Source organism: Cryptomeria japonica, chromosome 7 (assembly GCF_030272615.1).
Source record: "Cryptomeria japonica chromosome 7, Sugi_1.0, whole genome shotgun sequence".
In the NCBI taxonomy this organism is placed as follows: Eukaryota; Viridiplantae; Streptophyta; class Pinopsida; order Cupressales; family Cupressaceae; genus Cryptomeria; species Cryptomeria japonica.
The window spans coordinates 462196809-462773524 of record NC_081411.1 but is presented as its reverse complement, the minus strand read 5'-3'; positions in this window follow the sequence as shown (position 1 = coordinate 462773524).

Genomic DNA, 576716 nt, shown 5'->3' with positions numbered 1-576716 from the left:
TGGATTCATATGATTCTTTGAGAGGAGTAAAATCACGCTTAGGTTTGGAAAGCCAAGGCTTGTCTTTGAACCATTCCTTTATTTTCTTTGGCAGATTTTCTGTTGCAGCCTCAACGGATTTAAGTGCTTGTGTACCACTAGCCAAGTTAAATATTGTGGATTTTGAGTTGGTTTTTATAGTATCTACTACTCCATCATTAACAACATTCTTGTTATTGTCTTTGCTAGACTTCCAATACTTGTTCTTCTCTTTAGAGCTAGATCATGGTTGTGTTTCTTTCCAAGGTGTGATATCCCCCTTCTCTATGAGCACGCCTTCCATTCGAATGGCATTATCTACCATTTTGTTAAATGATGGGTGTACTTGCATTTTTATACTATATTTCAACTCGGGGACTAAGTTATTGAAAATATATCCATTTTCTCAGAGTCTGGAATAGGTTGAGAATACCTAGAAAACATCTTTCTCTAGCATTGGAGGAAAGTAAGAAGAGGTTCCCCTTTTTTTTGTTGAGTATTACAAAGATTGATCATAGTCACAGGATGTCGAATGTTGTATGAATATTGTTGTAAGAATAGTTGGATTAGTTCTTCAAATATTTTTATTCCTTTGGGTAGACTTGAGAACCATTCCATTTCTTGACCCCCTAAACTCCTCGGGAAAAGGTGCATGAGGTACGTTTGATCATGCATAAACTCCATACAGGTAGCACAAAACTCTCTAACATGATCTTGAGAATCTGAGGTACCATCATACTTGTCAAATTTTGGGATCTCCACTCGTGAAGAAAATGGAGGCATGTGTAGATTCTTGTCAAATGGAAACGGACATATTGTTTCTAGAGAATATTGTTTTGGGGACTTGTCCTTATTCTTCAGTTCTGAGACTTCCATCTGTAAGGCTAGTAATTGTTTGTGTACCATGAGTATAGGTGATTCTTTCTTTTTAGTAACGAGTGTCTGAACATCATATCCAGTAGGAAGTTTAGCACCTTGTTTTGCTAGTTCTAAGAAATAGTCTTCCTTTTTGTGGGTCATGATAGCTTTCATCATTTTTCTAAAGTCTTTGTCCTTTTGACAATCAAGGATTTCTTTTTCTAAAGTTTCAATGTCTTCGTCAGCCTCACTTGATGATGAGGAATCATTATCATTTTTGGAAATGTTATTATTGTCCTTGTTTCCATCATTGTGTTCCCTCTCATATATAGTGGGAGATTTAGGCTCATCAAAAATTGGTTCACCTGATGACGACGGTATGTCAGTGAGTGGATCATTTTCGTAAAATGGATTGTCGGTGTATGAAAAGGGTATTCCTTTACCATTGGCTTCTTTCTTACTAGAACTCCTAGTTTGTATAGGCATTTTTATGGATTAGTGAGACCTAAAGCTGTTTGTGATGCAGAGGTCAAGATCAATTTCAAAGCTAGTTGTTCGGTTAATGTATTGTTTAGGAGAAACAACTGAGATTTAGTCTGGTTTCAGGAACGATCTATTATATATAAGATGTTTATCTAAGTTGATTCTAAGCATAGTGTAAAATTTAGTCTGGTTTTAGGAATGATCTATCTTATATAAGATGTTATCTAAGTGACTAAAATTTGATAGGTAGTTGATTGAATTAGCTGAAAGATGATCGACCAAATCATGCAATGCAAATGGCAGAGGTACACTGTCTTGATCTGTTTATGCTCAGGAAAATTGATAACCAGTATTATGTTCACTGTAGACTATTTTTAGGCAAGTTTGACTATTCTATTCTGACAAAACCAGAGACTCATATGACAGGGTTTTCTGAACCGGATGACAAAAATTATGTTTCATACGAGTTGTTGTTTCTTACCGTACAACATATGGGTATGTGCAGGACAACAAAAGACTTAGAGCAGTTTTGTTTCCTACGACACAGGATGCAGAACTAGACGATAGATTAAAATGAATTGTATGACATAGGATCAGGTATAGGATGACAAATCAGAAGACTCATACAAGATAGGATCAGGTGTAGCACGATAAATTATCAGACTCGTACGACTGTTCATAGGATAGAGCCTAGAAATTATGAGTTTTTTCAATTGCTGAGTATGATAACTGAGTATGACCAATTCTAAGATGGATTGATTTTGGACCAAGATACAAAATTTTGACTTAAGATGGACAAGTTTCTGACACAAACATAGTTTCAACTTAAGACTGACTAGTTTCTGACACGGATAGAGTTTCGACTTAAGACGAACTAGTTTTTGACACGGACAGAGTTTCAACTTAGGATAGACTAGTTTCTTACATGAACAGAGTTTCAAATCACTGAGTTGTTTCTTGTATTCTCCAATTTTAGGTATTTCAGTTTTTGTTTCAGGGATGAAAACACAGAAAACAAGTAGTACATATAGTGACTCCAATCACAACATGCAAACCCTAAGGAATTTGGTGAGGAAAGAAAACCTTTGCTTGTAGACTCAGGTACACACTCAATAGCTAATCAGAATACAGCCACTGAGTCTCATGCAATGGATTCTCAATGTCGTATTATCCAACTCCAAACGCTAATGGGGGCACGAAATGACAAGTATCTTGCGAGAGTTACTATCTCTCTTGCACAAAGATTATCCCCCTTTTAGAGGTGAACTGGGTAGCTTCTAATTTTGAATTGGATTTAGTCAGGGATCCATTTAAAGTGCATCGAGGTATAAACTCAATTAAGAGGTCTCCCAGCCTTGAAAACCAAGGTTTAATATACCCAAAGGTATAGAGGAGAGCTATTCTTGAGCACTATCGTTGACTTGATTTTCATCAAATCACGTTTATTTTATAGTGGGTTGGAGTACTTGGCATCTAGCCGCTCCCACTTAGGTTGTTCCCCTCACATTGGCCGTAACAGCTTTAAGAGTTTTTCAACCCCTCGGGAGGGCAGGCTTGCTAAAGATGTACAAATCTCAAACAAAGAAAAAGCCTCAAGGGTCTGGATTTCTGATTGTCTAGAAAAAGACAAGAGCATACTCTCCTACCTCTCAAAATCTTCTAAAAACACAAAAGACAGATTTGTTCTTTAACCAGATAGCAAGTTAGATTCCTAAAAAATGAATTTAAAGAATACACGATGTTTAGTCGATTCTCCTTAGGCAACCTACAAAGACAATGAATCAGTAGTCATATTGTCTTTGTGCGACAAGCATATTCTTTGACAAGCATTCTACAAAAAACTAACTAGGCTATGAAAAATTTTGAGATAGACAGATAAACAGTCAAGGTCAGTCATCAGAATAATCAATAAAAATCATGAAATTTGCCTTTTAACCAAAAAATACAGAGTCGTACGATAGTATAAAAACTTGTACGATACAAGATCCCAACTCGTACGAGATAGGATTCCAGTTTGTATGACACCTGCAGTTTGTTGTTTCAACTTGTGGGAATTGTCGTACGAGATGTACTGACGAAAAAAAAATCAAAAAATCCGAAATTTGGAAAATAACAAAAAAAACAAAGCAGCCAGTCTTGGAGGCAGAAAAATGTAGTCTTCGGCCCCACGGTGGGCGCCAGAAATGTGTGTGTGAAAAAGTGGTCTGTAAGCTACAAGCACAACACTTCAATTAAGTCATTATATGCATGGTTAGTAATCAATAATCAATAAGTAAAAAACCATAACAAAGTGACCAATTGACTTCTAAAAGATGCGAGTATAAGATTGCTCTCAGATTGTTATAAGCAATACCAGTGACTAGACTACACAAAGACAGGATTTAATCTATATGATATTAACTATATGGATGCCAGATGGATGAATAATTCAAGCAAAAAATGATTCAAGCAATAATGGATGTAAGCAATAATGGATGTAAATAATCTAAAAAGCACAATAATCTTCAATGACTCCAGAGAGAAATTAGTGTGATAATAATCTCCAAGCGTGTTCTCAAAAATCTCTGGGGCAAATTGGAATGAGAGCTGAAGACTGAATTTATAGAGAATTACCAAGAGAAAAGCTCAATTTATAATTAATTGAAAATAATTGAGAAATTAGGTTTAGTTAACCTTGAGATAGATTCCAATTATAGCTCAATTGAAATGCATTCAAATTAGAAGTCCAAGTTGCATTGGAAATAATAATAAATCAATTCCATGCATTTGTGATAAAAATAGATAATTCTTTTATTTATTCAAGAAAAGAGTCTTTTCAATGCAACTGAACTTCTTTTTCTGAAAATCTTTAAGTTCCAATTTTAGAGAATAATTCAATAATTCAATTAAATTTCTTTTCTGATTTCAAGTTCTAAATTTAGAAAAAGAAATAATATCTCAAGTTTGATTTCCCTCTCAATTCAAATCTTTTTGTTTAATTTCAATTCAACTCTTGTTTTGTAATTAATTCCTCTTTTGTAATAAATTAATTCTTTTTTTGCATGATTAAATGACAATTTATTAATTAATTAAATATGCAAGGATATTTAATAAATTAAAATGGGATAATTGATCAAAATGATATTCTTGGAAATGTTTCAATTAATTAAATGAATATTTAATTAATATTGAGTAATTGATTTGCCATGTGATTTTTGATGATTAAAGAATTAATAATGTGCTCAAGGTTGATTTAATTGCCTTTGGTTAGGACCTTGGTGATGTTGTCGAGATTAGGGGCCCATGGTTTAGATGACCATTTTTAGGGTATTACACCAGTTTCAAAATCTTTCTCAAGCTATTAGGCTTTTGCAAATAGAGGACCAGGCTCTAATACCAATTTTTACATTCAATGATAGTCCCACAGACACTGAGAGGGGGGGGGGGGTGAATCAGTGTATAACCGGTTAGTTGAATATTTAAACTTATTTATAACTTTGCCACCCAAAACAGTGTACCGTTAAACAAGAATTAATGCAGTAAATAGAAATAATAGAGACAACATAGAAACACACCATAACACAAGATATTTAACAAGTAAACTTGGTGTGGGAAAAAACCTCATTGGGTTTTGTGACCCATAATATATACTCACTGGCCAATGAATAAATACTACTTACAATAGGGGCCTACACATACAGGGAGGCCAACAACCTAGAGCTCACTGCTCAAAGAAGAGTCTCACTGACTACAAAATGGATATTTAAATCCAATACAATGTACTCCTCAAAACAACATCTCTAATGCTAGGTTCGGTAACGGTTTAAGCTCAGATAGATACCTTAGCCAAAACCTTCGCTACCACTAAACAATTATCTTCTACCATACATATCATATCATCTACTACATCTCTCATATCAAAATGACCTATAAGATCTCATACATATATGAGTCTTTTACAATATAACAAGTCAGCTTACAATAGATAATTATATTATAATAAACAAAATTTCATCCCATGTCGGCTTGAGTGGTGGTGTGCTTTGTTGCCAATATAATCTAAATGCCGATGTAAGTGCTTGTCAGTGCTGGTGTCTGCCAGTGCATGAAGTTTGTTATGTCGGTGCATGTAGAAAACTATTGTTGGTTGGTGCCAATTGGTTGCCAGTTGGTTGCCATCAATGACAACATCAACTATTCTCATAAGAGTGTAGAATGCCAACACCTAAGAGTATACTCTCTGATCTCTCTCCATGACCCTAATTATGTAGGTGAGACCTCCATGCATGTGGGTGTTGTGCCCATTGGGGCACATGGCTAATGAAATCGTAAGCGATCATGAGCCACCTCACTACTGGAACCTCATCGGTAAGATATAGGAGCCAACTGACCATGATGCGGCCCCTCATCTCAGTGGGTATCACTCTCCCTATGTAGTAGACCTGCTCCCTCCTATACTCAGTAGAAGAGTGATTAAATCTATATCTAAGGGTCTCTCCACTAATTGGAAGGTGTAGAATATGGTATACATCCTCAAGGGTAACCCTTATCTCCCCCATAGGTAGAAGGAACATCGAGATATCTGCATCCCACCTCTCCATCAATGCCATCAACATTGCATGATGAAACTTGATGGTCGGCATAGTCATCATGTACCACAAACCTATGATGTGAAGCAACTCTCTATCCTCCACTATGAGCCTCAGAATATGAATCCAAAAGCTCTGGAAGGTGTGACCGGTAGTATTCTCATGGATGTATGGGAGAATCTACAAAGAAAAAACAATGTGTTCATTAGTAATCAATCATGAATAATCATTATCTAATCAAAAATTCATTCTATCTATTTTGCACATCAATAGCCTGATCCTATGAACCTCTTGGTCACTCTGAATAGGGACCAGGGCACCCCCATGGGACCAGGTTGCCCATGGAGGAACAAGGCACCCTAGGACACCATGGTGCCTGAATAGGGGACAAAAGCATGATCTTGATGATGACATCATTCGGAACAAAAATCAATGCAATCAAAATAAGTCAATAGGTAGTCAACTCACCTTGTCTAATGGTTGGTCGACGAGTATGTACTGGTGTAGGATCTCCATCCACATAGGTCACTCAAGTTGGCATCGAGGCATGATGGCTAGTAAGTGGGATCCTTTGTAGTGAATAGTGCCAAAAAGTCAAAAAGTGACAAACAAGGGTGAGACTTTCATATTTATGAGTTATGGACTTTTTTTGTTTTATGATTTTAAGTTAAAAACCCTAACTTCTGCACTTTTCCTTCAATCTATCATATCTTGAGCTAGAGAGCTCTGATTTTTGCACCGTCAGTGGAATTGGAATCATGAATTCTCTCTCTCACTCCACATCAGTTCCATAAAGCACTTGGATGCACAACCTAGCCTTATTGTGAACATGTTCAACAAGATTTTATCACAATTCGCTATAGTAAACATGATACTCTGTTTCACCTCACTGATAAGCAAGCCAAAAAAGGGGCATATAACTACTCACAAATTTCATCACCTCCCTTAGTAAGCATTAGGTGATTTTGTGATCTAACATGTGGTTTTGTAGGGTGTGGTTCTTAACTGTGTACTACAGATACTGTAGGGGGCTTCGTCCGACGACTTATGGATATATCCTATTTTGACCTTTGAGGCCCGATTTCACATATTAAAACACCTTGGAATCAATTGTAACTTTGGGATTTGTTCTAATATCATTATATCTAATGACCCTAAAAATTTGGTGAAAAGTTGGTCATACCATGTTGAAAGTGCACATGGTCCTCGACTTTTTTCCTGAAATTTCAGTAGCATAATCCTATGATATAATAATGATTAAACCCAAAAAAATGGTAGGAAATTCAAATCCTAGGTCAGCCTAAACATGAAATGAAGATCTAGGGTTTCATACTTAAGAGCTCTCTTTCTTTATTTGAAGGGATCTTCTTCTAAGAATCTAAGAGCAGTTTTTTGGAGCATAAAGAGCCTTCTTTGCAGCGAAAGAGTAGATCTTTGAAGTCTTAAAAAACATTCAATATCCATCCATCAAACATTCATCAAGAATCATTTCATCAATTGGGGTATTTTTGAAGGCATAGGAGAATAATAGGAAATCACCGACTGAAGATTGGCTTGTACCTCTCCCTTGGGGTTGGGTATGGTTTCATGTCTTTATATGAACTTCATTTTGATTTATATTCATGCATTAGATCACTTGGAATCATGGATTTAGAGCATATACTTTGTCAATTATAAGCAATTAGGGTTTACCCTTTAGGGTTGCTCTAGATTGTGGCTATGTAGGGCAAAACCCTACATAGCCACCCAAAACCGTATTTTTTTGCTACAGGTACAGGCTCGTATCTAACCGTCGCTGGAAGGTCCAGGACCAACAGAGCACACATAGGCTTTCCAGGGGTTCAAAACTCATCAAAAACACGTAGGACAGGGGCATGGCACCCTATTCCTACCCAAGACAAGGGTGTGGCAGCCTGGTCCTACCTATTTTCAGCAGGATTTGGTAGTGCAGTAGTTTGCAGATCCTAGAATATAGTCTTTCAGTTGCAGCTTCATAGTTGCAGAATTAGGACAGTGGCATGGCACCCTAGTCCTAGACATTCTGGCTTAGATTGTAAGCACAGGTGCACCTCTTATTTTTATTCCTAATATGTACTTTTTAGCAGCTTATCAGTTGTTTTTGTTTTGCATTTCTAGATTAGGGATTGCTTTCTTACTTGCACTTTAGGTTAAATTGCATTTTAAATCATTCCTCTCTCTCATTTGCAGCAAGGGAATATAAACCCTAAGAGGTAATCCTCGACTCTCTCTTCCTCACAAGAAGTAGCCGAAGCGCATTACCTCCCTAGGCTCTTTCATATTTTGTGAGTGTGTATGAGAGTGGGATTAGGGTCTCCATACTTAGTCTCACTTTTTCTCCTACACAATTCTATATTTGGCACCATTTATTAAATATCATATTGGTTTTCACCTTCTTGGAAAATAGATGACCTTGTGCTCTTCACCTTACTTATCATTAAATCAATATAATATGCACAACATGAATGTCAAAATCAAGCTTGATTTTTTTTATGTATGTTTTGGGCCCTTGTTAATTACAAACATATTGTGTAATGGTATGGAGTAAGCCGGGTCCCCTTATGACAACTAAATTTTGGGATCTACCCTTGTGGGAGCCACATTTTAACCCCACATACAATGTAAAATTTTTGAAATATTAATCTCTACTTATATTTAAAATTATAATGGTATTCATCTCTTTATGCAAACATGTCTTCATAGTGGATGCAATTTTAGGGTTTTTATTGATTTTTCTTGTTTAGGAAACCCTAAATTTTACAAAATTTAGGGTTCCAACACTAGTGTGCATGGATGTGGATTCATATCTTCTTTATGTGAATGATTTCTTGGAGCATATTCTATGTATTGAAATTGTAATAATGTATCATGCATCATGAAGATGATTATGTTGTATTTGTAAAAGAGATTATATATCTTGATAGTTGCATTCATATGTATTAGGACATGTTGTATTGTAATTGATTATGCTGATGTAATAATTGTAGTATCAATGTTGTATTTTAAGATTCATGAATAAAAAATGCTACTTGATTATCTTATGTGTTCCTTGTGGATAGTAGTAAGAGTGTTAGATGATCTTGGTTAGAATGGAATATGCATTCTTAATTGAAAAGATGTCATTTCTCTATTAGTACTTACCTCTTGAATATGATTATGTGTGAGATAGCTTGTAGGCATGTATGGTTGTTCTTAAAGGAAATGAGCTAGGTTTACATTAGATTATTCTTTATGTGGAAAGATGATATCATGTTTATAGATGGTTAGAAAGGGATTAGAACATTCAAATTTGGTATTTAAAATGAAGCTAAGGGTCAAATGGGAAGGTGATAGATTATATTATGACTTAATGAATATCATGTTAAGAAGGAATGTAATTTATTAGGAAATGCATGCTAGAAGGATTGGGATAATAAAATGTGAATGGTATTATAGATGTGATTGTGTCTATGTGTTAGAGTTAATTAAGTAATGGCATTGAGACTAGGGAAGGATTATTAGTGGATTATGTTTATTCACACTTGTGTATTATATTATTATGATCATGTTGAAGTAGATTATGTGTATGGTTAGTGAAAATTTTGGTAGAAGTATAAGATTATTGAGTTATGTGTGTTGCACTGATTAATGTTTAAAAAAAATTCTCCGTTTGTTAGTTAGATTAGTTATTTTGTCTAGGGTGTTTTGAAAGGCATTACATCTAGTATCAGAGCCCATGTTCATACATTGGGTACTCTATTTTTATGTGGATTCCATTGTGAATAGTAATAGAATAGTTTGAAACTTTCTTGTTAGTAGTAGCCCTAGATTCTTTCTTATAGATGTTTGCATCTTTCTTAGTCAAGATTATTGCTAGAGGTAGAGGTCATGGATGTGGCGGTCACATGGGTACTCAACAAAATCATTGTACTGAGGTTTCTGAAGGGGCACACCATGAGGAGCAGCAACATGACCATCAAGAGAAAGTTTTCCAAGGTGGGAACCAGTAAGGTGGCGATGCAGTTCCATAGTTCATCAATGTACTTCTGGATCTTCTTGCGCATTTGGGATCGAGGTAGGAGGAGCATTAGTAGGAGGATTCTCATCCTTCTAAACATTTTTATAGAACTACGTGTTGAGAGAGAGAGAGAGAGATATCTTTTACCACAGAGAAGAGAAGAAGCAGTGTTTGATTATGATGAAATTTCAGTAGGACATATGATAGATCTTTTTAGGTCTCAACCTCCCACTTTCGATGGATCTGGTAGTGGAATTGAGGTAGAGATTTGGCCCTTGGATTTAGGAAGGTTTTTTTCTATTTTCTTGTGTAGCAGTAATACCAATGCTAGGTATGTGATCATGCATCTTCATGGAATCGCTTCCACTTGCTGGTGTCTTGAGGAGTTGAAGCTTCATCTGGATATTTTGATGGTATCTTGGGAGATGTTCTTGGAGTGATTTTATGCTCATTTCTTATTGGATCTTTGGAGACAAAAAGAGGTGCACCTAGTTGAAGGGAATTTGGCTTGGATATCAGGAGTTATGTTGGGAGTGTAGCCAATTATTGATCTAGCTTCAAGATTAGATGCGAGAGGCACACAAATGTCAACTTCAATATTTGCTAGGAGTCACCCTCCATCATTTGAGGGTGGACATCATAGGCACAGATCACAAGATCATAAGGAGTGTAGTAGGCATCATGCTATATGCTTTCACATAGCTCAATTAGCATGGAATACTCAGTAGAACCTTAATAGAGATGGTTTCCAATAGACTAGTACACCTTTAGCTAATCAAGGCATCAATAAGAGAAGTTTTTTCACTTGGGATTAGTAGGGACACATTGCAATTCATTATTCTAATTTTTTTTTTTCATATGACCAATCAGAAGCTTGCAAATTTAGATCCTATAGTTGTGGAGATTGTAGGTGAGATATGTGGTATATCTTGCAAGCAATATTATTTGTTTCAGATGCTTTAGATTCTTTTATTTCTTCATCTTTAGTAAAATGATGTGGGATTGTGGTGGAAAGAAAGTCGATAGGTGGTGATGGATTTCCTTGTTGTATAGTTGTGATTAGAGTAACGTAGTAGGAGCATTGTGTGCATCAGGGTTGTCAGTCATCTGCAACGAAGGTGAATGAGTTGGATGAAGAAGAGGATCGTGATGAACTCTTTCACTGTCATCCTACTTATTGGGTTTTAGAGGATATATTGTGGATGTATGTTATGGATCTATAGTTTCAATGGGAGGATTACCTCTACTTGGTGGAGTTTGTGTATAATAATGGCTACCATGGTTTGATTGGCATGTTTCCTTTTTGGGCATTGTTTGGGAGACTATGTTGTATGCCTTTGAGTTGGGATCATTTGGAGGATAGAGTGCTTCTTCGATTAGAGATGTTGCAAGATATGGAGCAATAGGTGATGTGTATAAGAGAGCATTTGATGGCTATGTAGGATAGGAAGAAGAAATATGTGGATGCTCCTTGTGCACATCGATAGGTTTTAGTGGGTGACAAGGTGCTCATGAGGATTTGACCACGAAAGAGTCCTATCCCTAATAGATAAAGGATCTAATATTACACTGCACTTTATCATACCATTTGAGATTTTGGAGAGGTTTGGTCTTGTGGCTTATCACCTTGCCCTGCCGCCCAAATTGTTCTGCATCCATGATGTGTTTCATGTACCAGTTTTGATGCCATATTTCCCTAACATGAACCATTTTTGGGATTGGAATGCATTGCAAGAGGAGGATGGGAAACTTTCTTTGGAGACTATGTGTATGGTACAACATTGGGAGTTGACACTCAGGGGTCACATTATGGAGAACGGAAGGGTCCAATTGGACCCAAATGACAATTCTTCGATGACTTGGGAGGATGCAGCATGGATGGTTGATATAACATGGATTATTATGATGATGGATTTGCATTTAATAAATTATATGTACTCATCATTCATGTATGGTTACAATGCTTTTGAGATTATGATGGAATCTTGATTATGCTATCTATTCCATGATTATGATGATTGAGTTGATGATATAATGATTGTGATTGGCTTCTAGTGTGTTTGTGTTAGAGACAATGGCATACCACTCATTATGTCACATGATATGATGTTGTGATTCTCTATCACTTGCCTAATCATTTATGATATGTATACATTATTGCATATGTTGTCTCAAGGTTATTGGTGGTTGCAAGATTGCAATACTAGACATCAACTCCACCTAGTCTCAGAGGTCTGAGCGTGTCTTATCACAATGGCAAGTTGTTGAAGATGGAATAAGTTTCCTTCCTTACACTCTAGGCCTTAGTTGATATCCTAGTCAGTCTAGTGTCTCAATTGAGTTGTCTTGTGGCATCTTGCCGTGTATTGTTAGACCTTTATGTTGCCTTGAGGTGTTGTGAGTAATTGATTATGCGATTAATTAATATTTGATTCGTATAGTTTATTAATGTTAAAATTAAATTGATTTATAATATAGTTTAGATATTTAATTATTATTTTAATTTATTATTGAGGTTTAATATTTATTAATTTTATTTGATTACTGTCCATTTAGCTTTGATTTTTGGGTTTAATATTACTTATCATTTAATGTTTATTAGATATTTATTAATTATTTATTTAATGTTTAATTATTTTATTTTTGGAGCCTTGGATTTATTATTTTACATAGTTGTGTCTTTATATTTATTTGTTTACTTTAAATGATTTCTGGTTTTATATTTAATGGTGATATTTATTTATATTGACTTCGGTTTACTCGATTATTGAGCTTTTGTATTTTTATTTTGCCCATGAAGTTATTTTATTTAATGGATTTTGATTTTTTATTTACCTTGTTACTATTTGGTTAATCAGAATAATGTACATGTTACCTACCCTTTTATCCTATTGGTTGATTTTGTGGGGTTAAGTGAATAATACTATTTTATATTGGATACCTCGAAACTATGAATGGTAGGTTAAAAATAAAGTTTTTGGGAATTTTTTGATTGGTGGAGATTTTTCTATAGTTTTCCTTCAATTTTTATTTATGGATTTTCTTTGTGTTTTGTCGGGGTTGGCTTCTTTGAGAATTTTGAATGTTGTTGGAGATTTTGGTTTTGATTTGGAGCTTGATTGGATTGTAGAAGCTTGCTGGAATTTGGTTTGGGATTGCTCTTCATCGATTTGTCTTTCCGTTATTTCTTTTCTCCAAGTCAGTTTAATTATCTCATTTTCTGCAATTTTCATTTCTAGAAAAGAATGTCTTCTTCATGCTTGTGTAGAACTTTTTTGTTGGTGAAAAAGTTGGAGAAACATTATATGGTTATTAAAGTAAGAATGTGCATATTTTATGGTGATTATAGGCTTTGACATTTTATATTTCATTTAGAGTGTTCTGCATTTCCGTCAAAGGTACTGTGACTTTTCTGAGTTGTTCCTTGGCTCCCTAAGATTGATTCTAGTCCAATAAGTGTCATGGTTTTTGTGCTATTGAGTTTTAATGGTTTGACATTGTGTGAATTCTAGAGTCTTGGTGGTGTTTGTGATTTTTTTGTTTCGTATGTATAGTCGAGAGTCATGATTATATTGTGAGTGAAGTAATTCCCTTTCTTGTGACTTTTATTTTGTAATTGGCTAAGTTTTTGATTTGTAGTTGGTCTTGCATCTCATCCTGGGTCGCTTTGGGACCCTAATTGTGCCTTAGAATAATTTATTTTCAATTCATAACTGTCTGAATCCATTTTATGTGTATTCTGGACTCTATCATGTATGCCCTATACAATGAATCCTATGCGCTAAAATATATGTCCTATGCACTAGAAGTGCCATTTTTCTCTATCTTCTGATTTTGGATGGGCATTTATGCGCTAAAAGAAGTTCTCTATGCATTAAAATAATTTATATATGCACTACTCTTTCCTATGGATGTGCTAAACTGCTCTATCATTGTAAATTTGATGGTTTTATGGCTCTGAGTCAGTTTCCAAGTATTGTCTTTTGTATCGGAGGTTTATGATGATATTTCTATGATTTTCCCATATTGGTTATTGTTCATATTTGATATATATATATTTGGCTCCAGCGAAATGATGCACCTTGTTATGGAGGATTGTCATTATGGTTGAGTAAAATAGATATTTCCTTACTCTTATTATTGGTGTATTGATTATTGTTGAGGCTCTTGGATTGTTTCATAGGCATTATGGTTTTGGCCTCATTATTGTTACATATGGGTATATGGATACATTCATGATGTTGCTTTGAGCCACCTTATTTTCTTGATGTTATTGATTGTATATACCCTAAGGTCTTGGAATATAGTTAGGGGGAGTGGGATTTCATGTGGTGACTGAGGTCATGAGAGATAGGCTGCTAAAGGATCCTTGTAAGGATTCTTAGAGTCTAGACCACCATGGCACATTGAAATTTTTCTTTGATTAAATAAGTGATAACATTAATAATTAATTAGATGGGTTGGGTATATAGGATTCATCTAAGCATGATAATAAATTGTTTTGGGCCCCAATGCTAATCTTAGGGAGGATGTTTTAGGATAAGTTTGGGAAGGCCATAGTGATGGCAAGCCAAACTCCCTTGATTCTCTCATACATTGAGATGGCTCCACATGTCTATTAGGGTGATAAATTATTTGTGAGGATAGCATAAGATGAAAATCCACTCCTACATGTGTCCATGGTTCTTATGCCTCGATTGATGGTATGCCTCTGGGAGTATATTTTACGATCTGGCCTTATGATGTGATTTGGCTTACTATTCATGTGGTTTCTTTTCTTTGGTTGTGTATCTTGTCCTCTAGTTGTTAGGTGTCAGCCTAGGTCTAGAGTGTGTGTTGGAGCCTTGTGCCATCTCCTAGCATGGGGGTGATTCCTCATTGGTTCCACATGGTTGGGTGGTTTGATGTCTTCTTGCATTGGTATATTTTACATTGGGATATTCTTCATTGGATGCTAGCATGCATGGATGTGGATTCATATCTCTTTTTTATCCGAATGGATTCTTGGAGAATATTCCATGCATTCAAATTTTAATAATGTATCATGTATCATGAGGATGCTTATGGTGTATTTATAAAAGAGATTATATATATCTTGATAGTTGCATCTGTGTGTGTGAAAAAGTGAAATAAGTCAGATAGCTGCAAGACACAACACTTAATTTAAGTCATTACATGTACGGTTAGATAGATATAAGCATGAATATGAAAATCATAACAAATTGACTAATTACCTTCTAAAAGATGCGAGTATAAGATTGCTCTTAGATTTGTATAAGCAATACAAGTGACTAGACTACACCAAGATGAAGGATTTAATATATATGAGTATCACATTAAGCTAAATGGATGCAAGATGGATGAAAGATTCAAGCAATATAGAATTCAAGCAATAATGGATAAACTAAATATGCAAAAAAGTTAAACTAAGATGCAATAATCTCAAAAAGAAAGCACAATATATTCAATGACTCCAGAGCAAAAAGTGTATAATAATAAATCTCCAGGGTTTTTAAATGAGAGTTGAAGGCTGAATTTATAGAGAATTAAAAGAGATATCAAGAAAAAGCACAATTTAGGATTAATTGAAATAATTGAGAAATTAGATTCAGTTAACCTTGAGATAGATTCCAATTATAGCTTAATTGAAATTCATTCACATTATAAGTTTGAATTGCATTGGTGATAGGAATTAATTAATTCCTTGCATTTGTGATTAAAATAGGTAATTCTTTGATTTATTCAAGAAAAGAGTCTTTTCAATGCAACTGAACTTCTTTTTCTCAAAAGCTTTGAGTTCCAATTTTAGAGAATAATAAAATTCCTTTTTAATTGCTTTTCTGATTTCAAGTTCTCAATTTAGAAGAAAGAAATAATATCTCAAGTTTGATTTCTCTCTCAATTCAATTCTTTTATTTTATTTTCAATTTAACTCTTGCTTTGCATATCAATTCCTCTTTTGTGATAAATTAATTCCTTTTTGCATGATTAAATGGCAAATTTATTAATTAATTAAATATGCGAGGATATTTAATAAATTAAAATAATATTCTTGGAATGATTCAATTAATTAATTAAATATTTAATTAATATAAAATTTATTGATTTGCCATGTGACATTTGATGATTAAAGAATTAATTATGTGCTCAAGATTGATTTAATTGCCTTTGGTTAGGACCTTGGTGATGTTGTCAAGATTAGGGGCCCATGGTTTAGATGACCATTTTTAGGGTATTACATTTTCCCCTCTTTGAATTAATGTGCGAGTAGCACATTGGTTCAAAGAATATGTTGATGTCTATGAGATACCAGTTCTGAACTTGATTGATCATGAACCAGATGAAGAACGAGGTGTTTAGCTTGATTTGAAGTGATGAAGCTGAACAAAGTTTGATTAAAGCGATACCGATCCTGAACTTGATTGAACTAGGAATGATAGAGAGAAAGGATACTGAACTTGAACTTGATTGATCAAGAAGCAGATCTTATTGATCTATAACTTGATTGATCTAGACACAGTGAGCGAAGATAAAATTGGTCTTGAACTTGATGGATCAAGACATGATGAGCGAAGATAAACTGTCCAGCTTGATTTGATGTGATGAAACTGAACACCTGCTTAGATTGAGTGTGTGATCAAAGATACTCTTTAAACCTTTGATTGAGTTTAAACAAATAATCAACTTGATGAAAAGTGATGAAACTGATTAACATTAAGAGATTGATTCAGATGAAGACATATTAGTTTGATTTGAAGTGATGAAACTAATATGCCCCTAGCGATTGATTCGATTTAGATGATCAAGAGATCTCAACTTGATATGAAGCGATGAATTTGAGATGTCCCTTAGCAATAACAATTTGATTTTATTTAACTAAAAAATATTTTTTTGCTCGAATTTTGATGAAGATTTGAAAATGTTCTCGAATTCAAAGGTGTGAGTTCATAAGGTCATCAGTATGCCCCCTCGGGAGCGAAATCGAAAGATAGCGAGGGTACATGATTTTAGGCAATTGTTGGTGATGATAATGATTTTAGCACAAATGATTCAGAGGAATTTTTGAAAATTTAGCGTTAATTGATGAGAAATTGAGTGCAAAGTTGCTTTGTAGAATAAAATTGAGATTCAGCATTGATTCATGAGAAATTGAGTGCAATTTGAAGAAAGAATGAGCTTTTGATGAAAGCACTAAGTCGTTCAAATTTTGGAAATTGACTAGAAAAATGATCTCGAATTTCGATTTCGATCCCAAAAATGGAATCAGGACGTGCAAATTAGCTAAGGGTACAATTTTCATGTCCATCGGAGCAAGTTGAAAAATTAGGGTTTTGGCTATATATGGGCTAAAAGTGTCATTTTCAATTCATTTTAACCTCCCAAGTTCGAAAATTCAAAAAGCCTTTCGTGAAGAAAAATGGTGGTTCCCACACAAGAGCATCGATTCGAGCACCAGAGATGACATAATTGACCTCAGAACTATGAGCCAGCGGTAAGTGTCCAATCTTAAGCATGTTAATCATTTCAATTTTGAATTTTTCATTTTTTAGGCATGTTGAAGTCAGACTTTATCGTTTTGTTGTGTGAGATAGGATCCTGTCTCGTATGACAAATTGATTGAATATCTTTTATCATTTAAAGTTACTAGTTTTTTTGTACTGCAACTACCCTTCTGTCGTACGAGTTCCTTCAAAAGAGCCCATTTTGTCGTTCTAGGGCTAGTCTTGTGTCGTATTAGACTGTTTTGTCATACTAGAGCAATTCCTGACTTGTATGAGTTACTATCTCTATGATGTTTTTTCGTTTGAAAAAAAGTAAGCCTTTTTGAAGGTGCAAACTTGAAATTTTGATTTTGCAGTTGATGTAGTTGGATTTGCATTATATTTTCATTCTCTTATAGGCTAATTTGAAATGTTTTTTACTGATCTATTGTTTGATTCTTGCAGGTTCGATTGCCCCATGTGTTGTTCAGATGTGTATATCCACCGACCATGACATTAGTTCATCAGTTATCTGATGTTGACCGGGCTCATATTGATTTGTGCAGATTGACTCATCTTCTTGAGTTACCTGATATCCGTGTGAATCATGGTATGCTTACTGCATTAGTTGAGAGGTTCCATTTAGAGCATAATACATTTCATTTAGCAGTTGGGGAGATGACTATCACTCCCGAGGATGTATATAGGATTCTCTATTACTAAGAGCATAATGCATTTCATTTAGCAGTTGGGGAGATGACTATCACTCCTGACGATGTATACAGGATTCTCTATTACTACTTATCAGATTGCCATTAGTTTTATGTCAAATTTATACTATATACTCTAGTCGGTTATCAATTACTGAGATATTGAGTCAGTATGCACAGTCTAGTCAGTTACAAAAGAAAGCAGTCATAGAATGCAGTATACACCAAGCTATCTACCGAGTATCTTTACATGTCTACCGAGCAAAAAAATATGACATACTGAGTTGATATACACCGAGTGAAACATGTTACCAGATTCATTGAACCTGGACATGCATATGAAAACGCGTTACAAGATTGAGGCACATCTAATCGTCATCACAGTGGAAATTGCACTTAAAGATTGTGTATGACTTTGATGTCATCTAACCAATGAAATAATTTGCATGGTTATTCATTCAATAAATCATGCTTACAAGATCGAAGCAATGAATTGGATCACCATCATAAGAGATCTATTTATACAGCATGAGTTAAGAGTTACAGAGGTGTGTGCATGAGTGTAAGAAGACTGTTACAGAGACACAAAGGTCACCGAGAAGGTTTTAAGAGAATAGTCAATGGACAGAGTAAATAGAAGGGTTTACCGAGTTACTATATGGGTTACCGAGGTATGCTATAAGCAAGGTAACTTATTCTGAGCACATAGAATCTGCTATAACATTCCAGATGTAAAGTTGCAGATACTTGTAATAATTTTATTGTATTATTTTGAAGTTGTAAGAGAAACCGTTAATAGGGTAAAAGACTCTAATCAAGTCTATAAATTGTAAAGCCTCTAACCAGGTGCAGCATTTAGATGAAGTGTTGTAAAATCCTTTAGAAAGGTAGATCTAATAGATCTTGTTACTCCTAATAGGGTATGCTATCAGAAATAGCTAAACATGTAGCTCTAACTGAGCACTCTTTATTATTGCAGTAGTGAAGTTGTGGGTGCCATCCCCACCGTAGTTTTTCTCTCTAACCAAGAGTTTCTGCGTAACCAAAATATATGTGTTATGGAGTGAATCATGTATGATTGTTATCTATTTGTTTTAGCATTATATTATGTTATTGCACTATTCGGTTTATACATAACAGTAAAGTTAGTATTCAAGAAAAGTTTTGAAGTATTGATTCACCCCTCCCCTCTCAATACATTAGCTTTCCATATTGGGCCTAACAATTGGTATCAAAGCATGAATCTTGGAAAAGGGTTTAACTACCTAAAGAGAAAGATCTTATCAATAGAAGACTATAAACAATCTCGAAGGATTGTGTATCTGCAAGAAGAGCTGGATCATGCTAATCAAGTGATTGCAGATATGCAAAAGCAAATGCAAAAATCTATGAAAATGAGAAGAAGATTATCTGATGATTTGCAGGATTCTCAAGAGTTAGTGGAACAAATTGAGACATCATCTGAGAACAGTATATCTAAAGAAACTGAAGAAATGATTGGAGTATTGAAAGAAAAGAACAAAGAACTAGCTGATCAACTGAAAGCAATGAAAAGAGAACATGAACATTTCAGCACACAGATGACTGAAAATCTTGATGCATTGAGGACAGTTGAGGATAAAGAAAGAGATCTACAAAGAGAGAAACAACAACTTGAAGTCTTAGTATCTAATAAGAATGATGAAATCACAAGGTTAACTAGAATTCAACAAAACCTATCAGATCAACTAGGTTATGCACATCATGAAGCAAATATGAAAGATGATGAGAATCAAGCATTGAAACTTGAAGTATCAAAGTTAACCGATGAACTTAAAATAGAAAAGAAATCCAAAGAAACACTGAAGAAGAGCTATGAAGCATCAAAGATGTTGGATGAGCAACTGAATACAAGATGACCCAACAAAGATGCAGGACTCGGTTACAAAGGAAAAGTCTCTACCAAGAAAGGAATTCATACTACCAAAAAAGGAGAATCATCAAAGCAAGCTGGAAACAAGAATAACATCAAAAGAAAGAAGCCTATTTGCAACTACTGTAGAAATCAAGGTCACATTGCCAACATATGCCAAATCAGAAAAGGTAAGCAATCGAATGTCACTAAGTCCAATGGTTATTGTTACAATTGCAATAAATATGGTCACACATCTAATCAATGTAGGACAAAGTCTGTTAACAATTATCAAAAGGCAAAATTTAAAGGGTTTTGTTAAAACTGCAATAGATATGGACATAATACTGAGAAGTGTTGGTTTAAGCAAAATAACTATATGTGGTATGCACACTGAGCAAATGCTAGAGGTTACCGAACTCACATAGATCCTTACCGACAGTATTTTGTAGTACCATGGGATTAAAATACAAGGATGTGGTGTGAATGTTGTGGAAGATATGGACATATAAGTGCCAACTATTTTATAAGGTTTGGAATGAACAATCGAAGATCATGGAGAAATCCTGGTATGACATGTTTTCATTATCACAAAGTAGGACACTTAGGTGGAGATTGCAAAGATCAACCTAGAAAAGACACTAAAGAAATAAAAGAAAAATTAAAGATGATTTGGAAAAAGAAGGAAATTGTGTCAAATGAAGAAAGCACCTTACCTACCGAGTTAGGTGCACCTATTCCAAAATAATTGGTAAAAGTATGAAGGGACTATATTCTCTAAAGGTTAAAATCTTAACAGTTCCTATTCTATTATGTACTTAATTCAAAATCTGCATAATTAAGATGTATTAGTAAGTTTGAAATTCTGTCAAAGTCTTTTGAAGCACTTTACAGGAAGTCTGTCAAGTCGGTGAATACAAGAAACCTGTCAAGTCGGTGAATGAAGGAAGTTTGGTTACTCGGTCAAAATGAAAAAAAGGAGAGTAAATCAGTTAAAGAGGAACCGAGTGCATTTAATGTTTTTGACCTAACCCACAGGAAGCCCGATAAGGTATTTTGTGTACTCAAAAGCATTTTCACGGTCATTTTCACTTACCAAGTTTTTGAGAAAGCAGAGCAAGCGAATCTAAGATGATCAAACCTCCTACAAAAGAAAATTCAAGGTATTTACATCAATCTCAACACATCGTTAAGCTGGTTTACCGATCTTATCTAGTTGCCATTATTTGCTAAGTATAAAGCGTCTGTCATTTGAAATCCTGAAACCCTAAGGACTCTTTGCTAGTTTTTATTTGAAATCTACAATGGCGCCCAAGGTCCAAGGTCCCATAGTTGTCAAGAATGTAGAAAAACCCTCACTAAAATACTCTTTGACTCCCAAAGTCACTTCTGAACCGGAAGACAAAATCGCCTTTTCACTCTTCCCGGACAGAGTGTTACTAGTCAAGGATGTGAGATTCTTCACCAAATATTGTGTTGAAGAACTCGGTCATGTTGAAATCAAAGACACCTATGATGAGCTGTGTACTGATGGTAAATTGAACAGCAAGTATGAGCACATCAAAATCAAGGGATTAACTGAAGCCCTAACCTATCCCCATGTGTTCAAACCCTAGTGGGTCAAGTTTGTTCTGAGCAGAGTTCACGATGATTTCATGTGGCTAGAAGAGCAACCATTTAAGATTAATAAGGAAATCATTCATCTGATTACCGGTTACCCTATCTATGATCATGCCCGAGCCCAGAAGATGATATCACAGAAGGAATTGATTAGTTTAACTAGAGTGGAATCTGATTGCAGAGGATTGAAACTGAATAATGTCACTGATGAAGAACTAAAATTTGCCATTAGAGTAATGGGCTACTATTTCTTCCAATCGGCAAGGGAAAACAATGTTCCTTGTACAACAGTAGACCTGGCATACAAAATTGTGAAAAAGGGAATGAAAATTGATCTATGCGAGGTATTGCTAAAGAACCTATTTGAAAATCTGAACACCATCAGGAAGCCAAAGAAGAACAACTCGGCTAATACTCTAAAGTTTGGATGATTACTGGTATGCATGTTTTTCTACTTTGAAAAATTCTTTCCATCAATCGGTAAAGTTCTTTGGGAACTACACCGACCAATCACCCATCAGATAAATGACTTCATCAAGAAGTTAGGTGATAATTTCAATGATATTATGGATGATTACTTCAGTAAATTTCAAGAGAAAATGCATAACAGACATAGGATTCCACCCCAGCTAGTAGAGAAATACAAAAATGATATATGTTTTGAAGTTGACACCGATTAATGTTATGTGAATGTTGTGGAACCTAGGACTCAATCTTTATCACCAATGGGTTACGAGATTGGTTTTGACATCACAAAATAGCAAATTGATGCATTTCTTACATTTCCTAGACATGCTACCGAGATGAGGTATGGTACCTATGAGGAAGTAAAGGAAAAAGTAAAAATGAACATTGTAGTACCCAAAGCTACAAGGAAGGCATAAAAAATGATTAAGGCATTGTCAAAGAAATTTGGAGAAGACTCTTCCTCTACACCTGTCAAAGGCACCATTTCCATTACCAAAGAGGAATCTGAAGCCCAAGAGGTAGCTATAACACTAAGCACTAAATTGCCTAAGGGTAAAGTGTTGAAGAGAAAGAAATAGGACACATCAAAGACCTCACCGACTCCACCTCTAGTAAAGCGACCTAACACTAGAGCATCTACAGCCTCACCGAGTAAGAAAACAAAAGGTGTTACTATTCCCAAGGTAACAAAGACATACAAGAAATCTACTCAGAGACTCATTTTGGCAAAAGAGTCGAGTGAAACCGAATCAAAGGATGCAAGCAAATTCTAGATTGTCAAGAGCAAGAAGGAAAATATACATAGTGTTGAAAATTTTTGTGCTAATCTGAAAGAATATGGTGGATTTGGAGGATTTAGATATGTCAAGTATGAAACTAGGAACAATGATGAAAAGAGACAAATTGAAGAAGCTGTCATCTGCACACTTCTAAAGTTTCGGTTAGCTCCATTGGAACTAGCTAAGTCACTTCCAAATGAACTGTATCTGCATATTGATAATAGGTGGAAGTATGCAATGGACTCAAAGAAACAAATTAGAGAGAGAAGTCTGGTTCATTTATTTCCTGACATGTTAGTCACTGAAATAAAGGAACATTTGACAATCTACAATTCAAAGTTTCTTGTCAAACAGAGAGCCTTAAAACTGATGAATGGGCTGTATATTGAAGTGGAAAATGAGACAAAAGCAAAGTGGCAGGAAATCTTCAAAATCAAGGATGTTGGTGAGCAAGCTACAATTGAAATCATTGATGTCACCGAGCATGATCCTAATGTCACCGAGCAAGGTCCTGATGCTATTGAACAAGACCCTGCTGACACCATTCAAATAGATGAAGATGTCATGGATTCAGAGGCACGGGAACCGGAAATGATAGAAGGCACTGCATATGCAAAACTTGTATCTAGTGAATCAGTCTTGGAACAAGTTCAACCTTATCCACCGGTCAAGCAACCTGTCTCAACTAAAACTCCTCAGGATACAGATCAAGGCACTGAAGGTCACAAGTCTGTAGGAGGAGAAGGTACTACTCAAGAACAGACATCTCAAGCACCTTCTAACACTGAGACTATTGCAACTGAGACAAAGAGTATCGAGACACCAAAGGACTCTACAGAGGCTAAAGGAACCGATCAAAGTGTTGCCTTTACCAAGCAACCTACCGAGGGTCATCAAGCCTCACAAGCCCTTGTCTTAGTTCCATTGGTGAAAGGTAAAGAAAAGAAAATGAAAAAGCATAGTTTTAAAATTGATTTGTCAAAACCAATAGTGTTGCCCAATGTAGACATATCAAAATTGAAAGGGCAAGCTCTCATTGATTTCAGTGAACTATGCAAAGCAAAGGCCGAACAAGAGAAGCAAATGGCCATTCAAAAGAAAAATAAAGTACTTCAGAAGGTAAAAGAACTCCTAATCGATATGCTACCTGAAGCTACAATATCAACTGATGCAGCCATTCACATTCAATTGGATGAACTCCTAACATAGATGGAGACATCTGGAGTAGATGCATCGGAGTATTTGAGCAAGCTGAAAGACAAAGAGCTCACTGCAAAAATGATACAAGAGGTACAAAAAGCTATCGCTATTGGCAAAGTTAAACTTGTCAAATTTATTGCTGAGTTGACCCCTCAACTCAAGCACATTCATTATTTATTTCAGAAACTCTGCACATTTTCTTTATTCAATAAAGACATTAAGAATAAAACAGAGGCAATTGAGAAAGAGATCACCAATCTCTCAAGCAAGTTGACCACCGAGCCAAATTCAGTTTAGAATTTTTATACAAGGTTACAATAGCTCATGGCTCAACAATTGGACTTAAGAAATGAAGAACACAAGATCAAGATGGACATAATGACCCTTTAGACATTATTCCTTCCACATCTTTCATCGGTCCACGAAAAGATCAACCGAGCCACATACTTATCTACTACTCAAGAGGGAAGCACTCTAGATGGCTTAATATCACTATTGGCTAATATTCACGTGCAGAATTCTTTAATGGACAATGTAAAGGATGCACTCTCTGTTGCTCTCACCGATGCCCAAACCAAGTACAAATCCATTTTTGATTAGTTACCACCCCCGAATGGTAATTAAGTTTTTGATGTTTGTCAAAAAGGGGGAGTAATATGTTACAATACTAAGTGAGTAATACAATATATTTGGGGAGTGATACAGTAATATATTGAGAGAATGGTATAGTATTCAGAGTATAGTATACAAGGGGAGTATACCGAGCAGAGTAAGAAGAATATCCAAGAGTAGTAAACCGTGTAGTATACAGGATAGTAAGCAAAGTACAGAACAGATCACCGATCATGCAAAATCAGATTTTTGTATAGTATATTGATAAGGGGAGTATATCTGATATATTATATTATGACTATTGTATATACTATCAGTATAGTCAAATTTTGCAAGTATATAGATTTTTGAGTTATAACTTTGAAAGTAGTTTTTGGTCAAACATCTCAACTAATGTCAAAAGGGGAGATTGTTACTACTTATCAGATTGCCATTAGTTTTATGTCAAAGTTATACTATATACTCTAGTCGGTTATCAATTACCAAGATATTCAGTCAGTATGCACAGTCTAGTCGGTTACAGAAGAAAGCAGTCACAAAACGCAGTATACACTGAGCTGTCTACCGAGTATCTTTACATGTCTACCGAGCAGCAAAGATGACACACCAAGTTGATATACACTGACTGAAACATGTTACCAGATTCATTGAACCTAGACATGCATATGAAAATGCATTACAAGATCGAGGCACATCTAACTGTCATCACATTGGAAATTGCACTTAAAGATTGTGTATGATTTTGATGTCATCTAACCAATGAAATAATTTGCATGGTTATTCATTCAATAAATCATGTTTACAAGATTGAAGCAATGAATTGGATCACTATCATAAGAGATCTATTTATATAGCATGAGTTAAGAGTTATAGAGGTGTGTGCATGAGTGTAAGAAGACTATTACAGAGACACAGAGGTCACCGAGAAGGTTTTCAGAGAACAGTCAAAGAACAGAGTAAACAGAAGGGTTTATCGAGTTACTATATGGGTTACCAAGGTATGATATAAGCAAGGTAACTTATTCTGAGCACATAGAATCTACTATAACATTCCAGATGTAAAGTTACAAATACTTGTAATAATTTTATTGTATTATTTTGAAGTTTTAAGAGTAACCTTTAACAAGGTAAAAGACTCTAATCAAGTCTATAAATTGTAAAGCCTCTAACTAGGTGCAGCATTTAGATGAAGTGTTGTAAAGTCCTTTAGCAATATAGATCTAACAGGTCTTGTTACTCCTGATAGGGTATGCTATCAGAAATAGCTAAACATGTAGCTCTAATTGAGCACTCTTTATTATTGCAGTAGTGAAGTTGTGGGTGCCATCCCCATCGCAGTTTTTCTCTCTAACCAAGAGTTTCTGCGTAACCAAAATATATGTGTTATGGAGTGAATCATGTATGATTGTTATCTATTTGTTTTAGCTTTATATTATGTTACTGCACTATTCAGTTTATTCATAACAGTAAAGTTAGTATTCAAGAAAAGTTTTGAAGTATTGATTCACCCCTCCCCTCTCAGTACATTAGCTTTCCATATTGGGCCTAATTCTGTATATCCCTTTTGCTAGGGGTAAGGTAGATTATGATGCAACACATCATCCTGGGCTACTAGCTATGAGATAGGTATTTAGGGATGTAGACATTCTGACACATTCTATCAGTTGGGATGTGATGATGACCAAGTACAGTGAGAATTTTCCACTAGCTTGCATCTTGGCAGGTTTCATTGGCTGCTTTCTTATGCTAGATAGGAGACAATAGGGTTTTTTATGTGGATGGGGCAGGATGTTGGAGAGACTTGTGGAGCATCCCCAGAGGCTAGGCTGGGGTTCGTTTATATTGGCACACATGTATCATGAGATGCATGAGATTGTATATAGGGATCGGAAGAGTATGGCTGCAGGAATTTTGATACTATAAATATGGGTTTGGGAGCACCTCCCAGTTTGCAGACCAATCATGGATGATGCTAGAGATCCACATCAACCCATTGTTTATAGATATTATGGATATATTATGTAGCCCCATCTAGGAAAGATAGATTATTGGAGATGGTAGTTGGATGACTTGATAGTCATGATATGGAGACCGTACAGGGGTCTGGAGCTATGGGATGATTGGAGAGCTATGCCCAGAGACCTATTCATGACCTGACCTCTAATAGGAAGATCACAGACAGTGGTTGAGCAGTTTGTTGTTACTCAAGTGATGAGGAAGTCTGGTAGACCTTAGGGGATCTCGCAGGAGTTTACTACATACGTACATTATGCAGATGAGGAGAGGCTGGGATGGGCACCTAGGCTATCATACGTCCTAGGCATGTAGGAGCTGACTGGGTTACAACGACTATGATGGGATTATTTAGATGATATTATAGATGTGGGGGTATTGCCATAGTACAGGGATTGGTTTCATCAACACCCTTTCTCGATATTTACTAATCCAACATAGCAGGCACCTCTGATAGAGGAGGTTGAGGATGATGCCCTTGCGCAGGCATAGGGATAGGGATGAAGGTATGGACCAAGAGCTGAGGCTCTGAGGAAGATAGGTGGTGATCCTGGCACTAGCAGTAGGGTGCCAGTTGGTGGTAGGTAGCAACAGAGAGGAGAGGGTGGATCCCTAGGGACTGTTGGGGTGAGACTTAGTAGAGTGAGGGTGCTAGAGGATGGTGGAGAGGAGGAGAGAGTAGCTCCAAGATAGGTCAAATAGAGGAGAGATGAGTAGGGTGGAGCTGGAGGTGGAGATGGAGGTGGTGATGGAGGCAGATATGGAGGTGGAGATGGAGGTGGAGAGCCTGTGAGGGATTAGGGGGTCGACACAGTGCAGTCGATGAGAGAACGCCTAGCAGGTTTACAGTCACAGCTGACAATGGCACAGACACAACTGGCGGAGCAAGACTAACAGCTAGTAGAGCTTAGAGTAGAGAGAGATCATTAGTTAGTTGAGCTTAGAGTAGGGCGCAATTGTCAGGTCACAAAGATGAGGGCAGAGCGAGATGCTTTGTAGTAGGAGGTTCTCCATCAGACTAGACAAGCAACCTATTATGTTGCGGCTTACAACATAGCAGTTCCATTAGCGTAGTAGGTTGTACATTATTCTCACTATATGGCTTGATCTGAGGGAGCTCAGATACCTCATCAGGATCTGGGTCAGCAGGCTCCACCTCCTCCACCACCTGGTGATGAGGGAGAGGCAGAGAGCAAGATCTTTTTCTGTAGCTCCTAGATTTTTAATACAAACCCATTTTTTGTAGCCCTTACGATTCTTTCTCTGATGGGAGTTTGTATATGTCAGTTGACATTATTTTGTACCCTAAGACTTAATCGTTAGATATACGAGATCTCGATTTGACTTCATTGTATTTGTTTCAATCGATTATGAGATGTCTTTCTATATGCTTTATTCTATATGTATGCATATCTTTTTAGTATCGATTTAATGCAAATTAATACGGATCTTTGTTTTTGTTTCTTTTCATATGCAAATAAAATGAATGAAAATGAGTAATGAGTAGTGCAATTTTTTTTTTTGCAGTAATATGAATGTAAATGAGTGTATGAATCTATATAAAATTCTTATGTATGCAACTAAACATCTCAATACACAAGTACTTGATCAGAGAAATGATGAAAAAGAGACCACTTAGCTAAGAAATGATGATGCTTCCAACTCTCATTCATAAGATAAAGAGATCATTGTTATCATATCAAAATCACTCTAAATTCACAAAATGAAGAATGAAATACAAACTGAGATGCAACCTAAACCTAGTCACTAGATTTGAAAAGCTTAAGTTTCATCATTGAGCGTTAACAAAGATAGCAGACAGATTAGAGTTCCTTTCTTTTCATGTGCAATATTAATTATCTTGTATGCAATGGCCCTTTTTTTGTTCATATCCTTGGATAGATCTCGTAGGGACTCGGATTGCACATTTAAGAAATTCCCTCAAAACATACAAATAAATGATGCCAACCTCCCTGTAGCATATAAATAAGCGGAGTCGAGGTATGTGTAGCAAGAAATGCCAATGTGGCATTGATAGATGGAGCGTTTGAGTACAAGAGGTGCTTGTTTGCCAGGTTTTCACCTCCTTGGCAAAGATTTTTTTTTTTTACCAAGGTGCCTATTTACCAAATTTTCACCAAGGCATTTTTTATCTTTTTTTTCTTTTTTTTTTCAGGCTTTTTATGATTTTTTTCAAGACATTTTTCAGTTGTACAGGTTGCTAGAGAAGAGAATGCTAAGTGAATAATTTTTTCAAATGTATGGTGTTGATTAGTTCATGGATTTGTTCTCCTTTCAATGTTGAGAGCTGATTGGCACCAGAGCCAAAGACTACAGTGACGATGTAGGGACCCAGCCAGTTGGGTTCAAACTTCCCTTTGTTGTCTCAAAACTATTGATTTTTAGGATTTTCTCTCAGAATTAGGTCACCAGCCTAAAACTATCATTGCTGAACCTTATTGTTATATCCTTTGGATATTCTCTTTTGATACACTCTCAGATGATCAAATGCCACTTGTCGACATTCATACAACAATTTGAGTTCTTGCAATCTAGCTATTTTGTAGTCTTCATCAGTAACAAGACATTGCAAAGAAACTCTTAGAGATGGTATTTCAAAACACTTCAATAGGTAATACTGCTTCAAACCCATACACCAAAGAAAAAGGTGTAGCCCCAGAAGGTGTTCTGATACTTTTTCTATAAGCCCATAATGCAGGATTGAGCTGTAGATGCCAATCCTTCCCAGATTTATTTACTGTTCTGTGTAAGATAGTTAGCTGGTTTTTATTAGATGCCTCAGCTTGTCCATTACCTTGAGGGTAATATATGGATGACCAGTGTTGTTTAATTTTGAATATCTCACAAAGCTCATCTAGATCTATATTCTTGAATTGCCCTCCTTTGTCAATCTCGATGGATGAAGGTATCCCATACCTACAGATGATATGGTTTAGAATGAACAAAGCTACTTGTTTACCAGTTGTTTTGATGAGCGGAACCACTTCTATTCACTTAGTGAAGTACTCAGCGGCACTTATGATAAACTTATGTCTGTTGGATGATGTAGGATATATCTGACCAAGGAGACCAAACACCCATTGCTGAAAAGGCCAATGTGTGATGAAGGGTATGAGATCCCTTGCTGGAGCATGTATGATATTTCCATGTAGCTAACACTTCTCACAAGTTTTAGAAAAATTGATAGCGTCCTTCTCCATGTTTGGCCAGTAGTAGCTAGCCTGTAGTAGTTTTCAAGCTAAAGTAAGTCCATTCGAATGAGATCCACAAATACCTTCATGGAATTCTGGTAATGCATGTTTAGACTCTTTAGTTTATAGGCACCTATGCAATGTACCATCCAAACCTTGCCTAAACAAATCATTAGCAATGATGACGTACCATGAAGCATTTTGAGTTAGGTTCCTTTTCTCATTACGAGTAAGATTTTCTAGGATAATTTGGTCATGCAGATAAGAGTAAATAAGGCTGTAGAGAGATTATTCATGTCTAATAATAGAACAGACTATCTGGGATTCAAGAGAACCATAGGTCGGGTAATGTAACTCTTCCACCAGGAATTCAAAGTGAAAATTAGACTCTTGTAATTTGGGTATAGATGCCAAGGTGGCCATAGCATCTACTACTCTGTTTGCTGATCTAGGAATCTGCTGGAATGATACAAAAGTAAAATACTTCTTGAGATCATCAACCATTCTCTTATAAGGAATCAGTTTCTCATCTTGAGTCTAATATGTATCATTTAATTGATTGATGATTAGCTGAGAATATCGATAGATGTGTAATTACAGAACCTTCCATTCGATAGCTAGATTGATCCCGTTTACCAGAGCTTCATACTTTGTAATGTTGTTTGTACAAGGGAAAATAATCTTATAAGCCTTTGGGATCAAATACTTTTGAGGAGTAATAAAAAGTATTCCAGCACCAAAACCATTTTGAGTGAAAGACCAATAAAAGAACATCTTCCAGGATTGTTGAGTAAGGTGCATTATTGATTCATCTGGAAATTCTATATGCAGCGGTTGAGTGTCTTCAAGTGGAGCTTCAGCAAGTTGATTTGGAATCACTTGTCCTTTGATGGCTTTGTATTCCACATATTCAATATCAAACTCTGTAAGAACCATGACCCAGTTAGCCAATCATCCTGTAAGTGTTTCTTTGTTGAGAAGATATTTGAGTTGATCAATCTTACCTACTAGCTTGATGGAATGCGCTAGCATGTAGTGTCTCAATTTTTTTGATGCAAATACTAATGCCAAGCATGATTTTTCTATTATGGTATAGTTCATTTCATAAGACACCAATGTTATGCTCATGTAATTATATAGCTCTCTCTTTTTTATTTTCATCCTGTTGTGCCAGAAGTGCCCCCAATGATGAATCAATGGCTGATATGTATAAGATCAAAGGTTTACCCTGAATTGGTGGCATCAATATTGGTGGATTGGATAGGTACTCTTTGATTTTCTGAACGTGTTGTTCACATTCTCGATCCCAATTGTATATTAATCCTTTCTTTAATACTTTTGTGAAAGGTTGAGTTTTGTCTGCCAGCTGAGAAATAAAGCCTCTGATTGATTGGAGATGTCCCTATAAACTTCTCATTTGATTGATGTTCTTCAAAGGCAACATTTGCATTATAGCTTCGACCTTCTCAGGATCAACCCCGATTCCCTTCTTTGAAATGATGTAGCCAAGTAGTTTACCAGATGTCACTTCGAATGCACTTTTTTGGGTTTAGCTGGAGTTTGAATTTTTCCATTCTATCTAGTATAGGGCCTAGCTCTTGAATATGCATGGATCTCTTCATAGTCTTTACTAAAGTGTCATCAACATAATCTTCCATATTCTTATGCACCATATCATGAAAGATAGTAGTTACCACTCTTTGGTAAGTTGCTCCTGTGTTCTTTAGCCCAAATGGAATGACATTCCAGCAAAAGGTTCCCCATGCACAGGTGAAAGTTGTCTTTTCTTGATCCCCGGGAGCTATTTTGATCTGATTAAAGCCAGAGAATCCCTCCATTAGTGAGTACATCTCATACCCAACATTCATATCAACTATCATATCAATGTTTAGCAATGGAAAGTCATCCTTCGGACCAGCTTTGTTGAGATCTCTGAAGTCTATGCAAACCCTAATAGATTTGTTTGCCTTTGACACAGGTACTATGTTTGAAATCCATTCCGCATAGTCTATAGCTCTGATAAATCCATCTTTTAGCAGTCTTTCTAGCTCAGCCTTGACTAGCAATACAACGTGAGGGTGCATCTTACAGAGTTTTTGCTTGACCGATTAAACTCTTGTTGTGATAGAAAGATGGTGCATGATAAGATCAGGATCCAAGCCTAGCATATCAGAGTACGTCCATGCAAAATTGATCTTCTTTTCTGAAAAGAGATGAGTGAAATCTTTCAATTCTTCTGTTGATAGTGATTGAGCTACATGAACAATGTGTGGTGTCTCTTGACTCCCAATGTTCACTGGCTAAGTTGGCTCGATCAATATGGAAGGCCTCTCTTGGAAATGACTTGCTAGTATATCAAGTATCTCACCTTCAAGCACCTTAGAGAGGTTTTCACCCTTAGGTATGTTCTTTATTTTCTCTTTTTAAAATTCTGACATAGCTACAATGTGGTTTTTGCCATCAGATCTTTTATTTTTATTTTTCTGATTTTTGTGACTAAGATACTTGATATCTATTTCAGTCATGTTCTCACTCTGTTTGCTGGTGGAAGAGCACATAGGTTCAACTGCGTTGAGGTAATAGGCTAGTCTATATTCATTGGCAAAAGTAGGTACATACATGGGTTTGTCTTGTAGACTATAGTCAATTAATGCAGGATGTACCAAGGATAGAGTGTGGATAGGTTTGAGGGAGTTCACAGTATTATCATCACAACTGCAAATTGAAAAGTCGAGTTCTAGAAGACTACCTTCCGTAAATGTCTCGAGACCAGGAATAGTCAACACATGATTATTAAATTGCACGTTAATATTTAGTTGACCTAATCCTATAGACCTACTTGTAGCATCATTCTCTATGCCAGATTGAACATCATATTATGGTTTGACAATAATAAGATCAGTAGACAGATTCTCATCATTTACATCAGAGGATTCAGAGTTTGATGCTGAGTAGATATTGTCATAAATAGGACTATTTTTCAGAGTGATGAAAGTCATTGGATGAAGTTTCTGAGTCTTCTTCAAGTGATTGAGTGAATATATGTATGGTATCAATACCTACATCTTTAATACTACAAGTTACTTCAAGATTTGGCTCATTTATCATTTGTATCTGATATACCTATTGACATAACCTTGATGGTTCTATGAGCCCCTGTCATCTACTCAATTCAGCTTCCTCTCGACTAATGACTGGTTCTTCTTTTGTAGCTTCCAATTCTTCTTGTGTAGTCCCATACCTAATTTGTTCTGTCTTATTAGAGGGGTATATAATAGATGAAAAAATTTCTGGTATTCTTCCTTCTTTCAGCCCTTGCTCATAGTCTTGTTGTCTTTTTAGTTTGATTTCATGTATCTCCTTTTCTATCTTTAAGTGCATCAGCTCTTGAGTGTCATTTGTGATATCGCCAGACTCTTCTAGAGTCTCTGTAATGGATGTATCAGAGATGTGGTTTGAACCCCATACATACTCGTTTGAGTCAATCTTTGAATCATCTACTTGTTCCCTACCAGTGTATGTGACTAGAACTTTCAAGGGTGCAAACAATTCTTTGATTCTTTCTACTTCATCTTTCATATCTTCTAGAACTTCAACTCCTTGCATTGTTGTAGCTGACACCATCAGAACTTGAGTGCTGACTGTTTCTTTTCCTCTTGTTCTTTTCCACACTCTACTTGATTTTGTTGAGCCTCGACTTCCCGTGATGTTGAAGGCGATATCCTTTTCTTCCACTTAGACTTAGAAGCATGTTTTTGGTCTGAAGTTTTTTTTGGATTGTATCCTAGTCCATCCTTATCATTTGTATATTTTGTTTGCAGCTGAATCATCTCAATATTACCCTCTTGATGTTTTCCCAGGGGACCAATACCTGAATATCCCATGCATTGGATCATTTTGTAGTCGGGACCATATTGGGTTGGGGAAATCTCACAATGTCGTACTTGCTCATTTTGACTATCTTCCTTGAAAAGCCACTTAAGAACAACATCCTCTTTTATTTCATCTGTCAGGGAAGTAGAAGACTGTACAAAAAGACCATCATATATGATATTCAGAGTTAAAGTCTATGTTCTCATAGCCTCTGATGGTTTGCCCAACTGTTTCGGTTCTATCTTGTAGCCTTCCATGCCAGTATTTGTAATCTTCAATTTCTTTTCTAAGTCCTTCATCAGAGCTTCTGGACTTTCATTTGTAGAGGCTTCCCTATTATGAGGCACAAAGGTATCAACACCTTTTGTCAATGCATTACAAGGGAAATTTGTATCAGCAGGAATACTGACTTCCACTCTGTTATAAGGAAATTTTAAGCATTGATGGTATGTAGATGGAACTGCCTTCATTTCATGAATCCACAGCCTGCCTAGTAAGTTATTGTATGACAGAGGAAGATCGAGTACCAAGAAAATGACATCTCCTTCTATAGGTCCCACCCTGATTGGTAATGATACTACACCTTTAGAGGTCCTTTCTTCTTCATCATAGGCTTTAATTATTATTTTACTGGCCAGATCAATGACATTTTTAGAAAATCCTAGTTGTGTAAGCAGACTATAAGTACAAATATTCAACCCTGTGCTTCCATCTATCAAAACATGTTTAACTCCGTGTTTATGGATCATGGCTTCAATATGCAATGGATGGTTCTGTGGATGATTTAGCGAGTTGTCATCTTCTTCAGAGAAGGTAAGATAGTGAGGTTAAGTCAGATGACCCACCATAGATTGAAACTAATCAACATCTAAATCTTTTGCAACATTAGTGGTGAGCAACACTTTGTCCAGGATCTCTTTGTGAACATAAGAGATTTTAAGCAGTTCAAAGATGAAGATTTGAGCATTTGTCCTCTTCAATTGGTCAACAATGCTATATCTAGAGGATGATGATGAAGTTAGTTGTTTAAATTTATCAAATGTTGATTCTTTTTGTTTGTTTGATGAGGTTGGTAGGTTTGATGGCGTTTGAGCCAAAGTTGAAGAACTAGCTCCTTGGAGAGTTACTTTCTTTTGAGAATGGGTCATAGCATTTGCATGTCGTGATTCATGTTGTTTGTCTTTGATTATAATCACATTGCAATATTCAGGTTGAGAAGACTCAATCATGTTGATGATGTTTTCATTACTAGTATAAGCATAATTTACTTTGGCACCTCCTTTTGACTTTGAGGAATCACCTTGTTCATAAACAGGTAAAGGGTCCTTAAAAGCTTTGTGATCAGCATTTGTCAAGTGATTCCCGACAACAATTTTACCATCGTCTATGAGATCTTAAATCTCATACTTGAGCTTCATGCAGTTGTTTGTGTTATGATCTTTCTTCTAATGGTAGTCACAGTATTCATTTTCTCTCCACCATTTTGGTTTGACTTCTAGATCACATTGCCTAGAACTATCTGGTAACATTATCAGGTTGTTTGCCAATAGAGTTTTGCAAGCGGATGCGTATGATTATTCCAGACGAGTGAATTCACGTCTAGGTTTTGAAAGCCATGGTTTCTCTTTGAACCACTCTTTTACTTTCTTTAGAGGATTTTCTACTACTGTTTCAGCTACTTTGAGTGCTTGTGTGCCACTAGATAGGTTGAATTTCATGGGCTTTTTGTTGGTTTTAATAGTGTCTACCACTCCATCATTAACAACATTCTTGTTGTTGTCTTTGTCATACTTCCAATACTTGTTCTTCTCTTTAGAGATAGATCCTGGTTGTGTTTCTTTCCAAGGTGAGATATCCCCTTTCTTTATAAGCACATCTTCCATTCGGATAGAATTATCTACCATTTTGTTAAATGATGGGTTCACTTGCATTTGGATATTATATTTCAATTCAGGGATCAGATTGTTGATGAATATATCTTTTTTCTCAGAATCTGGAATAGGCCTTGAATATCTAGAGAACATCTTTCTCCAACGTTGGAGGAAAGTGAGAAAAGGCTCCCTTGTTTTCTATTTGGTATTGCAAAGTTTGATCATAGTAATGGGGTGTCGAATGTTATAGGAGTATTATTGCAAAAATAGTTGGATTAGTTCTTCAAAAGTTTTTATTACCTTAGGTAGACTTGAGAACCATTCCATAGCTTGTCCTCCCAAACTCCTTGGAAAAAGGTGTATGAGATACGTTTGGTCATGCATGAACTCCATACATAAATCACAAAATTCTCTGATATAGTCTTGGGGATCTGAGTTACCATCATATTTGTCAAATTTTGGGATCTCAACTCATGAAGGAAATGGAGACATGTATAGGTTTTTGTCAAATGGAAATGGGCATATTGTCTCCAGAGAATATTGTTCTGGGGACTTATCCTTATCATTCTGTGATCTCAGTCCGTAAGACTTGTAATTGTCTGTGTACCATTATTATAGGTGATTCTTGCTTTTTAGTGATGAGAGTCTGAACATCATATCCAGTAGGAAGTTTGGTGCCTTGTTTTGCTAGCTCTAGAAAATAGTCTTCTTTTTCTGTAGCCATGATAACCTTCATCATTTTTCAGAAATCTTTATCCTTTTGACATCTATGAATATCTTTTTCTGGTGGTTCAAAGGCTTCAAATTCACTTGATGAGGAATCACTGTCAGTATCATGAATACTGAGGTTGTCTTCATCATTTTGTTTTGTTCTAGGTATAGTGGGAGATAAAGGTTCATCATAAATTGGTATATCTAATGATGAAGGTTTATGAGTGAGCGGGTCCTTTAGGTAAAATTGGGTTATCTTGATATGAAAAGGATTCCCCTTTGCCTTTGGCATCTTCCTTACGAGAACTTCTGGTTTGAATAGGCATTTTTATTGATTGGTGTGACCTAAAGTTGTTTGTGATGTAGAAGTCAAGATAAAATTCAGAGCTAGTTGTCCAGTTAACGTATTGATTGAGAAAAGAAACTAAGATTTAGTCTGGTATCAGGAAAGATCTATCTTGTGTAATATGTTTATCTAAGTTGATTCGAGAGAAGTGAATAAGACCCAGTCTGGGTTCAGGAATGATCTATCCTATATAAGACGTTATCTAAGTGACTTAAGTTTGATAAGTAGTTGATTGAACTAGCTAAAAGATGATTGACAAAATCATGCAACACAAATGACAGAGGTACACTGTTTTGGTATGTTTATGCTCAGGATGATGATAACCAGTTTTCTCCTCACTATAGACTATTTTAGGCAAGTTTAACTGTTCTGGACTGACAAAATTAGAGATCTGTACGACAAGTTTTACAGGACCAGACGACAGTATGCTAGCTTCAGGACAATGACAATAGTGTTTCGTACGAGTTCTTGCCTAGTACCGTATGATAGATGGGTATGTATGGAATGAAAAACTGATCAATCCAAAGTTTTATCATACGACACAAGATTCAGGATAAACGACAATTCTCAAAACTGGACTATAGACAATCAGGGCTCGTACGAGACAGGATGAGGGATCAAACGACAGACTGTTAGGACTGATGAAATTTTGTACGACACAAAATATGAAACATGATGATAAATTAGAAGACTCGTATGACTATCTACTGGACGGAGGCAAAATTATGAGTTTTCAATGACTGAGTATGGCCAGATTTGAGATGGACTGAGTTTTTGACAGCTAAGGTATACTAGTTTGTGACACAAATAGAGTTTTGACTAGGATAGACCAGTTTTGGATAGAGTTTCAACTAGGGTAGACTAGTTTTGACACATATAGAGTTTTTTATCATTGAGTTTGTTTCTTGTTTCTCTAGTTTTGGTATTCCAATTTTAGTTTAAGGGATGAAAAGATAGAAAACATGTAATATGAATAATAACTCCAATCACAGCATGTAAACCCTACGAAAATTGGTGAGAGAAGAAAAGTGTTGCTTGTAGACTCAGGTACACACCCAATAGCTAATCAAAATACGGCCGTTGAGTCTCACACAATGGATTGTCAATGCCATATTAGCCAACTCCAAATGCTAATGGGGGCATGAAATGACAAGTATCTTGGGAGAGTTAATATCTCTCTTGCACAAATATTATTCCCCCTTTCGGAGGTGAACCGGGTAGCTTCTAATTTTAATTGGAACTAGTAAGGGATCCATTCAGCATGTTGAGGTATAAACTCAATTAAGAGGTCTCCCGGCCTTGAAAACCAAGGTTTAATATACCCAAGGGTATAGAGGAGAGCTATTCCCGAGCACTATCGTTGACTTGATTTTTATCAAATCATGTTTATTTTATAGTGGGTTGGAGTACTTGGCATTTAGCCATTCCCACTTGGATCATTCCCCTCTCACCGGCCGTAATGGCTATAGAGTTATTAGCTCCTCAGGAGGGCAGGCCTGCTAAAGATATACAAATCTTAAACTTAAAGAAAATGCCTCAAGGGTCTAGATTTACGATTGTCTATATAGACAAGAACATACTCTCCTACCTCTCAGAATTTTCTTAAATCACAAAATACAGATTTGTTCTTTAACAAGATAGCAAGTTAGGTGCCTAAAAAAAATGAATTTAATGAATACGCAATGTTTTCTTGAATCTCCTCAGGCAACCTGTAAAGACAACGAATCAGTAGTCATATTGTCTTTGTGCAACAAGCATAGTCTTCGACAAGCGTTTTGCAAAAAATGATTAGGCTATGAAAATTCTTTAGATAAATAGATAACCAGCCAAGGTTAGTGTTAGTGTAATCAAAATTGAACAAAAACCCTGAAGAATGAAACTTTCTTTTTAACCCAACAGAATATAGAATCATACAACAATTCTCACCTAGTCGTATGATAAACTGTACCAAATCATACGACACCTTCAATTTTGTCATTCTGGAATATAGGAAATATGGTATAATATTATGTAGAAATTGTACGGAAAAAAATCTGAAAAGTCAAAAATCTGAAAAAAAATAAAATAAACAGTTAGTCTTGGAGGCCGAAAAAAAAAAGTAGTCTTCTACCCAACGGTGGGCGCTAGAGATGTGTGTGTGAAAAAGTGGAATAAGTTTGATAGCTGCAAGACAACACTTCAATTAAGTTATTACATGTATGGTTAGACATATATAAGCATGAATATGAAAACCATAACAAATCAACTAATTGCCTCCTATAAGATGCGAGTATAAGATTTCTCTCATATTTGTATAAGCAATACTAGTGACTAGACTACACCAAGATGAAGGATTTAATCTATATGAGTATGAGATTAAGCTAAATGGATGCAAGATGGATGAAAGATTCAAGCAATATAGAGTTCAAGCAATATGGATTCAAGCAATAATAGATGAACTAAATATGCAAAAACAGCTAAACTAAGATGCAATAATCTCAAAAAGCAAGCACAATATATTCAATGACTCCAGAGCAAAAATTGTATAATAATAAATATCCAGGGTGTTTGAATGAGAGCTGAAGGCTGAATTTATAGAGAATTACAAGAGAGATCAAGAAAAAGCACAATTTAGGATTAATTGAAATAATTGAGAAATCAGATTCAGTTAACCTTGAGATAGATTCCAATTATAGCTTAATTGAAATGCATTAAGATTATAAGTTTGAGTTGCATTGGTGATAGGAATTAATTAATTCCATGTATTTGTGATAAAAATAGGTTATTTTTTGATTTATTCAAGAAAAGAGTCTTTTCAATGCAACAAGACTTCTTTTTCTCAAAAGCTTTGAGTTCCAATTTTAGAGAATAATTAAATTCCTTTTTAATTGCTTTTCTGATTTCAAGTTCTCAATTTAGAAGAAAGAAATAATATCTCAAGTTTGATTTCTCTCTCAATTCAATTCTTTTATTTTATTTTCAATTTCACTCTTGATTTTCATATCAATTCCTCTTTTGTGATAAATTATTTCCTTTTTGCATGATTAAATGGCAAATTTGTTAATTAATTAAATATGCAAGGATATTTAATAAATGAAATAGGATAATTGATCAAAATGATATTCTTGTAATAATTCAATTAATTAAATAATAATTTATTGATTTTCTATGTGACATTTAATGATTAAAGAATTAATTATGTGCTCAAGATTGATTTAATTGCCTTTGGTTAGGACCTTGGTGATATTGTCGAGATTAGGGGCCCATGGTTTAGATGACCATTTTTAGGGTATTACAACATTCTTATGTATTAGGACATGTTGTATTGTAATAGATTGTGCTAATGTAAATATTTTAGTATCAATGTTGTATTTGAATATTCATGAATAAGAAAGGTTACCTGATTATCTTATGTGTTCCTTGTGGATAGTGGTAAGAGTTTTAGATGATCTTGGTTAGAATGGAATATCTATTCTTAATTTAAAAGATGTTATTTATTTATTAGTAGTTACCTCTCTAATATGATTGTGTGAGATATCTTGTAGGTATGTATGGTTGTTCTTAAAGGAAATGAGTTAGGTTTACATTAGATGATGTTTTATGTGGAAAGGTGATATAATGTTGATAGATGGTTAGAAAGAGATTAGGAACATTTGGATTTGGTCTTTTAAAATGAAGTTAGGGCTCAACTGGGACAGTGATATATTATGTTATGATAGTTAATGATTCTCATGTTAAGAAGGAAAGTAATTGATTAGGAAATGCATGCTAGAAGTATTGGGAGAATAGAATGTGAATGGTATCATAGATGTTGTTGTGTCTATGTGTTAGAGTTAATTAAGTAATGACATTTAGATACCCTAGGGAAGGATTATTAATGGATTGTGTTTATTTCTGCTTGCGTATTATATTATCATGATCATGTTTAAGTAGATTATGTGTATGGTTAGTGAACATTTTGGTAAATGTATAATATTATTGAGTTATGTGTGTTGTAGTGTTTAATGTTTTAAAAAATTATCTCCATTTGTTAGTTAGATTAGTTATTTTCTCTAGGGTATTTTGGCTAGAATTACACATGTTCTCCTAGATCAACCTAGAATTGTGTACATAATATTTAAAATAACACTCTTTAAACATCAATTTGATTCATCTAAGGAAAGGATAAATGAAATCTACTACAATGGGTTACCCTAATCAAGGTGTCACTATTATTGCTTCTAGTTTTCAAGATGTAAAATAAGATTTTTCTATATGTAGTTGAGTAATAGAAAATGAATCTGTAATATGAAAAGAGTTATGATCAAATGTGGTGGGTGGTATTTTAGGTATTTTGTGGTGAAGAGGAAAATGTAGGGAAAATATCTTAATTCATATTATGTAATAAAATTATGGGGGATATAATAAGGTTTAGGACGCAATTAAAAGAAATATATAGATAGGAGAAATGAGGTTTTCTCTAAAAGATTTTATTGCACCTTCTCTATAGTGGTGGGAGGGTTCAAGTCCTATATATGATATATGTAAAGTTTATTTTGGAGGAGGATATTTCTCTTCTATATTGGGATGGAGTAAGAAGGAGATATATATTTCAAATTTATAGATAAAATATTGATTCTAGAACAAGAAAAGGAAGTTATGGAAGATATTAAGCAATACTCATAAAATAGCTTTGGTTTTTCTAATAAATAATCATTGGCATAGCCTTAAATGATATAAAGAAATGACTAATTTCTTCTTGGAAATTCATTCCTAAATAGCGTATTATGATTATCTATGAGTAGTTTTATTTCATTATAGAATTTGATTCTTTAGAGGATAGAGGAAATATTTTGGAAAAGGGTCCTTGGTTATGAGACAAGGCCCCACTTTATCAAGCCCTCGTTCCTAGGTTTCAATTTGTTTGTGGAATTTTTAAGGTTATTCATATATTAGTTTACCAAATTTTCCTCTATATTTTTGGCTTCCCTCAACCTTGGAATTCAAATAGAAAATTTATTAGGAAATTTTATATCTATTTTCCTTGAAATACATATGCATGCTCTTCTTTTCCATGCATCTTGGTAGAGAATTTTCTTTAATATCCTTACTAATATAGTTTTGAAGGTTGAAAAGGACTTGTGGAAGCAACCTTTTGATTATGAGAAGAACACTTTTCATTTGTAAAACTATTTTTGGCTAGGTCATTTGCTTATTGGTTACAATAAGAAAAAAAGAAAAGAAAGAGACCTTGGTAGAAAATTCATCCCCTCAACATCAACACATGTGAGGTTCCTTAGATTATGTAGCTAGCAATAACATAAATTTGACATAATAGAATAAGGAGGATATTAAGGTGGCTACTATAGGGAGTATATGTATAGCGGGAATAAATGGTAAGATATAACCTTCCCTTTCATGTGTCATGTCACTATAAAAGGATCGTGTATCTATCATGGAGTAGAAGGATGTTGGAATATGCAAAAATTTGGAGATATTAAGTGGATAAAAAATGTTATGTTCTAGATCATTATGGGAAGAAGTGCTCAAATTAATGACTATTTATTCAACCAATAATGTATAATATTTATAAATATTTCAAGGGATCACTTTGATCAATCCTTTTTCTTTGAAAAAAGATTTTACCTTGTATAAAAGAGTAAAGAGTAAGGTATATTTTATTCTAGATGTATACCATAAGAAATGAGGTTGAACAATAGTGGCCAGAAAAAGGCAAGGTAGAAGAAAAAATCCTCTTCACAAATTATATTAAGATCACATATAAAACCAAAAATTTATCTTATAAAAACACTGTAGATATGCGCATATGCTCAAAACTAGGAATTTTCATGAAAAACTATATTATTTTTAGTGATCTCCAATAAAACCATGTAATGTGAATGATATCATAAGGTAAGGTTTGGGAAATAGGATTCCCAAGTTTATGCATGCAAAAAAGGAATCTATTTCAATGCCCTACCTTACATTTGAAGGAAGATGATCCACTAGGCTTAAGAAGGCTCAAGCACAAAGTAGATTTAATGATCCTTTGTTGTGGTGTACTTGAGGATGACTATGTAATTGTAAATGAGAGTCCAACAAATTAGGATAAAATAGGCTCAAATTGATAGCTTTTGGCATATACTAAGAGGCAATATCTAAACTAGCAGACCAATTTTAGAAGAGGAAACAATAGAATAAACTATAACTAACCTACAATCCAAATTTGAGGTAAAAATGGAGGAACTGGGGCACCTAGATTGTCCCACTCCTAGGATTGAGGCGCTATGTTTATCTCACTCTTGACACTTTCTGCTTTGATGAACTACAAATTATAGATCTCCACCTGATTAGTCTAAATCTAGTTCCATAGGTGCACCACCTATTTCCACACAACTGAAAATAGAGAAAATGTTAGGTAGCATATGCTCGAATTGAAAATGGAACGTTTATACCTTCATAAACTCTCTTTGATGTCAAAATTATCATGAGGATATGATGTTATCTTAAATGTACTTGATGTTAGGATGAGAAGCTCATGGAGGCAATTACAAGTGCATATATCTACCAATTACTCCTAGTCTTCAATGTCTAAATGCATGATCACTTGCTCTTGAATTTAATTATCTTTTGTTGTCTCCTTTTGTTCTCTAGTTTCATCACTACTTAAATTGAGGGTACCTTGCTTATATACCTCTCCCAATAATTTTTGGGTGAAAAAATCAGAGCAGACTGACACGAGAAAATATTTCCTACTCAACCTACTTGAGCATGCCATGGTTTAAATTTGGGGCCAAACATCCAGGAGTGAGACGCCCTAGGTGACCTGCTCTCAAGAGCAGGTCACTCTAAGCTACCTAGTCCCCTCAATGTGGCCTCAAATTGGGACCTAAGGTCCAAAATGAGAAGGAGATGCTAGAAACAAGTGCTAAATTGGGGTTGCATCAATCATGTTAGGCATAAAAGGATAGGAACACTAATATAAGGCCTAGATGAGCAAGAAATTGCATAGGGATTTAATTTACAGCATTACATTTAGCCCCCACTTTAGAGGGGGTATGAAACTACATTCATGCTCATGGTAAAGTAGATCAAAGCATAAGAAACTTTCATTAAGGTAAAAGAGACAAGGATCGCCGAGCCCCTAAGTGACTGAGGACCTCACTAATCTAAAACAAAGATAAAAGAAGCAACACATCGAGAGAGAGCGAGAGAGAGAGAGAGAGAGAGAGAGAGAGAGAGAGAGAGAGAGAGAGAGAGAGAGAGAGAGAGCATGACCATACTATCCTAGTAAGGTTAAACTTATTATGGGTCATGAGTCATATAGACAAAGAAAACAGTGCAGAGGAGAACTAAAATAGTCTAGCAAGATGTGCTATGCTAGTCAATTCATCTCAAGGATAACCAAGGAAATCAACCAAAAGAAGATTACAAAGAAAAAGGAACATTTTGCTAAGTAACCTAAAAAAAATGACCACAAAAATTGATTTGTGGTGTGCATAAAGTGTAATGAAGAGCACAGTATATGCCCCCATATTAAAGAGATTGTGTATGCCTTACTAGGAGTAATTATTTTAAGGTATCATACATGCATCAAAAAGACACACATGTATCCACTATGATACACTCCCAATTAACAGGGACAAAATCAAGGGAAATAGAGCACATGACAAGAAAGAGAACATGACGGGTCTACTAACTCTAGGGTCAATATGTCTATATGATAATTCATGTATATAAAGTATAATTGCATTGAATTGACCTCATCATCCAGAGGTATTAGAACTATGAGAACAATGGAAGAATAGCATACAAGATAAGAAAAACAAGTGTCTTTTTGGGTTAGCATGGAAGAGACCAAAAAGAGATCTCAATGCCTTGCATCATCCCCAAGTAGAAAACACAAAGGCATATTTATGAACAATAACACATGTATGATGTAACATTGACATGAGATATAGAATAATTGAGATACAAATAGAGAAATATCACAATTGATTCAACCTCTTTATTACCTTTCACCAACGGAGTAACAAGGGTCATCCAAAGAGAACCTAACATAACACAAAGACATATCAAACAACACATCATTGGGGAAGAACACTATAAAAAAGAAAACACACAAGAGAGAATCCATGACACAAATGAAGCTAGTCAAGAAAATCATCTACCCCCTAATATTGCTTAACATCATTTAGGGAAGGTGGACAATATGCAAGAGGAGAAATATTGAGCATGGTAGATGGAGATATTGAAAGTTCCAAACAAGGACCATGCTCTAATGATGTGTCAGTTTGCTTGTCATTAGGAGCTAGGATTAATGCTTTAGAAAATATTGAAGATAACCTATGATTGATTTCAATAACCTCATACATATCATTAGAATCATTTCAATCAATATTTGCATCAACATTATTAGCATAATTGATATTATCATACATATCATAATCTATATTAATCACAATAGGATCTTTAATATGAAAACAACAATTATGAATTTTAGACAATTTGATTTTCCTAAGATTTTCATCCTCCCTTGGGTTAGTCATAGTTTTGTCAAATAGGATCAAAGCATTGGTAGGTGTCTTAGGGAACGAAATAGTTTGGGAAGAAAGTTCACAAGCCTTGGCATGACGTCTTTGGCATTGGTCTTGAGCACTATAATTTCACTAACACTTGATTTGTCTTGGAATTTAAGAAAAGTTAGAATCAACTAACATTGGTTCCTTTTCTTCCTTTGTAGGAGGAATGAAAGGAACCTCCCTAGGTTGAGAGATAGATGATGTTCGATATTTGTATGATATAGGAGGTGGAACTGAAGCATACATAGAAGGAATGGAAGGTTTAGGAAGGAGTCTAAGTGTAGAATGAGAAGGTGGAACATCCTTAGGTTTTCTTAGATTAAAAATCACTTCATTTTTGTACTTTTGGTAAGATAGGAAGAAAATATCTAGATGAGGTTGTAATGGTTGAGGTGTTTGAGGCTAAAAGAATTCATGGGTAATGTTTCTACTACTCAGTAAAGGCTTATAGAGATTGACTGATTGTGAAAATTTCTCTATTATGAGTGAACTTCAAACACTTATGGATAGGAGAAGAAACATATTTCATGGAAGTAAGCCAAGGAAGTCCTAGTCTTACTTGGAATTATTTGAAAGGTTGGGATAATGACTAAGGTTACATCTAAGATCATCTTACCTACTTCAACTATAAGGGTAATAGAACCATGGGTAGGACAAGTAAAGCCATCATGAGTCTTAATAATCACATTAGATTTGTCATAAGTTTCTTGATGAAATTGTCTTGTAAATGGATACTATTTAGTTATAACATTCACCATATCATGGGATCAACAATCACACCTTGAGAAAAATTACCATCAATCTTTGTTGAAATGTAGAGGGGTCCATCGAGTACCTTAATATTTTCCTTAGGATCGAAGATAATGCAGGGCTTGAGCTTAGGTTTGGGTTTGGGTTTGAGTTTATTAATAAGATTGAAAATATTGTTAGCCTTAACATCGACATAGATTTTAAATGTTTGGTTAGGAGGTGCAATTTATTTATTTTATTTTTCATTAACACCCATAGTAGTTATGGTATTGGAATCAATGAGGTCTTGGACAAGATGTTTCAACCTATAACACTTCTTAGTACCATGGCCAGGTTGATAGTGATGTTGGCAAAAGGCTTTGGGATCATGAGAAGCTGGAAATGGTTTGGAAGGGTCAAGTGGTTTGATAGGAGTAAGTTTTGAAACATTAGCATTAATAAATTATAACATAACATTATGCAAAGATTTAGAAAGAGGTGTAAAATTACGAGATGGTTTAAAAATGGACAATAAAGAAGCCACACTTGGTGTTATAGTTGCCACTTGTGCATCAACATTGTTTGAGGATTTATTGATATTAATGAATCCTTTGTTTGTTTTTTGAAACTTTTGGAAAGCTTGTTGAGTGGCATCATTCTTATCAACTGAAGCCATTGAAGTGGATGAATCAAATTGTTTCACTTGATGTTGATAATTATGAAGCACTACACATAATTGGTTCAAAGAAGTAAACTCAAAAAAAAATAACTTCTCTCTAATATCCTTTTGCAAAGTAGAAATGAAAATTCTTTGAACATCCATTTCAGGCACATAAAAAGATATTTGAGCATGCAAATGTTTATTTCTAGCAACAAAATAAATCACTTTTTCCATAGCACTTTGTTTACAGTTGATCAAATCAGTCAAAGAAATTTGAGGACCAATATTATTTTGAAATTTTTGAATGAAAGCATTAGATAATTTTTGGAAAGAATCTATGGAATAAGGAGGCAAAGAAAAAAACCATAGCAAGGCCTTATCTTGAAATGGCCCAACAAAAAATCTAGCCATAAGTTTATGATCATTTGAGAAGTCATTACATAAGGTTTGAAATGTTTTCACACGAGTCAAGGGATCACTTTTTCCATTGTATGTCTCTAGGTGAGGGATTTGCATGTATTGAGGGATGATGTATGAATGATGTCTTGGGAAAGTGGGCGGCTAGCAATATCACAAGTGGGAATGTTGAATTTGGTAGTCATGGAAGTGATTTTTTGTTGCAAAGATGAAACACTTTGGGCCAGATTACTAATTATTTCTTTAGTGGATAGGTTCGTGTGAAGGAGGGGAATGTTAAGGATTCATCAAAATGTAGGTTAAACCACTAATTTCATGGGGTTAACTCTTCACATTTAAAAGAGGAATGGAAATTAATAGATCTAGCCATAATTCAATTAAAGAAAGGGTTGAGATACTAATTGGATTCATGTGTTTGATTCCTCTTTTGGAGTTAAAGTTGTAATTGAATTGTAAAGTGTAAAGCCTGAAATTATCACACCAAAAAGGACACATAACATCATCCAATACTACATTTTGTTGATTATGTAATTTTTTTTTCTAAAACAAGAAAACTTGCAATAACATATTACATCATTTAAGATATAACACAAAATAACATTATTTTAAGTTTATGTTAACATTATTTTAAGGTTATGTTAACGATCCATGAAAGTCTATTTAATTCTCCAGGTAAGAAATGAAAACACTTTCTTGGAATATAAAGGGGCTTAATAGTTTCCATAAACAAGATATAATCCATAGTTGTTCTAGGGATCATAGGTCGGATATTCTTCTTATTCGGTAAATTAAGATGCCCAAGGAAAGGGTTAAAAAAATTAAATTTTTCAAGCTCCGTGAAGCTCAAGGTAGCAATTCTGATGGTGCCTCTAGGGGTGTTTTTACCCTATGAAGTTTTTATTTTATTTAAGGTACCCTCTTTTTGATGATGGTAACCATGTTGCCACTTTGTTTAAGCACACCAAAGATGGTTTCTCTTGGATTTTATCTAGTATCTATGTGCCAAATATTAAGGTTTCTAGAAGGATATTTTGGGCGATTCTTTCTTCTTGCCAAAGATATCACTCTAATACTCCTTGTCTTATCATGGGGGGTTTTAATACTCCTTTTCAAGAATCTGAAAAGTTTGGGGGGTCCCAAATCCAGATGGACATCAAATAGTATATGGCTGAATTCATTAATGATCAACATCTCATTGATCTAGATCTTTCAAGAGATACATATACTTGAAATAATAGAAGGGTGGATGATAAGGTTATTCAAGTCAGACTAGATTGGACCCTTATTTCTATAGATTGGTTGCATCTTTATTATTTGTCCTTAAAAGCTATGTCCAAAGTTGGATCTGACCATTTTCCTATAAGTTTTACTGCTAAACCTAAAGAAGGTTGAAGAAGGTTCCCATTTAGGTTTGAAAAAATGTGGCTTTCTCATCCTAGCTTGCATAGCTGTATGAAAGATTGGTGGAATGTTAAAATTGATGATACAGTGTTGTTTTGTGGCCAAAAACCTTAGAATTATTTGGAGACCATTTCATGATGAAATCTACCCTTTTGGTGGATCTCAATATTATCCAAGAAAAAATCCAAAGAGAACGCTATGTTGGTGATAATTTTGCTAGAGAGACTGGCATTCTTTCGAAAAACCATAGTATTATTTCAAGAGAGGAAATTTTCTAGAGGCAGAGATCGAGATCATTATAGCTTAATGTTGGAGATAGAAATATGAATTTATTTCATATCACCACTCTTAAACATAGAGAAACTAATAGAATTGATCACATTCTTAGTAATAGTGTTAAGATGGAGCGTGAAGACAAGATTAGTGAAGTTGCTATTGAATTTTTTGAGGGGCTTCTCAAGGATGATTCTATGCTAGATCTAGAAGCCCAAAATTCTTTGGCGGAGTCCATTCTAAGGGTGTTGTCTGCTAATTAGAATAGAATGTTGGTTACTATCCCCTCTAATGAGGAAATTAAGAAATGTGTCTTCTCCTTTAATGGTAACAAAGATCCTAGCATAGATGGCTTCCCAATGTTTTTCTTTAAGACCTTTTGGGATATTGTTGAGAATGATGTTTCTAGTGGTGTCAAAGAATTCTTTGGAGCCAAATCTTTACTTAAGGAACTTAATGCCACTTTTATTGTCCTCATTCTGAAAAAGTAGGGGGCTAACTCATTGGATTCTTTTCGGCCTATCAGCCTATGCAATTTCTTTTATAAAATTATTTCCAAGGTCTTGACTTCCAGGTTGTTGAGAATCTTTCCCCTTTTGATCGCACCTCAATAGAATGGTTTCATTCTGAGGAGACAAATCTTGGACTCCATCATCACTGTTCATGAGATTACTCACTCTTTCACTGTGTCTAAGGTTCAAGGATTCTTGCTTAAGCTGGACATTGCTAAGGCTTATGATAGGGTGGATTGGGCTTTCCTAAACAAAATCTTTGTTTCTTTTGGCTTTTCTAATAGGTTATTTGTCTCATTTGGCATCTTATCTCTATTATTTCTATGGCAATCATCATCAATGGTTTGCCTTCCCATTTCTTCAAAACCTCTCAGGGCCTATGGCAGGGAGATCCTATTTCTCCTATTTTGTTCCTATTATGGCAGATAGCTTGGGTAGGTTTATCTAGAAACAAGTTGTGGATGGACTTTTGAGAGGATTGAAACCCTCTTTGGCTAGCTTAATATGCTCTTATCGACAATTTTTTGATGATATTATTCTAATGGGGAGTTCATTTGTTAGGGAAGCCAGAGTTTTAAAGTCAACTTTAAATCTTTATGAAGAGCTTCGGGGTAGATGGTTAACAGAGCTAAAAGTTCCATTTTTTTCTTCAACACTCCTGAGGCAAGACAAAAGAAGATTGCTAACATTGTTGGATGCTCAATTGGTATGCTCCCCTCCATGTATCTAGGTCTTCCTCTGGAGTCTAAACCGTTTGATTATTTTTGGCTTTCTCTGATAGATCATTTTAACGGGAAGTTCGCTGGGTGGAATGGTGCACTTTTAAGTCATGCTAGGAAAGTCCAAATTTTAAAGTCTCATATTCAGAATCTACCTGTGTATTCCCTTTGTCTATTCAAGATCCCTTCAAAGTATGCTGAGGTGATTGAGAAAATTCAAATAAGATTTATGTGGTTGGGAGTGGAGGATCGGAATAGAATCCCTCTAGTGGTGTGGAAGAATTTTTGTAGACCAAGGAAACAAGGTGGGTTGGGGATTAGAAGCATCAAATATGTTAACTTTGCTCTCCTTGCTAAACAAGTTTGGAGAACTTATGGATGCAAGTAGGAATGGAACACCCTGTGTCATAATAAGTATCTTTCTAATATTCAGAATTGTCAAGACTTCCTTAAATATCCTCATCTACTTGCATGTTCTCATCTTTGGAATAATATCATTAAGGTCAGGGATGTTGCTCTCAGTGGGACCTATGGGAAGTCAGGGAATGGTCAGAGCATCCTCTTTTGGGATGATTGCTGGATTGGTAAAACTCTGTTGGCTTCTGACCCTGTGATTGGAGCTTTTAGAGATGCTTGTGTTGCCTCCTTTGGGCAGAAGGTGGTTGATTACTAGGCTACCGGTAATTGGGTGGATATTTTTATTAGTATCCCTACCCTAGGGTCATTGCAATCTATTTTGAATTATTTTACTTTGTAGAATATTAACTCTTAAGATGCGATTATATGGCAGTCTTCTTCAAATGGTAAATTTTGCATTGCTTTGGCTGCATATCATTTGGATCCTCCTATTTCCTTGTGGTCCAAAATATGGATTAAATATTTGAATCCTAAAATCAATATGTTCTTTTCGCTCCTTTTCCTGAACAAAATCATAACCATAGATAATCTCTATAAAGGGGTTTTTCTATACCTAATAGATGTTATCTTTGCTTGAATGAATTTGAGTTTGTTGATCATCTCTTCTTGCATTGCTCTTTTGCGGTTGATATATAGAGTCAAGTGCTTCAACCTTGTGACCTATGTTGGGTTTTTCCTAGTTTCAAGGTTAAAGAGTTTATTTTTCATTGGAAGGTGCCTACTATGATCCACACATTACAAACATTGTGGTCCTTTGTGTTTCCCCATGTGGCATGGGGTATATGGAAGGAGCGAAAAAATCATATTTTTAGGGAAGCATATCTCCAGCCGGATATTGTCTTCAAAAAAATTAATCGGGCCATCTATGATAATCTTAAAGGTATACCAAATCCCTGTTGGAATGTTGAAGTCTGGATTAATAAGCCTAGGTCAATCATTAACTCTTTTGATCAATGCTTCATATCCCATGTTTTTTAGGGAGTCCAATTATGTGGTTGACTACTTAGCTAATAAGGGAGTGAGAAGTACTAGTCAAATGAGTTGGACCAATGAGGATAATTTGAACACTGAACTCTATATCCTTTCTCTTCATGACAAAAGTTGAGACAACTATATTTATGAGTACTTTTTCCATCATAACTAGATATGCATCTAGAAAGATCAACTCCTTCCTGCATATGGCATGTGTTTATAGTGGTCAGTTTCATTATTGTAGAATTAATTTGCATGATTTGTGGGTAAATATTGGCTTCATTTGGGCTTTCTTTCTCAATTTGAAAGTCATGAGTTTCTTCAGTCATAGAGTGAAGAGAAGAATGGGTGGGGCTAGGAAGAGAATTGAACCTTCAAGTTGTGTGCAGCTCAAGAAGGACCAGAAAATATGGAGGCTTCTGGAGAAAGGGGGTGTCACCCCATATATTGAGAGGTTAAAGGGGAGAAATAAGGATGTGATGACCTATTTCAAGAAGCATTGGAAAGATGACACTATCACTCTGCATGGGTGCAAGGTGCTAATTGATGAGAGTTTGATTGCAAAGGTCATTGGCCTCTTGGCTGATGGGATGAAATATTACAAGGATAGAAACTATATGGAGATAGCCATGCAAAACTTTCCTAAAATTGAAGAGGAGAGGGCCAAGATGGTGAAGAAAATGGTGAGCTGCTATGACATCTCTGTCATCAAGGAATTCTAGGTGAAACTCCACAAGGTAATAATAGAATATTTCACTCTTGATGGTCATTTCACTAGGGTTTATGGACATCACTTTGTGCTTTTTAATCACTTCCATTATGGTGTCAAGGTATCCCTTCCTTTTTATCTAATGTCTTCCTTGAGGGATAACTTTAGGGACCATAACAAGAACCCCGTTAAGTTCCCTATACTCCATGAAGGGCTTCTGGTGCTTATTGACTCCCATTTTTATGCCCTCCCTACCCCATCCGATTATATCCCTACATATTCTAAGGATGACACTAGTGCTAGGGAGTCAGGAGGTGAGGAGTCCAATTCAAACTCTGAGGTGGATTCTCCTCCCCCTCATAAATAATCCAAATCTGAGATTTTGGTGAAGGCTAAATCTTCTTTGGGTAAGGGTAAGAATGCGCAGAAGCAATTGATTGTTTCTTCTTCATCCACCTTAGCTGGTAAGGATTCCCCTGGGTCTAGTAGCAATAAGGATAATTTTGAGGGCTCAGCGGGTGGTAATAGGTCTTGCATGAAGCCTGATGGCCAGAAACTTGAGAAGCCCCCATCGCTGCCCCCTTCGCCACCTCTGCAGAATACCACCAAGGACCCTCATGCAAAAAGTGTGGAGCTGAGTGATAAGAGGGATGACTATGACAAAACCCTGGGAATGGCCAGGGATCATGTCATTGATACTTTTAGCATGTTCAAGTGGCTCTTTTATGAGCTTAAAGAGGCCAGACTCAACCAAAGGGCCTTAGGTAGCAAGATGGAAGCTATTACTATGGTCACTCCTCAAGAAAATTAGAAAGATAACATGGGCAATGGGCAAAAGATGAAAAGAAGTCAGTGGTGGACTATATCAACAAAGTAGTTCAGGGCATTGATCAGATGCAAAAAATATTTGAGGATAGGCTCACCCATGTGGAAGAAAACTATAAGAAAATTCAAGCCACTCTCAAGACAATCATGAACAACAGTCACAAGATTGTCAAACAAACGAAAGATACCATGAATGCCATGGATAATAATCTTGAAAAAGAGCAATAGGAAAAAAATATGATCAATATTGGTGATGATAGTGAGAAGACTCAGGATGATCAAGGCCCTTGGAAGCGGACCCAGAGCAACATGAAGAAAAAAGCCATGACTCAGAGCATGGATTACAAAGAGATGAGGATGGTTGCTGACAAGATGAGCCTACTGGAGGTTGAGGTCTCTGAGACTATTAAGAGCCTCGTGTAATTGTGTTGTTTTTTCTGTGTTTTTGTGTTTTGTGTTTTGTGTTATGGTTCTTTGCTTGTGTTTTGTCTGCCTATTTGGGTGTTTGTTGGTTCCTTGGCTTCTCTACATTTTCTCCTATCTTTTGTAGCCTATTTTGTTTTGGATCTTCTAATGCTTTGAATCTAATTCTTTTAGAATATTCTATGTAAAGGGTTTCAGGGCCCCTTCAAAACCTATTTTTGCCTTAATCCAAAATATTGCATGAAGTACAAAGAATGATAAATAAATACATATTTTAGTCATGAAGTGTACCTTGCCCTGTACAAGTTTCCCATATGTCTTTACCTCCCTTTATTAATCTATCTTGATCTTAGTTCCTATAACAAGCCTATGCAACTAGCTCTACACACAATATCCATAGGAAGTTAGATATTTGATCATAAAGTTTAACTACAACAATATCTTGGCCAGATAGATCATAAGTTAGTTATATCTAAATTTGTAAAGAGAGGAAAAGTAAGCATAGGATTGGGAAGGAGTGGAAAGATCAAATAAAACATAGAAGGGCAAGACCTAAGGGTCAAACCTAATGTCTTGGGGTTCATCACAAATGGCCTTGCCTACGTGAAAGTGCAAATAATTCATAGTTTGACTATTTAATTTAGAAATTATGAGCTTATAGGAGTGGGTATGCAGCCCTTTCTAGGGTCCAATACCCTAAATAGTTTCCTCATTAGTTTCCACCCACTTAGGTGTAACAGGGATGGGAACCTAGATCTATTTTAGTATAAATGCTAACCATACATAGACCTCACAATGTCTCTCAAGTAGCTACACCTAGGATCAAATTAGCCAAACCATATGTAAATTAAGACATAGAAAGGAGTACACATATACAAGATATGTAACATCTCCAGTGACCTAAATCCTATAGGAAATTAATCCCAATAAGTACACCCCATAACTCCCATGATAAGGATTCTCATAGTCATAAAATTAATGAGAAATATGCATGTACATGATAGCATGTTGGCCATTTGGTGGATTTGATTATATATTGCATTGATATTTTGTCATTGATGCCAACACTAGTTGTTTGGATGCTTTACCGACACCCTTCTGGTCCTAATAGGTTGAGTGGTTTCTAGTTGATTTGGATCTGGTATGATTCGGTAGGCTCTGGTATAGTTTGGTGATGGAATTGGCTTAATCATGATACCTATGCTCATATTTAGTAAGTTAGTTTTGGTCTGGTCATCGAATATTATCCTCTTTTCTTAGAAGTTTGGTTTTTGGTTTCGACGAGGGTTTCATCGGTAGAGATTTTTATGAAGATCTTTGATGGTGTTGGTGCAGCTTCTAGTGGAGTTTCGAGATGTTGATGGTGATCATGTTCAAGACTTGGTAGATGGAGATCATTATTGTAGTGTGTGGACCTATACTAGGTCCTGGTTGATCTAGGTTATGGACCACCTTTAATGTAACGTATGGATTGGACCTCTCAATGTGTTTCTGGGATGACTTATGTGTTGGATATTATTTGTTTGGTCTAAGGCCGACATGGTTTGTAATTATGTAATTGATTTATTATCTGGTGGCCGGCCTAATTGTTTATGAGGGTTTGTATATATAGATGTAAGATGTCATTGTAGATCATCATGGTTATGTTAGAGGTCATGGTCAAGGGATGTAATGTGTGAATAATGTGATATCATTCAGGTAGAAGATTTGGTCGATCATTGGATATCGAATTGGGTTTATGTAAGAGGATTTAGTCCTTTGGTATTGAGCTTAACCGGAACTATACTCAGGCATAAGAGATTCTATCTTTTGTAGTTCAACACTTCTCCAGATTGTAGTTTGGATTTCTATGTAGTTAGTGAGGCTCCTTTTGTGTAGAGAAGTGTGCTCTAGGCTATTGGCCTTCCTGCAAGTGCATGCCCCTCAATTGTAATTCACATACTTAATGCAAAAGTATTATCTTGCTGTGGGTAGGCTTCCCACCATGGTTTTTTCCTTTACCGGGCTTTCCACGTATAAATCTTAGTGTCATGTGGATGGTATTTAGTCTGTGATTATTGTTTATGCTTAATTGGATTAACTGCTATTCTGGTATTAATGTTTTGGGTTCCAGTATTAAAGTTTTAATTGCTAATGGTTCTGGTAATCTGTGAGAACTGATTCACCCCCCTCCCCCTCTTAGTTGTCTTCCGATTATTTGAACTATCTAAAAATTGGTATTAGAGCTTTGGTATCTCTGAAGAAAGTTTAACCACTTGAGGAAGATCCTATGAGACTAAAAGTTCAAGGTCATCTAGTTCTTCTGGAGCTATCTTTTAGAGAGATATTCCTAGGCTTGATGGAACAAATTACACAGTATGCAAGATTCAGATGGAGACTCATCTAAGATATCTTGGCAAGGAGATTTGGGAGATCACATAGAATGGTATCACACCTTATAATCCAGGATCTGGCAATCCTCCTCTGGAAAACCTAGATAAGAAGCTTGAGAATGATTGTAGAGCAAGACAAGCCCTCTTGTGTGCACTTTCTGGTCAACAAATAATGGGATTAACTGACAAATCATTTGGAAAGACTATATGGGATAAGTTGGAGAATCTGAATGAAGGTGAACCTACAGTGAAAATTGCTAAACTTGATGGTTATCGAGTGAGATATGAAAATCTGAAGATGGAAGAAAATGGAAGGATTACTACATTCATGGAAAGGGTAAATGAGACTGTTATGTAAAATCAATGTTGTGGTGGAACTCTAAGAAAAGATGAAATTGTTTCTAAAGTTTTGAGAGCCCTATAATCATCTTATAAAATGAAGGCTATTGCTATCAATGAGTTGAGAGCAATGGCTAATACATCTGTCAATAGAGATACTCTAGTTGGAAAACTATTTGCTTTTGAGATTGAAGAATTTGGACCTTCTGTAGCTGTGAAGACTGAACCTATTTTTCATGCATTTACATTTGCAACTGGTAAAAAAGATTGGAAAGAGTTATATGCAAAGGAATTAGAAGATATGAAGAGAGAAGATGATGAGTTTGAGAAACTTGAAGCACTATTTACTAGAAGAGTACCTAAAGGACCAGTAGGAAGTAAGTATGAAGGATAAGCACCTTTTAAATGTTTTGCATGTAATAAGATTGGTCATTTTTCTTCTAGATGTCCTAAAAGGAATTCAAGATTTGAAGAAAGAATTAGAAGATCATTTAAGCCTAACCCTTGATATTAGAACAAGTTTAAGTACAGGAAAAACAGAGACAAATCAAGATACATAGCGGATGAGGACCGCATTACTGATTTTGATGATGAATCGGTAGAAGACTCTACTAGTGGTTCTGGCAATGGGAAGGAATGGGTGTTCCTGGCTATCAAGGAAGATGATCTAACACTAGAAGAGAATGTACCTAAAGAGAAGGCACTTTTTGCTAAAATTGAAGACAAGGATGAATGGGGAATTGACAACAGTTGTTCACATCATATGACTAGAGATAAAGGGAAATTTCTATTTTTGCAAGAATTTGATGGCGATCTAGTTAGATTTAGAGATGACAAAGCATGTATGATCAAAGGAAAGGGAACTATATCATTAGATGGCAAGAACAATACTGACAATGTTTATTATGTTGAAGGTTCAAGGCATAATCTTTTGAGTGTAAGATAATTGATGGATAAGGGATTTCAATTACAGTTCAAGGATGGAAAATGCAAAATCATTAACAAGTCTGGTTTGGAGATTGCAACTAGTACTCAGACAAAAGGTAATATATTTTATTTGAAATCTGGGGATAAGATATGTTTAATTACATAGATTGATGAGAGTTGGCTATGGCATACAAGGTTGTGTCATGTGAATTTTGATTGCATTGTAAAGATCAGTTCAACTAAGGCAGTTAGGGATCTATAATCTGGTATGTAAAGAATGTCAAATGGGTAAACAGGTTGAACCTCTTCTAGGAGTATACAAGATAAATCAAATGATGTTCTCAATCTTATTCATACTGATTTGTGTGGCCCTACTAGAGTTAAAAAATTTCAAGGTGATAGATATTTTATGCTAATCATTGGTGATTATTCTAGGATGATGTGGGTTACTTTTCTGAAAGAAAAATATGAAGCATTTGAATACTTTATAATCTTGAAGGCTAAAGTAGAAACTGAGATAGGATTAAAGATTAAATGTTTGAGGTCAGATCATGGCGGAGAATTCACATCCGATGAGTTTAATAACTTTTGTGAGAAGCATGGTATAAGAAGACAATTTTATGCTCCCCAGACACCTCAACAAAATGGAGTTGTGGAAAAGAAGAACATAACTATCTTGGATGCTGCTAGAACAATGATGATGGAAGCTAGTCTACCTCATATCTACTTGAGAGAAGCAGTGGGCACAATGGTTTATACATTCAACAGAGTACATATCAAAAGAGAAACCGGTAAGACACCTTATGAATTATGGTTTGACAATACACCTATAGTTAAGTATTTCAGAATATTTGGTAGTAAATGTTATATCAGGAGAGATGATATCATTGGAAAATTTGATCCTAGAAGTGATGAAGGCATATTTCTTGGTTATTCTAATGAAAGCAAAGCATATATATGTTATAACAAGAGATTGCAAAGAATTGTGGAGAGTGCTAATGTCAAAGTAGATGAGCTGAACATAAGTTAAATCAAAGTTAATGAGAAGGAACCGACAGTGGAAATGATTATATCTAAACCGGTAGCACCTTTATTGGAATAGAGTGTTGAACCAATTACTCCAATAGTATCAAAGAATTCTACAATGACTGAAGATTAGGGAAGAGGAATGGAGAATCAGAGGACTCCTAGGTATATGAGATTGAATCATTCAGAAGATCAAATAATTGGGGATAAGAGCAATGGAGTGATGATAAGAAGAAGACTGGAAACTAATAAGGTATGCTTAATTTCACAAGTTTAACCAGGATCACTAATTGAGGCATGTAAAGATGAATATTCGTTGAAAGCTATGGAAGACAAATTAGATGAGATTGAGAAAAATAACACATGGACTTTGGTTCCCCAACCTAAAAATAAAAAATGTTATTGGAACTAAATGGGTTCTTAGAAAAAAACTGAATGAGGATGGTCCAGTTATAAGGAATAGGGATAGATTGGTTTGTAGAGGATATTCTCAGAAGAAAGGAATTGATTATGGAGAGATTTTTGCACCTATAGCTAGGATTGAAGCTGTAAGATTATTTCTTGCCTATGCTACTTATAAAAACTACAAGGTTTATCAGATGGATATTAAATGTGCATTTTTTAATGGGGATCTTGATGAGAAAGTTTATATTGATCAAATTGATGGTTTTTCACTAACAAATGATACAAACATGGTTTCAAGGTTAAGAAAAGCTCTATATGTATTGAAACAGGCACCCAGAGCTTGGTATGCAAGGTGCAATACCCTAAAAATGGTCATCTAAACCGTGGGCCCATAATCTCGATAACATCACCAAGGTCCTAATCAAAGGCAATTAAATCAACCTTGGGCACATTATTAATTCTTTAATCATCAAATATCACATGTCAAATCAATTACTCAATATTAATTAAATATTTATTTAATTAATTGAATCATTTCCAAGAATATCTTTTTGATCAATTATCCTATTTTAATTTATTAAATATCCTTGCATATTTAATTAATTAATAAATTTGTCATTTAATCATCCAAAAGGAATTAATTTATTACAAAAAGAAGAATTAATTACAAAGCAAGAGTTGAATTGAAAATTAAACAAAAAGAATTGAATTGATAGAGAAATCAAACTTGAGATGTTATTTCTTTTTCTAAATTTAGAACTTGAAATCAGAAAAGCAATTAAATTGAATTATTGAATTGTTCTCTAAAATTAGAATTCAAAGCTTTTCAGAAAAAAAGAAGTTCAGTTGCATTAAAAAGACTCTTTTCTTGAATAAATAAAAGAATTATCTATTTTTATCACAAATGCATGGAATTAATTTAATATTATTTCTAATGCAACATGGACTTCTAATCCTTATGCATTTCAATTAAACTATAATTGGAATCTATCTCAAGGTTAACTAAACCAGATTTCTCAATTATTTTCAATTAATCCTAAATTGATCATCTCTCTTGAGAATTCTCTATAAATTCAGCCTTCAGCTCTCGTTTCAATTCACCCCAGAGATTTTTGAGAACACGCTTGGAGATTATTATCACACTAATTTCGCTCTGGAGTCATTGAAGATCATTGTGCTTTTTTAGATTATTTGCATCCATATTTAGTTTATTCATTATTGCTTGAATTCATTATTGCTTGAATTATTCATCCATTTTGCATCCATATAGTTAATATCATATAGATTAAATCCTTCATCTTGGTTTAGTCTAGTCACTGGTATTGCTTATAAAAAATCTGAGAGAAATCTTATACTCGCATCTTTTAGAAGGCAATTAGTCACTTTGTTATGGTTTATTATTTATTCATTATTTATTTACTAACCATACATGTAATGACTTAATTGAAGTGTTTTTCTTATAGCTACAGACCCTTTTTCACACACACATCTCTGGCACCCACTGTGGGGTAGAAGACTACATTTTTTGGCCTCCAAGACTGACTGTTTATTTTTTTGTTATTTTCCAGATTTCAGATTTTTTGGATTTTTGTCCGTACATCTCGTATGACATTTCCCATAGGCTAAAATGACAAACTGCAGGTGTCCTACGAACTTTAATCATATCTCGTATGAACTAGAATCCTGTCTCGTACAAGTTTACATATTGTCGTACGATTCTGTATTTTTTTGGTTAAAAAGTCAAAAGAAGCAAATTTTATGATTTTGGTTTTTTGTTCAAATTGATTATTCTGATGACTGACCCTAGTTGTTTATCTATCTATCTTGGAATTTTTTACAGCCTAATCAATTTTTACAGAACGCTTGCCAAAGAATATACTTTTCACACAAAGACAATATGACTACTGATTCATTGTCTTTGCACGTTGCCTAAGGAAAATCGACCAAACATCATGTATTCTTTCAATTCATTTTTTTAGGCACCTAAATTGCTATCTGGTTAAAGAACAAATCTATCTTTCATGTTTTTTTGAAAGATTCAAAGAGGTAGGAGAGTATGCTCTTGTCTTTTTCTAGACAATCAAAAATCCAAACCCTTAAGGCTTTTTCTTTGTTTGAGATTTGTACATCTTTAGCAGGCCTGTCCTCCCGAGGGGTTGAAAAACCCTTAAAGTCATTATGGCCGGTGTGAGGGGAATGACTAAACGACAAGTACTCCAGCCCACTATAAAATAAACGTGATTTGATGAAAATCAAGTCAACGACAGTGCTCGGGAATGGCTCTCCTTTGTACCTTTGGGTATATTAAACCTTGGTTTTCAAGGCTGGGAGACCTCTTAATTGACTTTATACCTCGACGGGCCGAACAGATCCCTTAATAGTTCCAATTAAAATTAGAAGCTACCCGGTTCACCTCCGAAAGGGGGGATAATATTTGTTCAAGAGAGATAGTAACTCTCCCAAGACACTTGCCATATCGTGCCCCCATTAGCATTTGGAGTTGGCTAATATGACATTGAGAATCCATTTCATGAGACTCGGTGACCGTATTCTGATTAGCTATTGGGTGTGTACCTAAGTCAGCAAGCAAAGGTTTTCTTCTCTCACCAAATTCCTTAGGGTTTGCATGTTGTGATTGGAGTCACTATTTATACTACATGTTTTCTGTGTTTTCATCCTTGAAACAAAAATTGAACTACCAAAATTGGAGAAGACAAGAAACAACTCAATGATTAGAAACATTGTCCGTGTCAGAACTAGTCCATCCTAGGTCAAAACTCTATCTGTATTAGAACTAGTCCATCCTAAGTCAAAACTCTATCCATGTCAGAACTAGTCCATCCTGAGTCAAAACTCTGTTCGTATCAGAACTAGTCCATCCTATGTCAAAACTTTGTTTGTGTCAGAACTTGTCCATATTAAGTTGAAACTATGTCCACATCAGGACTAGTCCATCCCAAGTTGAAACTCTGTCCATGTCAGAACTTGTCCATCCTAAGTCAAAATTCTGTCCAAAACTAGCCTAAGTAAAAAATCAGTCCATCTTAGAATTTTTCATACTCAGTAATTGAAAAAAAAAACTCAAAATTTTTAGTCTCTGCTCTATGAATAGTTGTACGAGTCTAGTAAATTGTCGTCTTGCACCAAATCCTGTGTTGTACGAGTCTACTGATTTGTCCATCTGCACCAGATCCTATGTCGTACGAGTCTTTTCATCTGTCGTCTGAAGCTAAATTATGTGTCGTACGAAACATAAGTACACTGATTCTTTTGTCATCCTGCACATACCCATCTGTCATACGGTACGAGGCAACAACTCATATGAAATAGAACTGTTGTTGTCATGTATCTAATAAATTGTCATCCAGTTCAAAAAATCCTATCGTATGAGTCTCTGGTTTTGTCAAAACAGAATAGTCAAACTTTCCTAAAAACATTCTACAACAAACATAATACTGGTTATCATTATCCTAAGCATAAATAGATCAATATAGTGTACCTCTGCCATTTGTGTTGCACGAATTGGTTGATCATCTTTCAGCTAGTTCAATCAACTACCTATCAAACCTAAGTCACTTAGATAACTTCTTACACAGGATAGATCATTCCTAAAACCAGACTGAATCTTACACTACTCTTAGAATCAACTTAGATAGACGTCTTATACAGCATAGCTATTTCCTGAAACCAGACTAAAATATCAGTTGTTTCTCTCAAACAATACGTTAACCGAACAACTAGCTCTAAATTTGATCTTGACCTTGGCATCACAAAAAACTTTAGGTCACACTAATCCATAAAAATGCCTACTCAAACCAGGAGTTCTCGCAAGAAAGAAGCCAAAGACAAAGGACAACCCTTCTCATATGAGATGAAACACAATGACAAGAATAAAAACAACCGTAATGTTCACAAAACTGACAATGATTCCTCATCAAGTGAAGCTGAAGAAGACACAGAACCCCCAGAAAAATATATTCTTGACTATCAAAAGGACAAAGACTTTAGAAAAATGATGAAAGCTATCCTGGCTCGAGAGAAGGAAGACTATTTCTTAGAACTAGAAAAACAAGGTGCCAAACTTCCTACTGGATATGATGTTTAGACACTCATTACTAAAAAAGAAGAATCGCCTATACTCATGGTAGACAAACAATTACAAGCCTTACAGATGGAGGTCACAGAATTGAAGAATAAGGATAAGTCCCCAAAACAATATTCTCTGGAAACAATATATCCCTTTCCATTTGACAAAAATCTATACATGCTTCTGTTTCCTTCACGAGTTGAGATCCCAAAATTTGACAAATATGATGGTACCTCGGATCCTCAAGATCATGTCAGAGAGTTTTGTGCCACCTGTATGGAGTTCATGCATGATCAAATGTACCTTGTGCGCCTTTTCCCAAGGAGTTTAGGGGGTCAAGCAATGGAATGGTTCTCAAGTCTACCAAAAGGAATAAAAATGTTTGAAGAACTAATCCAACTATTTTTACAACAATACTCATACAACATTCGACATCCTGTGACTATGATCGAGCTTTGCAATACTAAACAAAAAATAGTGGAGCCTCTTCTTACTTTCCTCCAACGTTGGAGAAAGATGTTTTCTAGGTATTCTCGACCTATCCCATACTCTGAAAAAATGGATATATTTGTCAATAACTTGGTCCCTAAACTGAAGTATAGTGTAGAAATGAAAATACATCCATCGTTTAACAAAATTGTAGATAATGCCATTCAAATGGAAGATGTGCTCATAAAGAAGGGAGATATCTCACCTTGGAAAGAAACACAACCAGGATCTAGCTCTAAAGAGAAGAACAAGTATTGGAAATTTGGCAAAGACAACAACAAGAATGTTGTTAACAATAGAGTAGTAGATACTGTTAAAACTAACTCAAAGCCCACAATATTCAACTTGGCTAGTGGTACACAAGCACTTAAAGTTACTGAGGCTACAACAAAAATCCCACCAAAGAAAACAAAAGAATGGTTCAAAGAAAAGCCTTGGCTTTCCAAACCTAAGCGTGATTTTGCTCCTCTCTAAGAATCATATGAATCCGCTTTCAAAACTCGTTGGAAAACAACTTGATAATGCTACTAGATAACTCCAGACCATATGATCCAGAACTCAAACCAAGATGGTGGAGAGAAAATGAATATTGTGACTTTCATCAGAATAAAGGTCATAATATAAACAATTGCATGAAGCTAAAACATGAGATTCAAGATAGAATCTCATAGATGCTGGTAAAGTTGATGTTGGGAATCATTCGACCAATGTTGATCATAAAGCATTTAAGGACCCTTTACCTATTTACAAACAAGGTGATTCCTCAAAGACCAAAGGAGGTGCCAAAGTAAATTATACTTATACCAACAATGAAAACATCATTAACATGATTGAGCCTTCCCAATCAAAATATTCTAATGTGATTATAGTCCAAGATAAACTAAATGAATCACGATATGCAAGAGCTCTGACCCATTCTTAGAAGAAAGTCACTCTCTAAGGAGCTAGTTCTTCCAACCAAGCTCAACCAACATCAAACCCACCAGCCCAATCAAACAAACAAAAAGAATCAACCTTGGATAAATTTAAAAAGTTGACTTCATCATCATCTTCTGGATATAGTGTTGTTGAATAGTTGAAAAGGACAAATGCACAAATCTCAATTTTTGAATTGCCAAAACTCTCGTCTACTCACAAAGATATCCTAGACAAAGCATTGCTCACCACTAACGTTCCAAAAGATTTAGACATTGACTAGTTTCAGTCTATGGTGGTTCATCTGACTTCACCTCACTATCTGACCTTCTCTAAAGAAGATGACAACTCGCTAAATCATCCACATAACTAACCATTACATATTGAAGCCATGATCCATAAACATAGAGTCAAACATGTTTTGATAGATGGAGGTGCGGGGTTGAATATCTGTACTTACAGTCTGCTTACACAACTAGGATTCTCTGAAAATGTCATTGATCCCGGCAAGAAAATAACAATAAAAGCCTATGAAGAAGAAGAAAGGACCTCTAAAGGTCTGGTATCATTACCTATCAGAGTGGCACCTGTAGAAAGAGATATCCTTTTCTAGGTACTTGATATTCCTTTATCATACAATATCTTATTGGGCAAGCCGTGGATTCATGAAATGAAGGCAATTCCATCAACATACCATCAATGCTTAAACTTTCCTTATAATGGAATAGAAGTCATTATTCCGGCTAATACAAATGTCATCTGTAATGCATTGACAAAAGGTGTAGATAATTTTGTGCCTCATAATAGGGAAGCCTCTACAAATGAAGATCTAGAAACACTGATGAAAGAATTAGAAAAGAGATTGAAGATTACAAATACCAACATAGATGGCTACAAGATAGAACCTGTACTTTCATTAGTCTCTCTCCCTCCATCACCAAAATAGTTGGGCAAGCTATTAGAGGCTATGAGAACACACACTTCAACTCTGAATACCATATATGATGGTCTCTTTGTACAGTCCTCTACCTCCCTAAAAGATGAAATGAAAGAAGATGTTGTTCTTAACTAGCTCTTTAAGGAAGGTAGTCAAAACGAGGAGGTACGACATTGTGAGATTTCCTCTAACCAATATGGTCCTGGCTACAAGATTATTCAACACATGGGATATATAGGTACTGGTCCCCTGGGTAAACATCAAGAGGGTATTACTGAACCAATTCAGCTGCAAGCAAAATCCACAAATGATAAGGCTGGACTGGGGTACAATTCGAAAAAGACATCAGATCAAAAACATGTTTCTAAGCCTAAGTGGCAGAAAAGGATATCACCTTCAACATTACAAGAAGTAGATGCTCAACAAACAAAAGTAGAGTGTAGAAAAGAGAAAGAGGAATCCATAGTAAAGAAAGAAGAAATAGTCAGTGCTCAAGCTTCGATGGTGTCAGCTACAATAATACAAGAAGTTGAGGTCCCTAAGGATATAAGAGATGAAGTAGTAAGAATCAGAGAATTGTTTGCACCACTAAATGTTTTAGTCACGTACACTGGCAAGTAGCAAGTAGGTGATTCAAAGGCTGACTCAAACGAGTATGAATGGGGTCATGACCACCTCTTAGATACATCCAATACAGAAACTCTAGAAGAGTCTAGTAGTGTCATAGATGATATTCAAGATTCGATGCACAGAAAACTAGAGAAGGAAATATAGGAAATTAAACAAAAGAGATAAGAAAATTATGAACAAGGACTGAAGGAAGGAAGAGTACCAGAAAGCTTTTCATCTATGTACCCCTATGCTAAAATAGAACAAATCAGATATAGCACTAGACAAGAAGAGTTAGAAGCTACAAAACAAGAACTAGTTATCCGTCCAGAGGAAGCTAAATGGAGTAGAAGACAGCAAATCATAGAAATAGTAAGATCATGTCAATAGGTGTGTCAGATACAAATGACAAATGAACCACAATATGAAAGAACTTGCAGCATTAAAGATGTTGGTGTTGATACCATACATACACTTACTAAATCACTTGAAGAAGACTCAGAAACTTCATCCGATGACTCTAATGACTCTGATGACAGTCTTATTCAAGACAATATCTACTCAACCTCAAATTCTGAATCATGTGATACAAACAATGAAAATCTATCTACTGATCTTATCGTTGTCAAACCATGATATGACATCCAGTCTGACATAGGGATTGATGCTACAATTATGTCTATTGGATTAGGTCAATTAAATATTAACGTGAACTTTAATAATCATGTTCAGACTCTTCTTGGTCTCGAGACACTTACGCAAGGTATCCTTCTAGAACTCGACATTTCGATCCGTAGTTGTGATGACAATATCATGAATGCTCTCAAACTTGTCCAACATTTATCCTTACTACATCCATAACTAATTGACTGTACTTTATAAAACCAACCCATGAATATACCTACTTTTGCCAATGACTATACATTAGCCTATTGTCTCAATTTAGTTGAACCCATGTACTCTTCCACCAGTGAACAAAGTGAAAACATGACTGAAGCGGAAATCAAGTATCTTAGTCACAAAACTAAGAAAAATAAAAATAAAAGATCCAATGGCGAAAACCACATTGTGGCGGTGTCAGAATCTAAAAAAGAGAAAATAAGGGACGTACCTAAAGGTGAAAACCTCTCTGAGGTGCCTGAAGGTGAGATACTTGATGTACTGCCAAGTCCTTTCCAAGAAAGGTCCTCCATATTGATCGAGCCAACTCAGCCTGTGAATATTGGGAGTCAAGAGACACCACACATCATTCATGTAGCTCAATCACTATCAGCAGAAGAATTGAAGGATTTCACTCATCTATTCTTAGAAAAGAAAATAAACTTTGCATGGACATATGCCAGGCCTGGATCTTGATCTCATCATGCACCATCTTTCTATCACACCAAGAGCTAAACCAGTCAAACAAAAACTTTGTAAGATGCACCCACATGTGGCACTGCTGGTCAAGGCTGAGCTAGAAAAACAATTAAAAGCTGGATTCATTAGAGCTATAGATTATGCCAAATGGATTTCAAACATAGTACCTATGTCAAAGGTAGACAAATCTATCAGAGTTTGCACTAGACTTTAGAGATCTTAATAAAGCTTGTCCAAAGGATGACTTTCCATTACCAAATATTGATATGATAGTCGACATGACTGCTCGATATGAGATGTACTCACTAATGGATGGATTCTCCCGATATAATCAAATCAAAATAGCTCCTGGAGATCAAGAAAAGACAACTTTCACTTGTGCATGGGGAACCTTTTGCTAGAATGTCATGCCATTTGGGCTAAAGAACGCAGGGGCAACCTATCAAAGAGTAGTTACAACTATCTTTCATGACATGATGCATAAGAATATGGAAGATTATGTTGATGACACCTTAGTGAAGACTATGAAGAGATCAATGCATATTCAAGAGCTAGGTCCTATACTAGACAAAATGGAAAAGTTTAAACTCTGGTTAAATCCAAAGAAGTGTGCATTCAGAGTAACATCTGGTAAACTACTTGGCTACATCATTTCAAAGAAGGAAATTGAGGTTGATCCTGATAAGGTCCAGCCCATAATGAAAATTTTGCCTCCGAAGAACATCAGTCAAATGAGAAGTCTATAGGGATGTCTCCAATCCATCAGACTCTTCATTTCTCAGCTAGCAGACAAAGCTCAACCTTTCACAAAAGTATTGAGGAAAGGAATAATATACAATTGGGATCAGAAATGTGAACAACACCTTCAGCCGATAAAAGAGTACCTATCCAATCCACCAATGTTGATGTCGCCTATTTAGGGTAAACCATTGATCTTATCAGCAACTGATTCATCACTGGGGGCACTTCTGGCACAACAAGATGACAACAAAAAGGAACGAGCTATTTATTACATCAGCAGGACATTGGTGTCTTATGAAATGAAATACATCATAATAGAAAAAGAATGCTTGGCATTAGTCTTTGCATCACAAAAATTGAGACACTACATGCTGGCACATTCAGTCAAGCTGGTGGCTAAAATTGATCTACTCAAGTATCTACTCAACAAAGAAACACTAACAGGAAGATTGGCAAAATGGGTCATGATCCTTACAGAGTTTGACACTGAATATGTGCAATGCAAAGCCATAAAAGGATAGGTAATTTCTGATCAACTTGTTGAAGCTCCCCTTGAGGACACTCAACCACTGCATATAGAGTTTCCAGATGAATCAATAATGCATCTTACTCAACAACCCTGGAAGATGTTCTTCGATGGGTCTTTTACTCAAAATGGTTCCAGTGCTGTAATATTGTTTATTAATCCTCACAAGTATTCAATCCCAAAGTCTTATAAGATTCTATTCCATTGCACAAATAATATTGCAGAATATGAGGCTCTGGTGAATGGGATCAAGCTAGCTATTGAATGGAAGGTTGCGAAATTACACATCTATGGAGATTCTCAGCTGATCATAAATCAAATCAATGATACATATCAGACTCGAGATGAGAAATTGATGCCTTATAAGAGAATGGTTGATGATCTTAAGAAATATTTTTCTTTTGTATCATTCCAATAGATTCTTGGATCCCCAAACAGATAGCAGATGCTATGGCCACCTTGGCGTCTATACGTGAGTTACAAGAATCTAATTTTCGCTTTGAATTCCTGGTGAAAGAGTTACATTACCTGGCCTATGATTCTCCTGAGACCCAAATAGTTTGTTCTATTATTGGACATGACTCATCCCGATACAATCACATCTACTCTTATTTACGAGACCAAATTATCCCTGAAAACCTTACTCATAATGAGAAAAGAAACTTAACTCAAAATGCTTCACGGTATGTTATCATTGCTAACGATCTATTTAGACGAGGTTTGGACGGTACATTTCTTAGGTGCCTAGAAACTGATGAATCTAAACATGCATTATTAGAAGTTCATGAAGGTATTTGTGGATCTCATTCGAATGGTCTTACATTAGCTCAGAAACTATTACAGACTGGCTACTACTGGCCAAACATGGAGAAAGATGCTATTAAATTTGTCAACACCTGTGAAAAATGTCAGCTACATGGAAATCTCATACATGCTCCAGCAAGGGATCTTATACCCTTCACTACACATTGGCCTTTTTAGAAATGGGCCTTTGATCTCAATGGTCAAATATATCTAGCATCATCTAATGGACATAAATTTATAATAACTACCACTGAGTATTTTACCAAGTGGGTAGAAGCGGTTATGCTCATCAAAGCAACCGGTAAACAAGTCATCTTGTTCATCCTACACTATACCATCTGCAGGTATGGGATACCTTCATCCATCATGACTGATAATGGAGGATAGTTTAAGAATAAAGTTCTAGACGATCTCTATGAGAAATTCAAAATAAAACAACACTAGTCATCAGTATATTACCCTAAAGGTAATGGACAAGCCGAGGCATCTAACAAAAACCTACTGACTATCTTGCATAGAACAATGAACAAATCTAGGAAGGATTGGCATCTCTAGCTCAACTCTGCACTGTGGGCTTACAGAACAATTATCAGAACACCTACTAGGACTACACCTTTCTCTTTAGTGTATGGGTCCAAAGTAGTACTACCTATTGAAGTAGAAATACCATCTCTAATAGTTTCCTTGCAAGGTCTTGTTACTGATGAAGATCATAGAATATCTAGATTGCAAGAACTTGAATTGTTGGATGAACGTCAGCAAGTGGCATTTGATCATCTAAGAGTGTATCAGAAGAGAATGTCTAGAGGATATAACAAGAAAGTTAGACAAAGCGAATTTCAAGTTAGTGACCTAGTCCTGAGAGAAAATCCTAAAAAATCAGCAGTTTCGAGACAACAAAGGGAAGTTTGAACCCAACTGGCTGGGTCCCTACATTGTTATTGCAGTATTCGGCTCTAGTGCCTATCAACTCTCAAACTTGGAAGGAGAACAACTCCATGAACTGATTAACATCATCCACTTGAATAAATTCTTCACTTAGCATTCTCTGCTCCAGCAACATGTATAGCTGAAAAAGTCCTAAAAAAAAAAAAAAAAAAAATGAAAAAAAAAAAAAAAAAAGGAAAATAAGAAAAAAATATATATAAAGAGAGAAAATGCCTTGGTGAAAACTTGGTAAATAGGCACCTTGGTAAAAAAAGAAAATATATGTACTCAAGCGCTCCATCTATCAACGCAATGTTGGCATTCTCGCTTTCCTACATCTTTGCTTTCTCTTGTACATATATTTCAGTCACTTTCATGACATCCTGGTTCATTGGAACCCTCATGACTTGAAATTGATCAACATCATAGTCTTAGGTTAATCAACAAAGCACATTACATATCCTAAGCAGTGTCCACCAAGTCATCTTTCCGTCAGTGAAACCCGGTCGTCCACTCTGAGTTAGTCACCTGTCTCCTCACTACCAAAGAGTTTTATCACTGAGTAAACAAGCAAAACAACATAACGGAAAAAAATCACTAAACAGTTTGAGATATGAATGAAAATTTTCTTTGTATGCTATCTTTTATATTGGTTTTCAATTATTATCCCTCTGAGTAACTCGAGGAAGTCTCTTGTGACTAAGAGGAGCAAGGATTGGGGGCATAATATTTTCTTTGTTTTTTGCTTGTAGGACTGATCCCAATGATCTAGAAACATCTAAATTAGCTGGGTGTTTGTGATAAGAGCCTTCACATCAAGGTGAAATCGCCTCACATACCTCGACTCCGCTTATTTGTATGCTACAGGGAGGTCCATATCATTTCTTTGTTTGTTTTGAGGTAATTTCTTTATGATGCAATTCGGGTCCCTACAAAATCTATCCAAGGATATGAATAAAAAAAGGGTCATTGTGGACAAGATAATAAATATTGCACATTGAAAAAGAAAGGAACTCTAACCTTCCTATTGTGTTCATTATGCTCTATGATGAATCTTAAGCATTTTAAATCCAATGACTAGATTTAGGTTGCATTTTGCATATCATTTTGCATATCATTCTGCATTTTGTGAATCTAGAGTGATTTTGGTATGGTAATAATCTCTTTATCTTCTGAATGAGAGCTAAGAGCAGCATCATTTCTTGCGCTAAGTGGTCTATTTATCATCATTTCTTCGATCGAGTAATTGTGTTTTGAGATGTTTAGCTACATACATAGACATCTTATATAGATTCATACATTTCATTATTCACTCATCTGCATTTATCTTATTGCATAGAAAATAAAAAAAATTGCATTTCATATTACTCATTACACATTCATCTATTTGCATACGAAAAGAAGCAAAAATAGACATCCATAATCATTTGCATTACATACTGAAAAGAAATGCATACATATAGAATAAAGCATATAAAAGACATCTCATAAACGAATCAACACAAGTATGATGAAGTCAAATCGGATCTCGTATACATATATCGTATAAAGTCTATGAGTACAAAATGATGTCGAATGACATATACAAACTCCCATCGGAGCAAGAATCGTATAGGCTACAAAAAAATGGGTGTGTCTACAAAAAATATTTGAGCTAAAAAAATAATATCTCACTCCCGACCTCTCCCTCATCACCTCATGGAGGAGGAGGAGCCTGATGATTGGGATCCTGACGAGGTGCCCGATCTCCCTCTAACCATGCCATATACTGTGAGTTGGGAATGATGTGTTGCACAATTGGAACTGCGACGCTATATGCTACAACATAGTAGGTTGCCCTACTAGTCTGGAGAAGGACCTCCTATCGCAAGGCCTCTATCTCTACTCTCATCTCTAAGATCTAGCAATCCCTCTCAACCCTAAGATCTGCAAGCTATTGGTCTCGCTCCGCCAGCTGAGTCTGAGCCACTCTGAACTGTGACTATGACTACAGCTCTGCAAGATGTGCTCTCATCGACCATCCTACATTAGTCCCCTGCTCTCTCACAGGCTCTCCACCCCCATCTCCACCTCCAACTCCACCCTGATCCTCCCTCTATTTTCGAACTTGTCTCGGAGCTGCTCGCTCCTCCTCAGCTCTGCCCAATCTCACTCCTACATGCCCTAGGGATCCGCCCTCACCCCTTTGTTGTCCAACCTCAACTGGAACCCTGCTACTGCTAGCACTAGGATCATCACCTGCCTGCATCTAAGCCTCGGCTCTCTGTCCTTGTCCCTAGCCTTGTCCTGGTGCGAGGGCATCATCCTCAATATCCTCTATGCGGGGCACCTACTCACCCGGATCTATAAACCTAGGAAATAGATGCTGCTGGAACCAATCTCTATACTGGGGCAATACCCCTACATCTGCAACATCATCCATATAGTCCCATTGAAGTCATTGTAGACCAGTCAACTCCTACATACTCAAAGCATAGGACAACCGTGGAGACCATCCCTGTCTCTCCTCATCCGCATAACGTGCATAAGCTATATACTCCTGCGACACCCCCTGAGGCCAGTCATACTGCCTCATCACCCATGATACAATGAACCACTCAACAATAGTTTGTGATCTCCCAATAAGAGGGCGCGTAACAAAAAGGTCTCTACAAACTAGCCACTAGTCATCCCATGGCTGTAAACCTCTGTAAGGTCTCCACACTACAACTATCAGGTCATCTAACTACCGCTGCCAAAAATTTGTCTTGCCCAGATGGGTCTGTGTGACATAACCAACATACCTATATATAATCGACTGCCCAAGATCTTTACTATCATCTACTATAGGTTGACAAACTGGAAGGTGCTCCCAAGCCCAAACTTGTAAAATAAATACACCTACAGCCATGCTCCTGCCATCTCTATATGCAATCTCATGCATCTCGCGATACATGTGGGCCAATATACATGAGCCCTAGCCAAGCCTCTGAGGGGTCTCCATCAATCTCTCCAGCATTCTGCCCCATCCACATAGGAAACCCTGCTACCCTCTATCTGGCATTAGAAAACAACCGATAAATCCTGCTAGAACACATGCTAGCAGGAATTCCTAGCTGTATCTACTCATCATCACGTCCCAACTAATGGAACAGGTCAAAATGTCTGGATCCCTGAGTACATATCTAACCACTTGTAGTCCAAGTAACAATGCTGCATCATAATCCACCTTATCCCTAGCAAAAGGGATAGGAAGGATCCTATATACATCCTCAGGAGTGACAGTCATCTCCCCCACTGGCAAATGAAATGTGTTATGCTCTAAATGGAAATGCTCAACCAATGCTATGAGCATACCATGATTCACACAGATATCTGGTAAACCAAGAAGATGAGTCAAACTGCACAAGTCAATATGAGCCTGATCAACCTCTAATAAATGTCATACTAATGCCCTGGTGGGAGGATAAACGCATCTAAAAAGCACAGGAGGTAATCAAACCTACAAAAACCCAACAACAAAGCATCAGAAAATATTTCAAATGAGCCTGCAAGAGAAGTAAAACATCACACAAATCCAACTAAGTCAAGTGCAAAATAAAAATTTCAAGTTTAGATCTTCAAAAATGCCCACTTTTTCTTGAATGATAAAACACAGAAGGGCAACATCTTGTACGAGTCAGGAATGGCTCTCGTACGATAAAACATTCCCAAATGACACATTATTAAACTTCGCACGACAAAATGGTCCTTTTACAGACATGTCGTACGATACACGGGTAGGGTCCGAACAACAATTCTAGTGGCCTAAAACAACAAAATAAAATTTAACAATTACTCATACAAGATAGAATCCTGCCTTGCACGATAAAACGTGAAACCCGACTTTGAACATGCCAAAAACTTGAAAAATGAGAAAAAAAATTCAAAATTGAAAACATAAAGAGGCTTAAGATTGACCACTTACTGCTGGCTCATAGTTTCGGGGTCGATTATGTCATCTCTGGCACTCGAATCAATGTGTACGAGTAGGGACCACCATTTTCTTCACAGAAGGCTTTTTGAATTTTCAAACTTGGAGGCTTAAAATGATTTGAAAATGACACTTTTGTCCCATATATAGCCAAAAACCTAATTTTTCCACTTGCTCTGATGGACATGAAAATTGTACCCTTAGCTAATTTGCCCGATCTGATTCCATTTTCAGGATTGAAATTGAAATTCAAGATCATTTTACTAGTCAATTTCAAAATTTGGACCACTTAGCGCTTTTTATCAAATGCTCATTCTTTCTTCAAATTGCGCTCAATTTCTCATGAATCAACGTTGAATCTCAATTTTATTCTACACAACTTTGTGCTCAATTTAAAATCAATTAACGCCAAATTTTCAAAAAATCCTCAGAATCAATTTGTGCCCAAATAACTTATCATTGCCAACAATTGCCTATAATGTACCATCGCTATCTTTCGATTTCGTTCCTGAGGGGGCATACTCACAACCTTATGATCTCACATCTCACATGTCGAGAATATTTTTTTATCTTTATCAAAAGTAGAGCAAAAATCTTTTCAACTAAAGAAAATCAATTCTTATTGCTAAAGGGGCATCTCAACTTCATCGCTTCACATCAAGTTGAGATCTCTCGATCATCTGAATTGAATCAATTGCTAGGGGCATATCAGTTTCATCACTTTAAATCAAGATGATATTTGTCTTCATCTAAATTAGTCTCTTAACGTTAATCAGTTTCATCACTTTTCATCAAGCTGATTATTTGTTTAAACTTAATCAAAAGTTTAAAGAGTATCTTTGATCACACGCTAAATCTAAGCAGGTGTTCAGTTTCATCGCTTCGAATCAAGCTGGACAGTTTATTTTTTGCTCATCATATCTTGATCAATCAAGTTCAAGATCGACTTTTATCTTCGCTCACTATTTCTAGATCAATCAAGTTCTAGATCAGTAAGATCCACTTCTTGATCAATCAAGTTCAAGTTCGGTATCTTTTGTTTTCTATCGTTCCTCAATTCAATCAAGTTTAGGATCGGTATCACTTTAATCAGACTTCTTTTAGCTTCATCACTTCAAATTAAGCTAAACACCTTGCTCTTCATCTAGTTCGTGATCAATCAAGTTCGGAATTGGCATCTCCTAGACATCACATATTCTTTAAACCAATGCGCTGCTCACACATTAATTCAAAGAGGGGCAAATGTGATACCCTAAAAATGGTCATCTAAACCCTGGGCCCTAACCTCGATAACATCACCAAGGTCCTAATCAAAGGCAATTAAATCAACCTTGGGCACATTATTAATTCTTTAATCATCAAATATCACATGGCAAATCAATTACTCAATATTAATTAAATATTTATTTAATTAATTGAATCATTTCCAAGAATATCTTTTTGATCAATTATCCTATTTTAATTTATTAAATATCCTTGCATATTTAATTAATTAATAAATTTGCCATTTAATCATGCAAAAGGAATTAATTTATTACAAAAAGAAGAATTAATTACAAAGCAAGAGTTGAATTGAAAATTAAACAAAAAGAATTGAATTGAGAGAGAAATCAAACTTGAGATATTATTTCTTTTTCTAAATTTAGAAATTGAAATCAGAAAAGCAATTAAATTGAATTATTCTCTAAAATTAGAATTCAAAGCTTTTCAGAAAAAAAGAAGTTCAGTTGCATTAAAAAGACTCTTTTCTTGAATAAATAAAAGAATTATCTATTTTATCACAAATGCATGGAATTAATTTAATATTATTTCTAATATAACATGGACTTCTAATCTAAATGCATTTCAATTAAACTATAATTGGAATCTATCTCAAGGTTAACTAAACCGGATTTCTCAATTATTTTCAATTAATCCTAAATTGATCATCTCTCTTGAGAATTCTCTATAAATTCAGCCTTCAACTCTCATTTCAATTCACCCTAGAGATTTTTGAGAACATGCTTGGAGATTATTATCACGCTAATTTCGCTCTGGAGTCATTGAAGATCATTGTGCTTTTTTAGATTATTTGCATCCATATTTAGTTTATTCATTATTGCTTGAATTCGTTATTGCTTAAATTATTCATCCATTTTGTATCCATATAGTTAATATCATATAGATAAAATCCTTCGTCTTGGTGTAGTCTAGTCACTGGTATTGCTTATAAAAAATCTAAGAGCAATCTTATACTCGCATCTTTTAGAAGGAAATTAGTTGCTTTGTTATGGTTTATTATTTATTGATTATTTATTTACTAACCATATATGTATTGACCTAATTGAAGTGTTGTTCTTACAGCTACAAACCCTTTTTCACACACACACAAGGTTGGATAAGTATCTTTTAAGCTTGGTTTTACTAAGGGCAGTGCTGAAAGTAATTTATATTATAAGATCACTGATGATGATATACTGATTATTGAAGTATTTGTTGATGACATTATTTTTGGAGGTGAAGATAAGTTATGCATAGAATTTTCTAAGAATATGGAGAGAGAATTTAAAATGTCTATGATTGGTGAGATGAAATTTTTCTTAGGTTTGTAGATTACTCAGACTGACAAAGGTATTTCCATCTATGAAACTAATTGTCATGCCCAAAATTTAGGGCAAAAACAGAATTTTTTTTTATTTTTAAAACAACTAGTTAATTAACAAAGTTTGCTTTCACGACATGTTGAAACATGTTGGTCATAACAAAGTTCAAACAATTTCTTGATACTAACTAAGTATCGAAACTTAATTAAAATTCATTTGCAGAAACTAAATGTTTTAATTTATTTTCTCATCAAATAAAGTCGATAGTCTAATTTATTTAAACTCATTTAAATGGGTTGACGAAGATAAGAATTGATCTTCCATAAAGCCATATTGACTAAATTTCATTTTAAATCATTAATTAAATTAATGGATTAAAGTGTCAACTTAATTTTCTAAATGACATTATCCGAGGAGGAAAATTATCTTTCCAAAATCCAATTTAGTTTTCGAGAAATTTATTTCCCCTATTTTTTTTCTATTTAATCAAGGCTTCACAATTAGTTAATTTAATAAAATAATTAATTGGGATTTAAATTCCTAAGTCCATCTAAATTGAAAACCCTATCTAATCTAAAATATAGATTTTCCTCAACTTAAAAAAAACAAATTCTCATGTAATCCTTATTTAGGATTGTTTTTATTTTTTTATTTTTATTTATAAACAAGAATTTAACAGTCTATTTTATTATTATTATTTTTATTAACCTAGCCCTACCCGGGCTAGGGTTTGATATATATATTTTTTGTTTTGTTCAAACCCTGCAATGCAAGGCCGAACTGAGAGAGAGATAGCATGCCGAAGGGCGAACGCAAGGAAAGGCGGGGGTTACTGGTGGCGGCGCGGCCATGGCCGCCCACTGTGCACTGCACAGTGTTCGGCCCTTGCCGCCCACTATGCAGCGCACAGTGCACGGCCCTACTATTCACTATGCACTGCACAGTGTGCGGCGTCGCCGCCCACTGTGCCTTGCACAGTTCGCGGCTCCGCCGTTCACTGTGCGATGCACAGTGGCTTAGGCCCCTTTATTTTTTTGCTAATTTTTTTTTAAAAATTTTCTTTTTATATATATATATATATATATATATATATACATTAAAATATATATTTATTTTTTTCAAGGCTAATTTTACATGCAAGTTTTTTTTTAAAGGAACAAAAGAAATAACAAAGTAATCTCATTATGCTAAATTAATATATATATATATTTATATATATATATATATAAATATATATACATACATATATATATATATATATATATATATATATATATATATATGGTAAATAAACGTAGGTTTCCATTTCATTCGTTTTGCAGGGTATTTATATGGCATGCTTGTATAAAAAACATATATATATGTATATCCATGAATTTTTACATGCATATAGATATATATAAATATATATTTATGACTAATAGATTTAATTTCTTTTTCTTAAACTAACATCATAATCATGAAAGATTTTGATAAACCATTGTGGGAAAAGAAATAATGGATTTCGCTTGTTTTAATGGATAAATAATTATTTCCAGAACTATATCGAAATCTAAATATTGAAATCTATGGGTATGCAGGAAACAGAATTCTAAGACTTATATTTTTTTTTTAAAAAAAGAAATACTTAAGAAATACTATTTTAGGAAAACTTTATACTTTTCTGAAACAAATACATTTATGGATTTCTCAACTAATAAAACAACTAATTTTATTTACATGATAACAGCAAGTGCAATTCATGTTTTTCTGCTATTAAAAAGGAGATAGATTTTTAGCTAAAAAGAAGAACCCAAATTTAAATAAACTGATTTTTATATTGCAAAAAAAAAACAACTATTGCATGTAAATCAAAAAGCAATTCTTTTCTTTTTTTTCTGAAAATAGAAGCTTATCTAGCTCTTTACAACTCTAACGATATTCTCAAATCTACAAGATGTTTCTTTATTTAACTACAACCATAGATCTCATGTCTGTTTCCAAAATTAAAACTTGCCTCTCATTTCTATGAATGAGGATGTATCTCTCTTATCAAATTTTAAAACTAATAGCTGCAATAAATTTGAAATTCTTTCAACAATATTCTACTGCAACCTTTCACTTTTCCTAGTCTTTTCTCCTGGTATTCCTGCATATTAGAAACACAAATATGACCACGGAGTGCTCACCTCCCAGCCTAGGCTAACTGGTAGCCACCCCCGAGCTCGGAGAACCAAGTCCTAGATGGGTAACAAACAGGCAACCACATAGAAGGCAAAATACATACAGATTTTCAGACACACTCCCAACTTGGCTTCACAGCACCACACTTTGGTGATGACTTTTTTTTTAAGGGTGGTAGTGGACCAATACCCTGAGGAGAACTGCAAGTATGGAAAAACAAGTAGCCACCTCATGGCACAATAAATATATCAAGAATCTCAACCCCTTATTCCTTATGCCCCCCATAGGCATTCTAGCTTTATAACCCTCCTTATGACCCCCATTGCACAAACAGGCCATGCAGCAAGGGTCACACAAAGATCCCTTGTGATCGCTCTCAAACGAGAGTCTCTCACTCGAGGGTTGTCATTGCTACCACCCATAAGATCCTCCTCTCTCCCAAGAGTAAGAGGTCTTGAGAAAACTCCCAAAGCACAACAAAACATAATGCAAAATTTTCAAATGAAATTCTAAACAAACCATTCAAGAAGCTCAGATTTCTTCACCAATCATACACTCAAACGCATACAAGATAACAAACATTTTTAAAGAAAAATAAAACCAACCTTAATCTGCCCAATGGTAGTATATTATTTGAGGAAGAGCTGCCCAATCCATGATTCTTCTTCTTCTACCCTTAGTTAAAATTTCTATTCCGAAACTATTCTTTTTTTCTTTTCAAAATTTCTCTTGTCTCCAAAAATGGAGAGTGGGTGATTACCCTCAAATTCTCAAAATCTTGCTTAAGAAGCTCATTCCCTAAGTTCTCACAAGTTTCTAAAAACCAAAAAGGAAAGAAAAGCAGAATACAAAAAAAGACTCTCATTCGAATAGGAAAAATCTCAATTAGATTTAAACTTCTAATTTTCAATTTTCGCACAACTCAAAAAAGCCAATTTTTAAAGCGTCAAAAAGATCATTTAAAAGTAGAAACTTGCCTAAAATTACCCCTAACCCCTAGGTATACCTTATGGGCTTTAGGAAACCCTATTAAACTACCCCTAGGTGTTCATTTAACCCATTTTAAACCCCTCTGAAGTTTATTTTCGGGTCAAACATATGTTGACCACTCCAAAGATTATATTCCCAAAGTATTTATGACAACACATTATATTATTTAAGAAAAACTATAGTTAAACACTTTCCCTCCAAGAGACAAAAATAAAACATTTAAATTTAAATCCACACATGTCAAGTGACACAAATAAAACACTTTTACAAAATAAAACATGAAATTGTCTCTTGTGGTTTTTACACATTAAATTTAAATAACACTTAACACTCATGCAGCGTATACTATTATGAATAAAATACAACACAAACAGGGTGTTGTCTCTCAAAATAGACAACCCCTGGCTTACAAACATACATAAGTCTAGGTTTGGTTCTCCGTAATTTTCCATGGTCACATGGTAAATTTCCTGTGCATCTCAATTTACACATTAGTACTATATAATATAGTTCAAAGGAATAATAATACACATCATCACTTGCATACAATTCTCATCTGCACAGATTAAATATATCTTTTATCAAGCAATTTCACATAAGCAATTTATCCCAATTCACATAAACTTAACCATACATCAAAGTTCTATTATCATAGTAAAGTCCTACAAATTTAATAACGACATCTATCATTGCAATATCATCCTATCTAATGATCATGTAGTGTTCTACTTATAAAGCATATAAGTAAATCATCAAAACATAGCAATGTTATCCAAATCCTGAAATCATATAAGTTCTAAGTCTCAAAATGCATCAAAATAAAGTATCCATAATAATCGAAATATAAAATCCATTGAATGTCAGACTGAGTCGATGTGAGGCCTCACATCCTCCCCCTCTAGGCATGAACTTCCTCCTGGAGTTCATCAAAGAGGGGGGTACTCTGATCTCATACGTGTTGTGTCCTCCCATGAAGCCGTAACCTCATCATAACAATCCCACTGGACCCTAACCTAGTCTAGCTCTCGACCTCGAAGGGCCAATGTCCGGCGTTCCAAAATGCAAATGGGCTCCAAAGCTAGCTGCCCGTCTGACTCCACCTGCAAGGCATCCCAATCTAAAATGTGAGACTCATCATAAATATATTTTCTCAAAACTGAAACATATAACACATCGTGGGTTCGTGACAGGCTAGGTGGCAAAGCTAAACGGTAGGCAACTGGGCCTATCCTCTCGAGAATCTCAAAAGGTCCTACAAAGCGAGGTGCGAGCTTAGAACCCTTTCCATAATGGATTGGACTCTTATGTGGTCGCACTCTCAAGAAAAATCTGTCTCCAACCAAGTAGCTACGATCTATCCTCTTTGCATCAGCATATTTCTTCTGTCTATCCTGAGCCTCTCTGAGACGCTGCCTAATCAAATCCACCTGCTGTTCCATATCCCAAACTATCTCAGGACCAATAGCAACTCTATCCTCTATGTGATCCCAACTCAAGGGCGTCCTGCAAGGCCTGTCGTATAATGCCTGATAGGGTGGCATCCCCAAAGAAGTGTGATGCCCATTGTTATAGGCAAACTCCACTAAGGGAAGATACTCCTCCCACCAGGTCTTATGATCCATGACGTACATGCGAAGAATATCCTCTAACATCTGATTGACCCTCTCTGTCTGACCATCTGTCTCCGAGTGATAGGCTGTACTGAAATTGAGCTTAGTGCCCATAGCTGCCTGCAATGACTTCCAAAAGGAAGAAGTGAAAAGACAATCCCTGTCAGATATAATCTTGCGGGGCACGCCATGAAGTCTAACAATGTCTTGCAAGAACACCTGTGCTACTGCTAGAGCTATGAATGTAGTACGAACTGGTGAAAAGTGAGCTACTTTGGTCAACTTGTCAACTGTCACCAAGATAGCATCATGGCGATGAGAAGACATAGGAAGACCAATGATGAAATCCATGGATATAGTATCCCACTTCCACTCTGGTATAGCATGAGACTAGAGCAACCCACCTGGATGGCGGTGCACCACCTTTACCCTCTGACACTCAAGGCATCAAGCTACTATCTCAGCAATGAGCTGCCGCATTCCCAGCCAATGATACAACTACCTCAAGTCAGCATGCAACTTCTTAACCCTGGGATGCGCTGCATAAGGAGCTCTATGAGCCTCCGTGACAATGAACTCTCGCAACCCTCTGGAGGAAGGTACATAAATGCGCCCTCTATGGCCTAACAGTCCATCAGACTCCAAAGAATAATCCACATATTTCCCTTCTAGAGTAACCTGAGAACGTAATACCTGACCAATCTTTGCATACCATTCATCCTCTGGCAAGTGCTGAAGTATACGGTCTCTCAAGTCTGTGCCCATGGATATGGTGTAAACCTCGTGACATCTCCTACTCAAGGCATCTACAACTACATTTTCCTTTCCCTTGATGTAGTGAACGTCAAAATCATATTCGCACAAGAACTCCATCCATCTCCTCTGACGTGCATTAAGGTTCGGCTGAGTGAAGATGTACTGAAGGCTCTAATGATCTGAATGCAACTCAAAGTGATGACCTAAAAGGAAGTGTCTCCACCTCACAAGTGCATGCACTACTGCTGCGAGCTCAAGGTCGTGAGTGGGATAATTAAGTTCATGAGTCTTAAGTTTCCCAGACTCGAAAGCTATGGCCCTACCATCCTGCATAAGAATTGCCCCTAAACCCTCTAGTGAAGCATCTGTACAAACCATTAAGTCAGCTGTAGGATCTGGTACAACAAGGATAGGAGCGCTAGTAAGTGCCTTCTTGAGTTCCTGAAAGGCCTTCTCGCACTTCTCTATCCACTCAAATTTCTTCCCTTTACGCTGAAGAGAAGTAATAGGGTGTGCGACTCTGGAGAATCCCTCGACAAAATGTCAGTAATACCCTGCTAAGCCCATGAAACTCCTGACCTCTGTCACACTGGTAGGCACCGGCCAATCCATAATAGCCCTAATCTTTGATGGGTTAACTAAGATCCCATCACCAGAAATAACGTGCCCAAGGTACTTGACCTCAGACCGAAAGAAAGCACACTTCAATAGGCTGCCAAACAACTAGTTATCCCACAAACACTGCAATACCTGTTTCAGGTGCTCCTCATGCTCCTTCTCATTCTGAGAATATATCAATATATCATCGAGAAACACAATAACAAAACGGTCTAGAAAGGTATGGAACACCCCATTCATGAGGCTCATAAAGACTGCTAGGGCATTCGTAAGTCCGAATGGAACTACGGTAAACTCATAGTGACCATATCTAGTGTGAAATGCGGTCTTGTGGATATCACTCTCCACTATTCTCAACTGATGGTATCCTGACTTCAGATCTATTTTGGAAAAGACTTTGGCACCCTGAAGGTGGTCAAATAAATCATCAATTCTGGGCAAAGGATATCGGTTCTTGATGGTTACTTTATTTAGCTGTCGATAATCCATACATAATCGGAGAGATCCATCCTTCTTCTTAACGAAGATGACTGGTGCACCCCAAGGGGATACGCTAGGATGAATATGACCCTTCTCAAGAAGTTCCTCAAGCTGAATTTTAAGTTCATTTAGCTCATTTGTGGTCATCCTATAAGGTGCTCTGGAAACTGGCTCGACTCCTGGTACTAGGTCTATATGAAAATCAATCTCTCTACAGGGAGGCATTCCTGGTAACTCTGAAGGAAATACATCTAAATATCCCTAAAGGATAGGATGGTCATTGAGCGATGTTTCTTTTTCTTCCTCTTCTCCTCTGTCACTGATAGTGATAGCAAAAAGCTGACATCCCTTCCGCATGCTCCGCTTAAGCTGCATTGTGGAGATCATATGAAGAGACACGGGCCTCTAAATCCCGGTGATAACTATGGGCGAACCATGATCATCCACACACTCGATCCTTTTCAGGTGGCAATCCATCTTGGCTCTGTGGGCATAAAGACAATCTATGCCAAGTACGATTCCATAAGATCCAAGTGGAGTCACTCTAAGGTCTACTAAAGTGGTGGTCTTACCAATCTGCAGCTGACATGCCCTAACCTCTGATTCCACTGACACTCTAGCCCCTGAAGCTAATTCCACTTCCCAACTGACACCCTGTCTAGTTGCCACTAGCCCGCAACGCTCCACAACCAATGGAGATATCAAGGAGTTGGTAGCTCCTGAATCAAACAAAATAGATACATTGTTACCTTTGATTATACCTGAAGATTCGATAACCGTGGCTTGATGCTCAGCCTGGCGGTTGTCAACCGCTGTGAATACTTTATGGGACCTGCCCATATCACCAACTGTCAGCTCTGAAGCAGCCATCCGCTGACTCCCTGCCACCTGTCCCTAAGGGCAATCCCTCGCCATATGCCCCATGGCTCCACACGTAAAGCAAGCACCCCATGCCTGAAACTGGGCACCCTGAGGCCTAGAGAATGCCTAACCTCCTGTCCTACTGGATCCGCTGTACCCACCCCTGGAGGACTGCTGAGTCCCCGTTAGCTGTGTGTACTACCCCTGTGCTCTCTGATCACGTTTCTGTCCCTGAGTCTGCCACTGTTTGGGCTTGGAGCCCTGCTGATATTGTGGAGGCTTCTGCCTCTGGTTCTGTGGTGTCTGTTGTGGAGGAGGGGGTTTGGAGAACCCCTGAGAATTTCGGTTGTTTCCTTTCCAATGTGGTTTTTGGAATCCATATGTCTGAGGTGCTGGATTTCGGTTCTGAAACTGATCCCTATTGTCCTATGGTCTGACCTGAATTTCCTTGGCAATCAGTGCCTTCTCTACAGCAACCCGAAGGCTCTTTGGGGTGGACATCCTAACAGGCCCGGCTATACCAGCATTTAATCCCCTGATGAAGCGGTTTACAAGAAGTTTCTCATCCTTTAGATAATCTACATAAGGCAACAACTCAAAGAATTTACTCTCATACTGGGTTACTGACAAGCCTTTTTGTTGGAGGTCATGAAATTCGTCTATACGACGCTGCCTGAAGTGTTCTGATAGGTACCTCTCATGAAACCTCTCTGTGAATATCTCCCAAGTGATAGTATCAGGAACTAATCCGCATTTGTACTCTTCCTGTCTCCACCAAGTGGAGGTTGTCCCTCTCAGAAGATGAACTGCAACACGTGCTTTCAAGTTGCTCTCGTAAGAATGCAACGCAAAGCACCTCTCAAGACTCAGAAGCCATGCCTCGGCCTCTACTCCATCTGTAGAACCTCCGAAGGATGGTGGTTGGAGGCACATGACCTCCTTGATGAGATCCCCTGGATCTCGATGAGCTCTCTCAAAATAAACTGGTTCCACTGCTGGAGGTGGTCCTAGCATATGCACAGACTCTAGCTCATTACCACCCTGACTCTCTACAGGAATCAGAGCTGGGCTCCTGCTTCATTCTCTATCAACAGATCTATGACTCCTAGAGTCATGACTCCTAACCTGAGGGTTCTCTGCTGGGATCCTTTCCTGAACTATGCCAATAAGATTCTGAATGGCTGCTAAGAGGTCTTGGTTAGGTTCATTTGGTTGTTCGGGAGGTGCTCCTGGGTTCTCCTCTGGAACCGATGCCTCCCTCTCTACCTCTTTGCGTGCTATGCGCACACGTCTAGGACCCCATCCGCGCTTACGAGCTTGTCGCATCGTCGGAGGCATCCTAAGAGGAAAATAAGGCAAAACAATTAATTAATTTCTTTTAGAATAATATTAATTCAATTAAATTCAAAAGTCTGATAAAATCAATTTAACAAAATAATTTAAATATTCTAAGGCGAAACGTAAGTGGAGTAAGGTTCCTAGTGTGGAAACCTTGCTCTGATACCAAAATGTCATGCCCAAAATTTAGGGCAAAAACGGAATGAATTTTTTTTTTTAAAACAACTAGTTAATTAACAAAGTTTGCTTTCACGACATGTTGAAACATGTTGGTCATAACAAAGTTCAAACAATTTCTTGATACTAAGTATCGAAACTTAATTAAAATTCATTTGCGGAAACTAAATGTTTAAATTTGTTTTCTCATCAAATAAAGTCGATAGTCTAATTTATTTAAACTCATTTAAATGGGTTGACGAAGATAAGAATTGATCTTCCATAAAGCCATATTGACTAAATTTCATTTTAAATCATTAATTAAATTAATGGATTAAAGTGTCAACTTAATTTTCTAAATGACATTATCCGAGGAGGAAAATTATCTTTCCAAAATCCAATTTAGTTTTCCAGAAATTAATTTCCCCTATTTTTTTTCTATTTAATCAAGGCTTCACAATTAGTTAATTTAATAAAATAATTAATTGGGATTTAAATTCCCAAGTCCATCTAAATTGAAAACCCTATCTAATCTAAAATATAGATTTTCCTCAACTTAAAAAAAACAAATTCTCATGTAATCCTTATTTAGCATTGTTTTTATTTTTTTTATTTTTATTTATAAACAAGAATTTAACAGTCTATTTTATTATTATTATTTTTATTAACCTAGCCCTACCCAGGCTGGGGTTTGATATATATTTTTTTTGTTTTGTTCAAACCCCGTATTGCAGGGCCGAACTGAGAGAGAGATAGCACGGCGAAGGGCGAACGCAAGGAAAGGCAGGGGTTACCGGTGGCTGCGCGGCCATGGCCGCCCACTGTGCAGCGCACAGTGCGCGGCCCTGCCGTTCACTGTGCACTGCACAGTGTGCGGCGTCGCCGCCCACTGTGCCTTGCACAGTGCGCGGCTCCGTCGTTCACTGTGCGATGCACAGTGGCTTCGACCCCTTTATTTTTTTGCTAATTTTTTTTTTAAAATTTTCTTTTTATATTTATAATATAAATAAATAAATATATATATATATATATAAATATATATATATATATATATAAATATATATATATATATATAAATACATTAAAATATATATATTTTTTTTTCAAGGCTAATTTTACATGCAAGTTTTTTTTAAAAGGAACAAAAGAAATAACAAAGTAATCTCATTATGCTAAAATTAATATATATATATATATATATATATATATATATATATATATATATATATATATATATGGTAAATAAACTTAGGTTTCCATTTCATTCATTTTGCAGTGTATTTATATGGCATGCTTGTATAAAAAACATATATATATGTATATCCATGAATTTTTACATGCATATAGATATATATAAATATATATTTATGACTAATAGATTATATTTTTTTTTCTTAAACTAACATCATAATCATGAAAGAATTTGATAAACCATTGTAGGAAAAGAAATAATGGATTTCGCTTGTTTTAATGGATAAATAATTATTTCCAGAACTATATCGAAATCTAAATATTGAAATCTATGGGTATGCAAGAAACAGAATTCTAAGACTTATATTTATTTTTTTTAAAAAGAAATACTTAAGAAATACTATTTTAGGAAAACTTTATACTTTTCTGAAACGAATACATTTATGGATTTCTCAACTAATAAAACAACTAATTTTATTTACATGATAACAGCAAGTGCAATTCATGTTTTTCTGCAATTAAAAAGGAGATAGATTTTTAGCTAAAAAGAAGAACCCAAATTTAAATAAACTGATTTTTATATTGCAAAAAAAAACAACTATTGCATGTAAATCAAAAAGCAATTCTTTTCTTTTTTTTTCGAAAATAGAAGCTTATCTAGCTCTTTACAACTCTAACGATATTCTCAAATCTACAAGATGTTTCTTTATTTAACTACAACCATAGATCTCATGTCTGTTTCCAAAATTACAACTTGCCTCTCATTTCTATGAATGAGGATGTATTTCTCTTATCAAGTTTTAAAACTAATAGCTGCAATAAATTTGAAAATTTTTCAACAATATTCTGCTGCAACCTTTCACTTTTCCTGGTCTTTTCTCCTGGTATTCCTGCATATTAGAAACACAAATATGACCACGGAGTGCTCACCTCCCAACCTAGGCTAACTGGTAGCCACCCCCGAGCTCGGAGAACCAAGTCCTAGATGGGTAACAAACAGGCAACCACATAGAAGGCAAAATACATACAGATTTTCAGACACACTCCCAACTTGGCTTCACAGCACCACACTTTGGTGATGACTTTTTTTTTAAGGGTGATAGTGGACCAATACCCTGAGGAGAACTGCAAGTATGGAAAAGCAAGTAGCCACCTCATGGCACAATAAATATATCAAGAATCTCAACCCCTTATTCCTTATGCCCCCCATAGGCATTCTAGCCTTATAACCCTTGTTATGACCCCCATTGCACAAACAGGCCATGCAGCAAGAGTCACACAAAGATCCCTTGTGATCGCTCTCAAACGAGAGTCTCTCACTCGAGGGTTGTCACTGCTACCACCCACAATATCCTCCTCTCTCCCAAGAGTAAGAGGTCTTGAGAAAACTCCCAAAGCACAACAAAACATAATGCAAAATTTTCAAATGAAATTCTAAACAAACCATTTAAGAAGCTCAGATTTCTTCACCAATCATACACTCAAATGCATACAAGATAACAGACATTTTTAAACAAAAATCAAACCAACCTTAATCTACCCAATGGTAGTATATTATTTGACGAAGAGCTGCCCAATCCACAATTCTTCTTCTTCTACCCTTAGTTAAAATTTCTATTCCAAAACTATTCTTTTTTCTTTTAAAAATTTCTCTTGTCTCCAAAAATGGAGAGTGGGTGATTACCCTCAAATTCTCATAATATTTCTTAAGAAGCTCATTCCCTGAGTTCTCACAAGTTTCTAAAAACCAAAAAGGAAAGAAAAGCAGAATGCAAAAAAAGACTCTCATTCGAATAGGAAAAATCTCAATTAGATTTAAACTTCTAATTTTCAATTTTCGCACAACTCAAAAAAGCCAATTTTTAAAGCATCAAAAAGATCATTTAAAAGTAGAAACTTGCCTAAAATTACCCCTAACCCCTAGTTATACCTTATGGGCTTTAGGAAACCCTATTAAACTACCCCTAGGTGTTCATTTAACCCATTTTAAACCCCTCTGAAGTTTATTTTCGGGTCAAACATATGTTGACCACTCCAAAGATTATATTCCCAAAGTATTTATGACAACACATTATATTATTTAAGAAAAACTATAGTTAAACACTTTCCCTCCAAGAGACAAAAATGAAACATTTAAATTTAAATCCACACATGTGTCAAGTGACACAAATAAAACACTTTTACAAAATAAAACATGAAATTGTCTTTTGTGGTTTTTACACATTAAATTTAAATAACACTTAACACTCATGCAGCGTATACTGTTACGAATAAAATACAACACAAACGGGGTGTTGTCTCTCCAAATAGACAACCCCTGGCTTACGAACATACATAAGTCTAGGTTTGGTTCTCCGTAATTTTCCATGGTCACATGGTAAATTTCCTGCGCATCTCAATTTACACATTAGTACTATATAATATGATTCAAAGGAATAACAATACACATCATCACTTGCATACAATTCTCATCTGCACAGATTAAATACATCTTTTATCAAGCAATTTCACATAAGCAATTTATCCCAATTCACATAAACTTAACCATACATCAAAGTTCTATTATCATAGTAAAGTCCTGCAAATTTAATAATGACATCTATCATTGCAATATCATCCTATCTAATGATCATGTAGTGTTCTACTCATAAAGCATATAAGTAAATCATCAAAACATAGCAATGTTATCCAAATCCTGAAATCATATAAGTTCTAAGTCTCAAAATGCATCAAAATAAAGTATCCATAATAGTCTAAATATAAAATCCTATGAATGTCAGACTGAGTCGAGGTGAGGCCTCACACTAAGTATGCTAAGGAATTGTTGAAGAAATTTGGTATGGGAGATTCTAAACCGGTAAGTACTCCTATAGTTACAAGTGAGAAATTGACAAGAAAAGATGTTTCTGCATCAGTAAATCCTACAAGATACAAATCCATGATTGGAGGTCTACTTTATTTAACTCAGACTAGGCCTAACATAATGAATGTTATTTGTATTGTTTCAATATTTCAGAGTTATCCTAGAGAAAATCATAAGATTATGGTGGAAAGGATTTTTAGATACTTGCAAGGTACATAAGAATATGGCTTGTGGTACCCTAAGGATGATAACTTTACTTTATGTGCATATACAGGTACTGATTGGGCTGGATATGTTGATGACTAGAAAAGTACTTCTGGTGGAGCTTTCTTTCTTGGAAAGAAGTTGGTTTCATGGATCAGCAAGAAATAGTCATGTACTTCTTTATCTATTGCAGAAGCTGAGTATGTTGTTGCTGCTACTAAATATACATAGGTTTTATGGATGAAGCAAATTTTGAAGGATATAAAGGTGGATTGTGATGCACCAGTAGTTATTCACTATGATAACTCTGCTGCTATTGATATATCAAAGAGTTCAATATTTCATTCTAAGACAAAGCACATATCTATCAAGTATAACCTTTTGAAGGAAAAGGTGGAAGCAAATGAAGTTAGACTGGCTTATGTGAACACTAAAGAGAAGATTGCAGATGTTTTCACTAAACCTTTGCCCAAAGAATCATTTGAGTACTTGAGAGACAGATTGGTTTTTGACCCTCCGGTAGAGACTTGATTGATGCAGACTAACATCATTCTGGTATGCATTATTAGAGATACTATCCATTCTGGCATTGATGTGGGGATGCTACTGCTCAGGGGAGTAGTTAGCTTTATGATTTAGTGGTTTATATTTTTGCTTTGATATTTTTGTCAAATTTTTGGCATTGATGTCAAAGGGGGAGTGATATTGATGTGAAAAAGAAAGTGAAAAAGAAAAAGAAAGGGGGAGAGATATTGATAAAGGAGAAATCTTGAGCTTTACATAGATATTATTTACATAGGGAGTTTGGTCTTTATTTAAGAGCTGTATGCGAGATATTGTTGGCTATCTTCCATTTGGGGGAGACTTGTTTGGCATTTCTTAGTACTTAGATATTTTCACATCTAGTGTTACCATCAATGCCAAAGGGGGAGATTGTTGGCCATTTGGTGGAATTAATTATGTGTTTCATTGATGTTTTGTCATTGATGCCAACACTAGCTGTTTGGATGTTTTATCAGCACCCTTCTGGTCCCGGTACATTAAGTGGTTTATGGCTGATTTGGATCTGGCATGATCTGGTAGGCTTTGATATAGTTTGGTGATGGAATTGGATTAATCATGATACCCATACTCATATTCTGTAATTTGGTTTTGGTCTAGTGATCGAATGCTATCTTGTTTGCTTAGAAGCTTGGTTTCTCGTTCCGGTGAGGGTTTCACTGGCAGAGCTTTTGATGAAGATCTTTGATGAATTGCATAAGTGGTCTTGGTGCAGATTCTGGTGGAGTTTCAAGATGCTGATGGTGATCATGTTCGAGACTTGGTGGATGGAGATCATTTCTGTAGCGTTTGGACCTATACTGGGTCCCGGTTGATCTAGGTTATAGACAAAATTTAATGTAATGTGTGGATTGGACCTCTCAAAGTGTTTTCGAGATGTCTTATGTGTTGGATATTATTTGTTTGTTCTAAGGCCGACATGGTTTGTAATTATGTAATTGATTTATTATCTAGTGGCCAACCTAATTGTTTATGAGGGTTTGTATATATAGATGTAAGATCTCATTGTAGATCATCATGGTTATGTTAGAGGTCACGATCAAGGGATGTAATGTGCAAATAATGTGATATCATTAAAGCAGAGGATTTGGTCGATCATTGGAAATTGAATTGGGTTTATGTAAGAGGATTTAGTCCTTTGGTATTGAGCTTAACCAGAGCTGTACTCAGGCATAGGAGATGTTATCTTTTACAATTCAACACTTCTCCGGATTGTAGTCTGGATTTCTATGTAGTCAGTAAGGCTCCTTTTGTGATGAGAAGTGTACTCTAGGTTGTTGGCCTTCCTGCAAGTGCAGACCCCTCAATTGTAATTCACATACTTACAGCAGAAGTATTATCTAACTGTGGGTAGGCTTCCCACCATGGTTATTCCCTTTACCAGTTTTTCCATGTATAAATCTTGGTGTCATGTGGATGGTATTTATTTTGTGATTATTGTTTATGCTTAATTGTTTTAACTGCTATTCTGATATTAATATTTTGGGTTTCGATATTAAAGTTTTCATTGCTAATGGTTCTAGTAATCTGTGACAAATGATTCACCCCCTCCCCTTCTTAGTTGTCTTTTAGTTATTTGAACTATCTAACATGTTACGAATCCCAAAGATACTGAGAGGGGGGGTGAATAAGTATCTAACTGGTGATTAGAATTTCTTGACTTAAAACAGCAAAACATATTATAACAGTGTACCGGTATGCAAGAAATAATGTAATAAACAGAACTAAGAACATCCACATGAAAAGCACACCATAATACAAGGATTTAACGAGGAAAACCAGTGTGGGAAAAACCTCAGCGGGATTTGTGACCCACAATATTCACTCACTGGCCAATAAGAGAATATTACTTACAATAGGGGCCTACACATGCAGGAAGGCCAACTGCCTAGAGCTCACTACTCAATGGGAAGTCTCACTGACTCACAATGTGGATTATACAAATCCAATATCTTGTATTGCTTTACAATAGCATCTATAATGCCAGATCCAGTACTGGTTGCTGCTCTACTTCTTACATAAACCTTTAACCTATATTTCGCATAATAGGTATGCCTTATATTTTTCTTTTATCGCTTACTTCACTCTCTCAAAATGTCTACAATGATCTCTTTTATATATAAGAGTCATTTTACAATTTGCCAAGTTGGCTTACAAAGTTTTTACAATAATAAACAAAATATAATATAACAAAATCCTGTCAGCCTCTGTGCCGGTATACTTCCTTTCTTTGTGTCGGTCCTAGTGTCCTGAGTGCTGATGTAGAGTGTGGTCTGTTGATGTCGGTGCACTAACTTGTCAGTTTAATGCCTTGCCGGTATAATGCCTTGTCGTTGCCATAGGATTGCTAGGTTGCCATCAATGACAAAACCTTCAATCACCTACAATGTCTCATTGGAGTGTGCATATGTCAACAATCTCCCCCGTTGGCATTGATGGCAACACTCATGAGAAATTTCAAAAATGTATCCAAAAATGTGTAGTCCAAAATTTTTTTACCAAAAATGTGTGTACTCCCCCTAAGCATATGATACCTGTGATGTTGAATTTTCTCATCCCACTACTCCCCCTTTGGCATCAATGAAAAAGGTTGTCAAGATGTCAGTAGAGTTTGTAGTTTCAACCTTGTAATTGGGTAGTTACAATTTGAAATAGATCCGCCAAAATCAAGTTTATACTCTCCATGAACTTTTTACTATCTCTTATTGATGTCTCTGTTCTCTTAACTATACCGGTGAGATGCTGCAAATGCTCTACCAATGTTTTCTATCCCTGTATTAGTGCCTCAGATACTTCCTTCTACAGTGATGCTAGATAGTCCAATCTTGGACTCAGTTTTAATCTTAGATGCTTTGCCTTATTCACTATTCTTTCTTTCTCTCTTTCCAATTTAAGTAAATCTTCGTCAAAATTTGTTATCTTCTGTTCAAAAACTGATAGTGTATCAAGTGAGTTGACAAAATTATCTGTAAGTTTATTAATTTCATCCTGTACCTTGCTCATCTTCTTGTCTATATCTACAGTCAAAAGGTTTGTCTTACAGGTGTCTTTGTACAAAGTTTTGTACTCTTTCAATAAATTACATAGTTCCGGTAGAAGTGTGTCAAAATCTCTGTTACACTTCTTTATTTGCTCATCAAAGAATTTATGTTTTTCAATTTCTACTTTATCCTTCAGTGTCTCTTCCTTTATTTTCTCAATGTTTTCTGTGATATATTTATACAAGGTATCAAGTTGTCCTAAAGAATCTTTATTGTCTATATTACAGTTAGGAGCAATTACCTTCAAAATTGGTATGGTATCATCTATTGCCTTATAAGCTTGTCAACTGCAGTCTGTTATCTTTTTGATTGAATCTAATAGTACCTCAGTCACATTAGTTTTTTTGTAGCCTAATGATGAACCAACATTTTGAGTACTGCCAGTGGAAGTAACCAAGCTTGTATTGACTTCTGGCAGGTCTATTTGTGTTTGTATTTCCCTAAGCAATGATTTTTCTACTTCTCCAGATGTCGGTGGCACTGTTTCCTTTGGTTCCTGTTCCTATTCAGGAGCCTTTTGCTCTATTTTTTTCTCTATTTGTTGCATTGTCTTAGTTTGAGTCTGAGTTTTTGCCTTTTTCTCTTTGTCATCAGCCAGTTTCTCCTATGTGTTATTAGTTTGCTTAGCTACCAGAGGCTCACTAGCCATTTCAGTCTTATCAGGTGTATCTTTGTCTACCGAAATGTTGATCTTTTGAGTATCAACATCCACAGTATATAAGACTTCAGGATTAGAATTATCATCTTCTACATCCATACTTTCAACTATTGGTTGATCTTTAGTAGCTGTTGTTTTTACCGGTGGAGTAATCAAAGGAGGTGGGGGTAAGTTGTCTTTAACCTTGATACTAGGTGGTCCACCAACTTTACCTTTACCCTTGTCTCTTTCTTTCTGATAAACTTTTATAAGTTTGGGGTTCCTGTATTCTTCTTGTTTTTCTTTTTCAACTAGGAATATATCCCACCCATTTTCTATCTCCTCAGTCACCTCATTAACTCTTCCAACCATTAAAGCAATGTGCCGGTGTGCAGTAGAAAATACTGACCGGTTGGCTTGAGCAATTAGGTCATCAATTTCTTTGGGTGAATTCATTGGATATACAACAAGTAGCTTTTCAATCTTTATTTTCTTGTCTAGTTCTATTACTGCTTGTCTTCTTGCTTCCAGTCTCTTAAATAGTTCATCTGGAATTTCATTTACTACTTCCATCAAAAATTTCTTATACATATCCATATGCAATATAACATTGTTTTCTACTTGTTCTTTTTCATCAGCTATTAAAGTGTCATATATTTTCTCTATATTCTTCAATTTTCCTTCCTCTGTAATTTCATTTAATAATATATCAAGAGGGGCCAAGTCCTTGTTTTTCCTCTTCTTCTTTTTGGGTGTCAGTTTCTTCTTCTTTGTTGTCGCTTTCTTATCGGAGATCTCACTGCTTGTTGTTTTTGTCTTGTCCTCCTAGGTGAGGGTGTGGTTGCCGGTGAGGGATCTCTTTTCCTTACAACTCTCTTGAAAGTTGTAGGCATGTCACTCTCCGAAGAAGTACCTATCGGTGATAGGTGAGTTTCAAGTTGTGGAGTTGCTAACTCATCCTCTATTATACCGGTTTTCTTTAATACATCTTCTTTGATGGCTTTTGCCTGTCTGGAACCTTTTCTTACAACTGCCTCAACCTTTTGCACTCTTTTATTAGATTGTATTTGGCTTTCAATAGTTTTTGCACTACCAAATACTTCTTCCTTAGGTTCTTTAGGGGCTTCTAGAAGTGCTTTAGCATATGTTTCAATTATATGATCATCTATTTCATAACCCATCTCTGTTACCCAAACTGTCCTAGGGATGACTGCTTTCATCCAGATCTCATCTTTCTTGATTACAAAGCATATTTCATCTTTATATTTGTCAACAATCTTTTGTGATAGCCTGATTCTTTTCTTCATTTTGGCCTTTAGTGCTTGAAAGAAATCATGGATATTGTTTTCCTTGTCTTCTCCCATTTTATTGAATAGTTTTGTTAACTATTTGCCTACCGGTATATCATATCCAAGTTCTTTGTATCCTATACTGGGAACCTGCTTGGTTATATGTAGCATCAGACATACTAGCAGATTTCCAAATCTGAAAGTTCCTTTCTTGTCCTTCTTAATCTTTCCAAGGCTGTCAATTAATTCATCCTTTAACCACTCACATACATCAATCTTTGCATTATCTATGACCATATCATAAGCACTCTTAATGCATAAACTTGAAACTGAATTAAGTCTATTTGCATGAGTAGCTTTATACCCTAATACATGCTGATAAATCTCACATTAATGTCTGTTACATCATTTACTCTTAAGGACCTTTTATCAGATGTGGCACCAGTTAGGTTTGTAACTAGGCCATTGGATACGTTCTTAGTTTTGTCTGGTCTTTTACCAGTGGTCAGTAACCCTGTGATAGCTTTCACAGCTTCCTTAGTGATTTTGAGGATTGCATCTAGCTAGAAAAATTCACCATGTACCCTGCTTAAGACTATCCTAATCACATCCTTGGGGAATTCAGGAATGTTAAGGATCTTTGTAAATCCTAGGGTTTCAATGATCTTGTGTTCATCTTTTACATTGCCGGATTCATCACATATCACAGTTTTAAACATGGTTTTAATCTCTTCATCTCCTAGTTCCTCAATGTTACAGTGAACGTAAATTCTAGGGTCTTCAACATAAACAACTCCCTTAGGAATTTGAGAAAAAGCACCTAAGGTATCATCTTTCTTTGCTACCTTGGAAACTAATTGAAATACGGGCCTAGGTCTTTTTATCACTTCGACAACAGTAGGGTTTGCTATATATTCAATTGCAAAGGTGGATGCCATGATAAAATACCTTTTACTACCTTTAGGATGGATGATTGCTTGGAGTGTTCTTGCCTCTTGCTCGGAATGCCTTAGCTTGGAATCTTCGCGCTCTTCCTAGGTTTGAAATCTTGGTGAAATGGAATGGAGCCAAAACCTCAAATTTATAGTATCTTTTCACCATCTACCACATTAAATGCATGCCAGTTAAGTATTCACTTAACATTGTCTGCCAGTAACAAGTAATTTCCAACTTCTTATCTCTAACCGAGGGAATAATAGCACATGTGTCATTAGATTGACAAACCCTCAAGGAAACTTTCTTCAATTAGATGAAGAACTTCCTACCGGTGGAGCACTGCTCTGTCTTGTCAGTGAAGCATCACTCTATCCTACCGGTGAAGCATTGATTGGTTCTACCGGTGGAGGAGTATTCTCAATATTTAGATCAGCTTTTCTAATCCATTGTTTTGAGAATTCTTGCTTAACCTCTTCAACTTTTTCTTTACCTTTCAAGCTAGAACTTTTGTTGTCTACCGGTGATCCTTTACTTCTATAGAATTTTGCAATATGCCCAATCTTGTTACATACATAACAAGTCACATTAATCTTCTGAATAGCTTTCCCATAACCTATGCCGGTTTGTGTTCTGCATTGATTAGATAAATGTCCAAATCTTCCACAAACATAACATATTACATTCATTCTACTATTTTCAGAGTTGTGACCAACTTTGTTGCATTTTGAACATTGACCGGTGGGTGTGTTGATATTATGATAATTTCTAGATCTACATTCATTTGCTCTATGACCATACTTATTACAGTTAAAGCATTTTCCATTGAATTTATAAGCATTAGGTTGTCATACCGGTTTGCTGTGATCCTGAGTATTTGCAGTACCAAAGCTTTCACCAACTTCAAAGCCAATTCTAGAAGTGTCACCTTTAGATTTTTGATTCTTCAGCAAGGTGCCAAGTTCCTCTGAGCTTTTCTTGAATTTTTCTTTATGTTGATTTGCAGTTTCTAGTTCTCTTTCTAAGACTTCTTTCTATCTCATCAGTTCATTTGAGTCATTCTGAGTGTGCATCAGATCTGTCTTCAACATGTCATTTTCATAGCTAAGTCTTGTGTTCTCATTTGCTACATCACTTAGTCTTCTAGTCAATTTTTCTTCATTCTTCTTCCTATCCTCAATCTCTTTGCAAAATCTCATAGTCATATCCTGCATCTCATTCTTTGTTGTCATGTTCTCTTGTTTCAGCTTGCTTATCTGATCATTAAGTAATTCCTTTTCATCGTTCTCATTTTGCAACTTTTCACAAAGTTCTCTTCTCTTATTTCTTGCAATAGTAAGATTCTCTTGAAGTACCTGAATGATATCCTAAGCTGCCCTTAAATCATCTTCTAGTTTGATATTTTTCAACTTCTCTGCATCATAGTCTGAAACAACTCCTTCAAGTTTCTTCATCAGATTTTCCATCTTTACCAGTGTCAAGATCTTCCTCAAGCTATTAGACTTCTGAAAATAGAGGACCAGGCTCTGATACCAATTGTTAGGAATCCCACAGATACTAAGAGGGGGGGGGGTGAATCAGTATCTAACCGGTGATTAGAATTTCTTGACTTAAAACATGTAGAACATATTATTACAGTGTACTGATATGCAAGAAATAATGTAATAAATAGAATTAAGAACATCCATGTGAAAAACACACCATAACACAAGGATTTAACAAGGAAACCTGGTGTGGGAAAAACCTTGGTGGGATTTGTGACCCACAATATTCACTCAATGGCCAAAAAGAGAATATTACTTATAATAGGGGCCTACACATGCAGGAAGGCCAACTGCCTAAAGCTCACTACTCAATGAGAAGTCTCACTGACTTATAATGTGGATTATACAAATCCAATATCTTGTACTACTTTACAATAGCATCTATAATGCCAGATCCAGTACCGGTTGCTGCTCTACTTCTTACATAAACCTTTAACCTATATTTCGCATAATAGGTCTGCCTTGTATTTTTCTTTTATCACTTACTTCACTCCCTCAAAATTTCTACAATGATCTCTTTTATATATAAGAGTCATTTTACAATTTTCCAAGTTGGCTTACAAAGTTTTTACAATAATAAACAAAATATAATATAACAAAATCCTGTCAGCCTCTGTGCCGGTATACTTCCTTTCTTTGTGCCGGTACTGGTGTCCTGAGTGTCGGTGTAGAGTGTGATCTGTTGATGCTAGTGCACTAACTTGTCGGTGTAATGCCTTGCCGGTATAATGCCTTGCCATTTCCATAGGATTGCTAGGTTGCCATCAATGAAAAAACCTTCAATTACCTACAATGTCTCATTGGAGTGTGGATATGCCAACATAACATAGGACACATATCAAATTCATATGTTATTAAACAATACTAGTTATCTCCCAATAATTATCTAATCATAAGTATAATGCAACACTTAATCAAAATCGTAGCATCCAAAAAGTAATGACAAGTAAATCACAACCAACATCATCTACATAAATCGTACATCAATGAGCCCATAAATATCATGATTAAATCAACACATGATATCACAATTTTGGTTCACATTCATCTTGTTCTATTGATTGAGCAGTCAGTGTGACTCTTATTTTGTGATTGAGCAGTGAGCTCTAGGCGGTTGGACTTTCTACATGTGCAGACCCCATTATTGTATTCACTTAGTATCTGCAGTAGTATCATCTAATTGTGGGTAAGGTTTCCCATCGTGGTTTTTCCCCTTACAGGGTTTCCATATCAAAATCATTGTGTCATGTGTTGTGGATTTTTTTTCCTTTCTATTTCATGCATTAAGCTATACCGGTATTAATATAACTGTTAATCTATTTTACCAGCACTAAGTTTTAAGTTGGTATAATTTGTTTTGAGTTGCAATTTATTGACAATTGATTCACCCCCCCTCCTCTCAGTTGTCCTTCCTAGTTCCTAACAATTGGTATCAGAGCCAAGTTATCTTTTTCTGGAAGCCTAACAACTTGAGGAGATCCTATGGTAGCAAATATCTTCAGGAACGACAATCCCAAACTTGATGGAACTAACTATGGTATATGGAAGATCAGAATGGAGACACACCTAAACAACATTGGAAGACATATATGGGATGTTACAAAGAATGGCTATGTTTCTCCTAATCAAAATAACCCTAATCCACCAACCTTGGCTAAAGACTTGGAGAATGATTGCAAAACAAGAGAAGCACTTCTAAGTGCATTATCAGATCAGCAAATCATGGGATTATTAGATAGATCTACTACAAAAGCTATTTGGGATAAATTGGAAGCATTGAATGAAGGATATTCCATTGTCAAAATTGCAAAACTGGAATGTTACCGGGTCAGGTATGAAAATTTAAAAATGGAAGAGGATGAAAGAATTTTTGCATTTATGGAAAGAGTTAATGAAATTGTTTTAGGAATAAAATGTTGTGGAGGATCTTTAAGTGAAGATGAGATTGTTTCTAAAGTTTTTAGAACTTTGCCACCGGCTTACAAAATGAAAGTGACAACTATTAATGAGTTGAGAACAATGCCTAATAAATCAGTATCTAGAGATACTTTGGTTGGAAAATTTCAGCATTTGAGCTTGAAGAATTTGGTCTTGTTGCTATAGTCAAGACTAATATAGACTTCAAAGCATCAGCATCATCAACATCATCATCATTTGAAAAATCTGATTGGAAAGCACTTTATGTAAAAGAACTTGAAAAAATTAGAAGAGAAAATGAAGAACTTGAAGCACTATTTGCAAGGAAGATAACTAAAGGTCTAGTAGGAAGTAAGTATGAAGGTAAAGCACCTTTCAAATGTTTGAATTGTAATAAAGTTGGTCATATGGTGTCTAGGTGTCCTGATAGACATTCAAGACTAAGAGAGGAGGCAAAGAGAACATATAAGCCTAACCCTGGATATCAGAGATATTAATTTAAGAAAAAAAGAGATAAGTCATGTTACTATGCAGATGAAGGTGTTACAAATGATTCTAATGAAGATCCAACAAATAGTGGATGGGCATTTGTTTCAATAAAAGAAGATCAATCGACACCTATTATCAAACCGGTAGAGAAGACATTAGCAACAAAAATTGAAGAAAAGGATAAATGGATCACTGATAGTGGATGCCCGCATCATATGACTAGTGATAAAAGAAAATTCTTTTTATTATGGGAATATCATGGAGGTCTAGTAAGATTTGGAGATGACAAAGCTTGTTTAATCAAAGGAAGAGGCACTATATCTTTGGATGGTAAGCACAATACTGACAATGTTTATTATGTTAAAGGTTTAAAGCATAATCTTTTGAGTGTTGGTCAGTTAGTGGAAAAAGGATTTCAATTACATTTCAAGGATGGAAAATTCAAAATCATAAACAGAATTGGATTGGAGATTGCAACCGGTGATCAGACTAAAAGTAATATCTATCATTTGAATACCAGTGATAAGACATGTTTGATTTCTTAGATTGGTGAAAGTTGGTTATGATATAAAAGACTATCATGTGAGTTTTGATTGCATTGTAAAGATCAGTTCAACCAAGGAAGTAAGGTATTTACCTAAGATTGTGAAACCTCATAATCCGGTATGTAAGGAATGTCAAATGGGAAAGAAAGTTAGAACAACATTTAAGAGCATTTATGAGAAATCCAATAATATTCTCGATTTAATTCATACAGATTTATGTGGTCCAACAAGAACAAGAAGCCCTCAGGGTGATAGATACTTTATGCTAATAATTGATGATTATTCTAGAATGTTTTGGGTTACTTTTCTTAGGGAGAAATCAGAAGTTTTTGGTAGATTCAACATATACAAGGCAATGGTAGAGAATGAAACTGGCAAGAAAATCAAATGTTTGAGATCTGATCAAGGAGGAGAATTTATATCTAGGGAATTCAATGCATACTATGAAGAGAATGGAATCATAAGATAAATATCAGCACCCCAGACACCCCAGCAGAATGGAGTTGTGGAAAGAAAGAACAAAACTATACTAGATGCAGCAAGAACCATGGTGTTGGAAGAAAATCTACCTCATATGTACTGGAGAGAAGTAGTAAATACAACAGTTTATACTTTCAATAGAGTTCACATCAAAGGTGAAACCGGTAAGACCCCTTATGAACTATGGTTCGGTCATATTCCTACTCTTAAATATTTCAGAATATTTGGAAGCAAATGCTATATTAGGAGAGATAAGTCTATTGGAAAATTTGATCCTAGAAGTGATGAAGGAATATTTCTTGGTTACTCAACAAGAAGAAAGACATATAGATGTTATAATAAAAGACTGTAGAAAATCATTGAAAGTACTAATGTGAAGATAGATGAATATTTTAGAGGAGAATCAAGACCTATAGGTTCTGAACCAATAGTAGAAATGATTATAAAAGAACCGGCATGGATTGCAGCAAAACAGAATGAAGAACCAGTCACACCGACATTATTAGAGAACTCAACAGTGACTGAAGAACAACATCATGTGAATGGAAATCAGAATAAACCCAAGTATGTAAGATTGAATCATTCAGAAAATTAGATAATTGGAAATAAAAATCAAGGTGTTATGACTAGAGGAAGATTGGAAAATGAAGAGGTATATTTAATTTCTCAAGTTGAACTAGCATCAATTGTTGAAGTATGTCAAGATAAACATGGGATAAAAGCAATAGAAGAAGAATTAGAACATATTGAAAAGAATAATACTTGGACATTAGTTCCCCGACCTAAAGACAAAAATGTAATTGGAACTAAATGGGTATTTAGAAATAAACTGAATGAAGATGGTGAAGTAATCAGAAACAAAGAAAGATTAGTTTGTAAAGGTTATTCTCAGAAAGAAGGAATTGATTATAATGAAACCTTTGCATCGGTAGCTAGAATTGAAGCAGTAAGACTATTTCTTGCATTTGCAGCTCACAAGAACTACAAGGTTTATCAGATGGATGTAAAATGTACATTTTTTAATGGAGATCTTGAAGAAGAAGTTTACATTGAGTAGCTTGATGGATTTTTATTAACAAATGATAAGGATATGGTTTGAAGGTTAAGAAAAGCTTTATATGGATTGAATCAAGCTCCCAGAGCCTGGTATGCTAGACTGGATACACAAAAGGTAATGCTGATAGTAATTTGTATTACAAAATTACCAATGATGACATTTTGGTTATTGAAGTATTTGTGGATGATATCATTTTTGGAGGTGAAGAAGATCTATTCAAACATTTTTCTAACAAGATGCAGGAAAAATTTGAAATGTCTATGATTGGAGATAAAAAAATTTCTAGGTTTGTAGATTTCTCAAACAAATAAAGGTATATTTATTTGTCAAACAAAATACTTGAATGAACTTTTGAAGAAATTTGGAATGGAAAACTCCAAACAAGTAAGCACTCCTATGACTACAACTGATAAATTGACATCAAAGGATGATTCAGCTCCTATAAACCCAACAAGGTACAAATCTATGATTAGATGGTTATTGTATTTGACACAAACCAAACCTGATATAATGAATGCAATGTGTATTGTTTCAAGATTTCAAAGCAATCCTAAAGAAAATCATGAAACTACAGTAAAAGGGATTTTCTGTTACCTACAAGGCATAACAAATCTTGGTTTATGGTATCCTAAGGATGACAATTTTGAGTTATGTGCATATACAGATGCAAATTGGGCAGGAGATGTGGATGAAAGAAAGAGTACCACTAGAGGTGCATTCTTTCTTGGTAGAAGATTAATTTCATGGATCAACAAGAAGCAGACTGTCAAATCATTATCTACAGCAGAAACAGAATATGTTGCAGCAACAACTAATTGCACTCAGGTATTATGGATCAAGCAAATGTTGAAGGATATCAAGGTAAAATGAAAAGAACCGGTAGTTATTTACTGTGATAACTCAACAACAATAGATATATCAAAGAATCTGGTATTTTACTCTAAAACAAAGCATGTTTCTATTAAGTATAATTTTCTGAAAGAAAACGTTGAAGCAAATGATGTAAGATTGGTTTATGTGAACACTAAAGAGCAAATTATAGATATTTTAACAAAGCCTTTACCCAAGGAAACATTTGAATATTTCAAAGAGAAGCTTGGGGTAATCACCCCACCAGAAGAGACATAAATGATGCAGATTGGCATCAAACCAATAGGGACTAACAGAAAAATCTTTTTCTGTCTTGATGAAGGAGAGCTACTGCTCAGGAGGAGTAGTTAGTTGTATATTATGTTCTAATTTTTTATTCTTAATTGCTTTAGCATTTGATGTTGAAGGAGGAAATATGTCTATGGAAAAACATTATATTCTAAAAGATGTATTTTGGTTTTGGTACAGAACTTTGTATTGATCTATTTAGGGGAGATTGTTGGCATTCTATTTTTAGCACTTAGATGTTTTTCCATCTAGTGTTTCCATCAATGCCAAAGGGGAAGATTGTTGGTATTATGGATGAATTCATCATGTGTTGCATTGATTTTTTCATTGATGTCAATGCTTATCTTTCTGGAGGTCTACATTGTTGATTTGGCAATATGAACTATATTGGATTGTTGTTGAACCAACACATTGTGATCCCGGTATGGATATTGTCTTATGCACAGTTACCAGTATATGTTTCACTGGTAGCTCAAGAAGTTGATGATAACTTGTTATCATCTAAAGATCATTTGGTTATGTCAAAGACATGGATTGGATGTTTGCATTTGGTGTTTTGCATATTGGACTGATCAGGTTCACATACTTGCCTTAACCAGTAGATAGGTCTAGGTTATGAACCAGCATATGATATCATGTTCTAGATCAGCACGACATGATTTGGAAATGATTTATTGATTGGATAATATGTAAATGTATTGAGGCTGACATATTGTATTGCACCAATGCTTATTTTGTAACTGATTTAAATGTAATATCTTTTAGGAGCCGACCTAATGATGAGGTCTTAGGTTTTCTATAAATAATTGTAAGATCTTATTTGCAAGTGGTATGGGTACATGTTGAGATCATTGTGAAGAGTGAAAATAAGTGGATCCTTGTGCGAATCACACAGATATCATCTAAAGATTGAAGGAAGGTTGTTAAAGGTTATGAAGGTGTTTGGTCCTCATGATCAGAGCTTAAACCAATACTGAATCCTGCATTGAAGATGCTATATTGAAGCAATACATTGATTATTGGATTTAACCATCCAACTGTGTAGTTAGTGTGACTCCTATTTTTGTGATTGAGTAGTGAGCTCTAGGCGGTTGGCCTTTCTACATGTGCAGACCCCATTATTGTATTCACTTACTAACTATAGTAGTATCATCTAATTGTTGGTAAGGTTTACCACCATGGTTTTTCTCCTTACAGGGTTTCCACATCAAAATATTTGTGTCATGTGTTGTGGATGTTGTTTTCCTTTCTGTTTCATGCATTAAGTTGTATGGGTATTAATATAACTGTTAATCTGTTTTACCGGCACTAAGTTTTAAGCTGGTATAATTTGTTTTTGGTTGCAATTTATAGATAACTGATTCACCCCCACCTCTCTCAGTTGTCCTTCCCGGTTCCTAAGACTTATTCTCAATGAAACACTATTCTATTAAAGTATTTCTAGCTTGAATACTTGTAAATTTTCCCAACCAAAACATTTAACAATCCACCCCAAGTATTATCATAAATTATCTAATTGAATAGAACTTTCCAACCTCATAACTCCTTGACAACTAAAACAAATAAAGTTGACACGAATGACAGTATTAGTGAACAATCCCTAATAATAACTCTTTGATCTAATAAAACATATCACAAGTTATCAAAAGGAAAAGTTTATAAATAAGGATACTAATATCACTCCTACACTAGTATTGAATAATGATTGTTACAACTATCATATATTATCTAAATTGGATCACAAATAATGAATAATTAACTCATAATAATTAGACTAATAACTAAGGGTATTCAATAATTAATAATTATTTATCCAAATTATTGACCATCATTTTTAATTAGGAATGATATTAAAGTGGTCATAAATAATTGATACTAAATTCAATAAAGAAAAATAATACCAATCAAAAGTTAATACTTGTTACTTCCACATCAAAAAATATAAGACTACAGTGTCTTTGTTTTATTTTTGACGCATAATACTTGTATGTTTATAACATTTTATATATTACAACTTACCTATACTTAACATATTCAAATGTGATTTTGGAGCTAGTCAACAAAATCATACCGTATTTATGAATTAGTCTAGACAAACCTGTGTTGAACATTACTAGATGCTGAGAGGGGGGTGAAACAACATATACTAAAACTTAATAATATTAAAATATTTAAACCATAACATATATCTAGACATATGTACATGAAAGTAAACAACTTAAATAACAAATGTATCCACATATAACCCTAATATTTTTACATGGAAAACAAAACTAGGAAAAACCATGTTGAGAAGCAAACTCACAATATATATTAACTATTTACAATATTTTAGGCCATAGGCCAGGGAGCTCATTGCTCCAGACTTGCAAACTAAGGAATGCAACCTTAGGCAAGATACAAGATAAAAAATTTCTCAACTGGAGATCCCTTCTTTAGGGAAATATACAACACAACTACCTAGATACAATATGAATAATGCATTGAAACACAATCTAGCAACATGTGAATAGCATTTCACAGCTCAATACTCATTTGTCTTCTCTAAAACACTTCCAAACCTATGTTATACTTCTAATTTTCATCACATTCCTATTTCATAATCAACTCCATACCACAAAATCAATATCATCCTAATCACCCAACTAATCTTTCCATTATATACCAACCAAATTAACAATAATCTCCATTAGGACAACTAAAGGGAAATGTAATGTGTATATAGTATTGGCCCAAAACATTTCATGTAGAAGGTAAATTAAGATGTGTGAAGGTTTAAAAAAGTCATCGTACCTCCCAAACATCACCAAAAATTACTTTACATACAACCACTTAGACCAAAACATATAAGCCATACCAAAACACAACCTGGTTCATATCAATCTGCTTTACTCGAACACATCTTAATCCAGCACCAAAATTGAGATATGCAAATCACCACAAAAGTATCATAACATGATAGGAACAATATTCAAACGCTCGTAACAACCATTGAAAACTAGAAAGAAAAGGAATGAAACACATTCCATCGCAACATCCTGAAACTATACAAATAATACTTACAGAGACACAACTATCCAATCTGAGAAACATAGATCCCATTGCCACACATATTCTTCATCAATCTATAAAACTATTTTATATATGTCCAATACATACACATACTTCTAAAAAATGATAATGTTCACCAGAATAGTTGTCGAAGATAGTAACATAGTTTCAGACCAAATTGAAACTTATGGAAAACACAACATATAATCAACCTTATCCATCATGAAAGCTACCATAGCATGTCCACTTATCTTGAAAAATATCACAACAATCTGCATACACTTTTGCATCATATAAAAATATAAAGAACATCCAAACCAACATCAAGAACTTAACCATTGCATATTGTTAGACCAAATACCTCAACATTATATAGCTTTTGAACTAGTAGCACAAACTAATAGACATGACCAATAACAAGTAATACAAACCACCAAACCGACCATATGTCAACCAAACCATGTAGGTTGGCATCTTGAACCACCACAATAGATTAGACATCTAGCACCAGCCATAGTTTTGACATCAAACCAAACATTACCCTATTTAATTGTAATACCAATAACAACACTATAAATTACACACTATGCACATTTAATATTAATAACATCACTATCAACTAAGATGCAATAATAACATTCTTCCAATAGAAATAATAATACTATAAGTTTTTGCATTAATATTATATAATACAACACCAAATTAATATGATTAGTAGATTTTCTCTTCTTTCATATAATTATTCTTTTTGCTTAAATGATTAAATTTGGTATGAAATTCGAGAACTAATAAAATCAAAGAAGATTTATCTTGGTTGTCCTCCAAGTAAGAATCCATAATAGTTGCACTTAAGAAAGTTGGTACATGGTTATTAACATTTGCTGTCACTTAGTTACAAAGATTGAGCAGATTAGTTGATATTTTCTTCCTACTTGTCTATGCTGTTTACTAAATATTTACTTTTTATTTCTGATATTGTTTGAATAACTATAGATAAGACTGTTATAAGTGTTGGCAATTGACACTTATCCGGTAAGAGTTAATGGCATTTTGGGTTGTCATTGATGGCAACTCATCATCTTAGGGTAAATGGTTTCATTATTTGGTCAACTGGCATTCATTGCACTTAATCGATATTCACATTGCTTTACACCAGCACTAACATTCACTTCATACCCGACTAAGTCCTGATCCTAGTAACAAGTCCTAATCCCGGTAATGTATATATGGAACTTGGTAATGGATAGGGCCTAGATAGGAAATATTTTGGTCCTGATTATTTCTTTCATGGATTTTGTGGTAATGTGTGATGGTCGACATGGTCATTAGGATTATGTTTGAAACTCATTATGAATTTATGTATCGGCAGCTAACATGTTTATATTTCTCATTGAAGCCGACATGGTAAAGTTGGAAGGATATTTAAGAAGATCATTTCAGCGATAGATCAAATGTGTGATGGAATGCAAATTTTTGGTTGTGAGTATTGGTATACATTTTGGTCAGTGATTAGAAGCGTATGTGTGCATTTTCATGTGCACATCATAACTGGTAGCAAAACAGGGCAAAATAGAGCATCAGACAACTAGTATACAAAGAAGGATATTAGAGAATTCACTAGAACTTATCCAGCATGGTCAGATACAATTTATAAGTTAATTTTCATTTGTAAACACTTTGTAATGTTTTGTAAGTCAATGAGACTTCCCATTCTATGTTTGAGTAGTTGGCATTTAGTCTTTCAACATGTGCAGACCCCCTCATGTAATATTTGTATACCTTGATCAAGTATATAGATACTGGTTTTTCCCTTTGCAGAGTTTTCGATGTATAAATAGTGGTGTTATGGTGTTGCCTCTTTATGTGTTATTTAGTGTATGTACTTTAATTTTATTTACTGTTAACCGATTAATAATCAATAAGTTCAAAACTATCATTACCAGTAAAACACTGATTCACCCCCCCCCCACCCTCCCTCTCAGTTTTCTTGGATTCCAACAATTGGTATCAGAGCTTAGTTCCTCAGAAGAAGTTTAACCACTTGAGGAAAATCCAAAATTTGGAGTCAATGGAAACCAGTCTGCAGCAATGACTTTGACTAGCTCTTAAGGATCTTGATGTTAGGGTTTCAAACAGATCCGAAGAAAAGATGAACTAACAATTATATGTAGATTTAAATACAAAAGATAAAGAAATAAAATAGGACACAGATAACACAGAGATTTAACATGGTTCACCCAGAATGGGTTACGTCCACCATACACAGCCATCCAATCTTTCTTATTATCCAACAAAAATAGTACATCAACCTCCCAATCCCTTAAGCATCCCAACCACTTATAACATGCATTTTTAGGGCAACAAACAAAGCCGACCTTTTTAGGGTTTTATTACAATGTCAGTTTTCATCAATAAAAAATGGCAAAAAAATGTGGGGTGTAGTACTTTGCTGATCAGTCACCACATATCAAGAATCTCCCACTTGGAGACTGATTAGGCTCCACACCAAACAATCTCCCACTTGGAGACTGATACTAGATGACACCACTGTACTTGCAGCATCCACTAGATAAAACACTTGGACTTGACTAGTATAAATTCCACAATTATCAATCAAGAAGACCAATAGAAATTGATGAAGAAATCAACTTCTCCTATGGAACTGCCTTCGTGAACATATCAACAGGATTCTCACTTGTGTGAATCTTCTCAAGCCATAACTGAACCTCCTCCAAAACAGTCCAAATGAAGTGGTACCTGAGCTGAATGTGCTTTGTCCTTGAATGAAAAGAAGAGTTCTTCGCAAGATGAATGGCACTATGGCTATCGGTATACAATGGGTGATCCTCCTGTATTTGACCCAATTCCTTGAGAAAACATTGTAACCAAATCATCTCCTTGCTGGCTTCTATAGCAGCAACATACTCAGCTTCAGTGGTTGAAAGTGCAACAACCTCTTGCAGCCTAAAAATCCAACTGACTGCAGTTCCCCCTATAGTAAAAACATACCTTGTAGTACTCCTCCATAAATCAATATCACCTGCCAAATCAGAGTCAACAAATCCACTCAGAGTAGCATTAGATCCTTCGAAACATAATGCCTTCATAGTAGTTCCTTTCAAATACTGAAGAATCCATTTCACAGCATTCCAATGTTCCATACCCGGATTACTCATAAACCAGCTCACAACTCCCACTGCATGTGCAATATCTGGCCTTGTGCATTCCATTGCATACATCAGACTGCCAATAGCTGATGAATACGGGATGTTAGACATTTTATTTACCTCTTCCTGTGCCTTTGGGCACATCTCCTTAGTCAATTTGAAATGAATAGCCAAAGGTGTACTAACTGCTTTTGCATCCTGCATGTTAAATCTTTTCAACACCTTCTTTATATACTCACGTTGGGACAAATTCAAGGTTCTATTTTTCCTATCCTGTGTAATCCTCATACCAAGAATTTTCTTAGTTGCACCCAAATCCTTCATAGAAAATGACCTAGCTAATTTCTATTTAAGATCATTTATGTGTTGCATGTTAGACCTAGCAACAAGCATGTCATCAACATAAAGCAACAAGATAATATAACTGTCATTATCCAATCTCTTAAAATATACACAATGATCGGAATGACATCTATGATAACCGTGTTCAGCAATGAAACTATCAAATTTTAAATACCATTGTCGGGGTGCTTGCTTTAGGCCATACAAACTTTTCTTCAACCTGCACACCAAGTTCTCCTTACCTTTGACCTCATATCCCTGTGGTTGCAACATGTAAATTTCCTCCTCCAAATCTCCATGGAGAAAAGTTGTTTTGACATCTAATTGTTCAAGATGTAAACCATCTACAGCCACAAGACTAAGTACAGTTCTAATTGAAGTCATTTTTACAACTGGAGAAAATATTTCATCATAATCTTACCCTTTTTCTGTGAAAAACCTTTACCACAAGTTTGGCCTTATATCTTTTCCGACCTCCTTCCTCCTCCTTCAGCCGATAAACCCATTTGTTAGGAAAGGTTCTTTTTTCTGTAGGTAAAGGGACTAAGTCCCAAGTCTTATTTTTCATCAAGGAGTCTATCTCCTCTTTCATGCCTAGCTCCCACTATTCTTTAGCATCCACCTATATTGCTTCTTCATATTCTTCTGGTTCACCAGAATCAGTTAATAATATAGAATACAAAGAAGGAGAAAATATTTCAAGGGGTCTACTTGACCTCATAGAACATCTAACACTTGTAGGAGTTTGTGAGACATTCTGTTGTTGCTGAGTATCAGGTACCTGTGGCATTTCATTTTCAGGAATCTCATCCAACACCACATATTCTTGCTTGTCTTGTTCATGCTTCTTTTCCTGCATCTGTTCTTTATACATAACCTTCTCATTGAATATAACATATCTACTTCTAATTATTTTTTTATTTTTAAAATCTCATAACTGATAGCCATATTCATCTATCCCATATCCAATGAAGGTACATTTCTGAGATTTAGCATCAAGCTTGGTTCTATTTTCTTTATCAACATGGACAAAAGCTTCACAACCAAAGGTTTTTAGAAAAGAATAATTTACCTTTTTACATTTCCATGCCTCCTCTAGAATACCACCATCCAAAGGGGTTGAAGATCCTCTATTTATCAAATAGACAGCAGTATGTACAACATCTGCCCAAAAATGTAAGGGCAAACTAGCATGCAATCTCATGCTCCTCGCGCATTCCATGATAGTCTTATTCATTCTCTCTGACACACCATTTTCTTGTGGAGTTCCTGGAACTATATTCTACTTTTGAATCCCATTTAAGGAGTAGTAATCTTCAAATTCTTTGCTGCAATACTCACCTCCATTATCCAATCTAAGACACTTCAACATTTTTCCTGTCTCATTCTCAACCAAAGCCTTCCATTTCTTACAAGTTTCAAAAACATCTGATTTTTGTCTTAGGAAATATACCCATGTTTTTCTAGTTGAGTCATTAATAAAAATAACATAATAACAAGAGCCACCAAGAGATGATACCTGAGCCGGTCCCCATACATCAGAATGCACAAGCTCTATCTTCTCACTCTTCTTCTCTTTCCCAGCCTTGAGAAATCTGACTCTTTTCTATTTGCCATAAACATAGTTTTCACAGAACTCTAAATCAATCTTCTTTAGTCCTGTCAATAGATTTTTGGAGTGAAGGATTTTCATCCCTTTCTCACTCATGTGCCCAAGCCTATGGTGCCACATTATCGAATCTATTCTTGCAACATTTATTGTTGTTTTCCCTGTAGTAACTTTATCTATAGCAACTAAGGTAGAGTAAGTGTTACCAATACACAGATATAATGTGCCTATCTTTGCACCTTTAGCTACTACTAATGATCCTTTAGTGACCTTCCAGATACTGTCTTAGAAGGTAACTATGCAACCTTCACTACCTAGTTGCCCTACAGAAATTAAATTTCTTCTTAAGTTAGGAACATGTCTTACCTCCTACAGAAACCAGTCATTTCCATTCTGCAACTTGATCTTTATCTTTCATTTTCCAACAATTTGACAGGGCTCATCATCACCCAAATATACCTATCCAAAATCACCTTGAACATAATCTAGAAAATATTTTCTATGGGGTGTAGCATGAAATGAAGCCCCAGAATCTATTACCTAGGAATCATTAACGTTATCCAAACATAAGATTAAAGCATCTTGTAAAGTATTACTTGCAATATTAGCTTCCTTACTGTCATTTTCATTTTTATCTCCTTCTTTATTTTTTCGAGACCAATAGTCTTTCTTTCGATGATCAGGCTTTCCACAGTACTAGCAATCTTTCTTTGACTTCCCTCATGACTTCTCATTCCAATGGTCTTTTCCTCTTTCCTTTGATCTTCTTCTATTCTCCACATTCAAAACAATACTTGATGATGTTGGAGTCTCACCTGGGCTTTTCCTTCGCATTTCCTTGCTTAGGATAACACCAACAATATCATCAAATATCAAAGTATTTTTACCAGAGATAGAGTTACTTACATCCATAACCAAGCTATTCTAGCTTTCTCGCAAAGAACATAAAATCAAGAGAGCCCTAACCTCTTCTACAAAGGTAATTTTTACTAAAGACAATTGACTGGTAATTGTATTAAATTCATTTAAGTGCTCCGCTACACATCCTCCCTCACTCATTTTCAAATTAAACAAACGCTTCATAAGAAATACCTTATTCGAAGATGAGGGTTTCTCATACAACTTAGCCAATGTCGCCATCAAATCTACAATCATTTTTGATTCTGTGATATTGAATGCTATAGATAGTGCAAGGCATAATCGAATGGATCCTAGTGCCTTTCTATCTAAAATGTCCCACTCTTCATCTGACATTGTGGTCACTTTCTTTGCCTTTCCTTCCAACGACTGCCACAAATCCTTTTGATACAGGTAATCCTCCATCTGCATTTTCCATAACTGATAATTCTGGTCATTAAACTTTTTGACCTTGAATTTGGAATCCTCCATTGCTCCCACTCAAATCTGAAAGTCCTGCCAATTTACAGAAAACCTCGCTCTGATACCAATTGTTAGGGTTTCAAGCAGATCCGAAGAAAAGATGAACTAACAATTATATGCAGATTTAAATACAAAAGATAAAGAAATAAAATAGGACACAGATAACCCAGAGATTTAACGTGGTTCACCCAGAATGCGTTACGCCCACCGTACACAATCGTCCAATCTTTCTTATTATCTAGCAAAAATAGTACATCAACCTCCTAATGCCTTAAGCATCCCAACCACTTATAACATGCATTTTTAGGGCAACAAACAAAGTCGGCCTTTTTAGGGTTTTATTACAATGTCAATTTTCATCAACAAAAAATGGCAAAAAGCAAGGATATGTGTTGAGTGTACAGTACTTTGTTGATCAGTCGCCACATATCAACACTTGATAATGAGAAGATGGAGAAAAGTAAATTGAAAAAAGAACTAAAGCAAGTTAGAGAACACATCATTTCATTGCAAGAAAAAATTTCAGTTGTCAAGGCTAAGAGGAAAGAACTTTTTGATCAATTGCAAAATCAGAATAGTGATGAGGAAGATGCTATGAAGGATCATTGTCGGAAACTTACTTAGGAGAACACTATCTTGAAGAAAGAGTTGCAAGCCCTAACTATGATAATGTGCAAGGAGATTGAGGACAGAAAGAAAAATGAAGAAAACCTAGCTCAAGCATTGAAGGATAGATCTGGTGAATGCAATAGACTAACACGTGAGAATGATATGCTGAAACTTGAGTTGACTCAGTCCTGGAACAATGAACAAGAACTTGAGAGACAAATTATAATCATGAGAGATGACCTAGTTATTGCAAATGAGTATAAGGACAAGTTCAAGGATAGCTTTGCTAAACTTGATGAACTACTAAAGAATCAGAGAAATGCTAATGACAAGAGAGGTCTTGGTGATGAAGAAGGAGAAAGATCTGACACTGCACAATAGAAACAAAATCATACCAACAACTGGAACCATAAATCACTGGTAAGACAACCTAATGCTCACAAATTCAATGGTACATGCTTTGTTTGCAATAAATATGGTCATATGGCTAGTCAGTTTAGAAATAGAAATAATCAGAACAATACATCATTCACCAGTCTTGGAAATGTAAGATGTCATGCATGTAGAAAAAATTGGGCACATGGCTAACCAATGTAGATCAAATGGAAATCAAGGAAATCTAGGGTTTAACAAAGCAATTCAGAAGAACAATATTGTTTGTTATGCATGTAACAAGGTTGGACATATTGCTAAATATTGTAAAAGTAAGAACCCATTGACAACTAATGGAAATGCATATGAGAAGAGAAAGGCAAAAGTGGAAGACACCAAACAACATCATGAGAAAAGATGGGTAAGAAAATCAAATACACAACCAACAGATCACCCAGTAGAGTCATCAAGTCCTACACCGATAGCAGATACAATCGGTAACTAAGGCACTTTGCCTTAGGGGAAGGAAAATCATTGAAGATCATGTGAATACCCCAAATTGGATATGTAGTCAGATAATTCTGATTGCAGATAGGTACTCACAAAATTTTAGGAGTTTACCAGAACCTACTTGTAGACTATGTGAACCGGTAATGTTTTCTGACAAAATTTATGAAAAAAAGAATTAGTGTTAATGGCGATAAAAAGGAAAGGTAAGTTATTTTCTTTACATAGTGATCAAGCATTCAAATGAGCGATTTTCAGAGTGATTCAAAGTTCAAGGTGATTTGTGCAAGCACTTTATTTTCAAAAGCAATTTTCATCTCTCAATATTATATGACTATTTCTTCTGAAGAAACAGAGTCTGATGCAGAAATTAAGCAGGTTCCCAAAAAAAAAGGTATTTTTTATAGAGCTGTGAGGGAGAAGAAAGAGGGAGAAAAGCAAGAACCAGTCAAGGAGACTCCCCAGAAGCCAAAGATTACAATTATACATAAGACAAACCCTAAATCAGATGAGCAGTCTGAACCAAAACCAAAAAGAAGAACCGGTATGAAGAAGATGAACGCTCAAGATTTGATTGATCAGATGATAATAAATGGTAATTTATATAATATTTGTTCATTCTTTGATAATTCTAATGAGGTGGACAAGAATTAGATTGAAGATATGATAAGTTTATGATAAGTAGATTGAATTGGAGAAAAGTTTTCCAAAGATTGAAGAAGTAGATTGAATTGGAGAAAATTTTGCCTAAGGAGTTATATGATAAGTTAGAGGTTAGGAAACTACGTGCTTAGTCTTTGCATCGATAGATTAAGGAGACTGAATTGGTCAATCTTTGTCCCATAATAACTCCTTCGGAGATGGAGAACTTGATCAATAAAATAGGGTCATCAAAATTCAATCCTAAGCACAAAATTAACAGTCTTATGTTGGACATATTTGAGGAGATTCAAAAGGAAACAATTGATATTGTTAGGCCCAATATGGAAAGCTAATGTACTGAGAGGGGAGGGGTGAATTAGTACTTCAAATCCTTTCTTCAACAATAACTTTACTGTTAAGCATAAACCAAAAACTGTTGTAACATAATATAATGCTAAAAATAATAGATAACAATCATACATGATTCACTCCATAAAACATATATTTTCGTTACGCAAAAACTCTTGGTTAGAGAGAAAAACTGTGGTGGGGATGGCACCCACAACTTCACTACTGCAATAATAAAGGGTGCTCAGTTAGAGCTACATGTTTAGCTATTTATGATAGCTTACCCTATTAGGAGTATCAAGATTGTTAGATCTACCTTGCTAAAGGATTTTACAACACTTATTCTAAATGTTGCACCTGGTTAAAGGCTTTACAATTTATAGACTTTGTTAGAGTCTTTTACCCTGTTAAAGGTTTCTCTTACAACTCAAAATATTACAATAAAATCTTTACAAATATCTACAACTTCACATCTGAAATGTTATAACAGATTCTATATGCTCAAAATGAGATTACCTTGCTTATAGCATACCTCGGTAACAAATAAAATAACTCGATAAACCCTTCTGTTTACTCTGTTCCTTGACTGTTCTCTGAAATCCTTCACGGTGACCTCTGTGTCTCTAACAGTCACAATACTCAGTGCTTCCTTATCTATTACACATGTCTTGCTTCATACACCTCTATATCTCTTTTTCTGATCCCAATCCATGATGTATAAATAGATCTCTTATGTTGGTGATCTGGTTCATTGCTTCGATCTTACAAACATGATTTATCGAATGAATAACCATACAAAATATTTCATTGGATAGATGACCTCAAAATCATACAAAATCTTTAAGTGCAATTTCCAATGCAATAACAGTTCTTTGTTCCTCGATCTTGTAACACATTTCCCATGTGTGTCTACATTCAATAAATTTGGTAACACGTTTCACTTGGTGTATATCAACTCAGTGTATCATTATTGCTACTCAGTAGATAGCTTAGTGTATACTAGGCTCTATGACTACTTTCTTCTATAACCAACTGCTCTGTGCTTACTGACTGAATGTTTCGATAGTAGTAACCGACTAGAGTATATAAAGAATGACTTTGGACATAAAACTAATGGCAACTTATTAAGTAGTAACAATCTCCCCTTGTGACATTAGTTGAGATGTTTGACAAAACTTCTTTCATAGTTATAACTCAAAAATCTATATACTTACAATATTTGACTAAACTGATAGTATATACATTTGTCAATGAAATAGTATATTCAGATATACTCCCCTTATCAATATATTGTTCAAAACTCTGATTATGCATGCACTGTGATCAATATTCTGTATTAACTACTCGGTTCACTACTCGGTTCACTACTCCCCCTATCAAAATTAACTATGCATTTGGATACTCTGTTATGCTCGGTATAGTCCCCCTATATACTACACTCCCCCTTTGATACTTTGATACTATACTCCCCCTTTTTGACAAACATCAAAACTTAGTTACCATTTGGTGGAGGCAACTGGTCAAAAATGGATTTGTACTTTGTCCTTGCATCGGTAAGAGTAGTAGAGAGGGCATCCTTGACACTATCCATGAGTGAATTTTGAGTTGTAATGTCTTCTAACAGTAAAATTAGTCCATCTAAGGTGCTTCCCTCTGGTTGAGTGGATAGGGAGGTGGCCTTGTTGATCTGTTCTTGGATGGAGGACAAGTGTGGAATGAATAAGGTTTGAAGAGTCATAATGTCCATCCTTATTTTGTGCTCTTCATTCCTAAGTTCCAATTGTTGAGCCATGAGATTTTGTAGCTTGGTATAGAAATTCTTAATAGAGTTTGGCTCAGCGGTCAACTTATTTGAGAGATCGGTGATCTCTTTCTCAATCACTTCTATTTTATTTTTGATATCTTTAATGAATAAAGAGAATGTACATAGTTTTTGAAATAAATAAAGAGTGTGCTTGAGTTGAGGGGACAACTCAACAATAAATTTGACAAGTTTTACTTTGCCAATAGCAATGGCTCTCTATACCTCTTCAATCATTTTAGCAGTGAGCTCTTTGTCCTTTAACTTGCTTAAGTATTCAGATACGTCTACTCCAGATGTCTCGATCTGATTGAGGAGTTCATCCAGTTGAATATGGATGGCTGCAACTTTTGACACTGTAGCTTCAGGTAGCATATTTGTTAATAGTGCTTTCACCTTCTGAAGTACTTTGTTTTTCTTTTGAATAGCCATTTGTTTTTCCTGTTCTGCTTTGGCTTTGCATAGTTCACTGAATTCAATGAGTGCTTGCCCTTTTAATTTAGAAATGTCAACATTTGGCAACACAATGGGCTTAGACAAATCTATCTTGGAACTATGCCTTTTCATTTTCTTTTCTTTAGTTTTCACCGGTTGAACTAATATAATGGCTTAGGAGGCATGTTGACCCTTGGTAGGTTGCTCGGTAGAGGCAACACTTTTGTCAATTTCTTGAACCTCTGATGTAGCCTTCAGTGAATCCTTGCTTGGGGTCTCAGTTGTAACATTTTTAGTGCTAGAAGGAGCTTGATAAGTCTGTTCCCCAGTGGCCTAAGAAGTAGCTTCTCCTTCTGCAGACTTGTGACCCTCTATTCCTTGTTCAGTATCTTGAGGGGCCTTAGTTGAAACATGCTAAGTGACCGGAGGATAGGGCTGAAATTGTTCCAAAACTGACTCACTGGATACCAATTTGGCATATGCATTCCCTTTTATCATTTCCTATTCTTGTGCCTCGGTGTCCATGATATCCATATCAATTTGTATAGTGTCAGTAGGGTCTTGCTCGGTGATATTAGGATCTTGCTCGGTGACATCAACTATTTCAACTTCAACTTGCTCACCATCATTCTTGATTCGAAAGATTTCCTGCCATTTTTCCTTGGTCTCATTCTCTACATCCAAATAAAATCCATTCATCAATTTCAAGCCTCTTTGCTTGACTAGAAAGTTTGAGTGATAGTTTTTTAAATGTTCACTTATTTCATCTACCAACATGTCTGGAAAGAGATGTACCAGACTTCTTTCTCTCATCTTCTTTTCTAAGTCCATAACATACTTCCACCTGTTATCAATATGCAAATACAATTCTTTTGGAAGAGAATTAGTTACTTCCAATGGGACCAATCAGAATTTCAAAAGTGTGCAGATGACAACTCCTTCTATTTATCTCTTTTCTGCATCAGATTTGGAGTCATATTTTACTTTTCTAAATGCTCCAAATCCACCATATTGTTTCAGATTAGCACAAAAGTTATCAACACTATGTACTTCTTCCTTTTTGCTCTTAACAATCTGAAATTTACTTACATCTTCAGATTCGGTGTCACTAGACTCTTTAGTCAAAATGAGTCTCCAAGTAGATTTCTTATAAGTTTTTGTTACCTTTGGTGTGGCAACATTCTTTGGTTTCTTACTCAGTGATGCTGCAGATGATCTTGTGTTTGGGCACTTTACTGATGGAGTCGGTGATACCTTTGATCTGTCCCATTTCTTCCTTTTCAAAACATTCCCTTTAGGCAACTCGGTGCTCAATGTAATAGCTGCCTCTTGGGCTTCAGATTCCTCCTCGATGATGACTAGAGTGCCCTTGATAGGTGTGGAGGAAGAACCTTCTCCAAATTTCTCCATTAATTCCTTGATCATTTTTGTTGCTTTCCTTGTAGCCTTTGGTACTACAATGCTCATCTTAACTTTCTCTTTAACTTCTTCATATGTATTGTATCTCAGCTCGGTAGCATGCCTTGGTAATGTAAGAAAAGCATCTATCTACTATTGTGTGATGTCAAAATCAATCTCATAACCCATAGGTGGCAAAGATTGAGTTCTTGATTCCACAACATTGACATAGCAGTAGTCGGTGTCCACTTCAAAGCATATGTCATCCTTGTATTTCTCTACTAGCTGGGGTGGAATTCTATACCTGTTATGCATCTTTTCCTAAAACTTGCTAAATTAATCATCCATAATATCATTGAAGTTATCACCTAGCCGTTTGATGAAGTCATTGATTTGATGGGTGATTGGTCGGTGTAGCTCCCAAACTACATTACCGACTAATGGAAATAATTTCTCAAAATAAAAAAATATGCATACTAAAAGTGATCCAAACTTCAGTGTGTTTTCTGAGTTGTTCTTCTTCAGCTTCCTTATGGTGTTTAGATTCTCAAACAGGTTTTTCAACAATACTTCGCATAGATCAATTTTCATTCCTTTCTTCAAAATTTTATATGCTAAATCGACTGCTGCACAGGGTACATTGTTTTCCCTTGCCGATTGAAAGAAACAATAACCTATTACTCTAATGGCAAACATCAGCTCTGCATCTGTGACATTGTTCAATTTTAGTCCTCTGCAATCAGATTCAACTCGGGTTAAAGTGATCAATTCCTTTTGTGATATCATTTTTTGAGCTCGGGCATGATCAAAAATAGGGTAACCGATGATCAAATGAATGATTTCCTTGGTGATTTTGAATGGTTGCTCCTCTAACCACATGAAATCATCATGAACTTTGCTCAAAACAAACTTAACCCATTGGGGTTTGAAGAAACGAGGATAGGTTAGGGCTTTGGTCAATCTCTTGATTTTAATGTGTTCATACTTGCTATCCAATTTCCCATCGGTACACAATTCATCATATGTGTCCTTGATCTCAACATGACCTAGTTCCTCAACATGACACTTAGTGAAGAATCTGACATGTTGAACTAGTAAAACCCTATCCGAAATGAGTGAAAATACAGTTTTATCATCCGGTTCAGATGCTACTTTGGGAGTTAGAGAGTATTTCAGTGAGGGCTTTTCAATGTTCTGAACAACAACAGGCTTCTGGAGCTTCGGTGCCATTTCAAATTTTGGATAATCACTTAACAAAATATTCTTAGGGTTTAAAAACCTTTAAATGACAGATGCTTTCCACTTAACAAATGTAAAACAGATATTCACAACTGATATGATTGGTAAACTAGCTTGACAATGCGTTGTGATTGATGTAAATACCTTGAATTTTGCTTCGGAGGAGGTTTGATCTCCTTTGAATCGCTCTGTGTTGCTTTCTTGAAAACTTGGTAAGTGTAAAATGACCACAAAACAGCTTTAAGTACACAATATACCTTATAAGGCTTCGTGCAGTTAGGTCAGAAACATTAAATGCACTCGGTACCACTTCCTTTTTATGCTTTTACCGAGTAGATAGTCTTCCTGTATTTACCGACTAGACAGGCTTCCAAAAGACTTGATAAAATTTCAAATTTCCTAATGCATCTTTAGTTATGCAGATTTTGGAATTAAGTACATGATAAAATAGGAACTGTTAAGATTTAACCTTGAGAGAATGCAGTCCCTTCATACCTTTGCCGATTAATTTGGAATAGGTGCACCTAACTCAGTAGATAAGGTGCTTTCTTCATTTGACACAATTTCCTTCTTTTTCCAAATCATTTGTAATTTGCCTTTTATTTCTTCAGTGTCTCCTCTATGTTGATCTCTGCAATCTCTAGCCAAGTGTCCAACTTTGTGACAATGAAAACATGCCATACCAGGATTTCTCCATGATCTTCGGTTGTTCATTCCAAACCTTATAAAGCAGTTGGCACTTATATGTCCATATCTTCCATAGCATTCACACCATATCCTTGTATTTTAATCCCATGGTACTATAGAATACTGTTGGTTAGGATCTGTGTGAGTTCGGTAACCTCTAGTATTTGCTCGGTGTGCAGACCACATATAGTTCTTTTGCTTAAACCAACACTTCTCGGTACTATGTCCATATCTATTGCAGTTTTTACAAAACCCTTTGAATTTTGCCTTCTGATAATTGTTAACAGACTTTGTCCTACATTGATTAGATGTGTGACCATATTTATTGCAATTGTTACAATAACCATTAGACCTAATGACATTCGGCTGCTTACCTTTTCTGATTTGGCACAAGTTGGCAGTATGACCTTGATTTCCATAGTAGTTGCAAATAGGCTTCTTTCCTTTGATGTTCTTCTTGTTTCCAGCTTGCTTTGATGATTCTCCTCTCTCAGTAGTGTGGATTCCCTTCTCGGTAGAGTCTTTTCCTTTGTAACCAAGTCTTGCATCTTTGTTGGGTCTTCTTGTATTCAGTTGGTCATCCAACATCTTTGATGCTTCATAACTCTTCTTCGGTGTTTCTTTGGATTTCTTCTCTGCTTCAAGTTCATCAGTCAGTCTTAATATTTCAAGTTTCAATGCTTGATTCTCATTATCCTTCAGATTTGCTTCATGATGTGCATAACCCAATTGATCTAACAGATTTTGTTGAATCCCAGTCAACCTTGTGATTTCATCATTCTTTTTAGATACTAATGCTTCAAGTTGTTGTTTTTCTCTTTCTGTATCTCTTATCTTATCCTTGGCTATCCTTAATGCATCTAGATTTTCAGTCATCTATGTGCTGAAATGCTCATGTTCTCTTTTCATTGCTTTTAGTTGATCAGTCAGTGCTTTGTTCTTTTCTTTCAGTTCTCCAATCATCTCTTCAGTCTCTTTAGATATACTGTTCTCAGATGATGTCTCAATTTGTTCCACTAACTCTTGAGAGTCCCGCAAATCATCAGACAATCTTCTTCTGACTGTCAATGATTTTTGCATTTGTCATTGCATGTCTGCAATCACTTGATTAGCATGATCCAACTCTTCTTGCAAATACACAATTCTCTAAGATTGTTTATAGCCTTCCATTGATAAGATCTTTTTCTTTAGGTTGTTAAACCCTTTTCCAAGATTCAAGCTCTGATACCAATTGTTAGGCCCAATATGGAAATCTAATGTACTGAGAGGGGAGGGGTGAATCAGTACTTCAAATACTTTCTTCAACAATAACTTTACTGTTAAGTATAAACCAAAAACTGTTGTAACATAATATAATGCTAAAACAAATAGATAACAATCATACATGTTTCACTCCATAACACATATATTTTGGTTACACAGAAACTCTTGGTTAGAGAGAAAAACTATGGTGGGGATGGCACCCACAACTTCACTACTGCAATAATAAAGGGTGCTCAGTTAGAGCTATATGTTTAGCTATTTCTGATAGCTTACCGTGTTAGGAGTATCAAGATCATTAGATCTACCTTGCTAAAGGATTTTACAACACTTATTCTAAATGTTGCACCTGGTTAAAGGCTATACAATTTATAGACTTTGTTAGAGTCTTTTACCTTGTTAAAGGTTTCTCTTACAACTCAAAATATTACAATAAAATCTTTACAAATATCTGCAACTTCACATCTGAAATGTTATAGCAGATTCTATGTGCTCAAAATGAGATTACCTTTCTTATAGCATACCTCGGTAACCCATAAATTAACTTGGTAAACCCTTCAGTTTACTTTGTTCCTTGACTGTTCTCTGAAATCCTTCTTGGTGACCTTTGTGTCTCTAATAGTCACAATACTCAGTGTTTCCTTATCTATTACACATGTCTTGCTTCATACACCTCTATATCTCTTTTTCTGATCCCAATCCATGTTGTATAAATAGATCTCTTATGTTGGTGATCTGGTTCATTGCTTCGATCTTACAGACATGATTTATCGAATGAATAACCATACAAAATATTTCATTGGATAGATGACCTCAAAATCATAAAAAATCTTTAAGTGCAATTTCCAATACTATAATGGTTCTTTGTTCCTCGATCTTGTAACACGTTTCCCATGTGTGTATAGGTTCAATGAATCTAGTAACATGTTTCACTCAATGTATATCAACTTAGTGTATCATTATTGCTGCTCGATAGACATAGAGTGTTACTCAGTAGACAGCTCAGTGTATACTAGGCTCTATGACTACTTTCTTCTATAACCGACTGTTCTGTGCTTACCGACTGAATGTTTTGGTAGTAGTAACTGACTAGAGTATATAAAGAATGACTTTGGACATAAAAATAATGGCAACTTAGTAAGTAGTAATAGATATCTGGGTAAGGATTCTTTTGGGTTTAGGCTATGAGTTGAGTTCTAGTTTTGTGCAATCCCAAAATATATAGTTGCCTAAGGATAAGCAACTGACAGATCAATAAAGTATAGATACTAAGAAACCGACTAGCACTCCATCGGATACTAATGTACTAGTTACTGAGTCACATTTTGTAAGAGAGGATATACCAGCAGAAAATGTACAGATTGCAAAGGATATAGAGGAAAATAAAGTTAAGGATTCAGAGAATAAGGATACAAAGGATATGGTGAAGCCACTGGTGCACAAGAGCTAAAAGATTCTAAAGTTATCTCACCGGATGATAAGGGTAAGGAGACTATGGTGGATCTCTCCTCTGGCTTGGCAATTGACACTTCTGCCATAGCTAAAGGCAATTTACCACAGCTCTCCATCAGTTTTTACAAACCCTACCACAAAATGTCACCGATAGAGAAAATTTTGGCAGCAATAGCTCTTCAGGGTCAAGCTACCTAGGAATTAGCTCAAGAAGACTCAAAGGACAAAAAATTGATTGAACATAGTTTTGAGGTATTGAACCAGTTAGTCCTTGAATTTCAAGCTCAGGATGGTGCAAGCTCTTCGAGTAAACTAGAAGAAATTATTGATTTTATCCCCAAGCACTATGATTTTTTATTAAAAATTTCACTAAGAGAGGCTAAAGAAAATTTTGTGGTGGCCCGGAAGTTAACACTTTTGCAAATGATTGAGATTGATAAGGAGAAACTCCAGACTTGTTTGCAATCTATTAATGCAGATTTGGCTGAAGGAGGTAGTGTATACAAGACTTGTGTAGATTTTGATAAGCTCGCCAACTCCATAGACAAGCAACTGTCAGACTATAAGAAAAACTTAATTTATATTTCTAACTCTTACAACCTGACAGTCAATCTAACAAACTCTTTGGATTGTCCAATTTTGGTGGTTATGGATCAAATTTTGAAATTGGAGAAGGATAGAGATAGAATAATAAGGAGAAAAAATGAGCTCCCAAATCTGATTGGTCCCTGGCTTGATAATTTGTTGTTTCATAAAACAGAGTGTATTTCTAATTTGTAGAAGGAGGATCCCACTACTTTGGAATAAATAGAGTATTATGCTAGTATCTTGAATGGGTTCATCTCCATTCTTGAATCTCTTAAGAAAGGTTGGGATACCTACTTTTTAATTTTGAAAAATATGTATAGAAATGACTCATATTTATAACTATACATAATTCTTTGTGGGCACCTCGCTTTGTCATTGATGTCAAATGGGGAGGAATAAGTGAAAAAATACATTTTCTCAGGGGGAGCATCAGATGTATATAGCATATTCATGTATAGGTCAGGAGGTTATGCAAATTCAGAGGCAGATTTAGGATTGACACCATTTTTCACATGAGTGTTTCCATCAATGCCAAAGGGGGAGAATGTTGGCAATTGAAACTCATCCGGTAAGAGTTAATGGCATTTTGGGTTGTCATTAATGGCAACTCATCATCTTAGGGTAAATGGTTTCATTATTTGGTTAACTAGGATTCATTGCACTTAACCAGTATTCACATTGCTTTATACCGGCACCAACATTCACTTCATACCCGGCTAAGTCCTAATCTTGGTAACAAGTCTTGATCCCAATAATGTGTATAGGGAACCCGGTAATGGATAGGACCCATATAGGAAATCTTTTGGTCCCGATTATTTCTTTCATGGATTTTGTAGTAATGTATGATGGTTGGCATGGTCATTAGGATTATGTTTGAAACTTATTACGTACTAGCAACCGACATGTTTATATTCCTCATTGAAGTCGATACGGTAAAGTTGGAAGGATATTTAAGAAGATCATTTCAGCGATAGATCAGATGTGTGATGGAATGTGAATTTTTGGTTGTGAATGTTTCAGTGAGTATCAGTATATATTTTGGTCAACGATTAGAAGCATATGTGTGCATTTTCATGTTCACAACATAGGGTAAGTGCACAAAGATGGTGTGCAGAAAAGTAGACACACACCTAAAAACACTTGTAAAAATAGGCATCGCAGTCGCAATACTAAAAATTCAAATCACCCCATATGTGCTAAGGTTCGTTGTCCCTGACCCTAAAGGGACAAAAGCACATAGAGGATTCTTTAAAAAAAATGATCGCATACCCGCTTCTTTAGGACTTAGCACTGTGTACACAGTTTTAAGTCCTAAAACAACGCGTACGTAGTACTTGTCAATAATTATTTTATTTGGTAGAATGTGTTTTACTTTTCACGTGGTCATGAGTTAGAAATTGGGCTTTTTTCTTACTAAACCGTGCACGAGCTCGCTCTTTTCTTACCCAAATGCCATGGATCAAGGTTGGTTTTGCTTGATTTTTGTTCTTCTTTCGCATTTGTTCAATTTTTTTTACATTTTGAATTTAAATTCATTTATTTTGATTATTTTTTTTTACTTTTTGTTACACAAACCAGATTCTGAAAATCCACAACAAGATGCACCTCCTGAAAACCCTAAACAAAACCCACATAATACACCTCCAACTCCTCCTTTTGATCGTACACTTGATACACAGGAGCAATTGCTTAGTCAATTAGGGATAAATGCAACTAAAATAAATAGACTGATTAATAAATTGAAAACATCTAAGCTTGAGCATCATAAATCCCTCACCACTAGCCTAGAAACTTTAGCTAGTGGTGCCACTGAAGTTTCCACTCATATTACAAAATGGGGAAACTATAGGGATAGGTGTCATCAATTTTATGCTAGTGGGTTATCATATGAGAGAGTGAAAAAAAAAAACATTAGTAAGCAACAAATATGTGCCCTTTTTGTTGATCCTAAAATTGGTCAGTCGTTACCTCTTAATGCAAAGAGGTTTCCCATACATTGGTGTACCAATGTGCAGATGAAGAATGTTTTTTGGCAGAGGCAGTGGATGGTCTTTAACGAACCACCTTGTAATAATTTTGAGGTGCCATTGTATTTTTTGAGGAAAGTATACTATGAGTTTGTCCTTAATGTGCTACCTAATTATTTTGACATGAGAGAGTTCCATGGTAGAGGTGGTGGCTCCGCCTAAGATAGATCTAGAGCCCATAGGTGAGTAGCCCAAGAGAGTCTTCGCCCCCTAACACCCAAACCCAAGGTACATTTGACTGTCCCAGTAGACTTGAAAGAGTCGATGGAGCTACAGACTCTTAAGGCAGCCACAACATTGACTGATGTGATCATCTAGCATGGGACACAGTTAGCACACCCTCTTGTACCAGATAATGAGCCATTAGTTGTTGTAGGTGGAGCTAGTGAGCCTATTCAACATCTATGTGCCACTTGCTTAGGGATATACATAGGGATGAATGAAGAGGACATTGTAGATGGATCCACATCCCATTTGTGCATGATTTGTGGGAGTAGATGTGAGACCCACATGACTAAAGATGTGTCACTAACAAATGAGTTGATGGACATGTTGTTTGGCAGTTAGCCGCAGACAAAGGTGTGTTGATTTCAATTCATAGAATTTTATTTATCAATCACTTAAAATTTGTAATTGTAAATGAATTTTCATTTATAAATCAATTTAAATTGATACAAATAATATAAATTTCAGGATGCAGCAATGGTACACTTGATACATAGGAGCAATTGCTTAGTCAATTAGGGATAAATGCAACTAAAATAAATAGACTGATTAATAAATTGAAAACATCTAAGCTTGAGCATCATAAATCCCTCGCCACTAGCCTAGAAACTTTAGCTAGTGGTGCCACTGAAGTTTCCACTCATATTACAAAATGGGGAAACTATAGGGATAGGTGTCATCAATTTTATGCTAGTGGGTTATCATATGAGAGAGTGAAAAAAAAAACATTAGTAAGCAACAAATATGTGCCCTTTTTGATGATCCTAAAACTGGTCAGTCGTTATGTCTTAATGCAAAGAGGTTTCCCATACATTGGTGTACCAATGTGCAGATGAAGAATGTTTTTTGGCAGAGGCAGTGGATGGTCTTCGACGAACCACCTTGTAATAATTTTGAGGTGCCATTGTATTTTTTGAGGAAAGTATACTATGATTTTGCCCTTAATTTGACATGAGAGAGTTCCATGGTAGAGGTGGTGGCTCTGCCCAAGATAGATCTGGAGCCCGTAGGTGAGTAGCCCAGGAGAGTCTTCGCCCCCTAACACCCAAACCCAAGGTACATTTGACTGTCCCAGTAGACTTGAAAGAGTCGATGGAGCTACAAACTCTTAAGGCAGCCACAACATTGACTGATGTGATCATCTAGCATGGGACACAGTTAGCACACCCTCTTGTACCAGATAATGAGCCATTAGTTGTTGTAGGTGGCGCTAGTGAGCCTATTCAACATCTGTGTGCCACTTGCTTAGGGATATACATAGGGATGAATGAAGAGGCCACTGTAGATGGATCCACATCCCATTTGTGCACGATTTGTGGGAGTAGATGTGAGACCCACATGACTAAGGATGTGTCACTAACAGATGAGTTGATGGACATGTTGTTTGGCAGTTAGCCACAGACAAAGGTGTGTTGATTTCAATTCATAGAATTTTATTTATCAATCACTTAAAATTTGTAATTGTAAATGAATTTTCATTTATAAATCAATTTAAATTGATACAAATAATATAAATTTCAGGATGCAACAACGGTATCTAATATTCCTCTCGCAGTTACTGCAGGGGCAACTTTGACATCTGAGGTATAAATTTTGTAACATGTTAAAATAGAATAGTACACTTTGAATTCAAAAAAATTACAAGATAATAACTCTCTTTAATGCTTGACAAATTTTTTTTGTAGGCATTGTCAAAGGACCAAATGTCCCAGATTGATGATGTCATGCTCTCAATGATCGATTTTGGCCTACAAGGCTATATGGTATCATATTTTGTACACTTTACTTTATGTATTCTTTTGATGGAATATGAAATTCATTTCATTTTAGATTTGTTAAATTATGTTTAATATCATCTGTACTACTATCTCACATTCATTTTCTTTTTAGGGTACCCCCCCCATGTCTAGGCGTCATCCTCAACAAATGAAATACTCGAGGATGCCAAAATGTGGGAAGAAGGTAATTGAACACATTTTTAGTTCTACAATTGTTTTAAAAGGTTGAAATTGTCTTAGTTGCAATTTGTAGATTGATTAGTGTTTTTTATCTATTTTATACATACAGTCATTGAGCTATGTAGATATGTTGAATGCGCTTGATATGCCCGAGGATTGAGTGAGGGTGGAGGTATGTATATCTATTTTATTTTCTTTATTTCATGATTATACGCATGTGTACATGTGAAATTGTGATAAATTATATTCTTGTCATATTTTCATATAGGAAATATCCATAGCTGCTTCATCAATGGTGAGCCCTCCTCCATGTACTAGAGAAGCATCTCAGGCTCCAATACACTTTTGTTTGATATATTACATTAATTATTTTTAACCTACAATACTTATCATTATATTAATTATATTTAATCTTGAATATTTTTTCTATAGGTAATAGCGATAACTTCTCCATCAATGGCAAGCCCTCATCAGTTTATTGGAGAAGCATCTCAAGCTTTGGTATAGTTTTGTTCTCTATATCATAGATTTTTAGTGTTTTTGATGTATATATGTTAGTACATTGTATTAATTATATTTAATCAATGATAGCCCCCTTCGCGGTTCGGCCATAACATGGAGTCTTTGAAGAAGGTATTTAAGAGAACTCCTAAGGCTGACAAAGAGAAGACATACAAGACAGTAGATCCTAGATCAACAGATGAGGTAATCTACATTTCTATTGCAAATAAATTATAGTTAAATGTATAGTTATGTTGACAATTGTTAACTATTTTCTACAAAAGGATTTTAACTTGGCTTTTGAATTATAATTTTGCAGCCATCTACAGAGCTACATACTGCATCGAAGAGGCTCGATTTTGATGATCCACCACATGTATAGGATCATTGAATGACCAATACATGTAGATATATTCTACATTTTTATTGTATATCGATTTCGACATGGCATATGCCACATTTTTGTAATACTTATATTGACTTGGCATACATGCCTTTTTTCATATATATAAATTTTGATATTTATTCCAATAAATGTGTATTGAGTTCATTATTGTGTATTCGTTGTATTTGGTGGCTACCCTTTATAAAGTTAATTGATTATTTGCCTATGTAATAAGCAATATGAATATAAACAACAAAAATCTATGATATAAAACATTGCAATCATGGAATATGATTTGATAAACTTTCTAAAATGTTGAATTAACCCTACAAAACTCCTTGTATTAAGTTTATTATTGTATATTCATTGTATTTGGTGGCTTCCCTTTTATAAATTTAAATTAATATTTGCCTATGTAATCAACAATATAAATATAAACAACAAAAATCTATGATATAAAACATTACAACCATGGAATATGATTTGATAAAATTTCTAAAATGTTGAATTAACCCTACAAAACTCTTTGTTTCAATGAAAATGAAATTCAATGGTTATGGTCAAATTTGATCCATGGTAATGATCAGTGTATGCTTTTGATTCCTTTCATTTATATTTGTCAATGTGTGTGGTGATAGAGCACCCTCATGCTCACAATGGTCAAATTTTGGTTCTCATCTTGTTTTAACATTGTTTTATCTAAATAAGGTAATTTGGGACCATTAATGATCATTTGAAGCCATTTGTGAAAGTTTGGGGTCATTTGGATAAAAGATGTAAAAGTTGCTCAATTATTGTCGAAGTTGCTCAGTTGTTGTCAAAGTTGTCAAAGTTTGGGCTCATTTGGATAAAAGATGTAAAATTTGCTTAGTTGTCAAAGTTGCTCACGTGTTGTCAAAGTTGTGAAAGTTGCAAGATAGGATATAATTGACTACAATCATTTGTGCACAAACCAACATCATGAGAATGTTTGGGTGGGCAGGTTTATGCTAGGCATTCTCCTATCATGCCTCCCAAATCTTCAGAACATCGAGAGCCATACCCTACCGACACGGTCTCTTAAGTGCCCCGAGTCCAAAAAATATCAAACTTTGATGGACTATTTCTCCCAATCTAGGATGTATATGATCGATCTGTTTGAACCTGTAGTGTCACATGAGGCTCCTATACAATAACCAATCTTAGTTTTTGAGTACTCGAAAACATTTTCAAATGATAGCATTTTTTCACCTGCTGCAAAAACCGTCAGTGGCATGTAGTGCAAAGTTGTAAGATAGAATAGAATTGGTCTCGTTCATCATGTGCACAAACCAACATCATGAGAACATCTAGGTGGGTAGTTTTATGCTAAGCATGCTCCTATCATGCTTCCCAAAGTGCTAGAACATCAAGAGCCATACCCTACCGGCGCGATCTCTCAAGTGCCCTGAGTCCAAAAAATTGTCAAACTTTGACGGACTATTTCTCCCAGTCCAGGATACATATTATCAACCCATTTGAACCTATAGTGTCATGTGCAGCTCCTCTACAATGACCTATCTCAGTTTTTGATGACTCAGATCCATTTTCAAATGGTAGCATTTTTTCACCTGTTGCAAAACCCGTCAGTGGCATGCAATGCAAAGTTGCAAGATAGGCTAGATTTGATCTCGTTCATCATGGGCACAAACCAAAATCATGAGCACATCTGGGTGGGAAATTTTATGCTAGGAATGCTCTTGTTGTGCCTCCCAAAGCACCGGAACGTCGAGAGCCATACCCTACTGGTGCGATCTCTCAAGTGCCCTAAGCGCAAATAATTATCAAACTTTGATAGACTATTTATCCCAATCCAAGATACATATGATTGATCTATTTGAACCTATAGTGTCACATGAGGCTCCTCTACAATGACCTATCTCAGTTTTTGATGGCTCAGAGCCATTTTTAAATGGTAGCATTTTTTCACCTGCTACAAAAACCATCAATGGCATGCAATGCAAAGTTGCAAGATAGGATAGATTTTATCTCGTTCATCATGGGCACATACCAACATCATGATTGTGTCTAGGTGGAAAATTTTACACTAGGAATGCTCCTGTTGTGCCTCCCAAAGCATCGGAACATCAAGAGCCATACCCTACTAGCGTGGTGTAGAAGTTACTTGACAACTTTTTTGACAATAATGACAATTTTTGCTCAAATTATATCTAGACTCAATCTATGACTCCCATGACTCAATAATGACTCCGATGAATCAATAATGACTCAAATAATTGACCTTATCACATCACATAAACTCAAAACATAGTCACAAAAAATAATCACAAAAAATAGTCACAAAACATAGTCACAAAACATTATCACATATTATTCAAAAATGTGCCTCTAAATATGGACAAATCAAATCTTGGCTATTTAAACATACTTACAAATGTGTTACAAATCATCTCATGGGATTTTATATAAAATTTGACATTTAAATATGTGTGATTAAGCTCATCGCTATTTTAATATACAAAATTTGGCATCTAAATATGTATAAATCAGCTCATGGTCATTTAAATATACAAAATTATGCCCCTAAACATGTACAAATCAGCTCATGGGCATTTATATATACAAAATATGAATATATACAAAATTCTCAAAATCATTCTACTCTAAACCGTAGAATCAATCAAGTGAGCCTTCAAGATTGGCTCTAACTTGTATTGTGTCAAGTATTGCCTCGTGGTCAGATTCACGAACTTTCCATAAAATCTTGTTATGAGGTCTACCATGATACTTCATCAAATGAATATTTGTCGCAACAACAAGGTTAGAGAAATGAAGAATATGTCTATATGTTTCAAAATCATCAAACAACCAAACATCAGAATTCTTGATAGGGTATCTCCTAAGACATGTTCATGTCATAACAATAGACCGTATTTGGTACTCAATACCCTCTCTGTCAATGATTGTGGTTGTCAATTTTCTTGTAGGCTCAACACAGTGACACAAAAAGTAATCCATTCCTTCTTCATTGTTCTCTTGTGCAACAACTGCATACACATGACCTGCATTTTATAAAGTGATAATTAATACAAAAAATAAAGTGTGATGTACAACAAAATAAACCAAAAATAATACTTGCAAAAAATTAATTCAAAAAATCACCTGAATCCACTAGGTCAGATACATGGTCAAATTACACTGATGTCTCCATCTATCTCAATTGTAGTGCTTTGGGAATTTGATATGTATCAATGGGAACCAGCGGTCTACAAGACCATTTTTCAACCCACTCTTGTGATTCACATTATTCTCACAAAAAATACATGCATGAAGAGAAAAAACATACCATCTGTCTCTCATAAATTACTAGTGAACTTGCATTTGAACTCACGAATGAGTGCATGTCACTCGATCCTGCAACTATACAATAATTTAGATAGTTTTCAATGTTAGGTTCAGTGATCAACCAAAAATATCTATGAACCATTGACGTGCTTGGATTACCTGGACCTATCGTAGAGTTACACCATCGCACAATTATTTTTGCATCTATCAACTTAGCACCACCTTTGTACTTCAATTCTTGTCTAGCTAGGGCTATTTTTACACATTCTCCTGTACCATCGTGCTCTCCCTTACCATGTCTAGCCTCAGTGAAATTTTAAAAATGTTGTATACCACTTGTCATATGCATCCTTGTCAACCAATACAACATCCTTGCATTCTTGAATTGTGCGATGCAATTATCAATGTCAGTTGTATTGTATATTTCTTTTCTTTAAATTATCATTTAGAACTTTAAAGCAACCTTGTACAAACTCCGATGAATGAGTATTATCATCACTTATGTAGAAGTGATACTCTCTTACAACCTTTCTATCCTCCTTTGTGCTATCATCTGCATGCATGAATGTTATGTGTACAAAAATAGAAACTTGTGTAGAATGATAATACATAGTTTGCACTTCATTTTGAGGTTGTAGTGTATAATTTTTAGAAAAATCAATGATAGAGGCAATGGTGCCAAGAATAAATGTCTCCTTACATAACTTGAACTTCTCATCTAACCATCGATCTCTATGTGTATGCATTATGTACTCATAAACTAGTTTCTCTTGAAACATTTTCATAAATTCAGCTACACATATATCATTTTTCACTAACTCACATCTCTTCAAATCTTTTCCATCTTTAACTCCATATGTGATTGTCTTGTATTTTCCAAAAGAAACTAGTTTTGTACCCATTTCATGTGTGCTGTCCAAATGTACACATCTTGGTAAATGTTGCAAACCACCACATATAGCACAAGAACCTTCCAAACAAGGCATCTTATAATAAATGCAACCATCATGTCTATTACATAGCACACTTGAAATAAATTCTCATGCTGACTTAGGAGGTGCTTGTATATTGCATTCCTACAAAACATCATTAGTGTGCAAAGTAGAACAAATATGATGAAAAATATCATAGTGCATGGAAAATTCAATATGAATCCTACAACAACATGTGGTGCGTACATGATTAATATTAATATAAAAACATTTTTCCATTTCAAAAAATCTTTGAGAAATTCTAATTTGAGGAAAATTTTCAAGGAATCTTTCATAAAATTCTGTTTGAGTCATATCCAAATAGTTTTTAGCATGTGTATCACAATTTTTAGACCCAATTTTCCTTCTAATAACATCTCTTTGGTTGAGAGAAACTCATGTGTTGCCATGCCAAAAAAAGTCAATTAATGTTCTTAGTGCATCAACAACAACCTTGTCTTTACGTGGTAGTCTACCTGAGAATACCCAAAGAGAATTATTGTTAGGTTCCTCTATTTTTTCCCACCTTTGGAATGCTTTACTTAATGTTGTTCTACTAATGTTTAATGACTTACTTGTTTTGCTTATCAAACGATATTTTTTTATTTTCTTGCTCATTATGGTTGATGTAATGACGCGTTGAGTAACATTAGAACCTTTAGTTCATGATTTTGAGCCAATAGCTTGATATGCATCAAAGATATTTCTCACAATAGTTCTTTTGTTGTTACTTTCGGATGATCTTAGGCCTATAATTTTCATTGTCTCTCTAAAATTTAAATTTTTAATCATTTAAACAATTAATTGACATCTTGCGGTTTGTTTTAAGTTTTCAAAATAGTTTTTCTATATTCTTTTAACCATTCTCCTACAAGTTCATTCATTCATTTTATTAGGCATTGGCTTCAATATATTCTCATCAATGTGAATTAGATACCTTGGTTTCCTATGAATGATTCTAGGAGGTGTTAATAGTGGTGAATTGTGTGCATTGTGTACATTCAATTCATCAAATAGAGCAGGTGTATGTTCATCATTTAATTGATTATTCAATGTGGTCTCTTCTTCAATTGCATTAGGTTCATATGGTAAATCAAATGTCTCTTATTTAATTGCACTAGGTGAATTATGTTCATTTGGTAAATCAAATTGAGATGTTGAGGATGACATACCTTCTTGTCCCATTGTTCTTATGTCACGTAAATTTTTCATATGCTGCCTTTGTCTGTCCTTTTCAGCCTCTCTTTGTTCCATTGTTCCTCGCTTGTTATTTCGCATGGTTGATATCGGTTGTCCTAAATAGAATCATATTACATATATGTAAAAAAAAGTTCATAAACAATCAAATAACCATAAATATGCATCTTATCATTGTTTTTTTCAATCAAAACTATTAAACACTCATAATAACACTGACAAAACTAATAAGAACAACAATTAAATCTTTTGAAATCATGCAAAAATAAAAAATTCACTTACTTCTATATATAAAATAGTCATAGAAGCCCAGACACAGTTGTAGTGGGGCCTTCAATGACCTCAAAAACTTCTTTTGAGGTCGTTGAGGTGGTTGGGAAACTAAAAGTATATGTCCCAATACTGCGTACATGGTCTTTTTAGAACCTCGTATGCATTTTTAGGCCTTAAAAATGTTTAGTGGACCACTGAGCTGATAGTCCCAGTACCCATACACACTTTTTATAGTAAAGAAAATGTGAAGGAAAAGGGACGGAGGGAGAGGGAGAGGAGTAGGGAGAGGGAGGGATAAGTGGAGAGGGAGAGAGAAAGAGAGGGAGGGTGAGGGGAAGAGAGGGAGAGAGAGAGAGAGAGAGAGAGAGAGAGAGAGAGAGAGAGAGAGAGAGAGAGAGAGAGAGAGAGAGGTTGGAAAAGGGATAGAGAGAGAGGTTGGAAAAGGGAGGGAGGGAGAGGGGGAGAGAGGTAGAGAGAGGTAGAGGGGGAGAGAGGGAGAGAGAGAGAGGGAGAGAGGGAGAGGGAGAGAGAGAGAGAGGGAGAGAGAATGGAAAAGGGAGAGAGAGAGAGAGGGAGAGGGGGAGAAAGGGAGAAAGGGAGAGTGAGGTAGAGGGGGAGAGAGGGAGAGAGAGGGAGAGGGGGAGAGGGGGAGAGAGGGGGAGGGGAGAGAGAGAATGGAAAAGGGACAGAGAGGGTGGAAAGGGGAGAGAGAGAGAGAGAGAGAGAGAGAGAGAGAGAGAGAGGGACAAAGGGGGACAAAGGGAGAGGGGGAGAGGGGGAGAATGGGGGACAGAGGGAGAGGGGGGAGAGGGAGAGGGGGGAGAGAGGGAGAGGGGGAGATAGGGAGAAAGGTAGATAGAGAGATGGAGAGAGAGGGAGAAAGGGAGGGGGAGGGAGAGGGAGAGAGAGAATGGAAAAGGGAGAAAGAGGGTGGAATGGGGAGGGAGAGGGGGGAGAGATGGTGGAGAGAGAGAGAGAGAGAGAGAGAGAGAGAGAGAGAGAGGTTATGTGGGGTCATGCAGTGTATTATGACCCCTTAGGACACCATATGACCCCTTAGGTGTCATTATGGGTCATGTATTATGTCCTTAGGGATCATATTGTGTCCTACCACTCTTTAAGACACCATATGACCACTTAAGACACCATATGGTGTTGTTATGGGTCATATGGTGTTCTAAGGGGTCATATGGTGTCCTATGACCCCGTATGACCCCTTAGATGTTGAATTTTGTAAGCAGTATTGGCACTGCTTTTTATATTGTAACAATAGTTTATCTTGCCACCTCGGGCTACCATATGACCCCTTAGGACATCATATTCTCCTAAAGGGTCATGTTGTGTTATGTGGGGTCCAAAGGGAGGGAGGGAGAGGGAGGGAGATAGAAGGAAAGAAAAGGGAGGGAGGGAGATGGGTGGAGAGGAAGACATGTCACATGATGTCATTAGGGGTCATGTGGGGTTCCAATTCATCCACACATGTGCTACAACACCATATGACCCCTTGAGATATCATACATGGTCCAAAGAGGTCATTAGGTGTTATGTGGGGTCCTAAGAGAGAGAGTGTGTGTGAGAGAGTGGAATACAATATAGTATAATAAGATATCAAAAGACAATACACATACACACATATGTGTGTATATATATATATATCATATATTATATATTATATATTTTATACATATATATAATATATTATATATATACACATTATATATACATATTATACATGTATACATATATGTATGCACACACCCACATTGTAAACATAGGCAGAAGCACGTACATGTTGTTTCTAACTTTAACACCACGTACACGCTTCTTCTTATAAAGAAAGCCCATACGTGGTTTTGTTTTAAAAATAGCCCATACTCATTGTTTATAGTACAAGGAGCCCATACACGCTTTTGATTGTTTAGGCTTGTGAATAGGCTTGGATGATAAAGTTGCGGGTTGGAAGTTTGATTTCCCTCCATTTCCCTCCTTTTTGACATGTTTTGTTTTATCAACTTGGTTTCTCGACTTTGTCATCATCAGGTTTACACTTCATCAAGTGTGTATTTCTAAAATTGCCACCATATTTTCATGCATCTTTTGAGCTTTCTAATCATATAATTTGTTTTAAATTTGAACAAAAATAACATATTATTATTGAATTTCTTTTACCAGTGTCTCCATAGTTCTCAGAGACATATGTGTGCCATATTTTTAATAACTTTTAATCTACTTATCCAAATTTTTAAAAAATTATATATTATTGTAGTGCACTTGATTATTTAAAATTTAAAAAAAATAAAACTGTATACTCTATTGTTTTGGTGCAAGTTATGCTTCGTGCATGAACAGGTACCTAATTTTCAAGATGTGCTCGTTTAGAAAAAACATACAAAAAAATACTCAACAAAAAAATACACAACTTCTAGTGCTCACTCTTAGCTATCTTGCTTCCAAAGGATTTGTCAAAATACTAAATCTAACTATGACTTTTTTGATGCGCACGTCAGAAACTATGTTATGTTTTTCAGAAAAAATCAGGGTCTATTTTTCATGCGCGAAGGATTTGACCCCCTTAATCCTATCCAATTTTGAAAAAAAATTGTAGTTTGGAAACTATATTCAGATTACTACAATCTTTGTTCTTTGAGTATCTTCATATCTTGAGTGGATGACTCTCAACTTTCTCCTCCAAGTTCAAGTTTACCCGATTTTAGAAAAAGAGTGTCCACTTATACCCCCCTTTTTGCACACCATGTTGGTGCACTTACCCCATAACCGGTAGCAGAAAAGGGCAACATAGAGTATTAGACAACCAGTATACAAAGAAGGATATCAGATCATTCACTGAAACTTATCCAGCATGGTCAGATGCAATTTAGAAGTTCATTTTCATTTGTAAACACTTTGTGATGTTTTGTATGTCAGTGAGACTTACCATTCTATGTTTGAGCAGTGAGCTCTAGGAAGTTGGCCTTTCTGCATGTGCAGACCCCCTCATGTAATATTTGTATACCTTGATCAAGTATATAGATATTATGGGTATCAGCCCCACCATGGTTTTTCCCTTTGTAGGGTTTTTCACTTATAAATATTGGTGTTAAGGTGTTTCCTCTTTATGTTTTATTTGGTGTATGCAATTTAATTTTATTTAATGTTAACCGATTAATAATCAATAAGTTCAAAACTGTCATTACTAATAGAAAATCGATTCACCCTCGGCCCCCTCGCCATCCTCAATGTTCTTGGATTCCAACAATAAGTATTTGATAGGTTCATTAATTTTTTGAGCATTATAGTTCAACCTTTCACTTGTAACCTAACAAAAATTATTTTTATTTACATGTTGAGTATGCAAATGTAACATGACATAATGAGGTGAAAAATCTATCACCAAATATGAATGTCACTAAGGTATGCTACATTTTAGTTCCTCTCATAAAATATAATGACCTAGAACAATCATAATAAGAATTTTTGTATAGAAAAGAGTTAAACCTAAGATGATATGTACATGCCTACACATGTATTCATCTATTTTGGAGTTAACTGTAAGTTGTTATTTTATTTTCTTAAACTTGAAATTTATTAGATATTTATTTATTTTTACAATTTTTACAAACTAAAATTTGAACTGCCAGTGAAGAAATATTACATATACATCATAAATAAAAAATGTTACTATAATATAACTTAAAGGATACAAAACATTTAAATGCACAGGATTGAATGGAAGTACCGAGTCATAGGTTTTACAATTAAAATCTCTAGTTTGCCTACTAAAGCTGTAAATACGATGCTAGCCAAAGTTGTCTTTAAGCATGGTGAAAACAAAAAAACTTATAGAATACATAGAAAATGGATTTGTTGAAAAGGCTTTTGAAATATGATGATATGGACCTTCCTCCCCTCCTGATGAAAAATATGTAAGAACAAACAACGGAAGACACCCGAAAGTACTATTGGAAGGGTACATTAACATCTCATCAAGTGGAACCCGCCATAGATTTGTAGAAAGAGTAGATTCATAAAAGACTTGTACAACTTTCCTACAAATACCATTGGTAGGACTAGATATAAGGCTAATGTCCCGTAAACTAGTAAACTAGTGTGGGTTGCAGGGTGAGGAGCATAGACTAGGCATGTGGTTAATAAATGAATGCCTTAGAGAAAGGGTACGCGCCAATAGATTTGTTGAAGAGGCTTTCACAACTTTCAAGAAAATTCCATTGGTAGCATATGGCCTAATGGCCTGCATCATCTATACCCTATACTTGCCCACCACACTACATTAATCATCTTCCCCACAAAACAATTTCTCTTGATAGCCAAATAATACAAAGATATTAAAGAGGTATAGCTATTGAATTTTGTGAACATATTTCTAATAATTGATAATTTATAACCCTCCCATATAATGTGCAAGTTATATCAATGTTGTTTGTTACCTTATTATAAATAGCAAATAGGATAAGAGGCACTTATAATGGGATTAGTAATAACTATTTTACTCTTCATGATCTATTATCATGTTAGTTCAATATATTTATCATTTGGTGGGAATACCTATGGCAAGAATCTTTTATAAGGTGAAAGGTGAATACAATATTTGCATACAGGTACAAATTATGATATACTCATGATATTAATACTTAGAGTATATTAAAATAATTACACATTGTTTAATGTTTCGTAGATTACTGTATGATTGTCCCTTTTTAATTTGTCAATAATTATTCTTTCTCTCTTAATAATATACTCAATCATTATTAAAATAGTCAGTGAGGGTTTCTAGACCATAAAACCTATCTAACTTTGTAGCTAGCTTTTTAAAATATAATATATTCTATCACATATCCTTGTCACATGGGTTGGATACTTATTGTAATGAGGAAAATGGGGTAAAGCATCAAAATAATTAAATTATCTAACCACAAAAGCTAAATTGCAATGAAATTAAGTCCTAATACACTCAACAAAGGAATAAAAGACAAGATTCAAAACAAAAGCAAACCAATATTGTAGAAATCTCCTTCATTGACCTCCATTGTCTTTCTTTCTCCTTCAAATTTGACATGGCTCTCACCTACAAAGCAAGTGTATTTGAAAACAAGATGATGGAAAGATGATAGCAAATTGATAACATAAGGATACTTGAAATGTGGTTGTCGAAAATGAGCAATGAGAGCTCAATTTATAGAAATATTGAGGATTAATTGAATGACTAAGATTGATTTGAGACTGGAAATAATCAATGGACAAGATTGAGTGCATAGAAAAGCTGCCATTTGAAGAAGGATGAAGACAGAAGAAAGAAAAAGGGAAGATATTATGAGAATAAATAATAAAATCTTTAATTATCTTCTCATAAATACTAAATTAGCAAGTAAAAAATATCAGAAAGATTTTATTAATTAAAAATTATTAAATATCTTCATTCAAAAAGATAAATAGAAGAATTGAAAATTAAATATCCTCTTATGAAAATAGACAGATTTTTGAAGATGCATACCTCATTTTTTAATTTAAAAATTATGATTAATGAGATATTGCCAAAAATATTGATTTTTGAAAATCAAAGAAAGATATTAGTTTCCAAATTCAAAAATTAGGAGGATTCTATGAGAAGATTTAATAATTAAAAATTATTAAATATCTCCAAATAAAAGGATAAAATGGAAGAATAAAAAATTAAGAAAAGTAGGAAATAAAGATGAATTAATAAATAAAATTTATTAATTATCTTCATTTTGGAGGAAGATAAATATGAAAATTAATAAAAATGATTTATTAATTTATTTCTCATATTTATGAATTGTTTAATTAAATAAAATGAATTTATTTAATTAATGGACAAAAGAGACAAATAAATAAATTATTTAATTTATTTATTTAGGACTTAGAAGAATTGTTAGTGTATACACATAAAATTGGCTATGAGCAATTAAATAAATATTTTATATTTATTTAATAATTTAATTTTTTTCAATAAAAGTGGAATATCCACTAAAGTTATATATTAATAATAAAGTGTTTACATCAAGTTCAAAAAAGGCATACCAGTAGGAAAGAACCCACAAGAAACCCTCCAGTTGTAGCCTTCAAAACAGATAAAAATAGGCACTACCCTTACATCATATGTATTGTCCAGTCATACTCCCCAACGCCCTATCTCTATAATTTTTACAAGAGTCCCATAGGATAATTCCATAAAACCAGAGTATCGCCAAAAAAAGGATAGATCAAACATGTAGGACCGCCAAGTAGATAAATGAGATAAAGTTCCCTACCAGAACCAAACATAATCAACCGAGCAAAATAGAAGTCATAGAACCTTCAAGCCTCCAAAAAGCCATTCCACCAGCTACAAAAAGAACATAGTTAGTTATCCAAAAACCAGGAACTAGAGCTCTCTTCCGGAGGTTCATGAGGTGAGGCCGGAGGTGGAATAACCCTTAGAGGAAAAGCCAAACAAGCAGGATTAGAGCACAAAAAACCTAGAGTGCTTAACGAATGTAATGCCTGAAAGACAACCCAAGCTTTATCCACATACTGATCAGGAGCCAAATACAACTAAAAATCCATAGAGGCCTGAGTGTCTTCCATGGAATCACATATCAAACCCATTCGTAATTCATGCAGTAATTTAAATAGTTAATTTAAAAAGATTAATTTATTTAATTCATTTCATGTCCTTCTATTAATTAATTTAATTAAAATATTTTATTAATTAATTCGTTATATCCTTTTCTTCTAATCAATTAATTAAATATCTAATATTTAATTATTCCTCTATCTATTATCCTATAGTCTCATTAATTAAATAATTTCTTAATTATTTAATCCCTTTTCCAACTCACCTTTCATTCTCCACATCACTTCCTCTTTGCCAACTCATCCATCATGTGGCTAAATTAATTCAACAAAATTAAATTAAATTAAATCATTTATTAGCCACTTATCTCCAACTTCCAAAATAAATGAAATTTATGTGTGCGTACAAATATTTCCTAACAATCTTCTATATTCTCTCCAACATCCCTATATCTTAGGAGGACTTGAGTCCACTTGTCCTCTCATTCCTACATCTTCTCCAACTATCCTATATCCTCTCAAGTCTTCAACTCAGTCAAGGTGAGATGAGTGACACTTGTCTTCTCCTTCCCCCTTTCTCTCAACCTTCAACATCTTACTCATAACCATCCAATTTGTAAGATTCGATCATTATCGTTGATCTTTTCCACCTAAGCTCATGCACTCAAAAATCTATAAAAAGAGGTCTCCTAAGTCATTTTGAAATGAATAGTCTAATAGTTAATCATATAGTCATTCTATGAGTCTTTATCTTGCATTTGTGAGCTTGAGTTTGAAGCAGTTAGCAATTTTAGAATTCTTATCATAGCTTAATATCATGTTAGCTTAAATCATTTGCATATTCACATCATAGTATCAGTTAACTATTAGTTCATTCTTCATATGTCATCTTGGAAGCTACAAGTGATTGTCTGAGAGAAAATCATCTGCAACCAAGAATAGTGGAGTTAGGACACAATGAGATGTAAATCATGAAAGGTATAATCTTGTTTATTTCATTTACTTCATGTTACTTCATTGGTTGAAGTTGGGTTTCCTGTAGCTTTCATTTTTATATTATATGATGGACTAACAAGTTTCAAGATATTTCTTTGGAGTTCAACCTTAACCTCAACATTTTTGGCACCCACAATGGGGCCCAGTCCTCTCACTTATCTTTCTAATATCCTGTCTTATTCTCGCAAAACTAATTTAACACTTTTGTAAGTTAGTTTCACACATCTGTGAACTCTGATAGCACATTTGTTAATTAGGTTAGTTCTTTTATCACCTAGGTTAGTGCTTGATTTCAATAGAATAACACTTTTAATCATGAATTCACGCACAACTTAGCATATTTGTTAGTTAGGATAACACTTTTACTCATTAAGATAGTTCTTTTACTCATTAGGATAGCACATCCATTCTGATAGTGGGTAAAACTGCAATTTTCTTTAATCAGAAAGATAACAACTTTGCAGGTCCAAATGTCCAAGAACCAAAAAAATCTGAAAACTACTAACAAATCTATGTGCAAGGTTATTTTGAAGTAAATTTCATGCATTTCCTCACATAGTTAATTAGGAGTATTTTGGAAAGTAAAACATCATATCTTTCTCATCTAGCTTAACTAGGAAGATAATCAATAGCATGCAACTTGCATTTGAGTGTTTTCCTTAAAGTAGTTGCACATAGATTCTTAAAAGGCTTAAAATAAACCTTTGTCTTCTGTGCTTGTTGAAGTAGTAGGCAACTATGCTCTCACCCTCATATGGTGATCAAAAAACCAAACCTACTTTCTTTTATGTGTAATCTTTAGAGGGTCTTCCTTCCTGAGCTGCCTTGAGGGGCCCAGTGAGAGGAGAACGACCCAAGTGGAAATAGGATAATACCAAGTCCTACTGATCCACTCTAAATAAATAATGTTTGTGACAAAAGTCATAAACAACATGTGTTCATTAGTTCATACCGACACTATTTTTTCCCATAAACCCTATGGAGCATAACCTCTATAGGTTGGGAACCTTCTATATTTATAGAGTTTAAAGTTTTGCATGTATGGCCACATGACCAGAAGCCTTTACTAAAAACCATTTGTACTAGTTGCCAAAATCCTTCTAATTATTGGCGCAGGAGTTCAGACCTCTCAAGTGGCTCACACACATATGGTTCTTAGTAGAGATATGAAGTTTTCCATGGGGAATTTTCATGGAAGCTAGTGCTTGGCTACCTCAGAGAAGCAAGTGCCGAGGGTGGAGCCAATGGAGTCAAGCATCTAAATATCCGCTCTGAATAGCATAGCCTCAAGGGAAAACCCATGTGAGATTCAACAATTATTGTCTCAGCCTACCATAGGATTCGTGCTTGCTTGTGCATTTTGTTTTTCAAACATTGTGTCTTTTATGTCTACAACATGCTCAGTATGGTCAAAAACTTGAAAAATCATCATTTGGAAACGAGCAAAAATCTAACAACTTGCTAGAAAAATTGAAAATCCTTGTAACACAGTCAGAACAATGCTTTTGTTGCACAGAACTGTGCATTTGTTGTGCATGTCATTGCTTTTGAGAAACAAAACAACACATTTAAATAACATTACAATGCTTTTATATCATAGGTTCACGCATTTGATCAGTAGATTAGCGCTTTTGAGCATAAAACCATGCTTTTGTACCACATTTTTCTACTTTTAGTCCCATAGAGTAGAGCTTTCAAGAAACAGAACAATGCAGTTGTCCCATGGGTTAGCGCTTTTGACAAAAAATGTTAGCGCAAACATTTTCTTGCATCTGAGATAGAGGGAATTTCTACATATCAGACCAAAATTTCAAAACTAGTTTTAGATACCCTATTCAAGTAGAGTTATCTTTAACTATCACAAACCTTCAAACTAGTCCAATAATTAGGTTTATCAATCAAATAGGCCACTTCTAAAGGCTTCATAAGCATACAATTCACAACAAGTTAGTGATTCAACAATCTCAAGTGCAAAAATCAACATCATTATCAGTTTCTCATCAGGATATATTGAATCCTCTATCATGAAACTTGATCATATCAACCTTTGTTCATTATCTTGGATATATCGTTCCTATTTTGAACCTAGGTTATATCAAAAATCAGAATTGCACTCACATTGGAATCAAACAAACTTGTAAACTATCATATGCTTATATGAATTTCAAATATCACCTTAAAAATAGAAAACCTAGTTATAAGACTACTTTGAAGAGGATAAGATTATTGTATATCAATCACAAGATCTTGTTAAAATATAGGAGATTCCTACACTGTTTTCATCACTATTTACGTGGTTATGAGACATAATTTGACGCAGAACTTTTGCAAGCACGTGCCTTTCAACAACAAGACACTTTATCACAATGCACCAATAACAGTGGTAAAATTAACAAAGCTTATCTTCCTAAACCAATAATCACTTATTGAGTTGTATTTAGAAGGTCAAAACTTTAGAAGTTTTCAAATCAATCACATGCTAGTTTGGACTAGAGCTCAATATGAGAAATACAGAAAACAACAAAACAAAATGAAAGAAGATAATTCAATGTTTCAAACTTTTGGATACACAGATGTTGATGAAGAAGCAGTCAATAACACCATTAGAGACCTTGAACAAGATTTTATATTTGACAAACTAATGGAAAAGTTATTGGAGAAACAAAAGGAAAAATACCTTCTAATGTTGGTAAAATTAGGAGCTAAATTGCCACAAGACTTTAACATAGAAAGTTTGAAACAAGATGCAGAGAGGAGTAACAATCAAAACATAGATGATCCAAATAACAAGGATGTAAATCGAGTAAATCATGAGGATAAAAGAGGAGATAAAACAAGAAAAGACCATGATGATACAAGAAGAGAGCATGGTGATAGAAGAACTTATGAGGATATAAGGAAAACCCGTATGGATAATCCTTTGTTAACTCTCACTCAACAAATGCAAACCTTACAACAACAAATATAGGATATGCAAAATAGAACGAGTTCCAAGAAATATTCTTTAGAGGATATCTACCCATATCCTTTTGACAAAAGTTTAAATATGATACCATTCACACAACATTGTGAAATCCCTAAATATAAAATATACGATGGAAAATCTGATCCTCAAGATCACAGGGAAATTTGCACTATGAGTATGGAATTTGTACATGATGAAACTTACTTGATGCGTCTATTCCCTAGGAGCTTAAATGGACAATCAATGGAATGGTTCTCAAGACTACCATCTGGAATTAAATATTTTCAAGAACTTGTGAACATATTTATCTCACCTTACTCCTACAATGTAAGAAATGAGATAACAATGCTAGATTTATGTAATGTTAAGCAAAAGAATGGTGAACCTGTCATGGTCTTTTTACAATGATGAAAATGAATGTTCAATAGATATCCAAGAGATGTACCTGAGCACGAGAAAATGAATATATTCATTGACAACCTTATCTGTGAAATGATTTACCATCTTAAAATGCAATGTCCTCCTTTTGCTAAGATGATTGAAAATGATCTAATGATAGGAGATGCAATGGTAAAGAAAGGAGAGTTAAAATTTTACAATAATTCCTACAACAACAACAATAACAATGATAAACCTAAATTTTGGTCAAAGAATAGGAATGTTACCAATGGAGGAAATGATGACAGCAATGCTACTAAACAACAAACAATCCTCAACTTATCAAGTCAAGTACCAAACAACAACAATCAAGAGAGCAGTGAATCCAAGTCTTTTTTCTCCAATCCTCGCAGGAAATTCACAAACATTGGAGAACCATTGGAATCAACTTTGAAAACTCTTCTTGCAAATAAATTAATTACTTTACTAGAAGCAAGAAATTATGAACCTCAAGTCAAACCTAATTGGTGGAATGACAATCATTTTTTCAATTACCATCGAAACAAAGGACACCAAACTAATTATTGTCAAAGATTGAAACATCTTGTTCAAGACTTGATTCATAACGAAACTATCACAGTGGATGGTCATAAGACAAATGAATCACATCTAGCATTCAAAACTCCACTTCCAAACTATGAAAAAGGTGAACAATCAAAACCAAAAGATGACAAAGGAAAAGATAAATTAAATTACACTTACACATATAATGATGTGGTAAATGTCATTATCGTTAAAGATAACACACCTTTAGAATCAATCAATTTGATCACAAGAAGCAAAGCAAAGGTTACATTTTTGGGTATAAAAAATGAATCAACATCCACTCGAAGACTATACAAATTAGTGGAACAATTGCAAAAGATACCTGCTCAAATTTCAATTTTAGAGCTCCTAAAAGTTTCACCTATGCATAAGGAAATATTGGAGAAATCTCTAATGGAAACAATAGTTTCAAAAGACCTGGATGTGGATCAATTCCAAAACATGGTGGGACACCCCATATCCCCTCATTTCTTATCCTTTTCTGAAAATGATGATGTATCCTTGCAACACCCTCACAATGCTCCCTTGCATTTTGAAGTCACCATTCATAAAACCCGTGTCAAACACATACTCATAGATGGTGGAGCTGGCTTAAAAATTTGTGCATTAAGTATAATAAAGGCTTTGGGATATTTAGAAAATGTAGTAGATATAAAGAAGAAAATAACCATCAAGGCTTATGATGAAGAAGAGTGTTCTTCTAAAGGAACTATGGTGTTACCAATCAAAATAGGACATGTGGAAAGAGATAAATTATGCCAGGTTTTAGACTTGAATATGTCTTATAGCATTCTTTTGGGAAGACCATGGATTCATGACATGCAAGCAATTCCTTCTACATACCACTAGTGTGTAAAGTTTCTTCATAATGGACAAGAAGTCACTATAGTAACACACTCCAATCAATATTGCAATAATCTGAAACCAACACAAGATGCAAGAGTTCCACATAACAGAGAATTAGTCTATCCCACCAAGTAAATTCAAGAAAAATTATGAGAAACCTTTGAGAAAAAGATCAAACTAAATGATAAAGGAATGGGAAGGTATTCTTTTCATAGCTTGCCATTTTCACCTAAATCATGTGGAAATCCTACAAATGTTCAACCACGGATCTCTGAGAAATCAATTGAAATTTTTGATGGAAAATTTGTTAGAGCTGGAACAATTGCAGAAGAAACTGAAGACAAAGACATTCTTAGTTGGTTGTACAGAGATGAAAATGAAACTATATCAATAATTGTAGAAGTTAATATTCCCATAGAACAATATGGAAATGGTTATAAGATCATGTAAAAAATGAGATATGAAAGAAAAGGACCAATTGGTAAGCAACAAGAAGGTATTTCAGAACCTATTTGTCCTCACACATAATCTAAAGAAGATAAATGAGGACATAGATATCCTAAATCAAAGCAAAAACAACACAATTATCAACATTAAAGGTAAAGAAATCAAGAAGTCCCTTAAGAAGAACCATGGCAAGAAAGGCTACACCAAGCAGCAGAGACAATAGCTAACAAACAGAATCAAGAAAAATATGAGAAACAACATGAAGAACTTGCAATCAAAAGAGAAGAAGAATCTTGTAAACAAGTTCAAGGAATACAAGCAATTGTTGAACCTGATCGAGATATTACAAATGAAGTGAAAGAACATAATGGTCAAAATTAAAGACCTTTTCTCACCATATAATATTCCCATATGGTATAGTTGTGTGATTTTAGAAAAGGGTTTAGAAACATATTCAAACAAATATGAATGGGGTCCAGATCTATCATATGATATATCAAGTGAAGAAAAGACAACTATTATAAATGAAGACTCATCTTTCACAAAACAAAGAATAGAATTGGAAAGAAGATAAGAAGATATCAAAATTTAGAGGAAAGAGGCATATGCAAAACAACAAAGGAAAGAGGATGAAAAATAACAAGAAGTAACACCACAAGAAACACAAATAGTTATTGATCAATCATCAGAAGATCAACAAACTATCATCTCTATCAAATGTTGAGAAAGAAATACCAAGGTATGGAAGAACCTTAGAAGAACTAATAGATATTCAAGCAAGATTTACTATTAGTCTAGAAGAAGTTGAGTTCAACAGAAGACAAAAACATAACAAAAGAATCCTCTATGTCACGTGCACAAGTATGCCAACTTCAAGATACAAATGAATCTATTAAAATCAATCAAGAAGGAACTTGTAGTATCAAATATGTATGTGTTGATATAGTCAATTCATTTGAGGGACAAATGTTAGATGATGAGTTACTTGATTGTGAATCACAAAATACCAATCCTGATTTCGTTAGAGGTGATTGAAGAGAACTTGGAGAGACTATCCTCAAGAGAGTTCTATCTATGACATTACCTACTCTACACCAAACTATGACTATTACATCATGAACCTTGAAACACCCAACAATGACAATGACTATGACTTACCCTTGCTTCATCCGGAACTGATTGATTGGGATAACCTAGAAAACCCTTAATTGGATGTCTTTTCCAATGATCATGATTTAGCTGTATATCTTAATGATGTCAAACCCATAACACCTAAGATATATTCCACCACGGAATCGAGCAACGCTTCTTGCAGTTAGGAGTGTTATGGGACTTTTTCCCATGAAAGAAGTTATAATAAAAGAATATATAAATCAAAGTAATTAAGAAATATTATTATAATGAAAGGGTGTGACTTTTTTAACCACCCTTGGGGCATTATTAAAACTCATAAATTAAAAGAGAATGGGAGGCATGGAAATTAAAAAAAAACCCAGAGAAAGAGTTCATGAAGAAGGAATAATTAAGGAGAGCACAAGGAAGGGGATAGTTAAGGTCTATGGTTGGGCATTGGGCATTGGAGAAGGGGCATACAATGTGTGTCCAAATCGAGGTACAACATACATCTGGGAGTGTCCTGGCCAGGGCTATGTTTATTTCATGTCATGAAGGCATGTGGGGTTCCATGTAGGAACCGTGTCCTCCTATGTTTATTTCATGTCATGAAGGCATGTGGGGTTCTGTGTAGGAATCGTGTCCTCCTGGAGTCTTCCTTGCATGGAAAACCTAGGCCTATAACTAATCCTCTACGTGCGGGAAGAAGCCTCTCTGTGATTTACAAATATGTATTAATCAATTTTATTTAGTCATTGCCCTAATATTTCACTATTACAAATTATTATCTCAAAGCTTTATTATTGATTCTTGACGTTAATTCATGTTTATAATGAAATCTCATCTTTAATATAATTTATAATTGTAGTATAAATGTATTGAATGTTCATTCAATATAGAAATATAAATTTATGAGAAATTAGTTTATTGTTACCTTGAAGAACTTACTTTTGGAACTGCATTAAATATTATTTAAAAACTTACTAACAATAGATAAAGTAATTATCTCAATATTTTAAATATTTATTTAGGGTGAAAAAGCATAGTTACATTTGGTATTAGAGCCAAATCAATCTTTAGAGCCAAACAATAGGATTTACATAAATGATAGGATTAATATATCTTAAAAATTTTACTTATAACCATATGATAAATTTTACCTTGAAGAGAAATCACAATTTAAATTTGCGAAACTTTGTTAGCATGGTAAATTGATTAATTAAATATTTTCAATTAATATTTAAAAAAATTAATTATGTTACTATAATTTTACCACATTTGAAAAAAAAAAATTACCCAATTTGTATGTGGTGATAAATAATAGAATTCCATCATGATCCAAAGACAATTACTTACCATTTAGTTAGGTATAGAAAATTAAAAAAAATGATAAATTCATTTCACTTTCACAAACATTTTGAATACCTTAGACAAGACAAAATGGGTATAAAGTACTTTCCCATAAATATGTCAGTAAATTTACTTGTTTGTGAATGAGCGCATCACTAAGTATTTTTGTCCTCACAAATGAAATTTTAAAAAATAATAATATTAATAATAACAATTTACTCCATATTTATCGCAACAAGAATGTCATGGTTTCACTTATAATAGCAAATTGATATCAATATTCATCTGATATAACATGGTTGATGCGAGACAAATTCCCAAAAAGATATTAAAAGAACAATATAAGATGGAAATATGTTAAAAACAAATGTCAACTCCCACCAATATTTTCATTTAATAGGCTGACAACTGAAACCATTTATTTTGATTGAACAAAGCCAAACTTTGAAAAGATTTTTTTTTCTTTTTACCTACAATCATCCTATAAACAAAACATTGAAACTAAATATTAAATTTACAACCCTATTGGTATGGTAAGTTGGATTGGTCTGAGTGATAAAATTTACTTCGTGTTTTAATTGAAAATTCACCTCCAGCAATAGAAAAATAAAATAAAATTCCTTCTATTGAATTTGTTTCTAGTCTTTGTCATAAAAGATTTCCTTTTGATTGTATAATTTTTACTTTGAAGAAAAATATTTTCAAATGATTTAAATCACTATGAAAATCAAAATTTTACTAGGGTAAAACAGAGTGAAATCAGAAAACCGAATTGAAACAATATAAATCAGACTAGTGCATTGATGCATATGTAGAAAAACACAGTAAAAGGAAGGAAAATTAATTTAGATGGGATACTAATTAGAAATAAAACAAAAATTGACAAAAATAGATCATTTTATGAAAGAATTTAACACAACAACAACAACATTTTTTTAAACTAAGGCAATTTCACATGCAGCAATTATTTGCTCCTAAGCTTCAACAAAATATGGCAAAGATCTTTATCCCGAATAGTCAATCTAGAAAATGAAATCTGTTGAAGTTTTAAATGATTTTCTTTAAGTTGTATTGAAATTTTCTACATATCATAATTACTGTCTCTTTTCTATTATATTTGCCTCTACATATTCAACTACCTATATCTTACTAAGTGCTCTACAAGTCAGTGCTTGCTTGTATAAGATCTGCGTGTTTTTCTTATTATTATAATCTTAGTTCAAGTCGATGCCCAAGCTTTGGTGATTAGAAGTGAAACTTTCAACTACGTCTCATAAAAACTGACTTCCAAATATGCTTTTGATGTATGTTCATACCTTTGGGCCTCATTCAACTCTCCAATTAACACATATGCAGAGAGGTCAGTTAGTTGGATGCTGGTTGCATTGGCTTAGATGGACTTTTCAAAACACCAATTTTGAACTTTGAGGCTCTTTTTTTTGAAACAGTTCACATGCCTTGTCTATGCTTCCACATTGTGGATACATGTCTAGTAGGACACTTGTAACTACAACATCTAACAAAAAAAATTCCTTTCGTTATGCTTTGATGGATTTCCCTTTATTATCAATTTATCATCACTGGACATCTGATACAGTGCATATTATTGTAGTGCAAGCCTTTTTTCTCAGATTGTTTGAGTTTCATTTAGCATCACCAATAGTCTCCACAAGAACATTGTCTATTTTGAAATGATGGAAATGGTTGATATCTCTGAGAACAATTTCTCTTGCAACAAACTTGGAGACGAATTTAGATGCAATACTCGAAGGTTCTTAAAAACTCTAAATGTTGTTCCAGGAGTTATGTTTTACAAATTGAATGCAATATGATAAATTTGCATTATGGTGGCAGATAAATAATTAGTTTTCCTTCTCTATCATAGTACTAAGCGGGTGTCTTGAATCTGGAAAAGCCCTGTTGCCAAGCCAATTTCTCCAACTTTGCACACTTTCATGTGTTTGTAGATGTGATCCATCTCCTACACAAAAAAGCATGTGCCATTTTATGGCCCTCAATCCAACTACATCCAGGTGTCATTTCAATTTCATTCTTTCATCAATATCCTTGCTATTTGAACCTCAGGCACCTGCCCACTTTTGAATAGATGTTTCAGAGAAGTGAATAAATTGCAGCTTTTTTAGGATCAAACTAAAAAGGTAGTGTTGGAAATACTCAGCTTATATTCATATATGATTTATAGGCACCATGACCACTACAAGTCTAACTGGCATCTTAATGGTAAGCTTTAGGGTGTCCTCAAGATAGCTGACATGGGCATAGAGGACAACCATGCAAACTTAATGATCAGCTATATATGTAATGCAATATGGGTCACCCATGTGATTGAAGTATGTACTGACCTCATCCACTGAAACTACATGGTTGTGTGCATCTAGAACACAAAGCTAGCTTACAATGTTAGGATGTCTTGCAGAATGCTTCATTAATTAAAGGATTAAATAAAATATCTAATGGATGTCATTCATAAATTTCTAAGATAGTACATTAATCACACCACTCCTACATTCTTGTCCACCTTTACTGGATCCGAGGAGCTTCGAAAAAACCCTAAAATTGTTTTCACAATACTACTTACCCTTGTAACTAAGTGAGAATTACCAGCAAACAAAACAAATTGAAATATTGAAACCAAATGTCATATAGTCAAAACATCACCGTAGGAAAGAAGTATTTACGCAAATTGGGACTGATTTTTATTGGGAAGTTTGGTAAATAATTAATTATAAAGTATGAAATTTTCATCTATATATATATATATGTATATATATATATGTATATATATATATGTATATATATATATGTATATATATATATGTATATATATATATATATATGTATATATATATATATATATGTATATATATATATATATATATATATATATATGTATATATATATATATATATGTATATATATATATATACATATATATATATACATATATATATATATATATATATATATATATATATATATTGATATAGTTGTATATAAATCCAATAATCAACATGGAAAATATTTAAGAATACAAATAAAGACACCAAATGTTGCATCCCTCTAAAATGAATGTTTCCTCACAAACTTGTAAAAAAAAATGATAGAAATTTGACAAACTGAAAATGTGAAATGAGGGTCCAACCAATGAAAGATTTCTTACCTCATGTCTGAAAATGATATGTTATTCCATCTCATAAATAAAAAATAAAAAATAAAAAAATAATTAGCAGCTCCAAAACCTCGTATTCTCTCGAGATTATTAGCAATGGTCATTATTTTGTAAATTACAAAGTGCGATAGCTAAATGTTAAATGATGTCAAGTTTGTGATATATGTGAGATGTACTCATTTCTCGAATACCAGTGTTCAGATTTCTATGTGGCAATGGCCCTAAAATACAAGTGACGAAAGTAAACTCTAAATATATCTAAGATGGAAATTATAAGGTAACCTAAATAGTATGTTTAGATGTATGTGGGGGCAAATGATAACACGATGAAGCGGTAAGCTAAATGGTAGTAGTAAGACTAGGCAAATTTCCATGAACTTGTAGTGTTTGAATCTTGCATAAATAAAATTGTATTCATACCATCTGCTACCATTGATTACTCTGATTGAACCTTCAGTGAAACATAAAGAATGTTTGCAACCAGTTTGTTTGTATATTTAGAATATCTCAATATCTAATGTTCAGAAGACTTTAGAGCCCAATATTTATATCATTGCAGACCTAAATGGTGAGAACTTATCATTAGATCCATCAAAGGAAATGAGAATTCTTATTTATTCCCCGAACAAATGAACTAAAGATAATTTACACAAAGACACCGATACCTAAAAGTCATAATAAGTCTCTTTAGATATTATTCTTTTCTCAAAATAGGATGTAATATTGATTATGGGTGAAAGTTATACATATAGACATATTGTCTTAATTATTTGCCAAGGCCATTGAAAATGATAAATGTGACATATCGTTTATATAATAATAGTAACAATAATAGTAACAATATTCTTAGGAAGTTGATGTAGCATAGTAATATTCTCATTAGAGAAATGTATGGACTTGATGTTCTGTCTTGAATAAGATTCAAAAGACTTACATATTTCCTTGTGACTTCCTCCATAGCTTGAGTTAATATTTGCAAAATTTAATATTGTCACCTTTAACTTAATGACCCTCCATAAGACTATATTTGATTGAAGAAATTAGAATCTAGGTTGAGTTGTTTTCAAATGGTTAAGTTTTTGGTTTCTCATTGTTAAAAAATTTAAATAAAATTAAACTAAAATTAAAAATTAAAAAAAATTAAAAAAATGACAACTTTAGGGATATTAAGTTTAAGGCTCATCTATATTTGTCTAGTAATTTCTTATACATGGTAGGTGTCTTAGAATATTGAGTTAGTAAGTTGGCCTTTCTAATGATTAATTTTGTGTATCTATGACAATTTTTTATTACCCAAATGAGAAAATATTTTAAGAGGAAACATGTGGACATGTTACCTTATAGGGGGAGAGATGAACTTTAAACTTATTTATTTTATTTCAATGTTAAGAACAGTATAGTGAATTACGGTTCAAAATTCAAATACCATAGTTACTTAAACAAAAGAAAGGATAGAACTATAAAATTTCTTATGGGTGTTTATAATGTATTATGGCCTTTCTTTTAAAATGCTAGTAATATATTTAGTACTATCTTTACCTATTGTACCATGTTATTGGACTTGATCAACCCAATAATATTGTGCATGTCCTTTATTTGATAAGATAGTGACACTTGAAAAGTTTACATTTATACTCAATTTATAGTAAAAGAGGATACTCATGTAGTCCGGAATGCATGATTATCAACTTTGACTACATTTTTGAATATATAGATTATATGTTATTCAATGATGAGTGACTATGTAGTATGAGATGTGCATGCCACTCATTAGTTAAATGTTATGCTAAGACATAAAAAGTTTCTAATTTTTAAGTTACATACAAATTTATTAAAATGTATACGTTAAAGAGAATGAATCATATGAGAGAAAATTGATGAAGTTGAAATATATTCAACCTTAAAAATATAAAATAAAAGTAATTTATTCAATTATAAACTTTTGATAGAAGAGATATGTGTGTTCTTTCATAATTTGATTGGAAAAGTGACTCCCTTGGAGTTACTTGTTAATTTAAGCTAGAATAGAAGGATATCTATGAATGAAGGAAAAAAAAAATTATAGATAAAGTAAAAATAAAAAAATAGAAATATTATGAAGAACAAATATGTTCAATATCTATTTCTTCAACTCTTAATTATGTGTTTTTCTTTGAGTTGTGATGCAGATGCATCTCTTGCTATTGAGGACAATAGCTAAATTACAAGGGGAGAAATGTTACGCGACTTTTTCCCGTGAAAGAATTTATAATTAAAGAATATATAAATTAAAGTAATTAAGAAATACTATTAAGATGAAAGGGTGTGACTTTTTTAACCACCCTTGGGGCATTATTAAAACTTGTAAATTAATAGAGAATGGGAGAGGCATGGAAATTAAAAAAAACTAGAGAAAGAGTACATGAAGAAGGAATAATTAGGGAGAGCACAAGGAAGGGGATAGTTAAGGTCTGTGGTTGGGTATTGGGCATTAGAGAAGGGGCATACAATGTGTCCAACTTGACGTACAACGTAAATCTGGGAGTGTCCTGGCCAGGGCTGTGTTTATTTCATGTCGTGAAGGCATGTGGGGTTCTGTGTAGGAACCGTGTCTTCCTATGTTTATTTTATGTCGTGAAGTCTTGTGGGGTTTTGTGTAGGAACCATGTCCTCCTAGAGTGCTTCCTTGCATGGAAACCCTAGGCCTATAACTAATCCTCTGCATGTGGGAAGCAACCTCTCCGTGATTTAGAAATATGTATTGATCAATTTTATTTAGTCACTGCCCTAATATTTCACTATTACAAATTATTATCTCAAAGCTTTATTATTGATTATTGATGTTAATTCATATTTATAATGAAAGCTCATCTTTAATATAATTTATAATTGTAGTATAAATGTATTGAATGTTCATTCAATATAAAAATGTAAATTTATGAGAAATTAATTTATTGTTAACTTGAATAACTTACTTTTGGAACTACATTAAATATTATTTAAAAACTTAATAACAATAGATAAATTAATTATCTCAATATTTTAAATATTTATTTAGGGTGAAAAAGCGCAGTTACAAGGAGAATGCCAAACTTTCCAGTCGCAAAATTGAAATAAAACAAGGAAAAAGACTTAGTGTTGAAAACCATCTCATGGCCACACTAGATCAAGCAAGAGGAAAAATAAAGGATGTATCTGATGGTGAAAACTTCTTTGAGGCACTAGAAGATGGAAAGTTTGACACTCTCCCTGTAATACCCACCCTAGCGACTTTTCTTTGCATGGACATTATTTGTTATATTTGGTGATGTTGGACTCTATATTTCCTTGTTAGAGTAGATGATGAGACATATTTAGTTATATTTGCACCTTTATGGTTCAGTATTTTATTTGATGCATTAGTGAGTTATGGGTTTCATTGGTTTATGTACATGATTTCATTATGATAATCTTTTCATATGGCTTCTATATTTTATATTTATTATCTCGAGCTAACAATGCTAACCCAACCATGCTTGGAATAGATTACTATATGAGATATCTGTAGGATGAGGGGAGGTAGTCGTAGTTACTCTACAGAGACCCACACGATGTCACACTCCCCCTCTTTATTTATCATTTATATATGGATATATATTTCAGTGATGCAGGATTTGCAAGTACTGGGCATTGACTCCACCTAGCTACACAGGTATGAGCGTGCCTCTAAACCCTCGAATGTTGTTGTTGCAGAGATAACACCAAGGTTCCCCCAAGTAAACCTATTGGACATAGGTCTCCTATTTAGGAAGATCACCCTATCTTGAGGGTTGGGCAATGTCATGTTTATGATGGGTGTTGGGTTGTGTATTTTGATTGGTTCTGATTTATATTGTTCGTAATGATTTTTATATAATGTTTGATTATTTCTTTGATAGGATACCTACACATTAAATGATTTAAGTGGTCTATGTTATGTTGCATTAAAAAGATGAAACAAAAGTAATAAATATTTATTATGTTATATATATATATATATATATATATATATATATATATATATATATATATATCTGTGTGTGTGTGTGTGTGTGTGTGTGTGTGTGTGTGTGTGTGTGTGTGTGTGTGTGTGTGTAATATAAGATTTGTTTTTATTAATTCTATATATTAAAAAAAAAGGATAAAATAAAAAGATCGAGGTTTAAAATAATGTTATATTAGTCAATGAGTTTTGAACCTATGACTTCTCTTGTATGAGTCTTGATAGTTACCGTTGAGCTATATGTGTTATTCGAGATTTTTGTTAGCTATCTAGTATTTAGTATGCTTATTTATGTGGGGTATCTATTAAATTTTAAATAAACTATTATAGTTAGTGTTAATAAATAATACCAACCATAGAGGTTGGAATGGTTGCTTCCCGTAAAACAACCTCTCCAACTATACAAGTTGGTATTATTTATTGAAGTTTGTATTTTTGGAGAAGGGGGTTGGTATTTTCCGGGAAGGTAATCAGAAGGAATTTGAAGGTTTAGGAGCAAGAAGAGAGATTTGCACAGAAAGAGGTTGGACTTTTGCTTGTTATTTCTCAAAGGATTTTCTCTGCAGGAACCAAGGTAGGCCTCATTCCAGGAAGAATCCATGTGGCTTGCTTGTGTTATGCTTGCATAATTTAAATAAATATTAGATGAAAATTTAAATTTAAAAATCTGAGTGTTATTCTTGAAATAATTTCTTCTGCTTCTTTCTTTGTTTGTGTAAGGGATATACTTGGCTAGGAAATTCAACCTGGAGAAAATGAGTGTCATGTTGGGAGTAATAACTCTTGTATTTGTTTTAGTTTTATTTTTATAATTTTTAATTGTCCCAGTTTTGTTAGTTCTGATTCTGTTATTCATAACTTTCACTACGGATATTATTTGTTAAATCGCTTCAATGAAAACGTAGAAATCTAGGTGTACTAAAACATATTCAAGATTTAGGAAAATCCAACAGTTAGTTTGAAAGTTATGTTCCCTATCCCGAGACTAATTTTCTGTCAATCAAAACTAAAAATTATTCATTGTTTGTGTCACTAGGGCATCAAATATCTTCCTCAAACTAAAACCAAATGATTATAAAATAAATGGATATGAAATAAAACTCCAAATATTATAATAATCCATCATCTTTTAATGATTTAAAATTAATTTATGAACATACTCTTTTACTCAACTCTATCAAAGAGGGTTTTAAATAGTTTTAAGAAAATTTATTTAAACTTTTATTATAATCTCTGGTTGAGGCTAAAATTAAATATAAATCATTATACTATTTTATCAAATATATTTTAGTCTTCACTCAAACCATTATCAAGATAAATATCTATGGAAACATGGTTCAATTTTTATGGGTTTTTGAGTTGTTCTTTGGGTTGCTTTTCCTTCTTAGGGGTTTGGGTGTTTTCTATAGTAGGTACCTATAATTTTAAAGACCTCTAATTCATGTATGTGAGGCGTTCATGATAAAAATAAAATAAAATGTTTTATATATGTTATGCATTGGCCACCTCCTTCTCATACTTGATTGTGACTTAGAGATAAGGGTCAGACTCATCCTTATGATTTGGAGGACATGGGAGAGTACTTAAACTTATATGTTTATTGTGTGGGATGAATTATTATTATTTTTATTTGATAAATGTTTTGAGTAGGGTAACTAGATACCCTAGGTGGGTGGCTCACTATAGGTTGCCAGGACCCAAAGTGGTTTCTAGGAGATCCTATGAGTGGGTTTAATTCAAGTGATAACCTTTTTAAAAATGAACTTGGGTTGGGTTGGGATATAACACACTAATACAAGATAAATGATTATTTTAGTCCATATAGGCTTGTTGGAATACCGCGACCATTGTTACAGGCTGGGTGGATCCTTTTGAGAGGGGACCGCAGTACATGGTAAGCAGGGTGGATCCCAACATTAAGGCTGTATGATGACACCCACCTAGTAGGTGTTCTAGCTCTCTCTTTCTCTTGTGATGTTATTTGATGTTGTTATGTGATATGTGGTTCTTGTTTATTATTTTGGGGAAACATGTCTCATGGCCTTAGTATTGCCCTAGTACTTGCGTGGACCTTGGTTTTATCTCCTAGCATGGGGTAGTGGACCTTTGTGGTTCCACGTGGTTGGGTGGTAAATATTTTTCAAGGTGTGTTCGTGATCTCTTTTGATGATGCTTCTTGATCCTTGATTGAAGATGTTGAAGACCTTTCTTTTGAGCTAGTACATTCAAATATTGTAAAGATTATTTGTAAGCCATGAATGGCCTCATAATAAACATGTAATTTTATGAAAAGCATTGTAAAAGGGAGGGTAGTTAATAGGAACTATGATAAGGGATGATTACTTTGTATTTGAAACAATGTTTTTAAAAGTTGTGTTACCCTTCCTAACCTATCCCTTTATGATCTTAATGTGTTGTTATGAAAATTGAGTAGAAGGCATTAATAGAAATTGCAATTGCATTATTATATATGTTGTTATCAAATGAAAAGTATTAATTGTATTGATGTTGTAAATAATAATCAAGGGGAAAATGATGCAAAGGATAGTTATTCATTCTATAGTGGGAATGGGATTGTTTTGTACTTTTACTTCGGTCTCAAATAAAATGATAAAAGCTTTGTAGTGTATTCAATAGATAGTAAAGTTAATGTATTGTGAAATATTATATCATGCTAATAATTAAGAAGATCATTGTATGTTTATTTTATGCACATTATGTTATGTGTTAAGTTGTTATATCTTTCAATTATGTTGATGAACATTAAAGAGAACCTGTAAGGGCATTAAGTATGTTTACTTTCTAGAGGTGGTAGATGTATGTTATATTAAAAAAAAATTGTAGCATATTTTGGAACTTTTGTTCTTGTCCTACTAGGTTCCCTGGCGGGGCATGACACTCCCTGCATATTTTTCAGGAGAGATCGACTATTTTAAAAGGGCCAATAGAGGTAATAAATATTGGCACAACAAAGGATCCCAAGGTCCTTCATCCTGCTGCATCATTATGAGATGAAGAGAGGAAAGAATACATAGAATTCTTTAAATAAAGACAAATAAATTTTGCTTGGTCCTATGTAGACATGCCAAGACTTAATCCATATCTTATCATGCATCATCTCAATGTGGATCCAAAAGAAAAACCAGTTAAACAAAAGATAAGAAAAAGCATCTACACATCGCTCTTCTTGTAAAAGTTGAGTTAAAGAAGTTATTAGATGTGGGTTTCATAAGATTTGTTGCCTATCCAGAATGGGTCTCAAGCATTGTGCTAGTATCAAAGCTAGATAAAAGCATAAGAGTTTGCACTAACTTTAGGGATTTGAACAAAGCATGTCCCAAAGATGATTTCCCACTACCCAACATTGATATAATTGTAGACTTATCAATAGGACATGAGACATTTTCATTAATGGATGGATTCTTGGGGTACAATAAAATAAGAATCGCTCTAGAAGATCAAGAAAAGACAACATTCACCTTTGCATGGGTACTTACTACTAGAATGTTATGCCATTTAGGCTTAAGAATGCAAGAGAAACTTATCAGAGAGCCATGACAACAATTTTCCATGATATGATACATACATTTATAGAAGATTATGTGGATGACGTACTTGCAAAATCTCATACAAGTAAAGAACATTTGAACATCTTGGACAAGATCTTTGACAGCCTCGAACAATATTCATTAACACTAAATCCAAAGAAATGTACATGTGGAGTAACCTCTGGAAAACTTCTTGGGTACATTATATCAGCTCATGGAATTGAAGTAGATCTAGAAAAGGTCAAATCTATCATGGAAATGGAGTCATTCAAGAACATAAGTGAATTATGTTCTCTACAAGGGAGATTGCAATCAATCAGAAGATTTTTCTCTCAATTAGGAGATATATGTCATCTATTCACTCATCTTTTATACAAGAATGTTCCATTCAAATGGGATCAGAAGTGTGAAGAATATTGTATGTAAATCAAAGAATATTTAGTAAATCATCCAGTACTTGTATCACCAATCAAAGGAAAATCATTGTTACTTTCCATCTCAACAACAAATGTATCACTAGGAGCTCTCTTAGTATAACATGATCAAGAAGGGAAAGAAAGAGCAGTGTACTACATTAGTAGAACACTTGTAGGATATGAATTAAACTATACATCAGTCGAGAAGACATGCCTAGAAGTTGTGTTTGTAACTCATAAATTGTGACATTATATGTTGACTCATTCTGTGAAACTGATAGCAAAAATAAATCCACTGAAGTATCTATTGGGAAAGTCAACTTTGACAGGCAGACTGGGAAAATGGGTTATGGTACTAAGTGAGTTTGATATAGAATATGTTGATCAAAAATTTATTAAAGGACAAGTCATTTCTAATTAAATTGGCTAAAGCGCCCTTACAAGACGACACACCATTACACATTGAATTTCCTGATGCAAATATTTTGATAGTACGCAGAAAATTTTGGGAGTTGTATTTTGATGGCTCCTATACACAATATGGATCAAGCACTGGAATTTTGTTCATCACACCTCATGGACACACAATTCCAAAATCATATAGATCGTGGTTTCCATGTACAAATAATATTGTAGAATATGAAGCATTGGTTATTGGGCTGAAAAGGGCTATTGAATGGAACACCAAGGAATTGCCTGTTTATGGTGATTCACAACTAATAATCAACCAAATAAATGATGATTATCAAACTAAGGATGACAAGCTCATGCCTTACAAACAACTGGTTGAAGAGTTTAAAGATGATTTTAAAGAAATATCATTCACTCAAATCCCAAGAAATGAGAACAAAGTAGCAGATGCAATGGCTACAATAGCATCTCTTTTGCAGAATCAGGAGGATCAACAACATTATGAATTCTTGGTAGAAGATATCTTGAATCCTACCATTGAATCCCATAATACCCACATCATTTTCCATATATCTGGAACCGATCAATCCTTATATAGCCAAACTTATCGATACCTAAAAGAGAATATCCTTCCTCCTGACCTATCCCACAATCAGAAAAGAAATTTTATCCATCAATCATCCCGATATACTATTATTTTTGATACCCTATATAGGTAAGGTTTAGATAGTACTCTATTGAGATGTGTCAAATGAGAAGAATCTGAGAAAGTTCTTAATGAAGTCCATGAAGGTATTTGTGGCACACACTCAAGTGGATTAATGTTGGCTAAGAAACTTATTCGTTTGGGTTACTATTGGCCTACCATGGAGAGAGATTCATTTACATATGCTAAGAGATGAAAACAATGTTATATCCATGGGAATCTCATCCATGCACCAGCACAAGAACTACATCCTATGGAAGGTTCATGGCATTCTCCCAATGTGGTTTTGATTTGGTAGGTAAGATAAACCCTTCATCCTCTAATGGACATAAGTTCATTATGACTGCTATTGAGTATTTCACTAAATGGATTGAAGTGGTGCTTTTGATGAAAGTGATGGGAAAGTAAATATCATCATTCATCCTAAATTATATAATATCTCCCTATGACCATTATCACTGATAATGGGAGGTCATTTAAGAATCAAGATGTGAAGGAACTATGTGAGCGATTTCATAGTCAAAATAGGTTCTCTACTCCATATTAGGGAAATGGTTAAGCTGAGGCATCAAATAAAATAATCTTCAAAATCCTGAAGAAAACAATCAATGAAGCTGGTAAAGACTAGCATATTCAGGTAAATCCTTATCTTTGGGCATACTGAACTAGCATTTGCAAACTAATGGGGGCACTTCCATATTTCTTAGTCTATGGATCAAAAACCATATTACCAGTAGAAGTAGAGATACCTTCTCTATGAGTGTCCTTGAAAGGTCTTATACCAGAAGAAGAACATCAAGTCCCTAGACTTCAAGAACTTGAACTAATTCAAGAACGTCACCAAAGTGCTATAGATCATTTGAAGGCATATCAACAGAGAATGGTGAGAAGTTATAATCATAGAGTTAAGCCGTACAATTTTTAGATTGGAGATCTAGTTCTAAGGGAGAATCCAAGAAATCAACAAGACTAAGAAAAGAAGGGAAAGTTTGAACCAAACTAGTTAGGTCCTTTTGTTATAGTAGCAACATATGGCTCAGAAGCATACAAGTTATCTACCCCTAAAGGTGATTGGTTTGATGAGCCCATCAATTCCATCCATCTCAAGAAGTTCTATGCTTGAGATATAAAGTCCTAAACAAATTTTAGTAAAAAGAATATTAAATCCTGAAAAAATCAGTAAAAAGCATATAAAGTCCTAAAAAAATCAGTAAAAATCAGAAAAGCAAAAAATCCCGAAAAAGCATAAAACAACAAAAACATAATTAAAAAAAAAGAAAAAAGAGAAAAAAAAATCAAATATGGAAAAAATGCAATAAATTTAGATAGTGAAAACTTGGTAAATAGGCACTATCTACAAGTGAGTTCTTCCATCTATGAGATCGCTTTGCGCATCTATCTATCCATTTTATTTGCATCTATTGCTTCCATCTATCCTAGTCTATCCATTCATCTTTCATATCCATTGCTCTGAGCCATCTAGCAGGAGATATGTAGCTTACCAACAATTATCAATCTTTGACATACTTAGCATAGTCACTATCTTGGATTTTATCAATCATATCTGCATTATATCCCACCATGGTTTGGATCATCCTTTTGTACATCCATAATAAATTTTTGTTTCCATTGGAGGCAAAATCCTAATTCCTTTTGCTAAGGTGATCTTTTAAATTTTTGAAAATCCAAAACATTCGGAAAACTTAGAAAAAACCAAAACACCTAGGGTTTTCAAATAGATAACGAGCAACAAAGCAATGAAGATCAAGGCATTTTGTAGCAACTGAATCGTGAAACTCAGAAAACAAAGAATCAACTAGGAATTAATGAAGGATTATTAATGATCATTCATTAAAATGATTATTTCAGTTAATGACCATGAGAACATGTGTATGACATACAAGATTCAGTGTTTATATCTTGATTTATTGCTAATCATGTACTCTATGCGACTCAAGGATGTCCATGAATATTGAAGCTATGATGGGGCATGATTATTTTCTTTGTTTGTTGTCTGCAAACATCTCTTATTAAGGTATGAACTTGTCTAAATATATGATGGAGAAAAGATCAAGGAGGATGTTGCGAGTCATGCTTTAAAGGAGACAATCCTTGTCTATTCTGCAAGAAATACTCAGGTCATCTTGATTCGTCATATCAAGTTGCTTGTATAAACTTGCTACATCAAAATCCATGTAAGAAATATTCAGGTCAGCTTGAATCATCATGTCAAGTTTCTTGTATTTTCTTACAACATTTTAAAAGCTCAATGATGAAATAAAGCACTGTTAGAAGATAGCATATGAATAATGGAAGTATCATTTTAGCTAGATTAGCTCATTATTCATCTGCATTATAAGCATTTCATTTCATTTAGAGATCAATGGTCAAAGTAAGGATGGAGTATACTTGGAAAAAACAAAAACAATTTTCTTTTGATCATATTAGTGTCATTTATCTTTAGGATCATTAGGTTTACATATTAGTTATTATGATTTATTTCATTGGTTACATTCAATCATAATCATTTGCATTTCATTAATTATTTGTATTATATCATTAATAATTGCATTGGGTTCATTAACATTTTGCATTTAATTGTTCCATTAAATTCATTAAGGTAATTTTAATTCCATCTTTTGCACTTAGATTTATTTATCATATCATTATAGGCATCTCATTATGATCATCTCATCACATCTATAAACATCACAATGTCATATCATTAATATAATCATATGCATCATCATAAAGGTACTCATCACATGAGTTTAATCAAGCATATCGGTTACTATCATTTTTATTTGCATCAATAACCATCAAAGTGCATTCGAAATCAAAAAATTTAAATACATTTCATGTAGATCATTTCATCATATGCATATACATCAAGAGTAAATAAATCAACATTCATACGTCATCATTAGAAGCATTTTCATATAGATCATTGCATTTGCATCATTTAAGTAAAGCATTATACAATCATTTTCATTTGCTTCCATGATCATCAAAATAAAAAATTAAATGCATTTTCATTCATAATCATCAAACCATATAGATCAGTATCATCAAGGCATATAGAACATCATCATCATGAAAATAAAGGAAAGATAAGATCATCAAATCTGCATCCATCTAATCACTGCATATATGAATCATGAAGTATACAGATCATCATCATCAAAGTAACATGCATAATAAATCATGAATCATCATTATCATATAAAGTCCATGTTTGCATATAGATCATCATAAAACAATAAAAAGTCCAAGTATACAATGATATCAAATCAATAATTAAATACAGTGCCTCATCAATATAAATCACGTCTACAAGTCAAGGTTGTCTAGTGCCACTACCACCTGACTTTGTCCATCTCTATGGATGTGGGTGAGAAGATCCTCCAGACGATTATGCCCCTAATCTCCACTCCTCTGAGGAGGTCCCATGACCCCACCACTCCTGGTAGCCATCCTCACAGTAGTCAGATAGCTCCTTTCTCTTTGGCTCTGTGAGACTAAATTCTCATATAATCATCTCCAGTGTGTTGTCTCCTTCCCAGCCTAAAATAATTCTCTAATGGTATCAGCTAAGAGAGTGTCAAATCCAACCTACTAAATGTGATCAAGTAGGGGCTAGGTATCATGTTGTATCCTAACATCCTTGTCTCTCTCTGTCATAAGTGTTTGCACCTATGGCCTAAGCTGATCTATTTGTGCTCCAAGATCATCCAGGGTCTCCTTCTTTGGCACATCCTACTGAGGTGCATCCTGCATCCCCTCATCTCCACCTCCCTCTCCACATGTTGGAGTCTTAACCCAATAGCCCTCAAGACCCATCATCTAATGAGAGGAACATGATCCTCTGATAAATCCTCCCCCTCATCCCCTCTGCCTTGAGCTGCAATAACCCCAATATTTGGATGAATCTGACCAAAATCAATGCCTCTCCCTTAGCCCCTGTCTAATCCAGTACTCTTGCCTCCTCCTAGAGAGGGTAATCCTCTCGCTTCTCTCATCCTTGCTTTTTCTATATCCCTCCCAATCCATCTTGCATCTCTCCCTCCCATGGGAAGTGGTCTAACAACCTTGCCAATCGGCCCAAAAGGTCCTCCATGGACTCTCAATCTACCTCCTCTCTGCCCAGGTCTCCTACCACCTCCATCTCCTCCCTCATCCCCTTCATCCCCTGTGGCCTCTTGAGCAACTCTAAGATCTCACCTCTGTCTCAATCTCCTAATTGTAGGATCATTAGAATAATCATGCTCATCTCCTGAGTTGGTAGGAGGGTCTGTTGGATCAGTGATATGAGGAAAAGGGTGTGCAAGCATGTACTAAGCATAATTCGCAGTGACCCAGGGATCAAAATGTGTAATCTCAAATCATAAGCAACCATAGGAGCAACCAAAAACTCTGTGCATGCTATCTTCAAAGACAAACAAGGTCCCCAATCTTGCCTATCCTTGTATCATCATGCATACATGGTAACACTAGTAGGCATGTGCTGAATAATCCCAAACCGTCTCAAAATGTGACCAATCAATTGTCGCTCAACAATTAATGGAGTGCAACCAATCAAATATCTACTCTACAAAATATATGGTAATGTTCATGCATCATCCATCCATGGCTCATAACTGATATAGGGTCTCCAAATGACACTATCCAATGAATCCAGAACCCATCGCCAATACTCCATCTTACCCAACTTAGGCTGAGTAAAGATACCTGCGTATAAATATACATATGGCTTCCTATCAACACAAACTCTATGATGAATAGGTCGGGTAACAACAATGTTCTCCCAACACCAGAATTTGTAAAAGTGTGCATCCTATAGACAGACTAGCACTGTCATCATAGACAACCTGATGAAGATCATGATATAAATGAGCAAGCATACAAACACACCAAGCATATCAAGTACGATGTTGCATCATGCTCTATAAGATCCCACCCCGACCAATAGAAAAACCTCAAGATCTCCTATCTAAACAGATGAATCCACCAATCAATCCTGCAAGAGTAACTGGGAGAGTCTTGTAGTACATAATTATATCCTCCCATCAGATCTCTCCTCTGGAAATTCTCTCATCACCGAACATGGCTCTCCAAGCCTCTATCCCTCCAAGATCCTAAAAATCATACTGGACTAACTCGGTAGTCATGGGGATGTGTAGAATCCTGTAGACATCCTCGAGTGTAACACTGATCTCACTAGTGGGTAGGTGGAAAGTGTTATTCTCGCTATACCATCTCTTTGCTAAGGTAGTCAACAACCCCTATTATGATTAATATCAAGCATCTATAACAAATGACGTAATCCGCAGACATCTATGTGTCTAATCTTGTTGGGTGAATATTTTGTCACTAGTGTACCAGCGATAAAATATGTGATTCACACATAGCTATGTTGAGAAATTAATCTCCGCTCTCATCAAGGGGTGGTTCCCTCTGAAATTTCTTCTCTAATTAACAAGAAACTAAAATTTGTGGGTAAGTTTCAGGCATATAACTCTCTTTTTTCAGATTCTATGTATTCTCCCTCCACTTTGTTACAACTCTATCACTTTTGATACTTAAAGAAATGAACAAACTAATTTAACAAATTATACCAAAACTTACAACCAAGAAGCACAAAGTCTTTCTTGAATGCAATTCTAACTAAGCTTATTATCACAAATGGTAAGAAATCTAACTTGCAGCTCGAAGTCTTCAAGTGTACTTCCCCAATCCTCAAAACCACAAGTAAATAGCAGCAATACAAAGCCTACCACTAATCACTTCAAATCAGAAAATTTCCCAAATCTGTAAATAGCAGAAAGTCTGTTTGCACAATTGGAAAGCTCTTTCATAAACTTAAAAAATTTCACCAAAAGATTCAAGATCACAAAGAATGATTATGAGAACTAAACATAAGAATGATTCCAATCACAATCACAATATTTAGTCCAACACAAAGTTTGGAAACTATCGAATTGCTATCTTTATTTCCTTGAATCCACTTTTTTACATCAAAAGCACAAAGTCTTAATTGAGATAAAAATTGGGAAGATTTTTGCTAAGAATATTCAAGATAAAATATATACAAATGAGGGTACTCCTTATATATTAAAAGAGTGGAGGAAAATGTGGGCACAAATGACTAATTCAACTACACAGTCCCACTTGACTACAACTACAATAGAAAGAAATTATGTAGTTGTGAGAAAACTTGCAACATCTAACAATGCAACTACATGGAAAGAAAATGTCAAAAAGGGGACACTTTATTCATCTTTCTCCTCCTCATTAGATTTGTGAAATTATTCAAACTTGGTAAGGATATCCTCCATCTCATCTTTGTCTAGCATTGGGGTAGAATCAGTGATAATACGAACACGGGAGATTGCATCCTCAACCTTTATATATTTCTTTTTTCCATCTTTCAAAATGGATGCAAGGACCTCAAAATTGACTTGAATCTCCAACAATTTATCAAATGCACTTAGAGAGAAATCCTATTTCGTGTAGTGATCCATTAGGGAAAGAAATTCCTATGTGATGGCATCACTAGTAACAATATTTTGATTGTCATCATATAGATAACAAGGAATGTCAGTAATCCTAGCTGAAATGAGATCAATCTCATCATCGCCTTCCTTCTTTCTTGATCTAGCTCTGCAATCATCAACCTTATTGTCTCTTTCATTATGGGACAACAATGACAAGATCTCTCTCTTGTTGGAGATACTTTATTCTCCACAAGGATGTCTATTCTGAAGTCCTCCATTTTGTTCCAAAGAGTTGCACTTCTCTCAATATATTAAATTTCTTGAGATAAGGAAGTCTTAATACTTTGCATTTGACTTTGAATTACTTCAAAATCAGCCAACAATTTAATTGTTGAACTTAGAAGATGAGATACTTCTGATTTCAATCATGCAATCCACTCATCTACTACTCAGCCCTTGACTCCCACCTATTCAACCTTCTTGAGAGCCTTAGTATCTATTGAGGAACCTATAGGCTCAATTTCTTGGGAGGATTGTGTAACCTTGAGCAGAACACTGGTTCATTGCTCACACTTTTTTTTTGACTAATTCTTCTCATCTCTTTCCTGATCAAATCTTCACAATAAAGAGTTGAAAGGAGTTTGGGAATCTAGCTTGACACTTTCATGTGTCTCCACTCCAAGCTCTATAGTCTGCACGGTATAATCCCCAGGTTTTATATCATCCTTATTCTTGTCTGAAGAGGGCACGATAACCTCAACATATTTCCTTTTGGTAGTCGCATCCACTAGTACCCAAGATACAGTCTTTGGCTTTTTAGTACCTTTGGATTTTGGTGGAGCCAATAATTCAAAATCAAATTCATCTAGTGAAATTACCTATTTCTTTCTCTTAGGTGCTACTTCATCCATCCATGGTGGTAACTCTGTGTTAGTGAATGGAGTTGTGACCTCCTATTGACTATCAATTGTTATTTGAGGAGCATTCTGACTTGAAGTTGCGGCAGTTGTAGATGTAATTACTAGTATCAAGGCTAAAGTGTCCTATGATATGCTAGTTGATGTAGCAATAGTAGTTGCTATTGATACCTCCTTTGTAACAACTATAGATGGAAGAATGGAAGGTACATCAGTAACTATCTCACTACTTATAAGGGGTGGAACTTCTTCTATGACTGTTATAGAAGGTAAAGTCACCATCTGCTATTCTAGAAATGCTTGGTCCATAGTTTTAGTAAAATCCAACATTGAGGATTCAATAGTGGTTGAAGGAATATCATCCAAACTGGAAAAATTGGATAGTGTGAAATATTGTTGGGTAGTCTCTGATTGTGGTATTTCCATATCTAATTCTTCATCATCAAATTCCTCATCTTCTTGATCTGGGTCAGTTTCAATAGAATGAATAATAACTTTTGGATGATTTGATACTTGCAAGGTGGTGAGAGTATTACCCTCTCCTTGAAGTGTTGTTTCTTCGAGCTGTGCTTCCTCTTGATGAGGAATTTACCCTTCTTCTGGTTCTTTTTCCTTCTCAATTTCCTCAATAAACTACTACTCTGGCTCCTTTGTTGTTGTCTCTTGCACTGCTAAAGAAGACTCACCTTTTTTAGATTCTTTAATTGTGAATTTGATTTTAGGTCCTTTTCCTTTAGATTGTGTTGAAGGGACTGAAGGTGGTGTTTGCAGATTTGCTTTGCTTTTGGTCCTTGTTTCGGCTATAGCTATATTACCGACTAGACCATCACTGTTGTCCTCATCACCAGAACTGGTAGGAAGTTGTTTCACTCTGATCTTCTTCTTTAGTAGCCATGCATTGGTATTTACCAAAATGGAGGAGATTCTTTGAGTAATAGATTTACTCTCCTTCTTTGACCATTGCACAGGCAAGAGAAGAGAATCAACAATTTTCCATTCATAATAAATTGGGTCTACTATGTCATCAGTATCCTCCATGGTCATCAAGATTTTGGCCAAATCCAGATTTTCAATCTGCTCCAATGTAAGGCGGTTGAAATCCATTCTCCTTATGTCTTTTTCATCCTAGCAATCTGCCCATACATCTTCAAACCTGAATACATGAGTGTAGTTTCTTTTGATCTTATTTTTCATGCCACGAAAATAAAAATTATTTTGAGCTTTGAGCCTCCTCATGGTATTCGATTGCATTTCCTCCTCCATGTTTTTAGCCATGGGATTAGTCATAACTAAATACCGGCCAATAGATTTCGAGAACTTTAAGCCAGTCTTATGAGCTTGTGATTGCTTTTCATGCACATAAATCAATTGTTGACATTTTTCCATGAGTATGATTTTGTCAGATGGATATCTTGGAAAAATGAAAGGTTCTCCTGAGAAACATCCTATCCGGATGTAGGTGAATGTAGGAAACTAAAGAAAGACACATCCAAAATGAGAAACCTTGTTATATGTTGCCTCTGACAGTCTCTTCTTTTGCAAGTCTTTGTCGAACATACACTTCCATACAACAAAGAAAGCATCATTGACTAATCTGAAATGGTTCCCTTGATTATTGATCATGAGTTGATCATAATAATTCCATATAGGTACTAACCTCATGTCACCTTTTGTAGATAAACCTGGATATTGCCTCATGGAGGTGACTATATATACAAGCTATGAGGTCATATAGAATTTGAGTGTTATTTTGACCTCCTTCAATTGTGCACAGAGTGCATCACTGATCTTCTCACCCCAATCTATCTTGGTAGCTCCTTTCCTGATTATATTCATATAATAACACATCCATCTTTGAAAATAGTGAGAATATTTCAGACCCTTTGCCCGTGCCAACATGGTAACAATATCATTATATTCCTCATTGAAGTAACTTCTATGGAAATACTTTGGCCATCTTGAAGTGGTGGAATTTCTAGCAATAAAGAGAAAAACTATATTAATTACTTTCTTACACTTTACCTCATTTTTCTCAAAATATTCTTGGGCACTTTCTTGAGTAATGCCAGCCACTTCCTCAACTGGAGAGCCCTTGTATACATTGTTAAAGAAAACACTGTCTAATGTCATATTCACATTTTGATTAGCATCTTTTACTTGTCTTGTATTCGGATCAAAATGATCCGCCACTGCAAGTACAAAGTCCAGATCATGAGCTGCGACTGGGAAGGAAACATATTTGTGCAGCTCTAATTTGATCAAGTTTGTCAAGCGTGAAGGAGCTTTGTCAACTCGATCAATGAACTCCTGCATATTGACATGACCAATTTATGTATCCTAGATCTCCTTGAAATTGGAGTCTACTCAACTTTCTGGATACATATTCAAGTATTTATCATACTTGTACTTCATCTTTTTTGTTGATGGTTTGCTCGATGAGGATTCCAATTGACTTGAGGAAGGCTCTGATTTGTCTTGAGAGGGATTTGAAATTTTAAAATTATTGCATTCAACACTAGGAATTATCTTTTTTGACAATCATCATCATCAAAAAACTGAATTTTATCAAGTGTATCAAGAATTTGGAGCCAGAACAGACTCGGGAACAAAACTGCCAAAAACTGGCAAGTTGGGGAAAAAAGTCCGATTTGCAACTTAGGCATCAAAATTTGCACATCAGACTTTAAAGTCTGATGTGCAACGGAAAAACATCTTCCTTGCATATTTAACTTTAAAGCCCGATATGCAAGTTGGAAAAAAGCTATTAGCACATCAGACTTTAAAGTTCGATGTGCAGGGGAAGTATGCTCAAAGGATATGCACATCAGACTTTAAAGTCTAATGTGCATGGGGAAGGACAATGATTGACATTTTGGGTTTTAAAACCAGACATGTCAAATGGACAAACTCGACTTACATATCAAAATTTAAAGTCCGCTATGTAAGATATAACCCTCCTGTTAACACGTCGAGTTTGAAAACATGACTTGTTAGCAAGAAGGATATCTCCTGCATATCAAACTTTAAAGTCTGATATGTAGGAAACCTCTTGGTCTATTAGCCTGCATGTCAGGATTTCAAACCCAACATGCAGATGAAGAAAAACAAAGGAAGGAAAGATTGGGAAAAATCAGATTTCAAAATCCGATGTGGTCCAATCTAAAAAACAAAAACCCAAAAAAGGGAACGACAAAAATGAAGAACAGAGGATGCAAAACAAAAGGATAAACCTGAAAAGAAATAAAAGAAAACCTACCTCAAATCAATGCAATCAATGAAAAACTGATGAATCTGCAAGACAACCATGAGCAAAAACAAAGGAAAAGAGCAGGAGGGCACGCAAGGAAGAAAGATTAGCAAACAAAATGAGGAATTAAAACTCAAAACTTAATAAATAACCCTCATTTTATCAATTAATGCCCTCATTAATTGGTAAGTGCGTCATGCATATTGGACTTTAAAGTCCAACATGCAGGATAAAATCTCTTGCAAGTCAAACTTTAAAGTCCGACATGCAAGCCATTATTGTCAAAGGCAAAGACCCTGCAGGTTGGACTTTAAAGTCCGATCTGCAAGAGAAGAACTATCTGCAGGTCAGATTTTAAAGTCTGATCTACAGGGGGAAGAACCAATACATTGCACATCAGATTTTAAACTCTGATGTGCAATTCTCTCAAATGAAAACCTTGCAGGCTAGACTTTAAAGTACGACTTGCAGGCAAAATTGCAAAAAATAAAAGAACTTAAAAACAAGAAAAACAAATGACGATAAGAAAAAAGGAGCTAACCGATAGAGTCGATAACCTCTCCTGGAGGACATAAGGGACAAAATGGACTAGTTTCATAAGGTTACCTCATTATTTTAGCTGCACTGAAATCGAGGACAACAAATCTCATCCTGTGTAAGCTCTGGCACTAAATGGCGCATGACCGAGAATTTCTCCCGACACTGAAGAACACCAAGTTTCTCCTGTTTAACAAGAGAATTTTATCTCTATCAATCATCTATCTATCAAATCTAAGAGATTACTAATCTATCAATCTATCAAACAAATGATCAATCACATCAACAATCAGTAAATATTTTCTACAAAGAAAATCAAGCTATCAAATCAGCTTTTAAATCATCAAATATGGTTTTCTATCAATCACTGAGTTCAGTTAACTCTATCAAGTTCTTTATCAGAGACTGACTCAGTCTCTTAGAGATAATCTATCAATCAGACATTAATTGAATAATTATCAATCAAATTCACATATCAAAATGTCTAAATCAAATCATTTGACTTAATTTTAACATAGTCAAAATCAAACTAATTCAAACAAATTCATCTTAACCAAAAGTGATATCCCTCGAAACAAATGATTTATTATATTAAATAAATGTAAGAAATCAAACAAAAGCATTAACCTTTTAGACGAGAGCGCTAACAAAAACAATAAATGTGAGAAATTAAACAAAAGCACTAACCCTTTCAACAAAAGCGTGAACACACCAAACAAAAGCAATAAACTACCGTATGCATTTACATTTGCAATGAAAGTGTGAACATACAAGGTAAAAATGCTGAACTAGTATAAGCGCTAACATACGATGCATATGTGCTAAACTACGAGGCAAAAGCGCTAAAATGCAATGACGAAAAATCGTAAAAATTTCAAAATAGCCTAACATGTGCCAAAAAACATGGAAATTTGTCTGAAAAACTACAACCAAGCTTAGGATAAGGTACATATCGGTGGGCCATACTCAGGAGGTCGCTGATATTATCGTGCACACTCAAATCGATGGCTCTCGAATGGAATCACCATTTTGATGGCTCAACAAGAAAATTCTTTTCACTCCACAAGCTGACAAGGATGCAAATGAGGATAAAATTAACCTAGGTTTATTTTATAATTATCATTTGAAAATGGTAATTAATGCTTTTAAGTGGGCCAATTTTATTTATTTTTCAAAAATAAATTTAATTGAGGGGCCTTTTTAATTATCGTGAGATTAATCATTCAAAATTTCAAACAATTTCAGGATCAATCTCCCAAGGGGGCACACAATCAAGATTTTTATCTCCATCAGCTGCATTATCGAGACTTGATTTAATCTTTGAAACAATGTTGTCTCAACATCATCTCAAAGAGGGGAAAAATGTATACACAAAATTGGCTATGAGCAATTAAATAAATATTTTATATTTATTTAATAATTATTCTTCTCTTAAATAGTTAATTTAAAAAGATTAATTTATTTAAATCATTTCATGTCCTTCTATTAATAAATTTAATTGAAATATTTTATTAATTACTTTGTTATATCCTTTTCTTCTAATCAATTAATTAAATATCTAATATTTAATTATTCCTCTACTATTATCCTATAGTCTCATTAATTAAATAATTTCTTAATTATTTAATCCCTTTTCCAACTCACCTTTCATTCTCCACATCACTTGCTCTTTGCCAACTCATCCATCATGTGGCTAAATTAATTCAACAAAATAAAATAAAATAAAATCATTTATTAGCCACTTATCTCCAACTTCCAAAATAAATGAAATATTATGTATGTACACATATTTCCTAACTTTCTTCTATATTATCTCCAACTGTTGGTATTTTGGTATGGTTTTGTCATTGATGTCAACACCTACTAAATACACCTACTTTGGAGATCCAGCAACATTCACCGACAAATAGTAAACTGTGCAACAGTTACCAGTATATGATTAACCGGCAGGATATAATGTTCACCGGTACCTAGAATGACATGGAAGACACTTGGTAATGTCGAAGACATCATGTGGACACTTTATTTTCAAGTAATAATCATTGGTATATTCTTATTTGCATATTTTCTTTTACCGGCAAATAGGTCCAAGTTATCTAGGGTTACACCGACAGGTTTCAGCATGGCACGCTATGGAGATGATTTATTATTGTTGTAAATGCATTAAGCCGACATGTTCAATCTGTTATTGCATCAGATATTGTATTGTTTGTAAAATGTTTTTATTGTAATATTTTGTAGAGCTGACCTACTAAAATTGGTCTTAGGGTATGGTATAAATGTAAGATCTTATTTGTAAGATCAAGTGTGGAATACGAAAAAGATTCAAGTGAAAGCATATGCGAGATAAAGCAGAGGCATACACGAAGACATCATTTGAAGGTGAAGTTAGGTTTTTGTAGAAGCATATCAGCATTACACCGGTACTGAAATCAGCATATGAAGATGCAATTTTGTGCAGTACATTCTTATTGGATTTAAACATCCAACTATAGTTAGTGTGACTCCCATTTGTGATTGAGCAGTGAGCTCTAGGCTGTTGGCCTTTCTGCATGTGCAGACCCCTTTTGTACACTTACTATCTGCAGTAGTATACTATCATCTGATTATGGATAAGGTTTCCCTAAGTGGTTTTTCCCTTACAGGGTTTCCACGTACAAATATTGGTGTCATGTGTTGTGGATGACTTTGTGCTTATGTTTCATGCATTAATTCTTACCGGTATAGCAATTTACTGTTAACACTGTCTGCCGACATACTTAACTGATTTACCGATATTAAGCATTAAGTTGGTTGATAAGTTTTTGGTTTGAACTTCTTAGACAACTGATTCAACCCCCCCCCCCCCTCTCAGTTGTCTCTGGGACCTACAATTGGTATCAGAGCCTAGTCCTCTTTTTGTAGAAGTTTAACAACTTGAGGAGATCCAATGTCTACTAATTATTTCAGAAAGGATAGTCCTAAACTTGATGGAACCAACTATGGGATATGGAAAATCAGAATGGAGACACATCTGAATTGCATTGTTAAAGACATCTGAGAAGTTACTAAGAATGGTTATACTGCTATTGTAGCTGGTCAGACTACTCCCACTACTTTAGCTAAAGATGAAGAAAATGATTGCAAAGCAAGAGAAGTACTCTTGAGCGCATTATCAGATCAACAAATCATGGGATTATCAAATAGGTCCATTGCAAAAGCTATTTGGGATCATTTGGAAACACTGAATGAAGGGGATTCCATAGTCAAAATTGCAAAACTTGAAAGCTTCCAAGTCAGGAATGAACATCTGAAAATGGAAGAAGATGAAAGGATTTCTGCTTTTATGGAAAGAGTAAATGAAATTGTTTTGGGTATCAAATGTTGTGGAGGAACCTTGAGTGAAGATGAGATTGTTTCAAAAATATTAAGAGGTTTGCCACCGGCATATAAAATGAAGGTTATTGCTATAAATGAGTTGAGAACAATGCCTAATACATCAGTAACTAGGGATACATTGATTGGAAAACTTTCAGCTTTTGAAATTGAGGAATTTGGTCCTGTTACTACTATAAAAACTGATTTGGCCTTCAAAGCATCAACATCATCTGCTCCATCCTTTGACAAATCAGACTGGAGAGCTTTTTATGCAAGAGAACTTGAAGAAACCAGGAAGGAGAATGAAGAGCTTGAAGAACTTGAAGCACTTTTTGCAAGAAAAATGCCAAAAGGCCCAATTGGAAGTAAGTATGAAGGTAAAGCAACGTTTAAATGTTTTAACTGCAATAAGATTGGGCATATGGCTTCAAGATGCCCTAATAGACATGCTAGACTAAGAGAATAAGCTAGACGAACATACAAACCTAATCCTGAATATCAAAGATACAGATTTAAGAAAAACAAAGATAAATCTTGTTACATTGCTGATGAAGGTGTGACTGATGATTCTGATGAGGATCCAATAGACAATGGATGGGTCTTTGTTGCTATAATAGAAGATCAATCGGTACCTATTGCTCAACCGATAGAACAAGCCCTAGCAGCTAAAGTTGAATCAAAGGATGAATGGATTATTGACTCAGGATGCTCACATCACATGACTGGAGACAAAGGTAAATTCTTGAACTTTCAAGAATACAATGGTGGTTTAGTAAGATTCGGAGATGACAAAGCCTATTCAATCAAAGGTAAGGGTTCAATATCTCTTGATGGTAAACATAACACTGACAATGTTTACTATGTTGAAGGATTAAAACATAATCTTTTTAAGTGTTGGTCAATTAGTTGAAAAAGGTTTTCAGTTACAATTTAAAAATGGAAAATGCAAAATCATGAATAGAACTGGTTTGGAAATTGCAACCGGTAATCAGACTAGAGGTAATATCTTTCATTTGAATAATAGTGAAAAGGCATGCTTAATTGCACATATAGATGAAAGTTGGCTATGGCATAAAAGACTATGTCATGTAAATTTTGATTGCATGGTAAAAATCAGTACTTCTAAGGTAGTTAGAGATCTACCTAAAATTGTGAAACCTCATAATACAATTTGCAAGGAATGTCAATTTGGAAAACAAGTTAGAGCTAGTTTCAAAAGTATTTCAGAATAATCCAATAATGCCCTTGATTTAATTCACACTAATTTATGTGGTCCAGCTAGAACTAAAAGCTTACAAGGTGATAGATATTTCATGCTAATTATTGATGATTATTCTAGAATGTGTTGGGTTACTTTTCTCAGGGAAAAATCAGAAGCACTTGGGAAGTTCAAACTATTCAAAGCAATGGTTGAAAATGAAACTGGTAAGAAAATTAAATGTTTAAGATCAGATCAAGGAGGAGAATTCACATCTAAAGATTTTAATACATTCTGTGAAGTAAATGGAATCAAAAGACAGTTATCAGCACCTCAGACACCACAATAGAATGGAGTTGTTGAAAGAAAAAATAGAACTATTTTGGATGCAGCAAGAAGTATGTTATCAGAAGCAAATCTACCATGTGTACTGGAGAGAGGCAGTAAGCACTGTTGTCTATACATTCAACAAAGTTCACATCAAAGGTGAAACCGGTAAGACCCCTCATGAACTATGGTTTGGTAATACTCCTACTCTTAAGTATTTCAGAATTTTTGGAAGTAAATGTTATATTAGAAGAGATGAGTATATTGGCAAGTTTGATCCTAGTAGTGTTGAAGGAATATTTCTTGGTTATTCATCTAAGAGTAAAGCATATAGATGTTTTAATAAAAGATTACAGAAAATTGTTGAGAGTACAAATGTAAAGATTGATGAACAATTCAGAGGAACTTCAAGGTATATAGACTCTGAACCGGAAATAGAAATTATGACAAATGGACCTACAATAAATCCACCAGTACAGAATGATGATCCAGTTACTCCGGTATCATCAGAGGATTCTACAGTAATTGAAGAACAACAACAGACTAAGACACCCTGGTATGTAAGACTAAATCATTCTGAAGATCAGATAATTGGAAGCAAATTTAAGGTAGTCATGACAAGAGGAAGATTGGAAAATGAAGAGGTATGTCTTATTTCTCAAATTGAACCATTATCTATCAATGAGGCATGTGAAGATAAATTTTAGATTAAAGCTATGGAAGAAGAATTAGGACAAATTGAGAAAAATAATACTTGGACATTAGTTCCTCGGCCTAAAAATAAAAATGTAATTGGAACCTAATGGGTATTTAGAAACAAACTCAATGAAGATGGTAAGGTTGTCAGAAATAAAGCAAGATTAGTGTGTAAGGGATATTCTCAGAAAGAAGGAGTTGATTACAATGAAACCTTTGCACCGGTAGCCAGAATTGAGGCAGTTAGATTATTCTTGGCTTTTGCAGCTCACAAGGATTACAAAGTTTATCAAATGGATATTAAATGTGCATTTTTGAATGGAGATCTTGAAGAGGAAGTCTATATTGAATAGCCTGATGGATTTTCCTTGATAGATGACAATGATATGGTTTGTAGATTAAGAAAAGCTCTGTATGGATTAAAAAAAGCTCCAAGAGCTTGGTATGCAAGATTGGATAAGTATCTTTTAAAGATTGGTTTTACTAAAGGAAATGCAGATAGCAATTTATATTACAAAGTAACTAATAATGACATCTTGATTATTGAAGTATTTGTTTATGATATAATCTTTGGAGGTGAAGATGAATTATGCAAAGAATTTTCTCTTGAAATGCAGCAAGAATTTGAAATGTCTATGATCGGAGAAATAAAATTCTTTTTAGGATTGCAGATTTTACAGACTGATAAAGGCATATTTTTGAGTCAATCTAAGTACTTGAAAGAACTAGTTAAGAAATTTAGGATGGAGAACTCTAAACTGGTAAGCACACCTATGACTACAAATGACAAATTATCTCAAAGGGATGATTCTACACTTGTTAATCCAACTAGATACAAATCTATGATAGGAGGTTTACTATAATTGACATAAACAAGACCTGATATTATGAATGCAGTATGTATAGTTTCTAGATTTCAGAGTAATCCTAGGAAAAATCGTGAATCAGCAGTAAAAAGGATTTTCCAATACTTACAAGGCACAACAAATCTTGGATTATGGTATCCTAAAGATGAAAATTTTGATCTATATGCATACATAGATGCAAATTGGGTAGGAGATGTGGATGATAGAAAAAGCACCATTGGAGGAGCATTCTTTCTTGGAAAGAGATTAGTTTCTTGGTTAAGTAAGAAACAGAGTTGAACATCTTTATCAATAGCAGAATCAGAATATGTTGCAGCAGCAACAAACTGTACACAGGTACTTTGGCTTAAGAAAATGTTGAAAGACATAAAGGTAAAATGCAAGGAACCTATTACTATATATTGTGATATCACTGCAGCAATTGATATATCTAAGAATCCAGTATTACATTCTAAAACAAAACATGTTTCTATCAAACTAAATTTTATAAGGGAAAAAGTTGAAGAAAAGGAGATAAAACTGGTTTATGTGAATACTAAAGAATAGCTTGCAGATATTTTCACAAAACTTTTGAGTATCTTAGAGATCAGCTCAGAGTCATACCTCCACCAGTAGAGACTTAGATAGTTGATGATTGTCATCAACTAATAGAATTAAATGGACAAATCTTTTATTCCGGTATTTGATGAGGAAGCTACTTCTTAGGGGGATTAGTCGGTATTTTTGTATGGATTTAAATTTTGTAGCTTTGGCATTTGATGTCAAAGGGGGAGAGATATATGGAAAAACACATTATCAATTGAGGAGAGATATCTATGGTGAAAATTGGTACAGGATAACATAAAATAACTCATGTTGCTTCCAGGGGGAGAGATTGTCACTTTGAGGAGATTGTTGGTTTTACACTTGGCATTTCTATTTTGGCACTTTGATGGTTTTTCCATCTTGTGTTGCCATCAATGCCAACACCTACTAAATACACCTACTTTGGAGATCCAGCAACATTCACCGACAAACAATAAACAATGCAACAATTACCAGTATATGATTAACTGATAGAATATAATGTTCACTGGTACCTGGAATTACATGGAAGACACTTGGTAATGTCGAAGACATCATGTGGACACTTTATTTTGAAGTAATAATCATTGGTATATTCTTATTTGCATATTTGCTTTTACCGGCAAATAGGTCTAGGTTATCTAGGGTTACACCAGCAGGTTTATCTTTTCCAGATTAGCATGGCACGCTATGGAGATGATTTATTATTGTTGTAAATGCATTAAGTCAACAAGTTCATTCGGTTATTGCATCGGATATTGTATTGTTTGTAAAATATTTTTATTGTAATATTTTGTAGAGCTGGCCTACTAAAATTGGTCTTAGGGTATGGTATAAATGTAAGATCTTATTTGTAAGATCAAGTGTGGAATGCAAAAAAGATTCAAGTGAAAGCATATGCAAGATAAAGCAGAGGCATACATGAAGACATCATTTGAAGGTGAAGTTAGGTTTTTGTAGAAGCATATCAGCATTACACCGGTACTAAAATCAGCATATGAAGATGCAATTTTGTGCAGTACATTCTTATTGGATTTAACCATCCAACTGTAGTTAGTGTGACTCCCATTTGAGATTGAGTAGTGTGCTCTAGGCTGTTAACCTTTCTGCATGTGCAGACCCCTTTTGTACACTTACTATCTGTAGTAGTATCATCTGATTTTGGGTAAGGTTTCCCACCCTGGTTTTTCCCTTATAGGGTTTCCACGTACAAATATTGGTGTCATGTGTTGTGGATGACTTTGTGCTTATGTTTCATGCATTAATTCTTACTGGTATAGCAATTTACTGTTAACACTGTCTATCGGCATACTTAACTGATTTACCGGTATTAAGCATTAAGTTGGTTAATAAGTTTTTGGTTTGAATTTATTAGACAACTGATTCACCCCCCCCTCTTAGTTGTCTCCGGGACCTACACCAACATCCCTATATCTTAGGAGGACTTGATTCCAATTGTCGTCTCATTCCTACATCTTCTCCAACTATCCTATATCCTCTCAAGTCTACAAATCAGTCAATGTGAGATGACACTTGTCTTCTCCTTCCCCTTTTCTCTCAACCTTCAACTTCTTGCTCATAACCATCCAATTTGCAAGATTTAATCATGACCGTTGATCTCTACCACCTAAGCTCATGCACTCAAAAATCTATAAAAAGAGGCATCCTAAGCCATTTTGGAACTAATAGTCTAATAGCTAATCCTATAGTCATTATAGGAGTCTTTATCTTGCATCCGTGAGTTTGAGTTTGAAGAAATTAGAAATTTTAGAATTCTTATCATAGCTTAATATTATGTTATCTTAAATCATTTGTATATGCATATCATAGTATCAGTTAAATATTAGTCCATTTTTCATATGCCATCTTCGAAGCTCCTAGTGCTTGTCCAAGAGAAAATCATCTGCAACCAGGAATAGTGGACTTAGGACACAATGAGGTGTAAATCATGAAAGGTATAATCTTGTTTATTTCATTTACTTCATGTTACTTCATTGGTTGAAGTTAAGTTTCTTGTAGCTTTCATTTTTATATTGTATGATGGACTAACAAGTTTCAGGACATTTCTTTGCAGTTCAACTTTAACCTCAATAATTAGTAAAAGGGGGTTTAATTAAAGACTATGCACATGATATGTTAAAAATAGGAGACACAAGTGTTGACCATTTTTTATGTCTACTTTTTGCCCCTGTTTAAGACTGCAATTTTGAGCATTGTTTCAAAGAAAAAAATTGAGAAATCATGCCCCAACAAACCAAGGGATGGAGGTAGGATGCCCCCTCAAGAGATTGTTTATGTATGGAAGAAATGAATGATCTCTCAAAAGAAGAGAAGAAATGTTAGAAAGATAAAATGTGATGAAAGATAAAATGTGAATAAGAAGTAAAGAATGTTAATGGATTGTAGAAAAAAGGGTGATTGATATCAAATGAAGAAATTCTCAATTGATGATAGAATAGATAGCACGATAATAGATAGAATGATTGATGGGATAGAAGAAATGTTAGCCAGAAGAAATGAAAGTGAGAAGTGAAGAATGATTAGTGATGAAATATTGCTTTCACAAATGCTAATGGTAGGTGAGAACCTTTATTTGATATGGCAAAACGGATGCAGCGCACCATGGAAATGAAGGCCAGGGCGATAATGCAATCCCTTTGCGTAAAATAGACACATTGCAGATATGGAATGGTTCAACCATCCTAAGACATACTTGCCCCAGAATAATATGAAACACCGCACAAATAGAAAATAAAAAACAAGAAAGACCACGAGCCATTTTGACCACTCTAAATCACTCAATGACATCATCAACCGACATAGGAACATTATACAAGATAAATCAATAAAAGGATAAGACTTGCAAGTCAAACAACCATTTTGATCTTGTTGTCAAAAGTGATAATGTTTATGATAAAAGGATGATCATGTTGTCTGGTTTTAGGGAATACAGTACCTCATCTAAGACAGGACATGACAGTTTGGTTTTGAGTATACCACACCTTGTATAAGACCCATGATAATATTTGATAAGGACCAATGATAATGATGTTGATTGATTGATAAGACAAGTTGACCAGTTTGAATGCTTGATTGATTGAAAATTCCATCTATTAATGCATGATTTTTTAAGTGCGGTATTGTAACATGTTATATGTTTATTTTTTACACAAATGTTTGTCTATGTACAAAAGGGACAGTTTATTGGTGTAATGAAACAAAAGCGTTTATTTTTGGATTTTTCATGTTTTCCAATTTTTAGGGTTTTGAAAAGGTTAAAAGATGCAAGCCAATGAAAAACAAACATGGCATACATGGTGTTCATTTATCCATTAGAAAATGAAGTGTGCAACTAAGCTAGAAATCATAAACACATGGTTTCGAATATAAGTCTTTGGCCGCGTCCTGCAACAAATATGTAAGTAGTTTCAATATTTGTCTTCAATACACGAAAATGGATGCCCAGAGAAGCAAAGAATCTCCTTCATATCTCTCCCTTGTCTTCATTTCTCCTCCAAATAGTGGATTTGTGGATCTCACCTATAAGTGCAAGAGCAAAGTATGAAAGCAAGATCAATTTTGACATTGTGGGATACTAGAAGCGTGGTTGCTGAAAATGAGCAATGAGAGCTCAATTTATAGAAAAATTGAGGGTTAATTGAATGACTAAGATTGATTCGAGACTAAAAATAATCAATGGACAAGATTGAGTTCACAATAGAACTGCCATTCAAAGAAGGATGAAGATAGAAGAAAGAAAAAGGGAAGATATTATAAGAATAAATAATAAAATATGTAATTATCTTCTCATAAATACCAAATTAGCAAGTTGAAAATATCAAAAAGATTTTAATAATTAAAAAATATTAAATATCTTCATTCGAAAAGATAAATAGAAGAATTGAAAATAAAATATCCTCTTATGAGAAAAAGCAGATTTTTGAAGATGCATACCTCATTTTTGAATTTAAAAATTATGATTAATGAGATATTACCAAAAATATTGATTTTTGAAAATCAAAGAAAGATATTAGTTTCCAAATTCAAAAATTAGGAGGATTCTATGAAAAGATTTAATAATTAAAAATTATTAAATATCTCCACATAAGAGGATAAAATGGAAGAATAAAAAATTAAGAAAAGCAAGAAATAAAGATGAATTAATAAATTAAATTTATTAATTATCTTTATTTTGGAGGAAGATAAATATGAAAATTAATAAAAATGATTTATTAATTTATTACTCATATTTATGAATTAGTTAAATAAATAAAATGAATTTATTTAACTAATAGACAAAGGAGACAAATAAATAAATAAATTATTTAATTTATTTATTTAGGACTTAGAAGAATTCTTAGTAAAAGGTGGTTTAATTAAAGACTATGTTAGGATTCCGACAGATACTGAGAGGGGGGGTGGGGGTGAATCAGTATCTAACCGGTTTAATGATTTTCTTAACTTAAAACATGTAAAGCATATCAATACTATATATCAGTGGGATTTGTGACCCACAATATTCACTTACTGGCCAATAAGAGAATATTACTGCTACAATAGGGGTCTGCACATGCAGGAAGGCCAAGTGCCTAGAGCTTACTGCTCAATTACAAAATGGGAAGTCTCACTGACTTACAAAATGGATTATATAAATCCAATGTCTTGTACTACTTCAAAATAGCATCTACTATGCCGTATCCAGTACCGGTTTATAGCTCTGCTTCATACATAAACCCTTAACCTATAATTTGCATAATAGGTCTGCTTATTTTGCCTATATATTTCTTCCATCTATTACAAAATGTTCTACAATGATCTCTTATATATATGAGTCATTTTACAACTTCCCAATTCGTCTTACAATGCTTTTACAATAATTAACAAAATATATTACAAACAAAATTCATGTCGGCTTCTATGCCGATATGCTTCCTTTCGCTGTCGGTGCCAGTGGTCTATGTCTCGGTATAGAGTTTGTCTTTGTTGGTGCCGGTAAATTGTCTTGCCATTGTCATAGGATTGTAAGGTTGCCATCAATGACAAAACCTTCAATCACCTACAATATCTCATTGGAGTGTGCATTTGCCAACAATCTCCCCCTTTGGCATTGATGGCAACACTCATGAGAAAAATCCAAAAACTGTCATCCAAAAGGAATTTGTTGGAATTGTCTTACCAAAAATTGAGTACCAAAATAATGTGTACTCCCCCTAAGTTGATGAGTCATTTTACTGATTATTTTTCTCTTCCACTACTCCCCCTTTGGCATCAATGACAAAGGTTGTCAAAGTGTCAATTGAGTGTGGTTTCTAGTTTCACCCTAGTAACTAGTTGGTTACAATCTGAAAAAGATCTTCCAAAACCAGATTCAGGCTTTCAATGAACTTTTTGTTGTCTTTTATTGTGGCCTATGTCCTCTGAACTGTATCGGTGAGGTGTTGCATTTGCTCTGTCGGTGTTTTTTGTACTTGAATCAAAGCATCAGATATTTCTTTTCTTAAGGAGGTGAGGTAGTCCAAATTTGGACTAAGTCTCCATTTTAGATCTTTAGCCTTTCCTTTTACTCTCTCCTTTTCTCTTTCCAGCTTTAGTAGTTCTTCCTCAAAACTTGTTATTTTCTACTCAAAAACTGATAATGAATCATATAATTTATTGATGTTTTCCAGCTTTCCATCCTTTGTAATTTCATTTAGAAGTTTGTCAATTGGAGAAATGGTTTGTTGAGTTTTCTTCTTGGGTGTTAACTTCTTCTTTGGAGTTACTTTTCTTGCTGGGGGCCTTACTGCCTGTTATTTCTGTCTGGTTCTTCTAGGAGAAGGTATGCTTCCTTTCACTGCAGGTGCTGGTGGTCTATGTGTCGGTGTAGAGTTTGTCTTTGTTGGTACCGGTAAATTGTCTTGCCGGTGTCATAGGATTGTAAGGTTGCCATCAATGACAAAACCTTCAATCACCTACAATATCTCATTGGAGTGTGCATTTGCCAACAGACTATACACATGATATGTTAAAAATAGGAGACACATGTGTTGACCATTTTTTAGTGTCTACACTTATAATTACCTTTCTTTACATTACAAGGTTACTAAATTAGTAAATAATTCACAATGTAATATTGTTTTATCTCTAACACATTAATCTACTTGAATGTTTGCACAAAACAATGTAAAAACCAAATATATATATTAGTTGAACCCCTTCTATGAGAAGCATGTAAAACATATAAATCTTGGACAAGATATGTGACTTGCATTTAGTAGAAGACCTCAAGCGATGGAAGTTTCAGGGATTTGGATAAGATACACACAAATAGAGGTATTTAATTCAATGACATGTTATATAATAAAAAATCCATGGATAAAATTTACTATAATGAATGAGACTGCAAGTTAGTCTTGCAGTTATAGGTTTGATATGATATTTGTCATAATAATTGTCAAATTAATACTTGTACTCAACATACCTCTTTGCTTGATTATTTGAGTATGTTGCTAGGTTAGTTGATGATGTACTTCCCATGGTCCCTAAAACTAAATGCAAACAAAGTGATTATACCAATGTTAGCTCATTAAATGAAATCCAATGTCTCACAAAACCTTCACATGGTCAATTCATTATTCAACATGAAAAGAAAATACAAAGTTCATTTTAACTTAAAAAAATCACATGACATAAGGTGTTCCTATTCTCTCTATTCACCCTAGGTAAGAATATCTATGCTCTATCTTTTATTGAAGCATTTGTTCCTTCTAGGTTATTACTTCATATCAACAAGCCACATTGTAGTTTCAATTTCACATTAAATTTGAGAGATTTGAGAGTATAGTTAGACTATTCCACTTGAGAAATATAATCATAATTAAGATTTAATTATAATTCAAACTCTCTTACCATCTAACTCAAGTAGAGCATCTCATATTTGCATCAAGATATAAAGTATCAATGTTGAAAGGTGGGGTCTCACATCCTACCCCCCTAAGACTAAACTTCCTCTTAAAAGTTAGTAGAGAAGTAAGAAGGTAATTCACTAAATAAGCATCCTTAAGGCATTTTTAACAATTTGGAGTGTCACCACATTGTTTTTAGGTACTCATACACAATATACATATATAATGAAGTTGTCAAAATGTTAATATGCCTAACAATTTCTTGATGTAAATTGGTTTTAATCACAATCAGAATGTTATTACTAATAACTCACTCCTTGCTAAAATATCATTAGCTATCAAGATTGCCACAATATAAGCTTTGTCATTATTATATCCTCTTCAATTATTATTCTTTAACAATTATTTTTCATTTGAAAATTAAACCACATGAATAACACATAAATGAATACAAAAATGACTCACTTGACTCATATCACGAGACTCACATGGATGAGGATTTCTACTATCGAAAATTCTCCTCTGAGAATTTGTATCGCATACATAATTTACATTAGGTCCTTCTTGAGAAAATTTTTGCATAAATATATGACATAGATCGAGGGGAAATGGTCTATAACCATCCCATACTAGTCTCATTTACCCCTGTATGATAATCGTCGAAGCCATCTACTCTCCTCGTACAACCTATCAAGGTCCCCTCATGAGTATGGTAGCTTACAAATTTCACATCACTATACAAATGCTAGTAGCTACTAACTTTTGATAAAGGCTCAAATTGAGAAATTATTAACTTAAATAGCATCAAATCATGACAATACATAAATTAAGTTGAAATTTTAATGAAGGCCATCAAACAAAAAATCATGAATTTTAAAATGAAAGGTCACAATAACTAGTCCTTTGGGAGAAAAGGACAATTTAAAAATGAATTTAATCAAATAACTTAAATAATTTCAAATATGTTGGCTACATCGATCAATTACAAATCATATAAATAATCAAAATATGAGTTCAAAATAGCATAAATTTTTCCACAACACGATTACTTCATGACTTCAATCAAGTCACTTAAGGGGGAGGAGGGGAAACATTGGTCTCAAACCACATAGAGCTCATGAAAATATAATGGTGGTTATCTAACCACATAATTAGAATGGTTGTCTAACCACATAATAATAATAGCATGCCATATGAAGGTGGTCTCTACCACATGAAAGGTAAGCAACGTTCATCCCACACAACTTGGGACATGATCAATAGTGAATCCATAATGCCATGTATCTAAAAAGCCAATATAAATTATTCTCAATCTCCATATTATCCAAGTATCACTACCATAGTATGGTCCATCCTCAACCCATGGGTAAACACATAAAGGATTAGGTCTCCACTATGAGCCAACAAGTGTGGCTCACCATGAGGGGGAGTACTCATGAACAATTCCCTCCAAAGTCTTAAAACCAATAAATATTCATAAGACCTCAACGATAGTCCTACCTTTCAACCCCTCAAGGGAGACACCATGAACAACGTGCTTTGAGGTCTTACATGACCCAATATCTATAAAACTTAAATGTAGGTCCTATCTCTCAACCCCTATTTACACATTGTGTATCAATGTGGTGGATGATGCATCACCAAGGTACATCACCAACATAATTTTACTATGAACCAACAAGTGTGGCTCTTCATGAGGGGGATTACTTGTGGACAATTCCCTTTGAAGTCTTTCAACCAATAAATGTTCATAAGACTTCAATGGTAGTCCAAACTCTCAACCCCTAGTTACATGATTTTCTTTCAACCTGGTGGATGTGACATCATCTCAAATAATTACTAACACAATAAAATAATGAACACAACCACTAACACAACAAGCAACATGAAAATTTCCTCATTTACATTCACATTTAGAACATACACTAAGCTTTTCAAAAAAGCTCACTAGCTTGGGGTACATCACATCCACTAACATAAACACATAAACCATCACATTCATACATAAAATTCTCACAAAGGATACTTCTTGATGGATCACCCTTGATGTCCATCTTACCCTTACCCAAGTTAGGTGGACAAGGTCACCTACTTGGGACACATCACATTTATTTGGTTTACTTCACATGTCACTACACACATGTTTTCATAGTGTTCACAAAGCACTTCTACACACAAATTCAAATCATGCCAAATTTTCACAAGATATACCTACTATGCCCTGCATATCTAATCCCATCATTTTCTTTCCCATGAAAATATGGGTCCCCCTTTTTGTCTTTTTTTGTTTGTTTTCCTTTGTTTTTAGTTTTTTCTCTGGTCACCTCGGAAGTTTGTGTTCTCGAAGTCCCGAGGTGACCTTTTGGTTTTTTTTTGGTTCCTTGCTCGGAAGCCCGATCTCTAGAGTTTTCGAGTTTTCTTTTGTTTTGTTCAGAGCATCCCTTAAGAAGTCTGGGTTCCCAGACTCCCAAAGTGATTATTTTCCTTTTGGTTATCACCCCGAAGGTTCAGGTTCCCAAACTTGTGGGTTGGTTTTTTGTTTTGTTGTTCGGTATCTCGAGTCCCCGAGGTTCCAAGCTTGTCATCTGTGTTGCACTTTGGAAACCTGGGTTCTCAAAGTCGCATTTAATGTGGTGCCTGGTCGAGGGTATAAATATAGTTGGAGGTCATTTTGGAGATCATTTGTCCACTCATTCATCCAAATCTAGAGCTCTGACCTTGCAACTTCGCATTCTCATGCGCCTGATCGACCATTGTCTTCGCTTTTCATACCAGGTAGGTGGATTTCCTGCCTTCCTTGTTCAGATTTGCATGTGTTGTTGGGTATGTTTAATTTTGATTTCTTATATTTTTCTTGTTTTGTTTGTTTCTCTTTTGGTGTTGTGCCCTAACCTCAGAATCTTGGATCCCTGAAGTTTTGGGTTAGGGGTTTTCCTCACTATCGTGTCATTTCAGAAACTCAGGTTCCCAAGTTCCCAAAATGATAGTCTTTTCTGTTGTTTGTTTGTTTGTTTTTTTCCCACCACTTCATAAAATCATGTCCCCAAGTTCCTAAAATGATGTTCTTGCTGGTTTTAGGTTTTAGGTGAAACTACTTAGGAAACCTAGGTTCTCGATCCCGAATTAGTTTCTTTTTGCATGTCTGTTCAACTTGGAATCTTGTAGTCCTGAGCTCTTTTTTTCTCCATCTTTGTGGTTTACTTGGACTTCCATTTTCCAAAGTTTCATTTTGCATTTTCGAATCCCACCTCGGTACTTTGGAACCCCAAAGTCTCGAGTTTGTTTTCTGTTAGGGGTCTCACCACTTTGGAAACTCGAGTTCCCGAAGTGGTCTACTTTTGTGCTTTTGGTGAGTCCGGTATACTGGGTCCCTGGGGTTCTGAGTTTTTTAGTTTTACTATCAGTTTAAGCTTGGGACCCCGGACTCTCGGGTTTCCTTCATGGTTTTTATGTTTTCTCACCTCGGAACCTCGAGATCCTGGAGTCCCGAGGTGAGCTGTTTTTGTAGAGTTTTCTTTTTTAGTAGTTTTTGATGTTGATTTGGTTTGTTTTACAGGTTTAGCTACGTTTAATGGAATCTTCTTGAAAAGTGGAAGATCTTGAGAAGCTGTCAGTCACCTTGAAATATCAATACCAAGGGTGAACACACGCCTTTGAGCTAGAGGATGCCATACAATGGATTACAAACACTGAGATCGAGATATAGAGCTCGAAGATATAGAAAATCAATTGGAGAAACCTAGATTGGGTGCAACATACAATTGAATTGAAGGATCTAGCCAAGTAGAGGTGACTATTTTCTCGTAGTCAGTGCAGGCGCTAGAACTCATAGTGCATGTTGCACAATTTTATAATCCTAACACCAGATAGTGTGTATATGCTGATGGGAAACTGGTGATTGATTTATCACCGAATATGTTGGCCTTGGTGTTCCAAATTCCCACTAGGAGGGAAGTGCTAGGATAACCAGTGGACAACTGAGAGGGGGGGATTAGTTGTCAACAGATTATAAAACTTTAAGCACACAAAACCTTTTACCAAAATGCATAAACCAAATACCAGAATAGAAGATATATAAAAATTATGCATGAAAATAAATCACAGAACAATCACCAACCATCCATAACACATAACACTAGGATTTATACGTGGAAAACCTAGTAAATGGAAAAACCATGGTGGGAAGCCTACCCACAATCAAATAATACTTATGCAGTAAGTATGTGATTATAGTAAGAGGGGCCTGCACATGCAGGAAGGCCAATAGCCTAGAGCGCACTTCTCATCACAAAAGGAGCCTCACTGACTACAAAATAAATCTAGACTACAATCCAGAAAGATGAATAAACTGCAAAAATAACATCTCCTATGCCTGAGTACAGTTCCAGTTAAGCTCAATATCGAAGGTCTTAAACCTCTTGCACAAACCCAATTCTATCACCTATGATTGACCAAAACCTCTACATATGATTACAACTTTATTCGCATATAGATAATCCCATAACCCATACCATGATCTACAAAGAGATCTTACATCATATTTATACCAACCCGAGACATAAATAATTAGGTCAGCCTAAGACTGAAACAACATAAACCAAACAATAAATCCAATTGGTGACACATCAAGAGCATCAACCAACACATTACATAAACTGGTCCATTACCTAGCAGAATAACACAGGACACAAAATAGGTTGCCTTAAGCCAAATGAAATACTATGGAAAACTGGAACACAAACATGATAACCATCAGCATCCTGATAACCTTGTATAAGCCACACCAACACCACTTATCATATTCATCAAAATATCTTCATCAAAGTGCTACTGATAAAACCCTTACCAGTAACCAAAAGGCTTACTAGAACAAATGATAGCATCTGGATCATCAAATCTTGAACCAGCTAACTATGATATGCATTAGGATCACATGAATAACCAATCTAAACCAATTCCAGTAGCTGGACCAAAATGGAGACAAATCTCCATATCAACATCAAAGACTAACTATTAGCACATATTTTTACAAAACATTTTGTGCTATATGGAGGCCTTTTTCCTATCATATGAACATTTACTGTTGGTTTACATGTGCAAGAACCTTATTAGCACAAGTAAGGTTCTCTAAGGATCAGTTGTTTCAGGAATGCCAAGGTATCACTTGGGCACACTAAGGCCATGCACTGAGTATAGACTACACAAGGAATCAAGTATGGGAGCATTTATCAGTAAAGAAGTAATTATGGTATAATCTAAGATTTTTTTCTAGTATGTATCAAACCCTGTGGGATAGCTGGGATCACTATTATTCATGGTGGATGGCTCATTTGTTCAAAACTACAAAATTTCAATTATCAGCATAAGTAGTCCCGATGAAATAGTGTTGGCAAGAAAAAGGAGGATTATTGACATAACATTTGCCGATAAATCAAAAGGTAGACCCATTGGAGCAATTAAATGATATTCAACATGATGCACACTCTTAGGAAAGTTATGGTCGGGATAGCTTGTTCTGATGAGGCAGAAGAAGGGTGTTTTCTATCGGCATGCATCGGCTTATCAGGGAAATGTAAAACTTGTTATACCGATAGCCGATGAGGCTATCGGTGTGACTTGTAATGATGAAAAAATCTATCCTAATACCCGATGACTGAAGAAAACTAAAGGTAAGTCCATCGGAGAAAAGAACCACATCGAGATAGGTCAATCCTTGATGACATGGAGAATCAGAAGGTAGAACCATCAGTATTACCTACACCGATAAAGCCGACTTAGAGGTATAAAGCATAAAAGTGCAACGAAGTAGAATCGGGACTTTCAGAGGAATAGAAAAGGGCTATTCCAACCCCTGATGAAGGTAAAAGAGCCTATGGGGATATCGGTATAAGTTATACTAACAAAATAACACTAACTGAAGACTTATCGGGACGTTGGGGGGAGGAATTTCATGCTATGTCGAATCCCGATGAGGTTGTTATAGCGAATGGTCAATTGCAAGGAGGTCTTTGGGGAGAGTTATACCGATAAAGCAGAAAGCTTAGGTAGAATGTGGATTGAAATGTTGAGGTCATCGGGGCATCAGAGGGACATAAAATGAATTAGGTCGATACCTGATGGATTAAGTAAGAGTAGAAACCAAAGGTGGGTGTATCGGGGAGAGTTATACTGATGGACTATAAAAACAAAAGCAAAGCCATAACAGAATGAGAGTTGATCGGGATAGGTTACACTAATCGAAGCCGAAGTCATCAAGACATCATCAGCTCATTAGGACTAGACATTTCTATTATATTGATGCTCGATGAGAAAGTGGAGATGGACGTGAGAAGGGGATCTGTCGAGGAAATATATGCCGATAGACTGGACAAATAAAAAGGATGCGCAAGTATGAAGTCGATGTCATCAAATCATCAGAGAGACATAAAGTGAGTTATGCCAATACCCGATGGGTAGAATGCCACAAAGGAAAGAAAGATGGATCCATAGGCAAACATGTACTGATGAGACACGAAGATGGGCCTGTCGGGGTGACATACACCAAGCAAAAGGACAAATAAAGGAATTAAAGAGGTGTACATTATGGGTGGCACCAAAAAATTAAATTTTTGGGCCGAGTTACGCTAGTTAGCCGTTGAGAAATTTGGTGTGAAAACAGACATGACAACCATTATTTAATGCATCCAACAGATAGGCCTGAAATCGCATGAAGTAAATCTAACCAGGATATTTTCCAAATGTTAGCTATAATAGAGAATGAACCTATATATGGGGTCCCGTGCACGTTGTTTTTCACAAATTAATCAGAAAGTGGTTTGATATCTCTAGAGTGATAATTAAAGTTGCAGAGTACAAAACAGAGGATTTGCAAAATGCAGGGTTCCAGTGCAAAAGGAAAAAGGAAAGTGATGGAAATATCTAGTGAGACATCTAAAATATCAAAGGCAGGGGAGGCTTCCAAACAAAGGAAGCTAAATAAAGATATGATCGGTCAGATGAGTTCTCTAAGAGCTAGGTCTAGAAGGTCGAAGACCAATTTGCCAATTCATGACATTTGGAGGATAGGTACAAAGAGATTGGCGATGTATGGACTAGAGTGAGAGGACATTAATTGTTCCTATTCCATTATATAAGGAGAAACAACCCAATGTATATCTCTAACCCATGGAGCACTAGTCTAGGTAAACTCACGGTCCCCAATGTGTTTGTAAATATGGACTTGCTCAAGCTCATGGTTAGAAACTATGATGCTACCAAAAGATGCATCTTCTTGCCCGACGGGATTGCTTTCATTCATTTCACAACAACAATGATTCAAGAAGTCTTTGGTTTGGATTCTGAGGCTGAGATGCCTTTGTCTTTCGACGATTTGGAGGAGGAATATAGAAAGATGGACACCACATATCAGGGTTGGAATTTGGCATTTCATAAGGCTGAAAAGGGAAGGTTGATAGAGGAGGACAGACCGCCTTACGATGTTTAAATTTTTAAGAAATATTTCCAATATACCTACATGGCTTGTGGATAGGTGGGAGGAGTCGAGGCTCTAGAAGTAGAAAAAATGGCACCGCTGGTTTTGGCAACTGATATATAGAGGCATGAGCCAAGAGCATTTGATTTCACTACATATCTGGCAGACAAATTGCATGAGGGTTTTTAGAACCTGAAGAACAATCCTAATAAGCATTTCAAGCATTATTCTATTCTAATGTGTATAATATTGTTTGATGGTCAATTCAAAGGACTATGGCCAGAGGGTTTGAGAGTAAACCAGTTTGCAAAGGACAGACAGGAGCAACCTGTGTAGCTATGGGTTTCTTTATGGGATTCTAGTTATGTGAGTTCCCATTATGTTAAGTTTGAAGAATTTTTCATCAAACCCTTGTTCAGAATGTACAATGAAGCTATTGAAGAATCATTTTCAGAAACCATTAAGAAGTTTGTTCGGCTATTCGAGCACCATAATACCAAAGTGAATCATAATTGGGGTGATTGGTTTTCCTATGCCAATTTCACTTTTGTTAGAGTGTTCGGTTTTGAGGGTTCACCATATGTATTGCCTAAACCTGCACCTAATCGTATTGTATTTTTAGAAATTATTAGACAGCTTAGTGTTTCCAATGCTCATCAATTTGGAGATGCATGTAAGTAGGACTTTTTGATAGGAACTTTGGATTTTGGAGATTTTAGGATTGTATCAACTAGGGCTTATGAAGCCATTGACAAAAAGTTAGCAGATGAATACAATTTGTTGTTACACACACCTAGGAAGAATTATGATCCTGAGAGATATATAAACATGTGTAGGAAAGGGTAGGCCCTGAAAGGTTATATCCATTTTATTGATGATATGGAAGATCTGTGCAGAAATAAGGAAGTGGAAGAATTGGCTGATATAATGGAAGATTTGGAGAAAAGCTTACAGGAGAAAAAATAAAGGTTGGAGGACCTCTAAGGTGAAGTAGAGTAACATGTAGAAAGTTACTCAGGGGAGAATGAAGTTGTGTCAAACTTACAAGTACCCAATAGAGAAGAAGAGTCTAATGCATAGGACAAGTTAATCACAATCTTGAATGCAAAGATAGATGATAGAATGATTGAGAACACCACTTTTTTATCAAATGATCAATTCATAAAATCTAAAGAGTTCAAATAATTCTTCTATCACTTCAAAGGTAAGAAATTGAAGGGAGCAATGTCAAATATTACCCCTGAGAATGAAGAAGAAATGAAGAGGAGGTTGAAGGAAGACATCAATGCAGAAGTTGAGAATATGACCCCACAAAAGGGGAGGCAATTACTAGTGAAGGCTGGTATAATTGTGTTTCTGGGATGGGACTTGAGTGCCTCATTTATTTTTTATTCTTTTCTGCACTCGGATAATAGGGATATGAAATTGGATATCCAAGGAGTAAAAGATATTTTTATTGGATCAAGGTATGGTCCAAATGAGGAAGAAATATTGTTATGGGCCTTATACCCTCCCAATAAGAGACCTGAGATAATAGATGTAGACAAGGTTTTTGGTCATATGATGAGGTTTAAAGCTAGAGAGGTGGATCCTATGGTCACTGCAGATATAGGGATTGACATTTCCAAGTTTAATAAGGCTCAGTTGAAATGGGAACTTGCTGGAAAGCATAAATACAAAGCATTGTATGAAGAAGTTTTAAAAAGAGGAGGACATCCAGTACCACAAATCACTGACTCTAGTGCCCAATGGAAAAGGAAGTTTGAGAAACTAGCCTTGGAACAAAATAAGATGAAGAAGCAAATGAAAACAATGAGGATGGATGTTGCCTATGTATTCACGGCAAGGAGATATGAAAATCTAGAAAAGGTTTTGGATGAGTTCTGGGGTGTGTATCAAAAGAACATGGATAATTTGGTTTCTAACCAAAGGATTCATGATAGACTCAATTTGTTGTTACAGGATAAGGCATTGAAAGAAAATACTGTCAGAAGGATAACAAAATTAATTGAAATTCATGAGAAGTATACTAAAGAGTTGAAGGAAGAGTTCCAGAATTGCCAGGAGGTTTTGCAAAATGACATTCCTAGTTTGGTTGATGATGCAGGGATTAACAAGGATAAAAGTGCATGGATCTCAGAATGTAAGGCATTACTTAGTGCAGCCCTCAGTGTCGCCCAAGCAGATACCCTAGATATGAATGAAACAGTTGGCCAGTTAGAGGACCTGATCAAGATGGAGATGGCACTCAGGGATACCATATTTAATGTAGTTACATACAAAGATGAAGGCTACCTTAAATACATCAGGAAATGCGGAAAGAGGTTGGATCCAAAGAATTGAAGTTTTTTCTCATGCTTTTATAATTGTCTTATATTATCTTAGCAGTTAAGTAGTTAAGTGTTAGGTTTTAGTTAAATTTTAGTTTAGCAAAATGAAAGGGTGTGTCCTTTCATCTATGCCTATCGATTCACATACTTATAGTGAGTCATTTTGTATTTAAAAATTATCTAGGATCTAGGATAGAAGATTTTAGAAAATTTACAAAAATAACAATCACTGTTGCCTGTAAGGGCTATAAGTTATATGTATCAAGGAAGTCTATAGGAGGAAGAAGTATTTTTTGTGCAAACAAACTATAATGGAGTATCTTTAAGTACATGTTTTGTATGCAATCATTTCCTAAGGATTAATATACAAGGTTCATTGTTTCTCTTCTAGATATTGTGCATACTTTTGTGTTGATAAGTTATCTTTGTCCTCTTGATAAATCTGCAATTTGATTTGCTATGATGTGCCATCACATGCTGTTACATTAAATGTGAGATTGAATTTTCATTATTTATGTAACATATACTGAAACCTTCATAGTTGATGATTATTATTGTCTTTGTAGTTGATAGGATTTTCTATCCACAAAGTATCATAAATATCCCTACATAGAGGCGGTGGTCTATTATTTATCTCTTAAGGTCTTGGTTTGTTATGCATTTAAGGACCTTAATAGACAAACATTCTTCCTAAGCCCTATATGAACTAATCTTTGCATATTTCTTTTAAACCCTGAAAGCATTTTATTCTCAAAATATAATTATAATCATTTTTATTTATTTTCAAAAGTATTTACTTGAAGCACATAATAAAGCATAATTGCAGAATAATCATTTGCCAATTTTGTATTTGCTAACCATAAAGTTTAAATCTGCTCTAAATAACCTCTTAGTGCTTGAGAGAGAAAGGTATATCCACCTAGGTTTAGTGAAGCCTTAAGTGTAGAGGGATTTGGTCTTCGACCATCCCTATTCGTTGGCCAAAGCTAATTGGAGTAGTTGAGGATTTGGCATACCCTTAAGCTTTCCAATCTGTAGTTTTGGGAACCAACAGATTTGCGACTCTGCTAGAGAGATGTTATACAAAGTTTTTCAGAATCTCTGGTAGTTTTTTTTAGACTCTACTGGAGGGAGGATCCCAGAAGATCAATTAATTTGTTAATATTTTCCTCTTAGGAGGTGGCGAATCTACATTTCAATACATGAATAACAGCTGGTATTTTGAGAAAATAAGAGAAACCCCTAGATATCTATCAATAAAATTGATGTAGGGGAGGAGGTCTCTGCATAAAGGACAAGAAGATATTGTTCAGTTGAGTCCCAAGAAAAGGAACAAAGAGAAGAAATCAAACATTGCACTTGAAGGATATAAGAGATTTCCTAGTAGGGAGGATGATTCTTCATCTACTGGCAAATCTGAGAATAGAGGAAAATCCTTTCTATAAAATAAATGCAAAAGTTAATAGACATAGCCATGATGAGATCATGACTACTGAGGAATAGGAAGCAAAATAGTGGGATGAACTTATTCTTAGAATGGCTGATATGAATGCAGATGATGCCAAGATGGTGAGGGCACTTAAAAGGCAACTAGATTGGGTGTTGCAAAAACTTAGAATAGAGAGAAATAATATTTCAAGCCCCAAGACAAACAAGGTAGAAGAAGAGAGGGGTGAAACAAGTAGATAAGTAGTTCCAAAGTATAGTCCCCCTCATATGAGAATAATAGACCAGCCTTTTGTAACTTATGATAACCCATTGGTAAATGAAAGTAGAAGATGGAGGGATGTGCATAAGGATCAAAGTGAAGAAAGGAAGGAGGATGGAAGAAGAAATGGAGATGGGGGAAATGATGGGAATTGGAATAACAAAAATAGGGGTAACCATGTAGGAAGAAATGGGTATGGAAGCAATCAAAATAATGGACATAATAGAGGTAACAATGGAAACTATGGAAGTGGCAATGGTGGAGGCAGGAACAATAATAATGGTAATGGCAATAATAGTGGTGGTGGAAACAATGGGAACAATGGTGGATTCAATAGAGGAAGTATGAACAATCAAAACAACCATCATGTTGGTAGACGACCTCTAATCATTGAAAGATTCAAACAGTTGGATTTCACTGGCATTGTTGGTTATCCAAATCAGATCACTAATGATTTAAGATTAGCAATCCCCAAATTCTCAGGAAATGGAATTGATTCGGTAGAACAGCATGTAGTTAATGTAAAAAATATCATTGGAGAATTTGAGGTTCCTCATGAGGATGTATTCATGAAATTGTTTGTTCAATCTTTGATAGGGGATGTAGGAGAATGGTATAGAAGCCTTCCTGATAGATGTATTTGTAGCTGGTAGGAATTTGTAATGCTATTCTTGGAAGAATTTGGAGATCACAATGATCCTTCATTTGCATCCCATGAATTAACAAGTATAAGGAAGAATCAAAATGAATCAGTTGCTGAATTTAATAAAAGATTTAAAAAAGTATTAAATAGAATACCCAGAGATGTTAGACCTGTTGATTCATTTCTGATCAACTTTTATTTGAGTGCTTTTGATAGCAAAACCCATTATGATACTTTGTCTCATAGACCTAATACTTTACAGCTAGCATTCAAGACATTTGCTACTATTGAGAATAATAGGAAGGTGGTTGGGAAGGTTGCTAAGAGAGATAATCCAGATTTGTACAACTCCAGGGTTCCCAAGAAAGATGATCTTACTCAGATCATGGACATGCTTAAAGACCTAAAGGGTAAGCAAAATCCTAATGAAAGGTCACCATACAGAAAAAATAAGCAAATAAATTACAATAGGCCAAGGTTGCATGACATGCCATATAACACAAATTGGAAGGATGGAAAGCCAATAAAACCTAGGATAAACAAAGAGTCTCCTGATCCATTAAAGAAAGCCACAAACTTTGTAGATGAGTATCCATGGTGTGATGTATATAATCTGCCTCATGTTGCAGAATAGTGTATGATTGCCCAGGGCTTGATAGAAGAGGAAGATAAAAATTAGGATTATGAACCAACTATGAATGCCCTTTCACCTAATCCATATTGGGGAAGAAATGAGGATTTATCTGAAGAAGAAGAATATTCTGATGTGCATCAAAGAAGAGAGAATTTTTAATATAGCATACAACAGGTTTTTTCTGATGATGATGAAGATATCCCTACTTTGAGAAAATTGTTTCAGGAGGAAGCAGTGCCTTCTTTGAGAAACTTGACTAAAGAAGAGAATAAATCTTTCATTATTGCAGCTGTAGAACAAGTGAAAAGCAATTACCAGCTGAGGAATAGGAATTTCAACAATGAGCAGGGCAAGCCAATAGGTATTTTTGCCAAGTTCACAAAATCTGGTGGGACCAATAATAACACAGCCAAGGGCAAGGATGCAAGTACCAAGAAAGGGAAAGAACCAGAACAAACTAAACAAATGGAAATGCCAAAACTTGTTAAGCCTATAGAGAAGAAACAAGTAAGTAAGCCCAATTCAATATGTAATTCATTCATGTCTCAAGCACTATCCCAGGTGAAGATATCTATGCCTTTGCTACAAGTAATGAAATTTCTAGATTACAAAAATGAGACTTCAAAAATTATATCTAATGTTGGAGAAGTGAGTAGGGAAGATCCTAAATCAAAGAAGATCCTCCTGTGGTATATCTTGGCACATATGTTACCAGAAACCTTACACGGGTAGATCCTTTTTATCTAACACTATTGATAAATGAAAAAATGCTAAAAAATTGCATGATAGACTCAGGAGCGGTAATAAATATCATGCCAAAAGGTGTCATGAAAGAGTTGCGAATGCATGTTAACACACCTTATAGTAAATGCTATGCCATGGAAAATAGGTCAGTTCCTGTAGTAGGAATCATGAAGGACGTTGAGTTCAGATTCCCAGCCTGCCCAGACACTGCATACAAAATAGATATCACAGTTGTACAAGTGCCTATGAACTATGGGATGTTGTTGTCCAGACAGTGGTCCAACTTAGTAGGTGGACATGTTTAGCTTGACCTGTCATATGCTACTATTCTAGTAGAAGGGACATCAGTGAGGATAAACAGAGAACCAAGATCTCCATATCTCATAGAAGAGGTTGATCCCGATGAAGTGCTTACTTTTGCCATTCTGATATGCACAACTTTCAGGTAAGTATTGCTAAACCTTTAGAAATCGATAAAGTTACACAAACAGTTAAACAAAATAAAAATTTAATTTGGAAATTATAATTTGATGGTGCCTGCAGTAAGGAGGGAAATGAAGCAGGAGTTGTATTTATTTCACCTAATGGGAAAAAATTTAAATACTCTTTCTTGTTAACTTTTGAGTGTACTAATAATGTTGTTGAATATGAGGCCCTTTTATTAGGACTTAAAATAGCAAATAAACATGGCATTAAGTTACTAATAGTTTATGGTGATTCAGAATTAGCCGTTTCACAAGTTAGAGGCAAATTTGCTGCAAAAAATGAAATTAAGAAACTACAAGAACAAAGTTTGGGATTGCATTGAACTATTCGATGCTTTCTCCATCAATTGGACTGAAAGATCCAATAATATTTGGGTAGACTTCATGGCTAACTTGGCTATCAAGCATAATGACATCCCTTTGGATGATATTACCGAAGTAGAAATCAAGACCGGACCGTCAGTGCTTGACAATGTAAAAAGTTGGCAAGTTTTTGATGATAATAGGGATTTGCTAAAATTCTTATTTTGTGAAGATCAGTATGAGCACCAGTGGATTGATTGGAATGGACTTGTGGAGGACAAGGATGGCAGAGGAACTGTACTTGGGCAAGAGGTATTGCAGCTAACAACAAATAAAATTCCAAAGGGATTGATAGAGCTTGAAAGAATGTTTGATGATAAAGATGTAATGAATTTCAGACCTAATTCAGGAGGATGTGAGGATGTTGGAAAAAAAACTTGGGAAGTGAAAGCAACCCAAGAGAACTATATATTGGAAAAAATCTCACACCAAAAATTAGAACAGAATTGATTAATTTGCTAAGGAAGTATAGGCACGTCTTCGCTTGGTCATATGATGACCTTAAAGCATACAGGGAAGATTTGTTCCAACTTGAGATACCCTTGAAGACTGATGCAAAACCTTTCAGACAAAAAAAAAAGGCCAATAAACCCTACTTTGGCTCCTAAGATGGAGGAGGTGATTAAAATGAGGAATGTTGGTATTATTGACCCTATAAGGCACTCAACATGGGTATCCAATTTGGTCCCAGTTAGAAAGAAGAATGGTGACATCAGACTGTGTGTGGATTTCAGAAATTTAAACATTTCATCTTTGAAAGATAATTATGCTTTACCTAACATGGAGGCTCTTTTGCAGAAAGTCGCAGGGAATAAATTGTTATTGATGATGGATGGCTTCTCGGGCTATTATGAAGTAAAAGTTAGGGAAGCAAAAAAGTTCAAAACTGCCTTCACTACACCTTTGGGTACCTTTGTCTATGCTAGGATGCCTTTTGGACTGACAAATGCAGGAGCTACATTCCAGAGGGCTATAGACATGGCCTTTGAGGCTATGATTGATTATATATTGGCAGTGTACCAGGATGATATGACTGCTTATTCTAAAAAGGCAGAAAATCATTGTAATGATTTAGGAAAGATTTTTATTAGACCATTAGAATATGGCATATCTTTGAATCCTAAAAAATGTCATTTTGGAGTTACTGAAGGAAAATTGTTAGGTCATATTGTTTCAAAAGATGGTGTGAGAATCGATCCAGAAATGATTGCTGCTATTGATAAAATTAAATCCCAAAAATAGTTAAAGCAATTCAATCTTTTTTCAGTCAAATCAACTTTGTAAGAAGATTTGTTTCAAATTTCTCTGAAATCATAAAGCCTATTGCTAAAATGTTGAAAAAAGGTGCTGAAATAAAATGGACTAATGAAGCTCTTGAAGCCTTTGTAAATATCAAAAGAGCCATCAAGGAAGACCCTGTATTAAAATCACCTGACTTCTCTAAGCCTTTTCAAGTACTTTCATTTGCCTCATTCCATACTATTGTTGTTGTCATGTTACAAAAGAATGATGAGGGTCATGAACAACCAGTGGTGTTTTTTAGCAAAACATTGCAAGCATCAGAATTAAATTATGATTTAAATGAAAAACAAGCTTATGCTCTTGTGAAAGCTGTGAAATCTTTTAGATCCTATCTAGTTAGTGCCATCATCATTGCCTATGTATCAAATGTTGTTGTTAAAAACATCTTCAGACAATCAGAAACTACTTGAAGGAGATGCAGATAGATAAACCAGATCCAAGAATTCAATATTGATCTACAAATCACAAAGTTGGTAAGAAGTCAGGGTCTGGCAAAATTGATGGCAGAATCCAATCTTGAAGTAGCACAAGCAAATCAACTGGAGTTGGAAGATGCACAAATGAGCATTGAAAGGTGTCCTTGGTATACAAATATTGTTTACTTCCTAAAATACATGAAATGCCCGGATAGATTGAATGATAGTCAAAAAAGAACTTTAAAGCTTCAAACATCTAGGTATGTATTACTTAATGGAGATCTATACTGGAAAAATAGAGATGGTATTATTTTATTATGTCTAGATGAGTGTCAAGCATCTGCTATTTTAAAAGACTTACATGAAGGTGTATGTGGAGGCCACTTCTCATCTAAAACCACTTCTCATAAAATTCTTAATACCGGTTATTATTGGCCTCAAGTTTTCAAGGATTGTCATACTTATATCAAAAAATGTGAGGCTTGTCAAAAGTTTTCAGGGAAGCTCAAGTATAATGGAGCCATTCCTCTCAGACCCATGCATATAGAGGAACCATTCCAGATGTGGGGTATTGACTTCATAGGAGAGATATAAAACAAATCTAGTGGTGGGCATAAATGGATTTTGGTGGCTACTGATTATTTTACTAAGTGGGTTGAAGCCATCCCACAAGATAGGCTACCAGCAAAGTTGTGATAAAGTTTCTTTTGGAAAACATTCTGACTAGATTTGTGGTACCTCGGAAGATTGTGGTAGATAATGGGATGTGTTTCTGATCCAATGAGTTATTTGATTTCTGTGAAAATTATGGTATCATTTTGTCCTATTCATCACCTTATCATCCCCAAGGAAATGGACAAGCAAAATCTAACAATAAAAACTTGTTGAAGATTATCAAAAGGATGTTGGGTGATAATAAAAGAGCTTCAGATTCAAAATTCATATTAGTAGTATGGGTTGATAGAGTGACAGTTAAGAAGTCCACAGGATTTGCTCCATATGAGCTTGTATATGGCAAAGAAGCACAATTACCCTTGAATAATTTGCTCCCAGATTATAAATTTGTTACAGAGGAGTTTTTCAGAAGAAGTAAACTTTATGGGGGACAGATTGATGGAGTTGGTTGAGTTGAATGTGTAGTGCCCCTACCCTAGTCGGCTTTGTAAAACTAGTTTGACCTTGGTTGAATTTTTCTATGTGGCATTCTTCGATGGTTGATTTACCATTATGTAATGTTGTAGATTAGATAATATGAATATTGTGCATACCTGTTATTGTGCTTTCGCATCGATTCTTGTGTAAGTTTAATTATTTCCCTAATTCTCATTATAAATCTCGAGCTAACTCCTTCATTGAATATATATATATATATATATATATGTATGCTTGCGTGACTCATGGTTGCAGCAGATTGCAGGTACAGTACTGCCTAGGTGTGAGGTTCATTTCCATTAGGATTCGCAAGGTTGGGTATACCTCTTTCATCCTTAGAATTTGGATTAGGTGGTCATAAAACCCTCGTCTTGCCTTAGCCATGATCAAGTTAGTGTCTTGTGTAGTCCATCGGTTTCCCTTTTCGTTTGGGTTTGTGTGTCATGTATTTGGTTGGTTTTCTTGGTTTGTGTGTCTTGTGTGTGGTAAAATGGAGTATTTTATCTTAAGTATTTAGTTTGAATTAATGTGTTCATTTATGCATTAGTAATTGAGAGATTTAAAATATATAGGTTTCTTTTATGTGATTAATCATTAATTAAAAAGATCGCTTTATTTATGTTTGTAGCGAGTTTAATTTAATGGTTAATTTTAAAATAACGAATTTAATTAGTTTATGCGTTTTAAAAAAGGGAAAGATTTAAAGTTATTTGAAATAGAAATAATTTAATCTCGTTTGCATTTTGGAAAAGAAAGGTTAATTTTACTTATTTAAGAAAATCAATTTTTATTAGAAAAGCAAGTTTAATTTATATGTATATTTGATATAGTGTGAAAGATTGATTTTGGGAGTTAATTTAATTAAAATATTTTATCCTCGTCAATATTATGAAATATAAATGTGAGCTTGGTTAATATTGAGAAAATTAAAATTAAATAAGAGAGAAGCATTTTAACTTTTAATAAAAAAGCAAGTTAGATTATTTGAATAGTTTAAAAAGAATGATTATTTTATTTTGATTTCTTTTTATTTAAAAAGTGTTTAAATTCGAAAGTAGAAAATTAGGTCAAAATTTCATTCTTTTAACCTAGGTTGAAAAAACATTTTGGGGGGGTTGTTGATTTTCTTTTAAGAAAAAAAAAAAAGGATATTTTTTTGGATGGAGAAAATTCGAGGATTTTGGGAAAGGAAGAATTTCCACAGCTGCAAGTTGGGCTCTCCATCGGATCTTGCCAGGAATGCAAAGAGACGTAGGATTCTTTATTTTGTTTCCTTTGTTGAAAGAAAAATAAATAAATAAAAGAATGAAATAAAATTTCTGGTTGCTTTCCGTTGAAGAAATTTCTAGATTGAAATGGGGTTTGGGTTTTGAATCTGTGTATTTTAGTTTCAAGTGTGGGAATTGGGTGGATTCATTGTTTGGAGAATGATCTCCATTATGCTCAAGATTTGCTTGTTGGGTTTATTTTTTTTTCAGCAAATGTGTGTTTTAGAAAAACAATAATATTCTGGAAAAATCTTCAAAATGGTGTTTATTTTTGAAATTCTGGAAAATATTACAAAGTCTGTGAATGAAAGAAATTGGGGGTTTTAGTTTATTATTGTTTTAGTTTGCTTTTATTTTATTTGGGGCTTCCTGGTGTTTTCTGTTTTTTTCTTTAAAAAAAAAAAACAATATGTTTATGCTGGTCTTTTGCTATTTTGGAAAATATCCCAATTTTGTTCTCAGAAAATTTTTGAGTATTGAATATATATATATATATATATATATATATATATATATATATATATACATATATATATATATATATATATATATATATATATATATATATATATATATATATATATATATATATAAAATTGTTGGTCTGTGTACCAAGCAGCTCGGGTTTTAGTTTTATTTGTTTTTGAAATGTTATTAAAACCAAAAAAAAAAGAAATATATATTAATAACATATATACATTACTACTGGTCTGTGTACCCACCAGCTGAGGTTTTAGTTTTATTTGTTTTTGAAATGTTATTAAAAATCAAAAAAAGAAATATATATGTATATATATATATATATATATATATATATATATATATATATATATATATATATATATATATATATATATATATTACTGTTGGTATGTACATTAATGCCGATCTGTGTACCCAACAGCTGGGGTTTTAGTTTAATTAATTATTAATTATTAATAATATATATTTATTAATGAAGATTAATATATATATATATATATATAATAATTAATATTTGATTGGATTATTGTGTATTATTAATTATTAATTGTGTATATTTATTAATCATGGGTTAATAAATATATATTAATTAATATTTAATTTTGGTATCAGTATTAATGGGAAAGTATCTTTTTGGGAAAAAGATAGAATATTATTTTGATCGAAAAATTGTTGAAGTAAAATATATTTATTAATCGATAATTTTTAAATAATATTTTATCTAGGAACATATTATAAAGAAATTGAAAAGTAAAAATAAAATGAATGAGATATTTATCATTGGATATTTTGAAAACGTAGCTCATTTAGAAAACTTGATCGACATTTAAATGTTTAAATCAACACAAGAAAAGATTGTATTTTCCAGTTATTGCTTGTGCAAGGTTTAATTTTTGCTTTCGCTTTTGTTTAAAGTAATGGCAAGTTCCTTGATATGTTTGTTTGGACCCTATCGTCTGGTTGTTTTATGTTTGGTCATAATTGGTCAAGTCCCTAGGTTAGAGTACCGCCAGACAAGAGACCTTTGTAGTTCTTTTAATATGCTTAGTTGGATCCGTTTCTATGTAGGGATCTTCTAGGATTTATTGACCGAAGTGGTCGTTTGTATATTGTTGTGCTCGCCTAAAAGGGTAGGAATGTAAATGACGTGAACCCTATGTAACTATAGCTTAATTAATTACCAGAGGGGTCTTGTAGTTGAGCAGACCCAGAGATGTAGCCCTCTAGGGGTGAACTCTGACATCATTTCTATGTTATGTGATGTTTTTGTCTCTCATTTTTCATGGATAGTGCTAGCATGTATGTATGATAATTGGATAGAATATATAAGTGGGTTAGATGAGAATTATCATAATGCATGTATGTAGTCATCTTTTAAATACAATAAATGGATCATGAAGGAATGTAATCAATTTCAGTTAATGATGATACAATTAAGTATGCATGAAAGAACTCATTAGTTATGATGAAATTATAGTACATTTTGGAACAAGATGCATGGCATGTGCTAATGTAAACTTGAATGCAAGGAATGGTTTAAAAGCTATTGGATGAACTCGTCATATCACCTAAATTGTAATTCTAATGGATGAACTTCATGTTGTTATCTACATTTTAATCTTAATAAATGAACTTCATCATAATAGCTATAATTGAACTAAAATGGGTGAACTCATTTAGTTATTTATATTTTAATCTTAATAAATAATCTTCATCATATTTAACTTATTTTAACTATAATGGGTGAACTCATTTAGCTATCTATATTTTAACCCTAATGGATGAACTTCATTATGTTATTTACATTTTATCCTTAATAAATGATCTTCGTCTTATTAACTATATTTTAACTATAAAGGATGAACTCATTCGGTTATTTACATTTTAACCTTAATAAATGAACTTCATATTATTAGCTATATTTTAACCAAATTGGATGAACTCATCAAGATAACTATATTTTAACCTTAATGGATGAATTCATATGTTATCTATGCTTTAACTTCAAAGGGGTATATATCCTCATGTTAGCCTCATCTTCAACCATAATAGATGAACGCTTCCTAATTTCTATAATGTTGATTCACTGAACAAATTATACCCATGTTTCAAGTAATAACATGTAATTAAGATATCCTGCTTAATTGGATCAAATGTCGCGAGTTGAGTTAGGTGTTAAGTTACGTAATCACGTTGGGAAACTCCTTAGGTTTGTTTAATCTTCCGCTGTGTTATCTAAGCATTAGATAACTCCAATGTATCTTAATGTTGTGTCTTATTATTAAAAAAAAATATATTTACACTCCATTGGAGTGTTTTAGCTTTATCCCTTCAGGGTTTCCTGGTGGGGCATTACACTTGGTATCAGAGCCCATGTTGCAACACTGGGATCTATGGTTTCATTTGTGCCCTTAGTTGGTGTGTGGTCTATCGACCTTAAGTGCATGTTTGTCCTCCTCTTTGTATGCGTGTGATTGAGTAGACCTTGACTTGTGTGTAACGTGTAATGCCCCGCCAGGAAACCCCGAAGGGATTAAGCCATAACACAAGAATAGAGTGCAAATTTTTTTTTTTTAAAGTTACAACACATAAGATGCAACAAGATACCAAAGATTCAGATTGCATAGCGGAAGACTTCAACTAACACCTAAAGAGTTTCCCAACGAGATTACTTAAATTTCACAATTCATTTAACTCACACAATTAATCCATTAAGCTGAATATCTTAACAACGAGATAATTCATAATCAGGATAATTCTTTCAAAGATGGAAATATAAATCACAACAAGGATTCATCATTAAGATCCATTCATAATCTTCATTCAATCTTTTCATTTAAAATTACAAACCATACATCTAACATTCTAATACACTAGGATTTCATCATAACATAAGAGATCTTTCCAAGCATATTTAAATTCCTTAACAACAACTGAGTATATCCACTACTCTAAGTTACATTCTTCCATATACCAACTTATTGCATTTAAAGGACAATTACACACATGCATTTACGATAAATCGCATCTCAACCAATTATGCATTCGATCAACATGGCATTCAAGATAGAACTGAATATAAGCATTTATAGTTATTTCCAATTATCCACTTAACCATTCTAACATAAGCTAATCATACATGAAAAAGCTGAATAAAGGAAACATAAGAGAATACATCACATAACACCATAATGATCTCGGAGTTCACCCCTAAAGGGCTACATCTCCGGGTCTGCTCAACTGCAAGACCCCTCTGATAATTAATAAAGTTAAGAATACAAGAGGTTACACTATACAATCCAGCCATCAAGGCGATACATAAACAATATACAAACGACCGCACCGGTCAATAATTACATAAACGATCCCTGAAAAGAACAGGATCCAGCTGAACATAATCAAAGCTAATACAAGAGTCCAGGAGAGCATCTGTAATGCCCCGCCAGGAAAGCCCGAAGGGATAAGCCAAAATAACAAGAATAGAGAGCAAATTTTTTTTTTTTTTAAAGTTACAACACATAAGATGCAACAAGATACCAAAGATTCAGATTGCATAGCGGAAGACTTCAACTAACTCCTAAAGAGTTTCCCAACGAGATTACTTAAATTTCACAACTCATTTAACTCACACAATTAATCCATTAAGCTGAATATCTTAATAACAAGATAACTCATAATCAGGATAATTTCTTTCAAAGGACGGAAATATAAATCACAACAAAGATTCATCCATTAAGATCCATTCATCAACCTCATTCAAGCTTTTCAATTAAAATTATAAACCATACATCTACATTCTAATACACTAGGATTTCATCATAACAAAGAGATCTTTCCAAGCATATTAAATTTCTTAACAACAACTGAGTATAATTCATTACTCTAAGATACATTATTCCATATTCCAACTTATGGCATTAAAAGGACGATATCACCCATGCATTACGATAAATCGCATCTCAACCAATTATGCATTCAATCCACATGGCATTCAAGATAGAACTGAATATAAGCATTTCAAAGTTAATTCCAATTATCCACTTAACCATTCAACATAAATTAAACATACATGATAAAGCTGAATAAAGGAAACATAAGAGAATACACCACATAACACCATAATGATCTCGGAGTTCACCCCTAATGGGCTACATCTCCGGGTCTGCTCAACTGCAAGACCCCCTCTGATAAATAATAAAGTTAAGAATACAAGAGGTTACATCATACAATCCAGCCATCAAGGCGATACATAAGCAATATACAACGACCACAACGGTCAATAATACATAAACGATCCTTAAAAAGAACAGGATCCAGCTGAACATAATCAAAGCTAAAACAAGAGGTCCAGGAGAGCATCCATAACACTGAGCCATCACCGCCCAAGGGTCTAATATGAAACCGACACTCACAAGAGCAGAGACAAGGGACGACTCTCAAAGGAACTCAAAACAGGACAAAACAACAACACACTAGAGAACGTAGGGACAAGTGTCATCACATGACCTGGTATGGATACCATGGCAAGTCTTCATAGGTCCCGGCCCATACACTGGTAACCCTGGCAACCTAATCCGAACTTCCGGCCCATCCAAGCCTCATGTGGACCCACACATCCTCTCGTGAAGACAAGAAAGGTGGTTTGCCATTTCAGGCCTTCTCACAGCATGCCGAATCTATGATAGCATTCGTCCCATGTGTGAGGCACATTATCTTATTTAGAGATTATTTTCTAATCTACTTAGGTTATCACTTATTATACTCACTTTCGATGGGTTACCCAGCAGCCACTTTGGGCGCGGCCCCCAATCAAAAGCCACTTTCCCATACGACACTAGACTAACTCAGACTAACTCAAACCAAGGAATACACATGGTCAGATGAACGGAGTTCAAGAAGTGAGAACCAATCATCTGGTCAAACACGACTCAAGGGTAATCACTTACTGACGGTACTCTAACTAGAGACCTGACAACTAAGGTTAACCACGAATCATTATTCGACTCACTCAAAGAGGATATGACCAATTATGACAACATCACAATACAACAATCAACTCGGAATTCAAGGACTGATACAGGAACACCAAATCATCCATACGACAGGGTCCTACTTACAAAGCAAAACATGCCATTTCATAATTAAAGCGAATACAGTAATTAAAGTCGCAATGCAATAATCAGAAAAGACATTATTCCCTCAAGTTAATTAATCATTAATGACGATCAAGTTTTCTACAAGATCTAAAACAACTTACAGTTATCTACCTTATCAAGGGATAAGTCGTTCTTGGTTTTCTAACTCGTTAAAATTCAAAGCATATCCAGACATATAAAGCCGTAAAGAGTTTTTAAACCAATTCGTATTATTAAAATTCAGACGATCATTAATCAATTAAACAAGGTATTTAAATTCCATTCCAAAATGTCATTAACATACTGGTCTAATTCAATCACTACAGACTCATAATTTCAATTCCCGTTACAAAATACGGATTACGGAATTAAAAATATAAAGGAAATTCAATTATAGATACTTATTTCCAAACGCACATGATATAAACTTATCAATCCAAGATGGGACCAAAGTACAGCCAACTAGATTCAATGACGAAATTATCCATTTTAGAACTTAACCACAAAAGTACATAAGCCACAAAATGAATTTGGATAATAACTAACTTATAAATTCCATTATAGAATTAATTAATATCTAATTTTACATTTATCAAGATATTGCCTTTTCAATAAAGAGCAATTTAAACTTGGCATTAAAACTAACTTCCATTAACCAGATATTAAAATTGTATGCATTTCTTTTTGAATGAAAAGAATACATAAAAAAAACATTTTATAAATTTCATTTTAAAAAAAATTGCGTTTTAAAATAAGGGAGGCGCGCTGGGCAGGCTGTGCCCTAACCCTAGCCGCAGCCCACGCCGAAACTACAGAGGAGCCCATGCGGGCGGCGCCGCTGCGGTGCCCGCAGGTCCGCGGCGCCCAACGGCCACTGCGGCCCTGCGGCCACCACAGTGTGCCGCGGGCATGGCCCAACACTTGCGGGAAGGGAGGGAACGGAGAATGAGCGGGGAAAACAGGGGACGCGCGGGGGAGGCACACGCGGGGGCGCGGGCGGTGGAGAGGGGAGGGAGCGGGTGGAGCTCCGCTCCCCGCCTCCCATCCCCAATACACAGTCCGAACCATACGCAAAACACACGCCCAGCTCCAAACATAATACGATAAGATTTTTAAATGGAACACACAGTCCGATTTAAAAGGATAAAAATGCCCAGTTCGAAATGCAACATAAACATTTTGCTAATAAAAAAACACAGTCCGAACTTCATCAAACGTCCATCATAAAATTGGTAAAGATTATACATTTCGATTTGCTGTGAGTTCAGTTTAACGAACAAGGTTTGATGTCAAATTTTCTTGGTGGTTTTCTCCACCATAACAGCACCCAAGGGTTTCAAAACACTCAAAAACAAAGAGGATTAACCAGCATCTCAAAACCAAAACTCAATACCAAATTTTCCAGCCAAATTCATATGAACAATCAAATTGATTTTCAATAACCAATTCAGAATCCTACCTCAATTCGCAATCCTGGTATGGCTGAGGGAGAGCCCACCTGTCAGATTCCCCAAAATCTCCTCCAAAATTGTCCATCCTTCCAATCTCCCCAAATTTGGGTAATATGGAGGAGTTGACCCCAGAATTCCATTTTTGGAATAAAAACTTTTATTTACAAATAATCCTCAAAATTTAATACTTTTCTAACTATTTCAGAAAATTAACTTGCTTTTCAATTTACAATCGATTTCTCATATCAGATCCATTTAACCTTTCAAATTAATAATCTAATGAAATACAATTAACTCTATGGCGATAACATATAAGACTTCCTTTTCAACAACATATATATATATAATGCATTTAATAATCGAAATCAGCCATTAAATTCAAATTTACTTCCAATCTAAAACGAGCAATTCATTAACAACGAAAAATGCATAACGAATTCTCAATCAATTTAATCCATTAATCTTCACTGCACAAACGCATATATATAATAAAGAAAATTACTAAGGACTAATTCATCAATTAACCAAACACACCAGGCACGCAAACCGAGGAGGTCAACCAAACAGACGACTCGCAAACCCAAACAAGAAGGGATTACCGACGACGACTGACGATGCTCACTTGAGCACGACTAAGGTCGACTAGGGTCTTACGACCACCTAATCCAACTCTAAGGATTTAAAGGTATGCTCAAACCTGCAAAACCAGGTGACGACGAACCTCGCACTCATGCGACTTCGCACCTGAAATCTCCTGCAACAAAAGATCATACATGCATACATTTATAAAATCTAATGAAAGCGTCAGTCCGATACTAAAATCACGAAATCGGTACACTGAATAACCTGCATACAACTAGTGAGAAAACCACATCAATAGCTATGCGTTAATCAACATCTGACTATAACATAATATTATGATTAACTAATCAAGATTAAGCCAAGGTTAGAAATAGACTAGGGTAGGGGTACTACAGCATCCACAAAACTGAGCCATCACCACCCAAGGTCTAACATGAAATCGATACTCACAAGGGCAGAGACAAAAGGACGACTCACAAAGGTACTCAAACAGGACAATACAAAACACACTAGCGAACGTAGGGACAAGTGTCATCACACAACCTGGTATGGTTACCATGGCAAGTCTTCATAGGTCCCGGCCCCATACACTAGGTTACCCTGGCTACCTATTCCAAGCTTCTGGCCCATCCAAGCCTCATGTGGACCCACACATCCTCTCGCGAAGACAAGGAAGATGGTTTGCCATTTCAGGCCTTCTCACAGCATGTCGAATCTATGATAGCACTCGTCTCATGTGTGAGGCACATTATCTTATTAGAGATTACATTCTAATCTACTTAGGTTATCACTTATTAGACTCACTTTCGACGGGTTACCCAGCCACCTCTTTGGGCGCGGCCCGCAATCGAAAGCCACTTTCCCATACGACACTAGACTAACTCAGACGAACTCAACCCAAGGAGTACACATGGTCAGACGAACGGAGTTCAAGAAGAGAGAAACAATTATCTGGTCAAACACGACTCAAGGGTAATCACTTACTGACGGTACTCTAACTAGAGACCTGACAACTAAGGTTAACCACGAATCATCATTCGACTCACACAAAGAGGATATGATCAAAATGACATTACCACCATACAATAGCCAACTCGAAACCAAGGACTGAAACAGGTACCCCAAGTCAAGCCATACGACAGGGTCCTACTAAATAAAGCAAAACATGCCATTTCATAATTAAAGGCGAATACAGAAATTAAACTCGCAAGCCAATAATCAGAAAAGACAATATTTTCTCAAATTGATTTAGACATTAAAATCGATCAAGTTTTCTACAAGATCAAATCAGATTATAGTTATCTACCTCAACTAGGAATAAGTTGTTCTTAGTTTTCAAACTCTTCAAGGTTCAAAGCATCGAACAGACATATAAAGCCATAAGAATTTTTTAAACCAAATTTATAATAATAAAACTCAGACAACCATTAATCTATTAAATAAGATATTTAATCTCCAACAAAACATCATTAACAAACTGGTCTAAAATCAATCTCTACAGATTCATAATTTCAATTCCAGATACATTATACGGATTACGAAAATAAAAATAAAGGAAATTCAGTTGTAGATACTCATTTCCAAACGCACATCATATAAACTTATTAATCCAAGATTGGACCAAAGTATAGCCAATTAATATTCGATGATGAAATTATCAATATTAGAACTTAATTAGACAAGGTGCACAAATCATGAAATGAAATTGAATGATTAATTCACTTATAAATTCTATTATATAATTAATCAATATCAAGTGATCCTTTATCATGATATGCCCTTTAATCATAATTAAGCAACTAATTAAACTTAACATTAAACACAACTATCATTAAAATGATATAAAAATCCCATGCATTTTTTTTTTAATACTAAAAAAATACATTAAAAAAAATGATTTAAAAACTATGTTCTTTTCTTAGAAAGACGCATTTTAGAAAATTACTTTTAAAACAACAAAGAATGCATTTAAAATAGCGGCGAGGGCGGCAAGTAGCCGTGCCCTAGCCGCAGCGCAAAGAAAGCCTAACGGGCGGCGCTCACGCAGTGCCCGCAGGTGCCGCAGCGCCCTGCGGCCACCGCCGTGAGCCGCAGGCCACGCGATTTGCAAGCAAAAGAAGGGCGTGCGGGGAAGCAAGCGGGGGACGCGTGGGGGAAAGGGGGGAGGAGCGGGTGGAGCTCCGCTCCCCGCCCTCCGACCCCAAACCCACAATAAAAACATCAACGCGCAGTCCGAAAATTAATACGTTTTAAATTTTAAATAGGAACACACAGTTCGGTAAATATCACAAACGCCCCTCACGAAATTGATAAGAAATTTTGATTTAAAATAAATTCAATTTTAAAGGGACTGGTTCGGTAACAATTTCTTGGTGATTTCATCCTTTCCTAAATACGAAGGGGTTTCAAACGCCCAAACAATCATTAGGAAAAACACACCTCAAATAAATTTATTTTTATTAATCAAAGAGAAAACCAGACATGACAAGATAACCCATTTTAACATAATGATACAGCCATGCAATTTCTTGAAGGACACAGCTAAAACATGGATTTAAACTCACAAATCCAATTTAAAACTGAAAACAATCAAAGATTGAATTTGGCAACAAGCAATCCTTTTCACAACAACAAGGAAGAACGATTTGGATAAACCCTACCTTCATACGCAATCCTGGCATGGCTGAAGGAGAGCCCCAATCTTCAGCTCCCAAATCCTCCAATTTTCATTCCCAACCAAAATCTTTACCAAAAATGTCCATCCTCCCCAAATTTGGGTTATATGGAAGAGTTGACCCAAAAATTCCATTTTTGGAATAAAAATTTTTATTTACAAATAATTCACAAATTAATCCTTTCTAACTTATCACAACAATTTAACTTGTTTTTTTAAATTAAAAATCGATTTCCTCAATCAATTAAATTTAACCTTTCAAATTCAAAATCCAACAGAATGCAATTACGTCTAATGCGATAAAATATAAAACTTTCTTTTCAACAGCATATACCAAAAAAACCATTTAATATTCAAATTCAATCATTAACTCGAATTTACTCCCAATATAAAATAAGCAATTCACATCAACGAAAATCGCATAACGGAAACCAGATTACTTTAGCCCATTAATCTTCACTGCACAGACGCATATATAATCAAAATAATTACTAAGGAATAATAATCGATTTAACCATGCACATCAAGCATGCAAACCGAGAAGGTCAACCAAACAGACGACTCGCAAACCCAAACCAACAAGGGATTACCGACGACGACTGGCGATGCTCACTGGAGCACGACTAAGGTCAACTAGGGTCTTACGACCACCTAATCCAACTCTAAGGATAAAAGAGGTACACTCAAACCTGCACATCCAGGTGAAGACGAACCTCGCACTCATGCGGCATTGTACCTGGAAAATCCTGCAACCAAGAGTCATACATGCATACATATATAAAATTTACTGAAAGCGTTAGCTCGATGTTAATACCACGAAATAGGTACACTAACAACTTGCATACACTAGTGAGAAAACCACATCAATAGCTATGCGTTAAATCAACATCTAACTATAACATCATAATAAGATAAACTAATCAAGATTAAACCAAGGTTAGAAATAGACTAGGGTAGGGGTACTACATTCTCCCCCCCTAGGTTCCGACTTACTCCTGGAAGTCGTAAGGCTAGATGGAGAACATGTCGTACACATTAGCCCTGAAACTCATTCAACAAAGATCAAATTGCACATAGAAATCTTTCCATAAATAAATGAAATATTATTGCAAAATCCTTTACAAACGCCATTATCCATTGGCAAGATACATCTAAAGCCATACATTCCTTAAAATATTCTAGGAATTATCCACAATCATAGCAAAGAAACAAGAATTTTCTTTCTTTCATTTCACCAAATTAAAGCATTACAAAGAGGTAAACAACAATTACCATAATCATCGACCCAAAAATGACAAGAAGACATGCCATCATGATCAATTTCCTTTACCAATCCATCTTTATCATAAAATTTTATTGAATGGAACTAGCTCAAAATATCAATTTCTACAACCAAATTAACTTCCATGAAATAAGAGCAACATAAATAACTCAATTGATTACACTTGCCAGGCATAAGAAAACCTTTCCAAAGACTATGTCCCATAACATAGTGACAAGTTAACACAATTTACTCCATGATACAAATAATAACCATCCACATAACTGGAATGCATAACAGAAAAGGCCACATGTGAGCATGTCTAATGCTCGGTCAAGGATAACATGCACGATCAACATCTCTATGCCTGATCTCAGAACAACAATATGCTCATAAAAAATCCAATATCTCACTCAAGGACTCAATGGTGCTAGGCACACCATAGCGGTGCTACCTTCCATACAAGACCTTTGTGAACATCCCTTGTTGAACAAGGTGGTTAGCCTCCAAGAGATAGTCACCACACATAGGTAGGTAGTGGGTACTAGCTGCGTCACAGCCTCACATACCCCCTATCCTCACGGTTCCCTATATCAACTTCCTCGCACACACTCTACCAATTCCGTATCATATGTCCTTGGAGAGGAATTTCACATTTCGACACAAGACCAGCATTCGAAAACAATAATGATAAACCAGTTTAGCCACCAAAGTACAGATGAATAAAGATAATAAATCATCAATTCCAACAATAAGGTAAGAAAATAATCTGGAATTTCAACACCAAATCAAAGTGCAAAAGATCACAAGATCGTGGCCAAACCTTCAAAGTCAAGGTAAAATAAGTTGCTGATCCCCAAAGAAATATAAAGAATATCACAACTGCACATAACAGCACTGTGTGACTAGCATCTAGCCACCAACGAGGAAGGAAGGAACAACTGACTAGCTATTGCAGTAGCTCATCATGTGGTGCGACATAGTCACACTATCCACATGGCATGGCGGTGTGCACCTCGACATCACCCCGCATCACGTCGTCACGTGGCATGGCAATACCCCAAGTGGAGAAAACACATAATGGACATATCCCGCATGGTAGTGCACCTCGCGGAAAAAGCACGCGCAAGTCACATCCCGCATAGCGACGTATCTAGAAGGATACTCGCCGTAAGTCAGAGGTATACATGACTATGGTCCACCCACATGCCCACCAACACAAACTAACTGGCAGCACAAGTGAATAAACCTACCTTTCATGAAGACAAGGCAAAGGATCCTCCAAATCATACCATCACTATACACAAGAATCACCATCCAAAGTGCTCAAATAAGGAAGAGGAATAGGCTGACACACATAAACCTATAAATAGGTTCATCAAAGGGAAAGTATTGATTACATCTTGATACAGTTTAGTAGTACAACTATATCATTCCTCGAAGTAGAGAAGCTAAAGTCCCTTCGCGCCGACATTACTCGTACGCCAATCCATACTATTCAAGGAATGGTCGCTTCGAATACTACCCCTTAACATACTGAGTTACCCACAACCCAAGGTTTGGTACTCAGTAGGGAACAATTAAGCAACATCACATAAACAGTATGGTTTCCCATACTCATAAGCAACATATCCTCCATGGTTGATTACTTCACCAACCCATGGGCACACATAATGAGCACTGGTTTCTTACAACACACACAAATACACCAGTACTGGTTTAGTCACAAATACAGGGAGTACTTTTCAGTACACTAACATCTATACAAGGAAGATTCCAATTATGCTTTCTATATAAATAACTGAATCAAGTTTACTCTAGATTCAAGTACTGAAATTATTAACAATTCACAATTACATAAGGAAATAACATTATTCCTACATCTTTCTTGAATCTCACTAAGCATTCATAATCAAATTACTAGCTAAGCAAATTCATTTCTAAAGCTTAAGACTTTCATCTATCACTATGAAGCCAAAGGCAACAGTACATTTTCACATGTTTTATAAACATTCTATTTCAATCAATGCATTCTTTAATACCATTTCTAAAACTTCTTATGATTAGGCAAAGAGAAGGGAAAGAGAGTTTGATAATCAAACTGTTTCCTACAAAACACAAGATCAATCAAGATCACGCTATATTATACATTTCCAATAGTTATGGTTGCAACAGGAGGTTCTAGTTTACAAACAAAACAGAGATCAAGAGAGGCAATCTTTTCGATAATGCAAGACCTCTTAAGAACACTCACTTAATAATAATACAATATAGGCACATGTCATAATTTGCAACCTACTAGAAAAGATCACATTACGATCAAAGATAAGAAAAGAGTTATTAACCCCAAATAAAACATATTTATGCATGCACATCAAACAAGCTTTTCCATTCGCACTTTCTAACACATCAAGGTAATTCCACATACCCAAAAGCGAGTTCAATGGAGCATTTGCTAAAATAAATCTTCAATCAAACTAGTTTAATGAAACACATAAGGCAATCTTTTGGAGAGCACATAAAACAATCTTTCAGGGAACACATTAATACTCTCTCGAAGCTACAATAACATGCCCTTCTTGATACTTCTTCTACAACTAAGCAGTTTCACATAATTCCACTATTCGCATAGCAATGCACCTTACTAAGGTAGGATTTAATCATGCTACTCCTAAAAGATACACATGGAGAATTATTTAAATGTACACATACAGTTTTCTCCCATTCACCAAAATAACTTTTCAAACCCATAGCCCTTTAATAATCTAAAAACATAGGCATCATAAAGCTCACACAAGGGTTCAAGAAATCACACTCCTTTCTCTTGCAACAAGAAACTCAAATCAAAGATAATTACACATATCCTAATCATTTTAATTTCCAGAAGAGAGAGAGGAATGGTGATGATCATTTAATTTTCTACAAAATAAGCATACAATAATTGCCATACAAGTCCTTCAAGTGGACAACACTAAGCTAGATCATAAACTTAAACAAGTACCATACGCACTTTCAGATTCAAGACAAGCACGGACCAATCCAATTGATTAGTCTAAAGGGTACAACACTCAATAAGAGAAGGTACATACGACTCTCTTTCAGAATAAGAGAAATCGTAGACCAAGACATCAATAAGCACATAAAAGCACTCAAACACCAACATTAAGAAGGCGAAGCAAGGTGTGAACACACACGTTCCACACAAGCTAAGGTCTGCTCAATCACTCACATGCAAAGGAGGACAAGCATACACATAAGGTTAATACACCTCACACAAATAGAGGGCACACGCAACACTAGAGATCCCAATGTTTGCAACATGGGCTCTGATACCAAATGTAATGCCCCGCCAGGAAACCCCGAAGGGATTAAGCCATAACACAAGAATAGAGTGCAAATTTTTTTTTTTTTTAAGTTACAACACATAAGATGCAACAAGATACCAAAGATTCAGATTGCATAGCGGAAGACTTCAACTAACACCTAAAGAGTTTCCCAACGAGATTACTTAAATTTCACAATTCATTTAACTCACACAATTAATCCATTAAGCTGAATATCTTAACAACGAGATAATTCATAATCAGGATAATTCTTTCAAAGATGGAAATATAAATCACAACAAGGATTCATCATTAAGATCCATTCATAATCTTCATTCAATCTTTTCATTTAAAATTACAAACCATACATCTAACATTCTAATACACTAGGATTTCATCATAACATAAGAGATCTTTCCAAGCATATTTAAATTCCTTAACAACAACTGAGTATATCCACTACTCTAAGTTACGTTCTTCCATATACCAGCTTATTGCATTTAAAGGACGATTACACACATGCATTTACGATAAATCGCATCTCAACCAATTATGCAGTCGATCAACATGGCATTCAAGATAGAACTGAATATAAGCATTTATAGTTATTTCCAATTATCCACTTAACCATTCTAACATAAGCTAATCATACATGAAAAAGCTGAATAAAGGAAACATAAGAGAATACATCACATAACACCATAATGATCTCGGAGTTCACCCCTAAAGGGCTACATCTCCGGGTCTGCTCAACTGCAAGACACCTCTGATAATTAATAAAGTTAAGAATACAAGAGGTTACACTATACAATCCAGCCATCAAGGCGATACATAAACAATATACAAACGACCGCACCGGTCAATAATTACATAAACGATCCCTGAAAAGAACAGGATCCAGCTGAACATAATCAAAGCTAATACAAGAGTCCAGGAGAGCATCCACAAAACTGAGCCATCACCACCCAAGGTCTAACATGAAACCGATACTCACAAGGGCAGAGACAAAAGGATGACTCACAAAGGTACTCAAACAGGACAATACGAAACACACTAGCAAACGTAGGGACAAGTGTCATCACACAACCTGGTATGGTTACCATGGCAAGTCTTCATAGGTCCCGGCCCCATACACTAGGTTACCCTGGCTACCTAATCCGAGCTTCCGGCCCATCCAAGCCTCATGTGGACCCACACATCCTCTCGCGAAGACAAGGAAGATGGTTTGCCATTTCAGGCCTTCTCACAGCATGTCGAATCTATGATAGCACTCGTCTCATGTGTGAGGCACATTATCTTATTAGAGATTACATTCTAATCTACTAAGGTTATCACTTATTAGACTCACTTTCGACGGGTTACCCAGCCGCCTCTTTGGGCGTGGCCCCCAATCGAAAGCCACTTTCCCATACGACACTAGACTAACTCAGACGAACTCAACCCAAGGAGTACACATGATCAGACGAACGGAGTTCAAGAAGAGAGAAACAATTATCTGGTCAAACATGACTCAAGGGTAATCACTTACTGACGGTACTCTAACTAGAGACCTGTCAACTAAGGTTAACCATGAATCATCATTCGACTCACACAAAGAGGATATGATCAAAACGACATTACCACCATACAATAGCCAACTCGAAACTGAGGACTGAAACAGGTACCCCAAGTCAAGCCATACGACAGGGTCCTACTAAATAAAACAAAACATGCCATTTCATAATTAAAGGCGAATACAGAAATTAAACTCGCAAGCCAATAATCAGAAAAGATAATATTTTCTCAAATTGATTTAGACATTAAAATCGATCAAGTTTTCTACAAGATCAAATCAGATTATAGTTATCTACCTCAACTAGGAATAAGTTGTTCTTGGTTTTCTAACTCTTGAAGGTTCAAAGCATCGAACAGACATATAAAGCCATAAGAATTTTTTAAACCAAATTTATAATAATAAAACTCAGACAACCATTAATCTATTAAATAAGATATTTAATCTCCAACAAAACATCATTAACAAACTGGTCTAAAATCAATCTCTACAGATTCATAATTTCAATTCCAGATACATTATACGGATTACGGAAATAAAAATAAAGGAAATTCAGTTGTAGATACTCATTTCCAAACGCACATCATATAAACTTATTAATCCAAGATTGGACCAAAGTATAGCCAATTAATATTCGATGATGAAATTATCAATATTAGAACTTAATTAGACAAGGTGCACAAATCATGAAATGAAATTGAATGATTAATTCACCTATAAATTCTATTATATAATTAATCAATATCAAGTGATCCTTTATCATGATATGCCCTTTAATCATAATTAAGCAACTAATTAAACTTAACATTAAACACAACTATCATTAAAATGATATAAAAATCCTATGCATTTTTTTTTTAATACTAAAAAAATACATTAAAAAAAACGATTTAAAAACTATGTTCTTTTCTTAAAAAGACGCATTTTAGAAAATTACGTTTAAAACAACAAAGAACACATTTAAAATAGCGGCGAGGGCGGCAAGCAGCCGTGCCCTAGCCACAGCGCCAAGAAAGCCTAACGGGCGGCGCTCACGCGGTGCCCGCAGGTGCCGTGGCGCCCTGCGGCCACCGCCGTGAGCCGCAGGCCACGCGGTTTGCAAGCAAAAGAAGGGCGTGCGGGGAAGCAAGCGGGGGACGCGTGGGGGAAAGGGGGGAGGAGCGGGTGGAGCTCCGCTCCCCGCCCTCCGACCCCAAACCCACAGTAAAAACATCAACACGCAGTCCGAAAATTAATACGTTTTAAATTTTAAATAGGAACACACAGTTCGGTAAATATCACAAACGCCCATCACGAAATTGATAAGAAATTTCGATTTAAAATAAATTCGATTTTAAAGGGACTGGTTTGGTAACAATTTCTTGGTGATTTCATCCTTTCCTAAATAGGAAGGGGTTTCAAACGCCCAAACAATCATGAGGAAAAACACACCTCAAATAAATTTATTTTTATTAATTAAAGAGAAAACCAGACATGGCAAGATAACCCATTTTAACATAATGATACAGCCATGCAATTTCTTGAAGGACACAGCTAAAACATGGATTTAAACTCACAAATCCAATTTAAAACTGAAAACAATCAAAGATTGAATTTGGCAACAAGCAATCCTTTTCACAACAACAAGGAAGAACGATTTGGATAAACCCTACCTTCATACGCAATCCTGGCATGGCTGAAGGAGAGCCCCAATCTTCAGCTCCCAAATCCTCCAATTTTCATTCCCAACCAAAATCTTTACCAAAAATGTCCATCCTCCCCAATTTTCCCCAAATTTGGGTTATATGGAAGAGTTGACCCAAAAATTCCATTTTTGGAATAAAAATTTTTATTTACAAATAATTCACAAATTAATCCTTTCTAACTTATCACAACAATTTAACTTGTTTTTTTCAATTAAAAATCAATTTCCTCAATCAATTAAATTTAACCTTTCAAATTCAAAATCCAACAGAATGCAATTACGTCTAATGCGATAAAATATAAAACTTTCTTTTCAACAGCATATACCAAAAAAACCATTTAATATTCAAATTCAATCATTAACTCGAATTTACTCCCAATATAAAATAAGCAATTCACATCAACGAAAATCGCATAACGGAAACCAGATTACTTTAGCCCATTAATCTTCACTGCACAGACGCATATATAATCAAAATAATTACTAAGGAATAAATAATCGATTTAACCATGCACATCAAGCATGCAAACCGAGAAGGTCAACCAAACAGACGACTCGCAAACCCAAACCAACAAGGGATTACCAACGACGACTGGCGATGCTCACTGGAGCATGACTAAGGTCAACTAGGGTCTTACGACCACCTAATCCAACTCTAAGGATAAAAGAGGTACACTGAAACCTGCACATCCAGGTGAAGACGAACCTCGCACTCATGCGGCGTTGTACCTGAAAAATCCTGCAACCAAGAGTCATACATGCATACATATATAAAATTTACTGAAAGCGTTAGCTCGATGTTAATACCACGAAATAGGTACACTAACAACTTGCATACACTAGTGAGAAAACCACATCAATAGCTATGCGTTAAATCAACATCTGACTATAACATCATAATAAGATAAACTAATCAAGATTAAACCAAGGTTAGAAATAGACTAGGGTAGGGGTACTACATAACGTGTGTGTTCACACCTTGTTTTCACCTTCTTGATGTGGGTGCTTTGGAGTGATTGTATGTGCTTTGTTTACTTATTAATGTCTTGGTCTATGATTACTCATATTGTGGAAGAGAGTCGCATGTACCTTCGTTCTTGATTTGTTTTACTCTTTTGACTAGCCCCTCTGGGTTGGTTGGTGTTGTCTTGAATCTAAGAGTATGAAATGTGCTTGTTATGGTGCTGATCTATGTTAGTGTTGTCCACTTGAAGGACTAGTATGGAAAATATTAAATGCTTATTATGTAGTAAATTGAATGATTATGACCCTTACTCCTCTCTCTCTCTAAAGATTAGAATGTTTTGATATGGGTAATTTTCTCTTTTTTGAGTTCTCTTATTGCAAGAGAAAGGTTGTGATTTCTTGAGCCCTTGTGTGAGCCTTATAACGCTTACATGTTTTTAGGTTATAAAAGGGCTTTGGTTTGAAGGTTAATATTGGTTATTGAGAAAAATTGTATTTTTACATTAAAGAATTCTCTATATGTCTCGTAGGAGTAACATAATTAAATTATATCTTAAGTAATGTACATTAATATGTAAATTGTTGCTATGTGGAATTATCTTGTTTGTAAGAGGAGTATCAAAATGGAACATGTTACAGTAGCTTCGAGAGTGTGTTAATGTGTTCCACGAAAAATTTGTTTTATGTGCTTCTTCAAACCAATTTGATTTAGGACCTATTTTAGCAATGCTCCATTTAACTTGCCTTTGGATATATATAATTGTCTTATTGTTCTTAGAAAGAGTGAATGAAAGACTTGTTGATGTGTATGTGTATTATTTAGTTGATAGCTCCTCATTTACCTTCTTGTCGTATTTGAATTTTCAATGTTAGGTTGCAAATTTTGATGTATTGTTGTATTGAATTAAGAATAGTGAGTGTTCTCAAGGTCTTGTATTACCAAAAGATTGTCTGTCTTAGTTTCTTGTTCGGAGAACTAGAACATTCTATTGCAACCATAATAATTGGAAATGTCATGTTAGGTTGCTTTGGCATCCTCCTAAAAAGATAGCGTAATGGAAACTGTACAATTAAAATGATAGACATAGTGATTAATTTTAAATATATCGTGTGATCTTGTTAATCTTGTGCCTTTGTAGGAAATAGTTTGATTATCAAACTCTCTTTCCCTTGTCTTGCCTCAATCATAAGATTTTAGAAAAGCTACTAAGGATGCATTGATTTAAAAGAAATTTTTTTTATAACGCATATGAAATTGTATGTTTACTTTTGGCTTCTAATTGAAAGAGGAAAGTTTTTTGCTTTGGAAGAGAAAATTGCATAGTTAGTAATGTGAATGAAAATGCTTAGTGGAATTTGAGAAAGATATCGGAATGACATTATTTCCTTGTGTAAATTTGAATTGTTAAGAATTTCAGTATGTGTATCTAGAGTAAACTTTATTTAGTGATTCATGTGGAAAGCATAGGTAAAACCCTTCTTGAGTAGATGATAGCATATTGAAGATTACCCCCGTAAATGTGACTAAACAAGTAATGGTGCTATTCCTTGTGTGTTGTAAGAAACTCGTACTTGCTATATGTGCCCATGGGATGGCGAAGTAATCAACCATGGGGGATATGTTTGCTTATGAGTATGGGAAACCATACTATTTATGTGATGTTGCATATTTGTTCCTTTACTGAGTGCCAACCCACGGGTTGTTGATAAGTCAGTACGTGAAGGGGTAGTATTAGAAGTCACCATTCCTTGAATAGTATGGAACAACGTACAAGTAATGTCGACACGAAGTGACTTTAGCTTCCCTATTTCGAGGAAAATTATAGTTATATAATGAAACTGTATTATAGGTTTACTCAATACTTTCCCTTGCGATGAACTGATCTATGAGGTTCATGTGTGCCAGCCTAATTCCTATCCTTTATTTTGAGCATATAGATGACATTTCTTGAGCATAATGATGGATTTTATTGGAGCATCTTTTGCCTTGTCTTCATGAGAGGCATGTTATTTTTCACATGAGCTACCAATTGACTAGTGTTGGTAGACTTGTGGGTAGACCTTAGCCATGTATACCTCTGGCTTACGGCGAGTATCTTGAGAGGTACATCGCTATGCGGGGTGTGACCTGCGCATGCCCTTTTCTGTGAGGTACATTGCCATGCGGGATACATCCATTGCGTGCCCTTTCCGCTTGGAGTATTGCCATGTCATGCTGAGACACAATGCAGGATGTAGTAGACATTACCATGCAGCCTACTGATAGGTTTAGGGTAGGGCCATGCCGCATGATGACGTGATGCGGGGTGATGTCGAGGTGCACACCGCCATGCCATGCAGATGTGTTACTAGGCCATACCACATGATGAGCTACTGCGATAGCTAGATGATTGTTCCTTCCTTCCTCATTGGTGGCTAGCTGCTAGTCACATAGTGATGTAATGTGCACTTATGATTTTTCTTTTATTATTTATTTATTTGTTTGTTTCCTTGTGGGCCAGCAATTTATTTTACTTTGACCTTGAAGGTTTAGCCACGATCTTGCGATCTTTTGCTTACTTAATTTGATGTTGCAATTCCATAATTATTTTCTTGTCTTACTGTTGGAATTGACGATTATTATCTTTATTCTTCTATACTTTGGTGGCCAAAATGGTTTATCCTTGTTATTTTTGTATGTTGGTCTTGTGTTTGAATGTGAATTCCTCTCCAAGAATGTAGGAGATGGTCTTGGTTGAGTGTATACGAGGAAGTAGACATAGGGAACCTTGAGGATGGGGGTATGTGAGGTTGTGAGACAGCTAGGACCCCCTACCTACCTATGAGTGGTGACTATCTCTTGGAGGCTAAACACCTTATGCAACAAGGGATGTTCACGAGGGTCTTGTTTGGAAGCTAGCACTATTGTGGTGTGCCCTAGCACCATCAAGCCCTGGAGTGAGATGTTGGATATTTATGATCATGTTATTTGTTCTGAGATCATGCATAGAGATGTTGATCATGCATGTTATCCTTGACCGAGCATTAGACATGCTCACATGTGGCCTTTTGTGTTGTACAATCCAGTTATGTGGATGGTTATTATGTGTAATCTTGGATTAAATGGTGCTAACTTATCACTATGTTATGGAACATAGTCATTGGAAAAGTTCTTATATACCTGGAAAGTGTAAACAATTGAGTTATTTACATTGCTCTTAATTATTGAAAGTTAACTTGGTTGTAGAAATTGGTATTTGAAGCTAGTTCTATGCGATAAAGCTTTGTGAAAAGATGAATTGGTAAAAGAAATTGATCATGAGGGCATGTTTTCTTGCCATGTTTGGTAGAATGGGTAGGGTAATTGTGGTTATTTTTTTTTATGCTATAATTTGGTGTAATGAAAGGAAGGAAGTGTATTGCTTTAGAATATTTTAAGAAGTGTATGGCTTTAGTTGTATCTTGCCAATGGATGATGACATTAGTAAAGGATTTAGCAATAATGTTTCATTTTTATTATGGAAGGATTCATACGAACAAATTTATATTTGTTAAATGAGTTTCAGGGCTAATACGTTTTGTATGATTTCTGCTTAGCTTTACGACTTTCGGGACTAAGTAAGAGCCTAGGGGGGGATAATGTAGCGCCCCTACCCTAATCGGCTTTGTAAAACTAGTTTGACCTTAGTTGACTTTTTCTATGTGGCATTCTTGGATGGTTGATTTACCATTATGTAATGTTGTAGATTAGATAATATGAATATTGTGCATACCTGTTATTGTGCTTTCGCATCGATTCTTGTGTAAGTTTAATTGTTTCCCTAATTCTTGTTATAAATCTCGAGCTAATGCCTTCATTGAATATATATTTATATATGTATGTATGTATGCTTGCGTGACTCATGGTTGCAGGAGATTGCAGGTACAGTACCGCCTAGGTGCGAGGTTCGTCTCCATCAGGATTCACAGGGTTGGGTATACCTCTTTCATCCTTAGAATTTGGATTAGGTGGTCGTAAAACCCTTGTCTTGCTTTAGCCATGATCAAGTGAGCGTCTTGTGTGGTTCGTCGGTTTCCCTTTTCGTTTGGGTTTGTGTGTCATGTATTTGGTTGGTTTTCTTGGTTTGCATGTCTTGCGTGTGGTAAAATGGAGTATTTTATCCTAAGTATTTAGTTCAAATTAATGTGTTCATTTACGCATTAGTAATTGAGGGATTTAAAATACATAGGTTTCTTTTATGTGATTAATCATTAATTAAAAAGATCGCTTTATTTATGTTTGTAGCGAGTTTAATTTAATGGTTAATTTTAAAATAACGAATTTAATTAGTTTATGCGTTTTAAAAAAGGGAAAGATTTAAAGTTATTTGAAATAGAAATAATTTAATCTCGTTTGCATTTTGGAAAAGAAAGGTTAATTTTACTTATTTAAGAAAATCAATTTTTATTAGAAAAGCAAGTTTAATTTATATGTATATTTGATATAGTGTGAAAGATTGATTTTGGGAGTTAATTTAATTAAAATATTTTATCCTCGTCAATATTATGAAATATAAATGTGAGCTTGGTTAATATTGAGAAAATTAAAATTAAATAAGAGAGAAGCATTTTAACTTTTATTAAAAAAGCAAGTTAGATTATTTGAATAGTTTAAAAAGAATGATTATTTTATTTTGATTTCTTTTTATTTAAAAAGTGTTTAAATTCGAAAGTAGAAAATTAGGTCAAAATTTCATTCTTTTAACCTAGGTTGAAAAAACATTTTTGGGGGGTTGTTGATTTTCTTTTAAGAAAAAAAAAAAAGGATATTTTTTTGGATGGAGAAAATTCGAGGATTTTGGGAAAGGAAGAATTTCCACAGCTGCAAGTTGGGCTCTCCATCGGATCTTGCCAGGAATGCAAAGAGACGTAGGAAAGATTTAAAGTTATTTAATTAGTTTATGCGTTTCAAAAAAGGGAAAGATTTAAAGTTATTTGAAATAGAAATAATTTAATCTCGTTTGCATTTTGAAAAAGAAAAGTTAATTTTACTTATTTAAGAAAATCAATTTTTATTAGAAAAACAAGTTTAATTTATATGTATATTTGATGTAGTGTGAAAGATTGATTTTGGCAGTTAATTTAATTAAAATATTTTATCATCGTCAATATTATGAAATATAAATGTGAGCTTAGTTAATATTGAGAAAATTAAAATTAAATAAGAGAGAAGCATTTTAACTTTTATTAGAAAAACAAGTTAGATTATTTGAATAGTTTTAAAAGAATGATTATTTTTATTTTTATTTCTTTTTATTTACAAAGTTTTTAAATTCAAAATTAGAAAATTAGGTCAAAATTTCATTCTTTTAACCTAGGTTGGAAAAACATTTTGGGGGGTTTTTGATTTTCTTTTGAAATATATATATATATATATATATATATATATATATATATATATATATATATATATATATATATATATATATATATATTTTGGACGGAGAAAATTTGGGTATTTTGGGAAAGGAAGAATTTCCACAACTGTAGGTTGGGCTCTCCGTCGGATCTTGTCAGGAATGCAAAGAGACGTATGATTCTTTATTTTGTTTCCTTTGTTGAAAGAAAAATAAATAAATAAATAAATGAAATAAAATTTCTAGTTGCTTTCCTTTGAAGAAATTTCTGGATTGAAATGGGGTTTGGGTTTTGAATCTAAGTATTTTAGTTTCAAGTGTGAGAATTGGGTGGATTCATTGTTTGGAGAATGATCTCCATTATGCTCAAGATTTGCTTGTTGGGTTTATTTTTTTTTCAGCAAGTATGTGTTTTGGAAAAACAATAATATTCTGGAAAAATCTTCAAAATGGTGTTTATTTTTGAAATACTAGAAAATATTACAGAGACTGTGAATGAAAGAAATTGGGGGTTTTAGTTTATTATAGTTTTAGTTTGCTTTTATTTTATCTGGGGCTTCCTGGTGTTTTCTGTTTTTTTATTTTTTAAAAAACTAGTATGTTTATGTTGGTCTTTTGCTATTCTGAAAAATATCCCCATTTTGTTCTCAAAAAATTTCTTTGAAAAAAAAGGAGGAAATATATATATATATATATTACTGCTAGTCTGTGTACCTAGCAGCTGGGCTTTTAGTTTTATTTGTTTTCGAAATGTTATTAAAACTAAAAAAAAAAGATATATATATATATATATATATATATATATATATATATATATATATATATATATATATATATATATATATATATATATATTACTGTTGGTCTGTGTACCCAGCAGCTGAGGTTTTAGTTTTATTTGTTTTTGAAATGTTATTAAAAATCAAAAAAAGAAATATATATGTATATATATATATATATATATATATATAAATATAAATATATACATTACTGTTGGTCTGTGTACCCAACAGCTGGGGTTTTAGTTTAATTAATTATTAATAATGTATATTTATTAATGAAGATTAATATATATATATTAATTAATAATTACTTTGAAATTCGAGCATTATTAAATTATTATTAATATATATTCTATTAATGAAGATTAATATATATATATATATATATAATAATTAATATTTGATTGGATTATTGTGTATTATTAATTATTAATTGTGTATATTCTATTAATCACGGGTTAATAAATATATATTAATTAATATTTAATTTTGGTATTAGTATTGATGGGAAAGTATCTTTTTGGGAAAAAGATAGAATATTATTTTGATCGGAAAATTGTTGAAGTAAAATATATTTATTAATTGATAATTTTTAAATAATATTTTATCTAGGAACATATTATAGAGAAATTGGAAAGTAAAAATAAAATGAATGAGATATTTATCATTGGATATTTTGAAAACATAGCTCATTTAGAAAACTTGACCGACATTTAAATGTTTAAATCAACATGAGAAAAGATTGTATTTTTCGGTTATTGCTTGTGCAAGGTTTAATTTTTGCTTTTGCTTTTGTTTAAAGTAATGGCAAGTTCCTTGATATGTTTGTTTGGACCCTGTCATCTAGTTGTTTTGTGTTTGGCCATAATTGGTCAAGTCCCCAGGTTAGAGTACCGCCAGACAAGAGACCTTTGTAGTTCTTTTAATATGCTCAGTTGGATCCGTTTCTATGTAGGGATCTTCTAGGATTTATTGACCGAAGTGGTCGTTTGTATATTGTTGTGCTCGCCTAAAAGGGCAGGAATGTAAATGACGTGAACCCTATGTAACTATAGCTTAATTAATTACCAGAGGGGTCTTGTAGTTGAACAGACCCAGAGATGTAGCCCTCTAGGGGTGAACTCTGAGATCATTTCTATGTTATGTGATGTTTTTGTCTCTCATTTTTCATGGATAGTGCTAGCATGTATGCATGATAATTGGATAGAATATATAAGTGGGTTAGATGAGAATTATCATAATGCATGTATGTAGTCATCTTTTAAATATAATAAATGGATCATGAAGGAATGTAATCAATTTCAGTTAATGATGATACAATTAAGTATGCATGAAAGAACTCATTACTTATGATGAAATTATAGTACATTTTGGAACAAGATGCATGGTATGTGTTAATGTAAACTTAAACACAATGAATGGTTTAAAAGTTATTGGATGAATTCGTCATATCTGCTAAATTGTAATTCTAATGGATGAACTTCATGTTGTTATCTACATTTTAATCTTAATAAATGAACTTCATCATAATAGCTATAATTGAACTAAAATGGGTGAACTCATTTAGTTATTTATATTTTAATCTTAATAAATAATCTTCATCATATTGAACTTATTTTAACTATAATGGGTGAATTCATTTAGCTATCTATATTTTAACCCTAATGGATGAACTTCATTATGTTATTTACATTTTATCCTTAATAAATGATCTTCATCTTATTAACTATATTTTAACTATAATGGATGAACTCATTTGGTTATTTACATTTTAACCTTAATAAATGAACTTCATATTATTAGCTATATTTTAACCAAATTGGATGAACTCATCAAGATAACTATATTTTAACCTTAATGGATGAATTCATATGTTATCTATGCTTTAACTTCAAAGGGGTATATATCCTCATGTTAGCCTCATCTTCAACCATAATAGATGAATGCTTCCTAATTTCTATAATGTTGATTCATTGAACAAATTATACCCATGTTTCAAGTAATAACATGTAATTAAGATATCTTGCTTAATTGGATCAGATGTCGCGAGTTGAGTTAGGTGTTAAGTTACGTAATCACGTTGGGAAACTCCTTAGGTTTGTTTAGTCTTTCGCTCTGTTATCTAAGCGTTAGATAAATCCAATGTATCTTAATGTTGTCTTATTATTAAAAAAAAAAATATTTACACTCCATTGGAGTGTTTTAGCTTTATCCCTTTGGGGTTTATTGGCGGGGCATTACAGGATGAATGTAGAAAAGAGGCTCAATAAAGAAACATTCAGAGGCAACATATGGTTAAGACTTTACATGACAGGAAATCCTGTGACAGGTTATTTGAAGGAGAATGGGTGTTAAAGTGGAATGCCAAGGATCAGGACAAAGGGAAACATGGCAAATTCAATGCGCTTTGGTTAGGACCCTTCATCATTGTAGAAAAAAGTGGAGAAAACTCTTACTACTTGCAAGATACTTATGGTCAGGTGCAGGAGTTCCTGGTTCATGCTTAGTATCTTAAGCATTTATTGGGAGGGTTCAAGAAGTTGGGTCCCAATTTCATGGAAGTCTGTGACCAAAAAAGTTTTCCGCTAGAAACGAGTGCCCGTTTTTTAAGAAACGGACACTCATTTAGCTTCGGGGACCTGACCCATAAAAATAAAATGGGTGCATGTTTTGAAAAATGGGTGCTCATTTAGGATTGGACCACCATAGAGAAACAGGTGCATGATTTTTAGAAATGAGTACCCATTTCTACATTTACCCGTTTCTAAAAATGGGCACACGTTTCTTAAAATACTAGAAATTTCAAAACGGGTGCTCATTTTTAGAATTTTAAATAACAGGTGCCCGTTTCATAAAAGATAGAGCAGGAAACACACCTATGCCTCAGTTTTGGCTTCGAGTTAGGCTTGGTGGGACCAAGCCTATGTGTGGACCTCCAAAAAAATGGCTAAGGCACTGGAATGCGAGATTTATGCCTTGTAATTTTTTGAAGGTCTTCCTGATCGTATTTTTTGATGAAATAAAAACCCATTAGAGTTCTCACTCTCCTAATTTTAAAAATGTAAATTTCATAGTGATATGATTATTTTTACATTTTTTATATTATTTATATTAATCAAAAGTGGTACCTAAATGTAAAATAGTGAGGTTCAGTAAAACTTTAATAACTTTTTTCGTTTTTAGGTTTTTTGGAAACAAAATTATATGACATCAATCTACATGCAATTCTTTTGAAGATTAAAAAAAACTTTAAAAATATGAAATTTTCATCAAATTATGGTGGTCGTACACCAGATGTTTTGAAAATGTACTTTATAGTCAATTAAAAATAAATAAATAAAAATATATTCAATAAAAAATAAGAAAAAATATTCTCATCAATATTTGGTGTCTTAGGTATCTTTTCCCAGAAGGATTTGAAAAAATTCATTTATTTACATCAAAATATGGTGGTCTTACACGTGTGGTATGATCCTGAAACAAGCATTTTGAAAAAATGAAGTTTTAAACATGCCTACTAAAAAGCAATTTATACCATGTGGGTATTGAAATAAATTACATATTTGAAAATTAGACTCCGAGCACTACATTTTCTAATACTAATTTTTTTAAAGATTCAATCTCTAAATAACTCAAATTTTGACATCAATCAACAAAATTTTTGAAAAATAGGGAAAACACTTCCACTTTCTGCCCAAAAGTGGGACTCAATTTCTTGCAGCCACCCTCTTCTCTTCACGAGTAGGGAGTATTTTTGTATCATAATAGTTTAACTTTCTTTTTTGCTTTCTGTTTTCAATTTTCATTTTGGTCTGCTTTCAAGAGATAACTAGAATCTTGCTATGTCCTTAAAGAGAACATACATCCCCAGAAAGAGCCACTGTTAGCAAATATTTTTATAAAACATTTTGTGCTATATGGAGGCCTTTTTCCTATCATATGAGCATTTACTTCTGGTTTGCATGTGTAGGAACCTTATTAGCATGAGTAAGGTTCTTTAAGGATTAGTTGTTTTAGGAATGTCAAGGTATCACTTGGGCACACTAAGGGCATGCTAAGTATAGACTGAACAAGGAATCTAGTATGGGAGAATTTATCAGTGGACAAGTCATTATGGTATAATCTAAGATAGTTTTCTAGTATGTATCAGACCCTGTGGATAGTTGGGATCACTATTATTCATGGTGGATGGCTCATTTATTCAAAACTACAAAATTTCAATTATCGGCATAAGTAGTCCCGATGAAATAGTATTGGCAAGCAAAAGAAGGATTATTGGCATAAAATTTGTCGATAAATCAGAAGGCGGACCCATTAGAGCACTTAAATGATATTCAACATGATGCACACTCTTGGGAAAGTTATGATCGGGATAGCTTGTTTTGATGAGGCAAAAGGAGGGTGTTTTCTATCGGCATGCATCGGCTTATCGGGGAAATGTAAAACTTGTTATACCAATAGATGATGATGCTATTGGTGTGACTTGTAATAATGAAAAACTCTATCCTGATACCTGATGACTGAAGCAATCTGAAGGTGGGTCCATCGAAGAAAAGAGCCGCATTGGGATAATGCAGGAACAATTAGGCTGATCCCCGATGACATGGAGAATCAGAAGGCAAAACCATCAGTATTACCTATATCGATAAAGCTAACTTAGAGGTATAAAGCATAAAAGTGCAACGAAGTAACATTGGAATTTTGGGAGGAATAGAAAAGGGCTATTCTGACCCCCAATGAAGGAAAAAATGAAGGAAAAAGTGTCCATGGGGATATCGGTATAAGTTATACCGATAAAATAACATCGATTGAAGACTTATCGGGACGTCGGGAGGAGGAATTGCATGCTATGCCGAATCCCAATGAGGTTGTTACACTGAATGGTGAATTGCAAGGAGGTCTTCGGGGAGAGTTATACCGATAAAGAAGAAAGCTTAAGTAGAATGCGGATTGAAATGTTGAGGTCATCAGGGCATCAGAGGGACATAAAATAAATTAGGCCAATACCCGATGGATTAAGTTAGGGTAGAAATCGAAGGCAGGTGTATTGGGGAGAGTTCTACCGATGGACCATGAAAACAAAAGCAAAGCCAAAATAGGAGTGTTGATCAGGATAGGTTACACCGATCGAAGCCGAAGTCATAAAGATATCATCGGCTCATCAGGAGGAGACATTTTTATTATACCGATGCTTGATGAGAAAGTGGAGATGGATGCATGCAGGGGGATCTGTCGGGGAAATATATGCTGATAGACCAGAGAAATAAAAAGGATTCGCAAGTATGAAGTCAATGTCATCAGCTCATCTAAGAGACATAAAGTGAGTTATGCCGATACTCGATCGGTAGAATGCCACAGAGGAAAGAAAGACGGATCCATAGGCATAACACGTATCGATGAGAAACGAAGATGGGTCTGTCGGTGTGACACGCTGATCAAAAGGACAAATAAATGAATTAAAGAGGTGTACATTACGGGTGGTGCCAAAAAATTAAATTTTTGGGCCAAGTTACACCAGTTAGCTATTGAGAAATCTGGTGTAAAAATAGACATGACAACCATTATTTAATGCATCCAACGGACAGGCCTGAAATTGCACAAAGCAAATCTAACCAGGATTTTTTCTAGATGTTAGCTATAATAGAGAATGAACTTATATATGAGGTCTTGTGCACATTGTTTTTCACAAATTAATCAAAAAGTGGTTTGATATCTCTGGAGTGATAATTGAAGTTGCAGAGTACGGAACTGAGGATTTGCGAAATGCAGCATTCGAGTGCAAAAGGAAAAAGGAATGTCATAGAAATATCTAGTGATACATTTAAAAAATCAAAGGCAAGGGAGGCTGCCAAACAAAGGAAGCTAAATCAAGATATGATCGATTAGATGAGTTCTCTGGGAGCTAGGTCTAGAAGGTCAAAGACCAATTTGCCAATTCATGACCAATTGGAGGATAGGTACAAAGAGATTTGAGATGTATGGACTAGAATGAGAGGACATGAATTGTTCCTATTCCATTACATAAGGAGAAACAACCCAATGCCTATCTCTAACCCATGGAGCACTGGTCTAGGTAAACTCATGATCCCCAATGTGTTTGTAAATATGGACTTGCTCAAGCTCATGGTTAGAAACTATGATGCTGCCAAAAGATGCATCTTGTTTCCCAACGGGACTACTTTCATTCATTTTGCAGCAGCAATGATTCAAGAAGTCTTTGGTTTGGATTTAGAGGTGGAGGTGCCACTGTCTTTCAATGATTTGGAGGAGGAATATAAAAAGATGAACACCACATATCAGGGTTGGAATTTGGCATTTCATAAGGCTGAAAAGGGAAGGCTGACAGAGGAGGACGGGCCGCCTTACGATATTAACATTTTAAAGAAATATTTCCAATATACCTACATGGATTGTGGATAGGTGGGAGGAGTCAAGGCTCCAAACGTAGCAAAAATGGGACTGCTGGTTTTTGCAGCTGATATCCAAAGGCATGAGCCAAGAGTGTTTGATTTCGCTACATAACTGGCAGATAGATTGCATGAGGGTTTTCTGAATCTGAAGAACAATCCTGATAAGCATTTCAAGAATTATTCTCTACTAATGTGTATAATATTGTTTTAAGGTCAATTCAAAGGACTATAGCCAGAGGGTTTGATAGTATACTAGTTTGCAAAGGACAGACAGGAGAAACCTGTGCAACTATGGGTTTCTTTATGGGATTCTAGGTATGTGAGTTCCCATTATGTTAAGTTTGAAGAATTTTTTGTCAAACCCTTGTTTAGAATGTACAATGAAACTATTGAAGGATCCTTTTTGGAAACTATTAAGAAGTTTCATCAGTCATTTGAGCACCATAATACCAAAGTGAATCATAATTGGGGTGATTGGTTTTCTTGTGCTAATTTCACTTTTGTTAGAGTGTTCAGTTTCGAGGGTTCACCATATGTATTACCTAAACCTGCACCTGATCGTATTGCATTTTTAGAAATTGTTAGATAGCTTAGTGTTTCCAATGCTCATCACTCTGGGGATGCATGTAAGCAGGCCTTTTTGCCAGGGACTTTGGTGTTTGGAGATTTTAGGATTGTATCAACCAGTGCTTATGAAGCCATTGACAAAAATTTAGTAGATGAATACAATTTGTTGTTACACACACCTAGGAAGAATTATGATCCTGAGGGATATATAAACATGTGCAGGAAAGGGAAGGCCCTGAAAGGTTATATCCACTTTATTGATGATATGGAAGATCTGTGCAGAAATAAGGAAGTGGAAGAATTGGTTGATGTGATGGAAGATTTGGAGAAAAGGTTACAGGAGAAAAAACAAAGGTTGGAGGACCTCCAAGGTGAAGAAGAGAAACATGCAGAAAGTGACTCGGGGGCAGAATGACGTTGTGTCAAAATTACAAGTATCCAATAGAGAAAAAGAGCCTAATGCACATGACAAGTTAATCACAATCTTGAATGCAGAGATAGATGATAGAATGATTGAGCACACCACTTTTGTATCAGATGATTAATTCATAAAATCTAATGAGTTCAAATCATTCTTGTATCACTTCAAAGGTAAGAAATTAAGGGGAGCAGTGTCAAAAATTACCCTTGAGAATGAAGCGGAAATTAAGAGGAGGTTGAAGGAAGACATAAATACAAAATTTGAGAATATGACCCCACAAAAGGGGAGGCAATTACTAGTGGAGGCTGGTATAATTGTGTTTTTGGGATGGGACTTGAGTGCCTCATTTATTTTTTATTCTTTGCTGCACTAGGATAATAGGGATATGAAATTGGATATCCAAGGAGTAAAAGATATTTTTATTAGATCAAGGTATGATCCAAATGAGGAAGAAATGTTGCTATGGGCCTTATACCCTCCCAATAAGAGACCTAAGATAATACATGTAGATAAGGTTTTCGGTCATATGATGAGGTTGAAAGTTGGAGAGGTGGATCCTATGGTCACTGCAGATATAGGGATTGACATTTCCACGTTTAATAAGGCTTAGTTGAAATGGGAACTTGCTGGAAAGCATAAATACAAAGCATTGTATGAAGAAGTTTTAAAAAGATGAGAACATCTAGTACCACAAATCACTGACTCTAGTGCCTAATAGAAAAGGAAGTTTGAGAAACTAGCCTTGGAACAAAATAAGATGAAGAAGAAAATGAAAAATATCAGGACGGATGGTGCTTGTGTATTCATGACAAGGGGATATGAAAATCTAGAAAAGGTTTTGGATGAGTTCTGGGGTGTGTATCAAAAGAGCATGGATAATTTGGTTTCTAACCAAAGGATTCATGACAGACTCAATTTGTTATTACAGGATAAGGCATTGAAAGAAAAGACTGTCAGAAGGATAACAAAATTAATTGAAATTCATGAGAAGTATACTAAAGAGTTGAAGGAAGAGTTCCAGGATTGCCAGGAGGTTTTGTAGAATGAGATTCCTGGTTTGGTTGATGACACAGAGATCATCAAGGATAAAAGTGCATGCATCTCATAATGTAAGGCTCTACTTAGTGCAACTCTCAGTGTTGCCCAAGCAGATACCTTGGATATGAATGAAATAGTTGGCCAGTTAGAGAACCTGATTAAGATGGAGATGGCGCTCAGGGATACCATATTTAATGCAATTACATACAAAGATGAAGACTACCTTAAACACATCAGGAAATGCGGAAAGAGGTTGGATCCAAAGAATTGAAGTTTTTTCTCATGCTTTTATAATTGTCTTATGTTATCTAAGCAGTTAAGTACTTAAGTGTTAGGTTTTAGTTAGATTTTAGTTTAGAAAAATGAAAGGGTTTGTCCTTTCATCTATGCCTATTGATTCACATACTTATAGTGAGTCATTTTATATGTAAAAAATATCTAGGATCTAGGATAGAAGATTTTAGAAAATTTACAAAAATAAAAAGCACTATTGCCTGTAAGGGCTATAAGTTATGTGTCAAGGAAGTCTATATGAGGAAGAAGTATTTTTTGTGCAAACAAACTGTAATGGAGTATCTTTAAGTACATCTTTTGTATGCAATCATTTCCTAAGGATTAATATACAAGGTTCGATGTTTCTCTTCTAGATATTGTGCATACTTTTGTGTTGATAAGTTATCTTTGTCCTCTGTATAAATTCGTCATTTGATTTGCTATGATGTGTCATCACATGTTGTTACATTAAATGTGAGATTGGGTTTTCATTATTTATGTAACATATACTGAAATTGTAGTGCCCCTACCCTAGTCAGCTTTGTAAAATAGGTTTGACCTTGGTTGACTTTTTTATGTGGCATTCCTAGATGGTTGATTTACCATTATGTAATGTTGTAGTAAGATATTATGATTACTGTGCATACCTATTAATGTGTTTTTGCATCAATTCTTATGTAAGTTTATTTGTGCTCCTGATTCGTGTTATTAATCTTGGGCTAACGCTTTCATAAGAATATATATATGTATGCTTGTGTGACTCATGGTTGCAGGAGATTGCAGGAACAATACTGCCTAAGTGCGAGGTTCGTCTTCACCCAGATTCACAGGTTTGAGTGTACCTCTTTGGTCCTTAGAGTTTGGATTAGGTAGTTGTAAATCCCTCATTTTACCCTAGTCGTTCTCAAGTGAGTGTCGTCTGTGGTCCGTTAGTTTCCCTTTTCGTTTGGGTTTGCGGGTCGTGTATTTGGTTAGCTTTCTTGGGTTGCATGCTTTGCATGTGGTAAAATTGAGTATTTAATCCTAAGTATTTAATTTGATTTAATCTGTTCTTTTACGCATTAGTAATTAAGGAACTAAATTAAATAGGTTTCTTTTATGTGATTAATCATTAATTAAAAATTGCTCTATTCATGTTTGTAGCAAGTCCAATTTATGGTTAATTTAAAATAATGAATCTATTCAGTTTATGCATTTTGAAAGGAAAGATTTAAATTTATTCGAAATAGAAATAATTTAATCTCTTTTGCATTTTGGAATAGAAAGGTTAATTTCAATTATTTAAGAAAAATCAATTTTAATTAGAAAATCAAGTTTAATATATATTTGATATAGTGTGAAAGATTGATTTTGAGATTTTATTTTAATTAAAAATATTTTAACCTCATTAATATTTGAAATAATAATGTTAGTTTTGTTAATATTGAGAAAATTAGAAATTAAAGGAGGAAGAGAAAGCATTTTGATTTTTCTAATTAGAAAAGAAAGTTTAGAATATTTGAATAGTTTGAAAAGAATGATTTTTCATTTTATTTAAAAGAAAGTGTTTTAAATTCAAAGATAAGAGATTAGGTCAAATATTCTTCCATTTTAATCTAGGTTTGAAAATATTTGGGGGATTTTTTTTGGAGAGCATTTTTGAAAACATTTTTGGAGAAGGACTTTTGAAGGAAAATTTTGCATTCCAAAATTTGTTTTATTTTTTATTTTGTTTTTATTTTTGTTTGGTTGAAGGATTTCTACAGTTGGGAAAATTGGTAGCTCTTTCCAAATTTTTATCCAGGAAAGCTTAACCAATTTGGTTGAAGGATTTCTACAATTGGGAAAATTGGTAGCTCTTCCCAAACTTTCATCCAGGAAAGCTTAACCAGATTGGATTATTTGATCTGTTGTTTTGTTTAATAAAAAAATAAAAATGGGAAATGAAATATTCTCTATGAATTCTTGTTTGTTCCATTGTTTTGATTGTTTGAATTTGTTCATTAAATCTGCTTCAGAATAAAAAAAATAAAAAAATCCAACTGATATAACATATTTGGGGGTTTAAATTTAATCAGTTTCCATTTTTTTTTAAATTTGGGGAAAAATGAAATGGAGAGGAAACGTTTTCATGATTTTGTTATTTAATTTCCAATTTCTAGCTGAATTTAGTTTTGATTCATGTTTTATTTCCATTAAATTTAAGTTGGAAGGAATTATTTTGGCTTAAAAATTCTTCCCTGGCATGTTGTCATGTTGCCAAATTTTGTTCCAAAATGAAACCCCTGTAGAAGTTTTTATTATGCTATTTCAGAATGTCAACGATATCTCCAAATTTACAAACTGAGTTTCTATGAATTTTTTTGGGTTTCTTGGTGACTTTTCATTCTAACATCTATATAAATTTCATAAAAATCAAGTTCTGGGTTTTTGAGAAATGATAGAAATTGTGTGACTGTGTTTATTTATATATAATTTTTTATATATAAGTGTCGTGCTCTATGAAGTGTACTTATACCTGCAACCACAATGCACTCAATAAATCATTACAAGCATGGTTAGCAAATTGAAACAATGAAAGACAAAACCATAGCTAATCGACTTATTGCCTCCTAGTAAATGTGAGTATGAATTTTGCTCTCAGATCTTATTATGCAAATTCCAGTGACTTGACTACACTTAGATGGAGGATTTGAATGGTGAAAATGCATGATCTAGCAAGAATAGCATGATTAAGCTATATGAGTTCATGATTGATCTAGAAAATGAACTAAGATTAAGATACAATTAAGCTAAGATTAAGCATGACAACATTGCTAAAGAATGATAAACTAGAAGCTAGATGCCTATAATAGCAATGCATAAGATGAAAATGAGATGAATCAATGATATGCAAGAATGATATGAAATTTGGACCCTTTGTGCTCCAAGATGAGGTCTATTTATAGGATTTTCAAGGCTAGGGGTGAGGTGGCAAGAATCAACAGTTGAGATTGATCTGAAGATATCAGTGGTTAAATTGGAGGAGGATGGCAGAGGGGGTTGGATTAAAGGGAACATCTATCATCTCTATGGTGACAAGTGTCAAGAGGCTTCTAGAAGGGTTAGATGAAAGGGAACACTTAGTGACAAGTGTCACAAGGTTCTAGAAGATGTTGGATGAAAGGGGACATGGTGGTAGGTAGAATGGGTTAAGTTTAGGAATGGTTATGTTTAGGAATGGTAGAAGTAAGGAGAATTTGAATTTAGAAATTCAAATAATATGAAAAGGCTAATTAATCTCAACAACTCATGAATTTGATTTGTTTTAATTAATTAGGGATTTAGAAGAAATGATTTTGGTGGGGGGAATTAATTAATTTTAATTAACTAATTAAAGGGGATTAAATGAACCTATTAAATAAATCCTTAGATTTATTAATAAGTAGATGAAAGGGGAAATTTAATCAAATTGCTTAGTGAATTCAATTAAATTAAGGAGGGGGATTAATTAACTAATTGCTTATTTAATTAATTATCTTCAGACCCTTTTTAGGTGTATACAATAAGGACTTGACATTTTTATATGGCTGATAGAAAAGGAAATTTAAGTTGATATGATTTGTTTGAAATTTATAATGATATATAAATCTTATATTTAATTTTTCATTTATAGGCAATTTAGTCAATATGAGTTTATTGGGAAACTAAAATCTTTGATTAGATTAATTTATGGCATTTGACTATTATTTTTTTTAGTTTTTTTGAAAAAAAAAGGGTTGTTTGGAAATCATAATGCTTACGAACCTGTCTTGAGTTAATTGTGAATTGAAAGCTATTTGGTTCAATTTTGTGTAAAAGAGGAAATTTTCTTGTATATGTCATATGGATGTAACTGTCATTGTTTTGCAAGTTAAATAGAATAATTAGTTATTTTTGGAATTATGTATTAATTTTATGTTTAAAATATATATATATATATATAGAGAGAGAGAGAGAGAGAGATAAACTATGTCAAGATAAAATAAAAATGATGTTTTATTTTGAAAATGAATATCATATGGTTATGTGATTAAAGAATAATTGATTTTATATCACTAGGTGCTCTGCTTACTATATTAATGGATTTATGGTTTGAAAACTCATGATGATGTATTTATGTTATTGTATGATGCAGTCAAACTTTAGGGAGTTAGAAAACCATGAATGCCTATACCTAGACAAGGTCGATTACTGCAATCAAACTTAGATCCTCTAGAAAACTGGATCGATTGTAATGTTTAACCAATGAGGAAAAATATTGTCTTCTCTAGGTTATGCTTGTGCATGTTTAAATTTATGTTTTCGTATTTTCTTAGGGAATGACAAGTCCTTGTTTGTAATTGTTGGTTATTGTCATTTGTTGATTTGGGTACCGGTTTATGTCCTTGATCCTGAATCTTGACTGTTTTGATGTGATGGTATTTATTCGATCATGTCCTTTATGCAAGTGTTTAATATTGGTTTGTGGTAGACCAGAGCTGGTCAGGTCTCTAGTTAGAGTATCGTCAATCAGTGCACCCCATACGAAGTTCAGTTTGACCAAGTGGGTAATCCTACCATATTGAACTCTATTTGTTTGACCTTGTGTATTCCTGGGTTTTAGGAGTTCGCTTGAATATTTTCACTAGTGTGTTGTTGTGTTGCCTTTGATAGGAGCACGATTGTGGAGTCATCCTGATGTTTATTGCCCTCATGAGAACTTGATATTCATGTGAGACCATGGGATGCTTATGATAGGTTGCGAAGATTTAGTTTTGCAGATGCTCCAGTTGATCTTTTATAATTGCTTTTTATTATGTTGAGTTGGATCCTTTCCTATTCAGGGATCATTCATGTATTTATTTGACCAATATGGTCGTATGTATTATTGGTTATGTTCGCCTTGATGGCAGGATTGTAAATGATGTGAACCTTATGTATTCTTCACTATTGATTAAGTATCAGAGGGGTCTTGTAGTTGAGCAGACCCAAAGATGTAGCCCACTAGGAATGAACTCCGACATCATTTCGGTGTTATGTGGTATTTTCCCATTCTTATGTTACCTTTTAATTTGTCATGTATGGATGCTTTATGTTAAAATGTATAATGGGGATTAGATGAAATTAATCATAAATGCATGTATGTAGTCATTTTATTAAATGCAGTAATAGGGATCATAAAAGAATGTAGATTTGATTAATGGAATATATTCAGTTATCGATAGCGCAATTAAGTATGCATGGAAAGTATTCATTAGTTTATGATGAAGTTAAAGTATGTTATGGAACTAGATGCATGGCATGTGTTTAATGTAAGATTGAATGTAATGAATGGTTAAAATTTATTGGATGAACTTAGTCATGTTATCCATAGCTTTAACTCTAATGGATGAACCTCATTGTGCCATCTATATTTTAACCTTAATGGATAAAATCATCATGTAATCTAATTTTAACTTTAATGCGTGAATTTCCTCATGTTAGCTACATCTTCAACCATAACGGATGAACGCATCTTATTATCTATAATTTTAATTTACTAAACAAATTATATCTTTGTTTAATGTAATAACATGAAATTAAGTTAACCTGCTTAATTGGATCTAATGTCGCGAGTTGAGTTAGATGTTAAATTAAGTAATCACGTTGGGAAACTCCTTAGGTATTGTTTAGTTTTTTGCTATGTTATCTAAGCTTTTGATAACTCGTTGTATCATTATGTTGTGTCTTATTTTAAAAAACATAATTATTTTCACTCCATTCATGTGTTTTAGCTTTATCCCTTCGAGGTTTCCTGGCGGGGCATTACAAAAACCTTCATAGTTGATGATTATTATTGTCTCTGGAGTTGATAGGATTTTCTGTCCATAAAGTATCATAAATATCCCTAGATAGAAGCACTAGTCTGTTATTTATCTCTTAACATCTTGGTTTGTTATGCATTTAAGGCCCTTAATAGAGAAACATTCTTCCTAAGCCCTATATGAACCGATCTTTGCATATTTCTTTTAAACCCTGAAAGCATTTTATTCTCAAAATACAATCATAATCATTTTCATTTCCTTTCAAAAGTATTCACTTGAAGCACATAATAAAGCATGATTGTAGAATAATCATTTGCCAATTTTACATTTGCTAACCCTAAAGTTTAAATCCACTCTAAATAACTTCTTCGTGCTTGAGAGAGAAAGGTATACCCACCTAGGTTCAGTGGAGCTGCAATTGCAGAGGGATTTGGTCTTTGACCATCCCTGTTCATTGGCCAAAGATAATTGGAGTAGTTGAGGATTTGGCAAACTCTCAAGTTTTCCAATCTGTGGTTTTGGGAACCAACACCAACCACTCTACCGGAAGCTAGTAGACAACAAAACAACTAGTGTTGACATCAATGACAAACATCAATGCAACACATAATCAATTCCTCCAAATTGCCAACAATCTCCCCCTCTGGCATTGATGACAACACTAGATGTGAAAAACATCCAAATGCCAAACAAGACTCTCTCAAAGGAAAACATCCAACAATCTCCCCAAAATGATATGACAATATAGTTCTAAACCAACAAACCAACTCCCCCTGTGAATGATATCCCTGTTAAGCTCTTTTTTTCACATAAATATCTCTCCCCCCTTCGACATCAATGCCATAAATATGACATAAACACCAAAGAAAAGTCATTAAACCTCTGAACCACATAGCTAACTACTCCCCCTGAGTAGTAGCATCAACACATCAATCCAGAATGAATGATAGCACTGATAAATGCATGTCATACCTCAAGTCTCTACCAGAGGGGCATAAACTCCCAATCTATCTCTGAAGTACTCAAATGATTCCTTAGGACAATGTTTGGTGAATATATCTTCAATCTACTCTTTAGTGTTCACATAAACCAGTCTAACTTCATTTCTTCCACCTTCTCCTTCAAAAAATTATACTTGATAAAAATATTCTTTGTCTTAGAATGAAATACCGAATTCTTCGATATGTCAATAGCAGTAGATTTATCACAAAGAATAACTACCAGTTCATTGTAATCTACCCTTATATTCTTCAACATTTTCTTCATCCATAAAACTTGTGTATAGTTAGTAGCAACAACAACATACTCATCTTCAATAGTAGATAAAGATGTACATGACTATTTCTTGCTGATCCATGAAACAAGTTTCTTTCCAAGAAAGAAAGCTCCAACAAATGTTCTTTTTCGGTCATCAACAACTCCACCCCAGTCAGCATCTATATATGCACATAGTGTAAAGTCATCATTTTTAGAATACCACAAACCATACTCAGTTGTTCCTTATAAATACCTAAAAAATCCTTTTCACCGCACTCTCATGATTCTCTAGGATGACTCTGATATCTTGATACAGTACACACTGCATTCATTATATCTGGTCTAGCCTGAGTCAGATATAACAAACCACCAATAATAGATCTATACCTTGTAGGATTTATTAGAGTCGATGCATCATTCTTTCTCATTTTCACACTTGTAACCATAGGAGTATCAATCAATTTGGAATTTTTCATACCAAATTTCTTCAACAACTCTCTAGCATACTTAGTTTGACAAATGAAAATACCTTTATCATTCTGAGTAATCTGCAAACCTAAGAAAAATTTCATCACCCCAATCATAGACATCTCAAATTCATTCTTCATATTATCAGAGAATTCTATACATAGCTTATCCTCACCTCCAAAAATGATATCTTCAACAAAGACTTCAACAATCAATATGTCATCATCAGTGATCTTATAATATAAGTTGTTGTCAGCATTACCTTTAGTCAAACCAAGCTTCAAAAGATATTTGTCCAATCTAGCATACCAAGCTCTAGGGGCTTGTTTCAATAAATATAAAGATTTCCTTAACTTGCAAACCATGTTTTTGTCATGTGAAAGTGAAAATCCATCAAGTTGCTCAATGTAAACTCCCTCTTCAAGATCTCCATTAAAAAATGGAAACTTAACATCCATCTGATAAACCTTGTATTTCCTATGGGCAACACAAGGAAGAAATAATCTCACAGCTTCAATCCTAGCTACCAGAGGAAAAGTCTCATCATAATCAATTCCTTCCTTCTGAGAATATCCTTTACATACCAATCTAGCCTTATTCCTCACAACTTCTCCATTCTCATTCAATTTATTCCTAAGGACCCATTTAGTTCCCATAACATTCTTATTTTTAGCCCGGGGAACTAAAGTCCATGTATTGTTCTTTTCAATCTGATCTAATTCCTCTTCCATAGCTTTCATCCAACATTCATCTTAACAAGCTTCAATAACTTATGCCAGTTCAACTTGAGAAATTAAACATACCTCATCAGTTGCCAACCTTCTTGTCATTAATTCTTTATTCTTGTCTCCATTAATCTGATCTTCTGATTGATTTAACCTTACATACCTAGGAGTCTTCTGACTTTTTGTTTCTCTGCTCCAATCTTTAGTTACTATTGAATTTTCTGATAATCTGAGGGTAACTGGCTCAATATTTTTTTCTAGTACAAGTGCTACCAATTTAGTTACGATCATCTCCACTTCCGGTTCTATCTCATAAGTTCTGATTAGACCTTTGTACAACTCATCCACCTTAACATTAGCACTCTCCACAATTCTCTGCAATATTTATTTATAACATCTATATGCTTTTCTTTCATTAGAATAACCAAGAAATATCCCTTCATCACATCTAGGATCAAACTTTTCAATGGAATCGTCTCTTTTGATATAGCATTTACTACCAAGGATTTTGAAATACTTAACTGTAGGTGTATGACCAAACCATAACTCATAAGGTGTCTTACCAGTGTCTCCTTTGATATGAACTCTATTGAATGTATATACCATCGTGCTCACAACTTCTCTCCAATGGATATGAGAAAAATTATCTTCCATCATCATAGTTTTGTCCGCAATCCAAGATAGTTTTATTCTTTCTTTCCACAACACCATTTTGCTGAGGTGTATGCGGTGAAAACAACTGTCTCCTTATCCCATAATTCTCATAATAACTGTTAAATTCACCGGATGTGAATTCGCCACCCTGATCTGACCTTAAGAATTTAGTCTTCAACCCTATCTCTATCTTAACTTTATCCTTAAAGATCTTGAACTTTTCAAAAGCTTCAAATTTCTCCCTTAGAAAAGTAACCCACATCATTCTAAAATAGTCATCAATGATTAGCATAAAATAGCTATCACCCTAAAAACTCTTTATTCTAGCAGGACAACACAAATCAGTGTCAATAAGATAAATAACATCATTATATTTGTCTTGTATACTCTTAAAAGAAGTTTTGACTTGGTTTCTCATTTGACATTCCTTACATACTAGATTATAGGGCTTCACAATCTTAGGTATATTTTTAATAGCCTTAGTTGAACCGATCTTTACAATGCAATCAAAATTCACATGACACAACCTCTTATGCCATAGCCAACTCTCATCAACTTGTGCAATCAAACATGTTTCACCGGAGTTCAAATGAAAGATGTTACCTTTATTCTGTGTACCAGTTGCAATCTCCAATCTAGATCTATTAATGATTTTGCATTTTCCATCCTTGAACTGTAATTGAAATCCCTTATCCACCAACTATCCTACACTCAAAAGATTATGCCTTAAACCTTTAACATAATAAACATTATCAGTGTTATGTTTACCATCCAATGATATGCTTCCTCTTCTTCTAATCATACATGCTTTGTCATCTCCAAATCTAGCCAAACCACCATCAAATTCTTGCAAAAGATAGAAACTTCCTTTTATCTCCAATCATATGATGTGAACATCCATTGTCTATCACCCATTCATCCTTGCCTTCAATTTAAGTAGCAAGGGCCTTTTCCTCATTTTGAATAACAGGTGCTGGAGCGTCTTCCTTGATAGCTAAAAATACCCATTACTTTCCACTGTCAGATCCACTTGCTGAATCTTGTGTTGGTTCACCATCAAAATCAGTCACACCTTCCTCATCCGCATAGTAACATGATTTGTCTTTGTTCCTCTTGTACCTATGCTTGTTTTGATAATCATGGTTAGGCTTAAAAAATCTTCTAGATTTCTCCTCAAATCTTGAATTCCTATCTTATTGCATGCAAAACATTTAAAAAATGATTTTCCTTCATACTTACTTCCTGTCAGACCTTTAGGTACTCTTCTAGCAAATAGGGCTTCAATTTTCTCAAACTCATCATCTTCTTCCTTCATTTCCTCCAATTCCTTTGCATATAAAGCTTTCTAATCACTCTTGTTGGTTGATGATACAGATATATGAAAAGCAGATTCAGTCTTTGCAGCTCCTTGAGGGCCAAATTCTTCAAACTCAAAAGAAGATAAATTTACAACCAAAGTATCCTTGTTAACAGAAGTGTTAGCCATTGTTCTCAACTCATTAATTATAGTAGCCTTCATCTTGTAATTCGGTGGAAATCTCTCAATACTTTAGAAACAATCTCATCTTCGCTCAGAGATCCACCACAACACTAAATTCCCATAACAACTGTTAATCCTATGAGGTTCTAGTTAATATTGAGAGGGGGGGTGAATCAGTATTAATACCAATTGAAACTTTAAACCAAAAACAAACTTATACCAGATCTGAAATCATTTAAAAAATATCTCAACCTCTTTTATCAAATCTAACAACCTCTTTATCAAATTTGCTAACACAACAATTAGATCATTTACCACATCTATCAATTCTTTCACCACTTAAGAAAACATACAGATTTGATCATTTACCAACTCATTATCCTCATTAATCAGATCAAACACTTTCTCTACCAACTCTTATCAATACCAGTAACCTTTAATAAACCTTTGATAAAACATCATAACTGGTTTACTCAGAAATAGCCCATGAAATGTAACATAAACAAGAACATCACATGAAAAGCATTCCACACATGAACACCATAATTTTTTATGTGGAAACCCAAATAGGGAAAAACCATGGTGGGATTTGGCACCCACAAATATATGTACTCTTTTGAAGTACACCCTGTTAGGAGCTTAGCCCTGTTAGGAGTCACCTAGTTAATGGATTTGCCTAGCAGCTCGGTTAGGAGCTTGATCATCTGTTAGGATCAACCTCATGAGAGGATTTACCACTCTTTTGAGAGTTTCCTTGCTAGGGGACTTAAATTTTTAGGGCCTGTTAGGACCTACCCGGTTAAGGAATTTAACCTACTATAACTATTAGGGAACAATAGTGAAAAAGTGATCTGTTACTTGCACTTCTCAGCTTGCTAAATCAGATCTAGTTATTCTCAATACTCTGCAACTCTTAGGCAGATCTCACACTTCACTTAGATGGCTCAACACATTCTCTTAAGACCACCAACACCATAAACATCAACTGTGCCATCCTAAATAGACATCCCAACTAGGTCGGCCAATAAACCCTAATTACATCATAAATTTATAATATAAATCATAAGAGATCATCTCAGATCAATATACAGATCATTACATCAAATTACAATGTAATATCAACCATTGGTTGCTCGAAACTCATCACGAAAATCCGATCTGTATAAAAGTCAAAACTTCAAAACACTCCACTAAGCATTTTGTTGTTTCCCAAGAAATTATTCCTTGAATCATGCCAAAATAGAAATCAAATCATTAACGCGGGTTGTGTGATGTTACCACCTTCATGTAGACTCGTCGTCGATCACCGTCCTAACAAAAATCATTACCGGTTTAATGATTTTTTCACTAGTCTTAAACCCTACTAAAACCTTAGCAAAACTTCATCAAAAATTTGAAACAAGCCTTCCGGTAGTCATCACAAGTTCTGGTTCTGATCAGATACACCTTTCCATGATAGATTCTCACATTCCAAACCACAAATCACCAATCATCGTCGACCACCCAATTCAATCAAAACATCTCTTCTTTACCAGTTAAAGTCTTATTTCGCAGACTTCAGTTCTTTGCCAGTAAACCCTGTCTTCTGGTAAACCAAATTACTTAGATGACAAAAAAACATTAGGAACATCAATAATCAGCATTTGACATTAGTTGCCATCAATGACAACACAAATAATTGATCAAGTTATCTAATCACAAAATCTTAATCTCTTCATCACAAATAGACTTTTATCCTTTACCGGTGCAACCATCCATCTTCAGCTACATCACCTGTATCATTTGTATCAGTTATGCCAAATTCCAACATTCTCCCCCTTTGGCATTGATGGTAACACCAATCAGATATACAATCAGAGTAACATCATCATCTATAACTTGCTTGCTAGTATCACATCATCTGTCGATTCTCCTCCTTTTGTCTTCTCCCCCTTAACCAATGCTTCTCTCAATATGATCTTCTAATCTTCAACTTCTCTCATATCTGATTTCTTTTCTTCTCTCATATCTGATTTCTTTTCTTCTCCCCCTTTGACAACAATGCCAAAGGTATAAATGCATCACTTGTCTTCAATGTTGTTGCTGCCTCTTCCATCTTCTTTGCTAATCAAATCAAAACAATTATATTAGAGCATTAAATCATAACTTTACATCAGACTTGCTCCCCCAAAGGAGTAGCCTTCACCTTCATCAATCCTTAGTGAAAGATAAACATGAAATCCACAGTATTGATGCATCTCCAGCATTTTATTTCTTCCAGTGTAGGGGTCTGACCTCTAATTTATGTCTAAGAAACTCAAAGGTAGCCTTCAATAAGCGCTTAGTAAAGATATCAACTAACTAGTCTTTACTCTTCACATATTCTATTTTCACATGTTTTTCTTGAGCTCTTTCCCTTAGGAAATGATATTTCAATTCAATATGCTTGGTTCTAGAATGAAGTACAAGATTCTTAGAAATGTTTATTGCACTTGTGTTATCACAATAGATAGTCACTATTTCAGACATATCTATATTGAATCCTTCTATCACATGTCTCATCCATATTGCCTACATGCAATTCATGGATGCAACTACATACTCTGCTTCAGCTGTAGATTTAGAAACACAAGTTTGATTCTTGCTCATCCATGCCACTAATCCAATAGCATGAGAAATGTCTCGTCTACTATGAACAACATAGTGTAGCTTTCCAAACATAGATCTGTACTCTTTTTCACTAACAACAGGGGAGTCATCTTGCTTTGATAACTTGTAGCCTGTAACCATCGGTGTTCCTACCAGTTTGTTGTCTTCCATGCTGAAAATATTTAACACCTCTTTGATATACTTGGTCTGACAAATAAAAATACCACCTACTTGTTAGGATTGTAAGCCAATAAAGAACTTTATTTCATCGATTAGAGACATTTCAAATTCCTTTTTCATTATATTAGCAAAATCCATACACATATCATAATTTCCACCAAAAATTATGTCATCTACAAACACTTCTACTATCAGCATCTTGTCTCCATCAGTCTTCAAATAAGTGTTCTTGTCTTCACTGGTATGTTGGAATCCAATTTTGATCAAATGTGCATGTAATCTCTCATACCATGCTCTTGGTGCCTGCATTAGACCATATAGTGCTTTATGAAATTTACACATGATGTCCTTATCATCAGTCAAGGAAAATCCATCTGGCTATTCAATGTAGACTTCTTCTTCTAGAATCCCATTTAGAAAGGCTGATTTGACATCCATTTGATAAACTTTGAATCCCTCATATGTAGCAAATGCTAGCAACATCCTTACTCCTAATCTAGAAATAGGTGTAAATGTTTGACCATAATCCTCACCTTCTTCTTGAGCATACCCTTTGCAGACTAACCTTGAATTATTTCTTACAATTTTTCCTTCTTCATCCAATTTATTCCTAAAGACCCATTTTGTTTCAATTATATTTGTATCCTTTGGTCTAGGAATAAGTGACCATGTCTGATTCTTCTCAATTTAATCTAATTCTTCATTCATTGCATTCACCCAATCACCATCCTTTAGTGCTTCCTTAACTATCTTGGGTTCTATTGTAGAAATCAAACATGAGCTCTCGAATCTTTCTCCTCGTTTGCACACCATCATTCTTATCACCAATTATCTACTCTTGTGAATGGTTCAATTTGACATATCTAGGTATTTCATGTGTCGGTTCTGCATCTTTTGTGCTAGGTTCTTCATTTTCTTCCTCACTATCATTGCTTACCAGTTGAGAATCTAGTTCTGCATTTGTTGGTTCTTAATTATTCTTTGCCTCTAGCTCAATGATCACATGTTTTTCTTCATTATCATCTATTTTTAGGTTCTGATCTTCTTATACCTTCAGACTTATTAGATAGATCAACTTTTACATTAGCACTTTCAATAATTTTCTTAGTTCTCTTATTGCAAAATTTATATGCCTTACTCTTAGAAGAGTAACCAAGAAAAATTCCTTCATCAGATTTTGCATCAAATTTCTTAGTGTAGTTATCTCTCTTAATAAAACATTGAGTTCCAAAATTTTTAAAATAAATTACACAAGGATTTTTTCCATACCATAGTTCATAGGGTGTCTTATTTCTACCTCTCTTCATTAGTACCCGATTTAAAGTGTATACAGCAGTACTGATCGCTTCTCTCCAAAACATTTTGGATACATCACCTTGTAATAACACAGTTCTTGTAGCTTCAACTATTGTTTTGTTTGTCCTTTCTGCTATACCATTCAATTATGGTGTGCTTAGAGCAGACATCTGTCTCTTGATACCCTGTTCATCACAATACAACAAATTCATCAGGTGTGAATTCACCTCCCCAGTTTGATCTTAAATACTTCAGGTTCTTACCGGTTTCATTCTCAACCAGAGCTTTAAATCATTTAAATTTACTAAATTCTTTTGATTTCTCCTTCAAAAATGTCACCCACATCATTTTAGAATAGTCATAGGTGAAAATCATGAAATACTTATCACCGTTATAACTCTTTGTTCTCATAGGGCCACAGAGATCAGTATGTACTAAATCTAAAATATTCTCAAAAGTACATTTCTTTCTTTTGAAAGAAATAGAGCTCATCTTACCGATTTGACAATATTTTCATATCATATTATCTAGTTTAACAATTTGTGGCAATCATCTTACAACAATTGACTTACTTATCTTAGCCAAATTATCAAAATTTAGATGACAACATATTTTATTCTATAACCAACCGTCTTCCATTCTTGCAACCAAACAATTATTAATATTACTATTCAAATGGAATAAGTTACCTCTAGTTTGCTTCCCGATAGCAATCAGTTCACCATTACCTCCAAGAATTTTGCAGTCTCCACTTTTAAACTCAAGAAAATATCCTTTATCATTGAGGTGACCAACACTTAAAATATTATGCTTTAGACCATCAACCCAAAACACATCATCAGCATTAATCTGCTCATTTAGAGAAATTGAACCTTTACCTTTCACCATGTAGAGAGAGTTACTTCCAAATCTAACAACACCTCCATTAAATTCATCAAGGTTTATAAACTTAATTTTGTCTCTGGTCATGTAGTGTGAGCACCCACTTTCTATAATCCGTTCATCACTATTCTCCATATGAGATAGCAATGCCTTTTCATTTGTCAGTTCCTCCTTCATGACTACAAACACAATTTCTTCATTGTCATCTTCATCTTCAGACTCCTCATGAGTCACACCTTCATCTACTACAACATAACAAAGTTTCTTGCCCTTTCCTTTGAATCTCCTAAACTTCTCTTTCTTATAAGTGTTAGGGTAGTTAGCAGCAATATGACCGATTTTACTACAAGAGAAACATATCAAAGGTAGCTTTCCTTTATACTTACTGGTACCTCTTGGAAATTTTTTTGCTAACAATGCCTCAATTTCCATCACTTGATCTTTATTGTCTTCATTTCCCCTGTTACTTCCATGACTTGACCTACACTCATGATTTTGACATATATCATTTCTTTTTCTAGAAGATGAACCAGTACCATAAGCTTTAAAGGCAGATTCATTAGATTTTGTCACACTATTGTCAAAACTATTTAACTCAAAAGTTGTAAGCTTACCAATCAATGAATCAATAATTACCTTATCCTTTGAAATAGATCTAAGTTCTTGGATTGCAGATACTCTTATAGCATACTAAGGTTGAAGAGTTCTAGGCATTTTACTTACTATTGCATCATCATCCATTTTACCTCTAGCACTCTTTATGATGCCAACAACTTCTTTGATTATGTGACCATACTGTGCAATATTTTCTCCTTCAATCATTCTCATGTCATTGAACTTTCCTCTTAAGCTTTCCTATTTGGCTCTTTGAACATGCTCATCTCCTCCATAGATTAAATCTAACTTTTCCCAAACCTCACATGTAGTTTCCAATCCTTGAACATCAATATATTCTGAGTCAGATAAAGTACTTACAATAGCTTCTAGGTCTTGCATGTTATCTTTCTTCTCTCTGAGTTCATCCAGTGTCAAGGGAGTAGTAGTAGGAGCAACATATTTTGTTTCAACTTGCTTCCAATATTATGCACTGAGACCTTTGATGTAGATCTTCATTTTGTCTTTCCAGATCTTGTAGTTATCCTTGTTGAACCTAGGACCCTCTTTCTTCATCATCTTGACTTCCTTAGAATTTTTCCCTCAAGCGGTTAGGCTTTCTACACATAGAGGACCAAAGCTTTGATACCAATTGTTAATCCTATGAAGATCCAGTTAATTCTAGGAGGAGAGGGGTGAATCAGTATTAATACCAATTGAAACTTTAAACCCAAAACAAACTTATACCATATTTGAAATCATTTAACAAATATCTCAACTTCATTTATCAGATCTAACAACCTCTTTATCATATTTCCTAATAGAACAATTAGATCACTTACCACATCTATCAATTCTGGCAATCATATAGATTTGATCATTTAACAACTCATTATCCTCATCAATCAGATCAAGCAGTTTATCTACCAACTCTTATCAGTCTAGTAACATTTGATAAACCTCTGATATAACATCATAACCAGTTTACTCAGAAATAGTGCATAAAATGTAACAAAATCAAGAACATCACGTGAAAATAATTCCACACATGAACACCATATTTTTTGACATGGAAACCCAAATAGGGAAAAACCATGGCCAGAGTTGGAACCCACAAATATTTGTACTCTTTTGAAGTACGCCTTGTTAGGAGCTTAGCCCTATTAGGAGCTACAATATGCCCTGTTAGGAGTAGACCCTATTAGGAGTCACCCGGTTAAGGGCTTTGCCTAGCAGCCCAGTTAGGAGCTTGATGATCTATTAGGATCAACCTCATGAGAGGATTTACCACTCTTTTAAGAGCTACCCTGTTAGGGGACTTAAATGTTTAAGGCCTGTTAGGACCTCCCCGGTTAAGGGATTTAACCTGTTGCAACTATTAGGGGGTAACAATGAAAAAGTGATCTGTTACTTGCACTTCTCATCTTGCTAAATCAGATCCAGTTATGCTCAACACTCTACAACTCTCAGGAAGAACTCACACTTCACTTGGACAGCTCAACACATTCTCTTAAGACCACCAACACCATAAACATCAACTGTACCATCCTAAATAGCCATCTCAACTAGGTCAGCCACTAAACCCTAATTACATCATGAATTTACAACACAAATAATAAGAGATCATCTCAAATCAATATATATCATTACATAAAATTACAATGCAATATCAACCATTGGTTGATCGAAACCCATCACGAAAAATCTGATCTATACCAACGTCAAAACCTCAAAACACTCCACTAAGCATTTCATTGTTTCCCAAGCAATTCTTCCTTGAATCATACCAAAAAAGAAATAAAATCATTCAAGCGGGTTGTGCCATGTTACCACCTTCGTGTAGACTTGTCGTTGATCACCGTCATAACAAAAAAAATTACCGGTTTAATGATTTCTTCACTGGTCTTAAACCCTACTAAAACCTTACCAAATATTCATCAAAAATTTGAAACAATCCTTCTTGTAGTCATCACAAGTTCCAGTTTTGTATAGATACACCTTTCCATGATACAATCTCATATTCCAAACTACAAATCACCAATCATCGTCAATCACCCAATTCAATCAAAACATATCTTCTTTACCGGTTAAAGTCCTATTTCATAGAATTGAGTTCTCTATCGATAAACCTTGTCTTCCAGTAAACCAAATCACTTAGATGACAAAACAAAACATCAAGAATTTCAGTAATCATCATTTGACATCAGTTGCCATCAATGACAACACAAATAACTAATCAAGTCATCTAATCACAAAATCTCAATATCTTCATCACAAATAGACTTTTATCCTCTACCAGTGTAGTCATCCATCTTCAACTGCATCACCTATATCATCTATATCATTTATGCCAAATTCCAGCAATAATTTCATTAACTCTTTCCATAAAAGCAGTAATCCTTTCATCTTCTTCCATTTTTAGGTTTTCATACCTCACCCGGTAACCATCAAGTTTAGCAATTTTAACAATAGGGCCACCTTCATTCAGAGCCTCCATCTTACTCAAAAGGACTTCTCTAGCTCTACAGTCATTTTCAATGTCCTTATCCAAGTTTACTAGAGGAGGATTGCTAAATGTTAGATTATGAGTATAGCCTTTCTACATGATCTCCCAAATCTCTTTCCCAATACATCTCAAATGAGTCTCCATCTGAATCTTCCATACTGTAATTTGTTGAATTAATCTTAGGGATTTATCTTCGTAAAACAAATGTAGATGAACTATTAGTTGCCATAGGATATTCCTCAAGCAGTTAAGCTTCTGCAGAGAGGACCAAGATTTGATACCAATTGTTAGGATAACCAGTGGACAACTAAGAGGGGGGAATCAATTATCAATAGATTATTAAAATTTAAGCACACAAAACCTTTTACCAAAATGCATAAACCAAATACCGGAATAGAAGATATAACAATTAAGCACAAACATAAATCATAGAACAATTACCAACCATCAATCACACATAACACCAAGATTTGTAGGTGGAAAACCCGATAAAGGGAAAAACCACGGTGGAAAGCCTACCCAAAGTCAAAGAATACTTTTGCAGTAAGTATGTGATTACAATAAGAGGGGCCTGCACATGCAGGAAGGCCAACAACCTAGAGCGCATTGCTCATCACAAAAGGAGCCTCATTGACTACAAAAGAAATCCACACTATAATCCAGAAAGATGAATGAATTGCAAGAATAACTTCTCCTATGCCTAAGTATAGTTTTGGTTAAGCTCAATACTGGAGGTCTTTAACCTCTTACATAAACCCAATTCAATCACCTATGATCGACCAAAAACCTCTACATATGATTACAACTTTATTCGCACATAGATAATCCCATAACCCATACCATGATCTACAAAGAGATCTTACATCATATTTATACCAACCCGAGACCTAAACAATTAGGTCAGCCATCTACAAGATAATACAATAGAGTTGTTACATTATCCCACAAACCATTGATAAACCATGTTGGCCTAAGACCAAAACAACATAAACCTAATAATAAATCCAACCGATGATGCATTAGGAGCATCAACCAATATGTTACATAAACTAGTCCATAACCTAGCAAAATAATACCGGACCCAAAATAGGTTGCCATAAGCCAAATGAAATACCATGAACAACTAGAACATGAACATGATAACCTTCTAGAAGCGACACCAACACCACTTATCAGATTCATCAAAATATCTTCATCAAAGCACTATCGATAAAACCCTTAAACCAACCAAAAGGCTTATTAGAACAAACAATAGCATCCATATCATCAAATATCAAACCAACTGAATGTGATACGCATCAGAAACACGTGAATAACTAATCCAACCCAATTCTAATAGAAGGACCAAACTGGAGACAAATATCGAGATCAACATCAAAGACCAACCACTCTACCAAAAGCTGGTAGACAACAAAACAACTATTATTGGCATCACTGACAAACATCAATGCAACACATAATCAATTCCTCCAAATTTCCACCAGGAAGTATTTGTCGAAGGGGAGGAAGATGGAGGAAGAGAATCAGAACATGAGCCAATGCAAGAAGAGAATGAATGAGGAATGGCTCGAGGAAGAGAGGAAAACAAGCTTAAAGGCAAATGCAATTTGGGGCAATATTTTAAGGAGACACAAAGTGATCTGATAATAATTTTGAGAAAGGCCAGTGAAAAACTTGCATGTCAACACTTCCAGCCATGGATGTTCTCATTCATGTTAACTATTCTGGATGGACAATAATACTATGAATGGGCTAAAATTTTGCCAGATAACATAAGAGACCAGCTCAAAGAAGTGCACAACATGAAGAAGTTTTTATTTACATCTTATGTTGTTTGGGTGGTAGCCAGATCAGGTCAATTCCCAGGGCTGTAGACTGAGGGCAGATTGGGTGAAGATGAAGGACAAAACATTGCGTGGGAATATTACACACAATTGCCATTGAAAGAATCCAGATTTCACTATAAGAGATTCAATGACATATTTTTGTTTCCCATCATTATAAAGTTAACAGGTGACATTGGGTTTAGGCTTAGCAAGGAGGCAATGGAGTTGGTAAAGAAGTGGGGGTGTTGGTCCATACAAAACTCTCATTCTACTTATCTAAGAATAAGTGGGTTCACTAGAGAACCATTTTTGTTACCTAGGTCATGTACAAATAGAATAATTTTGTTGGAGTATGCAAGGCAAGTGGTGCACTTGCAAAATTTATTGTCATCAAGACATAAGACGAGGGTTACAGGTAAAGACTTCGCTTTAAATTTATCATTCTTTTCATGTCAAAAAATCAATGTGGCAAAGGTTGTTGAACAAGAACCACCTGACATACAATTGAAGCCTTTTAATTATACCATGCAATTTTATGATCCATACAATAAATTAAAATGATTGATGCCAAAAGTATATGAAGGGCATCACCCTGCCCTAGAGGATTTTTGGGCCAATCTTCAGGATACCTTTGAGGAAAGAGAGAAATATTACCATCACCTCACTATTCCACAAATAAGGGAATTTTGTATTGAGACTAACTTACCTAAATAATTGCATGATGATGGTATTTTTCTAGATCCAATGTATACAAAAACATGAATAGATAAGAGGCTGCTCCCTCCAATTAGATGGTCACAACAAGAAGTGGTGGACATTGATTCAATTTATCAATCAATGATAGATAGAACAAAGAAGTGGTTAGGTATGAGGATTAAAACTAGCTGTCTCCAAGGGTAAACAAAAGAATATCCTGACTAACAATCCTCAATCAAGAATACATAAGGACTGTATAAATAGAACCCGATCAGAGTCAAGGAAGAACACATCCACAGATCCAGAGGAGGAAGCTGAAAATCCTTTCACTACAAATGAATTGAGGTATAAATTAAATAAGAAAATGAAAGAGGAAGAATATTTGGCAAAACAGGCAAGCTTGGGGATTACGATGGGCTTAGGTGCCAAAGCACAAGCAAAAATTTGTCATGTTAGGCCTGCCATTGAGGGTGTTGCAGCAACGATGAAACAAACTTCTCAAGAGGCTCAACCCTCTAGTGCCTCCATTGCTCAAACTACCGCTACCACTACAGCTACAATAACACCAACCACCACATTGATCGCATCTAGTGAAGCCTCTCTTTCAACACCACCTCAAACCTTGGTTACAATCACTGTCACTCCATATTCTATTGCTTCATAGATGGCTACACCTATAACAACTCCTAAAAATGAGACAATAACTATTCATAATGTGGAGTCAGACTTAGACCAAGAGGAGGTTGAGCCAACACCAAAGAAGGTAAAGCCTAAAAAGAGAAAAAAAATGACTCCTTCTAGAGAAAAGAAATGAATGGATCCTATTGTGCAAAAGGTATCAAAACTTCTATAGGTGACTCCTATGGATATAGATGATTAGGATCAACATGAGCATCAACAAGATGAAGAAGAGGAAATGAAGAGAAGACAAGAGGAAGAGCATGATGAAAGGTTGGTTCTTACTCCACAAGATGTAGAGAACTTGTTGAAAGATATCGTAGGTGGAGATAAAGAACAACAAAATCAAGAGCTGACCAAGGACTTCAATGAGCAAGTGAGCGAGAATTTGGAAGAATATCAACAATAACTTGATATTAATGGCACTCTATAGGAAAACTTGGCTCAACAAGTGCTCTCATAGAAACAACAACTTACCGTACCAAAGCTCCCTACCCAGGGAGAGACCCAAACTCCTTTGGATACATAGGTTGGAAAAGAAGAGCAACAATATGAGGAAGAACCATCACACAAAGCTGGAAGGGTGATGATAGAAATAACCACCGAAGGAGGGAGTACAGATGAGGGAACCCCACAATGGCTAACCTTCACTTTTGATAAGAAACAGAAGGTGGTGCTACCTAAACTCACATTACATCAAGCCATTACAAAGGAGCCAAAGAAAACAAAGAAGGCTAAGATAATTCATCATTTATCTAGAACTGGCTTCAATGAAGTAATTGCCGATATTGCATCCCCTGTAGAGATAGAAGGAGAGGGCCCTTCAAAATACCAAGTATCATAGGTTAGACTTGGAAAGCAAACAAAGTGGGTAGAGCTTGATACTTTAGAGTTTTCTATCATCATAGTAAGGACTAAAATGGAGAAGGGGCATAAATCCCAACTACAAATAAAGACACAATTAGGTTAGTATAAAAATTGTTGGTAGAGATGGGGAAGCCTTTGGATTTAAGGGTAGATGACACATTGTCATCAACATCATCGCTGCCAGAAGGTGATGTAAGAACTTTAATTGAAACAAGAAAAGTAGCTACTACTACAAAGCTTTGGGCAAAAGAGAACATTTCAAAGGTGAAACTCTTCCTACAACATACAACAGGTATTTATGAAAAGATCCTCAAAATGGAGAAGGAAATAAGAGATTGTTCAGCAAATTAGGAAGTGAGGATCAAAGACTTCACTAAGAAATGTAAAAATTTGAATAAAATGTTAGCCTTGGGTGAAGAAGTGATTAAAAATGAAGATTTGCTGAGAGGAGATGATTTTGGTAGTCTACAATCTTGTATTTTTATAATAAAATTTAAGATAGAAGTTCTTGAGTACTGTAGGTCAAGGATATTAGAGGCACATGCTCCTATTTTGAAATAAATTACAAAGTATGAGAAATTTGTGAAGAAGTTGTTTGGGGCATATGGTCTTGATATTTTGAAAGATGGTCACCTGAAGGAAGATGTAGTGCTAGATCAATGGGATTAGTATGCGGCTCATCATTTTGCACCTATAACGGAGTTCAATATAGATTTAATGGACAGATACTCATTTTACCTCTCAATGTATACATGCGGAGGGAGTAATTCATAAGTTGGTCAGTAGATGGGAGCAGGCAAAGAAAATTTGTATGTTGTTGATCCTTCTGAAGATACAGTTGCATGTTTTATTAGTAACTACAAGAGATATAAAATGAGTAAAGGATGAACACATAGTTGCTACACATCCAATTTTTGATAGCTTTTTGAAGATATTTTTGGTTGCCATCAGAGCTAAAAGTTCAACCACTATGTAACATCAACTTCAGTTTTTTGGCAAATTTTGCTTGGTTGTAATGGGCAATTTCAAGAACGCATGTTTCATAATGATAGTTAATGTTTCATAATGATAGTTAATTTTGTATGTTGTTGATCCTTCTGAAGATACAATTGCATGTTTTATTAGTAACTACAATTGATATAAAACGAGTAAAGGATGAACACATAGTTGCTACACATGCAATTTTTTATATTTTTTTGAAGATATTTTTGGTTGCCATCAGAGCTAAAAGTTCAACCACTATGTAACATCAACTTCAGTTTTTGGGAAAATTTTGCATGGTTGTAATGGGAAATTTCAAGAACGCATGTTTCTTATTGATAGTTAATTAGTAGTTTCTCTGGAGTTCAAGGCAAAGACTTGCATGTAAACTGTGACTCCTTGCTTTTGTAGCATTTAGTTCAGATAGCTTTAATTCCTAGAATTTAGGACATGAAACTCTATAAATTAGAGATTTTGATTCATTGTAAGGGTCTACGAATTGATGATTTGAGGTCCAATTAAAGATCCCATTAGAGATTTTATGCATATTTTTATAAGTTTAGAATATTTTGTGATACTCTTTGAAGTTTAATACAAAAAGCTACTTGTGGATTGCCTAATCTACTTGTGTGTTCTTTATGGTTGTCTTCTTCGTGATCTGGTAACTTCTATCAATTGAATTAGCAACTAGTTATTTTGGATGCTTTATTATTTTATGAATCATATTGCGCATGTAAATGGTATATGAGGATTAAATTGATAGGGTGATTATTTGTTGGGTGATATTCATTTTTGTTGGTGTGTATAGTTATCTAACTTTATATACTTTCTGGGGCTCCTTATTTGAATATTGATTTTGTGATATTGATAATATTTGGATTACAAAATACCTTGTAGATTATTCAGTTGTTATTGTATCGATTTCATTGTTATTTCCTTGTTCCTGTGATCTATCTTTTTTCATTTATTTTGAGAGGATCTAAATCAGAAAATACAAAAAAAAGTAGGTAATTTCAAGTTGTTTCAACCAACTGATAGGTACAATCTCATCATCCACTGAGCTGCCCATCACCGTCGAAACCTAACTATAGAGACCTTGGAGTAGTCAGCTTTCCAAAACCTACTGCTTTTCAGGAGAGGTGGTGAGTGTGTCAAAACACCCGTCAATAGAAACTGGTGCTAGAAGGAGGGCTTAGCACAAATTCTTTTAACTTTCGATTGCACAGTCACACTATGACCTAACATGATACTCCTAGTAGAAAGACTTTTACCATTTACAGAACCCAACCTCAATTACAAACAAGATGAAATCATTCCCTAACTATACTCTCTTGCTTGGGACAATAGAAGGAAACATAGTGATTGGTTATGAACACAACAAGTCCTTGAAAATGAAAGGAAGAAGGGTATATGAATATAAGTGGAGGCACAAAGGCAACTCCTTTCTTGAAGAAACCCTCAATTACCTCCTCCACAATAAATAAATTGAGATACTAAGATAGAGCATATATCGTCCTTCTCTTGGGAGAGGTTGCACAAAGTTCTTAGGAGCAACTCTTCTCCATCAGACTTAGTAAAGTTAGGACCTGCTACTAGGAAGAAGAGAAATAAAACTAAAGGATGGTCTTTAACAGACCAGTACAATCATCAAAGTTGAACATACTAGATCAACTAATCCCTAGTCCTCAAACCATCATTGCACCTTTCGTAACTTAACTTCCACCACCACCACATATGGCCTACTTCAACCAAGATCATACACCATTGGGAAATATACGTGGAGGAATACACGACCTACCTAGGAATCCAAACAAATTATGTAGTAAGTTCTATTTTGGAGGACCTAGGTCTATAGATGAGCATATTGAAGCATTTAAGGACGTAGGGGTTCATAATAACATTCAACATCAGGATGTTGTATGTAGAATTTTCCTATATTCACTTGGGTAAAATGAGTATAATTGGTATTTGACGCTACCTACAAACTCCATTGATGGCTGGGAACTTTTAGAGAAATTTTTATCAATCAATTTCAAGTGTATGTCAATCCTAGAACATTGTACCATCAGTTTGACTCCCTTAAGAAGTTACCAAATGAACCTCTGACAACTTTCAATACTAGTTTCCAAAGAGAATACAAGTTATTATAGGCTCCTTACCAAGTGACACCAAATGTAGCAATTGATTCCTATCTGAGAGCCATTGACCCCTAGAGTGTGATGTTTATTAAAAAAAGTGTGCCTGAAGAACAAAGGGATACTCTGGCAAAGGTTTATGCTTTGGAAATCAACATAAATGAAGAATTAAATCATATGCCTGGGGAAATTGGATACAACTTGCCTATAAGAATAAACCAGGGAAATTACAACCAACTCCTCGGGGTGTTGTCATCCTTGCCAATAGGAGCCCCAACGATGAACACGGTACCACTTTATGCACCCCAACCTCAAGCTAGTCAACAATTTGCTACACAAGCTTTATAATGGCAGAATAATGCCAATGTTACCCCTATCCAAACATAGTATGCTGATCAAATACATGGAACAAGACAACAATATGGTAACTTAAATACAACAAACCAAGCCCCAACTTTGATACCTGAGACTCAAGGGTCACATATCTGCTAAAGTAGAAGCTTTGAAGAAGATGATTTTACAAGTTACTTCAGATCTTAGTCAACTAAAGAAGAATCCTCCAAGAGGATACAATCAATCCCAATCGTATAATAATCAGCATGTTTATAATAATTAGAATCAAAATCAAAGATATAATTCCAAGCCATACAATAGAAAATGGAACATGGGTCCAAACAACGATGGGGTAAACCATGATCACCCTGACGCAAGAGACAATCATAACAACATGCAAAGTGTTAACTTGGCAAATATGAATTTACTAACTAATTGGTGCAGGTTGCATGATACAAAATCACATTCAGAAGTCAATTGTGCACAGTTCAAATAAATGATGAGGATTGCTCAAGAATATTCACACCCAAAGGGGATCTCTAATGAGTAACCAGAAAAAGTTAACGCAGTAATGTTGGTTGATACATTCCTTTAAAAAGAATTTCAAGAAGAACCTAAAAGTGAACCATGTGTTTACACTAACTCATTTGGGTGCATTTTCTGATGAACTATGGGATTTATTTTGTTTTGTCGGATCTTAGGAGGCAATTTGTGTCAAATTTTATTTTTTTTAATCTTTCCTGACATTCGTCGGAATCTTTCCCGACGTTCATTGGATCTTAGGAGGCAATTTGTGTCAGCCTAATACTCGTTGGAATTCTAACGAAACCAACTGTCATCGGAATCTTACCTAACATTCATTGGAATTCCAACGAAAAACAAAAAAGTGAAAAAGTAAAAAAAAAAAACCCTTAGGGTTAGTTAAGTAAATAATAAAAAAAATCGCGCAGACAATGTTTTCCGTACTTGCGACATCATTTTGCTTGTTATAGATCGAATTTTCCATAGCTTGATTTTTTTGCCTGTGAAGAAAAATCATGTCAGATAATATCAGTGAAGAACAAAATAAGGAGACAATTGCTAGATTGTGGTCTAGCTTGAAAAGAAAAGGTGATGGGAAATTTTAATGTCTCTACAAAAATTGTAAGGGCTTAAAGACTACAAGACTTTTAATCACAACAACTGAGAAACATTGTAGGTAAAATGGTTACATTGAAGGGGGGCATGATTATCATCCATTGGTAAGTTGTTCATTATATGTGTTTATATTGATTGCATTTGTAAATGTTTATATCATTTTACTAATTTATATACATTAAAAATCACTTGTTAATGAGATCATGATCATGGTTTATTTATTTTGATCATTTTTATATAGGTGGGTGCCTTAGGGAGCATGATATGGACTACCATGACCCAGAGAATGTGGTTTTCCAAGTGGAGGAACATGGAGGTGTGAATATTGAAGTTGAAGATAATGATCCTATGGAAGAAGATGATCATGCACCAGAAAACACAGTTGAAGATGATTGTACAAATACATTGATCCATGACACATTTAGTACTAGCACAACTGATTATGATGATCAAGATGACTTTGATGTTGTTAATGATTTACCTATACTTGAGAAGGCATATGAGCCCCTTTACAAAGGCTCCCAAACAACTCTTCTCTTTGATGTATTATTGTTGGTGAACTTGAAGGTTATGAATGTAATACCCTAAAATTGGTCGTCTAAACCATGGGCCCTTAATCTCGACAACATCACTAAGGTCCTAACCAAAGGCAATTAAATTAATCTTGAGCACATTATTAATTCTTTAATTATCAAAAATCACGTGGCAAATCAACTACTCAACATTAATTAAATATTTATTTAATTAATCAAATCATTTCCAAGAATATCATTTTGATCAATTATCCCATTTTAATTTATTAAATATCCTTGCATATTTAATTAATTAATAAATTTGCCATTCAATCATGCAAAAAGGATTAATTTATTACAAAGAGTTGAATTGAAAATAAAATGACAAAAAGAGTTGAATTGAAAATAAAATGACAAAAAGAATTGAATTGAGAAAGAAATCAAACTTGAGATATTATTTCTTTTTCTAAATTTAGAACTTGAAATTAGAAAAGCAATTTAATTGAATTATTGAATTATTCTCTAAAATTGGAACTTAAAGCTTTTCAGAAAAAGAAGTTCAGTTGCATTGAAAAAACCTTTTTCTTGAATAAATCAAATATATGCATGGAATTATCTATTTTTATTAGATATGCATGGAATTAATTTATTATTATTTTCCAATGCAACTTGGACTTCCAATTTGAATGCATTTCAATTAAACTATAATTGGAATCTATCTCAAGGTTAACTGAATCTGATTTCTTAAATATTTCAATTAATCCTAAATTGAGCTTTTCTCTTGTGATTCTCTATAAATTCAGTCTTCACCTCTCATTCCAATTCACCCCAGAAATGTTTGAGAACATGCTTGGAGATTATTATCACGCTAATTTCACTCTGGAGTCATTAAAAATTATTGTGCTTTTTAGATTATTTGCATCCATTTTACATTCATTATTGCTTGCATCCATTGTTGCTTGAATTGGTTATTATTGCTTGAATTGTTCATCCATCTTGCATCCATATAGCTTAATATCATATAGATTAAATCCTTTGTCTTGGTGTAGTCTAGTCACTGGTATTGCTTATAAAAATCTGAGAGCAATCTTATACTCGCATCTTTTAGAAGGCAATTAGTCACTTTGCTATGGTTATTTCTTATTGATTATTGATTACTAACCATGCATATAATGACTTAATTGAAGTGTTGTGCTTGCAGCTACAGGTTCACTTTTTCACACACACATCTATGGCACCCACTGTGGGGCCCGAAGACTACATTTTTTTGGCCTCCAAGACTGATTGCTTTATTTTTTGTTATTTTCCAGGTTTCAGATTTTTTGGTTTTTCGTCCGTACATCTCATACGACAATTCTTACAGGCTGAAATGACAAACTACAGGTGTTGCACGAATTAAAAATATATTATCGTACGATCAGATCCTCTGTCATACGAGCATAAATCCTATGTCGTACGAGTCGACATCATCAGCAATCTTCTTTCGTACGATACTGCATCCTGTCTCATACGAGTCAAGTGTCTATCGTACGATTTTGTATTTTCTGGTAAAAGAGGCAAATTTCATATTTTTTCATTTCTAATTGATTATTCTGATGACTAACCCTGACTGTTTATCTGTCTATCTCAGAGTTTTTCACAGCCTAACTAGTTTTTTGTAGAATGCTTGTCGAAGAATATGCTTGTCGCACAAAGACAATATGACTACTGATTCATTGTCTTTGCAGGTTGCCTGAAGGAGAATCGACTAAACATCATGTATTCTTTAAATTCATTTTTAGGAACCTAACTTGCTATCTAGTTAAAGAACAAATCTATCTTTTGTGCTTTTAGAAGATTCTGAGAGGTAGGAGAGTATGCTCTTGTCTTTTTCTAGACAATCAGAATTCCAGAACCTTGAAGCTTTTTCTTTGTTTGAGATTTCTACATCTTTAGTAGGCCTGCCCTCCCGAGGGGTTGAAAAAATCTTAAAGCCATTACGGCCGATGTGAGGGGAATGACCTAAGTGGGAACGGCTAGATGCTAAGTACTCCAACCCACTATAAAATAAACGTGATTTGATGAAAATCAAGTCAACGACAGTGCTCGAGAATAGCTCTCCTTCATACCTTCAGGTATATTAAACCTTGGTTTTCAAGATTGGGAGACCTCTTAATTGAGTTTATACCTCGACGTACCAAATGGATCCCTGACTAAATCCAATTTAAAATTAGAAGCTACCCAGTTCATCTCCGAAAGGGGGATAATCTTTATGCAAGAGAGATAGTAACTCTCCCAAGATACTTGTCATTTCGTGCCCCCATTAGCGTTTGGAGTTGGATAATATGGCGTTGAGAATCCATTGCATGAGACTTAGCTGGATAATATAGCATTGAGAATCCATTGCCATATTCTGATTAGCTATTAGAATTAGTCTACAAGAAATGGTTTTCTTTCCTCACCAAATTCCTTAGGGTTTACATGTTGTGATTGGAGTCACTATACATACTACTTGTTTTCTATGTTTTCATTCCTGAAACAAAAACTAGAATACCAAAAATCAGTGAAGACCAAAAACAACTCAGTGAGTCAAAACTCTGTCCATGTTAGAAACTAGTCCATCCTAAGTCAAAACTCTGTCTATGTCAGAAACTAGTCCATCCTAAGTCAAAACTCTGTCCGTGTCAGAAACTAGTCTATCCTGGTAAAAAATCAGTCCATCTCAGAATTGGTCATACTCAGCAATCAGAATAACTCAAAATTTCTAGGCTCTGTCCTATGAATAGTCGTACAAGTCTGATAATTCATCATCCTATATCACATCCTGTATCGTACGAGTTTTTTGGTTTGTCATCCTAGACCCAATTTTGTGTCGTACGAGTAATTTTATTCTATCATTTGACTTTGTATCCTATGTCATATGAAATAGAACTGCTTTGAGTCTTTTGTTGTCCTGCACATGCCCATTTGTCATATGATACAAGGCAACAACTCATACAAAATAGAACTATTGTCGTCCGGTCCAGAAAATCCTGTCATACAAGTCTCTGGTTTTGTCAGAACAAAATAGTCAAACTTGCCTAGAAACAGCTTACAACAAACATAATACTGGTTATCATTTTCCTGAGCATAAATAGATCAAGACAGTGTACCTTTGCCATTTGCATTGCACAATTTGGTCGATCACCTTTCAGCTAGTTCAATCAACTACCTATAAAATTTTAGTCACTTAGATAATGTCTTATACAGGATAGATCATTCCTAAAACTAGACTGCATCTTACACTATGCTTAGAATCAACTTGGATAACGTCTTAGATAGGATAGATCATTTCTGAAATTAGACAAAATCTTAGTTATTTCTCCCAAACAATACTCTAAACAGAACAACTAGCTCTGAAATTGATCTTGACCTCTGCATCACAAAATGACTTTAGGTCACACTAATCCATAAAAATGCCTATTCAAACTAGGAGTTCTCATAAGAAACAAGCCAAAGGAAAAGAAAAAACATTCACCTATCAAGATAATCCATTCTACGTGAAGGATCCACTCACTGACATGTTGTCGTCATCAGGCAGACCAATTTTTGATGAACCAAAATCTCCCACTATACATGAGACAGAATACAATGATGGAAACAAAAACAACTGTAATATTCCCGAAAATCATAATAACTCCTCATCATCAAGTGAGATTGATGAAGATGCTGAACCTCCAGAAAAAGAAATCCTTGACTATCAGAAAGACAAAGACTTTAGAAAAATGATGAAAACTATCATGACCTGAGAAAAGGAAGACTATTTCTTAGAACTAGCAAATCAAGGTTCCAAACTTCCTATTGGATATGATGTTCAGACACTTATTACTAAAAGGGAAGACTCACCTATAATCATGGTACAGAAATAGTTACTAGCTTTGTGGATGGAGCTCACAGAGCTAAAGAATAAGGACAAGTCCTCGAAACAATATTCTCTGGAAACAATATGTCCATTTCCATTTGACAAAAATCTACACATGCCTCCATTTCCTTCATGAGTGGAAATCCCAAAATTTGACAAATATGATGGTACCTCAGATCCTCAAGATCATTTTAGGGAATTTAGTGCTGCTTGTATGGAATTCATGCATGATCAAACGTACCTCATGCATCTCTTCCCAAGGAGTTTAGGGGGTCAAGCAATGGAATGGTTCTCAAGTCTACACAAAAGAATAAAAACATTCAAAGAACTAATCCAACTATTTTTACAGCAATACTCATACAACATTTGACATCCTGTGACTATGATCGATCTTTGTAATACTCAACAGAAAATAGGGGAACCTCTTCTTACTTTTCTCCAACGCTAGAGGAGGATGTTCTCTAGGTACCCACGACCTATTCCAAACTCTGAGAAAATGGATATATTTGTCAATAACTTGGTCCTCGAACTGAAATATAGCGTACAAATGCAAGTACACCCATCATTTAACAAAATGGTAGATAATGCCATTCGAATGGAAGATGTGCTCATAAAGAAGGGAGATATCACACCTTGGAAAGAAACACAAACAGGATCTAGCTCCAAAGAGAAGAAAAAGTATTGGAAATTTGCCAAAGACAACAAAAAGAATGTTGTTAATGATGGAGTAGTAGACACTGTCAAAACCAACTCAAAATCCACAATATTCAACCTGGCTAGTGGTACACAAGCACTTAAAGCTGCTGAGATTACAACAGAGAATCCACCAAAGAAAACAAAGGAATGGTTCAAAGAAAAGCCTTGGCTTTCCAAACCTAAGCATGATTTTACTCCTCTTGAAGAATCATATGAGTCCACTTTCAAAACTCTATTGGCAAACAACTTGATAACACTACCAGATAACTCCAGACCATATGATCTAGATGTCAAACAAAGATGGTGGAGAGAAAATGAATACTGTGACTTCCATCAGAATAAGGGTCATAACATAAAGAATTGTATGAAGCTAAAACATGAGATTCAGGATCTCATAGATGTTGGTAAAGTTGTTGTTGGGAATCATCCAACCAATGCTGATCATAAAGCATTTAAAGACCATTTGCCTGCTTACAAACAAGGTGATTCCTCAAAGACCAAAGGAGGTGCCAAGGTAAATTATGCTTATACTAGCCAGGACAACGTTATCAACATGATTGAACCTTCACACTCAGAATATTGCAATGTGATTATAGTTCAAGATAAACCAAATGAATCACGATATGCAAAAGCTCTGACCAGATCTCAAAAGAAAGTTACCCTCCAAGGAGCTAGTTCTTCCAACCCGACTCAAGAAACATCAAATCCAACAGCCTTGCCAAACAAACAAAAGGAATCAACCTTGGATAAATTTAAAAGATTAACCTCATCATCATCCTCTGGATACAGTGTGGTTGAATAGTTAAAAAAGACAAATGCTCAAATTTCAATTTTTGAATTGCTACAGCTCTCATCTGCTCACAAGGAAATCCTAGACAAAGCATTGCTCACTACCAACATTCCAAAAGATTTAGACATTGATCAGTTTTAGTCTATGGTGGGTCATCTAACTTCACCTCACTATTTGACCTTCTCTAAAGAAGATGACAATTCATTAAATCATCCACATAACCAGCCATTACATATTGAAGCCATGATCCACAAACACAAAGTTAAATGTGTTTTGATAGATGGAGGCACGGGGTTGAATATCTATACTTATCATCTGCTTACACAACTAGGATTCTCTGAAAATATCAATGATCTAGGCAAGAAAATAACAATTAAAGCCTATGATGAAGAAGAGAGGACCTCCAAAGGTCTGGTATCATTACCAATTAGAGTGGGACCAGTAGAGAGAGATGGCCTTTTCCAGGTTCTCGATATTCTATTATCATTCAATATATTACTGGGCAGGCCATGGATTCATGAAATGAAGGCAGTACCATCAACATATCACCAATGCTTAAAGTTTCCTTATAACGGAGCTAAAGTCAATATTCCTGTTGATACAAATGTCATCTGTAATGCATTGACAAAAGGTGTAGATACTTTTGTGCCTCATAATATGGTAGCCTCTCCAAATGAAGATCTAGAAAAATTGATGAAAGACTTAGAAAAGAGATTGAAGATTATAGATACCAGCATGGATGGCTACAAGATAGAACTGGTACTATCATTAGTTTCTCTCCCTCCATCACCAAAAAAGTTGGGCAAGCCGTCAGAGGCTATGAGGACACAAACTTCGGCTCTGAATACAATATATGATGGTCTCTTCATACAGTCTTCTACCTCCTTGGTGGATGAAATAGAAGAGGATGTTGTGCTTAACTGACTCTTTAATGAAGATAGTCCAAATGAGGAGGTACGACATTGTGAGATTTCCTCAAAGCAATATGGTCATGGTTACAAAATGATTCAATGCATGGGGTACTTAGGTACTGGTCCTTTGGGAAAACAAAAAGAAGGTATTACTGAACCAATTCAACTACAAACCAAATCCACACATGATAAGGCTGGACTAGGATACAATCCTAAAAAGACATCAGAACAAAAACATGTTTCTAAGTCTAAAGGCTCGAAAAAGATATCACCTTTAACATTACATGAAGCAAACACTAAACAAACAAAAGTAGAGTGTAGAAAAGAGAAAGAGGAATCAATGGTCAAGAAAGAAGAAATAGTCAATGCTCAAGCTTTGACGGTATTAGCTACGATAATACAAGAAGTTGAGGTTCCTGAGGATATAAGAGATGAATTTGTGAGAATCAGATAGTTGTTTGCACCATTAAAAGTTCTAGTCACATATACTGGCAGGCAACAAGTAGATGATTCGGATACTAATTCAAACGAGTATGAATGGGGTCCTGACTATCTTTCAGACATATCCACTATAGAAACTCCAGAAGAATCTAGTGGTGTCATAGATGATACTCAAGAGCTGATGCACATAAAACTAGAGAGGGAAATACAAGAAATTAGACAAAAGAGACAAGCAAATTATGAACAAGCATTGAAAGAAGGAACAATACCAGAAAGCTTCTCATCTATGTGTCCTTATCCTAAAACAGAACAAATCAGTTATAGCACTACATAGGAAGAGTTAGAAGCTGCAGAACAAGAACCAGTTATCAGTCTAGAAGAAGCTGAATGGAGTAGATGACAAAAAATCACATAAACAATGAGATCATGTCAACAGGTGTGTCAGATACAAATGACAAATGAACCACAATATGAAAGAACTTGTAGCATTAAAGATGTTAGTATTGATACCATACATATGCTTACTAAATCACTTGAAAGAGACTTGGAAACTTCATCCGATAACTCTGATGATTTTGATGACTCTGATGACAGTCCTATTCATGATGATACCCATTCATCCTCAAATTATGAATCATCTGATACAAACAATGAAAAGTTGCCTACTAGTCTTATTGTTGTTAAACCATGACATGACGTCCAGTCCGACATAGTAAACGATGTTACAAGTATGTCTATTAGATTAGATTGATCAAATATTAACATGAACTTTAATAATCATGATCTAACTCTTGCAGGTCTTGAGACACTTACACAAAGTATCATTCTGGAACTTGAATTTTCGATCCGCAGTTGTGATAATAATACTGTGAATGCTCTTGAACCTATTCAAAATTTGTCCTTAGTACATCTCGAATTGATTGATTGTACTTTACAGAATCAACCCATGGATATACCTACTTTTTCCAATGACTATACATTATCCTATTATCTCAATGCAGTTGAAACTATGAACTCTTCCACCAGTGAATGGAGTGAAAATATGACTGAAGAGGATATCAAGTATCTTAGTCGCAAAAACTAGAAAAATAAACATAAAAGATCTGATGGCAAAAACCATATTGTGGTGAGGTCAGAATCTAAAAAAGAGAAAATAAAGGACGTACCTAAAGGTGAAAACCTCTTTGAGGCACCTAAAGGTGAGATACTTCGTATACTACCCAGTCATTTTCAGGAGTGGTCTTCCATATTGATCGAGCCAACTCAGCCTGTGAATATTGGGAATCAAGAGACACCACAAATTATTCACGTAGCTCAATCACTATCAGCAGAGGAATTGAAGGATTTCACTCAGCTATTCTTAGAGAAGAAAATAAACTTTGCATGGACGTACTTTGATATGCCAGGCTTGGATCCTAATCTCATTATGCACCATCTCTCAATCACACCAGGAGTAAAACTAGTTAAACAAAAACTCTGTAAGATGCACCCGCATGTCAAACTAGTTAAACAAAAACTCCGTAAGATGCACCCGCATGTCACACTATTGGTCAAAGTTGAACTAGAGAAACTACTCAAAGCTAGATTTATCAAAGCAATAGATTATGCTGAATGGATTTCCAACATAGTACCTATGTCTAAGGCAGATAAATCTATCAGAGTTTGTACAGATTTTAGAGATCTCAAATAAGCATGTCTGAAAGATGACTTTCCATTGCCAAATATTTATATGATAGTCGACATGACAGCTGGGTATGAGATGTACTCACTAATGGATGGATTTTTCGGCGACAATTAGATTAAAATTGCTCCTGGAGATCAAGAAAAGATAGCTTTCACCTGTGCATGGGGAACCTTTTGCTGGAACGTTATGCCATTTGGGTTAAAGAACGCAGGGGCGACCTATCAAAGAGAAGTTACAACTATCTTTCATGACATGATGCATAAGAATATGGAAGATTATGTTGATGACACCTTAGTGAAGACTATGAAAAGATCAATGCATATTCAAGAGTTAGGTCCTATACTTGACAAAATGGAAAAGTTTAAGCTCCGATTAAATCCAAAGAAGTGTGCATTCAGAGTGACATCTGGTAAACTACTTGGCTACATCATTTTAAAGAAGAGCATCGAGGTTGATCCTAAGAAGGTCCAAGCTATAATGGAAATGCCGCCTCCAAAGAACATCAGTCAAATGAGAAGTCTACAAGGACGTCTCCAATCCATTAGAAGATTCATTTCTCAACTAGCAGACAAGGCTCAACCTTTTACAAAAGTATTGAGAAAAGGAATAATATACAACTGGGATCAGTAGTGTGAACAACATCTTTAGCAGAAAAAAGAGTACTTGTCTAATCCACCGATATTGATGCCACCTATTCAGGGTGAGCCACTAATCTTATATATATTAGCAACTGATTCATCATTGGGGCACTTCTGGCACAACAGGTTGACAACAAAAAAGAATGAGCTATTTATTACATCAGCAGGACATTGGTGTCTTATGAAATGAGCTATAATATAATAGAAAAAGCATGCTTGGCATTAGTCTTTGCATCACAGTTTTTGAGGCACTATATGCTAGCACATTCAATCAAGTTAGTGGCCAAAATTGATCCACTCAAGTATCTTCTTAATAAAGCAACACTCACTGGAAGATTCACAAAGTGGGTAATGATCCTTACAGAGTTTGACATTGAATACGTGGAACGCAAAGCCATAAAAGGACAGGTAATTGTTGGTCAACTCGCTGAAGCTCCACTTGAGGATACTCAACCACTACACATCGAGTTCCTAGATGAATCAATAATGCATCTTACTCAACAAACCTGGAAGATGTTCTTCGATGGTTCCTTTACTCAAAATGGTTCAGGTGCTGGCATACTATTCATTACTCCTCAGAAGTATTCAATTCCAAAGTCTTATAAGATTATATCCCCTTGCACAAAAAACATTGCAAAATATGAAGCTTTGGTGAATGGAATAAAACTAGCCATTGAATGGAAGGTTGCTGAATTACATATCTATGGAGATTCTCAGCTGGTCATCAATCAAATCAATGATACATATCAGACTCAAGATGAGAAATTGATGCCTTACAAGAGGATGGTAGACGATCTCAAGAAGTATTTTGCTTTTGTATCATTCCAACAAATTCCTAGATCAACCAATAGAGCAGCAGATGCTATGGCTTCCTTGGCATCTATACCTGAGCTACAAGAGTCCAATTTTTGCTTTGATTTCCTGGTGGAAGAGTTATATTACCTTGCTTATGATTCTCCTAAGACCCAAATAGTCTGTTCTATCATTGGACATGAATCATCCTGATACAGCCACATCTATTCCTATCTATGTGATCAAATTATCCCTGAAAACCTTACTCGTAACAAGAAAAGAAGCCTAACTCGAAATGCTTTGTAGTATGTTATCATAGCTAACGATTTATTTAGATGAGGTTTGGACGGTACTTTGCTTAGATGTCTAGAAACTGAAGAATCTAAACATGCATTATCAGAAGTCCATGAAGGTATTTGTGGATCTCATTCGAATGGTTTTACTTTAGCTCAGAAACTATTACGAGCTGGCTACTACTGGCTAGATATGGAAAAAGATGCCATAAAATTTGCTAAGACTTGTGAGAAATGTCAGCTTCATGGAAATCTCATACATGCCCTGGCAAGGGACCTCATACCATTTATAACACACTGGCCTTTTCAGTAATGGGCCTTTGATCTCATTGGTCAGATATATCTGGCTTCATCAAATGGACATAAATTCATCATAACTGCCACTGACTATTTCACCAAGTGGGTAGAGGCGGTTCCACTCACCAAGGCAACTAGTAAACAAGTTGCCTTATTCATCCTAAACTATATAATTTGTAGGTATGGGATACCTTTGTCCATCGTGATTGATAATGGGGGACAATTCAAGAATAAAGATCTGGACAAGCTTTGTGAGAAATTCAAAATAAAGCAACATTGGTCATCAGTATATTACCCTCAAGGTAATGGACAAGATGAGGCATCTGACAAAAACCTACTGACTATCTTTCATAGAATAGTGAACAAGTTTGGGAAGGATTGGCATCTACAGCTCAATCCTGCACTATGGGCTTACAGAACTAGTATCAGAACACCTACTGGGGCTACACCTTTTTCTTTAGTGTATGGGTCCGAAGCAGTATTGCCTATCGAAGTAGAAATACCATCTCTAAGAGTTTTGTTGCAAGGTCTTGTTACTGATGAAGATCATATAATATCTAGATTGCAAGAACTCGAATTGTTGGATGAGCGTCGGCAAGTGGCATTTGATCATCTCAAAGTGTATCAAAAGAGAATGTCTAGAGGGTATAACAAGAAAGTTCGACAAATAGAATTTCAAGTTGGTGACCTAGTTCTGAGAGAAAATCCAAAAAGCAATAGTTTTGCGACAATAAAGGAAAGTTTGAACCCAACTGGCTGGGTCCCTACATTGTTACTACAGTATTTGGCTCTGGTGCCTAGCAACTCTCAAACTCGAAAAGAGAACAACTCCGTGAACCGATTAACACCATCCACTTGAAGAAATTCTTTGCTTAGCACTCTCTGCTCTAGAAAACTTGTACAATTGGAAAAAGTCCTGAAAAAATCCTAAAAATTGGAAAAAGTCCTTAAAAAAATCCTAGAAATTGGAAAAAGTCCTGAAAAAAATCCTAAAAATCAGAAAAAGTCCTGAAGAAATCCAAAAAAAAAAAATACAAAAGAAAAGAAAAAAAAGAGAGAAATTGCCCTGGTGAAAACCTGGTAAACAGACACCTTGGTAAAAAAAAAATGAATCTCTGCCAAGTAGGTGAAAACCTGGCAAACAGGTGCCTCTTGTACTCAAGCGCTCCATCTATCAATGCAACGTTGGCATTTCCCGCTTTCAAGCATCTTTTGCTTTCGCTTGTACATATTTTCAGTCACTTTTGTGACATCCTGGTTCATTGGAACCCTCATGACTTGAAACTAATCAACGTCCTAGTCTTAGGTTACTCGACAGAGCACATTACATATCCTAAGTAGTATCAACCAAGTCATTATTCTGTCAGTGAAACCTGGTTGTCCACTCCAAGTCAGTTACCTGTCTCCTGACTACTATAGAGTTTTTATCACTGAGTTCACAATCAAAACAACATAATAGAAAACAATTAATAATAGTTTGAGCTATGCATGAAAATTTTCTTTGTGTGCTCTCTTTTATATTGGTTTTTGATTATTATCCCTTTGAGTAACTAGAGGAAGTCTATCTTGACTAAGAGGAGCAAGGATTGGGGGCATAATATTTTCTTTGTTTTCTACTTGTAGGAATGATCTCGATGATCTGAAAACATATAAATTAGCTGGGTGTCTGTGATAAGAGCCTTCACATTAAGGTGAAATCGCCTCACATACCTCGACTCCACTTATTTGTATGCTACACGGAGGTCCATATCATTTCTTTGTCTATTTTGAGGGAATTTCTTTATGATGCAATTCAGGTCCCTACGAAATCTGTCCAAGGATATGAACAAAAAAGGGTCATTGCGGACAAGATAATTAATATTGCACATTGAAAAAGAAAGGAACTCTAATCTGCCTATTGTGTTCATTATGCTCAGTGATGAATCTTAAGTATTTTAAATCTAGTGACTAGGTTTAGGTTGCATTTCACATATCATTTTGCATTTTTGTGAATCTAGAGTGATTTCGGTATAGTAATAATCTCTTTATCTTCTAAATGAGAGCTAAAAGCATCATAATTTCTTATGCTGAGTGGTCTTTTTATCATTATTTCTTTGATCGAGTACTTGTGTTTTGAGATGTTTAGCTACATACATAACATTTCATATAGATTCATTCATTCATTTCATTATTATTCATTTACATTGATCTTATGGCATAGAAAAACAAAAAATTGCATTACTCATTACTCATTACTCATTTTCATTCATTCATTTATTTGCATATAAAAAAAAAACCAAAACATAGACATCCATATTCATTTGCATTACATACATTCATGCTGAAATAAATGCATACATATAGAATAAAGCATATAGAAACATCTCATAGTCGATCAACACAAGTACGATGAAGTCAAATCAGATCTCGTATATATATATATCATATCAAGTCTAAGGGTACAAAATGATGTCCAATGACATATATAGACTCCCATTGGAGCAAGAATCGTATCGGCTACAAAAAAATGGGTGTGTCTACAAAAAATATCCCAGCTACAAAAAGAATCATCTAGCTGGCGCCCTCTCCCTCATCGCCTGGTGGAGGAGGAGGAGCCTGATGCCTGAGATCCTATCGAGGTGCTTGTGCTCCCTCTAATCTAGCCATATACTATGAATAGGGTTGCACTTGCTATGCAATAGGAACTACGACACTATATGCTGCCACATAATATGCAGCCCTACTGCTCTAAAGAAGAACCTCCTATCGAAGAGACTCTATCTCTGCTCTAGACTCAGCTCTCAATGCTGTGATCTGATGATCACACTTGGCCCTAAGCTGTTGGTCTCACTCCACCTACTGAGTTTGAGCAACTGTCAACTGTGACTGCAGCTCTACAAGGCATGCTCTCATCAACCATCCTGTGTTAGCCCCCTGCTCTCTCGTAGGCTCTTCGCCGCCATCTCCACCTATGGCTCCACCCTGCTCATCCCGTCGCTGCTAGACCTGCCTCGGAGCTGCTCGCTCCTCCTCTCCGCCACCCAACCTCATGCCTACTCTCCCAAGGGATCCACCCTCACCCCTCTGCTGTCTAACATCAGCTCGCACTCTACTACTGCTAACACCAGGATCACCACTAGTCCATCGTGGAACATCTGGTCTCTGGCCCTGTCCCTGCCTATGGCCCTATCTCTGTGCCTATCCCTATACCGGTGCGGGGGCATCATCCTCCCAATCCTCAATATGAGGAGCATGCTCTCCTAGATCTGTAAACTGAGGGAATGGATGCTGCTAAAAGTAATCCCTATATTGGGGCAATACCCCCACATCTACTATATCATCCAGGTAATCCCACCTCAGATGGTGTAAACCTGTCAGCTCCTGCATCACTAAAGCATAGGATAGCCTAGGTGACCATCCCTGTCTCTCCTCATCGGCGTATCGAGCATACGTTGTATACTCCTGAGAGATCCCCTAAGGATGGCCGTACTGCCTCATCACTCGTGAAATGACAAATCGCTCCACAACAGTCTATGACCTCCTAATTAGTGGGCGTGTAACAAAAAGATCTCTCCGAACTGCCCGCCAGTCATCCCGACTCCAATCTCCTATACGGTCTCCATATGACAGCTATCAGATCATCGAGCTGTCATCGCCAGAAGTTTGTCTTACTTAGATGGGGCTATGTAATATATCCGGCATACCTATAAATAATCGGCTGCCCTGGCTCTCTGCTATCATCAACTATCGGTCGACAAACGGGATGGTGCTCCCAAGCCCACACCTGTAAAATATACAACCCCGTAGCCATGCTCTGCCCATCTCTGTAGATAATCTCATGCATCTCCCGATACATGTGGGCCAACAAACAAGAGCCCCAGCCAAGTCTCTGAGGGGTCTCTATCACTCCAACATACAACCCCATCCACTCTGAAAACCCTGTTGCCCTCTATCTGGCATCAAAAAGCAACCAATGAAATCTGCTAGGACACATGCCAGTGGATACTCCTCACTGTGCCTGCCCATCAATATATCCCAACTCATAGAATGAGTCAAGATATCGAGGTCCATGAATACATTCCTAAGAGCCTATAGTCCAGGTAACAATGCAGTATCATATTCCACCTTATCCCTAGCAAAAGGGATACGAAGGATCCTATACACATCCTCGGGAGTGATAGTTAACTCCCCAACTGGCAAATGAAAAGTATTATGCTCTGAATGGAACTGCTCTACCAACGCTATGAGCATCTCGTGGTTCACACAGATATCAGGTAGCCTCATCAGGTGAGGTAAGCCACACATATCAACATGAGCCTTCTCAACCTCAGACAAATCATGAACCAAAGCCATAGTGGGAGGATATACACATCTGAAGAGCACAGGAGGTAAGCACACCTACAAAAAAACCAACAACGATCATCAGAAAACATTCCAAATGAGCCTACAAGAGAAGTTAAACATCACTCAAATCCAACTAAGTCAAATGCAAAAGCAAAATTTTATGTTTCCACTTTCAAAAATGGTCACTGTCTTCTGAATGACAAACACAGTCAAACAACATCTCGTACAAGTTAGGAATGGCTCTCGTACATAAACAGCCTCGAACGACAAACTTTTACACATCGCATGACAAAATGGTCTTTTAACAGACCTGTCATACGACACAAGGGTTAATCCCATACGATAAATCTAATGGCTTTAAACAATAAAAGACAATTTGTCAGTTTCTCGTATGAGACAGGATCCTATCTCGCACGATAAACAGTGACACCCGACCCAAAACCCATGAAAAACGTGAAAAATAAACAAAAAAATTCAAAATTGGAAACAAAAAGAGGCTAAAGATCGATCACTTACCGCTGGCTCATAGTTTCGGGGTTGATTGTGACATCTTTGGTGCTCAAATTGATGCTGACGAGTAGGGACCACCATTTTTCTTCGCACAAGGCTTTTTGAATTTTCAAACTTGGAGAGTTAAAATGATTTGAAAATGACACTTTCGTCCTATATAGCCTAAAACCTAATTTTTCAACTTGCTCCGATGCTCATGAAAATTGGACCCTTAGGTAATGTGCCTACTCTGATTCCATTTTTGGGATCGAAATCAAAATTTGAGATCATCTTGCTAGTCAATTTCACAATTTTGACCACTTAGCATTTTTTTTCATCAAATGCTCATTCTTTCTTCAAATTGAGCTCAATTTCAAACATTGAATCTTAATTCAATTTCATTCTACACATCAACATTACAATCAACTCTATGCTCAATTTCTTATCAATCATCGCCGGAATTTTCAAAAAAAAAAATCCTCAGAATCAATTTGTGCTCAAATAAGTTATTTTTGCCACACAATTGCCTATAATCAACCCCTCGCTATCTTTCGATTTCGCTCCTGAGGGGGAATACTCACGACCTTATGACCTCACATCTTCAAAGCCGAGGACATTGTTTTTCAATTCTTCATAAAAAGTCGAGCAAAATCTTGTTCTATAAAACTAAAGAAAATCAATTATGATCGCTAGGGGCATATCAGTTTCATCACTTCAAATCAAGCTGATATTTGTCTTTCACCTGAATTAATCTCTTAACAATAATCAGTTTCATTGCTTCATATCAAACTGATTATTCGTTTAAACTCAATCAAAAGTTTAAAGAGTTTCTTTAATCACACTAAATCTAAGCAGGTGTTCAGTATTTGTTTCTTGATCAAGCTGAACGGTTTATTCTTTGCTCATCGTGTCTTGATCAATCAAGTTCAAGATCATTTTTTATCATCACTCACTGTATCTAAGATCAATCAAGTTCTAGATCAGTAAGATCCGCTTCTTGACCAATCAAGTTCAAGTTCGGTATCTTTGTTTTCTATTGTTCCTCAGTTCAATCAAGTTCGGGATTGGTATCACTTTAATCACTTCATTCAGCTTTGACACCTCGAATCAAGCTAAACACCTTGCTTTTCATCTAGTTCGTGATCAATCAAGTTCAGAACTAGCATCTCCTGGACATCACACATTAATTCAAAGAGGGGCAAATTTAATACCCTAAAATTGGTCATCTAAACCATGGGCCCCTAATCTCGACAACATCACTAAGGTCCTAACCAAAGGCAATTAAATTAATCTTAAGCACATTATTAATTCTTTAATTATCAAAAATCACATGGTAAATCAACTACTCATCATTAATTAAATATTTATTTAATTAGTCAGATCATTTCCAAGAATATCATTTTGATCAATTATCCCATTTTAATTTATTAAATATCCTTGCATATTTAATTAATTAATAAATTTTCCATTCAATCATGCAAAAAGGATTAATTTATTACAAAGAGTTGAATTGAAAATAAAATGACAAAAAGAATTGAATTGAGAACGAAATCAAACTTGAGATATTATTTCTTTTTCTAAATTTAGAACTTGAAATCAGAAAAGCAATTTAATTGAATTATTGAATTATTCTCTAAAATTGGAACTTAAAGCTTTTCAGAAAAAGAAGTTCAATTGCATTGAAAAAACCTTTTTCTTGAATAAATCAAATATGTGCTTGGAATTATCTATTTTTATTAGATATGCATGGAATTATTTTATTATTATTTTCCAATGCAACTTGGACTTCTAATTTGAATGCATTTCAATTAAACTATAATTGGAATCTATCTCAAGGTTAACTGAATTTGATTTCTTAATTATTTCAATTAAACCTAAATTGAGCTTTTCTCTTGTGATTCTCTATAAATTCAGTCTTCAGCTCTCATTCCAATTCACCCCAGAAATTTTTGAGAACACGCTTGGAGATTATTATCACGCTAATTTTGCTCTGGAGTCATTAAAAATTATTGTGCTTTTTAGATTATTTGCATCCATTTTACATTCATTATTGCTTGCATCCATTGTTGCTTGAATTGGTTATTATTGCTTGAATTATTCATCCATCTTGCATCCATATAGCTTAATATCATATAGATTAAATCCTTCATCTTGGTGTAGTCTAGTCACTGGTATTGCTTATAAAAATCTAAGAGCAAACTTATACTCGCATCTTTTAGAAGGCAATTAGTCGCTTTGCTATGGTTTATTTCTTATTGATTATTGATTACTAACCATGCATATAATGATTTAATTAAGTGTTGTGCTTGCAGCTACAGGTTCACTTTTTCACACACACAATGAATAGTTTATCCAACATAAAAATCTCACGTATGTTAAGGTATGTCATATATGTCATCCTTTTTCATCTATTTTTGTTGGTATTTCATCACTAGTAAATAAAAGGTGAAATATGTACCATTAATATTCTTTATATTAACAAATTATTTTTTTCGTTCTAGATTGATAGGTGATTTTTTGTTACCACCATCCAATATTCTACCTCTCTCATATCGAGAATTATCTACCATTATGAAAGATATTGGAATGGAGTATCAAGCAATAGATAAATGTCCCAATGATCACATTATATCATAAACAACATGAATTTGCAATAAAATGCCCTAAATGTCATATCAGTAGATATCGAACATATCAAGTAACAAAAAAGATGCCTCGCAAGGTTCTTCATTATATTCTCATTATTCTACGTTTGCAATGATTATTTAGGTGCGAAAGCTTGGCATAATTTATGGATTACCATGGACGCAATAGAAGTCGAGATGACATTCTTTGAATACCTGCGGATGGTTCTGCATTTATGGACATAGAGGGAAAATGGCCACACTTTAAAGAAGAACCTCGTAATCTCAGGCTTTCATTAGCAATGGACAATGTCAATCCATTTGGAGAGATGAGATCTATTTACTCGGTGTGGCCTATTTTTGTTATCAACAATAACATTCCTCCATATAGTCATGTAAATTAAATTATATATATTGCAGTAAAATGGTTATAATAATTATGTAATGTTTTTGTTCATTCAACCAAGTAAGTACCAAGTTAAAGATATGAATGTATATATCGAGCCTCTTATCGACGAGTTGTTGGAGTTATGGAATGGTGTCACTATGTATGACATCTCTAGACCAATAGGACAAAGACAATTTAAATTCCATGCAATGCTTGTATGGACAATTCATGATACCCCAGGGCTAACACATTTTTTTGGTATGTTATAATTTTCAACTTGCACACTTTAATAATGTTTAATTTTTTAAAGTATAAATCATGCGTTTTTAAAAAAAATCCATTCAATATATATAATTATAAAAGTTAACATATTTAATCCAATTATACATGATCTTGTAAGTCTTCAAACAAAGGGAAAATTTGCATGTCCAGTTTGTGGTCCAAAGATGAAATCTTGTCATTCAACAAGATTGGGAAAGCAAGTTTTTGATGAGTATAAGAACTTCCTCCACAAAAATCATAAGTATCAAACTACTGAAAAAACATATTTTCAATGGGAAAGAAGAGACTACATCAAAACCACGAAGAATGACACCTCACCTATGGAAGTTGGAATACAATAGAATTAGTCATCAAGGTAATGCCATTCAATCTCATTGTTTATCTATCATATATGATATGTTTGGAATTTATATTTTTATACTGTGTTTTATTTACTCATGTTGTAATTGATGATGATTGTTGTTGTTAACTTTTTAAACTTATATGCTTCATGAAGGTTGTCAAGGCATTAATTACCACCTTCCAAAGGGACTAAAAATTTATCCCAGACAATTTAGTAGGTTGCCCTACTATGAGAAGCTACAAATTGTGCATTTTTATTATACTATGCATATTGGAAAGAATGTAATAGAGACATTATGGAAAATATTGGATGGAAGACTTGACAAAGAAAAAATTGTCAAATTCTATAGTGACATTCAGGAATCCAATCATGCAATAAAAAATGTCATTTATTAACTAGCGATGGAGACCAAATTAATATAAGTGCCCTTCCTTGGTTATTAATGGAGCAAAAAAGCAATGCTATAAAAGAGGTCATACAAAAAATTTGTTTTCCCATATGAAGCTGTGAACATAAACAATCTCATAACAAAGAAAAGTGAATTTGGGCTAGGGATGAAAATGCATGACTGGCATACCTTCCTTTAGGTAATTCATGTTCTTGTATATTTTTTATATATCTGTATACTGCATGTACTTTTCATTGTATTATGTTTAGTACTAGTTTTGGAAAAATAATGAAAAGATCATTTTATAATTGTTGCAGTACGTTCTACCTCTATCTCTCCCAGACCACTTCGACAATAATGTCAAGCAAGTTATATATGATCTTGGAAAATACATGAGGTAAGTAGTGTTATTTGTTCAATTTGTTGTATAGATATTATATTTTTCATTTGTTTTACTTGTTATGTAATATATTCACTTGTGGATGGTTTTCATCTAAACAAATCCATAAAGAAGATATAAATATTGGAAGACAAAAATTCCTCATCTAATGTGTAAAATGCAAAATTTTCTACCTTCAACATTTTCAATAAACAAGAACACTACCTCATACACCAAGTTGAGGAGATTGACTTGTGTGGACCTGTACACACAAGGTCAATATGGATGGTTGAGAGGCACTTGAAATTTTTGAAGGCTTTGGTTCGACAAAGAGCACATCCTGAGGATTCTATGGTGGAGGCATATATGGTATACCAGACTATGGTATACATTACTGAATATCTTCCTAAGTTTGTGGCAAAGATCCATGTAGATCACATTTGGGATCCCAACTCTATTAACAAATTCAAAGGGGACTACCTGATGGGGAAAGGTAGATTGAGGAAAGTGAGAGGTTTATTGGATGTTCATGGACATTAATCTGAATACATTTTACATTTTTGTTTTTAGATATATTGTAGTTAATTAATTCTTAATCTTCAATATATATATATATATATATATATCAGTTGTAAATTTCTAGTTATTTTTTCTACAGTTGCTCAAGAGTGAGATGCGCTACATTTGTATGTCACAAACAATCTTGATTGGATGAAGGCATGGATTGAACAATGTCAACAATCTGGTCGCACATTAACATGGGAAGGTGTGGCTTCATTGGTTAAAGAATCTCATCGTAATGGAGATTCTAATATTACACCAAGGGAAATTGATTTGGCATATGGTTTAAGAAATAAACAGGTATGTATAAATATATTAATCACTCATATTATTTAAATTTTTTTCAATTGTAATGATGTATATATATATATATATATATATGTTATTTTTTGCATACATTCGACCAATAATAAATATGTTTATCAGCTAGCAATGCAATAATTTTTACATGTTTGACATATTACAAGTGAAACACCACAAGGATATGTGGTGAAATGGTCATAAATTTCGCATCAAAAAGTTGGATGACTCGAAGAAAACTTGTGATTCTGGGATAACTGCAATATGTTAGGTGACTAATGTTTCATCTAGAAGTGACATACATCCTCAAGTCTCAAAAAATTGATACTATAGGATTTTGGATGATATACTTCAGTGTGACTTTGGGTCCTTCAAATTAGTTCTTTTCATTGTCCAATGGTACATGCTATGATTGAATGAAAATGATCTTGACAGAACTTTTATTAAACATGATAATAGATTTACAATGGTCAATACAAAGTTGCTTGAGAAAGCTGGAAATGAGCCCTATGTTCTTCCAAGCCAATGTGAGTAGGTATTTTACTCATAGGTTCCACATAAACCGAGTTGGTCATTTGTTGTTAGACATGATCCTAGAGGAAGACCGGTAAATTATAATGTCATTAAAGAAGAAGATATAGAAAAACTAGAAAATGATGTACGTGATGATCAGGATCAACAGTTAGTTGATGATTTGCCCGACCAATATGTCGAAGAAGAGGAACAAGATCACGATGATGTAGGAGTTAATATTCATGATGATGATGATGATGATGATGATGATGATGATGATGATGATGATGATGATGATGATGATGATGATGATGATGATGATGATATGACCAATAATCCTTACAATGTCGATTCCGGATCAGAAAATACATTCAAAGAGTTGGATGAAGAAGAAGATCAATGATATGATTTAAATGTATGATGTACGCGATTAGTATATTATCTATTTGATATTGATTTCTTGATTTTTTGGTGAAATCTAAATGTTTTGATTATGTGGGAGGACTTGTACTTTGTGATTATCTTTACATGTATCTTTACATGTCAAGTAATTTATACTTGTACATTACAAATATTTGCATCATGTTGTTTTCACTGCTAAGATATTTATGAAAAAATTAATGGATGAATTCTTTTTAATGGTTTGTTATGCAATAACACAATGATTCCTATTATGACGTATGAAGCACTTGATACTATTTTGTATCTATGCTCTTAATCTAATTCGACGAGATGATGTTTTCCAATCTTGATATTTGCATGAGCTATTGTAGATAATACTATAGGGAATGTGTGTTGCATTAAAGGATCATTAAGAAGTGTTGCAGATAATAGCAACACTACCCATGTTTACCCTTTGCATTGTTTCGTGGCATACACACTAAAACACTTTACATACATTTCATCCTGCTATTAAATAGTGAATTTCATAGTTTAGTACATATACTTTCCTAGTTCTTCTACTCCATTAGTGACCCCCCAAAGCACCCAAAGCTAAAAATGTTAATACATATATAGGTTATACTACCTTTTTTTGCCACCTATAGTGCCTCAATTACTTGCCTCAAAATTTTAATACACCTATAGGTTACACTATGTTGGTTCCCAAATCAACAGATCCTAAATCCTAGAGACCTAACTAATAACTCATGAATAGACTCGGGATTGGACTTGGCCAATGAACAAGATTCAACATGGAAGCTACAATCTTCTACTCTTTAGGCTCTGCAAGACCTAGGCGGGTTTACCTATAACACTGTGGTCCATATATTCACTCCATGCTAACTGACAATGCATTATTCAACAGATTCTTTCAATGAAAATATACCAAAGAAAATCATAACATACTACAAATTATGGCTTGAACCTTAGTTTTAATCAATCTTGATGTAAAGATGACCCTCAAACCTCATGAAAGTATGATCAGTGCCTGTTCTAAGGGAAAACAAAGTCAAATCATAGTCCTAGTGACAAACAAAATAACATTATCAGCATTAAAGTTCAATGCTAAACACTTAAGGCTTGCTTAAAGTGCTTAGATTAAGAACACATTCATAACCTCCCCACGCTCTCTCAGAATCTATTGCAATATTCAAGATAGAATTTAATTCATTTAGCTTGAAATGAAACCCATCAAAGAATATACATTCCCCATTAGAGAAGACAAATTGCATATGTCACTAACACAATAATTCATACAACACATTAAAAAAGGTATGAGAAAGAAGATGGATGTTTCCTTTTATTAATTTTAAAGATAAAACTGATACATTCATGAAAATGTTACAATGGAACACCAAAATTGCAAAAGACTATCTGCTGCTATATTAAAGTTTTCTCTAATGCATACATATCAAAAGGTTTTTTGGAATCATCCTTGCTTCTTGGACCTAAATTCCCTTTTATAACACAAGGGATCAAAACAAGCCTCAGGACGAAGACACATGTCAAAATCCAAAATTACAAAATTTACGTAAATCCTAGGTCCTTGATTTCTGCGTGCAACTTGCATTGAATGATGGCCACTGAAAGGCATCATCCTAGGAGCTTGGTTTGTGGTCTTACAAAGATGTCCTCATATTTTTACTTCATATCTTCTCTTGTTAGGATTAAAAGTGCAATATGGTATGCGATGGCAGATACCTTGGAGATTGGTCCCTGCTGGCTGAGCGCTCAAATCATTCTCCCAAAATAGATATCTTGCACAAAACTTTCAAGGGTAGCAAAATGGAAGGAAATGACTAGTCCTCCTCTTCAGGCTTCTCTTCTTCCAAGGACCAGTATTTTTTATGCAATGCTTCAATTTCATCAATTGACCAAGAAAAATCCCTCAAGCTATGTAACTTGTTCATAGCTTCGTTTGTTTTGTAGGCAGGCACAACTACAGATCCTAAGGAAAATCTATGATACATTTGTTCAACCTCCATGATTTTATCAATAATATTAAAAAAGGTATCACTTTGATTTGGGTCTCCCTCTAAAGATGCCAAAACTGCATTTATTGCTTCTTGGAAGCCTTGCTTCCATTCCTCTAGGCTTTTGATCTGACCATCTATCAAATTTGTAGGAATATGCCAATTTTGGAGTCCTTAGAAAGAATCAATCATTCTCATTAGTGTTTTTCTTTCCTCCTCTATGTTGGGAAACTCTTTAATCAATAAATTATAACTCTTCTAGGTTGCCCCTACAATCTGAGGTGGTTGGGACACATTCTTTATTGCCATCATGACCTCCTTCACGCTTTGACTCCTTGGCAGTCATGTAGCTCTAATTGGTTGAAATAATGAAATAAATTTGTCAAGATGACTCAAGAGATTAGATGTCAAAGAATATGAAGTATGAACTTCATTTAATTTATCAATGATTTTATTTAAAATCCTCAAAATTGAATCTTTCCTGATTTCAAAATAATTGTTTTTAGCCTCATCTTTGACCCTTTGCATTTCTTTATTCATTTTTTCAAGCTCCTCAGGTCTAATCCCTCTAGAAGAATCAACTAATAACTTATTTATTTGTTCCTTTAATGAAATGTTCTCAATAATTAATTCATTATACTTTTCATTCAAAGCAACATGCATATCCTTTAACTGTACATGTTTTTGCTCCAAATCCTCTACTCCAAGCTGAGAAAACTGGACTGCATGCTTGGAAATTGACATAGCCTCTGAAGTAGTAGTATCCTCAAGGGTCCTTACAATAGCATCCCCTATTTTTTGTTGTACCCCCTACAAAAATATGGGCTTTTGAGTGCTATGAGTCTTTGACCATACAACAAAAGCCTTTGAGCTTATGCAAAGCCTGAATCCATGTTCTCCAAACTCTCTTCCAAAATTGGGATCCTTCTATCACATGATTTGATCTAGCAAAAATATTCTTTCAAAATTCCACCCTGAGACCAAGAGCACTATGTTGTTCATCACAATCTCTCTTCCCTCTTGAGGGGTACAATTAGAGTTATCCTTGTCAAATTTGTTGATTTCTTCATTAGACATACTCTTCAAATTATCTCTTAGCCAAAATGATCTGAACTCAAGGGTGTTAACAAAATTATCATCCACCATAAATTTCTTTGAAGCAACAATCATTTCATCATCCACTTGCTTTATAGGGATTGTGCTTGGGATGATAGCCCTGTCCATATCGTTAAAGACTTCAACATTTGCATCATCCTGGAATGTATCTCTTGGAGGAGAAGGTGGTAGCACAAAATTATCAAAATCTTCTTGAACATCTACAAAATTAGATATCTTGGCTTTTCCATTTTCAATCTTCCTAGCCTACTTAGAAGCCACCTTCAATTCCTTTTGCACACCTCCTTTAGAGGACTCTACAAATGCTTCCTCAACTCTTTGAGCCTTGGGAGATGGATTAGTTGGATTTTCTTTATATTCCACTCATTTATCCCTGGCTTCTCCTCGTTGTAATTCATCCTTAATTATGTCATATTATTTTCTTACCATGAAAGACATTCTAGAAAAATCATCTCGAAAATGCCGAAAGGAACCTAGAAAATTGGGGTCGTCTTGTTTCCTCTCTCTTTCAAATTTGTTCATGAGGTCCCACTTCTTCCTTCTCTGTTCAACCTCACGAAGAAGGGCATTTATGATTAAGTCTTCCCTTTCTACAAAAGAATGAAAATACCCTTTCTCTTTCAATTTGTTTACTCTAATATCATTTATACACCCCTCGAGGTCAAAATGCCTAGCCTGGGCAACTCCTAATTTGTGATTTTTTACCAAAAAGTTGAGCACATTTTCTAATGCATCACAACCCACGGTGAATTCATTGAATACCATTACCCTAGGGAGGAGATTTCCCTTTCTATCTATTTTTATTTTATCCTTTTCCATCCACATCATTTTCCAAATGAATTCTAGGAAAGCCAACCTTTGGGAGACAAAAATTGGTAGAACATGGGACCCCTTCTCACATCCATAAATTCTGACAATTGTATAATTTCCATAGAAGAAGAAATCCCCAAATTTGTGGGTGAATGCACCCTTAGGGTATATACCAATCCATCTACCTTACACCTCCTTATTCTCAATATCTTAATAATTTCTTTAGGCAGCCTTGGCCACACTACCCCAAGCCTTGTAAAAATTTTCATCACAAAGTGATCAAAGAATAGACAATAGTCACCAAATTTGGACCCCTTGTCCCATACTTGAGTCCATCTTTTCACTAGACATGAGAGACATGTGTAGGGATCATTGGTCCTTATTCTCATTTTCGGGTCCTAATATGCTCTATTTTTGATAAAGAATCAAATGACAAACCAAAGAATAGTGCATGAATTCTAATTTCACATCTTTATTTTTAGTCTTCATTAGCCCTTCATGAATCCTATCATGAATAAGACTTGAAAAATAATATAATTCATTTATTGAAGGGTATTGAATATTAATAGCCATAATCATAAAATCAACAGGCAATTTTGTGAGCCTGCAATCAACTCCAAGGACCTACCATAGTGCATAATAAGTTTTAACAAAGTATGACTCAAAAAAATCAAGCATGAAGGGCTCCCTTTCAGATGGCAGGACATAATTACATGAATCCTTGTAGATTTTCCTCATGAAATGAGGATCGAGGTCTTTCCTATACCTTCCATTCTTATTCTCATATTCTCTCTTCAAGTTGTCCCTGTTTATGCTTGTGAGGGCAGACTTATCCAACCTAAAACATTCAATGATGGACCTAAGAGATATGTCTAGTAGGACATAGCCTTTTGTAATCCTAACCATCTGGCATGGAATATCATATGTAGTTGCCAGTTCCCTTATGATCATTGGTTCCACCAAAATATTGGGCACCACCAATTTGTCCAGATTTAGTGTCTAAGGGTTGCCCACTAGGATGGCCTTGTCTTTGTTGCCATAGAAAGAATGGAAAATATCCCAACCCCTTTCCTTGATTATGGCATCCCTACACCCTGCCTCATTGTCAGTGAAAAAATTTCTCGTATGATCCTGCATTGTGGATCCTTCAAACAATTCAAGAAGGTCCCAGTGTAGGCTCCTGGTCTGTCTGGTTGGCCTCTTTGCACTCTCCAATTTTTGCACGACCTCATATTGCAATTATTTAGTGGTCATAGCAAGAACAAGAGGAGTGGGGGGTGTGCTGATGGTTTCTCCTCCTGGGCTGATGACTCTCCCTTAGATTGTTTCTTGGAGCGCTTTGCAAGCTTGGGGGTCTTTTCCTTAATTTGAGCAGCCTCCTTGGCTGGCTTCTAAGGGTTTTCTCTCTGCAGGGTTGGGGATTCCTTAACAGATGGTTCAATCGTAGCAAGGGATAGGGTTTCAGTAGAGGCCACTTTGGTTGAAGCCTATTTTTTCCTCTTCCTCCTCTTTGGAGTGGGTTTTCTTGGTTTAGGAGTGGGAGAAGGCTCAACTGAAGCAATAGTGGTAGTCTTTCAGACTATTTTTCTCTCTCTTTGCGGCCTTCTCCTTTAGAGGGGAACTAGCTTCGACCTCTTTAGATGTTTGTGGGACATTTATAGGGCTTGGTTACACAGGGGGTATTCACAATTTCTTGCATGGGGACAACCATACCCACAGGCGTAGCCTCAATAATAGGGATTGATGAGCTTGCTTCAGCAGGGACAACAAATTTCCTAGTACGGGAGGCCATTTTTAACACTTGAGGCTGAGAAATGGTTAAGAAAGAAAATACAAGAGTAAAACCTACTGACCCCTAGGGCACACACAAAGATATCTCAAAATACAACTGCAGCAATTTGATAGTGCACACAAGCAAGACAAAATCACTTACTGGTTTGCTTTTTTACTTAAATTGCTTGGAAGGCATGTTGGAATGATGGAAATCACTTTTCTTCTCGCTCTAGAACGCTCTGAATTCTCTTTGTATGAAAGGTATGAAAAATGCCATTGAATTTTCATTTTATTATGATGCCATTAATTCATTCGTTCTAAACAGAGGTAGTTGGTGGCTCCAATTTGGAATTTCATCCGTTGATCTTTCAATAGAAGGTCAGGATTGCTCATTGACCTTCCTTGAATCCCCTTAAAGTCCCCTTTGTCACTTTAGAAATTCATATTCTCTAAAGCTCCTTCAGCCATCTCAGCTATCTCCATGGGATAATCCTCTATTGTAGATTTCTCTTATTTTATTTATCCCGTGATGTCATTTACCCCTTCTTCTATCCTTACAGGATAAGCTTTTATGTATTTTACCTTGGAGGCCTTATCCCACATTGCTCCTAGCCTTCTGCCTGCAAGCCCTTTTCCTTGATGTTCCTACCATCTGCGGGATAAGCCTTTGGAATAGCTTTGTCTTATTCCACAGTACTCCTTTTATCCCCATGGAAACGCATGGGATAAGCTTTCCCTTATTTGTAGCTTATAACTCTTATCCTACGGCCATCTCTAAACAAGAGGAACAAATCACAAGATAAGAATTCCTCTTCTTTCCTTTAACACTCTTATCCTGTGGTGCACCTTTGAGTCTTACCCATTGATCTTTCATTCACCTTTATTGTGGATCTCTACTCCTTGTGAGATAAGCCCTTTTACCATTCTCTTAATTATTTTCTTATCCCATAGCTCTTTTCTTATCCCTATAGGAACACGCGGGATAAGAAAAGCATAGCATCCTTCTTTGTTAACTTGTCTCACATTGCCCTTTAATGCTATTATGGTAACCTGGAGACCCTATGGGATAAGATTTCCCCTTTGTGCCTAAGACTACCCTTATCCCGTGGCCCTCTCACAGTGCTCATGGATCATTGCAGGATAGGCCTCTACTACTTGTTTCTTTTAGCCCCTCCTTATCCTGTGTTTCTTCTTTTCTCACCTTGCAGTTGTCACGAGATAAGGATTTCTTTGTAATTATTTCCTTCTCTTATCCCATGCTACTAGATCATTGATGCAAATGTGTTACGGGATAAATGCACTCTTTGGAAACTATCATTTCCTTATCCCGTGAGATTGAAAATCACATTGAAACACCCAACAGGATAAGGGACAAGGGGCGCTTTGTTTGTAAATCTTATCCTGTGCGACCGAGTCACTTGGGGTCGACACTTAGGTGATCATTTAGAACCTGTGGAAAACCTTATGGGTTAAGTTATCATGTGTAGGGCCTTCCTAGGGAAATAATTTACTCAAAGTGGCATATACCGTACCAATTTATCTTTCATTCACCTTTGTTGTGGATCTCTTCTCCCCGCGGGATAAGCCCTTTTACCCTTTTCTTAGTTATTTTCTTATCCCTTTTACTCTTTTCTTAGTTATTTTATTATTTTCCTAGGGAAATAAATGACTCAAAGTGGCATATATCTTAGTAGTTGATCTCTCCTTCACCTTTTTTGTGGATCTATGCTCCCCGTGGGATAAGCTATTTTACCCTTTTCATAGTTATTTTCGTATCCTGTGACTCTTTTCTTATCCTCGTAGGAACGTGCGAGATAAGAAAATCATAGCATCCTTCTTTGTTGACTTGGTCTGTGTTGCCCTGTAATGCTATTATGGTAACTTAAAGACCCTACAGGATAAGATGCACTCTTTGGAAACTATCATTTTCTTATCCCGCGAGGTTGAAAATCATATAAACACCTAGTGGGATAAGGGACAAGGGGTGCTTTCTTTGTAAATATTATCCAACATGACCAAGTCACTTGGGGTTAGCACTTAGGTGATCATTTAGAAGACGTAGAAAACCTTATGGGTTAAGTTATTGTGCATAGGGCCTTCCTAGGGAAATAAATGACTCAAGACCCAAAGTTTTAACAATACTTAGGAGTATTTTGCATATTAAAATAATGTTTATGAATGGTAATTCCTAATGCAAGGGGTCAATAATCAAATGAAAAAGAACCCTTTCAATCATCACTTAAGATATAGAAACATGCTACCATAAGTCAACAACAATAAATAACATAGCTCAAGAGAACTAAAAGGAGAACCTAAGATATAGAACCCCTAGGGAACCCTAAAACCCTAACTCTTAGGTGATAGGTATTGCATAAAACAAAATTTTTACCATATCCAGCACACTGTATTTCCTACTTCTGGTGTTTATCTCAAAGTGGCATATACCTTTGGGATAAAATATAATATTATTTAAATTACTTGATTTCTTCTAATTTCTAGATTATCCTTTTACTTCTTGTATTTCACTTATGCCAAATACAAAAGCTTGGTGGTGACTGACATGCTAGGGGTATTAGGTATTGGTACTATATTTTGGGGTATCAACAATATGATAGAAAAATGAGGATGATGCCCCCTCTAGAGGATACTCAAGAAAAAAATAACATCATCAAGAACCAATTTGGAGAACTGATTGGTAAGTAGTACACCCACCTAGATTCTACAGAGCCTAAAGTGAGGGAGTTAGCAACCTTTAAAGGTTCACTCTATTAGCTAGCCAAATCAATTGGAGAACATCTAATTGAATGAATCCTAATTGAAGTAGATCCCTAGGACATTTTTCTATTCTTTTCCAAAGAATTGAATGAATCCTCATTGAAGAAGATCTCTAATGTATATAATTAACTAAATGTATCTAAAATGAACTCATCTAAGATGAATGGATGAATCTAAGCTATAGAGAGAGAGAGAGAGGAAAAGAGAGAGGGAGAGAGGGAGAGAAGGAAGGAGAGAGAGAGAGAGAGAGAGAGACTTGAGAGAGAAATAGAGTAATAGGTGTATGCTAGAAATGTGGTATCAGCCTACAAGACAGGAAAACATCTCAAACATACACATGAAACATTGCATTAGAGGTTATAAATCAGAAAAACAAGTTAGTGAATCTCAAAATCTCAAAATACTTCCATGCTCCTCTATCTCTATAGATCCTCGAGATTCAAGGTGGCCCTCACTTGGAAGAGCACTTGATCTCTTGGATGACAACCTAGAGAACAAGATTTAGAGGATTTTAGGATCAAAATAGATGCAACTATGATCCTAATCAAGGATTTATATATGAAACTAGATGATGATATGGTGCAAGATATTGATATGAAGCAAATACTAACATGAAAATGGTATTAAAATGATATTAAGCTAGTATGGAAATGAATATAATTTGATATTACTAACATGATATGCAAAACATGATGAATCTAAGATATGATGCTACTTGTGTCGACTTGAATTTCATCATCAAAGTGCTACCTGTAACAAGTTAGTTTTACAAAGGAAATGCTACAGGAAATCCAAACTCAACCAATGAAACTACATGAAATACATATACAATAAAAATACTATTATTACCTTGATGGTTTATGTCTCATTGTGTCCTAACTCCACTGTTCCTGGTTGTAGATGGTGTGCTCTCAGACAAGCACTAATAGCTTCCAAGATGGCATATGAAGAATAGATTGATAACTGATAGTTAATTGATACTATGATATGCAATGCTAAATGATTATGCTAAAATGCTAATTACTATTTGCTTCAAGATTAAAACTCACAGATCCATAAGTTTTCACAAATGGTTAGCTTTAAAACTCACTTGAAGACTCACTTGAATACTAACTTGAAGACTAACTCTTTCTCAACTCAAACTCCTAATTTTATAGACTTTGAGAATATAAGATGATGTGGCCCAGATCAATGGTCATGATCAGATTTGTAGATTTGGATGGTTGTGAGCAAAGGTGAAGGTTGAGAGAAAGGGGGAAGGAGAAGGCAATTGTCACTCATCTCACCTTGATTGGGTTGCTGACTGAGGGAATCTAGGGATGGTTGGAGAAAATTTAGGCATAGGAGGACAATTGGACTCAAGTCCTTCCTAAGATGTAGGGATGTTGGAGGGAATATAGAAGGAGGTTGTGAAATATGTGTGCATACACAATATTTCATTAAATTTGGGGGTTGAAGATAAATGATGAATTAATATTTAAGAAATATTAATTTCCTTAGCCACATGATGTATGAGTTGGCAAAGGGAAGATGAAGTGGAGATGGAAGGTGAGTTGGATAAGAGATTAAATAATTTAAGAAATCATTTAATATTTGAGACTATAGGATATGAGAATAACCATTAAATATTAGACATTTAAATGATTATAGGAAATATTTAAATATTTAGATATTCAATTAATTGATCAGAAGAATAATTAAATATTTGATATTTAATTAATTAGGGGAATATGATAGATGAATTATATAAAAAAATATTTCAATTAAATTAATTAATAGAAAGACACCAAATGAATTAAATAAATTAATCTTTTCAAATTAACTATTTAATAGAAGAATAAACATTAAATAAATATAAAATATTTATTTAATCACTCATAGCCAATTTTTATGTGTATACACTACTAAATGATCTAAAAATGCTATTATCAAAGAGAAGATAACAAAGCTTGATGAAATGATACTATAAATAGATGCACACAAGACTTGGATATTTGAAGAAGGAATGGGCTCTATTTCTAGGGAAGATAGGGCAATGGATGGGTGAGATTGAATAATCTCAACAAGGGTTAGGATTGAAAGTTATCAATACATGTGAGGGATTCAATCCAATCCCAAGTTGACAAATGTCACCTTGAGAGGGATTGAGAGGAGAGGCAAGAGGCATTAAATTCCTAAGGAGAAATGGTGGTTACCTTAGGACGTAAGGTTATGGTTAGGTTAGTGAATAACAAATGCATAAAGCCTTCACCCAAAGGATAAACTCTTGTGTGTGGGTTAATAAGATAACCATGCTCAAAGCCATGAGTTCTTGATGAGACAATTGGGTTAGATGAAGTTTAAGTTAGAGAGAAAGTCTCTAACCATGTGGGAAGGTTGAGTTAACCATTAATGGTTAAGAAGACTATTGGGGACAAATTTGTAAGAGTCCTTCAAAACTTGGGGAGCTCAACAAGTTAGCTTGTTGAAGAAATAAAGTCTTAAATGCATTTAGAAGACTTTCTTCCAAATTTGATAAGTGACCTCCTCAAATTTAGGGAAAGGACATGATTAGGAGATTAGACATGATTAGGATGGGATTAGGAGGTTTAGAAGAATCTAGAAGGCTCTAGAAGAGGTTTAGGAGGAAAGCAGGAGATGCAGGATTTTGCAAGTGGGTGAGGGAAAATAGGATTTCATTAAAATAAAATTTATTTATTTCAATTGTTGGTTGCAACTTTCATTTGATAGATTTAAATAAATATTGATTTATTTAAATGTGAATTTTTGAATTTTTTCAAGTGGGGGGATTTAATAAAATGTAAATTTCATTAAAATGGCTAGAAGGGGGATTTAATTAAATGGCTTGAAGGGGGATTTAATTAAATGGCTTAGATAGAAGAAGGGGAATATTAATCAAATCTTTAATTTGATTAATAAGCTAATTAGAATAATAGGGATATTAATTAAACCTTAATTTAATTAATTGAAAGAATTAGGGTAATTAAATGATTAAAATCACTTAATTCATTGTGCAACTTTTAGGTGTCTACAATAGGAAAAGAGAGAGAGAGATGTGAGAGAGAAAGACAAAGGGAGAACATGGAGAGAATGGACAAAATGGGATGGAGACATCTGAGAGAGAGAGAGAGAGATTGATAATATTCATAATATCTACAAGTCATTCATAGGTTAGTCTATCAATCACAATATCTAGTCAACTAGGTCCTAAAACCCACACGCTACTCCAAGACTGGGGATGTGAACTACATGTCACCCAACCCACACTATACTTGGTCCTATGAACATCCACACACTTTATCTAGCTATTGCATAGCACAATACTCTAGTGCATTCATTTGGAACACCCTGGAACAAACTACAAACTAGTCATAGTGAGCATAATGTCAACCTTAACTTTCCTTCTTGGTCACCCCCTATAAAATTTGAATAGATTTGTCTTTATGTTTAGCCTTACTTATTTTTCAAACTAAAATCCTCAAAACAACATAGTGACGTAGAAACTGGTACAAAATATTGCATCAATATACTAATAGGTTGTGAGCAATAGACCTTTGAAAAATATCATAAATAATTTTTAATATAGAAATGTATAATATCCCATACCTTGGCAATGTTTAATTATAATCTCATACAAAAATATTTAATATCCCATAGGTCAATTTTAATTTTTACATATAATTATAATATCCCATATAATATCTCATTTAATTATAATTACCCATATAATATCCCATTTAATATCCCATTTAATTATGTAATTGAAATATCACATTTACATATAATTATAATATCACATAGGTAAATTTGAATTTCAAATTACTCTATAAAGCAAAAGACTTCGAAAAACTTCATTCTCGCGAGCCAAAGCACAAGACTTCAAAAACTTCATTCCCGCTAGGCAAATCAGGAGAGGATCAGATTCACAGATGGTGGTGAATGAAGATTTCATTGATGCGCAGGAGAGGATGTTCACAAGAGGAGGAAATTAGTTTACAGGTGAGCAATCACTTAGCTTCATCTTATGTGCATTTCAAACATAATCAGAATTATTTGTTTCCCTTTTCAATGATCTTCTAGGGTTTTTTAGGGACTTGTTCTTGGTATTGCAAGGGTTTGTATTCTTTATGAAGGCTTTGAAGGATGTTCTTTGAATGTTGGGATTGTGTTGAGTACTTCTTTTGTATATGGATAGTAAATTGAATGTTAGGGGAAGACGTCGTATGTGATGTGCGAGGCGACTAGTGCATCTTGTCACTAGGAACCCTAAGTGTACTGGAAGATTAGAACTCAAACATATTGCAATTACGTAAAAAAAATTATTATTAAGTGCTATCAAAAGGGGATAGCTCCCTTACATCTCATATGAAGGCTACATAATAGAAGAAACAGAAAAAAAACTATTCTAAATAATGAAAAATTGCAGTGAGCCTTTCACCAATGTCCACCACATGCACAATCGAGGCCGCACTAAGCCAATTATCATTTGAGTTCAGGAATCTCCTCAAGAGCCCCAAGTCATGGTTTCTGACACCCAACCGGAACACCTCCCAATCCTTTGCCATTAAATTCTTCTTTCTTTCTTGCACAACCCTAGCCTCTTGAACATCCTCGTCCTTCAAATTAGACTCTTCCTCTAGTGGATCTAGTATGTAATGTTTCAGATTGAAGTACACGTCTAGAACACTAGTCCAGTCACCCGAATCCAAGTCCAGAATAGCACTTGCTACCGCCTGCCCATCGACCTATCTTACGAAGCCATCAATCATCTGTATGCATGCTTCCTTGGAATCAAGGATGTCAACCATTGGGCACAGAATCACCTCATAGATGAAACCATCACACCAGTGTCTATCCCTACCCAAAATAACTTTGGCTAGATGCCACAGTGCATCCAAAGTGAGCTCATTATAGTAAAAAAGTCTCCTACATTGCTGCTGAAATGTCACCTCTGTACATAGGTTGCTCAACCCAAAGTGATGGATCATTTTCCCTTAGTTCTCCTCCTACATTCATTGCTCGATCTACCTTCCTATTTAACCTTATCCTTATGATTTCCTATCCTTATTGAACATCAAGCTCTATCTAAAAGAAAGAAATCTGATATCTCGTGAAAACCAAATCCATCTTTGGATTTGAAGTGTCCTAATCTCTTTCCACCTTCTCCCTATGTCCCTTCATTCACGATAATCATAGCCTTATTTTCGTCTATCATGATCACCTCTATCACTCTGGATCCAAATTTGTGGTTTGGAATCTAGATCAGTACCCTCCCTTAGTCGTACCTATCCAATGCCTTCTTTTTTCTGCCTCCAAAGGCTTCATAGTCGTCCACTAGAATCTATTTCAAGTCCTCACTCGGGATTGCCTCCAAAACTTGCCCATCCTTTGTCCTTAAATTTATTCCCATGTTTTCCATGTAATTTGCAACCATGTTCACCTCCCTAAAAACATGTCTTACCTCATAGTCAGGAACTTTATTTAGAGCATCCATAATGTCCCTCAAAATCCTCTGTATTTTCCAATTTGGTGTGGCACCATTCTTAATATCATTGATAAGTATCTATGCATCACCTTCTATTAGTATAGAGTTCAAACCCTTCTCTACACATTTTTTGAGTCCTCTAGAAATATAGTAGCTATAGATGATGCTAGGAAAAGGTATATACGGGCCTATAAGATTGCTACAAAGCAAGGGGCAGGTGTTGAAAAAAAAAATCCAATATAGATTCGATTAGTTTCTTGCTAGACTAAATGAATTGGCTCTACCAAAGCTCTTATGGATCAAACACAACAAATTTTTAAAATAAAATTGTTAGATTTGATTATATAATATCCCATTTATTTATAATTATAATATCTCATATAATATCCCATTTACATGCCTATGAAATTGAAATATCCCACATAATATCTCATATAATATCTCATATATATTATAAAATGCACATAAGATGAAGCTAAGTGATTGCTCACCTATAAACAAATTTCCTCCTCTTGCACACGCAAATGAAGTTTTCATTCACCACCATCTCTAACCCTACGGATCTCCTCTCCTCGACGCGCCAATGGTCTTATGCTTTACCTTACGGAAATGAAGTTTTTCAAAGTCTTTTTGCTTTGCAGAGTAATTTGAAATTAAAATTGACCTATGGGATATTTCAATTACGTAATTAAATGGGATATTATATGGGATAGTATAATTATATGTAAAAAAATTAAAATTGACCTATGGGATATTAACAATTTTTATATGAAATTATATGTAAACATTGCCAAGGTATGGGATATTATATGGGATATTATACATTTCTATATGTAATTATATGTAAATATCAAAATTGACCTATGGGATATTAAACTTTCCTATATGCAATTAGAGAATTTGTGATCCGAATGAACATTGCCAAGCTATGTTGAATATATGTTTTGCACTATTTGACCTATATAAGAAATGTATGAAAAATATGGTAACATAGACAAGGCAGTGAACTGTTAGAAAAAATGCCTTAAAGAAATGAGGTCTCATGGTGATGGAATGCCATGACAGTCAGATTACTATGGATTGTCATGACATTCCATCACCATGAGAACACATTTCTTTGAGACATTTTTCAAACTCTTCGCTGCCTTATCTGTGCAAGGTAGTGAACCATTTGATTGACCTTCATATAAGATGTAAGCTAACATAAGACAAATGAATTATATATCCAGGAACTTGAACCCCTTTGATGAGGATCCTATATAGTCTACATAAAGGCAAGGTGATGAATCTTCTCATGGATCAGAAGGTATAAGTCAAAACACCCTATAGAAACTATTTATTATTTTCTTGTTTTCTCTTTACACCCATCTTGGAGTAGTTTAATAATAAGCCAGGTTTTAGAAACTATATTTTATCAGAACTTTAATTTTTTCTCACCTAAACCACCTTGACATCCACATGGTATAGCTCATTCCACTTTGTTGGCCCTCCTATATGCTTTAAGTTACAAGGAAGACTATTTTTCTGAGTTTTTGAAACTCCAAAATTACCAGGAAAGCAAACTTGCTTAGTTTTTGAAACCTCCAACATTAGCAGCAACTCTAATATAATTATCAGCACTTGAGGCCCCAGTTGGCCTTATTCGAATTTAAATCTCAACATCAACTTTAGGGTGAACTTCTTCATCAACATTACCCTTAATGGTGAATTTGGGGAAAAAGCATGAGCCATTTTTATCAATCCATGGAATGGACCTTTAATAACCTGCCCTCAAATCTATTTGCAACATTTGCAAAAAATCAACAAGATATGGTGAACCATCTATTACTACTTCTTGTCATCTCTCTCCATGGAATCCTAAAATTTATTTCCTCTCACAATAAAAATCGACCCTCTCCCAACTATCTCTCTCATTTGATGGTGTGCAGGTACCACCAAATAGGTATTTGTCAGATGTGTCTTCCTAGAGTGAGGAAAATTTAGAAAGAGAAGAGGAAAGCGAGACCTGTAGTAGGTCTAAAAGAGGGACATCAACTAGAGGTCAAAAGATTAGAAGAAAATTCCATAAACTCATGGAATTGTTTCTTGCTCAAGGGGGTTCATGTTCTTATGATGATGAGAGTATAGGTGACATCGAGGTGCCCTTGAGGTACAAACATCTATAGAAACAATGGGTACCCAAGGAACTTCCTCCAATAAACAGTGATTTTTGGGTTAACAGGGGGATATATCGCATAACACCATCATCATTACATGGTTTGGGCCTATTTTCCATAGATGACATAAAGGTCTATTACAACAAAGTTGTTGAATTGATGGAGTATGTTAGACCCTGTTATAATTACAAAAATTGGATGCAGCTGGTTCGATATACATGAAGTATGCATAGGTATGTATTGTCACCAAATTATATATAGCTAAAAGATAATGATCAAAGTAAGAGAGTGGCTATGTACATTGATGGAAGGCTAAAAGCAACATGGAATATTGCAGGTTTTATAAATCGTACACGACATGGGTCAACTTATAGGAAACCCAATTGCATATTTGAGGCACGCGAGGGAAACCATGTATTCGTATGTGCGATAAAATCAATAAGTGGAGGGGAAGAGATTCTAATCAATTACAATTTGAATCACATAGATAAAAACAAAGTGACTATCATGGGGGTGGGGTGTACTTATATATACCATTTAAACCATCCTCCAATTAATGACTCCAATATACCACTTTATTATAAGTTTTTCTGGTAAGTCTATTGGTTTCATTTCGGTATTGTTTTTTTATATTTAATTTTTGTCATAGCGCGACATTGATCTGACACATAGCACAGATCAGGATGTAGCTCTGGGCACTTCTACCGAGCATGTAAACCTCATTATAATTGTACAAATTATATACAAGCAAAATGTTATATTATTATGTTCTTGGGTCTTTCGAGGCACAAGCTCCGAAATGAGCTTCTAAGAGAATGATGTGCATCAAAATGGAATTTTGACGCTACAGGCTCCAAAATAGGGACTTCCTTCTTGAAACCTTGTTGTGCCTCAAAACATTGATTTTGATATTCCAAAATTAGGGCTTTCAAGGAACAAGCTCCGAAATGAGGTTCTAAGAGAATGATGTACATCATAATTGCATTTTGACACTACTAACTTTGGAATTGGGACTTGTCTCTTGAGACCTTATTGTGCCTTGAAACACTATTTTTTATGCTCCAAAAACAAGGCTTTTGAGGCACAACCTCCGAAATAAAGTTCTAAGAACACCATGTTTATAAAAATTGTGTTTTGACACTATCAGCTTGAGAATCGGGACTTGTGTCTTGAAACCTTGTTGTGCCTTTAAACATTGATTTTGATGTTTTAAAACTGGAGCTTTTGAGCCACACACTTTGAAATGAGGTTCTAAGATCACGATGTGCATCAAAATCATGTTTTGACAGTGTAGCATAGGAAATAGGAAATCATCGCAAACATGTATAAACATACTAATCTACCTCAATCACGAAAGCTCAAATGTAATGATCTATCCTAAACACATTCAATAGAGACATAAAGATAAAACATTCAAAAAGATTATGCAAACTAGATGTTCCCTTCATGCGGCTCCATTGTTCTTCTTTCTTCTCCAAATAGTTTTGTTGTAGATCTCACCTTCAAGTGCATAAACCTAATTGTGAAAGCAAGATTGACATTGACACAAGAATACTCGAAGCGTGATTTGACAAAGTGATTAGAAATTCAATAGTCTGATTACCAATTAAGAAACAAGGGCTTTGATTGAAGAAATTCATCCAATTTATAGAGAAATTGGATAAATGACAAGATTAGTATGATTCAATTCAAATGGAAATTGCAAATCAATTATGTCAATTATGACAAATTATGACAAATTATGCACTTTCTATTCAAAATTTGTTGATTGATAATTTATGACAAATTATGACAACTTCTATGTCAAAAATTGATTGATTGTCAATTATGACAAATTATGACAAATTGACATGTCATTTCCATGAATTTAGGAGAGAAATATGAGAAAATTGAAATTAGGAATTAGAAAATTAGGAAATTAGAGAATTAAGAATTTAGGAATTAAGAAATTGATGGAAATTAGAAATTAGGTAAATTAATTAATAATTTGTCATTTATTAATTAATTCACAAAGAGGAATAATTAGCCAATTAAATGAACATTTAATTGTGACAAGAAAACTTAGGATAAAATAAATAAATTATTAATCCTAGAGGAAGAAATGACAAACAAGGTTAAATGATTAAATCATGAAAACCCTAGAAGATGAATTAGGTCTTGATGAAAGATAATTAATTCGATTTGACTCTGATTAACAAAGGACCAATGTGATAAATGATTTGATTGATAAATGTGCCAATTGACGAGGAACAATGACTAGTTGATCCAAATTATCATGATTGAGAAGGACGACGATCGATGACAAATCGATCGCAAAATGACAAAATTGACAAGAGGAGAAGGATCGATGACAAAATAGATTGCAAAACGACAAGATTGAAAAGAGGACAAGATCCTAATTAGGATTGATGATGTCCAAAATGATGACAAATCAGCACGCACATTGATGTGACAAGATAAAATCGATTAAAATCATGACTGGAGATTGTTGTCGACAAGACCAAATTTGAGAGTAAGATGAATGAAGAATGTAGAAGAAGGACTCGATGCTCGCAAATGATAAAAACCAAGTGCGTGACATAGGAGAAATGTTAATGCAACACAAAAACCTAAAATGAGGCAATGCGCAAATGTTAAAGTACGATCCCGCAAGCGTTGACCATTTTTAGGTGTCTACATTTTGCCCCTCTTTGAGACAATGCGATTTTAAGCGTTGTTTCAAAGAACTGTAATGAAAATGCCCCAGACAATAATAATGACATATGCATGCCCCCTCGAGGAATTGGCTGGAAACATCCAGAAAAGAGGCCAATTGATCGATAAGAATGATAGAACATGATAGGATCAAACGGACTGCCAAGACTGATGGAAGAAATGTTAGTAAGAAGAAATGAGACAGAAAACAGTTAGAGATGAAGAAAAACTTGCTTTCACTAATGCACTTTGTAGGTGAGAACCTTTATTTAATGTAGCAAAATGGATGCGTAGCATCATGGCATTGAAGGCCAGAGCTGAAATGCAACCCTTTTTTGCAAAAGACAGACACATCACAGACAAACAACAATCACAACAAAAGAAAAGGACCATGAACCATCCCGGTCACTCTAAATCACTCAGTGACATCATCGAGCAACATAGGAACATGACCGAAGCCAAAGATAAATCAATAAAAAGATAAGATGCACAAATTCCAACAAATCAAACAAACATCTTGATCTTCATTGTCAAAAGTTGAAAGTGCTGATAGCATGATCATGCTGTCTGGTTTCAGGACATGCGATACCCCGTCTAAGACAGGACATAGTCTGGTTTCGAGTATACCACACCCTGTATAAGACCCATGATAGCAGAGACAAGGACAAATGAGTTTGAGGTTGATTGATAGGACAATTTTGATCAGTTTGAATGTCTAGTTTGATGGAAAAAGTTTATCTATTTAAGCGTGATTTCATTAAAGCACAATGTTGGATTGCGTGTCATTGGATGTATGCTCAGTGAGCTGTCTATGCACAGAAAGGGATCCTTTATTGACAAAATGCTTGTTTTTTTTGGATTTTAATGTTTTGAAATGTTTTTTGTTCATTTTTTTCAAGACTTCTTATGACTTTTTTAGGGATTTAGTTCAGGACATTTTTCATTTTTTTAAATTTTTTTTCAGGACATTTTTCAATTTGTTTGAATTATTTCAGGACATTTTTCAATTTTTTTTAGATTTTTTCAGGACATTTTTCAATTTTTATGATTTTTTCAGGACATTTTTCAATTTTTATGAATTATTTCAGGACATTTTTCATTTTTTATGATTTTTGCCCCTAGTGTCTAGCAAGGAAAGGAATATGACAGGTGAATAAACAATCTTGCTGAAATGTTGGTGGATAGGGGGAAGACAAAGGCCTTTTATTATGGAGACAATACGGATGCAATTTTCAAGAGCTATGGCGTGATGGGACAAAAAACTGGATATGACAATGTAAAGCAATGACATGGCATGAGGGACATGTCAAGAGGTTTTTTGAAACCATGTTTAAATTTTGCATCCTTATGTTAGATCAAGATCAAGAAATGAAAAAGAGTGTATGGATAGTGATAAGATATGGATAGAATAAGCAAGACCAAGAATGGATAAGGGACATGGACTGAAGGTCGGGATAGGATACGGGATAGTGGCAGAAAGTTGCAATAAGACAGGGAATATGGATGAAAGGTTGTAATAAGCAAATGGATAAAGACCAAAAGCTATGATAGACTAAAAGCTGCAAACAAGATGCATGATGCTCATGATGATCCTCAGCCTTGTCAAGATCAAAGGTGGAAAGAGGAAATGGATATGAGGGATGATAGGATATGAAGGGTAATGACAGGGGTTCGATAGGATAATGAAGGGCAATAGGATATGAAGGAGGAAACCTGCCCCCAAGTGTGGTATGCAAGAAGTTCATAAATTACGCATGATGCCTGTTTGCCAGGTTTTCATCACGGTACTTACCCAAAGTGCCTGTTTGCCAAGGTTTCACTAGTGGACGAATTATTTTTGCTTTACTTTTTTTTTTCTTTTTTTTCTTTTTTATTTTCACTTTTTTTTTCTTTTTTTGATTTTTGACATTTTCAATAGAAGATGGACACATGATAGGGGATGGAAGAAGGACTCAAGTGTCTTTTTTTTTTTTTTTGGATAGTAGCCTTGAAAAAAATGGACCATGACCTTTAAAAGCATGCTCAAAGACGTTGGTAGGATAAGGACATGGAAAATAATATGAAACTAAGGCAAGGATTTATGCAAAGGATTGGATCAAAGGGATCGAAGGATGGAAAATATGCATTGGATAATAGATAGGGTATCGGAAGAATTGGGCTTCAGTGGATGGAAATGAAGGCAAGATCGACATTGGCACACACCTTGAGGGGTGATGGACTGATGGAGGAAAGACGTATTTTGGATATTGAGATTTTGACGAAGGAAAGACTATGGATTTTGGGACATAAGGGCCCAAAATGGATAAAGAAGGTGATGGAGGAATAGACTTGGAATGTTTGGATGGAGGAATAGCAATTGTAGATGCCAAGTTGGATGTTTCTTTAGGCTTTTGTGCTTCAAGGAGTTGCTCCGGGATCCACATGGTTTTTGATTTTGCATGCTTTTGTGGTTCCTTGGAGTGCATTGCCAACACAAGGGATTTAGGAACCCATATATATTTTGACTTTGCTTTATTTTTCTCAGTGGGCCTTTGTGGCCTTTTGGATATATTTTTTTCTTTATAGATCATATTGTTCTTTGTTTTGACATGTCGATTATATTGGACATGTTGATCCTTGAATACATGTGGATTGCTAGACTTATGACTTTTATACTTGGCATCCAAATTGCTTGGAGGAGGAAATGAATGCCGGTGTGGATGGGAATGATATGGAGGCCTATGGGATGGATGGCATTTACTCAAGGATGTGTGCCTTTGCTGACCTTGCATAGAGGACGAAGGGATATAAGGACCTACGATGGATGGAAGGTATGATGGGGAAGGGATATGTTTGGATTTTGATGGAGGGATGTCGGATTTAGTAGGGGTACCAACGGCTTGAGGAATTTCACTAAGGCCATGACCCTTAATATTTTCTTTAACATGAAGGGATGCTTGCTTATGGAGATCTACTCCTTTGCCTTTATGAATATCTTGACTTGTAGGATACTCTTTTCTTTGGGAAGAAGACGCGAGTCCATTATGAGGTGGATATGATATGAGAGAAATAATGAGATCTTGAAGTAGATTAGATTGGACCAAAGTGGAAGAACCCATTATGCATGTTGAGGGTTCATGAACATCTTGCACTGACACATTAGAATCATGAGGTGGATTAGGATCATGAGAGGGACTAGGATTGTGTAGTGGACATGGTTCAATGACAAGCTCTTCAAGAGATGGAATGGGAGGAATAATGGGATCATCACAAGAAATGCGATCTTGGAGTGTATATGGAGCATTAGGACAAGGAGATGGAGGAACAAGTGGATCTTGTGGAGGATCTGAAGGAATGATAGGGTCTTGACAAGGATGAAGATCATAGGAATCCTCTTTAAAGGTGCTTTGCTCTTGACTTTTAATGGGATCATCGGAAAGGATGGAAGGGATATCTTGATCTTTCTTAGGAAGTGGAATGTCAATGGGATTTGAAAGGACATTGTTTTCATGAAATGGAAGGGGATCTTTTGGGATTGGATGGACTGGGATATCCTGATCTTGCTCGGAAAATGGAGTGTCAATAGGACTTTGGATAGGATGGACAAGAATAGGGGAATCATCGTGAGTGTCTGGGAACATGGGATCTTGGTCAACAATTGGATGGGATGATAAGGTTTTGAGATTGTGATCTTGATCTATTTTAAGACATCTTTCTTCATGCTCTAAATTATCCTCTTGACATGGGGTTGGACTTTGGATATGCATGGGGAATTCTGACAAGGGATCAATGCTTTGGCATGAAGGGGATGCACTTTGAACATTTGTTATGGATTCTGGCAAGGAATCAATGCTTGAACATGAGGAAGAGGGACTTCGAATGGGGTCCTCTAAAACAAGTAATGGCAATAAAGTGCATGGTGGCATTGGGTCTTGTATTTCTGAAACATGACAATGATGTGCATCATGAATTGAATTATCGTGGCAATCAATTATGGATAGCTCTTGGATAATTGCATCCTTGGGTGTATAATTTGATGAGGACAACATGGAAGGATCTTGTGAAACTTCTAAAGGTGTATAATTTGATGAGGACAACAATATCTCCTTTTCTTGAGCTAGTTTCTCCTCTAGTTTTTGTATTTGGACATTTACATCATCATGATAAGTTTGATCGATATTGCCTTGTTGTTGGGTTGGATATAATTGTGATTGCCTTGTCGGTTGATATGTCAAACTTTGTTGCATCATTGGTGCTTGAAACCTTGTTTCAATAGTCATGTCACTATGCAAATGCAATATTTTTGCAAATTTTTGAGGATAATATATGATATGCAACTAAATGCAAACTAAATAGATGAAAATGCAATCTATGGCAAGAGTGCAACCTATGTTTTTGGTTGTTTTTCAAGATTTTGACAAACTTTTTGAAATGCAAACCTAAAGACTCAACCTTGGGAAGTTGAAATGAAGCCAAGACCTCAAAGGACAAAAGGACCAAGTGACAAAAGGATAAAATGACAATGTCTCCCCTATATGCTTGGATACTAAGCTAGGTTTGACCAAATGACATTGATGACATAAAAAGAAAATGTTTAACAAGGTCTAGACTTCCTAACAATGACTTAGGGTTTATCAAAGATTTGGATTACTCAAGTATGACAAACCAAAGTTTTGAGACTATATGGCAAAAGGACAATTACCATGCAAGTGACCTTAATATGATATGATAATGACCTAAGCTTGATGAAGAGACTTAGGGTATGCAAACATGAATGTATGACAATGGTATGACTTTAATGCAAGAGGACACATGCAAATGGATGACCCTTATTGAAAAGAGTATGACTTAGGTGAAACCTAACCTTGGTACTTGACAATGAACTTTGCAAAATGCAACCTAGGATGAACCTAAATGTAAGTAACATGCTTGTTGAGACAAGATTTTGAACAATATTTGACAACCATGTTTGAAGATGAGTTTTGAATCTTGTTGAACCTTTGTTGGATGAATGTCTCTTGTGTTTAATCTTATGTTTTGAATCAATTTGTTTTGCTTTTGAAATGAGATACAATTCAACTTTTGACAAGCAAATAATACAAGATATTGCAACTTAGACTCAAGACAATCATGCTCATTTCCACATTTCTTATGGTAGGCAAGGACATTAGGTACTTGAGAGGTAGACTCGTTATGGGATTCAAGGAGAATACATAGATGCTTGACCCCACGGGCTCCCCTCCATGAGACTCACTTCTTAGGGCAGCCAAGCATCAGTCCCCATGGAAATCTCCCCATGGCAAACTTAGTATCTCTTCCAAGTATCCGAACTTGTCCTTCTCAAGCAACTAGAAGGGTTTTTGGCCTCTAAAAACAAGGTGTTTAGTAAGGATTTCTGTTAAGTGTTACTCCTTGATGTCACGCAAGCGTGATTGAGACATTAAGCCCATCAAGATACCAAACAAATGTAGTCGTGCAAGCATGATTTAGAACTTGAGGCCCTACTTAGATGTTGATATGAGAAAGAGTCCAAGGGTCATCACTTCCCAAGTAACTACAATTCCCACGTAACCCTTCCTTCAAAGCTTTCGCTCATCAGGTATTTATTTATAGTGAGTTAGAATGCCAAGGTATTCTAGCTGTACTCACTTTGGGTCATTCCCTTCTCACGATTATCACTTTCTTGCAAAAGCAAAGTGGTCGGGAAGGCAGGCCCTCTAAAGGAGACACACAATCAAAGACAAAAGCATGGTATCGAAGATCTGGATTTCTGATCACCCTAAAAGGATGAGAGCATACTCTCCTACTCCAATGTCACACTCAACAATCAAAGCAAAAGAATGTTCATTCCAACCTATTAGAAATCACTAGGTGCCTAAAACATTAATAACAAACACCAAGTTTAGTTGTTTCTCCAAGGCAACCTGCAAAACCCAAGTTAGAATTTTGATTTCTTGTCTTTGACTATCGATTCTGCATAACCCATGTTAGTAGTTTGATTTATTGTCTTTGCCATGCATATGCCAAGATTCTGCATAGATAATTAGTACCAAAGTCCAAAGCACAGAAAACAGAATGCAAAAACTAAACCAATTTCAAATAAAACACTGCATTTTTACCCCTGTTCTGGACTTTACACAGGCGCAGAACCCATGACACAGGCACAGAATGCAGGACACAAGCACAGAATGTCTTCAACACAGGTGCATAATGCTCAACACAGGCGTGGGATGCAGGACACAGGCGCAGAAGTCTCCAGAAAACCCTGCACGACCCTGTTTTTGGGTTTTTTGGCCTGCAAATCAACTCAAAAGCACTCAAAGACACCACAAAGGGGTTAGATGGTTAGTGTTCATGTCGGGTTCACCAATTAATGTAGCTAGGAAATTGGGAAATCATCGCAAACAAATATAAACATACTAATATAGCTCAATCACGAAAGCTCAAATGTAATGATCTATCCTAAACACATTCAATAGAGACATAAAGATAAAACATTCAAAAAGATTATGCAAACTAGATGTTCCCTTCATGCGGCTCCATTGTTCTTCTTTCTTCTCCAAATAATTTTGTTGTAGATCTCACCTTCAAGTGCATAAACCAAATTGTGAAAGCAAGATTGACATTGACACAAGAATACTCGAAGCGTGATTTAACAAAGTGATTAGAAATTCAATAGTCTGATTACCAATTAAGAATCAAGGGCTTTGATTGAAGAAATTCATCCAATTTATAGAGAAATTGGATAGATGACAAGATTAGCATGATTCAATTCAAATGGAAATTGCAAATCAATTATGTCAATTATGACAAATTATGACAAATTATGCACTTTCTATGCAAAATTTGTTGATTGATAATTTATGACAAATTATGACAACTTCTATGTCAAAAATTGATTGATTGTCAATTATGACAAATTATGACAAATTGACATGTCATTTCCATGAATTTAGGAGAGAAATATGAGGAAATTGAAATTAGGAATTAGAAAATTAGGAAATTAGAGAATTAAGAATTTAGGAATTAAGAAATTGATGGAAATTAGAAATTAGGTAAATTAATTAATAATTTTTCATTTATTAATTAATTCACAAAGAGGAATAATTAGCCAATTAAATGAACATTTAATTTTGACAAGAAAACTTAGGATAAAATAAATAAATTATTAATCCTAGAGGAAGAAATGACAAACAAGGTTAAATGATTAAATCATGAAAACCCTAGAAGATGAATTAGGTCTTGATGAAAGATAATTAATTCGATTTGATTCTGATTAAAAAAGGACCAATGTGATAAATGATTTGATTGATAAATGCACCAATTGACGAGGAACAATGACTAGTTGATTCAAATTAACATGATTGAGAAGGACGACAATCGATGACAAATCGATCGCAAAATGACAAAATTGACAAGAGGAGAAGGATCGATGACAAAATAGATCGCAAAACGACAAGATCCTAATTAGGATTGACGATGTCCAAAATGATGACAAATGAGCACGCACATTGATGTGATAAGATAAAATCGATTAAAATCATGACTAGAGATTGTTGTCGACAAGACCAAATTCGAGAGTAAGATGAATGAAGAATGTAGAAGAAGGACTCGATGCTTGCAAATGATTAAAACCAAGTGCGTGACATAGGAGAAATATTAATGCAACGCAAAAACCTAAAATGAGCCAATGTGCAAATGTTAAAGTATGATCCCGCAAGCGTTGACCATTTTTAGGTGTCTACAGACAGTACAGGCTCCGAATTAGGGACTTGCATCTTGAAAGCTTGTTGTGCCTCCAAACACCAATTTTGATGCTTCGAAACCCAAGATTTTGAGGCATAAGCTACAAAACAAGGTTCTAAGAGCATGAACTGCGTGAAAATCAAATTTTGACACTACTGGCTCTAGAATCAGGACTTGCATCTTGAAACCTTGTTGTGCCTCCAAACATCGATTTTGATGCTCCAAAACTAGGGCTTTTGAGGCAAAATTTCTAAAACAAGGGTCTAAGAGTACAATGTGCATCAAAATTGAATTTTGATGCTACTGGCTCTAGAATCGAGGCTTGCATCTTGAAACCTTGTTGTGCCTCAACAAACTGATTTTGATGCTCTGAAACTGGGGCTTTCGAGGCACAAGCTTCAGAATGATGTTCTAAGAGCACGATGTCCGCCAAAATTAGATTTTGACGCTATTGACTTTAGAATCGGCACTTGCATCTTGAAACCTTGTTGTGCCTCCAAATATTAATGATGATGCTCCAAAACTAGGTCTTTCAAGGCACAAGCATCGAAATGAGCTTCTAAGAGAATGATGTGTGTCAAAATGGAATATTGACGCTACAGGCTCCAGAATAGGAACTTGCTTCTTGAAACCTTGTTGTGCATCAAAACATTGATTTTGATGTTCCAAAATCAGGGCTTTCAAGGTACAAGCTCTGAAATGAGGTTCAAAGAGCATAATGGACATCAAAATTGAATTTTGATGCTACCGACTATGGAATTGGGACTTGCCGACTATGGAATTGGGACTTGTGTCTTGAAACCTTGTGTCTTGATGCTACCGACTACTTGAATTGGGACACTATAGGCTCTGGAATAGGGACTTGCATCTTGAATGTTTGTTGTGCCTCAAATCACCAATTTTGATGCTACGAAATCGAATATTTTGAGGCATAAGCTCCAAAAAAGTTTCTAAGAGCACGATGTGCTTCAAAATCAAATTTTGATGCTACTGGCTCCAGAATCAAGGCTTGCACTTGAAACCTTGTTGTGCCTCAAAACACTGATTTTGATACTCCAAAACTGGGGCTTTCGAGGAACAAGATTCAAAATGAGGTTCTAAAAGCACAATGCGCGCCAAAATCAGATTTTGATGCTATTGACTCTATAATCGGGACTTGCATCATGAAACCTTGTTGTGCCTCTGAACATTCATTTTGATGCTCCAAAACTAGGTCTTTCGAGGCACAAGCTTCGAAATGAGCTTCTAAGAGAATGATGTGTGTCAAAATAGAATTTTGACGCTGCAAGCTCTGGAATAGGGACTTGCTTCTTGAAACCTTATTGTGCCTCTAACCACTGATTTTGATGTTTCAAAATCGGGGCTTTCGACACACAACCTCTACAAACGAGGCTTTAAGAGCACAATGTGTGTCAAAATCACATTTTGACGCTATTGGCTCTGAAATCATGACTTGCATCTTGCAACCTTGTGCCTCCAAACACAAATTTTGATGCTCCCAAACTGGGGCTTTCGAGGCACAAGCTCCTAAATAAGGTTCTAAGAATAAAATGTGCTTCAAAATCGCATTTTGACACTACCGGCTCTGCAATTGAGACTTGTGTCTTGAAACCTTGTTGTGCCTCTAAACACCAATTTGATATTTCGTAAATGGGGCATTTGAGGTGCAAGATTTGAAACAAGGTTCTAAGTGAACAAAGTGCATCAAAATTTAGTTTTGATACTACCAGCATGAGAATCAGGACTTGCATCTTGAAACCTAGTTGTGCCTCCAAACATTGATTTTGATGCTCCAAAAATTGCATTTTAACGCTACCAACTCTGGATTGGGACTTGTGTCTTGAAAACTTGTTGTGACTCCAAACACAAATTCTGATGCTACAGGCTCACGAATACGGAATAGCTTCTTGAAACCTTGTTGTGCCTCAAAACATTGATTTTGATGTTCCAAAATTAGGGCTTTCAAGGCAGAAGCTCTGAAATGGGCTTCTAAGAGCACGATGTACATCAAAATTGTGTTCTGACGCTACCGACTCTGGAATTAGGACTTGTGTCTTGAAACCTTGTTGTGCCTGCAAACACTAATTTTTATGCTCCACAAACAAGGCTTTTGAGGCACAACCTCCGAAATGGGGTTCTAAGAACACCATGTTTGTCAAAATCGTGTTTTGACGCTATAAACTTGAGAATCAGGACTTTTATCTTCAAACCTTGTTGTGCCTTTAAACATTAATTTTGATGTTTCAAAACTGGAGCTCTCAAGCCGCAAGCTTCAAAATGAGGTTCTAAGAGCACGATGTGCATCAAAATCATGTTTTGACACTACAGGCTCCAGAATAGGGACTTGCGTCTTGAAAGCTTGTTGTGCCTCCAAACACCAATTTTGATGCTTCGAAACCAAAGATTTTGAGGCATAAGCTCCAAAACAAGGTTCTAAGAGCACGATGTGCATCAAAATCAAATTTTGACGCTACCAGCTCGAGAATCAGGACTTGCTTCTTGAAACCTTCATGTGCCTCAAAACATTGTTTTGATTTTCCAAAATCAAGGATTTCAAGGCACAAGCTTCGAAATGAGGTTCTAAGAGCATGATGTACATCAAAATTGCATTTTGATGCTACCATATCTAGAATTGGGACTTGTGTCTTGAAAACTTGTTGTGCCTACAAACACTAATTTTATGCTCCAAAAATGAGACTTTTGAGGCAAAACCTCTGAAATGAGGTTCTAAGAACACCATGTTTGTCAAAATCGTGTTTTGACGATATCAGCTGAGAATCAGGACTTGTGTCTTCAAACCTTGTTGTGCCTTTAAACATTGATTTTGATGTTTCAAAAATGGATCTTTCAATCCACACGCTCCGAAATGAGGTTCTAAGAGCACGATGTGCATCAAAATCACATTTTGAGACTACAGGTTCCGGAATAGGGACTTGCATCTTTAAAGCTTGTTGTACCTCCAAACACCAATTTTGATGATTTGAAACCAAAGATTTTGAGGCATAAGCTCCAAAATAAGGTTCTAAGAATCAGGACTTGCATCTTGAAACCTTGTTGTGCCTTCAAATATCGATTTTGATGCTCCAAAACTAGGGCTTTTGAGGCAAAACTTCTAAAATAGGGTTCTAAAAGCACAATGTGCATCAAAATTGAATTTTGATGCTACTGGCTTTAAAATTGGGGTTTGAATCTTGAAACCTTGTTGTGCCTCAAAACATTGATTTTGATGCTCTGAAACTGGGGCTTTCGAGGCACAAGCTTTGAAATGAGGTTCTAAGAACACGATGTCTGCCAAAATTAGATTTTGATGCTATTGACTCTAGAATCAGGACTTGCATCTTGTAACCTTGTTGTGCCTCCAAACATGGATTTTGATGCTCCAAAATTGGGGATTTTGAGGCATAATTTCCAAAACATGGTTCTAAGAGCACAATGTGCATCAAAATTGAATTTTGATGCTACTGGCTCTTTGATCGGGGCTTGCAACTTGAAACCTTGTTGTGCCTCAAAACATTGATTTTGATGCTCCAAAATCGGGGCTTTCGAGGCACAAGCTTCGAAATGAGGTCCTAAGAGCACAATGTGCACCAAAATCAGATTTTGATGCTATTGACTCTAGAATCAGGACTTGCATCTTGAAACCTTGTTGTGCCTCCAAACATTGATTTTGATGCTCCAAAACTAGGTCTTTCAAGGCACAAGCTCCGAAATGAGCTTCTAAGAGAATGATGTGCGTCAAAATGGAATTTTGATGCTACAGGCTCCATAATAGGGACTTTCTTCTTGAAACCTTGTTGTGCCTCAAAACATTGATTTTGATGTTCCAAAATCAAGGCTTTCAAGGCTGAAGCTCCAAAATGAGTTGCTAATAGCACGATGTACATCAAAATTGTGTTTTGAAGCACGGCATTCGAAATGAGGTTCTAAGAACACCATGTTTGTAAAAATCATTTTTTGATGCTATCAGCTTGAGAATTGGGACTTGTGTCTTGAAACCTTGTTGTCCCTTTAAACATTGATTTTGATGTTTTGAAACTGGATCTTTCGAAGCACACGCTCCAAAATGAGGTTCTATGAGCACGATATGCATCAAAATCACGTTTTGACACTACAAGCTCCAGAATAGGGACTTATGTCGTGAAAGCTTGTTGTGCCTCCAAACACCAATTTCAATGCTTCAAAACCATTGATTTTGAGGCATAAGCTCCAAAACACGGTTCTAAGAGCACGATGTGCATCAAAATAAAAAATTTACGCTACCAACTCCAGAATCAGGACTTGCATCTTGAAACCTTGTTGTGCCTCCAAACATCGATTTTGATGCTCCAAAACTGTGGCTTTTGAGGCACAATATCTAAAACAAGGTTCTAAGAGCACAATGTGCCTCAAAATCGATGTTTGGAGGCTTGCTCTAGAATTGAGGCTTGCACTTGAAAACTTGTTGTGCCTCAAAACACATATTTTGATGCTCTGAAACTAGGGCTTTTGAGGCAAAAGCTTTGAAATGAGGTTCTAAGAGCACGATGTGCTCCAAAATCAAATTTTGACGCTATTGACTCTAGAATAAAGACTTGCATCTTGAAACCTTGTTGTGCCTCAAAACATTGATTTTGATGCTCCAAAACTGGGTCTTTCGAGGCACAAGCTCCTCAAGGAGCTTCTAAGAGAATGATGTGCGTCAAAATAGAATTTTGACACTAGAACCTCTAGAACAGGGACTTGCTTCTTGAAACCTTATTGTGCCTCGAATCACTGATTTTCATGTTTCAAAATTGGGCCTTTCAATGCACAAGCTCCGAAATGAGGTTTGAAGAGCATGATGTGCATCAAAATTGTGTTTTGATGCTACCGACTTTGGAATTGGGACTCATGTCTTGAAACCTTGTTATGCCTCCAAACACTAATTTTTATGCTCCAAAAATGAGGCTTTTGAGGCACGACCTCCGGAATGAGGTTCTAAGAGCACAATGTGCATCAAAATGGAATTTTGATGCTACTGGCTCTAGAATCGGGGCTTGAATCTTGAAACCTTTTTGTGCCTCAAAACACTAATTTTGATGCTCAAAAATTGGGGCTTTCGAGGCACAAGCTTCAAAATTAGGTTCTAAGAGCACGATGTGCACCAAAATCAAATTTTCATGCTATTGACTCTAGAATCGAGAATTGCGTCTTGAAACCTAATTGTGCCTCCAAACATTGATTTCGATGCTCCAAAACTAGGTCTTTCGATGTGCAAGCTCCAAAATGAGCTTCTAAGAGAATCATGTGCGTCAAAATAGAATTTTGATGCTACAGGCTCCGAAATAGGGACTTGCTTCTCGAAACCTTGTTGTGCCTCAAAACATTGATTTTGATGTTCCAAAATCAGGGCTTTCGAGACACAAGCTTTGAAAACAAGGCTCTAAGAGCACGATGTGTGTCAAAATCACATTTTGATGCTACCTGCTCTAAAATCGCGACTTGCGTCTTGCAACCTTGTGCCTCCAAAAACCAATTTTGATGCTCCCAAACCAGGGCTTTCGAGGCACAAGCTCCTAAATAAGGTTCTAAGAGTAAAATGTGCTTCAAAATTGCATTTTGACACTACCGGCTCTAGAATCAGGAGTTGTGTCTTGAAACGTTGTTGTGCCTCCGAACACCAATTTTGATGTTCCGAAACCGGGGTGTTCAAGATGGAAGATTCGAAACAAGGTTCTAAGAGAACAATGTGCATCAAAATTGAATTCTGATGCTATTGGCACAGGAATCGAGACTTGCATCTTGAAACCTTGTTGAGCCTCAAAACATTGATTTTGATGTTCCAAAATTAGGGCTTTCAAGGCACAAGCTCTGAAATGAGGTTCTGAGAGCATGATGTACATCAAAATTGCATTTTGACGCTACCAACTCTGGAATTTGGACTCATGTCTTGAAACCTTGTTGTGCCTCCAAACACTAATTTTGATGTTTTGAAATCGGGGCTTTCGAGGCACAAGCTTCGAAATGAGGTTCTAAGAGCACGATATGCTCTAAAGTTAGATTTTGACTCTATTGACTCTAGAATCAGGTCTTTCAAGGAACAATCTCCGAAATGAGCTTCTAAGAGAATCACGTGCGTCAAAATGAGATTCTAAGAACACCATGTTTGTCAAAATCATGTTTTGACGCTATCAGCTTGAGTATCGAGACTTGTGTCTTGAAACCTTGTTGTGCCTTTAACCATTTATTTTGATGTTCTGAAACTAGAGTTTTCAAGCCACATGATCCGAAACGAGGTTCTAAGAGCACTATGTGCATCAAAATCACATTTTGACACTACAAGCTCCGGAATAGGGACTTGTGTGTTAAAAGCTTGTTGTGCCTCCAAACACCAATTTTGATGCTTCAAAACCAAAGATTTTGAGGCATAAGCTCCAAAACAAGGTTCTAATAGCACGATGTGTGTCAAAATCAAATTTTGACGCTATCGGCTCTAGAATAAGAACTTGCATCTTGAAACCTTGTTGTGCCTCCAAACATCAATTTTGTTGCTCCAAAACATGGGCTTTTGAGGGACAATTCCAAAACCAGGGTTCTAAGAGCACAATTTACATCAAAATTGAATTTTGATGCAACTGGCTCTAGAATCAGAGCTTGCATCTTGAAACCTTTTTGTGCTTCAAAACACTGATTTTGATGCTCTGAAACTGGGGCTTTCGAGGCACAAGCTTCGAATTGAGGTTCTAAGAGCACGATGTGTGGCAAAATCAAATTTTGACGCTATTGACTCGAGAATCAAGACTTGCATCTTGAAACCTTGTTGTGCCTCCAAACATTAATTTTGATGCTCCAAAACTAGGTCTTTCGAGGCACAAGCTCTGAAATGAGCTTACTTCTTGAAACCTTGTTGTGCCTCAAAACATGAAAATGGAAGAACGAAGGACCCCCAACCCCATTCTAGTTGTCATAGCTCACCGACCCTCTCTCTCTTAAGTTCCTAGAACCACGCCTTTCTCCTTCCCCGCCTATTTCCTTATTGAAGGGGAATCGGAGAAGGACATAACTCGATGAAATGAATCGATACGTCCCGAACCATATATGCTTTCCTTTTTCTCCATTACCACATCAAGAGACCAGATTAGATTGCTTAGATCACTTGGTCCTCGCTAACCCTTTACCTTAGCCTATTTCACCTATTGTTTAGCCACATTTGGACACCACTGACACCATTACTTGGACACTACTTTGTGCCAAAACTTACCCATCAGCATCTTGATAAAACTTCCTATAATATTTAGAGCCTCCCACTTGATAGAAGATTTATAAATTTGAGAGACAGGAACCACTACATCCAAAATTAGGGCTTTCAAGGCAAAAGCTCTAAAATGAGGTTTTAAGAGCATGCTGTACATCAAAAATTCTGTTTTGACACTACCAACTCTGGAATAGGGATTTTGAGGCACAATCTCCAAAATGAGGTTCTAAGAACACCATGTTTGTCAAAATTGTGTTTTGACACTATCATCTTGAGAATTGTGAGTTGTGTCTTGAAACCTTGTTGTGCCTTTAAACATTGATTTTGATGTTTTGAAACTGGAGCTTTTGAGCCACACACACTGAAACAAGGTTCTAAGAGCATGATGTGCATCAAAATCACATTTTGACACTACAGGCTCCGGAATAGGGACTTGCATCTTCAAAGCTTGTTGTGCCTTCAAACACCAATTTTGATGCTTCGAAACAAAAGATTTTGAGGCATAAGCTCCAAAACAAGTTTCTAAGAGCACGATGTGCATCAAAATCAAAGTTTGATGCTACCGGCTCCAGAATTGGGACCTGTGTCTTGAAACCTTGTTGTGCCTCCAAACACTAATTTTTATCCTCCAAAAATGAGGCTTTTGAGGTACAACCTCCGAAATGAGGTTCTAAGAACACCATGTTTGTCAAAATCGTATTTTGATGTTACTCGATCTAGTATCGAGGCTTTCATGTTGAAACCTTGTTGTGCCTCAAAACACTATTTTTGATTCTCTGAAACTAGGGTTTTCAAAGCACAAGCTTCGAAATGAGGTTCTAAGAGCAGGATGTGCACCAAAATAAGAATTTCACGCTATTGACTCTAGAATCAAGATTTGCATCTTGAAACTTTGTTGTGCCACCAAACATTGATTTTGATGCTCCAAAACTGGGTCTTTCGAGGCACAAGCTCCGAAATGAGCTTGTAAGAGAATTATGTGCATCAAAATCCTATTTTGACGCTACAGGATACGGAATAGGACTTGCTTCTTGAAACCTTGTTGTGCCTCAAAACATTGATTTTGATGTTCCAAAATCAAGGCTTTCAAGGCACAAACTCCGAAATCAGGTTTTAAGAACACCATGTTTGTCAAAATCATGTTTTGATGCTATTAGCTTGAGAATCGGGACTTATGTCTTGAAACCTTATTGTGCCTTTAAACATTAATTTTGATGTTCTGAAACTGGAGCTGTCGATCCACACGCTCCAAAACAAGGTTGTAAGAGCTTGATGTGCATCAAAATCATGTTTTGACACTACAGGCTTCGGAATAGGGACTTGCGTCCTTAAAGCTTGTTGTGTCTCCAAACACCAATTTAGATGCTTCTAAACCGAAGAATTTGAGGCATAAGCTCCAAAACAATTTTCTAAGACCACGATGTGCATCAAAATCAAATTTTTATGCTACCGGCTCCAAAATCAAGACTTCCGTCTTGAAACCTTGTTGTGCGTCCAAACATCGATTTTGATGCTCCAAAACTGGGGCTTTGAGGCACAATTTCTAAAATAGGGTTCTAAGAGCATAATGTGCATCAAAATTGAATTTTGATGCTACTGGCTCTAGAATCGGGACTTCCATCTTCAAACCTTGTTGAGCCTCAAAACACTGATTTTGATGCTTTGAAATCAGGGCTTTCGAGGCACAAGCTTCGAAATGAGGTTTTAAGAGCACATTGTGCGCCAAAATAAAATTTTGATGTTGTTGACTCTAGAATCGGGACTTGCATCTTCAAACCTTGTTATGCCTCCAAACATTGATTTTGATGCTCCAAAACTGGGTCTTTCAAGGCACAAGCTCTGAAATAAGCTTATAAGAGAATGATGTGCGTCAAATTGGAATTTTGATGCTACAGGCTCCGGAATATGGACTTGCTTCTTGAAACCTTGTTGTGTCTCAAAACATTGATTTTGATGTTCCAAAATCAGGGCTTTCAACGCACAAGCTCCAAAATGAGGTTCCAAGAGCACGATGTACATCAAAATTGCGTTTTGACATTACCAACTCTGGAATTGGGACTTGTGTCTTGAAACCTTGTTGTGCCTCCAAACACTAATTTTTATGCTCCAAAAATGAGGCTTTTGAGGCACAACCTCCGAAATGAAGTTCTAAGAACACCATGTTTGTCAAAATCATGTTTTAATTGCATCAGCTTGAGAATCCAGACTTGTGTCATGAAACCTTATTGTTCCTCTAAACATTGATTTTGATGTTTTGAAGCTAGAGCTTTTGAGCCACATGCTCTAAAACAAGGTTCTAAGAGCATGATGTGCATCAAAATCATGTTTTGACACTATGGGCTCTAGAATAGAGACTTGCGTCTTGAAAGCTTGTTGTCCCTCCAAACACCAATTTTGATGCTTGAAAACAAAAGATTTTTAGCCATTAGCTCCAAAACAAGGCTCCAAGAGGATAATGTGCCTCAAAATCAAATTTTGATGCTACGGGCTCTAGAATCAGGATTTGCATCAAGAAACCTTGTTGTGCCTCCAAAAATTGATTTTGATGATCCAAAACTGGAGGTTTTGAGGCACAATTTCTAAAACAGGGTTCTAAAAGCACAATGTGCATCAAAATTGAATTTTGATGCTACTAGCTCTAGAATCGGGGCTTGCATCTTGAAGCCTTGTTGTGCCTCAAAACACTGATTTTGATGCTCCAAAACTGGGGCTCTCAAGGTATAAGCTTCGAAATGAGGTTCTAAGAGCACGATGTGTACCAAAATCAGATTTTGACGCTATTGGCTCTAGAATCGAGACTTGCATCTTGAAACCTTGTTGTGCTTCTAAACATTGATCTTGATGCTCCAAAATTGGGGCTTTCGAGGCACAAGCTCCAAAATGAGCTTTTAAGAGAATGATGTACAGTCTCTGGAATAGCGACTTGTTTCTTGAAACCTTGTTGTGCCTCAAAACATTGATTTTGATGATCCAAAACTGGAGCTTTTGAGGCACAATTTCTAAAACAGGGTTCTAAGAGCACAATGTGCATCAAAATTCAATTTTGATGCACATTGTGCTCTAGAATCGGCGTTTACATCTTGAAACCTTGTTGTGCCTCAAAACACTAATTTGATGCTCTGAAACCGGGGCTTTCGAGGCACAAGCTTCAAAATGAGGTTCTAAGAGCACGATGTGGGACCAAAAACAGATTTTGACGCTATTGGCTCTAGAATCGGGACTTGCATCTTGAAACTTTGTTGTGCCTCCAAACATAGATGATGCTCCAAAACTGGGTCTTTCAAGGCACAGGCTCTGAAATGAGCTTCTAAGAGATAATGTGTGTCAAAATGGAATTTTGACGCTACAGGCTCCAGAATAGGGACTTGCTTCTTGAAACCTTGTTGTGCCTCAAAACATTGATTTTGATCTTCCAAAATTAGGGCTTTCAAGGCACAAGCTATGAAATGAGGTTCTAAGAGGACGATGTACATCAAAATTGCGTTTTGACACTACCGACTCTAGAATTGGGACTTGTGTCTTGAAACCTTGTTGTGCCTCCAAACACTAATTTTTATGCTCCAGAAATGAGGCTTTTGAGGCACAACCTCTGAAATAAGGTTCTAAGAACACCATGTTTGTCAAAATCGTGTTTTGTCACTATCAGCTTGAGAATCGGAAATCTTGTTGTGCCTTTAAACATTGATTTTGATGTTTTGAAACTGGAGCTTTCGAGCCACAGGATCCCAAATGAGGTTCTAAGAGCATGATATTCATCAAAATCACGTTTTGACACTACAGGCTCCGAAATAGGGACCTGTGTCTTGAAAGCTTGTTGTGCCTCCAAAAACCAATTTTGATGCTTTGAAACCAAAGATATTGAGGCATAAGCTCCAAAACAAGGTTCTAAGAGCACAATGTGCATGAAAATCAAATTTTAACGCTACCAACTCCAGAATAAAAACTTGCATCTTGAAACCTTGTTGTGCCTCCAAACATCGATTTTGATGCTCCAATACTTGGGCTTTTGAGGCACAATTTCTAAAACAGGGTTGTAAAAGCACAATGTGCATCAAAATTAAACTTTGATGCTACTAGCTCTAGAATCGGGGCTTGCATCTTGAGACCTTGTTGTGCCTCAAAACACTGATTTTGATGCTGCGAAACTGGGGCTTTTGAGGCACAAGCTTTGAAATGAGATTCTAAGAGAACGATGTGCGCCAAAATCAGATTTTGATGCTAGTGACTCTAGAATTGGGACATGCATCTTGAAACCTTGTTGTGCCTCCAAACATTGATTTTGATGCTCCAAAACTGGGTCTTTGGAGGCACAAGCTTTGAAATGAGCTTGTAAGAGAATGATGTGCGTCAAAATGGAATTGTGACGCTACAGGCTCTGGAATAGGGACTTGCTTCTTGAAACCTTATTTTACCTCAAAACATTGATTTTGATGTTCCAAAATCATGGGTTTCAAGGCACAAGCTCGAAAATGAGGTTATAAGAACACCATGTTTGTCAAAATCGTGTTTTGACGCCATTAGCTTGAGAATCAGGACTTGTTTCATGAATACTTGTTGTTCCTTTAAACATTGATTTTGATGTTTCGAAACTGGAGCTTTCAAGCCACATGCTCCAAAATGAGGTTCTAAGAGCAGGATGTGCATCAAAATCATGTTTTGACACTACAGGCTCTAGAATAGGGACTTTCGTCCTGAAAAATTGTTGTGCCTCCAAACACCAATTTAGATGCTTTGAAACCAATGATATTGAGGCATAAGTTGCAAAACAAGTTTCTAAGAGCATGATGTGCATCAAAATAAAATTTTAACGCTACCGGCTAGAGAATCAAGACTTGCATCTTCAAAACTTGTTGTGCCTCCAAATATCAATTTTGATGCTAAAAAGCTGGGTCTATTGAGGAATAATTTCTAAAACAGGGTGCTAAGAGCACAATGTGCATGAAAATTGAATTTGGATGCTACTGGCTTGAGAATCAGGGTTTTCATCTTGAAACCTTGTTGTGCCTCAAAACACTGATTTTGATGATCTAAAACTGGGGCTTTCAAGGTACAAGCTTTGAAATGAGGTTCTAAGAGCATGATGTGCGCCAAACTTAGATTTTGATGCTATTGACTCTAGAATTGGGACTTGCATCTTGAAACCTTGTTGTGCCATCAAACATTGATTTTGATGCTCCAGAAATGAGGCACAACCTCCGAAATGACGTCTTGAAAGGTTATAAGAGCACGATGTACATCAAAATTGCATTTTGACATTATGGACTCTAGAATTGGGACTTGTGTCTTGAAACCTTTTTGTGCCTTCGAACACTAATTTTAATGCTCCAAATATGAGGCACAACCTCTGAAATGAGGTTCTAAGAATACCATGATTGTCAAAATCGTATTTTGACGCTATTAGCTTGAGAATCGGGACTTGTGTCTTGTAGCCTTGTTGTGCCTTTAAACATTGATTTTGATGTTTTGAAACTGGAGCTTTCGAGCCACACGCTCCTTGAGGAACAATTTCTAAAATAGGGTTCTAAGAGCACAATGTGCATCAAAATTGAATAGGGACTTGCATCCTTAAAGCTTGTTGTGTCTCCAAACACCAATTGAGATGCTTCTAAACTGAAGAGTTTGAGGCATAAGCTCCAAAACAAGTTTCTAAGACCACAATGTGCGTCAAAATCAATTTTTTATGCTACCGGCTCCAAAATCAATACTTCCATCTTGAAACCTTGTTGTGCATCCAAACATCAATTTTCATGCTCCAAAACTAGGGCTTTTGAGGCACAATTTCTAAAACACGGTTCTAAGAGCACAATGTGCATCAAAATTGAATTTTGATTCTACAGGCTCTAGAATCGGGGCCTATATCTTGAAACCTTGTTGTGCCTCAAAACACAAATTTTGATGCTTCGAAATCGGGGCTTTTGAGGAACAAGCTTCGAAATGAGGTTCTAAGAGCATGATGTACGCCAAAAATAGATTTTGATGCTATTGACTCTAGAATCAGGACTTGCATCTTGAAACATTGTTGTGCCTCCAAACATTTATTTTAATGCTCCAAAACTCGGTCTTTCGAGGAAAAAGATCTGAAATGATATTCTAAGAGAATGATGTGTGTCAAAATTGAATTTTGATGCTATAGGCTCCAGAATAGGGACTTGCTTCTTGAAACCTTATTGTGCCTCAAAACATTGATTTTGATGTTCCAAAATCAGGGCTTTCAAGGCACAAGCTCTGAAAATGAGGTTCTAAGAGCACGATGTACATCAAAATTGCGTTTTGATGTTTCCGACTCTAGAATTGGGACTTGTGTCTTGAAACCTTCTTGTGCCTCCAAACACTAATTTTTATGCTCCAAAAATGAGGATTTTGAGGCACAACCTCCGAAATGAGGTTCTAAAAACACCATGTTTGTCAAAATCATGATTTGACGATAACAGGTTGAGAATCGGGACTTGTGTCTTCAAACCTTGTTGTGCCTTTAAACATTGATTTTGATGTTTTGAAAATGGAGCTTTCGAGCCACACGCTCGAAAATGACGTTCTAAGAGCACGATGTGCATCAAAATCACGCTTTGACAATACAGGCTCCGGAATAGGGACTTCTCCCTTGAAAGCTTGTTGTGCCTCCAAACACCAATTTCGATGCTTCGAAACCTAAGATTTTGAGGCATAAGTTCCAAACCAAGGTTTTGAGAGCATGATGTGCGTCAAAATCAAACTTTTACACTACCGGCTCCAGAATCAGGACTTGCATCTTGTAACCTTGTTGTGCCTCCAAACATGGATTTTGATGCTCCAAAATTGGGGATTTTGAGGCATAATTTCCAAAACATGGTTCTAAGAGCACAATGTGCATCAAAATTGAATTTTGATGCTACTGGCTCTTTAATCGGGGCTTGCACCTTGAAACCTTGTTGTTCCTCAAAACATTGATTTTGATGCTCCGAAATCGGGGCTTTTGAGGCACAAGCTTCGAAATGAGGTCCTAAGAGCACAATGTGCACCAAAATCAGATTTTGACACTATTGACTCTAGAATCGGGACTTGCATGTTGAAACCTTGTTGTGCCTCCAAACATTGATTTTGATGCTCCAAAACTGGGTCTTTCAAGGCACAATCTCCAAAATGAGCTTCTAAGAGAATGATGTGCATCAAAATGGAATTTTGACGCTACAGGATCCATAATAGGGACTTGCTTCTTGAAACCTTGTTGTGCCTCAAAACATTGATTTTGATGTTCCAAAATCAAGGATTTCAAGGCTCAAGCTCTGAAATGAGTTGCTAATAGCACAATGTACATCAAAATTGTGTTTTGAAGCACGACGTCCGAAATGAGGTTCTAAGAACACCATGTTTGTAAAAATCATTTTTTGACACTATCAGCTTGAGAATTGGGACTTGTGTCTTCAAACCTTGTTGTGCCTTTAAACATTGATTTTGATGTTTTGAAACTGGATCTTTCGAGCCACATGCTCTGAAATGTGGTTCTAAGAGCACGATATGCATCAAAATCATGTTTTGACTCTACAGGCTCCAGAATAGGGACTTATGTCTTGAAAGCTTGTTGTGCCTCCAAACACCAATTTCGATGCTTCAAAAAAAAAGATTTTGAAACATAAGCTCCAAAACACGGTTCTAATAGCACGATGTGCGTCAAAATCAAATTTTTACGCTACCAGCTCCAGAATCAGGACTTGCATCTTGAAACCTTGTTGTGCCTCCAAACATCGATTTTGATGCTCCAAAACTGTGGCTTTTGAGGCACAATTTCTAAAACAGGGTTCTAAGAGCACAATGTGCCTCAAAATCGATGTTTGGAGGCTTGCTCTAGAATTGAGGCTTACACCTGAAAACTTGTTGTGCCTCAAAACACATATTTTGATGCTCTAAAACTAGGGCTTTTGAGGCAAAAGCTTTGAAATGAGGTTCTAAGAGCACGATGTGTGCCAAAATCAAATTTTGACGCTATTGACTCTAGAATCAAGACTTGCATCTTGAAACCTTGTTGCGCCTCAAAACATTGATTTTGATGCTCCAAAACTGGGTCTTTCGAGGCACAAGCTCCTCAAGAAGCTTCTAAGAGAATGATGTGCGTCAAAATAGAATTTTGACGCTAGAACCTCTGGAATAGGGACTTGCTTTTTGAAACCTTATTGTGCCTCCAATCACTGATTTTCATGTTTCAAAATTGGGGCTTTCAAGGCACAAGCTCCGAAATGAGGTTCGAAGAGCATGATGTGCATCAAAATTGCATTTTCACACTACCGACTCTGGAATTGGGACTCATGTCTTGAAACCTTATTATGCCTCCAATCACTGATTTTCATGTTTCAAAATTGGGCCTTTCAAGGCACAAGCTCCGAAATGAGGTTTGAAGAGCATGATGTGCATCAAAATTGTGTTTTGATGCTACCGACTCTGGAATTGGGACTCATGTCTTGAAACCTTTTTATGCCTCCAAACACTAATTTTTATGCTCCAAAAATGAGGCTTTTGAGGCACGACCTCCGGAATGAGGTTCTAAGAGCACAATGTGCATCAAAATGGAATTTTGATGCTACTGGCTCTAGAATCGGGGCTTGAATCTTGAAACCTTTTTGTGCCTCAAAACACTAATTTTGATGCTCAAAAATTGGTTCTTACGAGGCACAAGCTTCAAAATTAGGTTCTAAGAGCACGATGTGCACCAAAATCAAATTTTCATGCTATTGACTCTAGAATTGAGAATTGCGTCTTGAAACCTTATTGTGCCTCCAAACATTGATTTCGATGCTCCAAAACTAGGTCTTTCGACGTGCAAGCTCCAAAATGAGCTTCTAAGAGAATCATGTGCGTCAAAATAGAATTTTGATGCTACAGGCTCCGAAATAGGGACTTGCTTCTCGAAACCTTGTTGTGCCTCAAAACATTGATTTTGATGTTCCAAAATCAGGGCTTTCGAGACACAAGCTTTGAAAACAAGGCTCTAAGAGCACGATGTGCGTCAAAATCACATTTTGACGCTACCTGCTCTAAAATCGCGACTTCCATCTTGCAACCTTGTGCCTCCAAAAACCAATTTTGATGCTCCCAAACCAGGGCTTTCAAGGCACAAGCTCCTAAATAAGGTTCTAAGAGTAAAATGTGCTTCAAAATTGCATTTTGACACTACCGGCTCCAGAATCGAGAGTTGTGTCTTGAAACATTGTTGGGCCTCCAAACACCAATTTTGATGTTCCGAAATCGGGGTGTTCGAGATGGAAGATTCGAAACAAGGTTCTAAGAGAACAATGTGCATCAAAATTGAATTCTGATGCTACCAGCACGGGAATCGGGACTTGCATCTTGAAACCTTGTTGAGCCTCAAAACATTGATTTTGATGTTCCAAAATCAGGGCTTTCAAGGCACAAGCTCCGAAATGAGCTTCTTAGAGCACAATGTACATCAAAATTGCATTTTGACGCTACCAACTCTGGAATTTGGACTCGTGTCTTGAAACCTTGTTTTGCTTCCAAACACTGATTTTGATGTTCTAAAATCGGGGCTTTCGAGGCACAAGCTTCAAAATGAGGTTCTAAGAGCACGATATGCTCTAAAGTCAAGTTTTGATGCTATTGACTCTAGAATCGGGTTTTTCAAGGCACAATCTCCGAAATGAGCTTCTAAGAGAATCATGTGCATCAAAATGAGATTCTAAGATCACCATGTTTGTCAAAATCGTGTTTTGACGCTATCAGCTTGAGTATCAAGACTTGTGTCTTAAAACCTTGTTGTGCCTTTAAACATTTATTTTGATGTTCTGAAACTAGAGCTTTCAAGCCACATGCTCCGAAATGAGGTTCTAAGAGCACTATGTGCATCAAAATCACGTTTTGACTCAATAGGCTCCGGAATAGGGACTTGTGTGTTAAAAGCTTGTTGTGCCTCCAAACACCAATTTTGATGCTTCAAAACCAAAGATTTTGAGGCATAAGCTCCAAAACAAGGTTCTAATAGCACGATGTGCGTCAAAATCAAATTTTGACGCTATCGGCTCTAGAATAAGAACTTGCATCTTAAAACCTTGTCGTACCTCCAAACATCGATTTTGTTGCTCCAAAAATGGGGCTTTTGAGGGACAATTCCTAAAACAGGGTTCTACGAGCACAATTTACATCAAAATTGAATTTTGATGCAACTGGCTCTAGAATCGAGCCTTGCATTTTGCATCCTTTTTGTGCCTCAAAACACTGATTTTGATGCTCTGAAACTGGGGCTTTCGAGGCATAAGCTTTGAAATGAGGTTCTAAGAGCACAATGTGTGGCAAAATCAAATTTTGATGCTATTGACTCTAGAATCGTGACTTGCATCTTGAAACCTTGTTGTGCCTCCAAACATTAACTTTGATGCTCCAAAACTGGGTCTTTCAAGGCACAAGCTCCGAAATGAGCTTCTAAGAGAATGATGTGCATCAAAATGAAATTTTAACGCTATAGGCTCTAGAATAGGGACTTACTTCTTGAAACCTTGTTGTGCCTCAAAACATCAAAATGATGGAATGAAGGACCCCCAACCCCATTCTAGTAGTCATAGCTCACCGACCCTCTCTCTCTTAAGTTCCTAGAACCACACCTTTCTCCTTCCCCCCTATTTCCTTATTGAAGGGGAATCGAAGAAGGACATGAATCGATGAAATGAATCGATACGTCCCGAACCATATATGCTTTCCTTTTTCTGCATTACCACATCAATAGACCAGATTAGATTTCTTAGATCGCTTGGTCCTCGCTAACCCTTTACCTTAGCCAATTTCACCTATCGTTTAGCCACGTTTGGACACCACTGACACCATTACTTGGACACTACTTTGCGCCAAAACTTACTCATCAGCATCTTCATAAAACATCCTATAATATTTAGAGCCTCCCACTTGATAGAAGGTTTATAGATTTGAGAGACAGGAACCACTACATCCAAAATCAGGGCTTTCAAGGCAAAAGCTCTGAAATGAGGTTTTAAGAGCATGATGTACATTGAAAATTGTGTTTTGACACTACCAACTCCGGAATAGGGATTTTGAGGCATGATCTCCAAAATGAGGTTCTAAGAACACCATGTTTGTCAAAATTGTGTTTTGACACTATCATCTTAAGAATTGCTTCAAAACTGGGTCTTTCGAGGCACAAGCTCCAAAATGATCTTCTAAGAGAATACTGTAAGTTAAAATGGAATTTTGACGCTACAGGCTCTGGAATAGGGACATGCTTCTTGAAACCTTGTTGTGCCTCAAAACATTGATTTTTATGTTCCAAACTCAAGGCTTGAGAATCGGGACTCATGTCTTGAAACCTTGTTGTGCCTTTAAACATTGATTTTGATGTTTTGAAACTGGAGCTTTTGAGCCACACACACTGAAACAAGGTTCTAAGAGCATGATGTGCATCAAAATCACGTTTTGACACTACAAGCTCCGGAATAGGGACTTGCATCTTCAAAGCTTGTTGTCCCTTCAAACACCAATTTCGATGCTTCGAAACAAAAGATTTTGAGGCATAAGCTCCAAAACAAATTTCGACGCTACCGGCTCCAGAATTGGGACTTGTGTCTTGAAACCTTGTTGTGCCTCCAAACACTAATTTTTATCCTCCAAAAATGAGGCTTTTGAGGTACAACGTCTGAAATTAGGTTCTAAGAACACCATGTTTGTCAAAATCGTATTTTGATGTTACTCAATCTAGTATCGAGGCTTTCATGTTGAAACCTTGTTGTGCCTCAAAACACTGATTTTGATGTTCTGAAACTAGGGTTTTTGAAGCACAATCTTCGAAATGAGGTTCTAAGAGTAGGATGTGTGCCAAAATAAGACTTTCACGCTATTGACTCTAGAATCAAGACTTGCATCTTGAAACATTGTTGGGCCACCAAATATTGATTTTGATGCTCCAAAACTGGGTCTTTCGAGGCACAAGCTCCGAAATGAGCTTGTAAGAGAATTGTGTGCATCAAAATCCCATTTTAATGCTACAGGCTCCAGAATAGGACTTGCTTCTTGAAACCTTGTTGTGCGTCAAAACATTGATTTTGATGTTCCAAAATCAAGGCTTTCAAGGCACAAGCTCCAAAATGAGGTTTTAAGATCACCATGTTTGTCAAAATCGTGTTTTGACGCTATCAGCTTGAGAATTGGGACTTATGTCTTGAAATCTTATTGTGCCTTTAAACATTGATTTTGATGTTCTGAAACTGGAGCTGTCGATCCACACGCTCCAAAACGAGGTTGTAAGAGCACGATGTGCATCAAAATCACATTTTGACACTACAGGCTTCGGAATAGGGACTTGTGTCCTTAAAGCTTGTTGTGTCTCCAAACACCAATTTAGATGCTTCTAAACCAAAGAGTTTGAGGTATAAGCTCCAAAACAAGTTTCTAAGACCACTATGTGCATCAAAATCAAATTTTTACGCTACCGGCTCCAAAATCAAGACTTCCATCTTGAAACCTTGTTGTCCGTCCAAACATCGATTTTGATGCTCCAAAACTGGGGCTTTGAGGCACAATTTCTAAAACAGGGTTCTAAGAGCATAATGTGCATCAAAATTGAATTTTGATGCTACTGGCTCTAGAATCGGGACTTCCATCTTCATTCCTTATTGAGCCTCAAAACACTGATTTTGATGCTCCGAAATTGGGGCTTTCGAGGCACAAGCTTCGAAATGAGATTTGAAGAGCACGTTGCGCGCCAAAATACAATTTTGATGCTATTGACTCTAGAAATGGGACTTGCATCTTCAAACCTTGTTATGCCTCCACACATCGATTTTGATGCTCCAAAACTGGGTGTTTCAAGGCACAAGCTCTGAAATAAGCTTATAAGAGAATGATGTGCCTCAAATTGGAATTTTGATGCTATAGGCTCCGGAATATGGACTTGCTTCTTGAAACCTTGTTGTGTCTCAAAACATGGATTTTGATGTTCCAAAATTGGGGCTTTCAAGGTACAAGCTCCAAAATGAGGTTCCAAGAGCACGATGTACATCAAAATTGTGTTTTGACGTTACCGACTCTGGAATTGGGACTTGTGTCTTGAAACCTTGTTGTGCCTCCAAACACTAATTTTTATGCTCCAAAAATGAGGCTTTTGAGGCATAACCTCCAAAATGAAGTTCTAACAACACCATGTTTGTCAAAATCGTGTTTTGATGCCATTAGCTTTAGAATCCGAACTTGTGTCATGAAACCTTATTGTTCCTCTAAACATTGATTTTGATGTTTTGAAACTAGAGCTTTCGAGCCACACGCTCTGAAACAAGGTTCTAAGAGCACAATGTGCATCAAAATCATGTTTTAACACTATGGGCTCTGGAATAGGGACTTGCGTCTTGAAAGCTTGTTGTCCCTCCAAACACCAATTTTGATGCTTGAAAACAAAAGATTTTTAGCCATTAGCTCCAAAACAAGGTTCCAAGAGGACAATGTGCCTCAAAATCAAATTTTGATGCTACGGGCTCTAGAATCAGGACTTGCATCAAGAAACCTTGTTGTGCCTCTAAAAATTGATTTTGATTTTCCAAAACTAGAGGTTTTGAGGCACAATTTTTAAAACAGGGTTCTAAAAGCACAATATGCATCAAAATTGAATTTTGATGCTATTGACTCTAGAATCGAGACTTGCATCTTGAAACCTTCTTGTGCTTCTAAACATTGATCTTGATGCTCCAAAACTGGGGCTTTCGAGGCACAAGCTACGAAATGAGCTTTTAAGAGAATGATGTATAGTCTCTGGAATAGGGACTTGTTTCTTGAAACCTTGTTGTGCCTCAAAACATTGATTTTGATGATCCAAAACTGGAGCTTTTGAGGCACAATTTCTAAAATAGGGTTCTAAGAGCACAATGTGCATCAAAATTCAATTTTGATGCACATTGTGCTCTAGAATCAGGATTTGCATCTTGAAACCTTGTTGTGCCTCAAAACAATAATTTTGATGCTTTGAAACCGGGGCTTTCGAGGTACAAGTTTCAAAATGAGGTTCTAAGAGCACGATGTGGGACCAAAAATAGATTTTGGCGCTATTGACTCTAGAATTGGGACTTGCATCTTGAAACTTTGTTGTGCCTCCAAACATTGATGATTCTCCAAAACTGGGTCTTTCGAGGCACAAGCTCCGAAATGAGCTTCTAAGAGAATAATCTGTGTCAAAATGGAATTTTGACGCTATAGGCTCCAAAATAGGGACTTGCTTCTTGAAACCTTGTTGTGCCTCAAAACATTGATTTTGATCTTCCAAAATCAGGACTTTCAAGGCACAAGCTATGAAATGAGGTTCTAAGAGGATGATGTACATCAAAATTGTGTTTTGACACTACCGACTCTGGAATTGGGACTTGTGTCTTGAAACCTTGTTCTGCCTCCAAACACTACACTAATTTTTATGCTCCAAAAATGAGGCTTTTGAGGCACGACCTCTGAAATAAGGTTCTAAGAACACCATGTTTGTCAAACTCGTGTTTTGTTGCTATCAACTTGAGAATCGAGACTTGTGTCTTGAAATCTTGTTGTGCCTTTAAACATTGATTTTGATGTTTTGAAACTGGAGCTTTTGAGCCACAGGATCCCAAATGAGGTTCTAAGAGCATGATGTTCATCAAAATCACATTTTGACACTATAGGCTCTGAAATAGGGACTTGTGTCTTGAAAGCTTGTTGTGCCTGCAAACACCAATTTTGATGCTTCAAAACCAAAGATATTGAGGCATAAGCTCCAAAACAAGGTTCTAAGAGCACAATATGCATGAAAATCAAATTTTAGCGCTACCAACTCCAGAATTAAAACTTGCATCTTGAAACCTTGTTGTGCCTCCAAACATTGATTTTGATGCTCGAAAACTTAGGCTTTTGAGGCACAATTTCTAAAATAGGGTTGTAAGAGCACAATGTGCATCAAAATTGAATTTTGATGCTACTAGCTCTAGAATCGGGGCTTGCATCTTGAGACCTTGTTGTGCCTCAAAACACTGATTTTGATGTTGCAAAACCGGGGCTTTTGAGGCACAAGCTTTGAAATGAGGTTCTAAGAGCATGATGTGCGCCAAAATTAGATTTTGATGCTAGTGACTCTAGAATCGGGACTTGCATCTTGAAACCTTGTTGTGCCTCCAAACATTGATTTCGATGCTCCAAAACTGGGTCTTTGGAGGCACAAGCTTTGAAATGAGCTTGTAAGAGAATGATGTGCGTCAAAATGGAATTGTGACGCTATAGGCTCCGGAATAGGGACTTGCTCCTTGAAACCTTATTGTACCTCAAAACATTGATTTTGATGTTCCAAAATCATGGCTTTCAAGGCACAAGCTCGGAAATGAGGTTCTAAGAACACCATGTTTGTCAAAATCGTGTTTTGATGCCATTAGCTTGAGAATCAAGACTTGTTTCATGAATACTTGTTGTTCCTTTAAACATTGATTTTCATGTTTTGAAACTGGAGCTTTTGAGCCACATGCTCCGAAATGAGGTTCTAAGAGCACGATGTGCATCAAAATCACGTTTTGACACTACAGGCTCCAGAATAGGGACTTTCGTCTTGAAAACTTGTTGTGCCTCCAAACACCAATTTAGATGCTTCAAAACCAATGATATTGAGGCATAAGCTACAAAACAAGTTTCTAAGAGCATGATGTGCGTCAAAATAAAATTTTAATGCTACCGGCTAGAGAATCAGGACCTGCATCTTCAAAACTTGTTGTGCCTCCAAACATCAATTTTGATGCTAAAATCCTGGGTCTTTTGAGGAACAATTTCTAAAACAGGGTGCTAAGAGCACAATGTGCATGAAAATTTAATTTGGATGCTACTGGCTTGCGAATCGGGGCTTGCATCTCGAAACCTTGTTGTGCCTCAAAACACTAATTTTGATTCTCTGAACCGGGGGCTTTTGAGGCACAAGCTTCGAAATGAGGTTCGAAGAGCAAGATGTGCGCCAAAATCAGATTTTGATGCTATTGACTGTAGAATTAGGACTTGCATCTTGAAACCTTGTAGTGCCTCTAATCATTAATTTTGATGCTCCAAAACTGGGTCTTTCGAGGCAGAAGCTCCGAAATGAGCTTCTAAGAGAATGATGTGCATCAAAATGGAATTTTAACGCTATAGGCTCAAGAATAGGGACTTTCTTCTTGAAACCTTGTTATTCCTTTCTCCTTTCCCCCTTATTTCCTTATTGAAGGGGAATCGGAGAAGGTCACGACTCGATGAAATGAATCGATACGTCCCAAACCGGATATGCTTTCCTTTTGCCACATTACCACATCAATAGACCAAATTAGATTGCTTAGATTGCTTGGTCCTTGCTAACCCTTTACCTTAGCTGATTTCACCTATCATTTAGCCACGTTTGGACACAACTGACACCAATTTTGATGCTCCCAAAATGAGGGTTTTGAGGCACAATTTTGGAACATTGATTTTGATGTTCCAAAATCAGTGCTTTCAAGGCACAAGCTTCAAAATGAGCTTCTAAGAGCATGATGTACATCAAATTTTATTTTGACACTACTGACTCTAAAATTGTGACTTGTGTCTTGAAATCTTGTTGTGCCTCCGAACACTAATTTTTATGCTCCTAAAATGAGGCTTTTGATGCACAACCTTTGGAATGAGGTTCTAAGAACACCATGTTTGTCAAAATCATGTTTTGACACTATCAGCTTGAGAATCGAAACACCTTGTTGTGGCTTTAAACATTTATTTTGATGTTTTGAAACTGGAGCTTTCGGGCCGCATGCTCTGAAACAAGGTTCTAAGAGCACGATGTGCATCAAAATCATGTTTTGACAATACAGGCTCTGGAATAAGGGCTTGCATCTTGAAAGCTTGTTGTGCCTCCAAACACCAATTTTGATGCTTTGAAACTGAAGATTTTGAGGCATAAAGCTCCAAAAGAAGGTTCTAAGAGCACGATGTGTGTCAAAATCAAATTTTGATGCTACCTTGTTATGCCTCCAAGCTTCGAAATGAGGTTCAAAGACAAGGTTCTAAGAGCACAATGTGCATCAAAATTAAATTTTGATGCTACTGGCTCTAGAATCGGGGCTTGCATCTTGAAACCTTGTTGTGCCTCAAAACATCGATTTCGATGCTCTGAAACCGGGGCTTTCGAGGCACAAGCTTCGAAATGAGGTTCTAAGACCACGATCTGCGCCAAAATCAGACTTTGATGCTATTGACTCTAGAATCGAGACTTGCATCTTGAAACCTTGTTGTGCCTCCAAACATTGATTTTGATTCTCCAAACCTGGGTCTTTTGAGGCACAAGCTCCAAAATGAGCTTCTAGGAGAATGATGTGCATAAAAATTCCATTTTGATGCTATAGGCTCTGGAATAGGGACTTGCTTGGTGAAACCTTGTTGTGCCCCGAAACACTGATTTTGATGTTCTAAAATCAGAGCTTTCAAGGTACAAGCTTCGAAATGAGGTTCTAAGAGCACGATGTACATCAAAATTATGTTTTGACATTATGGACTCTGGAATTGGGACTTGTGTCTTGAAACCCTTGTTGTGCCTCCAAACACTAGTTTTTATGCTCAAAAAATAAGGCTTTCGAAACACAACCTCCGAAATGAGGTTCTAAGAACACCATGTTTGTCAAAATCATGTTTTAACGCTATCACCTTCTGAATCGGGACTTGTGTCTTGAAATCTTGTTGTGCTTTTAAAAATTAATTTTGATGTTTTGAAACTGGAGCTTTCGAGCCACATGAGCAAAACAAGGTTCTAAGAGCACGATGTGCATCAAAATCACATTTTCACAATATAGGCTCTGGAATAGATACTTCCATCTTGAAAGCTTGTTGTGCCTCCAAACTCCAATTTCAATGCTTCGAAACCAAAGATTTTGAGGCTTAATCACCAAAACAAGGTTCCAAGAGCACGATGTGCATGAAAATCAAATTTTGACACTACCGGCTCTAGAATCAGGACATGTATCTTGAAACCTTGTTTTGCCTCCAAACATCGATTTTGATTCTCCAAAGTTGGGGCTTTTGAGGCACAATTTCTACAACAGGGTTCTAAGAGCACAATGTGCATCAAATTCGAATTTTGATGCTACTAGCTCTAGAATCGGGGCTTGCATCTTCAAACCTTGTTGTGCATCAAAATACTAATTTTGATGCTCTAAAACTGGGGCTTGAATCTTGAAACCTTGTTGTGCCTCCACACACTAATTTTTATGCTCCGAAAATGAGGCTTTTGAGGCACAACCTCCGAAATGAGGTTCTAAGAACACCATGTTTGTCAAAATTGTGTTTTGACGCTATCACCTTGATTATCGGGACTTGTGTCATGAAACCTTGTGGTGCCTTTAAACATTGATTTTGATATATTGAAACTGGAGCTTTTGAGCCACACACTTCAAAATGAGGTTCTAAAATCACGATGTGCATAAAAATCACGTTTTGACACTACAGGCTTTGGAATAGAGACTTGCATCTTGAAAGCTTGTTGTGCCTCCAGACACTAATTTGGATGCTTCAGAACCAAAGATTTTGAGGCATAAGCTCCAAAACAAGGTTCTAAGAGCACGATGTGCATCATAATCAAACTCTGATGCTACAAGCTCCAGAATCAAGACTTGCATCTTGAAACCTTGTTGTGCCTCCAAACATTGATTTTGATGCTCCAAAACTGGGGCTTTTCAGACACAATTTTTAAAATAGGGTTTTAAAAGCACAATATGCATCAAATTTAAATTTTAATGCTACTAGCTCTAGAATTGGGGCTTGCATCTTGAAACCTTGTTGTTCCTCAAAACACTAATTTTGATGCTCTAAAACCGGGGCTTTCAAAACACAAGCTTTGAAATAAGGTTCTAAGAGCATGATGTGCGCCAAAATCTGATTTTGATGCTATTGACTCTAGAATCGGGACTTGCATCTTCAAACCTTGTTGTGCCTCCAAAAATTTTGATTTTGATGCTCCAAAACTAGATCTTTCAAGGCACAAGCTTGAAAATGAGCTTCTAAAAGAATAATGTGTGTCATAGAATTTTGACGCTACAGGCTCTAGAATAGGGCTTGCTTCTTGAAACCTTCTTGTGCCACAAAAGATTGATTTTGATGTTCCAAAATCAGGGCTTTCAAGGCATAAGCTCTTAAATGAGGTTCTAAGAGCACGATGTACATAAAAATTACGTTTTGATGCTACCATCTCTGGAATTGGGATATGTGACTTGAAACCTTGTTGTGCCTCCAAACACTATTTTTTATGCTCCAAAAATGAGGCTTTTGATGCACAACCTCCGAAATGAGGTTCTAAGAACACCATGTTTCTCAAAATCATGTTTTGACGCTATCAGTTTGAGAATTGGGACTTGTCTCTTGAAACCTTGTTGTACCTATAAACATTGATTTTGATGTTTTGAAACTAGAGCTTTCAAGCCACAGGCTCCGAAATGAGGTTCTAAGAGCACGATGTGCATCAAAATCACGTTTTGACACTACAAGCTCTAAAATGAGCTTCTAAGAGAATGATGTGCATCAAAATGGAATTGTGATGCTACAGGCTCTAGAATAGGGACTTACTTCTTGAAACCTTGTTGTGCCTCAAAACATTGATTTTGATGTTCCAAAAATAGGGCTTTCAAGGCACAAGTTCCGAAATGAGGTTTTAAAAGCACAATTTTCATCAAAATTGCATTTTGACACTACCGACTCTAGAATTGGAACTTGTGTCTTGAAACCTTGTTGTGCCTCCAAACACTAATTTTTATGCTCCAAAAATGAGGCTTTTAAGACACAACCTCCCAAATGAGGTTCTAAGAACACCATGTTTGTCAAAATCGTGTTTTGACGCTATCAGCTTCAGAATCGGGACTTGTGTCTTGAAACCTTGTTGTGCCTTTAAACATTGATTTTGATGTTCCAAAACTGGAGCTTTTGAGCCACATGCTCCAAAATGAGCTTCTAAGACAACGATGTGGATCAAAATAATGTTTTGAAACTACAGGCTCCGGAATAGGAACTTGCATCTTGAAAGCTTGCTGTGCCTCCAAACACCAATTTTGAGGCTTCAAAACTAAAGATTTCGAGGCATAAGCTCCAAAACAAGGTTCTAAGAGCATGATGTGCATCGAAATCAAATTTTGACGCTACTGGCTCCAGAATAAGGACTTGCATCTTGAAACCTTATTGTGCCTCCAAACATTGATTTTGATGCTCCAAAACTGGGGCTATTGAGGCACAATTTCTAAAATAGGGTTCTAAGAGCGCAATGTGCATCAAAATTGAATTTTGATGCTACTAGCTCTAGAATCGGGGCTTGCATCTTGAAACCTTATTGTGCCTCAAAACACTGATTTTGATGCTCTGAAAATGCAAGGCACAAGCTTTGAAATGAGGTTCTAAAAGCACGATGTGTGCCAAAATCATATTTTAACACTATTGACTGTAGAATCGGGACATGCATCTTGAAACCTTGTTGTGCCTCCAAACATTGATTTTGATGCTCCAAAACTGGGTCTTTCAAGGCACAAGCTCCGAAATGAGCTTCTAAGAGAATTATGTGCATCAAAATGGAATTTTGATGTTACAGGCTCCGGAATAGGGACTTGCTTCTTCAAACCTTGTTGTGGCTGAAAACATTGATTTTAATGTTCCAAAATCAGGGCTTTGAAGGCACAAGCTCCAAAATGAGGTTCTAAGAGCACAATGTACTTCAAAATTGCGTTTTGACGCTACCGACTCTGGAATTGGGACTTGTGTGTTGAAACCTTGTTGTGCCTCCAAACACTAATTTTTTTTCTCCAAAAATGAGGGTTTTGAGGCACAACCTTCGAAATCATGTTCTAAGAACACCATGTTTGTCAAAATCATGTTTTGACACTATCATCTTGAGAATCGTTACTTGTTGTGCCTTTAAACATTGATTTTGATGTTTCAAAAATGGAGTTTTCAAACCACACACTCTAAAATGAGGTTCTAAGAGCACGATGTTCATCAATATAACATTTTGACACTACAGGCTCTAGAATAGGGACTTGCATCTTGAAAGTTTGTTGTGCCTCCAAACACCAATTTTGATGCTTTGAAACCGAAGATTTTGTGGCATAAGCTCCAAAACAGGGGCTTTTTAGGTACAATTTCTAAAACAGGGTTCTAAGAGCACAATGTGGATCAAAATAGAATTTTGATACTACTGGCTCTAGAATCGGGGCTTGCTCAGAAATGAGGTTCTAAGAGCACAATGTACATCAAAATTTCGTTTTGACGCTACCGACTATGGAATTGGGACTTGTGTCTGGAAACCTTGTTGTGCCTCCAAACACTAATTTTTATGCTCAAAAAACAAGGCTTTTGAGGCACAACCTCCAAAATGAGGTTCTAAGAACACCATGTTTGTCAAAATCGTGTTTTGACGCAATCAGCTTGAGAATTGGGACTTGTGTCTTGAAACCTTTTTGTGCCTCTAAACATTCATTTTGATATTTTGAAACTGGAGCTTTCAAGCCACATGCTCTAAAATGGGGTTGTAAGAGCACGACATGCATCAAAATCATTTTTTGACACTACGGGCTAAGGAATAGGGACTTGCATCTTGAAAGCTTGTTGTGCCACCAAACACCAATTTCAATGCTTCAAAACTGAAGATTTTGAGGCATAAGATCCAAAACAAGGTTCTAAGAGCACGATGTGCGTCAGAATAAAATTGTGATACTACCGGCTCTAGAATCAGGACTTGCATCTTGAAACCTTGTTGTGCCTCCAAACATCGATTTTGATGCTCCAAAACTAGGGCTTTTGAGGCACAATTTCTAAAATAGGGTTCTAAGAACGCAATGTGCATGAAAATTAAATTTTGATGCTATTGGCTCTAGAATCGAGGCTTGCATCTTGAAACCTTGTTGTGCCTCAAAACATTGATTTTCATGGTCCAAAATCGTGCCTTTCGAGGCACAAGCTTCAAAATGAGATTCTAAGAGCACGATGTGCTCCAAAATCATATTTTCATGCTATTGACTCTAGAATCGAGACTTGCATCTTGAAACCTTGTTGTGCCTCCAAACATTGATTTTGATGCTCCAAAACTAGGTCTTTTGAGGCACAAGCTCCAAAATGAGCTTCTAAGAAAATAATGTGCATCAAAATGGAATTTTGATGCTACAGGCTCCAAAATAGGGACTTGCTTCTTCAAACCTTGTGCCTCAAAACAATGATTTTGATGTTCCAAAATCAGGGCTTTCAAGGCACAAGCTCTGAAATGAGGTTCTAAGAGCATGATGTACATCAAAATTGTGTTTTGATGCTACCAACTCTGGAATTGGGACTTGTGTCTTGAAACCTTGTTGTGCCTCCAAACACTAATTTTTATGCTCCAAAAATGAGGTTCTAAGAACACCATGTTTGTCAAAATCATGTTAAAAATTGATTTTGGTGTTTTGAAACTAGAGATTTCAAGCCACACGCTCTGAAACGAGGTTCTAAGAGCACGATGTGCATCAAAATCATGTTTTGACACTATAGGCTCCAAAATTGGGACTTGCTCCTTGAAAGCTTGTTGTTCCTCCAAACACCAATTTTGATGTTCCGAAACTGGGGTTTCGAGGCACAAGCTTCAAAATGAGGTTCTAAGAGCACGATGTGCGCCAAAATCAGATTTTCATGCTATTGACTCTAGAATCGGGACTTGAATCTTGAAAAATTGTTGTGCCTCCAAACATTGATTTTGATGCTCCAAAACTGGGTCTTTCGAGGCATAAGCTCCGAAATAAGGACTTGCTTCTTGAAACCTTGTTGTGCCTCGAAACATTGATTTTGATGTTCCAAAATCAAGGCTTTCAAGGCACAAGCTCTAAAATGAGGTTCTAAGAGCATGATGTACATCGAAATTGGCTATTGACGTTATTGAATCTGGAATTGCGACTTGTGTCTTGAAACCTTGTTGTGCCTCCAAACACTAATTTTTATGCTCCAAAAATGAGGCTTTTGAGGCACGACCTTTGAAATGAGGTTCTAAGAACACCATGTTTGTCAAAATTGTATTTTAACGCTATCAGCTTGAGAATCGGGACTTGTGTCTTGAAACCTTGTTCTACCTTTAAACATTGATTTTGATGTTTTAAAACTGGAGCTTTCAAGCCACACACTCTGAAATGAAGTTCTAAGAGCACGATGTGCATCAAAACTACGTTTTGACACTACAGGCTCTGAAATAGGGACTTGTGTCTTGAAAGCTTGTTGTGCCTCCAAACACCAATTTTGATGCTTCGAAATCAAAGATTTTCAGGCATAAGCTCCAAAAACAAGGTTCTAAGTGCACGACGTGCATCAAAATCAAATTCTGACACTACCAGCTCTAGAATCAGGACTTGCATTTTGAAACCTTGTTTTGCCTCCACACATCAGTTTTGATGCTCCAAAACTGGGGCTTTTGAGGCACAATTTCTAAAACAAGGTTCTATGAGCACAATGTGCATCAAAATTAAATTTTGATGCTACTGGCTCTAGAATCGGGGTTTGCATCTAGAAACCTTCTTGTGCCTCAAAACACTAATTTTGATGCTCTGAAACTAGGGCTTCCGAGGTACGAGCTTTGAAATGAAGTTCTAAGAGCATGATGTGCGCCATAATGAGATTTTGATGCTATTGACTCTAGAATCAGGACTTGCATCTTGAAACCTTGTTTGTTCCTCCAAACATTGATTTTAATGCTCCAAAACTGGGTCTTTCGAGGGACAAGTTCTGAAATGAGATTCTAAGAGAATGAGATGCGTTAAAATGGAATTTTGACGCTACAGGCTTAGGAATAGGGATTTGCTTCTTGAAACTTTGTTGTGCCTCTTAAACATTGATTTTGATGTTCCAAAATTAGGGCTTTCAAGGCACAAGCACCGAAATGACATTCCAAGAGCACGATGTACATCAAAATTGCGTTTTGATGCTAGCGACTCTGGAATTGGGACTTGTGTCTTGAAACCTTGTTGTGCCTCCGCACACTAATTTTTATGCTCCAAAAAGGAGGCTTTTGAGGCACAACCTCTGAAATGAGGTTCTAAGAACACCATGTTTGTCAAAATTATGTTTTGATGCTATCAGCTTGAGAATCGGGACTTGTGTCATGAAGGTGTTGCCTTTAAACATTGTTTTTGATGTATTGAAATTGGAGCTTTTGAGCCACACGATTTGAAATGAGGTTCTAAAATCATGATGTGCATCAAAATCACATTTTCAAACTACAGGCTCCGGAATAGAGACTTGCGTCTTGAAAGCTTGTTGTGCCTCCAAACACCAATTTGGATGCTTCATAACCGAAGATTTTGAGGCATAAGCTCCAAAACAAGGTTCTAAGAGCACAGTGTGCATCATAATCAAACTTTGACGCTATAGGCTACAAAATTAAGACTTGCATCTTGAAACCTTGTTTTGCCTCCAAACATTGATTTTGATGCTCCAAAATTGGGGCTTTTCAGACATAATTTCTAAAACAAGGTTCTAAAAGCACAATCTGCATCGAAATTGAATTTTTATGCTACTGGCTCTAGAATTGGGGCTTGCATCTTGAAATATTGTTGTGCCTCAAAACACTAATTTTGATGCTCCGATATCGGGGCTTTCAAGTTTCAAGCTTCAAAATGAGGTTCTAAGAGCACGATCTGCTCCATAATCATATTTTGGTGCTATTGACTCTAGAATCGGAGCTTGCCTCTTGAAACCTTATTGTGCCTCCAAACATTGATTTTGATGCTCCAAAACTAGGTCTTTCAAGGCACAAGCTCCGAAATGAGCTTCTAAGAGAATGATGTGCATCAAAATAGAATTTTGACCCTATAGGCTCTGGAATAGGGACTTGCTTCTTGAAACCTTGTTATCCCTCAAAACATTGATTTTGATGTTCCAAAATCAGGGCTTTCAAGGCACAAACTATGAAATGAGGTTATAAGAGCACGATGTACATAAGAATTGTCTTTTGACGCTACCGACTCTGGAATTGTGATTTGTGTCTTGAAACCTTGTTGTGCCTCCAAACACTAATTTTTATGCTCCAAAAATGATGGTTTTGAGGCACCACCTCGAAAATGAGGTTCTAAGAACACCATGTTTGTCAAAATCATGTTTTGACGCTATCAGCTTGAGAATTAGGAATTGTGTTTTGAAACCTTGTTATGCCTTTAAACATTGATTTTCATGTTTCAAAACTGGAGCTTTCGAGTCACACGCTCTGAAACGAGGTTCTAAGAGAACAAAGTGCATCAAAATCATGTTTTGACACTACAGGCTCTGGAATAGAGACTTGCATCTTGGAAGCTTGTTCTGCCTCCAAACACCAATTTGGATGCTTCAGAACAGAAGATTTTGAGGCATAAGCTCCAAAACAAAGTTCTAAGAGCACGATGTGCATCAAAATCAAATTCTGACGCTATCGGCTCTAGAATCAGTAATTGCATCTCGAAACCTTGTTGTGCCTCCAAACATCAATTTGATGCTCCAAAACAAGGGCTTCTGAGGTACAATATCTAAAGCAGGGTTCTAAGATCACAATGTGCATCGAAATTGAATTTTGATGCTACTGGCTCTATAATCTGGGCTTGCATCTTGAAACCTTGTCGTGCCTCAAAACACTAATTTTGATGCTCTGAAACCAAGGCTTTCGAGGCACAAGCTTTGAAATGAGGTTCTAAGTGTTAGGGTTCCCATAGATACTGAGAGGGGGGGTGAATTAGTATCTAACCGGTATTCAAATTTTCTTAAGATATAACATGCAAAACATAAAGTAGCAGTGTACTGGTATGCAAGAATTAATGTAATAAACAGAATCAAAAACATCCACATGAAAAGAACACCATAACACAATATGTTTAATGAGGAAACCCGGTGTGGGAAAAACCTCAGTGGGATTTGTGACCCATAATATTCACTTACTGGCCAATAATAGAATATTACTTACAATAGGGGCCTGCACAAGCAAGAAGGCCAATTGCCTAGAGCTCACTGCTCAATGAGAAGTCACACTGACTTACAATAAGGATTATACTAATCCAATGACTTGTACTGCTTTACAATAGCATCTCCAATGCCAGATTCAGTACCGGTTCTTGCTCTATTCTTTACATATACCCTTAACCTATATTTCGCACATTAGGTTTGCCTAATAATTTTCCTTTTTGTTCGCTTACTTACCTTTTCAAATGTCTACAATGATCTCTTTTATATACAAGAGTCATTTTACAATTTGCCAAGTCGGCTTGCAATAATAATCAAAATATTACATATCAAAAATCCTGTCGGCCTTTGTGCCAGTATACATCTTTTCTTCTGTGCCGGTGTAGAGTGATCTTGTTGATGCCGATGCACTATCTTGCTTGAATAATGCTTTGTCGATATGATGTCTTGCCAGTGCCATAGGATTGCAAAGTTGTCATCAATGACAAAACCTTCAATCACACACAATGTCTCATTGGAGTGTCCATATGCCAACAATCTCCCCCTTTGGCATTGATGGCAACACTCATGAGAAATTTCAAAAAGTGTCCAAAATGTGTAGACCAAAAAAAAATTACCAAAAATATGAAAGGCTCCCCCTGAGCATATGATTCCTGTCTTTGAACTTTCTCATCCTACTACTCCCCCTTTGGCATCAATGACAAAGGTTGTCAAGATGTTAGTAGAGTTTGTAGTTATACTGGTCCATGTCCTCAACCTTGTAGTTGGGTAGTTATTATCTGAAAAAAATCGCCCAAAATTAAGTTTATACTATCCATAAAGTTTTTGCTATCTTTTATTGTTGTTTCAGTCCTCTTCACAGTACCGGTGAGATGCTGCAATTGTTCTGCCGATGTTTTACTTCCCGGTGTTAATGCCTCTGAGATTTCCTTCCATAGAGATGCTAGATAGTCCAATCTTGGACTTAGTTTAGATCTCAAGTGTTCTGCCTTGTTTATTATATTCTCTTTATCTTTCTCCTGTTTAAGTAATTCTGCCTCAAAATTTGCTAACTTATCTTCAAAAATAGATAGTGAATCCGGTGAGTTGACAAAATTGTCTGCAAGCTTGTTTATCTCTTCCTGTGTCTTGCTTATTTTCTTGTCAATATCTATAGTCAGGAAGTTTGTTTTGCAAATGTCTTTATTCAGGTTTTTATACTCTTTTAACAAACTACACAGTTTCGGTAGAAGTGAGTCTCTGTTAGAATCGCAGCTTGCATCTTGGAACCTTATTGTGGCTCAAAACACTAATTTTGATGCTCCGAAACTAGGGCTTTCAAGGCACAAGCTTCAAAATTAGGTTCTAAGAGCACAATGTGCGCCAAAATCATATTTTAATGCTACTGACTCTAGAATCAAGACTTGCATCTTGAAACCTTATTGTGCCTCCAAAAATTGATTTTGATGCTACAAAACTGGGTCTTTTGAGGAACAAGCTCCGAAATGAGCTTCTAAGATAATGATGTGTGTCAAAATAGAATTTTGACACTATAGGATACGGAATAGGGACTTGTTTCTTGAAACCTTGTTGTGCCTGAAAACATTGATTTTGATGTTCCCAAATTAGGGCTTTCAAGGAACAAGATCCAAAATGAGCTTCTAAGAGAATGATACGCGTCAAAATGGAATTTTGACACTACAGGCTCCGGAATAGAGACTTGCTTCTTGAAACCTTATTGTGCCTCAAAACATTGATTTTGATGTTCCAAAATCAGGGCTATCAAGGCACCAGCTCTGAAATGAGGCTCTAAGAGCATGATGTACATCAAAATTGCATTTTGACACTACCGACTCTGGAATTGGGACTTGTGTCTTGAAACCTTGTTGTGCCTCCAAACACTAGTTTTGACGCTATCAGCTTGAGAATCGGGACTTGTGTCTTGAAAATTTGTTGTGCCTTTAAACATTGATTTTGATGTTTTGAAATTATAGCTTTCGAACCACACACTCTGAAATGAGGTTCGAAGAGCATGATGTACATCAAAATCACGTTTTGACACTATGGGCTCCGGAATAGGGACTTGCATCTTGAAAGCTTGTTGTGCCTCCAAACACCAATTTTGATGCTTCAAAATAGAAGATTTTGAGGCATCAGCTCTTGAAACCTTGTTGTGCCTCAAACTGATTTTAATACTTTGAAACTGGGGCTTTCAAGACACAAGCTTCGAAATGAGGTTCTAAGAGCACGATGTGCGCCAAAATCTGATTTTAACACTATTGACACTACAATCGGGACTTGCATCTTGAAACCTATTTGTGCCTCCAAACATTGATTTTGATTCTCCAAACCTAGGTCTTTCGAGGCGCAAGCTCTGAAATGAGCTTCTAAGAGAATGATGTGCATCAAAATTCCATTTTGATGCTACATGCAGTGGAATAGGGACTTGCTTCTTCAAACCTTGTTGTGCCTCCAAACATTGATTTTGATGTTCCAAAATCAGGGCTTTCAAGGCACAAGCTCTGAAATGAGGTTCTAAGAGCACGATGTACATCAAAATTGCGCTTTGATGCTACCGACTCTGAAATTGGGACTTGTGTACTGAAACATTGTCGTGCTTCCAAACACTAATTTTTATTCTCCAAAAATGAGGCTTTTAAGGCATAACCTCTGAAATGAGGTTCTAAGAATAGCATGTTTGTCAAAATCATGTTTCGACGCTATCAGCTTGAGAATTGTGACTTTTGTCTTGAAACCTTGTTGTGCCTTTTAAACATTGATTTTGATGTTTTGAAATTGGAGATTTCAAGCCACACGCTCCGAAATGAGGTTCTAAGAGCACGATGTGCATCAAAATCACATTTTGACACTACAGGATCTGAAATAGGGACTTGCTTCTTAAAACCTTGTTGTGCCTCCACACACGAATTTCGATGCTTCGAAAACGAAGATTTTGAGGCATAAGCTCCAAAACAAGATTCCAAGAGCACGATGTGCGTCAAAATCCAATTTTGATGCTACCCGGCTCCAAAATCAGGACTTACATCTTGATACCTTGTTGTGCCTCCAAAGATCGATTTTCATGCTCCAAAACTGGGGCTTTTGAGGCGCAATTTCTAAAATAGGGTTCGAAGAGCACAATGTGCATCAAAATTGACTTTTGATGCTATTGGCTCTAAATATCAGGGCTTGCATCTTGAAACCTTGTTGTGCCTCAAAACACTGATTTTGATGCTCCAAAACTGAGGCTTTTGAGGCACAAGCTGCGTAATGAGGTTCTAAGAGCACGATGTGCACCAAAATTAGATTTTGATGCTATTGATTATGGAATCGGGACTTGCACCTTGAAACCTTGTTGTACCTCCAAACATTGATTTTGATGCTCCAAAACTGGGTCTTTCTTGGCACAAGCTCTGAAATGAGCTTCTAAGAGAATGATGTGTGTTAAAATAGAATTTTGACGCTACAGCCTCCAGAATAGGGACTTACTTCTTGAAACCTTGTTGTGCCTGAAAACTTTGATTTTGACATTCCAAAATAAGGGCTTTCAAGGCACAAGCTCCGAAATGAGGTTATAAGAGCATGATGTACATCAAAATTGCATTTTGACACTACCGACTCTGGAATAAGGACTTATGTCTTGAAACCTTGTTGTGCCTCCAAACACTAATTTTTATGCTCCAAAAATGAGGCTTTTGAGGAATGACCTCCCAAATGAGGTACTAAGAACACCATGTGTGTCAAAATCATGTTTTGACGCTATCAGCTTGAGAATCGGGACTTGTGTCTTGAAACCTTGTTGTGCCTTTAAACATTGATTTTGATGTTTTGAAACTGGAGTTTTCGAGCCATATGCTCTGAAATGAGGTTCGAAGAGCACGATGTGCATCAAAACCATGTTTTGACACTATAGGCTCTAGAATAGGGACTTGCGTCTTGAAAGGTTGTTGTGCCTCCAAACACCAATTTTGATTCTTTGAAACCAAAGATTTTGAGGCATAAGCTCCAAAACCAGGTTCTAAGAGCACGATGTGCATCAAAATCAAATTTTGACAATACAGGCTCTTGAATGAGGACTTTCATCTTGTAACTTTGTTGTGGCTCCAAACATCGATTTTGATGCTCCAAAACTGGGGCTTTTGAGGCACAATTTCTAAAAAAGGGTTCTAAGAGCACAATGTGCATCAAAATTTAATTTTGATACTACTAGCTCTAGAATCGGGGTTTGCATCTTGAAACCTTGTTGTCCTCACAACACTGATTTTTGATGCTTCGAAACTAGGGCTTTGAAGGCACAAGCTCCGAAATGAGGTTCTAAGAGCACGATGTGCGCCAAAATCAGATGTTAATGCTATTGACTCTAGAATCAAGACTTGCATCTTGAAACCTTGTTGTGCCTCCAAACATTGATTTTGATGCTCCAAACCTAGGTCTTTCAAGGCACAAGCTCCGAAATGAGCTTCTAAGAGAATGATGTGTGTCAAAATGGAATTTTGACGCTACAGGCTACAGAATAGGGACTTGCTTCTTGAAAGCTTGTTGTGCCTCAAAACATTGATTTTGATTTTCCAAACCTAGGTCTTTCAAGGCACAAGCTCCAAAAATGAGGGTTTAAGAGCACGATGTACATCAAATTACGTTTTGACACTACCAATTATGGAATTGGGACTTGTGTCTTGAAACCTTTTTGTGCCTCCAAACACTAATTTGTATGCTCCAAAGTCGATTGTTTTGAGGCACGACTTTCGAAATGTGGTTCTGAGAATACCCTATTTGTCAAAATCATGTTTTGATGCTATCAGCTTGAGAATCAGGACTTGTGTCTTGAAACCTTATTGTGCCTTTAAACATTGATTTTGATGTTTTGAAACTGGAGCTTTCGAGCCACACAATCCAAAACGAGGTTCAAAGAGCACGATGTGCATCAAAATCACGTTTTGACACTACAGGCTCTAGAATAGGGACTTGCATCTTGAAAGCTTGTTGTGCCTCCAAACACCAATCTTGATGTTTCGAAACAAAAAATTTTGAGGCATATGCTCCAAAAAAAGGTTCTAAGAGGACAATGTGCGTCAAAATCAAATTTGGACGCTATCGACTCAAGAATTAGGACTTGCATCTTGAATCCTTGTTGTGCCTCCAACATCAATTGTGAAGCTCCAAAACAGGTTTTGAATCTCCAAAACTGGGGCTTTTGAGGCACAATTTCTAAAACAACGTTCTAAGAGCACAATGTGCATTAAAATTAAATTTTGATGCTACTGGCTCTAGAATCGGGGCTTGCATCTTGAAACCTTGTTGTGCCTCAAAACACTAATTTTTCTGCTCCGCAACTGGGGCTTTCAAGGCACAAGCTTTGAAATGAGGTTCTAAAAGCACGATGTGCACCAAAATCAGATTTTTACACTATTGACTCTAGAATCGGGACTTGCATCTTGAAACCCTATTGTGCCTCCAAACTTTGATTTTGATTCTCCAAAACTGGGTCTTTCGAGGCACAAGCTCTAAAATGAGCTTCTAAGAGAATGATGTGCATCAAAATGGAATTTTGATGCTACATGCTCCGGAATAGGGACTTGCTTCCTGAAACCTTGTTGTGCCTCAAAACATTGATTTTGATGTTCCAAAATTAGGGCTTTCAAGGCACAAGCTCCAAAATGAGGTTCTAAGAGCACAATTTTGACAAACATGGTGTTGTGCCTTTAAACATTGATTTTTATGTTTTGAAACTGGAGCTTTTGAGCCACACATTCCGAAATGAGGTTCTAAGAGCACGATGTGCATCAAAATCACATTTTGACACTATAGGCTCTGGAATAGGAACTTGCATCTTGAAAGCTTGTTGTTCCTCCAAACACCAATTTTGATGCTTTGAAACCAAACATTTTTGAGGCCTAACCTCCAAAACAAGGTTCTAAGAGCACGATGAGCGTCAAAATTTGATTTTGACGCTACCATCTCCAGAATCAGGACTTGCATCTTGAAACGTTGTTGTGCCTCCAAACATCGATTTTGATGCTCCAATAACTGGGGCTTTTGAGGCACAATTTCTGAAACAGGGTTCTAAGAGTAGAATATGCATCAAAATTGAATTTTGATACTATCGGCTCTAGAATCGGGGATTGCATCTTGAAACCTTGTTGTGCCTCAAAACACTGATTTTGATGCTCTGAAACCGGGGCTTTCAAGGCACAACCTTCAGAAAGAGGTTCTAAGTGCCCCCAAACATTGATTTTGATGCTCCAACACTTGGTCTTTCAAGGCACAAGCTCCGAAATGAGCTTCTAAGAGAATGATGTGCGTCAAAATGGAATTTTGATGCTATAGGCTCCGGAATACAAAATTTCTTCTTGAAACCTTGTTGTGCCTTAAAACATTGATTTTGACGTTCCAAAATCAGGGCTTTGAAGGCATAAGCTCCGAAATGAGGTTCTAAGAGCATGATGTACATCAAAATTGCGTTTTGATGCTATTGACTCTGGAATAAGGACTTGTGTCTTGAAACCTTGTTGTGCCTCCAAACACTAATTTTTATGCTCCAAAAATGACGCTTTTGAGGCATGACCTTCACAATGAGGTTCTAAGAACACCATGTTTGTAAAAATCATGTTTTGACGCTATCATCTTGAGAATGGGGACTTGTGTGTTGAAACCTGATTGTGCCTTTAAACATTGATTTTGATGTTTTGAAACTGGAGCTTTTGAGCCACACACTCCAAAATGAGGTTCTAAGAGCACGATGTGCATCAAAATCATGTTTTGACACTACAGTGTCCTGAATAGGGACATGCATTTTGAAAGCTTGTTGTGCCTCCAAACACCAATTTTGATTCTTCGAAACTGAAGATTTTGAGGCATAAGCTCCAAAACTAAGAGCACGATGTGTGTCACAATCAAATTTTAACGCTACCTACTCTTGAATCAGGACTTGCATCTTGAAACCTTGTTGTGCCTCCAAACATCGATTTTGATGCTCCAAATCTGGGGCTTTTGAGGCACAATTTCTAAAACAAGGTTCTAAGAGCACAATGTGTATCAAAATTGAATTTTGATGCTACTAGCTCTAGAATCGAAGCTTGCATCTTGAAACCTTGTTGTGCCTTAAAACACTGATTTTGATGCTCTGAAACTGGGGCTTTCGAGGCACAAGCTTCGAAATGAGGTTCTAAGAGCGTGATGTATGCCAAAATCGGATTTTGATGCTATTGACTCTAGAATCGGGACTTGCATCTTGAAAACTTGTTGTGTCTCCAAACATTGATTTTGATGCTCCAAAACTAGGTCTTTCAAGGCACAAGCTCCAAAATGAGCTTCTAAGAGAATGATGTGCATCAAAATGGAATTTTGACGCTACAGGCTCCAGAATAGGGACTTGCTTCTTGAAACCTTTTTGTGCCTCCAAACACCAATTTTGATGCTTTGAAACTGAATATTTTGAGGCATAAGCTCCAAAACAAGATTCTAAGAGCACAATGTGCGTCAAAATCATATTTTGATGCTACCCACTCCAGAATCACGACTTGCATCTTGAAACCTTTTTGTGCCTCCAAACATCGATTTTGACACTCCAAAACTCAGGCTTTTGAGGCACAGTTTCTAAAAAAGGGTTCTAAGAGCATAATGTACATCAAAATTGAATTTTGATGCTACTGGCTATAGAATCGAGGCTTGCATCATGAAACCTTCTTGTGCCTCAAAACACTGATTTTGATGCTCTGAAACTAGGGCTTTCGAAGGCACAAGCTTTGAAATGAGGTTCTAGGAGCACGATGTGCGCCAAAATCAGTTTTTAATGCTATTGACTCTAGAATCCGAACTTACATCAAACCTTGTTGTGCCTCCAAACATTCATTTGGATGCTCCAAAACTGGGTCTTTCGAGGCACAAGCTCCGAAATGAGCTTCTAAGAGAATGATGTACGTCAAAATGGAATTTTGACACTACATGCTCCAGAATAGGGACTTGCTTCCTGAAACCTTGTTGTCCCTCAAAACATTGATTTTGATGTTCCAAAATAAGGGCTATCAAGGCACAAGCTCCAAATTGAGGTTCTAAGAGTACGATGTACATAAAAATTGCATTTTGATGCTACCGACTCTGGAATTGGGACTTGTGTCTTGAAACCTTGTTGTGCCTCCAAACATTAATTTTTATGCTCCAAAAATGAGGCTTTTCAAGCACGACCTCCGAAATGAGGTTCTAAGAATACCATGTTTCTCAAAATCGTGTTTTGATGCTATCAGCTTGAGAATCGAGACTTGTGTCTTGAAACCTCGTTTTGCCTATAAACATTGATTTTGATGTTTTGAAACTAAAGCTTTCGAGCCACACGCTCCGAAACGAGTTTGTAACAGCATGATGTGCATCAAAATCATGTTTTGGCACTACAGGCTTCAGCATAGGGACTTGCATCTTGAAAGCTTGTTGTGCCTCCAAACACCAATTTTGATGCTTTGAAACCGAAGATTTTGAGGCATAAGCTCCAAAACAAGGTTCTAAGAGCACAACGTGCGTTCAGAAAAAAATTTGATGCTACCAACTCTTGAATCGGGACTTTCATCTTGAAACTTTGTTGACCCTCCAAACATCGATTTTATGGTCCAAAACTAGGCCTTTTGAGGCACAATTTCTAAAAAGGGGTTCTAAGTGCACAATGTGCATCAAAATTGAATTTTGATGCTACTGGCTCTAGAATCGGGGCTTGCATCTTGAAACCTATTTGTGCCTCAAAATACTGATTTTGATGCTCTGAAACTGGGGATTTCGAGGCACAAGCTTTGAAATGAGGTTCTAAGAGCATGATGTGTGCAAAAATCCGATTTTGACGCTATTGACTCCAGAATCGAGACTTGCATCTTGAAACCTTATTGTGCCTCCAAACATTGATTTTGATGCTCCAAAACTGGGTCTTTTGAGGCACAACTTCCAAAATGAGCTTCTAAGAGAATGATGTGCGTCAAAATAGAATTTTGACACTATAGGCTCCAGAAAAGGGACTTGCTTCTTGAAACCTTGTTGTGCCTCAAAACATTGATTTTGAGTTTCCAAAATCAAGGCTTTCAAGACACAAGCTCCAAAATGAGGTTCTAAGAGAACGATGTAGATAAAATTTGCGTTTTGACGCTACTGACTCTGGAATTGGGACTTGTGTCCTAAAACCTTGTTGTGTCTCCAAACACTAATTTTTATGCTCCAAAAATGAGGCTTTTGAGGCACGACTTCCGAAATGAGGTTCTAGGAACACCATGTTCGTCAAAATTGTGTTTGGAGGCTATCAGCTTGAGAACCAGGACTTGTGTCTTGAAACCTTGTTGTGCCTTTAGACATTGATTTTGATGTTTTGAAATTGGGGCTTTTGAGCCACATGCTATGAAATGAGGTTCTAAGAGCACGATGTGCATCAAAATCACGTTTTGATACTACAGGCTCCAGAATAGGGACTTGCATCTTGAAAGCTAGTTGTGCCTCCAAACACCAATTTTGATGCTTCGAAACTGAAGATTTCGATGCATAAGTTCCAAAACAAGGTTCTAAGAGCACGATGTGCATCAACATCAAATTTTGATGCTACTGGCTCCAGAATCAGGACTTGCATCTTGAAACCTTGTTGTGCCTCCAAACATTGATTTTGATGCTCCAAAACTAGGGCTTTTGAGACACAATTTGTAAAAAAGGGTTCCAAGAGCACAATGTACACCAAAATCGAATTTTGATGCTACTGGGTCTAGAATCAGGGCTTAAATATTGAAACGTTGTTGTGCATCACAGCACTAATTTTGATGCTCTGAAATTAGGGCTTTCGAAGGCACAAGCTTTGAAATGAGGTTCTAGGAGCATGATGTGCGCCAAAATCAGATTTTTATGGTATTGACTCTAGAATTTGAACTTGAATCTTGAGGTTCTAAGAGCATGATGTACCTCAAAATTTTGTTTTGATGCTACCGACTTTGGAATATGGACTTTTGTCTTGAATCCTTGTTGTGCCTCCAAACACTAATTTTTATGCTCCAAAAATGTGGCTTTTGAGGCATGACCTCCGGAATGAGGTTCTAAGAACAACATGATTGTCAAAATCATGTTTTGATGCTATCAGCTTGAGAATCAAGACTTGCATCTTGAATGCTTGTTGTGCCTCCAAACACCAATTTTGATGTTTCAAAACCGAAGATTTTGAGGCATAAGTTCCAAAACAAGGTTCTAAGAGCACGATGTGCGTGAAAATCAAATTATGATGCTACCGGGTCCAGAATTAGGACTTGCATCTTGAAACCTTGTTGTGCCTCCAAACATCGATTTTGATGCTCCAAAACTGGGGCTTTTGAGGCACAATTTTCTCAAAAAGGGTTCTAAGAGCACAATGTACATCAAAATTGAATTTTCATGGTACTAGCTCTAGAATCGGGGCTTGCATCTTGAAACCTTGTTGTGCCTCAAAACACTGATTTTGAATCTCTGAAACTGGGGTTTTCAAAGCCACAAGCTTTGAAATGAGGTTCTAGGAGCACGATGTCTACCAAAATCAGATTTTAACGCTATTGACTCTAAAATCCGGACTTGCATCAAAGCTTCTTGTGCCCTCAAACATTCATTTTGATGCTGCAAAACTGGGTCTTTTGAGGCACAAGCTCTGAAATGAGCTTCTAAGAGTTTTTTGGCGCTATAGGCTCCGAAATAGGGACTTGCTTCTTGAAACCTTTTTGTGTCTCTAAACACTGATTTTGATGTTCCAAAATCATGTATTTCAAGGCACAAGCTCTAAAATGAGGTTCTAAGTGCATGATGTAAATCAAAATTGTGTTTTGAGGCTACCGATTCTGGAATTGGGACTTGTGTCTTGAAACATTGTTGTGTCTCCAAACACTAATTTTTATGCTACAAAAACAAGGCTTTTGAGGCACAACCTTCGAAATGAGGTTCTAAGAATAGCATGTTTGTCAACATCGCGTTTCAACGCTATCAGCTTGAGAATCGTCACTTCTATCTTGAAACCTTGTTGTGCCTTTAAACATTGATTTTGATGTTCCAAAACTGGGTCTTTCGAGGGACAAGCTCCGAAATGAGCTTCTAAGAGAATGATGTGTGTCAAAATGGAATTTTGATGCTACGGGCTCTGGAATAGAGACTTGCTTCTTGAAACCTTTTTGTCCCTCAAAACATTGATTTTGACATTCCAAAATCAAGGTTTTCAAGGCACAAGCTCCAGAATGAGGTTCTAAGAGCATGATGTACATCAAAATTATGTTTTGACACTACTGACTCTAGAATAAGGACTTGTGTCTTGAAACCTTGTTGTGCCTCCAAACACTAATTTTTATGCTCCAAAAATGAGGCTTTTGAGGCACGACCTCTGGAATGGGGTTCTAAGAACACCATGTTTGTCAAAATCGTGTTTTGATGCTATCATCTTGAGAATCAGGACTTGTGTCTTGAAACCTTGTTGTGTCTTTAAACATTGATTTTAATGTTTTGAAACTGGAGCTTTCGAGCCACACTACAGGCTCCAGAATATAGACTTCCGTCTTGAATGCTTGTTGTGCCTCCAAACACCAATTTTGAGGCTTTGAAACTGAAGATTTTGAGGCATAAGCTCCAAAACAAGGTTCTAAGAGCATGATGTGCATTAAAATCAAATTTCAACCCTACCACCTCCAGAATAAGGACTTGCATCCTGAAACCTTGTTGTGCCTCCAAACATCGATTTTGATGTTCCAAAATTGGGGCTTTTTAGGCACAATTTCTAAAATAGGGTTCTAAGAGCACAATGTGCATCAAAATTGAATTTTGATGCTACTAGCTTTCGAATCGGGGCTTGCATCTTAAAACCTTGTTGTGCCTCAAAACATTGATTTTGATGCTTCAAAACTAGGGCTTTGGAGGCATAAGCTTGGAAATGAGGTTCTAAGAGCACGATGTGCGCCAAAATCAGATTTTAACGCTATTGACTCTAGAACTGGTACTTGCATCTTGAAACCTTGTTTTGCCTCCAAACATTAATTTTGATGCTCCAAAATTGGGTGTTTCGAGGCACAAGCTCTAAAATGAGCTTCTAAGAGAATGATGTGCATTAAAATTACATTTTGATGCTACAAGATCCAGAATAGGGACTTGCTTCTTAAAACCTTATTGTACCTCCAAACACTGATTTTGATGTTCCAAATTTAGGGCTTTCAAGGGACAAGCTCCAAAATGATGTTCTAAGAGCATGATGTACATAAAAATTATGTTTTGATGCTCCTGACTCTGGAATTGGGACTTGTGTCTTGAAACCTTGTTATGCCTCCAAACACTAATTTTTATGCTCCAAAAATGAGGCTTTTGAGGCACAACCTCCGAAATGAGGTTCTAAGAACACCATGTTTGTCAAAATCGTGTTTTGACACCATCAGCTTGAGAATCACAACTTGTGTTTTGAAACCTTGTTGTGCCCTTAAACATTGATTTTGATGTTTTGAAACTGCAGCTTTTGAACCACACGCATCGAAATGAGGTTCTAAGAGCACAATGTGCATCAAAATCACGTTTTGACACTACAAGCTCCAGAATAGGGACTTGCATCTTGACAGCTTGTTGTGCCTCCACACACCAATTTTGATGCTTTGAAACCAAATATTTTGAGGCATAAGCTCCAAAACAAGGTTCCAAGAGCACGATATGCATCAAAATCAAATTTTGACGCTACTGGCTCCAAAATCAGGGCTTTTGAGGCACAATTTCTAAAACAGGGTTCTAAGAGCACAACAAGCATCAAAATTGACTTTTGAGGCACAATTTTTAAAACAAGTTCTTAAGAGCACAATGAGCATCAAACTTGAACTTTGATGCTACTGGCTCTAGAATCAGGGCTTGCATCTTGAAACCTATTGTGCCTCAAAACACTAATTTGGATGCTTCGAAATTGGGGCTTTCGACGCACAAGCTTCGTAATGAGGTTCTAAGAGCACGATGTGTGCCTAAATCAGATTTTGACGCTATTGACTCTAGAATCGAGACTTGCATATTGAAACCTTGTTGTGCCTCCAAACATTCATTTTGATGCTCCAAAATTGGATCTTTCAAGGCACAAGCTCCAAAATGAGCTTCTAAGTGAATGATGTGCGTCAAAATGAAATTTTGACACAACAGACTCCAGAATAGGGACTTGTTTCTTGAAACCTTGTTGTGCCTCAAAACATTGATTTTGATGTTCCCAAATTAGGGCTTTCAAGGCACAAGCTCTTAAATGAGGTTCTAAGAGCACAATGTCAAAATCATGTTTTGACGCTATCAGCTTGAGAATCGCGACTTGTGTCTTGAAACCTTGTTGTGACTTTAAACATTGATTTTAATGTTTTGAAACTAGAGCTTTCGAGCCACGTGCTCCGAAACGAGGTTCTAATAGCACAATGTGCATCAAAATCATGTTTTGACAGTACAGCCTACGAAATAAGGACTTGCGTCTTGAAAGCTTGCTGTGCCTCCAAACACCAATTTGGATGCTTTGAAACCTTATTGTGCCTCCAAACATCAATTTTGATGCTCGAAAACTGGGGCTTTTAAGGCACAATTTTTAAAACAAGGTTCTAAGAGTACAATGTACATCAAAATTGGATTTTTATGCTACTGGCTCTAGAATTGGGGATTGCATCTTGAAACCTTGTTGTGCCTCCAAATTCAGATTTTGACGCTATTGACTCTGGAATCGGGACTTGCATCTTGAAACCTTGTTGTGCCTCCAAACATTGATTTTGATGCTCCAAAACTGGGTCTTTCGAGGCACAAGCTCCAAAATGAGCTTCTAAGATAATGATGTGCATCCAAATGGAATTTTAACGCTACAGGCTCCAGAATAGGGACTTGCTTCTTTAAACCTTGTTGTGCCTCAAAACATTGATTTTGATGTTCCAAAATTAGGGCTTTCAAGGCACAAGCTCCGAAATGAGGTTCTAAGAGCATGATGTACATAAAAATTTCATTTTGATGCTACCGACTCTGAAATAAGGACTTGTGTCTTGAAACCTTGTTGTGCCTCCAAACACTAATTTTATGCTCCAAAAAATGAGGCTTTTGAGGCACGACCTCCAAAATGAGGTACTAAAAACACCATGTTTGTCAAAATTGTGTTTTGACACTATCAGCTTGAGAATCGGGACTTGTGTCTTGAAACCTTGTTCTGCCTTTAAGCATTGATTTTGATGTTTGGAAACTGAAGCTTTCGAGCCACACGCTCCAAAACAAGATTCTAAGAGCACGATGTGCATCAAAATCACATTTTGACACTACAACCTCTGAAATAGGGACTTGCATCTTAAAAGCTTGTTGTGCCTCCAAACACCAATTTTGATGCTTCTAAACCGAAGATTTTGAGGCATAAGCTCCGAAAAGAGGTTCTAAGAGCACAATGTGTGAAAAAATCAAATTTTGACGCTACTTGCTCCAGAATCAGGACTTGCATATTGAAACCTTGTTGTGCCTCCAAACATCAATTTTGATGCTCCAAAACTAGGGATTTTGAGGCACAATTTCTAAAACAAGGTTCTAAGAGCACGATGTGTGCCAAAATCATATTTTGATGCTATTGACTCTAGAATATGTACTTGCAACTTGAAACCTTGTTGTGCCTCCAAACATTGATTTTGGTGCTCCAAAACTGGAACTTTCGAGGCACAAGCTCTGAAATGAGCTTCCAAGAGAATGATGTGTGTCAAAATGGAATTTTGACGCTACAGGCTCCGGAAAAGGGACTTTCTTCTTGAAACCTTGTTGTGCCTCAAAACATTGATATTGATGTTCCAAAATCAGGGCTTTCAAGGTACAAGCTTCGAAATGAGGTTCTAAAAGCACGATGTACATCAAAATTGCATTTTGATGCCACTAAATTTGGAATTGGGGCTTGTGTCTCAAAACCTTGTTGTGCCTCCAAACACTAATTTTTATGCTTCAAAAATAAGGCTTTTGAGGCATGACCTCCGAAATGAGGTTCTAACAAGACCATGTTTGTCAAAATCATGTTTTGACGCTATCAGCTTGAGAATCCAGACTTGTGTCTTGAAACCTTGTTGTCCCTTTAAACATTGATTTTGATATTTTGAAACTTGAGCTTTCGAGCCACACGCTCCGAAAGGAGGCTCTAATAGCACGATAGGCATGAAAATCACATTTTGACACTACAGGCTCCGAAATAGGCACTTGCATCTTGAAAGCTTGTTGTGCCTCCAAACTCCAATTTTGATGCTCCAAAATGAGGTTCTAAGACCATGATGTCCGTTAAAATCAAATTTTGACGCTACCAGCTCTAGAATCAGGACATGCATCTTGAAACCTTGTTGTGCCTCCAAACATCGATTTTGATGCTCCAAATCTGGGACTTGCATCTTGAAACCTTGTTGTTCCTACAAACATTGATTTTGATGCTCCAAAACTGGGCCTTTCAAGGCACAAGTTCTAAAATGAGGTTCTAAGAGAATGATGTGCGTCAAAATGGAATTGTGACACTACAGGCTCCATAATAGGGACTTACTTCTTCAAACCTTGTTGTGCCTCAGAACATTGATTTTCATGTTCCAAAATCAAGGCTTTCAAGGCACAAGCTCTGAAATGAGGTTCTAAGAGCACGATGTACATCAAAATTGCATTTTGACGCTACCGACTCTGGAATAGGGACTTGCATCTTGAAAGCTTGTTGTGTCTCCAAACACCAATTTTGATGCTTCGAAGCTGAAGATTTTGAGATATAAGCTTGAAATCAAGGTTCTAAGAGCACGATGTGCGTCAAAATCAAATTTTGAGGCTATCGGCTCCAGAATCAGGACTTGCATCTTGAAACCTTGTTGTGCCTCCAAACGTCAATTTTGATGCTCCAAAACTAGGGCTTTTGAGGAACAAATTATAAAATAGGGTTCTAAGAGCACAATGTGCATCAAAATTGAATTTTGATGGTATTGGCTCTAGAATCAGGGCTTGCATCTTGAAACATTGTTGTGCTTCAAAATAATGATTTTGACACTTCGAAACCGGGGCTTTCGAGTTCCAAGCTTCAAAATGAGGTTCTAAGAGCATGATTTGCGGGAAAATCATATTTTGGCACTATTGACTTTAAAATCAAGACTTGCATCTTGAAACCTTATTGTGCCTCCAAACACTAATTTTGATGCTCCAAAACTGGGTCTTTCGAGGCACAAGCTCCGAAATGAGCTTCTAAGAGAATGATGTGCATCAAAATGGAATTTCGATGCTATAGGCTCTGGAATAGGGACTTGCCTCTTGAAACCTTGTTTTGCCTCAAAACATTGATTTTGATGTTCGAAAATCGGTACTTTCAAGGCAAAAGCTCCAAAAAGAGGTTCTAAGAGCATGATGTACATCAAAATTGCATTTTGACGCTACCGACTCTAGAATTGGGACTTGTGTCTTGAAACCTTGTTGTGCCTCCAAACACTAATTTTTATGTTCCAAAAATGAGTCTTTTGGGGCATGACCTCCAAAATGAGGTTCTAAGAACACCATGTTTATCAAAATCTCATTTTGACACTATCAGCTTGAGAATCGGGACTTGTGTCTTGAAACCTTGTTGTACCTTTAAACATTGATGTTGATGTTTCAAAACTGGAGCTTTTGAGCCACACACTCTGAAATGGGGTTCTAAGAACACAATGTCCATCAAAATCATGTTTTGACACTACAAGCTACGGAATAGGGACTTGTATCTTTAAAGCTTGTTGTGCCTCAAGCACCAATTTCGATACTTCGAAACTGTATATTTTGAGGCATAAGCTCCAAAACAAGGTTCTAAGAGCATGATGTGCATTAGAATCAAATTCTGATACTACCGGCTCCAGAATCAGGACTTGCATCTTGACACCTTGTTGTGCCTCCAAACATCGATTTTGATGCTCCAAAACTGGGGTTTTTGAGGCACAATTTCTAAAATAGGGTTCTAGGAGCACAATGTCCATCCAAATTAATTTTTGATGCTACTGGCTCTAGAATCAGGGCTTGCATCTTGAAACTTTGTTGTGCCTCAAAACACAAATTTTGATGCTCTGAAATCAGGACTTTCGAGGCACAAGCTTCGGAATGAGGTTCTAAGAGCATGATGTGTGTCAAAATCAGATTTTGATGCTATTGACTTTAGAATCGAGACTTGCATATTGAAGCCTTGTTGTGCCTCCAAACATTGATTTTGATGCTCCAAAACTGGGTCTTTCGAGGCACAAGCTCTGAAATGAGCTTCTAAGAGAATGATGTGCGTCAAAATGGAATTTTGACGCTACAGGCTCTAGAATAGGGACTTGCATCTTGAAACCGTGTTGTGCCTCAAAACATTGATTTTGATGTTCCAAAATAAGTGCTTTGAAGGCGCAAGCTCTAAAATGAAGTTCTAATAGCACGATGTACATAAAAATTGTGTTGTGACGCTACCAACTTTGGAATTGGGACTTGTGTCTGGAAACCTTGTTGTGCCTCCAAACACTAATTTTTATGGTCCAAAAATGAGGCTTTTGAGACACAACCTCCAAATTAAGGTTCTAAGAACACCATGTTTGTCAAAATCAAGTTTTGATGCTATCAGCTTGAGAATCAAGACTCATGTCTTGAAACGTTGTTGTGCCTTTAAACATTGATTTTGATGTTTCAAAATTGGAGCTCTCGAGCCACATGCTCTAAAATGAGGTTCTAAGACCACGAAGTGCATCAAAATCACATTTTGACTTTATAGGCTCCGGAATAGAGACTTGCATCTTGGAAGCTTGTTGTGCCTCTAAACACCAATTTTGATGCTTCGGAACCAAAAATTTTGAGGTATATGCTCCAAAACAAGGTTCTAAGAGCACGATGTGCATCAAAATCAAATTCTGATGCTATCGGCTCCAATATTGGGACTTGTATCTTGAAACATTGTTGTGCATCCAAACATTGATTTTGATGCTCCAAAACTAGGGCTTTTGAGGCACAATATCTAAAATAGGGTTCAAAGAGCACAATGTGTGTTAAAATTGAATTTTGATGCTACTGGGTCTAGAATCAGGGCTTGCATCTTGAAACCTTGTTGTGCCTCAAAACATTGATTTTGAAGCTCTAAAACCGGGGGTTTCGAGGCACAAGCTTCGAAATGAGGTTCTAAGAGCACAATATGTGCCAAAATTAGATTTTGATGCTATTGACTCTAGAATCAGGACTTGCTTCTTGAAACCTTGTTGTGCCTCAAAACATTGATTTTGATTTTCCAAAATAAGGGCTTTCAAGGCACAAGCTCCTAAATGAAGTTCTAAGAGCACAATGTACATCAAAATTGCATTTTGACGCTACCGACTATGGAATTGGGACTTGTGTTTGGAAACCTTGTTGTGCCTGCAAACACTAATTTTTATGCTCCAAAAATGAGGCTTTTGAGGAATGACCTCCGAAATGAGATTCTAAGAACACCATGTTTGTCAAAATCATGTTTTGACGCAATCAACTTGAGAATCGAGACTTGTGTCTTGAAACCTTGTTGTGCCTTTAAACATTGATTTTGATGTTTTGAAACTGGAGCTTTCGAGCCACACGCTCCAAAATGGGGTTCTAAGAGCATGACATGCATCAAAATCACGTTTTGATACTACAGGCTATGGAATAAGGACTTTCATCTTGAAAGCTTGTTGTGCCTCCAAACACCAATTTCAATGCTTCAAAACTGAAGATTTTGAGGCATAAGCTCCAAAACAAGGTTCTAAGAGCATGATGTGCATCAGAATCAGGACTTGCATCGTGAAACCTTGTTGTGCCTCCAAACATCGAATTTGATGCTTTAAAACTAGGGCTTTTGAGGCACAATTTCTTAAACAAGGTTCTAAGAGCACAATGTGCATCAAAATTGATTTTTGATGCTACTGTCTCTTTAGTCTTACTAAAAATGAGAATATCATCTAAGTAGACTACCACAAACTTACCAAGAAAATCCTGCAATACTTCATTCATTAACCTCATAAAGGTACTGGGAGCATTAGAGAGTCCAAAAGGCATAACCAACCATTCATAAAGACCCTCATTTGTTTTGAAAGCAGTTTTCCACTCATCACCCTATTTTATTCTTATCTGATGGTAACCACTCTTTAAGTCTATTTTTGTGAAATACCTTGCACCCCCTAAACAATCTATCAAATCTTCTATCCTGGGAATAGGGAATCTGTACCTTATTGTGATTTTGTTGATGGCTCTGGAGACTATGCATAGTCTCCATGTGCCCCCTTTCTTATGTGCTAACACAGTGGGTACGACACAAGGACTTATACTCTTTCTTATTAATCCCTGATCCATCAACTCTTGAATCTTTCTAGCTACCTCTTTGTTCTGTTCAGGAGTCATCTTATAAGCTGCTTTGTTTGGCAAAGAAGCTCTTGGTATAAAGTCAATTTGATGACTAATGGCTCTAGGAGGAGGTAATGTTGATGGTTGTCCATCATTGATGATGTCCTTAAAGTTATCAAGAATTTGCTGCACTTCTTGTGAGATCTCTACTTGTTTTTCTTTCTTCTCCTCCTTAGGTTTCACTACAAGTGCATAACCAATCTCATCTCCCTCTTTCATGGTTTGGATGAACTCTTTTTAATTGACTAATAGCACTTTAGGTGCCTGTGGTTTGTTGTTCTCTATCTCTTCACTAAGGGACTGAATTTTGTAGACAATGCCATTCTTTTGAAAGGAATATGTGTTTTTTTCACCATCATGGTGTGCCCTTCTGTCAAATTGCCAAGGTCTACCCAATAGTAGATGGCAAGCATCCATAGGAAGGATGTCACATAGTATCCTATCCTTGTATTCACCTATGTTGAAGTCTACACACGCTTGTTCATTCACTAGGACATGTTGCCCCTTGTTCAACTAGGTTACCTTGTAGGGTTCATTGTGCCTCATTCTAGGTAGGTTCAATTTGCTAACTGCCTCCTTTGAGATAATGTTATCTGTGGAGCCTGAATCTATAACCATCTTACATACCTTGCCCAATATTTTACCCATTATCTTGAACAATGCTCTTCTCTGAGACACTTCACACTTGTGAGGTTCTTGCATCAATACTCTCCTCATCATGACTCTCACCATCTTCGGGTGCTAGGTTCATTGCTGGAGTTCTTGTACTACTTCCTTCCTCCTGAATAGAGTTCACTCTCTTTTCACCTCCATGGGAAGAACTAGGCTTTTCTGGACACCTATAAGCAGGATGACCCAATTTTTGACAGTTATAGCATTTCATTATGGAGAAGTAAGACCCTCTACCTGGGCCACTAGATCTACCCCTTCCAGGGTTACTTGATCCCCTACCCCTATAGTTGGGCTTGCTCTGAGAATCTCCACTTTGCTCTATAGGCTTAGATTCTCCCTGGGACCTTTGATCTATGTGTCTTCCCCCAAAACTACCTCGATGGCCTCTACCATCTCTGCCTCTTCCTCTACCTCTGTTATGCTGCTCTTGCTTCTTCCTACTCCTCTCCTCTACCTTGAGTGCAAGTTGGTAGCACTTCTGAACTGTTGTAGGACACAACAAACTTAACTATTCCTATATGTTCCACCTCAAGCCATTGAGATACCTAGCAACCTTGACATTTTCATCCTCTTGGATCTTTGACCCAAGGCATAGCTTCTCGAACTCCTCGGTGTAACTACTGACATTTAACTCCTTTTGCCTAAGGTTTTGCCTTTTCCTATGGAGCTGTATTTCATAATCCTCTGGAATGTAAGTCTCTCTAATTTTGGACAACATTCCCTTCCAAGTTGCTATGGGCTTTTTGCCCTCTTTCTCACGTTCATCCTGAATGAACTTCCCCCATGTTAAGGCAGCTCCCCTCAACCTGGATTTAGCCACCTTCACTTTCTGGGCCTCTGTCACACCACATTCAAAATGGTTCTCAAGCCCCTCAATCCACTCCATGACCACTTCTAGGTCCATTTTACCATTGAATAGTGGGACTCCTTCTAGTGTTCTCCCACTCATAGCCTTCAAGGCTTTCGAAAAGGGTTCATTCTCTATCACAGGGTCTGGTAGAGGGATTTCATCCTCTATAGCTAATAGCTTACCCCTGTCTTCTGTTCCTTCTATCTTATTTCTGACTTCATCTGCCTTCACTTCTACTTCACCCAACTTCTGCTCTAGGAGGTCTAGCTTCACTCTAAGTAACCTATTTTCTTCCTCCTAGTCTTCCATTTTCTTTGCTAGCTCTGCATTTGTCACCATGGCTGCCAAATTGCTACTTCTTCCCAAGTGTAACTGTGCTCTGATACCACTATGATAGGGAGGCAAGTGCAAGCAGGCTGCCCAAGTGGCTTACTGAAATCAGAGTGCAAAAGGTTTATAGACAACCTAGCAACTCTCCTTGTTCCACCTCCCTAAGACAAAAACTTCTTGTTTGCTCAAGGGATTCAACACCATAGCTTTAGGATTTGTGGTCTGACACCTTACTCACTCATTTGGGATTGATTTCCTTTGTCCCTGACCTGTTCTCTGACTGCACAAGGTCTTCTTTTGTTGGTTTACAAGTTGGTGTCAAGTTTTGCTCCCAATGGGTGACTTTAGTCTTCTACATTTTGGGGTGTAGAAGTCCTTCACAAGTGCTACAACCTAAGTTTTGGAGTCTACCACACCAAAAGAGTTAAATGCATGTAAGGCCAACTTGTCTCAAATGGATTTGATGGGTTTTAGGGTTTACATCCTCCATTTATGTACTCGATTTGATTAAAAACTAATTTTGAGGCCTAAAATGGGCTACAAGGAATTAGCCCTCCTTTTGGGGTTTTGTGCTCACCCTGTTCCAATGATGGACTTCCAGACTAAAATAATCTCATACATGGATACCCTTTTGGGAGTTCTTGAATATTTTCTAAGTTTTAGGGTCACTTAAGCCTTCTACATGACTGTCCCAAAATGGGTGCAAAAAGGAGGGTTTGGAAGGGTTTTGGTGGCAAATATGGACTAACAAGCTTAAGAGCTTCAACATGAACCATGTAAACTTGGTTCTACCCTGTTACAAGTTAGTTAAGCCACAAAAGTATAGTTTTACACCTTTCCAAGGTTAGGAACAAAGATTTACAAAAATTGCTCATGAGGGGTATGCAACAATGACAACTTTCGTATTATTGTTGTCTACAAGCACATCTTTAGTATGAAAGCCAATTACATTTCAAAACATGAGAACATGTCTATCATTTGAGACACACAAATATCACACTAGCCCTGCACAAAAGCATTAGGCAATTACAAAACTATAAGTTGTTCATTGTCAAGTTAATTATGACTACATTTTGCCTTCTCACTGCTTTTTCACTTTGGACCTGCACTTTACATTGCCAAAATTCTTTTCCAAAGGTCTAGTTTGTGCTCTTTAACAATACTCTACCTTTAGTTGCTTGTTGACCTTCATACCTTCCATTTTGAAGAGGAGAATTTCATATACAACTTCAACAAAAATGTAAAAATTAGTCATAGTTGACTGTGGCAGCCAACTAGGCATTACAATTTTGCCTCAAGGATCATTAATTGATCTTGGCAACCTCAAACCCATGGACAAGACCAAAAACCACTCCTTGTTCTTGTTTGCAAGCAATTAGAAGGAAGTACAAGGCTTTACAAACTCCAATGTATGGTGGAGAGTAAGCAAGTGAAAGGAAATTAACTCCAAAACAATGACTCGCTGTCTTTTACATCTTTTTCACAAACTAAAAATGAAATCATCCTCATTATAGCTTAGAAAGCCTCTTTTCCCTTATATTCAAACTTAAACACCAAAACAGGTCTAATAATCTGATGAGTGCATTTGCTATGGAAGAGCAAAGCATCAAACTTCTTCAAAGACCCTAGCCAAATGGCACACTTGCCTAGGGCTCCATAGCCACAAAACTCCTTACACCTGCACTTTTGAAATCAAAACAAGTATGTACATATCTTACAAGTTGACCAACTAGTTCTTGGGAAGCCATGAGAATTTAGGGCCTCAAGAAGCCAAGTTGGTCAAGCATCCTTGCCAATTTCCTAGACAAGGCAATGAAACTGTCAAAACTAAATATTTTTGCACAAAACTCAAAACTTAATGAAATTCAATGCCACTAAAGGGAAAAGCTTCAGGAAACATAAGAGTACTGGAAAATGCAAAAATAGTATGGCCATCTATGGTAGGTGTACGGACTGCTACTCACATGGAGTCAAAACATAGTGAAAAACAAGGTAAAAATGGTGCAAACTTGCAAAGTGCTTGATAATTCAGAATGATCAACCCTTATAATGGCTCAAACAAGAGAATAAATACCTCTCCAAGTTAGTTATCCTCCTGTATGGATAGGTACATGTCCAAGAGCACACAAATTTGGCATTTTCATGTCTAAAATGACAACTATTGATGCCTAGATGATGCAAGGTTGGTCTCAAAAACCCCCAATCATCTTAGAATATTACTCACACCTAAAACCCAAGAAAAAAACATGCCTAAACACTTTTCAAAACAAAAGCACATTAAAAACTCACTTTTGACAACAATTTGCTAGGCAACTCCCAAACTGGCAACTTTGAGCAAACAGAAGAAAACAGGAAACCAAGACCACACAATGAGTTCAAAACTCATCCAAACAACCTAGAACAACTTCAAAAACATCTTAGACAACTTTCCAAATAAAAACTAATAAAAACAAAACTTGCTATCAAACCTGTGATGAAAATGAGGCCTAGGTGCTCCTGCACCAAACTTGCTCCTTAAAACCTTATTGTACCTCCAAAGACTGATTTTGATGTTGTTGGGTCTCAAATCAATAGATTGGATAGGTTCTAAGGAAATGCCAACTCCTATGATCAAACCCTCCAATTGACTTGGCCAACTTATAGAGTGAACCTATTTGGTTACTAACTCTCTCACTTTAGGCTCTGGAGGACCTAGGTGGGTATACCTACTCACTAGTTGTTCCTTCAGCTAATTCTTTTTATAGTAGATTTAGTGTCTTAATCTGATATCTCCTAGTCTCAGAATGGCATAAGTTTCTTAAACAGATTGATTTTAGATGTGTGTATTGATCTATGCATCTTGTAAAAGTATATATGTTACACTTTGGCTAAATTACCTATACCTACTCTACTAATCCTAATGCTTAAAAGTAAAGGGTAATTGTTATGGTTAAAGGGTTTGTTTACAAATGACCAGTGCCTTTCCTCTTATTTGGGCTACAGAGTCTTATATTTCTTCAGGACTTATTGTGTAAACTTATGAGACAATTTTTAAACCCACCCCTTTTGGTAAGTCTGTTAGTTACTATTTCTTATGAGCTCTATTTTGATGTTTATATTGTAAACCGCTTCAATGAGTTTAACCCTAACTTTAAGAGACCATCCAAGGAAGAATTACAATGAACAATTACAATTCACAAGTAAATCCTTTTGATCCAAATCTACAATATGAAACACAAAACTTTACTGGAACAACACAAATAACCTTATCTCCTTTAGATAATATCACAAGCAACTACCTTCTGGAAATATGTTTTGACACTATGGCCTCCAGAATAGGGTCTTCTATCTTGAAAGCTTGTTGGACCTCCAAACACCAAGTTTGATGCTTCGAAACCGAATATTTTGAGGCATAAGTTCCAAAACAAGATTCTAAGAGCACGATGTGCGTCAAAATCAAATTTTGATGCTACCGGCTCTTGAAACAGGACTTGCATCTTGAAACCTTGTTGTGCCTCCAACCATCGATTTTGATGAGCCAAAACTGGGGCTTTTGAGGCAAAATTTCTAATAAGGGGTTCTAAGAGCACAATGTACATAAAAATTGAATTTTGATGCTACTGGCTCTAGAATCGGGGCTTGCATGTTGAAACCTTGTTGTGCTTCAAAACACTGATTTTGATGCGCCGAAACTGAGGCTTTCAAAGGCACAAGCTTCAAAATGAGGTTCCAGGAGCAAGATGTACGCCATAATCAGATTTTTATGCTATTGACCATAGAATTGGGACTTGAATCTTGAAACCTTCTTGTGCCTCCAAACATTGATTTTGATGCACCAAAACTGGGTCTTTCGAGGCTTAAGCTCTGAAATGAGCTTCTAAGAGAATGATATGCGTCAAAATGGAATTTTGACGCCACAAGCTCCGGAATAGAGACTTGCTTCTTGAAACCTTGTTGTGCCTCAAAACATTGATTTTGACGTTCCAAAATCAGGACTTTCAAGGCATAATCTCTGAAATGAGGTTCTAAGAGCATGATGTACATCAAAATGCTATCGACTCTTGAATAAGGACTTGTGTCTTGAAACCTTGGTGTGCCTCCAAACACTAATTTTTATGCTCCAAAAATGAGGCTTTTGAGGCACGATCTCTGAAATGAGGTTCTAAGAACACCATGTTTGTCAAAATCGTGTTTTGACGCTACCAGCTTGAGAATCGGGACTTGTGTCTTGAAACCTTGTTGTACCTTTAAACATTGATTTTGATGTTTTGAAACTTGAGTTTTCGAGCCACATGCTCTGAAATGAGGTTCTAAGAGTAGGATGTGCATCAAAACCATGTTTTGACACTATAGGCTCCGGAATAGGGACTTGCATCTTGAAGGTTGTTGTGCCTCCAAACACCAATTTTGATTCTTTGAAACCAAAGATTTTGAGTCATAAGCTCCAAAACCAAGTTCTAAGAGCACGATGTGCATCAAAATCAAATTTTGACACATATTTGGAGTAACTTTGGCATATTTGTGAATGCCTCCCCATAAGTATCACCAAATCAGGACTTGCATATTGAAAACTTGTTGTGCCTCCAAACATCGATTTTGATGCTCCAAAACTTGGGCTTTTGAGGCAAAATTTCTAAAACAGCGTTCGAAGAGCACAATGTGCATCAGAATTGAATTTTGATGCTACTGGCTCTAAAATCAGGGCTTGCATCTTGAAACATCGTTGTACCTCAAAATAGTGATTTTGGTGCTCTAAAACCGGCGCTTTCAAGGCACAAGCTTATAAATGAGGTTCTAACAGCACGATGTGCACCAAAATCAGAATTTTGATGCTATTGACTCTAGAATCGAGACTTGCATCTTGAAACCTTGTTGTGCCTCCAAACATTGATTTTGATGCTCCAAAACTGGGTCTTTCAAGGCACAAGCTCCGAAATGAGCTTCTAAGAGAATGATCTACGTCAAAATGGAATTTTGATGCTACATGCTCTGAAATAGGGATCTAAGAGCACATTTTGACACTAAAGGCTCTAGAATAGGGACTTGCATCTTGAACGCTTGTTGTGCATCCAAAAACCAATTTTGATGCTTTGAAACTAAAGATTTTGTGGCATAAGCTCCTAAACAAGGTTCTAAGAGCACGATGTGTGTGAAAATCAAATACTGATGCTACTGGCTCCAGAATAAGGACTTGCATCCTGAAACCTTGTTGTGCGTCAAAATAGTGATTTTGATGCTCCGAAACTGGGGCTTTTGAGGCACAAGCTTCAAAATGAGGTTCTAAGAGCACGATGTGCGCCAAAATTAGATTTTGATGCTATTGACTATAGAATCAGGACTTGCATCTTGAAATCTTATTGTTCCACCAAACATTGATTTTGATGCTCCAAATCTGGGTCTTTTGAGGCACAAGCTCTGAAATAAGCTTCTAAAAGAATGATGTGTATCAAAATGGAATTTTGACGCTACAAGCTTTGAAATAGGGACTTGCTTCTTGAAACCTTGTTGTGCCTAGAAACACTGATTTTGATGTCCAAAATCAGGGCTTTCAAATTGCAAGCTCCGAAATGAGGATCTAAGAGCACGATGTACATCAAAATTGCGTTTTGACGCTACCGACTCTGGAATTGGGACTTGTGTCTTGAAACATTGTTGTGCCTCCAAACACTAATTTTTATTCTCCAAAAATGAGGCTTTTGAGGCACAACCTCCGAAATGAGGTTCTAAGAATAGCATGTTTGTCAAAATCATGTTTTGACACTATCAGCTTGAGAATCAATGTTTGTGTCTTGAAACCTTGTTGTGTCTTTAAACATTGATTTTGATGTTTTGAAACTGGAGCTTTTGAGCCACACGCTCCAAAATGAGGTTCTAAGAGCACGATGTGCATCAAAATCACGTTTTGAAACTACAGGCTCTGGGATAGGGATTTGCGTCTTGAAAGCATGTTTTGCCTCCACACACCAATTTTGATTCTTCAAAACCAAAGATTTTGAGGCATAAGCTCCAAAACAAGGTTCCAAGAGCAGGATGTGCATCAAAATCCAATTTTGATGCTACCGGCTCCACAATCAGGACTTGCATCTTGCAACCTTGTTGTGCCTCCAAAGATCAATTTTGATGCTCCAATGCTGGGGCTTTTGAGGCACAATTTCTAAAATAGGGTTCCAAGAGCACAATGTGCATCAAAATTGATGCTACTGTGTCGAGAATCGGGGCTTCTATCTTGAAACCTTGTTGTGCCTCAAAACACTAATTTTGTTGCTCTAAAACTGGGGCTTCAAGGAACAAGCTACGTAATGAGGTTCTCAGTGCATGATGTGCACCAAAATCAGATTTTGACTCTATTGACTCTAGAATCGGGACTTGCATCTTGCAACCTTGTTGTGCCTCCAAACATTGATTTTGATGCTCCAAAATTGGGTCTTTTGAGGCACAAGCTCCGAAATGAGCTTCTAAGAGCATTATGATGTGCATCGCTACAGGCTAAAGAATAGGAACTTGCTTCCTGAAACCTTGTTGTACCTCAAAACATTGATTTTGATGTTTCAAAATCAGGGCTTTCAAGGCACAAGCTCTGAAATGAGGTTCTAAGAGCACGATGTACCTCAAAATTGCATTTTGACGCTACCGACTCTAGAATTGGGACTTGTGTCTTGAAACCTTGTTGTGCCTCCAAACACTAATTTTTATCCTTCAAAAATGAGGCTTTTGAGGCAAAACCTATGAAATGGAGTTCTAAGGACACCATGTTTGTCAAAATCGTGTTTTGACATTATCAGTTTGAGAATCGGGACTTGTGTCTTGAAACCTTGTTGTCCCTCTAAACATTGATTTTGATATTTTGAAAATGGAGCTTTCGAGCCACGCTCTGAAATGAGGTTCTAAGAGCACGATGTGCATCAAAATCACGTTTTTACAATACAGGCTTCGTAATAGGGACTTGCATCTTGAAAGCTTGTTGTGCCTCTAAACGCCAATTTTGATGCTTCAAAACTGAAGATTTTGAGGAATAAGCTCCAAAACAAGGTTCTAAGAGCACGATGTGCATCAGAATCAAATTCTGATGCTATCAGCTTCAGAATCAGGACTTGCATCTTGAAAGTTTGTTGGGCCTCCAAACATCGATTTTGATGCTCCAAAACTGGGGCTTTTGAGGCACAATTTCTATAACAGGGTTCTAAAAGTACAATGTGCATCAAGAATGAATTTTGATGTTACTGGCTCTAGAATTGGGGCTTGCATCTTGAAACCTTGTTGTGCCTCAAAACACTGGTTTTGATGCTCTGAAACCGGGGCTTTGAAGGAACAAGCTTCGAAATGAGGTTCTAAGAGCACGATGTGCACCAAAATCAGATTTTTGATGCTATTGACTCTAGAATCAGGACTTGCATCTTGAAACCTTTATTTGCCTCCAAACATTGATTTTGATGCTCGAAAATTGGGTCTTTCGAGGCACAAGCTCTGAAATGAGCTTCTAAGAGAATGATGTGCATCAAAATAGATTTTTGATGCTACAGCCTCTGGAAAATGGACTTGCTACTTGAAACCTTGTTGTGCCTCAAAACATTGATTTTGATGTTCCAAAATCAGGTCTTTCAAGGCACAAGCTCTGAAATGAGGTTCTAAGAGCACGATGTACCTCAAAATATACATCAAAATTTTATTTTGACACTACCAATTATGGAATTAGGATTTGTGACTAGAAACCTTGTTGTGCCCCTAAACACAAATTTTTATGCTTCAAAAATGTAACTTTTGAGGCACAACCTTCAAAATGAGGTTCTAAGAACACCATGTTTGTAAAAATCATTTTTTGACACTATCAGCTTGAGAATCAAGACTCATGTCTTGAAACCTTGTTGTGTCTTTAAATATTGATTTTGATGTTTTGAAACTAGAGCTTCCAAGCCACATGCTTCGAAATGAGGTTCTAAGAGCACAATGTGCATCAAATTCACTTTTTGACACTACAGGCTCCAGAATAGGGGCTTGCGTCTTAAAAGCTTGTTGTGCCTCCAGGAACCAATTTTGATGCTTCAAAACCGAAGATTTTGAGGCATAAGCTCCAAAACAAGGTTCTAAGACCACCACGTGCATCAAAATCAAATTTTGATGCTACCATCTCTCGAATCAGGACTTGCATCTTGAAACCTTGTTGTGCCTCCAAACGTTGATTTTGATGCTCCAAAACTGGGTCTTTTGAGGTACAATTTCTAAAATAATATTCTAAAAGCACAATGTGCATCAAAATTAAATTTTGATGCTACTGGCTCTAGATTCGGGGCTTGAATCTTAAAACCTTGTTGTGCCTCAAAAAACTGATTTTGATGCTACGAAACTAGGGATTTCGAGGCACAAACTTCGAAATGAGGTTCTAAGAGCACGATGTGCGCCAAAATCATATTTTGATGCTATTGAGTCTAGAATCAGGACATGCATCTTGAATCCTTGTTGTGCCTCCAAACATTGATTTTGATGCTCCAAAATAGGGTCTTTTGAGGCACAAGCTCCAAAATGAGGTTCTAGGAGCACGATGTACATCAAAATTGTGTTTTCACACTACCAACTATGGAATTGGGACTTGTGTCTTGAAACCTTGTTGTGTCTCCAAACATTGATTTTGATGCTCCAAAAAAGGGTCTTCCGAGGTGCAAGCTCTGAAATGGTCTCCTTAGAGAATGATGTGCGTCAAAATAGAATTTTCATGCTACACGGTCTCGAATAAGGACTTGCTTCTTGAAACCTTGTTGTGCCTCAAAACATTGATTTTGATGTTATGAAATTAGGGCTTTCAAGGCACAAGCTCGGAAATGAGGTTCTAATAGCACGATGTACATCAAAATTGCATTTTGATGCTACCAACTCTAGAATTGGGACTGGTGTCTTGAAACCTTGTTGTGCCTCCAAACACTAATTTTTATGCTCCAAAAATGAGGCTTTTGAGGCACAACCTCTGAAATCGTGTTCTAAGAACACAATGTTTGTCAAAATCATGTTTTGATGCTATTAGCTTGAGAATCGGGACTTGTGTCTTGAAACCTTGTTGTGCCTTTAAGCATTAATTTTGATGTTTGGAAACTAGAGCTTTCTAGCCACATGCTCCGAAATGAGTTTCTAAGAGCACGATGTGCATCAAAATCATGTTTTAACACTACAAGCTTCGGAATAGGGACTTAAGTCTTGAAAGATTGTTGTGCCTCCAAACACCAATTTTGATGCTTCAAAACCAAAGGTATTGAGGCATAGCTCCAAAATAAGGTTCTAAGAGCATGATGTGCCTCAAAATCAAATTTTGATGCTAGCTGCTCCAGAATTAGGACTTGCATCTTGAAACCTTGTTGTGCCTCAAAACACTAATTTTGATGCTCTGAAACTGAGGCTTTCAAGGCACAAGCTTTGAAATGAGGTTCTAAGAGCACAATGTGCACCAAAATCATATTTTTATGCTATTGACTCTAGAATCCAGACTTGCATCTTGAAACCTTGTTGTGCCTACAAACATTGATTTTGATGCTCCAAAACTAGGTCTTTCGAGGCACAAGCTCCAAAATGAGCTTCTAAGAGAATGATACACGTCAAAATGGAATTTTGACACTACAGGCTCCGGAATAGAGACTTGCTTCGTGAAACTTTGTTGTGCTTCAAAACATTGATTTTGATATTCCAAAATCGGGGCTTTCAAGGCAAAAGCTCCGAAATGAGGTTCTAAGAGCATGATGTACATCAAAATTGCATTTTGATGCTACCAACTTTGAAATTGGGACTTGTGTCTTGAAACCTTGTTGTGTCTCCAAACACTAATTTTTATGCTCTAAAAATGAGGTTTTTTAGGCACGACCTCTGAAATGAGGTTCTAAGAACACCATGTTTGTCAAAATCATGTTTTCACACTATCAACTTGAGAATCGGGACTTGTGTCTTGAAACCTTGTTGTGCCTTTAAACATTTATTTTGATGTTTTGAAACTATAGCTTTCGAGCCACATGCTCCGAGAAGAGGTTCTAAAAGGACGATGTGCATCAAAATCACATTTTGACACTACAGGCTCCGAAATAAGGACTTGTGTCTTGAAAGCTTGTTGTGCCTCCAAACACTAATTTTGATGTTTTGAAATCAAAGATTTTCAGGCATAATCTCTTTAACAAGGTTCTAAGAGCATGATGTGTGTCAAAATCAAATTTGGACGCTACTAGCTCTACAATCAGGACTTGCATCTTGAAACTTTGTTGTGCCTCCAAACATCGATTTTGAAGCTCCAAAACTAGTTTTGATGCTCCAATACTAGGGCGTTTGAGGCACAATTTCTAAAATAGGGTTCTAAGATTACAATGTGCATCAAAATTGAATTTTGATGCAACTAGCTCTAGAATCAGTGCTTGCATCCTGAAACCTTGTTGTACCTCAAAACATTGAATTTGATGCTCTGAAACCGAGGCTTTTGAGGCACAAGCTTCGAAATGAGGTCCTAAGAGCACGATGTGCACCAAAATTTGATTTTAACGCTATTGACTCTAGAATGAGGACTTGCATCTTGAATCCTTGTTGTGCCTCCAAACATTGATTTTGATGCTCCAAAACTGGGTCTTTCGAGGCACAAGCTATGAAATGAGGTTCTAAGAGCACGATGTACATCAAAATTGCATTTTGACGCTACCAACTCTTGAATTGGGACTTGTGTCTTGAAACATTGTTGTGCCTCCAAACGCTAATTTTTATGCTACAAACATGAGGATTTTGAGGCACAACCTTCGAAATGAGTTTCTAAGAATAACATGTTTGTCAAAATCATGTTTCGATGGTATCAGCTTGAGAATCGAGACTTCTGTCTTGAAACCTTGTTGTGCCTTTAAAGATTGATTTTGATGTTTTGAAAATGGATCTTTTGAGCCACATGCTCCAAAATGAGGTTCTAAGAGCACGATGTGCATCAAAATCACGTTTTTACACTACAGGCTCCTGGATTGGGACTTGCGTCTTGAAAGTTTGTTGTGCCTCCACACACCAATTTTGATGCTTTGAAACTGAAGATTTTGAGGCATAAGCTCCAAAACAAGGTTCCAAGAGCACGATGTGCATCAAAGTCTAATTTTGATGCTACCGGCTCCACAATTAGGACTTACATCTTGAAACCTTGTTGTGCCTCCAAAGATCAATTTTGATGCTCCAAAACTAGGGCTTTTGAGGCACAATTTCTTAAACACTAATTTTGAAGCTTTGAAACCAAAGATTTTGAGGCATAAGCTCCAAAACAAGGTTCTAAGAGCACGATGTGCCTCAAAATCAAATTTGCATGCTAGAGGCTCTAGAATTAGGACTTGCATCTTGAAACTTTGTTGTGCCTTCAAACATCGATTTTGAAGCTCCAAAAATGGTTTTGATGCTCAAAAACTAGGGCTTTTGAGGCATGATTTCTAAAACAGGGTTCTAAGAGTACAATGTGCATCAAAATTGAATTTTGATGCTACTGGCTATAGAATCAGGGCTTGCATCTTGAAACCTAATTGTGCCTCAAAACACTGATTTTGATGCTCCAAAACCGGGGCTTTCGAGCCACAAGCTACGTAATGAGGTTCTAAGAGCACGATGTGTGCCAAAATCAAATTTTGACGGTATTGACTCTGGAATGGGGACTTGCATCTTGAAACCTTTTTGTGCCTCCTAACATTGATTTTGATGCTAAAAAACTGGGTCTTTCGAGGTACAAGCTTCGAAATGAGCTTCTACGAGAATGATGTGCGTCAAAATGGAATTTTGATGCTATAGGCTTTGAAATAGGGACTTGCTTCTTGAAACCTTATTGTGCCTCCAAACATTGGTTTTGATGTTAAAAAATCATGGCTTCCAAGGCACAAGATCCAAAATGAGGTTCTAAGAGCACAATGTACATCAAAATTGTGTTTTGACGTTACAGACTCTAGAATTGGTACTTGTGTCCTGAAACCTTCTTGTGCCTCCAAACACTAATTTGCATGCTCCAAAAACAAGGCTTTTGAGGCACAACCTCTGAAATGAGGTTCTAAGAACACCATGTTTGTCAAAATTGTGTTTTGACACTATCAGCTTGAAAATTGGGACTTGTGTCTTGAAACCTTGTTGTGCCTTTAAAAATTGATTTTGATGTTTTGAAACTGGAGCTTTCGAGCCACAAACTCCAAAACAAGGTTCTAAGAGCACAATGTGTATCAAAATCATGTTTTGACACTACAGGCTCTGGAATAGGGACTTGCATCTTGAAAGCTTGTTGTTCCTCAAAAAACTAATTTTGAAGCAAGCTCCAAAATAAGGTTCTAAGAGCACGATGTTGTGCCTCAAAACATTGATTTTGATGCTCTGAAACCGGGGCTTTCGCATCACAAGCTTCAAAATGAGGTTCTAAGAGCATGATGTGCGCCAAAATCAGATTTTGATGCTATTAACTCTGGAATCGGGACTTGCATTTTGAAACCTTGTTGTGGCTCCAAACATTGATTTTGATGCTCCAAAATTGGGTCTTTTGAGGCATAAGGTCCGAAATGAGCTTCTCAGAGAATGATGTGCGTCAAAATGGAATTTTGACTCTACAAGCTCTGGAATAGGGACTTGCTTCTTGAAACCTTGTTGTGCCTCAAAACACTGATTTCAATGTTCCAAAATAAGGGCTTTCAAGGCACAAGCTCTGAAATGAGGTTCTAAGAGCACGATGTACATCAAAATTATGTTTTGATGCTACCGACTCTAGAACTGGGATTTGTGTCTTGAAACCTTGTTGTGCCTCCAAACACTAAATTTTATGCTCCAAAAATAAGGCTTGTGAGGCACAACCTCTGAAATGGGGTTCTAAGAACAGTATGTTTATCAAAATCATGTTTTGACCCTATCAACTTGAGAATCAAGACTTGTGTCATGGAACCTTGTTGTGCCTTTAAACATTGATTTTGATGTTTTGAAACTGGAGCTTTCGAGCCACACATTCGGAAACGAGGATCTAAGAGCATGATCTGCATCAAAATCATGTTTTGACACTATAGCCTCTGAAATAGGAACTTGCGTCTTGAAAGCTTGTTGTGCCTCCAAACACCAATTTTGATGCTTCGAAACTGAAGATTTTGAGGCCTAAGCTCCAAACAAGGTTCTAAGAGCATGATGTGCGTCAAAATCAAATTTTGACACTACTGGCTCCAAAATCAGGACTTGCATCTTGAAACCTTGTTGTGCCTCCAAACATCAATTTTGATGCTCCAAAAATGGGGCTTTTAAGGCACAATTTTTGAAATAGGGTTCTAAGAGAGAAATATACATCAAAATTGAATTTTGATGCTACTGGCTCTAGAATCGGGGCTTTCATCTTGAAACCTTATTGTGCCTCCAAACATTGATTTTGATGCTCCAAAACTGGGTCTTTCGAGGCACAAGCTCTGAAATGAGCTTCTAAGAGAATGATGTCAATCAAAATGGAATTTTGACGCTACAGGCTTCGGAATAGGGACTTGCTTCTTGTAACCTTGTTGTGCCTCAAAACATTGATTTTGATGTTCCAAAATAAGGGCTTTGAAGGCACAAGCTCCAAAATGAGGTTCTAAGAGCATCATGTACATAAAAATTGTGTTTTGATGCTACTGACTCTGGAATTGGGATTTGTGTCTTGAAGCCTTGTTGTGTCCCCAAACACTAATTTTTATGCTCCAAAAATGAGGCTTTTGAGGCACAACCTCTGAAATGAGGTTCTAAGAACAACATGTTTATTAAAATCATGTTTTGACACTATCAGCTTGAGAATTAGGACTTGTGTCTTGAAACCTTGTTATGCCTTTAAACATTGATTTTGATGTTTTGAAACTAGAGCTTTCAAGCCACACACTCCGAAATGAGGTTCTAAGAGCACGAAGTGCATCAAGATCACGTTTTGGCACTACAAGCTCCGTAATATAGACTTTTGTCTTGGAATCTTGTTGTGCCTCCAAACACCAATTTGGATGCTTCAGAAAAGAATATTTTGAGTCATAAGCTCCAAAACAAGGTTCTAAGAGCACGAGGTGCATTAAAATCAAATTATGACGCTACCGGCTCTAGAATCAAGACGTGCATCTTGAAACCTTGTTGTGCCTCCAAACATTGATTTTGATGCTCCAAAACTAGGTCTTTCGAGGCACAAGGTTTGAAATGAGGTTCGAAGATCATGATGTACATCAAAGTTATGTTTTGACATTACGGACTCTAGAATTGTGACTTGTGTCTTTAAACCTTAATCTGCCTCCAAACACCAATTTTTATGCTCTAGAAATGAGGCTTTTGAGGCACAACCTCCAAAATGAGGTTCTAAGAACACCATGTTTATCAAAATCCTATTTTGAAACTATCAGCTTGAGAATCAGGACTTGCATCTTGAAACCTTGTTGTGCCTCCAAACATTGATTTTGATGCTCCAAAACTGGGTCTTTCGGGGCACAAGCTCTGAAATGAGCTTCTAAGAGAATGATGTGCATCAAAATCGAATTTTGATGCTATAGGCTCTGGAATAGGGACTTGCATCTTGAAACCTTGTTGTGCCTCAAAACATTGATTTTGATGTTCCAAAATCAGGGCTTTCAAGGCACAATCTCAGAAACGAGGTTCTAAGAGCACGATATACATCAAAAATGTGTTTTGACGCTACCGACTCTGGAATTGGGACTTGTGTCTTGAAACCTTGTTGTGCCTCCAAACACTTATTTTAATGCTCCAAAAATGAGGCTTTTGAGGCACAACCTCCCAAATGAGGTTCTAAGAACACTATGTTTGTCAAAATTGTGTTTTGACGCAATCAACTTAAGAATCGAGACATGTCTCTTGAAACCTTGTTGTGCCTTTAAACATTGATTTTGATGTTTTGAAACTGGAGCTTTCGAGCCACATGCTTCGAAATGAGGTTCTAAAAGTATAATGTGCATCAAAATCATGTTTTGACACTACAGGCTCTGGAATAGGTACTTGCATCTTGAAAGCTTGTTGTGCTTTCAAACACCAATTTCGATGCTGCAAAAATGATAATTTTGAGGCATAATCTCCAAAACAATGTTCTAAGAGAATGATGCGTGTCAAAATCAAATTTTGATGCTACCAGCTCTAGAATCAGGACTTGCATCTGGAAACCCTATTTTGCCTCCAAACATCGATTTTGATTGTCCAAAACTGGGACTTTTGAGCCACAATTTCTAAAATAGGGTTTCTTAGAGCACAATGTACATCAAAATACAAAATTGAATTTTGATGCTAATGGCTCTAGAATCGGGGCTTTCATCTTCAAAACTCGTTGTGCCTCAAAGCACTGATTTTGATGCTCCGAAACTGGGGTTTTCGAGGCACAAGCTTCAAAATGAGTTTCTAAGAGCACGATGTGTGGGAAAATCAGATTTTGATGCTATTGACTCTAGAATTAGGACTTGCATCTTGAAACTTTGTTGTGCCTCCAAACATTGATTTTGATGCTCCAAAACTAGGTCTTTCGAGGCACAAGCTCCAAAATGAGCTTCTAAGAGAATAATACGCCTCAAAATGGATTTTTGACGCTATAGGCTCCAAAATAGAGACTTGCTTCTTGAAACCTTGTTGTGCCTAAAAACATTGAATTTGATGTTCCAAAATCAGGGCTTTCAAGGCACAAGCTCAGAAATGAGGTTATAAGAACACGATGTACTTCGAAATTGCCCTTTGATGCTACCGACTCTGGAATTGGGACTTGTGTCTTGAAACCTTGTTGTGCCTCCAAACACTAATTATTATGCTCCCAAAATGTGGCTTTTGAGGCACAACCTCCGAAATGAGGTTCTAAGAACACCATGTTTGTCAAAATCGTGTTTTGATGCTATCAGCTTGAGAATCGGGACTTGTGTCTTGAAACCTTGTTGTGCCTTTTAACATTGATTTCAATGTTTTGAAACTGGAGCTTTCGAGCCACACGCTCTGAAATGAGGTTCTAAGAGCATGATGTGCATCAAAATCATGTTTTGACACTACAGGCTCTAGAATAGGGACTTGCATCTTAAAATCTTGTTGTGCCTACAAACACCAATTTTGATGCTTCAAAACAAAGATTTTGAGGCATAAGATCCAAAATAAGGTTCTAAGAGCATGATGTGCATAAAAATCATATTTTGACGCTACCGGCTCTAGAATCAGGACTTGCATCTTGAAACCTTGTTGTGCCTCCAATCATCAATTTTGATGCTCCAAACCTGGGGCTTTTAAGGCACAATTTCTAAAATAGGGTTCTAAGAGAACAATGTGCATCAAAATTGAAGTTTGATGCTAGTGGCTCTTGAAATGAGGTTCTAAGAGCACGATGTGCACCAAAAGCAGATTTTGACACTAGTGGCTCTTGAAATGAGCTTCTAAGAGAATGATGTGCGTCAAAATAAAATTTTGATGCTAGAGGCTCCGAAATAGTGACTTGCTTCTTGAAACCTTGTTGTGCCTCAAAACATTGATTTTGATGTTAAAAAATAAGGGCTTTCAAGGCACAAGCTCTGAAATGAGGTTCTAAGAGCACGATGTACATCAAAATTGCGTTTTGATGCTAGTGACTCTGGAATTGGGATTTGTGTCTTGAAACCATGTTGTGCCTCCAAACACTAAATTTTATGCTCCAAAAATGAGCCTTTTGAGGCACAACTTTCAAAATGGGGTTCTAAGAACACCATGTTTGTCAAAATCATGTTTTGACGCTATTAGTTTTAGAATCAGGACTTATGTCATCCAACATTGGTGTGCCTTTAAACATTCAATTTGATGTTTTGAAACTGTATCTTTTGAGCCACACATTCCAAAATGAGGTTCTAAGAGCACGATCTGCATCAAAATCATGTTTTGACACTACAGGATTCAGAATACGAACTTGGGACTTGAAAGCTTCTCGTGCCTCCAAACACCAATTTTGATGCTTTGAAACTGAAGATTTTGAGTCATAAGCTCCAAAACAAGGTTCTAAAGGCACGATGTGCGTCAAAATCAAATTTTAATGCTACCGGCTCAAGAATCAGGATTTGCACCTTGAAACCTTATTGTGCCTCCAAACATCGATTTTGATGCTCCAAAACTGGGGCTTTTGAGGCACAATTTCTGAAATAGGGTTCTAAGAGCACACTATGCATCAAAATTGAATTTTGATGCTATTGGCTCTAGAATCGGGGCTTGCATCTTAAAACCTTATTGTGCCTCAAAACACTAATTTTGATGCTCTGTAACTAGGGCTTTCGAGGCACAAGCTTCAAAATGAGGTTCTAAGAGGACGATGTGCATGAAAAAATAGATTTTTACGTTATAAACTATAGAATTTGGACTTGAATCTTGAAACCTCGTTGTGCCTCCAAACATTGATTTTGATGCTCCAAAACTAGGTCTTTTGAGGCAAAATCTCTGAAATGAGTTTCTAAGAGAATGACGTGCTTCAAAATGAAATTTTGATGCTACAGGCTTTGGAATAGGGACTTGCTTCTTGAAACCTTGTTGTACCTCAAAACGTTGATTTTGATGTTCCAAAATCAAGGCTTTGAAGGCACAAGCTCCGAAATGAGGTTGTAAGAGCACGATGTACATAAAAATTGTGTTTTGATGCTACCGAATCTAGAATTGGGATTTGTGTCTTGAAACCTTGTTGTGCCTCCAAACACTAATTTTTATGCTCCAAAAAGGAGGCTTTTGAGGCACAACCTCCGAAATGAGGTTCTAAGAACACCATGCTTGTAGAAATCGTGTTTTGACACTATCAGCTTGAGAATCGGGACTTGTGTCTTAAAACCTTGTTGTGCCTTTAAACTTTGATTTTGATGTTTTGAAACTAGAGCTTTCGAGACACACGCTCCGAAATGAGATTCTAAGAGCACGATGTGCATCAAAATCATGTTTTGACACTATAGGCTCTAGAATAGGGACTTGCATCTTGAAAGTTTGTTGTGCCTCCAAACACTAATTTTAATGATTTCAAACCAAATATTTTGAGGCATAAGCTCCAATACAAGGTTCTAAGAGCACATATGTGTGTCAAAATCGAATTTTAACTCTACCGGCTCCAGAATCAGGACTTGAATCTTGAAACCTTGTTTTGCCTCCAAACATCGATTTTGATGCTAGTGGCTCTAGAATCGGGGATATCATCTTGAAACCTTGTTGTGCTTCAAATAACTAATTTTGATGCACCGAAATTGGGGCTTTCGAGCCACAAGCTTCGAAATGAGGTTCTAAGAGCACGATGTGCGCCAAAATCAGATTTTGATGCCATTGACTCTACAATCGGGACTTGCATTTTGAAACCTTGTTGTGCCTCCAAACATTGATTTGGATGCTTCAAAACTAGGTGTTTCAAGGTACAAGCTCCAAAATGAGCTTCTAAGAGAATGATGTGCATCAAAATGGAATTTTGATGCTACAAGCTCCAGAATAGGGACTTGCTTCTTGAAACCTTGTTGTGCCTTAAAAAATTGATTTTCATGTTCCAAAATCAAGGCTTTCAAGGCACAACCTCTGAAATGAGGTTCTAAGAACACGATGTTGATGAATACTAAGAGGGGGGGGGTGAATTAGTATGCCAAAAATCAATACACTAAAACACTTAAACTGTCTAAAGGCAAACCGGTAAAACAGTGTAACAGACAGACCGGTTATCACACATGCAAACAAAAGTGCAAATAAAACATTCACCCACAAAAGCAATACAACCATAACACAAGATATTTGATGTGGAAACCCAACTGGGAAAATCCACGATGAGATGGAACTCACAAGTCACTATCTGCAGAATAGAAACCAGACCGGTTAAGGTCTTAAAATGTTCTTCACCAGAACAGATCTTGTTAGGAATCTCAATCTCTATTAAGAGATAAGTCCGATTAAAGACTACCTTGCTAGATGATTTTAGATTCACAAAGGTGAACCACATTGTTAGAGGATTTTACAAAGGCTTTTGGGCCTACCCGGTTAAGGGCTACAGACTTCTCAAAGATGTGAGTAATCAACAAGTGTTTGATCTATCTAATAGCATAGACTGCTTGATTAGATCTAGTATAGTTCGTTGCTAATGCACTTCAACATTACTTTAGTCTTCTCTATCTCTCTCACTTACAACTTGATCTCATCAGATAAGATTGTGCTTCAACAACTTAATAATCACCTTAAACCCTAGCACAACATAAACTTTTCAGCAACAACAACAACAACTCAAAACCCTAGACATGATGTCCTTTTAAAGGAATCTGATTTCATGTCGGTCCAATAGGATTACATTACAATTTCCTAGGTTCAATGAATCTAGACATACTCAGTAACACGACACAAAAAGAACCGTCAGTGTGTAGGCACCGTCAATCAATCAGGGGATTGGTAACTCATCACAAAATGTCAGTTGGTAACTCATCACAGAGTATTACCGGTTCATACAAAATACCAGTTGCCGGTTTGACAAAACTGAAGACTGGTAAGAATGTGTTATGCTACTTTGCTCCCTTGTACTGGTTGAGATCTACGAACCGCTTGGGGTCGACATGCCGCTTCAGACTGGGAAACACATTCTGCAAAATCACCAATAGTCTAAAGACTAGAATACAATCAAAGAGGTTGGAACAAATACCGGTTGAGCTTCTTAGCCTATACAAGTGTGTGTCCATCAATGACAATCACAACATAAACATCAAAAATGCCAACAATCTCCCCCTTTGGCATTGATGGCAACACTTAGGAAAATAAAATTTTGACATCTAAGTGTTTTACAATCGAAAACATGTCATTAACAAAATTGCTCCCCCTAAGCATATACACTATCCCTTAATCAATATAATGTATAGCAATTTTGCATACAGAGCATAAACATAGAGATATTTGAGCATATAGCATATATCAAAATTTCAAAACCAGATACTTCTCCCTATTCTTCTCAAAAAAAGATAGAGTACTTCTCCCCCTTTATCAGAAGATCAAAATTTTAAATCCAAAACCATATACTTCTCCCTCTTTGCCAACAATGACAAAGTACTGCTGAACAACCCTGTTTCCATTTGATATAAATAAAAAGTTTATGACAACAATGAATAACACTAGTCAAAAACCGATTTATAGTCCTGCAAAAATTGTTTCATGGACAGAGACCAGGACTCAAGTAAGGAGGTGGCTACTTCTTTTTCTGTTTGCATCTGGTATACCTGCTCCTCCATGGCATCAACTGTGCTCAGCTCCTACGTGGCTATCAGGGAATCTAGGTTTAGATAACACTTTTGAAGAATTTGCAGACGTGGAAGTAAAACTAGTTGAAGCTCCTACAAATCCCTAGATCGCGTACTAATCTCTTGCTCCATCTTCGCTGACTGGATCTGGAACCGGTGAATGGTTTGCCCATAAGTTGCAAAGGAATCATAAGGTGTCTTAAATGTGCCCAAGTAGGACTATAAGTCAGTTTGAAGCTTTTGCTTCTTAGCTAGCACATCATCGCAGAACAGATGAGGTTGACAAATTTTGCTCAATAGCAAGTTTCCCTCATCCAAGGCATTCCTTATGTCCTTTTGGTCTTTCAGTAGTTCAAACCGATGCTCATTCATCTTTTTCACTAGAGCAATGTTAAGAGCCTTTTGGTGCTCTTTCTTGACATTTGCCTCAGCTGCTTCTTCCAGGCTCTGCACCTAATCATCCACTACAGTACATAGTAGTTTGAGCTATGCTAGTGATGATTCGGTGTCAGGAAGATTGGTACCGGGGATTAAACTGGTAAGGGTGTCTATAGCCGCCTGAATTATGTCCTGTTCCTTTTTCCTGTGAATGATCTCAAGGCACTCTTGAGCAACCTTGATGCTTTGCATAAGCTTCGACTCACTTGTAGATTGGAGATCGATAGGACTAGAGATATCAGCCGGTTTGGCTTGACTCCCGGTTGCCTTCAGAGTCTCCATCTGTGTGCTCTCCATTGCCTTTGCTTCCTTGTCTAGCTTCTGCCTTCTTCCTTTTCTTTGCTTCTTTCTTCTGTTCTTGTTGCTTGTCTTCCTCTTCTTTCTTTTTCCTGTCTTCTTCTTTCCTCTTCTCCTCTTCTTTCTCTTTTTCTTCCTTCTTCTTCTTTTCTTCCTCTTCCATCTTTTTCTTTTCTTCCTCTTCCTTCTTCTTCTTTTCTTCTTCTTCCTTCTTCTTCTTTTCTTCCTCTTCCTTCTTCTTCTTTTCTTCCTCTTCTTTCTTCCTCTTTTCTTCCTTGTCCTCTTCTTCTTTCTTCTTCCTTTCCTCTTCTTACTTCTTCTTCTCTTCATATTTTCATTTCTCCTCTTCCTCTTTTCTCTTCTCTTCCTCTTTTCTCTTTTTCTCATCTTCATCCCTCTTCTTCTTCCTTTCCTGTTCCTTAGCCACTTCCGCTGTGTCCTTAGCTTGCTCACCACCCTGTTTGGCTTGTTTCCCTTGTTTTGTTCCCTCATAAGGTACGTTTTGAATGACATCTTCTACATCCAGGGCATCGACATCAATAGTGTCGATTGGTTCTTCAATCAGGTTTCCTTCTTCATCAAAAACTTCATCCAGTTTGGATACAACCAGTTCTTTTTCTGCTTGGAGGTTGGCCATTCTTGCTTTGTGAGAGTTGATAGCATAATCCATATGCTAATGAGTATCTTTTTCAACATCATCAATTCTCCCCTCCAACAACCAGAGTCTTCTTCTCCTTGTGAAGAAGAGTCCTTTATTTTGATCCAACACATCAAACAATTCTGAATTTGAGAGGTTGAGAAAGTACTGTGCAAAGACTTTCTCCCTAATCTCCTATTCTTTTTCAATGGCAATGCACCATTTATTATCTAATGCTTTAAATAAAGAATCCAGTGTCTGAGATTTGCTTTAAATAAAGAATCTGGTGTCTTTGATGGTGACCGGTCATTTTTACACAAATAAATGATGATTTCCTGTAATACTTCTTCCTTTTCCTCATCACTAAAATCATCATAATAATCTACTCTTGGAGTTGTAATGGTCACTCTTGGAGTTGTAGTGGTAGCCGGTGCCGATGTTGCAAGCACTGCTTTGGCTTTCTTTGCTGCTGGTTCTTTTCCTTTCTTAACAGATGGTTCTTCAGCTGGTGCAATCCTCTCCAAGTAGGTTCCGATCCTTTTGGTCTTAGGATCAAGAGGCGAGGCAATAAGGGTTGAGGCATACCCTTCCAGCATATCATACATAACTTCATAGCCCATTGGCTCCACTTCCTCCATTCTAGGCTCAACAGCCTCCATTGAGCATTTGTCCACCTGAATGGTGAAACAGATGTCATCTTCGTATTTCTTTACTATATCACCTGAGATCCTTACCCTTTGACTCATCTTTCTTCTAAACTCATCAAAATATTTGTTCAGTACTTCAGGGTATCCAGTTCCAATGGCTTGTATGCTCTCCTTGATCTGCTTGGTTACTAGTTGGTCAGGAGACCACTGGACATCTCCCACTCCAGGAAAGTAGCCTTGGAAATAGAAGAACAACCCTATCAGTAGTTGTCCAAACTTAAACCTTAGTGCATTGTCCTATTTGATCACCTTTAGATTCAACGGGAGTTGCCTCTGCATACCAGTGCATAAGTCAAAAGATGCATCCTCTTTAATCATCCGGTAAGTGGCATTTACCACTGCAGCAGATACAAAATTAATCCTGCTGACTGAAAATGTTCTGTAGCCTATTACCATGCAAGCGTATTTCACCAAATCATCCTTGATAGGATTAACTGTCATACCCCGTGAGTCACTTGTTGAGCTGGTGAGCTTGGCCATTTCGGTTTTGCTTACCATTCTTAGGGCTGGCACTTCCCCTGTGTTGCAAAAACCGGCGACTGCATGAATTGCCTGAGGTGTGATATCATGCGTCCTCTCCAGGTACATCTTGTCACCGTGGACTCTACTCAAAATGATCCTGATATGATCCTCCATAAAATCTTCTAGAAAGTATACTGCATTATGGAGTTTCTTCTTCTCTAAGATACTAAACTCCGGTTTGATCTTTTTGTCCTTGTCACAAAATAAACCTAACTGGGTCTGAATAGCCAAAGACCCTAGGTCTTCTAATTTGCAATCGATATAATCTAAAATTCCTTCTTCAACTATGACTCCAGCTGGAACTTGTGATAAGGCATTATATTTGGACTTTCTCTGAATAAAACTTTTTGACTCAATGGATGTACTAGAACTGGTATGAGATGCGGAAGCCATTGTTGAGTATTTTCAAGAACATGAAAAATACCTTTACAATGCGAATTTAGGGCTTCCTAATTCTGCTTCACTCCACTCTCCGTCGGTTGCCAAATCACCGTTTTGTGTTCTCCACGACCGCTTGCAAACTGGATTTAAATCTCCTTCAAGATTTATCAATTTCTTGAAATCTTAGCTCAAATCGCCTTTTCTTCGCTCTGTACTTGAAAACTTTTCTTCGCTCGAAAACAAATAGTGAGAAATGATTTGAAATATGCTTTTATACATGTCTCTCACCTACCGCCATTAATGCTCCTCTATTAGGGCATAAAAACCAATTTGCCTCTTTTACCATTTTCGGTCTTCTACCAAGCAACAGGTATTATATACCAGTTAAGGTCTTCTACCGGTCTAACCAGGGGTTCACAATTATTTCACCGTTTGCTCCCCCTAAGCCTCTTTGGAGCTTAGTTTGCCGGTTCTGATATTTCCACACTAGACATTGTTGGTTTCTTCCTCCAAGTTTTGTTCATGTCTGCTTGAACTTTTTCAACATCAACTTCTCCTTTCTAAGTGGCCGGTATATCATCAGATATACTCTTTCTTCTTCTGTAGAATCTTGCAATGTGACCCGATTTGTTGCAGTGATAGCAAACTAATCCAGGTGCTCTCCAAGGTCCATTGTTCATATTTCCATTTTTCCTTCTGCATGTAGCAGCAGTGTGACCATATCCATGACAAGTCCAATAGTTTGCTCTCCATCCGATTGTCGGTTGATAACCATTGTTGCCTGACTAATAATTGTAGGTATTAAACCAGTTAGGGTTCCGGTTCACAAAAGATTCCGGACCAGCTCCTTGTGTCCTCTAAGGATATCTTCCGGTATTGTTCATGACAGACCTGCATTCAGATGCTCTATGCCCAAACTTGTTGCATGCATAACAATGTCCATTGAACTTATTGGATCTAGGTTCATTGTTGATAAAATAAGGAAAATTATTGTAGGCTTTGCTCCTACATACATAAATAGGTTTGAATTTTTGCTTACATTTTCCTTTGAGTGTCAATTGCTTCTTTGATGCTTCAGCATTTGATCCTGAGGATTCTCCTTCCTCATGTCTAGAGAAACCAAGACCATTGGTATTCTTTACTGGTCTAGATGACTCAAGCTTTTGCTCTATCTTGATAGTACTTTTGCTAAACTTAGCAAGTATTTCCTTTGACTCAGAGAGTTCTTTGGAAATAGCAGTGTTGGTCTCCATTAGGCTTGCATTTTCAGAGATGGCAATGTTCAGTTTTCTTTGCATGTCTTCCTTTTCCATCCTGCTTTCATGAAGGTGAGCAGTTAATGCACTAATCTCTTGTTTCAACTTGGAGATCTCATGATCTCTGTCCTTTACCCGATCTTCAGCTTTCCTCTGGTTCTCAAGCTCTTGACTAAACTGAATAGTCAGTCCTTCCAACTCCTTTCTCAAATTGGAGTTTTAATCATTCAGCTCATTTACTTCTGCAATCATGGCTTCAATATTTGCTTCATCTTCAGAACTACTTTCAGATAGCTCCATCAGCTTCTCTGCATGTTCTCTCCTTTTTGCTTGAGATGCCCAGTATTTGACCATAAGATCATCACAGGCTTGCGCAGACTGAGTGAGCCATTGAGTAAGTTCCCTCAAGGTGTATTCCCCCATATCTCTTTCCAATTGGTTAAACTTATAGGAAGGTAGGCTCTGATACCAATTGATGAATACTAAGAGGGGGGGTGAATTAGTATGCCAAAAATCAATACACTAAAACACTTAAACTGTCTAAAGGCAAACCGGTAAAACAGTCTAACAGACAGACCGGTTATCACACATGCAAACCAAAGTGCAAATAAAACATTCACCCACAAAAGCAATACAACCATAATACAAGATATTTGACGTGGAAACCCAACTGGGAAAAACCACGGTGAGATGGAACTCACAAGTCACTATCTGCAGAATAGAAACCAGACCGATTAAGGTCTTACAATGTTCTTCACCAGAACAGATCCTGTTAGGAATCTTAATATCTATTAGGAGATAAGTCTGATTAAAGACTACCTTGCTAGAGGATTTTAGATTCACAAAGGTGAACCACCTTGTTAGAGGATTTTACAAAGGCTTTTGGGCCTACCCGGTTAAGGGCTACAGACTTGTCAAAGATGTGAGTAATCAACAAGTGTTTGATCTATCTAATAGCACAGACTGCTTGATTAGATACAGTATAGTTCATTGCTAATGCACTTCAACATTACTTCAGTCTTCTCTGTCTCTCTCAGTTACAACTTGATCTTCTCAGATAAGATCGTGCTTCAACAACTCAATAATCACCTTAAACCCTAGCACAACATAAACTTTTCAGCAACAACAACTCAAAACCCATGTCCTTTTAAAGGAATCTAATTTCATGTCAGTCCAATAGGATTACATTACAATTTCCTAGGTTCAATGAATCTAGACATACTCAGTAACACGACACAAAAAGCACCGTCAGTGTGTCAGCACCGTCAATCAATCGGTGGGTTGGTAACTCATCACAAAATGCCGGTTGGTAACTCATCACAGAGTATTACCGGTTCATACAAAATACCAGTTGCCGGTTTCACAAAACTGAAGACTGGTAAGAATGTGTTATGCCGTTTTTTTCCCTTGTATCGGTTGAGATCTACAAACCACTTGTGGTTGACATGCTGCTTCAGACTGGGAAACACATTCTGCAAAATCACTAATAGTCTAAAGACTAAAATACAATCATACTGGTTGGAACAAATACCAGCTGAGCTTCTTAGCTTATACATATAAAGGGGATCTCTATACAAGTGTGTGTCCATCAATGACAATCACAACATAAACATCAAAAATGCCAATAGATGTTTGTCAAAATCATGATTTGATGCTATCAGCTTGAGAATCAAGACTTGTGTCTTGAAACCTTGTTGTGCCTTTAAACATTGATTTCGATGTTTTGAAATTGGACCTTTGGAGCCACATGCTCCGAAATGAGGTTCTAAGAGCACGATGTTAATCAAAATCACATTTTGACACTATAGGCTCCGGAATACGTACTTGCATCTTGAAAGCTTAGTACTTGTTGACAATGTGCATTAAAATTGAATTTTGATGCTACTGGCTCTAGAATCGGGGCTTACATCATGAAACCTTGTTGTGCCTCAAAACACTGATTTTGATGCTCCAAAACCAAGGCTTTCAAGCCACAAGCTTCGAAATGAGATTCTAAGAGCACAATGTGCACCAAAAGGAGATTTTGATGCTATTGACTCTAGAATCGAGACTTGCATTTTGAAACCTTGTTGTGCCTCCAAACATTGATTTTGATGCTCCAAAACTAGGTCTTTCGAGGCACAAGCTCTGAAATGAGCTTCTAAGAGAATGATGTGCGTCAAAATGGAATTTTGACGCTACAGGCTCCGGAATAGGGACTCGCTTCTTGAAACCTTATTGTGCCTCCAAACACTGATTTTGATGTTCCAAAATCAAGGCTTTCAAGGAACAAGCTCCGAAATGAGGTTCTAAGAGCATGACAGACATCAAAATTGCGTTTTGACGCTACGGACTCTGGAATTGGGACTTGTGTCTTGAAACATTGCTGTGCCTCCAAACACTAATTTTTATGCTCCAAAAATGAGGCTTCTGAGGCACAACCTCCTAAATGAGGTTCTAAGAATAGCATGTTTGTCAAAATCATGTTTTGATGCTATCAGCTTGAGAATCGGGACTTGTGTCTTGAAACCTTGTTGTGGCTTTAAACATTGATTTTGATGTTTTGAAACTTGAGCTTTTGAGGCACATGCTCCAAAATAAGGTTGTAAGGGCACAATGTGCATGAAAATCACATTTTGACACAACAGGCTCTGGAATAGGGACTTGCTACTTGAAAGCTTGTTTTGCCTCCACACACCAATTTCGATGCTTTGAAACCAAATATTTTGAGGCATAAGCTCCAAAAAAAGGTTCCAAGAGCATGATGTGCATCAAAATCCAATTTTGACGCTACCAGCTCCACAATCAGGACTTGCATCTTGACACCTTGTTGTGCCTCAAAAGATCGATTTTGATGCTCCAAAACTAGGGCTTTTGAGGCACAATTTCTAAAACAAGGTTCTAAGAGCACAATGTGCATCAAAATTGAATTTTGATGCTATTGGCTCTAGAATCGGGGCTTGCATCTTGAAACCTTGTTGTGCCTTAAAACACTGATTTTGATGCTCCAAAACCGAGGCTTTTGAGGCACAACCTACGTAATGAGGTTCTAAGTGCACGATGTGCGACAAAATCAGATTTTGTCGCTACTGGCTCTAGAATCAGGGCCTGCATCTTGAAACCTTGTTGTGCCTCAAAACACTGATTTTGACACTCCGAAACTAGGGCTTTTGAGGCTTAAGCTTTGAAATGAGGTTCTAAGAACATGATGTGTGCCAAAATCAAATTTTGACGCTATTGACTCTAGAATTGGGACTTGCATATTGAAACCTTGTTGTGCCTCCAAACATTAACTTTGATGCTCCAAAAATGGGTATTTCAAGGCACGAGCTCCAAAATGAGCTCTGAAATATGCATCAAAATGGAATTTTGACGCTACAGGCTCTTGATTAGGGACTTTCTTCTTGAAACATTGTTGTGCCTCAAAACATTGATTTTGATGTTCCAAAATCATTGCTTTCATGGCACAAGCTCTGATATGAGGTTCTAAGAGCACAATGTACATCAAAATTCTGTTTTGACGCTACCGACTTTGGAATTGGAACTTGTGTCTTGAAACCTTGTTTTGCCTCCAAACACTAATTTTTATGCTCCAAAAATGAGGCTTTTGAGGCACAACCTCCGAAATGAGGTTCTAAGAACATCATGTTTGTCAAACTCATGTTTTGAAACTAGAAATTTTGAGCCACACACTCCGAAATGAGGTTCGAAGAGCACGATGTGCATCAAAATCACGTTTTGACACTACAGGATCTGGAATAGAGACTTGCGTCTTGAAAGCTTGTTGTGCCTCCAAACACCAATTTTGATGCTTTGAAACCAAAGATTTTGAGGCATAAGCTGTAAAACAATGTTCTAAGAGCATGATGTGCATCAAAATCAAATTTTGACTCTACTGGTTCAAGAATCAGGTGTTGCATCTTGAAACCTTATTGTGCCTCTAAACATAGATTTTGATGCTCCAAAACAGGGTTCTAAGAGAACAATATGCATCAAAATTGAATTTTGATGCTACTGGCTCTGGAATAGGGGTTTGCATCTTGAAACCTTGTTGTGCGTCAAAACACTAATTTTGATATTCCGAAATCGGGACTTGCTATTGACTCTATAATCGGGACTTGCATCTTGAAACCTTGTTGTGACTCCAAACATTGATTTTGATGCTCCAAAATTGGGTCTTTCAAGGCACAAGCTCTGAAATGAGCTTCTAAGAGGATGATATGTGTCAAAATGGATTTTTCATGCTACAGGCTCCGGAATAGGGACTTTCTTCTTTGAAACCTTGTTGTGCCTCAAAACATTGATTTTGATGTTCCAAAATCAGGGCTTTCAAGGCACAAGCTCCGAAATGAGGTTTTAAGAGCACGATGTACATAAAAATTGTGTTTTGATGCTACCGACTCTGGAATTCGAATTTGTGTCGTGAAACCTTGTTGTGCCTCCAAACACTAATTTTTATGCTCCAAAAATGAGGCTTTTGAGGCAAAACCTCCGAAATGAGGTTCTAAGAACACCATGTTTGTCAAAATCATGTTTTGACGCAAATAGCTTGAGAATCGGGACTTATGTTTTGAAACCTTGTTCTGCCTTTAAGCATTGATTTTGATGTTTTGAAACTGGAGTTTTCGAACCACACACTCTGAAATGAGGTTCTAAGAGCACGAAGTGCATCAAAATCACATTTTGACACTAGAGGCTTTGGAATAGGGACTTGCATCTTGAAAGCTTGTTGTGCCTCCAAACACCAATTTCAATGCTCCAAAACTGAATATTTTGAGGCATAAGCTCCGGAACAAGGTTCTAAGAGCATGATGTGCATCAAAATCAAATTTTGACGCGATCGGCTCCAAAATCAGGACTTGCATCTCCAAACCTTGTTGTGCCTCCAAACATCGATTTTGATGCTCCAAAACTGGGGCTTTTCAGGCACAATTTCTAAAACAGGGTTCTAAGAGCACAATCTAGAATCGAGGCTTGCATCTTGAAACCTTGTTGTGCCTCAAAACACTGATTTTAATGGTCTTAAACTGAGGCTTTTGAGGCACAATCTTTGAAATGAGGTTCTAAGAGCATGATGTACCCCGAAATTAGATTTTGATGCTATTGACTCTAGAATCGGCACTTGCATCTTGAAACCTTCTTGTGCCTCCAAACATTGATTTTGATGCTTGAAAACTAGGTCTTTCCAGGCACAAGCTCCGAAATGATCTTCTAAGAGAATGATGTGCGTCAAAAAGGAGTTTTGACGCTACAGGCTCTGGAATAGGGACTTGCTTCTTGAAACCTTATTGTGCCCCAAAACATTAATTTTGATGTTCCAAAATCAGGGATTTCAAGGCACAAGCTCTGAAATGAGGTTCTAAGAACATGATGTACATCAAAATTATGTTTTGATGCTACTGACTCTGGAATTGGGACTTGTGTCTTGAAATGAAGTTCTAAGAGCACGATGTGCATCAAAATCATTTTTTGACACTACATGCTCTAAAATAGGGACTTGCATCTTGAAAGCCTTATGTGCCTCCAAACACCATTTTTTATGCCTCAAAACCGAATTTTGTGAGGCATAGCTCCAAAATAAGATTCTAAGAGCACAATGTGCGTCAAACTCAAATTTTGACGCTACCAGCTCCAGAATTAGGACTTGCATCTTGAAATCTTGTTGTGCCTCCAAACATCGATTTTGATGCTCCAAATATGGGGCTTTTGAGGCACAATTTCTAAAACAGTGTTCTACGAGCACAATGTGCATCAAGATTGAATTTTGATGCTACTCGCTCTATAATTGGGGTTTGCATCTTGAAACCTTGTCGTGCCTCAAAACACTGATGTTCATGCTCCAAAACCAGGGCTTTCGAGGCACAAGCTTCGAAATGAGGTTCTAAGAGCACGATGTGTGCTAAAATCAGATTTTGATGCTATTGACTCTAGAATCGGGACTTGCATCTTGAAAAACTGTTGTATCTACAAACATTGATTTTGATGCTCCACAACTGGGGCTTTCGAGGCACAAGCTCTGAAATGAGCTTCCAAGAGAATGATGTGCATCAAAATGGAATTTTAATGCTACAGGCTTCGGAATAGGGACTTACTTCTTGAAATGTCATTGTACCTCAAAACATTGATTTTGATGTTCCAAAATCAGGGCATTCAAGGGACAAGCTCCAAAATGAGGTTCTAAGAGCATGATGTACATCAAAATTGCGTTTTGATGCTACTGACCCTAGAATTGGGACTTGTGTCTTGAAAGCTTGTTGTGCTCCAAACACTATTTTTTATGCTCAAAAAATGAGGATTTTAAGGCACAACCTCTGAAATGAGGTTCTAAGAACACCATGTTTGTCAAAATCATGTTTTGACGCTATCAGCTTGAGAATCAGGACTTGTGTCTAGAAACCTTGTTGTGCCTTTAAAAATTGATATTGATGTTTTGAAACTAGAGCTTTCGAGCCACACGCTCCGAAACGAGGTTCTAGGAGCACGATGTGCATCAAAATCACGTTTTGACACTACAGGCTCTGAAATAGGGACTTGCATGTTGAAAGCTTGTTGTGCCTCCAAAATTTGATTTTGATGCTCCAAAACTTGATTTTGATGCTCCAAAACTAGGGCTTTTGAGACACAAATTCTAAAATAGAGTTCTAAGAGCACAATGTGCATCAAAATTCAATTTTGATGGTACTGGCTCTAGAATCGGGGCTTGCATCTTGAACACTTGTTGTTCCTCAAAACACTGATTTTGATTCTCCAAAAATAGGGCTTTTGAGTTTCATGATTCTAAATGAGGTTCTAAGAGCACTATGTGCGCCAAAATCATATTTTGACGCTATCTACTCTAGAATAGAGTCTTGCTTCTTGAAACCTTGTTGTGCCTCAAAAGATTGATTTTGATGTTCCAAAATCAGGGTTTTCAAGGCACAAGCTCCGAAATGAGGTTCTAAGAGAAGATGTGCGTCAAAATCAAATTCTAACGCTATCGGCTCCAGAATCAGGACTTGCATCTTGAAACATTGTTGTGCCTCCAAACATCAATTTTGATGCTCCAAAACTGCGGCTTGTGAGGCACAATATCTAAAACAGGGTTCTAAGAGTACAATGTGCATCAAAATTGAATTTTGATGCTATTGGCTTTAGAATTGAGGCTTGCATCTTGAAACCCTACTGCGCCTCAAAACACTAATTTTGATGCTCTGAAACTGGGGCTTTTGAGGCACAAGCTTCGAAATGAGGTTCTAAGAGCACGATGTGCGCCAAAATTAGATTTTGACGCTATTGACTCTAGAATCGGGACTTGCATCTTGAAACCTTGTTGTGCCTGCAAACATTGATTTTGATGCTCCAAAACTAGGTCTTTCAAATTGTGCCTCAAAAAGCCCTAGTATCGGGACTTGCATCTTGAAACCCTTTTTTAGAAATTGTGCCTCAAAAGCCCTAGTATTGGAGTATCAAAACTAGTTTTGGAGCTTCAAAATCGATGTTCGGAGGCACAACAAAGTTTCAAGATGCAAGTCCTGATTCTGTAGTGGATAGCGTCCAAATTTGATTTTGACATACATCGTGCTATTAGAACCTTGTTTTGGAGCTTTTGCCTCAAAATATTTGGTTTCAAAGCGTCAAAATTAATGTTTGGAGGCACAACAAGCTTTCATGATGCAAGTCCTTATTTCAGAACCTGTAGTGTCAAAACGTGATTTTGATGCACATCGTGCTTTTAGAACCTCTTCTCAAAGTGTGTGGCTCGAAAGCTATAATTTAAAAACATCAAAATAAATGTTTAAAGGCACAACAAGGTTTCAAGACACAATTCTTGATTCTCAAGCTGATAGCATCAAAACACAATTTTGACAAACTGGTGTTCTTAGAACCTTATTTCGGAAGTCAAGCCTCAAAAGCCTCCTTTTTGGAGCATAAAAATTAGTTTTTGGAGGCACAAGAAGGTTTAAAGACACAAGTCCCAATTCTAGAGTCGGTTGCATCAAAATGCAATTTTGATCTACATCATGCTCTTAAAACCTCATTTCGGAGCTTCTGCCTTCAAACCCCTGATTTTGGAACATCAAAATCAATGTTTTGAGGCACAATAAGGTTTCAAGAAGCAAGTCCCTATTTTGAAGCCTATAGCATCAAATTTCCATTTTGATGCACATCAATCTCTTAGAAGCTCATTTCCGAGCTTGAGCCTCGAAAGACCTAGTTTTGGAGCATCAAAATCAATGTTTGGTGGCACAACAAGTTTTCAAGATGCAAGTCCCGATTCTAGAGTCAATAGCGTAAAAATCTGATTTTCGTGCACATCATGCTCCTAGAACCTCATTTTGAAGCTTGTGCCTTTGAAAGCCCCACTTTCGGAGCATCAAACTCAGTGTTTTGAGGCACAACAAGGTTTCAAGATGCAAGCCCTGATTCTAGAGCCAGTAGCATCAAAATTCAATTTTGATGTACACTGTGCTCTTAGAACCCTTATTTAGAAATTGTGCCTCAAAAGCCGTAGTTTGGGAGCATCAAAATTGATGTTTGGAGGCACAACAAGGTTTCAAGATGCAAGTCCTAATTCTGGGGCCGGTAGTGTCAAAAGTTGATTTTGACGCACATTGAACTCTTAGAACCTTGTTTTGGAACTTATGCCTGGAAATCATCGGTTTCAAAGCATCAAAATTGGTGGTTGGAGGCACAACAAGCTTTAAAGAAGCAAGTCCCTATTCCAAAGCCTGTAGTGTCAAAACGTGATTTTGATGCACATCGTGCTCTTAGAACCTCATTTCAGAGCGTGTGGCTTGACAGCTCTAGTTTCAAAACATCAAAATTAATGTTTAAAGGCACAACAAGGTTTCAAGACACAAGTCCTGATTCTCTATCTGATGGCATCAAAACATGATTTTGACAAACATGGTGTTCTTAGAACGTCATTTCGGAGCTTCTGCCTTGAAAGCCATGATTTTGGAACATCAAAATCAATGTTTTGAGGCACAACAAGGTTTCAAGAAGCAAGTCCCTATTCCAAACCTGTAGCATCAAAATTCCATTTTGACGCACATCATTCTCTTAGAAGCTCATTTCAGAGCTTTTGCCTCAAAAGACCCAGTTTTGGAGCATCAAAATTAATGTTTGGAGGCACAACAAGGTTTCAAGATGCAAGTTCCGATTCTAGAGTCAACAGTGTTAACATCTGATTTTGGGGCACATTGTGCTCTTAGAACCTCATTTCAAAGCTTGTGCTTCGAAAACCCCAGTTTTGAAGCATGAAAATCAGTGTTTCGAGGCACAACAAGGTTTCAAGATGCAAGCCCCAATTCTAGAGCCAATAGCATCAAAATTCAAGTTTGATGCCCATTTTGCTCTTAGAACCCTTTTTTAGAAATTGTGCCTCAAAAGCCCTAGTTTTGGAGCATCAAAATCGATGTAAGGAGGCACAACAAGATTTCAAGACAGAAGTCCCTATTCCGGAGCCTGTAATGTCAAAAAGCGATTTTGATGCACATCCTACTCTTAGAACCTCATTTCGGAGCATGTGGGTCAAAAGCTATAGTTTCAAAATATCAAAATCAAAGTTTAAAGGTACAACAAGGTTTCAAGACACAAGTCCTAATTCTCAAGCTGATAGCGTCAAATCAGGATTTTGACAAACATGGTGCTCTTAGAACCTCATTTCGGAGGTCATACCTCAAAAGCCTCATTTTTGGAGCATGAAAATTAGTGTTTGGAGGCACAACAAGGTTTCAAGACACAAGTCCTTATTCCAGAGTTGGTAGCTTAAAAAGGCAATTTCGCTGTACATCATGCTCTTAGAACCTCATTTCGGAGTTTGTGCCTTGAAAGCCCTGATTTTGGAGCGTCAAATTCAATGTTCTGAGGCACAACAAGGTTTCAAGAAGCAAGTCCATATTCTGGAGCCTGTAGCATCAAAATTCCATTTTGATGCACATCATTCTCTTAAAAGCTCATTTCGGAGCTTGTGTCTTGAAAGAGCTAGTTTTGGAGCATCAAAATCAATGTTTGGAGGCACAACAAGGTTTCAAGATGCAAGTCCTGACAATCTCTGAAATGAGCTTCTAAGAGAATGATGTGTGTCAAAATGGAATTTTGATGCTATAGGCTTCGGAATAGGGACTTGCTTCTTGAAACCTGGTTGTGCCTCAAAAAATTGATTTTGATGTTGCAAAATCAGGGCTTTCAAGGCACAAGCTCCGAAATGAGGTTATAAGAGCATGATGTACATCAAAATTGGGACTCATGTCTTGAAACCTTGTTGTGCCTTTAAACTAGGTCTTTTCAAGGCACAAGCTCTAAAATGAGGTTGTAAGAGCACGATGTCCATCAAAATCAAATTTTGATGCTACCGGCTCTAGAATAAGGACTTGCATCTTGAAACCTTGTTGTACCTCGAAACATCGATTTTGATTCTCCAAAGCTGGGGCTTTTGAGGCACACTGATTTTGATGCTCCGAAACCAGGGCTTTCCAGGCTTAAGCTTTGAAATAAAGGTCTAAGAGCATAATGTGCACCCAAATCAAATTTTGACGCTATTGACTCTAGAATCAGGACTTGCATCTTCAAACCTTGTTGTGCCTCCAAACATCGATTTTGATGCTCCAAAACTGGGTCTTTTGAGGCACAAGCTTTGAAATGAGCTTCTAAGAGAATGATGTTTGTCAAAATGGAATTTTGACTCTATAGGCTCCGAAATAGGGACTTGCTTCTTGAAACCTTGTTGTGCCTAAAAACATTGATTTTTTGATGTTCCAAAAAGAGGGCTTTCAAGGCACAAGCTCCGAAATGAGGTTCTAAGAACACGATGTACATCAAAATTGCGCTTTGATGCTACCGACTTTGGAATTGAGACTTTTGTCTTGAAACCTTGTTGTTCCTCCAAACACTAATTTTTATGCTCCAAAAATGAGGTTCTAAGAGACGACGTGCATCAAAATCACATTTTGGCACTACAGGCTCCAGAATAGGGACTTGCATCTTGAAAGCTTGTTGTGCCTCCAAACACCAATTTCGATGCTTCAAAAACAAAGATTTTTAGGCATAAGCTCCAAAACAAGGTTCTAAGAGCATGATGTGCATCAAAATCAAATTTTGACACTACTGCCTCCAGAATCAGGATTTGCATCTTGAAACCTTGTTTTTCCTCCAAACATCGATTTTGATGCTTCAAAACTAGGGCTTTTGAGGCACAATTTCTAAAACAGGGTACTAAGAGCACAATGTGCATCAAAATTGAATTTTGATGCTACTGGCTCTAGAAACGGGGCTCGCATCTTGAAACCTTGTTGTGCTTGAAACCAATGATTTTGATGCTCCAAAACCAGGGCTTTCGACGCACAAGCTTCAAAATGGTGTTCTAAGAGCACGATATGCACCAAAAGAAGATTTCGATGCTATTGACTCTAGAATCGGGACTTGCATTTTGAAACCTAGTTTTGCCTCCAAACATTGATTTTGATGCTCCAAAACTGGGCCTTTCGAGGCACAAGCTCCAAAATGAGCTTCTAAGAAAATGATGTGCGTCAAAATGGAGTTTTGGCGCTACAGGCTCCGGAATAGGGACTTGCTTCTTGAAACCTTGTTGTGCCTCAAAACATTGATTTTGATGTTCCAAAATAAGGGCTTTCAAGGCACAAGCTCCGAAATGAGGTTCTAAGAGCACGATGTACATCAAAATTGTATTTTGATGCTAGTGACTCTAGAATTGGGATTTGTGTCTTGAAACCTTGTTGTGCCAAACACTAAATTTTATGCTCCAGAAATGAGGCTTTTGAGGCACAACCTCCGAAATGAGGTTCTAAGAACACCATGTTTGTCAAAATTGTGTTTTGACGCTAGCAACTTGAGAATCAAGACTTGTGTCTTGAAACCTTGTTGTGCCTTTAAACATTGATTTTGATATTTCAAAACTGGAGCTTTCAAGCCACACGCTCCGAAACTAGGTTCTAAGAGCACGAAGTGCATCAATATCACGTTTTGACACTATAGGCTATGGAATAGAGACTTTCATCTTGGAAGCTTATCGTGCCTTCAAACACCAATTTCGATGCTTCATAACAAAAGATTTTGAGGCATAAGCTCCAAAACAAGGTTCTAAGAGCACGATGTGTGTCAAAATCAAATTCTGACGCTATCGGCTCCAGAATTAGGACTTGCATCTTGAAACCTTATTGTTCCTCCAAACATCAATTTTGATGCTCCAAAACTGGCGCTTTTGAGGCACAACATTTAAACAAGGTTCTGAGAGCACAATGTGCATCAAAATTGAATTTTGATGCTACTGGCTCTAGAATTGGGGCCTGCATCTTGAAACCTTGTTGTGCCTCAAAACACTGATTTTGATGCTTCGAAACCGGGGCTTTCGAGGCACAAGCTTTGAAATGAGGTTCTAAGAGCACGATGTGCACCAAAATCAGATTTGGACAGTATTGACTCTAGAATCGGGATTTGCATCTTGAAATGTTGTTGTGCCTCCAAACATTGATTTTGATGCTCCAAAACTGGGTCTTTCAAGGCACAATCTCTGAAATGAGGTTCTAAGAGCATGATGTACATCAAAATTGTGTTTTGATGTTCCCGACTCTGGAATTGGGAATTGTGTATTTAAACCTTGTTGTGCCTCCACACACTTATTTTTCTTCCCTAGAAATGAGGCTTTTTAGGCACATCCTCTGAAATGAGGTTCTAAGAACACCATGTTTGTCAAAATCGTGTTTTCACACTATCAGCTTGAGAATCAGGACTTGTGTCTTGAAACCTTTTTGTGCCTTTAAACATTGATTTTGATGTTTTGAAACTGGAGCTTTCGAGCCACATGCTCTGAAATGAGATTCTAAGAGAAAGATGTGCTTGAAAATCACGTTTTGACACTATAGGGTCTGGAATAGGGACTTGCATCTTCAAAGTTTGTTGTGCTGCCAAACACCAATTTTGATGATTCGAAACGAAAGATTTTAAGGCATAAGCTCCAAAACAAGGTTCTAAGAGCACATATATGTGTCAAAATCAAAGTTTAACTCTACCGGCTCCAGAATCAGGACTTGCATCTTGAAACCTTGTTTTGCCTCCAAATATCAATTTTGATAATCCAAAACTTCGGCTTTTCAGGCACAATTTCTATAACAGTGTTCTAAGAGCACAATGTGAAAAAAATAAAATTTTGATGCTACTGGTTCTAGAATCGGGGCCTGCATCTTGAAACCTTGTTGTGCCTCAAAACATTGATTTTGATGCTCTTAAACCGAGGTTTTCAAGGCTTAAGCTTCGAAATGAGGTTCTAAGAGCATGATGTGTGCCAAAATCAAATTTTGATGCTATTGACTCTAGAATCAAGACTTGCATCTTGAAACCTTGTTATGCCTCAAACATTGATTTTGATGCTTCAAAACTAGGTCTTTCAAGGCACAAGCTCTGAAATGAGCTTCTAAGAGAATGATGTGCGTCAAAATGGAATTTTGACGCTACAAGCTCTGGAATAGGGACTTGCTTCTTGAAACCTTGTTGCGCCTCAAAACATTGATTTTGATGTTCCAAAATCACGGCTTTCAAGGCACAATCTCCCAAATGAGGTTCTAAGAGCACAATGTACATCAAAAATGCATTTTGACGCTATCTACTCTGGAATTGGGACTTGTGTCTTGAAACCTTGTTATGCCTCCAAAGACTAATTTTAATACTCCAAAAACGAAGCTTTTGAGGCATGACCTCTGAAATGAGGTTCTAAGAACACCATGTTTTTCAAAATCGTGTTTTCACGCATCAGTTTGAGAATCGGGAGTTGTGCCTTTAAACATTGATTTTGATGTTTTGAAACTGGTGCTTTCAAGCTACATGCTCCGAAATGAGATTCTAAGAGCACGATCTGCATCAAAATCATGTTTTGACACTACAGGCTCCATAACAGGGACTTACATTTGGAAAGCTTGTTGTGCCTCCAAACACCAATTTCAATGCTTCAAAATAGAAGATTTTGAGGCATAAGCTCCAAAACAAGGTTCTAAGAGCATGATGTGGATCAAAATCAAATTTTGATGCTACCGGCTCCAGAATCAAGACTTGCATCTTGAAACCTTGTTGCGCCTCCAAACACCAATTTCAATGCTTCAAAATAGAAGATTTTGAGGCATAAGCTCCAAAACAAGGTTCTAAGAGCACGATGTGGATCAAAATCAAATTTTGATGCTACCGGCTCCAGAATCAAGACTTGCATCTTGAAACCTTGTTGCATCTCCAAACATCGATTTTGATTATCCAAAACCAGGGCTTTTGAAGCACAATTTCTAAAACAGAGTTCTCAGAGTGCAATGTACATCAAAATTGAATTTTGATGCTACTAGCTCTAGAATCGAGGCTTGCATTACAAAACCTTGTGGTGCCTCAAAACACTAATTTTGATGCTCTGAAACTGGGGCTTTCGAAGGCACAAGCTTCGAAATGAGGTTCTAGGAGCACGATGTGCAGTGACATCAGATTTTAATGCTATTGACTCTAGAATCTGGACTTGCATCAAACCTTGTTGTGCCTTCGAACATTGATTTTGATGCTCCAAAACTGGGTCTTTCGAGGCACAAGCTTCGAAATGAGCTTCTAAGAGTATGATGTGAGTCAAAATGGAATTTTGACACTACAGGCTCCGGAATAGGGACTTGCTTCTTGAAACCTTGTTGTCCCTCAAAACATTGATTTTGATGTTCCAAAATAAGGGCTTTCAAGGCACAACCTCCGAAATGAGGTTATAAGAGCATGATGTACATCAAAATTGTGTTTTGACACTACGAACTCTAGAATTGGGACTTGTGTCTTCAAACCTTGTTGTGCCTCCCAACACTAATTTTTATGCTTAAAAAATGAGGCTTTTGACACTAGAATCGGGACTTGCATCTTGAAACCTTGTTGTGCCTCCAAACATTGATTTGGATTCTCAAAATTGTGTCTTTCGAGGCACAAGCTCTGAAGTGATCTTCTAAGAGAATGATGTGCGTCAAAATGGAACTTTGACGCTATAGACTCCAAAATAGGGACTTGCTTCTTGAAACCTTTTTGTGCCTCCAAACATTGATTTTGATGATACAAAACTGGGTCTTTTGAGGATTTTGAGGCACGACCTCCAAAACGAGGTTCTAAGAACACCATGTTTGTCAAAATCATGTTTTGACGCAATCAGCTTGAGAATCAAGACTTGTGTCTTGAAACCTTGTTGTGCCTTTAAACATTGATTTTGATATTTTGAAACTAGAGCTTTCGAGCCACACGCTCTGAAACGAGATTCTAAGAGCACACTGTGCATCAAAATCATGTTTTGACACTGCAGGCCCCTAAATAGGGACTTGCATCTTGAAAGCTTGTTGTGCCTCTAAACATGAATTTTGATGCTTTGAAACCGAAGATTTTGAGGTATAAGCTTCAAAACAAGGTTCTAAGAGCACAATGTGCATCAAAATCAAATTTTGACACTACCTGCTCTAGAAGAAGGACTTGCATCTTGAAACCTTATTGTGCCCCCAACCATCGATTTTCATTCTCCAAAACTCGACTTTTGAAGCACAATTTCTAAAACAAGGTTCTAAGAGCACAATGTGCATCAAAATTGATTTTTGGTGCTACTAGCTCTAGAATCAACACTTGCATCTTAAAACCTTGTTGTGCCTCGAAACATTGATTTTGATGCTCCAAAACTGGGTCTTTTGAGGCACAAGCTCCTAAATGAGCTTCTAAGAGAATGATGTGCGTCAAAATGGAATTTTGACGCTACAGGCTCTAGAATAGGGACTTATTTCTTCAAACCTTGTTGTGCCTCGAAACATTGATTTTGATGATCCAAAATCAGCGATTACAAGGCACAAGCTTGGAAATGAGGTTCTAAGAGCACGATATACATCAAAATTGCGGGTTGACGCTACCTATTTTGGAATTGGGACTTGTGTCTTGAAATCTTGTTGTGCCTCTAAACACTAATTTTTATGTTCCAAAAATGAGGATTTTGAGGCACGACCTCCGAAATGAGGTTTTCTGAACACCATGTTTGTCAAAATCATGTTTGACGCTATCACCTTGAGAATCAGGACTTGTGTCTTGAAACATTGTTGTGACTTTAAACATTTATTTTGATGTTTTCAAACTGGAGCTTTTGATCCACACGCTCCGAAATGACGTTCTAACAACACGATGTGCATCAAAATCATGTTTTGACACTACAGGCTCCAGAATAGGGACTTGCATCTTGAAAGCTTTTTGTTTCTCCAAACATCAATTTTGATGCTCTGAAACCGAGGCTTTTGAGGCACAAGCTTCAAAATGAGGTTCTAAAAGCACGATGTCTGCCAAAATCAGATTTTGATGGTATTGACCCTAGAATCGGGACTTGCATCTTGAAACCTTGTTGTGCCTCCAAACATTGATTTTGATGCTCCAAACCTACGTCTTTCGAGGCACAAGCTACGAAATGACCTTCTAAGAGAATGATTTGCTTCAAAATAAAATTTTGACGCTACAGGCTCTGGAATAGGGACTTGCTTCTTGAAACCTTGTTGTGCATCAAAACATTGATTTTGATGTTCCAAAATTAGGGCTTTCAAGGCACAAGCTCTGAAATGAGGTTCTAAGAGCACGATGTACATCAAAATTGCGTTTTGACGCTACCGACTCTGGAATTGGGACTTTTGTCTTGAAACCTTGTTGTGCCTCCACACATTAATTTTTATACTCCAAAAATGAGGCTTTTGAGGCACAACCTGGGAAATGAGGTTCTAAGAACACCATGTTTGTCAAAATCGTGTTTTGACACTATCAGCTTGAGAATCGGGACTTGTGTCATGAAACCTTGTTGTGCCTTTAAACATTGATTTTGATATTTTGAAACTAGAGCTTTTGAGCCACACGCTTCAAAATGAGGTTCTAAAAGCACGACGTGGATCAAAATCACGTTTTGACACTATAGACTCTGGAATAGAGACTTGCATCTTGAAACCTTGTTTTGCCTCCAAACACCAATTTGGATGCTTTGGAACCAAAGATTTTGAGGCATAAGCTTGAAAACAAAGTTCCACGAGCACGATGTGTGTCATAATCAAATTCTGACCCTACCAGCTCTAGAATCAAGACTTGCATCTTGAAACCTTGTTGTGCCTCCAAACATCAATTTTGACGCTCCAAAACTTGGGTTTTTGAGGCACAATTTCTAAAACAAGGTCCTAAAAGCACAATGTGCATCAAAATTGAATTTTGATGCTACTAGATCTAGAATCGAGGCTTGCATCTTGAAACCTTGTTATGCCTCAAAACACTGATTTTGATGCTCTGAAACTGGGGCTTTCGAGGTACAAAACTTTAAAATGAAGTTATAAGAGCACGATGTGCGCCAAAATCAGATTTTGATGCTATTAACTCTAGAATCAGGACTTGCATTTTAAAACCTTGTTGTGCCTCCAAACATTGATTTTGATGCTCTAAAACTGGTTGTTTCAAGGCACAAGCTCCGAAATGAGCTTCTAAGAGAATGATGTGCGTCAAAATGGAATTTTCATGCTATAGGCTCCGAAATAGGGACTTGCTTCTTGAAACCTCATTGTGCCTCAAAACATTGATTTTGATGTTCCAAAATTAGGGCTTTCAAGGCACAAGCTCCGAAATGAGGTTCTAAGAGCACGATGTACATCAAAATTGCATTTTGACGCTACCAACTCTGGAATTTGGACTTGTGTCTTGAAACCTTGTTGTGCCTCCAAACAGCAATTTTTATGCTCAAAAAATGAGGCTTTCCAGGCTTAACCTCCGAAATGAGGATCTAAGAACACCATGTTTGTCAAAATCATGTTTTGACGCTATAAGCTTGAGAATCGAGAATTGCATCTTGAAAGCTTGTTGTGCCTTTAAACATTGATTTTGATGTTTTGAAACTGTAGCTTTCGATCTACATGCTCCGAAACGAGGTTCTAAGAGGATGATTTGCACCAAAATCACATTTTGACACTATGGGCACCGAAATAGAGAATTGCGTCTTGAAAGCTCGTTGTTCCTCAAAACACTAATTTTGATGCTCTGAAACTAACGATTTTGAGGCACAAGCTTCAAAATGAGGTTCTAAGAGCACGATGTGTGCCAAAATCAGATTTTGATGCTATTGACTCTAGAATTGGGACTTGCATCTTGAAACCTTGTTGTGCCTCCAAACATTGATTTTGACGCTTCAAAACTGGGTCTTTAGAGGCACAAGCTCCAAAATAAGCTTTTAAGAGAATGACGTGTGTCAAAATAGAATTTTGACAATACAGGCTCAAAAATAGGGACTTGCTTCTTGAAACCTTGTTGTGTCTCAAAACATTATTTTTGATGTTCCAAAATTAGGGCTTTAAAGGCACAAGCTCCAAAATGAGGTTCTAAGAGAATGATGTACATCAAAATTGCGTTTTGACGCTACCGATTCTGGAATTGGGACTTGTGTCTTGAAACCTTGTTGTGCCTCGAAACACTAATTTTTATGCTCCAAAAATGAGGCTTTTGAGGCACAACCTCCGAAATGAGGTTCTCAGAACACCATGTTTGTCAAAATTATGTTTTGACGCTATCAGCTTGAGAATCGAGACTTGTGTCGTGAAACCTTGTTGTGCCTTTAAACAATGATTTTGATGTTTTGAAACTAGAGCTTTCGAGCCACACCCTCCGAAACGAGGTTCTAAGAGCACGATGTGCATCAAAATCACGTTTTGACACTACAGGCTCCGAAATAGGGACTTGTGTCTTGAAAGCTTATTGTGCCTCCAAACACCAATTTGGATGCTTTCAAACTGAAGATTTTTAGGCATAAGGACCAAAATAAGATTCTAAGAGCATGATGTGCATCAAAATCAAATTTTGACACTATCGGCTCCAAATTTAGGACATGCATCTTGAAACCTTGTTGTGCCTCCAAACATCTATTTTGATGCTCCAAAACTGGGGCTTTAGATGCACAATTTCTAAAACAGGGTTCTAAGAGCAGAATGTGCATCAAAATTGAATTTTGATGCTACTGGCTCTAGAATTGGGGCTTGCATCTTGAAACCTTGTTCTGCCTCAAAACACTGATTTTGATGCTCCGAAACCGAGGATTTCAAGCCACAAGCTTCGATATGAGGTTATGAGAGCACGATGTACACCAAAATCAAATTTTGACGCTATTGAATCTACAATCAAGACTTGCATCTTGAAACCTTGTTTTGCCTCCAAACATTGATTTTTATGCTACAAAAATGAGGCTTTTGAGGCACAACCTCCGAAATGAGGTTCTAAGAACACCATGTTTTTAAAAATCATGTTTTGACGCTATCAGCTTGAGAATCAGGACTTGTATCCTGAAACCTTTTTGTGCCTTTAAACATTGCTTTTGATGTTTGGAAACTAGAGCTTTCAAGCCACATGCTCCGAAATGAGTTCTAAGGGCACAATGTGCATCAAAATCATGTTTTGACACTACAGGCTTTGGAATAGGGACTTGCATCTTAAAAGTGTGTTGTACCTCCAAACACCAATTTTGATGATTCGAAACAAAAGATTTCGAGGCATAAGCTCCAAAACAAGGTTCTAAGAGCACGATGTGCGTCAAAATCCACTTTTGACTCTACTGGATCCAAAATCAGGACTTGCATCTTGAAACCTTGTTGTGCCTCCAAACATCGATTTTCATGCTCCAAAACTGGGGTTGTTGAGGCACAATTTCTTAAATAGGGTTCTAAGAGAACAATGTGCATCAAAATTCAATTTTGATGCTACTGGCTCTAGAATTAGGGCTTGCATCTTGAAACCTTGTCGTGCCTCAAAACACTGATTTTTATGCTCCAAAATAGGGGCTTTCCAGGCACAAGCTTCGAAATGAGGTTCTAAGAGCAAGATGTTCGCCAAAATCAGATTTTGACGCTCTTTACTCTAGAATCCAAACTTGTATCTTGAAAACTTGTTGTGCCTCCAAACATTGATTTTGATGCTCCAAAACTGGGTCTTTTGAGGCACAAGCTCCGAAATGAGATTCTAAGAGAATGATGTGCGTCAAAATGGAATTTTGACACTACAGGGTCCGGAATACGGACTTGCATCTTGAAACCTTGTTGTGCCTCAAAACAATGATTTTGATCTTCCAAAATCAGGGCTTTCAAGGCACAAGCTCCAAAATGAGGTTCTAAGAGCATGATGTACATCAAAATTTTGTTTTGATGCTACCGACTCTGGAATTGGGACTTGTGTATAGAAACCTTTTTGTGCCTCCAAACACTAATTTTTATGCTCCAAAAATGAGGCTTTTGAGGCACAACCTCCAAAATGAGGTTCTAAGAACACCATGTTTATCAAAATCATGTTTTGATGCTATCAGCTTGGGAACTGAGACTTGTGTCTTGAAACCTTGTTGTACCTTTAATCATTGATTTTGATGTTTTGAAATTGGAGCTTTCGAGCCATACTCTCTGAAATGAGGTTCTAAGAGCATGATGTGCATCAAAATCACGTTTTGACACTACAGGCTCCAAAATAGGGACTTGTGTCTTGAAAGCTTGTTGTGCCTCCAAAAACCAATTTTGATGCTTCGAAACCGAAAATTTTGAGGCATAAGCTCCAAAACAAAGTTCTAAGAACAGGATGTGTGTCAAAATAAAATTTTGACCCTACCAGTTCCAGAATCAGGAATTGCATCTTCAAACCTTGTTGTGCCTCCAAACATTGATTTTGATGCTCCAAAATTTGAGGCACAATTTCTAAAACAGGGTTCTAAGAGCACAATGTGCATCAAAATTGCTGGCTCTAGAATCGGGGCTTGCATCTTGAAACGTTGTTGTGCCTCAAAACACTTGTTTTGATGCTCTAAAACTGGGGCTTTCGAGGCACAAGCTTTGAAATGAGATTCTAAGAGCACAATGTGCACCAAAATCAGATTTTAACGCTATTGACTCTAGAATCAACACTTGCATCTTGAAACCTTGTTGTGCCTCTAAACATTGATTTTGATGCTAGGGTTTTACGTTGTTGCTAGGGTTTAAGATGGTTGAATATTTTTTGTAAGGAAAAATATAGAAGAGAAGTTAAGGTCTGCGAGAAGAGGCAGAGAGAGTGAATGTGTGGAAGACTGAAGTAATGTTGGAATGCATTAGGAACGAACTATCAAGGATCTAACCAAGCAATTTGTGCTATTTGCTAGATCACTCACTTGTTGATTATTCACATCTTCGACAAGTCTAAAGCCCTTAATCGGGTAGGCCCAAAAGCCTTTTGTGAATCCTCTAACAAGGTGGTTCACATCTGTGGATCTAAAATCCTCTAGCACAGTAGTCCTTAACTGGACTTATCTCCTAACAGAGATTGAGATTCCTAACAGGATCTGTTCTAGTAAAGAACATTGTATGACCTTAACCGGTCTGGTTCCTATTCTGCAGATAGTTACTTGTGAGTTCCATCTCACTGTGGTTTTTCCCATTTGGGACTCCATGTCAAAATCTCTTGTGTTATGGTGTTTGTGCTTCTGTGGGTGAATGCATTATTTGCTATTTGGTTTACATTTGTGCTAACTAGTTTGTCTACTAAACTGTTTTACCGGTTTACTGGTAGTCTAGCAAAGTGTTTTACCGGTTTACTGGTAGTCTAGTACAGTGATTTTTGGCATACTAATTCACCCCCCCTCTTAGTATTCATCAATTGGTATCAGAGCCAACCTTTCTATAATTCTAACCACTTGGAAAGAGATATGGGGGAATACACTATGAAGGAACTTACTCATCGGCTCACTTAGTCTGAGCAAGCCTATGATGATATTATGGTCAAATATAAGGCCTCTCAGGAAAAAAGGAGAGAACATGTTGAAAAACTGATGGAGCTATCTGAAAATAGTTCTTCTAATGAAGCAGACTGACTATTCAAATGTGCCAAGAGCTTGAGAACTAGAGGAAAGCTGAAGATCTCGTAAAAGACAGAGATCATGAAATCTCCAAGCTGAAGCAAGAGATCAGTGCCCTAACTGCTCAACTCCATACAAGCAAAGTGGAAAAGGAAGACATGCAAGGAGAACTGAACATGGCCATCTCCAAGAATGCAAACTTGATGGAAACAAATGCTACTATTTCCAAAGAACTCTCTGAGTCAAAGGAAATACTTGCTAAGTTCAACAAGAGTACTGTTAAGCTAGAGCAAAAGCTTGAATCTGCCAAACTTGTCAAGAATACTGATGGACTTGGTTATTCCGGTCATGAGGAAGGTGAGACCTCTGGTACAAATGCTGGAGCATCGAAGAAACAACCGACATCAAAGGATAAAGGTAAACAAAAGTTTAAACCTATTTGCTTTAACTGTCTTAAAGAAGGACATACTGCCAATGTGTGTAGGAGCAAGCCTACAATAATTTTCCTTACTTTATAAACAATGTACCTAGATCCAATAAGTTCAGTGGTAATTGTTATGCATGCAACAAGTTTGGGCATAGAGCATCTAAATGCAGGTCTGTTATGAACACCACTGGAAGATATCATCAGAGGACTCAAGGAGTTGGTCCGGAACCTTTTGTGAACCGGAATCACAACCAGTTTAATGCCTTCAATCATCAGTCAAGAAGTGGTGGCTATCAAGCGGCAACCGGATGGAGAGAAAATTGTTTGATCTGTCATTGTCATGGTAACAATGCTACAACATGCAGGAGGAAGAATGGTAACATGAATAATGGACCTTAGAGAGCACCTAGAATGGTCTGTTATCATTGCAACAAACTGGGTCACATTGCCAGATTCTACAGAACAAGAAAGAACATATTGGATGACATACCGGTCACTTCGAAAGAAAAGATTGATATTGAAACTGTTCAAGCGGATATGAACAAGACCTGGAAAAAGAAACCAGCGTGGTTGCAAGAAGAACCGGTTTTTGCACCTAGTGTGGAAAGCATGGAACCAGTGAACTAAGCATCAGAAAATCTTAGGGGGAGAAAATAGCGAAATGTTTCGAACCCCTAGTTTACACTGGTAAAAGACCTTAACCAATATGTGATACCTGTCATTTGGTGAAAGACCAGAAATGGTAACAGGCAAATTAGGGTTTACGCCCTAATGGTGGAGCATTTATTACGTTCGGTGAGGAATATGTTTAAAAGGAATTTTCAAATCATTTCTCACTATAATTTTTCGAGCCAAGAAGTTTTTCAAGTGCAGAGCGAAGAAAAAGTGATATGTGTTGTGATTCAAAGAAATTCTGAAACCCTGAAGAAGATTCATAAGCAAATATCAAATGGTCAAGAGAAGAACTCAAAGTGCTTATTCAGCAACCGATGAGGTGTGAGGCGAAGTGGAATTTGCAAGCCCTAAATTCTCAATTTTTGAAAGTTATTTCTCAAGTTTTTTGTTTTATCATGGCTTCCACATCACATGCTAGCTCTAGTGCACCTGTTGATTCTATGAACTTCATTCAACGCAAGTCCAAATACAATGCCCTGTCACAAGTACCTACTAGTGTAATAGTGGAAGAAGGCATTTCTGATTATATAGATTGTAAAACTAAAGACCTAGGGTCTCTCACAATCCATTCTTAGCTAGGTCTATTCTATGGGAAGGATAAAAAGATCAAACCAGAGTATAGCATCTTGGAGAAGAAGAAGCTTCACAATGCGGTTTACTTCCTAGAGGATTTCACAGATGACCACATTTATATCATTCTGAGCAGAGTTCATGGTGACAAGATGTATCTTGAGAGAACAAATGATATCACACCGCAAGTTATTCATGTCATCACTAGTTTCGACAACGTTCGTGAAGTGCCAGCCCTGAGGAAGGTCATCAAGACCGAAATGACCAAGCTCATCGGTTCAGTGAGCGGCTCACGAGGATTGACTATCAATTCCATCAAGGATGACCTAGTGAAATATACGTGTATGGTGATAGGATATGAAACATTTCATGCTAGCATAATTAACTCTATATCTGCTGCAACAGTAAATGTTGCTTACAGGATGATCAAGGAAGATGCATCGTTTGATCTATGCACCTGCATGCAAAGACAACTTCTGTGAAATCTCAAATCAATCAAATAGGATAATGCATTGAAACTTAAGTTTGGACAACTACTAGTAGGGTTATTCTTCTACTTCCAAGGTTATTTCCTAGGAGTTGGAGATATTCAATGGTCTGCCAACCAACCGGTTACCAAGCAGATCAAAGAGAGCCTGCAAGCAGTTGGAACCGGTTACTCTAAACTTTTGAACAAGTACTTTGATGAGTTCAAAAGCAAGATGAACCTAAGGATGAGGATATCCAGTGACATTGTCAAGAAATATGAAGAGGACATCTTCTTTATCATCAAAGTGGATGAATGCATAATGGAGGCCATTGAGCCCAGACAAGAAGAAGTGGAGCCTATGGGCTATGAGGTGATGTATGATATGTTGGATGGGTATGCCTCTACCCTACTTGCCTCACGTCTTTATCTGAAGGCAAAGAGAACAAGCACCTTTCTAGAAAGGGTGACACCAGTTAAAGAACCCTCAGCAAAGAAAGGGAAGGCAGTCTTTAGCATCGGCACTGGTTACTCCATCAAGTCCCAAAGTGACCAAGTGGTCACTTGCAAAGAAGAAACCAGAAACGGCACCTACCAAAGTCTTCGAGAGGAAGAGGAAGACAAAGAATAATTCACCGGACTCAGAAGAAACTATGTCTGAAGAAAACCCAAGAAGACAAGACAAACAAGGAAAAAGACAAAGAATGAACCGGCATCATCGGCACCAGTAAATATTGACATTTCTTCCTACAAACCTTTGACACATTGTTAAAGAAGTATTAAAATTATCAGGAGAAAGTTATTGAATGATTTATTAGATCATTTTGATGATTTCAATGATAAAGAAAGGAAGAAGTTGAGTAGGAAATTATTAAGTATTTGTGTGCTAATGACCGGTCACCTTCAAAAATTACACCTGAGAAACCGGATTCTTTGTATAAGTCTTTAGACAACAAATGGTGCATTGCCATAGAGAAGGAATAGGAAATAAGCGAGAAAGTTTTTGCCCAACACTTTCCTGACCTGTCCATTTCTGAGCTATTTGAAGTCATCAATCAAAATAAAGGACTCTTCTTCACTAGAAGGAGAAGACTCTGGTTATTAGAAGGGAGAATTGATGATGTCAAAAAGGACACTCATCTGCATATGACAACTGCTGTACATATGCACAAAGTGCTTCAAGCCAACAAGAAGGCTGAGCAAGAACCGATAATAACAAAATTGGATGAAGTGTTTTATAATGAAGGACACTATTGATGTCGATGCTTTGGATGTAGAGGATGTTGCTTAGGGTACACCATCAAAAGCAACAGGATAAGAGAAGCAAGCAGAACAGGTAGAAAAGCAAAAGGAAGCAAAGGACAAAAAGGAGGAAGCAAAGAAGCAAGCAGAGGAGAAGAAAATGGAAGAAGATGAGGAGAAAAGGAAAGAGGAGGAAAAGAGAAAAGAGGATGAGAAGAAAAGGAAAGAGGAGGAAAAGAGAAAAGAGGAAAAGAAACAAGAAGATGCGAAGAAGAAGAAAGAAGAAGAGGATAAAGAAGAGGAGAAGAGAAAGGAAGTGGAGAAGAAGAAAGTAGAGGAGGATAAGGAAGAGGGGAAGAGAAAGGAAGCGGAGAAGAAGAAAGCAGAGGAGGATAAGGAAGAGGAGAATAGAAAGGAAGCAGAGAAGAAGAAAGCAAAGGAGGATAAGGAAGAGGAGAAGAGAAAGGAAGCGGAGAAGAAGAAAGCAAAGGAGGATAAGGAAGAGGAGAATTGAAAGGAAGAGGAGAAGAAGAAATCAAAGGAGGAAAGGAAGAGGAGCAGTAGAAAGAAGCAGAGAAGAAAAAGAAGGAAGAAGAGAAAGAACAAGTAGCAAAAAGCACTCAGATGGAGACTCCAAAGGCAACCGGTAGTCAAGCCAAACCGACTGACCTCACTAGTCCTATTGACCTCCAATCTGCAAATGAAATGGAGCTGCTATAGAGCATTAAGTTTTCTCAAGAATGCCTTGAAGTGATAAGGAGGAAGAAGGAGAAAGATGTGATCCAAGTTGCGGTGGACACTCTTACCGGTTTGTTACCTAGCACAAACCTCCCCAATACTGATTCATCACTGGCACAATTGAAGCTCCTATGCACCATAGTGGATGATTAGGTGCAGAGCCTAGAAGAGGTAGCAGAGGCAAATGCCAAGAAAGAGCATCAAAAGGCTCTCAACATTGCCCTGGTGAAGAAGCTAAATGAGCTTCGGTTCGATCTGCAAAAAGCTCAAAAAGACATAAGGGATGCTCTGGATGAGGGGAATCTACTACTGAGTAAGATTTGCCAACCCCATCTCTTCTGTGATGATGTGCTTGTATAGAAGAAAAAGCTACAATCTAACTTGCAGTTATACATGAGCACCTTCAAGTTGCCATATGACTCTTTTACAGCTTATGGCCAAACCGTTCACCGGTTTCATATAGTCTGCCAAAATAGAGTTGGAAATCAGCACCCGGACTTGTGATTTGCAGGATATACAACTGGTTCTACTCCCAGGCCTGCAAATACTTTAGAAATGTTATCTCAATCTGGATGCCTTAATGGTGACTCAAGAGATGAGCACAATAGACGCCATGGAAGAACAGGTCTCCCAAATGCAGACAGAGAAAAAAGTGGCTACGTCCCTACTTGAGTCCTGGTCCTTATCTATGAAACAATTTTTGCAGGACTTTAAATCAGTTTTTGACAAGTTTTATTCTTTATTGTCATGTACTTTATCATTATTGGCAAAGGGGGAGAAGTATTCTGGTATTTAAAATTTTGATGTATGCTCTATATATCTTCATGTCTATCTCTATACGCAAATAGTTATACATTGTTTTGTTTGCAAAAGGGATAGTGTATATGCTTAGCGGGAGTAATTTTGCTTATGGCATGATTTTTGTTGTAAAACACTTAGAGATCAAATTTTTTTTTCCTAAGTGTTCCCATCAATGCCAAAGGGGGAGATTGTTGGCATTTTTGATGATTATGTTGTGATTGTCATTGATGGACACATACTTGCATTGAGATCACTTTTGTATGTATAAGTTAAAGCTCAACTGACATTTGTTCCAACCGGTATGATGCATTATAGTCTTTAGACTATCGGTGTTTTACAGAATGTGTTTACCGGTCTAAAGTGGTATGTTGACCCCAAGCGGTTCGAGGATCTCAAGCAGTACGAAGGATCAAAGTGGCAGAACACATATTTCCCAGTCTTCATTTTTGTCAAACCGGCAACCAGTATTTTGTATGAACCGGTAATACTCTTGATGAGTTACCATCCACAGATTGTTTGATGGTGCCGACACTTTAATGGTGCTTTTTGCGTCATGTTACAAAATATGTCTACATGCATTGAACCTAGGAAATTGTATTGTAATCCTATTGGACTGCCATGAAATTAGATTCCTTTATAAGGACATCATGTCTAGGGTTTTATGTTGTTGCTAGGGTTTAAAATGGTCGAAGAGTTTTTGTAAGAAAAAATATAGAAGAGAAGTTAAGGTCTATGAGAAGAGACAGAAAGAGTGAATGTGTGGAAGATTGAAGTAATGCTGGAATGTATTAGGAATGAGCTATCAAGGATCTAACCAAGCAATCTGTGCTATTTGCTAGATCACTCAACCCCCTCTTAGTATTCATCACATGTTTGTCAAAATTGAGTTTTGACGGTATCAGCTTGAGAATCGGGACATGTGTCTTGAAACCTTGTTGTCCCTTTAAACATTGATTTTGATGTTTCAAAACTAGAGCTTTTGAGGCACAAGCTCCAAAATGAGGTTCTAAGAGCACGATGTGGATAAAAATCATGTTTTGACACTACAGGCTCTGGAATAGGGACTTGCGTCTTGAAAACTTGTTGTACCTCCAAATACCAATTTTGATGCTTCGAAACCCAAGATTTTGAGGCATAAGCTCCAAAACAAGGTTCTTAGAGCATGATGTGCATCAAAATCAAATTTTGACGCTACCGGTTTGAGAATCAAGACTTGCAACTTGAAACCTTGTTGTGGCTCAAAACATTGATTTTGATGCTCAGAAAATGGGGCTTTTGAGGCACAATGTGCATCAAAATTGAATTTTGATGGTACTGGCTCTAGAATCGGGGCTTGCATCTTGAAATCTTGTTGTGCCTCGAAACACTGATTTTGATGCTCCGAAACCGAGGCTTTCGATTTTCAAGCCTCAAAATGAGGTTCTAAGAGCACGATGTGCGCCAAAGTCATATTTAGATGCTATTGGCTCTAGAATCGAGACTTGCATCTTGAAACCTTGTTGTGCCTCCAAACATTGATTTTGATGTTCCAAAATCAGTGCTTTCAAGGCACAAGCTCCAAAATGAGGTTCTAAGAGCACGATGTACATTAAAATTGTGTTTTGATGCTATCAATTTTGGAATTGGGATTTGTGTCTTGAAACCTTGTTGTGCCTCCAAACACTAATTTTTATGCTCCAAAAATGAGGCTTCTGAAGCAGAACCTCCGAAATGAGATTCTAAGAACACCTTGTTTGTCAAAATAATGTTTTGATGCTATCAGTTTGAGAATCAGGACTTGTGTCTTGAAACCTTGTTGTGCCTTTAAACATTGATTTTCATGTTTGGAAACTACAGCTTTCAAGCCACACGCTCCGAAACGAGGTTCTAAGAGCACAAAGTGCATCAAAATCATGTTTTGACACTACAAGCTCTGCAATAGAGACTTGCATCTTGGAAGCTTGTTGTGCCTCCAAACACCAATTACGATGCTTCGGAATAGAAGATTTTGAGGCACAAGCTCCAATACAAAGTTCTAAGAGAACGATGTGCGTCAAAATCAAATTTTGACGCTATCGGCTTGAGAATTAGGACTTGCATCTTGAAACCTTGTTGTGCCTCCAAACATCGATTTTGATGCTCCAAAACTGGGGCTTTTGAGGCACAATATCTAAAGTATGGTTCTAAGAGCATAGCGTGCTTCAAAATTGAATTTTGATGCAACTCGCTCTAGAATCGAGGCTTGCATCTTGAAACCTTGTTGTGCCTTAAAACACTAATTTTGATGCTCCAAAATTGGGGCTTTCAAGGCACAAGCTTCAAAATGAAGTTCTAAGAGCACGATGTGTGCCAAAATCAGATTTTGACACTATTAACTCTAGAATCGGGACTTGCATCTTGAAACCTTGTTGTGCCTCCAAAACTGGGTCTTGTGTCTTGAAACCTTGTTGTGCCTCCAAACACTAATTCAAATGCTCCAAAAATGAGGCTTTTGAGGCACAACCTCCCAAATGAGGTTCTAAGAACACCATGTTTGTCAAAATTATGTTTTGACGCTATTAGCTTGAGAATTGGGACTTGTCTCTTGAAACCTTGTTGTGCCTTTAAACATTGTTTTTTATGTTCTGAAACTGGAGCTTTCTAGCCACACGCTCTGAAATGAGGTTCTAAGAGTACGATGTGCATCAAAATCACATTTTGACACTACAGGCTCTGGAATAGGGACTTGCAACTTGAAAGATTGTTGTGCCTCCAAAGACCAATTTAGATTCTTCGAAACCGAAGATTTTGAGGCATAAGCTCCAAAACAAGGTTCTAAGAGCACGATGTGCTTCAAAATGAAATTTTGATGCTACCAGCTCCAGAATCAGGACTTGCATCTTGAAACCTCGTTGTGCCTCCAAGCACCAATTTTGATGCTCCAAAACTTTGGCTTTTGAGGCACAATCTCTAAAATAGAGTTCTAAGAGCACAATGTGCATCAAAATTGAATTTTGACTCTAGTGGCTCTAGAATCAGGGCTTGCAACTTGAAACCTTGTTGTGCCACAAAACACTGATTTTGATGCTCCGAAACTGGGGCTTTCGAGGCACAAGCTTTGAAATGAGGCTCTAAGAGCATAATGTGCACCAAAATTAGATTTTGATGGTATTGACTCTAGAATCGGGACTTGCATCTTGAAACCTTTTTGTTCCTCCAAACATTGATTTTGAAGCTCCCAAATTGGGTCTTTCGAGGCACAAGCTCCGAAATGAGCTTCTAAGAGAATGATGTGCGTCAAAATGGAATTTTGACGCTGTAGGCTCCAAAATAGGAACTTGCTTCTTGAAACCTTGTTGTGCCTGCAAACATTGATTTTGATTTTCCAAAATCAGGACTTTCAAGGCACAAGCTCCGAAATGAGGTTCTAAGAACATGATGTACATCAAAATTGCGTTTTGACACTACTGACTCTGGAATTGGGACTTGTGTCTTGAAACCTTGTTGTGTCTCCAAACACTAAGTTTTATGCTCCAAAAACAAGGCTTTTGAGGCACAACCTCCGAAATGAGGTTCTAAGAACACCATGTTTGTCAAAATCGTGTTTTGACGCTATCAGCTTGAGAATCTGGACTTGTGTCTTGAAACCTTGTTGTGCCTTTAAACATTGATTTTTATGTTTTGAAACTAGAGCTTTCGAGCCACACGCTCTGAAATGAGGTTCTCAGAGCACGATGTGCATCAAAATCACGTTTTGACGCTACAAGCTCCATAATAGGGACTTGCATCTTGAAAGTTTGTTGTGCCTCCAAACACCAATTATAATGATTCGAAACCAAAGATTTTGAGGCATAAGCTCCAAAACAAGGTTCTAAGATCACGATGTGTGTCAAAATGAATTTTTGACTCTACCGGCTCTAGAATTAGGACTTGCATCTTGAAACCTTGTTGTGCCTCCAAACATCGATTTTGATACTTCAAAATTGGGGCTATTAAGGCACAATTTCTAAAACAGGGTTTTAAGAACACAATGTGCATCAAAATTGAATTTTGATGCAACTTGCTCTAGAATAAGGGCTTGCATCTTGAAATGTTTTTATGCCTCAAAAAACTGATTTTGGTCTTTCGAGGCACAAGCTTCGAAATGAGGTTCTAAGAGCATGATGTGTGCCAAAATCAGATTTTGACACTATTGACTATAGAATCGGGACTTGCATCTTGAAACCTTGTTGTGCTTCCAAACATTGATTTTGATGCTCCAAAACTGGGTCTTTGGAGGCACAAGCTCTGAAATGAGCTTCTAGGAGAATGTGCGTCAAAATAGAATTTTGAGTCTACAGGCTCCGGAATAGGGACTTGCTTCTTGAAATCTTGTTGTGCCTCCAAACATTGATTTTGATGTTCCAAAATCAGGGCTTTCATGTCATAGGCTCTAAAATGAGGTTCTAAGAGCACGATGTACATCAAAATTACATTTTGAAGCTACCCACTCTAGAATTGGGACTTGTGTCTTGAAACCTTATTGTGCCTCCAAACACTAATTTTTATGCTCCAGAAATGAATCTTTTGAGGCATAACCTCCGAAATGAGGTTCTAAGAACACCATGTTTGTAAAAATTATATTTTGACGCTATCAGCTTGACAATCGGGACTTGTGTCTTGAAACCTTGTTGTGCCTTTAAGCATTGATTTTGATGTTTGGAAACTAGAGCTTTCGAGCCACACATTCCAAAATGAGATTCTAAGAGCACGATGTGCATCAAAATCATGCTTTGACACAACAGGCCCCGGAATAGGAACTTGTGTCTTGAAAGCTTGTTATGCCTCCAAACACCAATTTCATTATTTGAAACTGAAGATTTTGAGGCATAAACTCCAAAACAAGGTTCTAAGAGCACGATGTGCATCAAAATTGAATTTTGATGCTACTGGCTCTAGAATCGGGGCTTGCATCTTGAAACCTTGTTGTGCCTCAAAATAATATCTAAAACAGGGTTCTAAGAGCACAATCTACATCAAAAATGAATTTTGATGCAAATGGCTGTAGAATCGGGGCTTGCATCTTGAAACCTTGTTATTCCTCAAAACACTGATTTTGATGCTCTGAAATTGGGGCTTTCGAGCCACAAGCTAGGTAATGAGGTTCTAAGAGCACGATGTGCGCCAAAATAAGATTTTTACGCTATTGAATCTGGAATCAGGACTTGCATCTTGAAACCTTGTTGTGCCTCTAAACATTGATTTTGATGCTCCAAAACTAGTTGTTTCAAGGCACAAGCTCCGAAATGAGCTTCTAAGAGAATGATGTGCGTCAAAATGGAAATTTGACGCTACAGGCTTTGAAATACATCAAAATTGCATTTTGACGCTACCAACTCTGGAATTGGGACTTATGTCTTGAAACCCTGTTGTGCCTCTAAACACCAATTTTTATGCTCCAAAAATGAGGCTTTTGAGGCACAACCTCCGAAATGAGGTTCTAAGAACACCATGTTTGTCAAAATTGTGTTTTGACACTATCAGCTTGAAAATCAGGACTTGTGTCTTGAAACCTTGTTGTGCCTTTAAACATTGATTTTGATGTTTTGAAACTGGAGCTTTCAAGCTACACGCTCCGAAATGAGGTTCTAAGAGTAGGATGTGCATCAAAATAATGTTTTGACACTACCAGCTCTGGAATAGGGACTTGCGTCTTGAAAGCTTGTTGTTGTGCCTCCAAACACCAATTTTTATGCTTCCAAACCAAAGATTTCAAGGCATAAGATCCAAAATAATGTTCTAAGAGCACAAGGTGCATCAAAATCAAATTTTGATGCTACCAACTCCCGAAGCAAAACCTGCATCTTGAAACCTTGTTGTGCTTCCAAACATCAATTTTGATCCTCCAAAACTTGGGCTTTTGAGGTACAATTTCTAAAATAGGGTTAGAAGAGCACAATGTGCATCAAAATTGAATTTTGATGCTACTGTCTCTAGAATCAAGGCTTGCATCTTGAAACCTTGTTGTGCCTCAAAACATTTATTTTGATGCTCCGAAACTAGGGCTTTCGAATCACAAGCTTCGAAATGAGTTTCTAAGAGCATGATGTGCGCCAAAATCAGATTTTGACGCTATTGACTCTAGAATCGGGACTTGCATCTTAAAACCTTGTTCTGCCTCCAAACATTGATCTTGATGCTCCAAAACTAGGTCTTTCGAAGCACAAGTTCTGAAATGAGCTTCTAAGAGAATGATGTACGTCAAAATGGAATTTTGATGCTAAAGGCTCCGGAATAGGGACTTGCTTCTTGAAACCTTGTTGTGCCTCAAAACATTGATTTTGATGTTCCAAAATCAGGGCTTTCAAAGCACAAGCTCCGAAATGAGGTTCTAAGAGCATGATGTACATCAAAATTATATTTTGAGCTACGATGTACACCAAAGATTTTGAGTCATAAGCTACAAAACAAGGTTCTAAGAATTGTGTGTCAAAATCAAATTTGGACCCTACCGGCTCCAGAATCAGGATTTGCATCTTCAAACCTTATTGTGCCTGCAAACATTGATTTTGATGCTCTAAAAGGATTATGTGCAAAAAACAATCATATTTTGAAGTTATTGAATCTAGAATTGGAACTTGCATCAAACCTTGTTGTGCCTCCAAACATTCATTTTAATGCTCCAAAACTGGATCTTTTGAGACACAAGCTCCGAAATGAGCTTCTAAGAGAATGATGTGCATCAAAATGGAATTTTCATGCTACAGGCTTCAGAATAGGGACTTTCTTCTTGAAACATTGTTGTGCTTCAAAACATTGATTTTGATGTTCCAAAATCAAGGCTTTCAAAGCACAAGCTCCAAAATGAGGTTGTAAGAGCACGATGTACATCAAAATCATGTTTTGAAACTACAAGCTCCAAAATAGGGACTTGCATCTTGAACGCTTTTTGTGCCTCCAAACACCAATTTTGATGCTTCGCAACCAAAGATTTTGAGGCATAAGCTCCAAAACAAGGTTCTAAGAGCATGATGTACGTGAAAATCAAATTCTGACACTACCAGCTCAAGAATAAGGACTTGCATCCTGAAACATTGTTGTGCCTCAAAACACTGATTTTGATGCTCTGAAACAGGGGCTTTCGAGGCACAAGCTTCGAAATGAGGTTCTAAGAGCACGTTGTGCGCCAAAATTAGATTTTGATGCTGTTGACTCTAGAATCAAGACTTGCATCTTGAAACCTTGTTGTTCCTCCAAACATTGATTTTGATGCTCCAAAACTGGGTCTTTTGAGGCACAAGCTCCGAAATGAGCTTCTAAAAGAATAATGTGTGTCAAAATGGAATTTTGACGCTACAGGCTCCGAAAAAGGGACTTGCTTCTTGAAACCTTATTGTGCCTCAAAACATTGATTTTGATGTTCCAAAATTAGGGCTTTCAAGGCACAAGCTCTGAAATGAGGTTCTAAGAGCACGATGTACATCAAAATTGCATTTTGATGCTACCGATGCTAGAATTGGAACTTGTGTCTTGAAAGCTTGGTGTGCCTCCAAACACTAATTTTTATGCTCCAAAAATGAGGCTTTTGAGGCACAACCTCCGAAACGAGGTTCTAAGAACACCATGTCTGTCAAAATCGTGTTTTGACATGATCACCTAGAGAATCGGGACTTGCATCTTGAAACCTTGTTGTGCCTTTCAACATTGATTTTCATGTTTTGAATTCGAGAGCTTTCCAACCACATGCTCCGAAATGAGGTTCTAAGAGCACGATGTGCATCAAAATCATGTTTTGACACTACAGGCTCTAGAATAGGGACTTGCATCTTGAAAGCTTGTTGTGCCTCCAAACAACAATTTTGATGCTTCGAAACTGAAGATTTTGAGGGATAAGCTCCAAAACAAGGTTCTAAGAACATGGTGTGCATCAAAATCAAATTTTGATGCTACCGGCTCCAGAATCAGGACTTGCATCTTGAAACTTGTTGTGCCTCCAAACATCGATTTTGATGCTCCAAAACTAAGGCTTTTGAGGCACAATTTCTAAAACAAGGTTCTAAGAGCACAATGTGCATAAAAATTGAATTTTGACGCTACTGTCTCTAGAATCGGGGCTTGCATCTTGAAACCTTGTTGTGCCTCAAAACACTGATGTTGTTGCTCCGAAACTGGGGCTTTCAAGCCACAAGCTTCGAAATGTTATTCTAAGAGCACGATGTGCGCCAAAATCAGATTTTGATGCTATTGACTCTAGAATTTTGACTTGCATCTTGAAACCTTGTTGTGCCTCCAAACATTGATTTTGATGCTCTAAAATTGGGTCTTTCAAGGCACAAGCTTTGAAATGAGCTTCTAAGAGCATTATGATATGCGTCAAAATCAAATTTTGATGCTACAGGCTCCGGAATAGGGACTTGCTTCTTGAAACCTTGTTGTGCCTCAAAACATTGATTTTGATGTTCCAAAATAAGGGCTATCAAGGCACAAGCTCCGAAATGAGGTTCTAAGAGCACGATGTACCTCAAAATTGCATTTTGACACTACCGACTCTGGAATTGGGACTTGTGTCTTGAAACCTTGTTGTGCCTCCAAACACTAATTTTTTTGCTCCAAAAATGAGGCTTTTGAGGTACAACCTATGAAATGGGGTTCTAAGAACACCATGTTTGTCACAGTCGTGCTTTGATGCTATCAGCTTGAGAATCGGGACATGTGTGTCTTGAAACCTTGTTTTCCCTTTAAACATTGATTTTGATGTTTTGAAACTGGAGCTTTCAAGCCACATGCTCTGAAATGAGGTTCTAAGAGCACGATGTGTATCAAAATCATGTATTGACACTACAGGCTCCGTAATAGGGACTTGTGTCTTGAAATCTTGTTGTGCCTCCAAACACCAATTTTGATGCTTCGAAACCGAAGAATTTGAGGCATAAGCTCCAAAACAAGTTTCTAAGAGCACGATGTGCGTCAGAATTTTTATTCTGACGCTACTAGATCCAGAATTAGGACTTGCATCTTGGAACCTTGCTGTGCCTCCAAACATCGATTTTGATGCTCCAAAACTGTGGCTTTTGAGGCACAATTTCTATAACAGGGTTCTAAGAGCACAATGTCCATCAAGATTGAATTTTGATGCTACTGGCTCTAGAATTGGGGCTTGCATCTTGAAACCTTGTTGTGCCTCAAAACACTCATTTTGATGCTCTAAAACTGGGGCTTTGAAGGAACAAGCTTCGAAATGAAGTTCTAAGAGCACGATGTGCGCCAAAATCAGATTTTGATGCTATTGACTCTAGAATTAGGACTTGCATCTAGAAACCTTGTTGTGCCTCCAAACATTGATTTTGATGCTCCAAAACTGGGTCTTTCAAGGCACAAGCTCTGAAATGAGCTTCTAAGAGAATGATGTGCGTCAAAATGGAATTTTGATGCTAAATGCTATGGAAAAGGGACTTGTTGCTTGAAACCTTGTTGTGCCTCAAAACATTGATTTTGATGTTCCAAAATCAGGGCTTTCAAGGCACAAGCTCTGGAATGAGGATCTAAGAATACGATGTACATCAAAATTGCATTTTAATGCTACCAATTCTGGAATTGGGATTTGTGACTAGAAACCTTGTTGTGCCTGCAAACACTAATTTTTATACTTCAAAAATAAGGCTTTTGATGCACAACCTTCGAAATGAGGTTCTAAGAACACCATGTTTGTAAAAATCATTTTTTGACACTATCAGCTTGAGAATCGGCACTTGTGTCTTGAAACCTTGTTGTGTCTTTAAACATTGATTTTGATGTTTTGAAATTGGAGCTTCCGAGCCACACGCTTTGAAACGAGGTTCTAAGAGCACGATGTGCATCAAAATCACATTTTGACACTACAGGCTCTCGAATAGGGGCTTGCGTCTTAAAAGCTCGTTGTCCCTCCATGAACCAGTTTTGATGGTTTGAAACCAAAAATTTTGAGGCATAAGCTCCAAAACAAGGTTCTAAGAACACACTGTGCATCAAAATCAAATTTTGAAGCTCTTGGCTCTCGAATCAGGACATGCATCTTGAAACCTTGTTGTGCCTCCAAACATTGATTTTGATGCCCCAAAACTGGGTCTTTTGAGGCACAATTTCTAAAATAGGGTGCTTTCAAATTGAAGATTTTGAGGAATAAGCTCCAAAACTAGGTTCTAAGAGCACAAAGTGCATCAAAATCAAATTTTCAAGCTCCTGGCTCCCGAATCAGGACTTGCATCTTGAAACCTTGTTGTGCCTCCAAACATTGATTTTTATGCTCCAAAACTGAAGATTTTGAGGCATAAACTCTAAAACAAGGTTCTAAGAGCATGATGTGCATCAAAATTGAATTTTGATGTTATTGGCTCTAGAATCGGGGCTTGCATCTTGAAACCTTGTTGTGCCTCAAAATAATATCTAAAATAGGGTTCTAAGAGCACAATCTACATCAAAATTCAATTTTGATGCTACTGGCTCTAGAATCGGGGCTTGCATCTTGAAACCTTGTTATTCCTCAGAACACTGATTTTGATGCTCTGAAATTGGGGCTTTCGAGCCACAAGCTAGGTAATGAGGTTCTAAGAGCATGATGTGCACCAAAATAAGATTTTTACATTATTGAATCTGGAATCGGGACTTGCACCTTGAAACCTTGTTGTGCCTCTAAACATTGATTTTGATGCTCCAAAATTGGCTCTTTCGAGGCACAAGCTCCGAAATGAGCTTCTAAGAGAATGATGTGCGTCAAAATGGAATTTTGACACTACAGGCTTTGAAATAGATCAAAATTGCATTTTGACGCTACCGACTCTGGAATTGGGACTTATGTCTTGAAACCTTGTTGTGCCTCCAAACACCAATTTTTATGTTTTGAAACTGGAGCTTTCAAGCTACATGCTCTGAAATAAGGTTCTAAGAGTAGGATGTGCATCAAAATAATGTTTCGACACTACAGGCTCCGAAAAAGGGACTTGTGTCTTGAAAGCTTGTTGTGCCTCCAAATGCCAATTTTTATGCTTCCAAACCAAAGATTTCAAGGCATAAGCTCCAAAATAATGTTCTAAGAGCACAAGGTGTGTCAAAATCAAATTTTGATGCTACCAGCCCCCGAAGCAAAACTTGCATCTTGAAACCTTGTTGTGCTTCCAAAAATCGATTTTGATCCTCCAAAACTTGGGCTTTTGAGGTACAATTTCTAAAATAGGGTTAGAAGAGCACAATGTGCATCAAAATTGAATTTTGATGCTACTGTCTCTAGAATCGAGGCTTGCAGCTTGAAACCTTGTTGTGCCTCAAAACATTTATTTTGATGCTCCGAAACCGGGGCTTTTGAATCACAAGCTTCGAAATGAGGTTCTAACAGCACGATGTGCGCCAAAATCAGATTTTGACGCTATTCACTCTAGAATCGGGACTTGCATCTTGAAACCTTGTTGTGCCTCCAAACATTGATTTTGATGCTCCAAAACTGTTTCTTTCGAGGCACAAGCTCTGAAATGAGCTTCTAAGAGAATGATGTACATCAAAATGGAATTTTGACGCTAAAGGCTCTGGAATAGGGATTTGCTTCTTGAAACCTTGTTGTGCCTCAAAACATTGATTTTGATGTTCCAAAATCAGGGCTTTCAAAGCACAAGCTCCGAAATGAGGTTCTAAGAGCATGATGTACATCAAAATTTTGTTTTGATGCTACCGACTCTTGAATTGGGACTTGTGTCTTCAAACCTTGTTGTGCCTCCAAACACTAATTTTTATGTTGCAAAAATGAACCTTTTGAGGGATGACCTCTGAAATGAGGTTCTAAGAACACAATGTTTGTCAAAATCGTGTTTTGACGGTATCAGCTTGAGAATCGAGACTTGTGTCTTGAAACCTTGTTGTGCCTTTAAACATTGATTTTGATGCTTTGAAACTGGAGCTTTCAAGCCACACATTCCGAAACGAGGTTCTAAGATCATGATCTACATCAAAGTCACATTTTGACACTACAGTCTCCGGAATAGGAACTTGCGTCTTGAAAGCTTGTTGTGCCTCCAAACACCAATTTTGATGCTTTGAAACTGAAGATTTTGAGGCCTAAGCTCCAAACAAGGTTCTAAGAGCACGATGTGTGTCAAAATCAAATTTTGACACTACCAGCTCCAGAATCAGGAATTGCATCTTGAAACCTTGTTGTGCCTCCAAACATCGATTTTGATGTTCCAAAACTGGGGCTTTTGAGGCACAATTTCTATAACAGGGTTCTAAGAGCACAATGTGCATGAAGATTGAATTTGATGCTACTAGCTCTACAATTGGGGCTTGCATCTTGAAACCTTGTTGTGCCTCAAAAAACTGATTTTGATGCTCTCAAACCGGGGCTTTGAACGCACAAGCTTCGAAATAAGGTTCTAAGAGCACGTTGTGTACCAAAATCAGATTTTGATACTATTGACTCGAGAATTAGGACCTGCATCTTGAAACCTTGTTTTGCCTCCAAACATTGATTTTGATACTCCAAAATCTGGGTCTTTCGAGGCACAAGCTCCGAAATGAGCTTCTAAGAGAATGATGTGCGTCAAAATAGAATTTTCATGCTAAAGGCTTCGAAGTAGGGACTGCTTCTTGAAACCTTGTTGTGCCTCAAAACATTTATTTTGATGTTCCAAATAAGGGCTTTGAAGCACAAGCTCTGAAATGAGGTTCTAAGAGCACGATGTACATAAAAATTGTGTTTTGACACTACCGACTCTTGAATTGGGATTTGTGTCTTGAAACCTTGTTGTGCCTCCAAACAGTAATTTTTATGATCCAAAAATGAGGCTTTTGAGGCACAACCTCTAAAATGAGGTTCTAAGAACACCATGTTTATCAAAATCATATTTTGTCGCCATGAGCTTGAGAAATAGGGCTTGTGTCTTGAAACCTTGTTGTACCTTTAAACATTGATTTGATGTTTCAAAACTGGAGCTTTCCAGCTACACTTTCTGAACTGAGGTTCTAAGAGCACAAAGTGCATCAAAATCATGTTTTGGGCACTACAGGCTCTAGAATAGAGACTTTCATCTTGGAAGCTTGTTGTGCCTCCAAACACCAATTTGGATGCTTTGGAACAAAATATTTTGAGTCATAAGCTCCAAAACAAGGTTCTAAGAGCACGATGTGCATCAAAATCAAATTCAGACGCTATCGGCTCCAGAATTAGGATTTGCATCTTGAAATCTTGTTGTGCCCTCCAAACATTGATTTTGATGCTCCAAAACTAGGTCTTTCGAGGCACAAGCTTTGAAATGAGGTTCTAAGAGCATGATGTACATCAAAATTGTGTTTTTGACATTACTGACTCTGGAATGGGACTTGTGTCTTTAAACCTTATTGTGCCTCCAAACACTAGTTGTTATGCTCCAGAAATGATTCTTTTGAGGCACAACCTCCAAAATGAGGTTCTAAGAACACCATGTTTGTCAAAATCATGTTTTGACGCTATTAGCTTGAAAATCGGGGCTTGTGTCTTGAAACCTTGTTGTGCCTTTAAACATTGATTTTAATGTTTTGAAACTTGAGCTTTCGAGCTAGAGACTCTCAAATGAGATTCTAAGAGCACGATGTGCATCAAAATCATGTTTTGACACTACAAGCTCTGGAATAGGGACATCCATCTTGAAAGTTTGTTGTGCTTCCAAAAACTAATTTTGATGATTCGAAACCAAATATTTTCAGACATAAGTTCCGAAACAAGATTCAAAGAGCACACATGTGTGTCAAAATCAAAGTTTACGTCTACCGGCTCAAGAATCAGGACTTGCATCTTGAATCCTTGTTGTGCCTCCAAACATCAATTTTGATGCTCCAAAACTGGAGCTTTTGAGGCACAATTTCTATAACAGGTTCTAAATGCACAATGTGAAACAAAATTGAATTTTGATGCTACTGGCTCTAGAATTAGGGCCTGCATCTTGAAAACTTGTTGTTCCTCAAAACACTGATTTTGATGCTTCGAAACTGGGGGCTTTTGAGGCTTAAGCTGGAAATGAGCTTCTAAGAGCATGATGTGTGCAAAAATCAGATTTTGATGCTATTGACTCTAGAATCGGGACTTGTATCTTGAAACCCTGTTGTGCCTCCAAACATTGATTTTGATGCTCCAAAACTGGGTCATTCAAGGCACAAGCTCTGAAATGAGCTTCTAAGAGACTGATGTGCGTCAAAATGGAATTTTGATGCTACAGGCTCTGGAATAGGGACTTGCTTCTTGAAACCTTGTTGTGCCTCAAAACATTGATTTTGATGTTCCAAAATTAGGGCTTTCAAGGCACAATCTCCGAAATGAGGTTCTAAGAGCACGATGTACATCAAAAATGCATTTTGACACTACCGACTCTGGAAGAGGGACTTGTGTCTTGAAACCTTGTTGTGCCTCCAAACACTAATTTAATACTCCAAAATGAGGCTTTTGAGGTACAACCTCCCAAATGAGGTTCTGAGAACACCATGTTTGTCAAAATTGTGTTTTGATGCAATCAACTTGAGACTCGGGACTTGTCTCTTGAAACCTTGTTGTGCCTTTAAACATTGATTTTGATATTTTGAAACTAGAGCTTTTAATCCACACTCACCGAAATGAGGTTCTAAGAGCATGATGTGCATCAAAATCACATTTTGACACTACAGGCTTCGTAATAGGGACTTGCGGCTTGAAAGCTTTTTGTGCCTCCAAACACCAATTTTGATGCTTCAAAATTGAAGATTTTGAGGCATAAGCTCCAAAACAAGGTTCTAGGAGCACGATGTGCATCAAAATTAAATTTTGATGCTACTGGCTCCAGAATCAGGACTTGCATCTTGAAACCTTATTGTATGCCACCAAACATCAATTTTGATGCTCCAAAACTGGGGCTTTTGAGGCATAATTGCTAAAACAGGTTTGTAACAGCACAATTTGCATTTTAATGCTACTAGCTATAGAATCAGGGCTTGCATCTTCAAACCTCATTGTGCCTTAAAACACTAATTTTGATTCTCCGAAACTGGGCCTTTCAAGGCACAAACTTTGAAATGATGTTTTAACAGCACGATGTGCGCCAAAATCAGATTTTGATGCTATTGACTCTAGAATCGGGACTTGTATCCTGAAACCTTGTTGTGCCTCCAAACATTGATTTTGATGTTCAAAAACCAGGTCTTTCAAGGCACGAGCTTTGAAATAAACTCCTAAAAGAATGATGTGCATCAAAATGAAATTTTTACATACACGCTCCGAAATAAGGACTCGCTTCTTGAAACCTTGTTGTGCCTCAAAACATTGATTTTGATGTTCCAAAATTAGCGCTTTCCAGGCACAAGCTCCGAAATGAGGTTCTAAGAGCATGATGTACATCAAAATTACGTTTTGACGCTACTGACTCTGGAATTGGGACTTGTATCTTGAAACCTTGTTGCTCCTCCAAACACTAATTTTTATGCTCCAAAAATGAGGCTTTTGAGGCATGACCTCCGAAATGAGGTTCTAAGAGCACCATGTGCATCAAAATTAATTTTGATTCTACTAGCTCTAGAATCGAGGCTTGCATCTTGAAACCTTGTTGTGCCTCAAAACACTACATTTGATGCTCTGAAACTGAGGCTTTCGAGGCACAAGCTTTGAAATGAGGTTCTAAGAGCACGATGTGCACCAAAATCAGATTTTGATGCTATTGACTCTAGAATTAGGACCTGCATCTTGAAACCTTGTTGTGCCTCCAAACATATATTTTGATGCTCCAAAACTGGGTCTTTCGAGGCACAAGCTTTGAAATGAGCTTCTAAGAGAATGATGTGCGTCAAAACGGAATTTTGACGCTACAAGCTTTAGAAAGGGGACTTGCTTCTTGAAACCTTGTTGTGCCCCAAAACATTGATTTTGATGTTCCAAAATCAGGGCTTTCAAGGAACAAGCTCCGAAATGAGGTTCTAAGAGCACGATGTACATCAAAATTGCAATTTGACACTACCAACTTTTGAATTGGGACTTGTATCTTGAAACTTTGTTGTGCCTCCAAAGACTAATTTGTATGCTCCAAAAATGAGGTTTTTGAGGCACGACCTCCGAAATGAGGTTCTAAGAACACCATGTTTGTCAAAATTATCTTTTGATGCTATAAGCTTGACAATCCGGACTTGTGTCTTGAAACCTTGTTGTGCCTTTAAACATTGATTTTGATGTTTTGAAACTGGAGCTTTTGAGCCACATGCTCCGAAACAAGGTTCTAAGAGCACGATATGCATCAAAATCACGTTTTGACACTATAGGCTCTGAAATAGGTACTTGCGTCTTGAAAGCTTGTTGTGCCTCCAAACACCAATTTTGATGCTTCGAAACTGAAGATTTTGACACATAAGCTGCAAAACAAGGTTCTAAGAGCATGATGTGTGTCAAAATCAAATTTTGACTCTACCGGCTTTAGAATAAGGACTTGCATCTTGAAACCTTGTTGTTCCCCCAAACATTAATTTTGATGCTCCAAAAGTGGGGCTTTTGAGGCACAATTTCTAAAACAGGGTTCTAACATAACAATGTGCATCAAAATTGAATTTAGATGCTACTGGCTCTGGAATCAGGGCTTTCATCTTGAAACCTTGTTGTGCATCAAAACATTAATTTTGATGCTCCAAAACTGGGTCTTTCGAGGCACAAGCTTCGAAATGAGCTTCTAAGAGAATGATGTGCATCAAAATGGAATTTTGACACTATTGGCTACGAAATAGGAAACTGCTTCTTGAAACCTTGTTTTGCCCCAAAACATTGATTTTGATGTTCCAAAACTAGTGCTTTCAAGGCACAAGCTCTGAAATGAGGTTCTAAGAGCACGATGTACATCAAAATTGCGTTTTAACATTACCGACTCTGGAATTGGGACTTGTGTCTTGAAACCTTGTTGTGCTTCCAAACACTAATTTTTATGTTCCAAAAATGAGGCTTTTGAGGCACAACCTTCGAAATGAGGTTATAATAACACCATGTTTGTCATAATCATGTTTTGGTGCTATCAGCTTGAGAATCGGGACTTGTGTCTTGAAATCTTATTGTGCCTTTAAACATTGATTTTGATGTTTCAAAACTGGAGCTTTCGAGCCACACGCTCAGAAATGGGGTTCTAAGAGCACGATGTGCATCAAAATCATGTTTTGACACTACAGGCTACGAAATAGGAAATTGCATGTTGAAAGCTTGTTGTGCCTCCAAACACAAATTTTGATGCTTCAAAACTGAAGATTTTGAGGCATAAGCTTTAAAACAAGGTTCTAAGAGCACGATGTGCATCAGAATCAAATTCTAATATTACCGGCTCCAGAATCACGACTTGCATCTTGAAACCTTTTTGTGCCTCCAAACATCGATTTTGATGCTCCAAAATTTGGGCTTTTGCAGCAAAATTTCTAAAATAGGGTTCTAAGAGCACAATATGCATCAAAAATAATTTTTGATGCTACTAGCTCTAGAATCGGGGCTTGCATCTTGAAACCTTGTTGTGCCTCAAAACATTGATTTTGATACTCCAAAATGGGGGCTTTCGAGGCACAAGCTTCGAAAAGAGGTTATAAGGGCACGATGTGCGCCAAAATTAGATTTTGATGCTATTGACTCTAGAATCAGGACTTGCATATTGAAACCTTATTGTACCTCCAAACATTGATTTTGATGCTCCAAAATTGGGTCTTTCGAGGCACAAGCTCCTAAATGAGCTTCTAAGAAAATGATGTGCGTCAAAATGGAATTTTGATGCTATAGTGTCCAGAATAGGGACTTGCTTCTTGAAACCTTGTTGTGCCTCAAAACATTGATTTTTATGTTCCAAAATATGGGCTTTGAAGGCACAAGCTCTGAAATGAAGTTCTAAGAGCACGATGTACATAAAAATTGTGTTGTGATGCTACCGACTCTTGAATTGGGACTTGTGTCTAGAAACCTTGTTGGGCCTCCAAACACTAATTTTTATGGTCCAAAAACAAGGCTTTTGAGGCACAACCTCCAAAATGAGGTTTCAAGAACACCATGTTTGTCAAAATTGTGGTTTGACACTATCAGCTTGAGAATCAAGACTTGTGTCTTGAAACTTTGTTGTGCCTTTAAACATTGATTTCGATGTTTCGAAACTGGAGCTCTCGAGCCACACGCTCTGAAAACAATGTTGTAAGAGCATGAAGTGGATCAAAATCATTTTTTGACTTTATAGGCTTCGAAATAGAGACTTGTCTCTTGGAAGCTAGTTGTGCCTCCAAACACCAATTTGGATGCTTGGGAACCAAAGATTTAGAGGAATATGCTCAAAAACAAGGTTCTAAGAGCACGATGTGTGTCAAAATCAAATTTTGATGTTACCGGCTCCAGAATGAGGACTTGCATCTTGAAACATTGTTGTGCCTCCAAACATCGATTTTGATGTTCCAAAACTGGGGCTTTTGAAGCACAATATCTTAAATAGGGTTCTAAGAGCACAATGTGCATCAAAATTGAATTTTGATGCTACTGGCTCTAGAATTGGGGCTTTCATCTTGAAACCTTGTTGTGCCTCAAAACACTGATTTTGATGCTCTGAAACCGAGGCTTTCAAGGCACAAGCTTTGAAATGAGGTTCTAAGAGCACGATGTGTGCTAAAATTAGATTTTGACCCTATTGACCCTGGAATCGGGACTTGCATCTTGAAACCTTGTTGTGGCTCCAAACATTGATTTTAATGCTCCAAAACTGTGTCTTTGAAGGCACAAGCTCCGAAATGAGCTTCTAAGAGAATGATGTGCGTCAAAATCGAATTTTGACGCTATAGGTTCTGGAATAGGGACTTGCTTCTTAGAACCTTGTTGTACCTCAAAATAGTGATTTTGATGTTCCAAAATCAGTACTTTCAAGACACAAGCCCCAAAATGAGCTTCTAAGAGCATTATGTACATCAAAATTGCGTTTTGATACTACCGACTATGGAATTGGGACTTGTGTCTAGAAACCTTGTTGTGCCTCCAAACACTAATTTTTATGCTCCAAAAATGAGGCTTTTGAGGCATGACCTCCGAAATGAGGTTCTAAGAACACCATGTTTATCAAAATCGTGTTTTTATGCAATCAACTTGAGAACGAGGACTTGTGTCTTCAAACCCTGTTGTGCCTTTAAACATTGATTTTGATGTTTCGAAACTGGAGCTTTTGAGCCACACGCTCCGAAATGGAGTTCTAAGAGCACGACATTGATTTTGACGCTCTAAAACTGAGGCTTTTGAGGCACAATTTCTAAAATAGGGTTCTAAGAACACAATGTGCATAAAAATTAATTTTTGATGCTACTGGCTCTAGAATCGGGGCTTGCATCTTGAAACATTGTTGTGCCTCAAAACACTAATTTTGATGCTCTGAAATCGGGGCTTTTAGGCACAACCTTCGAAATGAGATTCTAAGAGCATGATGTGCACCAAAATCAGATTTTGACGCTATTGACTCTAGAATCGGGACTTGCATCTTGAAACCTTGTTGTGCCTCCAAACATTGATTTTGATGCTCCAAAACTGGGTCTTTCGAGGCACAAGCTCCGAAATGAGCTTCTATGAGAATGATTTACGTCAAAATAGAATTTTGACGCTATAGGCTCAGGAATAGGGACTTGCTTCTTGAAACATTGTTGTGCCTCGAAACATTGATTTTGATGTTCCAAAATCAAGGCTTTGAAGGCACAAGCTCCGAAATGAGGTTCTAAGAGCACGATGTACATCAAAATTGGCTTTTGACGCTACCGACTCTGGAATTGGGACTTGTGTCTTGAAACCTTGCTATGCCTTAACACACTAATTTTTATGCTCCAAAAATGAGGCTTTTGAGGCACAACCTCTGAAATGAGGTTCTAAGAACTCCATGTTTGTCAAAATCATGTTTTCACGCTATCAGCTTAAGCATCAGGATTTGTGTCATGAAACCTTGTTGTGCCTTTACACATTGATTTTGATGTTTTCAAACTGGAGCTTTGGAGCCACACACTTTGAAACGAGGTTCTAAAATCACGATGTGCATCAAAATCACATTTTGACACTACAGGCTCCGGAATAGAGACTTGCGTCTTGAAAGCTTGTTCTGCCTCCAAACACCAATTTGGATGCTTCAAAACTGAAGATTTTGAGGCATAAGCTCCAAAACAAGGTTCTAAGAGCATGATGTGCTTCATAATCAAATTCTGAAGCTACGGGCTCCAGAATCAAGACTTGAATCTTTAAACGTTGTTGTGCCTCCAAAGATCGATTTTGATGCTCCAAAACTGATTTTGAGGCAAAATTTTTAAAACAGGGATCTAAAAGCATAATGTGCATCAAAATTCAATTTTGATGCTCTGACTCTAGAATCGGGGCTTGCATCTTGAAATCTTGTTGTGCCTCAAAACACTGAGTTTGATGCTCCGATACCAGGGCTTTCGAGTTTCAAGCTTCAAAATGAGGTTCTAAGAGCACGATGTGCACAAAAATCATATTTTGACGCTATTGACTCTAGAATCGGGACTTGCATCTTCAAACCTTATTGTGCCTCCAAACATTGATTTTGATGCTCCAAAATGAGCTTCTAAGAGAATGATGTGCGTCAAAATGGAATTTTGACGCTACAGGCTCTGAAATAGGGACTTGCTTTTTGAAACCTTGTTGTGCCTCAAAACATTGATTTTGATGTTCCAAAATCAAGGCTTTCAAGGCACAAGCTCCGAAATGAGGTTCTAAGAGCACGATGTACATAAAATTTTTGTTTTGATGCTACCGACTTTGGAATGGGCATTTATGTCTTGAAACCTTGTTGTGCCTCCAAACACTAATTTTTATGCTACAAAATGAGGCTTTTGAGGCACTACCTCCGAAATAAGGTTCTAACAACACCATGTTTGTTAAAATTGTGTTTTGAAACCTTGTTGTGCCTTTAAACATTGATTTTGATGTTTCGATGTTGGAGCTTTCGAGCCACATGCTCTAAAATGAGGTTCTAAGAGCACAAAGTGCATCAAAATCACATTTTGACACTATAGGCTCCAGACTCAGGACTTACATCTTGAAACCTTGTTATGCCTCCAAACATCGATTTTGATGCTCCAAAACTGGGGCTTTTGAGGTACAATATCTAAAACAGGGTTCTAAGAGCACAATGTGCATCAAAATTGAATTTTGATGCTACTGGTTCTAGAATCGGGGCTTGCATCTTGAAACATTGTTGTGGCTCAAAACACTAATTTTGGTGCTCCAAAACTAGGGCTTTCGAGGCACAAGCTTCGAAATGAGGTTCTAAGAGCACGATGAGCGCCAAAATCAGATTTTGACGCTATTGACTCTAGAACCGGGACTTGCATCTTGAGACCTTGTTGTGCTTCCAAACATTGATTTGGATGCTCTAAAACTGGGTCTTGTGTCTTGAAACCTTCTTGTGCCTCCAAACACTAATTTCTATGCTCAAAAAATGAGGCTTTTGAGGCACAACCTCTGAAATGAGGTTATAAGAGCACCATGTTTGTCAAAATCATGTTTTGAAGCTATCAGCTTGAGTATCGAGACTTGTGTCTTGAAACCTTGTTGTGCCTTTAAACATTGATTTTGATGTTTTGGAACTGGAGCTTTTGAGCCACATGCCCCAAAATGAGGTTCTAAGAGCACGATGTGCATCAAAATCACATTTTGACACTACAAGCTCTAGAATAGGGACTTGCCTCTTGAAAGCTTGTTGTGCCTGAAAAAACCAATTTCGATGCTTTGAAACTGAAGATTTTGAGGCATAAGCTCCAAAACAAGGTTCTAAGAGCACGATGTCCATCTAAATCACATTTTGACGCTACCGGCTCCAGCATTAGGACTTGCATTTTGGAACCCTGTCGTGCCTCCAAACATCGATTTTGATGCTCCAAAACTAGGGCTTTTGAGGCACAATTTCTAAAACATGGTTCTAAGACCACAATGTGCATCAAAATTATATTTTGATGCTACTGGCTCTAGAATCAGGGCCTGCATCTCGAAACCTTGTTGTGCCTCAAAACACTAATTTTGATACTCTGAAACCGGGCCTTTTGAGGCTTAAGCTTCGAAATGAGGTTCTAAGAGAATAATGTGCACCAAAATCAAATTTTGATGCTATTGACTCTAGAATCAGGACTTGCATATTGAAACCTTGTTGTGCCTCCAAACATTGATTTTGATGCTCCAAAACTAGGTCTTTTGAGGCACAACCTTCGAAATAAGCTCCAAAATGTGCGTGAAAATGGAATTTTGACACTATAGGCTCTTGAATAGGGACTTTCTTCTTGAAACCTTGTTGTAGCTCAAAACATTGATTATGATGTTCCAAAATCATGGCTTTCATGGCACAAGCTCCGAAATGAGATTCTAAGAGCACGATGTACATCAAAATTGCATTTTGATGCTACCGACTCTGGAATTGGGACTTGTTTCTTGAAACCTTGTTCTGCCTCCAAACACTAATTTTTATGCAACAAAAATGAGGCCTTTGAGGCACAACCTCCAAAATTTGGTTCTAAAAACATCATTTTTGTCAAACTCATGTTTTGATGCTATCAGCTTCAAAATCCGGACTTGTGTCTTGAAACCTTCTTGTGCCTTTAAACATTGATTTTGTTGTTTTGAAACTGGAGCTTTCAAGCCACACGCTCCGAAGCAAGGTTCTAAGAGAACGATGTGCATCAAAATCATGCTTTGACACAACACGCTCTAGAATAGGGAGTTGCGTCTTGAAAGCTTGTTCTGCCTCCAAACACCAATTTCGATGCTTCGAAAAGAAGATTTTGAGCCATAAGCTCCAAAACAATGTTGTAAGAGCACGATGTGTGGCAAAATCAAATTTTGACTCTACTGGTTAAAGAATCAGGACTTGCACCTTGAAACCTTGTTGTGCCTCCAAACATAGATTTTGATACTCCAAAACTGGGGCTTTTGAGACACTATTTCTCAAATAGGGTTCTAAGAGCACAATATGCATCAAAATTGAATTTTGATGCTACTGGCTATAGAATCAAGGTTTGCATCTTGAAACCTTCTTGTGCCTCAAAACATTGATTTTGATATTCCAAAATCAGGGCTTTCGAGGCATAAGCTTCGAAATGAGGTTCTAAGAGCACAATGTGCTCCAAAATCAGATTTTGATGCTATTGACTCTATAATCGAGACTTGCATCTTGAAACCTTGTTGTGCCTCCAAACATTGATTTTGATGCTCCAAAACTGGGTCTTTCGAGGCACAAGCTCTGAAATGAGATTCTAAGAGAATGATGTGCATCAAAATGGAATTTTCACACTATAGGCTTTGGAATAGGAATTTGCTTCTTGAAACCTTATTGTGCCTCAAAACATTGATTTTAATGTTCCAAAATCAAGGCTTTCAAGGCACAAGCTCTGAAATGAGGTTTTGAGAGCATGTTGTACATAAAAATTGTGTTTTAATGCTACTGACTTTGGAATTGGGATTTGTGTCTTGAAACCTTGTTGTGCCTCCAAACACTAATTTTTTATGCTCCAAAAATGAGGCTTTTGAGGCAAAACCTCTGAAATGATGTTCTAAGAACACCGTGTTTGTAAAAATCATATTTTGACGCAATCAGCTTGAGAATCAGGACTTGTCTTGAAACCTTCTTCTGCCTTTAAACATTGATTTTAATGTTTTGAAACTAGAGTTTTTGAGCCACACACTCCGAAACGAGGTTCTAAGAGCTTGTTGTGCCTCCAAACACCATTTTCGATGCTCCGAAGCCGAAGATTTTGAGGCATAAGCTCAAAAACAAGGTTCTAAGAGCACGATGTGCATCAAAATCAAATTTTGACGCGACCGGCTCCAGAATCAGTACTTGCATCTTGAAACCTTGTTGTGCCTCCAAACATCAATTTTGATGCTCCAAAACTTGGGCTTTTGAGGCACAATTTCTAAAATAGGGTTTTAAGAGCACAATCTGCATCAAAATTGAATTTTGATGCTACTGGCCCTAGAATTGGGGCTTGCATCTTGGAACCTTGTTGTGCCTCAAAACACTGATTTTGATAGTCTGAAACCGAGGCTTTTGAGGCACAAGCTTCAAAATGAGGTTCTAAGAGCATGATATGGGCCAAAATCAGATTTTGACCCTATGGACTCTACAATCGGGACTTGCATCTTGAAACCTTGTTGTTCTTCCAAACATTGATTTTGATGCTCCAAAATTGGGGCTTTTGAGGCACAATTTCTAAAATAGGGTACTAAGAGCACAATGTGAATCAAAATTGAATTTTGATGCTACTAGCTCTAGAATCGGGACTTGCATTTCAAATCCTTGTTGTGCCTCCAAACATTGATTTTGATGCTCCAAAACTGGGTCTTTCAAGGCACAAGCTCTGAAATGAGCTTCTAAGACAATGATGTGCATCAAAATGGAATTTTGACGCTACAGGCTCTGAAATAGGGACTTGCTTCTTGAAACCTTGTTGTGCCTCAAAAAATTGATTTTGATGTTCCAAAATAAGGGCTTTCAAGGCACAAGCTCCGAAATGAGGTTCTAAGAGCACCATGTACATCAAAATTGCATTTTGAGGCTGGCGACTCTGGAATTGGGATTTGTGTCCTGAACCCTTGTTGAGCCTCCAAACGCTAAATTTTATGCTCCAGAAATGAGGCTTTTGAGGCACAACCGCCGAAATGAGGTTCTAAGAACATCATGTTTGTCAAAATCGTGTTTGGATGCTATCAGCTTCAGAATTAGAACTTGTGTCCTGAAACCTTGTTGTGGCTTTAAACATTGATTTTGACGTTTCAAAACTGGAGCTTTCGAGCCACACGCTCCGAAATGAGATTCTAAGAGCACAAAGTGCATCAAAATCACGTTTTGACACTACAGGCTCTGGAATACAGACTTTTGTCTTGGAAGCTTGTTGTGCCTCCAAACACTAATTTGGATGCTTCGGAATAGAAGATTTTGAGGCATAAGCTACAAAACAAGGTTCTAAGAGCACTATGTGCATCAAAATAAAATTCTAACGCTATTGGCTCCAGAATTAGGACTTGCATCTTGAAACCTTGTTGTTCCTCAAAACACTGATTTTGATGCTCTGAAACCGGGGCTTTCGAGGCACAAGCTTCAAAATGAGGTTCTAAGAGCACGATATGCGCCACAATCAGATTTTGACGCTATTGACTCTACAAACGGGACATGCATCTTGAAACCTTGTTGTGCCTCCAAACATTGATTTTGATGCTTGAAAACTAGGCCTTTCAAGGCACAAGCTCTGAAATGAGGTTCTAAGACCACGATGTACGTCAAAATTGTGTTTTGAAGTTACCGACTTTGGAATTGGGACTTGTGTCTTTAAACCTTGTTGTGCCTCCAAACACTTACTTTTAGGCACTAGAAATGAGGCTTTTGAGCCACATAGTCCGAAATGAGGTTCTAAGAACACCAGAAACAAGGCTTTAAATCATGTTTTGACACTACAGGCTCTGAAATAGGGACTTGCATCTTGAAAGTTTGTTGTTCCTCCAAACACCAATTTTGATGATTCGAAACAAAAGATTTTGAGGCATAAGCTCCAAAACAAGGTTCTAAGCGCACATATGTGTGTCAAAATCAAATTTTAATTCTATCGGCTCAAGAATCAGGACTTGCATCTTGAAACCTTGTTGTGCCTCCACACGTCGATTTTGATGCTCCAAAACTGGGGCTTTTCGGGAACAATTTCTATAACATGGTTCTAAGAGCACAATGTGAAAAAAAATTGAATTTTGATGCTACTGGCTCTAGAATCAGGGCCTACATCTTGAAACCTTATTGTGCCTCAAAACAATCATTTTGATACTCTGAAACTAGGGCTTTCGAGGCTTAAGCTTCGAAATGAGATTCTAAGAGCGTGATGTGCACCAAAATCAAATTTTGACACTATTGACTCTAGAATTGGGACTTGCATCTTGAAACCTTGTTGTGCCTCCAAACATTGATTTTGATGCTTCAAAACTGGGTCTTTCGAGGCACAAGCTCTAAAATGAGCTTCTAAGAGAATGATGTGCGTCAAAATGGAATTTTGATGCTACAGGCTCTGGAATAGGGAATTTGTTCTTGAAACCTTGTTGTGCCTCAAAACATTCATTTTGATGTTCCAAAATCAAGGCTTTCAAGGCACAATCTCTGAAACGAGGATCTAATAGCATGATGTACATCAAAAATACGTTTTGACGCTACCAACTCTGGAATTAGGACTTGTGTCTTGACACCTTGTTGTGCCTCCAAACAGTAATTTTAATGCTCCAAAAATGAGGCTTTTGATTCACAACCTCCCAAATGAGGTTCTAAGAACACCATGTTTGTCAAAATTATGTTTTGACACAATCAGCTTGAGAATCAGGACTTGTTTCTTGAAACCTTGTTGTGCCTTTAAACATTGATTTTGATGTTTTGAAACTAGAGCTTTCGAGCCACACGCTCCGAAATGAGGTTCTAAGAGCATGATCTGCATCAAAATCAAGTTTTGACACTACAAGCTCTGGAATAGGGACTTGCATCTTGAAAGCTTGTTGTGCCTCCAAACACCAATTTCGATGCTTCAAAACCAAAGATTTTGATGCATAAGCTCCAAAATAAGGTTCTAAGAGCATGATGTGCATCAAAATCAAATTTTGACGCTAACGCCTCCAAAATCAGGACTTGCATCTTGAAACCTTGTTGTGCCTCCAAACATCGATTTTGATTGTCCAAAACTCGGGCTTTTGAGGCACACTTTCTGAAACAGGGTTCTAAGAGTGCAATATGCATCAAAAAATAATTTTAATGCTAGTGGCTCTAGAATCGGGGCTTACATCTTGAAACCTTGTTTTGCCTCAAAACACTGATTTTGATGCTTCGAAGCCGGGGCTTTCAAGGCACAAGCTTTGAAATGAGGTTCTAAGAGCATGATGTGCGCCAAAATCAAATTTTTAAGCTATTGACTCTAGAATTGGAACTTGAATCTTGAAACCTTGTTGTGCCTCCAAACATTGATTTTGATGGTCCAAAAGTCGGTCTTTCGAGGCAGAAGCTCCGAAATGAGCTTCTAAGAGAATGATGTACGTGAAAATGAAATTTTGACACTACAGGCTCCGGAATAAGGGCTTTCTACTTGAACCCTTGTTGTCCCTTAAAAAAATGATTTTGACATTCCAAAATCAGGGCTTTCAAGGCACAAGCTCCGAAATGAGGTTCTAAGAGCATAATGTACATCAAAATTGAATTTTGATGCTACTGACTCTAGAATTGGGACATGTGTCTTGAAAAATTGTTGTACCTCTAAACACTAATTTTTATGCTCCAAAAATGAGGCTTTTGAGGCACAACCTCCGTAATGAGGTTCTAAGAACACCATGTTTGTCAAAATTGTGTTTTCATGCTATCAGCTTGAGCGAGACTTGTGTCTTGAAACCTTGTTGTGCCTTTAAACATTGATTTTGATGTTACGAAACTGGATCTTTCGAGCCACACGCTCCAAAATGAGGTGTGAAGAGCATGATGTGCATCAAAATCACATTTTGACACTACAGGGTCTGGAATAAGGACATGCATTTTGAAAGTTTGGTGTGCCCCCAAACACCAATTTTGATGATTCAAAAGCGAAGATTTTGAGGCATAAGATCCAAAACAAGGTTCTAAGAGCATGATGTGCATCAAAATCAAATTTTGACGCTACCAGCTCTTGAATCAGGACTTGCATCTTGAAACCTTGTTCTGCCTCCAAACATCGATTTTGATGCTCCAAATTTGGGTCTTTTGAGGCACAATTTCTAAAACAAGGTTCAAAGAGCACAATGTTCATCAAAATTGAATTTTGATGCTAGTGGCTCTAGAATCAGCGCTTCCATCTTGAAACCTTCTTGTGCCTCCAAACACTAATTTTCATGCTTCAAAAATGAGGCTTTAAACATTGATTTTGATGTTTTAAAACTAGATCTTTCAAGACACACTCTAAAATGAGGTTCTAAGAGCACGATGTGCATCAAAATTGCATTTTTACACTATAGTTTTCAAAATAGGGACTTGCATGTTGAAATCTTGTTGTTCCTCCAAACACCAATTTTGATGCTTTGAAACCGAAAATTTTGAGGCATAAGCTCCAAAACAAGTTTCTTAGAGCACAGTGTGCGTCAAAATCAAATTCTGACACTACCGGCTCTAGAATCAGTTTTTGCATTTTGAAAACCTTGTTGTGCCTTTAAACATCGATTTTGATGCTACAAAATTGGGGCTTTTGAGGCACAATTTCCTAATACAGGGTTGTAAGAGCACAATATGCATCAAAATTAAATTTTCATGCTACTGGCTCTAGAATCGGGGCTTGCATCTTGAAACATTGTTGTGCCTCAAAACACTTATTTTGATGCTCTGAAACCGGGGCTTTCGAGGCACAAGCATCAAAATGAGATTCTAAGAGCATGATGTGTGCCAAAATCAGATTTTGATGCTATTGAATCTAGAATCGAGACTTGCTTCTTGAAACGTTATTGTGCCCCAAAACATTGATTTTGATGTTCCAAAATCAGGGCTTTCAAGGCACAAGCTCTGAAATGAGGTTCTAAGAGTATGATGTACATCAAAATTATGTTTTCATGCTACCGACTTTGGAATTGGGACTTGTGTCTTGAAACTTTGTTGTGCGTCCAAACACTAATTTTTATTCTCTAAAAATGAGGATTTTGAGGCACGACCTCCGAAATTAGGTTCTAAGAACACCATGTTTGTCAAAATCGTGTTTTGACGCTATCAACTTGAGAATCGGGACTTCTGTCTTGAAACCTTGTTGTTCCTTTAAACATTGATTTTGATGTTTTGAAACTAGAGATTTCAATCCACACGCTCTGAAATGAGGTTCTAAGAGCACGATGTGCATCAAAATCACATTTTGACACTACAGGCTCCAGAATAGGGACTTGCATCTTGAAAGCTTGTTGTGCCTCCAAACACCAATTTCTATGCCTCGAAACTGAAGATTGTGAGCAATAGCTCAAAAATAAGATTCTAAGAGCACTATGTGCGTCAAAATCAAATTTTAATGCTACCGGCTCCAGAATCAGGACTTGCATCTTGAAACCTTGTTGTGCGGAAAACATCGATTTTGATGCTCCAAATATGGGGCTTTTGAGGCACAATTTCTAAAACAGGGTTCTAAGAGCATAATGTGCATCAAACTTGAATTTTGATGGTACTGGCTCTATAATCGAGGTTTGCATCTTGAAACCTTGTTGTGCGGAAAACATCGATTTTGATGCTCCAAATATGGGCTTTTGAGGCACAATTTCTAAAACAGGGTTCTAAGAGCACAATGTGCATCAAACTTGAATTTTGATGGTACTGGCTCTATAATCGAGGTTTGCATGTTGAAACCTTGTTGTGCCTCAAAACACTAATTTTGATGCTCTGAAACTGGGGCTTTCGAGGCACAAGCTTCGAAATGAGGTTCTAAGAGCACGATGTGCACGAAAATTAGATTTTGACATTATTGACTCTAGAATTGGGACTTGCATCTTGAAAACCTCTTGTGCCTACAAACATTGATTTTGATGCTCCAAAACTGGGGCTTTACAGGCACAAGCTCTGAAATGAGCTTCTAAGATAATGATGTCCATCAAAATGGAATTGTGACGCTACAGGCTCCGGAATAGGGACTTACTTCTTGAAACCTTATTGTGCCTCAAAACATTGATTTTGATGTTCCAAAATCAGGGCTTTCAAGGCACAAGCTCTGAAATGAGGTTCTAAGAGCATGATGTACATCAAAATTGTGTTTTGACGCTACCGACTCTGGAATTGGGACTTGTATCTTGAAACCTTGTTGTACCTCCAAACACTAATTTTTATGCTTCAAAATCGAGGCTTTTAAGGTACAACCTCCAAAATGAGGTTCTAAGAACACCATGTTGTTGGCATTTTTGATGATTATGTTGTGATTGTCATTGATGGACACACATTTGCATTGAGATCACTTTTGTATGTATAAGTTAAAGCTCAACCGGTATTTGTTCCATCCAGTATGATGCATTATAGTCTTTAGACTATCGGTGTTTTGAAAAATGTGTTTACCGGTTTCAAGTTGTATGTTGACCGCAAGTGGTTCGAGGATCTCAAGCGGTACGAAGGATCAAAGCGGCAGAACACATATTTCCCAGTCTTCATTTTTGTCAAACCGGCAACTAGTATTTTGTATGAACCAGTAATAATCTGTGATGAGTTACCAACCGACATTTTGTGATGAGGTACCATCCACCGATTGTTTGATGGTGCCGACACTTTAACAATGCTTTTTGTGTCATGTTACAGAATATGTTTAGATGCATTGAACCTAGGAAATCATATTGTAATCCTATTGGACCAACCTGAAATCAGATTCCTTTATAAGGACATCATGTCTAGGGTTTTATGTTGTTGCTAGGGTTTAAGATGGTTGAATAGTTTTTGCAAGGAAAAATACAGAAGAGAAGTTAAGGTCTGTGAGAAGAGGCAAAGAGAGTGAATGTGTGGAAGACTAAAGTAATGGTGCAATGCATTAGGAATGAGCTATCAAGGATCTAACCAAGTAATCTGTGCTATTTGCTAGATCAGTCGCTTATTGATTATTCACATCTTCGACAAGTCTGAATCAGCCCTTAACTAGGTAGGCCCAAAAGCCTTTTGTAAATCCTCTAACAAGGTGGTTCACATCTGTGGATGTAAAATCCTCTAGCAAGGTAGTCCTTAACAAGACTTATCTCCTAACAGAGATTGAGATTACTAATAGGATCTGTTTTGGTAAAGAGCATTGTATGACCTTAACCGGTCTGGTTCCTATTCTGCAGATAGTTATTTGTGAGTTCCATCTCACCGTGGTTTTTCCCATTTGGGTTTCCACGTCAAAATCTCTTGTGTTATGGTGTTTGTGCTTCTGTGGGTGAATACATTATTTTCTATTTGGTTTGCATGTGTGCTAACCAGTTTGTCTGCTAAACTATTTTACCGATTTACTGGTAGTCTAGTAAAGTGTTTAAGTACAATGATTTTTGGCATACTAATTCACCCCCCCCCCCCCTCTTAGTATTCATCACATATTTGTCAAAATCGTGTTTTGACGCTATCAACTTGAGAATCGGAACATGTGTCTTGAAACCTTGTTGTGCCTTTAAACATTGATTTTGATGTTTTGAAACTAGAGCTTTCGAGCCACAATTTCCAAAATGAGGTTCTAAGAGCACGATGTGCATCAAAATCATGTTTTGACACTACAGGCTCTGGAATAGGGACTTCCGTCTTGAAAGCTTGGTGTACCTCCAAATACCAATTTTGATGCTTCGAAACCCATGATTTTGAGGCATAAGCTCCAAAACAAGGTTCTAAGAGCTTCATGTGCATCAAATCAAATTTTGATGCTACCGGCTCGAGAATCAAGACTTGCATCTTGAAACCTTGTTGTGCCTCAAAACATCGATATTGATGCTCAGAAACTGGGGCTTTTGAGGAACAATGTGCATCAAAATTGAATTTTGATGGTACTTGCTCTAGAATCGGTGCTTGCATCTTGAAATCTTGTTGTGCCTCGAAACACTGATTATGATGCTCCTAAATCGAGGCTTTCGAGTTTCAAGCTTCAAAATAAGGTTCTAAGAGGACGATGTGCGCCAAAGTCATATTTTGATGCTATTGACTCTAGAATCAGGACTTGCATCTTGAAACCTTGTTATGCCTCCAAACATTGATTTTGATGTTCCAAAATCCGGACTTTGAAGGCACAAGCTCTGACATCAGGTTCTAAGAGCATGATGTACATTAAAATTGTGTTTTGACGCTACCGACTCTAGAATTGGGATTTGTGTCTTGAAACCTTGTCGTGCCTCCAAACACTAATTTTTATGCTCCAAAAATGAGGCTTTTGAGGCACAAACTTTGAAATGAGGTTCTAAGAACACCATGTTTGTCAAAATCGTGTTTTGACGCTATCAGTTTGAGAATTAGGACTTGTGTCTTGAAACCTTGTTGTGCCTTTAAACATTGATTTTGATGTTTCGAAACTGGAGCTTTCAAGCCACACGCTCCAAAATGAGGTTCTAAGAGCACAAAGTGCATCAATATCACGTTTTGACACTACAGGCTCCAGAATAGAGACTTGCATCTTGGAAGCCTGTTCTGCCTCCCATCACCAATTTGGATGCTTCAGAACAGAAGATTTTGAGGCATAAGCTCCAAAACAAAGCTCTAAGAGCATGATGTGTGTCAAAATCAAATTCTGATGCTATTGGCTCTAGAATATAGACTTGCATCTTGAAACCTTGATGTGCCTCCAAACATCGATTTTGATGCTCTAAAACTGGGCTTTTGATGCACAATATCTAAAACATGGTTCTAAGAGCACAGTGTGCATCAAAATTGAATTTTAATCAGGGCTTGCATCTTGAAAACTTATTGTGCCTCAAAACACTAATTTTGATGCTCCAAAACCGGGGCTTTCGAAGCACAAGCTTTGAAATGAGGTTCTAAGAGCATGATGTGTGCCAAAACCAAATTTTTATGCTATTGACTCTAGAATCAGGACTTGCATATTGAAACCTTGTTGTGCCTCCAAAACTGGGTCTTATGTCTTAAAATCTTGTTGCGCCTCCAAACACTAATTTTAATGCTCAAAAAATGAGGCTTTCGAGGCACAACCTCTCAAATGAGGTTCTAAGAACACCATGTTTGTCAAAATTGTGTTTTGACGCTATCGGCTTGAGAATTGGGACTTGCCTTTTGAAACCTTGTTGTGGCTTTAAACATTGATTTTTATGTTCTGAAACCGGAGCTTTTGAGCCACACACTCCGAAATGAGGTTCTAAGAGCACGATGTGCATCAAAATCACATTTTGACACTATAGGCTCTGGAATAGGGACTTGAGTCTTGAAAGCTTGTTGTGCCTCCAAACACCAATTTTGATGCTTCGAAACTAAAGATTTTGAGGCATAAGCTCCAAAACAAGGTTCTAAGAGCACGATGTGCATCAAACTCAAATTTTTACGCTACCAGCACATGAATGTTGAAGCCTTGTTGTGCCTTCAAACATCGATTTTGATGCTCCAAAACTGGGGCTTTTGTGGCACAATTTCTAAAATAGAGTTCTAAGAGCACAATGTGCATCAAAATTGAATTTTGATGCTAGTGGCTCTAGAATCATGGCTTGCATCTTGAAACCTTCTTGTGCCTCAAAACAACGATTTTGATGCTCCAAAACTGGGGCTTTTGAGGCACAAGCTTCGAAATGAGGACCTAAGAGCACGATGTGCGCCAAAATCAAATTTTGATGGTATTGACTCTAGAATCAGGAATTGCATCTTGAAACCTTGTTGTGCCTCCAAACATTGATTTTGATGCTCCAAAACTGGGTCCTTCGAGGCACAAGCTCCGAAATGAGCTTCTAAAAGAATGATGTGCGTCAAAATGGAATTTTGATGCTATAGGCTCTGGAATAGGAACTTGCTTCTTGAAACCTTGTTGTGCCTGAAAACATTGATTTTGATGTTGCAAAATCATGGCTTTCAAGGCACAAGCTAAGGAATGAGGTTCTAAGAACACGATGTACATCAAAATTGCATTTTGACGCTACTGACTCTGGAATTGGGAATTGTGTCTTGAAACCTTGTTGTGCCTCCAAACACTAATTTTTATGCTCCAAAAATGAGGCTTTTGATGCACAACCTCTGAAATGAGGTTCTAAGAACACCATGTTTGTCAAAATCATGTTTTGATGCTATCAACTTGAGAATCAGGACTTGTGTCTTGAAATCTTATTGTCCTTTTAAACATTGATTTTGATGTTTTGAAACTGGAGCTTTCGAGCTACATGATCCAGAATGAGGTTCTAAGAGCACGATGTGCATCAAAATCACGTTTTGACACTAAAAGTTCCAGAATAGGAACTTGCATCTTGAAAGTTTGTTGTGCCTCCAAACACCAATGTTGATGATTTGAAACCAAAGATTTTGAGGCATAAGCTCCAAAACAAGGTTGTAAGATCATGATGTGTGTCAAAATCAAATTTTGACTCTATCGGCTCCAGAATAAGGACCTGCATCTTGAAACCTTGTGCCTCCAAACATCGATTTTGATACTCCAAAACTGGGCCTGTTGGGGCACAATTTCTAAAACAGGGTTTTAAGAGCACAATGTGTATCAAAATTAAATTTTGATGCTACTGGCTCTAAAATCAGGGCTTGCATATTGAAACCTTGTTGTGCCTCAAAAAACTGATTTTGATGCTTCGAAACCGGGGCTTTTGAGGCACAAGTTTTGAAATGAGGTTCTAAGAGCACGATGTGTGCCAAAATTAGATTTTGAAACTATTGACTCTAGAATTGGGACTTGCATCTTGAAACCTTGTTGTGCTTCCAAACATTGATTTTGATGCTCCAAAACTAGGTCTTTGGAGGCACAAGCTCCAAAATCAGCTTCTAAGAGAATGTGCCTCAAAATGGAATTTTGAGGCTACAGGCTCCAGAATAGGGACTTGCTTCTTGAAACCTTGTTGTGCCTCCAAACATTGATTTTGATGTTCCAAAATCATGTGTTTCACATCACAAGCTCTGAAATGAGGTTCTAAGAGAATGATGTACATCAAAATTGCATTTTGACACTACCCACTCTAGAATTGGAACTTGTGTCTTGAAAGCTTTTGGTGCTTCCAAACACTAATTTTAATGCTCCAAAAACAAATCTTTTGAGGCAAAACTTTCGAAATGAGGTTCGAAGAACACCATGTTTGTAAACATTGTGTTTTGATGCTATCAGCTTGATAATCAGGACTTGTTTCTTGAAACCTTGTTGTGCCTTTAAGCATTGATTTAGATGTTTGGAAACTGGAGCTTTCCAGCCACATGCTCCAAAATGAGATTCTAAGAGTGCGATGTGCATCAAAATCACGCTTTGACACTACTGGCTCTAGAATCGGGGTCTGCATCTTGAAACATTCTTGTGTCTCAAAACACTGATTTTTATGTTCCGAAATCGAGGCTTAAGCTCTGAAATGAGGTTCTAAGAGCATGATGTGCGCCAAAATCAAATTTTGACGCTATTGACTCTAGAATCAAGACTTACATCTTGAAACCTTGTTGTGCCTCCAAACATTGATTTTGATGCTCCAAAACTGGGTCTTTCGAGGCACAAGCTCTAAAATGAGCTTCTAAGAGAATGATGTGCGTCAAAATGGAATTTTGATGCTACAGGCTTTGGAATAGGGACTTGCTTCTTGAAACCTTGTTGTGCCTCTAAACATTGATTTTGATGTTCCAAAATCAAGGCTTTCAAGGCACAATCTCTAAAACATGCATCAGAATCAGAGCTTTCAGAGCATGATGTACATCAAAAATGCATTTTGAAACCTTGTTGTGCCTCCAAACACTAATTTTTATGCTCCAAAACTGGGTCTTTCGAGGCATAGGCTCTGAAATGAGCTTCTAAGAGAATGATGTGCGTCAAAAAGGAATTTAGACGCTACAGACTCTGGAATAGGGACTTGCTTCTTGAAACCTTGTGCCTAAAAAAATTGATTTTGATGTTCCAAAATTAGGGCTTTCAAGGTACAAGCTTCGAAATGAGGTTCTAAGAACACGACGTACATCAAAATTATGTTTTGACGCTACCGACTCTGGAATTGGGACTTCTATCTTGAAACCTTGTTGTGCCTCCAAACACTAATTTTTATGCTCCAAAAAATGAGGATTTTGAGGTGCAATCTCCAAAATGAGGTTCTAAGAGCACGATGTGCACCAAAAGTAGATTTTTATGATATTGACTTTAGAATCAGGACTTGCATTTTGAAACCTTGTTGTGTCTCCAAACATTGATTTTGGTGCTCAAAAATTGGGTCTTTCGAGGCACAAGCACTGAAATGAGATTCTAAGAGAATGATGTGCGTCAAAATGGAATTTTGATGCTACAGGCTCCCGAATAGGGACTTGCTTGTTGAAACCTTGTTGTGCCTCAAAACATTGATTTCGATGTTCAAAAATAAGGGCTTTCAAGGCACAAGCTCCGAAATGAGTTTCTAAGAGGACAATGTACATCAAAATTGCATTTTGATGCTAGCGACTCTGGAATTGGGATTTGTGTCTTGAAACCTTGTTGTGCCTCCAAATACTAATTTTTAAGCTCCAAAAATGAGGCTTTTGAGGCACAACCTTCGAAATGAGGTTCTAAGAACACCATGTTTGTAAAAATCATGTTTTGACGCTATCAGCTTGAGAATCAGGACTTGTGTCTTGAAACCTTCTTGTGCTTTTAAACATTGATTTTGATGTTTCAAAATTGGAGGTTTCAAGCCACACGCTTCGAAACGAGGTTCCAAGAGCACGAAGTGCATCAAAATCACGTTTGGACACTATAGGCTCCAGAATAGAGACATTCATCTTGGAAGCTTTTTGTGCCTCCAAACACCAATTTGGATGCTTCAGAACAGATTATTTTGAGGCATAAGCTCCAAAACAAGGTTCTAAGAGCACGATGTGTGCCAAAATCAGATTTTGACGCTATTGATTCTAGAATAAGGACTTGCATCTTGAAACCTTGTTGTGCCTCCAAACATTGACTTTGATACTCCAAAACTGGGTCTTTCAAGGCACAAGCTCTAAAATGAGGTTCTAAGAGCACGATGTACATTAAAATTGCATTTTGAGGTTACCAACTCTGGAATTGGGACCTGTGTCTTGAAACCTTGTTGTGCCTCCAAACACTAATTTTTATGCTCCAGAAATGAGGCTTTTGAGTCACAACCTCCGAAATGAGGTTCTAGGAACACCATGTTTGTCAAAATCATGTTTTAATGCTATCAGCTTGAGAATCGGGACTTGTGTCTTGAAACCTTATTGTGCCTTTAAACATTGATTTTGATGTTTTGAAATTGGAGCTTTCGAGCCACACACTCTGAAATGAGATTCTAAGAGCACGATGTGCATCAAAATCACGTTTTGACACTACAGGCTCTAGAATAGGGACTTGCATTTTGAAAGTTTGTTGTGCCTCCAAACACCAATTTTGATAATTTGAAACCAAAGATTTTAAGGCATAAGCTCCAAAACAAGGTTCTAATATCACATGTGTGTCAAAATTAAATTTTAACTCTACCGGCTCTAGAATCAGGACTTGCATCTTGAAACCTTGTTGTGCCTCCAAATATCAATTTTGATTCTCTAAAACTGGGGCTTTTGACGCACAATTTCTCTAAAACACTGATTTTCATACTTCGAAACCGGGGCTTTCGAGGCACAAGCTTTGAAATGAGGTTCTAAGAGCACGATGTGTACCAAAATTAGATTTTGATGCCATTGACTCTAGAATCGGGACCTGCATTTTGAAACCTTGTTGTGCCTCCAAACATTGATTTTGATGCTCCAAAACTGGGTCTTTTGATGCAGAAGCTCTGAAATGACCTTCTAAGAGAATATTGTGCGTCAAAATGGAATTTTGACGCTACAGGCTCCGGAATATAGACTTGCTTCTTGAAAAGTTGTTGTGCCCCAAAACATTGATACTGATGTTCCAAAATCAGGGCTTCCAAGGCACAAGCTCCAAAATGAGGTTCTAAGAGCCTGATGTACATCAAAATTGCATTTTAATGATACTGATTCTAGAATTGGGACTTTTATCTTGAAAGCATGTTGTGCCTCTAAACACCAATTTTTATGCTCCAAAAATGAGGCTTTTGAGGCACAACCTCCAGAATGAGGTTCTAAGAGAATGATGTGCATCAAAATGGAATTTTGAGGCTACAGGCTACAGAATAGGGACTTGCTTCTTGAAACATTGTTGTGCCTCCAAACATTGATTTTGATGTTCTAAAATCAGGGCTTTCACGTCACAAGCTCTGAAATAAGGTTCTAAGAGCACAATGTACATCAAAATTGCGTTTTGACGCTACCCACTCTAGAATTGGGACTTGTGTATTGAAACCTTGTTGTGCCTCCAAACACTAATTTTTATGCTCCAAAAATGAAGCTTTTGAGGCACAACCTCTGAAATGACATTCTAAGAACACCATGTTTGTAAAAACTGTGTTTTGATGCTATTAGCTTGACAATCGGGACTTGTGTCTTGAAACCTTGTTGTACCTTTAAGCATTGATTTTGATTTTTGGAAACTAGAGCTTTTGAGCCACATGCTCCAAAATGAGATTCTAAGAGCACGATATGCAGCAAAATCACGTTTTGACACTACAGGCCCTGGAATAGGAACTTGTATCTTGAAAGCTTGTTGTGCCTCCAAGCACCAATTTTGATGATTTAAAAGTATATATTTTCAGGCATAAGCTCCAAAACAAGGTTCTAAGAGCACAGTGTGCGTCAAAATCAAATTTTGACACTACTGGCTCCAGAATCAGGACTTGCATCTTGAAACCTTATTGTGTCTCCAAACATTGATTATCATGCTCCAAACCTAGTGCTTTTGAGGCACAATTTCTATAACAGGTTTCTAAGAGCACAATGTGCATCAAAATTGAATTTTGATTCTACTGGTTCTAGAATCGGGGCTTGCATCTTGAAACCTTGTTGTGCCTCAAAACACTGATTTCAATGCTCCGAAACCGGTGCATTTGAGGCACAAGCTTCGAAATGAGGTTCTAAGAGCGCGATGTGTGCCAAAATCAGATTTTGATGCTATTGACTCTAGAATCAGGACTTGCATCTTGAAACCTTGTTGTGCCTCCAAACATTGATTTTGATGCTCCAAAACTGTGTCTTTAGAGACACAAGCTCCGAAATGAGCTTCTAAGAGCACGATGTACATCAAAATTGGGACTTGTGTCTAGAAACCTTGTTGTGCCTCCAAACACTAATTTTTATGCTCCAAAAATGAGGCTTTTGAAGCACAACCTCCGAAATGAGGTTGTAAGAACACCATGTTTGTCAAAATCATGTTTTGATGCTATCAGATTGAGAATTAGGACTTGTGTCTTGAAACCTTGTTGTGCCTTTAAACATTGATTTTGATGTTTTGGAACTGGAGCTTTCGAGCCACATGCTCCAAAATGAGGTTCTAAGAGAACGATGTGCATAAAAATCACGTTTTCAAACTACACACTCTGAAACAAAGACTTGCCTCTTGTAAGATTGTTGTGCCTCCAAACACCAATTTGGATGCTTCGGAACCGAAGATTTTGAGGCATAAGCTCCAAAACAAGGTTCTAAGAGCACGATGTGCGTCAAAAACAAATTCTGACACTACCAGCTCCAGAATGAGGACTTGCATCTTGAAACCTTGTTGTTCCTCCAAACATCGATTTTGATGCTCCAAAACTGGGGCTTTTGAGGTACAATATCTAAAACCAGGTTCTAAGAGCACAATGTGCATCAAAATTGAATTTTGATGCTACTGGCTCTAGAATCAACGCTTGCATCTTGAAACCTTGTTGTGCCTCAAAACACAAATTTTGATGCTTTGAAACCAGGTCTTTCGAGGCACAAGATTCGAAATGAGGTTCTAAGAGCACAATGTGCGCCGAAATCACATTTTGACGCTATTGACTCTAGAATTGGGACTTGCATCTTGAAAACTTGTTGTATCTCAAAAAATTGATTTTGATGCTCCGAAACTAGGTCTTTCGAGGCACAAGCTCTGAACTGAGCTAAGAGAATGATGTGCATCAAAATGGAATTTTAACGCTACAGGCTCCAAAATAGGGACTTGCTTCTTGAAACCTTGTTGTGCCTCAAAACATTGATTTTGATGTTCCAAAATCAGGGCTTTGAAGGCACAAGCTTCAAAATGAGCTTCTAAGAGCACGATGTACATAAATTTTTTATTTTGATGCTACCGACTCTAGAATTGGGATTTGTGTCTTGAAACATTGTTGTACCTCCAAACACTAATTTTTATGCTCGAAAAATAAGGCTTTTGAGGCACAACCTCCGAAATGAGGTTCTAAGAACACCATGTTTGTCAAAATCGTGTTTTGATGCTATCAGCTTGAGAATCAGGACTGTGTTTTGAAACCTTGTTGTGCCTTTAAACATTAATTTTGATGTTTTGAAACTAGAGCTTTCAAGCCACACACTCCAAAATGAGGTTCTAAGAACACAATGGGCATCAAAATCACATTTTGACACTATAGGCTCTGGAATAGAGACTTGCATCTTGGAAGATTGTTGTGCCTCCAAACACCAATTCTGACACTACCAGCTCCAGAATGAGGACTTGCATCTTGAAACCTTGTTGTTCCTCCAAACATCAATTTTGATGCTCCAAAACTGGTGCTTTTGAGGCACAATATCTAAAACAGGTTTCTAAGAGCACAATGTGCATCAAAATTGAATTTTGATGCTACTGGCTCTACAATCAAGGCTTGCATCTTCAAACCTTGTTGTTCCTCAAAACACTAATATTGATGCTCTGAAACTGTGTCTTTTGAGGCACAAGCTTTGAAATGAGGTTCTAAGAGCACGATCTGCACCAAAATCAGATTTTGATGCTATTGAATCTAGAATCGATACTTGCATCTTGAAACCTTGTTGTGCCTCCAAACATTGATTTTGATGCTCCAAAACTGGGTCTTTCAAGGCACAAGCTCTTAAATGAGGTTCTATGAGAATGATGTGCATCAAAATGGAATTTTAATGCTACAGGCTCCAGAATAGGGACTTTCTAATTGAAACCTTGTTGTGCCTCAAAACATTGATTTTGATGTTCCAAAATAAGGGCTTTCAAGGCACAAACTCCGAAATGAGGTTCTAAGAGCACGATGTTCATCAAAATTGCATTTTGATGCTAGTGACTCTAGAATTGGGATTTGTGGCTTGAAATCTTGTTGTGCCTCCAAACAATAAATTTTATGCTCCAAAAACGAGGCTTTTGAGGCACAACCTCCGAAATTGGGTTCTAAGAACACCATGTTTTTTAAAATCGTGTTTTGATGCTATCAGCTTGAGAATCAGAACTTATGTCGTGAAACCTTGTTGTTCCTTTAAACATTGAATTTGATGTTTTGAAACTAGAGGTTTCGAGCCACACCTTCTAAAATGAGGTTCTAAGAGCACGATGTGCATCAAAATCATGTTTTCACACTACAGCCTCCGGAATAGGAACTTGCATCTTGAAAGATCGTTGTGCCTCCAAACACAAATTTTGATGCTTCGAAAAAAAAGATTTTGAGGCCTAGCTCCAAAACAAGGTTCAAAGAGCACGATGTGCATCAAATTCAAATTTTGATGCTACCGGCTCCGGAAACAGGATTCGCATCTTGAAACCTTGTTGTGCCTCCAAACATCGATTTTGATGCTCCAAAACTAGAGCTTTTGAAGCACAATTTCTGAAATAGGGTTCTAAGAGCACAATGTGAAACAAAATTGAATTTTGATGCTACTGGCTCTGAAATAAAGACCAATTTGGAAGCTTATTGTGCCTCCAAACACCAATTTGGATGCTTCAGAACCAAAGATTTTGAGGCATAAGCTCCAAAAAAAGCTTCTAAGAGCATGATTTGCATCAAAATCAAATTTTGATGCTACCGGCTCCAGAATCAGGACTTGCATCTTCAAACCTTGTTGTTCCTCCAAACATCGATTTTGATGCTCCAAAACTGGGACTTTTGAGGCACAATATCTAAAACAGGGTTCTAAGAACACAATGTGCATCAAAATTGAATTTTGATTCTACTGGCTCTAGAATCGGGGCTTGCATCTTGAAACCTTGTTGTGCCTCAAAATACTAATTTTGATGCTCTGAAACCGGGGCTTTTGAGGCACAAGCTTTTAAATGAGGTTCTAAGAGCACGATGTGCACCAAAATCAGATTTTCACACTATTGACTCTAGAATCGGGACTTGTATCTTGAAACCTTGTTGTGCCTCCAAACATTGATTTTGATGCTCCAAAACTGGGTCTTTGAAGGCACAAGCTCTGAAATGAGTTTCTAAGAGCACGATGTACATCAAAATTGTGTTTTGACGTTACCGACTCTGAAATTGGGAGTTGTGTCTTGAAACCTTGTTGTGCCTCCAAACACTAATTTTAATGCTCTAGAAATGAGGCTTTTGAGGCACAACCTTCAAAATGAGGTTCTAAGAGCATGATGCGCATCAAAATCATGTTTTGACACTACAGGCTCTGGAATAGGGACTTGCATCTTGAAAGTTTGTTGTGCCTCCAAACACCAATTTTGATGAATTGAAACCAAAGATTTTGAGACATAAGCTCCAAAACAAGGTCCTAAAAGCATGATGTGTGTTAAAAACAAATTTTATCTCTACCGGCTCTAGAATCAGGACTTGCATCTTCAAACCTTGTTGTGCCTCCAAACATTAAGTTTGATGCTCCAAAACTGTGGCTTTTGAGGCACAATTTCTATAACATGGTTCTAAGAGCACAATGTGAAACAAAATTGAATTTTGATGCTACTGGCTCTAGAATCGTGACCTGCATCTTGAAACCTTTTTGTGCCTCAAAACACTGATTTTGATGCTCCAAAACTAGGGCTTTCAAGGCTTAAGCTTTGAAATGAGGTTCTAAGAGCATAATGTGCACCAAAATCAAAATTTGATGCTATTGACTCTTGAATCAAGACTTGCATTTTTAAACCTTGTTGTGCCTCCAAACATTGATTTTGGTGCTCCAAAACTGGGTCTTTCGAGGCACAAGCTCCGAAATGAGCTTCTAAGAGAATGATGTGCGTCAAAATAGAATTTTGACGATATAGGCTCCGGAATATGAACTTTCTTCTTGAAATCTTGTTGTGCCTGAAAACATTGATTTTGATATTCCAAAATCAGGGCTTTCAAGGCACAACTCCGAAATGAGGTTCTAAGAACATGATGTACATCGAAATTGAGTTTTGACACTATAAACTCTGGAATTGGGACTTGTGTCTTGAAACCTTGTTGTGCCTCTAAACACTAATTTTTATGCTCCAAAAATGAGGCTTTTGAGGCACGATCTCCGAAATGAGGTTCTAAGAACAACATGTTTTTTAAAATCATGTTTCGATGCTATCAGCTTGAGAATCAGGACTTGTGTCTTGAAAGCTTTTTGTGCCTTTAAAAATTGATTTTTATATTTTGAAACTAGATCTTTTGAGCCACATGCTCCAAAATGAGGTTCTAAGAGAACGATGTGCATCAAAATCATGTTTTGATGCTACAGGCTCTGAAATAGGGACTTGCATGTTGAAAGCTTGTTGTGCCTTCAAACACCAATTTTGATGCTTTGAAACCGAAGATATTGAGGCATAAGTTCGAAAACAAGGTTCTAAGAGCATGATGTGTGTCAAAATCAAATTTGACGCTACTGGCTCCAAAATCAGGACTTGCATCTTGAAACCTTGTTGTGCCTCAAAACACTGATTTTGATGCTTCGAAACCATGGCTTTCAAGGCACAAGCTTTGAAATGAGGTTCTAAGAGCACGATGTGCGCCAAAATCAGATTTTGACGCTATTGACTCTAGAATTGAGACTTTCATCTTGAAAACTTGTTCTGTCTCCAAACATTGATTTTGATGCTCCAAAACTGGGTCTTTCGAGGCACAAGCTCCGAAATGAGCTTCTAAGAGAATTGTGTGTGTCAAAATGGAATTTTAAAGCTACAAGCTCCGGAATATGGACTTGCTTCTTGAGGCCTTGTTGTGCCTCAAAACATTGATTTTGATGTTCCAAAATCAGGGCTTTGAAGGCACAAGCTCCAAAATGAGGTTCTAAGAGCATGATGTACATCAAAATTGCATTTTGATGCTACCAACTCTGGAATTGGGACTTATGTCTTCAAACCTTCTTGTGCCTCCAACACTAATTTTTATGCTCCAAAAAAGGAGTCTTTTGAGGTATGACTTCCGGAATGAGGTTCTAAGAACACCAAATTTGTCAAAATCTTGTTTTGACGCTATCAGCTTGAGAATCGAGACTTGTGTCTTAAAACCTTGTTGTGCCTTTAAACATTGATTTTGATGTTTTAAAACTGGAGCTTTCGAGCCACACGCTCCGAAATGAGGTTCTAAGAGCATGATGTGCATCAAAATCACATTTTGACACTACAGGCTTCGGAATAGGGACTTGCATGTTGAAAGCTTGTTGTTCCTCCAAACACCAATTTTGATGCTTTGAAACCGAAGATTTTGAGGCATAACTTCCAAAACAAGGTTCTAAGAGCACGATGTGCATCAAAATCAAATTTGAAGCTACCAGCTCTAGAATCAGGACTTGCATGTTGAAACCTTTTTCTGCCTAAAAACAATAATTTCGATGCTCCAAAAATGGGACTTTTGAGGCACAATTTCTAAAAAAGGGTTCTAAAAGCACAATGTAAGTCAAAATTCAAGTTTGATGCTACTATCTTTAGAATCAAGGCTTGCATCATGAAACCATGTTGTCCCTCAAAACACTGATTTTGATGCTCCGAAACCGGGGCTTTCGAAGGCACAAGCTTCGAAATGAGGTTCGAGGAGCACGATGTGCGCCAAAATCAAATTTTAACGCTATTGACTCTAGATTCCGGACTTGCATCAAACCTTGTTGTGCCTCCAAACATTGATTTTGATGCTCCAAAACTAGGTATTTCGACGCTCAAGCTCCGAAATGATTCTAAGAGAATGATGTGCATCAAAATGGAATTTTGACGCTATAGGCTCCGGAATAGGGACTTGCTTCTTGAAACCTTGTTGTCCCTCAAAACATTGATTTTGATGTTCCAAAATAAGGGGTTTCAAGGCACAAGCTCCGAAATAAGGTTCTAAGAGCACGATGTACGTCAAAATTGTGTTTTGACGTTATCGAGTCTGGAATTGGGACTTGTGTCTTGAAACCTTGTTGTGCCTCCAAACAGTAATTTTGATGTTTTAAAACTATCTACTTGAGAATCAGGACTCATGTCTTGAAACCTTTTTGTGCCTTTAAACATTGATTTTGATGTTTGGAAACTAGAGCTTTCGCGCCACACGCTCCGAAATGAGGTTCTAAGAGCACGATGTGCATCAAAATCACATTTTGAAACTACAGGCTCTGGAATAGGGACTTGCCTGTTGAAAGCTTGTTGTGCCCCCAGACACCAATTTTGAATAGGGACTTGCATCTTGAAAGCTTGTTGTGCCTCCAGACACCAGTTTTGATGCTTTGAAATCAAAGATTTTGAGGCATAAGCTCCAAAACAAGGTTCTAAGAGTACAATGTGCGTCAAAATCAAATTTTGACTCTACCGGCTCAAGAATAAAGACTTGCATCTTGAAACCTTGTTGTGCCTCCAAACATAGATTTTGATACCAATTTTGATGATTCGAAACCGAAGATTTTGAGGCATAGGCTCCAAAACAAGGTTCTAAGAGCACAATGTGCATCAGAATCAAATTTTGACGCTACCGGCTCTAGAATCAAGACTTGCATCTTGAAACCTTGTTATTCCTCCAAATATCGATTTTGATGCTCCAAAACTGGGGCTTTTGAGGCACAATTTCTAAAAAAGTGTTCTAAGAGCACAATCTGCATCAAAATTGAATTTTGATACTACTGGCTCTAGAATCAGGGCTTGCACCTTGAAACCTTGTTGTGCCTCAAAACACTGATTTTGATGCTCCAAAACAAGATTCTAAGAGCATGATGTGCATAAAAATCAAATTTTGACACTACTGGCACTAGAATCAGGACTTGCATCTTGAAACCTTGTTGTGCCTCCAAACATCTATTTTGATGCTCCAAAACTGGGGCTTTTGAGGCACAATTTCTAAAATAGGGTTCTAAGAGTACAATGTGCATCAAAATTGAATTTTGATACTACTAGCTCTAGAATCGGGACTTGCATCTTGAACCCTTGTTGTGCCTCAAAACACTCATTTTGATGCTCCAAAACTGGGGATTTTGAGGCACAATTTTTAAAATAGGGTTCTAAGAGGACAATGTGCATCAAAATTGAATTTTTATGCTATTCGCTCTAGAATCGGGGCTTGCATCTTGAAACCTTGTTGTACCTCAAAAAATTGATTTTTATGCTCCGAAACCACTGCCTCCAAATCGATGTTGACTCATCAGCTTCAGAATAAGTGGCTAAGGTGGTAAATAATAACTATTTTGAAGGGGCTACACTAGTTTTTGATCGATGTTGAGATAGAGATCCAGATCCAGTTGGAGATTCCATAGTTGCTTGTAAATAGTAGGGCCCACCCATTGAAGCACCTGTTGAAGTACCAGAAGCATCTGTGCCCCCTACTCTTCTAAGGGCAGTAGGGGGTGGATCCAATTCCAGAAGCAAATTGAGGAGCAGAACCAAGTCAATTGTGGGGCTTTCAAGGCAAAAGCTTCAGAATGACGTTCTAAGAGCACAATGTGCGCCAAACTCATATTTGTGGCATAAGCTCCAAAACAAGGTTCGAAGAGCACGATGTGTGTCAAAATCAAATTTTGATGCTATTGGTTCTAGAATCAGGACTTCCATCTTGAAACCTTGTTGTGCCTCCAAACATCAATTTTGATGCTTCAAAACTGGGACTTTTGAGGCACAACTTCTAAAACAAGGTTCTAAGAGAACAATGTGCATGAAAATTTAATTTGATGCTACTGGCTCTAAAATCGGGGCTTGCATCTTGAAACCTTGTTGTGCCTCAAAACACTTATTTTGATGCTCTGAAACCAGGGCTTTCAAGGCAGAAGCTTTGAAATGAGAATCTAAGAGCACGATGTGTGCCAAAATCAGATTTTGATGCTATTGACTCTAGAATTGGGACATGCATCTTGAAACCATGTTGTGCCTCCAAACATTGATTTTGATGCTCCAAAACTGGGTCTTTCGAGGCACAAGCTCCAAAATGAGCTTCTAAGAGAATGATGTGCATCAAAATGGAATTTTGATGTTACAGGCTCCGGAATAGGGACTTGCTTATTGAAACCTTGTTGTGCCTCAAAACATTAATTTTGATGTTCCAGAATTAGGGCTTTCAAGGCACAAGCTCCGAAATGAGGTTCTAAGAGCATGATGTACATGAAAATTATGTTTTGACGCTATCGACTCTGGAATTGGGACTTGTGTCTTCAAACCTTATTGTGCCTCCCAACACTAATTTTTATGCTTAAAAAATGAGGCTTTTGAGGCACAACCTCTGAAATGGGGTTCTAAGAACATCATGTTTGTCAAAATCATGTTTTGATGCTATCAACTTGATAATCAGGACTTGTGTCTTGAAACATTGTTGTGCCTTTAAATATTGATTTTGATGTTTTAAAACTAGATCTTTTGAGCCACACGCTCCAAAATGAGGTTCTAAGAGCATGATGTGCATCAAAATCCTGTTTTGACACTACAGGCTCCAGAATAGGGACTTACATCTTGAAAGCTTGTTGTGCCTCCAAACACCAATTTTGATGATTCGAAACCAAAGATTTTAAGGCATAAGATCCAAAACAAGGTTCTAAGAGCACGATGTGCATCAAACTCAAATTCTGATGCTACCAGCTCTAGAATTAGGAATTGCATCTCAAAACCTTGTTGTGCCTCCAAACATCAATTTTGATGCTCTAAAATTGGGGCTTTTGAGGCATAATTTCTATAGTAGGGTTCTAAGAGCACATTGTGCTCCAAAATCAAATTTTAACGCTATAGACTCTAGAATCGGGACTTGCATCTTGAAACCTTGTTGTGCCTCCAAACATTGATTTTGATGCTCCAAAATTGGGTCTTTTGAGGCACAAGCTCTGAAATGAGCTTCTAAGAGAATGATGTGTGTCAAATTGGAATATTGACGCTACAATCTCCGGAATAGGGACTTGCTTCTTGAAACCTTGATGTGCCTTAAAACATTGATTTTGATGATCCAAAATTAGGGCTTTCAAGGCAGAAGCTCTGAAATGAGGTTCTAAGAGCATGATGTACATCAAAATTACGTTTTAACGCTACCGACTCTAGAATTGGGACTTGTGTCTTGGAACCTTGTTGTGTCTCCAAACACTAATTTTTATGCTCCAAAAAAGCAGCTTGTGAGGCACAACCTAAAAAATGAGGTTCTAAGAACACCATGTTTGTAAAAATTGTGTTTTGATGCTATCTATTTGAGAATTGGGACTCATGTCTTGAAACCTTGTTGTGCCTTTAAACATTCCTTTTGATGTTTGGAAACTGGAGCTTTCAAACCACATGCTCTAAAATGAGGTTCTAAGAGCACGATGTGCATCAAAATCATGTTTTGATACTACACACTCCGGAATAGGGAGTTGCATGTTGAAAGCTTGTTGTGCCTCCAGACACCAATTTGGAATAGGGACTTGCATCTTGAAAGCTTGTTGTGCCTCCAGACACCAATTTTCATCTTTGAAACCGAAGATTTTGAGGCATAAACTCCAAAACAAGGTTCTAAGTGTACAATGTGCATCAAAATCAAATTTTGACTCTACCGGCTCAATAATCAAGACTTGTATCTTGAAACCTTATTTTGCCTCCAAACATCAATTTTGATGCTCCAAAAGAGGGGCTTTTGAGGCACAATTTCTAAAATAGGGTTCTAAGAGCACAATGTGCATCAAAATTGTATTTTGATTCTACTAGCTCTAGAATAAAGGCTTGCATCTTGAAACCTTGTTGTACCTCAAAACACTGATTTTAATGCTCTGAAACCGGGGCTTTCAAGGCACAAGCTTTGAAATGAGGTTCTAAGAGCACAATGTGTGCCAAAATCAGATTTTGCTACTATTGATTCTAGAATCGACACTTGCATCTTCAAACCTTGTTCTACCTCCAAACATTGATTTTGATGCTCCAAAACTAGGTCTTTCAAGCCACAAGCTCCACAAATGAGGTTCTAAAAGCATGATGTGCGTCAAAGTCACGTTTTGACCCTACTGGCTCCGAAATCGTGACTTGCGTCTTGCAACCTTGTGCCTCAAAACACTGATTTTGATGCTCCCAAACTGAGGCTTCCGAGGTCCAAGCTCCTAAATGAGATTCTAAGAACACAATGTGCTTCAAAATCGCATTTTGACACTACCGGCTTGGGAATCGGGACTTGCATCTTGAAACATTGTTTTGCCTCCAAACACCAATTTTGATGTTTCGAAACCAGGGCATTCGAGGTGCAAACCTTGAAACAGGGTTCTAAGAGAACGATGTGCATGAAAATTGAATTTTGATGCTAGATGAATGGGAATCGGGACTTGCATCTTGAAACCTTGTTGTGCCTCCAAATATTGATATTGATGTTCTAAAATCAGGGCTTTCAAGGCACAAGCTTCGAAATAAGGTTCTAAGAGCATGATGTACATCCAAATTTTCGATTTGATGCTACCGACTTTGGAATTGGGACTTGTGTCTTGAAACCTTGTTTTGCCTCCAAACACTAATTTTTATCATCCAAAAAGGAGGCTTTTGAGGCACAACCTTTGATATGGGATTCTAAGAACACCATGTTTGTCAAAATTGTGTTTTGATGCTATCAGCTTGAGAATCGAGACTTGTGTTTTGAAACCTTGTTGTGCCTTTAAAAATTGATTTTGATGTTTTGAAATTGGAGCTTTCTAGCCACACGCTCTGAAATGAGGTTCTAAGAGCACGATGTGCATCAAAATCATGTTTTGACACTACAGGCTCCGAAATAGGGACTTGCATCTTGCAAGCTTGTTGTGCCTCCAAACACCAATTTTGATGATTCAAAACCGAAGATTTTGAGGCATAAGCTCCAAAACAAGGTTCTAAGAGCACGATGTGTGTTAAATTAAATTTTGACTCTACCGGCTCAAGAATCAGGACTTGCATCTTCAAACCTTATTGTGCCTCCAAACATTGATTTTGATGCTCCAAAACTGGGGCTTTTGAGGTTAAATTTCTAAAACAGGGTTATAAGAGCACAATGTGCATCAAAATTGAATTTTGATGCTACTGGCTCTATAATCGGGACTTGCATTTTGAAACCTTGTTGTGCTTCCAAACATTGATTTTTATGCTCCAGAACTAGGTCATTCGAGGCATAAGCTCCGAAATGAGCTTGTAAGAGAATGATGTGCGTCAAAATAGAATTTTGATACTACAAGCTCTGGAATAGGGAATTGCTTCTTGAAACCTTGTTGTGCCTCAAAACATTGATTTTGATGTTCCAAAATCAGGGCTTTCAAGGAAAATGCTATGAAATGAGGTTCTAACAACACGATGTACATCAAAATTGCGTTTTGACACTATCGACTCCGGAATTGGGACTTGTGTCTTGAAACATTGGTTTGCCTCCAAACACTAATTTTAATGCTCCAAAAAGAAGGCATTTGAAGCACAACCTTTGAAATGAGGTTCTCAGAACAGCATGTTTGTAAAAATTGTGTTTTGATGCTATCAGATTGAGAATCGGGACTCGTGTCTTGAAACCCAAACCTTTAAACATTGCTTTTGATGTTTGTAAACTAGAGCTTTTGGGCCACATGCTCTGAAACAAGGTTCTAAGAGGACGATGTGCATCAAAATCACGTTTTGCAATACAGGCTCCGGAATAGGGACTTGTGTTTTGAAAGCTTGTTGTGCCTCCAAACACCAATTTTGATGATTCGAAACCGAAGATTTTGAGGCATAAGCTCCAAAACAAGGTTCTAAAAGCACGATGTGCATCAGAATCAAATTTTGATGCTACCGGCCCTAGAATCAGAACTTGCATGTTGAAACCTTGTTGTTCCTCCAAACATCGATTTTGATGCTCCAAAACTGGGGCTTTTGAGGCACAATTTCTAAAAAAGTGTTCTAAGAGCACAATGTGCATGAAAATTGAATTTTGATGCTACTGGCTCTAGAAGCAAGGCTTACATCTTGAAACATTATTGTGCCTCAAAACACTAATTTTGATGCTCTGAAACCATGGTTTTCGAGGCACAAGCTTCAAAATGAGCTTCTAAGAGAATGATGTGTGTCAAATTGGAATTTGACGCTACAGGCTCCAAAATAGGGACTTGCTTCTTGAAACCTTGTTGTGCCTCAAAATATTGATTTTGATGTTCCAAAATCAGAGCTTTCAAGGCACAAGCTCTAAAATAAGGTTCTAAGAGCAAGATGTACATCAAAATTGTGTTTTGATGCTACTGACTCTAGAATTCGCACTTGTGTCTTGAAACCTTGTTGTGCCTCCAAACACTAATTTTTATGCTCCAAAAATGAGGCTTTTGAGGCACAACCTCTGAAATGAGGTTCTAAGAACACCATGTTTGTCAAAATCATGTTTTGACACTATCAGCTTGAGAATCGGGACACATGTCATGAAACCTTGTTGTGCCTTTAAACATTGATTTTGATTTTTTGAAACTGGAGCTTTCGAGACACAATTTCTAAAACAGGGTTCTAAGAGCACAATGTGCATCAAAATTTAATTTTGATGCTACTGGCTCTAGAATTGGGGCTTCAAAATGAGGTTCTAAGAGCATGATGTGTGCCGAATTCAGATTTTGATGTTATTGACTCTAGAATCGGGACTTGCATCTTGAAACCTTCTTGTGCTTCCAAACATTGATTTTGATGCTCCAAAACTGGGTCTTTCGAGGCACAAGCTCCGAAATGAGCTTCTAAGAGAATGATGTGCATCAAAATGATATGTGACAAAGTGATATTCGTCAAATTGGAATTTGACGCTATAGGCTCTGGAATAGGGACTTGCTTCTTGAAACCTCGTTGTGCCTCAAAACACTGATTTTGATGTTGCAAAATAAGGGCTTTCAAGGCACAAGCTTCCAAAATGATGTTCTAAGAGCACAATGTACATCAAAATTGCATTTTGAAGCTACTGACTCTGGAATTGAGACTTGTGTCTTGAAACATTGTTGTGCCTCCAAACACTAATTTGTTCGCTCCAAAAATGAGACTTTTGAGGCACAACCTCTGAAATGAGGTTCTAAGAACACCATCTTTGTAAAAGTCGTATGTTGACACTATCAGCTTGAGAATTGGGACTTGTGTCTTGAAACCTTGTTGTGCTTTTAAACATTGCTTTTGATGTTTGGAAACTGGAGCTTTCAAGCCACAGGCTTCAAAATGAGGTTCTAAGAGCACGATGTGCATAAAAATCACGTTTTGACACTACAGGATCCAGTAGGGACTTGTGTCTTGAAAGCTTATTATGCCTCCAAACACCAATTTTGATGATTTGAAACTAAAGATTTTGAGGCAAAAGCTCCAAAACAAGGGTCTAAGAGCACGATGTGTGTCAGAATCAGATTCTGACACTACCAGCACTAGAATTATGTTTTGACACCAAGGCTTTTGAGCCACACATTCTAAAACGAGGTTCTAAGAGCACGATGTGCATCAAAATCACGTTTTGACACTACAAGCTCCAAAATAGGGACTTGCGTCTTGAAAGCTTGTTGTTCTTTGAAACATCAATTTTGATGCTTCAAAACTAAAGATTTTGAGAGATAAGCTCCAAAACAAGGTTGTAATAGCACGATGTGCATCAAAATCAAATTTTGACGCTACTGGCTACAGAATCAGGACTTGCTTCTTGAAATCTTGTTTTGCCTTAAAACATTGACTTTGATGTTCTGAAATCGGGGCTTTCAAGGCACAAGCTCTGAAATGAGGTTCTAAGAGCATGATGAACATCAAAATTGCATTCTGATGCTACTGACTCTAGAATTGGGACTTGTTTCTACAAACCTTGTTGTGCCTCCAAACACTAATTTTTATTCTTCAAAAACAAGGCTTTTGTGGAACAACCTCCGAAATCAGGTTCTAAGAACACCATGTTTGTCAAAATCGTATTTTGACACTATCAGCTTAAGATTTGGGACTTGTGTCTTGAAACCTTATTGTGCCTTTAAACATTGATTTTGATGTTTTCAAACTAGAGCTTTCGAGCCACATGCTCTGAAATGAGGTTCTAAGAGCACGTTGTGCATCAAAATCATGTTTTGACACTATAGGCTCCAGAATAGGGACTTGTGCCTTGAAAGATTGTTGTGCCTCCAGACATTAAGTTTGATGCTTGGAAACCGAAGAATTTGTGGCATAAGCTCCAAAACAAGGTTCTAAGAGCATGATGTGCGTCAAAATCAAATTTTGATGCTACTGGTTCTAAAACCAGGACTTCCATCTTGAAACCTTGTTGTGCTTCCAAACATCGATTTTGATGCTCCAAAACTCGGACTTTTGAGGCACAACTTCTAAAATTGGGGCTTGCATCTTGAAACCTTGTTGTGCCTCAAAACACTTATTTTGATGCTCCGAAACCAGGGCTTTCGAGGCACAAGCTTCGAATTTAGAATCTAAGAGCACGATGTGCGCCAAAATCAAACTTTGATGCTATTGACTCTAGAATCGGGACATGCATCTTGAAACCATGTTGTGCCTCCAAACATTGATTTTGATGCTCCAAAACTGGGTCTTTCGAGGCACAAGCTCTGAAATGAACTTCTAAGAGAATGATGTGCGTCAAAATGAAATTTTGATACTACAGGCTCCAAAATAGGGACTTGCTTCTTGAAACCTTGTTGTGCCTCAAAACATTGATTTTGTTGCTCCCAAATTAGGGCTTTCAAGGCACAGCTCCGAAATGAGGTTCTAAGAGCACGATGTACATCAAAATTGGGTTTTGATGCTACCGACTCTGGAATTGGGACATTTGTCTTGAGACCTTGTTGTGCCTCCAAACACTAATTTTAATGCTCCAAAAATGAGGCTTTTGAGGCACAACCTCCAAAATGAGGTTCGAAGAACACAATGTTTGTTAAAATTATGTTTTGATGCTATCAGCTTGAGAATCAGGACTTGTGTCTTGAACCCTTGTTGTGCCTTTAAGCATTGATTTTGATGTTTGGAAACTACAGCTTTCGAGCCACACTCTCTGAAATGAGATTCTAACAGCACGATGTGTATCAAAATCACGTTTTGACACTACAGGCTCCGGAATAGGGACTTGCGTCTTGAAAGCTTGTTGTGCCTCCAAACTCCAAATTTTGATGATTCAAAACCAAAGATTTTGAGGCATAAGCTCCAAAAAAAGGTTCTAAGAGAATGATGTGCGTCAAAATCAAATATTGACGCTACTGACTCCAGAATCAGGACTTCCATCTTGAAACCTTGTTGTGCCTCCAAACATCGATTTTGATCCTGCAAAACTGGGGATTTTGAGGCACAACTTCTAAAACAGGGTTCTAAGAGCACAATGTGCATCAAAATTGAATTTTGATGGTACTGGCTCTAGAATCCGGGCTTGAAACTTAAAACCTTATTGTGCCTCAAAAAAATGATTTTGATGCTCCGAAATAGGGGCTTTCGAGGCACAAGCTTCAAAATGAGGTTCTAAGAGCACGATGTGCACCAAAATTAGATTTTGATGCTATTGACTCTAGAGACGGGACTTGTGTCTTGAAACCTTGTTGTGCATCCAAATATTGATTTTGATGCTCCGAAATGAGATTCTAAGAGAATGATGAGCTTCTAAGAGCTCCACAATAGGGACTTGCTTCTTGAAACGTTGTTGTGCCCCAAAACATTAATTTTGATGTTACAAAATCATGGCTTTCAAGGCACAAGCTCTGAAACGAGGTTCTATTAGCACAATGTACATCAAAATTGAATTTCTAAAACATGGTTCTAAGAGCATAATGTGCGTCAAAATTGAATTTTGATGCTACTAGCTCTAGAAACGGGGTTTGCATCTTGAAATCTTGTTGTGCCTCAAAACACCGATTTTGATGCTTTGAAACTAGGGCTTTCAAGGTACAAGCTTCAAAATGAGTTTCTAAGAGCAAAATGTGTGCCAAAATCATATTTTGACGCTATTGACACTAAAATCAGGACTTGTATCTTGAAACCTTTGTTGTACCTCCAAACATTGATTTTGATGCTCCAAAACTGGGTCTTTCTAGGCAAAAGCTCTGAAATGAGCTTTTAAGAGAATGATGTGCATCAAAATGGAATTTTGATGCTATAGGCTCCACAATAGGGACTTACCTCTTGAAACCTTGTTGTGCCTCAAAAAATTGATTTTGATGTTCCAAAATCAGGGCTTTCAAGGCACAAGCTCTGAAATAAGGTTCTAAGAGCACGATGTACATCAAAATTGGGTTTTGCCACTACCGACTCTAGAATTGGGACTTGTATCTTAAAACCTTTTTGTCCCTCCAAACACTAATTTTTATGCTCCAAAACTGAGGCTTTTGAGGCACGACCTCTATAATGAGGTTCTAAGAACACCATGTTTGTCAAAATCATGTTTTGACGCTATCGGCTTGAGAATCCGGACTTGTGTCTTGAAAACTTGTTGTGCCTTTAAACATTGATTTTGATGTTTTGAAACTGGAGCTTTCGAGCCATGCGCTCCTAAACGAGGTTCTAAGAGCACGATGTGCATCAAAATCACGTTTTGACACTACAGGCTCCAAAATAGAGACTTGCTTCTTGAAAGCTTGTTGTGCTTCCAAACACCAATTTTGATACCTGGAAACTGAAGATTTTGAGGCATAAGCTCCAAAGCAAGGTTCTAAGAGCAAGATGTACGTTAAAATCAAATTTTGACGCTACCAGGTCCACAAGCAGGACTTGCATCTGGAAACCTTTTTGTGCCTCCAAACATTAATTTTGATGCTCCAAAATTGGGGCTTTTGAGGCACAATTTCTTAAATAGGGTTCTAAGAGCAGAATTTGCATCAAAATTGAACTTTGATGGTACTGGCTCTAGAATCGGGACTTGCATCTTGAAACCTTGTTGTTCCTCCAAACATTGATTTTGATGCTCCAAAATTGGGTCTTTCAAGGCACATGTTCCGAAAAAAGCTTCTGAGAGAACGATGTGCGTCAGAATGGAATTGTGATGCTATAGGCTCCGAATAGGGATTTACTTCTTGAAACCTTGTTGTGCCTCAAAACATTGATTTTGATGTTGAAAATCAGGGCTTTCAAGGCACAAGCTCTGAAATGAGGTTCTAAGAGCATGATGTATATCAAAATTGCATTTTGACGATACCGACTCTGGAATTGGGACTTGTGTCTTGAAACCTTTTTGTGCCTCCAAACACTAATTTTTATGCTTGAAAAACAAGGCTTTTAAGGGACAACTTCCAAAATGAGGTTCTAAGAACAGCATGTTTGTCAAAATCATGTTTTGATGCTATCAACTTGAGAATCAGGACTTGTATCTTGAAACTTTGATTTTGATGTTTCGAAACTAGAGTTTTCGAGCCACACGCTCCAAAATGAGGTTCTAAGAGCACGATGTGCATCAAAATCACGTTTTCACACTACAGGCTCCGAAATAGGGACTTGCATCTTGAAAGCTTGTTGTGCCTCCAAACAAAAATTTTGATGCTTCAAAACCAAATATTTTAAGGCATAAGCTCCAAAATAAGGTTCTAGGAGCACGATGTCCATCAAAATCAAATTTTGACACTACCGGCACTAGAATCAGGACTTCAATCTTAAAACCTTGTTGTGCCTCCAAACATCAATTTTAATACTCCAAAACTAGGGCTTTTGAGGCACAATTTCTAAAACAGGGTTCTAAGAGTACAATGTACATCAAAATTGAATTTTGATGCTACTGGCTCTCGAATCGGGGCTTGCATTTTGAAACCTCATTGTGCCTCAAAACACTGATTTTGATGCTCTGAAAACTCGAGGCACAAGCTTCAAAATGAGCTTCTAAGAGCACAAGCTCTGAAATGAGCTTGTAAGAGAATGATGTTCGTCAAAATGGAATTTTGACACTACAGGCTCCCAAATAGGGACTTGCTTCTCAAAACCTTTTTGTCCCTCAAAACATTGATTTTGATGTTCCCAAATCAGGGCTTTCAAGACACAAGCTTCGAAATGAGGTTCTAAGAGCACGATGTACATCAAAAGTTTGTTTTAACGCTACTGACTCTAGAATTCGGACTTGTGTCTTGAAACCTTCTAGTGCCTCCAAACATTAATTTTTATCCTAAAAAAACAAGGCTTTTGAGGTACAACCTCTGAAATGAGGTTCTATGAACATCATGTTTTTCAAAATCCTTTTTTGATGCTATCAACTTGAGAATAGGGACTTGTGTCTTGAAACCTTGTTGTTCCTTTAAACATTGATTTTGATGTTTTGAAATTGGAGCTTTCGAGCCACACTCTCCGAAATGATGTTCTAAGAGCACGATGTGCATCAAAATCACATTTTGACACTACAGGCTCCAGAATAGGGACTTGCATCTTGAAAGCTTTTTGTGCCTCCAAACATGAATTTTGATGCTTTGAAACCAAAGATTTGGAAGCATAAGCTCCAAAACAAGCTTCTAAGAGTACAATGTGCGTCAAAATCAAATTTTGACTCTACGGGCTCAAGAATCAAGACTTGCATCTTGAAACCTTGTTATGTCTCCAGACATCGATTTTGATGCTCCAAAACTGGGGCTTTTGAGGCACAATTTCTAAAACAAGGTTCTAAGAGCAATGTGCATCAAAATTGAATTTTGATGCTAGTGGCCTAGAATCGGGGCTTACCTCTTGAAACCTTGTTGTGCCTCAAAACACTAATTTTGATGCTCTGAAACTGGGCTTTCAAGGCACAAGCTTCAAAATGAGGTTCTAAGAGCACGATGTGCGCCAAAATCAAATTTTGACTCTATTGACTCTAGAATCGGGACTTGCATCTTGAAACCTTGTTGTGCCTCCAGACATTGATTTTGATGCTCCCAAACTGGGTCTTTCATGGCACAAGCTCCGAAATGAGCTTCTAAGAGAATGATGTGCGTCAAAATGCAATTTTCACGCTACAGGCTCCGGAATAGGGACTTGCTTCTTGAAACCTTGTTGTGCCTCAAAATATTGATTTTGATGTTTCAAAATCAGGGCTTTCAAGGCACAAGCTCCAAGATGAGGTTTTAAAAGCATGATGTACATCAAAATTGCATTTTGATTCTACCGACTCTGGAATTGGGACTTGTGTCTTGAAAGATTGTTGTGCCTCTAAAGACTAATTTTTATGCTCCAAAAATGAGGCTTTTGAGGCACAACATCCAAAATGAGGTTCTAAGAACACCATGTTTGTCAAAATCATATTTTGACGCAATCAGCTTGAGAATCCATACTTGTGTCTTGTAACCTTGTTGTGCCTTTAAACATTGATTTTGATGTTTTGAATATGGAGGTTTCAAGCCACACGCTCTGAAATGAGGTTCTAAGAGCACGATGTGCATCAAAATCATGTTTTGACACTATAGGCTCTGGAATAGGGACTTGTTGAATCTTGAAATCTTGTTGTACCTCCAACCACCAATTTTGATGCTTTGAAACAAAAGATTTTGAGGCATAAGCTCCAAAACAAGGTTGTAAGAGCACGATGTGCGTCAAAATCAAATTTTGATGCTACTGGCTCCAGAACCAGGACTTGCATCTTGAAACCTTGTTGTGCCTCCAAACATCGATTTTGATGCTCCAAAACTGGGACTTTTGAGGCATAATTTTTAAAACAGGGTTCTAAGAGGACAATGTGCATCAAAATTGAATTTTGATGCTACTGGCTCTAGAATCGGGGCTTGCATCTTGAAACCTTGTTGTGCCTCAAAAAACTAATTTTGATGCTCCGAAACCGATGCCTACAAATCGAGATGCAGAACCCGACCTTATAGATACCTCATTGACCTAGTGCCCGCAGCTTATATATCACAAATGCACTCGCAACTAACAGAGTTGGCTCATCAAATTCAGAATAAGTGGCTAAGGTGGTAAATAATAACAATTTTGAAGGGGCACCACTTATTTTGGATCAATATTGAGATAGAGATCCAGATCCGATTGGAGATTCCATAGTTGCCTATAGATAGTAGAGCTCACCCGTTGAAGCACCTGTTGTAGTACCAGAAGCATCTATGCCCCCTACTCTTGTAAGGGCGGTAGGGGCTGGATCCAATTCTAGAAGTAGATCGAGGAGCAAAACCAAGTCAATTTTGGGGCTTTCAAGGTAAAAGCTTTGGAATGACGTTCTAAGAGCATGACGTTCGCCAAAATCAGATTTTGACACTACCAACTCTGGAATTGGGACTTGTCTCTTGAAACATTTTTGTGCCTCCAAACACTAATTTTTATGCTCCAAAAATGAGGCTTTTGAGGCACAACCTCCGAAATGGGGTTCTGAGAACATCATGTTTGTCAAAATCATGTTTTGATGCTATCAACTTGATAATCGAGACTTGTGTCTTAAAACCTTATTGTGCCTTTAAACATTGATTTTGATGTTTTAAAAATGGAGCTTTCGAGCCACATGCTCTAAAATGAGGTTCTAAGAGCACGATGTGAATCAAAATCACATTTTGACACAATAGGCTCCAGAAAGCACAATAGGAGCTTACATCTTGAAAGCCTCCAAACACTAATTTTGATGATTCAAAACCGAAGATTTTGAGGCATAAGATCCAAAACAAGGTTCTAAGAGCACGATGTATATCAAACTCAAATTCTAACACTACCAGCTCCAGAATCAGGACTTGCATCTTGAAACCTTGTTGTGCCTCCAAACATCAATTTTGATGCTCCAAAATTGGGGCTTTTCAGGCATGATTTCTATAGCAGGGTTCTAAGAGCATATTGTGCATCAAAGTTGAATTTTGATGCTACTGGCTCTAGAATTGGGGCTTTCATCTTGAAAGCTTGTTGTGCCCCAAAACAATGATTTTGATGCTTCGAAACTGGGGCTTTCGAAGCACAAGCTTCGAAATGAGGTTCTAATAGCACGATGTGCACCCAAATTAGATTTTGACATTATTGACTCTAGAATCGGGACTTGCATCTTGAAACCTTGTTGTGCCTCCAAACATTGATTTTGATGCTCCAAAACTGGGTCTTTCAACACACAAGCTCTGAAATGAGCTTCTAAGAGAATGATGTGCGTCAAAATGGAATTTTGACGCAACAGTCTCCGAAATAGGGACTTGCTTCTTCAAACCTTGTTGTGCCTCAAAACATTGATTTTGATGATCCAAAATCAAGGCTTTCAAGGCACAATCTCTAAAATGAGGTCCTAAGAGCACGATGTACAACAAAATTGCATTTTGATGCTATCGACACTAGAATTGGGACTTGATGTTACCGACTCTGGAATTGCATCTTGAAACCTTGTTGTGCCTCCAAACATCGATTTTGATGCTCCAAAACTGGGGCTTTTGAAGCATAATTTCTGAAACAGGGTTCTAAGAGCACAATGTGAAACAAAATTAAATTTTGATGCTACTGGCTTTAGAATCAGGGCCTGCATCTTGAAACCTTGTGCCTCAAAACACTGATTTTGACACTCCAAAATTGGGGCTTTCGAGGCACAAGCTTCAAAATGAGGTTCTAAGAGCACGATGTGCGCCAAAATCAAATTTTTATGCTATTGACTCTAGAATTGGGACTTGAATCTTGAAACCTTGTTGTGCCTCCAAACATTGATTTTGATGCTCCAAAACTGGGTCTTTCGAGGCACAAGCTCCCAAATGAGCTTGTAAGAGAATGATGTGCATCAAAATGGTATTTTGACGCTACAGGCTCCAGAATAGGGACTTGCTTCTTGAAACCTTGTTGTGCCTCAAAACATTGATTTTGACGTTCCAAAATTAGGGCTTTCAAGGCACAAGCTCTGAAATGAGGTTCTGAAAGCATGATGTACATCAAAATTGCATTTTGACGCTATCGACTCTGAAGTAAGAACTTGTGTCTTGAAACCTTGTTGTGCCTCCAAACACTAATTTTTATGCTCCAAAATTAGGGCTTTCAAGGCACAAGCTCCGAAATGAGGTTCTAGGAGCACGATGTACATTAAAATTGTGTGTTGATGCTACCGACTCTGGAATTGTGACTTGTGTCTTGAAACCTTGTTGTGCCTCCAAACACTAATTTTTATGCTAAAAAATTGAGGCATGACCTCCGAAATGAGGTTCTAAGAACACCATGTTGGTCAAAATCATGTTTTGACGCTATCGGCTTGAAAATCGGGACTTGTGTCTTGAAACCTTGTTGTGCCTTTAAACATTGATTTCGATGTTTTGAAACTAGAGCTTTCGAGCCACACGCTCCAAAATGAGGTTCTAAGAGCACGATGTGCACCAAAATCATGTTTTGACACTACAGGGTCTGGAATAGGGACTTGCGTGTTGAAAGCTTGATATGCCTCCAAACACCAATTTTGATGTTTTAAAACCAAAGATTTTGATGCATAACCTACAAAACAAGTTCTAAGAGCATGATGTGCGTCAAAATCAAATTTTGATGCTACAGGCTCGTGAATCAATACTTGCATCTTGAAACCTTGTTGTGCCTCCAAACATCAATTTTGATGCTCCAAATCTAGGGCTTTTGAAGCACAATTTCTAAAATAGGATTCTAAGAGCACAATGTGCATCAAAATTGAATTTTGATTCTACTGGCTCTAGAATCGAGGCTTCCATCTTGAAACCTTGTTGTGCCTCAAAACACTGATTTTGATGTGAAACCGGGGCTTTCAAGGCACAAGCTTCGAAATGAGGTTCTAAGAGCATGATGTGCTCCAAAATCATATTTTGATGCTATTGACTCTATAATCGGGACTTGCATCTTGAAAACTTGCTGTGTCTCCAAATATTGATTTTGATGCTCCAAAATTGGGTCTTTCGAGGTACAAGCTCTGAAATGAGCTTCTAAGAGAGTGATGTGCATCAAAATGGAATTTTGACGCTACAGGCTCCGGAATAGGGACTTGCTTCTTGAAACCTTGTTGTGCCTCAAAACATTGATTTTGATGTTCCAAAATTAGGGCTTTGAAGGCACAAGCTCCGAAATGAGGTTCTAAGAGCACAATGTACATAAAAATTGTGTTTTGACGCTACCGACTTTGGAATTGGGATTTTTGTCTTGAAAGCTTGTTGTGCCTCCAAACAATAATTTTTATGGTCCAAAAATGAGGCTTTTGAGGCACAAACTCCGAAATGAGGTTCTAAGAATACCATGTTTGTCAAAATCATGTTTTGATGCTATCAGCTTAAGAATCAAGACTTGTCTCTTGAATCCTTGTTGTGCCTTTAAACATTGGTTTTGATGTTTTGAAACTGGAGCTTTTGAGCCACATGCTCCGAAATGAGGTTCTAGGAGCACGAAGTGCATCAAAATCATGTTTTGACACTACAGCCTTTGAAATAGAGACTTTCATCTTGGAAGCTTGTCGTGCCTCCAAACACCAATTTGGATGCTTTGAAACCAAATATTTTTGAGGCATAAGCTCCAAAACAAGCTTCTAAGAGCATGATGTGTGTCAAAATAAAATTTTGACGCTACCGGCTCCAGAATTAGACTTACATCTTGAAACCTTGTTGTTCCTCCAAACATCAATTTTGATGCTCCAAAACTAGGGCTTTTGATGCACAATATCTAAAACAGGGTTCTAAGAGCACAATGTGCATCAAAATTGAATTTTGATTCTACTGGCTCTAGAATCAGGGTTTGCATCTTCAAAGCTTGTTGTGCCTCAAAACACTAATTTTGATGCTCTGAAACCGGGGCTTTTGAGGCACATGCTTCGAAATGAGGTTCTAAGAGCACGATGTGTGCTAAAATGAGATTTTGACACTATTGACTTTAGAATCAGGACTTGCATCTTGAGACCTTGTTGTGCCTCCAAACATTGATTTTGATGCTCCAAAACTGGGTCTTTCAAGGCACAAGATCTGAAATGAGGTTCTAAGAGCACGACGTACATCAAAATTGTGTTTTGATGTTACCGACTCTAGAATTGGGAGTTGTGTCTTGAAACCTTGTTGTGCCTCCAAACACTAATTTTTATGCTCCAGAAATGAGGCTTTTGAGGCACAACCTCCAGAGGTTGTAAGAACACCATGTTTGTCAAAATCGTGTTTTGACGCTATCAACTTGAGAATCGGGACTTGTGTCTTGAAACCTTGTTATGCCTTTAAACATTGATTTTGATGTTTAGAAACTGAAGCTTTTGAGCCACACGCTCTGAAATGAGATTCTAAGAGCACGATATGCATCAAACTCACGTTTTGACACTACAGGCTCTAGAATAGGGACTTGCATCTTGAAAGTTTGTTGTGCCTCCAAACACCAATTTTGATGATTCGAAACCAAACATTTTGAGGCATAAGCTCCAAAATAAGGTTCTAAAAGGACGATGTGTGTCAAAATCAAATTTTATCTCTACTGGCTCCATAATCAGGATTTGCATCTTCAAACCTTGTTGTGCCACCAAACATTGAGTTTGATGCTCCAAAACTAGGGCTTTTGAGGCACAATTTCTATAACAGGGTTCTAAGAGCACAATGTGAAACAAAATTGAATTTTGATGCTACTGGCTGTAGAATCGGGGCCTGCATCTTGAAACCTTGTGTTGCCTCAAAACACTGATTTTGATGCTCCAAAACTAGGGCTTTCGAGGCTTAAGCTTTGAAATGACGTTCTAAGAGCATGATGTGCGCCAAAATCAAATTTTGATGCTATTGACTCTAGAATCGGGACTTGTATCTTTAAACCTTGTTGTGCCTCCAAACGTTGATTTTGATGCTCCAAAACTGGGTCTTTTGAGGCACAAGATCTGAAATGAGCTTCTAAGAGAATGATGTGTGTCAAAATGTAATTTTGACGCTACAGGCTCTGGAATAGGGACTTGCTTCTTGAAACCTTGTTGTGCCTCAAAACATTGATTTTGATATTCCAAAATCAGGGCTTTCAAGGCACAATCTCCAAAATGTGGTTCTAAGAGCACGATATACATCAAAAAATTATTTTGACACTACCGACTATAGAATTGGGACTTGTATCTTGAAACCTTTGTTGTGCCTCCAAACACTAATTTTAATGCTCCAAAAATAAGGCTTTTGAGGCACAACCTCCCAAATGAGGTTCTAAGAATACCAAGTTTGTCAAAATTGTGTTTTGACGCAATCAGCTTGAGAATCGGGACTTGTCTCTGGAAACTTTGTTGTGACTTTAAACATTGACTTTGATGTTTTGAAAATGGAGCTTTCGAGCCACACGCTCTGAAATGAGGTTCTAAGATAACGATGTGCATCAAAATCACATTTTGACACTACAGGCTCTAGAATAGGGACTTGTGTCTTGAAAGCTTGTTGTGCCTCCAAACACCAATTTTGATGCTTCGAAATTGAAGATTTTGAGGCATTAGTTCCAAAACAAGGTTCTAAGAGTACGATGTGCGTCAAATTCAAATTTTGACGCTACCGGCTCTAGAATCAGGACTTGCATCTTGTAACCTTGTTGTGCCTCCAAACATCAATTTTGATGCTCAAAAACTGGGGCTTTTGAGGCACAATTTCTAAAACAAAGTTCTAAGAGCTAGAATCAGGGCTTGCATCTTGAAACCTTGTTGTGCCTCTAAACACTGATTTTGATGCTTCGAAACCGGGGCTTTCAAGGCACAACTTCGAAATGAGGTACTAAGAGCACAATGTGTGCCTAAATCAGATTTTGATGGTATTGACTCTAGAATCAGGACTTGCATCTTGAAACCTTGTTGTGCCTCCAAACATTGATATTGATGCTCCAAAACTGGGTCTTTCGAGGCACAAGCTCTGAAATGAGCTTCTAAGAGAATGATGTGTGTCAAAATGGAATTTTGATGCTATAGGCTCCGGAATATGAACTTGCTTCTTGAAACCTTATTGTGCCTAAAAACATTGATTTTGATGCTCCAAAATCAGGGCTTTCAAGGCACAAGCTCCAAAATGAGGTTCTAAGAACACGATGTAGATCAAAATTGTGTTTTGATGCTACCGACTCTCGAATTTGGCCTTGTGTCTCGAAACCTTGTTGTGCCTCCAGACACTAATTTTTATGCTCCAAAAATGAGGCTTTTGAGGCACAACCTCTGAAACGATGTTCTAAGAACACCATGTTTGTCAAAATCGTGTTTTGACACTATAAGCTTGAGAATTGGGACTTGTGTCTTGAAACCTTATTGTGCCTTTAAACATTGATTTCGATGTTTTGAAAATGGAGCTTTCAAGCCACATGCTCCGAAATGAGGTTCAAAGAGCACGATGTGCATAAAAATCATGTTTTGACACTATACGCTCCGGAATATGGACTTGTGTCTTGAAAGCTTGTTGTGCCTCCAAACATCAATTTTGATGCTTGAAAACCGAAGATTTTGAGGCATAAGTTCCGAAACAAGGTTCTAAGAGCATGATGTGTGTCAAAATCAAATTTTGATGCCACCGACTCTAGAATTAGGACTTGCATCTTGAAACCTTGTTGTGCCTCCAATCATCGATTTTGATGCTCCAAAACGCAGGCTTTTGAGGCACAATTTCTAAAACAGGGTTCTAAGAGCACAATGTGCATCAAAATTGAATTTTGATGCTACTGGCTCTAGAATCGAGGCTTGCATCTTAAAACCTTGTTGTGCCTCAAAACACTGATTTTGATGCTCTGAAACTGGGGCTTCCGAGGCACAAACTTTGAAATGAGGTTCTAAGAGCATGATGTACGCCAAAATCAGTTTTTTCTGCTATTGACTCTAGAATTGGGACTTGACTCTTGAAACTTTGTTGTGCATCCAAACATTGATTTTCATGCTCCAAAACTGGGTCTTTCGAGGCACAAGCTCTGAAATGAGCTTCTAAGAGAGTGATGTGCGTCAAAATGGAATTTTGATGCTATGGGCTCTGGAATAGGGACTTGCTTCTTGAAACCTTGTTGTGCCTCAAAACATTGATCTTGACGTTCCAAAATCATGGCTTTCAAGGCACAAGCTCCAAAATGAGGTTCTAAGAGCATGATGTACATCAAAATTGCGTTTTGACGCTACTGACTCTGGAATAAGGACTTGTGTCTTGAAACCTAGTTGTGCCTCCAAACACTCCAAAATGAGGTTCTAAGAGCATGATGTCCATCAAAATCACGTTTTGATGCTACAGGCTCCGAAATAGGGACTTGCGTGTTGAAAGCTTGTTGTGCCTCCAAACATCAATTTTGATGCTTCGAAACCAAAGATTTTGAGGCATAAGTACCAAAACAAGGTTCTAAAAGCACGATGCGCGTCAAAATCAAATTTGACGCTACGGACACCAGAATCAGGACTTGCATCTTGAAAAAATTTTGTGCCTCCCAACATCGATTTTGATGCTCCAAAACTCATGCTTTTGAGGTAAAATTTGTAAAAAAGGGTTCTAAGAGAACAATGTACATCAAAACTGAATTTTGATGCTATTCGCTCTGGAATAGGGACTTGCATCTTGAAACCTTGTTATGCCTCCAACCACCAATTTTGATGCTCTGAAACCAGGGCTTTTGAAGGCACAAGCTTCCAAAACAAGGTTCTAAGAACGCGATGTGTGTCAAAATCAAATTTTTATGCTACCGGCTCCAGAATCAGGTCTTGCATCTTGAAACCATGTTGAGCCTCCAAACATTCATTTTGATGCTCCAAATCTGAGACTTTACAGGCAAAATTTCTAAAACAGGGTTCTAAGAGCACAATGTGCATCGAAATTGAATTTTGATGCTACTGGCTCTAGAATCGGGGCTTGCATCTTCAAACATTGTTGTGCCATAAAACACTGATTTTGATGCTCTAAAACTGTGGCTTTCGAGGCATAAGCTTCGAAATGAGGTTCTAAGAGCACGATGTGCGCCAAACTCATATTTTGATGCTATTGACTCTAAAATCGGGACTTGCATCTTGAAAACTTGTTGTGTCTCCAAACATTGATTTTGATGCTCCAAAACTGGGTCTTTCGAGGCACAAGCTTCGAAATGAGCTTCTAAGAGAATTATATGCGTCAAAATGGAATTTTGATGCTACAGGTTCCAGAATAGGGACTTGCTTCTTGAAACCTTGTTGTGCCTCAAAACATTGATTTTGATGTTCTAAAATCAGGGCTTTGAAGGCACAAGCTCTAAAATGAGGTTCTAAGAACATGATGTACATCAAAGTTGCATTTTGATGCTACCAACTTTGGAATTGGGACTTATGTCTTGAAACCTTCTTGTGCCTCCAACACTAATTTTTATGCTCCAAAAAGGAGGATTTTGAGATACGACTTCCGAAATGAGGTTCTAAGAACACCATGTTCGTCAAAATTATGTTTTGATGCTATCATCTTGAGAATCGAGACTTTTGTCTTGAAACCTTGTTGTGGCTTTAAACATTGATTTTTATGTTTTGAAACTGGAGCTTTCGAGCCACACGCTCCAAAACGAGGTTCTAAGAGCACGATGTGCATCAAAATCACATTTTCACACTATAGGCATAAGCTCCAACACAAGGTTCTAAGAGCACGATGTGCATCAAAATCAAATTTGATGCTACCAGCTCCAGAATCAAGACTTGCATGTTGAAACCTTTTTCTGCCTACAAACAACAATTTTTGTGCTCCAAAACTGGGGTGTTTGAGGCACAATTTCTGAAAAAGGGTTCTAAGAGCACAATGTACATCAAAATTGAATTTTGATGCTACTGGCTCTAGAATCGAGGCTTGCATAATGAAACCATGTTGTACCTCAAAACATTGATTTTGATGCTCCAAAACTGGGGCTTTCAAAGGTACAAGCTTCGAAATGAGGTTCTAGGAGCACAATGTGCGCCAAAATAAAATTTTAACAATATTGACTCTAGAATCCGGACTTGCATCAAGCCTTGTTGTCCCTCCAAACATTTATTTTGATTCTCCAAAACTAGTTCTTTCGACGCATAAGCTTCGAAATGATTCTGAGAGAATGATGTGCGTCAAAATGAAATTTTGATGCTACAGGCTCCGGAATAGGAACTTGCTTCTTGAAACCTTGTTGTCCCTCAAAACATTGATTTTGATGTTCCAAAATAAGGGCTTTCAAGGCACAAGCTCCGAAATGAGGTTCTAAGAGCATGATGTACATCAAAATTGCGTTTTGACGCTACTGACTCTGGAATTGGGACTTGTGTCTTGAAACCTTGTTGTGCCTCCACACTAATTTTTATGCTCCAAAAATGAGGCTTTTCAAGGATGACCTCCACAATAAGGTTCTAAGAATTGGCATGTTTGTCAAAATCATGTTTTGGTGCTATTTTTTTGAGAATTGGGACTTGTGTCTTGAAACCTTGTTGTGCCTTTAAACATTGATTTTGATGTTTTGAAACTGGAGCTTTCAAGCCACACACTCCGAAATGAGGTTCAAAGAGCACAATGTGCATCAAAATCACGTTTTGACACTATAGGCTCTGGAATAGGGACTTGCATCTTGAAAGATTGTTGTGCCTCCAAACACCAATTTTGATGATTCGAAACTGAAGATTTTGAGGCATAAGATCCAAAACAAGGTTCTAAGAGCACGATGTGCATCAAACTTAAACTCTGATGCTACCGGCTCTAGAATGAAGACTTGCATCTTGAAACCTTGTTGTGCCTCCAAATCAATTTTGATGCTCCCAAACTGGGGCTTTTGAGGCATAATTTCTAAAATGGGGTTCTAAGAGTACAATGTGCATCAAAATTGAATTCTGATGCTACTAGCTCTGGAATTGGGGCTTGCATCTTGAAACCTTGTTGTGCCTCAAAAAACTGATTTTGATGCTACGAAACTGGGGCTTTTGAGGCACAAGCTTCGAAATGAGGTTCTAAGAGCACGATGTGCACCAAAATCAGATTTTGACGCTATTGACTCTAGAATCGGGACTTGCATCTTGAAACCTTGTTGTGCCTCCAGAGATTGATTTTGATGCTCCAAAATTGGGTCTTTCGAGGCTCAAGCTCTGAAATGAGCTTTTAAGAGAATGATGTGCGTCAAAATGTAATTTTGATGCTATAGGCTCCAGAATAGGGACTTGCTTCTTGAAAACTCGTTGTGCCTCAAAACATTGATTTTGATGCTGCAAAATCAGGGCTTTCAAGGCACAAGCTCCGAAATGAGGTTCTAAGAGCATGATGTGCATCAAAATTGCGTTTTGACACTATCAACTCTGGAATTGGGACTTATGTCTTGAAACCTTGTTGTGCCTCCAAAAACTAATTTATATGCTCCAAAAAAGAGGCTTTTGTGCCACAACCTCCGAAATGAGGTTCTAAGAACACCATGTTTGTCAAAATCATGTTTTGACGCTATCAGCTTGAGAATCGGGACTTGTGTCTTGAAACCTTGTTGTGCCTTTAAACATTAATTCTGATGTTTGGAAACTGGAGCTTTCGAGCCATGCACTCTGAAATGAGGTTCTAATAGCACAATGTGCATAAAAATCACATTTTGACACTACAGGCTCTGGAATAGGGACTTGCATTTTGAAAGCTTTTTGTGCCTCCAGATATCAATTTTGATGCATCGAAACCAAAGATTTTGTGGCATAAGCTCCAAAACAAGGTTCTAAGAGCATGATGTGCGTCAAAATCAAATTTTGATGCTACCGGCTCCAGAATCAGTACTTGCCTCTTGAAATGTTGTTGTGCCTCGAAACATTGATTTTGTTGCTCCAAAACTGAGGCTTTTGAGGCACAATTTCTAAAATAGGGTTCGAACAACATAATGTGCATCAAAATTGAATTTTGATACTATTGGCTCTAGGATCAAGACTTGCATCTTGAAACCTTGTTGTGCCTCAAAATACTCATTTTGATGCTCCAAAATCGAGGCTTTCAAGGCACAAGCTTCGAAATGAAGTTCTAAGAACATGATGTGAGCTAAAATTATATTTTGAAGCTATTGACTGTAGAATCAGGACTTGCATCTTCAAACTTTGTGTTGCCTCCAAATAGTGATTTTGATGCTCTAAAACTGGGTCTTTCAATACACAAGCTCTGAAATGAGCTAGCCGAGTTGATTCATCAGCTTCAGAATAAGTGGCCTATAGATTGTAGGGCCCACCCATTGAAGCACTTGTTGAAGTACCAGAAGCATCTGTGCCCCATACTCTTCTAAGGGCGGTAGGGGGTGGATACAATTGCAGAAGTAGATCGAGGAGCAGAACCAAGTCAATTGCGGGGCTTTTAAGGCAAAAGCTTCAGAATGACATTCTAAGAGCACGATGTGCACCAAACTCAGATATTGATGCTATTGACTCTAGAATCGAAACTTGCATCTTCAAACATTATTGTGCCTCCAAACATTGATTTTGATGCTCCAAAACTGGGTGTTTTGACAAAGAAGCTCCGAAATGAGCTTCTAAGAGAATGATGTACGTCAAAATGGAATTTTGATGCTAATGGCTCCGGAATAGGGACTTACTTCTTGAAACCTTGTTGTGCCTCAAAACATTGATTTTGATGTTCCAAAATTAGGGCTTTCAAGGCACAAGCTCCGAAATGAGGTTCTAAGAGCATGATGTACATCAGAATTATGTTTTGACACTACCGACTTAGGAATTGGGACTTGTGTCCTAAAACCTTGTTGTGCCTCCAAACACAAATTTTAATGCTCTGAAAACAAGGCTTTTAAGGCACAACCTCTGAAATGAGGTTCTAAGAACACCTTGTTGTTGGCATTTTTTATGATTATGTTGTGATTGTCATTGATGGACACACACTTGCATTGAGATCACTTTTGTATGTATATGTTAAAGCTCAACCGATATTTGTTCCAATTGGTATGATGCATTATAGTCTTTAGACTATTGGTGTTTTGCAGAATGTGTTTACCAGTCTGAAGTGGTATGTTGACCCCAAGCGGTTCGAGGATCTCAAGCGATACAAAGGATCAAAGCGACAGAACACATATTTCCCAGTCTTCATTTTTGTCAAACCGGCAACCCGTATTTTGTATGAAACGGTAATACTCTTTGATGAGTTACCAACTGACGTTTTGTGATGAGTTACCATCCACAGATTGTTTGACGGTGCTGACACTTTAACAGTGTTTTTTGTGTCATGTTATAGAATATGTCTAGATGCATTGAACCTAGGAAATTGTATTGTAATCCTATTGGACCAACATGAAATTAGATTCCTTTATAAGGACATCATGTCTAGGGTTTTATGTTGTTGCTAGGGTTTAAGATGGTTGAAGAGTTTTTGTAAGGAAAAATACAGAGGAGAAGTTAAGGTTTGTGAGAACAGGCAGAGAGAGTGAATGTGTGGAAGACTGAAGTAATGCTGGAATGCATTAGAAACCGGTTTGTCTGGAAAATTGTTTTACTAGTTTACTGGTAGTCTAGTAATGTGTTTAAGTACAGTGATTTTTGGCATACTAATTCACCCCCCCCTCTTAGTATTCATCAATTGGTATCAAAGCCAACCTTTCTATAAGTCTAACCACTTGGAAAGAGATATGGGGGAATACACTATGAGGGAACTTACTCATCAGCTCACTCCATCTGAGCAAGCCTATGATGATCTTATGGTCAAATATAAGGCCTCTCAGGCAAAAATGAGAGAACATGCTGAAAAACTAATGGAGCTATCTGAGAATAGTTCTTCTGATGAAGTGGACATGGAAGCCATAATTCAAGAAGTAGAAAAGTTGAATGAATCCAATTCCAACTTGAGAAAAGAGTTGGAAGGATTGACTATTCGAATGTGCCAAGAGCTTGAGAACCGAAGAAAAGTTGAAGATCTGGTGAAAGACAAAGATCATGAAATCTCCAAGCTTAAGCAAGAGATCAGTGCCCTAACTGCTCAACTCCATGTGAGAAAAGTGGAAAAGGAAGACATGCAAGGAGAACTAAACATGGCCATCTCCGAGAATGCAATCTTGATGGAAACAAATGCTGCTATTTCCAAAGAACTATCTGAGTCAAAGGAAATACTTGCTAAGTTCAACAAGAGTACTGTTAAGCTAGAGAAAAAGCTTCAATCTACCAAACCTATCAAGAATACTAATGGACTTGGTTATTCTGGTCATGAGGAAGGTGAGACCTCTGGTACAAATTCTGGAACATTGAAGAAACAACCGGCATCAAAGGATAAAGGTAAGCAAAAGTTTAACCCTGTTTGCTTTAACTATCTTAAATAAGGACATACTGCCAATGTGTGTAGGGGCAAAGCCTAAAATAATTTAATTACTTTATAAACAATGTACCTAAATCCAATAAGTTCAATGGTAATTGTTATGCATGCAACAAGTTTGGGCATAGAGTATCTGAATGGAGGTCTTTTATGAACACCACTGGAAGATATCCTCAGAGGACTCAAGGAGTTGATCCAGAACTTTTTGTGAACCGGAATCACAACTGACCTAATGCCTTCAATCATCAGTCAGGAAGTAGTGGCTATCAAGCGGCAATTGGATGGAGAGCAAACTATTTGATCTGTCATTGTCATGGTCACACTGCTGCAACATGCAGGAGGAAGAATGGTAACATGAATAATGGACCTTGGAGAGCACTTGGAATGGTCTACTATCATTGCAACAAATTGGGTTACATTGCCAGATTCTACACAACAAGAAATAACATATCAGATGACATACTGGTCACTCCAGAATGAAAGATTGATATTGAAACTGTTCAAGTGGATATGAACAAGACCTGGAAAAAGAAACCAGCGGTGTTGCAAGAAGAATCGATTTCTGCACCTAGTGTAGAATTCACGGAACCGACGAACTAAGCATCAGAAAAGCTTAGGGGGAGCAAACGGCAAAATTTTTTGAACCTTTGATTTACATCGGTAAAAGACCTTAACTGGTATGTGATACCTATCATTTGGCAGAAGACAGGAAATGGTAACAGGAAAATTGGGGTTTACACCCTAATGGTGGAGCATTTATTACGGTAGGTGAGGAATATGTTTAAAAGGAATTTTCAAATCATTTCTCACTATTATTTTTCGAGCGAAGAAGTTTTTCAAGTGCAGAGCAAAGAAAAAGTCATTTGTGTTGCGATTCAAAGAAATTCCAAAACCCTGAAGAAGATTCAAAAGCAAATATCAAACGGTCAAGAGAACAACTCAAAGCGGTGATTCAGCAACTGACAAAGTGTGAGGCGAAGTGGAATTTGCAAGCCCTAAATTCTCGATTTTTGAAAGGTATTTCTTGAGTTTTCTATTTAATCATGGCTCCCGCATCACATGCTAGCTCTAGTGCACCTGTTGATTCTATGAACTTCATTCAATGCAAGTCCAAATACAATGCCCTGTCACAAGTACCTGCTGGTGTAATAGTGGAAGAAGGCATTTCTGATTATATAGATTGTAAAATTGGAGACCTAAGGTCTCTCGCAATCCATTCTCAGCTAGGTCTATTCTATGGGAAGGATAAAAAGATCAAACTAGAGTATAGCATCCTGGAGAAGAAGAAGCTTCACAATGCGGTTTACTTTCTAGAGGATTTCACAGATGACCATATTCAAATCATTTTGAGTAGAGTTCATGGTGACAAGATGTATCTTGAGAGAACACATGATATCACACCCACAGCAAGCTATTCATGCCGTCACCAGTTTCTGCAATGTCGGTGAAGTGCCAGCCCTGAGGAAGGTCATCAAGACCGAATTGACCAAGCTCACCGGTTCAGTGAGTGACTCACAAGAAATGACTGTCAATTCCATCAAGGATGACCTGGTGAAATATGTGTGTATGGTGATTGGATACTAGACGTTTCATGCCTGCAGAATTAACTCTATATCTACTACAACGGTAAATGTCGCTACAGGATGATCAAGGAAGATGCATCATGTAATTTGTGCACCTGCATGCAAAGACAACTTTTGTTAAATCTCAAATCAATCAAACAAGACAATGCATTGAAACTTAAGTTTGGACAACTATTGGTAGGGTTATTCTTCTAATTCCAAGGTTATTTCCTAGGATTTCAAGATATTCAGTGGTCTGTCGACCAATCGGTTACCAAGCAGATCAAAGAGAGCCTGCAAGCAGTTGGAACCGGTTACCCTAAAGTTCTGAACAAGTACTTTGATGAGTTTAGAAGCAAGATGAGCCTAAGGATGAGGATATCCAGTGACATTGTGAAGAAATATGAAGAGGACATCTGCTTTATCATCAAAGTGGATGAATGCATAATGGAGGTCGTTGAGCCCAGATAGCAAGAAGTGGAGCCTATGGGCTATGAGGTGATGTATGATATGCTGGATGGGTATGCCTCTACCCTACTTGCCTTGCCTCTTGATCCAAAGGCAAATAGAACAGGCACCTATTTGGAAAGGGTGACACCGGTTAAAGAACCCTCAACAAAGAAAGGGAAGGCAGTGCCTTCAACATTGGCACTAGTTACACCATCAAGTCCCAAAGTGACCAAGCGGTCACCTACAAAGAAGAAACCAGAAGTGGCACCTGCCAAAGTCTTCGAGAGGAAGAGGAAGACAAATAATAATTCATCGGACTCAAAAGAAACTATGTCTGAAGAAAAACCCAAGAAGACAAGACAAACAAGGAAAAAGAAAAAGAATGAACTGACATCATCGACACCGGTAAATATTGACATTTCTTCCTACAAACCTTTGACACATTGTCAAAGAACTATTAAAAATATTCAGAGAAAGTTATTGAATGATTTATTAGATCATTTTGATGATTTCAATGATGAAGAAAAGGAAGAAGTTGAGCAGGAAATTATTAAGTATTTGTGTGCTAATGACCGGTCGCCTTCAAAAATTAGATCTGAGACACTGGATTCTTTGTATAAGTCTTTAGACAATAAATGGCACATTGCCATAGAGAAGGAACAGGAAATAAGGGAGAAAGTTTTTGCCCAACAGTTGCCTGACTTGTCCAATTCTGAGCTATTTGAAGTCATCAATCAAAATAAAGGACTCTTCTTCACTAGAAGGAGAAGACTAGTTATTAGAAGGGAGAATTGATTATGTCGAAAAGGACACTCATCTACATATGACAACTGTTGTACATATGCACAAAGTGCTTCAAGCCAACAAGAAGGCTGAGCAAGAATCGGCAATAACAAAACCGGATGAAGTGTTTGATAATGATGGAAACCCGATAACTAAACCTATAGACACTATTGATGTCGATGCTCTGGATGTAGAGGATGTTGCTCAGGTTACACCATCAGAAGCAATAGGATAGGAGAAGTAGGCAGAACAGGTAGAAAAGCAAAAGGAAATAGAGGACAAAAAGGACGAAGCAAAGAAGCAAGCGAAGGAGAAGAAAACAAAAGAAGATGAGGAGAAAAGGAAAGAGGAGGAAAAGAGAAAAGAGGATGAGAAGAAAAGGAAAGAGGAGGAAAAGAGAAAAGAGGATGAGAAGAAAAAGAAAGAGGAGGAAAAGATAAAAGAGGAAGAAGAGAAAAAGAAACAAGAAGATGCAAAGAAGAAGAAAGAAGAAGAGGATAAAGAAGAGGAGAAGAGAAAGGAAGCGGAGAAGAAGAAAGAAGAGGAGGATAAGGAAGAGGAGAAGAGAAAGGAAGTGGAGAAGAAGAAAGCAAAGAAGGATAAGGAAGAGGAGAAGAGAAAGGAAGCGGAGAAGAAGAAAGTAGAGGGGGATAAGGAAGAGGAGAAGAGAAAGGAAGTAGAGAAGAAGAAAGTAGAGGAGGAAAAGGAAGATGAGTGACAAAAAGAAGCGGAGAAGAAAAAGAAGGAAGAAGAGAAAGAAGAAGCGGCAAAAAGCACTCAAATGGAGACTCCAAAGGCAACTGGTAGTCAAGCCAAACCGGCTGACCTCACCAGTCCTATTGACCTCCAGTCTACAAATGAAATGGAGCTACTACAGAGCATTAAGTTTGCTCAAGAATGCCTTGAAGTGATAAGGAGGAAGAAGGAGAAAGATGTGATCCAAGCTGCGGTGGACACTCTTACCAGTTTGTTACCTGACACAAACCTCCCCAATACTGATTCATCACTAGCACAATTGAACCTCCTATGCACCATAGTGGATGATCAGGTGTAGAGCCTAGAAGAGGTAGCATAGGCAAATGCCAAGAAAGAGCATCAAAAGGCTCTCAACATTGCCCTGGTGAAGAAGCTAAATGAGCTCCGGTCCAATCTGCAAAAAGCTCAAAAAGACATAAGGGATGCTCTGGATGAGGGGAATCTACTACTGAGTAAGATTTGCCAACCCCATCTCTTCTGTGATGATGTGCTTGTATAGAGGAAAAAGCTACAATCTAACTTGCAGTTATACATGAACACCTTCAAGCTGCCATATGACTCTTTTACAGCTTATGGGCAAACCATTCACTGGTTTCATATACAGTCTGCCAAAATAGAGTTGGAAATTAGAAATCGGACTCGAGATTTGCAGGAACTACAACTGGTTCTACTCCCACGCCTACAATGCCAAAGGGGGAGATTGTTGGCATTTTTTATGATTATGTTGTGATTGTCATTGATGGACACACACTTGCATTCAGATCACTTTTGTATGTATAAGTTAAAGCTCAACCAGTATTTGTTCTAACCGGTATGATGCATTATAGTCTTTAGACTATCAGTGTTTTGTAGAATGTGTTTACCGGTCTGAAGTGGTATGTTGACCCCAAGCGGTTCGAGGATCTCAAGCGGTACAAAGGATCAAAGCGGCAGAACACATATTTCCCAGTCTTCATTTTTGTCAAACTGGCAACCGGTATTTTGTATGAACTGTTAATACTCTGTGATGAGTTACCATCCACCGATTGTTTGACAGTCTCAACACTTTAACGGTGCTTTTTGTGTCATGTTACAGAATATGTCTGGATGCATTGAACCTAGGAAATAGTATTGTAATCCTATTGGACCGACATGAAATCAGATTCCTTTAGAAGGACATCATGTCTAGGGTTTTATGTTGTTGCTAGGGTTTAAGATGGTTGAAGAGTTTGTAAGGAAAAATACAGAAGAGAAGTTAAGGTCTGCAAGAAGAGGCAGAGAGAGTGAATGTGTGGAACACTGAAGTAATGTTGGAATGCATTTTGAACGAGCTATCAAGGATCTAACCAAGCAATCTGTGCTATTTGCTAGATCACTCACTTGTTGATTATTCACATCTTCAACAAGTCTGAAGCCCTTAACCGAGTAGGCCCAAAAGCCTTTTGTAAATCTTCTAACAAGGTGGTTCACATCTGTGGATCTAAAATCCTCTAGCAAGGTAGTCCTTAACCAGACTTATCTCCTAAAAAAGATTGAGATTTCTAATAGGATCTATTCTGGTAAAGAACATTGTATGACCTTAACCGGTGTGGTTCCTATTATGTAGATAGTTACTTGTGAGTTCCATCTCACCATGGTTTTTCCCATTTAGGTTTCCATGTCAAAATGTTATGGTGTTTGTGCTTCTATGGGTGAATGCATTATTTGCTATTTGGTTTGTGTGTGGTGTGGGGGAAAAAGTGAAACTAAGCAAACATGCCCTAATCTCACTTTCAATCACACATTTGTGGAATATGAAAGAGCCTAGAGGTATCACACAATTGGCTACTTCTTTTTGTGGAAGAGAGAGCCACGGGATACCTATTAGGATTTCTATTCCTTTGTTGTAATTGAAAGATAAAATGATGCAAGTTCAATCCCTAACCCCAAAGTGCAAGTATGAACTAATAACAAGGTTGCAGAATTGAACTTAAATAATGGAAAGCTGTAAACACAAGGACAAGATAAGAATGCAGATGCGTACCCGGAGTTAAAATCTGAGTGAAAATGTTTGGGACGGGGGCGCGGGCGCCACTGTCCTGATTCTGCTCCTGAAACTACTCCGGAAACTGCTGTTTTGCAACCTGGAAAACTGTCAAAATGCTGAAAACTGTTGTCTGTCAGGAGGACCAGAGCACCCAGCGCCCCTGTCCTGGCAGGACCAGGGTGCCCCACGCCCTTGTCCTAGCTTTCTGGGCTGGAATTTGGTGTGAAGTTCTGTCTCGGTCTGCTTCTTTCGGATCTGCAACTTGCGACGTCGTCTGAATTCTGAAGCCTGCACTTATATCTGAAAAGGTGTGGTGGGCGGCTATATAGGGTTTTGCCTTAGTAAAACCCCCGCTTTGGTGATTTCCACCTCCACGAATAGCCAAGTTGTATTGTAAAAGTAGTGTGTGCAGACCTTGTGTGTGTGCAAGATCCTAAAATGCAAGTAAGCAAACTAGAGCAACCTAGAAAGTAAACCCTAATTGCTTGTAAATGATAATGTAAATGCTCTAAATCAATATGCAAAGTGATCTAAAGCATGAATACAAGTGATATAATGAGGCTTATGCAAAGACATGAAAACAACATGAAATCATACCCAACCCCAAGGGAGGGGTACAAGCCAATCTTCAGTCGGTGATCCCTTATTGTTCTTCAATGCCTTCAAAGCCCTAAATGGATGAATGAAATTGATAGATGCTTGATGGATAGATGTTGAATGTTGTTGAAGTCTTCAAAGATCTGCTCTTTCGCTGCATAGAAGGTCCTTGAAACCAAAATTCCTGGATCCTTTCAAATGAAGAAAGAGAGCTCTTATATATGAAACCCTAGGTCTTAATTTCAACTTTTGGCCGACTTAGAGATTGAATCTCCCACCAATTTCTTGGGGTTAAGCTTTATTTTATGATTGGATCGTGCTCCTAAAATTTCGGGAAAAATGTCCGGGACCATGTGCATGCCGGGCGCCATGGTCCTCTCCGGGCGCCATGGTCCCGACAACTTTTCACCAAATTTTCAGGGTCATCGGATATGATGATTTTAGAGAGAATCCCGAAGTTACAGCTGATTTCGAGATGTATTGACCCCCGAAATCAAGCCCCCAAGTTCAAAATAGGACCTAATTAGGGTTTTTGATTAAATGATGTATTGGAAGAATAAAATGAAAGGGGCACACTTTAATGAAAGGGCCCAACTTTATAATGTGGAAGATGATGAAATAGGACCTTAGACCTAATTAATTTGATTAATTAAGTGCGAAAGGGGAAATGCAACGCAAAATGAAAAATGCACCAAGGCGGGTGCTAAACTAGGTGTGAAATTGTACCACCCTAGCAAGTGCATACAATTTACGATGCTACATTTAGCCCCTACTTTAGCGGTCATAAGAGCACTACGTGCATATGCAAGCTAAAGTACAGAAAAGTAAACATTATTTGAAAAAGGATATATCCATAAATCATCGGACGAAGCCCCCAGCGGTATCTACAGTACACAGTTAGGAACTGCACCCTACAAAACACACGTTAAATCACAAAATCACCTAATGCTTACTAAGGAAGGTGATGAAAATTCGAGGGTAGCTATATGCCCCTCCCTGTTTCGGCTTGCTAATTTTAGTGAGTTGAAACAGGGTATCATGTTTACCACTTCGAATTGTTAAAGAATATTGATGACAAATGCTCACAAGAAGATTCGATATGAGATCAAAAACTAATGGAGAATCATGTGGTAAGAAAGAGGACTAAATCTCAATTCCAACACAACAAAGAGTGTGAGGATTTGAGAGTTCTCTAACACAAGATAAGGATGTGAATGGAAACAAAATGCAAAGAGAAGAAAAGAAAGAAAAAAAAGCATGAATACACACATTGGTGATCCATGAAAAGAATAGTGAGAGAGAAAACATGGACTTCTCGCCCCTAGATCTTGTCTAGGTGATCCATGGGACAAAGGACATGGAAAACTAGCCCCTAGAGTCTATCTAGGTGATCCATGTAAGGGAGGAGAGTGAGAAAGTCTAGCCTTATGCCGCTAGTTCCACTCAACCTCGTGCATGTGTGTGTAAGGGAGGTTAGAAGCATCTCATAGGAGTCTATGCCCGAGTATGCTACAACCTGTATATGTATAGTACAAAAGCGTGACATCTCGCTCTAAGAGTCTGTGCTCTGGTTCCGAGAATAATCACCTTGCATAAAAGAAAAATGGAGACATCTCGCTCTAAGAGTCCGTGCTCTGGTTCCGAGAATGACCCATTGCTCAAAAAGTGTAATGTTTATGTCATAAGCAAAGTAGAACAAGGATACCTACCTTCATCACAAAAGAAGATACCCCAAAAATGCAACAATGTCATAGATCCAAGCAAGGGAGTTTTTGCACTCTTTAAGCAAGGATAAGATAGTTGAAAAGGGATATCTTGTAGTATGTGTAAAGGAGATCCGTAGAGGAGAAGAAATCTTTGTACAAAAGACACCTATCCCCGAGAGGAATTGTTTTAGACAAATATAACATCTTCTAGAATAAGACAAAGAAGAGAATAAGAATGCAATACTTCCTTCTTTTGTGAGGTGAAAGTGATTCTTAATGAAGGATGACACTCTTTTTAACCCAATTGGGAGAGTGAATTCATTATGGATGTATGTTACCAAGTGCAAAAGAAGTTGTAGTCAAGGACTTACACCTCTTGTAAGAGAGAATCCTTGAACAAACAACAACAAATGCATACAAGGAATAACATCAAGTAATAAAGTTCACACCATCCACGAAATAGGAAAAAGTGGATCCTTAGATAAAAATAAGGAAAGATCATTGCCTCCCAAGGATGAAGGACTTACACAATCTTCTAGGGAGAGATTTAGACATAAGCAAAATGTACTACATACTCACATGAGTTCATGCAAGCAAGACATTAGTGTGTGTAAAATGCTCCTCACAAGAAGTGGATAGGATAAGAAAGAGAATACACATCTTCTCCCATATCTAGGAAAAGAGAATTCTAAAGCAAAGATGATCAATATTTCCACACTATTACCCCCATAGGAACAAGAGATAAATAGAAAAATTAGGCTATTATGTTGCTTCAAAAATATGATTGCACTTGAAATCGTACCATCATGAATGACAATGAGCCCCCAGTAAATGAGCTACCAATGTCACATAATGATGAGCAACATAATAGCCATTAATGTTATTTAAAGACATGATAGATTGAATGAGGTATTTGAATATGACATGCTAAATGCTCAACTATAAGTGAGATCAAAAACATGTATAAAGTGATAAAAATTGAAGAAGAAAAGTCACAAGAAATCTTAGAAGAGAGATGAGTGTAATTCATTAGAGCCTTATCCCTGGAAGAAAGGACTTTATGATGAATAGGAGATAAAGATTCATAAGTGGATTTAGAAATTTGAGGGGAGTCATAAAGAGATTTGTTCATTGCCAAGATTTCCTTATGAGGGGAATGAGAGTTGATAGAAGTAGAAGATGATTTAGTTGAAGTGAGATCACCATCACTACTAAATATAGCATTCACATTGAGAGATGGTCTTTTAGATGCTTTGGTGGGCTTAGAAAGATTATATCCAAGTCCAAATGAATATTAATGCATGTTATGTTCTAAAGGAACTTTAATTCCTTGTTCATTTGTGCCACAACCATTTCCACTATAGCCACTCTTAGCCAAAATGTGAAAACCATGACCATAACGATTAGCCATTTCAGAAAGAAAAGTTGGTTTTTCATAAGACAAAGAATCAAATTCTTCAGAATTAGAGGTGTGAGGAGAAGAAGTTTGAGAAGCGGCCACAAAATTATTGCTCATAGGTTCAAGTAAGACTGATTGATCTTTAGTTGCTTCCTTCTTTTTAACTTTAAGCTCTCTAGGAGGAACCCTATACTCACCTACAAAGGTGGGATTAAAATCAAGAGATCCCCAATCGTCTTCTGCGAGAACCTTCTTAGGATCAAAAGCCTTTTCATGTGTAGATTCAAGTTGAGAAGAATATTCTTCAGGAACTTCAGACTCAGCCAAAGAATTTTTATTATCAGAGGGTGATGATTCATCCATAGGTATCTTTTTTAACGAGTCATCACTAGAAGAGGAAGGCTTAGAAGAACTCCCTTTGGAAGTAGATGTTTGCAAACAAGTTTGAAAATTAGTATCACCTATCAAGGTATATGTCTTATTATTATAAATAAATTTAACTTGTTTATGCAATGTAGAGGGGACAACTTGCATACTGTGAATCCAAGGTCTCCCTAATAACAAGTTGTATGTTAGATTTCCCGACATAACATGGATAGGAGTAGGCAAAGTAACAGGTCCCACTGTGATGGGTAAGGTGATAATACCTAATGAAGACTTAGCCACATTATCAAAGCCTCGAATGGGATGAGAGTCAGGCTCAATAAGGGATGTATCCACATTCATCTTATGCAATAGATTAATGCTACACACATTAAGGCCAGAGCCATTATCTACCAGTGTTCATCTTATAACAGTGTCATTTATGATAACCACAATCATCAAGGGATCATATTGATGTTGAATTTCACTAGTAGGTAACTCATCTTGAGTAAACACAATTTGAGCTTTAGGATTCATCACAGAGTTAACCAAAGACACTATATTACTAGACGTATTAGGTGGAGGAACATTCAAATCTTTCAAGGCATCTTGTAACATTCCATGATGAGCGGAAGAAGTTTGGATCAAATCCCAAAGGGATATCTTAGCAGGGGTAGCTTTAAGTTGTTCTATGAGATCATATTCCTTACCAAGAACTTGTGAAATACGAGGAGCTTGAGGAAGAATAGGTTGGGAAGGAGGAAGTGAAGTTGGGATAACTGGAGGAGAATTAGGTTGCCTATTGTTTCTTGTGTTATAGGTATGAGCAACCGCATTATAACTCTCTCTAGTCAGTTGCTTAGCATACTCATAAGGGCTCTTAGTAGAATAACCTCCTTACACAGTAATAATAGGTTTCTTAGGAGTGCAAAAAGAATCATTAGCATAACCACCTTGAACCACTAAGATAGGCTTATTTAAAGGTTGAGAATTTTGAGAAGGACAAGCACCTTGGACAGTGAAGAGAGGTTTGTTAGGTGTTTCATTCACATGTATCAAATTGATTGAGGATGGTTTAGAGGAATGAACAAAAGTGTTGGAAGAATTATTGATAGTCTTCTCTTGCACTAAAATCTTATCACGGATTAAATCAATTTTAGGAGAGAGACAAGGAGTAGGCATTGATGTTCTAGTAGGAAAAGTAATACTAGGAAAGGTCATATCATCCTCTATCATCAAAGGATCTACATGGGGAATAAACTCTCTAGGAGAAGGATCAACATTACTCTCTAAAGTCTCACTTTTGAGAGGGAGATCTTTGAAAGAGATGTTAACCATCTTGCTTTGAACTAGGGTATCCTTATGAGTAGAACCAAGTTGAGGAGAGGGAGATGCTTTATTTTTAGAGGGAGATTAATTGAGATTCAAGGAAGGTGAGAAATTATCAAGGGAGAGAGAATAATCTACACCTTCTTCTAATGGTTCATCCCAAATAGTGAAGTTGTTGAAAGGAATGTTTGAAGTATTGTTAATTTCGGGAGAGGAGATAACATTGTCTATTAATTCCTCATCCTTAGGAGGGAGAGCATCAATAGATGTGTTAAACTCATCCTCTTTCCTCAAAATATGTTCAATATGATCTTTAGGGGAGAGAGAATTAAGGAAATTTCTTATTATTTCATCTTCTTTCTCTAAGGGATGCTTATGGGTAAGACAAACTTTAGGAGAAGGGTAAGCATTTATCATTAATTCATCATCTCTAGTGGGAATTTTGTTGGAAAAGGAAATGCCATCACTAGGAAATGTAGGGATCATGTCATCTTCTTGCACAAAAGGATCCTCATGAAGGGAGTGTTTTTTAGGAGGAACATGAACATATTTCTCCAAAGAATCATGCTTAGGAAGGAGATCTTTGAAAGAAGTGTTCATAACCTCTTGTTGCACTAACATGCCCCCATTGGAAGGACCAACTTTAGGAGAAAATAAGTCAATGTCCATCAATACATTAAGAAAGGTGTTTATGATATCATTCTCTTCCTCTAGGACAGCTAAATAGGAAGGGCACATTTTAGGAGAATTGTCAAGATCACCATTAAAGTCTTCATCCTTAGAGGATGGGAGAGTCTCAAAGGGATTGGTAGCAACTCTTTTAGGCAATAAAATGTTGTTATAGATGGAAGGAGGTTCTTTAGGAGAAGGAAAAATTGAAACAAGGGAAGCTAACCCATTATCAAATGAATGCATCATGACAACAATTTTCCTCTTTCAAATGATAACACATGCAAAATAGAAGGAAATGTTTAGTTTTAACCAATGCAAGCACTTAGAATGTAGATTTAGAAAATGAAATTTATGATTCAAATGAGTTCACCAAAATCAGATTTGAAATTATTGATCCCAATTAAGCTATCCACAAGTTCAACTTTGAATTGAAAAATTAGGGTTTTAGAAAAAATTTCCTCTAAATTTTTGAATCTCGGAAGAAATTAAAACTTGTAAATACAAATTTGAATTTGAAATAGCATAAACACTCAAATTTGAAAACATAAATCAGAATTAGAGAAGATTGGAGTTCACGTCGGGTTCACCAAAATGTGTGGGGGAAAAAGTGAAACTAAGCAAACATGCCCTAATCTCACTTTCAATCACACATTTGTGGAATACGAAAGAGCCTAGAGGTATCACACAATTGGCTACTTCTTTTTGTGGAAGAGAGAGCCACGGGCTACCTATTAGGATTTCTATTCCTTTGTTGTAATTGAAAGATAAAATGATGCAAGTTCAATCCCTAACCCCAAAGTGCAAGTATGAACTAATAACAAGGTTGCAGAATTGAACTTAAATAATGGAAAGCTGTAAACACAAGGACAAGATAAGAATGCAGATGCGTACCCAGAGTTAAAATCTGAGTGAAAATGTTCGGGACGGGGGCGCGGGCGCCACTATCCTGATTCTGCTCCTAAAACTGCTCCAGAAACTGCTGTTTTGCAACCTGGAAAGCTGTCAAAATGCTGAAACTGTTGTCTGTCAGGAGGACCAGGGCGCCCAGCGCCCCTGTCCCAGGGACCAGGGCACCCCACGCCCCTGTCCTAGCTTTCTGGGCTGGAATTTGGTGTGAAGTTCTGTCTCGGTCTGCTTCTTTCGGATCTGCAACTTGCGACGTCGTCTGAATTCTGAAGCCTGCACTTATATCTGAAAAGGTGTGGTGGGCGGCTATATAGGGTTTTGCCTTAGTAAAACCCCCGCTTTGGTGATTTCCACCTCCACGAATAGCCAAGTTGTATTGTAAAAGTAGTGTGTGCAGACCTTGTGTGTGTGCAAGATCCTAAAATGCAAGTAAGCAAACTAGAGCAACCTAGAAAGTAAACCCTAATTGCTTGTAAATGATAATGTAAATGCTCTAAATCAATATGCAAAGTGATCTAAAGCATGAATACAAGTGATATAATGAGGCTTATGCAAAGACATGAAAACAACATGAAATCATACCCAACCCCAAGGGAGGGGTACAAGCCAATCTTCAGTCGGTGATCGTGGCTTAAGCTTGGAAATGAGCTTCTAAGAGCATGATGTGCGCCAAAATTAGATTTTGACGCTATGGACTCTAGAATCGGGACTTGTATCTTGTGTGTAAGGGAAAAAGCGAGACTAGGCTAACATGTCCTAATCCTACCTTTTGACACACATTGTGGAATACGAAAGAGCGTAGAGGTATCACACAATTGGCTACTTCTTTTTGTGGAAGAGAGAGCCACGGGCTACCTATTAGGGTTTTTATTCCTTTGTTGTAATTGAAAGATAAAATGATAGAAGTTCAATTCCTAATCCCAAAGTGCAAGTATGAACTACTAACAAGATTGCAGAATTGAAACTAAACAATGGAAAGTTGTAAACACAAGGACAAGACAAGAATGCAAATGCGTACCCGGAGTTAAAATCTGAGTGAAAATGTTCGGGACGGGGGCACAAGCGCCAATGTCCTGATACTGCCCTTGAAACTGCTCCTGAAACTACTATTCTGCAACCTGAAAAGCTGTCTGAAACTTGCTGTCTGACAGAAGGACCAGGGCGCCCAGCACCCCTGTCTCAGGGACTAGGGCGCCCAGCGCTCCTGTCCTGGCAGGACCAGGGCGCCCCACGCCCCTGTCCTGGTCTTTTGCTCTGAAATTTGGTGTGTTGTTCTGTCTCGGTCCGCTTCCGTCGGATTTGCAACTTGCGGCATCGTCCGAATCCCGAAACCTGCACTTATATCTGGAAAGGTATGGTGGGCAGCTATATAGGGTTTTGCCTTAGTCAAACCCCCGCTTTGGTGGTTTCCACCTCCATGAATAGCCAAGTTGTATTGTAAAAGTAGTGTGTGCAGACCTTGTGTGTGTGCAAGATCCTAAAATGCAAGTAAGCAAACTAGAGCAACCTAGAAAGTAAACCCTAATTGCTTGTACATGATAATGTAAATAATCCAAACCAAGATGCAAAGTGATCTAAAGCATGAATACAAATGATATAATGAGGCTCATGCAAAAACATGAAAACAACATGAAATCATACCCAACCCCAAGGGAGGGGTACAAGCCAATCTTCAGTCGGTGATCCCTTATTGTTCTTCAATGCCTTCAAAGCCCTAAATGGATGAATGAAATTGATAGATGCTTGATGGATAGATGTTGAATGTCGTTGAAGTCTTCAAAGATCTGCTCTTTCGCTGCATAGAAGGTCCTTGAAACCAAATTTTTTGGATCCTTTCAAATGAAGAAAGAGAGCTCTTATATATGAAACCCTAAGTCTTAATTTCAAATTTTGGCCGACCTAGAGATTGAATCTCCCGCCAATTTCTTGGGGTTAAGCTTTATTTTATGATTGGATCGTGCTCCTAAAATTTCGGGAAAAATGTCCAGGACCATGTGCACGCCGGGCGCCATGGTCCTCTCCGGGCGCCATGGTCTTGACAACTTTTCACCAAATTTTCAGGGCCGTCGGATATGATGATTTTAGAGAGAATCCCGAAGTTACAGCTGGTTTCGAGATGTATTGACCCCCGAAATCAAGCCCCCAAGTTCAAAATAGGACCTAATTAGGGTTTTTGATTAAATGATGTATTGGAAGAATAAAATGAAAGGGGCACACTTTAATGAAAGGGCCCAACTTTATAATGTGGAAGATGATGAAATAGGACCTTAGACCTAATTAATTTGATTAATTAAGTGCTAAAGGGGAAATGCAATGCAAAATGAAAAATGCACCAAGGCGGGTGCTAAACTAGGTGTGAAATTGTACCACCCTAGCAAGTGCGTACAATTTACGACGCTACAGTTTGCATGTGTGCTAACCGGTTTGTCTGCTAAACTGTTTTACCGGTTTACTGGTAGTCTAGTAAAATGTTTAAGTACAATGATTTTTGGCATAATAATTCACCCCCCCCTCTTAGTATTCATCACATGTTTGTCAAAATCGTGTTTTGATGCTATCAGCTTGAGAATTGGGACATGTGTCTTGAAACCTTATTGTGCCTTTAAACATTGATTTTGATGTTTCGAAACTAGACCTTTTGAGCCACAAGTTCCAAAATGAGGTTGTAAGAGCACGATGTGCATTAAAATCATGTTTTGACACTACAGGCTCTAGAAAAGGGACTTGCGTCTTGAAAGCTTGTTGTACCTCAAAACACCAATTTTGATGCTTTGAAACCCAAGATTTTGAGGCATAATCTCCAAAACAAGGTTCTAAGAGCATGATGTGCGTCAAAATCAAATTTTGACACTACCAGCTTGAGAATCAAGACTTGCATCTTCAACCCTTGTTGTGCCTCAAAACATCAATTTTGATGCTCAGAAACTGGGGCTTTTGCGACACAATGTGCATCAAAATTGAATTTTGATGGTACTAGATCTAGAATCGGGGCTTGCATCTTGAAATTTTGTTGTGCCTTGAAACACTGATTTTGATGCTACGAAACTGGGGCTTTAGAGTTTCAAGGTTCAAAATGAGGTTCTAAGAGCATGATGTGTGCCAAAGTCATATTTTGATTCTATTGACTCTAGAATAGGGACTTGTATCTTGAAACCTTGTTGTGACTCCAAAAATTGATTTTGATGTTCCAAAATCAGGGTTTTCAAGGCACAAGCTCCGAAATGAGGTTCTAATAGCATGATGTACATTAAAATTATGTTTTGATGCTACTGACTTTGGAATTGGGATTTGTGTCTTGAAACCTTGTTGTGCCTCCAAACACTAATTTTTATGCTCCAAAAATGAGGTTCTAAGAACACTATGTTTGTCAAAATTGTATTTTGATGCTATCAACTTGAGAATCAGGACTTGTGTCTTAAAACCTTGTTTTGCCTCCAAACATCAATTTTGATGCTCCAAAACTAGGGCTTTTGAGGCACAATATCTAAAACATGGTTCTAAGAGCATAGTGTGCATCAAAATTGAATTTTGATACTACTCGCTCTAGAATCGGGGCTTGCATCTTAACACCTTGTTGTGCCACAAAACACTAATTATGATGCTCCAAAATCAGGGCTTTCGAGGCAAAAGCTTTGAAATGAGGTTCTAAGAGCGTGATGTGCACAAAAATCAGATTTTGACGCTACTAACTCTAGAATCAGGACTTGCATCTTGAAACCTTGTTGTGCCTCCAGAACTGGGTCTTGTGTATTGAAACCTTGTTGTGCCTACAAACACTAATTTTAATGCTAAAAAAATGAGGCTTTTGAGGCACAACCTCCCAAATGAGGTTCTAAGAACACCATGTTTGCTACAGGCTCCAGAATAAGGACTTCCTTCTTGAAACCTTGTTGTGCCTCGAAACATTGATTTTGATGTTCCAAAATCAAGGCTTTCTAAGAGCATGATGTACATCAAAATTGCAATTTGATGCTACCGACTCTGAAATTGGGACTTGTGTCTTGAAACCTTGTTGTGCCTCCAAACACTAATTTTTATGCTCCAAAAATGAGGCTTTTAAGGCACAACCTCTTAAATGAGGTTCTAAGAACACCATGTTTGTCCATATCGTGTTTTGACGCCATCAGCTTGAGAATCAAGACTTTTATCATGAAAACTTGTTGCACCTTTAAACATTAATTTTGATGTTTTGAAACTAGAGCTTTTGAGCCACACAATCCGAAACGAGGTTCTAAGAGCATGATGTGCATCAAAATCATGTTTTAACACTACATGCTCCATAATAGGGACATGCATCTTGAAAGCTTGTTGTGCCTCCAAACACCAATTTTGATGCTTTGAAACTGAAGATTTTGAGGCATAAGCTCCAAAAAAGGTTCTAAGAGCACGATGTACATCAAAATTGTGTTTTAATGCTATTGACTCTGGAATTGGGACTTGTGTCTTCAAACCTTGTTGTGCCTCAAAACACTAATTTTTATGCTCCAAAAATGAGGCTTTTGAGGCACAACCTCTGAAATGAGGTTCTAAGAACACCAAGTTTGTCAAAATCGTGTTTTGACGCTATCAGCTTGACAATCGGGACTTGTGTCTTGAAACCTTGTTGTGCCCTTAAACATTGATTTTGATGTTTTCTAAAACTGGAGCTTTCGAGCCACATGCTCCGAAACGAAGTTCTAAGAGCACGATGCGCATCAAAATCACGTTTTGACAGTACAAGCTCCAAAATAGGGACTTGTGTCTTGAAAGATCATTGTTATTGCAAACACCAATTTTGATGCTTCAAAACTAAAGATTTTGAGAGATAAGCTCCAAAACAAGGTTCTAAGAGCACAATGTGCATCAAAATCAAATTTTGACGCTATTGGCCCCAGAATCAGCACTTGCATTTTGAAACCTTGTTGCGCCTCCAAACATTGATTTTGATGCTCAAAAACAAGGGCTTTTGAGGCAAAATTTCTAAAATAGGGTTCTAAGAGCACAATGTGCATCAAAATTGAATTTTGATGCTACTGGCTGTAGAATCAAGGCTTGCATCTTCAAACCTTATTGTGCCTCAAAACACTAATTTTAATGCTCTGAAAATGGGGCTTTCGAGGCACAAGCTTCGAAATGAGGTTATAAGAGCATGATGTGCGCCAAAATCAGATTTTCATGCTATTGACTCTAGAATCAGGATTTGCATCTTGAAACCTTGTTGTGCCTCCAAACATTAATTTTGATGCTCCAAAACAAGGTCTTTTGAGGCACATGCTTCGAAATGAGCTTCTAAGAGAATGATGTGCCTCAAAATGGAATTTTGGCACTACAGGTTCCGGAATAGTGAGTTGCTTCTTGAAACCTTGTTGTGCCTTGAAACATTCATTTTGATGTTCCAAAATCAAGGCTTTCAAGGCACAAGCTCCGAAATGAGGTTCTAAGAGCACGATGTACATCAAAATTGTGTTTTGATGCCACCGACTTTGGAATTGGGACTTGTGTCTTGAAACCTTGTTGTGCCTCCAAACACTAATTTTTATACTCCAAAAATAAGGCTTTTGAGGCACAACCTCCAAAATGAGGTTCTAAGAACACCATGTTTGTCAAAATCATGTTTTGACGCCATTAGCTTGAGAATCGGGACTTTTGTCGTGAAACCTTCTTGTGCCTTTAAACATTGATTTTTATGTTTTGAAACTGGAGCTTTCGAGCCGCATGCTCTGAAACAAGGTTCTAAGAGCACGATGTGCATCAAAATCACGTTTTGACACTACTCACTCCGGAATAGGGACTTGCCTCTTGAAAGATTGTTGTGCCTCCAAACACGAATTTTTTGCCTCAGAATGGAATTTTGACGTTACATGTTTTGGAATAGGGACTTGCTTCTTGAAACATTATTGTGCCTCAAAACATTGATTTTGATGTTCCAAAATCAGGGCTTTCAAGGCACAAGCTCCAAAATGAGGTTCTAAGAGCATGATGTACATCAAAATTGTGTTTTGATGCTATTGACTCTGGAATTGGGACTTGTATCTTGAAAACTTGTTGTGCCTCCAAACACTAATTTTTATGCTCCAAAAACGAGGCTTTTGAGGCACAACCTTCGAAATGAGGTTCTAAGAACACCATGTTGTTGGCATTTTTTATGATTATGTTGTGATTGTCATTGATGGACACACACTTGCATTGAGATCACTTTTGTATGTATAAGTTAAAGCTCAACCGGTATTTGTTCCATCCGGTATGATGCATTATAGCCTTTAGACTATCGGTGTTTTGCAGAATGTGTTTACCGGTCTAAAGTGGTATGTTGACCTCAAGCAGTTCGAGAATCTCAAGCGGTACGAAGGATCAAAGCGACAAAATACATATTTCCCAATCTTCATTTTTTGAAACCGGCAATCGATATTTTGTATGAACCGGTAATACTCTGTGATGAGTTACCAACCGGCGTTTTGTGATGAGTTACCATCTACGGATTGTTTGACGGTGCCGACACTTTAACGGTGCTTTTTGTGTCATGTTACAGAATATGTCTAGATGCATTGAACCTAGGAAATTGTATTGTAATCCTATTGGACCGACATGAAATCAGATTCCTTTATAAGGACATCATGTCTAGGGTTTTATGTTGTTGCTAGGGTTTAAGATGGTTGAAGAGTTTTTGTAAGGAAAATTATAGAAGAGAAGTTAAGGTCTACGAGAAGAGGCAGAGAGAGTGAATGTGTGGAAGACTGAAGTAATGTTGGAATGCATTAGGAACGAGCTATCAAGGATCTAACCAAGCAATCTGTGCTATTTGCTAGATCACTCACTTGTTGATTATTCACATCTTTGACAAGTATGAAGCCCTTAGCCGGGTAGGCCCAAAAGCCTTTTGTAAATCCTCTAAAAAGGTGGTTCACATCTGTGGATCTAAAATCCTCTAGCAAGGTAGTCCTTAACCAAACTTATCTCCTAAAACAGATTGAGATTCCTAACAGGATCTGTTCTGGTAAAGAATATTGTATGACCTTAACCGGTCTAACCTTAACCGGTCTGGTTCCTATTCGTAGATAGTTACTTGTGAGTTCCATCTCATCATGGTTTTTCCCATTTGAGTTTCCACGTCAAAATTTCTAAAACAGGGTTCTAAGAACACAATGTGCATCAAAATTGAATTTTGATGCTATTGGCTCTAGAATCAAGGCCTGCATCTTAAAACCTTGTTGTGCCTCAAAATATTGATTTTGTTGCTTCGAAACCATGGCTTTCGAGGCACAATCTCAGAAATAAGCTTCTAAGAGAATGATGTCCGTCAAAATAGAATTTTGATGATATAGGTTTTGGAATAGGGACTTGCTTCTTGAAACCTTGTTGTGCCTCAAAACATTGATTTTGATGTTCCCAAACCACGTCTTTCAAGGTAGAAGCTCCAAAATGAGGTTCTAAGAGCAAGATGTAGATCAAAATTGCATTTTGACGCTATAGACTCTGGAATTGGGACTTGTACCTTGAAACCTTGTTGTGCCTCCAAACACTAATTTTTATGCTCCAAAAATGAGGCTTTTGAGGCACAACCTCCGAAATGAGGTTCTAAGAACACCATGTTTGTCAAAACCGTGTTTAGATGCTATCAGCTTGAGAATCGAGACTTGTGTCTTGAAACCTTGTGCCTTTAAACATTGATTTTGATTTTTTGAAATTGGAGGTTTCAAGCCACACGCTCTGAAATGAGGTTCTAAGAGCACGATGTGCATCAAAATCACGTTTTGACACTACAGGCTCTAGAATAGGGACTTGCGTCTTGAAAACTTGTTGTGCCTCCCGACACCAACTTTGATGCTTCAAAACCAAAGATTTTGAAGCATAAGCTGCAAAACAAAGTTCTAAAAGAATGATGTGCATCAAAATCAAATTTTGACGCTACTGGATCGTGAATCACGACTTGCATCTTGAAACCTTGTTGTTTCTCCAAACATCGATTTTGATGCTCCAAAACTGGGGTTTTTGAGGCAAAATTTGTTAACACGGGGTTCCAAGAGTACAATGTGCATCATAATTGAATTCTGATGCTATTAGCTCTAGAATCGGGGCTTGCATCTTGAAACCTTCTTGAGCCTCAAAAAACTGATTTTGATGCTCCGGAACTGGGGCTTTCAAGGCACAAGCTTCGAAATGAGGTTCTAAGAGATCGATGTGTACCAAAATCAGATTTTGACCATATTGACTCTATAATCGGGACTTGCATCTTGAAACCTTGTTGTGCCTCCAAACATTGATTTTCATGCTCCAAAACTAGGTCTTTCAAGGCACAATCTCCGAAATGGGCTTCTAAGAGAATGATGTGTGTCAAAATGGAATTTTGATGCTACAGGCTCCGAAATAGGGACTTGCCTCTTTAAACCTCATTGTGCCTCAAAACATTCATTTTGATGTTGCAAAATTAAAGCTTTCAAGGCACAAGCTCCAAAATGAGGTTCTAAGAGCATGATGTACATCAAAATTGCATTTTGATGCTATCGACTTTGGAATTGGGACTTTTGTCTTGAAACCTTGTTGGGCCTCCAAACACTAATTTTTATACTCCAAAAATGAGGCTTTTGACACACAACCTCCGAAATGAGGTTCTAAGAACACCATTATTGTCAACATTAATTTTGATTGTTTGGAAACTGGAGCTTACGAGGCACATGCTCTGAAATGGGCTTCTAAGAGCACGATGTGCATCAAAATCAGATTTTCACTCTACAGGCTCCGGAATAGGGACTTGCGTCTTGAAAGCTTATTGTGCCTCCAGACACCAATTTTGATGATTCGAAACTAAAGATTTTGAGGCATAAGCTCCAAAACAAGGTTCTAAGAGCATGATGTGCATCAAAATCAAATTTTGATGCTACCGACTCCATAATTAGTACTTGCCTCTTGAAACGTTGTTATGCCTCAAAACATTGATTTTGATGCTCCAAAACTGAGGCTTTTGAGGCACAATTTCTAAAACAAGGTTCGAAGAGCACAATGTGTATCAAAATTGAATTTTGATACTACTGGCTCTAGAATTGGGGCTTGCATCTCGAAACCTTGTTGTGCCTCAAAACACTCATTTTGATGCTTTGAAACTAGGGCTTTCGAGGCACAAGGTTCGAAATGAGGTTCTAAGAGCACGATGTGCGCCAAAATCAGATTTTGACACTATTGGCTATAGAATCGGGACTTGCATCTTCAAACCTTGTTGTGCCTCCAAATAGTGATTTTGATGCTCCAAAACTAGGTCTTTTGAGGCAAAAGCTCCGAAATGAGCTTCTGAAAGAATGATGTGCGTCAAAATGGAATTTTGACACTACAGGCTCTGAAATAGGGACTTACTTCTTGAAACCTTGTTGTGCCTCAAAACATTGATTTGATGTTCCCAAATCAAGGCTTTCAAGGCACAAGCTCTGAAATAAGGTTCTAAGAGCACGATGTACATCAAAATTCCATTTTGATGCTACTGACTCTGGAATTGGGACTTGTGGCTTGAAACATTGTTGTGCCTCCAAACACTAATTTTTATGCTAAAAAAACAAGGCATTTGAGGCACAACCTCCGAAATGAGGTTCTAAGAACACCATGTTTGTAAAAATTGTGTTTTGACGCTATCAGCTTTAGAATCAGGAATTGTGTCTTGAAACCTTGTTGTGCCTTTAAACATTGCTTTTGATGTTTGGAAACTGGAGATTTTGAGCCACATGCTCCGAAATGAGGTTGTAAGAGCACGATGTGCATCAAAATCACGTTTTGACAATACAAGCTCCGGAATAGGGACTTGCATCTTGAAAGTTTGTTGTGCCTACAAACACCAATCTTGATGATTCAAAACCGAAGATTTTGAGGCATAAGCTCCAAAACAATGTTCTAAGAGCATGATGTGCATCATAATCAAATTCTGATGCTACCGGCTCTAGAATCTAGACTTGCATCTTGAAACCTTGTTGTTCCTCCAAACATCAATTTTGATGCTCCAAACTCAGTCTTTTGAGGCACAATTTCTAAAAAAGTGTTATAATAGCACAATGTGCATCAAAATTGAATTTTGATGCTACTGGCTCTAGCATCGGGGTTTGCATCTTGAAACCTTATTGTGCCTCAAAACACTGATTTTGATGCTCTGAAACCATGGTTTTCGAGCACAAGCTTCGAAATGAGGTTCTAAGAGCACGATGTGTGCCAAAATCAGATTTTGACGCTATTGACTCTAGAATCAGGACTTGCATCTTGAAACATTGTTGTGCTTCCAAACATTGATTTTGATGCTCCAAAATTGGGTCTTTCAAGGCACAAGCTTTGAAATGAGCTTCTAAGAGAATGATTTGCGTCAAAATGGAATTTTGACGCTATAAGCTTTGGAATAGGGACTTGCTTCTTGAAACATTGTTGTGCCTCAAAACATTGATTTTCATGTTCCAAAATCAGGGCTTTCACGGCACAAGCTCCGAAATGATGTTCTAAGAGCATGATGCACATCAAAATTGCATTTTGAAGCTACCAGCTCTGGAATTGGGACTTGTGTCTTGAAACCTTATTGTGCCTCCAAACACTAATTTTTATGCTCCAAAAATGAGGCTTTTGAGGCACAACCTTCAAAATGAGGTTCTAAGAACACCATGGTTGTAAAAATCGTGTTTTGACACTATCAGGTTGAGAATTGGGACTTGTGTCTTGAAACCTTGTTGTGCCTTTAAACATTGATTTTGATGTTTCAAAACTGGAGCTTTCGATCCACACGCTCCGAAACGAGGTTCTAAGTGCACGATGTGTATCAAAATCATGTTTTGACAGTATAGGCTCCAGAATAGGAACTTGCATCTTGAAAGCTTGTTGTGCCTCCAAGCATGAATTTTTAAGATTAAAAACCAAATATTTTGAGAGATAAGCTCCAAAACAAGGTTCTAAGAGCATGATGTCCGTCAGAATCAAATTCTGACGCTATCGGCTTTAGCATCAGGACTTGCATCTTGAAACCTTGTTGTGCCTCCAAACATTGATTTTGATCCTCCAAAAATGGGGCTTTTGAGCCACACACACTGAAACAAGGTTCTAAGAGCACGATGTGCATCAAAATCATGTTTTGACACTACAAGCTCCAGAATAGGCACTTGCGTCTTGAAAGCTTGTTGTTCTTCCAAACACCAATTTTGATGCTTCGAAACTAAAGATTTTGAGAGATAAGCTCCAAAACAAGGTTCTAAGAGCATGATGTGTGTCAGAATCAAATTCTGACACTACTAGCTCCAGAATCAAGACTTGCATTTTGAAACCTTGTTGTGCCTCCAAACAACGATTTTGATGCTCCAAAACAGGGGCGTTTGAGGCACAATTTCTAAAACAAGGTTCTAAAAGCACAATGTGCATCAAAATTGAATTTTGATACTCCTGGCTCTAGAATCAAGGCTTGCACCTTGAAACCTTGTTGTGCATCAAAACAATGATTTTGATGCTCTAAAACTGAGGCTTTCGAGACACAAGCTTCCAAATGAGGTTCTAAGGGCACGATGTGTGCCAAAATCAAATTTTGACGATATTGACTCTAGAATCAGGACTTGTATCTAGAGACCTTGTTGTTCCTCCAAACATTGATTTTGATCCTCCAAAAATGGGGCTTTTGAGCCACATGCACTGAAACAAGGTTCTAAGAGCACGATGTGCATGAAAATCTCGTTTTGACTTCGGAATAGGGACTTGCGTCTTGAAAGCTTGTTGTGCCTCCAAACACCAATATTGATGCTTCGAAACTGAAGATTTTGAGGCATAAGCTCCAAAACAAGATTCTAGGAGCACGATGCTCGTCAAAATCAAATTTTGACGCTATCGACTCCTGAATCAGGACTTGCATCTTGAAACCTTGTTGTGCCTCCAAACATTGATTTTGATGCTCCAAAACTAAGGCTTTTGAGGTACAATTTCTAAAACAGGGTTCTAAGAGCACAATGTGCATCAAAATTGAATTCTGATGCTACTGGCTCTAAAATCGAGGCTTGCATATTGAAACCTTGTTGTGCCTCAAAACATTGATATTGATGCTCTGAAAACTCGAGGCACAAGCTTCGAAATGAGCTTCTAAGAGTACGATGTGCGCCAAAATCAAAATTTGACGCTATTGACTCTAGAATCAGGACTTGCATCTTGAATCCTTGTTGTGCCTCCAAACATTTATTTTGATGCTCCAAAACTGGGTCTTTCGAGGCACAACCTCCAAAATGAGCTTCTAAGAGAATGATATGCATCAAAATGGAATTTTGATGCTACAGGCTCTCAAATAGGAACTTGCTTCTTGAAACCTTTTTGTGCCTCAAAACATTGATTTTGATGTTCCCAAATCAGGGATTTCAAGGCACAAGCTCCGAAATGAGGTTCTAAGAGTATGATGTACTTCAAAATTGTGTTTTGATGCTACCGACTTTGCAATTGGTACTTGTGTCTTGAAACCTTGTTGTGCCTACAAACACTAATATTTCTGCTCCAAAAATGAGGCTTTTGAGGCACAACCCCCGAAATGATGTTCTAAGAACACCATGTTTGTCAAAATCATGTTTTGACACTATGAGCTTGAGAATTGGGACTTGTTTCTTGAAACCTTGTTGTGCCTCTAAACATTGATTTTGATTTTTTCAAATAGGAGCTTTCGACCCACATGCTCCGAAATGGGGTTCTAACAGCACAATGTGCCTCAAAATCACATTTTGACACTATAGGCTTCGGAATAGGGACTTTCATCTTGAAAGCTTGTCGTGCCTCCAAACACTAATTTTGATGTTTCAAAGTCGAAGATTTTGAGGCATAAGCTCCAAAACAATGTTCTAAGAGCACGATGTGTGTCAAAATCAAATTTTGATGCTCCCGACTCCAGAAACAGGACTTGCATCTTGAAACCTTGTTGTGCCTCCAAACATCGATTTTGATGCTCCAAAACTGGGGCTTTTGAGACACAATTTCTTAAATAGGGTTCTATGAGCATAATGTACATCAAAATTAAATTTTGATGCTACTAGCTCTAGAATCGGGGCTTGCATCTTTCGAGGCACAAGCTTCGAAATGAGGTTCTAAGAGCACGATGTGCACCAAAATCAAATTTTGACCCTATTGACTCTACAATCGGGACTTGCACCTTGAAACCTTGTTGTTTCTCCAAACAATGATTTTGATGCTCTAAAATTGGGTCTTCCGAGGCACAAGCTTGGAAATGAGCTTCTAAGAGAATGATGTGCATCAAAATGTAATTTTGATGCTATAGGCTCCGGAATAGGGACTTGATTCTTGAAACCTTGTTGTGCCTCAAAACATTGATTCTGATGTTCCAAAATCAGGGCTTTCAAGGCACAAGCTCCAAAATGAGGTACTAAGAGCATGATGTACATCAAAATGGCGTTTTGACGCTATGCGACTCTGGAATTGGGACTTGTGTCTTGAAACCTTGTTGTGCCTCCAAACACTAATTTTTATGCTCCAAAAATGAGGCTTTTGGGGTACAACCTCCGAAATGAGGTTCTAAGAACACCATGTTTGTCAAAATCGTGTTTTGACGCTATCAGCTTGAGAATTGGGACTTGTGTCTTGAAACCTTGTTGTGTCTTTAAACATTGATTTTGATGTTTCAAAACTAAAGCTTCTGAGCCACACGCTCCGAAACGAGGTTCTAAGAGCACGATGTGCTTCAAAATCACGTTTTGACATTTTGAAGCGGTGGCACTAGTTTTGGATCGATATTTAGATAGAGATCCAGATCCTGTTGGAGATTCCATAGTTACCTATAGATAGTAGGGCCCACCCATTGAAGCACCTGTTGAAGTACCAGAAGCATCCGTGCCCCGTACTCTTCTCAGGGCGGTAGGAGGTGGATCCAATTCCTGAAGCAGATCGAGGAGTAGAACAAAGTCAATTACAAGGCTTTCAAGGGAAAAGCTTTAGAATGATGTTCTAAGAGTGTGATGTGTGCCAAAATCAGATTTCGACACTATTGACTCTAGAATAGGGACTTGCACAACCTCTGAAATGAGCTTCTAAGAGAATGACTTGCGTCAAAATGGAATTTTGACACTACAGGCTCTGGAATAGGGACTTGCTTCTTGAAACCTTGTTGTGCCTCAAAACATTGATTTTGATGTTCCAAAATCAGGGATTTCAAGGCACAAGCTCGGAAATGAGGTTCTAAGAACATGATGTACATCAATATTACGTTTTGACACTACCAACTATGGAATTGGGACTTTTGTCTTGAAACCTTGTTGTGCCTCCAAACACTAATTTTTATGCTCCAAAAATGCACCTTTTGAGGCACAACCTTTAAAATGAGGTTCTAAGAACACCATGTTTGTGAAAATCGTGTTTTGATGCTATTAGCTTGAGAATCGAGACTCTTGTCTTGAAACGTTGTTGTGCCTTTAAACATAGCTTTTGATGTTTGGAAACTGGAGCTTTCCAGCCACATGCTCCAAAATGAGGTTTTAAGAGTATGATGTGCATCAAAATCATGTTTTGACACTACAAGCTCTGGAATAGGGGACTTGCATTTTGAAAGCTTGTTGTGCCTCCAGACAACAATTTGATGCTTCAAAACCAAAGATTTTGAGGCATAAGCTCCAAAATAAGGTTCTAAGAGCACGATGTAAGTCAAAAAATTTTTTTGACTCTACCAGCTCAAGAATCAGGACTTGCATCTTGAAACCTTGTTGTGCCTCCAAACAACGATTTTGATGCTCCAAAACTGGGGCTTTTGAGGCACAATTTCTAAAATAGGGTTCTAAGAGCACAATGTGCATCAAAATTGAATTTTGATGCTAATGGCTCTAGAATCGGGGCTTGCACCTTGAAACTAAGGTTCTAAGAGCACGATGTGCGCCAAAATCATATTTTGATGCTATTGACTCTAGAATTAGAACTTGTATCTTGAAAACTTTTTTGTGCCTCCAAACATTGATTTTGATGCTCCAAAATTGGGTCTTTCCAAGCACAAACTCCGAAATGAGCTTTTAAGAGAATGATGTGCGTCAAAATGGAATTTTGATGCTACATGCTCTGGAATAGCGACTTGTTTCTTGAAACCTCTTTGTGCCTCAAAAAATTGATTTTGATGTTCCCAAATCAGGGCTTTCAAGGTACAAGCTCCGAAATGAGGTTCTAAGAGCACGATGTACATCAAAATTGGGTTTTGAAGCTACCGACTCTAGAATTGGGACTTGTGTCTTGAAACCTTTTTGTCCCTCCAAACACAAATTTTTATGTTCCAAAAATGACGCTTGAGGTACGACCTCCATAATGAGGTTCTAAGAACGCCATGTTTGTCAAAATCATATTTTAAAACATTGATTTTAATTTTTTGAAACCCACATTTTAACACTATATGCTCAGAAATAGGGACTTGCATCTTGAAAGTTTGTTGTGCTTCCAAACACCAATTTTGATGCTTAGAAACCGAAGATTTTGAAGCATAAGCTGCAAAACAAGGTTGTAAGAGCATGATGTGCGTCAAAATCAAATTTTGATGCTACCTTATCCAAAATCAGAACTTGCATCTTGAAACCTTGTTGTGCCTTCCAAACATAAATTTTGATGCTTCAAAATTGGGGCTTTTGAGGCACAATTTCTAAAATAGGGTTCTAAGAGCACAATGTGCATGAAAATTGAATTTTGATGCTACTGGCTCTAGAATCGGGGCTTGCATCTTGAAACCTTGTTGTGCCTCAAAACACTGATTTTGATGATCCGAAACCAGGGCTTTCGAAGGACAAGCTTCAAAATGAGGTTCTAAGAGCATGATGTACGCCAAACTCAGATTTTGATACTATTGACTCTAGAATCGTGACTTGCTTCTTGAAACCTTGTTGTGTCTCCAAACATTTATTTTGATGCTCCAAAATAGGGTCTTTCGAGGCACAAGCTCCAAAATGAGCTTCTAAGAGAATGATGTGCGTAAAAATGGAATTTTGACACTACAGGCTTCAGAATACGGACTTGCATCTCGAAACATTGTTGTGCCTCAAAACATTGATTTTCATGTTCCAAAATCAGGGCTTTCAAGGCACAAGCTCCGAAATGAGGTTCTAAGAGCACGATGTACATCAAAATTGCATTTTGACGCTACTGACTCTGGATTTTGGGACTTATGTATTGAAAGCTTTTGGTGCCTCCAAACACTAATTTTAATGCTCCAGAAATGAGGCTTTTGAGGCACAACCTCCAAAATGATGTTCTAAGAACACCATGTTTGTGAACATCATGTTTTGACGCTATCAGCTTGAGAACCGAGAATTGTATCTTGAAACCTTGTTGTACCTTTAAACATTGATCTTGATGTTTTGAAACTGGAGCTTTCAAGCCATACACTCTAAAATGAGGTTGTCATAGCACGATGTGCATCAAAATCATGTTTTGAGACTACAGGCTCCGAAATAGGGACTTGCATCTTGAAGGCTTGTTGTGCCTCCAAACACCAATTTTGATGCTTCGAAACCGAAGATTTTGAGGCATTAACTCCAAAAAAAGGTTCTAAGAGCATGATGTGTGTCAAAATCAAATTTTGACCCTACCGGCTCTAGAATCAGGACTTGCATCTTGAAACCTTGTTGTGCCTCCAAACATCGATTTTGATGCTCCAAAATTGGGGCTTTTGAGGCACAATTTCTAAAATAGGGTTCTAAAAGCACAATGTGCATCAAAGTTGCTGGCTCTAGAATCGGGGCTTGCATCTTGAAACCTCGTTCTGCCTCAAAGCACTTATTTTGATGCTCCAAAACTGGGGCATTCGAGGCACAAGCTTCAAAATGAGGTTATAAGAGCACGATGTGTGCCAAAATTAGATTTTGATGCTATTGACTCTAGAATCGGCACTTGCATCTTGAAACCTTGTTGTGCCTCCAAACATTAATTTTGGTGCTCCAAAACTGGGTCTTGTGTCTTGAAACCTTGTTGTGCCTCCAAATAATAAATGTTAATGCTCCAAAAACAAGGCTTTTGAGGCACAACCTCCCAAATGAGGTTCTAAGAACACCATCTTTGTCAAAATTGTGTTTTGACGCAATCAGCTTGAGAATTGGGCCTTGTCTCTTCAAACCTTGTTGTGCCTTTAAACATTGATTTTTATGTTCTGAAATTGGAGCTTTCGAGCCACACGCTCTGAAACAAGGTTCTAAGAGAACGATGTGCATCAAAATCATGTTTTGACACTACAAGCTCTGGAATAGGGACTTGCACCTTGAAAGCTTTTTGTGCCTCCAAACACCAATTTTGATGGTCCGAAACTGAAGATTTTGAGCCATAAGCTCTGAAACAAGGTTCTAAGAGCACAATGTGCGTCAAAATCAAATTTTGATGCTATCAGCTCCAGAATCAGGACTTGCATCTTGAAACCTTGTTGTGTCTCCAAACATCAATTTTGATGCTCCAAAACTGGGGCTTTTGAGGCACAATTTCTAAAATAGAGTTCTAAGAGAACAATGTGCATCAAAATTGAATTTTGATTCTAGTGGCTCTAGAATTAGTCAAAATTGAATTTTGATTCTAGTGGCTCTAGAATTAGGGCTTGCATCTTGAAACCTTGTTGTGCCTCAACACACTGATTTTGATGCTCTGAAACTAGGGCTTTCGAGGCACGAGCTTCAAAATGAAGTTCTAAGAGCACGATGTGCGCCAAAATTTGATTTTGATGGTATTGACTCTAGAATCGGTACTTGCATCTTGAAATGTTGTTGTGCCTCCAAACATTGATTTTGATGCTTCAAAACTTAGTCTTCTGAGGCACAAGCTTCGAAATGAGCTTCTAAGAGAATGATGTGCGTCAAAATGGAATTTTGATGCTATAGGCTCTGGAATAGGAACTTGCTTCTTGAAACCTTGTTGTGCCTGAAAACATTGATTTTGATCTTTCAAAATCAGGGCTTTCAAGGCACAAGCTTCGAAATGAGGATCTAAGAACACGATGTACATTGAAATTGCGTTTTGACGCTACCGACTCTGGAATTGGGACTTGCTTCTTGAAACCTTCTTGTGCCTCCAAACACTAATTTTTATGCTCCAAAAATGAGGCTTTTGACGCACAACCTCCGAAATGAGGTTCTAAGAACACCATCTTTGTCAAAATCATGTTTTGACGCTATCAGCTTGAGAATCAGGACTTGTGTCTGGAAACCTTTTTGTGCCTTTAAACATTGATTATGATGTTTTGAATTTGGAGCTTTCGAGCCACACACTCCGAAATGAGGTTCTAAGAGCACGATGTGCATCAAAATCATGTTTTGACACTACAAGCTCCAAAATAGGGACTTGCATCTTGAAAGTTTGTTGTGCCTCCAAACACCAATTTTGATGATTCGAAACCAAAGATTTTGAGTCATAAGCTCCAAAACAAGGTTCTAAGAGCACGATGTGTGTCAAAATAAAATTTTGACTGTACCGGCTCCAGAATCAGGAGTTGCATCTTGAAACCTTGTTGTGCCTCCAAACATCGATTTTGATACTCCAAAACTGGGGCTATTGAGGCACAATTTCTAAAAAAGGTTTTAAGAGTACAATGTGCATCAAAATTGAATTTTTATGCTACTGGCTCTAGAATTGGGGCTTGCATCTTGAAACCTTGTTGTGTTTCAAAAACCTGATTTTGATGCTTCGAAACCAGGGCTTTTGAGGCACAAGCTTCGAAATGAGGTTTTAAGAGCACGATTTGTGCCAAAATCAGATTTTGACACTACTAACTCTAGAATCGGGACTTGCATCTTGAAACCTTATTGTGCTTCCAAACATTTATTTTGACTCTCCAAAATTGGGTCTTTGGAGGCACAACCTCCGAAATGAGCTTCTAAGAAAATGATGTGTGTCAAAACAGAATTTTGAGGCTACAGGCTTCGGAATAGGGACTTGCTTCTTGAAACCTTGTTGTGCCTCCAAACATTAATTTTGATGTTGATTTTTATTTTGATTTTGAATTGATTTTGATGATTGGAAACTGGAGCTTTCGAGCCACACGCTCCAAAATGAGATTCTAAGAGCACGATGTGCATCAAAATCACGTTTTGACACTACGGGCCCTAGAATAGGAACTTGTATCTTGAAAGCTTGTTGTGCCTCCAAACACCAATTTTGATTATTTGAAACTGAAGATTTTGAGGCATAAGCTCCAAAACAAAGTTCTAAGAGCACGATGTGCGTCAAAATCAAATTTTGACTCTACCGGCTCTAGAATAAGAACTTGCATCTTGAAACCTTATTGTGCCTCCAAACATCAATTTTGATGCTCCAAAACTGGGGCTTTTGAGGCACAATTTCTAAAACAGGGTTCAAAGAGCACAATGTGCATAAAAATGGAATTTTGATGCTACTGGCTCTAGAATCGAGGCTTGCATCTTGAAACCTTGTTGTCCCTCCAAACATTGATTTTTATGCTCCAAAACTGGGTCTTTCAAGGCACAAGCTCCGAACTGAGGTTCTAAGAGCACGATATACATCAAAATTGCGTTTTGATGCTACCGACTCTGGAATTGAGAATTCTGTCTTGACACCTTGTTGTACCTCCAAACACTAATTTTTATGCTCCAAAAATGAGGCTTTTGAGACATGACCTCCGAAATGAGGTTCTAAGAACACCATGTCTGTCAAAATCGTGTTTTAACGCTATGAGCTTAAGAACCGGGACTTGTGACTTGAAACCTTATTGTGCCTTTAAACATTGATTTTGATGTTTTGAAACTGGAGCTTTCGAGCCACACACTCCAAAGTGAGAATCTAAGAGCATGATGTGCATCAAAATCATGTTTTGACACTACAGGCTCCGGAATAGGGACTTACGTCTTGAAAGCTTGTTGTGCCTCCAAATACCAATTTTGATGCTTCAAAAATGAAGATTTTAAGGCATCAGCTCCAAAACAAGGTTCTAAGAGCACAACATCCGTCACAATCAAATTTTGATGCTACCAGCTCCAGAATCAGGACTTGCATCTTGAAACTTTGTTGTCCCTGCAAACATCTATTTTGATTGTCCAAAATTGGGGCTTTTGAGGCACAATTTCTAAAAAATGGGTTCTAAGAGCACAATGTGCATCAAAATTGAATTTTGATGCTACTAGCTCTAGAATTGGGGCTTTAATCTTGAAACCTTGTTGTGCCTCAAAACATTGATTTTGATGCTCTGAAACCAGGGCTTTCGAGGCACAAGCTTCGAAATGAGGTTCTAAGAGCATAATGTGTGCGAAAATCAGATTTTTACGCTATTGACTCTAGAATCGGGACTTGCATCTTGAAACCTTGTTGTGCCTCCAAACATTGATTTTGATGCTCCAAAACGGGGTCTTTCGAGGCACAAGCTCCAAAACAAGCTTTCAAAACTGGGTCTTGAAAGCTTGTTGTGCCTTCAAACAACAATTTCGATGCTTCCAGACCAAAGATCTTGAGGCATAAGCTCCAAAACAAGGTTCTAAGAGCACGATGTCTGTCAAAATCAAATTTTGATGCTACCGGCTCCAGAATCAGGACTTGCATCTTGAAACCTTGTTGTGCCTCCAAACATCAAATTTGATGCTCCAGAATTGGGGCTTTTGAGGCATAATTTCTAAAACAGGTTTCTAAGATCACAATGTGCATCAAAATTGAATTTGATGCTACTGGCTGTAGAATCAGGGCCTGCATCTTGAAACCTTGTTGTGCCTCAAAACACTGATTTTGATGCTTTGAAACCGAGGCTTTTGAGGCTTAAGCTTCGAAATGAGGTTCTAAGAGCATTATGTGCGCCAAAATCAAATTTTGATGCTATAGACTCTAGAATCAGGACTTGCATATTGAAACCTTGTTGTGCCTCCAAACATTGATTTTGATGCTCCAAAACTGGATCTTTCGAGGCACAAGCTCCGAAATGAGCTTCTAAAAGAATGATGTGCGTCAAAATGGAATTTTGACGCTACAGGCTCTTGCATAGGGACTTGCTTCTTGAAACCTTGTTGTCCCTCAAAACATTGATTTTGATATTCCAAAATCAAGGCTTTCAAGGCACAAGCTCTGAAATGAGGTTCTAAGAGCGTGATGTACATCAGAATTGTGTTTTGATGCTACCAACTCTGGAATTGGGACTTGTGTCTTGAAACCTTGTTCTGCCTCCAAACACAAATTTTTATGCTCCAAAAATGAGGCTTTTGATCCACGACCTCCGAAATGAGGTTCTAAGAACACCATGTTTGTCAAAATCGTGTTTTGACGCTATCAGCTTGAGAATCGGGACTTGTGCCTTGAAACCTTGGTGTGCCTTTAAACATTGATTTTGATGTTTTGAAACTGTAGTTTTCGAGCCACATGCTCTGAAACGAGGTTCTAAGACCACGATGTGCATCAAAATCATGTTTTGACACTATAGGTTCTGGAATAGGGACTTGCATCTTGAAAGCTAGTTGTGCCTCCAAACACCAATTTCTATGCCTCAAAACCAAAGATTGTGAGACATAGCACCAAAATAAGATTTTAAGAGCACGATGTGCATCAAACTCAAATTTTGATGCTACCGGCTCTAGAATTAGGACTTGCATATGCTCCAAAACAATGTTCTAAGAGCATGATGTGCATCAAAATCAAATTCTGACACTACTAGCTCCAGAATTAGGACTTGCATTTTGAAACTTTGTTGTGCCTCCAAACATCAATTTTGATGCTCCAAAACTAGGGCTTTTGAGGCACAATTTCTAAAATAGGGTTGTGTATCAAAATTGAAGTTTGATGCTACTGGCTCTAGAGTAGGGGCTTGCATCTTGAAACCTTGTTGTGCCTCAAAACACTGATTTTGATGCTCTAAAACCGGGGCTTTCGAGGCACAAGCTTTGAAATGAGGTTCTAAGATCACGATGTCGACAAAATCAGCCTTTTGTGCCTCCAAACACCAATTTTGATGCTTTGAAACCAATGATTTTGAGGCATAAGCTCCAAAACAAGGTTCTAAGAGCACGATGTGCATCAAAATCAAATTTTGATGCTACCAGCTCTAGAATCAGGACTTGCATCTTGAAACATTGTTGTACCTCAGAACATCGATTTTGATGCTCCAAAACTGGGGCTTTTGAGGCACAATTTATAAAACAGGGTTCTAAGAGCACAATGTGCATCAAAATTGAATTTTGATGCTACTGGCTCTAGAATCAGGGCTTGCATCTCGAAACCTTGTTGTGCCTCAAAACACTGATTTTGATGCTCTGAAACCGAGGCTTTCCAGACACAAGCTTTGAAATGAGGTTCTAAGAGCATGATGTGGGCCAAAATCAAATTTTGATGCTATTGACTCTAGAATCGAGACTTGCATCTTGAAACTTTGTTGTGCCTCCAAACATTGATTTTGATGCTCCAAACCTAGGTCTTTCGAGGCACAAGCTCTGAAATTAGCTTCTAAGAGATGATGTGTGTCAAAATGGAATTTTGAGACTACAGGCTCCAAAATAGGGACTTGGTTCTTGAAACCTTGTTGTGCCTCAAAACATTCATTTTGATGTTCCAAAATTATGGCTTTCAAGGTACAAACTTCGAAATGAGGTTCTAAGAGAATGATGTACATCAAAAAAAAATTTTGACACTACCGACTCTGGAATTGGGACTTGTGTCTTGAAACCTTGTTGTGCCTCTAAACACTATTTTTTATGCTCCAAAAATGAGGCATTTGAGGCACAACCTCCGAAATGAGGTTCTAAGAAGACCATATTTGCCAAAATCATGTTTTGACACTATCAGCTTGAGAATCACGACTTGCGTCTTGAAACCTTGTTGTGCCTTTAAACATTAATTTTGATGTTTTGAAACTGGAGCTTTTGAGCCACATGCTCCAAAATGAGTTCTAAGAGCACGATGTGCATCAAAATCACATTTTGACACTACAGGCTTCAGAATAGGGACTTGCATCTTAAAAGCTTGTTGTACCTCCAAACACCAATTTTGATGATTCGAAACCGAAGATTTTGACGCATAAGCTCCAAAAAAAGATTCTAAGAGCACGATGTGCGTCAAAGTCAACTTTTGACTCTACTGGATCCAGAATCAGGAATTGCATCTTGAAACCTTGTTGTGCTTCCAAACACTAATTTTTTTGCATCTTGAAACCTTGTTGTGCCTCAAAACACTGATTTTGATGCGTCAAAACTAGGGCTTTTGATGCACAAGCTTCGAAATGAGGTTCTAAGAGCACGATGTGCGCCAAAATCAGATTTTGATGCTATTGACTCTAGAATGAGCACTTGCATCTTGAAACCTTGTTGTGCCTCCAAACATTGATTTTGATGCTCCAAAACTGGGTCTTTCGAGGCACAAGATCGAAAATGATCTTCTAAAAGATGATGTGCATCAAAAAGGAATTTTGACACTTCAAGCAACGAAATAGGTACTTGCTTCTTGAAACCTTATTGTGTCCCAAAACATTAATTTTGATGTTCCAAAATAAGGGCTACCGACTCTGGAATTGGGACTTGTGTCTCAAAACCTTGTTGTACCTCCAAACACTAATTTTTATGATCCAAAAATGAGGCTTTTGAGGCACAAACTCCAAAATGAAGTTCTAAGAACACCATGTTTGTCAAAATCATGTTTTAATGCTATTAGCTTGAGAATCAAGACTCGTGTCTTGAAACCTTGTTGTGCCTTTAAACATTGATTTCGATGTTTCGAAACTAGAGCTCTCGAGCCACACGCTCCGAAACGAGGTTCTATGAGCACGAAGTGCATCAAAATCACTTTTTGACTTTATAGGCTCTGAATAGACACTTGCGTCTTGGAAGCTTGTTGTGCCTCCAAACACCAATTTGGATGCTTCGGAACCAAAGATTTTGAGGCATATGCTCCAAAATAAAGTTCTAAGAGCACGATGTGCGTCAAAATCAAATACTAATGCTACCGGCTCCAGAATCAGGACTTGCATCTTGGAACGTTTTTGTGCCTCCAAACATCAATTTTGATGCTCCAAAACTAGGCTTTTGAGGCACAATATCTAAAATAGGGGTTCTAAGAGCACAATGTGCATCAAAATTGAATTTTTATTCTACTAGCTCTAGAATCGGGGCTTGCATCTTGAAACCTTGTTGTGCCTCAAAACACTGATTATGATGCTCTGAAACTGGGGATTTTGAGGCACAAGCTTTGAAATGAGGTTCTAAGAGTATGATGTGCGCCAAAATTAGATTTTGACGCTATTGACTCTAGAATCAGGACTTGCATCTTGAAACCTTGTTGTGCCTCCAAACATTGGTTTTGATGCTCCAAATTTGGGTCTTTCGAGGCACAAGCTCTGAAATGAACTTCTAAGAGAAAGATGTGTGTCAAAATTGAATTTTGACGCTACAGGCTCCGTAATAGGAACTTGTTTCTTGAAACTTTTTTGTGCCTCAAAACATTGATTTTGATGTTCCAAAATCAGGGCTTTCAAGGCACAAGCTCCAAAATGAGGTTCTAAGAGCACAATGTGCATCAAAATTACGTTTTGATGCTACCAACTATGGAATTGGGACTTGTGTCTGGAAACCTTGTTGTGCCTCCAAACACTAGTTTTTATGCTCCAAAAATGAGGCTTTTGTGGCACGACCTCCGAAATGAAGTTCTAAGAACACCATGTTTGTCAAAATCATGTTTTGATGCAGTCAGCTTGAGAATCGAGACTTGTCTTAAAATATTATTGTGCCTTTAAACATTGATTTTGATGTTTTTAAACTGGAGCTTTCGAGCCACACACTCTCAAACGGGGCTCTAAGAGCACGACGTGCATCAAAATCACGTTTTGACACTATAGGCTATGGAATAGAAAGCTTGTTGTGCCTCCAAACAACAATTTCGATGCTTCAAAACCAAAGATTTTGAGGCATAAGCTCCAAAACAAGGTTCTAAGAGAACGATGTGCGTCAGAATCAAATTCTGATACTATCGGCTACATAATCAGGACTTGCATCTTGAAACCTTGTTGTGCCTCCAAATATCGATTTTGATGCTCCAAAACTGGGGCTTTTGAGGCACAATTTCTAAATAAGGGTTCTAAGAGCACAGTATGCATCAAAATTAATTTTTGATGCTACTGGCTCTAGAATCGGGGCTTGCATCTTGAAACCTTGTTTTGTCTCAAAACACTGATTTTGATGCTCCGAAATCAGGACTTTCGAGGCACAACTTTCAAAATGAGGTTCTAAGAGCACGATGTGCACCAAAATTAGATTTTGACGCTATTGACTCTAGAATCGGGACTTGCATCTTGAAACCTTGTTTTGCCTCCAAACATTGATTTTGATGCTCCAAAACTGGGTCTTTCGAGGCACAACCTCCGAAATTAGGTTCTAAGAACACCATGTTTGTCAAAATCATATTTTGACACTATAAGCTTGAGTATCGGGACTTGTGTCTTGAAACCTTGTTGTGCCTTTAAACATTGATTTTGATGTTTTGAAACTGGAGCTTTCGAGCAAGACGCTCCTAAACGAGGTTGTAAGAACACGATGTGCATCAAAATCACGTTTTGACACTACAGGCTCTAGAATAGGGACTTGCATCTTGAAAGCTTGTTGTGCCTCCAAACACCAATTTCAATGCTTCAAAACCAAAGATATTGAGGCATAAGCTCCAAAACAATGTTCTAAGAGCACGATGTGTGTCAAAATTAAATTTTGATGGTACCGGCTCCAGAATCAGGACTTGCATCTTGAAACCTTGTTGTGCCTCCAAACATCGATTTTGATGCTTCAAAATTGGGTTCTAAGAGGACAATGTGCATCAAAATTGAATTTTGATGGTAGTGGCTCTAGAATTGGGGCTTGCATCTTGAAACCTTGTTGTGCCTCAAAACATTGATTTTAATGCTCCAAAACCAGGGCTTTCGAAGCACAAATTTTGAACTGAGGTTCTAAGAGTACGATGTGCATCAAAATCACGTTTTGACACTATAGGCTCGAGGATAGGGACTTGCCGCTTGGAAGCTTGTTTTGCCTCCGAACACAAATTTTGATGCTTCGAAACCAAAGATTTTGAAGCATTAGTTTGAAAACAAGGTTCTAAGAGTATGATGTGCATCAAAATCAAAGTTTGAGTCTACCGACTCAAGAATCAGGACTTGCATCTTGAAACCTTGTTGTGCCTCCAAACATAGATTTTGACGGTCCAAAACTAGGCCTTTTGAGACACTATTTCTAAAATAGGGTTGAAGAGCACAATATGCAGCAAAATTGAAGTTTGATGCTACTGGTTCTAGAATTGGGGTTTGCGTCTTGAAACCTTGTTGTGCCTCAAAACAATAATTTTGATGCTCCGAAACCGGGGCTTTTGAGGCACAATCTTTGAAATGAGGTTCTAAGAGCACGATGTGCGCCAAAATAAGATATTGATGCTATTGACTCTATAATCGGGACATGCATCTTGAAAACTTATTGTGCCTCCAAACATTGATTTTGATGCTCCAAAACTGGGTCTTTCGAGGCACAAGCTCCGAAATGAGATTCTAAGAGAATGATGTGAATCAAAATGGAATTTTGATGCTAGAGGCTTCAGAATAGGAACTTGCTTCTTGAAACCTTGCTGTGCTTCAAAACATTGATTTTGATGTTCCAAAATCAGGGCTTTCAAGGAACAACCTTCGAAATGAGGTTCTAAAAGCACGATATACATCAAAAATGCATTTTGACGATACCAACTCTAGAATTGGGAATTGTGTCTTGAAACCTTGCTGTGCCTTTAAACATTGATTTTTATGTTTTGAAATTGGAGCTTTCAAGCCACACGCTCTGAAACAAGATTCTAAGAGCACGATGTGCATCAAAATCACGTTTTGACACTACAGGCTCTGGAATTGGGACTAGCATCTTGAAAGCTTGTTGTTCTTCCAAACACTAATTTCGATGCTTCGAAATCGAAGATTTTGAGGCATAAGCTCCAAAAAAATGTTCTAAGAGCATGATGTGCATCAAAATCAAATTTTGACGCTACCAGCTCCAGAATCAGGACTTGCATTTGAAACCTTTTTGTGCCTCCAAACATCGATTTTGATGCTCCAAAATTGGGGCTTTTGAGGCACAATTTCTAAATCAGGGTTCTAAGAGCACAATGTGCATGAAAATTGAATTTTGATGCTATTGGCTCTAAAATCGATGCTTGCATCTTGAAACCTTGTTGTGCCTAAAAATGTTGATTTTAATGCTCTGAAACCGGGGCTTTTGAGGCACAAGCTTCGAAATGAGGGTCTAAGAGCACGATGTGGGCCAAAATCAGATTTTGACGCTATTGACACTAGAATCGGGACTTGCATCTTGAAACCTTGTTGTTCCTCCAAACATTGATTTTGATGCTCCAAAACTGGGTCTTTCAAGTTACAAGCTTCGAAATGAGCTTCTAAGAGAATGATGTGCGTGAAAATGGAATTTTGATGCTACAGGCTCCAGAATAGGGACTTGCTTCTTGAAACCTTGTTGTGCCTCAAAACATTGATTTTGATGTTCCAAAATCAAGGCTTTCAAGGTATAAGCTTCAAAATTTTGTTTTGACACTACCGACTCTGGAATTGGGACTTGTGTCTTCAAATCTTGTTGTGCCTCCAACAATAATTTTTATGCTCCAAAAATGAGGCTTTTGAGGCACTACCTCTGAAATGAGGTTCTAAGAACGCCATGTTTGTAAAAATCATGTTTTGATGCTATCAACTTGAGAATCAGGACTTGTGTCTTGAAACCTTGTTGTGCCTTTAAACATTGCTTTTGATATTTGGAAACTGGAACTTTTGAGCCACACGCTCTGAAATGAGTTCTGGGACCATGATGTGCGTCTTAAAAGCTTGTTGTACCTCGAAACACCAATTTTGATGATTCGAAACCAAAGATTTTGAGGCATAAGCTCCAAAACAAGGTTCTAAGAGCACGATGTGCATCAAAATCAACTTTTGACTCTACTGGATCTAGAATCAGGACTTGCATCTTGAAACCTTGTTGTGCCTCCAAACATCAATTTTGATCCTCCAAAACTGGGATTGTTGAGGCACAATTTCTAAAATAGGGTTCTAAGAGCACAATGTGCATCAAAATTGAATTTTGATGCTACTGGCTCTAGAATCGGGGCTTGCATCTTAAAACCTTGTTGTGCCTCAAAACACTGATTTTGATGCTATGAAACCGACGCTTTCAACGCACAATCTTTGAAATGAGGTTCTAAGAGAATGATGTGCCCCAAACATAGATTTTGATGCGATTGACTCTAGAATAAGCACGTGCATCTTGAAACCTTGTTGTGCCTCCAAACATTGATTTTGATCGTCCAAAACTAGGTCTTTCGAGGCACAAGCTCTGAAATGAGCTTCTAAGAGAATGATGTGAATCAAAATGGAATTTTAACGCTATAGGCTTTGGAATAGGGACTTTCTTCTTGAAACCTTGTTGTGCCTCAAAACAGTGATTTTGATGTTCCAAAATTAGGGCTTCCAAGGCACAAGCCCCAAAACAAGGCTCTAAAACAAGGTTCTAAGACCATGATCTACGTCAAAATAAAATTTTGATGCTACCAGCTCCTGAATGAGGACTTGCATCTTGAATACTTGTTGTGCCTCCAAACATCGATTTTGATCCTCCAAAACTAGGGTTTTTGAGGCACAATTTATAAAACAGGGTTCTAAGAGCACAATGTACATCAAAATTGAATTTTGATGCTAGTGGCTCTAGAATTGACGCTTCCAACTTGAAACCATGTTTTGCCTCAAAATACTGATTTTGATGATCCAAAACTGGGGTTTTTGAGGCACAAGCTTCAAAATGAGGTTCTAAGACCACGATGTGCACCAAAATCAGTTTTTGACGCTTGACTCTAGAATCGGGACTTGCATCTTAAAACCTTGTTGTGCTTCCAAACATTGATTTTGATGTTCCAAAACTGGGTCTTTCGAGGCACAAGCTCCGAAATGAGCTTCTAAGACAATGATGTGCATCAAAATGGAATTTTGACGCTACAGGCTCCAGAATAGGGACTTTATTCTTGAAACCTTTTTGTGCCTCAAAACATTGATTTTGATGTTCCAAAATCAAGGCTTTCAAGGCACAAGCTCTGAAATGAGGTTCTAAGAGCACGGTGTACATCAATATTTTGTTTTGATGCTTCCAACTTTGGAATTGGGACTTGTGTCTTGAAACCTTGTTGTGCCTCCAAACACTAATTTTTATGTTCCAAAAATGAGCCTTTTGAGATACAACTTCCAAAATGGGGTTCTAAGAACATCATCTTTGTCAAAATCGTGTTTTGACGCTATCAACTTGAGAATCAGAACTTGTGTCTTGAAACCTTATTGTACCTTTAAACATTGATTTTGATGTTTTAAAACTGGAGCTTTCGAGCCACACGCTCCAAAATGAGGTTCGAAGAGCACAATGTGTATCAAAATCACGTTTTGACTCTACCGGCTCGAGAATCAGGACTTGCATCTTGAAACCTTATTGTACCTCCAAACTTCGATTTTGATGCTCCAAAACTAGAGCTGTTGAGGCACAATTTCTAAAACAGGGTTTTAAGAGCACAATGTGCATCAAAAATTGAATTTTGATGCTACTGGCTCTAGAATCAAGGCTTGCATCTTGAAACCTTATTCTGCCTCAAAAGACTGATATTGATTCTCAAAAATCAGGGCTTTCGAGGCACAAGCTTCGTAATGATGTTTTAAGAACACGGTGTGCGCCAAAATCAGAATTTGATGCTATTCACTCTAGAATCGTGGCTTCCATCTTGAAACCTTGTCGTGCCTCCAACCATTGATTTTGATGCCAAAACTAGGTCTTTTGAGCCACAAGCTCCGAAATGAGCTTTTATGAGAATGATGTGCATCAAAATGGAATTTTGATACTACAAGCTCCGGAATAGGAACTTCTTTCTTGAAACCTTGTTTTGCCTCAAAACATTGATTTTGATGTTCCAAAATCAGGGCTTTCAACATTGATTTTGATGTTTTGAAATCGGAGCTTTCGAGCCACATGCTCCGAAATGAGGTTCTAAGAGCAGGATGTGCATCAAAATCACATTTTTACACTACAGGTTTTGAAATAGGGACTTGCATGTTGAAAGCTTGTTGTGCCTCCAAACACCAATTTTGATACTTTGAAACCGAAGAGTTTGAGTCATAAGTTCCAAAACAAGGTTCTAAGAGCACGATGTGTGTCAAAACCAAATTTGACACTACCGGCTCCAAAATCAGGACTTGTATTATCAAACCTTTTTGTGCCTCCAAACATAGATTTTGATGCGCCAAAACTCGGGCTTTTGAGGCACAATTTCTAAAAAAGGGTTCTAAGAGCACAATGTACATCAAAATTGAATTTTGATGCTACTGGCTCTAGAATCGAGGCTTGCATCATAAAACCTTGTTGTGCCTCAAAACACTAATTTTGATGCTTCGAAACTGGGGCTTTCGAAGGCACAAGCTTCGAAATGAGGTTGTAGGAGCATGATGTCCACCAAAATCAGATTTTAACACTATTAACTCTAGAATCCGGACTTGTATCAAACCTTGTTGTGCCTCCGAACATTGATTTTGATGCTCCAAAACATGGTCTTTCGAGGCACAAGCTCCGAAAAGAGCTTCTAAGAGAATGATGTGCATCAAAATGGAATTTTGACGCTACAGGCTTCGGAATAGGGACTTGCTTCCTGAAACCTTGTTGTCCCTCAAAACATTGATTTTGATGTTCCAAAATAAGGGCTTTCAAGGCACAAGCTTTGAAATGAAGTTCTAAGAGCAAGATGTACATCAAAATTACATTTTGATGCTACCGACTCTAGAATTGGGACTTGTGTCTTGAAACCTAGTTGTGCCTCCAAACACTAATTTTTATGCTCCAAAAATGAGGCTTTTGAGGTGCAATCTCCAAAATGAGGTTCTAAGAACACCATGTTTGTCAAAATCATGTTTTGACGCTATCAGCTGGAGAATCCGGACTTGTGTCTTGAAACCTTGTTGTGCCTTTAAACTTTGATTTTGCTCATTTGAAACTGGAGCTTTTTAGCCACATGCTCCGAAACGAGGTTCTAAGAACACGATGTGCATGAAAATCATCTTTTGACACTACAGACTCTGAAATAGGGACTTGCATCTTGAAATCTTGTTGTTCCTCCAAACACCAATTTTGATGCTTCGAAACCGAAAATTTTGAGGCATAAGCTCCAAAACAAGGTTCTAAGAGCACAATGTGCATCAAAATCAAATTCTTACGCTACCGGCTCCAGAATGAGGTGTTGCATTCTGAAAACCTTGTTGTGCCTCCAAACATCAATTTTGATGCTCCAAAATTAGGCCTTTTGAGGCACAATTTCCTAAAATAGGGTTCTAAGAGCACATTGTGCATCAAAATTGAATTTTGATGCTACTAGCTCTAGAATCAGGGCTTGCATCTTGAAACCTTGTTGTGCCTCAAAACACTGATTTTGATGCTCTGAAATTGGGGTTTTGAGGCACAAGCATCGAAATGAGGTTCTAAGAGTACGATGTGCACCAAAATCAGATTTTTATGGTATTGACTGTAGAATCGGCACTCGCATCTTGAAACCTTGTTGTGCATCCAGACATTGATTTTGATGCTCCAAAACTGGGTCTTTCGAGGCACAAGCTCCAAAATGAGCTTCTAAGAGAATGATTTGCATCAAAATGAAATTCTGACGCTACAGGCTCCAGAATAGGGACTTGCTTCTTGAAACCTTGTTGTGCCTCGAAACATTGATTTTGATGTTCCAAAATCAGGGATTTCAAGGCACAAGCTCTGAAATGAGGTTCTAAGAGCACGATGTACATCAAAATTGCGTTTTGATGCTACTGACTCTGGATCTGGGAATTATGTCTTGAAACATTGTTGTGCCTCCAAACACTAATTTTTATGCTCAAAAAATGAGGCTTTTGAGGCACAACCTCCAAAATAAGGTTCTAAGAACACCATGTTTGTCAAAATCATGTTTTGACGCTATCAGCTTGAGAATTGGGACTTGTGTCTTGAAACCTTGTTGTGCGTTTAAACATTGATTTTGATGTTTTGAAACTGGAGCTTCCAAGCTACACACTCCGAAATGAGGTTCTAAGAGCACGATGTGCATCAAAATCACGTTTTGACACTATTGGCTCTGGAATAGGGAATTGCGTCTTGAAAGCTTGTTGTGCCTCCAAACACCAATTTTGATGCTTCAAAACCAAATATTTTGAGGCATAAGCTCCAAAACAAGGTTCTAAGAGCACAATGTGCATGAAAATCAAATTTTAACGCTACCGGCTCTAGAATCAAGACTTGCATCTTGAAACCTTGTTGTGCCTTTAAACATTGACTTTGATGTTTTGAAACTGCAGCTTTCGATCTACATGCTTTGAAATGAGGTTCTAATGGCACGATGTGCATCAAAATCACGTTTTGACACTATGGGCTCTGGAATACGAAATTACGTCTTGAAAGCTTGTGGTTCCTCCAAACACTAATTTTGATGCTCTGAAACTAAGGCTTTCGAGGCACAAGCTTTGAAATGAGGTTCTAAGAGCACGATGTGCGCCAAAATCAGATTTTGATGCTATTGACTCTAGAATTGGGACTTGCATCTTGAAACCTTGTTGTGCCTCCAAACCTTGATTTTGATGCTCCAAAACTTGGTCTTCCGAGGCACAAGCTCCGAAATAAGATTGTAAGAGAATGATGTGCGTCAAAATAGAATTTTGATGCTACAGGCTCAGAAATAGGGACTTGCTTCTTGAAACCTTCTTGTGCCTCAAAACATTACTTTTGATGTTCCAAAATCAAGGCTTTAAAGGCATAGGCTCAAAAATGAGGTTCTAAGAGCATGATGTACATCAAAGTTGTGTTTTGACGCTACTGATTGTGCAATTGGGACTTGTGTCTTGAAACCTTGTTGTGCCTCCAAACACCAATTTTTATGCTTGAAAAATGAGGCTTTTGAGGCACAACCTCCGAAATGAGGTTCTAAGAACACCATGTTTGTCAAAATCGTGTTTTGATGCTATCAGCTTGAGAATCGAGACTTGTGTCGTGAAACCTTGTTGTGCCTTTAAACATTGATTTTGATGTTTTGAAACTGGAGCTTTTGAGCCACATGCTCCGAAATGAGGTTCTATGAGCACGATGTGCATCAAAATCACGTTTTGACACTACAGGCTTTGGAATAGATACTTGCATCTTGAAAGCTTGTTGTGCCTCCAAACACCAATTTGGATGCTTTAGAACCGAAGATTTTGAGGTATAAGCTCCAAAACAAGATTCTAAGAGCACGATGTGCATCAAATCAAATTTTGACGCTATCGGCTACAAAATTAGGACTTGCATCTTGAAACCTTGTTGTGCCTCAAAACACTGATTTTGATGCTCTGAAACCGGGGCTTTCGAGCCACAAGCTTCGATATGAGGTTCTAAGAGCACGATGTGTGCAAAAATCAAATTTTGATGCTATTGAATCTAGAATCGAGACTTGCATCTTGAACCTAGTTGTGCCTCCAAACATTGATTTTTATGCTCGAAAAATGAGGCTTTTGAGGAACAACCTCCGATGAGGTTCTAAGAACACCATGTTTGTAAAAATCGTGTTTTGACGCTATCAGCTTGAGAATCAGGACTTGTGTCTTGAAACCTTGTTGTGCCTTTCAACATTGCTTTTGATATTGGAAACTGGAGCGTTCGAGCTACACGATCCGAAATGAGTTCTAAGGGCACAATGTGCATCAAAATCACATTTTGACACTACAGGCTCTAGAATAGGGAATTGCATCTTAAAAGCTTGTTGTACCTCCTAACACCAATTTTGATGATTCGAAACTGAAGATTTTGAGGCATAAGCTCCAAAACAAGATTCTTAGAGCACGATGTGTGTCAAAATCAACTTTTGACTCTACTGGATCCAGAATCTGGACTTGCATCTTGAAACCTTGGTGTGCCTCCAAACATCAATTTTGATGCTCCAAAATTGGGGCTGTTGAGGCACAATTTCTAAAACAAGGTTCTAAGAGAACAATGTGCATCAAAATTGAATTTTGATGCTACTGGCTCTAGAATCGAGGCTTGCATCTTGAAACCTTGTTGTGCCTCAAATTACTGATTTTGATGCTCCAAAATCGGGGCTTTTGAGGCACAAGCTTTGAAATGAGGTTCTAAGAGCAAGATGTTTGCCAAAATCAGATTTTGATGCTATTCATTCTAGAATCGGGACTTGCATCTTGAAACCTTGTTGTGCCTCCAAACATTGATTTTGATGCTCCAAAATTGGGTCTTTCGAGGCACAAGCTCCGAAATGAGCTTCTAAGAGAATGATGTGTGTCAAAATAGAATTTTGACGCTACAGGCTTCGAAATATGGACATGCATCTTAAAACCTTGTTGTGCATCAAAACATTGATTTTCATGTTGCAAAATCAGGGCTTTCAAGGCACAAGCTCCAAAATGAGGTTCTAAGAGCATGATGTACATCAAAATTGCGTTTTGATGCTACCGACTCTGGAATTGGGACTTGTGTATTGAAAGCTTTTTGTGCCTCCAAACACTAATTTTTATGCTACAAAAATGAGGCTTTTGAGGCACAACCTCCGAAGTGAGGTTCTAAGAACACCATGTTTGTCAAAATCGTGTTTTGATGTTTTGAAACTAGAGCTTTCAAGCCACACGCTCCGAAACAAGGTTCTAAAAGCATGATTTGCATCAAAATCACGTTTTGACACTATAGGCTCCAGAATAGGGACTTGCGTCTTGAAAACTTGTTGTGCCTCCAGACACCATTTTTGATGATTCGAAACCAAAGATTTTGAGGCATAAGCTCCAAAACAAGGTTCTAAGAGCACGATGTGCGTCAAAATCAAATTTTGATGCTACCAGCTCTAGAATATGGATTTGCATCTTGAAACCTTATTGTGCCTCCAAACATCGATTTTGATGCTCCAAAATAGGGGCTTTTGAGGTAGAATTTCTAAACCAGGGTTTTAAGAGCACAATGTGCATCAAAATTGAATTTTGGTTCTACTGGCTCTAGAATCGGGGCTTGCATTTTGAAACCTTGTTGTACCTCAAAACATTGATTTTGATGCTCCGAAACTGAGGCTTTCCAGGCACAAGCTCCAAAATGAGGTTCTAAGAGCACGATGTGTGCCAAAATCAAATTTTGCCGCTATTGACTCTAGAATCGACACTTGCATCTTCAAACCTTCTTGTGCCTCCAAACATTGATTTTGATGCTCCAAAACTGTGTCTTTTGAGACACAAGCTCTGAAATGAGCTTCTAAGAGAATGATGTGCATCAAAATAGAATTTTGATGCTACAAGCTCTAGAATAGGGACTTGCTTCTTGAAACCTTGTTGTGACTCCAAAAACTGATTTTGATGTTTCAAAATCAGGGCTTTTAAGGCACAAGTTGCGCAAAGGAGATTCTATGAGCACGATGTGCGTCAAAATCATGTTTTGACGCTACTGGCTCCAAAATCGTGACTTCCATCTTGTAACTTTGTGCCTCCAAACAACAATTTTGATGCTCCCAAACCGAGGCTTCTAAGGCCCAAGCTCCTAAATGAGATTCTAAGAACACAATGTGCTTCAAAATCGCATTTTGACACTACCGGTTCTAGAATCGGGACTTGCCTCTTGAAATCTTGTTCTGCCTCCAAACACCAATTTTGATGTTCCAAAACCGGGGCATTCAAGGTGTAAGCTTTGAAACAAGGTTCTAAGAGAACGATGTGCCTCCAAACATTGATTTTGATGTTCCCAAATCAGGGCTTTCAAGGCACAAGCTCCGAAATGAGGTTGTAAGAGCACGATGTACATCAAAATTGTGTTTTGATGCTACCAACTCTGGAATTGGGACTTGTGTCTTGAAACCTTGTTGTGCCTCCAAACACTAATCTGTATGTTCCAAAAATAAGGCTTTTGAGGCATGACCTCCGAAATGAGGTTCTAAGAGCACCATGTTTGTCAAAATCATGTTTTGACACTATTAGCTTGCGAATCGGGACTTGTTTCTTGAAACCTTGTTGTGCCTTTAAACATTGATTTTGATGTTTTGAAATAGGAGCTTTCTATCCACACGCTATGAAATGAGGTTCTAAGAGCGCAGTGTGCATCAAAATCACGTTTTGACACTACAGGCTATGAAATAGGGACTTTCATCTTGAAAGCTTCTTGTGCCTCCAAACACCAATTTTGATGTTTCAAAACCGAAGATTTGGAGGCATAAACTCCAAAACAAGTTTCTAAGAGCACGATGTGTGTCAAAATCAAATTTTGACGCTACCACCTCCAAAAATAGGACTTGCATCTTGAAACCTTGTTGTGCCTCCAAACATCGATTTTGATGCTCCAAAACTAGGGCTTTTGAAATAAAATTTCTAAAACAGGGTCTACATCAAAATTAAATTTTGATGCTACTCGCTCTAGAATTGGGGCTTGCACCTTTCAAGGCTAAATTTTGATGCTACTCGCTCTAGAATTGGAGCTTGCACCTTTCAAGGCACAAGCTTCGAAATGATGATCTAAGAGCACGATGTGCGCCAAAATCAAATTTTGACCCTATTGACTCTAGAATAGGGACTTGCATCTGGAAACCTTGTTGTGCCTCCAAAAAATGATTTTGATGCTCTGAAACTAGGTTTTTCGAGGCACAAGCTCTGAAATGAGCTTCAAAGAGAATGATGTGCATCAAAATGGAATTTTGACACTATAGGCTCCAGAATAGGGACTTGATTCTTGAAACGTTGTCGTGCCTCAAAACGTTGATTTTGATGTTCCAAAATCAAGGCTTTCAAGGCACAAGCTTCGAAATGAGGTTCTAAGAGCACCATGTACATCAAAATTGCATTTTGATGCTAGCGACTCTGGAATTGGGACTTGTGTCTTGAAACCTTGTTGTGCCTCTAAACACTAATTTTTATGCTCCAAAAAAGAGGCTTTTGAGGCACAACCTCCGAAATGAGGTTTTAACAACACCATGTTTGTCAAAATCATGTTTTGATGCTATCAGCTTGAGAATCGAGACTTGTGTCTTGAAACTTTGTTGTGCTTTTAAACGTTGATTTTGATGTTTTGAAACTGGAGCTTCCAAGCCACACCCTTCGAAATGAGGTTCTAACAGCACGATGTGCATCAAAATCACGTTTTGACACTACATGCTCCAGAATAGGGACTTGCATCTTGAAAGCTTCTTGTGCCTCCAAACACCAATTTTGATGATTCGAAAATGAAGATTTTGAGAGATAAGCTCCAAAACAAGGTTCTAAGAGCACGATTTGCGTCAAAATCAAATTGCAACGCTACCCGCTCTAGAATCAGAAATTGCATCTTGAAACATTATTGTGCCTCCAAACATCGATTTTGATGCTTCAAAACTAGCGCTTTTGAGGCACAAGCTTTGAAATGAGGTTCTAAGAGCATGATGTGTGCCAAAATCAGATTTTGATGCTATTGACTCTAGAATCGGGACTTGCATCTTGAAACCTTGTTCTCCTTCCAAACATTGATCTTGAAATGAGTTTCTAAGATAATGATGTGCGTCAAAATGGAATTTTGACACTACAATCTCCGGAATAGGAACTTGCTTCTTGAAACCTTGTTGTGCCTCAAAACATTGATTTTGATGTTCCAAAATCAGGGATTTCAAGGCACAAGCTCCCAAATGAGGTTCTAAGAGCAAGATGTACATCAAAGTTGCGTTTTGACACTACCGACTCTGGAATTGGGACTTGTGTCTTTAAACGTTGTTGTGCCTCCAAACACTAATTTTTATGCTCCAAAACAAGGTTCTAAGAGCATGGTGTGCGTCAGAATCAAATTCTGACGCTACCGGCTATAGAATGAGGACTTGCATCTTGAAACCTTGTTGTGCCTCCAAACATCTATTTTGATGCTCCAAAACTGGGGCTTTTGAGGCACAATTTGTAAGAAACTGTTCTAAGAGCACAATGAGAATCAAAATCGAATTTTGATGCTACTGGCTCTAGAATCGGGGCTTGCATCTTGAAACCTTGTTGGGCCTCAAAACACTAATTTTGATGCTCTGAAACTAGGGTTTCAAGGCACAAGCGTCGAAATGAGGTTCTAAGAGCACGATGTGCGCCAAAATTAGATTTTGACGCTATTCACTCTAAAATCGGGACTTGCATCTTGAAACCTTGTTGTGCCTCCAAACATTGATTTTGATTCTCCAAAATTGGGTCTTTTGAGGCACAAGCTACGAAATGAGCTTCTCAGAGAATGATGTGCGTCAAAATGGAATTTTGACGGTATAGGCTCCGGAATAGGGACACGCTTCTTTAAACTTTGTTGTGCCTCAAAACATTGATTTTGACGTTCCAAAATCAGGGCATTCAAGGCACAAGCTCTAAAATGGGGTTCGAAGAGCATGATGTACATCAAAATTGTGTTTTGATGTTACCGACTCTGGAATAAGGACTTGTGTCTTGAAACCTTGTTGTGCCTCCAAAGACTAATTTTTATAATCCAAAAATGAGGCTTTTGAGGCACGACCTCTGAAATGAGGTTCTAAGAACACCATGTTTGTCAAAATCACGTTTTGACTCTACAGGGTCCGGAATAGGGACTTGTGTCTTGAAAGCTTGTTGTGCCTCCAAACACCAATTTTGATGCTTTGAAATCAAAGATTTTCAGGCATAAGCTCCTAAATAAGGTTCTAAGAGCACAATGTGCGTCAAAATCAAATTTTCATGCTACCGACTCTTGAATCAGGACTTTCATCTTGAAACTTGGTTGTCCCTCCAAACATCGATTTTGATGCTCCAAAAATGGGGCTGTTGAGGTACAATTTCTCAAAAAGGGTTCTAAGAGCACAATGTGCATCAAAATTGAATTTTGATGCTACTAGCTCTAGAATCAGGGCTTGCATCTTCAAACCTTTATGTGCCTCAAATCAAATTTTGACACTACTGGCACCAGAAACAGGACTTGAATCTTGAAACCTTGTTGTGACTCCAAACATCTATTTTGATGCTCCAAAACTGGGGCTTTTGAGGCACAATTTCTAAAACAGGGTTCTAAGAGCACAATGTGCATCAAAATTGAATTTTCATGCTAGTGGCTCTAAAATCGATGCTTGCATCTTGAAACCTTGTTGTGCCTCAAAATGTTGATTTTAATGCTCTGAAACTGGGGCTTTTGAGGCACAAGCTTCGAAATGAGGTTCTAAGAGCATAATGTGTGCCAAAATCAGATTTTGACGCTATTGACTCTAGAATCAGGACTTGCATCTTGAAACCTTGTTCTCCTTCCAAACATTGATCTTGAAATGAGTTTCTAAGATAATGATGTGTATCAAAATGGAATTTTGACGCTACAATCTCCGAAATAGGAACTTGCTTATTGAAACCTTATTGTGCCTCAAAACATTGATTTTGATGTTCCAAAATCAGGGCTTTCAAGGCACAAGCTCCGAAATGAGGTTCTAAGAGCATGATGTACATCAAAGTTGTGTTTTGACACTACCGACTCTAGAATTGGGACTTGTCTCTTTAAACGTTGTTGTGCCTCCAAACACTAATTTTTATGCTCCAAAACAAGGTTCTAAGAGCACGGAGTGCGTCAGAATCAAATTCTGATGCTACCGGCTATAGACTGAGGACTTGCATCTTGAAACCTTGTTGTGCCTCCAAACATCTATTTTGATACTCCAAAACTGGGGCTTTTGAGGCACAATTTCTAAGAAACTATTCTAAGAGCACAATGAGAATCAAAATTGAATTTGATGCTACTGGCTCTAGAATCGAGGCTTGCATCATGAAACCTTGTTGTGCCTCAAAACACTAATTTTGATGCTCTGAAACCAGGGTTTTGAGGCACAAGCCTCGAAATGAGGTTCTAAGAGCATGATGTGCGCCAAAATTATATTTTGACGCTATTGACTCTAGAATCGGGACTTGCATCTTGAAACCTTGTTGTGCCTCCAAACATTGATTTTGATTCTCCAAAATTGGGTCTTTCGAGGCACAAGCTGTGAAATGAGCTTCTTAGAGAATGATGTGCGTCAAAATGGAATTTTGATGCTATAGGATTCGGAATAGGGACCTTCTTCTTTAAACTTTGTTGTGCCTCAAAACATTGATTTTGACGTTCCAAAATCAGGGCTTTCAAGGCACAAGCTCTGAGATGAGGTCCAAAGAGCATGATGTACATCAAAATTGTGTTTTGATGCTACCGACTCTGGAATAAGGACTTGTGTCTTGAAACCTTGTTGTGCCTCCAAACACTAATTTTTATGCTCCAAAAATGAGGCTTTTGAGGCACGACCTCTGAAATGAGGTTCTAAGAACACCATGTTTGTCAAAATCATGTTTTGACGCTATCAGCTGGAGAATCAGGACTTGTGTCTTGAAACCTTGTTGTGCCTTTAAACATTGATTTTGATGTTTTGAAACTGGAGCTTTCAAGCCACATAGTCCAAAATGAGGTTCTAAGAGCACGATGTGCATCAAAATCACGTTTTGACACTACAGGGTCTGGAATAGGGACTTGTGTCTTGAAAGCTTGTTGTGCCTCCAAACACCAATTTTGATGCTTTGAAACCGAAGATTTTCAGGCATAAGCTCCTAAATAAGGTTCTAAGAGCACAATGTGCGTCAAAATCAAATTTTCATGCTACCGACTCTTGAATCAGGACTTTCATCTTGAAGCTTTGTTGTGCCTCCAAACATCAATTTTGATGCTCCAAAACTGGGGCTGTTGAGGCACAATTTCTTAAAAAGGGTTCTAAGAGCACAATGTGCATCAAAATTGAATTTTGATGCTACTAGCTCTAGAATCGGGGCTTGCATCTTCAAACCTTTCTGTGCCTCAAATCAAATTTTGACACTACTGGCACCAAAAACAGGACTTGAATCTTGAAACCTTGTTGTGACTCCAAACATCTATTTTGATGCTCCAAAACTGGGGCTTTTGAGGCACAATTTATAAAACAGGGTTCTAAGAGCACAATGTGCATCAAAATTGAATTTTCATGCTAGTTGCTCTAAAATTGAGGCTTTCGAGGCAAAAGCTTCGAAATGAGGTTCTAAGAGCATGATGTGCGCCAAAATCAGATTTTGATGCTATTGACTTTAGAATCGAGACTTGCATCTTGAAACCTTGTTGTGCTTCCAAACATTGATTTTGATGCTCCAAAATGAGGTCTTTCGAGGCACAAGCTCCGAAATGAGCTTCTAAGAGAATGATGTTCGTCAAAATGGAATTTTGACACTACAAGCTCCAGAATAGGGACTTGCTTCTTGAAATCTTGTTGTACATAAAAATTGTGATTTGATGGTACCGACTCTGGAATGGGGACTTGTGTCTTGAAACGTTGTAAATATCATATTTTGATACTATCAGCTTGAGAATTGGGACTTGTGTCTGGAAACCTTGTTGTGCTTTTAAACATTGCTTTTGATGTTTGGAAACGGGAACTTTCGAGCCACACCCGTGATGAGGTTCTAAGAGCACGATGTGCATCAAAACAATGTTTTGACACTACAGGATCCAGAATAGGGACTTGCATCTTGAAAGCTTATTATACCTCCAAACACCAATTTTGATGATTCAAAACCAAAGATTTTGAGGCACAAGCTCCAAAACAAGGTTCTAAGATCATGATGTGCATTAGAATCAAATTTTGACAATATCAACTCTAGAATCAAGACTTGCATCTTGAAACCTTGCTGTGCCTCCAAACATCGATTTTGATGCTCCAAAACCGGGACTTTTGAGCCACACATTCCGAAACGAGGTTCTAAGAGCACGATGTGCATCAAAATCATGTTTTGACACTACAAGCTCCAGAATAAGGACTTGCCTCTTGAAACCTTGTTATGCCTCCAAACATCAATTTTGATTCTCCAAAACAGGGGCTTTTGAGGCACAATTTCTAAGACAAGGCTTTCGAGGCACAAGCTTCGAAATGAGGTTCTAAGGGCATGTTGTTCATTCACCAAAATCAAATTTTGATGATATTGACTCTAGAATCAGGACTTGCATCTTCAAACCTTGTTGTTCCTCCAAACATTGATTTTGATGCTCCAAAACTAGGTCTTTCAAGCTACAAGCTCTGAAATGAGCTTCTAAGAGAATGGCGTGCGTCAAAATGGAATTTTGATGGTACAGGCTTTGAAATAGGCACTTGCTTCTTGAAACCTTCTTGTGCCTCAAAACATTGATTTTGATGTTCCAAAATTAGGGCTTTCAAAGTACAAGCTCCGAAATGAGGTTCTAAGAGCAAGATGTACATCAAAATTGCGTTTTGATGCTACCGACTCTGGAATTGGGACTTGTGTCTTGAAACCTTGTTGTGCCTTCAAACACTAATTTTTATGCTCCAAAAATGGGGCTTTTGAGGCACAACCTCTGAAATGAGGTTCTAAGAACACCATGTTTGTCAAAATCGTGTTTTGACGCTATCAGCTTGAGAATCAGGACTTGTGTCTTGAAACCTTGTTATGCCTTCAAACACCAATTTTGATGATTCAAAACCGAAGATTTTGAGAGATAAGCTCCATAACAAGGTTCTAAGAGCACCATGTGCTTCAAAATCAAATTTCAACGCTACTGGCTCCAGAATCAAGACTTGCATCTTGAAACCTTATTGTGTCTCCAAACATCGATTTTGATGCTTCAAAACTGGGGCTTTTGAGGCACAATTTCTAAAACAAGGTTCTAAGAGCACAATGTGTATCAAAATTGAATTTTGATGCTATTGGCTCTAGAATCGGGGCTTGCATCTTGAAACCTTATTGTCCCCCAAAACACTGATTTTGATGCTCTGAAACTGGGGCTTTCGAGGCACAAGCTTCTAAATGAAATTCTAAGGGCACGATGTACACCAAAATCAAATTTTGATGATATTGACTCTAGAATCAGGACATGCATCTTGAAACCTTGTTGTTCCTCCAAACATTGATTTTGATGCAACAAAACTGGGTCTTTCGAGGCACAAGCTCCGAAATGAGCTTCTAAGAGAATGATATGCGTCAAAATGATATGGAATTTTGACGCTACAGGCTCTGGAATAGGGATTTGCTTTTTGAAACCTTGTTGTGCCTTAAAACATTGATTTTGATGTTCCAAAATCAGGGCTTTCAAGGCACAAGCTCCGAAATGAGGTTCTAAGAGCACGATGTACATCAAAATTGCATTTTGACACTACTGACTTTGGAATTGGGACTTGTGTCTACAAACCTTGTTGTGCCTCCAAAAACAAGGCTTTTGAGGTACTACCTCCGAAATGAGGTTCTAAATCATATTTTGTCAAAATCATATTTTGACGCTATCAGCTTAAGATTCGGGACTTGTGTCTTGAAAGCTTGTTTTGCCTTTAAACATTGATTTTGATGTTTTGAAACTGGATATTTCAAGCCACATGCTCTGAAATGAGGTTCTAAGAGCACGTTTTGACACGACAGGCTCTCGAATAGGGACTTGTGTTTTGAAAGCTTGTTGTACATAAGCTCGAAAATAAGGTTCTAAGAGAATGATGTGCGTCAAAATCAAATTTTGCCACTACCAGTTCCCAAATCAGGACTTCCATCCTGAAACCTTTTTGTGCCTCAAAACACTAATTTTGATGCTCTGAAACCAAGGCTTTCGAGGCACAAGCTTTGAAATGAGGTTCTAAGAGCATGATGTACGCCAAAATAAGATTTTGACGCTATTGACTCTAGAATCGGGACATGCATCTTGAAACAAAGTTGTGCCTCCAAACATTGATTTTGATGCTCCAAAACTGGGTCTTTCGAGGCAAAAGCTCTTAAATGAGCTTCTAAGAGAATGATGTGCGTCAAAATGAAATTTTGATGCTACAGGCTCCAAAATAGGGACTTGCTTCTTGAAACCTTGTTGTGCCTCAAAACATTGATTTTGATTTTCCCAAATCAAGGCTTTCAAGGCACAAGCTCTGAAATGGGGTTCTAAGAGCACGATGTACATCAAAATTGTGTTTTGACGCTATCGACTCTAGAATTGGGACATGTGTCTTTAAACCTTGTTGCGCCCCCAAACACTAATTTTTATGCTCCAAAAATGAGGCGCTTGAGGCACAACTTCTAAAATGAGGTTCTAAGAACACAATGTTTGTCAAAATTGTGTTTTGATGCTATCAGCTCAAGAATCTAAGAGCATGAGCTTTCAAGCCACATGCTCCAAAATGAGATTCTAACAGCACAATGTGTATCAAAATCACGTTTTGACACTACATGATCCAGAATAGGGACTTGCGTCTTGAAAGATTATTGTGCCTCCAAACTCCAATTTTGATGATTCAAAACCAAAGATTTCGAGGCATAAGCTCCAAGACAAGGTTCTAAGAGCACGATGTGCGTCAAAATAAACTTTTGACGCTACCGACTCCAGAATCAGGACATCCATCTTGAAACCTTGTTGTGCCTCCAAACATCGATTTTGGTGCTCCAAAACTGGGGCTTTTGAGGCACAACTTCTAAAATAGGGTTCTAAGAGCACAATGTGCATCAAAATCGAATTTTGATGCTATTGGCTCAAAAATCAGGGCTCGAAACTTAAAACCTTGGTGTGCCTCAAAAAACTGATTTTGATGCTCTGAAACCAGCGCTTTCGAGGCATAAGCTTTGAAATGAGGTTCTAAGAGCACGATGTGCGCCAAAATCAGATTTTGATGCTATTGACTCTAGAATCAGGACTAGCATCGTGAAACCTTGTTGTGCCTCCAAACATTGATTTTGATGCTCTGAAATGAGCTTCTAAGAGAATGATGTGGGTCAAAAAGGAATTTTGATGCTATAGGCTTCGCAATAGCGACTTGCTTCTTGAAACGTTGTTGTGCCCCAAAACATTAATTTTGATGTTCCAAAACTGGGGCTTTTGAGGCACAAGCTTCGAAATGAGGTTCTAAGAGCACTATGTGCGCCAAAATCAGATTTTGATGCTACTGACTATAGAATCGGGAAGTGCATCTTGAAACCTTGTTGTGCCTCCAAACATTGATTTTGATGCTCCAAAACAGGGTCTTTCAAGGCACATGCTCCGAAATGAGCTTCTAAGAGAATGATGTGCCTCAAAATTCAATTTTGACCGTACAGGTTCCGGAATAGGGACTTGCTTCTTGAAACCTTGTTGTGCCTCAAAACATTGATTTTGATGTTTGAATATCAGGGCTTTCAAGGTACAAGATCCGAAATGAGGTTCTAAGAGCGCGATGTACATCAAAATTGTATTTTGATGCTACCGACTCTGGAATTGGGACTTGCCTCTTGAAACCTTGTTGTGCCTCCAAACACTAATTTTTATGCTAAAAAAATGAGGCTTTTGAGGGACAACCTCCAAAATGAGGTTCTAAGAACACCATGTTTGTCAAAATCGTGTTTTGACTCCATCAGCTTAAGAATCGGGACTTTTGTCATGAAACCTTGTTGTGCCTTTAAACATTGATTTTGATGTTTTGAAACTGCAGCTTTCGAGCCGCACACTCCAAAACAAGGTTCTAAGAGCATGATGTGCATCAAAATCATATTTTGACACTACTGGCTCCGGAATAGGGACTTGCCTCTTGAAAGCTTGTTGTGCCTCCAAACACCAATTTTGATGCTTTGAAACTGAAGATTTTGAGGCATAAGCTCCAAAACAAGGTTCTAAGAGCACGATGTGCGTCAAATACAAATCTTGAAACCTTGTTGTGCCTCTAAACATCGATTTTGATGCTCCAAAACTATGGCTTTTCAGGCACAATTTCTTAAACAGGGTTCTAAGAGCACAATGTGCATCAAAATTGAATTTTGATGCTACTAGCTCGAGTCATGGCTCGCATCTTGAAACCTTGTAGTGCATCAAAACACAGATTTTGATGCTCCAAAAATGGGGCTTTCGAGGCACAAGCTTCGAAATGAGGTTCTAAGAGCACGATGTCTGCCAAAATTAGATTTTGACACTATTGACTCTAGAATCGGGACTTGCATCTTGAAACCTTGTTGTGCCTCCAAACATTGATTTTGATTCTCCAAAATAGGGTCTTTCGAGGCACATACTCCAGAATGAGCTTCTAAGAGAATGATGTGCCTGAAAATGGAATTTTGACGTTACAGGTTTCAAAATAGGGACTTGCTTCTTGAAACCTTGTTGTGCCTCAAAACAATGATTTTGATGTTCCAAAATCAAGGCTTTCAAGGCACAAGCTCCGAAATGAGGTTCTAAGAGCATGATGTACATCAAAATTGCGTTTTGACACTACTGACTCTGGAATTGGGACTTGTGTCTTGAAACCTTGTTGTGCCTCCAAACACTAATTTTTATCCTCAAAAAATGAGGCTTTTGAGGCACAACCTCCGAAATGAGGTTCTAAGAACACCATGTTTGTCAAAATGGTGTTTTGAGACAATCAGCTTGAGAATCGGGACTTGTGTCTTGAAACCTTGTTGTGCCTTTAAACATTGATTTTGATGTTTCGAAACTGGAGCTTCTGAGCCAGACGCTTGCAAACGAGGTTCTAAGAGCACAATGTGCATCAAAATCACATTTTGAAACTACAGGCTCCGAAATAGGGACTTGCATCTCGAAAGATTGTTGTGCCTTCAAACACCAATTTTGATGATTTGAAACTGAAGATTTTGAGAGATAAGCTCCAAAACAAGGTTCTAAGAGCATGATGTGCATCAAAATCAAATTTCAATGCTACCGACTCTAGAATCAAGACTTGCATCTTGAAACCTTATTATGTCTCCAAACATCGATTTTGATGCTTCAAAATTGGGGCTTTTGAGGCACGGTTTCTAAAACACGGTTCTAAGAGCACAATGTGCATCAAAATTGAATTTTGATGCTACTGTCTCTAGAATCGGGGCTTGCATCTTGAAACCTTGTTGTGCCTCAAAACACTTATTTTGGTGCTCCAAAACCGGGGCTTTCGAAGCACAAGATTCAAAATGACATTCTAAGACCACGATGTGTGCCAAAACCAGATTTTGACGCTATTGACTCTAGAATCGGGACTTGCATCTTGAGACCTTGTTGTGCCTGCAAACATTGATTTTGATGCTCCAAAACTGGGTCTTTCAAGGGACAATCTTCGAAATGAGCTTTTAAGAGAATGATGTGTGTCAAAATGGAATTTTGACGCTACAGGCTTCGGAATAGGGACTTGCTTCTTGAAGCCTCATTGTGCCTCAAAAAATTGATTTTGATGTTGCAAAATCAGGGCTTTCAAGGCACAAGCTCCGAAATGAGGTTATAAGAACATGATGTACATCAAAATTGGGACTCATGTCTTGAAACCTTGTTGTGCCTTTAAACATTGCTTTTCATGTTTTGAAACTGGAGCTTTCAAGCCACATGCTCCGAAATGAGGTTCTAAAAGCATGATGTGCATCAAAATCACATTTTGACACTATAGGCTCCGGAATAGGGACTAAGAGCACAATGTTCTAACAGCACAATGTGCGTCAAACTCAAATTCTGATGCTACCAGCTCAAGAATCAGTATTTCCATCTTGAAACGTTGTTGTGCCTCTAAACATCGATTTTGATGATCCAAAACTGGGGCTTTTGAGGCACAATTTTTATAGCAGGGTTCTAAGAGCACAATGTGAATCAAAACTAAATTTTGATGCTACTCGATCTAGAGTCGGGGCTTGCATCTTGAAACCTTGTTGTGCCTCAAAAAACTGATTTTGATGCTCTGAAACAGGGGCTTTCGAGGCACAAGCTTTGAAATGAGGTTTGAGAATTAGGACTTGTGTCTTGAAACCTTGTTGTGCCTTTAAACATTGATTTTGATGTTTCGAAACTGGAGCTTTTGAGCCACATGCTCCGAAACGAGGTTCTAAGAGCACAAAGTGCATCAAAATCACTTTTTGGCACTACAGGCTCCAAAATAGAGACTTTCATCTTGGAAGCTTGTTGTACCTCCAAACACCAATTTGGATGCACGATGTCGGTCAAAATCAAATTTTGACGCTACTGGCTCTAGAATTATGACTTGCATCTTGAAACCCTATTGTCCCTCCAAACATCGATTTTGATGCTCCAAAACTGGGGCTTTTGAGGCACAATTTCTAAAACAGGGTTCTAAGAACACAATGTGCATCAAAATTGAATTTTGATGCTACTAGCTCTAGATTCGGGGCTTGCCGCTTGAAACCTTGTTGTGCCTCAAAACACTAATTTTAATGCTTTGAAAACGCGAGCCACATGCTTCAAAATGAGCTTTTAAGAGCACGATGTGTGCCAAAATCAGATTTTGATGCAATTGACTCTAGAATCAGGACTTGCATCTTGAAACCTTGTTGTGCCATCAAACATTGATTTTGATGCTCAAAAATTGGGTCTTTCGAGGCACAAGCTCTAAAATGAGCTTCTAAGAGAATGATGTGCGTCAAAATGAAACTTTGATGCTATAGGCTCCGGAATAGGGACTTGCTTCTTGAAACCTTGTTGTGCCTCGAACCATTGATTTTGGTGTTCCAAAATCAGGACTTTCAAGGCACAAGCTCTGAAATGAGGTTCTAAGAGCACGATGTACATCAAAATTGATTTTTGATGCTACCAACTCTGGAATTCGGACTTGTGTCTTGAAACCTTATTGTGCCTCCAAACATTAATTTTTATGCTCAAAAAATGAGGCTTTTGAGGGACAAGCTCCAAAATGAGGTTCTATGAACCCCATGTTTGTCAAAATCAGGTTTTGACGCTATCAATTTGAGAATAGGGACTTGTTTCTTGAAACCTTGTTGTGCCTTTAAACATTGATTTTGATGTTTTCAAACTAGATCTTTCGAGCCGCACGCATATTTGACACTATAGGCTCCGAAATAGGGACTTGCATCTTGAAAGCTTGTTGTGCCTCCAAACACGAATTTCGATGCTTCGAAACTGAATATTTTGAGGCATAAGCTCCAAAACAAGGATCTAACAGTACAATGTGCGTCAAAATCAAATTTTAACTCTACCGGCTCAAAATCATGACTTGCATTTTGAAACCTTGTTATGCCTCTAGACATTGATTTTGATGCTCCAAAACTGGGGCTTTTTAGGCACAATTTCTAAAACAGGGTTCTAAGAGCACAATATGCATCAAAATGGAACTGGCTCTAGAATCGGGGCTTGCATCTTGAAACCTTGTTGTGCCTTAAAACACTAATTTTGATGCTCCAAAATTGGGGCTTTCAAGGCACAAGCTTCGAAATGAGGTTCTAAGATCACGATGTGCGCCAAAATTAGAATTGGGACTTGCATCTTGAAACATGTTGTGCCTCAAGACATTGATTTTGATGCTCCAAAACTAGGTCTTTCATGGCACAAGTTTTGAAATGAGCTTCTAAGAGAATGATGTGCGTCAAAATGGAATTTTGACGCTACAAGCTCCAGAATAGGGACTTGCTTCTTGAAACCTTGTTGTGCCTCAAAACATTGATTTTGATGTTCCAAAATCAGGGCTTTCAAGGCACAAGCTCTGAAACAAGCTTTTAAGAGCACGATGTACATAAAAATTTGCATTTTGATGCCATTGACTTTGGAATTGGGACTTGAGCCTTCAAACCTTGTTGTGTCTCCAAACACTAATTTTTTTGCTCCAAAAACAAGTATTTTGAGGCACAACCTCCGAAATGAGGTTCTAAGAACACCATGTTTGTCAAAATTGTGTTTTGATGCAATCAGCTTGAGAATCTGGACTTGTGTCTTGTAACCTTGTTGTACCTTTAAACATTGATATTGATGTTTTGAAAGTGGAGCTTTCAAGCCACACACTCTGAAATGAGGTTCTAAGAGCATGATGTGCATCAAAATCACGTTTTGACACTACAGGCTCTGGAATATGGATTTGCATCTTGAAAGCTTTTTGTGCCTCCAAACATCGATTTTGATGCTCAAAAATTGGGGATTTTAAGGCACAATTTTTAAAACAGGGTTCTAAGAGGACAATGTGCATCAAAATTGAATTTTGATTCTACTGGCTCTAGAATCGGGGCTTGCATCTTAAAACCTTGTTCTGCCTCAAAAAATTGATTTTGATGCTCCAAAACAGCTGCCTGCAAATCGACATGTAGAACCCGACCTTAGGGAATTGCTTCTTGAAACCTTCTTGTGCCCCAAAACTTTGATTTTGATGTTCCAAAATCAGGGCTTTCAAGGCACAAACTCCAAAATGAGGTTCTAAGAGCACGATGTACAGCAAAATTGCATTTTGACGCTATTGATTCTAGAATTGGAACTTGTGTCTTGAAACCTTGTTTTGCCTCCAAACACTAATTTTTATGCTCCAAAAATGAGGCTTTTGAGGGACAACCTCTGAAATGAGGTTCTGAGAACACCATGTTTGTGAAAATAGTTTTTTGACGCTATTAACTTGAGAATCGGGACTTATGTCTTGAAACCTTGTTGTGCCTTTAAACATTGCTTTTGATGTTTTGAAACTGGAGCTTTCGAGCCACACGCTCCGAAATGAGGTTCTAAAAGCATGATGTGCATCAAAATCACATTTTGACACTACAGGCTCCAGAATAGGGACTAAGAGCACAATGTTCTAACTGCACAATGTGCATCAAACTCAAATTTTGATGCTACCGGCTCGAGAATCAGGATTTCCATCTTGAAACCTTGTTGTCCCTCCAAACATCGATTTTGATGCTCCAAAACTGAGGCTTTTGAGGCACAATTTTTATAACAGGGTTCTAAGAGCACAATGTGAATCAAAATTGAATTTTGATGCTACTGGATCTACAATCAGGGCTTGCATCTTGAAACCTTGTTGTGCCTGAAAAAACTGATTTTGATGCTCTGAAACCGAGGCTTTCGAGGCACAAGCTTTGAAATGAGGTTTGAGAATTAGGACTTGTGTCTTGACCTTGTTGTGCCTTTAAACATTGATTTTGATGTTTCAAAACTGGAGCTTTCGAGCCACACGCTCCGAAACAAGGTTCTAAGAGCACAAAGTGCATCAAAATCTTGTTTTGGCACTACAGGCTCTGGAATAGAGACTTTCATCTTGGAAGCTTGTTGTGCCTCCAAACACCAATTTGGATGCTTCAGAACAAAAGATTTTGAGTCATAAGCTCCAAAACAAGGATCTAAGAGTACGATGTGCATCAAAATCAAATTTTGATGCTACTGGCTCCAAAATCAGGACTTGCATCTTGAAACCTTGTTCTGCCTCCAATCATTGATTTTGATGCTCCAAAACTGGGTCTTTCGAGGCACAAGCTCTGAAATGAGGGTCTAAGAGCATGATGTACATCAAAATTGTGTTTTGATGTTACGATGTACACTCTGAAATGAGATTCTAAGAGCACAATGTGCATCAAAATCATTTTTTGACACTACAAGCTCTAGAATAGGGACTTCCATCTTGAAAGTTTGTTGTTCCTCCAAAAACCAATTTTGATGATTCGAAACCAAATATTTTGAGGCATAAGCTCCAAAACAAGGTTCAAAGAGCACATATATGTGTCAAAATCAAATTTTACCTCTACTGGCTCAAGAATCAGGACTTGCATCTTGAATCCTTTTTGTGCCTCCAAACATCGATTTTGATGCTCCAATACTGGGGCTTTTGAGGCACAATTTCTATAACAGGGTTCTAAGAGCACAATGTGAAACAAAATTGAATTTTGAAGCTACTGGCTCTAGAATTGGGGCCTGCATCTTGAAAACTTGTTGTGCCTCAAAACACTAATTTTGATGCTCCGAAAGCAGGGCTTTCAAGGCTTAAGCTTGGAAATGAGCTTCTAAGAGTATGATGTGTGCCAAAATCAGATTTTGACGCTATCGGGATTTGTATCTTGAAACCTTGTTGTGCCTCCAAACATTGATTTTGATGCTCCAAAACTGGGTCTTTCCAGGCACAAGCTCTGAAATGAGCTTCTAAGAGAATGATGTGCCTCAAAATGGAATTTTGATTCTACAGGCTCCGGAATAGGGACTTGCTTCTTGAAACCTTGTTGTGCCTCAAAACATTGATTTTGATGTTCCAAAATCAGGGCTTTCAAGGCACAATCTCCGAAATGAAGTTCTAAGAGCATGATGTACATCAAAAATGCGTTGTGACGCTACCGACTCTGGAATTGGGACTTGTGTCTTGAAACCTTATTGTGCCTCCAAACACTAATTTTAATGCTCCAAAAATGAGGATTTTGAGGCACAACCTCCCAAATGAGGTTCTAAGAATACCATGTTTGTCAAAATTGTGTTTTGACGCAATCAGCTTGAGACTCGAGACTTGTCTCTTGAAACCTTGTTGTGCCTTTCAACATTGATTTTGATGTTTTGAAACTGGAACTTTCGAGCCACACTCACTGAAATGAGGTTCTAAGAGCACGATGTGCATCAAAATCACGTTTTGACACTACAAGCTCTGTAATAGGGACTTGCATCTTGAAAGCTTGTTGTGCCTCCGAACACCAATTTTGATGCTTCGAAACCAAAGATTTTGAGGCATAATCTCCAAAACAAGGTTCTAAGAGCACGATGTGCATCAAAATTAAATTTTCATGCTACTGGCTCCAAAATCAGGACTTGCGTCTTGAAACCTTGTTGTGCCACCAAACATCGATTTTGATGCTCCAAAACTAGGGCTTTTGAGGCATAATTTCTGAAACAGGGTTGTAAGAGCACAATTTGCATCAAAATTGAATTTTGATGCTACAGGTTCTAGAATCAGGGCTTGCATCTTCAAACCTTGTTGTGCCGTAAAACACTGATTTTGATGCTCCAAAACTGGGCCTTTGAAGGCACAAGCTTCGAAATGAGGTTCTAAGAGCACGATGTGCGCCAAAATCAGATTTTCACTCTATTGACTCTAGAATCGGTACTTGCATCCTGAAACCTTGTTGTGCCTCCAAACATTGATTTTGATGTTCCAAAACCGGGTCTTTCGAGGCACAAGCTCCGAAATGAGCTCCTAAGAGAATGATGTGCATCAAAATGAAATATTTACGTACACGCTCCGAAATAAGGACTTGCTTCTTGAAACCTTGTTGTGCCTCAAAACATTGATTTTGATGTTCCAAAATCAGCGCTTTCAAGGCACAATCTCCGAAATGAGGTTCTAAGAGCATTATGTACATCAAAATTGCGTTTTGAAGCTACCGACTCTAGAATTGGGACTTGTGTCTTGAAACCTTGTTGTTGTAGGTACCGGAGACAACTGAGAGGGGGGGGTGAATCAGTTGTCAAATAAATTCAAACCAAAAACTTATTAACCAACTTAATGCTTAATACCAGTAAATCAGTTAAGTATGCCGGTAGAATTAATGCATGAAACATAAGCACAAAAGCACAAAGTCATCCACAACACATGACACCAATATTTGTACGTGGAAACCCTGTAAGGGGAAAAACCACGGTGGGAAACCTTACCCACAATCAGATGATACTACTACAGATAGTAAATGTACAAAGAGGGGTCTGCACATGCAGAAAGGCCAACAGCCTAGAGCTCACTGCTCAATCACAAATGGGAGTCACACTGACTACAGTTGGATGGTTAAATCTAATGAGAATGTACTACACAAAATAGCATCTTCATATGCTAGATTCAGTACCGGTGTAATGCTGATATGCTTCTACAAAAACCTAACTTCACCTTCAAATGATGTCTTCATGTATATCCCTGCTTGATCTCGCATATACCCTTCCTTAAATATTTTTTGCATTCCACACTTGACCTTACAAATAAGATCTTACATTTATACCATACCCTAAGACCAATTTTGGTAGGTCGGCTCTACAAGATATTACAATAAAAATATTTTACAAACAATACAATATCCGATGAAATAACTGATTGAACATGTCAGCTTAATGCATTTACAACAATAATAAATCATCTCCATAGCATGCCATGCTGATCTAGAAAAGAGAAACCTACCGGTGTAACCCTAGATAACCTGGACCTATTTGCCGGTAAAAGCAAATATGCAAATAAGAATATACCAATGATTATTACTTCAAAATAAAGTGTCCACATGATGTCTTCAACATTACCAAGTGTCTTCCATGTCATTGCAGGTACCGATGAGCATTATATCCTGCCAGTTAACCATATACTGGTGTATTTAGTAGGTGTTAACATCAATGACAAAACCATACCAAAATACCAACAGTTGTGTCTCCAAACACTAATTTTTATGCTCCAAAAATGAGGCTTTTGAGGCATAACCTCTAAAATAGGGTTCTAAGAACACCATGTTTGTCAAAATCATGTTTTGACGCTATTAGCTTGAGATTAGGGACTTGTGTCTTGAAACCTTGTTGTGCCTTTAAACATTGATTTTGATATTTGGACACTCGAGCTTACAAGCCACACACTCTGAAACGAGATTCTAAGACCACGATGTGCATCAAAATGACGTTTTGACACTACAGGATCCAGAATAGGGACTTGCATCTTGAAAGCTTCTTGTGCCTCCAAACACCAATTTTGATGCTTTCAAACCGAAGATATTGAGGCATAAGCTCCATAACAAGGTTCTAAGAGCAAGATGTGCATCAAAATAAAATTCTGACGCTACCTCCTCTAGAATCAGGACTTGTATCTTGAAACCTTGTTGTGCCTCCAAATATCGATTTTGATGCTCCAAAACTGGGGCTCTTGAGGCACAATTTCTAAAACAAGGTTCTAAGAGCACAATGTGCATCAAAATTGAATTTTGATGCTACTGGCTCTAGAATCGAGGCTTGCATCTTGAAACACTGCATTTGTTGCTCTGAAACCAAGGCTTTTGAGGCACAAGATTCAAAATGAGGTTCTAAGAGCACGATGTGCGCCAAAATTAGATTTTGATGCTATTGACTCTAGAATCAGGACTTGCATCTTGAAACGTTGTTGTGCCTCCAAACATTGATTTTGAAGCTCCAAAAATGGGTCTTTCGAGGCACAAGCTCCGAAATGAGCTTCTAAGAGAATGATGTGCGTCAAAATGGAATTTTGATGCTACAGGCTCCGGAAAAGGGACTTGCTTCTTGAAACCTTGTTGTGCCCCAAAACATTGATTTTGATGTTTCAAAATTAGGGCTTTCAAGGCACAAGCTACGAAAAGAGGTTCTAAGAGCACGATGTACATCAAAATTGCATTTTCACGCTACTAATTCTAGAATTGGGACTTGTGTCTTGAAACCTTGTTGTACCTCCAAACACTAATTTTTATGCTCCAAAAATGTGGCTTTTGAGGCACAACCTACAGAATGAGCTTCTAAGAACACCATGTTTGTCAAAATCATGTTTTGACGCTATGAGCTTGAGAATCAGGACTTGTGTCTTGTAACTTTGTTGTCCCTCTAAACATTGATTTTGATGATTTGAAACTGGAGCTTTCGAGCCACACGCTTCCAACAGAGGTTCTAACAGCACGCTCCGAAATGAGCTTCTAAGAGAATGATTTGCATCAAAATTAAATTTTGACACTACAGGCTCCGGAATAGGGATTTGCTTCTTGAAACCTTGTTGCGCCTTGAAACATTGATTTTGATGTTCCAAAATCATGGCTTTCAAGGCACAAGCTCTGAAATGAGGTTCTAAGAGCACAATGTACATCAAAATTGCATTTTGACGCTACCGACTCTGGATTTGGGACTTGTATCTTGAAACCTTGTTGTGCCTCCACACTAATTTTTATGCTACAAAAATAAGGCTTTTGAGGCACAACCTTCGAAATGAGGTTCTAAGAACACGATGTTTGTCAAAATCATGTTTTGACGCTATCAGCTTGAGAATCGGGAATTGTGTCGTGAAAACTTGTTGTGCCTTTAAACATTGATTTTCATGTTTTAAAACTGGAGCTTTTGAGCTACATGCTTCAAAACGTGGTTCTAAAAGCATGATGTGGATCAAAATCACATTTTGACACTATAGGCTCTAGAATAGAGACTTGCGTCTTGAAAGCTTGTTGTGCCTCTAAACACCAATTTGGATGCTTCAGAACCGAAGATTTTGAGGCATAAGCTCGAAAACAAGGCTCTATGAGCAAAATGTGCATTATAATCAAATTTTGATGCTATCGGCTCTAGAATCAAGAGAATGATGTTCTAAGAGAATGATGTGCGTCAAAATGAAATTTTGACACTACAGGCTCCGGAATAAGGACTTGCTTCTTGAAACCTTGTTGTGCCTCAAAACATTATTTTTGATGTTCCAAAATTAGGACTTTAAAGGCACAGGCTCCACAAGGAGCATGATGTACATCAAAATTGCGTTTTGATGCTACCGATTCTGCAATTGGGACTTGTGTATTGAAACCTTGTTGTGCCTCCAAACACTAATTTTTGTGCTCCAAAAATTAGGTTCTAAGAACACCATGTTTGTCAAAATCATGTTTTGATGCTATCAACTTGAGAATCGGGACTTGTGTCATGAAACCTTGTTGTGCCTTTAAACATTGATTTTGATGTTTTGAAACTTGACCTTTCAAGCCACACGCTCCGAAATGAGGTTCTAAGAGTACGATGTGCATCAAAATCATGTTTTGACACTACAGGCTCCGGAATAGATACTTGCGTCTTGAAAGCTTGTTGTGCCTCGAAACACCAATTTGGATTCTTCGAACCAAAGATTTTGAGGGATAAGCTCCAAAACAAGACTCTAAGAGCACGATGTGTATCAAAATCAAATTTTGATGCTACCAGCTCAAAAATCAGGACTTGCATCTTGAAAGCTTGTTGTGCCTCCAAACATCGATTTTGATGCTCCAAAACTGGGGCTTTTGAGGCACAATTTCTAAAACAGGGTTCTAAGAGCAGAATGTGTATCAAAATTGAATTTTGATGCTACTGGCTCTAGAATTGGGGCTTGCATCTTGAAACCTTTTTGTGCCTCAAAACACTGATTTTGATGCTCCGAAATGGGGGCTTTTGAGCCACAAGCTTCGATATGAGGTTCTAAGAGCACGATGTGCACCAAAATCAAATTTTGATGCTATTGAATCTAGAATCAAGACTTGCATCTTGAAACCTTGTTGTTCATCCAAACATTGATTTTTATGCTCCAAAAACAAGGATTTTGAGGCACAACATCCGAAATGAGGTTCTAAGAACAACATGTTTTTAAAAATCTTGTTTTGACGCTATTAGCTTGAGAACCAAGACTTGTGTCTTGAAACCTTGTTGTGCCTTTAAACATTACTTTTGATGTTTGGAAACTGGAGCTTTCGAGCCACACGCTCCGAAATAAGTTCTAAGGGCACAATGTGCATCAAAATCATGTTTTGATACTACAGGCTCTGGAATAAGGAATTGCATCCTAAAAGCTTGTTGTACCTCCAACCAACAATTTTAATGATTTGAAACCAAATATTTTAAGGCATACGCTCCAAAACAAGGTTCTAAGAGCACGATGTACGTCAAAATCAACTTTTGACTCTACTGGATCTAGAATCAAGACTTGCATCTTGAAACCTTGTTGTGCCTCCAAACATCGATTTTGATGCTCCAAAACTGGGTTGTTCAGGCAAAATTTCTAAAACAGGGTTCTAAGAGAACAAAGTGCATCAAAATTGAATTTTGATGGTACTAGCTCTATAATCGGGGCTTTCATCTTCAAACCTTGTTGTGCCTCAAAACACTGATTTTGATGCTCTCAAATCAGGGCTTTCGAGAGGCACAAGCTTCGAAATGAGGTTCAAAGAGCAAGATGTTCACAAAAATCAGATTTTGACGCTATTGACTCTAGAATCGGGACTTGCATCTCGAAACCTTGTTGTGCCTCCAAACATTAATTTTGATGCTCCAAAACTGGGTCTTTTGAGCCACAAGCTCTTAAATGAGCTTCTAAGAGAATGTTGTGTGTCAAAATGGAATTTTGACACTACAGGCTCCGGAATACAAACTTGCATCTTGAAACCTTGTTGTGCCTCAAAACATTGATTTTGATGTTCCAAAATCAGGGCTTTCAAGGCACAACCTCCAAAATGAGGTTCTAAGAGCACGATGTAAATCAAAATTGTGTTTTGATGCTACCGACTCTGGAATTGGGACTTGTGTATTGAACGCTTTTTGTGCCTCCAAACACTAACTTTTATGCTCCAAAAATGAGGCTTTTGAGGCACAACCTCCGAAATGAGGTTCTAAGAACACCATGTTTGTCAAAATCGTGTTTTGACGCTATTAGCTTGAGAACCGGGACTTATGTCTTGAAACCTTGTTGTACCTTTAAACATTGATTTTGATGTTTTGAAATAGGAGCTTTCGAGCCATACTCTCCGAAACGAGGTTTTAAGAGCACGATGTGCATTAAAATCACATTTTGACAGTACAGGCTCCGAAATAGGGACTTTTGTCTTGAAAGCTTGTTGTGCCTCCAAACACCAATTTTGATGCTTCGAAACCGAAGATTTTGAGGCATAACCTCCAAAACAAGGTTCTAAGAGCACGATGTGCGTCAAAATCAAATTTTGACCGTACCGGCTCCAGAATCAGGACTTGCATGTTCAAACCTTGTTGTGCCTCCAAACATTGATTTTGATGGTCCAAAATTGGGGCTTTTGAGGCACAATTTCTAAAACAGGGTTCTAAGAGCACAATGTGCATCAAAATTGCTGGCTCTAGAATCGGGACTTGCATCTTGAAACCTTCTTGTGCCTCAAAACACTTATTTTGATGCTCTGAAACTAGGGCTTTCGAGGCACAAGCTTCGAAATGAGATTCTAAGAGCACGATATGCGCCAAAATCAGATTTTGATGCTATTTACTCTAGAATCAGCTCTTGCACCTTGAAACCTTGTTGTTCCTCCGAACATTGATGTTGATGCTCCAAAATTGGGTCTTTCGAGGCAAAAGCTTTGAAATGAGCTTCTAAGAGAATGATGTGCGTCAAAATGCAGGCTTCGGAATAGGGACTTGCTTCTAGAAACCTTATTGTGCCCCAAAACATTGATTTTGATGTTCCAAAATTAGGGCTTTCAAGGCACAAGCTCTTTAATGAGGTTCTAAGAGCATGATGTACATCAAAATTATGTTTTGATGCTACCGACTCTAGAATTGGGACTTCTGTCTTGAAACTTTGTTGTGCATCCAAACACTAATTTTTATTCTCTAAAAATGAGGATTTTGAGGCATGACCTTCGAAATTAGGTTCTAAGAACACTATGTTTGTCAAAATCGTGTTTTGACGCTATCAGCTTGAGAATCGGAACTTGTGTCTTGAAACCTTTTTATGCCTTTATACATTGATTTTGATGTTTTGGAACTAGAGATTTCGAGCCACACGCTCTGAAATGAGGTTCTAAGAGCACGATGTGCATCAAAATCACGTTTTGACACTACAGGCTCCATAATAGGGACTTGAGTCTTGAAAGCTTGTTGTGCCTCCAAATACCAATTTTTATGCCTCGAAACCGAAGATTGTGAGCAATAGCTCCAAAATAAGATTCTAAGAGCACGATGTGCGTCAAAATCAAATTTTAACGCTACCAGCTCCAGAATCAGGACTTGCATCTTGAAACCTTGTTGTGCGCAAAACATCGATTTTGTTGCTCCAAATATGGGGCTTTTGAGGCACGATTTCTAAAACAGGGTTCTAAGAGCACAATGTGCATCAAAATTGAATTTTGATGGTACTGGCTCTATAATCGGGGTTTGCATCTTGAAACCTTGTTGTGCCTCAAAACACTAATTTTGATGCTCTAAAATCGGGGCTTTCGAGGTACAAGCTTCGAAATGAGGTTCTAAGAGCAAGATGTTCGCAAAAATCAGATTTTGACGCTATTGGACTCTAGAATCGAGACTTGCATCTTGAAACCTTGTTGTGCCTCCAAACATTGATTTTGATTCTCCAAAACTGGTCTTTTGAGCCACAAGCTCCGAAATGAGCTTCTAAGAGAATGGTGTGTGTCAAAATGGAATTTTTACAGTACAGGCTCTGGAATACGGACTTGCATCTTGAAACCTTGTTGTGCCTCAAAACATTGATTTTGATGTTCCAAAATCAGGGCTTTCAAGGCACAAGCTCCAAAATGAGGTTCTAAGAGCACGATGTAAATCAAAATTGTGTTTTGACGCTACTGACTCTAGAATTGGGACTTGTGTATTGAAAGCTTTTTGTTCCTCCAAACACTAATTTTTATGCTCCAAAAATGAGGCTATTGAGGCACAACCTCTGAAATGAGGTTCTAACAACACCATGTTTGTCAAAATCGTGTTTTGACGCTATCAGCTCAAGAACCGGGACTTGTGTCTTGAAACCTTGTTGTAACTTTAAACATTGATTTTGGTGTTTTGAAACTGGAGCTTTCGAGCTATACTCTCCGAAATGAGGTTCTAAGAGCACAATCTGCATTAAAATCATGTTTTGACACTACAGGCTCCGAAATGAGATTCTAAGAGTACGATGTGTGCCAAAATCAGATTTTGACGCTATTTACTCTAGAATCGACACTTGCATCTTGAAACCTTGTTGTTCCTTCGAACATTGATTTTGATGCTCCTAAATTGGGTCTTTCGAGGCACAAGCTCCGAAATGAGCTTCTTAGAGAATGATGTGCATCGAAATGCATGCTCCAGAATAGGGACTTGCTTCTTGAAACCTTATTGTGCCCCAAAACATTGATTTTGATGTTCCAAAATCAAGGCTTTCAAGGCACAAGCTCTTTAAGGAGGTTCTAAGAGAACGATTTACATCAAAATTCTGTTTTGATGCTACCAATTCTAGAATTGGGACTTCTATCTTGAAACTTTGTTTTGCATCCAAACACTAATTTTTATGCTCTAAAAATGAGGATTTTGAGGCACGACCTCCAAAATTCGGTTCTAAGAACACTCTATTTTTGAAAATCATGTTTTGACGCTATCAGCTTGAGAATCGGGACTTGTGTCTTGAAACCTTGTTCTGCCTTTAAACATTGATTTTGATGTTTTGAAACTGGAGATTTTGAGCCACACGCTCCGAAATGAGGTTCTAAGTGCACGATGTGCATCAAAATCATGTTTTGACACTAAAGGCTCCGGAATAGGGACTTGCGTCTTGAAAGCTTGTTGTGCCTCCCAACACCAATTTCTATGCCTTGAAACCGAAGATTGTGAGCAATAGCTCCAAAATAAGATTCTAAGAGCACGATGTGCGTCAAAATCAAATTTTAACGCTATCGGCTTCAAAATCAAGACTTGCATCTTGAAACCTTGTTGTTGGGAAAACGTCGATTTTGATGCTCCAAATATGGGGTTTTGAGGCACAATTTCTAAAAAAGGGTTCTAAGAACACAATGTGCATCAAAATTGAATTTTGATGGTACTAGCTCTATAATCGGGATTTGCATCTCGAAACCTTGTTGTGCCTCAAAACACTAATTTTGATGCTCCAAAATCAGGGCTTTCGAGGCACAAGCTTTGAAATGAGGTTCTAAGAGTAAGATGTGCGCCAAAATCAGATTTTCATATTATTGTCTCTAGAATCGGGACTTGCACCTTGAAAACCTGTTGTGCCTCCAAACATTGATTTTGATGCTTCAAAACTAGGTCTTTTAAGCCACAAGCTCCGAAATGAGCTTTTAAGAGAATGATGTGCATCAAAATGGAATTGTGACGCTCCAGGCTCCGAAATAGGGACAGACTTCTTGAAACCTTGTTGTGCCTCGAAACATTGATTTTGATGTTCCAAAATCAGGGCTTTCAAGGCACAAGCTTCGAAATGAGGTTCTAAGAGCATGATGTATATCAAAATTGTGTTTTGACGCTACCAACTCTGGAATTGGGACTTGTGTCTTGAAACCTTTTTGTGCCTCCAAACACTAATTTTTATGCTCCAAAAACGAGGCTTTTGAGGCACAACCTCCGAAATGAGGTTCTAAGAACACCATGTTGTTGGCATTTTTTATGATTATGTTGTGATTGTCATTGATGGACACACACTTGCATTGAGATCACTTTTGTATGTATAAGTTAAAGCTCAACCGGTATTTGTTCCATCTGGTATGATGCATTATAGTCTTTAGACTATCGGTGTTTTGCAGAATGTGTTTACCGGTCTAAAGTGGTATGTTGACCTCAAGCAGTTCGAGGATCTCAAGCGGTACGAAGGATCAAAGCGGCAAAATACATATTTCCCAATCTTCATTTTGTGAAACCGGCAATCAATATTTTGTATGAACTGGTAATACTCTGTGATGAGTTACCAACCGGCGTTTTGTGATGAGTTACCATCTATGGATTGTTTGACGGTGCCGACAATTTAACGGTGCTTTTGTGTCATGTTATAGAATATGTCTAGATGCATTGAACCTAGGAAATTGTATTGTAATCCTATTGGACCGACATGAAATCAGATTCCTTTATAAGGACATCATGTCTAGGGTTTTATGTTGTTGCTAGGGTTTAAGATGGTTGAAGAGTTTCTGTAAGGAAAATTATAAAAGAGAAGTTAAGGTCTACGAGAAGAGGCAGAGAGAGTGAATGTGTGGAAGACTGAAGTAATGTTGGAATGCATTAGGAACGAGCTATCAAGGATCTAACCAGGCAATCTGTGCTATTTGCTAGATCACTCACTTGTTGATTATTCACATCTTTGACAAGTATGAAGCCCTTAGCCGGGTAGGCCCAAAAGCCTTTTGTAAATCCTCTAAAAAGGTGGTTCACATCTGTGGATCTAAAATCCTCTAGTAAGGTAGTCCTTAACCAGACTTATCTCCTAACAGAGATTGAGATTCCTAATAGGATCTGTTCTGGTAAAGAATATTGTATGACCTTAACCTGTCTGGTTCCTATTCTGCAGATAGTTACTTGTGAGTTCCATCTCCTCGTGGTTTTTCCCATTTGAGTTTCCACGTCAAAATCTCTTGTGTTATGGTGTTTGTGCTTCTGTGGGTGAATGCATTATTTGCTATTTGGTTTGCATGTGTGCTAACTGGTTTGTCTGCTAAACTATTTTACCGGTTTACTGTAGTCTAGTAAAGTGTTTAAGTACAGTGATTTTTGGCATACTAATTCACCCCCGCTCTTAGTATTCATCACATGTTTGTCAAAATCGTGTTTTGACGCTATCATCTTGAGAATCGGGACATGTGTCTTGAAATCTTGTTGTGCCTTTAAACATTGATTTTGATGTTTTGAAACTAGAGCTTTCGAGCCACAAGCTCCAAAACGAGGTTCTAAGAGCACGATGTGCATCAAAATCATATTTTGACACTACAAGCTCTGGAATAGGGACTTTCATCTTGAAAGCATGTTGTACCTCCAAATACCAATTTTGATGCTTCGAAACCCAAGATTTTGAGGCATAAGCTCCAAAACAAGGTTCTAAGAGCATCATGTGCATCAAAATCAAATTTTGGTGATACCGGCTCAAGAATCAAAACATGCATCTTGAAACCTTGTTGTGCCTCAAAACATCGATTTTGATACTCAGAAACAGGGGCTTTTGAGGCACAAAGTGCATCAAAATTGAATTTTGATGGTACTGGCTCTAGAATCGGTGCTTGCATCAAATCTTGTTGTGGCTTGAATCACTGATTTTGATGCTCTGAAACTAGGGATTTCGAGTTTCAAGCTTCAAAATGAGGTTCTAAGAGCACGATGTGCACCAAAGTCATATTTTGATGCTATTGACTCTAGAATCGGGACTTGCATCTTGAAACCTTGTTATGCCTCCAAACATTGATTTTGATGTTCCAAAATCAGGGCTTTCAAGGCACAAGCTCCGAAATGAGGTTCTAAGAGCACGATGTACATTAAAATTGTGTTTTGATGCTACCGACTTTGGAATTGGGATTTGTGTCTTAAAACCTTGTTGTGCCTCCAAACACTAATTTTTATGCTCCAAAAATGAGGCTTTTGAGGCACAACCTCCGAAATGAGGTTCTAAGAACACCTTGTTTGTCAAAATCATGTTTTGATGCTATTAGTTTGAGAATCAAGACTTGTGTCTTGAAACCTTGTTGTGCCTTTAAACATTGATTTTGATGTTTCGAAACTGGAGCTTTCGAGCCACACGCTTCAAAACGAGGTTCTAAGAGCACAAAGTGCATCAAAATCACGTTTTGACACTACAGGCTTCGGAATAGAGACTTGCATCTTGGAAGCTTGTTGTGCTTCCAAACACCAATTTGGATGCTTTAGAACAGAAGATTTTAAGGCATAAGCTCCAAAATGAAGTTCTAAGAGCATGATGTGCGTCAAAATCAAATTCTGACGCTATCAGCTCTAGAATCAGGACTTGCATCTTGAAACCTTGATGTGCCTCTAAACATCGATTTTGATGCTCCAAAATTGGGGCTTTTGAGGCACAATATCTAAAACATGGTTCTAAGAACACAGTGTGCATCAAAATTGAATTTTGATGCTACTCGCTCTAGAATCGGGGCTTGCATCTTGAAACCTTGTTGTGCCTCAAAATACTAATTTTGATGCTCCAAAACTGGGGCTTTCGAAGCACAAGCTTCGAAATGAGGTTCTAAGAGCACGATGTGTGCCAAAATCAGATTTTGATGCTATTGACTCTAGAAGTGGGACTTGCATCTTGAAACCTTGTTGTGCCTCCAAAACTGGGTCTTGTGTCTTGAAACCTTGTTGTGCATCCAAACACTAATTTTAATGCTCCAAAAATGAGGCTTTTGAGGCACAACCTCCCAAATGAGGTTCTAAGAACACCATGTTTGTCAAAATTGTGTTTTGACGCTATCAATTTGAGAATTGGGACTTGTCTCTTGAAACCTTGTTGTGCCTTTAAACATTGATTTTTATTTTCTGAAACTGGAGCTTTCGAGCCACACGCTCTGAAATGATGTTCTAAGAGCACGATGTGCATCAAAATCACATTTTGACACTACAGGCCTGCTCTGAAATAGGGACTTGTGTCTTGAAAGCTTGTTGTGCCTCCAAACACCAATTTCGATGCTTTGAAACTGAAGATTTTGAGGCATAAGCTCCAAAACAAGGTTATAAGAGCACGATGTGTGTCAAAATCAAATTTTGACGCTACCGGCTCTAGAATCAGGACTTGAATCTTGAAACCTTGTTGTGCCTCCAAACATTGATTTTGATGCTCCAAAACTGGGTCTTTCGAAGCACAAGCTCCGAAAAGAGCTTCTAAGAGAATGATGTACATCAAAATGGAATTTTGACGCTATAGGCTCCAGAATAGGAACTTGCCTCTTGAAACCTTGTTGTTCCTGAAAACATTGATTTTGATGTTCCAAAATGAGGTCTTTGGAGGCACAAGCTCTGAAATGAGGTTCTAAGAGCACGATGTACGTCAAAATTGCGTTTTGACGCTACTGACTTTGGAATTGGAACTTGTGTCTTGAAACCTTGTTGTGCCTCCAAACACTAATTTTTATGCTCCAAAAATGAGCCTTTTGAGGCACAACCTCGGAAATGAGGTTCTAAGAACACCATGTTTGTCAAAATCATGTTTTGACTGTATCAACTTGAGAATCGGGACTTGTGTCTTGAAACCTTGTTGGGGCTTTAAACATTGATTTTGATGTTTTGAAACTGGAGCTTTCGAGCTACATGCTCTGAAATGACGTTCTAAGAGCACAATGTGCATCAAAATCATGTTTTGACACTACAGGCTCCAGAATAGGGACTTGCATCTTGAAAGTTTGTTGCGCCTCCAAACACCAGTTTTGATGATTCGAAACCAAATATTTTGAGGCATAAGCTCCAAAACAAGGTTCTAAGAGTACGATGTGTGTCAAAATCAAATATTGACTCTATTGGCTCCAGAATCAAGACTTGCATCTTGAAACCTTGTTGTGCCTCCAAACATCGATTTTGATACTCCAAAATTGGCACTGTTGAGGCACAATTTCTAAAACAGGGTTTTAAGAGCACAATTTGCATCAAAATTGAATTTTGATGCTACTGGCTCTAGAATCGGGGCTTGCATCTTGAAACCTTATTGTGCCTCAAAAAACTGATTTTGATGCTTCAAAATTGGGGCTTTCAAGGCACAAGCTTCAAAATGAGGTTCTATGAGCATGATGTATGCCAAAATCAGATTTTGACACTATTGACTCTAGAATCGAGACAAGCATCTTGAAACCTTGTTGTGCTTCCAAACATTGATTTTGACACTCAAAAACTGGGTGTTTGGAGGCACAAGTTCCGAAATGAGCTTCTAAGAGAATGTGCATCAAAATGGAATTTTGAGGCTACAGGCTCCGGAATAGGGACTTGCTGCTTGAAACCTTGTTGTGGCTCCAAACATTGATTTTGCTGTTCCAAAATCAGGTCTTTCACGTCACAAGCTCTGAAATGAGGTTCTAAGAGCACAGTGTACATCAAAATTGTGTTTTGACGCTACCCACTCTAGAATTGGGAATTGTGTCTTGAAACCTTGTTGTGCCTCCAAACACTAATTTTTATGCTCCAAAAATGAAGCTTTTGAGGCACAACCTTTGAAATGAGGTTCTAAGAACACCATGTTTGGAAACTGGAGCTTTCAAGCCACATGCTCCAAAATGAGATTCTAAGAGCGCGATGTGCATCAAAATCACGCTTTGACACTATTGGCTCTAGAATCAGGGTCTACATCTTGAAACCTTGTTGTGCCTCAAAACACTGATTTTTATGCTCCGAAACTGGGGCTTTCGAGGTTAAGCTCTGAAATGAGGTTCTAAGAGCATGATGTGTTGCAAAATCAAATTTTGATGCTATTGACTCTAGAATCAGGACTTACATCTTGATACCTTGTCGTGCCTCCAAACATTGATTTTGATGCTCGAAAACTGAGTCTTTCGAGGCACAAGCTCTAAAATGAGCTTCTAAGAGAATGATGTGCGTCAAAATAGAATTTTCATGCTACAGGGTCGGAATAGGGACTCGCTTCTTGAAACCTTGTTGTGCCTCAAAACATTGATTTTGATGTTCCAAAATCAAGGCTTTCAAGGCACAATCTCCGAAACATGCATTAGAACCAGGGCTTTCAAAGCACGATGTACACCAAAAATGCGTTTTGACACTACCGACTCTGGAATTGGGACTTGTGTCTTGAAACCTTGTTGTGCCTCCAAACACTAATTTTTATGCTCCAAAACTGGGTCTTTCGAGGCACAGGCTCCGAAATGAGCTTCTAAGAGAATGATGTGCGTCAAAACAGAATTTTGACGCTACAGACTCTGAAATAGGGACTTGCTTCTTGAAACCTTGTTGTGCCTAAAAACATTGATTTTGATGTTCCAAAATTAGGGCATTCAAGGAAAAAGCTCTGAAATGAGATTCTAAGAGCACGATGTATATCAAAAATGGGTTTTGATGCTACTGACTCTAGAATTGGGACTTGTGTCTTGAAACCTTGTTGTGCCTCCAAACACTAATTTTTAAGCTCCAAAAATGAGGCTTTTGAGATACAACCTTCGAAATGAGATTCTAAGAACACCATGTTAGTAGAAATCATGTTTTGACACTATCAGCTTGAGACTCAGGACTTGTGTCTTGAAACCTTGTTGTGCTTTTAAACATTGATTTTGATGTTTCGAAACTGGAGCTTTTGAGCCACACACTCCGAAACGAGGTTCTAAGAGCATGAAGTGCATCAAAATCATGTTTGGACACTACAAGCTTTGGAATTGAGACTTTCATCTTGGAAGCTTGTTGTGCCTCCAAACACCAATTTGGATGCTTCAGAACAGAAGATTTTGACGCATAAGCTCCAAAACAAGGTTCTAAGAGCATGATGTGTGCCAAAATCAGATTTTGATGCTATTGACTCTAGAATCGGGACTTGCATCTTGAAACTGTCTTGTGCCTCCAAACATTGATTTTGATGCTCCAAAACTAGGTCTTTCAAGGCACAAGCTCTAAAATGAGGTTCTAAGAGCATGATGTACATTAAAATTGTGTTTTGACGTTACCAACTCTGGAATTGGGACTTATGTCTTGAAACCTTGTTGTGCCTCCAAACACTAATTTTTATGCTCCAAAAATGAGAATTTTGAGTCACAACCTCCGAAATGAGGTTCTAAGAACACCATGTTTGTCAAAATCATGTTTTGATGCTATCAGCTTGAGAATCGGGACTTATGTCTTGAAACCTTGTTGTGCCAATTTTGATGTTTTGAAACTGGAGCTTTCGAGCCAAACACTCTGAAATGAGATTCTAAAAGCATGATGTGCATCAAAATCATGTTTTGACACTACAGGCTCTAGAATAGGGACTTGCATCTTGAAAGTTTGTTGTGCCTCCAAAAATTTTTTTTTATGATTCAAAACTAAATATTTTGAGGCATAAGCTCCAAAACAAGGTTCAAAGAGCATATATGTGTGTCAAAATTAAATTTTACCTCTACCGGCTCCAAAATCAGGACTTGCATCTTGAATTCTTGTTGTGGCTCCAAACATTGATTTTGATGCTCCAAAACTGGAGCTTTCAAGCCACACTCACCGAAACGAGGTTCTAAGAGCACGATGTGCATCAAAATCATGATTTCACACAACAGGCACCATAATAGGGACTTGCATCTTGGAAGCTTGTTGTGCCTCCAAACACCAATTTTGATGCTTCGAAACCAAAGATTTTGAGGCATAAGCTCCAAAACAAGGTTCTAAGAGCACGATGTGCGTCAAAATTAAATTTTGATGCTACTAGCTCCAGAATCAGGACTTGCATCTTGAAACCTTGTTGTGTCACCAAACATCGATTTTGATGCTCCAAAACTGGGGCTTTTGAGGCATAATTTCTAAAACAGCGTTGTAAGAGCACAATTTGCATCAAAATTGAATTTTGATGCAACTAGCTCTAGAATCCTTGCCTCTTCAAACCTTGTTGTGCCTTAAAACACTGATTTCGATGCTCTGAAACTGAGCCTTTCAAGGAACAAGCCTCGAAATGAGGTTCTAAGAGTACGATGTGCGCCAAAATCAGATTTTGACGCTACCGGCTCCAGAATCAGGACTTGCATCTTCAAACCTTGTTGTGTCTCCAAACATTGAGTTTTATGCTCCAAAACTAGGGCTTTTGAGGCATAATTTCTATAACATGGTTCTAAGAGCACAATGTGAAATAAAATTGAATTTTGATGCTACTGGCTCTAGAATCGTGGCCTGCATCTTGAAACCTTGTTGTGCCTCAAAACCTTGGTTTTGATGCTCCAAAACCAAGGCTTTCAAGGCTTAAGCTTCGAAATGAGGTTCTAAGAGCATGATGTGTGCCAAAATCAAATTGTGACGCTATCGAGCCACATACTTTGAAATGAACTTCTAAGAGAATGATGTGCGTCAAAATTTCCTACAGGCTCCGAAATAGGGACTTGCTTCTTGAAACCTTCTTGTGCCTCAAAACATTGATTTTGATGTTACAAAATCAGAGCTTTCAAAGCACAAGCTCCGAAATGAGGTTCTAAGAGCATGATGTACATCAAAATTGCATTTTGATGCTACCGACTCTGGAATTGGGACTTGTGTCTTGAAACCTTGTTGTGCCTCCAAACACTAATTTTTATGCACCAAAAATAAGGATTTTGAGGCAAAATCTCTGAAATGAGGTTCTAAGAACACCATATTTGTCAAAATCATGTTTTGATGCTATCAGCTTGAGAGTCCAGACTTGTGTCTTGAAACCTTGTTGTGGCCTTTAAACATTGATTTTGATGTTTCGAAAATGGAGCTTCTCAGCCACACGCTTCAAAATGAGGTTCTAAGAGTACGATGTGCATCAAAATCATGTTTTGACACTACAGGCTCCGGAATAGGGACTTGCATCTTGAAAGCTTGTTGTGCCTTCAAACACCAATTTTCATGCTCCAAAATTGGGGCTTTTGAGGCACAATTTCTAAAACAGGGTTCTAAGAGCACAATGTGCATCAAAATTGAATTTTGATGCTACTGGCTCTAGAATCGGGGCTTGCACCTTGAAATCTTGTTGTGCCTCAAAACACTGATTTTGATGCTCAGAAACCAGGGCTTTCGAAGCACAAGCTTTGAAATGAGGTTCTAAGAGCACGATGTGCCCCAAAATCAGATTTTGACGCTATTGACTCTAGATTCATGACTTGCGTCTTGAAACCTTATTGTGCCTCCAAACATTGATTTTGATGTTCGACAATCAGGGCTTTCAAGGCACAAGCTCCAAAATTATGTTCTAAGAGCACAATGTATATCAAAATTGCATTTTGACGCTACCGACTCTGGAATTCGGACTTCTGTCTTGAAACCTTGTTGTTCCTCTAAACAATAATTTTTATGCTCAAAAAATGATGCTTTTAACGGACAACATTCGAAATGAGGTTCTAATCACACCATGTTTGTCAAAATCATGTTTTGACTCTATCAGCTTGAGAATCAGGACTTGTGTTTTGATAACTTCTTGTGCCTTTAAACATTAATTTTGATGTTTTGAAACTGGAGCTTTCGAGCCACACGCTCTGAAACGAGGTTCTAACAGCACAATGTGCATCAAAATCACATTTTGACACTACAGGCTCCGGAATAGGGACTTGCATCTTGAAAGCTTGTTGTGCCTCCAAACACCAATTTTCATGCTTTGAAATCGAAGACTTTGAGGCATAAGCTCCAAAACAAGGTTCTAGGAGCACGATGGTTCGTCAAAATCAAATTTTCACGCTACCGACTCCAGAATCAGGACTTGCATCTTGAAACCTTGTTGTGCCTCCAAACATTGATTGTGATGCTCCAAAACTAGGGATTTTGAGGTACAATTTCTAAAACAGGGTTCTAAGAGCACAATTTGTATCAAAATTGAATTCTAATGCTACTGGATCTAGAATCGGGGCTTGCATCTTGAAACCTTGATGTGCCTCAAAACACTGATTTTGATGCTCTGAAACTCGAGGCACAAGTTTCAAAATGAGCTTCTAAGAGTATGATGTGCGCCAAAATCAGATTTTGATGCTATTGACTCTAGAATCGGGACTTGCATCTTGAATCCTTGTTGTGCCTCCAAACATTTATTTTGATGCTCCAAAACTGGGTCTTTTGAGGCACAAGCTCTGAAATGGGCTTCTAAGAGAATGATGTGCATCAAAATGGAATTTTGATGCTATAGGCTCTCAAATAGGGGCTTGCTTCTTGAAACCTTTTTGTGCCTCAAAAAATTGATTTTGATGTTCCCAAATTAGGGCTTTCAAGGCACCAAGCTCCGAAATGAGATTCTAAGAGCACGATGTACATCAAAATTGTGTTTTGATGCTACCGACTTTGCAATAGGGACTTGTGTCTTGAAACCTTGGTGTGCCTCCAAACACTAATATTTATGCTCCAAAAATGAGGCTTTTGAGGCACAACCTCGAAAATGAGGTTCTAAGAACACCATGTTTGTCAAAATTGTGTTTCGACGCCATCCACTTGACAATCGAAACTTATGTCATGAAACCTTGTTGTGCCTTTAAAAATTGATTTTGATGTTTTGAAACTGGAGCTTTCGAGCCACACGCTCCAGAATGAGGTTCTAAGAGCACGATGTGCATCAAAATCACGTTTTGACACTACGGGCTCTAGAATAGGGAAGTGCATCTTGAAAGCTTGTTGTGCCTCCAAACACCAATTTTGATGCTTCAAAACCAAAGATTTTGAGGCATAAGCTCCAAAACAAGGTTCTAAGAGCATGATGTGCGTCAAAATCAAATTTTGACACTATCGGCTCAAGAATCAGGACTTGCATCTTGAAACCTTGTTGTCCCTCCAAACATCGAATTTGATATTCC